This window comes from Emydura macquarii, unplaced genomic scaffold, assembly GCF_026122565.2.
Source record: "Emydura macquarii macquarii isolate MOO-44397 ecotype Brisbane River unplaced genomic scaffold, CSIRO-AGI_Emac_v2 contig_2676, whole genome shotgun sequence".
In the NCBI taxonomy this organism is placed as follows: Eukaryota; Metazoa; Chordata; order Testudines; family Chelidae; genus Emydura; species Emydura macquarii.
Genome location: NW_027132813.1, coordinates 36,481,410 through 37,056,158, shown reverse-complemented (window position 1 = coordinate 37,056,158; position 574,749 = coordinate 36,481,410). Strand labels below are relative to the sequence as shown.

At 41.4% G+C, this 574,749-nt stretch overlaps 5 protein-coding genes and 3 long non-coding RNA genes across 11 annotated transcripts; 4 read left to right on the top strand and 4 right to left on the bottom strand.

Moving 5' to 3' along the window:
• Positions 1 to 3,405: 3,405 nt before the first annotated feature.
• On the top strand, positions 3,406 to 24,454 carry FAM161A (FAM161 centrosomal protein A). Of its 2 annotated transcripts, XM_067565210.1 has the most exons (7): positions 3,406 to 3,625; positions 13,329 to 13,576; positions 15,958 to 17,148; positions 17,548 to 17,715; positions 19,485 to 19,584; positions 20,864 to 21,018; positions 22,204 to 24,454. In XM_067565210.1, the coding sequence occupies exons 1-7, from the start codon at positions 3,497 to 3,499 to the stop codon at positions 22,604 to 22,606; spliced, it is 2,394 nt and encodes a 797-aa protein (XP_067421311.1). In that variant the 5' UTR covers positions 3,406 to 3,496; the 3' UTR covers positions 22,607 to 24,454. The 2 variants fall into 2 exon arrangements, with proteins under 2 accessions (XP_067421311.1, XP_067421313.1); XM_067565212.1 differs by lacking the exon at positions 17,548 to 17,715.
• Positions 24,455 to 28,097: 3,643 nt separating this feature from the next.
• Positions 28,098 to 57,261, bottom strand: LOC137164569 (uncharacterized). The gene is made up of 9 exons (XM_067565437.1): positions 57,159 to 57,261; positions 56,284 to 56,352; positions 53,550 to 54,063; positions 51,757 to 51,897; positions 44,130 to 44,321; positions 40,924 to 40,971; positions 32,923 to 33,064; positions 29,974 to 30,094; positions 28,098 to 28,498 (listed from the first exon to the last, which is right to left on the bottom strand). The coding sequence occupies exons 1-9, from the start codon at positions 57,254 to 57,256 to the stop codon at positions 28,366 to 28,368; spliced, it is 1,458 nt and encodes a 485-aa protein (XP_067421538.1). The 5' UTR covers positions 57,257 to 57,261; the 3' UTR covers positions 28,098 to 28,365.
• A 12,105-nt stretch (positions 57,262 to 69,366) lies between these two features.
• Positions 69,367 to 70,509, top strand: LOC137164570 (uncharacterized). Its single transcript, XR_010923121.1, has 2 exons — positions 69,367 to 69,454; positions 70,253 to 70,509. It is a non-coding gene; the product is annotated as an uncharacterized lncRNA (long non-coding RNA).
• A 105,129-nt stretch (positions 70,510 to 175,638) lies between these two features.
• Positions 175,639 to 241,791, top strand: XPO1 (exportin 1). Of its 2 annotated transcripts, XM_067565208.1 has the most exons (25): positions 175,639 to 176,223; positions 180,467 to 180,598; positions 184,026 to 184,127; positions 188,072 to 188,144; positions 199,126 to 199,187; positions 199,265 to 199,309; positions 199,441 to 199,622; positions 199,981 to 200,029; positions 200,118 to 200,237; positions 200,358 to 200,486; positions 206,788 to 206,946; positions 210,352 to 210,549; positions 212,031 to 212,169; positions 218,579 to 218,760; positions 219,910 to 220,066; positions 220,247 to 220,410; positions 221,760 to 221,894; positions 222,780 to 222,963; positions 224,604 to 224,710; positions 225,229 to 225,423; positions 232,697 to 232,865; positions 240,015 to 240,149; positions 240,254 to 240,413; positions 240,492 to 240,588; positions 241,511 to 241,791. In XM_067565208.1, exons 2-25 carry the CDS (start codon positions 180,473 to 180,475, stop codon positions 241,655 to 241,657), a joined length of 3,216 nt encoding a protein of 1,071 aa, XP_067421309.1. In that variant the 5' UTR covers positions 175,639 to 176,223; positions 180,467 to 180,472; the 3' UTR covers positions 241,658 to 241,791. The 2 variants fall into 2 exon arrangements, with proteins under 2 accessions (XP_067421309.1, XP_067421310.1); XM_067565209.1 differs by lacking the exons at positions 175,639 to 176,223; positions 180,467 to 180,598 and adding an exon at positions 185,351 to 185,414 and having other exon boundaries at positions 184,030 to 184,127.
• Positions 241,792 to 249,605: 7,814 nt separating this feature from the next.
• LOC137164089 (uncharacterized) lies at positions 249,606 to 255,716 on the bottom strand. The gene is made up of 3 exons (XR_010922927.1): positions 255,669 to 255,716; positions 254,643 to 254,687; positions 249,606 to 249,692 (listed from the first exon to the last, which is right to left on the bottom strand). It is a non-coding gene; the product is annotated as an uncharacterized lncRNA (long non-coding RNA).
• Positions 255,717 to 255,883: 167 nt separating this feature from the next.
• On the top strand, positions 255,884 to 500,088 carry USP34 (ubiquitin specific peptidase 34). Its single transcript, XM_067565207.1, has 80 exons — positions 255,884 to 256,160; positions 274,582 to 274,669; positions 275,499 to 275,919; positions 281,872 to 281,922; positions 282,797 to 282,946; positions 290,011 to 290,078; positions 294,558 to 294,750; positions 301,547 to 301,608; positions 323,809 to 323,890; positions 323,984 to 324,076; positions 329,170 to 329,295; positions 329,720 to 329,849; positions 330,543 to 330,578; positions 331,002 to 331,132; positions 331,762 to 332,345; positions 332,948 to 333,162; positions 339,068 to 339,183; positions 339,266 to 339,393; positions 346,267 to 346,356; positions 347,421 to 347,516; positions 348,815 to 348,897; positions 351,666 to 351,820; positions 353,270 to 353,383; positions 354,246 to 354,345; positions 354,542 to 354,701; positions 355,131 to 355,257; positions 355,362 to 355,509; positions 358,279 to 358,379; positions 359,523 to 359,732; positions 360,462 to 360,587; positions 363,024 to 363,146; positions 363,276 to 363,359; positions 363,770 to 363,856; positions 365,825 to 366,025; positions 369,202 to 369,284; positions 370,451 to 370,491; positions 376,846 to 376,970; positions 380,624 to 380,776; positions 380,971 to 381,075; positions 389,238 to 389,293; positions 389,383 to 389,503; positions 406,644 to 406,827; positions 417,176 to 417,339; positions 418,514 to 418,579; positions 421,291 to 421,437; positions 421,527 to 421,583; positions 421,694 to 421,771; positions 429,484 to 429,578; positions 431,318 to 431,490; positions 432,293 to 432,446; positions 436,073 to 436,151; positions 437,622 to 437,675; positions 437,780 to 437,875; positions 440,418 to 440,482; positions 440,581 to 440,656; positions 440,761 to 440,808; positions 444,295 to 444,360; positions 446,135 to 446,215; positions 451,198 to 451,283; positions 455,314 to 455,482; positions 455,572 to 455,646; positions 456,479 to 456,630; positions 457,023 to 457,071; positions 457,167 to 457,271; positions 457,399 to 457,443; positions 464,614 to 464,718; positions 466,604 to 466,751; positions 467,833 to 468,467; positions 475,794 to 475,951; positions 477,627 to 477,705; positions 480,033 to 480,159; positions 480,543 to 480,650; positions 481,755 to 481,859; positions 481,985 to 482,109; positions 482,970 to 483,093; positions 485,914 to 485,993; positions 490,962 to 491,102; positions 491,231 to 491,377; positions 497,237 to 497,396; positions 498,848 to 500,088. Exons 1-80 carry the CDS (start codon positions 256,118 to 256,120, stop codon positions 499,456 to 499,458), a joined length of 10,623 nt encoding a protein of 3,540 aa, XP_067421308.1. The 5' UTR covers positions 255,884 to 256,117; the 3' UTR covers positions 499,459 to 500,088.
• Positions 500,089 to 516,841: 16,753 nt separating this feature from the next.
• On the bottom strand, positions 516,842 to 536,186 carry LOC137164568 (activator of 90 kDa heat shock protein ATPase homolog 2-like). 2 transcript variants are annotated; one of them, XM_067565436.1, is made up of 10 exons: positions 535,397 to 536,186; positions 534,904 to 535,094; positions 525,156 to 525,241; positions 524,331 to 524,445; positions 523,565 to 523,653; positions 522,716 to 522,838; positions 520,966 to 521,067; positions 518,665 to 518,716; positions 518,192 to 518,352; positions 516,842 to 517,593 (listed from the first exon to the last, which is right to left on the bottom strand). In XM_067565436.1, exons 1-10 carry the CDS (start codon positions 535,474 to 535,476, stop codon positions 517,585 to 517,587), a joined length of 1,008 nt encoding a protein of 335 aa, XP_067421537.1. In that variant the 5' UTR covers positions 535,477 to 536,186; the 3' UTR covers positions 516,842 to 517,584. The 2 variants fall into 2 exon arrangements, with proteins under 2 accessions (XP_067421537.1, XP_067421536.1); XM_067565435.1 differs by lacking the exon at positions 516,842 to 517,593 and having other exon boundaries at positions 517,618 to 518,352; positions 535,397 to 536,183.
• A 475-nt stretch (positions 536,187 to 536,661) lies between these two features.
• Positions 536,662 to 539,377, bottom strand: LOC137164567 (uncharacterized). The gene is made up of 3 exons (XR_010923120.1): positions 539,245 to 539,377; positions 538,249 to 538,343; positions 536,662 to 537,783 (listed from the first exon to the last, which is right to left on the bottom strand). It is a non-coding gene; the product is annotated as an uncharacterized lncRNA (long non-coding RNA).
• Between the last annotated feature and the right edge of the window lie 35,372 nt (positions 539,378 to 574,749).

Below are 574,749 nucleotides of genomic sequence, written 5' to 3'. Positions count from 1 at the left end.
CATACAGGTACATATTTAATAGTTCTTTGAGTGCTTGCTCATGTCCATTCCAATTAGGTGTGTGCACGTCTTGTGCACGGTTGCCGTAAGGCTTTTCTCTTAGTAGCACCCATAGGGTTGACTCTAGAGCCCCCAGGAGTTGTGCATCCATAGTGCTCCATATAAGGGCCTGCCAACCCTCCGCCTACTCAGTTCCTTCTTACTGCCTGTGACAGTCGGCTGGAATCCATGGTCTCTTGCTTGGCCAGGGCTCGTTTGCTTTGTACCTGTAAATAGTTCATTTAGAGTTAATAGTTAGCAGTTAAGAGTAATTAGTTAGATAGTTCAGCAGATCACCTTAAGGCAGCAGTATGTTAGTCCAAGGAGTGACCTGCACTCCACATGCCTCGAGTGTCTTAGAAAGACTGGTGCAAGATCTGCAAGAGCTTCCGTCCTCGCATCCAGAAGGAAAGGAACCAGAGGTTGAAGTTCCTCCTGATAGAGGCAGCTCTTCAACCATCTCCAAGTTCTTCGGAGCTGGGCCCAGTGCATCAGTGTCGGTCAGAAGTGCCCCCTCTGTCTGTGACCTGGTGCTGAGGGAAGGACTCAAGTATTTGAGACCCTTGGCACCGTAAGGAGTTGCTGGTACTAAGAGTGGAAAGTACTCGGCACTGTTCACATTCACCGGTCCCCAGGAAGAAGCATAAAAAATCTGATGGGTTGCTTGCCCACTCCAAAATCTGTGAGGCGTAAGGGAGATAGTGCGGTGAGACCCAGGTCAGGCCACTCAAGCACTACTTCTAGAACCATGGCACTGTTGACTCTGGCTCCGGGAAGGGGTACATTGAGTTCAATGCCGACCACTCCCCCTGCCAGTCATCCTCCACCCCAGAGACATTCAAACCGGCTAGGGAGCTCAAGAGCATGGAGCTGCAGCAACCACAATCCCGGGGAAGACCACAGGAGGCAGCAGATCCAGTGCCGTGCAAGTCAGCACCCTCCAAAGGGAAACCCAGCCTGTTGTCCCATCAACCTTTGCCTCGGCACTGGTTTCCAACACTGAGGGACACTGCGCCACCATGGTCTCTGGGGTCTGAAGCAGAATCCATTACCTCTCAGAGGAGTCGGCACCAGGGACAAGGGATGCCTCAGCCATTCGCTATACCATGGCCACCTCAGTGGCAAAATCCTTAATGGCTCTTCTGGACCCCGTGGACTTTTCATCAGGCACAGGGATCACAATCCGGTCAGTCCTTGTCCTTAGCATCGGGGAGCAGTCTCTACCAGGCTAGATCAGAGACCGTCTCCCATCCTGACACTGGTGCCGAGCAGGATCTCAATCCTGGACATGGCACCGACTATGGGGGCACTTATGCTGGCACCGAGTCCAACCCCCTATGACCTCACCTGGACCCTTCTATTGTCCCCAGCTTGCCAGAAACAGAACCTGCTGTAATCTATTCCCTTTATGATCCAGGGTTTTTCCATACACTTTATTTCTTTATGGTGTTGTACAAATTTAAATAATGTGTATGTGTCACCCAATACTATTTCCTTAGGATGATTATGTAACCCCCTTCTATTTCTGGGTTACTTGGGAGCCGGCAACACTCACCTGTGTGCAAGGGTGCTAAGGTTGTTAACAACAAAGGAGATCCTGAGTATCCCAGCGGTGATGTAGGATAGGTGGGAATCCTCTATCCACCCCCCTGCTGCAGTCCCTGTACTTTTAAAGAAATTTAAACTTGGCAGTGCCTCCACCTGGCTGGCCCCTGCACACGCTCAATAGCGGGCCTTGGGAGCTTCCACGACTAAACCTAGTCTGATAATAATAATAATAATAATCTGAGACAGGTCTAACTTAACAATTGCACTTATGCAAACTAAACATCCAATATACTTAAATTAGAGTTAACACAACTTTACTTAACAAATTCAAGAAATATGGCATAACAGACTGAAACTAAACATCACTATTATGTTAAATCCACAGGGCAGCTGAATACATCAATTAATAAAAATAGTATAAAAACAAATGAAACTTGTCTAAACTTGCATTTACACTGCCACTGTTTACCCCACCTGCAGAGTGTACACTCCCCAAGAGTTCAGAGCCCTAACACCTTGCTTGCGTGGGTGCGCTTGAAGATCTGCAGAAGACAGCACTCTGTGGGTTCGGTGCACCAGTTCAGCCCAGTTGTCACGCTGGAGGTTTGGAGCTGGCCCAACCAAATATCTGCAATCCTGGCCCTGCTTGAAAGGATTCTCCCTCTGCCTCTTCTCAGGCCCAGTGAAAGTGTCTCTGCAGTGCCTCTTCCCTTACACGCCCTGCCCCAAACAATGGGGGGGGGGGGGAAGGGAGCACTCACACCACCTTCACTGCAGGCCCACCTCAGGCAGATCCAGGCTCAGTCCCTGCCCTGGCTTGGGCAATGCCACCAGCCTCTGAAGCTCCCTGCTCAAGCAGGCTCCAGCAGGCTCTTAGCAGCAGCTTTGGGACTCCAGCAGCAGGCAGTAGCCAGCAGCTTCCAGCCTCAGCTGCACTCCACCCTAGCACCAAAATGGAGCCCCCCACATGCTATTCCCTGTCTCTCTGGAAGGGGAAGAGTCTCTCTCCTTTTCCCCAAGGCATCATGGGAGTTGTAGTCTCCCAGGATCTTCCCAACTGTAAACTCCCAATCAAGTTTCAAGGCCCCTGAAGTACAGGTTGCCTACATTTATTTGATAGTAACAGACGGACATCATTCCTTGTCTTTAATGGTCAGTTATTTGTGGTTCAAAAAATATTATAGGTGGATACACGTGGGCTTGGGAGTTGGGTTCTGAGAAGAAAGATGTGCTCCTTACAGGGAAAGGTTTGAGAGTTTATTCCCCTCTTTTCATAAGGCAAAGACAGGGGCCATGGCCCAGATGCACTCTGCCTGGTGGGGTTGCAGCCTGCATGAAATGGCAGCTTTTATTTAAAAAGTGGTTTCTAGCAAAGACAATGGGCCCCCCCTCGGCTGTGGGACCAGCGCATAGCCATGCCAGAGTGAACGCCCTGCTCTAGACCCATCCTGGAAGCGAAACTGTCCCAGGCCAGGCCTGGCCAGTACTTGTCTGGGAGAGCACCTGGGAATCCCAGGGGCTGCCTGCAGGCTTCCTGGGAACAGCCTGAGCATAGAGGAGCGAGCAGCGGTCACTGGGCATGCTCAGCTCTCTGAGAGGGGGCAGCAGAATTTGACAGCCAGCGGGGAGGAGGGAAGAACGGGTGTGGGCAGGGCAGGGCCGGGCAGATGAGACACCAGCGGAACACTCACAGCAGCCTTCGGGTCTGCCCCCTGCTCAGCCTGCTCTGGGGTCTGTGCAGCCTTCCACCGCCGCTGGCGCTGGCCCTTTAATTACAGCTCGGGGAGGGGTGGAGCCTCGGACGCCCGGCGAGGCAAGTTTGTCCCAGTGGCGGCGCCGTAGCCTCACTAGCCGTTACCGCCGGTGCGGTTCAGCTGCCTGGTAACCGACGCCCGCCCCGCTGGGGAGCATGGATGCTGCGCACCGCGCTGCGCTCCTCGCCGTCTCCTGCCTCCGGACGCCCGTCAACCCGCGCACCAGGGCGCCGGCTGCTCTGTACGAGCGGGAGCGGCGCCCGCCGGCCGCAGCGGGGGAGAAGGTACCGCGGGAGGTCCCGAGCTGCGCCGCGGGGTCCGTCTCCGGCCGGGGGCCGACTCGGCAGCGCTGGGACGGGCGGTCCTTCTTCCGGCCCCGGGGCGGGCTCCCCAGTAGGTCCCGGGCCAGGGCTGGGAGATCCCGCTGGCTCCTCCCTCGTGCGGGGAGCCCCTGCCGGAGCGGAGGGCTGGCGGGCTCCCGGCCGTCGGAGGCGCTCGCATTGCGAACACCCCGCCTGACTGCGCTCCTGGGCCACGCGCGTCAGTGTGGGCCGGGTTCTGTACAGCCCCGAGCACCTCAGTGGGGCTCCGCAGCTAGCCTGGCGGTGCGAAGCTGCACTGTCTGTCTGTGAGCGCTTGGCGGCTGTTAATACTTCCTGACTCCTCTTTGCTGTGTGAGTGAGGCGATGCATTAGAGATTAGACAGTGTGGAAGTGCTGGTGCTGGCATTCAGACCTGGCCATTACTAACCTCTTTGTGGCCTTGATGCTCTGCTTTATGGGGTTCCGTCAGCTCCCCTGAAGGCTTACAGACCTGCTAGGAGGACCACGGTTTTTAATATAGAGATGGCTGCTCTTTGTCATAGAACTTAAGGCCAGAAAGGATCATCTGATCTGACCTTGCATATCACCTACCCCCACCCCCACCCTGCATGACAAAATTAGTCCATGGTGTTTTAGAGCTCAGGAGACTGAACGTTATGTGCCACAGGCAGAAAATAGGAGGAACCAAGGTCCACCAGTGCCCGAGACTCTTGTAAAAGGCAGGACATTAAGTGAGAGCTGCACACAGATCATCCTGGCAAGAAACCTGCACCCCACTCTACAGAGAAAAGTGACAACTCCCCAAGGCCAATCTGTTCCCCTGACCCCCAATATGTTGCTATAACAATCTTTTATGGCAATTGTAGTAAGGGAACAACACTGGAGCTGAAAGAATTTACATTTTAAATAGGGCAAGGTGATCTCCTGAAGATTAGCCTCTGGATTAATGGTATATTTTTAATGCTGTTTTAAAGTGAGGTTTTAAAACTGAAAGTAATGTAAGTTTCATCTCTTAAGGAAATACTTTAAAATTATCTATAAGAAGTATTTTCTTCTATATAAGGACAACTACGTTCCCACTTTTTTAAACTACTACTAAACAGCTACTTTTTAAAAACAAAATGCAATGGAGATTACTAGTGAGACGATGAAAGGAAGGAGTCCCGTAAGAAATGGGTTTTAAAGAAGATGGGCAGGAAGTGGGGGATGGTTCCAAGTTTAGGGAAAGGATGTTGAAAGGTGTGAAGGCAAGAATGGAGAAAGGGGAAACTTTAAAGCAAGAGGAGTGGATTGTAGCATAGTGAGAGGAAGAAATAGGAGTAAATGGGAAAAGATCTACGAGGGTAAAATTATGCAGCATCATGAGAGTCGGAACAAAGGGCTTGAATTTGATGCACTAACAAACTATACACTAATGGAGTGGGTTAAAGGAAATAGAGTAAAAAGGAATCCTATAAAAAGTGGCACAAAATCAGAAAGGCTAAGGTACAAAATGCGGTACACCTAGAAAAGGAATAAAAGCTTCTATAAATATGTTAGGAGCAAAAGAAATACAATGGAAAGAGTGGGTTTGCTATTTAGTGGGAAAAGAGCTAGTAATGGATGACATCAAGAAAGCTGAAATATTTAATACCTATTTTGCTTCAGTCTTCATTAAAATCTTAATGTACTAGATATTTAACACACTTTATTAATATTAACAAGGGGAAAGAAACACAAGCAAAAATAGGAAGGGAACAGGTTAAAGAAAATGTAGATAAGTTAAATGTAGTCAAGTCAGCATGCCCTGATGAAATTCATCCTAGGGTACTTAGGAACTAGCTGAAGCAATCTTGAAAACATTAGTGATTTATCTTTGAGAACTCATGGAGGACAAGTGAGGTCCCAGATGACTAAAGGGCAAACATATCCCATATCTCTAAAAAGGGGAACAATGAGGACCCGGGGAATTATAGACTAGTCAGCCTACTTCGATACCTGGAAAGATACTGAAACAAATTATTATACAATCAATTTGTAAGCATCTAGAGGATACCAGGGTAATAAATAAGAGTGTGGATAAACATGGATTTGTTGAGCAGATTATGCTAAGCCAACCTAATTTCCTCTTTGACGTGGTTACTGGCCTACTGGAAGTGGGAAAGCTGTAGATGTGATATATCTTAATTTTAGTGAGGCTTTTTATACTGTTCTCATAGGCATGATGTTCTCATAGGCAGACTAAGGAAATATGATTACATTACTATAAGGGTGAATATATAACTAGTTGAAAGACCATACTCAAAGAGGAGTTATCAGGGGTTCGCTGTCAAACCGGGAGGGTGTATCTTAGAGTCTGTCCTGGGTCCTGTGTTGTTCAATATTTTCATTAATGACTTGCATAACAGAGTGGAGAGTATATTTATCATATCTGAGAATGACACCAAACTTGGTGGGAGGGCTTGCAAGCACTTTGGAGAACAGGATTAGAATCCAAAATGACCTTGACAATTAGAGATTTGGTGTGAAATCAACAAGATAAAGTTCAATAAAGACAAGTGCAAAGTACTACACTTAGGAAGGAAAAATGGAATGCACAGATACATAATGAGTAACTGACTAGGCAGTAATAGTGTTGAAAAGGATCTAGGGTTACAGTGGATCACAAATTGAATATGAGTCAACAATGTGATGCAGTTGTGAAAAAGACTAATATTATTCTGGGGTGTATTAACAGAAATGTCATATATAAGACCTGGGAGTTTACTGTCCTGCTCTACTTGGCACTGGTGAGGCTTCATTTGGAGTGTTGTCTCCAGTTTTGGGTGCCATGCTTTAGGAAAGTTGTGGACAGTTTGGAGAGAATCCAGGGTAGAGCCACACAAATGATAATGTTTAGAAAACTTGACCTGTGAGGAAAGGTTAAAACCACTGGGCAAGAAGACTGACGGGGGAACTGATAAATGTTCAGATATGTTAACGGCTGTTATAATGAAGACTGTATTCAATTGTTTTCTCTGCCCACTGTAAGTGGGACAAGAATTAATGGGTGTAAGCAGCAGCAATGGAGATTTACGTTAGATATTAGGAAAAGCTTTCTAACTGTAAGGATAGTTAGGCACTGAAATAGGCTTCCTAGGGAGGTTGTGGAATCCTTGTGACTTGGGGTTTTTAAGAACAGATTGGACAAACACCTGTGAGGGATGGTATAGGCTGGCATGGTCCTGCATCAGCGCAAGGGCCTGGACTAGATAGCCTCTTGAGGTCCCTTCTAGCCCTAAATTTCTATGGTTCTGTGACTGATGAACTGAGTGATTTCAGCTGTAATGTTTTGGATAGAATAAAAGAGGGAGATTGCAAGTTACTAGGTAGAGAAGAATGCAGAGGAGGAGGAAAACTGGGAAATAAATTTAAGTACAGAAAGGAATTGTCATGGATTGGCAGTACAAGAGTTAACCCCAGAGGAGAAGTAAAGCTTTTGAAAGAAGGAAGAGAATCAATTTAGGGAGGACGTTTGTGTCGTCTGATTCCTCAGATTTTTTTCCAGTGGCACTAGGCATCACAGGAGCAAGTGTGGAAATAGTAAATGCAGATAGACAACCAAGTTTGAGAATGAGAGAGATTAACAGTATGGTGAAAGAAGATCAAAGGAATCAAGTATAGAGGAGATGACAGAACTTAATGTTGTGACTCATGTCACTGAGAGAAGGGAGTGTTGAAGAGGAAGAAATGAGAGGGCCAAGAGTAGCAGAGAAGTCAGATAAGTTTCCTGAAGATCAGAAAAAGCATGAGGGATAAGACAAGGGGGAGTCTGAATGTGCGGTTTTGGAGTGGTCAGAAACAGGGAATTTGGAATTGCTGTCTTAAAGCTTCCTATTGATTCATGGGAAGCATTAAGAGAGCACAGCTAAGCTGTCTCCAGGCTGGTAGCTATTTCTCTGTTCATTCAATGAAAAATATTTGTCCTTTTTGTATTACAACTTGTATTTGGCTGTTTCTTCTTAAGAAATCCTTATAGCTCACTCTTCTGGTCAAGCAGGGTATTGTGCCTGTGAACTCTCCCTAACCACACAGGTTCACTGAATCACAAAACAAGGCAACCATGTGAACTGTGGAGAGGGGAGAAATGAAGTGTAAATAAAAAAATAAATAGACCTAGTTCAGCAGGAAACTTTGGACAAACATTCTGTGCCACTCTCAGTCCACAAAAAATGCCTCAGCTGTTAGCTTAGTAGGCAGCTTAGCAAACCTTTACTGTGCCCAGCTGCCTTGGACAAACAAAACACCTCAGTGGTAGGCCCATCAAAGGGCAGCCTTGTACCAGAAGCTCCAAAAGATGCTCTGTTGAGGTAGCTACACTGTACAATGGCTCATTCATCACTGATTAAAATCAGGCAAGCCAAACTCCAAAATGACCAGGCGTTCCCTTGCAAAAAGATAGGTTCATGCAGAGTTAATCTTAATAGCCAAGTTGTGTGCATTGCCATAGTGGCTGATTAACTTGTCCTTTAAATTTAGAATAAATACAGACTTTGAATCAAGTGTTTCTAAAAATCTGTAATATACAGCATAGTAAGCACACTGTGTGGTATATCCTAATTTAGAATAACAGTTGCCAGATGGGAGTGCTGCATCACTTGTGCCCACACAAATCTCTTAATGAGCTTTTTTTACATAGAAGTGCCTGAAGAGAGGATTTAGGAGTTGATGTGCAACTCAGTAGAAAAGGATAGTATCCTTCTATGGATCCAAAACTGAAATCACCATAGTTTGTATACATAAGGTCAAAAGAAACAAAGATACCAGCAAGTGTTACAGTATTAAGCAATGTTTGTGCTTGGTCTTTCATGGGCAATCTCTATCTGGACTTACAGTTTCACTTCCTTGTGATTGTATAATTAGGTTTGTGTTGGGTCTTCTGTACTGTATGAAACTTGAAATAGGATTTTTGGGGTGAAAACTTGACTAAAAATATAGTCAAACAAGAATTTTCAGTTAGAATTTAAGATTCTATAAAAACCATAAATAAAACCACCCAAAAATAGGCCTTAAAATGAGGCATCAAAATCTGTACATTTTTACCTTTTCCCTGATCAATGCTATTTAATAGTTAGTACTGAAAATACTATATTTATATTAGCTACCTGCCAACAAGAATTGTAAAGACTTTAATGGTGACTACAGTTCTGCTACGCTTCTTTTTATGTTAGGCCTGCTTTTGCCTATATTTGTCTGAGGCCCAGTCTACACTGGGGATGGAGGTCGACGTAACATCACTTACGTCAGTCTCCTAAAGCGTGCATCTACACTGGCACGGTAGTTCTGTCGACTTAAAGCACGGCAAAAGTCAACGTAATAAAACCACCTCCGCAAGTAGCGTAGCGCATAATTCGAATTTCATGGGTCAATTTTGCGTCAGTGTAGACGGAGTGTGATGTAATTCAACGTTAATGGCCTCCAGGTGGTATCCCATAATGCCCTGTTGTGACCGCTCTGGACATTCGCGCTCTGCTGTTAAGTGCCCATGCACACCGGAAATGGACCCTCCCCTCATGCCCCGGGAAAATTTCATTTCCTGTGCAGCCAGCGTGGAGAGAGCTTTGTAGCTGAACTTATGGCTACAGCAAGGCCCAAACGTGCTCCAGCATGGAGTCGACCAGACGTCTTAGATCTCATTGGTCTGTGGGGTGAGGAGTCCGTTATGGCTCAGCTCAGAGCCAGCAAAAGAAATTTGGACATTTACAGGAAGATATCCCAGGGCATGTTGGAGAGGGGCACAACAGGGATGCGCAGCAGTGCCGCGTGAAAATCAAGGCGCTACAGCAGTCATATCAAAAAGCCAGGGAAGCTAACAGACATTCTGGCGCCTTGCCCACAACATGCCGCTTCTACGGGGAGCTGCATGCAATTCTCGGCAGCGACCCCACCACGGTGCCACCATGCAGCATCGATACCTCCGCTGCATCCTAGTCCAGGGAGAATGATGAGGACTCGGTGGACGAGGAGGAGGATGAGGAGAGCAGAGTGCAGGAGAATGGGGTGTCCATTCTCCCAGACTGTCAGGACCTATTCCTGACCCCAGAGCAGTCCAGCAACACATAGGACAGCAATAATGATCCCAGGGAAGGCACATCTGGTGAGGTTTTTTTCTTCTTAGCAGTTATGTCCTTTTAAATGGGGGGGGGGGGGGGGGAATTTCAGGGGTTTAGCAGACTTCACTGAGGGGTTACTCCTGGAACAGATTATTTATGTGCAGAGGTATGCTCCGAGAATCATCCGTTGATATCTCAAGGAAACTTTCATGTAGGTAATCTGTTATCCTTTGCACAAGGTTTCGGGGGAGGGCAGCCTTGTTTTTTGCCTCCACAGTAGGATACTTTGCTGCACCACGCTGCAATCAAATGAGCCGGGATCATGGCAGCATCAACACAGCATAGCAGCATAAGGGCCAGGCCGGTACCCCGCTGCATGCAGCAAATCTTCCCTTTCCTCATGCGTTACCCTCAGGAGACTGATGTCGCCCATAGTCACCGAGGGAAGACGGTGCATGTTTAAAGTACCCGAGCTACACAGCTGATACCCTGTACCTCTCAAGTCCCCTTTTCACTGGGCTACTGGGTCACTTAAATAATTTTGCCATGGTATCTGACGAGACTATTAACCCGCCCTCGCTGTCCTCAGCTACACTGTGGCCACTTCGTCCCAAAACGGTCATCTTAATTCAACCGTGGCGCCTGGTCAGCCCTCTCATTCCAGACACTTGAAATGAGCATTTTAGAGATAATTAATTATCTCTATAGCAGAGTAAAGTGCCCCTGGCTTACCATCTCTGTAACGGTACAGTGAGCCTACCCTTCTGAGATGCTCGTAATAGAATGCGGGTCTGGCTTAGTCTTGTGCACACTAAGGGGAGTATTTTATACATTGTTGCATTTGCTTCAGTTTTCTGTGTCTGCTAACAATGGCAACGATGTGCATTTCTTTTCATTCTGTAGACACCTCGGCCTTGGCACCCGCCTCTAGAACTGCTACGGAAAGACTATCGCAGATCAGAAAGAGAGGGGGAAAAAATTGAGGGATGACATGTTTGTTGAGCTCATGAACACAGAGCTCCGAGCGTGGCAACTGACCTTGTCCCAGAATGTGGACAGGGAGAATCGTATAGCAATGCAGGAGCATGAGCGCAGTACCACGCAGGAGATGCTGCGAATCATGCGCGATCAGGCAGACATACTCAGATGGCTTGTGGAGCTTCAGGAGGAGCCGCGGCAGCCGGAGAGAGTCCTGCTGCAGTCCCTCCAGAACGCTCCTTTGCCTATGGCTTTGCTGCCCTCCTTCTCCCCCACCCCAAGCGGTCTTGGAGGAGAATGGCCAGGCTGCAGTACATCGTGCATTCCACCCTGGTGGAGGCAAACAGAAAGCAGCAGCGGCCATGCTGACAGCTGTTCTGCAAGCAACCATGCTACCCCTTGAGACTGTGAATGAACATTCGACCCCTGTCCCCACCGACTTGAATGTTCATAAATTAAAGTTTGCATCATTTCAATACGTCTCTTTATTAATTCATAGCTTGTTTGGGGAGGGCTTTGGAGGGTATGATATTGATGGTAGGGGGGATGGTAAGCAAAGGCACAAAACATACAAAAACAGAAATCATTACTGCGTCTCATTGCAAAACCTGGTTTTCAATGCTTCCCGAAGGCAAAGTGCTCCGCGGTTGGCTCTGAGCGTATTGCTGCCATCTGGCTGCTCAAAATTGGCGGCCAGTCTTTCTGCCTCCACAGCCCAACCCTGGGGGAACCTTTCCCCATTTGTGTCACACACATTATAAAGAACACAGCACACAGATATAACTGATGGGATATTCTTTTCACTCATGTCCAGCCTAGTAAGGAGACTTCTCCATCTGGCCTTTAAACCCCCAAATGCACATTCTACCACCATTCTGCAAGTGCTTAGCCTGTTGTTAAAACGCTCCTTGTTGCTGTAAAGGTGCCCGGTGTATGACTTCATTAGCTAAGGGAGCAATGGATAAGCAGGATCCCCCAGGATCACTATTGGCATTTCTACATCCCCGATGTGAATTTTTTGGTCTGGGAAGAAAGTGCCCACCTGTATGTTAGAGAACAGCCCCGAGTTCCTAAATATGCATGTGTCATGCACCTTTCCAGACCATCCCACATAGATGTTGGTGAAACGACCCCTGTGATCCACAAGGGCCTGCAGCACCATGAAAAAGTAGCCCTTGCGGTTTATGTACTGCGTTGCTAGGTGTGCAGGCGCTAAGATAGGGATGTGCGTGTCATCAATGGCCACCCTGCAGTTTGGGAACCCCATTGTGGCAAACCTGTCCACTATGTCCTGCACGTTTCCCAAAGTCACTACCCTTCGTAGCAGAAGTCCATTGATGGCCCTGCACACTGGAATCATGGCAACTCCCACTGTAGATTTACTGACTCCGAACTGATTCCCAACCGAGCGGTAGAAGTCAGGGGTTGCCAGCTTCCACAGAGCGATGGCCACTCACTTTTCCACCGTCAGAGCTTGTCTCAAGCGAGTATTCACGCGCTTCAGGAAGGGGTACAGCTCCACGCAAAGTTCAAAGAAAGTGGTCTTTCGCATATGAAAGTTCTGCAACCGCTGGTCATCATCCCACAGCTGCATAACGATGTGGTCTCACCAGTCTGTGCTTGTTTCGTGGGACCAGAACCGGCGCTCCATGGACTGCAGATGATGCATTATGGCCTGCAGCGATCGGGAATTGTTCCGCTCGATGTCTTGTAGCAGGGCAGCCTTGGTGACATCGCTGTTGTCTGTGCTTCGGGTTCTCGCTCTCCTTTGAAAATACTCAAGGATAAGCCATGATGTATTTGTGATGCTCACAATAATAGTGCAGAGTTGAGCTGGCTCCATGTCTCTGCAGCAATGGCGAGCGCATGGCATAAACAAACAGCACGAAAACCAGTTTCCTGTTTCTTTGGGGCAAGAAGGGAGGGGGAAAGAGTGTTGCATCATGGGACAATGAAGCTCATCCCAACAGCCCTGGTGGCTAGTTGCACTGTGGGATAGCAACCCACAGTGCACTGCTTTGGATGTCGATACAAGCATGGCGAGTGTGAACGCACGAGCCCAGCGCAAGGAGCTTGGCGTGGACACGCTCTAGCGACTTCTAAAAATTGGTGGGTGAAAGTCTATTTTAGGTAAGTCGACTTCACTCTGCAGTGTAGACAGCCTGAAACACCCAGGCCCTGTCTGTGGTAGGTAGGGAAGTGGTTTGGCATCTTTTTCTCAGAACTGTGGTCATTCACATTTTCTGACTAGAAAAGAGCCAGAATTGTTTCCTTGGCTAGTGCAGACAAGATTTAACCACATATCATCCTGTTTTAATAAAATGTACTATAGATTAGAGTTCAAAATGTTTTTGAGGAGGAGGAAAGTTGAGGAAGCTATACAAAAGCTACTGACTGCATAACTGTCTTGGGACAACATTTCACAGTGCTCAGCATACGATTCTGCAAATGTAGTGATGAGGCTATTTAGATACAAAAGTTTGGAGCTGTTGCTCACTTTGGTGAACGAAAGCATGTCTGAGTAATGCAGCACCTGTTATCGAAACAAACTGGTTGCTGGTCACTAACTCTCTTACTATAATTAGAAGGAAAATAATACAATTCTCTTTTTTTAGGATGATTTTGACTTGGACTGTAATACTGAGACAGAGCAAAGTCCCACTCTAAATAGGGATTACGAGGACTGGATAGACTTTTCCAAAATGTGCCACTCAAACCAGGAATATTACTTGAAGCTGGAAGAGCTGAAGAATGCCCACCTGGAGACTATGGCAAAACTGGAAAACATGTATCAGAATAAGATGCATTTGAAAGGAGTACAGCCCCATGGTAATAAGGATACTGCTTCTACTTTGGGTTATAGGTAAGTTAAATAATAATCTCTGCTTCTATAGTACCTTTCATCTGAGTCATAGAATTAACGGCTAGAAGGGACTAATGGTTCATTTAGTCTGATCTGTATATTCTAGGCCACTAACACCACCCAGAGACTTTCAGACCAAGCTCAACAACCAGAATTAGACCAAAGTATTACAGTCCTCAGGAGACTAAAGTACTGTGCACCACAGGCAAAGAACAGGAGCGACCAAGGTGCACCAATGCTTAAGGCCCCTATAATGGCAGGGGTCTGAAGAAGTGAGATCCACCCACATGATCTCAAAGCATTTTGCAAATATTAATGATCACAGCACTCTTTTGAAGAAGGGAAATACTTCTGTGCTCATTCAACACATGTGGACACTGAAGCACAGAAAATCTAATGACCTAATTTTCAAAGATGCTGAATACCCTTGGCTTCCATTTAACTTATGCCGTGATTTTCAGATGTAACTCCCCCAACGCCACACAGTAGGAATGTCAGAGCATCATTCATCCAAAGATCTTAAAACACTTTGCAAATATGAAGTAAGGCTTACAACTCCCTTTGGAGGGGTAGGCATTATCCCTATTTTATAGATGGGGAACTGAGGTTAAAGTGACTTGTCCAAGGACACACTAAGTACTGACTCCCATTCCTCTGTCTAGCCATCATGTCCCTTCTCCAATTCTGTGTTTTAGGAAACAAGAACCAAATCCTATCAAATATCATCCTGGCCTTTCAAATGATATCCCTTCTCTATTTGTCAGCACAGCCATATATTATATTAGTCTTGGATATTTAAACCACATACAGACTCTGAATGGGGGACTTGTTTGTTTTACAATAATGCTCTTTGCTATTAACAATGCTATTCACAGCATCTCTTGTATAATATATTTCAGAATGAAATACTGTCTGGGGGTCTATATACAATGTGAAAAGAAATTTGCTACTTTGCTAAAACAGTTCAGTATAGACTTCTAGTGCTTGGCTAACACACTCTTCCCATGAACCTTGTCTTCTGCCCCTGGCAAAAACTGAATAAAATGGATGCCCCTTATTTGGGCTTCTTGTAGGGTGGACAGACCCTAAATCTTGTAATAAAATCATCTTCTGGTTGTGGTATATTACTATTAAATATCTTAATGAACGTAGTTCTAAGCCAGTGGTTCCCAACCTTTTTGGCTCGATGGCCACAAATATCACTTTAACAACCCTAAAGGGTCTATCAACTCATAAGAAATGTATTGACGTATACACCATTAAGGACTACAAATCACTACATATTAAAAGTAAACATTTTGATGCTACTGTGCTTATTTTTATATTCACTATTTTACACCTACAAATTACTCCTGGTATGTCACACACTCACAGACAAAGCACTAATGTAGATGAGTGACTGTCACTACACACTGAAGCACATGGCCTGGCAGCTAAGTCACGATGGGTGGCCTGCCAAGTGCAGGCCAGACTGGAAGGCACTGATTTTTAGAGTCCTGCCCCTCCTCAAGCATGGTGGGTCCTGGCTGCTCTGCCAGGAGACCGCTGCTTCCCCCTTACTTCCTCTCACCCCCTCCTCCCGCCCACTGTAGCCAGACAGAAGGAGGCTGCCTCCTTGCTGATCTTCCATCCCCCCTGGCTGCAGCAGGGAAGCCGCACACATCCTGTAGCCCCGTGCGCTCCACCTGGGTACCTAAGCAGTGGCTGCCTTCTGCAGCAAGGGGGACGGGAGATCAGTGCTCCCCTCCCTCTAGCTCCAGCAGGGACCCCAGCACGTAGGGACCCAGGCAGAGCACTTTGCTGTACTCCCTGCTGGAGCCAGAGGAGAGGAGTGTTGATCTCCCCTCTCCTTGGGTGCAACAAGGAGCCTGCACCGGTCTTGTAGCCCCATGGCAATGTGGTCCGCCTGGGTCCTTAGGCAGCAGCTCCCTTCTGCAGCCAGCAAGAGGGGAGTGAGTGGCAGGCCACTTTGAAAGACCCCATGGACCACTTTTGGCCCCTGGGCCATGGGTTGGGAACCACTGTTCTAAGCTATTTTCAGTATAATTGGACTACCAGTCCCAGCCAAAGATGCAGCTGATTATTATTATTGATCTTAAAACTGACTCTTTTTTTAAAACACGTATTGCATTAGTGTCTTAATGCCTCAACTAGGTCAGGGCCCTGTTGTGCTAAGTGTTGTACACACACGGTAAATGAGAGTTCCTGTCCAGCCTATGCTGCCCAGCCTCCACATTCTTGCAAAAAGTAGGGTTAATGCTGCTTACCATTCTGGCAAAGTGCCTTGAGATTTACAAATGGGAAAAACAGTGAAATGATTTACTGTTGGCTTTTGTCTCCAGATTAAACCTGTTACTCACAAAACTTTTTTTCTTTTTTAGATCAACATGGGATAAGAGCTCATTTAGGCCACTGAATCTGCATAAATCTTTTTCTGAGCCTGACTTAAATAATCCTTCCTATTCAGGTTTATCTGATGGGTCTGATACAGAATTAGAGTTGGAAGAAGAAAATGGTAGTGAAACTGGGTCACTGACATTTGCTAAGGAACAGATTGAAAAAATGTGGGATGGGTTTTCTGTGGAGGACTACGTCTGTCGTACTAAACATAGTTTACCAAATTCACCAATGTTCAAAATGATGGAGAGGAAGCAGAAAGAGTGGTCACCAAAGATCACTGTGCCTAAGCCTTTCCAGATGACTATTCGAGAAGCTAAGAAAAAACAACAGAATGTCAAATCAAAGTCACAGATAGAAATGGAAAATAATTTATTGAAGAAACAACTAGAGGAAGAATCAGAGTGTCAAAAGAAATTCCGAGCCAACCCTGTGCCTGCTTCTGTCTTCCTTCCACTCTATCATGAAATAATGGAACGAAATGAAGAACGCAGGAAGTTTATGAAAGAGAGAAGCAAATATATTCTTTTGGCCTCACAGAGACCATTTCAGTTTATCAAGAGGGAGGAGCAAAGGAAAGAAATTAGGAAAATTCAATTAAAAGACCTTTCATTGCCTGAAAAGAAAACAAAATTATTCCAAGCAAAACCTGTTCCTAAATCTGTTTACAGTCCAGCCATTAATGACAAGTTAAAAGAAGAAGAACTCTATAGAGAAATTAGGATCCAAATGAGAGCTGAAGAGTTGCTACGTAATTCATCTCTTCCTAATAGCAGACTGGCTAGTAGAACTATCAATAAGCACAGGAAACAAAAGTGCAGTGAACAGAAAGAACAACTGGAGCATAAACCAAGGAGCAGATCTAGGGTTCCAAACTTTGAAACACTACACAAAAAATTCCAGGATCGGCTCCTGAAGCAGAAACATGTGAAACACATCACAGTCTGTGAACCCTTCAATCTTCGTACTCCATGTATCCCATCCAATAAAGGGAAGATTCTGCAGGATATTCAAGCTGATGAAGAAAAATTAAAAGAAACACGCTGGCCATATGCATCTCCAAGATGCAAACCTCGAAGGAGGTGTTCAAGTGCAAATTCATCTCCCTTAGGATATGAATTATCTAAATCTCCAAGAATCACAGAATCTACCAAAAGACGAATACAAGCTATAAGGTGAATAGTTCAGTGATATGTTACATATAGTATAAGTTACTTTATAAATCCTTGAGAAAATAGACTGTTAGTTTATGCCACTAAATATTTAATTCCATATTTTTTTCATTACTGCAAGAAAGTGCTACAGTGGTTACTCTCATCTTTTGATTGATGTATGTTTTCTAGCTGCTGTAATATACATTCTTTTACCCCACAGACATTTCAGGAAAAGGACTATAACAGTTCCCCAGTGTATGCCTGTAGCCTCTACTCCTCAAATGAAACATAAATATTCCATTGTCTTGTCCCACCCTTGTTTCCTCCCTGCTCTTCTCCTTTGAATTACCTTTCACAGATCCTTCCTTATGTTCTCTCTAGATTAAAATTAATTCAGCCTTAGTTTATTTTTCCACTCAGGAAATCACTTGAGGAAAAGAGAGAGTTGGAAGAAGAGCAAAAAAGGAGCAGAACAAAGCAGAAACAAAGAGCGAAAAAGCTGCAAAAACTTATAACAACACGGGCTGAGGCCAATGACCCACATCAGAGCCTAGCTCAGATGTCTAAATCCAAATTAAAAACAATCAGGTATTTTGCTGTATCCCCAAAATCCTGAACCTCTAGATGCAAATTGTATGTTAAACATACAATCCAGTCACAGTATGAACCATGTTAATGTAACTATTCATGTATATCATAAATTAGACACTGTCCAATATTCTAGATAGAAAAGGGTATGAACAAATAAGAATATTTTGATCAATCAGGAATTTAGAACTGGTGTCCATGATGATGAACAGGTCTATGTGCTGTTCCTTATATTATCATACCACAACTAACAAGGCAGACTTGTTTTTAAACCTGCCTATAAGCTGAAGCGGGAAATAAGGGTTCTCACTAATAAATACTATTAAGTTAACATGTAGCTAGTACAGTTCCAGCTTCAATTCCACTCTTCCAATTTGCAAAGATACTGCCATGTAAAAAACAAACATTTTTTCTCTTTATTTTTTAAAATGTCACTTTTTTTTTTTTTTTTTTTTTTGGTATTAGGTGTCTTCTGCTTCCTGGTTGCTGAGCAAATATCTTCTTTACTCTGATTTGGGAGTCAAATCTAATGAGAGAAGGAAGTGGGGCAGACATATTACATGACTCTGGTATATGTGTCCATAGCTTCACAGGAGGCAGACAGGGCTCAGGAACCAGGCATGGGGGAGGCAGCAGTTGTGTTTCTTCAGTAGAGAAGGCATGGGGAAGTTGGCAATGACAAGACCAGAGGTTCCTTTTTCTAATGGATTGTGAATAAGAGTACTGAGGGGGATGGAAGGATAGTTCTTACAAAAGGAGCTATAGATTAGTGGTTAGAGGATAGGACTGGGCTCAGGAGAGGTCGATTCTAGTCCAAAGCTGCTGTGTGACCTTGGGCATGTGATTTAATTTCCAGGTTTTGGTTTCCCCTTCTGTAAAATGGTGAACAGATTTTTTTGTTTGGTTGGGTTTTTTTGCATGGTGGATGAATGAATATTCATTAATATTTGTAATGTGCTTTGAGATTGCTGCACATCTGTAGACTTCTGTCCTAAGTATTACTATTATTACTATTGCATGGAGGAGATGATAGCTGCATTAACAGGTGGTTGTTTATACAGTTATATAGATATGCAGGATTCATTAAAAATTACACATGAACTCCAAAGATGTCTGCTTTGTAACTAAAACTGGAAGATACCTGGACTTTTTCTGTTTTTGAAAGATAAATTAAAGGGTTAAGACTAAAAAAAAAAAAGATTTGGGAGTCTCATTAGTTGAAACATTTGGTAAGAGATATTAACACTTCTTAAAATATCAGTCTTCCATGATATATTTATTCTAACTTCACCAGTCCTTCCAAAAGCCTTCAGTCTCTTAGCTTTTCTTAGGAAAACAATTATTTGAAATTGCTATCAAGATGAGAATGCAGCAATTGAAGGCCATTCAATATAAATTAAAAATCCTAAAATGTATAATGTGTGCACAAGTTAGAGCCCTGAAATGATGCATCTAAACTCATTTGTAAGGACATCTACCTGTTTTTCCAAACCGCTTACATCAAAAAAACAGTAAATGTTCTTTAATTTTCCCACTGCCAATGGTACGTTGTTGCTGTGGTAAAAGAACTTGAGGCAACTTACTCAGTACATAACCAATGTAAAATACATAAATTTTGACTTTACAAACAGCAGCATGATGTTCTGTCTGTCTTTAGTTATTACTTATAGAAGTGGTAGCAGAAAGACTAGCCTATGCTACAAGATTCAACTTCTTAGAGTAACTGTGTAACAATCAGTGTAATTTCTGTCATGCTATATTTATAATAGGAAACATGAGAAGCAGAGAATGCGAGAGTATCTGCAGGAGCTGGAGGAAATGGAAGAAAGAGTAAAGCAGAGGCCATTACTTTTGGAAAGAGCCACTCAGGTTGTCTTCCTAGCTTGCTCTCATTCCTTAATTAAACTCATCTCCAAATATTGCCTAAGGCAATGCCAGTGTTGAATATTTTTAAGAGGCTGTCTGAAAACTTTTGTAGGCAGGCATGTCAATTCCCCTCTGACCATAAAACTCTGCCTGGTACTGTCCCCATGAAAATAAAATTTTATTTCCATTGATTATGGCTCAGCACTTACTGCTGCCTGTCTGCTTAGAGGGATGCAGACCGTTGTCCAAACATACACTTTTTTTCTCTGTTTTAGCTTGCTGACTGCTGTGTTCACTATGTGAGGTGAAGAAGGGATACTGTGTAATTAAACTGTAATTATGACTTCATTATTTTCCCTACAAACACATGACATGAATTGTATGAAGCGTGTTTTCCTAGTTCCTATCTCACCATACAAATAAAATCCATCATAACAGATGGTGCTCCAGCCTAAATGGCACGGCAATTTGATTTACTAATATGTCCCACACTCAAACCTCCATTGTCCCAAATGGAATTGTTATTGGCTAGTGGTGGCGTTGCTCTGGCCTGTGTGGAGTATATGAATATTGCCAAAACCAAGAAGTTCAGAATATAATGGTGCTGATCATTTGATCCTGTTTGTAATGTTAGCCCATTACCCTGCAGTAATGTACATTACAGAACATTCTCTGTGCATCCTTGGCACTGAGGAGCAAATCTTGCATCTATCCCCCGTTTATGATGGTATGGAAAACTCCAAATTCAGCCGAAGCAGCATGTTTCTGCTGCAAAGAGGGTTAGGCAGCAGAGACTGCTGACTGGAGGACTCTGCCCTATTACTCCCTGCTCTGGAGCACAGCTCTATGCTGCAACACAGGAGAAAGATGTATGTGGGCATGTTGAGTGTGTGGTCACAGGGTCCATGCACAGCACACGTCAACTGGGTCACAAATCCACAGTGGGAGCAGCAGGTGATCTCTTTCAATCAGGGCTATCTGGGTCATTGACTTGGGCCATATATATATAAAAATATACAGATGCATGTGGGTTTGGGGAAAAAACTCTATCCTACCCAACCCCAGTGCCTTACCTGGGTTTTACTTGCAGGATTGCAGGCCTGTGCATTTTTCAATAGCAATCTAAAAGAAATTCTGCCATTTCTTATTCACACTGAGTAATCACACTGAATTTGATGGGATTGCTGATGGTGTAAAGTGCTATGCAACACAAATTGGGGTATTAGAATCTGGCCCTTAATTATGCATTAATTTTTAGAATGCTGTAACTATTTTTATACAGAAAAATGCCAGAATAGCAGCAGAAAAGCATTACTCTGATATACTGAGAGAACTGGGGATACGTGAGGACTTCATTTTAACAAAAAGTCACACTGCTACGTTGTTCGACCACTCCAGTGCGGAAGACTTTAGAAGCTGCACTGAAGACAGAGAGAGGTAATAATTACCAATGGTTTTTTGTGTCTGTTACACACTTAGTGGTAGCAAGTTTTGTTTTAGTTTTAGAAGACAACATTATTTGTATTTCAGCAGTAACTATTTGGCTGCATTAGGTTCTTATTTTAACAGTGTCAGTCAGTGTTTCTGTAAAATATTTAATTAAAAAAAGCCAATGAAAATGATGTGCTCACATAGTACATTTGTAATCCAGTATCCTCTTAAATATATTAACACCAGGTATATAACTTAATGCACATTTTTAAAAAAGTACTTTGTTTTTTCTCTCTGTTTCATTTCTGATCTTTTACCCGAAATCTTGGCAGATTGCTAAGGAGAGATTTGTTTTTGTAGAATGTTGTTGGGTTTTTTATAAAAAGAAAGATTTAAAAATTTTAGTTTTTCAAATGTTCATTAAATGCTTGGGGGAAAATATTTTTATGCCACACTCTGCACAGCTGTTGCTGGGATTTGTGAGGCCGTGCAGGGCAGACAGGTTTATAGAGTGTCCTACATTGCCACTATTGAGATCCATGGACCGTTGCTTCCTGCAGCCTGGGGACTACTGCAGCTGTTCTGCAGTGTAGAGAGAGGAGGCCTTCTTCCCCATAGTTAGAGCCCTGTGAAATTCTTCTTATTTTTCTGAATATTTGTTTTCAAGAATTACATGTTATTTCTTTTTATCCATGCCAGGGGGCAGGGAGGGACGGGATGGAAAGCTCTCAGGGGGAGGATGGGAGGTTTGGGTCTTGCCTCTAGGAAGAGTGCTGCAGAGTGAGCCCACTCCACACTCACCTGCAGTGGTTGTTGGGACCTGGTGCACAGAGTCGCAGCACTGCTCAGGTTTGGCACAGATGCCTCTCTGTTAGGAGGGGCAGCCAGGCCACATTTGTCTGAGTGATGCCGCAACTCCATGTGCCAGGCCACAACTTCCAGAGCAGGCAACTGGGCCCAACCTCTTGGGACAGGAGCTGTTGCTGCAGGGTGAGTTTGTTTGTTTTTATTCCATGTTGTCTTGCATTTGTGAAAAACAGGGGGCTCTGTAGAGATCGACTCTGGTTGGCTCTGGGACCAGGATTTGGGCCACAGTATTAGAGCAGAGTATTAGAGTTTTATTCCTTTAAAACAGATTTTAAAAAAATCCTCCCCAAAAGATCAATACATGCACATCTTCTTTTTCTTTAGGCTTAATGAAGATAAAGTTCAAGAAAGAGAATCCTGTGATGGAGAGAAGGCAAGCCCTCAGTCTGACCAATCCTGTGAGGAGGAGGAGGAGGAGGAGGAGGAAGAGGAGAAGGCGGCAAGCCGTCAGTCTGACCAATCCTGTGAGGAGGAGGAGGAGGAGGAGGAGGAAGAGGAGAAGGCAAGCCGTCAGTCTGACCAATCCTGTGAGGAGGAGGAAGAGGAGAAGGCAAGCCGTCAGTCTGACCAATCCTGGGAGGAGAAGGAGGAGGAGAAGGCAAGCCGTCAATCTGACCAATCCTGGGAGGATGGGGCGGGGGAAGAGGAAGAGAAGGCAAACCCTGACTCTGATCATGATGATGAGGATGTTGTGGAATATGAGGATGAAAAGCATGAAGATGGTTGAGAAGAAATGCCTAGTAATGCTGACTTTAACCGAAAGGCAGGAAGACAGACTTCCTTCTCTTATTGCCTTGGCCTTGGTGCTCAAAACATATTTCATTGCTGGCAATGGGTATATGCCAAAGAAAAAGCTGACTCCTGGTGCTAAGGGCATTTTGAACTGCATACATGTAGGTCTTGTGTGAATTTCCATTTGTTAACATAACATAATTTCTAATGCTGAATTTGCTTTTTTCCAAGTAAGAAAAAATTATCATTACTCATTTTCATTAGCAGTTACACTTCCCTGTGTATGCTTTATTCTAAACTTCCTTTGCATGAGTGCGGTTCTGTGTTTGTGAGCAAAATACTAGCCACAGTTTTAAAACTCACTTTTTGCATTTCTGTTGGCTAATACTTAAGCTTTTACATTTCCAGCTCTTTGCTTTCATGCTGACAAAATGTGGTGGGAAGCAGTCATCAGGGCTGAAAAACATGTTACTCCAGAAGCAAAGGTTTTAGAGCAACATTACCTCTTATTTCAGCACTTCTGGAGTCTGCTCAGTTTTAACCAGCCCTGAATATATTCTCCCATTATGTCAGTGGGAATTTGTGCAACTCCCATTAAGGATGATGATGATGGGAGTTTCTTGTGTAAAGCCTCTGGCCATCATTGGCAGAGTGGTAGCCAGGGACACTAAAATACCAACTTACTATGCAACTGAACTATGCACCATTAAATGAATGCTCCTTTTAATATAGTTTATTAATAGCACCCCCCATACTAGGGGTTTTGGGACATTGTACAGAATAACAAAACTATGATTAATATACAGTAAAAACATATGGAGCCCCTCCTTAAACTCCTATAGGGCTTTGTAATACTAAAAGAAGGGAAGGGGAATGAATTTGTAGCATGAATTTCTGAAGCAGAATTTCTATTTTTGTTATACTATGGATTATGTATTAGAACAAATGTCTTAATCAAAGCTCCAAAATTGTGTTCTCTGTATTATACCTTTAATCCATTTTGTTTTAAGAACCATTCCACAATCCTGTGAATTAATAATTCATTATAATGTAATTATGAATGTTAGTTTTAATCTGTATGTTAGTTTCTTTATTGAGATAGTTAACTGATACTGTAAATCAAGAAATTATTACATGTGTGAAAAATACAACTCTCGCAACTGTATTTAAAATTTTTTTGAGTGAGTAGAAGAAAAAGGGTTTAATAAATTTAAATAGTCTTTCTCCCTGTATTTGCTATTCAGCTCATCAGCTTTCCTCTTAGGCTATTCCTGAACATAAAAACACAAATGAAGACATGAATTCTTCATATGGAGATCACATTCTTGTTCCCTCTCCTATTTAATCCCTGGCCTTCCTACTGTTCTCAGTCACTGCCAGTGTAAGGATGGAAAAGGGAAATATATCTGCATAATAATAAGCAGCTGCTGAAGAACTTCAAATAATAGTTTTCAAACTAAATAAAGGATAAACAAAATATCTTCATGGCACATACACCCAAAACATCTTGAGTAACCAGCGAATATTAGTAAGTTGCATTTTTGTCAGAATGCTGAATTACTGAATTTACAGTGGTTTCAGATGCCTTTGTAATCAAGTATTAGCGTTTTATTTCCCTTCTTTCTGACATATTTTGCAATACTGTTAGTCAGATAATTTATTTGGGGGATAGACCTGCATCAGGAGACTTTCACTAAAAGTTGAATTCAGATCAAGTATTTCTAATGATTGTCATGTTTCTAGCTATTGTGCAATTGTAGCATAAATGTATTAAATTTTGAGAAGTTAACTTTAACACTTGATGAACTTTGAATTTTTTAATAAAATATTCTCTTGATGAAGAGTGTATGTGTATATGTATAAATATAGTAATATAAAATAAGTGTATGTTAATACCCGATAATGAAGATTGCAGACAGTTTAAATATGTAATTAGGCTGACAAACTCCATAATGCAAACTCAGAAACTTATTTGTTTGGGTTTTTTAATGAACTTGTTCATCCTTCCTATGATGGTGCATTTACCCCACACTGGCCAGTAAGGAGTTAATAGAACCCTAGGGAGGCTGCATGAAAAGCAGCCAATAAGGGGAGGGCTGTGAGGAATGGCCAATCAGGGCCCAGCAGGCCCATATAAGAAGAACTGCAGGGCACTGCTGAGTCAGTAGCTGCCTGGAACTCAAGCAGGGACTACCATTTCTGGAGTAGGTTGCAACCCTGTAGCACCTTGGAAAGTGCAATGCAGACAAGAATCTGGGGAGAAGAGAAGGAGCTATGGATATGCTGCTGAGACTGAGGAGGCTGCTGTGGCTGAAGGGAAGTGGCCCAGGAGAGTGCAGTGATGGCAGAGGGGTGCAACAGGAGGCTGCCATCCATAGGGTCGCTGGGCTAACTAGGTCCCCTCACCCAGAGGCCCAGGTCCCCCCCAATCACCACTGGGGAAGTAGCGGTTCCTGAAACGGCCACTGGAGAAGTGGTTGGACTAGGAGCTAAACTCCCCCAGAAGGGGGGGGGGGGGACACAGACAATGACAATGACACGGCCGGAGGGCTGAGCCACGAAGCGGATGCAGCAATTCCTGAAGCGGCAAGAGTGGCTGCAGGCAAACTGTGGAGATGGAGTGACGGTGTGCAGACCGTGGACAAGGGATGCGGCCTTGAGCTAATCCCCAGGATGACCAACAGGAGATGTCAGCTTGGCTGTGAGAGATGGACATGGTGACACTTCCACAGTCAGAACAAGGTTTTTCAGCTTCAATCCTCTCTTGGCTAATGTTGGAGGGTGGCAGTGAAGGTAGGTGTTGCTGATGCACATTGTTAATGCAGAGTTGTTTGCTGACCACAAGCTGGGATTTTTGTGTTGCAGCATACTTAGTCTGGAGTGCTGATAGATTTTTACAACGTGATACTACTCAGAAAGTGACTGTGTGTAAAATGGCACTTTCTTACTCAGCAACTGTGCTTTCTTTGTTTGGAGTTATAGCTGTTGGCTGCAGTGATTGTTGTCTCTGCCAAAACAGCTCTGGGACAGTGAGCTGCATACTGTTCTTTCTTGTGCATAAGTGGACTGTACACTAATTTGCAATCTGTACTAACTCCAGTGAAGGCAATGAGGTGGTTCTGGGTAATGGGGTTTACCCTCATAATGCCATTTTTAATGTCATTCAAACTATAGGATCCCATTTTAAGGAGTTATTCTGAGCGCGAATTTTAAGCATCACATTTTAGACCTCTCAGCCTTTATCACCCTTTTCAGTTCTTTTAACATCCGAAAAACATTTTGAAACTATTAGTACAAATATTTCTCTAAATAGTCATAGGACTGTGTCTGTTGAAATAGTGGATTTCTGGACTGGGTGAATCAAAAGTATGTTGCGTTAATACACTGACCTTTCCCTATTGGAGATTAGTTCAAATCCCCCCAGCTTTGCTCACAGAAATATGTCTTAATTTTGGTCAGTGATGGACTCTTGATTTTCACAAAAACATTATCCATCTGTGTCTACTTTTGTGAAAAGACTAGAACAGCCAAAATATTGTAGCTAAGAACATGCATCACTGTTTTTTTTTTTTGTTTCCTTCATGGACAGTCAACTCCTGTCTCACTTGCCAGTTTCCACTCACTTTAGAGTTTTTATTTAAAGGTAGTGTTTAGTCTTACTTTAGTTCTAATATGTTATGTTACAATAGTTAATTCTCAGTGATATCAACCACTGTTTTAGGAGATAACTGAAGGGCTGCAATTCAAATACCTTATTTATTAACCTCAGAGTATCACTTAACTGACGTAGCATATGTTAAATAGAGGTATTTAAAATATAATCTCCTGTTTGGAATTCCATCAACAATTATTTATACTAAACTTTTTTCAGCTCACGGTTATATCTGTTTCTAGGTTTTAGTGCTGAATGCTGGGCTTAGCTGAAAATTAAGGCGCCTATCATCCTATTCTAAATTTTTCACACAGAAATCAGGAAAATCATCAGGTTACATTTAAATTGAACAGAGTTTACTATTTAGAGAGATCTAAATCCACTTAGCATCTATAAAAACAATTTCACATTGTTCACTTCACTGCTGAACTGAAGTTGCTACAATTTTTATATTTTGAAAAAGCTTGAAGTACAAAAAAAGATTCCATTAATTACTAGACCTGCCCTCTTATTTTTGTAGTTCTGTATATTTATTTCTGTGGTTGTATTACTTTCGTTAGCAACTTAATATTTTAAATAGCCATGTAAAGGGAGACAGGTAGACTTACTTTTTACTGAAAAACGGGTAACTAGCTGGTGGATGGCAGCTGGGAACTTGTTCATTTCTAGTTATAGGAGGCTGTTAGGGGACACTGTACCAGGGATAAGGGAGGATTTCAGCTGCTGGAAACAAGCAGGGCTGGATTTGCTCCACCCTATCATGGGAAGAAAAGGGAATGGTACTGAAAAATGAGAAGCAATCATCTTCATTAGCCTGGTGCTGAATTCCTAAGAAACCCATCCTCACTGTTCTCAGACTTTAAAATGCTCATAGGAAGGGAACATCATATAAAGTTTGTTTTCTGCCTAGAAACCTCCATTTCCGCAACAGGTCTGGGGTATATTTGTAGATTCCAAGGCCAGAAGGGACCACTGGGATCATGTAGTCTGATTCCTGTGTAATATAGGCCAGAGGACCACCCCCAACATAATTCCAAAATCATATTGTACATGAAACAGGGTGTGATGTAAGTTTTCTTTACTACTGCTATGCAATATAAGCTCCACAAATTGTTTCAGCAATTTAGCATTTACATGAAAATGTGTAACACCAGGTGTGTTAACTCCATGTTAATATGTTCATTAATACAGAAGTTATTTAAATCACTGTCTAATGATCTATTTATCGCATTTACAGTCATTTCGACAGCTGCAGCAGTACAATCCAGAACTGGATAACAATAAGGAAGATCTATTTTAGATGTACTACTGCAGCATTCATTTCTGACTGAAGTAAAGTAATCTGTTTAACTATCAAGCTAACAAGATTACCCTGAACTCCAGTAAAAGATAAATTGACATATTTTTCATCAGCAGCAAACTCCACAGGAAAAAAGTTTTACAATATAAACTCCTGAAGTGCATGGTCCACATGAGTATAAATAAAAATAATTTCACTTGCTAAGAACCGTATGCTGGTTAGGCATCCGATGATCTCCATCCAAACTTTCAAATGTGGTCACTGATCTTTGGGTGCTTCAATTTGGGCACTAATTTGACACCTTGGGCATGATTTTTCAGAGATGTTAACATAAAGGAGAGCTGTGGATGTTATAGATGTAAGTATCCCCTTAAATATCCATTTCAGCCACCCAAAGTGCTTGAAGTCAAGCACAAAAGTTTAAAGATCAGGTTCTTACAGTATAGGATCTAATTATGCACCCACCGATCTCTATGGGTATGTCTGCAGTGCAGTTAGACACATGCAACTGGTCTGGACTAAGAGGCTGTTTAATTCTAGTATAGAAACTTGGGTTAGGGACCAGGCTCTGGGACCCTCCCACATTGCAGGGTTCTAGAGCTTGGGCTGTAGCCAGAGCCCAAACATCTACACTGCAATTAAACAGCCCCTTTTGCCTGAGCCCAATGAGCTTGAGACAGCTGGCATGGGCCAGCCATGCTTGTCTAGCTGCATGGTAGACATATCCTATGAAGCAAGAGCATACCCTGTTGTGAACTGTTACATTAAAACCTGTGTTTTGGCTGGATAATAGATCTGAGTTTCAGTTTCTGTCTTCTAAATTTACTCCGCATTTCCTGAGTGTTCTTCTTACATACGGTATTGCTTCTTCCAAAAACCATCGTCTTGTGTACATAATTAGCATGACATCAAGGAGAAGGTTACGTTCTCTTTTCCTTTAAGAACAAGATGCTGACGTTACCATCTTTTTGTATATCTGAATTAAACAAAAGGTTAACAATTGCCACTTACACAGAGAATTTTAAAAGAAAACTTAATTTTTAAAAGGATGTGTGTCTAAAGGGCTGCCTATGTTGGAGTAATTTAATTTGTATCTCACAGTCATGTTTAGACTACAGGATGGCAGGAAATGAAAATTCTTGCCCAAATGTCAGTGTAGCTGATTCAGATACTTTAAAGGTAAAAATATCAAAAATGGTCTCAATTGTAACTAGTTTTATTCACATGTACAAATTTGAGCCAACAAAAAGAGTATTTTTGTGTGCACAAAAATAATTTTCCAGGCATACTGACCTTTACATGACTTTAACCACACAAATGCTGTTTTTTGCAGGCTCAAATGCAACATGAAAAATCAGCCATGGAGTTGAGATTCCCTTGGAAATTTGGTTCTAAATATTTGTTGTGGGACTCTCTGCAATTACAGTTAGGATTTAGGTAGAGCTGTGCTTGCAGACAGCCCTATTCTGAAGTCCACGAGAACTCAAAATTGCCATTGTCTTCAGTGAAGTTTCAGGTGCTTGATGAGTATGGGATCAGACCCATGATTTGCCACAGCAGCAGACATGCCTTATACCCGTAATTCCACCAGTGTTCAGCAGGGACAAGGTGGGTAAGACAAGTTCTGTCACTATAATAGAAACACTGGGTCAGAGTTGCCTGACTTTGGTTTTAGGACCAAGAGGCCCCAAAGAGGATCAAAGCCTCATTGTGCAAAGTGCTGTGCAAACACACATGAAGACACGTTTAGTAATTTTAGACCCATTCCTGCAATCCTCAAAGCATTTGGGCCTTCTATTCATATGAATAGTTCCATTACTGTTGGTCACCTGAGAACAATTACACACATGCTTAAGTAGCTGCAGGAGCAGCGAATACAGATGTGTATTTAATATTATGTGCCCTCTTTGAAGAGAGAGAATCTTTCTCTGCCAGTTTTGTAATTTTTCCGCTGACCACAATGGCTTTCCCTCCATTGTAGGGCCCAGTGCTACAAACATGAACATGATATAACTTTACATGTGTGAAATACCTTAAAAGTCCATAGGACCACTCATGTCCGTAAAGCTAAGCATGTTCATAAGTATTTGCATGATCCACAACTTGCTGCTTGTACTCAGGATCTCCTAACAAAGCAGGTACATGAAGTACAACAGAGTTGGAAAATTCCTGTTGCCAGCATCGTGGGCTTGTTACAAAACTATCCTGACACTCCATTTAGATTACTTACTGTTTTATGTATTTCCCCATATTTGTATAGGTGCAGTCAAGCTGTCACTATTCTAATTACATGCTTTTATAATTCCTTACAATATGTTTCACACCCTCCATAAACTTTCCAGGAGGGAAAATGATATCCAACCTCCTTCATTTACATTTGTAATAAGAAATAATAAAAATCAATTCTTACAGCTGTTTATACATTTCTTTGATTCGGATTGTGTCGTCTTCCACTGAGCTTGTCCCAGCAACACATTTACCCCTTTGTGTACTAGAATTGCAAGTAGCTTCGCCACAGCTATTGAAGCTATCTGAAAGAGACAGATTCCCTAGTTGTTGTTCTGGGTCAGCATTAATTGAATGAATGTGTTCATTTCTCTTTATTCTTAAAGAAAATGTCATCTTTGCAATGATCAAGTAGCAGATAGCAAGGCTAAAAATGGTCTTGATATCTTGGTTTAACATGACTTTTTTTGGGCTAAAACAAATCTCATAAATATCTTTCCGTTCCACTAATTTATCTCCTCTTGCAGTTATGTGGTAAGCAACCACCTAGTACCACATGGTCTATCATTTCATTATTAGTGTGCTCCAATGGAAAAAAAATGAGTGTTTTCACTGAAGCAGGTAAATTGGCTGTAATTCTTCAAACTTTCACACACAATTTCAGAATTTCCAAGTTATGAAATTGGTTTTATTGCAATAGGGAAAAACATAACATTCAGTTCTAGCCTCACAGAATGAAGGAATAATTCTACTTAGTATCTGAAAAACAGATCTTTGTCTTCTAACTCTGGGACACCTAATCACGAATTCTTAATGTGAAGTTTGATATTGAAGTCATCCACACAGTACTATGCAGGCTACAGCTTAGCTACATTCTGCTAGAGTAATATTGCAAGGATTATTTATGAATAGATGCCATTTAAGAGACGTTTGGGTTTATCTGCAACAGTGTTGGTCTAGCTGCCAGTCACATTGCCTTTGTCTAGAGTAAAATGAAAGGGATGATGTTGGACCACATTAGCTAAAATACTCTAACTACCATGTTTGAAAAGTCTAACGTAAATAAGGTGGGTGAGGTAATATCTTTTATTGGACCAACTTCTATTGGAGAGAGAGAGCAGCTTTTGAGCCACACAGAGCTATCTTCTGTGCACTCAGACCTCCCTGTGCTGGTTGACTCTTTTTGTGTCTAGGGGAGTGCAATCACTGTGAAAGGAGAGGCAATTTCTTAGATAGCTAGATCCAGTTTGGGCTGAAAAATCATAACACTGAATATTTAGAACACATCACCTTGAAGAGCTCTGTGCCTCGAAAGCTTCTCTCTCTAACCAACAGAAGTTGGTCCAATAAAAGATATTACCTCACTCACCTTGTCACTCTAATATCCTAGGACCGACATAGCTACAGCTACGTAGCATAAAATGTTAAACAAGGCTCAGCTGCCTTTTAATACATGTTAAACTGGTTGAGTTAAGATGCAGACAAAAGTCTAAACACTATCTTGACTGGCTTTGACTGTATTAAAGTATATACACTGTCTTGTCTACACTAAACTTTTTAGACATGTTAGAACATGTCTTGCCATATGCTCCGGGTCGAACTGATCACCATATTTGGGGTCAAGAAGGAATTTTCCCCTGGGTCAGACTGAAAAACCTCAGGATCTCTGCCATCTTCCTCTGCAGCATGGGTCACTTGCAGATTTAAACTAGTATAAATGGTGGATTCCCTGTAACTTGAAGTCTTTAAACCATGATCTGAGGACTTTAGTAACTCAACCCGAGGTTAGGGGTCTATTACAGGAGTGGGGTGGTGAGGTTCTGACCTGCAAAATGCAGGTGGTCCAACTAGATGATCACGATGGTCCCTTCGGACCTTAGTCTATGAGTCTATAATATGTTAGCTCCCATGTTCTATCATAAGATCTCTAAATCTTAATCTTGACAAGTCATTATTATAGCTGTAATGGTTGTGATGTCACATTTAAAACTTAATCTAGACATTTACGTAAGTACTATTTTCTACCTCCTGTAGCCTGTGAGTGGAATAACTGATTTGTTTGCATGTTCGACAGGTCACATTATGGTATAAGATTATTTGTTTTTTGGGAATTTGGAAAGTGCATAACTAAAGATGTTTATATGCTAATTAGTACAAAGCGACATGTTCTAAATATTCAGTGTCATGATTTTTCAGCCCAAATTGGAGCTACCTACCAAAGAAATTGCCTCTCACTTGACAGTAATTACATTCCATTAGACACAATGAAAGCGTCAACCAGCAGAGGGAGGTCTGAGTGCATGGAAGATAGATAGCCCTGGACCATGGATATCATTATTAACCTTGCCATGCTAAGAACTAATACTTAGCATTGCTACATATGGAACTGAAAAAATTCTTCTCTGTGCCATCATGGTGCAATTTGTTCACAACATCCTAAATTTGCGTTTGTCCTGCATTTGCCTCCTTAGAACCCTCCCCTTTCGCCGGGCTTCAAGTGAGACAAGTAGCCCTTCCTACCTGTGAGATGCAGGCCATCCCAGCTGCACGGCCCCCTCTCCCACTGGAATGTAGCCCATTATTCCACAAAATGAAACCTTTCTGCTTCACCCCAGTCCTGTGGCCAACGGTTCAACTCTTTTCTGCCTTCTACCTTTTCTCGCTCATAGAACCAGAAGGATTTCTGAGATTACTGGGATTTATTAATTTAACCTTTACTTTGTGCACACACGCCTCACACTTTACCCAAGTAAACACCCATGGTCTGATCCAACTCCCACTCAGGTGAATGGAAAGACTCCCGTTAACTTCAATGAGAGTTGGGTCATACTCTTACTGACTCAAAGCGACTTCTAGTTTCCCTTTAAATTCAGCAATAGTGATAACCATAGGTAGCCTGTGCCCCTAATCTTTATATTATACTCCTCTTACTTTAACCAAATGTTAAAACAATGGTAAGCTTTTTAGCTCATATCTCAGTTTATGCCCCTTGTTTGAAAAGCTGGCAATTTCATGTGACATCACACATCATGTGTTATCAAAGAGATTTCTGCAAGTCAAGCAAATAGAGTGGATTTAGCTCAACACCTGTACTTCTTTCGAAAAACAGGATGTTTTTAAAGATTTGACGTACCTGCCTCAACCCCAAATGTGCAGTGGTGGGAAGGTGTTAGCATTTCTGCACTGTCATGAACCACTGAAAGCAAATAGCAGCAGGAAGACCTATTCTCCAAGGCTTTCATTTTCTCCGTAAGTGAAATGTTCTCTGTGCTCATCTACAGAAACAGAGGGGTTAATATATTAATGCAAGACAGAAAAAAACATCACAAGCAAAAGTGTAACGAGCTCAGTTATCTCTGAAGACAGCAGGGTTCTGTACATCAAGCTTCACAAATAATGTGGAGAATAATGTGAAAATGAAACATCAAAAACCCTATTAGATGTTGTATTATAATGTTACACTGCCTGCAAACACCATTATCCACCAACAGTGCTAGGGCTAGTTGTAAAATGTGTACAGTCAGCCACACATGCTAGCATTGGTGGGGTAATAAAGAGTGTGTATAATGCTATTCTGCATGAAAAGCGACTATGCCAAAATTGTGGCTTCTGCCTCCTCAGCTCTGCTCCCCATGTGTATTCTTCTGACTTTCATTGACACAAATGTCTACTGCTTTTTACTCCCGTTCCCACTGCAGAGTAAGCACAGCTCTAGCAATGTGAACTGGATTCCATTCTGGTCACCTCATTCTAATTCACCTTAAAAACTGACTTGAGACAACTAAAATTAAATTAAAGAAAAACCCATTCCCCAAGAAGTATAAATGCACAATCCCTCACTTGTATCACACCTAAATTCTAGGCTTGTGCTCTTTTTGGTAAAGGGACGTTTGTTTTGTGAGGCTCCTAGCACATCTTTGGGCATGGTACAAAATAAATAAATGTTAATTAAATTCTGACTGCAGATTCTTCATTGGTCAGGCTATGAGTCAGTCAAGGTCATAGATTCCATGATTTTATGTGACCTCTGCAACTTCAGCCCTGGGTGGTGGGGCTTGGGCTCTACTCCTCAGTTTCTGCTGGGCCCAGTCAGTCTAACACTGGCCCTACTTGTTGCTTAGCTAATAAGATTTGTTGTAATTGAGTAGGTAAGCGTGAGGAGCACATGCGTGAGATTTAGTTAAGTGAGAGGAAAAAAATGGCAACGCCAAGCACAATGAGGAGCAAAGTGGCAAACACGACTGCTAAACAGAGAAGTAGTAAATACCTAAAGGGAACATTTCATGAAAGTGGCGGATTGATGTTTTGTACAGAATGTAATGTTCCTGTAGATTACAAACAAAAAGCAAGCCGTGACAAACACAGAAAGAGCTTTGTATAGACGTAAGGCACAAGGCCTTGAATTGGGTCTGGGTGAGAAAGTGAAACTACAAAAAAACTATGAGTAAGCTATTTAATGTAAAGACCGAAGAACAGATGCTTCATAGGACAAAAGTTTACCAACTTACAGAGGCTTTCTGCACCACTAACATTCCCCTACGTGTCCTAGACAACCAAGCTATGAGAAGCTATCTGGAAAGCTCCCTGAAAAACATCAGTGTTATACCTACCTCGAATCATGTATGTTTTTCAGATTTCCCATAGCTTTTTGACGTGACCTGAAAAAACTTCTGAATCAATGTTTTTTAATTCATCTTGTAGCAGATGAAACTACTGACGCAGAAAGGCTCCACATAGTGAATATCCTGGCAGTGCCCTGTTTTGTCTTTTACACACATTTCAAACTGACAAGGGGAAGGTAGTTTGGAATTGAAGTCTTTGCTAATAGAGTGTTTACGTGTGGAGACTGTTAACTTTAAAACTGTGCGTCATGTAGTGGTGAAAACAGTTCAGAAATACAGAATTGCTTTGGATAAAGCCACTGCTTTTGTCACTGACAACGCTGCATATATGAACATCACCTGAGAACAAAGTCTCAAAGCATTTTTTGTGAATGCAGTGCACTACATATCTTCTGAACTTATTGGGTGATACCTGGAGAACATTTGGAAAAATAAATGAACTTGTTGTTGCCATACAATGTGCATTCACTGCCTGCCCTGACTGTAAAGCATGGTTCTGTCAATCATTGCAGGGAAAAGGGAAAGTGCCTGCAATTCCACCTACACCGGTAATCACCTGCTGGATAAGCTAGTTTGAAGCTGTCCATTTTCATCCCAACCACTTGAAGGATTATGTGGATTTTTTTTTAGGTGGTGTAGGAGCAAAGCTGTAGTTCATCTGTTGAAGATGCGGTCACTTTAAGTAAATCAACGGAAATAAGAGCAGATATTGCAGCAATAGAAGCATTTGCAACTCTCACTGCTTATGAAAAACCAGGAATCAGCTCGCATAAAGTGACAAATGATTTGGCAGATCTTGCCAGTTGGGATGGCATGACTGACAAACTGTGAGCTAAGACAGCCCTTCGCGAAAACAGCAGTAAAATCAAAGCATACATGACTGGTTCTGAACAGTTTTGTCAACCCACTGCCCGTTTTTTTTAAAGACTGCTGAGTGTTTGATCCCAGTCAGGCCAAACTTCTTGGCCTTGCATCACTAAATGTATTTGAGTCCATTCCCATGTTAGAAGACAATGAGTTGGCAAAGGCCAAGTTTTGTAGCTACAGCAGTGCAGTTTCTGAAATGAAGTGCCTTGACATTGTGAAATTTTGGTGCAATTTAAAAGATCACTTTCCAAGTCTGGCAGTAAGAGCTCTGAGGTGTTTATCAATGCCCAATAACCGTGTGGACTGTGAGAGATCATTTTCGTCTTACAAAGATATCTTGTGAGATGAGAGATGTTCAATCAAAGATGACAACCTGGCGATGTACAACATGCTGTTTCAGAATTGTGGAAAGTTCTAACTGTTAGTAAATGACCATTTTACACTCCAACAATTAATCTTGTCATTAGTTAAAATTATATAAGGTTTAATAGGCAATTTAAAAGCTTCTGTATTGATGTAGTGAAAACTGCAGCACTGGGTGTGCGTTTCTGTGATTTATTGTTTGTTGCCCATGTCCTGTCTGTGACTTTTAATAAAAATACCTGTGATAAAAATCTTAGCCTTATGTACTGGAGATGGATGGACCAGAAAGAACTCAGCTTGGCTTTCTGATCCCAGATTTTTGCAGGGCTGGCAATTAGAATAAACATCTTTTCACATGTAACCTGAGCAAACATAATACTGCACATCGAGCGACAATAAACTTGGAGCCCCACAAAGCCATTTTTATAGCCTGCCTTTTCAAAGTCAAACTACACTTTAAAGAGACAGATAATATCCAATAGTATTAACTCATCTTCTTTCCCATAGTGATAACCACCCCTCTTTCCCCCGTCACCAAAAATCCATTCTGTACTACTTGTGTTTATTTTAATGTACCTATTTGCCTCTAGGTGGCAAGCTCTTCAGGATGGAGATATTGTTTTATGGATACTTTTTTATTACTGTAAAGGAGAGTGTTCATCAACAGCACTATGCAAATGATGCAAATAACAGTATTTGGATGATGGTGCTTATTCCTTGAGGCCTATGCTGGCTGGTGAGTACCGGCTGGTTCTAATGTCTGGAGTGATTTTAGGGACATATTCGCTTCTGAGCACCTGTAGACAGCACGTAGCAACGATGAAAATCTGGAACTTTTTTCTCATTACCTTGCACATGAGTGAGCAATAAGCTATTTCTCTGTACATTTTATTTGCCATCCATTACACTGTCCATGGTGGTATTAATTTGTTTGCTTCTTGATATTTGAGAAACAGCCACCTTTTCCTTCTGGCATTTCATTCTGTGATGAGATCAGCCAGAACTGACTTCATTGTTTTTCCGTTAAATACCTAGTAGCATTTTAAAGAAAAATGAACAGTTGGGATGAGTCAATCCAGCTACATCATCAAATATGAGAAAGAGAAGAAATCGATCTTACATCCAGGCAAAGAAGAGAAGGTAAAGGGAGCACTGAGCGGAGATGCAAGCAAAACAAGATGCTGGATGTAGCATGCGTCATGCCCACACCAGAGCTGTTAGGAACAAGCTGAAAAGTTTGGGTGCACTGAATTCTCTTCTGTGAACTTTGTACACAAATGAAAACAAATAGCCAAATTCTGCTCTCGTGTTAACAATAGTCTCAGTCTGGAGTAACACCATTGAAATAAATGGAATTACTCTGGATTGATAATGGTTTAACACAGCAAAATTTAACCTACATCTGCACTGTTAGAAAGCAAGAAAATAGAACTAAAGAATTCTTAAAACAGATTTAATCTACAGTGATCTAATCTAACATTTAATCTACATTTAATCTACCCCCTTTCCATTTATGCAGGGTAAAAAAACTCCTCTTCTGCCAGTTCCCATCCAGAAAGACTCTTCCTTCTCATTGTTCCAAAAAAGAGATGGTGGGTGATCTGTATTAAACAATTTTAGAAGCCTTGTAGTCCTTATAATGCTTATCCAATGCTGACCTGAATGGTGGTTTATCCTCTTTTGTTGTACCCAAGAAAAAGGAGATGGACATCAAGCTACACTATATGGATGAGTTAGTAGAAGTGTCACTGGCATGAGTACAGGCCAAATAAGACTAAGCAGGACTCTAACGTACTATACAGAGATTTCAGTACCATCTATTCATACCAGGCATCTTAATATACTGAACAACACCATACAATGGCCCCCTGTGGAAAAAGTCTAACAGAAGGAGAGAACATTGTATCAGAAGCAAACAATAACCTTAAGGAAATCTTAAGGGTCAAAGAAGCAGAGAAATGTGAGGGGAAACTTACATGCTGATTAATATAAATTGCAATAAATCAGTAACTGGCTCTTAAAACACACCAATCCCAGAGAAATAAGGTAAAACTAGTACAGTTCCAGAGGGACAGGGCTGGAAACATTTTAGAAAAATCTATTAACTCATCTGTTAACTGTAATCACAAGAATGTCCACGGTCCATGATTAAAGCATCGTCAGAGAATCTGCTAAGACTGTGTATCATACACAGTCATTTCACTATACGAGAGTCTCATCTGGTTCTTACTTGCCCAAAAAGAAATGAGAACTGTATTATAATCCTGCAAAAATTGCTTTATTCACACATTTCAGTGGAGGATTTTTTAAACAAGTTGTTTATATCGAACAAGGGTTTAGTACACTGATGATACCGGCTCATTCTCAGCACAGATATGCATAACATACAAACAACGAGAGTTCTGTAGCACTTTAAAGACTAACAAATTTAATTTCTGCAGGCATAAGCTTTCGTGGGCTGTAACCCATGAAACGGCCCATGAAAGCTTATGCCTGCAGAAATTAAATTTGTTAGTCTTTAAAGTGCTACAGAACTCTTGTTGTTTTTGCTGTATACAGACTAACACGGCTACCCCTCTGGAACATAACATACAAAGCACTTCCCTCTTTGTTTACTAGAACAAAAGATACACTAATTTTTTTTGGAAGTTGGGACTAGATGGCTGAAAAAAATACTGTGGCCACTCTATACCTGGCACTCATTCTGTGATGCTGTGGAAACTGGCAATGATTTCACCAACCTTTCTAACTGAAAAAGAGTAAAAGAAGGTGAGGGGGAGCCCCTAGGCCTGAGTAGGTTCTGTCCATTCTGTCTAGGTATTTATACTGAATGCCTCAGTGTGGTATTTGTGTGCGGGACTCTTCATTGCTATGTCAAAGAGAAGGGGGTTGATTGCTGGTTCGAGTCTATCACCTCTGGGCTTTGGCGCTTACAGAGGTGTTGCGCTCAGGCCCTTGTGGCTGAGAAAGTGACCGGTGTATGTTGCATCCTTCAGAGACTCCTCTGCCCAATTAAGGAATAGAAGTGATATGCTCTAAAGAGAGTCTCATCCAACCCTTCTCACCTAGAGATGTTAAGTTGGTGCAGTAAGCTTGAGCAAATGTGCATGTGAATAAGGACCCAATGCAGCAAGAGACCACAAGCCCTCCATTCCCTTTCATGTTGGTGGAAGTGCAGGGTTCTCAGCCCTTCATGAGACACAAGGTGCTCTGTCTCACTCAGGGCTGCCCCCAAAAAGGAGGTACCCTTCAGGAGCTGATAGGGACACCACAAGAATCCCCTCTCCCCAAAAGAGGGCTGAGTTTTATCCAATACTTCCACCTTACAGAGAGACAGTGTGGATTAGTTTGGGCTCTGAGCTGAAAGCCAGGAACTCCAAAGTGCTAATGTCAGCCCTGACCCCCGTTATGCCTCCTTAGAAAGTCACTTAGCGCAATTGTACAAATGACAAAACTGAGGCAGAGAGGTTAATACTTATCCTCACAACACAGCTGAGGGGTAGGTTAATTAGTGAATGTTTTTGCTTGAAAAGAGTATAATGCACTAAATGAGTGCTAAATATAACTACCCCCCCAATACATTCCCTCTAACCATTCAATACTTGGATGGGAGAACACTAAAGAAAATCCTGATGCTGCAGCAAGTGGTGCTGGTGATTCAGTAGATGCCCAAAGGTGGTTTAGGAGCCTATTCTGCTGCTGGAGATACTAAATCATTGTGGTTATACAAGATCCCATGCCATTTTTCTAAGTGCAGGGGTGCAAAAGGTTAGTGTCCTGCTGTGATATTCTGTGTCTAAAAGCAACACCTCAAAAAAAAACCCATCTTAATATTCTGTCATAATTATATATTCTGTACAAAGCATGGCTTGTGTGGTATTATTTTAAAAGTCAGACTAATTAATGAACTTGCTCCGTATAGACTCTATTCAGTGCAAGACAGTATAATTTTGGGAATATATTCCTGTAAAGCAAAGCTCAGGAGCTGGGGAAGTTGGCTGGTGCCTCCACTGTTGTGCCACGAGTGGCTCAGGCAGAGCACTCAGGTAACTCAGGTAGCTGTCTGGTGCCACATGCTGTCATGGTGGGTGATAACAGGATCCAAAGGGGCTGGCTATGGGTCACCAGCAAAGCATTGTGAGAGGCAAACCTAGCTGAACAGAGAAGGGGCACAGCGATTCCAACAGCTTCCAGGCTGCCCCCCAGGGGTGCATCCTGTGACACTTGTCAAAACTCCCCCTTGCGGTTTCAACGAGGGCCAGAGGAATTCATGTTCTCTTCCAAACTGCTGGGCAGTGTTGCTGTGACTTATTGGATAGCTACCATGTTCCATCTCAGAAGTGGCTGCATTTCACTGATGGATGAAGTGATACTTTACCCATCTGTTGTCACACTAGATTAATTAGAGAGAGACTGTGGCCGGCCCTTGCAAGGGAGGACAAGGTGGGAGAGAGGGTGAAAGGGGCCTCCCACCTGGTGCCCCAGTCCTGAGGCTGGCCACTATGGCATTCTTGCTCTTAGAGAACACAAGGAGTGTGAGATGCTAGTGCTGTGGCTTGGACTAGCCTCAGCAAATAGAATTAAGGGGGTGAGCCTTACTCCCACTCCTCCCAAGTTACGCCAATCAGCAAAGCTGGATGTTGTACCCACTTCAACACAGTAGAACATGGGTAGGCACAATCCCAAGAGCTCCTGTGGGGGCAGAGCTCTCCACACCATCCCCACTCAGGTCCGTGCCACAAGCACGATAAAAGTTTCTGTGTTTGCAAAATGCTTTGAGTAATTCAGATGAAATGCAGAGTATCATCATAAATAAGCAAAGTGGCGCTAAACTGTAATTCATTTGAAATGGAGAATCCTTCCATTTCATTCAGTGAAGATACTGGACTTGTGGATGTTTTCCAAAACACACTAAGGGCCCAATCCCACTCCTCTTGAAGTTAACGGAAATATTTCCATTGCGTTTTGAAAGGGTGCTGGATGAGGCCCAAAAGTAGACTTAATCTGTAAGTATTTTAGCCTGAATTCTTAACTCCCCTTGGAAGAAGCAAGTGATTTTCAATTCTCCCGATTTGATTATTAATTTTCTTTTTTACAACATATTTCTACCCCTACCCCCCCCCCCCCCAAGTAAATATATAATCAAAGGAATACTGTAGAGATGTTAAGAGGTATACATGGGTTCAACAGAAAAAAGAAGTAACTTCCTTTACATTTTCGCTGGTAAGGTTGTATTTCTAATGTTCTCATTTAGAATCAAGAGATTCATTTTAATTCTTTACCTTCTCAATGTAAGTTTCCAATTCTGTTATTTTCCTCAGACAGGCATCCTGTAAAATAATTCAAAGTATAATCACAAATTTGTGGTAACTAGTTTGTTGTTCATATATACTTATGTGTTTGGGGGATATAGTTTGTGTGAAACAAAGCTGTCTGCTATTAACAACACATTGTTTTCGTATTAAATTTAGGGAGGGATTTTTCAAAAGGAACTAAGGGAGTTGAGTACCTAACTCCCATTGACTCTCAGTAGAAGTTTGGTGCCTAACTCTCTTAGATGAGTTTGAAAATCCCACCTTTAGGGTACAAGAAAGAGGTTGAACTGACAGCCTTTGGAGCCCTGGTGTCTCCATTCCCAGAACAGGTACAGCACAGGCAGCAGGAGTATAAGCTTCCCCACACTGGCCTGCCAAGGTGCCTCAATCCTGATGAGGAAGGATCAACTCCAGGAGTGAGGAAATAGTTCAGCTTCCCGGCTAGACAGGGGAACAGTAAAACTGACTGTACACAAAGTGATGTCAGATAAAGGTAATAAACAGACAAAATAGAGAAAAAATATACTTTCTGTCACTGCTATAATAATCAGAGGGGTTTCTGGTAACTATAACAGGTACAACATTTTTAGAGAGAGAGAGGTGATTCTCTACATTTACTCTTTTCAACATTATATTCTACATGTCAGAATTTGTATGCAAGGAAACCATCACTCTGCATGACTGGAACAATGGCATAGTCATTTTCTTTAGAACTTCCTTTCAAATTATTCATTTGGATTTTATTCTTGATGCTGTGCTGCAGAAAGTCCCCATTATTTTGTGATCTCACAGAGAACATTCCAAATGAAACTGGCAATATACACAAAACTCTAAATTCCCGCAGAATGGAATAGATAAGAGTAAAATAAGGAAAATGCAGTAGGAATTAATCTTCCTTTCTTTTCTTTCCAAAGGAAATAAGCAATTTTTATCCAAACATTTTTTTCATTACTGAAACAATAGTTCATTTTGGCCACACCTCAATGTGCGTTAGAGGTCAGGAAAGTCTTATGTAAATATACCAGGGCGAATTGTGCTTTATTTTCATTGTAAGTCTGGCGCAACTCCACTGATTTCACAAGAATAACTGTAGAGTTTGGCTCACTGAATACAGATTCTGAGCCACCAAACTACGGAAGAATTCTGATGAGATCCTTTGTACATTTAGTACAAATAAACTCTGAGTTCTTACAACTGAAGGTCACTTCATTCAATCTTCAAACAACATTTTATGATGTTTCTCATGTTACAAATTAAGTGTAGAAAAAATATTAAAATTCTTAACAAATGAGGTGAGCCCATCAAGTGACTGAAATTCAGGCCCAGTATATATCTTCCTTCCTTCCCAGGCTGACAAAAGCAGGGTGTGCTGCAGAAGGAAGATCAGCTCCTTGAGTGCAGCAACTCATTGAGAGCTTGATTGCACTCCTTGATTATATTCCCACTGAACTCGATTAAAGCCTTGCTGTTGATCTCAAGAGGAGTTGCAAGTGCTCAGCTATTCTCAGGATAGAAGCCTAATATAAGGAATGGCTTTGACAGGTCCAGTGGGATAGGTATTCAACTCACCTTAATCACAGGGAGTGTTGTCGTGATCTGGGGCCTCTGACAGCCAAGGGGAATGTGAAGGTCATACACAGAAATTTCTCTCCTGTTCTCCCCTGCTCTAACATCTCCACTTCCCCAGTGAACCCATCCCATCTCCTGACCTCCCTTGTGCCCACTCTCATTCTCTCCCATACCTTTCTCCTTAAACTCACACTCTCCTCTGGCTCCTTCCCCTCACAAAACCATGCTTTGATCTCTCCCATCCTAAAAAAACTCATCCTTGAGCCCATTTGCCTCTCCAACTACCGCCCCATCTCCCTTAGATCTCTAAGCTCCCTGAACACATGGTTTACAATCACTTTCTGGAGTTCCTCCCCTCCAACTCTTTTCTATCTGTCTGATGTCTCCTTATGGATATCTGAATATCAGGTCAAGCCGAACATGGCTAAAATAGAGCTCTTAATTTCCCCTTCCAAAGCCCTCCCTACTACCTCCTTTCTCAATTACTGTGGACATCCTGCCTGTCACTCAGGCATGTAATCTGGGTGTCATCCTTGTCTCAGACCTCTCTCTAGGTCCTCACATTTAGCTATGTCTTTGTCTTGCAGATTCTTTCTGCATAATATCTCTAAAATATGACTTTTCCTATCCATCCACATAGCTCAAACTCTCATCCAGACTCTCACCATCTTGTATCTTTATTACAGCAACATCTTTTTCTCTAGCTAGCTTGCCCCACTCATATCCATTCAGAATGCTGCTGCAAAGATCACTTTCCTAGCCCACTGCTTTGACCATGTCACCCCTTTGCACCCCTTCACTGGCTCCCTCTTCTCTATAGAATCAAACATAAGCTAGCCATCTTCACTTTCAAGGCCCTTCACAGCCAATCCCCTCCCTACCTATCATCTCCCATTCAGTACTGAGATGTTGATTCCTGCTTCCAGTTGTCCCATGATGCCTCCATCACCCTTTTGTTAAATTTTCAGACTCCTTAGTATTCTGGTCCATGACTAGGGCTTCTAGGCACTATGCTGTTTCTGATAATAATAATAATTAATAATTAATAAAGGTGTTAATATATTATCAATAACTGCCTCTTCAAATCTTTACACTGGGAGTTTATACTTCACTTTGGGTACAATCTGTAAGTCTTCTGGATGGTGCATAGTAGCAAGGTTCTAATTTGTGTATATCACGTCAGACTTTTAGAGCAAATGCAACCTCAGTTACTGAGAGCACCCCAGTGCTCCTGTTAGCTATGTAGTGAATAAGAAAGACTGCATCCTGACTGTATACTTCCTCCATGATAGGAACTCTGAAAGCTGGTCTTGGCTATTTACTATTTTTCAGCTATCTTCCTGAAAGCTACTGTGCCATATTGCAGGCTGGCTCCCTGCTTGGGCCTGATCCTGGGCCACAGAAGCCAGTGGCACAGCTAACAGATTTCAGTGATGCAGGATTGGCCCCTGGTTTATGTTTTCCTCTAAAAAAGAAGCAAGCAAAAGCCACATTTGATTTACAGATCCGATATTACCACACTTCGACTATTATCAAAGGCTCTGACAAGTAAATTACAGTGTGTTAACATGCAGTGCAGCCTTTACAAATTCTCTCATAAGCACCTTCTCATTTTCTAAAACTGATACTTTTTGCTTTTCCCGATCCTTTGTTTTTTCAAGTTGAGATTTTAACTCTTCCATTTCAAGAACCAACTTGCTTTGTTTCATTTTGGTCCTCTGGGCTTCTGTTTCCTCATTATTCAGAATTCTTTGCAGCTGGGCTTTTAACTCCTCCATTTCAACTAACAAATTATCCTAGGGAAAAAGAAAAGAAACATAGAGCACACTTACTATTATTCTGTATTCATTCTAAACAAATGTTTAACACACCTTGCTTCTGTGTAATAAGTGGGTTATTATTTTTAAAAGTAAGGATGAAATCTTGGTCTCACTGATGCCAGTGGGAATTTGCCACTGATTTCAATGAGGTCAGGATTGCACACTGAGTCTCTAGTCCTTATGGTTGCAGACTAAACCCAGAAACCTTGAAAATGTGACATTAGCATAACCAATGTGGTATCACCTGCCTACATCTGCACAAAGCGCAAAGTTCTGAGAGATGTGGACTGCCCTAGTCATTTAAATGGGGTTAACATAGATGCCCAATTATCATTATTTAAACATCTACTTGTTAACTATTTCACTGCTATCAAAGCATGAAAAAAAGGAGAGGAAAGATCATAGATCTGCTTTGACTGCTGAGACTGGTGTCTCGTTCTGGTGGCACAAGTAGATGGCGTTTGGGAGAGGGCCACCAGTATTTTTCTCAGTCTGGTCAATGGAGCAACAGGGCCAGGGAAGCAGAACCAATTCCATAGTGCACAGCTTTAAGGTGGTTCCAGATGCAGCTGTATGTAGCTAGGCTATTCTTGACGGGGCGGCTTGTCTGCAGCACCGTTGATAGGGAGCAGGAGGGCACTGCAGAGACACAAGATCCGTATGTGCATGTCAGCCTGGCCATTGGACTGATTTGTCCTGTCAGCTTTTGGGGAAAATAATAGGTTAAAATACTGTAAAAAAAGTAATAAATTGTAGTAAGTAAAAATGATGAAACAGGTATTTTGAGGAAATAAAAATATGTTGCTGTATTTTTATATATGAAATCGTATAAGTAAATTTAAAAAAGTTTTAAAACACACTTTAAAAATACTTTTGTGTTTTCACACTCATATGTCTAGTGAATAAAGCAACTGATATCCAGAGATACTGTCAGCAGACAGAATACATAAAGGCTTAAAAACCATCATTAGCCTGGACTTTTTTCTTACAAGTGATCTCAAAAGGAAAAAAAATCCTGGAATTGTTCCCCTTTTTTGCTTCACTCTGATGTACAAAGAAGGCCTGAAATTTTGTGTTAAAAAATTAAAGAAGTGTAATGGGCAAGGAGTTCTGCTTGGCTTTAACACTCAGAATTGTCTACCTTGTTATTCCTGGTAAACTCTGGACTGGAGAACTACAGTAATAGGATTATAACGTCACAAGTACCAGGAAAGTAGAGAGGGAGGGATTTTTACTTGCACTGTTTACAACTATTAAAAAAAATGAAAACCTACAAAACACCTATTTAACTCAAACTCCAGACAAACAAATGGGAGCAGAGATCTTTGTTAAAGATTCAATCCTTTTGCCTCTTAGATTTAGGACTGAGAAAGATCACATTTCACTTTTCTCATTCTCCAAGGAGACAGCTAGCAAAAACAAGGAACTCAAGACTTTATATTCCTGATTTTTCCAAGAAGAAAAAAAAACAAGAAAAAAAAGTGTGCAATCTTTCAGGCCCTTGGTGTACACCATAAATAAACAAACAAACAAACAAAAAAGTGTAAAAACACCATTCCCAGCCCCCTACTCCCTACTGCAGGTCATTTTTAAGAGCACTATTTTGTGTTAGCTGATTTTGAGACAATTATCTCATGACTCTGGTCATCCCTCAAGAAATCTTTATACCCTGAAGATTAATGTTATATAGAGGCACTTTTCACAGAGACACATCAGCCATCACTGCTAGCACTAAAAACAGACTACTCATTGCATTTAAAACTGAACAGTATCTTGTAGACAACAGGTAAGTCCTCTTGAGCATATCTATTGTCCTCAGACAGTTAATGGAATCCTATAATTGATTCCCTTTGTCAATATCTTTGACCTGCCGATATATAGCATATTCTGAAAAAGGAGGCTACTGACGGATATAACATATGGCAGAATATGTCTTTCTCTTGAAAAATTTTGTTCCTTTTCATTTGTATAGTACGCAAAGTTCACCTTCCTCACTGTGTAACCCATACCTGAGGGAAGGACTTCCCACCCAACCTCCATTACCCCAGGCTATCCAGATTCCTTGAGTGAAGGCCACTGGCTGCTCTTTCTTAGTTCCCTTGATATACTTCCCCTGTAGGAGGGAATTTCTCCTCAGATTTCACCAATACTGCACTACAGTATTCTGGAAGTGGGGAGGAGAGGGGTTAACAAGTGTATTTTTCTTCCCATCTTCTGGACCACCTGCTGAAGCCTCTATGTGCATCTACTGCAGCTCCATGCCCTGCAATGAGGTAAAAGGCTACCTGAGCAGGCGGTGGGGCTTTTACCTGCAAATCTGCTTCCACCTTCGTTTCTTTGCAAACATAAAAATGTACATATGCTTCAAAAGACCAAGACTGGCCACATACTGATCCAGACCATCCCTTTCATGAGATGTGGGAGTCGGTTAAAACCTGAGTACAGCTGCACTTTAATGCTTCCTTTCTATTGTAAGCATTTAACCATGTCCCCTCTGCTGTTCCAGAGCTCTAGATTGCAATGGCTGTACACTGATGGCACTGTGGATGTGCAGGGTTTCCTTCATCCTCAGATTTGCGTATTTAATGATGTATCAGGGTTTGGCTTAGTCACGTATAAAGTCAGATGTACTGGTCATATAAAACCACCTTATCAGTAACGAGGAGTTGTATTTTTCATTACTGGGGGAAAGACTCAATTCAGTCAGTAGACAGAGGGATTAATGGCCTTGATGCCTGTTTCCCATTGAAAAAGGCTATTTATAGAGTAAGAGGTTCTCCTAAAATGGTGAGAAAAAATGGGAGTCCTATATGAGGTTCTAAACACTCAGTAACATGCATTGTTTGTATTGCCTGGGGGTAGAGGATTGTTTCTGAATGTTTACTTGAATATTTTTAATGTCGTATCCTTTTCTTTTGTTAGGTACAGTTTTGAAGCGGGATCAATTAAGACAAAAATAGTACAGTTGCTCTTCCAAACTCAATCCACAAACCAAATTCTTTCCCCTCATGGTACAAAAATGAGATGCCATTCACAATAGACTGTGCAGCTATACATACTGTGACTGCCCATCTTTGTGTGCTTGATCAGCTGTGAAATAATTAATTGATATTTACAATTAGACTTCAGAGTCCACACATCACTGAGATGAATAGGAGTAATTCACATTTCTCAGAGCTATTATTTCAAACTGCCTGCTGACTCGGTGTCAATTTACATTTGATTAACAGTTTGGAGGTTCTCTGAAACCATGCGGGCTAGATCTTCTGATCTGCTAAGACCACTGTGTGCCACAAACAATACAATCTGCACTTAAAATATCAAGAGATTCTCAGTGGAGTATTTCCACTGCATATGAAGGAACTGCTGCTGGCCGAGGCAGCTCTACTGCCTCCTGTCCTCCAGTGTCTGGTATGAGAGCATAAGGTCCAGAACCCAGGCTGGCAGAGTTATGGGGCCACCCAGTGGCAGCTGTAATCACCTTGTGCTCCATTACCCCTGACCCGCTGTGGACACAGACCATGGGAAGTCCCACCTCAAGGGCTCTAACAGTCAGCACTCATGGATCCTGATTGGCTCCTCGCTTACATAAACCTCAGGGTCAGTCTAGGTAATAGTGTGGATCTCCTGTAACTGCTAAAACCATTCCTGCTCTTGAATGCCTGGCTTTGACGGTGGCTTGATTTGGACTTTGCCTCCTGACCCGGAACCTGAATCCTGACTTGGACCTTCAGCCTTGTTATCCTGGCCTGAAACCTGACTATGAAATCCTCCGCTACTCCCAGCCACAGGTATGCTCTGACCCTTGGTCCCAACTGCCCTTGTCATGATCCTGACAGAGAGAATGAGAAGGAGGCATGGCAACATGGAGTTTTGCTTTGCTTGATTTTCCACAGGCAGAGGTTAGAGCTGCTCCTCTGCTAGGATACTGTGGAGAATTAACCCCTTCATTTTCAAATGAAAGCTTAGTTTCTGGAGCATTAGATGTCACCCATCACAAAAAGGTACTTGGGCTTGCTGAGTTGCTGTGAGTTGGCCCATTTCACCCCTGGCTTTGTGTCGGTTCTAAAAACTGCAGAATAGGATGTAATGTTCTCCTTTAAGCAAAGATGATACCCCCTCACCCCCCGATACATCATTGTATGTGTATTCCTGATTGCAGTTTAGCACTGAATAGTCATTAGGGACTTGAAATGCAGCCTATGGAAGTCAATGTCAAGACCCAGGCCCAGTTCCACAAAGGGATTTAGATGCTTAAACCCCATATTTAGGTGCCTAAATCCTAAAACATTTAATTCTAGGACAGAGGTTCCTGACTGCAGCTCCCAAGCAGTGATAAGAATCTCCCTGGAGCCTGGACCTAACTGCCTAACTCTGAGAGGGGTGGGGCTTAGGACACACCTCTCTTGCCTGCCTCTGCTATTGGCTAGCTTCTCAGCATGCTAGCTTTTGTGGATTCCATTTGTAGGTATCCATCTCTCCCCATTCATTGTATAGGGATGCTAGGTGCCTAGCCTAGGCTTTGTGGATGGGATCCCCGTGATTTTCAAAGCACCTAAAAGTCAGGAACTGCAACACTGAGCATTGCAATATCCAAGTCCGTTTGTGGATTTAGGCCCCATGGACCTCCATGGGCTTTGAATCTGTCCTTAGCGCATTTGACTGGAGTAAGGAGTTCTGGCTTTTCTTCTTGACCCACTCTGTGACTTCAAGTAAGTGACAACTTCTCTGTCTCTGTTTCTCTCTCTATAAAATGGAAACAAAATTTACCCACCTCTCTAATATATCTTGAGCTCCTTGAATGGAAAGTGGTTTACACAGGCAAAAATACTGTTAGTGGAATTATTTTTCAAATAGTCAAAAACATTGTCATTTTCCATCATCGTCCCGGAAAATCAGGACTGTAGCTTCCCCACGGGACAGGAATGAAGTAACATTTACATTTCTCTCACTAGTGGTGGCTTATATGAAGTTAGCTAGTGGGTAGCTTCCACATCGCACCTTGTTGGCAGTATTAGCACAGTACACAAGATCTGACTAAACTACCCTCTCAGCCCCAGAGGTGGTCCCTCTTGAATGGGGCTGGAACAGACTGGCAGAGCAGCATAGCACAGACAGTGATAGGAGAGTCTGTTCTATATCTCTTTTGTGTGTAACCCACTGGTCGGTGGGTTACACGTGGACTTCACTCTCTAGAGACCTCACTCTGGTACCTTTCAGGAGCAGTAAATTCACCTTCACATTTTGAAAGTGTATAAAGGAATAGAAACCATCAAAGACAACAAACACAACAGAGCAAGTATACTGTTCACTGTATCCAGCAGATGGCAATCTGCTTATAACACCAGAGAGAAAACAGCAAACAGAATCTCTTAACTCTGAATATGGGCTCAAGGATGAGAAAGAAGCTGATGCTCATAACATATTTTAATTTTGTGTATTTAATTTTTTTTAATGAGTGCATTTGAAAAAGGCACTGGATGGTAAACCATATAACTATTTAAACGTTTATTTTAACTTAAAATACTTATTTTTAAAATACTTTCAATTTACAGACATTCTGTAAAACAGAACACCTATCATTTGCTCTAGGTGCTTCCTCAGACATTTCAAAAATACAAGTAAACAGAGTACTCCAGGAATTCTTTGACCAATAAGTAACATAAATCGTTAATATTGAACAATTCAAGGGGGCAGATGGCAAGAATTCCCTTTTTTAGGGTACCCTTCATGCTAGCTTCACTCCTCAGTATTTTCTAATTGTGTTAAGATTTAGAAGCATATTCTCATCTCAGTTTGGCTAGTGTAATCCAAAGTAACTCTGTTAAAGTCACTCCAAATTTACAGTGATGTCACAGAGCATAATCTGGATCTTGCTGTTCTGGTTTTCTAGCTGGGACAAAAGATAAGAAAATGAGAACAGGAGCAATTTCTGGAACCAGCCCCATTCAAGGAAAACTTCATCCCAGATGGGGAATTTTTATCTTTCCAAACCTTGAATGTTTGATACAGACATTCAGGGACACAAAACAAAGCTTCCTGAACGGGGGAGTAAAAACTCTGTTTCCTACATGATTAACAGTGGTTTCTAATGAAAGTGTTAGATCTTTTAAGAACTATTCCCCAACTGTTGGAAAGAAAACAATCTGAGAGCAAAAAGATGTGAGGGGACTCTGTTACTTAGTTACAGTAACTCTGTTTTACTCTGCAGTTATTTATTTTGCAAAAAGAACCAGTTAGGTAATGCTTACAGAAGACTGGTTCTAAAATTGATACATTTAGCTGATTTTTATTTTTTGTTTTGCCAATTTGGGCCCCAATCCTGCAAATACTTACACACATGGTTAACTTCATGTACTGTGAGTAGTTCCATTGCTTTAACAATACAATGTACAGTGTAAGGTTAAGCACATGTGCAAGTCTTTGCAGGATCAGGACCTTGGGGTTATTTGCATAGGGATGTGACTAGTAGGTCTCCAGTAGCAGGGATGTGCAAAGCTCCTTTGATTCCTGTCTCCCATGTCATACCAGTCACTGCTGGGCTTTGCTCAGTGCTTTATATTCCTACCAAAATCAATTAAAGTTGGATCCTGTATTTACACTTTGAGTATTTGTGAAAAAGCTGAGTAAGCATAATGTTGCTAGGAGTACTTAATTTATAAATGTTGCTTACAAATTTAAAAGTAAATTAAATTAGCAATGTCAGTACCCATCATTTTCTATCCAAAGGATAAGCAACATTATCTAACAGGACATTTTTTTATATTATATTTCTGATACTTCAGGTCAGCTCCTTCATTTGTACAAGTTTAGCTGTGTTTCCCTTCAGATTCAAATGAATCTCTTATCTCCCCTGCAATAAAACGTATAGTCAATCAATCAATCATATTGCAGTTGCAATCATGGGTGAAAAATTAAATGTCACACTGCATGTTGACAAATTGGAAAGACAAGTTAATTCATGAAATTTCAGATGTATGGCAGCAGGTAGATACAACTTTGAAACTTTTTTTTTTAAATTAGCAGATTCAACCATATCTCAGACTTTCTTCAATGAGAGTTAGGGCAGGAGGAGAAAGCATGTGGAGAGGTGAAAGAAAAATCTGATTTATAAGAATGTTTATCCTTCTTAGACTGCAGCAAGTCTTGTTTTTGGAGACAGCCCTGTGCAGGTAATATGCTTGATGAAACTGGATTCTGCAGGCTTCACTAAGTTTTTTCTCTATTGATTTGGTTTCTAATTGATATTTAAAACTTGACCCATAGGGATGCCAGTGTGTTTTTAATATCTCAAGCAGTTCTGTTATTCAGTGTGATCTTTTAAAATAGTCCTTTATAAACATACCCCCAATTCTTGAGGTCTCAGAAGTATTTGCTGGAAAAATAACAACAAAATGTGAAACCGACTCACTATTTGTTGCTGCTTCCCTTTGCTCTCCTCTTCCAGCTTGTTCAGATCTGATCTGCTTCTCATACCTGCTAGTTCATTTGTACACATTCCCACCAAACCATCAAGAAGGGAAACTTCCCCTCTCATGTGCTGCTGTTGTTCCTATTTTAATAAAAGGAAAGATTAAGTGAATGCAAGAGTCAATGAACATTTTATAGTGACCATCAGTTTGTTTCTTGTTTTCATATGACAAAAAAGAGGATCTCATTAATACTAATAATTCCAAGTTGCTATTGTTTTCATGGATTCTGGCTGTTGCACACCAGCACAACATGTGCAGTAGCTGCTCACACCCATGACAATCAAGTCAATTCAGAGATAAAATATAAACCTACATAAGGCAGAGAACTGCTAATCAGCAATTATTTACAAGGTGACACTTAGATCCTGATCTTACAGTTACATGCTTGACTTTACACATGGGAGTAGCTGCATGGTCTTCACCAGGACAATTCATGTAAAGTCAAGGATGTGAGTAGCTGTTAGCAAGATCAGAGCTTTAGGCATTTAAAAATATGCAAAAAAAAAAAAACTTCAGGGAAAAACCCACTATAAAAAAAATCCTTATGGAATCGTTCTCTATCCTATTGATTTTTAAACAGAAAATGATAACCTTCCTATGGAATCTTTGAAACATACTGTAGAGTTTCATAAAAAATTCTATCCCTGCTGTAAAAATCTATAGGGTGCTTCAAAAAAACTTAAGAAAGGATGGCATTGTCTATTCATTCCACAGATCTTAGAATCATAACCCTAGTGCACTTCTAAAGTAGCCTATCAGTTTAGGTCCCAGTTCCTCAAGGTACTTAAGCACATATCTAACATTTAAGCATGAGACTGCAATGGGACTACTCATCTGCTTAGGGTTAGGCATATGCTTTAGCACCTCACTGAACTGAGGCTCTGCTCTCTCACGTTCTCCAGGAACTTTCTGTAAGGGTAATTCTACAGGCGTTTAGAAAAGAAGACTTTTGTTTATTGCTGAAGTTCTAAAGGGACAAAGGGTGAGGAAATGAAAAAACTTCTTGATTACAGAAAGTGAAAATTGTGCTGTGGAACACCAAAATTTTCAATATACAATAGTGGAAGTTCTCTTCTACTTCAAACATTCCAACACCAAACTGAGCAATGCCTTATTTTAGAAGCAAATCTGCTTTATTTTAAAGTGGATTTTGCAGTACAACACAGACATGGTGGAATTACACCAGAAATCGGGTTGGTTTGAAGAGTTCTTTACTGTCTAAAAACCAAATACGAACATTTATTCTTCAGTCATTGTTTCATTAAAACAGGACTCTCACCAATGGGTATCCATCCAAAGGCTTCAGCAAAATATTCTATATTCATTATTATTTTGGGGCACTCAAAATGCTGTATAAAAGACATGCTATGCCATGTCATTATCTCTAACATGTCAATACCACTAATGACACCAAACGTGAAAATACTGGTAAATTGTGTTCTGTTCTTTCTCATTTTTTAAAAAAATCCACGCATTTTCATTACTTAGATTTCAGCCACCTCACTTCATGTCCGTTGACAGCAAAGAAAAAGGAGCCTATTCTAGTAGATGGTAACCAGGCATGATTAGAAAAGATGAATGATTCCATCTGGAACTGAATAGTATCAGCTTTGTTTAAAGTTCCCTCCTTCCCTACAATGCCCTCTACATATGCACACTGATATGCAGCATAGGTACTAACAGAAGCACACTGCTCTGATGTCATATTAAAAGACAGGTATCTTTGACTTACCATAGAGCAGGTTACTTCACTCTCTTCTCCTTGAGTTGGTTTACTATGTTTTTCATATCTTTTCAGCTCAGTTTCTAGCTCCACAATTCTCTTCTGCAAGGCCTCCTTGTCCTTCCTTGACTGCAAAATGAACTTGTTGTACTCATTCCGGATCCTTCTTTCCTTTTTGCAATTTGGACACTCTGGAACTTTGTGTGTCTCGGCAGACAGTCCTTCTGATACTACCTTTGAAGACGGCAAATCTAACCTGGATTTGTTTTCCAGCTTAGTCTCTCTAGTACTATCAAAAGGCAGAACTAAAGTATTTGAATGAGCCCTGAGGTAACAACTGTGATCTGTTGTTACTTTATTTTTATCCATAGCAGTAATAGACTGGATGGGTGCTGAAATTTTCTCCGATGGCTTCTCCACCTGAGGCAGGTTAATTTTCTGCCCCTGGATGTCTCTGGAAACATCTAGGTTTGATACATGATCCTTGCAGCTTTTGTCCATAGATCTGGAGGAGGTACTGAGACTGAAGTGAATAGGAGGAAAGGAAGTCTGCAGCTGTGGGACCCATTTTTAATTGTATTACTTTCAAGATATTGTCAAAGCACATTTAACTCATAGCTAATTTTTTGTTTTAGTCTCCTCCAACCTCCATTAGTAAGCACAGAGCAATAAATAAGATCTTTACATACTGAATTATGGAGATATTCATAGGGAGGTTACTACCATGGGGTGAAACCCTGAGCTCTATGGCAGCCCTTAGCAGTCATAAATTTCAAAGTATTTTATTAAGCAAAGTAAGCATTATTATTCTCATTTTACAGAAAAGGAAACCAATGCACAGAGAAGCTGAGTAACTTGCTCAAATTTACACACCAAATCAGTATCTGGGCCAAGAATAAAACCAAGATGTAGAATTTTCAAAATCTCCTAAGTGACTTGTAATCATAAAACATTTAAGCACTTTTGAAAATACCACTCCAGGTCTCCAGGTTCTCCAGCCAGGGTTCTGTCCACTGAATCATGCTGCCTATCAGGAAGCTAATGGGAATTTCACTATTGTAAGGACTAAGAACTGCAGGATTTGGCAGGTACAAAATCCTTCCCTGGATTTATTATTTATATAATACTGGTACTGAATTCCACAATACATTGATAGATTGATAGATAGAACTTACCAGGTTAAAATTCTCATTTGCAGACTTCCTCTATAGCCCTACCTATAGTTATATAACTGTACTAAAGCTGATCATATTCCAACTTTAAAAAAAATTAGACCAGATTCTCAATTACTTTGCACCTGGTATAGACATTTACATCCATTCATAGCCATAATAATAAATACCTAACTCTTCATACAGTGCTTTTCATCCATAGATCTCAAAATGTTAATTCCAATTCCTCTCTGTGCTTGTGCTCGGTCTGGGGGAAGACAATGCCCCTTCCTTTTTCCAGGCTGTTGGGGGTTAGGTCAAGTCAAACATGGCTTAGAGGAGCCTTATGGGTTGCCCTAACTTGCACCACAATTGCAATGGCCCCTACAGGAGTTGGGCCACTCAAGAACAGCTGGAGTCATGACCACCTCATCTCAATCTGCACCCACATGCTTCTGGCACCAAAAGCTCCTAGATATTCATTGTGAAAGTCCTTTACAGCTGTTTTATTGCCCCTTTGTGCCATCAGGGCAGGAACAAAGAGATGACAGGGCAGAGATGAATTCCCTCTGTGAGTGCAAAGCAGGCATAAAATGCTACCATTCTGATTTGTTATTGTTTTATAGCCACTGTACACAGGTATAAAGGACTACTCACAGTACAGAGCTCTAGAGAATCAGACCCTATTAGTAATTTTAAAGTAGAAATGTCCACCTGAAATCTAGTCCATTTAGAAAAATGGGTTCAATGTACAGTCATTTCAGGTACTGGACTACACCTGCCAATGAGTCCCCTTGACAATTCTGTGATTTTAAAAATCACATTTTCTTATCTTTTTTTCTTCCCTGATGCTATGTGAAAGACCCACACAAACAGCAGAAACTGACTAGCTATACAGGGACATAGTGAAAATGACTGAACACCAAATGCTGTCAAAGGCACAAAGTAATCAAGTTTGAAGAAAGACCTAATACTTCTTTGCTATAATATTCCTAGGTGTTAAGTGAAATAATAGCAGGAAAAGTTTTCAGGCAGACGTGAGATTTTTTTTCAAGCTGACTATGTCCCTTTAAGAGGTATAAATAGGACTGAGAAATGGGAGTGAAAATAATTGGCTGACAAAGATTCCAACCTCAAGCCAAAACAGCACAATATAAACATAAAGAGGGCAAAAACAGTGAGCTTTATAGCCTTTTCCAAATCAACAAAGAAAAGGAATAAAACAGTAGGGGGGAAAACTTAATTTTTTTTTAAAGTGCAGATAATTATGGAAACACTAGGATTCCTTGATGGAAGAAGAAGAGCCATATAAGCAAGACAAATAAAAGTGTCAAAAAAGACTATTTACACACTTAGTCTGTAGTTTTCCACCATCTTCAACTTGGTCTTAAATTTACAGGGCTAATTCTGCTATCATTTGCATTAGTATAATTCAGGAATAACTTCACTGAAGTCAACAGAATTACATTAATGTAAATCCACTGTAAGTAAAATGTAAAAATTGGGCCCAAAGTTTTAGGCACCAGGGAGTACAGAAGACATCAACTTGAAATCAGTTATAACTGATCTAATGGCAAATGTTTTGGCTTTACCTTTCTTGCATTTGTAGTCTCAAATTTCTTTTTCCTGGGATTCTTCTGAGCAGAAAGTGCACAGAGTGTCTTCAATTAAAATAGACATAACAAAAGATCAATAAAGCTTTTCACCAGACTACTACAAACAAAACCTGCTTTATAGAACCAGTTTAAATGATTTTTTTCTACAGATAAGCTCCTCTATTGGTGAAGTTGGTGAAAGACTTTTCATAAAGCAATTTTTGTTCTGAACTGAAACCCAAAAATCTGAACCACTTCATGAAAAGGCTTGTATGTAGGGGTTAGCCACATTTCAGAAACCGACTGACATTAGAAAAGGGTACACATTCATCAGGAAGCTAGGTTCAGAAAAATCTCACCCCTTTCATCACAGTTTCAAAAGTAAGATTCAGCTCAATAAATGATATGTACAGCTACTATTTTTGTATGTTCTCACTATCACTTTTATCAATGTAATTAAATCAATATAACAATAGCACTGCACTGCATCAATGTTTTTCAATTGATTATAAATCAGATTTTGAGAAATTGTATTGACACCCTAAGTCTAAGCCCTAAACTGGGTGAAAAATGATATGCCACCCTTCCCTAACCTCACCCTCAACCAGAACACATTTCCTGCAATTTAAAGGAACAAGAAATTTGTGCATTGTTTAGTGTGTATTATATTTAATTGTAATATATTGTCAAACAAGATAATTCATTGAAAAAAATTAAATGTGACTTACTGGTATGGCTGATTGAATACCAGAAAAAGCTATTTGTTGAATAAGTTAGTTGATGGAAACTGGTGAAAATGATCAGGTGAAATGTGTGTGAAGGCTGTTCAATCAGCATGGCTCACCAGCAGCTCTTGCTTTTGTTACACTTACCTGGCTTCCCTCCACTTTTTCATTTCCCACCCTATTAGGTCATGGTGTATCTTTTCCCCCAAGAAGTTGTTTTCAGTATCTTTTCCTTCTCTCCCCATATTCCTTTTTGTCTCTCCAATTTGTTCTCTGCCTCTCTTTCCCTTTTCCCTCCCATTTCTCCAAACATGCACTAAATACCTTACTTCTCTTGTTCTAGTCCATCTCATCTTCCTACTCTTTCTCCTGCCCACCCTCACACATCTTCATGCACCCACCCACATTCTCACCTAAAGGGGTTGGAAATACTACCAGACACCTAACAATCAGAAAATTATATTTGCTAGCTGCTGGCCAGTACAAACAATGAATGGGTGGGCATTGGCCAGGGGTAATGCCAGGATCAGAAAAACTAGGGGTCATGACCCCTAAGGGGGTCACAAGGTTATTATCTGGGAGTCATGAGCTGTCAGCCCCACCTGAGCCTCCCTTAAATTGAAGTAAGTTAAAACCCCCGGTTTTTAATTTATAAGGGGGATGAGGGGGGTTGCACTCAGAGGCTTGCTGCGTGAAAGGGGTCGCCAAAACAAGAAGTTTGAGAACCACTGCTCTATCTTTTGTATCCGTGTCTAGCTCCAGATGTCAGGTAAATGTGAATTTTTAGAAAATCCTTGGATGGGATAGGGTTTCCACTACTCTACCCTTATCTTTGTTTTTGAGTAATCCTTCCCAGTGAATGGCTCCAGTGCCTGCTTCTGCTCACAGCCTTCCCAAGCAGCGACAGTGTGAAGTTGACCTTAATTCTTGCCACTTTCACAGCTGCCCACTGTGCTCTGAATAGAAACAGACCCATCTGATAAGACTGGTTAGCTTTTACTGTGCTGTGTCTTGGGAAAGCTCTGAGCAACAGCAGAGACTCTACACTGGGATTGTCCATTTGAAGACTCTGAAAGACAGCACTGCATCCATTCACATGCTGTTCCTGGTTATAAAGGTTAGAAATTTGAGGCCTGATTCACCTCTCATTTATGCTATTTTAAATCAGAAATAAGGCTATTGGAGTCAGTGTAAGACTGATGAAGAGAGTGCGGAGAGAGAGAGAGACCCATTTAAAAAAAAAAAAATTATTTTAAAAAAAAAATTAAAATTTAGATCCCATAGAAGTTGATAAGATTTGCCCAAGAAAGCCTCCTACTCACCAAAAGCATGTGAATTAAGACTTGCTGCAAATCACTGCCAAGAAAAAAAAAATCATACCTGGTAAGTGCTGTCTTGCATGGAGGTGGTTTTCATACTTGACTTTTGATACACTTTGCTCTACTAACAAAGCTTCATGACCATAGGAAATGATGAAGAGCAGTATCCAGAGGAGCTAAAAACAAAGAATGGTGTGACCTTTGTTGTTGTTTGCAAACATATTTTATGGAATGTCAGTGGGATTTTCAATCACTTATGCAATTCTCAAATCCCACCCAATAATTTTGATGCACAAGCAATACCCCCAATAAAAATAACAGCAGTAATGTCCATGAGGTAAGTGCTACTACTAGCATCCGACTGACCCAGATCTAGAGCTGAACTGCTGAAAAATCACAGGTGCACTCAGTTTCCATTCGTGGATTGCTAGCAGAGACAGACATCTCCCTGCAGCCCAGACTTAGGTGCCTATATCTGAGAGAGGGGAGCGACTTAGCACACATCCCAGTTGTTGTGGGTCATATTCTTAGGTGCCTCTCTCTACACTTGCTTTTCTAGGGAGCCTAGGTGCAACACAGGCTCTGTTGAGCGCAGTGTTGCTTCTGTGATTTTTCTAGGCACCATGACACTCAACATTACAACGCTGATGTCCCTTTGTGGATCTGACCCTTTGGGACAGATTTTTAACGGTATTTTAGATACATAAAGAAGCAGAAAAGGAATTAAGCACCTAGGCACTTTTTAAAATCCCACTAAGTGCCTATGGGTATGTCTACGCAGCAATGTAAGTCAATGTTAGTGGGACTCAAGTCAGCTGATCTGTGTCAGGGAGCTCTGAGCATCTACACTGCATTTTTAGCCCTAGATTAAGGATCTTCTGACCCATGCTCAAACCTAGGGCTCTGGTGCCTACACTGCGGTGCACAGATGCAAGTCAAAGTAATCTTATCCCACAGTGTCTAGTGTTCCTCCGCCCCTTATGTTGATACTCTAGCCCTATGAATGTGTTGCACTGTGGGAAAATCGCTGCCCAACCTATTTCCCAATTGTGACAGTGCTATTGATCGGACTCTGATGCCCACAAGGAGCACATGGGTACATAAACTGCATAATCAGCTTCTTTGGTGGCTGTCTCAGTAGAATGAGTGCATTTGAGAGGGCTTCATACTGAATTACCACCTAATCGGAGAACGGGGCTCGCCCCCTCTAGGCTGAGTCACATTGGCAGGAAAATGCCCATGTACTGAGGATCATTGGGACATTGATACCCAGGGCTGTCAAGCTATTACAATGAAAACTTTGCAATTCTTAATTTTTAAAATGGGATGTTCAGTGAAGGTGTTTTTGTTTGGTTTTTTACTTATTTTGAAATGTGACATAAAATATAGGTTTCAGAGGAAACCTGACTGCTGGCTGCGGAGTATGACCTGCATCCCCAGGGCTTGGAGTGCAGTGTGCTCCAGGGAGGCAGAGATATGGGATCCCCAGGAGGCTGTGGGCAGAGCTGGTGCTAGCCCATTGGGGGCCCTAACCAGGAATATTTTTGGGTCCCCCCCAATACTAAAACAGGCAAGTTCTTATAAAAAAAAGTGAACGGGGGGGAGGGGAGGACTCTTGTGCAGCTCGAGGCCCTAAGCAATTGCTTAGTCTGCTTATGCCTAGCACCAACTCTGGCTGTGGGGAAGTTTTTGGGCTGACTCCCGCTCATCACCCTCACTGTGCATTCTGCCTGGGCACCTCTGCACACGCAGCCACAGGGAGGTCAGAGAGAAGAACGGGGACCAAGCAGCTGCCCTCCAGAGAAGGGGAGCGGCAGGGCTCCCGGCTCAGCACGGCTGGGGCAGGGATGAACCCCAACATCCCAGAGTCCAGCAACCGCCTCCAGCCTGTCACCTTTGCTCACTGCTCCGGGCAAGTTCCGCATAGCAGAGAGGAGGCGCCGGAGTGGGAGCTGCCCTGAGAGGATTAGGAACAGGAAGCGCACTCAACCAGGCAGTAATGGCATTTCCAGCCAATGTGCTGGCTGCCTATAGCGCTGCTCCTCTGCCGTCAGGAACTCTGAGAGACATCCAGAGGACTTTCAGGACTTGAGTCAAGCTGGGGCCACATGCACACAGGAAAGCAATAGGGCTCAGACCCTAGGTCCCTGCTTAAGACGGGCTCAGACCCTCCAGCCCTGCAAGGTCCTGAGACCTTAAGTCTAAGCCCTAAGTTAGCACAATTGGTGCGTGGAGGCAAGGGGTGTTAGGCTTGAGCCTGGGCTCAAACCCGGGCTTACACTGCTGCAGTCATACCCTCTCTCCATCTTCAGGCACTTAGGGTACATCAACACTGCAATAAAAGCCCCCTGGCACAGCCACAGCTGCCCCGAGTCACTGACTCAGGCTCGTGGGGCTTTGGCTGTGAGGCTAAAAATTGGAGGCCGGGCTCTGAAACCTGGGGAGGGAAATGGGTCTCAGAGCCTAGGCTCCAGTCTAAGCCTGAACGTCTACAAAGTAATCGTTAGCCCCGCAACCCAAAACCAGTGAGTCAACTGACCTGGGCTCTGAGACTCGATGCCATGGGTTTTTTTTATTGGAGGGTAGAGGTACCATAAAATACTTTTAAAAGTCTGGCCTTAGTGGTACAAGTCTAATTTTCCTGTTGGCTTCAGGCAAACAGATCCTTGGCAGAAACAAACTGAATTGGCATTGAAAAATTCTTGGCTAAACCTAGCAGGAATCTAATAAATAAAAGAAGTTATACTGCAGAAAGGCTTACAACTCAAACATTATCCTTGCCTATTCTGTAGTAATAACCATTTATCGTACTCTTATTTCCCTGGATTAATAATGTGAAAAAACCAGTTGTGTTGAGTTTCTAATGTTTTATTTAACATGAACTAAGAGATTTTGCTAATGACAATAAGGAATCCATTATTTCAATTTGTTTTCACTGTAGTATAAATGAAAATCATTTTAATTGATACTACCTATGTTTTTTAGTTCATTTAATATTTTCTGCATATTATTATTCATGAGCTAAAAGATGCGCTCATCTATACATGTGCAACGTCAATGGAAGTGCACTGGTGTAACGAAAGTAATAAATTAGCCCTGGCCAAGGTAAATAAAAACTGATTATTAAAAAATAAGATTTTTAAAATTTAAATCAATCTTTAAAATTTAAATTATTTTCTTTTTTAAAATAAACCTACTTAAATCTGAAATACTAAGCAGTACATGTTTGTTGCCAAAATTTTAAAGAAAGTCAAACCATTGAACTGGAGAAAACTACAGTCTGATGAAGTACTAAACCAGCTTTTTGCCACAGTAGCCTCTTCTGCAGGCACAGAGAGAATATTCTCTGTATTTCAGTTTATTCAACTAATTCAGTTAAATGATTGGAAGTTTAAAAAGCAAAAAGGCTTGTTTTCCTGTTTCAAACTATGAATAAAAACTAGGTGTGAGAGAATGAGATCTACTAGTTCTAAAAGCTTGCAGGACACAGTGACCAGAACAATCAGTTCAATTCACTTACTATAGATACTTCTTTTGCTTAATAACTCAGTATTAAACATAAAATATATTTTGACACTTTTTTTCCTTATGTAACCATCACATTTAGGGTAGTTTTATTTAACTACAAAACATAAAATGTTGTTTTTGTACATATTTTCCAATTTCCATCCAAACAGAGCTTGACAGACATCACAAATAAAATATTAATCATCATCTAGTAAATAAGAAATGCACCAGTCACCATTTTCTAACATAATAAAAATACAGAAATTAAGAATATGAATAAATGTAGTCTATGCTATATAATTATTTAAATAGATATGTATACATGCAGTGTAACCCGGTTAGCAAAAAGAAGTACAAATTTAGTGTACAAAAGCTGCAAATTAACATGTTTTAATTATTACCAACCAATAAGAATCAACTCTTCTTTAGGAAAATAACTAAAAAGTACATATACAGAACAAAATTAAAATCACTTTTTCAATTAAGGTTTCACTGATTTAAATCATGATTAAAATGGTGGTTCAAATTACACTGATTTAAATCAATTCACTCTGTCCTAAGTATTCATCAGAGGATGGTAATGAAGTTACTGTGAGACTGACTATAACTTTAGTCAGTTTTTTCTGAATAATTAAGAAAAGAATATTGCAATACTGTCCTTTGTGTAGCGGTCCCAAGAGAAGGGATAAAATAAATGGCCTTCGATAGATTTCTTCTTGATTTACTGCTATAGGAATCACTCCTGAAAACCTAATTCCCAATGAGAATTTAGTTTGAATAAGAACTAAGTAAATATTACAGGACTGGGCCATTAATAAAAGGGGTGAGAAAGAAATGGGTGTGGAACTGACAAGCTACAGAGCCAAAATAGATCTCAGTGTTTCCAATATCTTTCCTTTCAGCTATGGGATATGTATGGGATAACCTTAGTTGGTGTCACTTAGGATTTTTCCTTACCTCCACCTTTTCTCTTCTATTTTATTCTCACATTTTCTTCCCATCTAATTTCCCCCAATTTAAAGCATTCATTACATCTTTATCATTACACTAGTTTATAGTGATTTATGATCCCTCCTTTGAAATTGTTCATCCTTAGTTATTTGTACAAACGCCAAGTTTCTATCATTTTACAGCACTTCAACCACAGTACTTTTACTCTCTGTGTTTTAAAGAAAAATATACATGACAACCAAATTAAAAAAAAAAAATACTAAAATCTCTAATGAATCTCACTCGTGGATCATAAGGCATCTTATCTTATTATTTCTACAGCACTGTGTGAGTCCATGGTACTTTACAGACAGAAAATAAAATACAGTTCTTACTACAAAGAATTTATACTCTAAGGGCCTGATTCTTAAAACTTCAGACTGGCCAACACCAGGGCTCCACCAAGCCAAACTGCTGTAGAATCCATCCTGGCTCTGTCTCTTTTTGTCTGTCAGTCCCAGTGGTGAGAGCTGCTGTGTTTCTGTGAGCCCAGTTCTTATCACAGACACCTGACACCTTTCATCTCTAGACACAGTCATGCTGCATTCACATGTTCAGCTGCCTCTGCAGCTAGGTGTTAATCCTGGGTCACTGGGGTTTCCATTGCCTCTATAAGGTTTTCCATTTATATGGATTGGTTTCAGCCAGTCCTTAACGGCCCATTCATACTGCCCCACACAACCACGTGACACAAATGATTCCTGTTTCCTGCTCAGCCACAGGAGCAGCATTTTAAGCCTTCTGCACCCCTTGGGCAGCAATACAAAGGTGATAGGTACAAAGTCATACAGATCATACAGAAAATATTACAGAAAATTCCCACGTTCATCACGTGGGGAAGAGCGTCTTCTTGTGTGTGGTATAGCGTTCCATTTAAGCATTCATTCACCAACTGTATATGGCAGACCTCAGCCATTCCAGTGTGTTGTCGGTCAGGAGGTTGAGGGAGACCCATCCTCCTCTGAGGCGGTGGATAGGGCATTCCTCCACAAGATGGTCTGCTGTTTGTATTTCTCCGCACTCACAGGCTGCAGTAGCACAAAGGTTCTAGTTGTGCATGCAGGAGTTAAAGCACCTGACACCCATCCTTAGGTGGTTTAAGCAGGTTCTTTTGTGGCAGGCTGCAGCCTATGGGTGAAGTGGAGATGGGAGGCAGTTGTTGCCATCTGCCAGGGCATTGTTCCTTTTTCCACTGGCTCATGACCCACTCACTCCCGCTTTGGCCATTATCTGCCTATGTGAAGACCTGAGCCGTTCTTCTGAAAGGCCTGTGGCTCCTGCGGCGTTGAGCTGGCAGAGGCTGGAGGTTCCTTTCATGATAGGGGTGGAGTCGGCTGTTTGCAGCTTTGAGTGCTGCCTGTCTGGTTGCAGCCAGCCGTCTCAGGTGGTGGGGTGGGACACCAGACAGGGCAGTTCGTAAGATGGTGTGGGGCGTAGTCATCCGCTGATAATGCAAAGGGCAGCATTGAGATGTGGGTCTGGCTTAGGTGTATGTGTACTCCTGCCCCAAGCAGACATGCAGTATTCTGCTGGAGCATACACAAGTGCCAAAGAAGCAGAGCAAAGGGTTGTGAAATCCGCACCCCAGTCATAACTGCCCAGCCTCCGCTACCACTCCATTGATATGATGGCAGAAAAAAAGGGTTCTGTCCACCTTTATCCCTAAATAAGCTGGGGTGGAATTATAACTGACCTCCTCGTGGTCCACCCTGGAAATTGATGGCTAACGACTTGTAAATTCGGTTTCGAGATTCCTTTTGGGGAAGAGTTTCCACACTTCTGGCATAAAAAGCAGTACTGCTGCCTGAGTTCTGTAGTAATATTGTGTGGCCACGTAGGGCTCAGGAAGATAGGAATTGCTGTTCTGGATCAGAATCAAGGTCCATCTTGTCCCGTATCCTGTCTGCACAAATGGCCAGATGCTTCAGAGGAAGACGTAAGAACCCTGCAGTAGCAGATGTGGGGTAATATGCCCCCAACATCAGGTCTCATCCTGTGGCTAGTAGATATTGGCTTCAGCCCCGAAGTATGAGGTTTAACATCATTCCACAAATTTTTTGTTATTAATTATGTTGACTCTAGATAGTCTTGAAATCCATAAAAATGTCCAATCCTTTGTGAAATATTGCTAGGTTCTTGGCATCAGTGACTTCTTGGGACAGAGTTCCTCAGTTTAGTCACTCATTGTGCAAAATAGCATTTCCTTTTATTAGTTTGAACTTCTCACCTTCTAATTTCATTGAATGTCCCCTTGTCCTTGTCTTATGAGAGTGGGAGAACACAAGCTCCCAGTTTACCTGCACTAGACCAGTCATTTTTTATATACTTTTATCATGCCCCCTCTAATCATCTTCTTTCTAAGGTAAACAATCCCAATTTGAGAGTTTTTTCCAGCCATTGATCATTCTTGTTGCTCTTCTCTGAAACCCCTTGAGTTCTGCACTATTCTTTTGGGGATGGGTAATGCATAGAGTATTACAGATGAAGTGCACCACTGATTTATGCAAAGGCATTATAATATTCTTCAGATTATTCACTCATCCCATTCCTTATGCATCCTAACATCCTGTTAGCTTTTTTAACCACAGATATACATTGAGCAGAGTTCTTCTGAGCTATAAACAATGACTCCTAGGTCCCTTTCCTGAGCTGATGCAGTTAATTTAGAACCTTATAAAAGGCTATAAGTTGTTTAAATTTATCCCTCCAATGTTCATTATTTCATTTCCCATTATTTTTCATTTCCTTTTTGCCATGATGAAAATTGACCATTTAATCCTTCTCTTTGCTTTCTGTCTCCTACCTGATTTTGGATTCATGACAATACTTTGCTTTTCACCTTATGACTAAACAGTTTCTTTAATAGCCTCTTGTGAGGAACCTTGTCAAAGGCCTTTTAAAAATCTAAATAAAGTATGCCAATCAGTTCTTTTTTATCCATGATGTTATGAACACATTCAGAGAACTCCGGGAGCCAGGTAGTATAGGCACCTAAATTGTTTCTTATGGGAATAAGCTCGACATCTGCTTCATTCATCATAAAAAGGCTGGTGGAGTTGGTGCCCACCTTATGACTTTTAGCTCATCTGCAAATGTGGGAGGACTAGGTTCAATTCAGAGTCACTGGGCAAGAGAGGGAGAAAGAGAATGACGCTACTGCCTGGTGGTTAGGGTACTGACCTGCCTGGGAAGTGAGAGATGCAATGTCTGGTCCAGTCCCCCTGCTTCAATGGCTCTTTTGTACACAATGGAACAGCTTCAGCAGGAGAGGCTGAGGGAGCACCACATCAGAATATCTTATGGCTGAGTGGTCAGAGCACATTCCTCAGAGCTGGGAGACCCCTGTTCACATTCCTTCTCCCTATCAAGCAAAGGGGGTAACTGAATCTGGCTCTTCCAACACCCAGGTGAGTGCTCTAGTCACCGGGCTAAAAGTCATAAGGTGTGCATCATCTCCTCCCTCAGCCAGATTTTGAATGGGATCCAATCTGGCAGACAGCCTCCAAGGAGACCTACCTGATTGGAAGGCAGAGGAGTACCCATCCACCCTGGTTTGTGGATTGCTTGGAGGTTTAGGTGGGAGAGGCCTAGAGTGAGGCAGCAATGTGCATGCCTGGAAGCAGAAACTTAGATAGCTAGGAAATTGTTACAGTGGAAATTTAGGCTCCAAGTGAATTTAGGCACCTACAAGGCTAAGTAGCGGCCGAGCAGGGGTTTTGTGAATCACAGTGGGGCCTAAAACTGGGACATAGGTACCTGAGTACCTTTGTGTAGCTGGGTCTAAGTAACCTGCTGAAGATCACACAGCAAGTCAATGGCAGAGGAAGGCATAAGAACCCAGAACTCCTAAGGATCTGTTCTAATCACTAGATATTTTAGCTTCTTGGGGGCAGGAACTGTCATTTATTATAGGGATGTACAGGGCCTAACAAAACTAAACCAGTTGAGGACTCTAGACACTACCATAATATAAGTTAAATAATAGAGCCTGCTGCCTGTAGGAATGAAGTGAAAAGACTGGGTATGCCTTTGGACGCATTAGCGTCTTTTCCACAGACTTTGTTAATATAGATTATTCAAATGTTTTGTTAAAATGTCTGACCCTCCTGGCCTGTACAATATCACAAACTGAAATAGATGAGATTTCAATGCCAAAATCCATTAACGCTCTGCTGGGAGAACAAAATAAATAAAACACAGGATAATTTCAAATATTTTAAAATGTCATCAGGAGAGATTGCTTCAACATCTACTCCTGCTGAAGACAACCACAACAAACCATCTGCCAGGAAAAACACTGATCAAGAAATGATGAGCCAAATTTACCACTGGAGTAAGTGGGTGCAATATCATTTATTTCAATTAATTTAGCCTAATGTTTCTGTATGTTACAAACTGATGAGCTGACACATGGTACAGACTGTTGGGTGGTGAATGAGGTAACCATTACTAGAATGCTCTCACTGAGTGCAATATATCAATTTCAGCACATATATACTTAAAGACTCCAAACCCAAGAATGTGGCAGCTATTCACTCAGCTCAGTATAGGTTAAAGGAAAAGGTACAATGAATGATAAGAAAAACATATGGCCACTACTGCCAGTTTAAGGGTCTCTGTTAGAACTATTTCCCTCTAACTAATCTGCCTTATAATTACACTAAATCCTACAATGACTGCTCTCATCCAAGTATTTACTGAATATTTACTGAATTTACTGAATTCCCTTGATGATTTTTTGTTTGGTTAGTTTTTTGTGTCTAGTTACCTCCTCTACATTGATTTCTAGATAACCCCTTGCAGATTCTAGAGAAAGTGCTTGGCAAATTTCCATAACTGTGGGTAGATGTCATCTGTAACAGGACCCATTTCACTCCTGTATACTGGATGTATATTTATTCTGTACAGGGAATAGCAGTGAGAGCATTTAATATCCTCTCCCTCAGTAGGAGAAAGGACCTTAACTGCATGCACTAGGCACAAGGACTGTAGGAGAACCTGACCAGGAGGGAAGTCTAGCTGGAGTCAGCTGTGGCTAATTAGGTAATTCCCCAGCATATTATAAAATGTGCTTAGAGAAGCTTGGCCTATGCTGCTCTCTTGGTGCAGGAAGCAGGTTATGCTAGTTGATAGCTATATATACACTAGTAAAGTAAAGCTATAATGAGGGGCAAATATACTAGTAAAGGAAAGCTATAATTAGGGGTACATTTGTTAATGCCACTGATAATAGAGAAAAGACTAATGGATTTGGTTTTGGGTTTTTTTTTTTTTGGGGGGGGGGGGGTGTCAGAATGGGGAAAATGCTAAATATTTGGCTAACAAGATTGTTAGAGATGGTTCCTCTTGAATAGAGCTGCTAGAATGTAGGAAGCTACATTCTGGTGGGCTACTCAGTCATTTGTTTGGTTAATTTAACTTAGAAGCCACACTGATAAAAATCCTTTTGGGCTCTTAATTTAAAATGCTGCCAAAACCTGGGCTTGTTTCCTGCATGGTGTGGGGCCAGACCTGCTCTGTGGCTATAGTCTTGTGGTACCCAAAAGGGGCCTCACTCACCCTGGGGGCTGCAATGTGGCTGACTCAATCTGTTCCTTTTGGAAGGGGAAGGATGTTGAGTCTGTAACTCCACTGTTGTCAACTATTGTGACTTTATCACAAGTCTCATGATATTTGGTGGTTTTCTTGAAGCCCTAGCTTCTCAAATCATGTAATTAGGTGAGGATATCAGCTCTGGTTGGGGGGAGAGAAAGGAGAGAGAAGTTGTGGAACAAAGCTTGATCCAGGTGAACTCTAAGTCTCAAAACCAGAAGGTCAACATAAAAATTCTAAATTATATATTTTTTTTAAATCTTATGATTTTAGGCCAGTTTCATGACTCTTGAAGGGTGGGGGTTAACAATGCTACAACTCTGCCCCGCCCCTTTCCCCCTTTGGAATATTCTTGGTAAGAGGCTGTATGCACACAGTGTTCCTGATTTGGGGAGTGGTGGCTAATCCCCTTTAAAGGAGCCATGTGCTCCTTAATTCCCAGTTATTCTAGCTGTCAGGAGGGACAGAAATTATCAGGGTTTAAAAGGAATCCTGAGATGGGATGACACAAACCCAAACTATGGCCCATGCCCAACCCCTTAAAAGGAACCAAGAATATCTAGGGAAAAGGTCAGTGGTGTGGGGATCTGGCTGCTGCTTATCTTTCTCTGCCATGGCAGCTCAAAGGAGTTGTTGCAATAACACCAGTAGCATTGTATGAAGAAGAGGAAGAGACTGGCAGCTGCTCTAATATTGGGAGGAGCCAACACTCTTCTCTGAGGGATTCCAGCTGCTCCATGCTTGTCCCAAACTGTTCAGAATTAGTGAGGTTAATGCAGAGCTGGATTATATGGCAGTAAATCCCCACAAAATTCTACTTGCCTAGCCTGTCCAGACTGAATAATTTTTGTTTTAATGAGTAAAATATTGTTAGCTTTTCACTACCATCATGATAAGGATGGCTGGGTGACTTCTGCCTGCACTGATAAATCTCATCACAATTTTTCCAGGCTGATGTGCCTCCTTACTCTCATGGAACCACTGACTAGGATTTAGCCTCTGGCTGCAGGAAGCCTTTTGTTTGTCTTTGACTGGGTAATGAAATGCTTTATTTTACCTATTAGGTAGGGTTTAGGACGTTGGAGTGGTGGTACCACAACTAACTATGGCTTGCCTGACTACTGATAGGGTGGCTTATTATATGAAATGTGTTTCTAGTGAATAAATGTCTACATTACAACAAATATCACCACAATTGCAATGATACTAATTAGCCTGCAAAGAGGCCAAGTACTGAACTGCCCACTCACAAATTACTCTCTCTGGGTCAGGACTGAGGCACATTGGCAAGGCCATGTGGTGAAACTTACACAGCTGCTACTCTGCTCTATCTGTTGCCTGGGTTTAAATGCAAAAGAGGACTTCAGTCTCTAGAGACTGTCAAATTGGCACCTTTCACAACACTAAAAGTCACTCTAAAAACACCTAAAGTACATTTTGTACACGCTTATAAGTCAAAATGCTCCTGATTAAAATATGATCACTCCTGTATGGAGATGTTTTCAAATAAATCAGAGTAATTTTGTTTTCCATCCAAGTTATAACCCCTGTACTCTGGGGATTATAACAGAAAGGTTGACAGACTTAACTACTGCAGAATTAATGGCATCACTATAATATGATACTAATATGATAAGACTGAAACTTGATAACAGTGTGACTTTCATGCATTAGAATGTGAATGCTGTTACTGCCATATACATCTAACTTAAAACACCAACAGTTAAACTAACAATTTCTACTTCATTTTTGTAGAAAGGTCCACAAAAATACTTCACATGAAAAGCCACATTGGTATATTTATAGTCAAAACAGCTGTTTTTTACATTCCAGGTCCTGGCTTCAGGACTGCTCCAGCTCCTGTTTGTGCCTGAAAACCCTGTGTACAGAGTTACCTTGTGAAGGAGTGAAACGTGCAGCCTCTTTCCCAAATAGTGAAACTCTTGGGTTATTTTTTTTTCACTTTGTACAAACACCTTGTATGTGAACACAGCTTTAATGCTGAACTTTTACCATTGAGACACGGTCTGTTGCTTCTTTGCAGCATCAGAGTTTCAGACCCTGTCTTGGCTTGCTTTGAAAAACAAAAAGTACAGAAGAGGCTTTTCACCACCTAGTCCACAGCTGCTTTCCCCTCCATTTCTCTCCTGAAACTCACATTAAACTAAACAGATCACACAGCAAACAAAGGCCTCCAGCTAAAGCTAGTTCATCCAGATAATATGCCGGCTCATCATGTACCGGTATATACTGATACACATGCTATATGATTCTGCTCTAATCACCCATGCACCTAGCTACAGCAAACACATTTTCTATTACTTCTGCTTGCGTAGTTACCAGTGTATAATAATACTCCAATGAACACACCTTTCTACAGTTATTCTGCACCAAACACATGCTTTGGAATCCTTAGTTGGAGGACGCTGTAACGGCAAAGCATTGTGCACTGTTATTAATAAAGTACAATATATATATATATGTTAGTATAAATGTACATCCATATACTTTTAAAGAAAGCCTAAAACATTAATATAGTTTGCATATGAATGTTAAAAGTATTTCCACTGTAAAGAAGATTTATAAAAATTCTGACCATTAGATCTGCTTTTGCAATATTCACTTTTTTCACTCTCTCTTTATTGGTTCACAAACATGAAAAAAGTTCCAACTACTCTCATTAATTGGGTATATGCCATTTCAGGAAGAGATGCAAAGATAAAATTTCTAGACAACGTTAATGACTGCTTCTTGGAGCAACTTTTCTTGGAATCTACAAGAGGAGACGCAATTCTTGATTTAGTCCTAAAGGGAACATAAGATCTGCCCAAGAGGTGAATATAGCTGAACCACTTGGTAATAGCAACCATAATGTAATTAAATTTAACATCCTTGGGGGGGAGAATACCAAAGAAACCCACCATAGTAGCATTTAACTTCAAAAAGGGAAACTACACAAAAATGAGGAAGCTAGTTAAACAGAAATTAAAAGCAATAGTCACAAGGATGAAATGCCTGAAAGCTATTTAAAAAAGACCATAACAGAGGCTCAAACTAAATCTATACCCCAAATTAAAAGAACAATAGTAAGAAGACCAAAAAAGTGCCATCATGGCTAAACAGCAAAGTAAAAGAGAGGGTTAGAGACAAGAAGACAGCCTTTAAAAACTGGAAGTCAAATACGAGCGAGTAAAACAGAAAGGAACATAAATTCTGGCAAGTCAAGTATAAAAGTATATTTAGGCAGGCCAAAAAAGAATTTGAAGAGCATCTAGCAAAAGAGACAGAAAAGAATAGCAACATTTTAAAAGTACATCAGATACAGGAAGCCTGAAAAAGCAGTCAGTGGGGCCTCTGGACAATAAAGATGTTAAAGGATCACTCCAGGAAGACAAGGTCATTGCAGAGAAGCTTAAATAAATACTTTGCATCAGTTTTCATTTCAAATGTGAGAGAGATCCTCACACCCAAGCCATTCTTTTTCAGTGACAAATCTGAGGAACTGTCCTAGATTGAGGTGTCAGAGATGGTTTAGGAACAAACTGATAAATTAATCAGTAATAAGTCACCAGGAGCAGATGGTATTCACTCAAGAGTTCTGAAGGAATTCAGATATGAAATTGAAGAACTCCTAACTATGGTATGTAACCTATCACTTAAATCAGCCTCTGCAACAGATGACTGGAGGATAGCTAACATAAAACCAATTTTTAAAAGAGGTTCCAGAGGTGATCCTGACAATTACAGACCAGTAAGCCTAACTTCGGTACCAAGCAAATTGGCTAAAATAATAATAAAGAACAGAGCTATCAGATACTTAGATAAATGGGATATGTTGGGGAAGAGTCAACACTGCTTTTGTAAAGAGAAATCATGTCTCACCAATCTATTAGGTGACAACAAGGATGTGGACAAGGGTGATCCAGTTGATACAGTGTACTTGGACTTTCAGAAAGCCTTTGACAAGGTTGTTCACCAAAGGCTCTTAAGCAAACTAAGCAGTCATCGGATGAGAGGGAAGGTCCTCTCATGGATCAGTAACTGGTTGAAAAATAGGAAACAAAGAGTAAGACTAAATGGTCAGTTTTCACCATGGAGAGAGGTAAATACCTGGGTACCCTAAGGATCTGAACTGGGACATGTGCTATTCAAAATATTCATAAATAATCTGGAAAAAGGGGTGAAGAGCTGGCAAAATTTGCGCATGATGCAATTATGCAAGGTAGTTAAGTCAAAAGCTGACTGAGAAGAGTTACAAAAAGGATTTTACTAATTTGGGTGACTCAGCAACAAAATGGAAGATGAAATTCAATGTTGATAAGGGCAAATTGGAAAGCACATTGGAAATTCCAAAGGTCACATTGGAAAAAATAATCCCAACTACACATACAAAATAATGGGTTCTAAATTAGCTGTTACCACTCATAAAAAAGATCTTGGAGTCACTGTGGATAGTTCTCTGAAAACATCCATCCAATGGGCAGCCACAGTCAAAAATATTCTGTTAGGAACCATTAGGAAAGGGACAGATAATAGAACAGAAAATATCATACTGCCACTATATAAACCCATGGCATGTGCACACCTTGAACACTGCATACAGTTCTGATCACCCCATGTCCAAAAATATACATTAAAATTGGAAAAAGTACAGAGAAGAGCAGCAAAAATGATCAGGGGTATGAAACAGCTTCCATAAAAGGAGAGATTAAAAAGACTGGGACTATCCAATTTATAAAGAAGACCAATGAGGGGGGATATGATAGAGGTCTATAAATTCATGAACTGTACAGATTCAGCAAATTGAAAAATGTTATTTACCTCTTCATATAACGCAAGAACCAGGAGTCACTCAATGAAATTAATAGGCAGAAGGTTTTAAAAAAACTAAAGGAAGTAGTTCTTCATACAGTGCACGGTCAGCCTGTGGAACTCATTCCCACGGGATGTTGTGAAGGCCAAAAGTACAACTGGGTTCAAAAATTAATTAGATAAATTCATGGAAGAAAGTTTCATCAATGGCTGTTAGCCAAGATGGTCAGGGACACAACCCCATGCTCCAGTTATCACTAACATGCAATTGCCAGAAGCTGGGACTGGAAAATAGGAAATGGATCACTCGAAATTGCCCTGTTCTGTTCATTCCTTCTGAAACACCTGGCATTGGCCACTGGCAGAAGATAGGATACTGGGCTAGATGGACCATTTGTCTCACCCCATATGGCCATTCCTATGTTCTTATGAAATAATAAAACAAGAAATAAGAAAAATAAAATCTCCAAGAGAGAGCAAAGTGTGTTCCTCCTGCTACATACCCAACTTCACAAAAGGGCAGCTGCCTCGAAAGACAACAGACTCCTAGGAATTTAAAGGTGTTGGATGCAAAAAATAGTATTGTAATAGTTTCATAGTCACATACAGCATGTGACAGCTGGCTCTACCGAAAAGCATAAAAAGCTCTACAAAGAAGCATCTAAGCCTTACTTAAAAAAATCTATTCAAATATTTTGGATGGAAGTATTTACAACAGATAGTTTATATGTTACTTATCTTTTTGTTAACAGACAAAAGAATTACAAAGGAGGAAAAATATGTCCTTTTTACTATCACATACATTAAGTATTGTACAGCACTAGGTCATGTATTCCACATAAAACACAGTATCATAATACATAAATTTCTATAAATTCTGATATTTCGGTGTTTAAGGGCTTCTCCATAAATGAAAATTATTCCAGAATAAATTATGGTGTGAATTTAAAGAACAGCTAATCTGGAATAGGAGTGACCATGCTTGGAGTTATTCCAGAATATATTCTGAAATAACTCATGTAGGCAAGCCTGTAGAAGCTTCAGTACATGGAAGAGAGCAGTGTGTTCTTTTCTTTAGTACAAGAATGGCTAAATATTCCAAACCACAGTATGGAATTTAAACAATAAATAAATAAATTAAAAAACAATAATAACAATCTACTTTACCACTGATAGAATATGTACAACTGCTATTAATATTTGAATACACTGTGTATTGTTACTTATTAATAAAGGCACCTTGGTTCCTACTTTACTGGTCTAAACACAGTTGACTGGTGTGATTTTAAACAAAGTTAGTTAAATTGCTGCAGTTATGTTAAGCGATTTATTTCAGAAATACAATATACAGGGCAAGCTGAACCAATATAACTAGTTTTAAACAGATGTGTGTGTCTACACAGTTTTGCACCAGTATAACTAAACTGACTAAATTAAAGTACTGCAAGATTGTGCATAGACAAGCCCTGAGCATAATCATCCTAAAGAGGGATCTTTCAAAAAAAAAAAAAAACTTCAGGAGTTTCAGATCCTCAGCCCCCCTTCCAGATGCTTTTTGCTCTGCTGCTCAGACAATGCAAAGTAGCTACAAAGTTGCCCTAATGTGGCAACTAGAAATTCTTCTGAGGTAGAGGAATCTCCGGCAAGCATAAAGTTGGCATAACCTGTGCTACCTGGTCCTCTGGCATTAAGGACCTGTCAGGGATGTGGGACTGTTACTATTGGCTGCCTCCAGGCTGTGCTAAATTACACCATGGACTGAACCAGACTCCAGCCAGTCCCAGGATTTGAAGAACAGAAAGGTGGCTGATAGCCAACTTTTCACACCCTCCCCCCTCTAGTCTTGTGTTGGCTCAGAGAATAGCTCTGCCAGATCCCAGGATCTAGTCTAAAGGTTTGTAAGGTCAGTCTAATCATCATACATCTCAACAAAGACTTCATACATCTTTTTCTTCCCTTCTTTACTTTCTCACCCTTCCTTAAAGCCATAACAAAATGTTTGGCTCCTCTTTGACTGCAGACTGCCAAGTTCTATAAACTGACCCAAAGGCTGGCTATCAGAATGCAGCAGTCTAGTTATGATAGCCATACCTTAATGTCTATTTTTATATATAAAATTAGTATGAACATTTGAGAAGATGATTTTTACTATATTTTTTTAAAATAAAGGAAATTATCTAAATTCCCTTTACAAATTTAAGACTCTCTCTCAGGTAATTTATAGCACATGACACAGACTTTATAACATACTTTTCTCCTCACCATGACACTGTGGAATTTGCAAGTATGCTGCACATAAAAGAGTAGAATAAATTAGTCTGTTCTGATCCTAATGCATTTGCTATTTCTCTCAGCTGATAGAGAACTGCCAAGCTCACGGTGTTTCACTAGTGCTGTGGTGCTGTTCACTTACTGTTCTTAAAATCTATTTAGCACTATCTCTTTTAAAAATAGGGACACAAAATCTAGTGTTGAGTTCAGGATAATTATAGGCGATACAGATGGTGCAAGTGTTCTCTTACACCGTGTTTCTGATTGTATGACAAAGAAAAAACTTAAACTTAACTTACTCTGGGGCTTAGGGAAACTTCCCAAATGCATTATTCCTTTTGCATCCTGGAACTATAGTAAATAGCCAATATAGACAAATTTGGCTAAGCTGGCAAAGGGAGATGTAATTACACTTCCCTGTTCCAATTAAATCCATTATACCTGATGCTCAACCTTCATTAGAGGGAAATGAATGTTTATGCCTTTGCCAGCCATCAGGTTTGTGCCAGGGTAACAACTTTGTTTTGCACTGGTACCTCATAGACACCTGGCTGCTGACATCTTCTCTAGACAGTTGCTGCATTAGCTGACTCTCCTGGCAGGTTATATATCCCTTTTCTGGCAATGCCATCCTCTTTTTGTGCTGTATCAGTCCCTGCTGCTAGGTCATGCCACAAGAGCTGCATTACAGCAAAACCAATGATACTCAGTCCCAAGGGAACTCTGCCTCCATTTACACTGGCATAAGCAGCCTATGAATCTAGCCAGTGTTTTCAGGGTATCGCAACAGAAATTCCTTTATCCTTAAAGTTAGAAAATGTTTTGGGTTCTTCTCAGATATTCAAAAGACAGAAGATATTGGGCCAAATTATAGAGGGTGAAACTCTGCCCTCCGCAGAGGGCCAGTAAAAGGTGTATGGCGCACTTAAGTTCTACATGAGCCTTAGACCTGTCAATTTCACCTGCAATCCTTACTCAAGCAAAGTTGGGTCCTTTTTACATATAGACTGCAGGATTTGGCTGATTATAAACAAATTCCCAAGCCTGGAAAAATTTACCATAATTTAATTTGTAATGGAAACATAGTATTAGATTGAAAACATTACCTAAAAATACAAATTTAGTACCACAAATAGGACAAACATGCACCCCTAACATACATGCAACTCCTATGGAGAATTTTGACTGTGTGAAGACTGCAGGAGTCAGCTTGTGGTGTTTGTGCTAAAATCTAAATCTTACTAAACAAGTTTTCAGGTTGAGACATGAATTACTGAATGTTTAATTTGGTCCTTTGCCCTTGTCTGATGTTGAATAATGTTCCACAATGCAAGGGGATTTCTTATCCCAGAGAAGATTTTATTTGGAGATCAGCTTTCCATTTTTCCACACAGGAATTTTTCATGTTACCAAATTCATTTCTAGCTGCCAGAGCACAGACTCAGCACATTAATGTGGTAGCTGGTTGATCCTGTTGAACCTATTTCAAATCCCACCAAAGTCAGTCTGAGGATTTATGTGCTTTGTAGTGGGTTTTACATATGCACTGGATTTTTCTGTTCAGAAGGACAAAAAAAGTAGAGAAGAGTGCACATGTTTCTCCTACTTAAGAAAAATAAAATAAATGAGAATGAGGCTACTCACTCTATGAAGGCTCATTCTTTTTGTGGTGTATGTACCTTGTGCCAGTTATAACTTCTTTTCTGTGCACTGCAACTTTAAATGGAGAGATGGGCACCTCCCCCCAGCTGCAAAGGACGCCACCATTTTAGTTTAGGAGCCACCTGTTAATTGACACATAAGTTCCATCAATGGCTGCTGCATGGATGAGGAACTCCCAGCTGTTTAAATCCCAAAAGTTCTTTGGCACATTGGCCACCATGATCACACACTCCTGCAGCACAGTATCTATTGATCTGCAAACCACCACCACAGCAGCACCTCTAATAGACTTCCAAACCTCAAACTGGCCCCTCTGACTGGTCACTACACAAGGTAGCCAGCCACCTTCCCCAGAGAGACTGACACACTCTTTTCCATGTCAGAGAGGAGCCCTCCTCCTCATGGTGTGGCGCTCACTGCATTGCCAAGGCAAAGAACACAGAAGAGCCTCTTATCTTATCCTGGAGATGTGCAGCCAGTGCTGCTTGAGAATAGCTTGGTCCCACCAGTCCGTGACCACAGTCCAGGCACAAAAGTGACATTCATCCTGTGAAGATTATCTGCAAGCACAGCAGAGAGTCATTTGCTTGGACTGTGATGAAAGCACAATGATTGCATCCTGACCTCAGCAAACAAGTGGTCGTGGTCTCTGGCTCTCCGCAGAACACTTTCCACTGCCTCTGCTTAGCTGCCTCGAAGGTCCGCTCGCTGCTTTGCAGAAGCTCCAACAGAAACCTTTCTTGCTGAGCAAAGGGCAAGAGCTGACTAGTTATCCTGGCCACCATTTTAAAAAATGGACTAGGCAATGGCACCAGGAGACTTCCAGGAATATGACCTCATTTCCTACAGTTCCCCAGGGCTCCCGGAAACCTTCCAAGTTCTCCCAAAAGCCACAGCTTCAGGAAGCTATTTTGGAAACTCAGGGAGAGCCACCCAAATGTCAGTGCAACTGCAAAGGTATAATGAGGCACCAGTGTGGTCATGGGGCAGAACTGTACCTGACCTGAACTCAAAACAGCATGGCTTGAGAGGAAACACTGCACTGTAGAAACTTATATCAGTGTATCCCACTAGTTCCAAAAACAAGGCCTTCTGGAGGAGTACTCTATGCACTCTCTCATGGCAATCCTACTTTTGTGGTTGTACTGTTGTTCTTGTAATACAAAATAAAGGCCATTCATACTGAAAGTATATGGTTGTTCTTTGCGTATGGAAAAGCATAACAATTTTGGCAACAAAGAGCTCAGAGAAAACAAATAATCCAAGAATAGGTCTCCTGGTTAAAATGAAAAAAAAAAACATAAGAAAAATGTCTACCTACAGAAATATGGGAGGTTTCAGTTTAAAGAGGAACAATCTGGACGATGTCTTCAGATATCAGTACAGTATTTTCTACATATGCTATAGAAGACAGTTAGGAAGGAAAAACAAATCAGTTTTTCCAATGTTGGTGGAACATTGGAAATACACTAAAAACAAATCATTACAGATACAAGAATCAGACATAGAAGCTTTCATTACTTTTTCTCTTATGATGCTATTTTTTCTTTAATAACTTCCAAACCCCTTCTTGTTACCACCTTTCAAAAAAGGGCCACCTCGCATTTATAACACCGTACTGAAAGGTCAGACCCACATCCTTAGATCTGTTTATTTCACTATAAGATATGACTCTGTTGCTATCTCTGATAAATTAGACATAATTTTGTTGATTGATACTGTATATATTTGTAACAAATTCTAAATATAACCTAATTATGCAATTTGGTTTCCCCAGTTTTCCAGTTATTTAACCCTTTCTATATTTAGTCCAGGAATCAAGTTATTTTTTCCACGGACCATACTGAGCCCTATGAGGCCTTCTCTACAATGTATCAAGCCAGCTGAAATTAACTGAATATTATAGGTAATCTCAAACTACAGACATAGTCAATAAGTATTTTTAAACCTACCTTCACTATAATATATTTTTACTTTAAACTATTTCAGTGATTTTCCAATTCCTTCTCCATGGCACTTAAATATTCCATTGAACCATCCAGAATTTAAAAAAAAATGAAAACAGACCTATATGAGATGAGTATTGAATTAAACCCATATGGCCAAATTCTCCCCTGTGGGACTTTAGTAGGGTTTGACAGGTGTAACTGAGGGCAGAATTCAGCCCAGCAAGTTTTGAACAAAAGCTTAGAATACCTGGAGTGAAATCCTAGCCCCACTGAGGTCAATGGCAAAACTTCCACTGACTTCAATGTGGCCAGGATTTCACTCTGGGTCTTCTTCAAAAATGTCCTGCTGTAATTCATTCCTGTTCACAATGTGCTGAATACTCAGTTTCCAAACCAGCAAAGCACTTAAACACATGTCTAAATGTGTTGCTAGACTGGGGACAGAGTGCTTCTACACCCTTGCAGGATCAAGCCCTGTTTAAGCGTTAGCAGCAAGTGTGCACACAGTATCCAGCATTTCTCACGAACCACATTTCACTTAACTTAGATTCATGCATCTGTTTCCAAACTCCATACTCAATGTATACAGCCTGTTTCTATAGCAAAAACATCACATTCACAGACATTTTCTGTTTGAGGCATTTGCATGGACAAACACAGAGACCCTGATCTCAGGAACAGCAGTTTGATGCTTAGCACAGTGCTAGGGGGCACAAAGCAGTCTTAACAAGGCTCAAGATCTGATCCAGATCTGCAGGGCAGGCCACAATCACAGACAGGATAGTATGCTAGTTGGACAAGGCATATTATCCAGTATGGCTATTGCCATGTCCATTTTTTGCACTCTTACATTTAATTCACACTAATTCTTTCTAAAAAGAGAATTCATTATCATACATCTTAATTATCGAGACACGTATGCACTAGCATCCCAAGGGAGCATACAATCATATTGTCCTTGCCCCTTTGTCTTGCCCTTCCTAGTCATCCCTCTGTGTTGTCATCCCCTGCTGTTGATCTCCATCTAAATTATAAAGTAAACTCTTCTGGGCAGGGAAACAGCCATTATAAAATTATCATCACTTGTTAATTTTATAGCTCAAAAGCCTGCTAGGCACGTCATAGAAAGATACAGTCCTTGCCCCCCCACAGACCACACAATCTTATCCTTTTCTCAATATTAATACTGAAAAACATCACTGCAGGTAAAATAAATGTCTAGTTCAGTATCAATTATGAGAGGAAGGAAAGCCCTCTTTACTATATAAGGGGGAGCTCCAAGAACAAGCTTTAGGGCGCAAAGATTATTTTTTAATTTAAAAGAGCAAGGTGAACATGCCTATGTATGAAAATTTATGGGACAAATCTTCAGCTAGTGTAAGTTGTCACAGCTCCAATGACTTCAACTGTGCTACAATTTACACAAGTTGAGGATCTGGCCCTATATGTCTTTATTCCCTTCTAATATAAACAGAATTAGCTGTAATCAAAGGAAATCTCTTTTTATTTCAATTAAGAAGAAAGAACAATGAGATCAACATTTGAGGACTTTCATCTTTTTCAAGATGCTTCTCCAGAGGCTTGATTCATGTTCAGCACATAATTACATTGTTTTATAACGAGATCTAAAATTCTGGTGATCACTGATCAAAGATTGTTTACAGTACAGTACAACACTGATACCATGGAAACACATAGTTCAAATTCTTGTGCTCTAAAATCTACTGATAATTTTGATAGCCTTAATAAAAAGCTTGTGGAATTAATACTGTATCACAAGAGCTATCAAAAGAATTGAATTAACTATCCTGTGAAATTGTAAGAGTCCAAAATAAAAAATAAATGGCACATAAATATGATGTGCATATTATTAAAGCTGTTTAATTTGAGAATATGTGCAGTATACAGAGTTTAAATGACATTTTCTTTCATAACTGCATATAACAGAAATTTAAAATTACCTGTGTAAGTTAAACATACGGTAGTCTTTAATAATAAATAATTATTAATAATAGTACTAAAATGAAACTTTTTCACTTACATGGCATTTAACATTCAAGGTTTTGTAGGCATTTACAAACATTAATCAATGATGCCTCACAAGGAGATAGTAATAAGGCATCAAAATGTTAATGCCAACATTTTCAAAAGCAACTTGTAATTTTGCATGTCTCATATTTTGGGTGCCCAGCTTTAGACATCCAGAGTCTGATTTTATAGGTGCTAAAAATATACAGCCCCAGTTTAAGCCACTGGCGCTGCAGGTACTCGGCATTTCTACAAATCAGAATGTCTGTGTCTAAAGTTGGACAGTCAAAATTAGAGGACATTTATGGAAAATTTGGGTCACAGTGACTTGTACATGTTCACACTGCTAATCAGTGGCAGAGCAAGAAAGAGACTCTAGAATTCCTGACTCTCAGCTGGGTGCTCTAAACACTAGACTATTCTGCCTCCATTCCAAAAAGCTAAAATAAAAAGTAAATCTACTACATTAGAAGTACTCACAGGAGCAACATACCATTATTATTTCAGTTATTTTAATTCACCTGAAATGTACTTTTGTGTGACTCACTATAATGAAAAATGTTTTTCATAATGCACCATTTTACAATGGGAGAATAGTGTCCCTCTATAGTGATTGCAACCTTTCAGCAGATGGCATTTAGCTACAACCCAGCAGGATGTTCAATAACATATAAATTACCTTGTTTGCTTCAGTACCTTTTTTCTTATGAAATGTTGGTCCTATCCAGAAGGCAACAGTCAGACTTCCATAAAAGATTTAATACCCCACATTAAACTAGGACAAATTATATTGCCTGCCAAGCAGCCTGAGATCAAGAAAAAATCATATTTGCCCAATGAACATTTCCAAACAGAAAAGTGAGTGTTGTTAAACTATCACCATTGTTCTGAAAGAGAGTGAACAGTTTGGAAAGCAGACTCACAGCCCTAGACTCACTAGGAGCCTGATCTTAAAACCACTGAAGTCAACAGTCCTATTTACTTCAATAGACTTTGGATCAGGCCTTGTAAGAATTAAAATCACTACGGAGTACTGGGAACAGACCTTGAATCAGATGCCAGGTAAACGTTACCATGTTTCATTGTTATGGTGATGTACTACCAGCACTATGGTCTGCTGAGAAGAATATACGGAAGCCTGACCAATGTCCAGAGTCATATTGTCCTTTGCATTAGAGGGTGAATCTACTAACCGCATCACCAGAAATTCATTGTCTGTGGATGGCACCCATCTAACTACAAATACCCACTGAGGCATGCCACTTTGTTTTGTTTATAACAACAAAATTCAGTCAATCAAAGCAAGCGCTTCAATAGATTATGTAATTCATGTGCGATGAGCTAATATCCAGCATTTATATGGGCATTTTTTCATGCACAGATCTCAAAGCACTTTGCAAAGGAGGATAGGTATTATTTTATCTTGAGGATGAGGAAACTGAGGCACAGGGAGGTTAAATGACTTGCCCAAAAACACAGCAAGTTAATAGCATAGCCAGGAGTAAAACCCAGCTCTAATGGCCTTTGTTGTATCTGTTGCTCCACTTTGCTGTGATATCTACCTGTACCAAGAAAACGTATTTTACTGGCCACAAGGAGCATGAATTTTGTGTTACCTTCTCAATCTTTTGCTATTCTATTTTTTATAGTTTGGCTTCGTCCTTCTTTCATTTTTCCTTTTCATTAATTAAAAAGCTTATGTGTTTTTACTGAATTGTTAAAAACATCAAACCACTTAGCACCTCAGGCCTGAATTTAAAAGGTTTCAGGCACCTAAAAATGAAGATAGGTGCCTAGTGGGATTTTCAAAAGCATCTAAACAAGTTAAGTGCCTAAATTCCATTGATTTCCATGGAAATGAGGCACAGACCTGCTTAGGCACATTTGAAAAACCCACCAGATGGCTATCTGCATTAGTAAGTGCCTAAATCTTTGAAAATCCAACCCATCCACATTATAATATAAAAAGGCAATTTAATTTTGTAATAGCTTTAGATAAAGATAGCACAGTCCCCCAAGTTTCTTAAAAGGAGAAAAATAAATCCAAATAGATGGGTATTTCAAGACCCACAATTCAACATCACTATTACGTTTCTTGGAATAAGTAAGCATCACACATTAAAACATACCATAGCGTATCAGAGAAGTTTGCACTTTCTTGGAGCACTGGGATCAGCACTCCTCAGTGTATCTATGATTCAGCTGGCTTTTGCTGGGCAAATCCCAGAGACTTTGGCAGGTGGGAGGAGAAGGTGCAGGACTGTCACTGAGGGGAGAATCTAGAGGAGGCTGGACAGCTGGAAGGGGGTAAATGCAGAATTCTGAATGGCTGGTCAGTAGATAGGGAGGAGGTCACACAGTTGCTATGAGGCAGGTGGGAAGTTTATATAATGTACAACTTAAACATTTGTGTATGAGCTGAGACTAAACATAAGAAATTTTAGACTCCAACTTTACACATGCTTATTGGAGGCCTTAATACAAAAGGAAAATGTTAGAGAAAGTGATGAACATCTTAAAGAAACAGTTTGAAATTAAATGACCATTGTGTAAGTATAATGATGAGGCAAAATCTAAAGGGTTTGATTCTCTGCTATCTTGCCCCTTGAGTTGTCATATACACCTGTGCAAAGCTGGGGTAAAATCCTACCACTGGTGTAAGTTCCTGGAGAATTCTGATTTGGTCACATGTTCCACTTGCTTTGCACAGATGTACAAAGCCAAAATATTCTAGAATATTTTTAGAGGCAATAGTTGGGCAAACTCAAGAGGTAGGCAAATACCTATCTTGGCTAGAACAATACCAAATTCATTTTATTAGATGTTTAGCCCTCCATTCATTTTTTTACATAAATCTTGTAATTCTTTTCAAAGAAGTAAAAAAAGGATAGCATGAAATTCTAAATATACAGAAATAAGTCATTATTTTATTATTTTATTATTTATTTTGTTATTTTCTTATTCCACTGATAATGTGAGAGCCAAATAATGTCCATAAAAGAATAGATAATAACAAACTCTTCAACATATGTACTAATAATAAATAATATTTTGCATTCAAGTATATAGTGCCTTTCACCAGAGGAACTCAAAGCACAATGTATAGCGGTATAACTCCTGTTTTTAAAATGAATAAACTGATGCACAGAGATATAAAATGACTTGCCCAAGGTTACTAAGTGTGAAATGCACTCCACCCTAGTGTTGGCTCACTGGATCCTGCAACCCCTTCCCTAGCTCACCCTCTTTGTGGCTTTTCATGCTGTCTTATCAAGGGCTACTAGAGACCCCTTCCATTGGGTGTTGAAGCTAGAAAGGCAAACTTTGTGTGGCTGGACCACCCTCAGTCTCTTACATACTCTCTATGCATACATTGGCTTATGTGGTACAGAGAGCCACCACAAATAGATCTCACCAGCAGCAGGAATAGAACCCAGATCTCAGTCCACTCCTCTAACCTCTAAAACACAAAGCCTCACTAAACATTCTTCTGTTTAGATTTATTTTTGACAATCTTCTTGACAATCTCAGCACAGAAGGCACAGTCTTTCCAGAGCAATGCTGAGGCATTTTAGGGGAACGATATGGGGAAGCTTGCCCCACAACAGCCCATGCTGTTCTTTTCTGTGAGTAAACAGAAAACTTCAGTCTTCAAGATGGTCAGTCTAATGCTTGTGCGGGAACTAAATTCCGCAAGAATTTAAATATTAATACTAACAGTTATCCAGACACACAAACTGACCGTAACTTCATTTAACATTTCTGGTTTCACTCATCCACACTACTTTACTAAGACAAGATAACACCAATGAAGTCTCACTAATAATTATTACTTACTTAATTATTTTTACCTTTATGCTTTGTTAAAGTGAATCAGTTTCTTAAAGGACTTTAAAAACAAACTAAAAGCCCTACTTTAATCAGGCAAAACTCCCACTGATTTCAACAGGAGCAGGCCCTTTCATTGAGGATGAGCAATAATTTTCCTTCAAGTTCCAAGATTGGGTGGAAAAAAAAACCCTGTCAGACAAAGAAAACATCTTATTCTACATAAGAGGCCAAAACTGAAACAGGAAGCATTAGCATATATCTAATATGTTCAGCAATGATTGCTTATTCCACAAGACAAAAGAGAATCTATACTATAGACTGCTCCACCCCATTCACTCTCCATGCACCTCCAAGTCCAGCTGCTCCACCCATGCTTATTAGCCTTTCTAACTTAATCCAAATGAGTGACTGCCAACAAAAGGACTGTAAAAAATAAATGTTTCACTCTTGCATGAGATAGGCAGCTTCACAACATACTGCACTGAGGTAGATACAGTCTCAGATAAAAAGGCTTTCTTAACCATATTAATATCCTTCATTCTCTGGTGCTTTTTGAGTCCAATCCTGCTCCCAAATAGCCACTTATTTCAATGGGAGTAGGAGCAAGGCCCAACAGGGTTAGAATGAAGGAAAATATGGACTTTCTGCCTTTATTTTATTTGTTTACTTGAGACTGATAAACTGCATCCATCTCAATCTCGGCTTATAAATGCAAAACCCTAAAACGATATATATGTTAATCTACATAGCTTCCCACCCCAAACCATTGCTCCATACGTTCTCCACAATCACCTTCTTTAGGCAAGAGCTAGAGCAAATAAATGGACTTTGCACTTATATCTGAAGCTCAACTACTAGAACTTCCTTGCAGTCATGAGGATACAATCTCTAGTCACAGCACCCATTGTTTCTCGCCCACCCATTTACTATGGGCAGAATTTTTGAAAGGGCTCAGCACTCCTAATAAGGACCATATTTTCAAAAAAGGTCAGGTCCCATTCAGGTAACCAAACAAGTGGCCAGATTTTCAAAAGAACTCAGCATGTTGGGTGCTGAGCTGTTTTTAAAATCTGGCCCTTATTTAGGTGCCTAAAAGGGAGCCAAGCTAATTTGGAAATCTGGCCCATAACTGATATCTAACAACTAGGGAAGCAATTTCTCATCGTAGGTGGTCAAGTCAGAAAGCTTCATACTTTTTTACCAAGATCCTTTACTCCTGAGCTGGTCCCCCGAATTCTTCAGCTGTCATTCACTCAACAAATTAACCCATTGATACAATCTTTAAAAAGACAGCCAGATTCCAGCACATCACACGTTCTCCTGCCACTTAGGTGTCTTTTCCATGTGCTCCTCTCAATATATGGAAGACCCTAGGCAGACAAAGATGTCACTGACTTCATTGTAGAGTTAGATGACACTAAGGACTGCAAGATAAGGGATCCCTTTGTTGGTAACTTTAGCACTCAGTCTATTATTTATGAATAAGTTTATAAAACATAAACTGTCAGTGTTCACATAATGTAAAGCAATATTCTTCTCTCAAATGTGCTTAGATGGTTCCCAGTATTAGTTGCACACATCCTAAATTAGAAGTTAGCCATAAGGATCCACACATATCCTCCAATGATTCTCCTGTCCCTGACTCTGACGGCATGAGTGAGACAGGTACTGAGACATTTAAAAGTAATAAGGAAGTGGCAAAGTACAGGCTTCTGAAACATCCCTCTGTTTAGATTTATTTTTCCCATTAGCCATCACAAGGATAAGTAGGGTTAATTCTGCACAGCCTCATAACTGACAGGAATAGCACCAGTATCAAAAGAGGCTCAATGCAGAGGTCATCTTGACACAGAGAGTGCCCCAAAGACCCCGCTTTTCTGATGCCATTTGCACCCTGATCATCTCAGTTTTTATTTTAAAATAATTTGACTGCAACATTTCTGTAATGAAAGTGTGAATTCATTTCAGGGAGACTTTAAATTAAATTACAACTATCCTGATAGAAACAAATTAAAAATAAAGCTGTCAGGACAGCAGGTTTTGCATTGAAAACTCTACTCAGGTCAATTAAGCTATCTGAAGGTTCAAAAGATAAGGTGCAGAGGAAACTATATCAGACAACAAAGATATGTGAGTTTTGACTGAAACCCCAATTTCCTTTTGATCTGTTTGTGGAAAATGTCCCAGTTTGTTCCCAAGAATGTTTGCAATCATCCATAATTCATAATAATAATGGAATAAAACTGTAAAATAACAGTCCAGTGGCAGTATACTCTACACTGTGCAGGAGAAACAGGTTCAATCTCAGAATCCACTTCTTTGCTTTCTGTTCTATAAATGATGAGGGAGTCAGGGGGATAAGTCTTGTATTGCTCAATGGGAGAATAGGCTGCCTAAAAAGCAGCACCGACAGGATCCAGTGATGGTCCTGACTAATTCTGTGAAGCCAGAAGAATGATGGACTAATGTCAGATTGCACCAAGAAGCAAATATCGTTTCTGACTCTTTCAGGATTTCCAGGACAGCAAAGTGGTTATACTTACTGTAAGTAAGTAAGGGATGCCAACAATCAGAAGCAAATAGCAGTGCACAGTTCTTGTCCTGTTTTGGTTACCCATGATTGAATGAACTGGGTATGTAAACTCCCTGGACCTCAAATATTGCCTCTCTTCTCTTTAGTGTCTCTCTGCCCTGTATTACAGCAACTGGCTATCATCACCCTCTTTCATTGGAACCATATGAATGTAAGGTGATTATTCTCCACCAAAAACTAAGCATACTCACTCCAGCCAGGGTGGAGAAATGTTTTATTCTGTTTTAAAATTAAGCTGTTTCAATGACTTTTAACAACAATAAAAGATCATATAAGGACCTAAATAACTGAATTATTGAGGTTGTAGGAGAGGCTCCATGTTGGATTTATCACCTCTGACAACTATAATCTTTTAAGAAGACCAGTCAAATTCTTTAAAGAATCATTCTTTTATTTTAGTTTTTTACTCTCCTTTTCAGTGTCCAAAGCTGCACTTATTACTCAGACAAAACTGTCACTGAACTCAAGATCAGGCTCTCAAATAAGGATTTTTAAAATCTCTCTTCCCTTTGCTGTCTTAAAATGTTATTGTATCACTTTAATTTGGACAACAGAACCAGTATTTTTAACGATATTTCTTTCATACTTTTTTTTCCTATCCTTTTTCCCTTTTTCTGTAAGTATCCCTGGAATGGCTCATTGCTACTGGCTTTTCTTCCTAGTAACCCTATTCATTTAGTTTTAATGTCCTTTTAATTTATCTGCTTAGGAGTCTTACAGACTTTTTCAGGAAGGAGTTTCGTTTGCAAGATTGATCCCAAATTCTGGCCCTTGTTGATAGTCTCAACAAAGAGACCAGCAATTGACTGGACATGGGGACTGAACTACACTCTCATTTCTAGAGTTATTCCCTTCAGGTGTGGTACACTAGTGGGGCTATGTTTTAGAACACACAATGTTGCTCCTAGATTTGTGGTTAAACTAAAATAAAGAAGTGCTGGTAGTGTCTCCCTAATGTACCACATATACTTTGAAAGCAGCATTCATATTTGCTTTCAGCTTTGACAGCTAATACAACTGCAGTGAATTTACAGATTTTGATAGTACTGGACATAGGGGTTATTTAAGACTGTGGGCTTGGTATTGCTTATGGCACTACTGACCTTACATATGCCAATAATCAAGAGTGATTAGTAGTAGCAGCACTTGCAGGGAATTCAGAGGGCAGATCCATCCCTATTCCTTCTAGTGGGTGTGTTACCTTCATGATAAGGCACCTATAGAGATCAAGTCAGGATTAGCAAGAGGAAAGCAACCGTCAAGAAGATAAAAGTATTCTCATTCTTTTAACACATCGTTATATGTGAATCTGAAAAAAAACACTGCTGATTCTTCTCACTGCTACAAAAAGCAGCCATAGTGCATTCTCCCTCATAAAGACTAAGGCCTTGTCTACATTATAGAGTGTTGTCAACGCTCTAGTGTTGATCAAATCTACAGTGATGATCAAAAAGCACTATAATTACAACGCTTGTGCCTGTTCACACAGCACTCACGTCGACGAAGCGCGTCCACACTTGGTGCTCTAGCACTGACAGTGAGAGCAGTGCACTGTGGGCAGCTATCCCATTGTGCAACTCGCCACCTTGTGCCATTAGGAGTTGTGGGAAGGCGAAGATGATCGCAGTACATCATGGGTGCAGGCTCAACGTCCCATAATCCATTGATTTCCATCCCATCATTCTATGGTTTTCCAATTGCATTTCGTGGCAATTTTCAATTTCCCCAGTTTCTTGTACAGCTGCCCTCTCTATCTGAAAGGATGGATCCTGCACTGCTGTTGTTGTCAGTGTTCTGAATACATCACGGCTGCTCATGCAGTGTATCATGAGCTCCCAATCAGAACAGGAATCCAGTGCGCCTGACCTGCTGTGTGCCATGCAAACAAACAATGCTGGATTACTGTTTGCATTCACGGAGCATCTGCACATGGTGCATTGCTGCTTTTGGGCCTCTGAAACAAGCACTGAGGGTGGGATCACATCATCATGCAGGTCTGTGATGATGACCAGTGGCTGCAGAACTTTTGAATGCGCAAAACCACCTTTATGGAACTCTGTGCAGAGCTCGCCCCTGCCCGGCAGTGCAAGGACACCCGAATGACAGCTGCCCTCTCGATGGAAAAGCACGTAGCAATTGCTGTGTAGAAGTTGGCAACTCCAGACTGCTACTGGTCAGTCCCTAATCAGTTTGGAGTCGGGAAGTACACTGTTGGCGCTGTGTTATCGCAAGTGTGCAGGGTCATAAATCACATTCTGCTATGAAGGACTGTGAGTCTTGGAAATGTGCGTGAAATAGTGGATGGCTTTTCAGCAATGAGATTCCCTAACTGTGGCGAGGCGACAGATAGCACGCATTGTCCCAATTTTGGCCCCGGACCATCTTGCGATGGAATACATCAATAGAAAGGGGTACTTCTCTATGGTACTGCAGGCTCTTGTGGATCACCGTGGGCATTTCACTGACATCAACACAGGTTGGTCAGGGAAGGCGCCTGATGCTCGTATCTTCAGGAACACTGGCATGTACAGAAAGCTACAAGCAGGGACTGTCTTTCCGGACTAATAGATTCCAATGGGGGATGTTGAAATGCCCATAGTGATCCTGGGAAACCCAGCCTACTCCTTACTGCCATGGCTCATGAAGCCTTACACAGGCAACCTGGACAGCAGCAAGGAGCGCTTCAATAACAGGTTGAGCAGGTGCCGAATGACCATTAAATGTGCATTTGGCATATTAAAAGATTGCTGGCAATGCCTTAATGGCAGGTTAGATCTAAACGAGGAAAATATTCCCATGGTTATAGCCACCTGCTGTGTGCGCCATAATATTTGTGAAGCAAAGGGTGAAAAGTTTCCCCCTAGGTGCAGTGCACAGGCAGATCGCCTTGCGTCTGACTATGAATAACCGGATGTCAAGGCTATTCGAGGGAGCACAACGGGGGACCATTTGAATCAGGGAGGCCTTGAGGAACCATTTTGACAATGAGCACCAATGTGGTGTCTTTGTAAACAACACTGTGCCATTCTATGACTGCTAGCCAGCTTGCACTGTGTATAAGCTGCAATCACCGTATGCAGGAGACAAATAAAGATGGGTTATCCTTCTTAGAATATGTCTTTATTAAATAACAATTATTCACAATACACACAAAAAGCTGGGCTGGAGGGGAGAATGCAGTGAGGGGCAGTGCGGACTATGACAGCTGGGTGTAAGTCTGGCTATCATGCTGGAAGCTCTCTGAAGCGGTGGAGTGAACAGGGTACCGAGACAGGCCAGGAGTTTGTTATGAATGTGTAGGTGGAGTTTGGGGAGGGCACCCCGAGCAGTTCTGTATTGGCTGCAAGGGAGAACAAGAACCCAGGAATTCAGTCTGCAGCATTATGAGTGACTTTAGCAGCTCCATTTGCTCCTCCATGGCTTTTATCATGAGCTTGTGACCTGCTATCTCTTGCTCCTGGTTTTATCTCCTCTCCTGTATATCAATTTTTGATTTTCAATCACACTGTGTCTCTATGCCCTTTTTCCTTTTTTTTCTGCCTCAGAGGCCTGGAAGAGTTCTTGGAACATCTCCTTTTTGCTTCTCCGTGGTCATTTTCTTATCAGCCACAGGTGCTTGGCTGGTGTATAGGGGTTTCTCCTCAAGGCACATCTGAAGAAGCACAAGAAATAATGAACAGAAGCACGATTGTGTGTGCATTAACATCATTGGTTCACTACTGTAAAATACACCTTTCTCCTCTGGCAAGTGCACAGCTCGATGACCGCCAGGGTATGGTGAGTTGTGCCTGGGGTGGGGAGGGGACACTCAAGCTGGGGAAAATGTCCTGGGTGGTTATTTGGGATATTGATGCAGGTAGATAGGGACAAAATTACAAACTGTGCCACCATTTTCCACAGGTGTGGGCCATAGAAGCCAATATCTCACCCTTGAGACTAAGCAGGAATGTTAGGATGCATCTCCTCCATGCAAGCAGCTTCAGATCGGGTCCCTATGCTGCTTGCTTGTGTGCCGCTTTGGACCCTGCACAAGTGATTGCTGAGGGAAAGTTTCCTACAAAGGGTGAACAACAAAGCAGCTCTGCTGAGGAATCTCCGGCAGAGGATTGGCGAGTACCTCCAGAAAAAGTTTCTTAGAGATCTTTCTGGAGGATTTCCATGAAAACTCGGTGTGCATTAACACACTTTTCTGCCGCATTGCCTAGCTGCACAGGGGAATGGGAAGCACATGCAAACACAGCTACTTTGTGCATTTCTATCCCTTCAACCAGCTGTAAATGCAACAAAGCAAAGGACAGCTGTACCTCAGATAACCAAGCAGCATCAGCTCAAAAAAATCACTTACCAGAGCTCCCCTCTTCTGCATCCTGCACGCCAGAGCTATGGAGGGCTAGGACTGGCTCAAACCCTCCAGGGTCGAGAAGAGGTCCGGGCTCCCCATGTCACCAAACAACCCAGTCCCCTGCTCCGCATCATCCTCCCACTCCACTTCCTCATCCACAATTTCTTCGTTTGGGTTGAGTCTGGTGTCTGCTATCTCCTGGCCTGCAGAGGTCTCTTGGCAGTGAAGGTGCAGTCACCACTGAGGATGGCTTCCAGCTCCTTACAGAAGTGGCAGCCTGCCAGCAGGTCTTTAACTCTGTACCAGACCAACGGTTTGACTCCCTAGCTTTTTGGTATCCCCGGCACAACCCCTTGATTTTCCCAAGGCACTGCAGTGTGTCCTGTTCATAGCCCTTCTCTGCCATGCCATGAAAAATCTGACCATAGGCATCAAAGTTCCTTTGACTGGAGTGCAGCTGGGACTACACAGCCTCCTCTCCCCAAATGCTGATCGGATGCAGAAGCTCCAGTGTGCCCCAAGCAGGAGAGTGTTTGGTGCCTGGAGCTGCCATTGTCAGCTGGGAAGATGCAATGTGAGCTCTGCACACCAACCAAGCAGGAAGTGGAATTAAAAAGATTTCTGGGATCTTAAAGGGGGAGGGTTGGATGTCTGCAGGGCAGCGGAATTCCAACTGAGGGCCAGAGAGGTCAGGATGGGCATTGTGGGACACCTCCTGGAAGCCGTTTACCACAACACAACCAAGCACAGTGTCTACACTGACACTTTATTGCAAAAAGCTCTACACCTTTCATTGAGGTAGTTTTATTTTGTCACAAAATCAGAGGAGTTGGGTCCGTGACAAGGGGGAGTGGTAGTGTTTACACCATCACTGTTTTGATGCAAAAAGCTGACTTTGGTCTACAAAAGTCTGTAATGTAGACCAGCCCTAATTGTACAGGACAGCTGGAGTCTGTATTCACAGCATCCTCCCATCCAAAGGTCTCTATGCTTACCACTAAACTATTCAGCTGGATGACTGTCCCATCTCCCCTCAACAGTAGTGTAAGGATAACAGAGATCTGTGTAAACTGCTAGAATAAACAAAACTGTCTCAGTTGCAGGCTTGGTAAACAATTTGTTGGCAGATGGTGAATGGAGCCCCAAAAAGCATTACACACACAAAAGGCAAAAGGAGGGGAAAAAAATCTCAACTGCTATAGAAAGAAAGATTTATCTGAAAATGATCTGTGAACATTCAAAATATAAATAATAGGAAGAATACTTTGCATGTGTTTCTCAACCAAGAATTCTAGTTACCATGTCATTTAGATAAGTAAATAAGTTTTGAAAAGATACAGATAAGATGCTTTTTTTTTTTTTTTAAATCATGCAGGTATATTTATGTCATTTAATTTCTCTTTTGCTTAGAAATGATCAGAACACAGTTTGCTGGTAACATTAAATCAGGGATAGTGTGCAGGTAGATTGAATCAATAGAAATACTGTTTAAGAAAGTTTTGTTAGATTGTGCTGCACTGAGTGAAGAACATCGGCGTTCTGCTCACAGATACCCATATGTAATTTAAACACAAGTGATTACAGCTATGTTTCATAAAGTAATAACCACACACATGCATATCGTACTACACAGACACACACTGCGCGTGCATTCACACCCACATATCCACAGACACACATGAATGCACACGCTACCACCCATCCATTCACACCCACAGACAGGCACGTTCACACACAGCTACATACACTCACACACATCCATAAGAATGCACATGCAAGCGGACACGCCTACACCTAGGCACGTATACAGCCATGCAGACGCCAAGACATGACCGCACATATAGACACACGCATATGTACCTACACACACGTGCACCTCCACATACACTCGCAGACTTGAAGCACTGAACCCTCCCCCACGGTCGCTGCGCCGCCTCTGTGTGTCCCTCCCCTACCGTGTGTCCTGGTCGGAGAGTCCCAACTGGTGTGTGGGGGGCTGAACTTTCGCCGCCAGTTCCTGCGCTGCGGGTGCGGCCCCTGCTAATGCGCTAGAGCTGGGAAAGGGAAAGGGCCGGATTCGGGACGCCTCGCTCTTATCCGCGCGCCCGGGCGCCCGCCTCACTGAGCCGGGTCCGGCTCGCTCTGCCACGCCCCCTCCCCCCCTCCCACCCGGCGCCGGGCCGGAGTGGTGGGGCAGCCTGTGCGCTCCCGAGCGGAGCAGCCGGGTTCCTCCCGCGCGCCTCCCTCCAGCGCGAGAGCAGGGGGCAGGGGCTGCTGCCTCAGGCAGTGGGGAGCCCTGAGGGGAGCTCAGCTGTACCTGTCACAGAAGCACACTCCGCAAAACCCTCCACTCCCTCTTTCCTCCCCAGACACTGCCTGAAAATGATCGTCCCCCAGATGTGGGGAGTAACTTGTGGTAGGCCTGGGAGAAGGGAGAACCCGGAACCCCCACACCATGGGGTCTGAACCAGTGCTTAATTTATAATGAAAAAGGTGTCCGGGCTCAAGCAATTGTTTTATTTTCATAACTGACAAGCGCCAGAGGTGCTGGCCTATGAACTGCCAAGACTTGAGGTGCCCTGGTACAAATTAAGCCCTGGTCTGAACTCTCCAAATTGTTACAGCTTTGGCAATCTGGTGTTAGAGATGCTAGACCAGGCCCTAGCCTAGAGGAACCACCCTGGACCCATGGATGTTGCCCACCACAAGCTTGTCAACCCACCAACATACAGAGCGTAACATCCATAGAGACCACCAGGCAGGGCCGGATTTAATGGCAATGCTGGATTTGGGGGCTGTCCAGGCTTGAGGTGCTGTTTCTGTTAGCAACAAATGGGAAAATAGAATGTTTGAAGTAAAATGCTTAAAGATGGCATGAATAAATACAGATTTACAGATCCTCGCGTGGAAATTTATCATCTTATATGACAAGGATAAATCATGCATATAAATTGTGCATCAAAATCATGAAACGGGCTATAAATGCAATAAAAAATAAAAACGAGGCCTGTAGCACCTTAAAGACTAACAAATTTCTGCGGGCATAAGCTTTTGTGGGCAGCCCATGAAAGCTTATGCCCGCAGAAATTTGTTAGTCTTTAAGGTGCTACAGGACTCTCATTGTTTTTCTGTATACAGATTAACATGGCTACCCCTCTGAAATAAAAAATAAGGTATGCAAAAGTTTAACAAATGGGGGGACGTCAGAGACATTCCTTGCCTGGGGAGCCATTTGGTCTAGGGCCGGCCCTTCCACCAGCTCACGCTCAAAATGCTCAGAGCTTATAACAGAAGGGGACCTGGGCCTATACTTCGCCTCCCTTCTAAAGGTCAAGGAGAAGGGAGAATTGGAGGGGAGAGGGAACCAAAAAGGGCAGTCAGAAATAGGGAAGAAAACAGTCAAAAAGGGGGCAGGTGGAGGAGCGTAAAACAGAGGTAGAAATGGAACTTGGGAAGGGGGTCATTGTGGGAGAGATTGTCCAGCATGTGAAAGGGAGAAAAGAAAGAAAGGGGAGAAAGACCAATATCAGAACAGAAAACAAATGTCATGAAGAAAAACAGGTTTTAGAAAAACATATACAAAAAGGATGAAAAATGAAGTTGTGTGAAAACCTAGACACTGAAGAAGAATGAACAAAGATTGCTCAGGAAGAGCAAATGGTAGGAAGGCGGAATGAGAAGAAAAAACTAGGGAAGCAGTACTTTTTGGTAAAAGTGTATGGAAAGTTTGTTTTTTACAATGGTTTAGATTTGTGATTTGTGGGTGATGTGGTTATTTGTAGCCAAAAAAATAAATTCTGAATTTTTTTCTAGTTTTGGACAGGAAAGGGGGAAAAATCCCCTTTTCTTTTGAATCAATTTGATAGTTATGCAAGCAGGAGAATTTAACCTAAAATAATAGCATCACTCTAAAAGTGCCCTGTTATTGCCATGGTAACACTGTCATTCTAAATCCATGTTTTCAGGCATTTATTACTTTCTCCAAAATTTTACCTTTGAATTGAATTTTTTTCTGTTTGTCTTTATTACCAAAAGAAAATTCGGGTGGACATTTGATATAATCTTCTTTGGCCTTTTTTGACACATTTGAACACAATCCCCCCATGTTTTTCATTATTTAAAATATTTCTGAACTGCTATTCCAGAAGGGATTTAAAAAAATGTTTGGGGGGGATTTGGTAACCCCAAAACTTCAAACTCACTATGTACTTTGTCCACATTTAGGATATGGGAGCTTTTGCCAATCTTAATAAATTAGCCCTAAGCAACGCTGATTTCAAATTACACATTTCTGCTCAGGACACAGGACACGCTGGGTAAAACAGCATAAAAATAGATTCAAATGTGTATTTATTTGACTGTGCAATCATACAGCCCAAGTTACACACCAGCTTCTTTGTTTATTTTTCTTTAAAGTAAATCAAAGGCAAAAAAATTAATACAATGTTATAACTGAGATTTTGGAAACACAAAGTCAGGAAATTCAAAGTTATGATTCCTGGCCTCCTGCAGTGCCCCATAACTCACCCATATTGCACAGATATAATAAGGTATATAATTAGCATCATGTACAAATTAATAATACAAAATACCATGTATTTGCAAGTGAGCTCCAGTGCATGTGAGAAACATAATTTTGAATTTCCTTACTTGTATTTGATAAAATATGAACTACATTGTTACATTAACTTATTATTACTGTTATTGTTATTATTTTGCATTTAATTATTTTGGCAATTGTAGTTTAGTTTTAATTATGTGATAATACATCACAGTAAACAAGTAAATGTATTGAAATATACTGAGCTAAAAAGAATGAAAACTAGTATTGAGACCTCATTGCAGCATCTGTTATTAAACCTTTTTTTTGAGAACTGGAATATGTGTGGAGGAAACTTCACTTTATTATACAAACTACAGAAGATTTGATCATACATTTCTTATGCATTCGAAACATCCATTGACTTCAGATGGGTGCTTAAAGATGCAGAATTAGGCACCACATGTGTTGATTAGAAAAAAGCCAATTACTGCGTAAAATTCCACTCTAATTTACTGAAATGTAAATGACAGTATTACAGGTCATAACTGCATTATCCTTAGCGTTTTAAATTAAGAATTCCTTCAGTAGGCAAAAAAAATGATTGTGAGGAAATCAGTTCTAAAGTGGAATTGTATGGGTGGAGGCTCTGCACAAGTGCAGAGTCTGCACATATGAATCCCATTGCAGGATTGGGGCCTCAAATGGGAACATCTAGAAATGTTGCTCCCCTTTGTGTGAGTTTAATGAGAAACAATCAATGGAAATGCATCTGTGTGAAAATCACTCTCTCACACCATGTAAACTATTTGAGAATAGAACCATTTGTATTCCAACAAAACTGATGTGGGTTGAAGCATAAATAACAGCTGCTGTCAACAAACTATTTTAAATAAAGAAAAATCATTATTTTAAATCACAAGGCTGATAGTTTTAAGATGCAGCAAAATAAAAATAATTTTGATAGCTAAAAATAAAGTAAAATTAAATGGAAAAAAAAGTAAAAGAAAGTAAAAGAAATCTAAATCTTAATTGAACAAGCAACCATGTTTCTTGCTTTCACCTGCCAGTTCCAGCAGGGAATAGTAATTAAAGATATTATTACTCACAGGCTATCGCTACTGTCTTTTGGGTTTTTTTTTTTGTTTGTTTTGTTTAAGTCTGTGGTAAATGGTTACATTTTGCAATAAAAAAATACAGTACTTATTATACAGAACACATGCCAAGCAACTATAAAGCATCTTGATGGCACTTTCATTTCACATGGGATTCTAATCGGCAACAATTACCTATGTTCGTGTTAGAATAACACCGTTAGTTCTCTTTTTATGATTGACAGTGACTGCAAAAGGCAGTAAAGTTGATGTTGGCTATGAGCCACCTTAAGGTGATCCGCAAGTTTTACTTTTGATGTATATTCACAGATACTGGCAACACTTTGGGGTCTAATCCAGTACTGCTTACCCAGGCAAAACTCCCTTACATCTGTCCTTTTTTCACTAACGGATTGATGGAAGATATGTGCCTTTTCTTTACAGTCTTTTTTTCCTAGATCATGTAACCACATTTATGGTTGACTTTGTCGGCCTTCATCAGGTTAGCAAAAATCGTACAGAGTTCCATTTTTGTTTATATATATTTTCCATCTGCCAACCCACAAATAACATGTGCAATGTAATGTGTTCAGAATAGAATGAATATACTTCAGTTTAGGCAGGATATAACCAGCAAAGGTATGCTGTAATGATGAAGGGGTGAGGAATTTCTGTAGGTGGCTGAGTTCCTGCTGAAATGATTAGTTTAATGCTGCTAGGATTTCATTGTAATTATTGTATTATTAATTATGTGTTGGGGCATCTAAAATCTTGGATAGGGTTTTTAATTATCTAATATATAAATAAATAAATAAATCAGCCTATTAAGAAGAATGCTTACTGAGATGTTTCAGAGAATGCTAAATCAAGGTAAATATATTGGTTTACAAATATAAAACTAAGCCCATGTTTATCAAAAAGATTAATTAAGGAGAAAGAAATTTACTGGTTAACCTGGGCTCAGTTTTTGATGACTAGTGGTCCCAATTTTGAGTGAATATGGCCCAATTTATGATTTTGCATCTAATTTAGATAATAGTCATGGTTGCCAATGGCTGAATGTGAAACTGGGATATATTTAGAGAGACTCAAATGGAAAGTCAGGAGCGCAAACCCATAGGGTGGTTGACCAGAGAAAATGCCTGCACTGCTTCTTGCAAAGCCAAATTTCAGGTAGCTGTAGTTGCAAATTATGCAATGGCAAAACTGAGGCTGGTATGTTTGTAGATTACTAAAAAAATATCATCGTTGTCAAGGTCACAGGAGAAAGAGAACATCAAAATACCATTTGCGGATGCAAATAGTGGAGGATAATTGAGTTTATTTGTATAGATCAGTAGTCAACTTGCGGAATCAGACCTTTTCACTGGACTAGGACAGATAGTCCCAGTACAACAGCTTTTGCCAAGACACTCCCAAGTACATGATCTATTCCATTTTACAGAAGAAAGAGACTTTTCCAAATGGCCGTGCTGAATGTGATGTTTCATGCAGATTTAACAGACATAAATTACTGACACTTCTGTTTTGTGCCAAGAATGTGAAAGTTAAATTTTAGCTTGTAAAATGTGCTGAGCCATCATTAATATAACCAGTCTTTTTGCAAGGTAACAGATTCTCAGCCAGTAGTAAAAGAAACAGACTTTGGTTTTGTTGGCCCCTTCAACTCTATAATATCACATTTTGTTCAGTGAAAATCAGCCTATTTTTCTAAACTGTTTCTTCCTTTCTTCTAACTTAAATACAAATGAAACAAAACACAAAGCAGAATATTGCAAAGGTATTTTTAATACTGCAAAAATACAACATGTACCACAAATATTGTAGGGACTACTGCCCCAAAATAACAGTAGAAGAAAATGACCATATAGCAATATCCGTGGCTCAGATTAGGGGGAAAAATTATGCTATTTTAGTTCTCACAATTTTAGAACAACTGGATGTTTGTTAAAATGATGTACAGGTAAATGTTATTAATTATTTCAAATTTTAATTGTCCTTAGGATCCAGAGTTAACACTCAAATCAGATGAATATGGACTGTTCACAGCTGTGTGAGAGATGTTGCTTCAGTTTTTTCTTCCTGCAGATACTAAAAGGCAGTACTGTTTCAGTTCATGTTTGTAAGGTTTTCTTTGCAAGCAGACAGAGTAACAACTGTGTTTTTTTAAATGGAAGCTTAAATCAGGCACAAGTTGATGGGGGGATATTTCCAAAAGCACCGAAGTGATTTTCATTTCAATGGAATTTGTGCTTCTAAGTCACTTAGAAGCTTTTGAAGGTCACATGTAAGCCACAAGAGAATTTCTTGTGCTATGTATTCACTATTACTGGCTCAATCTGTTCCTGAAGTAAAACTATCCTAATTATAATACAGATTTACATTTGAAGAAATGTCCAGTATGGCACCTCCCAACTTTAGACTTGCTGTTATCTTAAACTTTTGCAATCATGCAAATTTATTTGTGGAATGGATCTTCTAGTGTTGCTCTGCAGGGTGCAGCTTTGCACTGCCCCAGACAAGGATTGTGCCTTAAAAGTACAATTGAGGCTTATAGCCCAGATGCCATAAATTGTTGCATGGGGCACTGCTGTGTAGACACCCATTACATGGGGATGCATGTGGTTGCATGAGTCCACCCTAGTGTTGCCAACCCTCTAGGATTGTCCAGGAGTCTCCAGGAATTAAAGAATAATCTTTAATTAAAGATTATGTCATGGGATGTAACCTCCAGGAATAAATCCACCCAAAATTGGCAACCCTCACTCCGCCCACAAGCAACAACATGCAGAAGAAAGACCTAATGCTAGTAGATATATTACAGGGATGTTTTAACTGTAAGAAAGCAGTCGCTGTAGACATAGTTCAAAGCAGAAACCAATTCTCTATTGAAACATTTATGCTCATGTAGAGTTCCTCAAATCTCATTCCTCCCAATTTTAAAACACACAGTAACATATCACTAAGGTTACACATCTTAATGTCTAAGCAAGTTGGGAAGTGCCATACAAGACATTTGTTCAAATCTAAACCTGCATTATAATTAGAATAGTTTTACTTCTGGATCAGATTGAGCCAGCAATATTTAATACATAGCACAAGAAATTTTCTTGTGGTTTACATGAGACCTTCAAAAGCTTCTAAGTGACTTAGAAGCACAAATTCCATTGAAATGAAAATCACTTTGGTGCTTTTGAAAATATCACGCCATCAACTGGTGCATGATTTAAGCTTTCATTTAAAAAACCAGAGTTTTTAGTCTGTCTGCTTGCAAAGAAAATTTTACAAATATGAACCAATATAGTACTGCCTTCTAGTGAACGCAAGAAGAAAAAACTGAAGCAACATCTCTCACACAGCTGTGAACAGTCCCCTTTCACCTCAGTTGAGTGTTAACTCTGGATCCTAAGGACAATTAAAATTTAAAATTTTGTTAATTATTTCACTGTCGATCATTTTAACAAACACCCAGTGGTGTGTAGTACTGCAGAATTAATGTCACTATGAAAACCTTGATTTTTTTTAATTATTATTTTTTATTTTCTCACTTATACAGCTAGGATTTTGAAAGGGGCCCAAAAGAGTTAAAGACCCAGCTCCCACTGAAAGTCACTAGAAGTCAGATGTTTAAATGTGTTTAGATGCCTAAAGATGTAGGTAGGTAGGATAGTGGGAATTTCAAAATTACCTAGTATTATTTAGAAAATTATATTTTTCCTGTTACCAGTCTGCATTGGTGCCCAATGAAACAAGGCCTTCTGTGAGAAAAAAACCAGATGGAGACTCAATTGCCTTACATCAGTGATTCTAACACTCTTTAACAGACACAACTGAAGTGCACATGCCTGATAGTTGCATTTGAGAGCAAGTCCTATCATTCATAATTTTCTTCCCTCAGCCTCTAGAATCAAGAGGCAGAAATGTATTGTGTTTGTAATTTGAGTACCACTTATATTCCTTTTAACAAGGCTGGGAAGAAAAACACTTTATTGATATAATAGAGCAACTCTCAAATTCATTCAAGCTACTATACCGCTACACAGCTCTTGTCCAGTTTTTTATCTCTGGCTGACAAAAATGCCACCCACCTGCTTCAACAAGTGGGGAACTTGATGGGTCCAGTGGTGAAAAGGGACAGTCCCAGCAGCAAGGGAGGGAGACACTTGCTGAGGGATATCAGATAGCCACCCTCTTGGAATCTTTGGCACTCATTGGCCAGCTGGGGGAAGGGGACTGATTGGTCAGAATTCCCCAGCTCCCAGGATTTAACTTGGAACGGGAGCTTAAGTGGAACTGCAAAAATGATCAGATTTGTGCAAAAAAATAAATAAATAAATAAATAATTGTGCGTTTTATGATAAAAGCATGAAATTTGCCACAGTTTTAGGGCATGACCTAATAAAGATTTTCAGATATGGGCCCATTGCCAAATAAGTCTGTGGCAGTCATTTTAACAACATTTTAATAATCAGCAAATAACATTGTTTTATAGTTGGACATACAAGGGATGTATTCTTGGTTTTGCATCAATGTGATCTTAAAATTGGTGTAAGAATACATTTTGTACTAAATTTGATTGTCAGTGTGGTCTTGGCAGAATTTAATCACGTTTCTTTTTTCTCTTTCAGATGCTGCTGTGATTGTGTGAAGCTTCCTAGTGATTGAGTAATATGAACTGTACACAATAGTGAAAGATATTAGATTACTATTGACTATTACTAATGTTTCAAATATGTCAAAAAGATACAAGCTTGTTTGGGTGCATTACCAGCACTGAACTAAAATCCCATCCTTTTATACAGTCCAGATCTCCAAGCACACAAAAAAGGATGTGATGTGCTCCTTGTCTTCAACCAGGATATTGGACATGCCTTCCAAAAAGCATGTGAAGAAGACTGTCTCAAACAGTCCCCCTTCACCTGTCCCAAACAGCAAAAATTATTCAAAGGGATATGTTTCAAATGAACACAGTTTACTGGATCATTTGACACAAAATGCCAAGCAAAATCTGTGCTTGAGTCACTATTGGCACTGATGTCCATGATATTGGAGGGTCCAAATATTAAAATTCAATCAGAACAGGTTTCAGTTCATCCAGCTACCCTTACTTTGGCACAATTGTTGCAGTACAACAGCATCTGTCGCTGTGAAAGAGCAGAAAGTTTGTACCACAACAAAGCTTAGAAATGCCTTTACCAAGCTATGTTGGTTTGACACTTCACGCAGAGACATGGAAAAGTGAGCTAGTAGATACCTTGTTTAAACTTGGATTGTCCATTTCCTCTGACAGAGTGCTGGCCATCACTACCAGCATGGCAAACAGCTCATGCCAACATTTCGAGGATAAAGTGTAGTCTGTCCTTGTAGGGCCCGGAAGAAATTATGACATGAATACAGCATAGTGGCCAGGCTAGGCCCGATGGCCCAGGCATGACCCCGAGATAAAGCAGAAGTGTGCTAACCGCAAAACTCGTTTAAAGCAGCTTGAAAGCAGTTAAAGTAGTAAACAACTAATCATAGTTTATAGATGATTGGGTACCCAAAAGGCACCAATAGTAAGAAGAAAAACAAGTGCCGGTAGCCAATCCTTTAGTGAATCAAAAGATAACCAATTAAGATGAAGGAGTGGGCTATATCAGGACAGGGATGACACGCTGAAGGTGAAGCTCTCCGTAGACCAGTCGGCCGAACGGTGCTGCGGATAGGTCCGCTCCTGGTGCAGCTCGCTTATAGGGATAAATGGGGTTTCCCTCCCTCATTATGGTAAGCGCCTGAATTGTATTGCTAGCAGCTTAAACAAACAGATCTTGTGGGCACTGGCTTGCCCGACTGCTCTTTTCTTGCTACCGAGATCTCAAACCACAAACCCTCCATCTTGGTGTAGTACAGTCCTCTAAAACTTGTGGTGGTCTGTTCACCACTGCGGCAATAGACAACATAGACCACAATCTCAGCTTCACCATAGCAACAGACTCCTTCCACGGAACTAGGATAGCACTTTTTCAGCATCCAGTACTCAAGTGGAGGGAACTGTCCATGGAATTCCCATCCAGTACTGTGAGACTGCAGCATCCGTGAGGAAGACAATCATCACTTCCTGAGTCTTACATAATTGTCCTTCCATTCATCTTGGAGAAAACTAATTACCATAAATGTTGAAATTAAAACTGACTGCCAACTGATTACCCAATCCCTGCAAGAAGAATGCAGGTGGCTTAAACAAGTAAGACAAGCAGCAAATCTGGATACCTTCAATGGAGATCAAGACATTTCTTGGGCCGCTTACCATGCCAGCAAACAGACAGTGCCAGATTTCGCCTTGGCCATCACTGTGTTTCTTCTTCCCTTTCCAGATGACTCCAAGTCTGTGGCAATGATTCATCATACCCTGGATGTGATAAGGAATGCTGTATACCACCTAACATCACGCCAAACACCAGTGGTCACTGTGGATCAGCCCCTTTTCACCATAACCAAACAGACACAATGGACCTGGCCTGCTGGAATGGAGAACACAAATTTGTCATTATGGTGGGTGGTCTTACAGCATATTGTAAAAGAAGAATTTGAAGCTACAGCAGAGAGAGGAATCAACAGAAAAGGGTCTAACACCAAAGCACCATGATCAGGTAAAAGGTGTCCAGCCATCTTTTGCATAACATATCACAGCTCTTGTTGAGGTCATAGAAGACATGGGCAACCCTTTCTCAGAAGAGAGTGTAGACTTAGTTAAACTGGACACCAGAGATATTGCAGACCATGCTGCAATTGTCTCTGTTAGGGAGTTTGAGAAGATCGGGAAGCAGCAGTATACCACTTTTGTAATAGAGAGATTGCAAGACAAAACCAAGCTATTAAGAGAGATTATAAAGAGAAATGAACTCCCCTTATTCAGCAGACCTCCTGTAAGGGAGATCTCCAAGACCAAAATTTCAGCTTTCCTTCTTGAAATATGTTGAGGAATGTGACATTTCAATATATTGAAAACTGTGAAATACTTTCTTGTTTCTTAATTTGTTTTAGGCTGGATGTTTATGTAAGCCGCCCTTTCAATCTTTTTGTGACACAGCAATATCCTGTTATGAATTGATTAATCTGAAATATCATTATTAGCAAAGGGGAATGTAACTTTCTGTTCATGAACATAAGCTTGTAAACGTATTGTGTTATATTTCTATGTAAATAATATTTTAGTAAGTACTCCCTCTACTAGAAAGTGAGAACCTGAGACATGAGGCCTAGTATAACAGACCAGGTATGAAGCTTGAGGCCTAGTATAACAGGCCAGGTATGAGGCCTGAGCTAAAGTAACAGTCAAGTCCTACCGTTATAAAGCAAAGTTAGCAAAAGTTAGGCTGTGAATGCTGGAAGACTCACAATAACTGGCAAGAACAGAGTTGGTATTGCAAACATATACACATTCCTAAAAAAGCACTAGTCATAGCACTCACACAAGCACATTCCAGAAAGGTGGTACCAGAATATCCCAACACCCCAAAGATAACGAGGACACATTGACCCCTCTTAAAAATAAAGTCAGAATGATAATGTGATGGATAGAGATGTTTTGGTCGAACCATCCAGTACAGGGTAAAGGGTGGTATCCTACCATGTCAGAGGGTGGCAACTACATACGTCAGAGGGGCAATACACAACTTGTTTGTATCAATATATAAAAGAGGATCTCAAAGGGAGTGTCTTTGTCTGGCCTATTGAGGAATGGAAAGTTCCACCGCTTACTAAGCCAGTGCCATTGTCATGGGCATACATGTATTGAGTGTACTTGTAGCACATATAAGACGCTTTTTACCATGCTTCGTTGTCAATAAACCTGACTTGGTGCCTTCGTTATTGAAATGAATCTCTGGTCTTATTAGATAATCCAATCATGGTTTGGTGTCTCGGTTATCTGCGCAAAGCTGGGACAGCATACACACTGGGAGAACATACATGCAGCCAACAACTGATAACATTTCCTGGTGATACACTATGAAGCATGTTAATTCTTAATATTTTTGTATGATCTCAAACCATCATAATTCATTGCTTTAATTTTTAGGACACCTAAGACAATAAGAATATAAATGTACAAAAATAAAAACACACTGGCATGGTTTCATACCATAAACAATCAGAATTCAGAAAAACATCAATAGAAAAAATGCATTCAGAATTTAAAATGGCTTCTACAGCCAACATGAGTTGGCAATGGCCCCATATCTGAAAATCTTTATTAGGTCATGCCTTAAGACTTTGGCAAATTTCATGGCTTTATCATAAAACCCACAATTCTTTCACAAATCTGATGGGCTTGAGACAGAGAAACTCAAGGGGCAGAGTTGAAAGGAACCAGAGAGAGAGGAAGAATGGGGGGAAATGGGGGGTAAGCCAGAGAAGTGGGAGGAGAATGTGAATCTTAAGGGATGGAAATGGGGAACTGATCGATTTGACAGCATGGGGGCGTGGAATTGGTGGATTTTGTGGGGCAGGGTTTTGCCAATGTGTGACATTACCCAGGGTACATTCTGGACTGCTGAATAGCTGTCTCCTCAGTCCTTCAATCCGGGACACCTTTTACATTGCTTTATTGGTGAACAGCGACTCCTGGCCAATTAACACACAGCCTCCAACATGTAATTGGTTTCCATCTACACCGTATGGCTACTAGCTAGCCAGTTATGAATTACACTGCAGAAAAACACCAGCAGATTCTTTAGACCCAGACCTTCCCCCAGAAATGTGCGTCTTGTATTGCCCAGCACACTACTGGAAAAAACAAGTTCATATGAAGTCTGTAATTTCATCAATGGAAAATGAACTGCGCCAACCTTGTTATCCCAGATGGTGTTTCCCACACACTTTAATCCAAACACACTGGTTAGGTAAAACAGTGAAACAAGTTTATTAACTACAGAAAGAAAAGAAAGAGTTTAAGACCATGTCTACACTAGGCAGTATACAGGGGCACAGCTGTACCAATGCAACTGCGCCACTGTAAGATCACTCATGCAGCCACTCTGTGCCGACAGGAGAGAGCTCACCCACTGGCATAACAAAACCACCTCCACGAACAGTAGTAGCTATCAGCAGGAGAGCACATAGCATTGTCCACACCAGGGCTTCTGTCAGTGTAAATTATGTTGCTCAGGGATGTGTTTTTTTTCACATCTCTGAGTGCCATAAGTTATACTGACAAAAGTGACAGTGTAGACATGGCCTAAGTCAGTGGTTCTCAAAGTGGAGGGCAGGTCCCCCTGAGTGAGTGCAAGATGGATCATGGGGGGGCATGGAGCAGGGAACAGAGTCAGTCCTGCTCCATGCTCCCCAGAGATGGAAACAGCTGCTGCCTACCTCTTGCAGCAGCAGCCCCCTGCTGCTGCTGGGCACGCTCCCTGTGCTGCTGCTGCCCTTGTACTGCTGCTGCAGCTGCTGCCCCCACTTCCTGCTCCCTGCGTTGCTGCCAGTGCTCAATGCTACCCGCTGCCGCTGCTCTCCGCGTTGCTGCTGCTGCTGCTCTCCCCACTTCCTGCGCTGTAGGCCCTGTTTTTTTTCTGAAAGGGAGGGTTTGGGGGAATGGGAGGTGCAACTGTCAGGGCCTACACTGCGGGAAGCACTCCCCTAACAATTGCGTCTCCTCTTCCCCCGAGACACCCCGTTCAGGAAAAAAAACAGGGCCTACAGTGTGGGAAGCACCCCTCTGTTTTTCTCTGAAAGGACCCCCCTTTCAGAAGGGGGAAAGGGGAGCACGATTCAGGGGAAGAGGGGTGTGTGATTGTTAGACAAAAGTCCATGGGGGAGGAGTAGGGGCTCCATTTAAAAAGTTTGAAAACTACTGGCCTAAGTGACTATGAGTAAGTAGGCATAAAAGTCAGAATTGGTTACCAAGAAAATAAGATAAAACGCAAGCTAAATGCCTAATTTAACAAGCTAAAATTGATTCAAAGCAAATGTCTTTCTCACCAGATGCTTTGCAGTCCATTGGCTGAGTTTTCTTTTAGCCAGGACTTCTCTCCCCCACACCCAAGTTCAGTTCTTTAACCGTTGTTGATGTCATGAGCAGAGATGTAGGAAGAGAGTGAGGTCAAGCATTTTTCTCCCTTCTTTATAATTCAATATCTTGTGCTAGAAACATCCTTGCTGATTCATGGTGACAAACAATCTCTTATGGACATGAGGTTTGAACTATCTCTATGATTAAATGCAAATTTCTTGTTCACACCTTCCCCCTGCCAGAGAATGATCGCTCAACTAAATTGGAGCCCTCTTGATGTTGTTGATTCCTGTCTAGGGCGCCAGTGTGTCTTTGTCTTTGAAAAACTGGTTTGGGATTGCCTTTCTAACTTTGGAACATGTTACAGCAATCTTATACAGTAGACTCTTATAAATGTACATACAATGTTGCTACACATATTTTATCAGGACAATAATATTCAGCAAATTATGAGTTTTCAAATGATACCTCACAAGGCATACTTTATACAAAATTTATCATAGTCCTGCAAAAGTGGTGAACATAATGATATAAATTGTCACACACTAGTACAATGCATATTTCTCAAATATGCATATTTGGGCACGAGCTCATTTGCATAAAATCTCCAGATTTCCAGACCTACAACATTAATACGTATGTAAAATGAAAATAATAAAATAACAGTCAAATAATGTTAGATACATTTTTAAACTCATTCCAACTTCTAGTAGTTGAATGGATTACATGGGAAATTGTTATTCTTGTAAATATATGTTCTTTATCTTAACCATGTCTTCTTAAACATTAAAAGGTTTATTATACAGACTGCAATCAAATCTGTCTTGTTCCTTCCAGGCAACTATTAGCAATATGATGATGAGGAAACAGGCAGTATTCCACCAAGAAACACATCCTGACCTCTTATTAACAAAATATATAAACAATAATTTAGTCAGAGAAAAATCTATCATATCAATGAGCAAAGATCATCTCAGACTGCATAATGAACAGCACTTCTATAACAGAAATCATATCTGACTCCCTTCTGAGTTACACTGGTGTCAGTCAGGAATATCTTAGTGGAAGTTAGTAGGGCAGATGAGTATATCTGGGGGGTGGGGAAAGGAGGTTTTTAACATCTTTCCATTCTTATCCTTTGAAATATCCGGACAGGTCAGTCCTGGCTCAACTTAAAGAAAACTCAGAAATTCTCTATGTTTCACGAGCTTGTAACGGCTCCCTAGCACTAGTCTGCTGGTCAGCAATCAGTAGAACACAATGCACTCAACCATGTCCTTCCCAGTTATGTCCCCTACATTTGAGGGAGTGGGGGATGTGGCTGCATCAGCCAAGGATTCCCCATACTGGAGCAATTCTTAGCAGTCCATATAGGGCAGCTTTAAGTCCCTATAGCAGGGCTGAGGATATAGCCCACTCTCCAGTATTAAGAAGAATCAGGTTCATAGTCTGCAGTTACTGATGTGCATGCATTAGAATTGATCTCTTTTAGAGCACAAGGCTGTTGATCTCATTAGGAAATAAAGTTGTTCAGCCTCTCTGGGAGAGGCTCAGCACCTTATACAGTCAGATGCTTACTTGAGGCCTTACTCAAGCAAACAGTCCTTACTCCCTAGTCTCAGTGACATCAGCGGAATTACTTGTGCAAGTAAAGGTTTGCAGGAGCAGGCCTCTGAGCATGGTTTTAAGGGAAGGAGGATTTAACTAAAAGGGGTTATTCCAGAAAGATAAACATTAAAAAGGAAGATATGTTGAAAGGTCAGTTTAGACAATTGTAAAAAATAAAAGTATTGAAAAACAGGACATTCTCTTTGTTTTAACTTGCCCAGGGCAGTAATTCTATGTAATTAATACACATGGGTGTAAAGTACTGGGTGTGACTTCTGATGTTCTTTTTATTTTTACTTGTCCTTGTCTGCCTGAAGGCAAAAAATCAAAAATCCCAAGAAAATTCCAGGTGCTTTGCCCCTTCAGCTCAGAAGTGATAAATTGAATATTGGTTGCCCATAATGAGATAATTGAAACCCTGCAAAAATAATACCAGTACATAGGTATGGGATGAACCTTCAGTTCAGGTTATTAAATGTTATTTATTAAGAATATAAATTTGTGCTTGGCACTCTAGAAAAGGCAAAAAGAGATGGCCCATGAAGTTTGCAATCTAAAATTAGAAATAACAATGCAGTCCAAGCATATATTTAAACGTACATCACAATCATATACACACATAATAAATATCTCATAGCTAAAAGGTCAAGCCTTCATGCTGTCAGTGGTTTTCTGGTTTTGTTTATTTATATTCATACAAATGCAAAAATAACCCGAGCAACAGGACAAATTTCATGGCCGCTGTCACAAGCAAAGGTCATTTTAGATACCTGTGTTCTCATTTGTAGCAACATCTCTCCCTTTCCATCTGGCCTTCCTCCTTTCCCTAGTGCTGACATCCTCCTCCTACAATTATCCTCTCCCTCACTCCCAGCACTTCATTTCTGAAGCCAAAAAGCCCCTTCTGATCCCTCCTTGTGACACAGAGCATAGCATAGAGGACAGAGTAACAGTGAGTAGAACTGTCCTCATTCCCTGTTGGTGGCAAATGTGAGGGGAGGATGAATTACGACTTGTATTCAGAGAACAGCAAGTCTCGCTATTTGGTGACTGCTGAAAATCCTCCATCTTATCCAGGCTGAGCCACAACCAGCTGTCGCACGACCATGCTACAATCTGAGTCAGGCAACAAGACAACAGTAGGTTGGAAAATCACTATGATCAGAAAGGATGATGATGTTTAATGCTAGGTAACATCAGCATCACAGATCATGATAATATCACAGATCATGGGAGTAGGGATAAATCACCTGCTTTATCAGCTCTTTGTGAGGTTCCATAGACATATGGAACAAGACCTAACAGGAGGACCCAGATGGCTGATGAGACTGGGATAACAATCCCATAACATATCCCATCCCATAACAAATGAACAGAACTACTCAAAAGTGATCATCACCAACCCAGCTAGTTTACACACTAGGTCAGCTCACCTTCGTATAAAAAGTAGGGAAATGGACTAGTTTTGCCTAGCTTCAAACCCACTCAAACATTGGGGTTTTGAAATGAAGTGGTGAACTTAAGTGCTACTGGTTCGTGTTCCATAGAGAGTAGACGTGAAGTGACTCCAGGGGTCCACTCCACCCAAGAGCAATGGAGGTGGGGGGGAAGGAAGTGTGCTGTAAGAGGTAAAAGTATGGCCACATATCTTGCATGCTGTAAGAGCTGCACTGCAGCTATAGTTCTTGCAGTGTACATACTTGTAGACCATATATGATTCACACACTGTGCAAGCCATACTGCAGTGAAAGTCTACTTCTCCCCTCTTGCTGCAGAAAGGGTCTTTAAATTTTTTGAACTCTGTGAGCCCATTGAGATAGATCAAGAGGTTCTCAAAACCCCAAACTCCACCCAATTACCCATCCATAACTGAAAGTAGCTGTTAGATTTAACATTATCAGTATGGAAAGCAGCTGCATCACATCCATCACTCAACAAAAAATAGTCCATTATACAACTCATTACATCACCACAGCAGTTGGGGGTGGGATATCTAATGGGAAGATGTTAAAAATCTTATTCTATTCAGCTTCTTTCAAAGTTACTCAGCCACCCATTTCCCAACTACCTTTCCCTAAAGGGACGGTTCAAAACCTGGTGATAATTGGTAAAATGCTTAATTCCAAGTGATGGTTCCTTGTTCATAGATCAAACATGAGCATACTTCAGTTTGACCAGCACATCTGACATTCCCAAACTGAATCTGACAAAAGATTCAATCCTGTTAAATAATATTTGTTAATTATGTTCAGTAGCTCCAAAAACATGCTAGGCACTTTCCAAGCATAAACGAAGACACGGTCCTTGCTCTGAAGAATTCACAATCTATAAGACAAACAGATACAGAGTAGGGATGCCTATGCTGCTGGCTTTCCAAGCAATCATAGATAAGCAACCCACCCACATTTTGTGAATGTAATCCCCCCAAGATCTTCTGGATGGCTGGTGCACTGTCAAACCCAACCATTTTAGCAGCTGGATTCTCACCCTCATTCTGAAACTGTCTTCCGAGTGCATGGCTAATTTTCTTAGCAAAGCAGATAATTGCTCACAGTTTTCAGTCATGATAAATCAGATTCTTCACCCTGAATAGTTCCACTATGGCTTCTTCACTATAGTCTACAGTAAAGGCAAAGTTATTAAACGATTATGCAAAATAGATTAAATAAACAACTCAGTACCAGTTAGGGAACCATTGGATAAAAAAGAACTGATTCAAACCTTCATCTAAAACATGAGTTACACACCACTGAATTTTTTCTACGGTTCAGAAAAGTTTGGATACTGTAATTTTTCCCCAAATATTTTTAATTTTGCATAACAGAGAAGACTGAACCAAGATTGGAATGTCTTATTTCTATAGTACAAAACAAAACTCTTGATCCAAATTACCCTAAATTTGGTTCTTTGAAATCTGGATCTGATTCCAAACTTTTTTAAACGTAGGGGTGTGATGGGTGTAATTTAGATTTGGAGTTTGAACTCAACCCATTATGGGGATAGGTTCAAGCTGTGAACTTCGATCCAGACTGGGGGTTCAGACTGGGAGATGTGAATCAAGATCATATATATTTGACATAGTTCTATACTAAGATCATATGTATTGCACATAGTTCTGTACTTCCTGATTCTTGCCTGTCCATAAGCAGGAAGGACCAGAAATTTTCCCAGAAAATATATTCCCATGAGTTTTCCAGCCCAGTTTTTGTGGTTCTGTTCATTTACATAAAGTTTGGAAACAGCATGGAAACTTTTGGGTGCTCATCCAAACCAAATGAAACCTTCTGAAGGAGGCTGTTTGCTAGTAGAATAGTAAGAATGCTGAAACAGAGAATCAAATGGCTCTCCAGTTGCTCACTTCAGGTTACATTCAGTATTACTTACTGACACTGCACAATAATCTGAATCAAAATGCCATTAACATGAACCTTGCACAAGTCTCTTCTGTGTTGGAAGTAAAATGAAAAAACAAAAATGGTATTTTACACTGTCTAATTTATCCCTTATTCCCCTTGTAGTATTATCTAGGACTTGGTTCCAGTTGCTGAGTTAAGATCCCTGCCAATCCTAGAGACACAAATTTTCTGGGGATTATACACAAATGGCTCCGTGTTAAAGAAAACATTGTATGGTTTTATCCTTCATTTTGATTAAACAGATGGATTAATATGGAAATCTCACATGAAGTTAGGCAGAAAATAAGCATTTGGTTAAGAACTATCTTTTCCTTGGGAAAAAAAAATATGAAAAAACAATCACAGGAAAGAATTTGCAACTCACCACCTGTCAGCTGGATATGTTAAACTGTAACAAGGGGAAAGTCACTTCGAAAGATGAATGTAATGGATTATGCTATTCCCAGACCAGCAGAGATTCAAGAGGAGTCAATTTTGACCTGAGAAATACATAAACATCCCAAACAAGAAAATGCAAAGTTAGAGACTTGAGAACGTTCATGAAGAAAATAAGACTAGGAAGGTGAGCAAATATAACTCAGGATCTCTTTGTCTAGCAGAAGAAACTTTCAGAAATGAAGCCTGAGGTGGGCCAGAGGTTCTGAAATGTTTTCACTGTGCTATGGAGTGATCCATATACTCACCTGAGCACCAAAAAGATATATTCTTGCACTTGGATTTTCATGACTTGAAATGCAAACTGCATCTGGCAGTAAAGCAGACTGAAAAGAAGGAACCCAAAGAAGAAACTGAAAATAGAAGCATAGGTTGTGAGCAGAAAGTCATAACAAATAGTAAATTATCTTCAATGACTAGACATTTTGCTGGATAATCCCAAAGGAGCCCTCTGATCCTGGATGCATTCTTGGATTCCTGAAAGCCTGAAGGCTACTCTAACTTGTAGCTGTTGCCAACAGCCATAAGGGACAATTACTGCAGCTGGAGATTGCTGGAAAGCCTCTGAAATGCCCCTTTTCAATCCAGAAAAGGTCTTTTATTGGACCAACTTCTGTCAGTGAGAGAGACAAGCTTTCAAGCTTACTTTTCAACCTAGATATTCCTGGCACTCAAGAGGAGGGAGGTATAGGAGCCCTACACTACTCAAGGACTCTGCAGCTTTAGGTCTTCAGTCTATTTCTACAAATGTGTGGATTTGCACTAATTACAGGTAAATGCAAGCTCAAAAGTCAGCAGAGGAGTAGATCAGCTGAAGGAAACTGGTATGAACTGAAAGCTGGCCTCCAGCGATGCAGTAGAAGGGGGTTCTTGAGCATTTTCATAGTGTGGACCACATCTGATAGAGATTTGTGATTTTATAACTACAGCAATTGCTCCAATGAAAAAGCAATATTAGGGAAGTATTAATGTATTTTGAGCTGACTTTAGTGCAAGTGAGATGCTGTCTCTCCTCTTTGTTACCATCACCATGTGGCCATCTGGATCCCCACAGACCATCAAGCACTCCTCGGATCACCAATGCTCCATGGATCACAGTTTAGAAACTGCTGCAGTAGATGAAGAGCAACTGCCAAGTGAAGAGATCTTTTACATCCTCTGTGCTAGAAATCTGTTGGCACAAGCTCCCACCGGCTAAATTTACTTTTGAGGTCTCCAAAGGGAACTATCAGATTGCATCAGTATCCCTGTATCCCTTTTCATAACATACCATTTTGCAGGCAAGTTCCATAACCCTCTCAGAATTTGCAATTTAAGAATTTTGAATTTATATAATTATATGAAGAATTATTTTCTCATATCCATTATGAAACAATCTGCAAAAAAACCTGTTTTAACTTGTTACTGAAGACAGAAATTCTTAAGATAATATTATGATGCGTCAGATCACTGGTTATCATATCACAAGTATATTCATATAAGAAGCTTCCTAATAATAAAACTCTTCTCTTTCTGGTTGTTTATTGAAAAATATTTGTCCCACTGAACCAATCTGAACATGCTCTACAGAACACCAAATGAAAGTGCCTGGGTAATAGATATCAAGAGTGACTGTGAAAGCTTGAAAGCTTTTTTTTCTTACCAACAGCAATTGGTCCAATAAAAATATTCTCACCTACCTTGTCTTGGTTTTTTCCAGTCAGTCTAGTGAGCACCAGGTGGCATAACCAAGTGATCATGTAGATTTCTTATTGGGAAAGCAATCTGTTTTCTTCAAGAAATGCTTTTGAGCATGGGTTGTTTTAGCAAAGCAACAGATATGCCAAGTGGCATTTAACAAAAAGAGTTTTCTGTTGATTCCCTTAATCCCCCTGATTTTAAAAATCTGCCCCAGAATATTCCTATGTTGCTCAATGCACTGAGGATGCATGGAAGAGCTGCAGAGTGTCAACTCCACAGGTGTGGAGGAGCATGGATCAGGCTACAAAATTGCACTCCACAATTCCTCTCCTGGATGCAGGATGCCCATAGGCTGAAGAAGAATTTGATCCCAGGCTTGGAATATGGAGTTACAAGTTCTCTCTCTTTTTTTTTTAAAAGAAAAATTTACAAAATATTCCTGTATTCCCCTACATCCAGATTAGATATTTAGAGTTACCACTCCACCTCTCATATTGTCAATCTCTCCTGTCTGTTTTATTCTATTTTGTTCTATGTTATTCTAGTCAATATAGGTTCTTATCCTGAATTAATCACTGTAGTACATGAGCACCTGAACTCCTTCTTCTTTCCCCTCTGCTGCCCTATGCACAGCTCATTGTTGAGGTTGCGGCATCACTGGAAAGTGATAGGCCAGGGGTCAAAGAAGGGATTATAGTAGTTATGATATGTATATTTAACCTTTTTAGAGGAATCACAAACCCTGTAACCAATTTTGTATTTCATAGCTGGAACCAATTATGCCTCACACTGACATGACAAAACATTAGAAGAATATGTGACTTAAAAATGGGCCTAAATCTGGGATCTGAACACCTGCAACTATGATGAACTTCAGATTTGGAGTCAGATCCAGATCCAGATCCAAACTCTTCAACTGGCCTCTATATTCGTGTGTAGAATCATAACCCACAAAATTTGGGAGTATTTGCATTGATTATATGGGCATCTTGGCTCCACCTGTCACTGGTAACTGTGCATCTTTTAAAACAACTGCCTACAGAATTAAAGAGTTTTCAGAATGAGCAGTCCAGTCACCCAGCTCTAAAGCTCATTCACAACAATTTATTTTAGTGTTTATGCCCTTTTTATCCCAACTGGTTTTTGTTGAATATTTTGACATTACAAACATGAAGTCAACAAACAAACATATTATCCATGATTTCAGTATAGACATAGAAATATTATTAGAATTAATCAAATCAGATACGCAAGAATATTTTAAAACAACATGCAAAAGAGACACAAGGGGAATGTTCAGATCCACATGGCAAAACTGAGAAACACTGACCAAATAGGACAAAGGCATGAAAAATTCCTAAAGACAATACAGCATCCATAGAGAGATTTGCCACTGACTTATTGGAATTTGTATATCGCTTGTGGCTGGAACCAGAATCGGGAGTAATAACATAAATCCACTACCGCACTCTCATCCTTTGCAATATGTCCCCATGTCACTGTGCTTTGTGAAAACTGACATATTTTAATTCTTCATGGAATCCCAATTGCGGCCTAGTACTAAGCACATATATACTGGCCAACTTTTTAAAGTGTAAAACAAGGAGATTCATCCTAGACTTAACATGAGAGTATCACATACAGTGTTACCAGCAGGTTCAAATACTAGAGACACTCCTGATCAGGAGGTATATGGAAAATCTTAAAGAAATTTGGAAATCTTCCACTTGGACACAGAAGGTTAGTGACTGTCGACCCAATCCTGTACCCCAGGCCATACTCAGCAGGGATTAGCATGAGAAGGATATCTCTTCCCCAGACCACGGAATAGAAGTGGAGGCTCTTTGGAGCCATTTTTAGTTTTCAGGAGGGAATTCATGGTGGATCCTTTCTGTTCCTTCCAATCAGGCCTCTGGGTCAAGGACTGCAAAATGTAATAGCAAAGCCTGATCCTCCTGACCATTGTTATGCTTTTTGTAAATTATCTGTGAGCCATTTATTGGATGAGAATGGATTTTGGTAAGGAACTGTGCCCAGAAATAATGTCGTGAAATTTACTACAATGAGCAACTTTATTTTGAAAGGTGATCTTCCGCAATTCCAAGAAAGCTAAACAAACATCCCCCCACATCATTACCCATTTCTGCCAGGCTCACACTAAACAAACTGGTGTATGGAGATGGTATCCAAGTACTTGAAGAGCAGCCTGAGCTAATATTGGCAACTGGAAGTCCATTGATAGACAGTAGTGATGAAGGTCATATAGATCATCTCTGGCAACATGCACAGAGTCTGTTTAAAGCTTGAAAGGTAACATTCCATCTGCCTACTGCTTAAAGTGCTTGTTCAGTCTTGGAAGGTGGAAGGCATTCAGCACCTTTTAGGCTTATAAAAAAGAATGTCAACAGAGAGTTTGCCTCCAAATATTTTAAGAGCTTGGTCAGGGTCAATCTAAAGAGCAGTGAAATATGAACCAACTTTTTATTTGTTTCTTAGCTGAGTGAAGCATTCATCTAAGTAGGATGTTTTATAGTGTCAGCTTCAGTTTCATCTTTAAATTTAAATGCACAGTGAATCCAACACACATTCATAATTGAACTGCAAAGGTTTGTGACCCTCAGTAGGTCCATGTCATTTCTTAGAAATAAGTAACAGTTTCACTTGGAATGCAATTTATTTCACTTGAGTATCTGCTGGAGTTACATTTATCTTGCCTGAAAATGTCTTAAACACAGTACGTGGTAGATTACTGGTGTGATATTTGACAGTTTCAAACCAGGTAGTGTCTATCATATCAGAACAGAGACAAGATGTATAATGAATCGCTTCTTTCTCCCGTTCAGAATTGTAGAATATTGGATCTTCCTTAGAGTAAACTAATGGCACACACCCTCCACTTGTGTCAAGAGTATTTTGTGGTTTAGATCCTAAGCTCTTTCTTCAAGCAAGACTCCCATTAAAGATCAGACCCTAAGGCTGCAATCCTTTGGTGTTGTGGGATGTTGTAGGCCGGTGACACAGTCCAGCCGGGGCGTTGCGACCCTTTCTTGGGCCCAGGCTCCGAGAAAGGCCACAGCGCCTTCCTTTAGGGGAATAAACAGTGCCCGTTTACAAGTCTTTAGCCCTAGCCCCCAGCGGGGTGCCCTCAAGCGGGGGGGGCAGGCAAGCAGTCTACAGTCCCTGGCCCACAAGCCGGGCAGGCCTCGTTGGGCAGTCAGCAGCCCCCGGCCTTCCCACAGATGGGTCTGGTAAAATAGTCTGGGACCCCTGGCCTTGCAGGCAGTAGAGCTCGGGATCTTCTGTCTCCCAAATGCAGAGGGTATCACTCTCTCCTGAGGTGGTTAGGGAAGGGGGAGGGGGACGCATGCCCACCCAACTCCACTGTGTCCCAGCCCAGGGTCCTATCAGTGGCAAAGCTGTTTGCCACTGAATCAGCGGGGCTCCTGCCGCAACATGCTGACAGGGTTTAGCCTCTGACTCAGCCACTTGGCTGTCCCTGGGCCACTTCCTCCCACCCTGTCCCCAGGTAGCTGCAGGAAGCAGTCTCTTTCTGGGTCGCTGGGGTAGAAGGCAAGCGGTAGTCCCACACATCCCTCATCATTGACCGGGGTCAGGTCCGGGAACTCCTCTGCATTGTCAGCGGAGGGCAGCCCCTCCAGGTCCCAGGGTCCCAGGGGTTCCTCCGGTCCACAGGGTTCAATCAACTCCCAGGGGTACCCAGTGTCAGAGAGCTCCTCCAGGTCAGGGCCGGCCTTGGGGTATTTCCCACCCAAGAGCCTCAGGTGGCTTGTTCCAGCGACTAGGGCCTGGCAGCCCCACCCAATCACTAGGGCTCAGCAGCCCACTTCTGTCACTCGGGCCCAGCAATCCAGGCAGGTTTTGTATGCTCCGCTCGGTGGGGCAATTGCTCCCAACAGTCGCTTGGGCCCAGGCTCCGAGGAAGGCCACGGCGCCTTGCTACACATGTCCTTGCACCACTCAGGCAGAGCAAAACTGTCTTAAATCTAATGTAATCAGCCACTGGAGGATTTCCTTTGCATAAGTGTAAAGTCTGCACAACCTTTCTCTCTTCATTGGCCACCAACATGGGGATAATAGGTAGGGGAAAAGGGGCATGGCCAGTGCATCCCTCAGCCCTCATGATCTCTAGCTGCCAGATTGGCCTCTAGGGCTATACGCTTCCATCATAAGACAGAGCAACTTTCAGGCTACTCTACTTCATACTCAGGACCAGCCAAGCACCAGGACGTCCCTAGCATGAGGGGGCAGCAAAGGTGATGGCCTCGCTTGAGCCAAACCAAGTGCTCCCTAGGTACAACTCAGGATATGGGCATGAGCATTTACAAAAAGAGGCCAAAAAAAATACCTCTGCTGTTATATAGATATACAGTTCCCAGTCACACCATGCAGTGTGTCATTAATTTATCTGAATTTATTATGCATGTATTCCAAGATACTGTAGCCACAGCTCCTTGATAGAGAACCATGCTCTGAAAGCTAAGTTTTAATTTTTTTTAATTATGTTTCTAGCACCTTTAGTCGCAAAGAAGCCATTACAAACATGACATGACTATAAACCAATACAGAATTGTTTTGATCTGCAGATGGGCTGAAGCAAGAGCTCTGAAAGCAGTGTAAATTGCCCCATTCATGACAATGAAATGTTAACTCTGAAACCTAATGACTATTTCAATGTCAATATTATTTACTATTTCACTGCTGCTTCATTTAGTAGAAACATCCCTTTACAGCAATTTGCTTATCCATCATTGCAAGATGCAGTAGTGCATATTGAGGTGGAGAGACAGTGGGACAGCTGATTTCTGTCATGGGTTGCTAGAGTGGGAGAGTAGGAGCTCATGCCTAGAAGTCATCTGAGCCACAAAGGGGAGGGAAAGATGTGATTCATCGTCTACCTGTGCCAAAAGCTTCAGCCGCCTCTTGGATACTGGTAAAACATGCCATGGAGCAGGTGGCTTTGCACCTCCCTCTATGCAAGCCAGTGATTAAATGCCATAATTTGTCCCTGAATTTTTTTTTGTGCTCTGAGTTTTTCGGAAAACAGTGTGAAGTTACAATACATGCCCTAGAGCTTCTCTTCCACTTATTCTATGAGTTTTCCCCATTTATGGTAGGCTCTCCATTATAAGTCACTGTTCTATACCTGCTTCTAAATTTTTGCTTGAGCTGCTGTTAGAGTGATGGCCAACATCAGGGACTGAACCAGGGACCTCAAGAGATAAAAAGGTATGAGCATGAGCTGAAGAGCCAAGGTTCTCTAAGATCTTGAGACTGACACATATCCTGAGCTGATCAGGCATAGAGGAGGACTTGCAACACACTTTCATTAGAGGATTACATTAGGCCTACTGAGGACCAAGTCCCACATCTTGTCCCAACTATGGTGAATCTTGGCTGTAGTCCTACTTAAAACCTCATCACAATCTTTGTCCTTACAACTACGGCTACTGTTGCAGCTTTAAACCTAGTTTTGGTCTGGTATCGCTTTTACCATTTATTCTTTTTTCTTCTATGCCTTGCACTGACCAGATATAGTAGTTAAGATTTGTAACTATTAGTCATGGTCAAGAATGTGATTACAGCTAGGAAATTCTCTCTCCTTTAACTTCATTTTTCATATGTGCCTTTTATCATGAAGAGGTGAGGACACTATTCAGTAGAGATGGGTTCCTGCTCTAAATATTCAGATTCAGAGCCAAATTTCAAATGCGCCAACATTTGGAGATGTTTGACTTTGGTTACAACAACCCTAGAGAGAGGTCAACTGTGATATTCACATGCAAGTTCAGATTCTGGAAACAGCCGAAGTGTGAAAATGATGGGTCTGGGATTTTGGTTCTGGCCCATCTCTGATCTCTAGCAAGGATGATCTGAGTTTGACTTTCCTGATTCATTAGCCATTTTTAAAATAAATATTTGTATTAATGCTTGATGCATATAACAAATGCTCACAAAACACACGTTTTTCATGATGCCTATCAGCAATGGTATTTAAACCAACCCCAACTAAGACTTTACTGCAACTTCTTATTTAGAATCGCCCCTTAAAATGGCACAGCAGAAGTGGGAAACAACACTGTGGAAAGCCTGGGTTCAATGCTGCTGAACAGACACAGGTTCTGTAGTTCATGATGGAAGGCAGAAAGAAACTTTCCAGTGTTTGTATGATTTGTTTTGCCATGACTACAATGATAGAAAAGTCTCATAGTCCCAAATCACAGGTCATATTTCCCCAAGATATGACACAAATAAATAGCAGAAGGAAACATATGAAATAAACATTTCAAAGAGAGAATGCTATATAAAGTACAAAAGCTCCCTCCTGTGCCTCTCTGTAAAGTTCCTTCTTTCTCCCTCTTTTATCCCTTTTGAGAGGAGACAAGACATCTTCCAGGTTTCCAAGGTCCTTGATTTGTTCTTGAAAAAATAAGCGTAATTGTGACTAGAGATCTCAGTTTGCATGCACAAAGATATTGGCATTTGAAGTGGGTAACAATGCACCTCCCAACCTGATTTGTGTACAGAAGTGCTTGTTTGCATGTCCAAATGTGTGCTGTGTGCACACAAATCAGAGGCTCTTTGAAAATATATGTAGATCAGCTGGCTCAGCTGCTTTGGCACAGCTCCAGTGGCAATAGACAGAGAGGGTGGAATTCACACCCACTCATTCTGCAGTCCTGCTCTAAGAGACCCACAGAGAACTCAGTTAGAAACACAGTTAGGAAAATTTACTGGGAGCCTTCACATTTCCTGGAAGCAGGAGGTGATTTTTTAGAATGCTATCTCTGGCTTAGTTACGTATCTCACCAACTCTTCTGCAAGGATGTTGGGACATTGTCCCAGTAGAGACAGACAAAACTGGAGCAGTGACAGTTCTTGTCCAAAAACTTCATCTGTTGATCCCCAAAGGGCTTATACTCTCTGTCATAGATGCGCACTATAGTAGAAGCACATGTTCAGGTATCTGGAAACAGAAATTGTACTTGTCCTGGTTTTATTTTATATATACCGTTTTGAGAACTTTTGTTCAGGACTTCACCTTTCAGGAACCCCTTTGTAAGAATCTACAATTCAATTAAAATCTGATTGTTGATGTTGATATTTGATTTATGTATGAATGCAGTGCTCATTCTGTGCTGGGTGCTTTCCAAACACTCAGTAAGCACAGTCCCTGCTCAGAGGAGCTCACAGTCCAAAGACAGAAATACAAACCATCAGAGATTGGGAAAGGGGAACAGCAGTAGGCAATTAATATACAGGTCAACTCAGTTCACTCTCGGCAGCACAGCAGAAGTGGATCTTAAAGAGGTATTTTAAAAGTACCCAGAGAGAGCTTGCAAATGAGCTGAGAGAGATTGTACCATGCATAGGGAACCATGTGGAAGCAGACCTGGAGCTGACTATGAGAAGCTGACAAATCAGTGCACAAAAAGTGTACCGGCAGAGTGGAGGGGATAGAGGACAAAGTGAACAGTTGTAGGATGAGTTCTTTCTATACTTACATATCTTCATTTTCACATTGTTTATATCTATTAGGAAAAAGTACTCTGATAAAACGTTTTAAAAAGATCCCAATTTTCCAACTCTCCCAGCAAACCAATTAATGAATTTTTTGTCTTGTTTTCTACTTTCTTATTTATGCCCCTTCCTGGTAGTTCATCATCATAAATCAACATAAATGCACAAACTTAACTTAGGTTTATAAATCATCATCACCAATACTTGGCTCTTATATGATGCTTCATAAATAGATCACAAGCCACAGTATCCATATGTATGATGGGGCATCTGTCCCGACTGGCCAGTAAAGGGTTACTGGGAAGCTGCGTGAAAAGCAGCCAATAGGCACATGGGCTGTGAGAAGTGGCCAATCAGAGCCCAGCTGGTCCATATAAAAAGAGTTGCAGGGCAGAGGGGTGTCAGTAGCTACCTAGAGCTTGAGGAGGGAGGACTGTGTCTGGAGAAGACTGCAATCTGGGGCTGGGGGTCAAGAGCAGGAGCTCCAGACAGGCTGCTGAGACTGAGGTGGTTGTTGTGGCTGTGGGGAAGTGGCCCAGAGAGGATGCTGCAATAGTAGAGGCAGAGCAGTGCAGCAGGAGGCTGCAATCCACAGGGTTGCTTGGGGCTGGGCCCAGGATTGGGATCTGGAATAGTGGGTGGGCCTGGGTCCCTGCCCCTGGTGAAGTGGCAGGACAATTCACTGCAGTTGCCACTGGGAAAGTGGCAGGACTAGGAGATAAACTCCCCTGGAGGGGGGGAGGGAAACACAGCCAGTGACACAGCCAGAAGTGTGAGCTACAAAGAGGGTGCTTTGGTTTTATGAAGTAGCGAGAAGGGCTGAAGGCAGACTGTGGAGATTGAGTGAGGGTGTGCAGACTGGAGAGAAGTGTAGGCCTTGAGCTAATCCCCAAGATAGCCATCAGGAGGGGCCAGCCTAGCAGTGAGTGATGGGCACCCCATGACAGTATCCGTATTTAACAGGTGGGAAACTAAAGCTCAGGGATGGAAGTGACTTGCCCAAGGTCCTCCAGCAGGCTAGTAGCACAGCTAGGAAGAGACTCCAGATCCCCCTGAGTGCTAGTCCAGTGATCCATTCACTAGTCAATATTGCCTCTCATAGTACTTATGATCATGGTATCTAATGTTATCTCATGAGGTAGGCATGATGCTTAGCGCATGGATTACATGTGCAACTGATAATGAAGAAGTTTGGAGTTGGCCTGTTGTCTGCACAGTCCCAATGCTATTCTGTTCTCCCCCCTGCTAAGGCAAACCAGGCAGACATCTAGCTTAGTGTATGACTAACTCTGCTTCTATGTGTCAATTGCAAATAAGCAACATGTATGTACATTATCTGAAGGTACTGAAATCACAACAACAAGAAATGCTGAAGATACTGCATGGGTTTTGCCACTAGTGAAACAGTCGACACTCTAGAGCTGACTCCAGAAAATATCTCTCAGAAAACACTGGTGTCTAGATCATTTGTAGACTTATGGAGTAATCACTTTCCAGTGGTTTGCAAAACTTTTGCTACAGTGTATTCCCAAACTTGAAAAATGATTGACATTGTCTAAATGGCTACATTCTGTGTTAATTTCTTAGTCTGTTATCAACCTGTTCTGATGGGTATTGTAAATCACTTTTATAGTAACAATCTAGCTTGACTGGTATTTTAAATCATCTCTGTTGCATCAAAGTCTCAGTATAGAGTAGACAAAGTGATGCAACACTTTGCATATAATTATTACTGTTTTATAACAGCCCAAAGTGCCTGGTATTTTAAATTCTCCTGGTACTAATAACATGGACTGGCTACTTGAAACCTTGAATTATGTTGGCTTTAATAGCCTGAAAAGTAGTAGTCATCTCATAAATGCCTAACACAGGTCCAGTTACTTAGGTGCATCATACATGTGCCTTGAAATGGGCTCTACCTAAGCAGCTGAACCAAACCACTTTTGAGCTGCATGGTGGGATTGACAATATGCTGAATAATTGATCCAGTATGTGCTGTTTCTGGTCTTCACAGTTCACAAGAGCAGTCAGAGAGATTCCTGACCACTATCCTCTTCTTTTACCACCTTGACATTGAAACTCCATAGCTGGGAGATTATACTGAGATATTTTGCAGCCTGTATATTTAGTAAACAATTGTATGACAATCCACACTCTGAGTAATAGGGATTTTGGTAGGGAGTGAAATATTCTGACTACAGTATATTCCTGAGGATCTTTATTGTTCAATAAGAGTCGTGGTAAATTATGCATTGTATAGACTCTCTGGCAGAGCTTCTATGCCTTTTGAAGAAGTCAAATTATGGAACCAAAAAAAAAAAAAGGATCTATGTGGGCTGACCCAAGAGCATGCTCTGTTAGTGTGGAGTCATTTAAGTGATTAGCTTATACCCAATTTCTTCTGATCTAGTCTTCTTTTATTTGAAAATAACCACTACATTAATTTTCTAGCCAATTTCAGCCAAAGCTGAGCCCTGCAGAAATGAGAGGCTGGCCCACTGATCTACAGTATTTTGCCCTCATTTGGGTATATAAATGATAACATGACATCTATCAACCACAGTTAGCAATAAGGGAAGAGGAGAGATGGTCTTGTGGCTAAATCACTAGACTGAGGTTCAAGTCCCTGCTCTGCCACAGCCAGCCTGTATGACCTTGGGAAAGTCACTTAATCTGTCTGGGCCTCTGTTTCCCAGCTACAAAAAATGGGAGTAATAGCACTTGCCTATCTTTTTCTTGTCTACTGAGATGATAAGATCTTTGGAGCAGGGAATGTCTTTTAGTACAGTTCAGTAGCACAGTAGTATGTGTCTGAACAGCATTTAGCACAAAGGGATCTCAATTTCGAGGTACCATTAGAAATAACACTAGTAAGCACATGGTATGTTGAATCTCATCCTTTTCACAAGACCAGACCAAAAACATGGAGTATGAGTATCAGCTCCAGATGTTAATAGTGACAAACAATTCACAGCATTGTTTTTTATTTCTTTTGATTTTAAACAATTATACCAGTTAATGAAGCATGTTTATATCTGTCTAGAGAACACTTATTGAAAACACATCAGAGGAGTTATTACCTCATGCTAGTCAAACACGTTGCTGATTTGTTTACAAAAGAACTGAGCTAAATAGCTGGATTGTTGTCTTGACCCTTTACCCAGATCTTTCATAGATGTTACTAGGATGCCATGTAAAATAAATACATACACTTAGAGCCAGGACTGCTATTAAAGGCAGTTACTATAACTAGAAAGCTGCAAAAAAATTCCCATGTTATGCATTAGCAGAACTGGCTTTATGGTAGTCTTTTTTTTTTTTATAATGGTGAAGGAAAAACATCCCAGGGTGACATGGTGGAAGAGTGTGACACGGAGCCAGCCCTGCTAGGCTATAAAGGGCAGCCTGCACTTAGAGAGAGAAGTGTAGAGAGATTGCTGTAGGATACACTGGGTCAGGGAAAGGCCCTGAAAGGGGGTTTGCCATAGCAGCTATGTGGAAGAACTGGCTGTGGATTCCTGCTGTGTAGTTAGTAGCAAAAGGCCACTGACACTTTGGAGGGCTAGGTAGCGGGACCTGGTTTACCTATTGTGACTAATGTTGAATTGTTGGACTAATAAACCCTTATCTAGGAAAAGTGAAGGAAACCCGGATAGTGGGGGAAGCTTCATGGATGCTGTTGGCTGGTGGAATGGCTTACATGAGTAGGGAAACTGAAGCAGAGGCAGGTATGATGCTAGGTGGGGGGAGACTCTTTCAGGATCCTAAGTAATCAAACTACAGGCTTCTGTGGCTGCTTTCTGTGCAAGTTATGCAAAAATCAGTGATAGCTGTTGTGAAGGATAATCCTAAATGAAGTCCCCAAGATAGCAGAGACCATGAACTCTGTGCTTCAGCAACCCTACCTTATCTGCCATTAAGTCTCAAGCTGTGTTTCCCTGTTTCTAAATAAGGAATCTAGCCAGCCATGCTGACATCATTAGCACTTCACTGACCATAATAACCAAGTACCCTCATGAGGAAAGGGGGAGACCTTTTCTAACCTGAGGGACTACGGCCCTTTGTTTGAACTAGGCTGAGCTCAATTAGGAATAAATTACACCGTTAACTGAAGACCAGGTATAATTGTGAGGTTTTGGGAATGACTTTGCTATTGAGGGGGAGAGTCCATGGTACTGAATCTAATCTTTAGTTGTAGTAATTGACTCCAAAAACCAGGAATGTTCCATGGGTGCAGAGGGCTTGTTTATTCCATCTTGTGCACTAGTAAGAAGAGGAGGAGATCTCCCCTGCTTTTGGATGATTCCTGCAGGGAGGATCAAAACTTGATGGCCTGTTGGATGCACACTATATCACCTTATGGAGAATTGGAGTGTGGGTCCTAAACTTAGTCCTAAGTTTTTCATAGAGGCTGGGAGCAATGCAAGATAGAAAGCACCTTGTGTTACTTGTAATTCCCTTTCAGCCATTCTAGATAACCCATCGGAAGACTCTGGAGAGCGAACTACACTTTAACTTCTACTGCAAGCCCCTGTATGTTGCATCCTTTAAAAGAGGAATGAGGTCAATCCTTGAGAGGGCTGTTTGTAGTCTGGGTGGGGAGGAGGGGGAGCTTTCCATGGCATGAAGGTCTGAAGGCAATTTTGGATGGGTAAAGTCCTATAACAGTATGGTTTCCAAGTCAGTCTGTAAGAAGCAGATCTCTAAAGACTCTTAGCCTCATCCTAAAGGACAGCCATCCAACCGCTCTGTCTGAAAAAACAAAAAGTGAGTTCTAAATGTGTACTCTGAAGCTGAATTCCATATCACCCTTCCTGGACAGTGACCCTGAGAGGTTTCATTACCTGTTTACTGTTGAAGAGATCTATGGCAATTAAGACTAGGATCTCTATTTCACATCGATCAGATTCTGATTTCTCAGTTAAAAACTCCAACCTGAAGAAAACTCTCAAGACAGGCAAAACTTTGTTGTTAAGCAAACTTTAGGCACATTAATCAGTTTACTTACTACCTAAGATGTCTGTCGCTTTAGTACCAAGGCACCATCAAGATTATATATCTTTTAAAACAATATTTGTAATGAACAAAAATAGAGTACACTGTCTGACAAATTCTACTAAGTATGAGGTGCTCTTGAATTGGCTTCTATTTCTCTTTGTCTCAGCGAGGAAAAAACAAAGCCACTGCAAACCTTGCATCCTGCCTTGGAGATCAAAAACTCTTATTGCAGTGGAAGATCTTGTGAGACTGCTGTTGAAACAAATGAGACAACTGTTTTCACAAAGGAAATGTGTGGGGGTGTTTAGAAATGGGGTCAGTGGTAATTTCCACTGATCGCTTTGCTAGAAGACAGAAAGGAAGACCTATTTCTTAGACAAAAATAGATGCTATTCAGGAATTACTGTAGCTAGCACTAAAAGCAGAAATAAAATCTGATACTGATAAAGGAAAAGGGGAGATGGGTTGGACATCTTTATTTACAACCACCTACAACCAAAATAGAATTGCTGGTTAGAAGTTACAGTTGGCTGTTTCTAGACAAGTGGCCAAACTAAGTAAGGATTGGCTAACAGGCAGTAGGAGACTTGTCCCAGTGGATGTGCAGAACCCAGCATGAGGAGGACTGAGCAAACCCTATCCGGGAACTGCTGTTTGGCAAGTCTAGGTGCAGGAACATGCTGGCTATGCCTACATCTCTTCCCACCTCAATCCACTCCCGGGGTGGCAGGGAAGGGGTGGGGAAGGAGAGGGGGAAGTGTGTCCAATCAGCTCAGTCAACTCTGAACCAGCCACCCAAGCTCCCTGAATCAGCAGCATTTTGGGTAAGGTGACCCCTTATACTTGCTTTTGCAGCCCCCTTGCACCAGCACAACCTGTTCAATGGAGCCATAGGGTACCAATGAACTTGGATCAAAACTCCCCCACCTCCTCAATTTATTTTTAATTAGAGGCACAAGAATATATATCTACATATACACAGTATACATGAGTTCAGTGGGAATATTGCCACTGGCATCAACAGCAGCAGGGTTGAACCAATACTGAGTAAGAGGAAATGTTTGTTTTTAGCAAGGAAAAAAGTTTTAGTGAGAAATCACTGCAGATCTATATTGGAATGTAATGGTCACTAGATGATTGATAAATAATGGATCTGAGTGAATAAAGGGGTCTCCTCTTGTGGCTGCACAGGTGTTAGTGCTTAAAAAAGTACTTGCACAAAATTAGGCTGGACTGAAAATCAGCCCCCAAAAGGTCCTTGTGTTAAGCTGAGGTGTTTAACATTACAAAGTCAGCATTTTCCAGTAGTTGCCACACAGTGGCGTCTGTACAAAAAAAATGCTCCTATAGTATTGCAAGTTTTAGATCATGTTAAGCACAATAAAGAGAGAGGGGCTAGCTTTAAAATTGAGAAGCAAATTCAGATTTTCTCACAGATAAAGGGTGTTCTCTAATTACAACAGAAAGCTTGATTAAGCTCTTGCCAAAAACATCTGGCTATAATATTTCCTACTACAGTGAGTCCAAGCCAAAGTCATGGACTTTTAAGTTTTACAGAAACTATACAAATGCTAAGAAAAATTATCAGAGAGGGGATAGGAAGGAAGGCAGGAATTAGGAGCTTCCTATGTTTGCAGAATAAAACTTAACTTGTCTCAGGGATAATCCATTCTGTATGCATATTCATACCTAGCTGAAAAAGGAACACTAATGGTTATTAATATGAAAGAAAGAAACAGTCTTTAAAGGAGCTTAATAACATTCTCTTTTTCAGATCCAGGAGTAGCAGCTGGAAATTCTTTCAGTGGTGTTATTTGTCAGTCTCCAAAAGGAATCAAAGTAAAATAAAATATAAAGAGAATTAATTGGAAAAAAATATACACAGGAAGAAACATTATTCAGATGGAGAATTGTAGCCTGATTTTTTTAAAACAAGTTAGATGTGCAATTATGCACTTAATTTGCATGAGCAATTGCTATGCTCATAATTACTATAATCTGACCAAAATTAGCTATTTGTTAATGCAATTGCATTATCTGTGCACTTACTGTAATTTATTTACACAATTATAGAAATCAATCATGGAACAGCAAATGAGGATATCTTGTATACCATCTGCTATTGCAGGAGAAAGAAAAGGGAAAAACTGAGTATTTTAATGGTGATTTCTGCCATCAGTATATTGAATTCCAAAAGGAATTCAGGATGAAATCCCACTGCCCTGGAGTCAAGGGGAGTTTTGCCATGGATTTCAATAGATCTAGGATTTCACCTTCAAAATACAATCCAATGCCCCATGTATTCACTCTACTAAATTTTGACCTGATGTCATAGTAAGTGGGGAGTTTGATGACTCTCAAAAAATACACAAATTATAATGTACCACCCTCTGCGAGCAATGGTACTAAAATCTCTAATACCAGAGATGTTACCAGAAAGCCTCAGTAGGCCAAATACAATCTAAGAGCCAAAACCTAAGGGATACGAGGACATTCACACCTTGCAGCAGGCACTCCAAATTACATGTGATTGGGGCCCCAAATGTAAATATGCACAATATCCATCTAATACATAACTCTCATGGGTGGGGGTAGAATAGGCCAGGGAGGCTAAGCCTCTCCTGGCACAGCTGCCGCCAACCTGCCATCGGACACCTGGACTGTGGTGACCCCACCTCTTCTCGTCCCTCATGGGTGGTAGGTATTGGGGGCTGGGCAGCAGCAGGGCTCAGAGCTCCTCTGGCTGCATCTCAGGGCTGCTCAGGGAACAGGCAGGCTGGTGAGAACAAGACAGAGGCAGAAGAAGTGGGGCAGGGGTCTAGCCTCCCCGAAGGGGGGGTGCACATGCCACCCATGCTATCTTATATAGCACTTTTCATCTATAGATCTCTAAGTGCTTTACAAAGGAGGTCAGTACTGTTATCACTTTTTTTTTTTTTTTTACAGATTGGGATACTGAAGCACAGATGGATGAGGTGACTTTCTGATGTCCAAATGGACATCATGTCCAAATGGACTGAAAGTGAAAAATCCCTTACAATTGACATATTATACAGACTATGGTAAGAGATTGTATCACACTCTCAAAAAAACTACAGAACCACCTGATCAGCATTCTGTACAGCAAACAGGAGAAGATCAAGAAAGAACTCTCAGTGCTGGATAATCTCATGAAAAGCCAAACTTCCACAGAAACTTCCACATGGTTAATCTTTACAAAAACAAGACAGGCCATTTACAACACTCACTTTGCTTCTCTACAAAGGAAAATGGACTCTAAATTATCAAAGCTCCTACACGCCACAAGGGACCACAACTGTGATACCCTTGACTCATCCAACAATATTGTAAATCTATCTAGCTATACACTTAACCCAGCAGAAGAGTCTGTCTTGTCTCGGGGACTCTCTTTCTGCCCCACCACCCCCACACACGATACAGTTCTGTGGTGACCTGGAATCCTACTTTCGCCGTCTCCGACTCAAGGAATATTTCCACCACACCACTGACCAACACACTAACCCACAGATACCTTCCTACCTATGCTACAAGAAGAAGAATTCTGCATGGACTCCTCCTGATGGTTGAAACAACAGACTAGATTTTTACATAGTGTTTCTGCCAATGTGCACAAGCTGAGACTGTAGACAAGCAACATCACTTGCCCCATAAGCTCAGCCATGCAGAACGCAATGCCATCCACAGCCTCAATAACAACTGACATTATAATCAAAGAGGCTGACAAAGGAGGTGCTATAGTCATCATGAATAGGTCGGATTATGAACAAGAGGCTGCTAGACAACTCTTCAACACCACATTCTACAAGCCACTACCGTCCAATCCCACTGAGGAATACCAAAAGAAATTACATCTACTTAAGAAAAACTCCCTAAAGAAACACAGGAACAAATCTACACAGACAACCCCCCCTGAGCCCCAACCAGGGTTATTCTATCTGCTACCCAAGATCCACAAACCTGGGAATCCTGGACGTCCCATCATCCCAGGCATTAGCCTGACAGTCCTGCTGTGGGAGGGCCATGTGGTCTCTCTCCTCAGGCCCTATGCCAACAGCACTCCTAGCTATCTTCGTGATACCACTGACTTCCTGAGAAAACTACAATCCATCGGTGATCTCCCAGAAAACACCATCCTAGCCACTATGGATGCAGAAGCTCTCTACACCAACATTCCACACAAAGATGGACTATAAGCCACCAGGAACATTTTCCCTGGTGATGATGATATGGCACACCTGCTAGCTGAACTTTGTGATTTTGTCCTGACCCACAACTACTTCAGATTTGGAGACAATCTATACCTTCAAGTCAGTGGCACAGCTATGGGCACCTGCATGGCCCCACAGTATACCACCATTTTTATGGCTGACCTAGAACACCGCTTCCTTGAAACTCGTCCCCAAGCATCTCTTCTTTACCTACACTACATGGATGACATTTTCATCATCTGGACCCACGGGAAAGAGTCCCTTGAAGAATTCCACTAGGATTTCAATAATTTCCACCCCACCATCAACCTCAGCCTGGATCAGTCCACACAAGAAATCCACTTCCTGGACACTACAATACAAATAAAGGATGGTCACATTAATACCACCATATACCGAAAACCAACTGACTGCAATACATAGCTTCATGCCTCCAGCTTCCACCCTGAACACATTACATGATCCATTGTCTACAGTCAAGCCTTAAGATACAACCGGATTTGCTCCGATTCCTCAGACAGAGACAAACACCTACAGGATCTCCATAAAACATTCTTAAAACTACAGTACCCACCTGGAGAGGTGAAGAAACAAATTGACAGAGCCAGACTGGTACCGAGAAGTCACCTACTACAGGACAGACCCAACAAAGAAAAGAGAACACCACTGGCCATCACTTACAGCCCCCAGCTAAAATCTCTCCAACACATCATTAAGGATCTACAATTTATCCTAGCAGATGATTCCTCACTTGCTCAAACCGTGGGAGACAGGCCTATCCTTGCTTACAGACAGCCCCCCAACCTGGAGAAAATACTCACCAGCAACCATACACCATACAACAAGAACACTAACCCAGGAACCTATCCCTGCAACAAACCCCATTGCCAACTCTGCCCGCACATCGACTCTAGTGACACCATCACAGGTCCTAACCCCATCAGCCACACCATCAGGAGCTCATTCACCTGCACATCTACTAATGTAATATATGCCATCATGTGCCAGCAACACCCCTCTGCCATGTACGTTGGCCAAACCGGACTGTCACTACACAAAAGAATAAATGGACACAAATCACACATAAAAAATGGTAACATCCTTAAGCTAGTCGGAGAGCACTTCAATCTCCCAGGACACACTGTAGCTGACTTGAAAGTTGCCATACTTCAGCTAAAAAACTTCAAAAACAGCCTTCAGCGAGAAACTGCGGAGTTGGAACTCATATGCAAACTAGACACAATCAAACTGGGTCTGAATAGGGACTTGGAATGGTTATCTCATTACAAGAAGTAATTGTCACTGTTCACACATTCTCACCTTCTAATCAAGGTTGTGAATAGGCCTCAACTACTCTAACTGAATTGACTTTATTAGCACTTGCACTTCCCATTGTTATGTTTCTTACCCTTGGATGTATATATATCTCCTATCTGTGATTTCCATTTCATGCATCTGACGAAGTGGGTTGCAGCCCACGAAAGCTTATGCCCACAGAAATTTGTTAGTCTTTAAGGTGCTACAGGACTCTCATTGTTTTTGCTGTATACAGACTAACACGGCTACCCCTCTGGAACTTTTAACCCTGCTATAGTAGTTAGTGAGCATCTGCTCCACTAACGCTACTTCAAGGGTTGCTGGTCCCCACATATGTAACAATTGCAGGCAGTGAAACTGCACAGTTTGTGGACCCACTGGTTATGTCTTTGCCACACATGGCAATAAAAAGCAACTATGAAAATGCAAAAGGCTGAAAGACCTTGTGGGAGTCTGCTAACAATAATATTAAGAACACACACTGAAATTGTATTGCATGCTGAAGTGGCAGTGCTGATATTCAGAGCAAATAACTGAATACTGAATCTTTAATGCCCAATTACTGCCTGCTGCAATTTCAAAATGCAAACAAATCTCAATTTCCAAAAAGTCTTTTTGGATATCCAAGACTTTTGATGAGTCAGGGTTTCATACAGTCAGGGAAAAATACAATAGCTTACTATTAGGCTGTGGGACACAGACATTTCAGATAAGAGTTACATAAAAGTGGAGTTTGTCAAGTTGGAGTTCACCCTCTACTAGCATCCCTTTTACTACACCTTTCACATTTATGTAAATGTCAAACCACTAGGTGGGGAGAGGAATGTGTTTTATCCTGTTATAACTAGAGGTGATGAGATCTTTTGTAACTCTGACATTATAACATAGTTTGACTCCACCTGCTGTGGCCAGCCAAACCATGTTAGAATCCAGTTTTGCCACAGCTGAAACCATGTTCAGCTGTGGTTGTTAAATTCCATTAAGAAACCTGTGTAAAGAGGATCAAACTGGCTGAGAAATGTTTCTAGCCCCTGTCTAGAGGGTTGCCACCTCCAAGGTACAAAAATCCAGGACATGTGAGCCCATAAAACTGGCCAGCTGATGTGTACTGAGTACCCTTGCAGATTTCCTGGTACAGGTATCTTAAAAAAGGGTTGATCCTGTATAAACCTGGACAGATGGCAAGCCTATTCTAGACTAGGAAAAAAGGTATTTTAATTAAAATGTTAGTTAACTTTTTATTTTTGTTTAACACATTTCAAACACCACAACACCTAGTGTAGAGAGGGTTAAACATCATTAAACATAGCTGGTCATGGTAAGCAGCATTGATTACTATTTTGCACTATAGAACACATTACAGTAAAATTCATTCTGGTTTTTTGGGGGCTGAAAATGCACATCCTAGCCAGACCAGTAGATGGCATAAACCATGTATTTCACCCATAATCAGTACAGTATTTACTGTACTATCTTCTTACTTGTTACACATCCCTGCTTTTTATCCTAGTGACAGTCACTCCTAAAACATTAAATTGATCCAAAAGCTGACTGCCTATTGGATATTCAAGCTAACTAATTTCTAGTTTTGCTATAAACGTGAAGTAGAAATTTCTTATACACAAACTCACAAGGCTAGATATTCAAAAATTTGCACCCAAATCTGCCCCAAAGAGATTGAATAAAGAATTTAGACTTATTTAGAGTTTTTAAATAACAAGAGGTGCCTCTCTGAACAAACTGGGTAAATGATTCAATACATATCAAAATAAACACAGCCCTGTAACATATGACAATACTAAACAGCCATGCTAGTGCTTAGTTTGTAATGAAAGAGGTGTCAGGGCTCAAGCAATTTTTTTTACTTTCAAAACTGATGTGCCAAGCCCAGATGTGCTGTGGCTCAGCCCTGGCACAAAATAAGCACTGAGCCAGGCAGGGAAAAAATAACTTCTAACCCTCAGCCCCCATGTAGTAGTGTGTTCTGCCCCTTTAAATGCCTGAGGAGTTGAGGAGCTGCAAGCCATAGCCTAAGGAGCAGCCCAATAGGTAGGTATTGGTAATCAGTAGATCCAGCTAAGCAGCAGTTAATGATTGGCTCTGCTGCCCAGCTGAAAGATGTGAGTGAGGACCCAGCTGTGTAAGAGAAGGAGAGCCAGGAGAAATAAACATTTTCCTGTGGGGTAGTAGGCTGGCTGGTTAGCTGGCACTGTGATCCCCCTGAGACAAAGGGAGGGCTGTGAACCTGGAGCTGTGCGGGAGGATGGCGGAATAGAGGACCCTGCAGTACCAGTTCAGATCAGGACAGTTACTTTACATATATCTCATGTTTGTGTGGCAGAAAAATAAAAGAACCTGAGCAGGAGGCTAAAACAGAATTGGGTGTGGCTGAGTGTCTTGTCCCCAACTTGGTGAACAGACCCATCATGCTACATCCCACTCGATGCATATTGATATATTTGTAAAGGGTGCTCATCTGCATGTACAGAACATTGCAACTAGTTCATCACTTTACAAAAAATGAAGGGGAAGTGGACAGAGCTATGAATGTGGATGTGCAAAGGAAATATTCAAAAAATATGTATGGGTATGCAACTTCTGGTCAGTCAACTTTTGATGACAAACCCATAGTTAAGACAAATTAGATTTCCTATAACTTGACAAATTACAGCAGGAATGTCTGGAATCAACTATAATAGTTGCTAAAATGCCTCCAGGGTTAGATAAGAGAGAGGAAATTTACAACGCTCAGGAGGCAAGATCACAGAACAAATTATATAGAAAAGTGGGGAGAATATTAGTTTATGTAAGACCTTGCTAAAGTTTTAAAATAAACACACAACAAGCATGTCTTATAAAAACAACCTATACTGATATTTGAGAAGTGAAATCCACCAGTGCCCTACATTAGATGTAAAAGCAAGAAGCTCATCACTTATAACTTCTTAAGCAATAAAATATTTGAAATTAGAATAATTTCATAGACCCAGGCTGGTCAAAGTAATGGTCCTTGACCAAACCTGGCCTCTTTAACTGCGGCTCTACAAGCAGCTCTTCTGAGACTTGCATTCATTGTGTGCTTTTGTTGCACTGCACTACGACTGTTAGGGTCTGACCCTGAAATGAGCTGTGCACTCACAAGTCTACGTAGTAATCTGTCAGGATGAGGCACAACATAACAAGAATAACATGGTAGTAAATTGTTCTGTGATAATTTGCTTATATAAGACCTGATTCTACCATCCTTACTGACATGGGTTAGTGCCTTACTACACAAGTAATCATACTGAAATACACAGGAAAAAAATATTTTGACATCCAAGATTAAAAATTTGGGTGAAGCATTTCACAAGCATTTCTAGTGCTTGAACAAATGCTGTAAGACTCTGATCTAAAGTCCATAAGAGTCAGTAGAAACCTTTCTATTGATTTTGGATCAGGCCTTAAATGCCAAAATTCTCTAGTTAAGATGGAGGTCTTGGCATTCATCATCTGTACTCTCATTTCTGATGATGCTTCTATATGAATCATTCACTGCATAAATACAGTCATGATTTGTTAGGCTTTGGCATACGATTTTTCTGATGGAAAATCCGAATAATTTCTGAAATAAACACAGGATGTGTTCTAAGGGACATAGATTCCTGAACAATTAACTGCTATTTACTTTGCTGTTATAAATATATGTTGGAGAGGTTTAGTTCTTAGGAAGGAAAGAGAAGAACAAATGGAGTGAAGAATGTTGGGATAACAGGAAAAAAGGATTTTATATATTGTAAAGCATGGAACTTGTTCAGGTAATATTTTGATGGAGAACTTTCAAAGCCTCTAAGAAATAAAAATAGTTCACTAAGAAATCATTTTCTTGTTGCTGCAGCGTTCAGCTATAGCTATATAATTATATGACTTTATGAAATAGAATGTCATGTTTCCAAAGAAATATTATGGCTTCACTCCATTTCACAGAGCTCACACAACTCTTCATTCTATAGTAAGTGCTCACCGTGGAAGCACGTGTTAATTACTCAATCATTTCATAGCCTTTATCTGCTTATTTTTGTGGGGAGGTTTTCATCAAAAATTGAATTTCCAACAAAAAAGGTTATTGGATATTTCAACCAGTTCTCTCAGGGGCCTCTCTTCTTGCCTCTGCACAGAAGAGGAAGGAGTGAGTGTTGCTGGAGTAAAGCCTAAGGATATGGGCCCAGATCCACAAAGATGTTCAGGTGCCTAATTCCCATTGAGTTTCGGCGCCTAACTCCCATTTGAAGATCTGGGCCATGCTGCCTGTCCACCCACACTTTACAGAATGCAAAAGGAAGCCTGAAGTTAAGGAAGAGTAGAAAGGGAAGGAGGCAAATATAAGAGAAGAGGGGCAGAGAACATGATGTGGTATAGAGAGGGTGTCTGATTCAGAGGCAGAGCAAACGGACAGAAGTCGAGAAGAGGGCTGGATGAACAGATTTGAGAGAGAGCAGTGGGAGGAGAAAGGAAAAAAGCAAAGATGAGCACAAAGAAGAGGGAAGAAGTGAGGAGTGGAAGTGGAAAAGATAACTGGAAGTGTTGCAGCGTTAGATTTTTGGTTAATTATTTCTAGAGGGGTTAGGAAAACATCAAAATAAATTGGTGAAAATCCTGACTAGTTGAAATCTTTGTTCTGTTAATTTCTAAATAGAACAATACTTCATTTTTAAAATTTTTCTGTGAAATTTTTATTTTTTATTTTTTTTTTAAAATATTTTAAAAATGTTTATTACATTTAAAAAAATCCCATCATTTGACTAAACTAATCAATCAAAATTAGCAGTGAAAGCCTTTCCCTTCCACCCAAAACACCCAAAGAAATGGTTGCAAAATCAAGGCAGTATGACATTCAAAATAGATATGAACAGGTCTAGGGAGAGACTCCCCTGCCCTAGTTAAGATACCAGTGGTGAAATCTTTGCCCCTCTGAAGTCAATGGAAATTTTGCCATTGATTTCAATGGGACCAGGATTTCACCCTAGATCTGGCACTCTATGGGAAGGAAGTCCAATTCCACTAATACCACATCATTTCTTAGACCATTTGCCTGGTGATTGGAATTAGCTGTGGGATGATGATGGGTCCTGAGTCTAAGGGGATTTTTTTCTCAACTTGTTCCAAAGACTAACACTGGGTGTGGGAACCCCTGCTTAATTGTCTGTCCTGACTAAATTTACCCAATGCAGATTACCCCTAGCTCACAAAAGGTGCTCAGTACTTTCCAAGGAGTCCTGAATTATAACAGTTATCTACCTCAGAGCCCTGAGTGCTAATATGCTGATGGGGAATCTTCTCCACAGAAACGACAATTTTCCATCCTCCAGTAGTAGGGTCCTAGTAGGGGCCTTTCAGTAGAAGAATCTCTACAAATCAACAGGAGAGGAAATGGGAATGGATTCGTTCAAAGCTGGTCTCTAGAGAGGATAAAAAATTGTTAAATTCTGGACCAGAAGCAAGCCAAGGAAATAGTGTCAGCACCACATAGTAGGAGACTCAGCAGGTAAAATCCCTCTCTGACAATGTAGTGGTGCTGAGATTGAAACCACAGAATAGTCTTTGATAAAAGGAGGCATAGTGAATATCAGACTCACATCTGTAATAGGTTTGAGAAGCTGACATGGACTCAGGCTTCTCTCCGTTGGCCTTGTTATTGGCAAGACCCTCATAAGCCTTGTGGAGCATTCCTTCCAGGGTACAAAAATGCAATACATTTACATTTTCTGCAAAATTGCCCTCTAGTGCAGGAATGTAACCACTGGCCCCTATCGATTAAAATGAAAATAGCTATATAGCTATATAAAGCAGAGAGTATAAACTGCCCCATGAATAGCAGAAGCAAGTAAATAATAAAGGATAGATATTATGTGGGTCTCCTGGAAGGTGCTAGCAGTTCCCTGCCCCAACACTGTGTAACTAAGGAGTGTGCCATATAAAGAAGCAGTACACTGAAATTACAGTTTGGGCAACAGCAAGTTCCCAGGATCTTCTAAGGACCCCATCTACTTTATTTTCTGAAGGCACCATAGGCATGGCATTTCCTTCTGTGGAAAGATAATTTTGTTAGGCCAGGAGACTACTAGGCAAAGGGGGTTGTAAACTGGTGGGTTGTTTCACTAGCCAAGGAAGGGAAGCAAATGCCAAGCCAAGTACCTGAATGGGCCTTGCCTCTGAGTGCGATGTATTGTTCGAAAACAAAGGACATAAACATCACAAAATAAAATAACTTAACTGACAAATGCTGGTTACAATCCCCAGAGGTTTTCCCCTACCTCTACTAGCCAGGGGTGAAGCAGGAGACACTCTTACCCCTATAGCCCCCCTGGACAGGCATGTAACCCCATGTGACAAGCAAGGATTCCTTAACCCTTTCCCTTCCGGGCTGTTGCTTTACATTAGCCTTGTGGTTGAGACAGTAGAATAGGAACTTAGCAGATCTGGCATCAATTCTCAACTCTGCTCCAAATTTCTTGTGTGGCTTGGGCAAATCACTTAGTTTATTTGTGCCTCAATTCTTAATCTTCTGCTTGTGTGTTGTATCTTTTTCTCCCACTCTTTATCTTGTCTATTTATACAGTCAGTTGTTCAGGCCAGGGGACTGTCTCTCACTGTGTGTGTGTGTGTGTGTGTGTGTGTGTGTGTGGGGGGGGGGGGGGGGGGGGGGGGGGGGGGGGGGGCTGGGAACCACAGTGTGATTTCTTCTGTGAGAAGCTTGTAGAATGAGGATAAATTGGTAGGAAGGATAAACTTCATATTAAGGGCTGCCCAGACATTGTTAATGAGTGCTGACTGATACTCTCTGGTCTTTCTTCTCTTATTATAAGGAGGAGCTCCCTTGAGGTGATAAGAAAGGTGGGCACCAAGCTGAATCTGAAGGAATGTAGTGATAGTGCTGCCCAGAAAAGGCAATTATTCCATAAGGAAGTATCGAGAAGAATCAGGGCCTTCCTCTGTGATGCCCCCCAAGTCAGACATGTCTGTGCCTTCCACATTGAGACAGTTAGGAGAAGCAGGTGTCATCTCAGAGGAGGAGAAAAACAAGAATCTGCCCGTTCCCTCAGCGGAGCGTTTGTCATAAGACTTCTCAAAGATTTAAACTGACCTTATCACAAAATGCCTGAGTTACAGCTGCAACCTGCCTGTGGGCAGTGGTATAACAATGGCCTTTTTCACTGCGGTAGCTGCTCTTATCTTAGCTGGAGGAGGAATGTTTGAAGGACTAGTTTGCATTCTAATTTGCACTCTAACTTCAACCAATGGGGGAGCCAGCAAGAAAACTGTCACAGAATTGCCACAGAGTCACAGAAGTTAGAGATGGGAAAGATTGATTAGATCATCCAGTCCATCACCCTGCCAGTATAGAATTGCTCCATACAGCCATTTCTAGTGTATTGGCCAATCTCATTTTAAACCTTTCAAGTGATAAGCTTTCCACCACTTCCCTTGAGACACTGTTTTACATCCTAATGTGTATCACTATTAGGAAGTGTTTCCTAATATTTCTTTCTTAGCTTCATCCCATTATCCTAATGATACCTCTGTAAACTATGCAGAATAATTCCTCTCTAAACTTATTTGCCCCATCAAATAATTGTAACTAACACTTAAGAACAGGTATAGCTTGTTTTGCTATTTTAATCTTTGCTCGTATCATCTCTCCAGGCTGCTGCTAATTTTTGTTGCCTTCTGAATTGCATTTTGTTTGCCAAAATATTTTTAGTAATGGATGCCTAGGACACAATACAATATTCCAGGGGTGAAACCCTGAGCCCACTGAAAGCAATGGAAATTAGACCTTTTACTTCAGTGGGGCGAGGATTTCACCTAAGGTATCAAACTATAGTAAGTGACTGTAAACCTCTGTGCTCCATAACATGATGTCTTTGTGTATGCACCTAAAATTGCATGGGTTTTTTGTTTTTTTTTGGGCAGCCATGTTGCATTGCAAACTGAGTCTAACTTGCTGTCCACTCTCAGGCACAAAGCCAGGGGGGGAAAAGCAATACCCCTAACTGATTAGTAAGATGTAGACATAGCTGTATTCTCACCTCCACTAGACACTTCTGTACAGCAGAATTTTGTCAGAACTGCTGAATAGAAGGCCTGGGTAAAGCAGCTGTCTCTGGGTATGTCTACATAGCAACTAGAACTAGACACCTGTGGCTGGCCCGTGCCAGCCAACTTAGGCTCACGGGATTCAGGCTGCAGGGCTGTTTCATTGCTGTATAGACTTCCGAGATCTAGGACCCTGCAGGGTGGGAGGGAAGGTCACAGAGCTTAGGTTCCAGCCTGAACCTGGAAGTCTATATAGCCATGAAACAGCCCTGCAGCCTGAGCCCCACGAGCCCAAGTTGGGTTTTTCTTTGTTGTGTAGATGTATCCTCTGAGATTGCCTGATGGAAGGGTTCAGACAGAATCCAGAGAATGTGAAAAGTGGCCATGGGGTGAAAAGTTTCTCTGCAAGTAGAACACATTTAACTATCTTCTGCCCCGACTCCCTCCCCTCCGTATTTTTTGCCTTCTTATTCATCAGTGGATTGTATCCAATCACCAGTAGCATGATGAAAGAAGAACATGCTTCTATGACTTACTCTGCAGCATGGAAGATTAAGACTGGGAAACTGGAGAGACTCATGTTTTGACCTAGGCCCAGATCCACAAAGGTACTTAGGTGCCTAGACCATATTCTGACATGCAGCACCCTGAGTCTTTCCCGTTGAAGCTGTTCCACTGTCTATAAATATTTAGAGTCTCTTGACCAGAGAGAGAGAGAGAGACTCTCTAGTCCTGTGGTTAGGTCGGAGGTGAGAGACCCATGGTCCACTCCCCTGCTCCCATGTCTCTTGGATTATTTATCCACAGTGGAACAGCTTCAACAGGAGAGACTCAGGGAGCCACAACATGAGAGACTGAAAGTTTCTCTCCACCCCCACATCAGAACATCCCATTGCTCAGTGGTTAGAGCACTCTCCTAAGAGGTAGAAGATGCCTGTTCAAATCCTTTCTTCCCATCAAGTGGAGAGGGGAATTGAGCTTGGGTGTCCTACATTTCAGGGAAGTACCCTAGGCACTGGGCTAAAGGTTATAAGGTTGGTAGCCATCTACCTCTCCCCCACATTTTGTGTGGAGTGAGGAAGGTATAACTCATTTTCACAAGAAACAGCATAGGTGCCTGGCTGCAGGAGAGGGGATCCCAGTTGTGGATCACAAGCAGAGAGGGGGGCCTCCCTGCAGCCTGGACTTGGGTTCCAAACTCTGAGCGGGACAGGACCTAAGACATATCCCTCACATTAGCATCTCCCATTGGTTAGCTTGGGCAGCTCCCCACCTGGTGTGCAGGCTTCTTAGGATCCCATTCTTAGGTGCCTATCTCTCCCCATGCATTGTATAGGAAGCCTAGGTGCCTAGCTTGGGCTTTATGGATCGCATTGTTCCTGTGATTTTCTAGGTCCCTGGAAGTTGGCTTTGTGATGCTGAGCATTACCACACCTAATTCCCTTCATGGATTCAGGCCCTAGAGTCATTGTTAGGGTTAGGGCTATTGTTTTTCAACTTTTGTGGTATCACAGATACATCCAGCATACCAGAGTGGGAAATAGGAGCTACAGTATCAGCATTTTCATCACCACTTTAGGCTGAGGAGTCCCTGAATAAAACAGAAATGTTCTTGTTGGGGGATGGGGGGTCCCCACCATCCTGTCATTTTACAAAACAGTGATTTTGTAAACACCTGCAAACCCCCTGAGGCTGCCTAACAAGCACCTTCCACACAATTCCTCTACCCAGATGTTCCCTGCACACACAGTCCATTCCACAGGGTGTCAGAGAAGCCAAAGCAGGAGTGCTACTGTGCTGGGGAGGGGAAGAAACAGAAGCAGGAAGCCTTTCTTTCTCTGCTCACTCCACTATCAAAACCCTCTGTGCCACACCTCCCTGATTCCCCCTCCTGTCCCTCCCCCACAAGCATACTGATAGAGTTTAAGGCCAAAAGGAACTATTAGATCATTTAGTCTGACTCCTCTATAGGACAGGCCTCCTACACCATCTAGCACCCGCATACTAAACCAACATACACTGTGTGCCCATCCTAACAAGCATCCTGGGTTTTCACTTTGAAAATTTGTTCCCTGTACACTTTGGTTGCCCAGTATTGAAAACTGATAGGAATTTGGGATACCAAGTACAGGGCTAATTCTAGCTAAAATACATTGGTTGGTGTTGCTTTTGATAGACTTTCCACATCAAATCATATACATGAAGACCATGCATTTTGAGGATGACAGCTCTGCTCCTAGATTATTACTACAAAGGATCACATAAAGCGTCTAAGCATTCTCACCACCACCCCAACAAGCAGGCGATATAATGAACAGAGACTGAACTTTCTCTTTTTGACTGGGTTTATGTTGCCTGCATTTTTTTCTTCTGAGGCACTAACTATTTAAACTATTCTGTTTGAATTTGAGCAGTGACCTTCCACTGCTTACAGTTAGAAAGATAAGTAATGACACTAATTTACAGTGAATGAAACAAATTCAGTACGCAAGTTCTGAAATTCCAAGATTTTATCGGTATTTTGCTGATTCCCCAGACTGTACTCATGGATTTCACTGTTCAGACTGTTTTTATTATTTTTAACATATATGTTCAGAAGACGTCTAGTATGAATACTGTAGGGGAGAATATGATGTTAAAAATCAGTGTTCCTTCTCTCTTGTTGGTTTATGTTTTCAAGGTTATTTTCTCAATTTAGAAGAGCTAGAAACTTTCTTTTAAACAAAGATTTAGAATGTGTCAAATACAGGAATAATCTATAGGAAACCCTACTCCTACGCTTCAGTCTGTGTGAATGCGCAAGGAGGCACTGGGACACCTCCTGTAAGGCAAGCTGAATTTGGCCTTTCTATAAGTCATTCCCCTAAATTATAAACAGTGACTACTTGACAAACTTAATGCTATCATAAAGAGAACATCTTTTTAGTCATTACTTCACCACCTTACTTGATACAGAGATAAATGTCAGTTTTATATTTTCTCAGGGTTTATAGATAAAACACTTTGAATCTTAAATATTTCTATTTAGCCTCTTCCCACTAGCTATTTACTACTACATGCAAAACACGACACAGCTGAAGCTCTCCTTTAAGTATATTGGAGAGCTGTAAAGGAATTTCACTGCATTCATGGCTGGGGTGCTAAAGAATGTCCTTATTTAATTTACTGAAAGAGGCTCCTCTGCCCCAAACGACAAAATAGACAGACAGAGTTGCAAGATCTCATATATTTCCAGATTATTAACAAGCTTGTTTTATGTTTGGCTGCTAGTGGATGCATTTATTTTTGAAACTGTATTTCTAATACAGTGCTGGCCTCTGCAATTCAACCATCTGTATCATTTCTTTGTACTACACTTTACAGTTAAAAAGCAGATAAAACTAGTTAGTGGTAACTGTTAAAGTGCACAGATTCCTTCTAATGGATTATTGATTATACTCTGATGCTCTACTGAACATGACATGTATTTTTGTTAGTTGCCCTGCGCTATAATTTCAGGAATGTAAGTGCTAAAAATAATATTAAAGTAATATTTTCAGTATGTTGTAGGTTAATGTTTTTCCATAAGAGAAACAAAATTAACCTGAGTATGAGTTTCTCGTGGAAGACATGTTTGATAACTTATATTTTAATTACACATTAGTTTTATTTTAGTATTTCTATCAAACTGTCAAATACTTTTTCCTTTATATTTATTGCTGGCCTAATGTTAGTGTCCAAATTCTTCACTCTTCTCTACCATAAAGATAATAAATTGATTTGAAATTTCCCACTTCCCTACTTCTTGTAACTCTGAAACCAGTAATTTTAAATACAAAGTAAATTTGTGAGTCTAAGGAAAGGAAAAGAGTAATTTTATTCCTAATACAAAGTATGAGGATCTCTTCCGTCTTGTGGCTCTTACACTGACATGTCAATTTAAAACTTGCTGTAACTTCTAAAAGAATGCTTAGAAATCCAAGGAGCTATCCCCACTAAAATCTGAAACATGCAAGGTTTTTAAAGGTAATTGTTACTAGGAGCCATCTAGCAGAGAACTGTGCTAGCCAAATCGTGCTATAGTTTTTTCTTGGAGATATGGTGGTAAATGCCAATACTGTAATTTATTTCATAACACAATTCTCAGACTAAATCCATAAACACATTGGTCAGGGAAATCATGCTGTCTTAGATCCCTGATAGCAACACCATGCAACCATATTAGTAACCAGGTCATACATAGAATGATTAAAGGCAAGCAGAGTTTGCATCCACACAGCACTGGCACAAACTGTGCTAAACTAGGCTTTAACTCTGATCTGGACCAATTTACTGTAACATTGTTGGAGCAGTCATTATTTAGATGAAAATACAACACTAATTCCCAATTTTGGTGGGCAGGCAATTCCTGAGACTAGTGTTTCCAGAATTTGAGTCCTGAGCTTCCTTCAGGAAAATTAATCCAATTGAGACCTCTCCGCACTCCACCTGCAGTTCTGCTATGTATTATTAAAGGCCTACACACCTTAACTTATACATCTTTTACTTCCCACCTGCTAATACTTCATGCACCCCACACTTTGGGAAATGCTGACACGATTCTTTCTTTTCTTTCTTACATGTTTTGATTAGCAGATAAATAGTTAGAAATTTTGACATTTAAGTTGTCATTGACATCACTTTTGTAGATACAGCTGACTCCCTCACAACAGGAATGTGTGGCTGCTTCTATTATAGCATTATTAATACACAACTCAATGACTAAATTCAGTGTCTGGACTAGCACATTGTCTGTTATGGAGCACCTTTGCTGATCATACCATATATATTTTGCCTTAAATAAACCCTCTGCAGTTAATAGGAATGATGAGCTACAGTGGCAAATAACCTTTTTAAACCACAATTTGGAGAGGAAAGGGGACAGCAAATGGGTGAAATTTACCAGTGACAAAATTCAGACAAGCAAAAAACCCATGATTATGAAAAATTTCAGGTGGGTCTAAACAAAATGGAAGTGCTCCACTACTCCTGTCATGAAGGTAGATTAATGTAATTTGAATAAATGTAAGAATTAATACTGTTACATCTCTAAATTTCTCATAGACTGACTGACTCTGTAATCATAGGACCTTTAAGGGAAAAGTCCCAGGAGTGTCAGATGGTAGTCCAGTGAGGATATCAGGTCTATATACAGCTGAAGTGAAAAAAATAATATAGGATAATTGGAAGTGTTTAAGAGAGAAGATTGAAAAATGATACTCTATAGCTATGTCTTTGCCTGGGGCCTAATTCTTATTCCTTGTGTGTCCAAAAATCCCATTGGCGTCCACAGGAGTTTAAGGCATGCAAAGAATGCAGCTCTTTGGTTTACAAAATTCACCTCTTCTGCACCTGGTCCTTGGAAAAGGTCACACAAAGGTGATGAAGATGGATTAGGACATTGTGATGTTTATTTATGAAGAGAAACTAGAGAGAACTGGGATTACTCTGAGGATGTGAAGAAGAGACTTGAAGGAAGCATATGAAGAGTACAGAAGAGTATTCCTTTCTAACTTGTGCTACAGGAAGTTGCCATGTCTAATAGCGTCTTGGATTTTGAGAAGACTAGATAATTTCATGATTAGCTATTTGTAGCTGGGAAAAGTGAAAAGGTTCTAACTACATAATAAAGGGAGTCAACTGTTCGCCTTCATGGGCTCAGAAAAGAGTCCCACAAAACATAAGATCCTACACAAATTAGGGCTTGTCTACACTTAAACTACAGCAGCACCATTGCAGCTGCACCACTGTACTACTTCAGTGTAGACACTACCGACACTGATGGGAAGGGTTCTCTCATCAGCAGAAGCAATCCGTCTCCCCGAGAGGCAGTAGTTAGGTCAATGGAAGAATTCTTCTGTTGACCTAGCACTGTCTACATCGGGACTTAGATCAGTTTAACAACGCCACTCAAGGGTGTGGATTTTTCACACCCCTGACTAATGTAGTTAAACCAAACTCATTTTCTAGTGTAGACCAGGCCTTAGTTACACTGTTTTGTAAGCCTTTCTTATGCCTTTCTTGGTCATGATGAAAGGCATGATGTCAGACTAGATGGACCTATAGCGTAATCCAAGACAGAACCTCTTCAGTTATTTAACTGTAGACAAAAATCAAGTCAGCACAATTTATCAACTTACCCCTGAAGAAATCTAAAATCTTTATGCAATAAGCTGTTGAAAATCTGTGTACCTCTCAAGCAATTTTATACTTATTTCATAAATGCAGCAGTGTACAACTAGTGTTTTTCCCTTATGAGAATTAAACAAATTGTTTAATATACATAAGCAGCAATTAATTTGACATGGAGAGAGACTTATGACAAAGGTTATAAAAAAAAAAATCACATCAATATTTTTAAATTGGACCTGTGTACACTAAATACCATAGTTATTACTTAAAAGAGACAGTGTTTGCTTTGACCAAAGGCCTGGATAACAGAGGGGACAGGTAGCAGGGGATGATGCATGCCATCATGGCAACTGACCTTGCCTGTGTTTGAAATGATTGAAAGTTATTACAATTGGATTATTACTTGGCAATTTATCTAAACAAGTTTGTTGGTCTCAGTAGATTGATATCACAAAAACATCAGCACAAACAGTACTCATTTGCACCTTAAGGGTATGTCTACACTACAGTTAAAATCCTCTGGCTGGCCAGTGTCAACTGACTTGGGCTCCTGAGGCTTGGGCTAAGGGACTGTTTAATTGCACTGTAAACATTTGGACTCATACTGAAGCACGGGCTCTAGGACCCCGGAGGCAGCTTCAGAGAGGCCAAGGACTGAATGGAGATGGAAATTAACTGCATAGGTGATCCCACTGAGTCAGATATGAGGCATGTTGGCAGGCACTATGGGGAAACTTGCATTGCCACTGCCAATACTGTACACATTCTATGAATAAATAGAGGACTTCAGTCTCCAGGGCTCTTCGTCTGACAGCTTTCGCAAGCACTAAGACATTTCAATGGAAGTTGAGTGCTTAAATATCTTTGAGGATCTGGGACTAAATTGACACTCAACTTGAAATTGCATATATTTTAAATTAACTTTATACAAAAAGATGAAACAATTTTACTTTACATAAAACATTTATTTTTATTATTGAAATTTGATGGAGTTATCTTGATACATATGTTAATTTATATAGGTACAACACCAATATCTTTGTCATAAGAATACAAAGATTTCAAATAAACCTTGTGCAGGCCACAATCAAAGCAGAGAAAAAAGTTGTGTATTTCTCAACAGAACCAGATCTTGCTATCCTACTGACATGAGTAAAATTAGCAAGATTTGGCTACAAATGTAATTTCACCATCACCACTAGAGATTTAAGGGCATCTGCTCCATTTCCTTCCAGTGCAGGATTGTTCTCTGCAATATATTGTCTAGTGTTTTGTCCAAGTCTTCCTTTAAAACTGTTCATGACTGAGGTTTCCAATATATTCCTTAAAAGACTATTTCATGGCTCTGTAAGTCAAGATTTTCCTGATAGGTTTTAACTATCCCTTTCTCAATTTGATCTTATTATTTTAGTTATGCCCTCTGCACTATGCTAAATAACTTCTCTTTATCATTCATGTTTACTGTTTATACCCTGAAGGTATTTATAGAGAGTTATGTCCCCACTTACTCATCACTTAGCCAAGATCTACATATTTAATTATTTTAGCTTTTCCTCATAATTGTTGTTGCTCTTTGAACTGATGCCATTCTGTCTTCATCATTCTGATAATGAGGTACTCGGAACTAAATGTAATATTCCATATGTGGTCTCACCAGAGTTGTAATGATAAGGCCTACCTTTCCTGCTCTGAAATGTGGTGTCTCTGTATATATAGCCCAAACTCATGTTGGCCTTCTTCCTGCCACATCACACAGCAAATTTGTGTTTAACTTGCTGTCCACTTTCTCTCCTAGGTCTCATTCAGCATAACTGCTTTCCAAGTTTCTCCTTTCTACATGCATTTGAGTGTAATTCAGAGTATTTTTTCCAAGGCTGTATTTAGTTTGTATTTTCCCACATTCAATTAGATTTTATTTCCAGATTATTTTGTATTATTGCTCCATCCTCACAGGTGTGCACAACACCTCCCCATTTTGTATCAACTGCAAATTTTATTAGGATTCTGTTTACACCCTTTTCTGGATCATTAATTTAGAACATTTAGCTGGACACACCAGCTGTTTTCTTCTGTTAAACACAGAATCAGCTAAACCAATTTGGACAATAAAGTGAAAAAGTAAATAAAAAATCTTTGAGGAGTAAATAGCTATAGTAAAATCTTGATCAAAAAAGGCAAGTGTAACTCATAAATTCATTTTAAAAGATCAGTTGTTAAATGCAAAAGGACAGACAGGGCTGGTCTTACAGCTTCTGGTATTTGCAATGAAGCTAGATTAAAGACTCCTATGGATCAAAGGATGGAACATCTTTCACTTATGGCTTTCATTAACCAAACACAAACATTCAGGTCCCATCCAATCAAAGCTGCAGTAAGCATTTTAAGCAGGGACTTCTACACAAGGTGGCAGGGGTAAAACAGGGGTAAAACAGGGTAAAACTCTATGCAGGATACTTCCTGTCAGGAACTATGGTCCACAGGACTCTTTGGAGTTAGTAAGCTCCAAGCTGCCACCCAGTGACCTGCTAACTTTTGTCAGGCTATGTCTACACTGCCACGGGAAGTCAACTTTCTTTAATTCGACTTTCAGCAGCCAATTTTTAGAAATCGCAGCAGCGTGTACACACTACGCTGTTTGCGCTGGTCTCTTGCGTTTACACTGACCAGCCTGAATTCGAATTGCAAAGCAGTGCAATGTGGGTAGCTATCTCACAGTGCAACTAGCCACAGTGGTTGTTGGGACGAGTGTCATCATCCCAGGATGCAATGCTGCCTCCCCTCCTTCTTCCCCCCACCCCAAACAAACAGGAAAAGTATTTTTGCGCCATTTTTTTTCTTCCCGCGATTGCCATTGCTGCAGAGACATGGAGCCAGCTCAACTCTGCACTATAATTGTGAGCATGACAAATACATCGCAGCTTATCATCGATTAGTTTAGAAATAGAGCAAGAAGCCGAAGCAGAGACAACACTGATGCCACCGAGGCTGCCCTGCTACAAGACATCAAGCAGAACAATTCCTGATTGCTGCAGGCTGTAACGAGTCATCTGCAGTCTGTGGAGCACCGGTTCTGGTGCAGGGAAACAAATACAGGCTGGTGGGACAGCATAATTATGCAGCTGTGGGATGATGATCAGTGGCTGCAAAATTTTCATATGCAAAAGGCAACTTTCCTCGAACTGTGCTTGGAGCTGGCCCCGTCCCTGAAGTGCATGAACACTCGTTTGAGACAAGCTATGAAGGTGGAGAAGAGAGTCGCCATCGCTCTCTGGAAGCTGGCAAGCCCCGATTATTACAGCTCGGTTGGGAATCAATTCAGAGTCAGTAAATGTACAGTTGGCATAGCCGTGAATCAAGTGTGCAGTGCCATAAATAGACTTCTGCTACGAAGGCTAGTGACTTTGGGAAATGTGCAGGACATAGTGGAGAGGTTTGCCATGATGGGGTTCCCAAACTGTGCAGGGGGCCATTGATGGGATGCACATCCCTATCTTAGCGCCTGCCTACCTAGCAACCGAGTACATAAACGGCAAGGGGTACTTTTCCATGGTCCTGCAGGGGCTTGTGGATCACAGGGGTTGTTTCACTGACATCTAAGTGGCGTGGTCTGGGAAGGTGCACGATGCTTGTGTATTTCATAACTCGGGGCTGTTCTCTAAGATGCAGGCGGGCACTTTCTTCCCGGACCAAAAAATTCACATCAGGGGTGTGAAATGTCCATAGTGATCCTGGGGGATCCTGCTTACCCCTTGCTCCCTTGGCTAATGAAGCCGTACACCGGGCACCTTGACAGTGACAAGAAGTGTTTTAACAAGAGGTTAAGCAGTTGCAAAATGGTTGTAGAATGTGCCTCTGGTCATTTAAAGGGTAGATGGAGGAGTCTTGACATGAGTGAGAAGTTCCTCCCTTCTGTGATATCTGCTTGCTGTGTTCTTCATAATGTGTGTGAAGCGAAGGGTGAGAGGTTCCCCCAGGGTTGGGCTGTGGAGGCAGAAAGACTGGCCGCCAATTATCAGCAGCCAGATGCCAGCACTATGTGGAGAGCTAACCGCGGATCACTTTGCATTAGGGAAGCTTTGAAAACCAGGTTCTGCAATGAGATGCAGGACTGATTTCTGTTCCTAGATGTTGTTTGCCTTTGCTGAAACCCTCTCCCCCCCATTGATATCAGTACCTGCCAAATCCCTCCAGAACAAGATACGATTTAATAAAAAACATGTTGAAATGATGCAAAACTTTATTTCTTAATATTTAAGTAATGGGGAAAGTGCGGGGGGTGGGGATGGGGAGTGTTCATTCACTGTCTCAAGGGGTAGAGTAGTTGATTGCTGGCCAGCTATCAGCGTGTCCGCCGCTGCTTTCTGCTCACCTCCACCAGGGTGGAGATGAGCACGTACTGCAGCCTGACCATTCTCCTCCAAGACCTCTTTGGGGCGGGGGAGGGGAGGGCGGCAAAGCCCTCGGTTGAGGAGCATTATGAAGGGGCTACAGCGGGACTCTGTCCTGCCTCCACTCCTCCTGAAGCTCCACAAGCCACTGGAGCATGTCTGTCTGGTCCCGCATGATTCACAGCATTTCCTGCGTGGTACTGCGACCACGCTCCATCATTTCTGGGTGACTCTCCCTGTCCATGTCCATATTCTGGGACAAGGTCAGCCTCCACGCTCTTTGCACTGTCTCTGCAGCAGCTGAGGTGCTCATGAGCTCGCCAAACATGTCATCTCTGCTTTTTTCCCCCTTTCTAATCTGAGACTGTCTTTCCACAGCATTTCTTAAGGGTCGGTCCAGTGCCGAGGTGTCTACAGAATGAAAGAAAAATAACAAGGTAGCCACAGTTAGCATAGTGAAGAAAATGATACAAATGTAACAATTTAGATAATGATCCCCTGAAAAAATGTAGCAAATTATTCCTGTGATACAATGTAGACAATGATCCCCTGCTACAATATAGACAATAATCCCCATGCAGTGCACAGGGCAAACACAGAGGCTCATTCCATTCCTGACATCCCAGAAGGGTCTGCTCGCTGTGCCATTTCAGAGAGGATCTGAGGACAACGTGGTGTGGTGGTGGGGGGGGAGGGCAAGCTCTGCTTGTATTTTAAACCCTTCCAGAGAGGAACTGCAGATACCACGGTGGGGGTGTTATGTTTAAAACACAGATTTGCTGGGCACAGCGGGGTACCAGCAGTGTTCCACCGTGATGCAGGCTACCTTGATTGCAGTGAAGTATCCTACTGTGGAGGGAGGAACAAGGCAGCCCTCCCCTGAAAGGTTTTGCGAAGGATAACAGATGACATACGTGGAAGTTTCTGTGAGAAAGCAACTGATGATAAACGTAGCATTTCTCATCACATAAAAAAACTGATCCTTGGGTAACCCCCCAGTACAGTCACCAAAATGCCTGAGATCCCCTTCATGCCCTGCCCCACCCAATGTAAAGGGACAGAAATGCTAAGAAGAAGAAAAAACCTCACCAGATGTGCCTTCCCCGGGATCATTTATGCTGTCCTGTGTGCTCCTGGACTGCTCGGGGGTCAGGAATAAGTCCTGACTTTCTGGGAGAATGGACACCCCGCTCTCCTGCACCCTGCTCTTCTCAGCTTCTTCCTCCTCCTCCTCCTCGTCCATGGAGTCCTCATCATTGATCATGGACTTGACCTAGCGGAGGTATTGATGCTGCGGGGAGGCACCATGTTGGGATCGCCATCGAGAATTGCGTGCACCTCATCATAGAACTGGCATTTTTTGGGCAAGGAGCCAGAACAGCTGTTAGCTTCCCTGGCTTTCTGATACAACTGGCATAGCTCCTTGATCTTCAGGCAGCACTACTGAGCATCCCTCTTGTCTCCCTTCTCCAGCATGCCCTGGGATATCTTCCCATAAATGTCCAGATTCCTTTTCCTGGCTCTGAGCTGAGGCACAATAGACTCCTCGTCCCACAGCCCAATGAGGTCTAAGACCTCTGGTCGACTCCATGATGGAGCACGTTTGGGCTTTGCAGTAGCCATGCGGGGAACAGTGACAAAGTTCTCTCCACGCTGGCAGCACAGGAAATGAAAATTAAAATCTTCCCGGGGCTTGAGGGAGGGGACTTTTCCTGCTAGCATGACCACTGAGCAGCACAGCGCGACTATCCAGAGCGGTCAAAATGGGGCATTGTGGGATACATTCCGGAGGTCAATTAATTTGATTTAAGTTCCGTTGTGTCTACACTGACACTAAATCAATTTAACAAATTCGAATTAGGCGCTACGCCACTTGCAGAGGTGGTCTTATTAAGTCGATTTTAGAGACACCTTAATTCGAATTAACAGTGGTGCCTGTGTAGACGCGGGTGTAAGTAAGTCGACTTAAGTGACTTTAAGTCGACCTAAGTCGCCAGTATAGACCAGGCCTCAGACTTGGAGCTGAATCCTGGCCGAGGACCCCAGTCCCGGAATCTGATGGGCAGAATGCAGGGGATCCTGATTGGGTCACAGCTTCTGTATAAACCCAGCACAGGAACAGGAAGTTGTCCATGCAGCTGGGTTCTCCCTGCTTTGGACTGCTTCCCCTGTGATACCTGCTCCTGGTCTCCTGACCCTGCCTGACACCTGACTCCTGGTTTGCCCGCTGGCCTATCTTGGCCTCTGACCTCTTGGTTTTGGTCCTGGCCTGAGTCCTGCTCTGCCCACTAGGGAAGACTGTCCATGTCCTGGTCATGACACTTCCCTTCAAAACCTGCAGACTCAGAACTGCGCAGGGGAGACCCCTTTGTGGCACTAGCACCATGTAATATCTCCCTCCCCCAATCCATGAGACTTTGGGGAAAGAAACTGCAGGGGAGATCCAGTCAAAGACTCAAGCCCCGCCAGCTGTCATAGATACACATGGTCTGGTCTAAGCCCCAGGCTGTGAGCAGTCCCTTGGGAGTGGCCACTTTAGTATGATGGGGTCCAAAAGACCCACATGGTTCCACAGGGGCAGGCCTATGGCCTTCAACACTAGGCCATCAGGCACCAGCAATTCTTGTCTCCATGGCTCCCTGCAGTGAATCTAGGCCAATTAGGCTCCTGTGGAAGGCTCGTACTGCACCTCTTCCAGGTGCAATGCTCTCGGTGAGTATTGACAATGACACTAGGCAGTCTTTCCAAAACAAGGCAACAATCTCCTTAGTCACCTGGCATACAGATTCTGAAAGTCCTTATGTTAGTAAAAACAGGCAAAGTTAAGATAGAGTTCAGCCTGACAAGTGCTAGGCCAAGGCCCCCTTGAGCCATGCTGTTGTCAAAGTCATCTTGGCTTCCTCTCTCTCCTTGTCTCTATCCCTTTATCCCCAGTGAGTTTCTCTCCAAAGGCCAGCTTTTAACCCAGCCATCTGACAACTTTTCCCTTTGCTGTCCAGCCAGGGCCTTTGTCTGCTTCTCTGCCAAGGGGGATGTGGGAGGTTCAATTCCCCCCCCTGCCTAAGGAGAAAGGAGACTCCTGTTCAAATCAACCTACCTCTCAGGAGGGTGCTCTAACCACTGAGCTATGGGATGTTGTGGCATGGGGCTCCCTCAGTCTTTCCTGTTGAGGCTGTTCCACTGTGGATAAAAAATGCAAGCGATTGGAGCAGGGGGATTGGAGTGAGCTCTGCCACCTTCCAGGCCGGTGCCCTAATTATTGGACCACAGCATCAGTCTCACCTCCTCTCTCTGTCTAGCCCAGCAAATGGATAAATACTTAAACAATCACTGGTTCAGAGACAGAGAATGGGAATGACTCTGTAATCCAGTAGTTAGGGCACATGCATGCGAGGTGGGAGACTTGGGTTCAGTCCCCCTGCTCTAATCACTCTTTCAATATTTATCCACAATAGAACAGGCTTTTGGTTCAGGCCCCACCAGGGACCTAGGCAGTTGAACATCTATTTTCCCAAGTTCATGAATTGTTCTGGGACTTAAGCATCCAGATGCTGAGAGTGAGGCAGCAGTGTGCATGCTCAAAAAAATATAGGCCACCAGGGAACTTTTATCCTGAAAACTTAGGCACTGAGGAAGTATACAAATGCACACAGCCCCCTTTACTGCATTTCAGCCTCTGGCTCCCAGTCAGTCACTAGGTCCAGTAAAGAGACCAGTTATTTAAACTTTATGCTCTTTACTAAAAAGGTTCCCTCTGACCCCGGGGGGTCAGCAACAGTGTCAGTTCAATATAAGTTTAGATCTTACCTAAAATACCACTCTGCCAGCCAATCCTTTAGTAATTAAAACTAAAGGTTTATTGTAAAAAGAAAGAAATAAACCATAAAAGAAATGTTAAAGGATTAGAGCAATCAGATACATACAAATGATTGAAAGTCCATATACATCAGGTTTCTAGAAGAATTGTGGAGTTGCAGGCTTGTACAGTTCCTCTGGTATACATCCAGTACCTAGATGGGTCTAAGTCCTTCAATTCAGTTGCAAAAAGAATTGATCCAGAGGCAGGTGTGTGTCTGCAGCTGAACAGGAACAAAGACAAAATGGTTTCTTTGGCTTGGCCTTATATACCCTCTGGCCTTGGCCATGTTGTCTTGTGGAATGTTACAAGAACCAAAATGGAGTCCAGAGTCACATGGGCCAATCCTGGTAACTCTTCAGATATGCCTTTAGTTTCTTCCTGGGCCCCTTGCATCCGTGAGTGTCTTAATGGGCCATTAAGCAGGCTATTGTCCTGCCACCATCCTATCTGGGGTGTTGCACAGGCAGCACAATTTGAAATACAGATATCTCAAATATATCTATAACTTCCATTTCACATATTACACATGAACATAAGTATTATCATCTTACTTAGCACATTATAACCTTTCTAACAGTACCTGACATGGCATATCTTACATGAATTATTATGATTTTGACATATTGATGTCAAACAATATAACAAATGCTCTCTCCCTCATCTACCCAGCATGACATCCTCAACACGAGACTAGTGTAGAAGGGAGCTATCGGAGCTCCTGAATACATCCCAAGGGCCCCCCTCAATCAGACAGCATGACACCCCCAACGCAAAATTGATGCAGAAAGAGGTGTCCCCAAACAGTGCTGAATGCATTACAGAAACTTTCCCTCTTCAGTTTTTAAGATGCTTCAAAGTGTTTTACAAAGTATCAGGCACATAGTACATTTCTACAATTCTTAGCATTAGCAACCAATTACAAGACTTAACATTGGCTATAATATTAACAATAAAATCACGTTTAGCTAAAACAGGCTTTTCTTTGTAAGATTCACGATGGAGGTAACAATGTTGTTCAATTTTTTACAAACAGTTGTAAGGGTTCAGTTAGCTCAATAGTGGGGTCTTGGTGCATAATTTATGCTCCTCTTGTGAGATCTTGTAAATCCTCTCTAAACTGTGATACATACTCCCCCACTGGTTATTCTGTCACCTCTACATTACCTCCCTGCTGGGGCTAGGCTTTGGGCCCCCACTCTGGCCCCCTCTAAAGAAACATTTTTTCGTTGAGCCCTAACAAACTCATTCTGCATGTGGCTCCAATTCAGAGCTGTCCCAAGCACATGCAACCCACTTTCAGCTGGCCATGCCCAAGATGAGTTCTCCTTGCTAACAACTATGGGTGGATCTTCCTCCCCCCAGTCAGGCAGGTAATTTGCATTACCCCCCCACACACTAGCTAGTTCACGAGTTTCCAAAGTCTTAACTGTTATCTGATTCAAGTCTGGGCTTGGTTTTAAAGAGACATCAACCATTTTCACTAGCCTTTCACAAACAGGGTTCTGATGTTTTTTCACTGCCAATCTCTGACTCCACATAGCACCAGATGTACCTGAGTCCACTAAGAGACTACACAATACACCCAAAGCATTCACAGGTGAGAGTTTGCCTGCCCCCTCTCTTCTTCCCAGAGATCAATTTCACATCTGTCCTGCTGTGTAACTATAGCGGCCTAATTCTGCCTTTGAAACTGAGACACCATTTGTTCACTTACAGAGCTAACAGCCTGGAGCCATTCAGGTTTTAACATCATTGTCCTTCCACTATAACAACCAAGCACAGCCACTGGGTTACACGGCTGTTTAAGCTTCCTGATAATTTTTACTTCATCTGGAACCTTTTTCAAGGTATTCAAACTGGACCTTTCTAAAACAAAGTCAGTGAATTCATCCACCTGTGAAAAGTTCTGGCCGTTAGAAATTGAACCAAGTTTCTCAACATGTGAACTGTTGCTTGCCACAGGCAGTGACTCATTCTGACCTAACTTAATCATTTTGCTTTCACACCCTTCCATCTCAGAAAACTGCATGCAAAAGCTGTTGGGAGGTTTTATTCCCTCAGGAGCAGTTTTAGGCAACAAGCCACTCTTCACAGAAATGTCTCTTCCCTCTTCAGCTAGAGGTTGCTTTAGAGAAACATTTCCCCAAGCCCTCACAGACTCTTTCTGGGTTTCAGTTAAGTCCAAGACCAAATCCGAGATCACTGGCACCCCCACAATTAGCATAAGCAGAGAAGCACGCCCTGTCTGTTCTTTAGACAGAAAACTGGATATAAACCCTTTCTCAGTAGAGAAACTGATACTCTCAAAATTCCAACCATCTGAAATTTTCTCCTTTTCTGTCCCAGTCCACGTGGCTATCTCCAGACACACTTTTGGGGACCGGGATAGCTTCCCCCATGGGCAAGTCATTACCCCCAACAGACACGTGCTTAGGAACCTTTCCTTCCTGGGTCTTCAACTCTCCCCCAGCAGATAAACTGCTATTTTAAACATCCAAATAATTTGAGATTTCCTCCCCTTTTGTCCCAGCTCACATGGCTGTTCCCAGACACACTTTTGGGGACCGGGATAGCTTCCCCCATGGGCAAGTCATTACCCCCAACAGACACAGGCTTAGGAACACTTCCTTCCTGGGTCTCAGTTGCATCCAGAACCACCTCTGGTATACCAACTGATAAATCCTCCACCAGCATAAGCTGAACAGTACTTTCTGCTTGCTTCACAGATGGTACATTGGGGATTGTTAACCAGTGGGTGCTATAAAAGCTCTTTTGCTACTGGTTTGGTGAATCTAATGATAGAATTAATCACCAGTTTTGGGGGATTTTCTGCCATGTTTCTTGCAGTCTGCCCTGAGTGTGGCATTCTCGGTGTGGTCCATCCCAGGCACCCAGTCACAATAGTAATAGGTGTATTTGCAATGTTATATTACTAGACACACAGCATTCATTACAAGGTTCATACTGGGGTGCAAAAAAGCAATAGCAGATAAAGCACACTACAGCAACACACATTACTGTGGCTCACTATTGAAATTGCCTTTCAAAGCCTCCCTGAGCCAAATAGCACTGCACTCAGCTCTTATAGTCCCAGTATCCAGCTGCTCAAAATCAGCAGACAGCCATTCCTTCTCCACCTTGGCAGAAACTTTTTCCCCTTTGCTTCACAGACATTACGCAGGACACAGCAGGCAGTTATAACCAATGGGATATTTTTCTCACTGAGATCTAATCTTGTGAGTAGACAGCACAAGCGATCTTTCAAACAACCAAAGGCACATTCGACAGTCATTCTGCATCTGCTGAGCCTGTAGTTGAAGGACTCGCTGATGCTGTCGAGGTGACTGGCGTATGGCTTCATGAGGGGCAGGGTAGGTCTCCCAAGAACAGTAATGGACTTCAGCATCCCAATGGTAATCCTCTAGTCTGGAAAGAAAGACCCTGCTTGCAGCTTTCTGTACAGTCCTGCGTTCTTAAGAAGTGTGCATCATGCACCTTCCATGCCCAGCCCACACTGATGTTGGTAAAGAGTCCCCGGTGATCCACAAGCACTTGCATTACAATAGAAAAATAGCCCTTTTTGTTGATGTACTCTATGGGCAAGGTGGTCTGGTGCCAAAATATGAATATGCGGGCCATCTATTGTCCCACCATTTTGGGAACCTCATTGCTGCAAAACCATCCACTATGCCCTGCACATTGCCCAGAGTCACAGTCCTTCATAGCATGATGCAATTAATGGCCCTATACACTTGCATCACAACAGCCCCCACAGTGGATTTCGCAACTCCAAATTAATTCCCGACTGATCAGTGGCAATCGGGTATTGCAAGTTTCTAGAGCAACTGACTCTTGGTTCCTCAATGTCAGTGCAGATCTCATTTTTGTGTCACTGTGCTTGAAGGCTGGGGTGAGCACTGCACACAGATCCAGGACTGTGGCCTTGCATATCCAAAAGTTCTGCTCATCATCCCAAATCTGCATGCAGGGCCAGATGAACCTTTTGTGGATCCATGGGGCCCAATTGTAAAAGACAGGAGATTGACACAGAAATTATCTTTGACGCAGCACACATCTGCACAGGTTTTATTAACAATATTTACAAGTTTAAATTGCAGATGGAGGGGGCTGCCACTTGGGTACTAGCAATGGTAGCCCTAGGGCAAAAAGAATACACACAAGTGCACATAAAATAAATTATAAAAGAAAAAATACAAAATAAAACATTGTGCGTGAAAACCCCTAACAGAAGCCAAAGGTGGCCAAAACACCAGCCATATGTTACTCCCACTAAAAGGGAATCTTCACACTATCTCACCCTTCACATTTTTCATATAAACTACCAGGGCTTGAATTAAACTTTTATATGAAATTGGGGCAGATTTAAAACTGTTGAAAACATTTTAAAAATAAAAAATATGAAGACCTGTAATACAATTACAGTAATATTATTCATACTAGTCTTGTTTCAGATAAGTAATTAGTATATTACATGGCAAGTATTAATGTGAGTAATTTACTCAACCAAACTACTCCATGCAGCTATTGTTCTATTTAAAGAGATGAAACATGTCTTCAGAGTTTTTGGTGTGCCTTTGCTGCGGCAAACATTCCAGTTAAACTGGAGAAGTCTACAGAGTTTACCATCTCAGACTGTCAGGTTTGACAGTCTTCAAGAAAGATGTTGAGTCTTTCTTGAACATTGTAGCATGTAAAGTACTTTATCCTTTTTAAATGTGAAAAAAGACCTCTCACCACTGCAGTTTGAGACTGATAGTGTCAGGTAAATGTGTAGTGCAATCAAGATATTTGGAAAGGCGGTTTGCAAATTATGCATGTTCATTATGGTCAGCATTTGCAGTGGCATAGGCAGAGCCTGTGAAAATGGCTTGGAGGCAAGCTGCTTTACAAGTGAGTACTACTATACCTATTTTTCAAAGATCTCTTCATGGAGGTCATCTGAATAGCATTCGATTAAACTTTAGAGAAACGATAACAGCAATACCGTCAAAGTCACCTGTTTAAAAAACAAATGGTAATTTATTTCTGAATATCCATGAATTCTTCTGTTGAGTTGGCTGACAAGTGAGTCAACTATGGCATAGAATGATTCAACTTGTGAAGAGAAGTTCACAGTCAGCATGACAGCAGGTTCTTCACCATCATTAGCCATATGCTTTTGCCATTTTAACTGAAAGTTAGCTGTAGAACTCAAAGATGTCGCAGATTTATGGTATTCCTCAAAACTTTCCTTTGTGCTGCCACAAACTCAGATAGGGACTTCAGCAGTGTCACAGCTGTGCCTAAGTCCATTGTTTCAGACTGCAGAAGTTGACTTGTTTTGTCTATTCTTGTAAGGATACTACTCCAAAATGTTGTCAAAATGCAGTCTCCAGCCAATCCATGGTTTCAACTAATGAGTTTGCCTTTGGTTGTGTGTTGCTCTTCTGCAGAGTGTCTGCACCAAGAGCTTGAAGCACAGATTTGTAGCTTTTATAGTTGCATGATAAAGTGCATCCGCTCGAGCTGACCACCTTGTGTCACTGAGGTGCTTCGGAAGAAGTTTTCTCTTTCTGGTCTCAGATGTCTCTTCATTCAGAGAATCTCGCAAGAGGCCCCAGCAATAAGTCAATCCTGAGAAAAACAGTTTTTGGACAAGTCCAAAAACTGTAATTGCATCATTGCATGACTCTGCAGCAGCAACACCACATAGGTTAAGTGAATGTGTCATGCATGGGATATCCACTGCTTTCTCATTGACTGCAATTACCTGAGCTTGCACACCAGAATAAGTGCCAAACATGTTTCTAGCATTGTCGTATGTTTCTCCTCTGCAGTCCGTTAGATTGCTATTTAGTTCATCACTTAGGGTTTCATTGACAACATTAAACAGATGAAGACCGGCATGCAATGTAACTGGAACAAAATTCGAGAAGCATTCAACAGGTGTACAGTTATTCAGCACATAGTGCACAGTAAATGTCAGTTGATCGGTATGGCTAATATCCAGCATGGAATCAACGCTGAAGGAAAAGTACTTAGCCAATTTTAGCTTATCCACAATGTCTTGCTTTACCTTGTCAGCCATGAGTTTGTTGAACTCTTCACAGATTGTTGATAGATATGATGTTGTACCATGGCCAACATTCCCATACTTGTTGATGTGGTGGGCCAGGAAAGGGTCATACTCTGCTAAGGACTCTAAGCATCCAAGGAAGCTGCCATTATTAAGACTGCCAAAAATTTCATTAATCCCTGTCAGGGCTAGACCTTGTGTTGTCAGAAATTTTATTGCTGATATGACTCACTTAAACAGTTCTGTCCAGTAATTTTTCTTTAATATATCCATCTGCTATAAGTTTATCAAGGGTTTGAGTCTTTGATAAATGCATTATATAAGTAGTGGGAGCTTGCCGGTGCTCAGAACTTTCATGATTACCAAGTCTGCCCATGTGGTCCCATGAAACAAATCCTTTCTTGGCTAGTGCAGAGGTACTGTTCGGAGAAAACAATTTGGACACAAAACAGAAGACATGGCCAGTCTATGGTGAGTATACGAGCCAGGGCCTTTCAATAGATTCACCATTCGGTGACACTTGATTCAAGGCTGTATCATGGTTTCCTAAAATAAAAAAAAAATAATATTAATGAATACTCTCCAACATTTGTGATGAATGGGGTATTAAGAAAGTAAGCAGCTCATAGCATAGCAGTGAGCAACCTAGAATGTACTTTTTACATTTAGATACAACAAAAATGTGTTTATTTAAATTGTCCAAAAATTAATAGATAAGTCAACCCTTGCTGGAAAAAGTTGATCTCATAAAACGACTCAAGTACTGTATTAAAAAAAAAAGCATAAAGTTATAATTACCTTGTTCTGTCCTTATGTTGTCTTGATGACATTGTATATTTTCCATTATGATTTTGGCAGAAATCAGGGAACGGGTCTATGCAGTACTGTTGGGTAAAAGCATCAACAGTCCCCAGGGCAGTATCAGAGGAAGGTAATCGTATAGATGTGTTTTGCAGCAGTAGGTTATTGCTGTGTTCTTTATTTGGCAAAAAGATTACATCAGATGAAACAGCATGTTCTTCAGAGCCATGAGCGATGTAGGCCAGTCCTGCCACTATACTAGTATCATCAGTTTCACACTCATCATCATTACTAGTACTACTAATAGTATTAGTACCATCACCAGGAGTCTCTGTACTATTAATAAAGTAACTGCATATGTGACACAGTTCTGCATTCTCATCTTCAACTTCTGCTTTATACCTCCATTTCTAAGTGTCACTTAAATGTTTTTTCATTATTATTTTCTTTATCACCTGGACACTTGTTCGTTGGTTTGTCCGTTCATTCTCCTATGTTTATGATCTCCCGCTCTGCACCTCAGCTGCACCTACAGTAAACTGCAATGCGTGTATACGCACATATGCCACTGACAGTGTGACACCCCGCACCCTACTGTAAATGACTACACTGTGGAAATAAAATGAAAGGGCTGGGCTGGCAGGGGGCTGCAGGTCAGGAATGAGGGGCACCAGCAGAGTGTCGGGGGGGAACCCAGGGCTGGGCTACCAGGGGGCTGCCCAGATCAGTCTCTGGCCAGAGTGAGGCAGGGACTGGGGGCAAGAGTTGGTCCCCGGTCAGAGGGGAGGCTGGAGTCGGGGACAAGAGTACAGTGGAGCAGGGAGGGGTCGATCCCCAAGCAAGGCAGGAACTGGAGGCAAACATAGTGTGTAGTGGAGGTGTGGTGCAGAGCCCGTACCTACCACTCTCTGCCAGAGCCGGGTCCTCGGGAGACAGTTCTGTCTCTCTCCAGCTGAGCTGCAGCTCCTCCAGGCAGCAGCAGCTGCTTTTCCTACCCACCTGGCAGGAAGGCTGAATGCAGTTACTCCTGTAACTGAACACTGCCAGGTTGCCTTTTCGAGTGGACTTTCCAGCCAAAAACTGGACACCTGGCAATAGGGGCACCAGCAAGGGGTGGCCAAGGCCCCATCACTTTTAAAAGTGGGAGGGCTATGCCTTAAGGATGAGCAACGTGGGAAGGCTACATTCTTGAAATCCATTGTCTTTATTTTGCCTCCTACTATTCCTTAGAATTATGAACTCTTTCACCCAGGCTGCCTTCCACTTTCAAATTCTCAACCAGTTCCTCATTATTTGTCAGAATCAAATCTAGAATAGCATCTCTCCCAGTTGCTTTCTCCACCTTCTATAATAAAAAGTTGTCTCCAATGCATTCCAAGAACTTGTTGAATAATCTGTGAACTGCTGTAGTATTTTCCCAACAGATGTTTGGGTAGTTGAAGACCCCCATCACCACCAAGTCCTGTGCTTTGGATGATTTTGTTTAAGAAAAGCCTCATCCCCCTCTTCTTCCTGGCTAGGTGGTCTACGGTAGACCCCTACCATGATGCCATCCTTGTCATATAACATTACTGAGCAATATTTGTTTATTAGTCTTTATTTGAACAATATGCCACAAGTGTACATAATCATTACAGTAGTGATTAAACTACATTCAGTGCTACCAGGAACTTCTTAGCAACATTATTTACATTTTGCATAAAATATTACAGAAAACACTCAGACTTCATAAACCAATTCTAGTCCTTAGAATAATTCAAAAAGATTCCATGTTCCACATAGCCTTTTTAGACAATTTTATTGTATAGCTTGTAAGCACTGAAAACAAACTCGATTTAGGATCAAAAGTAAAATTTGCCATGGCAACTGTATATAGTAACTAAAAATAATAGATAATGTTCTGCATCAATTTCACCCCCTCAGAACTTCAAAAGTTCCTTTAAATTCCAAGTTTTCCAATAAGCTTTACAAACTATGGGCTTGAACTTGCCAGCTCTTACTTAACTAAGTTGTCCTACTGAAGCCAGTGAGAGTAATGAAAGATCTAATCATTTGAATAGAGGTTTGCAAGACCAGGCACAAGCCTAGATTATGGAGGCATCAGTAGAGATTCCATCATGAAGGTTGCACTGAACTTTTCTCTTACCTCAGTATTATGACCCCTCTATTTCACAGTTCAGTGACTAAATTTAGTTTCTAAGTTTACCACAATTTCTGTTCAGAACTGAATTTAATTTGCGAACTTAAACGCAAAAAAGAAGCTTACAAGAAGTGGAAGCTTGGTCAGATGACTAGGGAGGATTATAAAAACACTGCTCGAACATGCAGGAATGAAATCAGGAAGGCCAAAGCACAATTGGAGTTGCAGCTAGCAAGGGACGTGAAGGGGAACAAGAAGGGTTTCTACAGGCATGTTGCCAACAAGAGGAAGATTCGGGAAAGTGTGGGCCCCTTAGAGAATGAGGGAGGCGACCTAGTGACGGAGGATGTGGAGAAAGCTGAGATACTCAATGCCTTTTTTGCCTCTGTCTTCACAGACAAGATCAGCTCCCAGACTGCTGTACTGGGTGGCACAGAATGGGAAGGAGGCGAACATCCCGCAGTGCTGAAGGAAGGGGTTCAAGACTATTTAGAAGGATTGGACATTCACAAGTCCATGGGGCCGGATGCAATGCACCCGAGGATGCTGAGGGAGTTGGCTGAGGTGATTTCAGAGCCATTGGCTATTATCTTTGAAAGCTCGTGGCAACAGGGGGAGGTCCCTGAGGACTGGAAAAAAGCAAATATAGTGCCCATCTTCAAAAAAGGGAGGAAAGAGGATCGAGGGAACTACAGACCGGTCAGCCTCACCTCAATTCCTGGAAAAATCATGGAGCAGGTCCTTAAGGAATCCATTTTAAGGCACTTGGAAGAGAGGAAGGTGATCAGGAACAGTCAACACGGATTCACCAAGGAAAAGTCATGCCTGACCAACCTGATTGTTTTCTATGATGAGGTGACTGGCTCTGTGGATGTAGGGAAGGCGGTGGATGTGATATATTTTGACTTTAGCAAAGCTTTTGATACTGTCTCACACAGTATTCTTATCAGCAAGTTAAAGACGTATGGGTAGGATGAATGGACTATAGAATGGATAGAGAACTGGCTAGAGCATAGGGCTCAACGAGTAGTGATCAATGGCTCCATGTCTAGCTGGCAACCGGTCACAAGCAGAGTTCCCCAGGGGTTGGTCCTGGGGCCGGTTTTGTTCAGCATCTTTATTAATGATCTGGAGGATGGGGTAGATTGCACCCTCAGCAAGTTTGCGGATGACACTAAGCTGAGGGGAGTGGTAGATACCCTGCAAGGTAGGGATAGGATACAGAGTGACCTAAACAAACTGGAGGATTGGGCCAAAAGAAATCTAATGAGGTTCAACAAAGATAAGTGCAGAGTCCTCCACTTAGGAAGGAAGAATCCCATGCACAGCTATAGACTGGGGACCGACGAGCTGGGCAGCAGCTCTGCAGAAAAGGACCTGGGGGTAACAGTGGATAAAAAGCTGGATATGAGTCAGCAGTGTGCCCTGGTTGTCAAGAAGGCTAATAGCATATTGGGCTGCATCAGGAGGGGCATTGCCAGCAGGTCACGGGAAATGATTATTCCCCTCAACTCAGCATTGGTGAGGCCGCATTTAGAATATTGTGTCCAGTTTTGGGCCCCCCACTACAAAAAGGATGTGGACAAGTTGGAGAAAGTCCAGCGGAGGGCAACAAAAATGATTAGGGGTCTGGAGCACAGGACTTATCAGGAGAGGCTGAGGGAACTGGGCTTGTTTAGTCTGCAAAAGAGGAGAGTGAGGGGGGATTTGATAGCGGCCTTTAACTACCTGAAAGGAGGTTCCAGGGAGGATGGGGCTAGGCTGTTCTCGGTGGTGGCAGATGACAGAACAAGGAGCAACGGTCTCAAGTTGCAGGGCGGGAGGTCTAGGTTGGACATTAGGAAAAAGTTTTTTACTAGGAGGGTGGTGAAGCACTGGAATGGGTTACCCAGGGAGGTGGTGGAATCTCCATCCTTAGAGGTTTTTAAGATGAGGCTTGACAAAGCCCTGGTTGGGATGATATAGCTGAGGTTGGTCCTGCTTTGAGCAGGGGGTTGGACTAGATGACCTCCTGAGGTCCCTTCCAACTCTAATATTCTATGATTCTATAATTTTCTATGACTTTTTGGATAAAAGTTATTTTTCCCCCAGAGAAAGTTAAAAGGGAATCCTTTTTAAAATTTGTCCAAACACAACACACACACATGGACACAGAACCAACAAAAATCTCTTCCACCATGCAGAGAAGCAGCCAATCAGTACACTAAACTTTGTTCTCTGCTGATGTAAGTGCCCATTATGACAACGCAATAATACCAGCTCCCGGAACGGCATCAAGCCATGGTCAACCTACGGTGGTCAATACAATGCAAGTGTAGACAATGCATGACCTATGTTGATCTTAATAATTCTCCTGTTGCATGATGCCTGACACTGATTGCTCTGTTCACAATTGTGAACTCCCCTGCTCAAGGGTCAGAGACTAGGAGGCAACCTCCCCTTTAAAAGCTGCATGTATTTTTTAAATGCCTTGTCCTGATTGCCCAGCTTGGTGAGCACACCCAGTATCTTTGCATTGTTGCGCACAACTGCCTAACTAACCATGCAGGCTCCACTTTCCAGATGCACTTCTGCCTGGAGTAGACAGGAGGTACTGGATTTCCTGAGCCTGGGTGGAGAAGCAGCTCTGCAGGCACAGCTATGGAGCAGTCATACAAATGTGAACATCTACAAGCAGACTGCATGGGGGATTCAGGCGAAGAGGTACAATAACAGGGATCAGCAGTAGTGCTGTGGGAAAGCAAAGGAACTCTGGCAGGCATGCCAGTAGGCCAGGAGGCTAATAGTAGATGAGGGGCCAAGCTGCAGGCCTACCGCTTTATGAGCTGCATGCTGTACTTTGCAGGGTACTGGTGGCGTCTTTGCTGCACATCATGGATACCTCCAAGGAGCCTGAGATGGACTCCTATTGTATAGTGAGGAGGATGGGGGACATGCAACGGGGGGTGGGGAGGTTCCAGCTATTCTGCAAACCAGGATCTGTTTGAGACTCCACTGTAGTTTAGTCTCTCCTGGCAACTAAGCACAGGCAAATCCAATGCAGGGGAAGGAACCTAAGCATGTGAATGCATTTCTCATTAAAACATCGCAATGCATTGATGGCCCCCAACCCCAATATAGCCAGACTTAGGAATTGGCTTTTCATTAATTTACTCTTATGAGAAACAGCAGTGGTACAACACACAGACTAAGCAGTTATCTACTTTTCATTTCCCTATAGAGTTAGCTGGGGGGCCATACAGAGCAGTTTACATACACAGGGATGTCCCTTGAATCCTCCTGAGAAATTTTTACGAAACTTCCATGGAGGTACTCTGCAATCCTCTCCCAAAGGTTTCTAGGGATGGCAGCCTCATTTCTTCCTCTTCAGTAGGACACGTCCCACGCTCGTCTGCAATGACTTCGGCAGGCATCATTGCAGTAGATGGGCTAGTAGCATATAGGCCCAGATGACTTTGGTAAGCCAGCAGCAGCTGTACTTTCTGTGACTTTGTTATTCAAAGAGCAAGATAGCCAAGATCACCACTGCCTATGGAAAATAATGCCAGTGCTAAGTACCATTGCCCAGCATCCATACCCATGGAAATAGGAGCTAAAAGTTTTTTCATGCAACTGAAAAATTCCCTCTTCATTCCCTCTCCCCCCCACCTGCCCAGGCCCCTGCTGGGCCATGCTCACCATAGCTGGGCCTAGAGAGCAGTGCTGTGCACAGGCACCCCAAGGGTGAAATGTCAATAGGCATGTCTTATTTAAAACTTTAGGGGAGCAAGGGAAGGGAGTTCTGAAACTTAGCTTTCACTTTCCCCTGTGACAATACATACAATGATATCTTGTTTTATCTGTAGCTGCTGCCCTTGCAGCCGGAGGTTTTCCCCCTCCATACCCATAAAATGCCTGACCATGATGTGGAGAAAGGATACTGGAGAATGTGTTCAGTGAGATCCCACAAGCCAATGCTGCATTGAACCGTGAACAGAGGGCCTTAAGGGTAAATGTTGCAGACAATATGAAGATGGAAAGTGCAGACAGAAGAAAGGCCCAGGAGTCGGAGAGGGAGCTGCACCAGAACTTAATGCTGCTTCTCCAGTAGCCAATAAAAATGCTGCAGATCCAACAATCATGGACTCCCTTCCCTTCGCAGCAAATGGAGAACTCCATTTCAGCACCTCCCTGCACCCCCAACATTCCACATGGCATCAGGGGCAACATCCTAAATCCTACCATGCCACACTGGGAGACAGTTAAGGACAACCCCAGCTTCACATACACTGAGCTGTGAGCCAGGGTTGCTCTATGGATAGCTAAATGGTCATGAATGTTCTCCCCCTTTAAGTTTTGTTCACTTCAAAAGCTTTTATTGTATTTGTTTTTTTAATTGCATCTTATTTCTTTGCACTGATTTTGGTAATAATCTATTTATTGGTAAATAATTCATTCTTTATTACTAGTTCCACTACTTGTCACACTGTACAATACAGAACTCATAGGATCAGTGACAAACAGTGTAATAATCACAAATGTACAGCAAGCACCACAAACTTAACAGGTGCATTAAGACAATTATATCCAGCAGTGTACATCAAGCTCCCCACAATTCCTAAAAGCTCCCTAAATTTCAAGGCCGGGTGGTGCACAGTCCTGTGGCTGGCTGTTAAAGTGCTCTTTCATGGCCTCTCTCAGCCTCATAGCTCTGCACTGAGCTCTTTTAATAGCCCTTGTGTCTGGCTGTTCAAATTCAGATAGGGAAATGCCCACCTCTGCCCACCACCGCAGTGACAACTTTTCCCGTTTTGTCTCTTAGATACTATGCGGGACACAACAGACAGCTATAACCATTGGGATATTTTTCTCATGGAGACCCAATATTGTTAGTAAACAGTGTCCTTCAATGTCCCTTCAATCTACCAAAAGCACATTCAACTGACATTCTGCACCTGCTGAGGAGCAGGTAAATGAATCTTTCCTTGGTGCTGTCGAGGTGGCCAGCAAATTGCTTCATGAGCCAAAGAAGCAAGGGATAGCCTGGGTCCGCCCAACGATCACTACTGGTATTTATACTGCCAATAGCAATGCAGTGGTTAGGAAAGAACATCCCTGTTTACAGATTTCTGAACTGTCTTGTGTTCTCAGAGATGTGAGCAACATACTCTTTCCCTAAGTAGCCAACATTGAGGTCACTGAAGTGTCTTCAGCGACCCATCAGGGCTTCCATAGCACTGGAAAAGTAGCCCTTTTTGTAGCAAGGTGGGCTGGTGCCAAAATAGGGATATGCAAACCAATTATATCATCCCACTGCAGCTTGGGAATCCCACTGCTACAAATCTATCCACTATGTCTTGCACATTACCAAAAGTCACAGTTCTGTGTAGGAGACAATTAATAGCCCTGTACACCTGAATGACAACAGCCCTCACTGTGGATTTTCCCAACTCCAAAATAATTTCCCACTAACCAGTAGCAATCTAGCAACACAAGCTTCCACAGAGCTATCACCACTCTGCTTCTCAAATATCAGTGCAGTTCTCAATCTGGTGTCCCTACACCAGAAGGCTGGGGGGCAGCGCTCGGCTCACACATCCAGGCCTGGCACATCTGGAAGTTTTGTAGTCACTGCATGTCATTCCAAATGTGCTTTATGATGCAATCAGCCAGTGCTCATTTCTTGAGCTTAGAAGCAGCACTCCACTTTCTGCCGCAGCTCCGAGAATGCCACCAACAACCTTGAACTGGTTTTTGCTATGTCCCAGAGCAATCTGTCCTCCATGAAATCACCAAGTCCCTTGTTGCTGCAGTTCTTCCTGAGGCTCTGCAAATACCAGAGGATTGTTCGTCCTGCGTTTGCAATATTCATGACGAAAGTGCAGAGCTGTGTGGGTTCCATCCTTCCATCAGAGATGGTAGACAGCAAAAAGTGCTGTGCGGTTTTCAAAAAGGCATGGAAATTATGAGATATGGGTGGCATTATAGGATGAAGGAAGTTGCACAATAGAAATTTGCCCCATGGCTCCCAGTCACCCCTGTACAACTCATTTCTGTCCCACCACGCACTGCCATAATTTCCTGACAATGAGCCAGATGATAGAAAACTGCACACTGATATAACTACCCATGATGCACTGCACATCAACACAAGCATTCCTGGTTAATAGGAGCAAAACCATGGGTGGCAGGCATAATAGGCCAGGGGAGTTGGTTGTCTGGGCTGTGGTAGCCCTGCCTCTTCCCATCCCTCATGGGTGGTGCGTAATGGAGGCTGGGGGGGCCAGGCTGTGGTGGGGCTCAGGGTTTGGCCCCAGTTGCCTTGAGATCGGAGTTCCCCTGGACGTCAGTAGACCGGGCATTGGCAGGGGTTTGGGGCTGGGTCGGGCCCCAGCCAGCGAGAGCAGGGGACAGAAGGGGCCGAGCCTCAGGCAGAAGGGGCCAGGCAGGGGACTAAACTCCCCAAAGGAGGAATGCATGTGCCACCCATACACAGCACCAATGCAAGGAGCCAAGTACGCACATGCATAAGCGATATACTAACTGCAGCAGCTTTATGTTGATATAACTTGCATCAATCAACATCTGTAATATAGACATGGCCTTAGTTCTGCAGAGTCATGAAAAGAAATGTGTAGATGGTTTTTCTTTCTTCAGGCTTTTTGCACCAAAGAATACGATCTATGTTCTCAGTCCATTGCACCATACACATGGTCTGAGCAAAGCCACTAGTTCCACAATGCAAGATGATATATTTAAATGTTTGTGAACATTAAAAAGATCTGCAGTGGAACTACTGGAGTTCCAAATAACTCAATTTAAGCATGATAGTTTTCTAAAAAGGTTCCCATGGACAGGTGAATTAAACAAATTTTGATTTTCTAGCTCAGACTGCTACCATTCCAAAAAATGAGACCTTAAAGTGAAAAAACGCATATCTTCTGTCATATGTTAAATTTGATTCAACAATTTTTCTCTGGCAGAGGACCAAACAAACAAAATTGGGGGCTTTATTGGCTTAGTTTTGACAAAGTTAAGGAGGTGGGGTGCCAAAATCCATTTTATAATGGAAAGCTATCTGCAATCTTCTAAGTTGAGAGACTGCCTTCCATAATTTAGACATAATATAAACAGAGGGTAGGGTCATGCCATCAGTTATTAAGCAGAAATCACCACTGATACAACAGACATTTCTGCTTACAAATTGTTGGTGCGATAAGGTCCATAACTTGGCAAAATGATGGACTACAGTATTTTATTCAGAACTAGAAACCTAACTTATAACTGTTTTCTCTTATGAAGCTATATTAGATACAATAGAGGCAAATGTGTTTTAAATTGCATAGAGAAGGCAGGAGAGATATGGAAGAAAGTAATTCAAAGGCAAAATATAGGGTATTTCACATTCCCAAATCCTGTCTGTGTCCAAAAGTTGTGTGAAGGGAATTCTGGAAAAAGAGTAAGTAAAACACAATCTCTCACTTCTATTGGAATTTTCTTTATGGTGCAACACACTGTGAAGATCACTCACGTTTTCTCACAATTATTTAAAATAAATAGTGTAACTTTTAAAATCATATACCTTAAAAATTATTTTTGACCCTAACAAGTGATTAAAACTTTAAGTATTTAAAAATATATATTTGTCACCACTAACGGATATTTGCTGTTGTATTCGTTTAAACGTGGCCAATGAAAACAGATAAGTTAATTTCACTTTTGTCTCTAGACTGCTTTACTATCACATTCAGGTTCTAGTGCACCATGCTGCAGTATTTGATTTTAGGGGAGGGGGGGCAGATTTCACCACATGTCCACCCAACTCACAGTTCATCTGCATATATTCTCCTATTTAAGTCATGGTGGTATTATTTTACAGGGTCTACAATTACAGACTTTTAAAAGTCTTCAGACAAACTGGGAAAAAAAATCCAGTAATTAAGGTGTCTATATTCCATAGCCTAGATTAAGTGACAGAGCTCAGGGTCAAATGACCAATGTACACAGGGTTTACAATGACAAGTAGTTATGACACTGATACTTGCAGAAACATCTGATGTGGACAGCACACATGGTGAAGGAGCATGGGGGCATCTTTACTGCATTCCCGTACTGCCAGTTTGTTTTAAAAGGTCTTGTCTTAAACAGTGAAAAGCAGGAATTTAAGAGGGTTCATTTAAAACAGTCTTTCAGTGTTTTTTCTCCTTAAGTTATATCAAACCAGAAAGAGAAATAAAGAAGCTGGACAGACCTATGTTGGCAGACAAAATTAAGGCTTTGTCTATACTACCACTTGTGTGGGTATAACCTATGTTGCCCAGGAGCATGGGAAAAAAAAAAAACCACTCCCAAGAAACATGTTATACCAACAAAAGTGCCAGTGAGGACAGCGTTATGTTAGCGAGAGAGCATCTCACACTGACATAGCTACCGCCACTCATTGAGGGTGGTTTGTTGACAGGAGAGCTCTTCTTGGTTGGCACAGAGCAGCTACATGTGAGAGCTGGGGGTATGCAAGACACAGGCAGGGGGTACGCAGCAAAAAACCCATTGAAGGGAGGCAGGCAGCAATCCCCGGCTTCTGGGGGAGGTAGGCACCAGCTTCCTGCTCGGTCCCACCTCCTAGCTGGGAGGTAGATGGCAGCCGCCCCAGTCCTGGGAAGCTGGGCAGCAGCCGCCGGCTTCTTGGGACACCAGGCAGCAGCTGTCTCTTTTTGGGAAGCCGGGTGGCAGCCGCCTGTGTCCCAGCCAGTCCCAGCTCCCAGGTGGGAGCCTGGCAGCAGCCTCCTGCGCCCTGCGAGCTGGGCTCACAGCTGGGTGGCTGCCACCCGTGCCCCGGCTCTGAGCCGAGAAAGAACCTCCCGCACCCTGACTTGAAGATGGGCAGCATCTGCCTGGCCACATTCCTGGGTCCCAGCCTGCATGGAAGCCTCCTCCGCCCCAGCTCAGATTGGGTGGCAGCTGCCCACCTACTGAGCTGGCAGCTAGGAGGCAGCCACCTGTAACTTGTCCAGGTGGCAGCTCCTCTGCCCGGCTCAAAGCCCGGTTCCCAGAAAGCCAGGCAGAGAGCCCAGCAGTTTGTCCAGTCCTGAAGCAAGCTCACTTGTCAATTTCACTACTCTAGCTGAGCAATGAAATTGACAACTATGACAGCCCCAGATTTTACTAGTATAAAAATCTTAAGAGGGGTCCACACAGTGTGATTTGCCTCAGGCCCACACCCCCCTAGGGATGGCCATGGGGAGTGCTGCTATCCAGTCTAGGCTCCTAGTGACTGCTTATACCTCATAAGTTCCCGCCTGTGTGAGGAGAACACCACATAACCCCACCATCAGGCCATAGTGATTGGCTGGCATTGACCTTTGCTCCTATATGGAGAAAGGGGAGGGAGAAGGAGAGGAGAAACAGCAGGGGGTTTTGTGATCTGCCACAGCCACACAGCATTGCAGAACTCAGAACTCTCCTGCTTTACGAGAAATAGTCGTTCAGTGGTAAAGGGAGAAAAGATGGTTATTTCTCAGAGTGGAAAATTGAGTGTTGGGGTACTTATTCAAATTTGCAGAAGTTAGGGGGTACTTGCTACTTAAAAGGTTGAGAAACACCATTTTACAGGGTCTCAAGTTAACCATTCCATCATCAATAGGTATTTCTGAAAATGTACACAGAAGTGTCTAAACACAAGTTCAATAGGGTTTTCCACCTGTTTGGCTGTCTGCTTTCTGAGGAACATCTTCAATCCCTATGAAACAAAGCAATAATCTGTCCTTAATTCTACCTTTTTTGTATGGTATTTAGCATAAATAATTGTGTTTTCCTTTGAAAAAGCACCAAAATGACAAAGCATGTTACAACCAAAAAGCATCACTTGTATGTTGCCAAGGAAACTCCTTGCACTAGGCATTTGGTGCGCAAATGATGGTATTGTTGATTCAAATTACATTTGAAAAATGAAACTCTTTCAGAATACATATTATAAAAATCTGTAAGTTTTTTTTATAGGAAGGAGAGTTAGATACTTTAAAAGTGCATTAGAAGATTCAAACTTTTCTCCCATTAAAAGTTAGTAATGTTTTATAACAATCTCCTACCTACAGTATTTCCCAAGCAGCATCTGAATAGACCCTCCTACTTGGCACCACAGTTGTTATTAAGGGCCTCCTCCCACCCTGTCAGATCACATCCCTTTGCCAGTGAATTGCTTCTTGAAGAGAGTCAGTCACAGCCACCGTTTGTCCAGTTTTAGCCACCGACAGCAGGACGACGCTCTCCCAACCCCCTTCAGTGTAACGTGCTCACAGGCCGGGCATTCTCGGTTCTGCCACGGGCTTCCTTCCCTGGGCGAGTGACTTAGCCTCCGTCCCTGCTGTGACACGGGACAGGCCCGCCCTGCCTCACAGGGGTGCTGTGAAGACAAAGACATTAAAGGCAGTGAGGAGCTCGGGTGCCGGGGCCATAGAAGTACCTGAGGAAGACTGACTGACTGACAGACAGACAGGGCAGCTCCCGGTGACGCACTCAGCAGGGGCCCCTGGCACCTCTTACCGCCCTTTCTCCTGCTCGGGCCCTGCCTGTCCCTACAAACCAGCGACAGCCGCACCCACTAGCCCTTGCTCCCTGCCGGCGAATACTCATACAGAGGCCCTGGCTCTGATTGGGAACAATCCCGCGGGAGGGCCCGACAAGCGCCACACTCGCCCCAGCATCCTCGTGCGGCCGGGTCACGGGCCGAGGAGGAGAGACCCCCTCGCCCCGCGCGCCTCACTAGCGTACCGCACCCGACCCGCCCTACACTACCGCGCGCGCCCTTCTGCGTGCCATAGCTATGCGCACACACACCGCCAGCCTCAAAGCGTCTAAAAGCGAACTCCGACGTCATTCCAAGCGCCTAACCAATCGGCTGTGGGCGAAAACTGCGCCCGCGGGTCGCGAGCTGCGGGCGGGAACCGCTCTTGAGCGACAGCTCTGCGCGGCCAGTCAGCGAGCAGCGCCGCTCCTCCACCTCCCCCCTCTGCGGGCAAATCGCTGCTGGAAAGGAGGCGGGGCCTCCCGCCCCTCCCCGCCTCGGCCGCGCAGATGACGGGCGGGCTGCCTGTCCAATGAGAGACGATGCCGCCTGCGCAGCGGCCGTGTGCAGGACCAATGGGAGCGGCCGCTGGGCGGAGGCCTGAGGTTTCCAAACGCTTCGCGGCGCCATGGGCTGAAAACTAAACCGAGATGGAATCTCCCAGTCTGAACCGGTTTGAGCCGGTTCCGAGTCTGTGGCACTAGGAGGGGGAGAAACGCTGCGCTCAGTCCCTGCCGCCGCCGCTGCCTCCGCCGCCGTGTGTGTGTGTGACCTGCTCACAGGGGAGCCCGCAGGGGGAGCCGCCGACACACCCGGGGGGGGCAAAGTTTAGTGCGGGCGGGGGGGGGAATGGGGGTGCATTGAGCACCGGCCAGGCCAGCGGGAGCAGCAGGGGCCCGGGCAGGCAGAGACCCAGCCAGAGGAGCCCGGGGCCTGGGAAACGAGAGACCCGGGGCCCAGCGACGCAGCGACTCAGCGGGACCGGGGGAGCCAGGCAGGCAGGGAGCCGTAGGGGAGCAGCGAGTCGGGGCCTGGGGAGCCGGAGCCAGGCAGCCGGGAAGGGAGGGGCTCCATCCCCTAGGCTGGGAGGCCTTGGAGCTGGGGCAGGGCGTTGGGGGTCGAGTCGTTGCAGGGGCAGCAGCGAGTGGGGGGGGGGGAGCCCGGCCAGGGGGCAGCAGCAGCAGCAGCCCGCGCTGAGCGTGTGTCATCCCGGAGCACGCTCGTCTTGGAGGCGGTGGAGGGAGAAGGGTGACACCAATAAACGCTCAGCAGGGAAGAAGAGGGTGCGTGTGTGTGATTTCTCCCGGGGTTTGTTTTTTTTTTTCTTTTCTTTTCTTTTTTATTTTTTTTTTTTTTTGGTGTGGTTGGAAACTTCACCCAACCGCCCGCCTTATTGTCATTATTTTTTAAAGGCTGAGGCTGTAATAACTACTTAGGTAAGTAACTCTTCATACTATGTAGGGGTGAAAAACATGGGGCGGGAGGGGTCAGAGGTATGGGGGGGGGAGGGAGAGGAGAGGAGGAGGGCTGAAAGGGGCCAGAGGCAGGAAGGTGTGTGTGTGTGTGTGTGTGTGTGTGTGGAGGATCGAAAGTCCTGTGTGGGTCGGAGAGGCCCCGTGGGGTGTACGACTGGAGGCGGGAGGCGCGTGCTCTTCGGGGTGCAAGCCCCTGACGTGTCCGCTGTGCAACTGACTTGCTGGAGAGCAGCGCTCGGATGCCATGGACGCGGGGCGAGGAGGAGCGCCAGAGAAGCTGTTGTTGGGAGGCTGCTGTGAGGGCTCGTGGGGGTGGGTTATGGACGTTGTGTGCCTTTTATTCCAGGCGAGGTATGGGGCAGGGGCTCGCCTTGGGAACTCGGGAAACTAGGGGCACAATCTGTAAATTATTAGGAGTGGAAGTTTCCAGAAATATTTTTGTGTGTCTGTGCAGCAGTATTGAAACGTCTGCCTGGATCACGTGGGGTGGCCCTGTATACAACGCAGGGACCGAGAGGAGGGAGGGGCTGCAGTGTCCCTGCTGCTCGCTTCAAAGAAACCCAACAAACCCCTTTCCCATTCCTAACCCCCCTCCCACCCTCTTCCCCGTCCTCGTCCGGTAGATGGGTTTAGTATAAACTGTCTCTTAGGAAAACCGATTGGCGTGTAGGTGTGTGTATGTGTGTGAATGGTATAAATAAATGTTCCATGCACTGCGGTGTTCCTGCTGCTTTGCAAGGGAAGTCAGCAAAGGCCTTACCCTGGGTGGGTGTGCGTCTGTGTGTTCACACGTGCGTGTGTGTTGTATTTGTGTACATCTGATATCTTGCTGATAACAATGCGAATGTACTTACATTGAATTGCATACCTGTCCGGTAATCTTCTGTCTCTACCGCTTTGCATGAAATGTAACCTGACTTTCTGCTACGCATTTATAGCTCTACATACACGTAGGGGGAGGGAGGGAAAGAAGCTCTTCCATTAGTGTCTGGAACTGCGGTATTAACTTGAATGTAAATAAATGCAGTACAGTTTTGTGTGTGTCTGTATTGATGTATAATGCACTTGTGGGGTGTGCCATTCACGTCTAATCGTTCATAGACTGTGCATTTAGAAGAAACTGAACTTTAAATTGCCTGGTACAAATAATCCGAGTTAGTGTGGAAGATCGTGGTGGGATGCTGATTCCACTTCCATTGTAGTTAGAAGTGGAGCTGTTCGCTAGCTGAGTGGGGTGGGGTAACTGTATGTTTCTCCTACCTCTGTACTTAAATGAAGCGTGCTGCTGCTCCCGCGCAGCTCTAAGTAACTGTCTCCTTGTAGAGTTGTATTTGACCTACAGTTTAACTTGAGTGTTTTTAAAGCAGTTTTTATTTTAAAGCAGTCTTGATTCTGCGTGTATGTTGTAATTCATCCAGCCCAAATCATTTATAAAAGTGATTCTGATGTGTTACGGAACGGTAATCGGGACACTTGGTAGAAGTATTCTTGCGCTTCATTGCACAGGGCCACTTAAACATCGGGTAGCTATATAAGCAGTAAGGCTCCGTTCTTCTGGGATTTGACAAGTGTCAGTTTTTTCCTATACATAAGACTGAAAAGTTCGCAAATTCTAATAGCATGTGGTTTGTTTTCACTCTCCACTTTTATTAGCACTGTTCTAAATGCCACAGTATATTAATTGAAGCATTTTTAGGTGCAGGCTCAGCTATGGTTGGGGGTGGGAGGGTAGTAAATCAGATACTATAGGCTTGATGTAGGCATATGATTAGGAGTAGGGAATCAGGTTGATCACAGTTGGCATTGACCACAAAGCCGCCATTTTTGTATTTCAGTTCACGAGTAGGTAGGTCATTTTGAAGATAATACTGGGAGTGGCAAAGTGCCCTATTAGAAACGTTTCCTTTCTGCTTCCATGCGGCTAATAAACTTCTAGTCACGTGGAAGATGAAATGCGCTCTTAAGGCTGTTTTAAAGCAATAGAAAGCTACTTACACCTACATTGAATGTGTCTGTCAATTTAAACCTTGATTAGATTTAAAAGCAGCTCTCCTAGTTCACTGTTTAGCCATGTGCAGCCGATGCAAACGGAAGGGGGCGTGTCTGAAGGTGAATGTGCTGAGGGTTGACTGTAACTTGACAATTATATTCATTGAATAGTTTTACTACTTTTTTTAGCAGTTGGCATTTTGGAAAGAAGAAAAATTTGACAGCCATGATGGATTATTTTAAAAATCTTAAACCAGTTATGATGTATTTGATTTCAGATTATAGTTATGATTTTGATATGGTCCTCTTATGCAGACATTGTTCTAAAAATGATAACCTGTGTAATATTTACTTTTGCCAGCACATCTGAGTGAATTGTATGATTTCAAAATAAAGATGTACCTGTCTGGTATTGGAAAACTTATTTAGCATTGTTTGTTTGGTTATATAAATCCCAATGAGTGAAATTTTCTGAATGAGTGCCCTGATGCATGAGTGCCTCTCATTTTGTGTAGCAATGACTTGGACAAACTTGGGATACAGCCCCCTGTCTTCCATTCTAAGCTTAAAATTAAACTTGGAGGACATAAATAAAACCTGGTTTCTTTTTAAGCAAGAAACAGTAACTTTTTAATATACATTAGAAATTATTTGGGGAAAAAAGGTACAGATTACTTCCAATAGCTTTTGCTAGTGAACGAGGGGGACCTAATTCAACAATAGCTGTAATATTAAGATTGTTTTAAAATAGAACTTCTAGTACTTGTGGCTATGTTCAGCTTCCCAGAATCTGCAGACAGCTCTAGTGTTTCTGTTCTTGTTCATGGGTCTTACTGATGCTATCCAACTTTCTGGGTATCAATGAAATGGTCAGTCATGTTTAATGTCACTCTGTAGTTGCATGGGAAAGTTATGAGCAAGAGGGTGAGGAATGGTAGAGCAGCCCTTAGTGACAATAGTTGGGGAAGAGGCCTGAGAGTGAAAACCCCTTCTCCTAGTAGCCGAAGTGGGGCTTTAAGATGATCAGAGACAACTATAAATCAAAGGCTGATATGAAAAGAACCCCCAGCCAAGGTCCAGGATAATAATCCCTCTTCAAATAATACATTACTCTTATCTGAGCTTCTTGCCTTTGCTGCTGTGGGTGCCTCTCCAATCTTCTATCACCTTTTGGCTTGTAAGTGTCCTGTGGAATTTACCGCACTGTACTTTGATACATATGTATGTTTGGATGGAAAATATGCTGTTGATAGGTTTATTCCTGAAGTATAGGAGACCCTCACTGTCCTCTCTTTAGGCATATTTCTTTAGTTAGAAGTAGGCAAGTAAATTATGCTGAAAACTTAAATACATTCTGTATTTTTCTGTTTGAAAATTGCACCTAAGTCTAACACTGACTTCTCCTTCAGTTTACTTATGTGTTGAATGATTCTTGGTGCATATACTTCATTTGTGAGCAGTTCATTGGGAAAATTGAGCTGGTTTTAATTGGATACATAAGTGGTGATTCAGTTCCACAACTGGATAAGCAAAAATCATAAAACTAGGCTTCAAGAATGCATGTTTGGCTTGGAAATTCAAAAGTCTGTCTGAATATTCTTCAATATTAGATTAAATTTAATGTTTTTTGCAAATATTTCTGTCAGTAAACTAATTTGTTAGAGTATTTGCGGAAAATTAACGCACACATAAAATTGCCTCCCAGTTAAGCAAAGTAGTTGAGAAATTTAAACAGATATTTGCAAATTTTGTTGCTCTTAACCTAACTTGGATTTTAGTGTGGCTTGCTAATGCTATAGCATGTTGAATTCTGATTCTCATGTCTACAATCTTAGGTTGCATTGTAATAGAGACTAAGGCCAGCTAAACTTAAATGTATTCACATGTATTAATTCTCCTGTATAAAATCCTACTGCCAACTTGTTTGGCATGATGGATTTGTACATTTTCAGATAGACATGGTCAGTATTGAACTTTTTCTAATATTGCAATACAGCACTTTCATAATTCAACATGTTGCGGTGACATCAACATCGAATTTTATCTGCAAAGTCTAAGAAAACTTAACTGTAGGCTGTTTTTCTTACCAGTTTTAACATGAGATGAGTATATTGAACAGGTCACTTTATAAGCAGCTGTAGAAATAGTTTCTGGCAAATTTGTAAGAAACAATGATTAACTTCTCTCATTTGATCTGATTCATTTTATTTTGCAGTAATCTATGCCAGCAATTATGACCATGTTAGCAGACCATGCAGCTCGTCAGCTGCTGGATTTCAACCAGAAATTGGATATCAATCTCTTGGATAATGTGGTGAATTGCCTGTACCATGGAGAAGGAGCCCAGGTAACATATATGTTAAAAAATACGGATATCTTAATTCAAGAGTATCGTAAAGTTGGCTATATTAAAACTTTACTATAGTCTATAAATCCTTGGAGGAACGATAAGTAAAATAGTTAAATTCATTTCAAATTCATCCAACACATTTAAACAAGGAGTTAAACCAGAGAGAATTTCACTCTGATATGGCTACAATTCTAATGGTAAGACCGTTTAGTCGTACTGGTGACAAGGTACCTTAGAAATTTGGCAAATTACTTAATGCTGACTTGTGTCCCAGTATTTAGGAGGCCGTAAGATAAGACAAACATGAAGAGAACATTTATACCTAAAAGGATCTACTTAACCAGTGTTTTCTAATGTTCATTCTTCTGTTGTTAAAGATATGGAAATGTTTGCTTTGATAAGATCTGTCCCATTCACAGCCCAGCTTCTGTACTTCATACCTGCTGGGAAGTCATAATCATGTCATGTTTGACATTCTGTTAGCGTGAAAATAGTTGTGATGTCACAAATTCACCATTGACTTCATAAATGTGGAGGGAAACCTTTTGTTTAAAATAACTCTGGTAATTACACTTAACCAAAAGAAATTATAAAAATTCTTGTCAAGTCTGGACTTTTTCTTCCTTTATATTCTTTCTTTTCCACTCTTTCCATATACACCTGTGTGGATTTAGCCTTATGGTACTTCGCACTCTCACTATATTTTAAAGTTGCTACATGCTACCTTTTCTGAGAATGAATCTTTTATTGCCTTTTAAAATCAGTTTATCTAAGCACTATATAAAAGCTAGGTCTTTAGTTTTTAAAGATAAGTATTGCCCCAAAAATACCAGTATGCCTGTTTTCCTTGCACAGTTTTCTTGTTTTTAATACATAGATGGTATCTCAGACTTCATGACAAGTAATGACTTGTAGCAAGCATCCTAACCTAAAGTATCAAACTAAACAAGACTTGAAGAATGTGACAGTATCATACGGAGGCTAAATATCTGGAACCTAACACTCCTTCTGTCCCTTCCTCAGATCCCCCTCACTAAAATAAATAAAACCAAACCCATATATATATATATATATATATATATATATATATACTTTGTATATTGGTACATCTATGAAGGGCAGTCTGCTATGCTAGGTTTGTTAGTGTTGATTCTTATATATGCTGAAATCCATTGTTTGAACTTGTATACACCCCACAAGATGTGCACAAGGTGTGAGTTCCTTTCCCAAATTTAAACTGTCACAAGTTGAAGTTCATGATGTGACAATTTCCTATATACTCTGAGGCTCTGAATATTTTTTTAAGCCAAGTAACATAGTATTGGCTCCTGAATGTTTGCTATTTAAATGGCACGTGTAGCAAGTCTAAAGGAACTATTAAGATATCTGCTCTCTGTTTAGTATTATTTTGTTGAATTTGTGTTGAATGTTAGGAGGACTTAAAATGAATATATCCTCTGAGTGCATGATATTAACACTAAACAGTTTTGTTGAAAGATTGCCATTTCTGTGCAAATGGAAGAACTTGAATGGTTCCCTTTATAAATCAAATGGATACAATTTCTTTGGATTGTGAGTCTTTTTAAGCTTTTGATACTTAGAAAAACTATGACAAAAGTTTAAAAAGAGAAACAATCATATGCTTAAATCATTATATCAGGGCATAAATATGTGGCTGCTTCTTGCAAAGAAGTTTCAGTATGTAGTGTATTAAAGTGTATATTCCTGTGGAAGCACACATTTTGCAGTGAATATCTTTGTACCACTGTCTCTGGCATGTATATTTCTGCAACAAGCACTGCCTGTAGAAAGGCAGACTTGGCACAGAGCACAATTTCAAAGCTGGCAGGAGCAATAGGAATACAAAGGTAGCTGAGGATAAGTTATTTAAAATTTCTTCTCTTAAAACACAAAGGAGTAAGACTTCCATGCTTTCTCCCCTGCAGCCACGTACTCATGGGGGAAAATGCCTCCATCCTTAAGATTCACTTTTGTCATAATGATTACAAAACTTCAGCCTGCTGATCACCTAGGCAAGTGAGACGTATGAGTGCTCATCTTCCCCCTCCTTTCTTTTCCTGTTTCCTTATTCTTCACCATTCCTGCCCGTCCCCAAATTGGACCCTTTAAAATTGTAATTACTGTCTTCTGTATTTTGATCTGAATTTAAAACAGAAAAATTCCATACAGGTGTCTTAACTCCCCTCTGCCCCCCCTTTTAAATTTTCCACCTTTTGCCATTTATTGGGCATGCAGATTTTGAGACCTCTAGGCAAGGGGACTGTCTTTGTTACTTGTGTTCATTATGTATGTAAGGTATATAATATACTTATTTTCAGTGTCTTTCTAAGAATACAAATGTCTTAATGCAGCTTTATTCTGAAAAGTGACTGTAAAAATGCACGTACTTATTCAATAGATCTGTTCCTTGTGTACATTCAGAGCTATTTACTGATTAAAATGACAAAAAGTAAGCTTTAACTGCTTATGCTTCCGTTAGTTGCGTTGAGCCTGGAGTACTATGGGAGAGTGAGGTAGATTCTATTACTCCTTTTTATGCTCCATTGTTTACTATGGCAAAGATTTCAAACCTACCTTCTCATAGAATCAGGTGCTGATTGATTGCAGCTCCCATTGATTGCAGTGGGATTTGTTGGTAATCGCCTTTTTTCCAAAAACACCAACTTATTTGGCTGTCTAAATGTGGATCTAGGAATTTGTTTAGGCACTCAGATATGTAAACTGATAAAAGTGTCTCCACAATTCCTTCACAAAACCACTGAAGACAGGATAGTTGGACAGGTCACTAAGGGCCTAGTTTGGCTTGTATAATAGTTATTAATGGTTGTGATGAGGGAAAAGGAAAACACAGGGCTGCCATTAGAAAGACCTCTCTTTTTACTTGTACGCTGAAAAGACTGGATACAGAAAATCAAGACCATAAATGTGGAGCTCCTTGGTGTTGCTTTAAAGTTACTCTTCAGAGTAGAATAATACTATTTAATATTTGCACACTTCTTTACATGAAAAACTTAAGCACATTCTGTTTTGGGATGCAAATAGGGAGGTCAGACTAGATGATCTGCTGGTCTCTTCAGGCCTCAAATACTATGAATATATGAAAGCTTGTAAATTTAAAGTATTAAGTAGAACTTATTCTGAACATTTTCTCATTATGGACTAATTTCGTTCCATTCTGGTTTGAGAGAATGCCTAAGTGTTAGTTAACAAAACTTGCTGACCCAAAGAGTCAGAAAATGTTTGATATGATCTGTTGCTCCTGTCTTAATTCAAACCATTTTTGGTTTTAATAGGGTAATTGCTTAAACTTTAGTTCAAGATAAATTTTTGTTTTAACCTTTTTTTCCCCCACAGTAAATAGCTTCTAAAATGCATTTAACTGTGTTTTGTTATCCTCCTTTAGCAAAGGATGGCACAGGAAGTCTTGACTCACTTAAAAGAGCATCCTGATGCATGGACCAGAGTTGATACTATTTTGGAATTCTCTCAGAATATGAACACCAAAGTAAGCACGTGGTCTTTAATTGATCTTTCTCCCTTTCTTCCATTCATAAACTTTGAGGAAGGTATCTCATTTTTAGCTTTAGCTTTTGTTGCTTCAAACCACATTTTTTATTGTTTTTATTCCTAAAGTTGCCTTAAATTTAACTCTACCGTAAACAGACCTAGCATTTAATTCTCCCTTTGGATTGACACAGTTTTCTTAAGGAAGAGAGAAATTAGGAATAAAGTATTTCAGGGCACATGCAGAATTCATATAAGTTGAAGTTTGGTATATGTACAGATCTGAGTAATATAAAATCTGCAAGGGCCAAATTTTGTCCTTCAATAAACGTTTGCTCTCGATGTTGTTGGGAGCCATGTGTACATAACTGAGGGCAGAATTTGTTCCCAAGTATTTTGAAAATAGAGTAGAACACAAAATGATCAGACTGAAATTATTTTGGGCAGTCTAATCAATACAAGCGAGGCACCTCAAATGCTTTCTAATGTTGGCTACAATCTGTACTGACTTACAGAGCACTCCTTAAGTTGTACAGCTTTTTAAACCCTGCCACCATGATAGTGACTGATTAAGGGGACAGAACTCCAGTTTTTATTTGCAATTCTAAATGTTTTACTCTACAACTTCTAAGAAGTTTGAACGGAAGAGTTGATCAAAATGTGTTTTGACTGTCTTAAGTTTGACTCACACTTTTCTTTAAATTAATTTTAAAGTAATTTTTATGCATGGTTTTCTGCTTGATACACACGTTTCTCTAATATACTTTGTGTTCGAACAGAAAATAGCCATGTTGAGATGTTTCTGAATTCTGATAGTATTCATGAAACAGTTCTAATTTTTAAAAAATTACTCTGTAAATTTTAGGGGAAACCAGTTAAAGAACTTCCTCAAAGTGCTAACCTTTAAGTAACAGTGTTTGCCTGTTTGCTTGCCTGGTAAACTTTGCTTTTTATACTGACAGACATTACTAATGTTTAAGTTGATTTATCAACAGTATTTTTAAAAACTCAAATTTGTCTTGTGAAAAATGAGATGATTAGAGGAACAGAAAGAAAGCAACAGGTAAAGAATTCTTCAATTTACATAAATTGCAAATGATTTGGTGCTAAATTTATGCACTATGACATTTGGCTTTTATGCAATCATATTTTATCTTTAATTAAAGCTGTTAACACTACCTGATATTAATCATAATGTTCCATTATGTTGATTGCTTGTAATAGGAAGAAAAGGGGTGTCTTCCTGTGCAACTGACACAGCTAGGCTTTGACGGCAGGCCTCCACAAGGTCTACCCTTTTGATTCCCTTTAACTGAATTCTGTTCATCAATTGTTTTTGTTTCTTGGGAGGTGGGAGGGAAAGGGGATTCAATGCATAGAATAAGTAATTAATAAGGGTACCATAGACATTTCTGCCATAGGGATCATTTCATGCATTTTTTCATTCAGTCTTTGCTGTTATCTGTCCCTCACCTTCATAACTCAGCAGTCGATTTCTGCAATGCTTTTGATATTTAGCATAAGATAAAACCAGAAACTAAATAACTACTAAGAAGACATTACTTTAATTTTGAGTGCTACATAAGTACGTTTGTATAGAATGTTCATAATCTATAAAAAGTACATTAATGGTAATAAATCCAAAATATTCAGGATTGGCCAACATTTACAATTCTGGACTGAATAAAATTCCGGCTATCGGAACAGGACACGTACTTGAAACACAGTGCCCAGAAATGACTGACCATAAAATAAAACAAGATTTAAAAAGACTATCCTCCAGAGTAGGGGTTGGCAGCCATCACCTGTTCCACAAGGTGGCTTACAAAGTCCTCTCACATGGTATGTAAGGAGAGTGAATTGGACACAATTATGGTGTTCAGGCATTTGCCTTCTCTGCTGCTTCAGTTCATGTGCAAGTGGTACAGCAAAGTGAACCCTGCTAACTTCAACTTCGCTTTGCTTCTTTCTGATACATAAACTAGAGGAAATAAATGGATAAAAAATTGGTGAACACAAAGGGTTGGGGAGACAGTGGAGAGAGATGGAAAAGGAAATAAATGAAAAACAGAGCAATGGTTAGACATTAGCCTGTATCATTAAAAAGTTGTGAACTAAGTTTGTCTGGAGGTCTCCGGGTATTTTTTTTTTTCAGCTTTAACAAAAAGTTTCTATTCCCCTTTCCAAAGCCAAGTTATTGGATTTATTTAAAATCCAGCTCTCAGAAGTTGTTAAGTGAAGTAAAGATACAGTTTTAGTTAGCCTTGATCTTTAAGTGTATTATTAATGTGACTGCAGCCATTCAATTTGGGCACTTTAAAGTGATTCAGACTGCTTTGGGAATGCTAATGCTATCTGATAGCAATGTTCAACCATTGGCTTTAGATTGAATTTTATACGGTTTTTTTTGTTTTGTTTTTTTTAGTTTCTCTTTACCTGTAACAGATACAGAGGCTATACCAAAAAACTATTTTAGTTGCTGAAGTTGCTTGATATAAAGTAGAGCATACTGTTTTAAAGAAATTGTATTCTTGTGAATCAAAATCTCCTATACAAATGTTTCCTTGGCTTCACTCCAGCTAGTGTTAGGTAGTTGTACAAGTTTAAAAACAAAACCCAGAAGATAAACATTTACTGCTGATTATGAAAAAAATTTGCAATTTAATGTTTCTGTAATTGCAGAATAAGTATGTACAATGTTTTTGAAGTCTAAGGAATATTCTGCAAATGTGGAACTTCTGAGTGAAACAGGCAAAAATTTGTGGCAAGCAGGAAGGCATATGGAAGTAAACATCATCAAGATCAGAACAGCAAAAATGTTAATGTGTTTGAGTACAATGTAGTTTGGGACAGTCTACATTGTGCTGTTGCTAAAGTGTGCAGTTTACATGATCCCTTTGGTTGAAATGCTAATGAATCCTACTTTGTATAACGACTAACCATTTTAAAGATGAACTCTTATTCTCAGCCAAACTCTAGTCATACTACTAGATAGACGTGAATAAGTTTACCTTTCAGGCATTGGTACTGTCTTCTTCCCCAACCAACCACTGACTAAGAAAATACAGAATTCCTTTTCCCTTTTTTCCTTTCTGTCTGTTCACCTTAATGGATCATGCACTTTAAAGTTGTTGGTCACACCTGGAGTCTCTTTACTACTTACGGTGAGTAGGCAGTAGGGACAGAACGGATTGAGAGAAGTGGCCTTTTTATCTTTTTTTCCCCTCCTTTTTTTTCTTTTTCTTTATTTTGGGTAAACTCTTATGATTTTTGGGTCAGAGCCTAGGAAGGAATACCTGAAAGGTAAAAATTTCAGAATGATGTTGAAATTTTAATTAATTTTGACTGAGCAAAAAAGTTCATCTTTAAATTGTAGAAATAGCTGCCGTAGGGGTGGGGATTGACATTAAGTAAACCTGTGGGTTGTCTTGCTGTTCCTTAAGTAACACACCAGTGAAGTTTGGGAAACACTTTCTTTAGAAACAGCATTTATATGTACTGTCACTGGCAAAGTCAAGATCTTTCAGCTCATAGAGGAATAGTAGGAAGCTTGAAACCATCCAAGCTGCTAAATTTTTTAGGAGCCTGGTTGTGTTAATACTTGAACATATGAGCAGTCATTTATGTTGTGAATTCATATCTGGCTGCTACTTTCTCTTCTACAGATAGCCCATTTGGCTGCCAAATGGCTTTTTTTATTCCTCCACCTGGTGTGAGCATGATCAAACAGCAGGACTTATTTAGAGTAGTAAATGATAAAAACAAGAAAAATGCATGAACAACTCAGTAAATGGGTGAATAGACTTTATTTTTAACTAAATTTGTTAGTTTAATATTTTTGAAATCTTAGATGTTAAGTGTGAATGTCTGCTTGAATGAGAATCCTAAAAGTTATTGTCAGTCCTACAATAACATACTCACATAATGCTCTTCTCCAATTTTCAGTATTACGGACTGCAAATTTTGGAAAATGTGATAAAAACAAGATGGAAAATTCTTCCAAGGAACCAGTGTGAAGGTAGGAAAATATGCTGCATTTTGTATGACAGTTTTGAAGTGGATAGTTAACTCTGAGGTTTAGCAATTTCGATCTTGTCACCAAACAATTTTCAATTTCAGATATAGTTGGGTTGATCTTTTGGATTTACTAACTGAATGATGCATATTGTAACATTTGTGAGTATATCAGGATAAGTTTTCTATACTTTACTGGGCTGATTATCAAAGATACTGAGCACCTGCAGTTTCCATTAATTGTAGTGATGTTGTGAAGGGGTTGCTCAGCACTCTGATAATCAGGCCATAGATATTTCTGTTGACCATTACAGAACTCCTTAGGTGATCTTTTTTTAAATTGAAAGTTGTTTTGGTCATTTTATTCAAAATAAGATTGCCAGATAAAGAAGCACTTCTATCTGCTGGTTTCACTCATTGCTGTAGACAATTAGGTATTTGATTCTGTTCAAACTTGTGTAAAAGTAAGATATATGAAATTTTAAATTTCTGTAACTTACAATAGTGTGGGGCAAACCTCCACTGTTACTTTTTCTTTACTTTTTTGCTCTTAAAGAAATTTTTAACTCAATTTTGAATCCATCTTGGTTTTTTTGATCTCTTCTCCTTTCTCTCCCTCGTCTACAGCACAAGTTTTTAAAATTGCAGTGGTTAGTATGATAACTGGCAAACTGAAGAGAAGTATCCTTAGCTAAACTCTACAGTACTCGGAAATGATCAGTTGTAGTCCTTCACTAGTGAGAAGAAATAGTTGAAATAACTTATTTGGCCCATCAAGGTGTTTCTAGCTCTGGCAAGTCAGGAAATGTGGACCTTAACCTAATGGTAGTATTAGCTATTTAAAAAACTCTTGAATCTGGTTGTCAGCATTCTAAACTTCTTATACTTTTTTTGTTACTGGTGGTTGTTTTTGTAAAACTTCTGAAGTTCCAGAAGACTTAAATCACAGCAGCAATTATATTTTTTTCTCAGTGAAGTCTGAAGATGCCTTTTGAACTTGTGCTGCTGCTTCTCTTGTGCTAAGCATTAGTTTCCAGGTTTTAAAGAGGACCGCCTCTTGAAGAGAACTGTCTGATGAAGACTAATGAAATATCATTCACCTCACCACCCCGTGTGACATTTTTGTCCAATTTTTAAGATTATTGCTCCAACAATATATGTGGAAATGGGGTTTGTTTGTGACATCAGTAGCAGGAAGCGTAGTCATTCAGACTTTTGGGGAATGGTGTCAAAGCCAAGATAAAAACATTAATTACATTCTGTAGAATTTGAGACATTTTCAGGGGTCTAAAGGGACATCTTCAATTTGAAATCAAGTAAGTTTGTTAAAAGTAGGTTTGGGTACTATATTTATTTAATTTTACATTTTCTTTTTTCTTAAAAAAAAACTCTTGATGTGTGTAAGACAAACAAAGGGTCACTGAGAATAGAGAATTGATACAGACTAACATTTAGTCAAATGAACACATTTAATGGATGTTCAGATGGTAAAGGATGGAACCATTGGCAGGCCATAATTTACTAAATAAAGTTTTACTTATTTTAAACTGGAGTGGAAAAATTGGCTGTAAACATGCTTATTTGACTCCTTCACATACAAGAAGGCAATTGAAATTTTTAATAGGATCATTGTGGGACATGAACTGAGATGTCCACAATATCAAATAGGGCCTCCAAGTAAAAGTAAGCTTCCTCAGTTCCACTCCTCTTGCACCACTTCTCTCTACAGTGCTGACCATAGCTGAACCACTCTGTTCACTTGCAAGCAGTTGGCAACTGATTGAGATGTTTGATGCTTATTCACAACTTACCCCACCTTCCAGCTTTACTTAAATGAGGTGTCAGTAGTTGATACTGAGGATACAGTAGTTACTAACTCAGTATTGCTTGTGGCCCCTAGTGGAGAGAGGCAGGAGTAAAGCAGCAGGTGGCAACAGTCCCACCATTACAAGGTATGATGAAAGCTCAGGATAACTGGTGTTGGGGTGAAGCGGCCGACCAGATATAGCATATATTCATAAGTAAATGACTTAAATGTGCATTGGATTGAGTGCACAGGCCAGATAAAATCAGTTGTGGGGGAAGAAGCAAGTTGCCATTTAGACCAAACTGTCTTAGATGTTACTTGTAACAATAGATAAAAATCACTCTTCTGTATAAAATCACGTCTATAGTGTTTAACTCTAATTTCATTTGTCTTTTGGCAGATTGGGGCTAATATTAGGGCTGGGTTTGTATTTTATTTGCTTTCAACTGCTGCTGTAATGATGATAGATGGACTAGTAGCTGAAAGAAACTAAAATACAGTCATAGCCCTAAAACTAAACAATCAACTTGTGTGTTTTCCTGTTTTCTGTCCTACATTCTGGGAACTGTACATGTAAATGAAGGGAAGGGGAGAGGAGCCAGATATACTGAGTGTAATATGGCTCTAGATCCCATCTTTTTGGCTTCAGCAGCGTCAGATGGAGGAGAGTGTAGAGCCTGCTGATTGGGCATCTCAACTCTGCCATGTTTTCATCTCTTCTGCCTTTTAAACAAATAGCTGTGGCCTGATAGGAGGAACTGCACTTCTCCAACCTCCATCTGGCTGTCTAATTGCCCAACAAGCTAAACATGGGTGTAGCTGAGACTTGCTCAGTTCTGACCCAATCATCCAACAGGAGGGGAAGCCTGGATAAAAGCAACATATATGGGGCACATTTAAGGCTGACTTTTTATGAGGTTAGCATTCAGTAATAAAATAAGTGATATGACACCCATACATCAGGTAATTCTCAGTACCATCTTATTTTTACAACACTTACCATCCTCTGACTGGATGTTAGCAGTAAATACGTAATGAAACATAGTTATAGATGTAATGACAATCTTGAAAGCTGAGGATGCCAGCTATTTTCAGATGGAAAAACCGTTGGTTTCTACTACAGCACTTCTCAGGATCATGGCAGTTAAAATTAGGTTTGGATTGAAATGTGAATGGAAGAAAACAAGATTGGAATGTCTTGACTTAAAGATTTGGGGACTATAGAATCTACAGGGAGATAAACCAATGCTGTATACCATTGGAAAGCTGAACCTCTAATTTTTCCTTTTGTGTACAGCATTTGTTTCTAGCCTATTTGTGAGAGAGTAACCAGTTAAACTGGTTTAAAATGGTTATTGGTCCCTCAGAATGACCATGCTTATTGTTACTGATGCTGGCATAAAGTAGTAGCAGGTCTTGGACCAGTGAAATTTCCAATCATTGAGATTATTTTTTGCCTTCAGTCCACAGTTCCAAATACAAGCAGCTGTTTTCTGAAGACATGTCGTTTGGACTTGGATCTCTACTCTCATTTTGCCTTGAATTTCTCAACAGCGTACAGCCCTATTAGTAATTGGCGTTTTGTGGTGTTCTCAGATTGGTGCGTTTAAAGTTGTGCACAGCTACATTTGACTTTTCTCAAGTATTGTAGTTAAGTTTTTAAAATTGATAAGTATCTTGGTCACTTTTGTGCAGATTAACTATATCCTTTATGATTGGATTCCAGATCAGGAACAAAGAAAAATGAAACATGGTCTGATATTTGATATAGTCAGCTCTCTAAACTACTTTACAGCTTTAAAGTTTTTAAAAGTCTGTCAGATTAGAGCCATCTGAGCAAACATGGATTCTTGGAATACAGAACTCTTGGGAAGATTCTCAGATTAAAAAAAAATATATATATATAAAGACCAACTGCCTGTTCCAGTGGTCTGTTGGCAACTTGGTCTCTGCCATGTTGAGGTATCAAGGCATGAGTCACAAAAGGGATGAGCTAGACTTGCTGTTAGAGTGCTCAGCCTCTGGGACAGTTCATTACTTCTGTCTACTCCCTCTAGCCAGTGTACAAGGTGACATTACAAGCTCTGGAAGAAAATATATTAAGGCCTCTGCTGGGGGGAGTGGAGAGAAATGTGTTACTTCAGTCCATACATTGAATTTGGAGCATCTCTGCAGTAAAATAGCACTGCTAAAATGGCACTGCTAAAATAGTTTTTGGGAGTGTCAACCTTTATCTCAAGGAATTATGAAATTGTCCAGTTTTGATATGCCTTGTCACTGTAACAAGAATATAATCAATCCCCTCTACTGCCTTGGGGTATAGGAGTATCTAAAATGGCACAGTCTTGAAAGTATGCACTCTAGTTATAACATCAAGGAAAGAATACTGCATGTTCACCGCTAATTGCTGATGCAAAGCCTTCTGATGCTTATTTAAATGTAAAAAATCCTATAATAAATGTTTTTTGTATAGGGCTGATTAGAATTAATCTAATAGTATTAATCTACTATTACATTACTCTTAACTAATGAGAGCAGACTTATAAAGAAAGTCCCATGATTACGGGAACTTGAGAACTAGGTTAATTTTCTGTTACAAAACATGGAAATCTTGTCCAGAAAGACATTTTGTTTTTGTGCTTTTAGTCCAGTAATAAAGAGATAATTGACTTTGTAATATGAAATGAAATTCTACTTTTGTGGTAGAGGTATCATCTCTTTCACTGAATCAGTGTGGATACATGCTTAATCAGTCTGTTATGAAACTTGAACATTTTTCTCTAGCATCATTTGACAATGAAAAGGCTATCTTACGTGTTCAGTGGCAGTATAAAACATTGGCTCAGAGCAAGGGGCTTAGTTTAGTACTAACCTCTTGGCCTAGCAAAGGCAGGGAACTATAGAAGCAGCTTGTTCCTGGGATGTGAAGGACTATTTTTTCCAGTTTTACAGCTCTGGTGGGTTTATAGAATTATGTTGGCATACTTCATTGACAGGGGGAGGGCACATACTGACATACTTCAGTTGCGGGGAACAAGAGTCTGTATGAGGTTTGTAGGGGGAGGACAGAAACAGGAAGGCATAAAAGATCTGTTTTTTTCCCTACTTTTTATGAAAGCAAGAAAAGAGGATGTTGTACTGAATGCCACTCTTAATTATTCACAGTTTCCAAGGCCAGAAAGGATCATTGTGATCATCTAGTCCAGTGGTTTTTAACCTTTTTTTTTTCATTTGCGGATCCCTAAATATTTCGAACAGAGGTGCAGATGCCTTTGGAAATCTTAAGACATAGTCTATGGACCCCCAGGGGTCTGCAGAGCACAGGTTGAAAACCACTGATCTAGTCTGACCTGTATAGCACAGGCTGTAGAACAGAGGTCCCCAAAAGTGGGGTGCACCCTCCTAGGAATGTTCGGGGGGGCATGACGGGGCCCAAGCCAGCCTCCATAGGGCTCTGCCCCGAGCTCTGTTCCAGCCCCGCCTCCCCAGCCATGGCCCCAGTCCAGCTCTCTGCTGCGGCTCTAGCTACCTGTTGTGGTTCCCACTCCTGGCCCTGCTCCTGATCTCAGCCTTGACTTGCGGCCGTGGCCCCCCAGCTGCTGTTCCCTGCTTGGTCTGCAGCTCCACTCCCAGCCATGGCACCCAGCACTGACCGTGGCACAGCTCCAGTTGGGAGTACTGAGGTATGTGGACAGGAGTAAGGGGGAGAAGCGCAACCTCAAAGGTTTGGGGACCACTGCCATAGAAACTTCCATCCCAAAATAATTCCTAGAGCATACCTTTCAGGAAAACATCCAATCTTGGTTTTAAAATAGTCAGTGATGGACTATCTACCATGGCCCTGAGTAAATTGTTCCAGTGGTTAATTACTCATACTGGTAAAAAATGTACACCTTATTTCCAGTCTGGGGAGTCCAGTCTTAACTCTAAAGGTGTTAAAAGTAATTTCAGATAGTAGAGAAAAGTATTGTAGCTTTCTAAATAGTACTGGTAGGAGAATACAGTATTTCAGAGCTTGTACAAACCTGAAATGTACCTTGGCCAATTATCAGAAGGGTCATGGATCTCTGGATCTGTAATCTGAAGTTATGGGTATGGGAGTCCAGAAGTCTTGAATTCTAGTCCTAATTATGTTACTGAATTGTCATGGGCATTTATTTCAGTTTTGCCTTTGTTTCCCTTTCTGTATAAAGTGTGGGGGTATTTGCCTATCTCACAGGTGGTTAGTCTGTTTTTATAGTGCTTTGACTATAAAAAATATTAAAGTTGCCTTTAGATAAGTGGGGTTTTGGGGCTGTATATCTGTTTAAAATGAGTGTTATGCATAAAGGTCTTAAGTGCATGAGGTAGTTTTGTGACCTACTTTTCACGTATGTAGTACGTTTTATCTGAGGATCTGTGTGCACTTGTGTAATTCGGATTAAGGGTGCATGTTGTCATGTAATGGAGGATAGGAACAGACGTGTTAGTTCACAGTCAGGGCCTGGCCGCATTGAATATGAGCTGTACAGACACAGACAAGGGATTACAACTTTAAATGTTTGTTTTAAAAAAAGCAGCAAACAAATGCCAAAGTGTGGGAGGTGTTTCCCATTTCTCAGTTTAGTTCAAGGTGATTACAGTGTTTATTAAAATTAGGTACTGTATCCTCCACTGTTGCCCAACTGTAAATTCAACCCATTGTTTAATCTTAATCTCCCAGGAAATGCTTTCCTTCCAGAGTGGCTTCCAACTTCCCAATATGGACTTGCTCCTCCACAGTGGAGTACCTTCTGCAAGACCTTTTAGTGGATGTCTACACTGGAATAAAGACCAGTGGCTGGCCTGGGTCAGTTGACTGGGTGCAGGCTAAAGATTACTGTGTAGATGTTGGGTCTCAGATTGGAGCCTGGGTTCTTGGACTCTTCCCTCTTGCAGGGTCCCAGATCTAGGGCTCCAGCTAGAGCTTGAACATATTGCAGAGCAATTTTACAACCCTGAAGCCTGAGTCGGCTGACCCAGGCTAGCCGCAGGCGTTTAATTGCTGTGTAGATGTACCATTATCTTAATGAGAATAATGCCCAGCACCCACTGGGTGGCTGGTGTGTTTTTTTTTAAACTCAAGGCTTTCATGAAAAACTGCTAATTTCATCCTTGTTACACTGTTTCCTTTCTCTGTCCTCTTTCCCCTCATGCTTCCTAGGAGATTCCCGCTGGATGGGATATCATTCTAACCTTTCAACAATAACCATCTCTCTCTGTTAGTCAGGGCATAGGTAAAATCAGTACTGTAGAAAGAGAAATGTCTTCCAGGAGTAGCAGTCTTTTCATGTTTAGCAGCTAAAGGAGCAAAGATCCATGCCAGTATCTGACCCTAGCAGCTTTTTAACTGTAATCTTCTAAGATGGCTCTAACTGGTGTCTTGATTGAAAAAGAGACATTCTGCTCTTGAGCATTCCTGGTTTGCAAATGCCCTATCCTTTCCTACAGTATGGGGGGAAGACTACAAAATAAACTTCATAAAAGCTTTCAGTGTGCCTCCAGAGCATTAAGAAGCTTTGTTAATAGATATTAGCAGGTGTGTGAGAGAAAGGAGAAAACTTTCATAGTGGTGTGTGAAAGTTTAAGATTTTAAAATCTTGATCAGTAGAAGTCATGGAGAATGCAGTTTATGAAACATTATTCATGTGCTTGACTCACTGTTTAAACTTCCCAATTTTGTTGAGTTGCTCTCATAAATTAAATATATTGTAAACTTTATCAAAGGGATAAAATTAAAATATTTTTGATGCTATTCAGAAATATGATCTATGACTTCTTCTGTTAAAAGAATCTGGAGTAAGAATTACATAATATTCCCTGTAAGTAATATATAGTTATTGTAGAAATGCATAATTTCATCCCCCCAAAATCATTGGGAACTTGGTAGTTTAGGCTTTTTAAAGGATTAAGTTATATGACTTTTGAGTCACTAGATGAAATCCATAAGCAGTCACTTATGTTGGACATGGGGCAGTTTGTGTGAAAAGAGCTGGCAATCTTTAAATTCCTGGTCCATTGTTGTCTACAACATAAAAACCACCTGCACAGCTAGCACCCTAGTTAGGAGTCTTGGAGAAGCCTTAGACTGAAAGCATGTTGAGCCTGAACCACTCTCCTACTACTACAAGTGGTGTCTTAAGGTCAGGGCTGAGAACCATCGGTGGGAGAAGGTGCAGAGAGCTTGTACAGCCTGTGCCTGAACTGCACGTCTTCACTGGATCTATAGAATTCTGACCAGCCTTGGAGACTGAAAATTGAGAACTATATTCATGTCTTTAAAAAAACAAACAAACAAAAAACCTCCCTTTGCAGTATAACCATTTTCAGTGGTAGATTTTCCTCAGTTTCTTGGCACCCAACTTTAATTGCTTAACACTTGACTATTCAAAATTTCGAAACTTGTTTTCATATTTCAGGATTTTCACATTGTGTTTGCAGATTTCTTAATTATTTTCTTTTAATTTTTAATTATTAATACAGGGACATTGTAAAAGGGACCAAAATTAATTGTATTAATACATACATTTTTCTAAAGACTGAGCATGTAGTATAAATGCTATCATAAAATTTATGTAGTAAATAAACATTCCCCGAGTGCCACATGATGCTCCTAGTTGCTTATGTTGAATAGTACCTTACACCATGAGTAGTCCTATTGTTCAAGTTGAGAGAGATGCAGAAACTAGTTTCTGTGACAAAAGTGAGTTACGGGGGAAAATCCAATCTTTGAAATTCTTTCTTTTAATATGTGTTAAAGGTAGGTAAGAAATCTTTTTATAATGCATTTTCTGACATATATCCCTTTTTTAAAAAATAAGAAATTTAAGGTTTTTTAAATAGAAATAAATGTGTGCCAACTTCTTAAGTCTTGAAGCATGTATGAGTTTGTGCATGGATTACTATAATCCAGTAGTTCCCAAACTTTTTAATGCCACATCCCCCTTTGTGCTTACTTCTATTAATTTGATCCCCCCAGGCTGGGTATGGGGGTTGAAAGCGAGCCTGCTCCTTCAGGGTGCCCCCAGAAGTTTCTCTTATGGTAAACTGGAAGTGTGTGGTGGTGGGGTACCTCCTCCTGCCTTGAGAGGGAGATGCTTGGGTGGGGCTAGTTAGATGTGTCTAGGAGAGCAGAGAAAGGGACTAGTTGGGGCAGGGAGTGTGGGGAATGGGGATGAAGGGGGCTGCTTGGTGAGATGGGAGTGGAGATGAGGAGATGGAAGAGAGTCTGATGGAGGAGAGGGGGTAATTTCCTGGTATCAGCCAAGTTTGGGGAGAGGCACCAATACCATGTAGCAGCAGCACTGAAGTGAGTGAAAGATATTTACTCATGCTTCAGGCAGCTGCTTGTTGTGTCCCAGCCCTGGAGGTGCCTGTACAGCCCCAGGTACCAGTAGCTGCTGGGGTGGAAGGCGCAGAGGGCCTGCCCATCATCCCCACTGCACCACACTGCTGACGCTCCTGGCCTAGCTTTCCACTTCTGGCAGTGGTGGTGCTGCAGCCATGTATTCAGGCCCTGTGCAGATACACTGGCCCTGGGGGAGTTTCCACTGCCAGGAGATCTCACCAACACAACTACAAGGAGCCACCTTGTGAGACTCCTTGGGAGTATTGGTGCCTCTCCAATCCTGGCCAACAAAATGGTGCATGCAGCTATCAGCACCAGGTTTGGCTCATCTGCCTTTCTGTAGATTTTCCACTTCTTGTGACCCCACTTTGGGATCACTGCTCTAATCACCTCACAGCAGGTAGTGGATCCAAATATTACATGGAGTTAAGTGGCAATAATAACTTGTTTCCTAAAATAATTAGTGTATTTTAAACTACTATTCAACAGAAAACTACTTCTAGAAAATGTTTGCCTTTTTAGTTGTCTATTATGTGACAGATTCTCTAATTGCTGCGCCAAACAAAGCCAAATAGTAGTGGGACTATTAATGAATAAGTAACTAATGAATAAAAACTGTTTTTAATTTCAAACCAAAAAAGAAAAACAACTTAGACAACTATTAACCCATCTTTAAGAAAGTTAAGAGTTCAATCTATGGCAGCCTTGTAAAAACTGTTTTGTGGAAACACATCAGTCCAGGCCCAATCTGTGGACCTGGACTGATGTGTTAGTGACTCAGGTCATGGTGGTGATAAAATTAATGTACGTAGTTTTGTTAGGCTCACACATGGCATCTGACTTAAAAAATGTTATGACTGAATCTTTTTAAAATGTAAATCTATTAAATTTTTCCAAATGATGTAAAATGGGCCAGGTAAAGAGGACAATGTCTCTCTGGCCATGCCTGCACAGAGGGAAATTTACGAAAATATTCCCACTGGGTCAGTTGAACAGATATTAAAAATGGTGGGAAACGTATTGTAGAGAATGCTAGGCCTGTTTTTTACCACCATTTTAGGTAAACCAACTGAATACATGTATTTAATCAAAGTGGTGGTTGAAACAGACCTGGCTGTAGGAGACTTGTACACTATATATTTCCCACCATTTTAACACCAGTCTAGCTAAACTGGTGGGATATTTCTTTTTTTGTACATTTCCGACGTGTAGACACAGACTAAAATTGATGTCTGGTACTGTACTCAGTGAACTCCCTTGTACCATTCATTAGTTGGTCATCGCTTTATATGTTTGCAGTGTGGTAGCCGTGTTCACCTCAGGATATTAGAGAGACACGATAGGTGAGGTAATGGCTTTCATTGGATCAACTTCTGCTGGTGAAAGAGGCAAGCCTCCATGCTTGTGCAGCCCAAGAATCTAGCAGAGCTTTGAGGGGCAATAAGGCACATAGATTCATTTGGATTAGAGTACACACACTATTGAAATAAAAATATGAAAATGTAACATTCCAGTCTTTAGTCATTCTGCAGTTTCCTTTGTTTTAACAGCAAGAATTCCATCTAATGCAGTTCATGCAACTAAAATATGCATATGATTGGAAGACACTAACTGCTACTCTTTGGAGAGTTTAAGATATTTTTGGGTTGTATCTTCCAGTTGATGTGCATGTATAATTAAGACTAGCTTGAAGTTGTACATGTGCACACTGCTGAGATTGTTTAATGCTTCTGGATTCAAGTTTTCCATGTATAGTTAGTTTATCCATAACAGCAGATCAGGTTGAAAATTAATTTTTAACTCTCTTTGTAGGAATAAAAAAGTATGTTGTCGGCTTAATTATCAAGACCTCATCTGATCCAACATGTGTAGAAGTAAGTGAATTTTCTCTAGGGGAATGAAAAGGGAGGGAAGCATTACTGATAACTTAACTCTTTTTTCTCTACTCTAGAAAGAGAAAGTGTATATTGGAAAACTGAATATGATTCTTGTTCAGGTAAGCTCTAGCTCCTAGTTTATTTTTAATCTTGCATTAACAAAAGTAGACACTTAACAAATCTGGTTTTGCATAAGTGAATGTATAGAAAGAAAGCTGTACCTACCACAGGGATGTTCTGTGACTTTCAGATACTGAAACAGGAATGGCCCAAACACTGGCCAACATTCATAAGTGATATCGTAGGGGCGAGCCGGACAAGTGAGAGTCTTTGCCAGAACAATATGGTGATTCTTAAACTGTTAAGTGAAGAAGTGTTTGATTTCTCCAGTGGACAGATAACTCAAGTAAAAGCCAAGCATTTGAAAGACAGGCAAGTAAAATATTCTGTAATTTTTCACTTACTCTAATTGAAGATTTTTGGCTAGCTACCCATAGTTTTTTACATTTGAAATAAGATGGAATATTTTGATGATTCCCATTTTCTTAAAGTGACACTGTTAAACCTTACTAGACTCATTTAGCATATGATTGTTGTTCTGCCCTCTTAACAATGAGCAGGCATGGTCTATTGTGTTATGTGCCTGTGATTGCAAACTAAAATTTGCACTTGGAGAATTTTGTATAATTTTCATAGAAATTTTGCAAAAGCAGAATTATTGAATTGAGCGGAGTAGTTCACTGAATGTGGTGATGCGGTATGTTTTAACATTTTATTTTAATTTTTTTAGCATGTGCAATGAGTTCTCTCAGATATTTCAACTGTGTCAGTTTGTGATGGTAAGTCTGATTTCAAGAACTTTTTAAAATAGAGTGGAATTTCATACTAATTTCTTAGTAAATTAGTTTACATATGGTCCTTTTGCAGGAAAATTCCCAAAACGCTCCCCTTGTTCATGCAACTTTGGAAACTTTGCTACGATTCCTTAACTGGATTCCACTGGGATACATTTTTGAGACCAAGTTAATCAGCACATTAATATACAAGGTAATCAGTTTTTTTAATCAGTGGCTACTAGATGTGATCTTTGGTTAACTGAAATAAAATGCTTAATATGTAACTTCCTTTTTTGTAATAGCCCTAATCTTTCTGAAATCTTTCTTACAGTTTTTAAACGTTCCCATGTTTCGAAATGTCTCTTTGAAGTGCCTCACAGAGATTGCAGGTGTCAGTGTAAGCCAGTATGAGGAACAATTTGTAACACTCTTCACACTGACCATGATGCAGTTGAAACAGGTAACTTTTTAAATTATGTACATAATAAACTTCCCTAACTTAAGTTTTGACTGCATTTTATTTAGCAAAATCAATTTAATAGAGGAAGTTTAGCTTAAATGTGCTAATACACATTCATTATAGAAGGCTAACTATCTTTCTGCAGCAGAATGTTATACTGTAAGTTTATTTCTAAAGATTTAAATTAGATTTGTTCAAAAGTTGTTCAAGGCTCACAAGCAAAATACTTCTTAAATTGAAGTTAAGACTGTGAGTACCTATTAGTTAGTTGAAGAGTATCTTTTCAGGCTACTATTATATTCAAGGGTTCAAGATCAGGTTAAGACAATATCAACTATTCATTTTCATGTTTTTGTTGTTTGTCATAACCACCATTATTTTTCTCCTGCCCTCATTGACTTCACCTTGCAAGTCTGCATCTAGCTTGCGTTTAAAAAATAAAAAGTTCAACCATTTGATGGAAGCTTTCATAAGGACTTCAGAAAACACTGCAAGCTGTGGTGTAGTAAATTCACTAAATCAATACATCTTCAGTGTGCAAAATTACATAGTTAGTATTTGATCTGGCCCTTAAGTTTGTAGCCTCACTTATAGTAGCTACATGTCTATCCTAAGTCATTCAGAAGGATGCATTTCTGCAGTTGAAACCAGGAGTCTCCTTGGATATCATCCTGATAATATCCTTTGAATGTGTTTGCTTTTGTTGAAATGACATAAAAGCAGTCTGACTTTTTCTAGTTTATTGACCTTAAAGGATGGCCTCTCTGTAAGAACATGCTGCATTCTGGTTCAGTTAGTCTATCGATAAGCGAATTTAAATAACTTTTTATATTTTTAGTTAATGATATATTGATGTGCATTGTTTAAGTACAGAATTGTCTTCTAGTTTTTAGGTTGGTGATTACATTAGCAAAAAAAAATTTAGTGCTTTGATAAGAGTATAGCAGTAAGAATATTCTACCGACGACTTGACCAGGATGATGATGGTGATTATGAAATGCTCAGAGAGATCAGAGGCTGTAAAAATAGAAAATCCAATAATAATAGGGGATTTCAGCTATCCCCATACTGACTGAGTGTATGTCACCCCAGGACAGGATGCAGAGATAAAATTTCTAGCCATGGTTAATGACTGTTTCTTGGAGCAGCGGGTTCTGGAGCCTACAAGAGGAGAGGCAATTCTTGATTTAGTCCTAAGTTGAGTATAGGATCTGTCCAAGAGGTGAATATAGGTGAACCGCTTGGTAATAGTGAGTGATATAATTAAATGTGATATCCTTGTAGGAGGGAAAATACCAAAGAAACCCACTGCAGTAGCATTCACTTCAAAAATGGGAACTACACAAAAACAACGAAGCTAGTTAAAAAGAAATTAAAAGGAACAGTCACAAGGGTGAAATGCCTGCTAACTGCATGGAGTCTATTTAAAAATACGATAATAGAGGCTCAAACTAAATGTATACCCCAAATTAAAAAAACAGTAAAGACCAAAAAAGTGCCATTGTGGCTAAACACCAAAATGTAAGAGGCAGTTAGAGACAAGAAGACATCCTTTAAAAATTGGAAGTCAAATATTAGTGAGTAAAACAGAAAGGAACATAAATTCTGGCAAGTCAAGTGTAATTAAGCAGCACAAAAAAGAATTTGAAGAGCATCTAGCAAAAGACACAGAAATGAGCAGCAACCTTTTTTTTAAGTACATCAGAAGCAGGAAGCCTGACAAGGAGTCAGTGGCGCCTCTGGACAGTAAAGATGCTAAAGGATCACTCAAGGAAGATAAGACCATTGCAGAGAAACTAAATGAATATTTTGCATCGGTTTTCACTGCAGAGCATGTGAGGGAGATGCCCACACCTGAGCCATTCTTTTTCAGTGACAAATCTGTGGAACTGTCCCAGATTGACATGTCAGAGATGGTTTAGGAACAAATAGATAAATTAAACAGTAATAAGTCACCAGAAGGAGATGGTTTTCACCCAAGAGTTCTGAAGGAACTCAAATATGAAATTGAAGAACTCCTAACTGATATGTAACCAATCACTTAAATCAGCCTCTGTGCCAGATGACTAGAGAATACCTAATGTATACTGATTTAAAAAAAAAAAAGGTTCCAGAGGTGATCCTGACAATTGCATTCTGATAAGCTAATTTCAGTATCAGTTAAATTGGTTGAAAATATAGTAAGGAACAAAATTATCAGACACATAAAGACAGTATGTTGGGGAAGAATCAACACTGCTTTTATAAAGGGAAAGCATGCCTCACCAGTCTATTAAAAAACTTGGAGGGTGTCAGCAAGCATGTGGACAAGGGTGATCCAGTTGATATATGTACTTGGACTTTCAGAAGGTATCTGACAATATCTCTTAAGCAAATTCAGCAGTCATGGGATAAGAGGGGAGGTCCTCTGATGGATCAGTAACTGATTATAAGATAAGAAACAAAGGGTAGGAATAAATTCAGTTTTCACTGTGGAGAGGTAAATAGTGAGGTCCCCTAATGATCTGTATTGAGACTTGTATGAATGCTGTTCAGTATATTCATAAATGATCTGGAAAAGGGGGTGAACAGTGAAGTGGCAAAGTTTGTAGTCAACTATTTTAAATAATTTAGTACTAAGTCCAAAGCTGACTCAAAGTTGCAAATGGATCTCTCAAAACTGGGGCAACAAAATAGCAGATTAAATTCAATGATAAGTGCAAAGTAATGTACATTGGAAAAAATAATCCCAACTATATAGACAAAATGACGAGGTCTAAAGTGACTGTTACTACTCAAGAAAAAGATCTTAGTTATCGTGCATAGTTCTCTGAAAACATCTGCTCAATGTGCAGTGACAGTCAAAAAAGCTAACTGTTAGGAACCATTAGGAAAGGGAAAGATAATAAGATAGACAATATGATAATGCCAAAATATAAAAACCTTGAATAGTGCATGCAGTTTGGGTTGCTTCATCTCAAAGAAGATATATTTGAATTGGAAAAGGTACAGAGATGGGCAGCAAAATAAGGGGTATGGAACCGCTTTCATTCAAGGAGTGTTTTTAACTCTGGGACTAGTCAGCTTATAAAAGAGATGACTAGTGGGGTATCTGATAGAGGTCTGTAAAATCACAAATGGTATGGAGAAAGTGAATGGGGAAATATTATTTATCCCATCACGTAACAAGAATCAGGGTTATCCAATGAGATTAACAGGCAGCAGGTTTAAGATGAACTTACAAAAGTAATGCTTCATACAACGCACAATCAACATGTGGAACTTTTTGCCAAGGGATGTTGTGAAGGCCAAAAGTACAACTGGGTTCAAAAAAGAGCTAGATAACTTAATGGAGGATAGGTCCCTCAATGGCTATTAGTCAAGATGGTCAGGGATGTAACCCCATGCTCTGGGAGTCCATAAACCTCATTGCCAGAAGCTGAGACTGAATGACAAGACTCTAAATTGCCCTGTGCTGTTCATTTCCTCTGAAGCTTCTGGCACTGGCCATTGTCAGACAGCATGCTGGGCTAGATGTCCTATTGGTCTGACCCAGCATGACTGTTCTTATGTGATCCATGGCAAACTTAAGGTGACCTTTAGCACTGACTGACTTTCTGTGAAAATGACAATGTTCCAGAGGCTTTTCCTCTAAATATTTATAGCTTTCACTGCAACTTAATGCTTTTTTTGACTGGGAATTTCCTTAAATTTCTTTATGTATAAAAATTGCTCTGGCTGAGCTCTGGCTGAGCTTGCTGTTCCCCAGCCCCAAACAGTCTGGTGGCTTTATGGGGGGGGGAGGGGAGGGGAGAACTGACATGGGGACAGTAATTGATCTAGGATATTGCAATGTGATGTGCAAATTGGTTTTGAGACAGTGAAGCATTTGAAGTCTGTGTGGAATATAGCATTCATATAGGCAATAATCTTTGAGGTCAAAGTTGATTTCCAAAGCAAATATTTACATTTTTAGCAATCTGTTCATGTTTTAGGTCAACTCTTGATGAATAAAGGTCTTATAGTTACCGTAAACCAACTTCGGTGATAATGGTTTAAGTTTCATCGTTGGCATAAATTTGTTTAAAAATGCATTTAAGTAGTAGTACTGTATAGTACAAATACAATACAAAGTAGTACTGTCTCTTCTACTTATGGGTGTTCAAATGAATAGCTGACTTGATAATTTGTTAGGATCAAATCAGGCATTGATGAAAAGGGATGCAAGATTGTGATTTACCCAATCGGGGGTGGGGGGGCGTGTGGGAAATGAAAAGTCCTATGTGATGCAGTTATTCAATTATTCCTCAAACACAGGCATAATCTTTGTCCAAAATGAAACACTTGATTGTGTTTTACAGAATAGTTTATCTGCTCTAGGATACCAAAACACTCTTACCAATGTACTTGCTTTTTCAGTATGTAACCTACTACAAAGCTTGGGCCAATCCTATCAAAATGAGTTTAGAGAGCTTCAGAGCATTCTTAATGCCAGCTTTGCTGGATTGAAGTACAGAAGTCATGAATACAACACTGTTTTCAGTGGTTCTGTCTTCCATGATTTTATTTCCACAATTAACAATCATTCTGATGCAGCAAATTATGCACAGCCTTTTTCACAAATACAGGCTCGGAGTACAAATTTTGGATCTTCAATTTTAGGTTCTGGAAGACAAGGAACTAAATTGTCATCAATATTCAATTTTTTTCCTCTTTTGTGTAGACTCAATCCCATGACTTTGTATTTGAGACAGTCATGTTGGCTAAGTAATAGAAAAGGTTCCTTTAGCTTTGATTCACTTCTTGATTTTTGTCTCTGAGGTAGTTCTTTGAGCAGGACAGGTTTCCATTGAGGATGTGGCAGTGTCCGCCTGTAATCTGACAAGTCTGTGAAACCTTCTCCAGTTGTTTTAAATTCAGTGCCTTTCTGAAGAGAAGCATTACTAGTGTAATATGAATGCTGCTACTTTAATAAAAAGTAGTCCTCAGTGTGAAGTCTAACATATGGTAGTTGGATGTGAATGTAGAGGCAGTCTTCCTGAGTTTCTTGGAGTGTCAGTGAAAATCTGGAACACCAGGTTTTTTTTTTTTGGTTTTTTTTTTTCAACCAATCATTCACCAAGCAGCTGCTGATGGTCTAAGAACTTATTTCCACAATATACATTAGGTTGATTAAGTGTTGTTGCTTTCTCAAGTCCAAATAGCATGCTATTCATCTAGGTGTTTGATTGTATGTAAAGTCCACCTCTCATTTCCTTCCTATAGTCCTTATTGGGTCATCTTTCATAAATGTCCATGACTATTTGAGTTTTTCTTTTAATTTTCCTCTGTTCACTTGCAGCATCTAATAGACCTGCAAGTTTTAAAGAATCTGGAAGCATATGGCTAATATTTTAAATAGGATTTTTTGCAATCCTAATGCAGCTCCCATTGAAGTAAATAGGAATTTTGCACTTAGGCTAAATTCAGATATGACCTAGGGTTCTGAGTATTACTCTTCATTTAGTTCAGGGAGCAGGTGTTCTGTTCTTCCATGTTCCTATTAGGTGCTTTTACTTCTGTATCCCACTAAACCTGCCTGGCCAAGTGAGGTTTTTATTCACTTTATGCACCAATTGAATGCCAAACTTGGGATATGTTAAAATACTAACATACATTTTAACACTTTATAACACATTATACTGCTACTGAATTTGGCCCAGACACTTCTGTTTGACTTCATTTGACTCCAGGATTTCATTTGACTGAATTTGTTTCCTTTATAAAGCTATACTATATTAGAATCAAACTAATTTAAAATTTAACACTAAAATATTAATGCTAGCAGCAGATTAGATATTTAGGTTCCTTTGCTCTTCTTCGAAATGCTTAATTTAATGGCAATGCTTTTGTCTTAAGGCATCTTCAAATTTAGCACATTGAGATTATTTTTGTTTGCATTGTGGGTAGCCCCTGAAGGCCAGGGCCCCATTATGTGGGCACTGTCTAGAATATTATTGATAGATGGGATTCATTCACATTTTTGGGACCTTTCCATACAGATATAACTCTGTTTTCGGCAGGGAGAAGCATTTGCAGGGTGGTTGTGATGAGGGGGATGCAGTGAATAGCAGAAATGTTTTTTCCCCCAAGAGGGACAAAACATGTGTTAGTTAAAAACACACACATTCTCTAACATGCTTTGCATGTAAACAAGTGCTGTTGCTTCTACAAGTATGTTGCAGAATTGCAAATAGGAGAGGTGGTATATAAGATACTTTAGATCTGTACTATGCAAAAGTTAGGAACTGCTGACCTAGAAACTTCATTTCTGTTTTATTAGATGCTTCCTTTAAATACCAATATCCGACTTGCATACTCCAATGGAAAAGATGATGAGCAGAACTTCATTCAGAATCTCAGCTTGTTTCTCTGCACATTTCTCAAGGAACATGGTCAGCTTATAGAAAAGAGATTAAATCTGAGAGAAACATTAATGGAGGTAAGTTCTGTAGTGGTAGTTAATGTACTTTGTCCTTGTGTTGGATGAGTATCTCAAATGATGTCCCTAGTGCAGTTATCTGAACTGAGTCTGTAGCACTCGCCACTGAAGAAATACAGTTAGAGAAGTAAGTCTTTGGGTTCCCTTCCCATATTTAACAAGTAATTAAACCCTGATTCAGACACACTAAAGATATTTCACTTGGTAAAACCAGCTAATTGCATTTTTGTATATGTTGATTTGTATCGCGGAGCCCAAAGACTGCAGTCACAATCAGGGCCCCTTTGTGCTATGTGTCCTACAAATATATAGGAAGGTACAGTTCCTACTACTAAAAATTACATGGTAAAACTTGAAAGCTGCATAAGAGAGGTGTATGTACGTGTAATACAACATTTAGCTTTGATTTAAATACAGAGAAGACACTAGGATAGTTTATCATAGCTAGCATGAACTGAGCTGTTTTAAACTTTAAAAACTAAGCCACCGAATCCCAGAGGGCAGTATTTTATCATTGTGTAATAACAGACAATGTATGGTGTGATGATACATGCCATTTGGGGTGATCTTTAAAGGTTAAAAGTGGTGGAACTCTATTTAAGCCCTATTTGCCATGCACTCTTCATGGTGATGATACTTGCATTGCAGCAGCACGTAGGATATGTCTATACTGCAGTTAGATACCTGCATCTGGCCTGTGCCAGCTGGTTTGGGCTAAGGGGCTGCTTAATTGTGGTGTAGGCATTTGGGCTGGGACTGCAGCTGGAGCTCTGGGACCCTCTCACCTCAGAGTCCTAGAGCCTGGCCTGAGCATCTATACTGCAATTAAACAGTCCCGCAAGCCCAACTCTTGAGTCAGGTGGCATGGGCCAACCACGGGTGTTTAATTGCCATGTTGACATATCCCTAGAAGCCTCAGAGGTCAAGATCTCATTGTGCTAAATGCTGTACATATATAGTAGTAATCAAAGTTTACAGTATTATTATTTCTGTGCTTGATCCCTTCTTTTCCTAGTTGCTACTGCATCCCTTTTCTCTGAGTCATGAAGAGTAACTAGGAGCAGTGCAATGAGGTAGAGTAAAAGAACATGTCAGTTGCAGTTGGGAAGGGTGTGAAACTGAAACCCTGGAAAATTTTATCAGACACTTAAAGGGCAGTCTATCTAAGCTACAAGTGTAGAACAGTTACAGTGGAATCCCCTGCATCTGTATTTGTAGTGTGGATAGGCCCTTACACTGGGGAATAATCTTCCAAGGGAGGTGTTAGAAGCCCCATTTTTTTCAGTCATTTAAAACTGAACTAGACAAAGTGCTTATGAATACTTTTCATAAAACTATTCTGCACCATCGATGTATTGGAACAGTAGCTCTCAACTTGTTTTGGCCCATGGCCCACAGGAAGCTAAAAAAGTCACATGTAAAGGATTGTGGGATTTGAATCATAGAACAGGTATCTTTAGTCATTATGTCTTGCGAATCAAAATTGTGCTGGCTTCAGCTGTTTTGTTTTGCTGCTGCTTCCACTTTTCTTCTGCTGCTTGTATTTTCATGTCTATGCGCAACTACTTCAAAAGTTTTATGTGGTACTAGATTGAATTTTTGCCTTGGTGGTTTTAGCGCCACTGTGTGCATATTAGCTGATGTGGATCCGCTACTTCTTTGACTGCTGTACCACATTGTAGTGGTTGCCTTGTGAAATCTCCCTCAATCCATTGCTTCTGGAAGCCGAACTAAGAACTCTGATGAGGGTCCAGAATATTGCAGCAGCTGATGTTTTTAAGACCGTGCTAGTGGGGACATAGGGCAGAAAGTGCAAAGTATCGTGAACTGCGTCAGCATAGATTCATGGATGTGCTGAATTGTTTGTTTTTTTTAAATTGCTTCAACAGTCAGTTTAATTGCAAATGCTTCAGTTCTTCAGTAGTGACAAGGCTTCATTTTGATGTGTTCTTTGCAGCATAATATCTTCAGTCAGACTTCCTAGCTCTGTCAGGTGCAACTGGTAAGATTATAGACATGACTGCTTTAAAAGAATTCAGTATTCTAAGAGTCTAGGGGCCAGATTTCTAAAGGTATTTAGCTGTTGCTTGGTCACCAAGTGTTTATGGGATTTAGTCTAAGTGCCTAAATCCCTGTTGAAAATGAAGTTTAGACTCTGAAATCAGGTGTTGCATCAGTGAGCACAGCAATGCCTGAATACCTTTTAAAAATCTGGACCTAAGTCTCTGGGATGCTGATGAAACACTTAAAATCCTATGCAACTGCTTCAACTGGTTTTACAGAAGTTCTAAAAACTGGTTGGAGAAGACTGTGCTTTTAAGAACTGGTTTATTGCCAGTGTGAAGACAAATGTATAAGAAGTTCAACTAGTCCTTCCATTGCTTTCCCATATTGCACCAAGAACCTTTTGAAATCTCTATCTACTGCTTATGGGAGCTATGCAAGGTTCTGTGCTACTCAGATGGCATTGCAAATGAAATTATTTAACAGTGTTAATGTCATTTTGAAACTAATTTGGTGTATCTGTTGCATAAATACTGCATTGTTTTAAGTCAGTTCAGTTATGAATCAATTTCTCTAGTGTACACAGCCAATGGGAACTACTTCTAATGATATTTCACTCCTTCCTACTGATCTTGTCCACAGGTGGCTGATGGGAAAGATTAGCTAAGAGCATTGAACATTTGGAGTGTGTAGTCCCATCTCATGATTTTGTATCAGAAATATACCAAATAGATTCATTTTAATGTTGTGGTCTGCATGTTGGTCAGCACCATTGTAGTAAACAGATAAAGGGAGTTATTTAAAGTAACGTGTCCCTTGTAGTGTCCTGATAGAAGTTTTCATTGAGTGCAGATGAGCAATGCATCTCTTTCCTCTAGACATCTACCTTCTGTGAGCAGCAAAAAATGATGCACTCAACAAAGACTTCTTCAAAATGCTGGGCCCCACACCACAATGGCCGCGATAATCTCGAGTAGACAGATATTGGTATTGTCCTGCTGATAAACACCTTGGTTATGAGACTGTAAAACTGTGGTGTCATGCAGAGATTCAAGAGATTAACATCATCTTGATTAATCAAGAATTACATATTCAGATTTAATTATTTTGAGAAATTTTCATCTTTTTGTCAGGTTATTGTAAGTTTTGAAAAGTTATAGGTGTAGGTGTTGCAGAAATTCCGTGTGTCATAGTGCTGGTTGTTGATCAGTTCTTGGGACACTGATATGTAATTGTCAGTATAACATGTTAATTCCTTTTGTTTCTAAATGTTATGGCAAAGATACATAAAAAGCCTTCAATAAAAATATTTTAATAAATAAACGTTCAGCGTCAAAGTATTATCCACAGAAAACACTAACTGACGAGTAACCAAGTTTTGTGTACATCACATTTCTGTAGGCTCTACACTACATGTTGCTGGTGTCAGAAGTTGAAGAAACTGAGATTTTTAAGATTTGTCTTGAATATTGGAATCATTTGGCTGCTGAACTGTATCGAGAGAGTCCATTTTCAACGTCCGCTTCTCCATTGCTTTCGGGAAGTCAACATTTTGATGTTCCTCCGAGAAGACAGCTTTATCTGCCTGTTCTGTCCAAGGTAATGTTGGGAGTATACATGTATAAGTGAGTGCACCATAAGCTTACATACATCCTTGTACAAATTAACTAAAGGAAATCTGTACTTGTATTTCCAGTGCCTCAGTAATGCCTTGAGCTATTAAATTGTGGCACACCTGTGTCTTGTTTGGTACTTTGTATGTTAATACTTCAAGTACTTGAAGGGACGCCTCTCATTACTGTTAATACAGGGCTTCTAAAATTTGTCATAGTGGTAAAAATCAAATATAACCTTGTCACCCATATTAATACAAATTAAATTTTTTTAAATAAAAGTCTTGATTAAATGTGTTAATCAAACTTTTAATAACTTATACAACATTAATGTTATCTTTCACTATCACAAAAATTTGGAAATTGAATTAACTTTCCAATACACTTTTTTGGTGTGTATTTGCATGATGCCCAGTAGGCATGTCAAGTCCTCTTTAAGGTTTATTTTTGTCTACTGGGTTTTTAAAACATGTATTTTGAAGTCCTATTTGTATTTTGGTTAGTGTGTGCTCTGCATTTCAAGGCTTGCTCTTGTCAGAATGTACCTCGATGGGAAGAGGAAGCCTCAGTGGAAGAGACTTGCAGAGTTTGTGTGGTCTTCATTATGTTCTTTTGGAGTGCCTGATGAGAGTGACATTCCTCAGCGGAAGCAACATTTGATATTAGTGTGCTGAGTAGTTATGAGTAATTGGGGAAAGATCCCAAGCATTCATGGCTAGTGTCAGACTTGCAAGGAATATAATCTTGTAGATATCTTCTGTATCATTGAGACAGGATTCTGAATGATCCTTGCCGATATTACCGATTTTATTGATCTATATCAATTACTGAGGTTAGGTGTATGGTTTTTAGCATCTTTCGGGTCGCTTTGCTTTAGAGATGTTACTAATATTTATGGCTCTCCTATTAACATTCCCTTCTGTTGGGAATCTTTAGAGAATAGGAGAGGACGAGGATAGTATTAAGTAGTCTTCTGTAACACACTACTTGAGGCAGTTCAGTGCTTGTTCCATGCTGGTGTCTGGGAGCTCCAGAAATGATTGTGTAGAAACTTTGTACATTCATAATTTAGTTTGACTAGGTTTGACAGGCTGGTCAGCTGACTGCCAATTTGACCACCGTCAAATATTGTCATATATCACAGCAAGAATGCTATGATGTAGTTGGTGGCCTACCTTTTGATTGCATCATACTGCCATTTCTTTAGAACATGTTTTTGGCATTTTTCTGAGTTAAAATAATTCAGTCAGTAATTTGTTTTTTGTAACGAGGCATAAGTGTCCTAAGGCTAAAATTATTGGAGACCATAAAATCTTTTTTTTTTTTTTTTTTTTTTTTTTTTTTTGGGTACTCTCCTAACAAATAAGTGCTTTGAGATATTTGACCATATATGGCAATATTTGACTGGCCAAATGCCCAATCCTAAATTTGTTTTAATCTAAAGCTGTTGATACTCTGGTTAAACAGGTCCGGTTGTTGATGGTTAGCCGCATGGCTAAACCAGAAGAAGTGCTGGTTGTGGAAAATGATCAGGGGGAAGTTGTCCGAGAATTCATGAAGGATACAGATTCCATAAACTTGTACAAGAATATGAGGGAGACGCTGGGTAAGTGAACTACTTATCTGATATTTTATTGCTGTATATACATAAGATGAAATCCTTGCACTAAATGCTAGCTTACAATTTAATTTACGTAGAAAATGCAAGGAAGAATTATTGGTCAAGAAAAGTGTGGGGAGAAGGTATGATGGAGGAAATTCAAGAATGGGGAATGGAATGCTACTCTTGGGAGAATTTCCTGAAAAGCAGTTGATTTCATTTTTGGGTTTTTTTCCTTGTTGCTTTTTTGTCTTGAAGTTTATCTATTAATATATTATGGTCAGGTGCAACAATTTAAACAGGTAGCACTGGGGGGGGGAAGTTGTTAATGAAAAACTAATTGGAAAAAAAATATATGAGAGAGAAGTAGCTTAGGGGCATTATTTTAAAGGTTTTTAACTATTAGGAACTAGAATACCTAACAGCTTCAAGCTCTGCAGTGATAAAGCTCATCGGTGAAGAAGACTAAACTATCTGGGGGGCCGGACCAAGATTGGAATTCCTGTAAGACCTAAGAACTACCTCCAGTCTTAACACTTTCCTTTGGAAGTACAAAGCACACTTTGCCCTTGATATCAGAAATAAAACCTGACAGCACATCATAATTGTAGAATTCCATATTGGCTTTCTTCACCTTCCAGTTTGGTCATTGAATGCACTGTGTTAATCTTGTATATTTCTAGCCAAAAAACAAACATGTAAGTGTGCATCAATAACTTCAGGATAAAAAAAATTACAATTACTGATGCTGTAATTGTCCCACAACAGTTTATAAACCCAGGAAATTCAGAGTTAAAGATAACTTAATAGAAATCTAAACATGTTAAGGCACCCAAACTCTGCTACATCATGGAATAAATACAGGATTATGATTAAGGCATTTTAATATTTGTTGTCCCAGATTATTTTAGTTTCTTATCTACATTTTTTTCCTTCTCCCTCGTGTCATTATAGTCAAAGTAAAGACTGCTTAGATGGCTTAGAACTTAGTTTTCAATCAATTATCATATCCCTGTAATTTTTTTTACACTTGTTACCGATATGTATGCTCAACCTCAACTCTTATCTTGACATAATTCATGTCTGGGAAATTCTTTAGCTTAAAAAAAAATTTAGAATTTCATACAAGAATACTAAACAAGAAACCTTGTTCTTCTTTGAGTGCTTGATCAAGTCGTTGATTCCAAGTAGGTGTGCGCATACTGTGTGTGCAGTCGTCGGAAGGTTTTTCCCCCCCAGCAGAACCCATTGGGTCAGTGCAAGCACCTCCTGGCGTGGTGCCCTCATGGCGTTGTATATAGGGCCCTTCTGACCCACCGTCTCCTCAGTTCATTTTTACCGCCCATGACCATCATTGGCGTTTCAGTTGTCTTGCATCTGCAAACATTCTCCCCGTGTTGCTGCGTTTCCTGTAAAGTAGTTAATAGTTAGAATTATTGTTTTTGTTAAAACAGTTTTATATAGTTAAGGATTTATAGATAAGTGTTAGTTAGGGGGGTACTCCCCTTCCTGGTGTACTGGGGCATGCCACAGGCCCAAGGCTTCAAGCCCTGCGGATCCTGCCCCAAGCCTATGCCCAAAGGTGCTCTGCATGACTCCTGCGTAAAGTGCTTAGGGGAGTCACACCAGACAGATCACTACAGGATCTGAAAGAATTTCTGCCCTAGGAGCAGGCAAGAGAGGCGTGCTTGCCTCAAGCAGATCCTTTATGGAGGCGGCTTTTCAGCCACAACCACTGGACCCAGCATCTAGCACATCTGTGAGTGGTGCTCCAGCATCTGTTAGAGATCCAGCAGCACTGAAGAAGAGCTCGGCGCCGAGGGAATCCCAGCACTGTCACTCACCAGCTCCAAGACCACTGCGGCACCGTTCCCACTCACCGGTGCCCTATAAGAAGCAGAGGGCCGATATAGGATGTTCACCCGTGGTGCGAGCTTTGGGAAAGGACACTACAGAGTCATGCCCCCAGGCGCACATGGTGCAGGAACCTCCAGAGCCATCTACTTTAGCTCTGCAGAGGGCAGCTGCGGGTCCAGTGCAAGAAAGTGAGGTGGAAGAACTGGACCTCCCTTCCATGCCGGATACGTTCTAGGCAGCAAGCAACCTGATTGCCCTGACGGCTCAGCAGTCCTCCATGTCAGGAGAAAGGGCACCAGACTTAAGACCTCTGGCACCGCAGGTTGCGGGGCTGTCTAGAGGTAAAGTGGCAATGATGCAGCATTGGTCACCCACACCTAGGCACCTAACTCCATTGCCCCGGCACTGATCTCCTGTGCATCAACACAGATCAGCCTCTCCTTGGCACTGCTCTACAGCTCCCCATGGTCAGAATTCTGTTCATTGGACTCTGAGGCAGAGTCCTATTTCTCCAAGCGGAGTAGGTGCAGGTCACCCCACAGAGAAGGGTCAGGCTCCCCTTTTGGGGCCATGGCCTATACAGTGGCAAGTTGCCCCAGCAATGGCCCTTTGGGACCCCATGGGCATACCACCAGGTCCAAGGGTTGCAGTCTAGAGGCCCCTACTCAATTGCTTCAGAGACCCAAACAGCCCAAACCCTGGAGCACAGAGTCCCAGTGCCAGTGGATGCATGGGGATGGAGCTGTCGGCAGCAGCCAGTGTGGGGCACAGTTCCGAAGAAGACCCTGGCACCAAGGAAGGTCCCGAAGCAGGCAAGGGAGTTCCGGCCAGGGAGGACCCTACTGGTCAGGACATCCAGGAGGCTGATGATATACCCAGGGCCTCGTTCTCTTCCTCCCCGGATGAAGAGGTGGTGGGAACGATAGCTACTCACATCCCTATAGATGAGTTCACCAAGAGCTCCTGAGACGAGTGGCCCAGAACTTAGGGCTGCAAGCAGAGGAAGTCCGAGAGTCAGTGGATCCAATGGTAGATATTCTGACACCTGAGGGCTCTTCAAGGGTAACTTTGCCTCTGATCAAGACAATCCAGGCCACAATGAAAACTTTGTGGCAAACTCCTGCCTCAGTTCTCCCCACAGCCAAGGAGATGGAAGGGAAATATTTTGCCCCGTCCAAAGGATACTAGTTCTTGTTTGTTCATCCGCAAATGGGTTTGCTGGTAGTGTCTGCAGCGAACAAAAAGGCGAGGCAAGGTCAACGGCCCACCGGCCAGATCGACTGGACTTGTTTGGAAGGAAAGTCTATTCCACTGGCGGGCTGCAGCTGTGTATCGCCAATTAACAGGCAATCCTCAGCAGGTACAACTTCAATTCATGGGAGGCGATGACAAAGTTTAAAGACCTGCTTCCAACTGACTCCAACATTGAGTTTGGGGCCATGATGGAGGAAGGCAAGGCGGTTGCCAGGACTTCGCTCCAGGCCGCATTAGATGCAGCTGATTCAGCTACAAGGATGATGGCTTTGGATCTGGCTATGAGAAGGAGTTCCTGGCTACAGGTGACTGCACTTCTGGCAAAAGGGCTGACTACCAAATAGGACTTGCCTTTTGAGGGAAGGAGCCTGTTTTCAGAGCACACGGACTCTAAGCTCCATAGTCTTAAGCACTCAAGGGCGATCTTAAAATCCTTGCGGTTCCACATGCCTTCCATGCAAAAGAAGCATTTTAAGCCCCACTCTGACCAGCAGTTCTACCCATCTCAACCCAGGCAGGACTTTTCCAGAAAAAGGGTAGAAATAAGTGGAGAACGCCACAGCCCTCCATCCTAGGCAGAGGCTCAGGCAAACAACCCCCCAGGTCGAAGCAAAATGTTTGAGGGTACGCCCGAGAGTGAGACAGTACCTGGATCCTTGTCTTTCTTTCCTAAATGATTTATCCCATTTCTACCGAGCTTGGGTCCATATAACATTGGGTTTTGTGCACAGTAAAAATGGGATACCCCCTCCAATTTTGTTCTACCCCACCCTCCTGTTCCCCTTCCCCATCCCTCTTCTAGGACATCTCTCATGAGCAACTTTTTATGCAAGAGGTGCAAAACTTCTACACACCGGAGTGGTAGAGGAGGTCCCTCAGGACCTGAGGGGAAAGGGGTTTTACTCCAGATACTTCCTGATCCCCAAAGCAAAAGTGGGGCTCAGACCTATTCTCGATTTACGGAATCTCAACAGGTTCATAAAGAACCAAAAATTCCGCATGGTCTCCCTTGTCTCAATCATTCCCTCTCTGGATCCGGGGGACCGGTATGCCGCCCTTGACTTAAAAAAGATGCCTATTTTCACATTTTGATACCTCCCAACAGAAGATTCTGTGTGTGGTCGACACAGAGGGGAACTCCCCCGATGCAGGCTTTGCTGTCCCTTATTTTGGATTACCTGCTGCACTTGAAGCAGCTAGGGCTGGCTGCGTTGTCTGTAAAGTGCACTTAGCAGTGATGTCCACTTTCCACCTGGGGGAAGGAGGCTGCTCAGTGTTTGCTAATCCTGTGGTGTCCCAATTCCTCAAAAGTCTTGAAAGACTTTTACCCCATGGTTCATTGCTCGATTCCCAGTTTAGGATTTCAGCCTGGTACTCAATAAACTGATGGGGTCTCAATTTGAACCCTTAGCAACTTGCTGTCTCTCCTGCAAGGAGAATGTCGGAACTTAAGGTGTTAATTTCCAACCCACCATGTACAGTGTTCCACAGGGATAAGGTACAGTTACATCCCCACCTGGCTTTCCTCCCCAAGGTAGTTTCCCACTTTCACGCAAGTCAGGAAATCTTTTTGCCAATGTTCTTTCTGAAGCCGCATGTTCACAGGGAGCGCTGTCTCCTCTCACTGGATGTCAGACAGGCGCTGACATTTTATATAGAACGAACTAAACCTTTTCGTAAATCAAATCAGCTTTTATCCTGTCCACCACAGCGATGAAAAGGTCTGCCAGTGTCATCCCAGAGGATTTCGTCATGGATTTACCTCTTGTATCAGAACCTGCTATGACCTGGCTAAAGTACCAGTCCTGGCTCTGACCACGCACTCTACAACGGCGTTGGTGTCCTCAGTTGCATTCTTGGCACAAATATGGTTTTCCATCCACACGTTTACATCACATTATGCCATTATTCAACAGGCTAGAGATGATGCAGCATTCGGCAGAGCAGTGCTCCAGGAAGCCATTTTGTGAGCTCCAACCCCCTCCTCCTAGGGTCAGCTTGAGAGTCACCTACTTGGAATTGACATGAACGAGCACTTAAAAAGAAATGGTTACCTACCTTTCGTAACTGTTGCTCTTTTGAGATGAGTTGCTCATGTCCATTCCAAGACCCATCCGTCTACCCCTCTTGGAGCCAGGTGGCAAAAAGGAACCGAGGAGATGGCAGCTCGGCAGGGCCCTATATACAATGCCATGAGGGCATCATTCGAGAGAGTGCCTGCACCGACCTGACAGATGCTGCTGGGAGAAGAGCTTTCTGACTGTGCACGCAGCACATGCACACCTACTTGGAATAGACGTGAACAACATATCTGAAAGAACAACAGTTATGAAAGGCAGGCAACTGTTTTTTACCCTGCAATATAATTTAAAGATACTTGTCAACCTTAACTCACTTTTTATTTTAACTGTAGATGCATTGATACACCAAAGCAGCCAGAGTGCACCAGCTAGTTAAGCTGGTACAGCTGCCAGAACGGTACAAAGCAGCCAAAGAGTATTGGTGAATCTGGTCTTTAATTTGCAGCTGACACTGATTTAGAGGAATATTAATTGAGACCATTGCGGTGTAAAATTGGGGGTTGGAGGAGCTCTGTCCCTTGAGTCCCAAAGCATCTCTGCAACTGCAGCTTAGGCAGCACTCTGCTGTGAAGAGCCTTTAACGCCCTAAGGCCCCAGGTAGCATGCATCCATAGAATCTTTAAAAAGCAGTGACAATTGTATCAAGTAATCTCAGTGGAACTTCATCTCCATTATAGCTCTGAGTCATTACACCAATAGAATTGTTGCATACAAATTAACTATAGGGGAAAAATGGTGATGGATTGTCTTACCACTTACGTCACATTAGCCTCACTTATGGGTTATCTGAGCCTATATAATCATTACAATTAGATACAGCCATTATTAGTAAGTTAGCTTAATAGTAGTCTAAGTTCTCCAAATACAGCTTATGAACAATATTTCAATTAACTTTAATTATATGGAAAGTTTGAACTGTCTGCATTATCATATAGAACAAAGAAAAGACTTGACAAGATGTTAAATTTTTATAGGACCCTGTTTTTAATTATTTTTAACTTATAAACTAACATTCACTTAAATCCTTCAAAAATTCACACTGGACTGTAACTTTAGACAGGATATGCTATAGTTTTCTGACAAAACAAATGTTGATTTTCTGTAGTAAGTGCAAAACAGAACTCAGCCTCTGCTGTGGAGTTGTGACTAGCACCCAAATAATGTGCTGTTGGTGCTTAAAAAGTGGATCTCGTAACATGTTAAAATGTAATTGTTTCTTTTAGTTTATCTTACGCATCTGGATTATGCAGATACTGAACGAATAATGACTGAAAAACTTCACAATCAAGTGAATGGGACAGAATGGTCATGGAAGAATTTGAATACTCTGTGTTGGGCTATAGGCTCAATCAGTGGAGCAATGCATGAAGAGGATGAAAAACGATTTCTTGTTACAGTAATCAAGGTATAAGGTTGTAAAACTAATGGGTTCCTCACATTCATGCCAGAACAGCTATTAGGTTAAAGTGAAATGGTAGTTTCTTTTTAGTTTCTTTGAAGATATTAATAACATCTGCAGCACATTTTTATTGAACTGTACTATAGAAAAAAGCAAACTGACTAGTCAGTTTTATGCAAGTATAATATATACTGTGTGAAAAGGAGCCTTGGCCATCACACCTGTAAAGGAAATTAGCCCAACTAAGTTTTCCATCAGGGTTAATTCAGAAGAAGTTTTAAGTTTATCAGGCATTTCTCTATTATGGTCAGTGGGGGGAAATAACATTCTTGCCATACACATTTTAGATTTATTAGAATGTTCATTTTATCAATACATGTGTGGCAGAGTGGAAAACCTGTCAAAACTCACGAGGCTCTGCTTGGTAAAAATTCAAGATTCCTTAGAAAAGAGGCATTTCTTACCATATCTTAAAGATCCACACATTAATTCATATTCAATTATTTCTTTCAATTATCATTTCTTTAGCACTTACTAATGTAGACTAGTAGATAGCCAGTCCCTCATGCTACAAGAATATAAGCTTATTTTTATTAAATAAGTTTCACAAATTGCTGACCATCATTTGGTACAACACACTGAGGATTGCTTACACTTTTTTAGATCCATGTCTGAAGTGAATTTAAGTTCATGTGATGCCATGTATGAGTTTAAATTCGTAGTGGAGAGTGATGTAGCATGTTGATTGACTAGAGGTTTTTTCTGTATTTTTGAAACATCCAATAATTCACATTAAGACTGACTGGCATTACTCAAAAGTATACTATAGGCTACTTTTAAAAATGTCAGTTTGAAATTTCTTAATCAGGTATATTTAAAAATAATTTCTGGCTAGAAAACTGCTTTTTTGTCCTTCCAAAATGTTTTAATAACTCTCTAATTCCAATATCCTAATTTTAATCTAAATTGTTCAAATGCATTGAAACAACTATAAAGACTGACTTGGTGATCTTTTTAGGTATTTGTCAGGTATTGCCAAACTACAGGTTTAGCATTGGTTATTGTAGTACTTTAAATTTTCCCCATCACAGTTCTAAGAAAATACACACATTAAACATGAAGAGAAAAACAAGTACAGATTATTTTTCCTTGCAGGATCTTCTGGGACTCTGTGAACAAAAGCGAGGGAAAGATAACAAAGCTATTATTGCATCAAATATCATGTACATAGTGGGTCAATATCCACGGTTCTTGAGAGCTCACTGGAAGTTTTTGAAGACAGTAGTCAACAAGCTATTTGAATTCATGCATGGTAAATATGTTTTAAGTTTCATCACTTTTCTGATCACTAACACTTAAATTTTTAGGGACCTAAATGTTCAAATATTACTTTCATATTGGAGTTGCTCATGTTCGCGTATGTGTATGCGTACACACTTGTAGAATCTTTATAAAGAGCATAAAAGTCATACATAATTGCATTTTAATTTAGAAACCCATGATGGTGTCCAGGACATGGCTTGTGATACCTTCATAAAAATAGCCCAGAAATGCCGCCGCCACTTTGTTCAGGTTCAAGTGGGAGAAGTCATGCCATTCATCGATGAGATCCTGAACAATATTAATACAATCATTTGTGATCTTCAACCACAGCAGGTATGTCAAATTCAACAATTTAGGTAATGATATGTAGTGGCTCTTTTTAATATTTAAGTTATGGTGAAGTGGTAGTGGTGCTTTTCAGGAGACCTAAATTCTGTTTTCTATTGTTGCTGGTGGGGCAGAATCCTATGGCACTAGTAGGATACTTAAGTCATTGTATGGGGTTTGTTTAATGTCCTTCAGCAGACTTTGGTTCCTCCTTCTCTCCAGGATGTTAAGAAACGGGTTTAATGGGTTCCTGTGCATTTGTTTAACAAAAATTAAGCTTGGTTGAATAACTTATGGGCTCAATATTAAGATTTCCTACCTAATTTTGTGATTTTTAACATAGCATAGAGTAGTATCCTGCTTAACAGTATGCAACTACTGAAATGTTCAAAAACACAGCTAAAACAGTGCATGTTATGCCAAATGGGGATCACAGTTGATAAAACTAGAGAGAAATGTACTGTATATGTTGTAGCCATGGATAATTGCAATTTTATCTCTGGATAAAGTGACTTGGTATCCAGAGAAGATCTACTTTAAGGAGTTGTGATAGCCACTCCATAGTTGAAAGATATACTTAGCTTTCCATTGTAAGTGACTTTTTAATCACCCTCCAAATGTCCCCTAAAAGAAACTAGAGGGAGACATGCAGTAAAAAGGAAGTAGGTGGATGAGTCTGAGTTGCCTGGCCTTGCCAATGTGTGGCTCTGAGGGAGGTAGAATAAGGATGGAAGACAGACTGGTAGAATGTGATGGGAAAATGAAGGTGGTGCAAAGGAGGGGGGATATGGAAGGAGGGAGGTAACGGGATGCATGGATAAAATTCATAGTGTTATATCTAGACAGTATTTAAATAGTTTTTAAAATTTCCATATTTATTCCCCATCTCCATTTTTCCCTAAAGTACACTACACCATTATCCCAGTAATGTATAGCTTACTAAATCAGTAGGACAGGTACCCTACTTTGATGGACTTCATAGGATTTGTCAGAACAGGCCTTCCCTCCTGCACAGCTAGTTTGATATCACTTTTACCCTTTCAAAAAACTAAAACTGGCAAACAAACCTTGTGAAAGAATCTGAAGTTTGCTGGACTCCATTAAGACATTTTCAAACACCCAAAAACAGTCTATTTTTGATGTTTGGTTAAAAATGTGGAATCTTTGTAAAGTGTGGATTGAGACGATCTTTAGACTCTAATACATACTTTCTGCCTCAATTCTTATAAAACAACTTTTAAAAATTGTGTATGCTCAACTAGAGATACAGGAATGGCTGCTTAAGCAAGTGCTGTTAATTGGGTCTTGATTCTTAAAACTTTCTTCCTGTCTCACTTGTTTCTTGTTCAAATCAGGTGCATACATTCTATGAAGCTGTTGGATACATGATTGGGGCACAGACTGACCAAACTGTACAGGAGCATCTGATAGAAAAATACATGTTGCTTCCTAATCAAGTGTGGGACAGCATAATTCAGCAGGCAACGAAAGTAAGAGCACTATGGAAACATTAACTTATAAGTACTTTATGTTGAACTAGAGAAGTCCTGCTAAATGTTTGGTTTTTAATAAGGTTTAATTTTGTGCTTGGTCTGGCCTTATATGGACTAATTCTGGAGGTACTTGGATAAATACTGTTTGTTAGGAAAGTTGGCATGATAGTAAAAGTATTGCAAAAATTGAAGAGGGGAACAAAAGGGAAAAAGGTTGTTTTTCATAGTCTTCTAAAGGACTCTAGCAGCATGTTCCTTGTAGTAATATAAAATGGTTTTTTACCTGTGCGTGGGCTTAATTTGTGTCTTCAGAAGAGATCTACTCTTCCCTCCCCCCCCCCGTGCTCCATGCACTTACCATAACACTACCCCAGGTAGGAGGGTTGTCTTCTCCTACACTCACTGTTAATAGCTACGCTCTGAAGAGAAATCTTACTTTCCTTCATAAAAGGAAAGAGACCTATTTTTCTTATGCAGACCCCTGCTGTGACAAAAACAAGCTTTGTTCTCTACTTTATACTGCCATTGGACCACTGTTTCTCCTCACTTTTTTTCCACCCTCTCATCTGCCTCTTCTCCCATCCCCTCTTATGTTTTCTTCTCTTATGATTACATTTGTAATGATGCTCTATACATGATATTTCTCCAGAAGAGCAAAATTCAAATAATCCCAACTTCATCCCATAGTTGCTCTTGCCATCAAAGTGCCATAAGTCAGAACAGCAGCAGAAGTGCTGTCTCCTGCAGTGGGATAATCTTAACACATTGGTGGGATAAATGTTTGAAATAACAATAACTGAATTTTGTTTTCATAAAAAATTACCAGAAGTAGCTCAGTATCATTCACCTAACAAAACTAATTTAATTGCTATTCTTCAACAGAATGTTGATATTCTAAAGGATCCTGAAACAGTTAAGCAGCTGGGTAGCATTCTGAAAACAAATGTAAGAGCATGTAAAGCAGTCGGACACCCCTTCGTGATTCAGCTTGGAAGAATTTATTTAGATATGCTGAATGTGTACAAGTGCCTAAGTGAAAATATTTCTGCCGCTATTCAGGCTAATGGTAAGAATTCCCATGTTGTTTTTAACAAAATGGGAGTAATACCATCTACTCTTATTACTACGTTTAATCAGTAGATAGAAAAATGCTTATTTTCCCCATCATACCTATTGAGAACTGAGACAGAGGTGAAGTGGAGAGAATAGGAAATAACTTTATATTGGCTTTTCAGGTTAATAAGAGATTTATTAGCCTTTACATTCAGATAAACTTCTGTTCTCTCTTGATTAAAAAAGAGATGATACTGTTAAACTGTGAACAAGAAAGACTGTGGGGTTGTAAAACATAGTAAATATTTATATGTGGAAGTTAAAACTTATCCCAAATTTTGTAATAAAAACCCAGCATGCACTCGAAAACATGACTTATTGTAGTTTCTTTAAATCAGAGCCAAGAATCCCATTTTTCATTCTTCAATTATCCTTTTTGAAAAGTGCTAATATATTTTGCAGTTAAATAAGAGCCTTTTGTCTTCTGAATAAATGATCTGTACTGAAATTCAAACCATAAACTTTATAAATCAAATTATTGCTGGAAAGAAATGAACGCTTGGATAGCAATTTTGTCCAACAAAATACGAATATTACATATAAGGGGCTTTTTCCTCAAAGGGGGCGGGAGGTTAGTTACAGTAGTTTGGGACCAGATCTTGCTTTCCCCTTGGAGAGCCATAAGATGTTGTTATGGAGTAGTTAAAGGCTTTTCCGTCTCTGCTGTACTGGTCAGTGCTACACACGTGCTGGTATTTGGGAACATATATATTCATCACATAACAGGTAGAATTCATCTGGATGAATAGATTGAGTAGAGTTGCAGTACTTGATGTTTATGGAGTTGCTGTACAATTGACCTGAGTGAAGCCTTCAATACCAGAAAATACACCTTTGATTCTATATAACTCCAAAGGCCAGCGATTATCCTTACCAAGAAATGGGTAGTTATGAAGCTCAGAAGTCATTGCCAGGTATCCCTGAAGCTGGGTCTATAGTTTAGGAGTGCCATGCTGGATTGACAACTACTGGGTAATCCCACAGTTTGGATTACACCTATTTCAATTTGGCCTTAACCTGGATCTCACAGTTGTCTCTAAGACTGTAAAGGAAGATCCACTAGAGTCAGTTGTAATATAGTGTGGAGATCCTGCAATCTCTGGGCAGATCGGGGGAGAGGGCAAAGAGCTTTTTAGGAATGGATGTACATGACTTGCCACAGTATAGGTTGAAATGTGTGATATAATAAAATCACAGCCGGAGGCTGTTTGGCGCATGTCCACCTCTCAGTGTTAGTATACCATAGCAGTAGCAGATTAGCAGTTACATTGTTTGTAATGCCTTTGGCTTGCTCTTGGGGCATCCTATACCTCAAGGACAGGCAAAAGCCAGGAGACCAGAATAAGTAGGCCATTGAATGAAAAGGAAGGCGGAGATTAGAGCTGATGCAGTATTTTCCCAATTGACTGACTAGTTGGTGCATATGATAGACATGTACGAAGAGCGTGAGCTGTTAAATGTAATGTAAGGGGTATAGGATTGACAACAGCTTGACATAAAACTTCTATATAAAAAGTCAGCTTTCTTATATTAAATTAAAATATCAACATATCTTTTTAACTGAGTTGTAACAAACTTTAAAACCTTTTTCAGGTGAAATGGTTACTAAACAACCTTTGATTAGAAGTATGAGGACAGTAAAAAGGGAAACTCTGAAACTAATTTCTGGTTGGGTGAGCAGGTCCAACGATCCTCAGATGGTAAGTGAATTTTTAGAGTAACTAGCAATATTCATAAATAAGACACTCTGGAAGAAATCTACAGTCTTTACAGCAGAACAAAAGTATAAGACTCTCTGCTTGTGTCATAGCAACTCCTTTTCAGGAGGTCCATCAAACGTGGAAAACACTCTAAGACTTGAGGCTGAGTGAGTTTTCTGTAATTTAAGTGATATTGCAACAGTTTTATGAGCTGCAGCCAAGAGAATTTAATAGATCTGAATCTAGATGATCAATAATCTAAGACAAGATGGGGGTTAGGAAAAAAATAACAGTAGAAATAATTCTAAAGGAGTCATTGCTGGTTATAGGAAAAATAATATACATGTATATATTCAATAAGCTCCTTTTACCAAAAAAAAAAAAAAAAAAAAAAAATAGAACCTAAATTAGGATTTGTAGGTATCTAAATAGCTCATACTCTGCTACAAAATATTAATTGTGCAGTTACTGTAAGCAGTCTTTTAGATACCTAACAATGCTTTTACTTTCTTTACCAGGTATCTGAAAACTTCGTTCCTCCTTTGTTGGATGCAGTTCTCATTGATTACCAGAGAAATGTTCCAGCTGCTAGAGAACCTGAAGTACTTAGTACAATGGCTATCATTGTAAATAAACTAGGGGGACACATTACTGCTGAAATACCTCAGATATTTGATGCTGTTTTTGAATGCACATTAAATATGATCAATAAGGTAAGTATATTAATCTTTTGTGTTCAGATAAGTACAGTCTCTATAATAAATCATAAAATCAACCAACCAAATAAGATATCCCAAGCAGAGTTCTCCTCTGAAATGGGAGGAGAGCCAGACATTCCACAAAGCCCACTGAGGAGTTGGTTGGTGCTACTGATTTTACAGGTATGACAGTGATACATGCTGTAGTATCATTTTAAAGTTTTATACAGTCATTTCCCCATATATAGCTAAGGGCTAGATTCACAAAGAAATGTAGGGTATGTCTACCCAGCAGTGTAAGCTTAGGGTTAGTGGGATTCAAGTCGGAACCCTGGACTTGAGTGTCTACATTGCATTTTAACCCTAGGTTAAGGATTTTCTGACTTGTGCTTGAACCTAGGACATCTGGCGTCTATGCTGCAGTGCACAGACCCGAGTCAAAGTAACCCTATCCCAGAGTGCCTAGAGCAGTGGTTCTTAACCTGAGTTCGATCGAACCCCAGGGGTTCGGCGGAGGTGTGTGTGTGTCCATTCTGTTCACCAGGGTTGCCAGATGCATTAATATACTTTTGGCATTCACAAAATACTTTTATGGCATTTTCAGTGTTTCACCATAAGAAACTGAAGGATATTGACGAATATTTATGGCAAATTCTAAAATTTGTTGCGTAATTTATGGCAAAAAATGCCATACATGGCACGACCTGGCAGCCCTGCCGTTCACCCCACTCGTATGATTCGTGACGTCACGCTCCGCACGGCCATCATTGGCTGCTCGCTTGGCCTTGATATCTGTGCTGCAGAGAACTTGGTCGCTCAGTAGTCGACTTGTGACTGTTGTGATTGTACGTCATTTGTGATTTCCTTTTTAATATTCCAATCCCTTCGTAATATGTCGAGCAAAAAAAGAAAGTGGTCGGACGAATACGTACAATATGGATTCATGTGTATAACGGAATGTGATGGGAGTCAGCGTCCTCAATGCATGATTTGCAATGCCAAGTTGAGCAATTCTAGTCTAGCACCGGCAAAACTAAGGGAACACTTCCTAAAGCTGCATGGAGATGGGAAATACAAGAACACAACGCTTGCTGAATTCAAGGTGAAGAGAGCCAGATTCGATGAAAGGGCTACTCTGCCTGTTCTCGGCTTTGTACCATCGACAAACCGATCTTAACAGCATCATACGAAGTTGCGTACCTGATCGCAAAGCAGGGAAAAACACACACCATTGGTGAAATACTCGTAAAACCAGCTGCGTTGAAGATGGCGAATATCATGCTGGGAAAAGCTGCTGAAAATAAGTTGTCCCAAATTCCTCTTTCAAATGACACCATCAGCAGCAGAATAGATGACATGAGCAATGACATCTTGGCTCAAGTAGTTGCAGATCTGATATCAAGCCCAGCAAAATTCAGCCTCCAACTCGACGAGACCACCGATGTTTCCAATCTAAGCTAGCTTGTTGTATTTGTGCGCTATGTGAAAGACGACATGATAAAGGAAGATTTTTTATTTTGTAAGCCTCTTACAACAACTAAGGCAGCCGACGTGAAGAAACTTGTGGATGACTTCTTCAGAGACAATGATCATTCGTGGGATATGGTTTCTGCAATTTGTTCGGATGGAGCTCCAGCCATGCTGGGACGAAACTCTGGTTTTGGTGCGCTGGTGAAAGTCGATGCTCCACACATCATTGTTACGCACTGTGTTCTGCACAGGCATGCGTTGGCAACAAAAACCTTGCCTCCAAAACTGGCAGAAGTATTAAAAATTGTAGTGGAATGTGTGAACTATGTGCAAAATAGTGCTCTGAAGCACCGCATCTTCAAAGAGCTGTGTAATGAAATGGGCTCTGAATTCGAGGTACTTCTGTACCATTCTAACATTCGGTGGTTATACCGGGGAAAGGTGCTGAATCGTGTTTTTGCCATGCGTGTGGAATTAGCCCTGTTTTTGCGAGAGCACCAACATTGTCATGCAGATTGCTTCGAAAATTCTGAGTTCATTCTCATTTTGTCGTACATGGCCGATATCTTCGATGCTCTCAATCATCTCAATCAACAGATGCAGGGGGGTGGAGTCAACATCATCGAAGCGGAAGAAAACCTGAAGGCTTTTCAAAAAAAGGTACCGTTATGGAAACGACGAACAGAGAATGATAACTTCGCAAACTTTCCCCTGCTTGGCGACTGTGTAAGTAAGATCGAAGACGTGTCTGGAATCGGAGACATTTCTGTACCCGGGGAACTGAAGCAAGCAATTGCCATGCACTTAGATGACCTCGCAAAGTCTCTCGACGGATACTTTCCCACCAGAGAGTCATATCCAGCATGGGTGAGACAGCCGTTCACGTTTAGTGTTGCGACAGCAGATGTCAATGATGAGTACCTCGACGAAATCATTGAACTTCAGCAGAGCCAGGTTCAACAGCAGCTCTTCAGAACAACAACGCTCTCAACGTTTTGGTGTCACCAAATCGTACCGTACCCTCTTATTGCTAAGAAAGCCCTTGAGATACTCATACCGTTTGTTACAACATATCTTTGCGAGCAATCCTTTTCGAGGATGGTAGACATAAAAACGAAGAAAAGGAACAGACTTTGTTGCGAAAATGATATGAGAGTGGCACTTGCCAAGGTGAAGCCGCGCATTTCTGAACTTGTCTATGAAAGCCAACAGCAAAAGTCACATTGATTTGCAGTAAATATTCATTGAGTTATGTTTTTGTTTCTGTGTGACATTCATGTTTTGTTGGTTTTGTTCTTTGAACACAGTGATTTTATGTGCAACTGATGCATGGTTCATTTTGTGCACTAATAATATACATATATCTGTGTTTTGAATTTGAAAAAAAACACATTTTATTTTTCCAGCTATGAAGGGTTCAGTGAATGCACGTATGAAACTTGCGGGGTTCAGTACCTCCAACAAGGTTAAGAACCACTGGCCTAGAGCCTCTCCGTCTCCCCTGTGTCAACACTCTAGCCCTAGGGACATGGTGTACTATGGGAAAACTCTACTGCCCATTCTGTTTCTCAGCTGTGACAATGCTTTTGATGGGACTCAGGTGCCCATAAGAAGCACATGAGTACATAAACTGCATAATTCGCTCCTTTGGTCATTATCTCAGTAGAATGACTACAGTTTGAGAAGGCTTCATACTGAACTACCATCTAATCTGAGAACTGGGCTCTCCACCTTTAGCTGAGTCTCACTGGCAGGAAAATGCCCATGTGCACCTGTCCTGAGAATAATTAGGACATCAGTCTCCAGGGCTGTCAAACTATTAAAATGAAACTTTGCCATTCTTAATTTATAAATCGAATGTTCAGATGGTGTTTTTGTTTGGTTGCTTTTTTATTTATTTTGAAGTTTGACATAAAATGTAAGTTTCAGAAGAAAAACATCCAGCCTGACTGCTGCTGCTGAGTGGTGAAGTGCATCCCCAGGGCTTGGGGTGCAGTGTGCTGCTGCGCCTCCTGGGGATCCATTATTTATGCCCCCTGGCTGCACCCTGGGAGGCAGGAATAGGGGATCCTTGAAAGAGTGGGGTGAAGTTTTTGGGCTGGCTCCCACTCACCATCCTCACAGTGCATGTTGCCCAGGCACCTCTGCACATGCGCAGCCCTGGGAGGGGCCCAGGAGCAAAGACAGAGAGCAAAGAAGGACCGAGCAACTGCCCTGCAGGGAGGGGGCATGGCAGAGGTTCCATCTCAGCACAACCAGGGGAGGGGTGAACCCCAACAACTAGGAGCCACCTCCTGCCTGTCACCTTCTCTCCCTGCTCTGGGAAAGCTCCGCGTAGCAGCAAGGAGGAGCAGGAGCTGCCTGTTCCTGCTTTTTTCACAGTTGTGGAAGTGTGCTCAGCCAGGCAGTAATGGCACTTCCAGCCACTGTGCTGGCTGCCTGTAGTGCTGCTCCTCTGTTGCCAGGAACTCTGGGATACATCTGGAGGATTTCCAGGACCCAAATCAAGGGGCTGTGTGCACACAGGAAAGCCATGGGGCTCAGACCCTAGGTCCCAGCTTAAGATGGGATCGGACCTTCCAGCTCTGCAAGGTCCTGGGATCCTAGGTCCAAGCCCTAGGTTAGCACAATTAGTGTGTGAATGCAAGGGGGGTTAGGCCTGAGCCTGGGCTCACATTGCTATGTACACTTAGGCATGAGGCTGTGTGTCGTGTCATATCTAGGTGTCTAGAAAATCACTAGTATTCACAAAGCTTGAGTTAGGTCCATTGGCTCCCTTTACAATGAATGGGGAGGGATAGGCCCCTCAGAACAGGATTCACAAAAGCCAGTATGCTAAAAGTAGCCAATGGGAGGTGGTAAGCTGAGGGATGTTGATGTAGTTTTACCCCCTCAGAGATAGTCGCCTGAATCCAGGTTGTGGTGAGGCACTTCCCTCTGCTTGGGATTCTCAGCTGCAAACCCTCTTGGATTAGGCACCTATGCTGGTTTTGCAAGGGGAGGGAGAAGACCTCCTTCAACTTTTCTCACTGTGGATCTAGAAGACCCCGAGTTCAAATTCTCCCATCAACATGTGAGAGGGAGAAGGGATTTGAACAGGGATCTACCACTTTTAAGATGAGTGCCCTAGCCACTGGGCTGCAGTATATTCTGATATGAGGGCTCCCTCGGTCTTTCCTGTGAAGCTGGAGGACTGGATGTTTAGTCTCCTACCTCCCATGAGTGCTGTAATCACCAATCTATAGAGTCTCATGTTTGTACTCTTTGGCTCAGTGGTGAAGCTGTTGCGCTATAGGTAAATATTGTAAAGAATCTTTGGGCTAGAGAGCACAAGCATGAGTGTGACTGTAGCCTGGTGATTAGAGCACTCCTCAGAGGAAGGAGACCCACGGTCCAGTCCCCCGTCTCCACAATGGAAGACCTTCAGTAGGAGAGACTGAAGAAGCCCCTATATCAGAATACCTCTATTGCCTGGCGAGGCCACCTGAGAAGCAGCAATCCTTGTTCAAATCCCTTCTCCCCCTCAGTGTGGGCACAGTGGCTTCAACCAGTGGTCTCTCACAGCTCAAGTGAGTACCCTAATCAGTGGGCTAAAAGTTCTGAGGGAGGGTCTCCCTTCCTAAATACCAGCTGTTTTTGTGTAAGGTCATCTATAGGGATCCAATCTGGTAAGTGAGGTCTGAGCACTTTTATTGGATCAGGACCCAGAGTCAAGCTAGGCAAAGCAACACTCTTTTTTTCCCAGTTTGTGCATCGCTCTGGGCTTTAGGCATCTGGATACCTGGGCTATACAGCAAATGAACATAGACACCTAGGGAATATTTACTGCAAAAATTCAGGTGCCAAGTGATTTCAGATGCCTTCAGAGTTATGGGGCCATTAACTAGGGGTTTTGTGAATCAGTGGGACTTGATTCTGGGGCTTAGAGGCTAAGAGCCTCAGTGCTTTTGTGAATCCAGCTCCAAATGTCAGCCCAGGGATTTCCCTTTTTTTTTTTTTTTTTTTTCCTGAGTGACCCATATCGTTAGGCATCTCACTTACCCAAGACTGACATTTTTTTATTAGTGATAACCTGGTTTTTTGAAAGGGAACTTGTAATTAAGAGCTTATAAATCTGTGCAGCAGGCACTAGTAGAAGTCAGCCTTCTTATATTTTAGTCCCTGTAGATCATAGTTGGTAACTGCTGCATTAAACTGCCAAAGACTTCTAAATAAGAACTACTTACTTAGTCCTCCCTTAGTGGAAGCTAAGAAAAACAACTTATCCTTAGAGCAGTTATATAGTAAAATAACTTGTGATGGAATTTTTGTGATATAACCTGTAGTGAAATGTACATAATTTCATAATATTTGAAGTGTCAGAGTGAGAAACGCTACTAGAAAGGTAATGTACAAAGTAAGAAATAGTCAGAAATAATTCCCAAAATATTAACACCAGATTTGGTGCTATTTCCAAGCTACATGTCAAGTTACCTCTACTTTGTGGAGTGTGGCAAGACGCATGTTCCTAGTGAAAACTTCTTGCCAAAAAACTACTAAAGTTTTGATACTCATGAAACTAGATTATTGTCCCAGCATTTTCTACAGCTGTCAGGTGCCCAAGACTCCAGTCAGATTTATTTTATAATTTTGTAGGGGATAGCCTTGAGTCTTTATGAAAATTGACACCCTGTTGTGAGAAAATACAGTAAGTAATTGTATGAGAGACACACTGTTAACCTCCTGCCAGTTGTCTTGTTTGTTTAGTAGCTTATAAATACAGTAGAGCTTTTTTAAAAATGGCACAAAATAATCTGGAGTCATACTGACCTCAGACCTGTATCCAGATCTGTTTCTAGAATATTGCCTTAACGTTTCTTCAAATATTTTTTTTAAATTCTAATTGTATTTACCTTATTAGAAACTTTTGTCCAATGTCCTTTTATACTTTATGGTTTTCATACTCTTCTAAGCATGCAGGAAAAGATTGTATGATTTGGAGTTAATAATTAGGCCTAAAAGACTCTTCCCTTTTTTCCCCACCCTCACTATCCTGATAGGCAATAAGAATCAAAATTCAGGGAAACTTGTTTCATTCTGTGGGAGCAAGGGAGGGTACAGTTCCCAAACTCTGCAGTGCCAGAGCATCACAGTGTAATCAAGTTCCAACTATACAGAATCAGGAGCACCTTGGAAGAGGATCTGCTCCTCTGCTGTACTCTGGTCTTCCCAGTGGCATTTACTTTCACATTTACTAGTAAATACTTTAGCTTCCACCAGATTTGAAGGGAGCATGCTATATAAAATAATTGCCTTTGGCTACACCTAACATATCCCCTCACAAAACAGTAGAGCCTTGCCATTCAGTGGTTATATGGTGAGACTCTCACGAGCTCCTGATGCTGTAAGGAGAGCATATTGTGAAACTGGCCCTCCCCTGTCTGCTGCAACAGGAGTCTTTCTGCCCCTTTTCTGTGCTGAAAAGTGTCTGACCCTTTGATTTTACTGTTGTATACAAACTTAAGTGGTATGTGAATGGCTTGCACAGTTCTTATATGCTAACTACAGTAGAACTCTGGCTTGACTGATAATCCAATTTGATTAACTCAGCAGAATATATCAGACTTTAATTTAAAAAAAAAAATTGCATTGAGTCCATTGCTGTCCTGGAATGGGTAATATTTCCTTTTATATTTTTTAAAAGGAAAAAGGCTGTCCTGGGTTGGAAAGTTGCTGCTCTTTCTGCCATGGATCAGATTTTTGTTGTGGTGATAGCTGGTGGCGTGAGTTATAGCTGCTTAAAGAACTTGGAATTTCATTTTTTTTTTTTCTCTTTTAGGACTTCGAAGAGTATCCTGAACATAGAACAAATTTTTTCTTGCTACTCCAGGCAGTAAATTCTCATTGCTTCCCAGCATTCCTGGCCATTCCACCTGCACAGTTCAAACTTGTTTTGGATTCTATTATTTGGGCTTTCAAACACACAATGAGAAATGTTGCAGATACAGGTGAATAGGTTATTCTTATTTTTAAACTCATAAATTTGAATATAGCCAGTTAATTGCTCTGAATTTTATATTTTGAGGGTGTATGTGATAAGTAGGTCAACTGTACTCCGTTAATAAAGGGAAAAAATATATTTTATGGAGGTTTACTATATTGTATCAATAATTGCCATTAGTCGTTACTACTACTTCGAGTAGTGTCACTGTGGGTGCTCCATGGCGGGTGTGCTTGCGTCCCTGTACTGCTGATTGGAGAACTTTTGGTAGTAGTGTCTGTTAGGCCCTCGCATTTGCTGTCCCCGCCCCCATGGTGCACCACAAGGCTAGCCAACACGCACAGGCTTAACCCTCTAGAGACGGAGCTACTCTGTCCATTAGGATTGTGCTCTATCCACTTTGATACAGTTAGCCTGTTAATAGTATAGTTATAGTTTTTCTTTACCATCTTTGTTGTTTTACCACAAAAATAAAAAAACCCACCTTTATTTTTCCACCTTTTCCTTGCCACGAATTGTTCCCCTCCCAGCAGGGTATGCCTGGGTCACCAGGCTTCAAGAAGTGCTTCACTTGCAAGGAGGCAATTCCAATTGCAGACAAGCATTCTAAGTACATTACCTCAGGGAGGGCCACATCCAGCAAAAGCGTAGTCTGTCAGCAACTCTGATTATGCTCCCCCAAGGACAGCGAGCTTAGGCAGAAGATTATATTCATGGAAGTGGCTCTTAGACCCCCACAGGACTCATGTTGTGAGTCCCAGGCAGGCATGAGTCTTCTCTGCAGCCCTCTACATCTAAGGACTCAGGATCAAAAAAGCAGGCTGCTGATCTCTCTCGTAAGTCATCAGAGGAAAGCAGGAAGTCCACAAAGTGAGCCCCAAGATAGCCAAAAGCAATCGCCAATTCACTTGGTATCATTGGCACTGAGACTCACACTCCAGTACCTACAGCTGACTGAGCCAGCCACCAGCACCACTGTCTTGCCCACAGACCTGAAGGGCACAGGCACAAAGTCATTGGCATCTGGAGGCAGGAGTAAGCAGTCCACTAAAAATGCACTCCCAGTATATGAATCATCATAGGTGTGTCAGGCACCAGAGCGATCAGCATGGACAAGGTCTCCATCACTACTGTTGACACCAGGGTGGTCGGTACTGATGGAATTCCATCACTACAGCGACCTCTGCGTTTCGGACGCACCAGGATCCCTGCTTCTTGGTACTGAGACACCTGCACTGAGTCTCCGATTGGCACAGGAATTATCACCGCTGTCATTCCATGCTCCCCCACTTCCTAGTGAGAGTTCAGACCGTGAGCAGGAGAAAGAGACTTGACAATACTCTCAGGCTCCCTATGGTGCTCAGTACCAGCAAGACCCATGTCCACTGATGGCCTGCCAGTGTCATCATGGTACAGCCACCCATGAGTCCCATCATCCGGCTGTATGCCACCTCTACCCCATAGCCTTATTGGGATCTGTGGGCAGCTCCGAGCCTTGCCCATGGGCCCTCGAGGCATACTGCTTCAGCCACAGCCTCTAGAGCTTCGAAACCTCCATAGGACGTTTTCGAGGAACAGAAGGGTAGTGCTGAGGAAGAGGTAACCCTGAGAGACCATCTCCTCCTCCCTCCTGAAGAAGCCATCATGCCTTCCCCACCATTTCTGGTGGACAACTTTTGCTTCTTCCAGAAGCTGGCAAAAAGGGTGGCTGAGACCCTCAAGATACCATTGGAGGAAGTCAAGAACCCCCACCATCAGCTCCTGGACATCCTCCTCCAACATTGTTCTCGATTAATGAGGGTATCTTGGACCTAGTGAGAATGGTCTGGCAAATCTCCGTGTCCATAGCACCAACCTGTAAGCGGGCAGACAAAAAATACTGTCCCCACGAAGGAATCTGAATTCCTTTTCTCCTATCTGCCACCCAATACCATCATGGTAGATGTTGTCAACTCCCATGGCCAGCAACATCCATCGAGGACTACTCCATGAAACCGAGATTGGAAATGCCTGGATTTTTTTGACAGGAAGGCGTGCTCCTCAGCCACCCTCCAGTTTCGTATCGCCAGCTACCAGGCCCTCCTGGTGAAATAAGATATCAACTAGTCAAAGCTGACTGACTTTATTGAGCAGATACCAGAGTCACGTTGGAACCAATTTAATACAATCATACAGGAGGGGGAGGTAGTAACAAGGACACTGCTTCAGTCTGCCCTCGACACCACTGATAGCAGTGAGGTCCATCTCTATGAGCGTCATTGCTTCACCTCAGGTTTCCTGCAGAAAAGACTGCCTCCCTTCACACCTTGAAGGATTCCAGGGCTACACTCCAGTCACTGGGTATCTGATTTAGTGCCCAGTCTCAACATAGACCATATACTTTTCAATATCAACCCCAACAATACTATGAGCCACAAAGGAAAAAATGGAAATTTCCCAAACACAAAACACCAGGCCTGCAATCTTCATCAACCCAACCTTTTGTCCAAACACCAGTTTTGATGGGCAGGTTGAGGTGCTGCTATACCACTTGCTCTAATACAACCAACCAATGCTTCATACCCATTTGATCACCGATTAGCAGCGTTCTGCAGTGCCTGGGAATGCGTAACATTAGACTGATGGGGCCTAGAGATCATTCGAACTAAGTACTCCATCTATTTCACCTCCCTACCCCGTCCACAACACCCTTCCACGTCCCTCTTTGGGGCCCTTCTCATAAGAATTTACTGTGACAAGAAGTCAATTGTCTCCTCAAGCCAGGAGCCATAGAATCAGCACCTCAACATCTAAGAGGAAGAGGGTTCTACTCTCATTTCCTAACACCAAAAAGGAGGTTGGAGACCCATACTAGACTGCAGAGCTCTCAAGTTTGTCAAGGCTGAAAAGTTCAAGATAGTTTCTTTATCAATGATCATTTCAGTGTTGGGACAGGGAGACTGGTTTTCAGCCCTTGAATTTCAGGACACATTTTCACATCTCAATTTTCCTGGCTCACAGTCAATTTCTCAGATTTACCTGGGACAAGACCTCTACCAATACACAGTACTTCCATTTAGGCTGTCGTCGACCCAGAAAGTATTCTCCATGGTTCTCTCAGTGATAGAGATGCGCTTAAGGGATAATGATCTACCCGTACCACGATGACTGCCTCCTCAGATCCCGCTCTCTCTGGGAAGCTCACCAGGTCACCAGAGCGACTGTGAACTTATTTACAGAGTTGGGTCTACAGATCAACACCCATAAGTCCAACCCTCATTCCGGCACAATGCTGGAATTTATAGGGGCCAACCTCAACTCCTTGCATGCCAGAGCACTCCTTCATCAATGCATATCTGTCATTAGCCTCACTTATAGACACTGTTCAAAGCAGCCTGGAAGTATCAGCGAGACACTGCCTCCAATTCCAAGGGCACATGACAGCAGGCACAGCAGTAATACCACATGCCAGGTTTCACATGCGATGCTTCCAAATGTGGTTCAGACCAAACAGGGACAGGATGGGCAAATCCCTGTCACCTCCCACCAGGGTCAAAAAACTCCCTACACTGCTGGAAGAACAAATTAAAATTTGCAAAGGGATCTCCTTTTCCCAAATACCAGTGTTGTTGCTTCTCACCACTGGACGCATCACTGATAAGGTGGGGTGTGCATCTAAACAGCCTCACGACACAAGGCCAAGTGGTCACCTTCAGAGATGTCCCCTCCACATCAATCTCCTCAAGCTAAGAGTGGTCAGGAATGCCTGCACTCGTTTCCAGTCACTGATCGTAGGATCAACCCGAAGATTCTATCAGACAACAAAGCTTGTATGTTTTACATCAGTTGGCAGGGAAGAGCCAGATCACCCTCCCTGTGCACCGAGATGATCGGGCTCTGGAATTGGTGAATCTCCCACGTTACACTGTCTACGACTTACCTCCTGGTCTTACAAAACTTGATAGTGAACAATCTCAGTCACAAATTCTCACATGATCATGAGTGGGAGATAGACATGATGTTACTTCAGAACACATTCAAACGATGGGAGACACCGACCATGGGATCTGGTTACCGCTCGCCTGAACAAAAAATGTCCACACTAGTGCTCCAGAGCAGGAATGAGACATCATTCACTGGGCAATGCTCTGCTCATTCCCTGGAGCCAGGGACCTTCTCTACTCCTTTTCACCATTTCCACTACTTGCGAAGGTCCTACTCAAAATAAAGAGAGACTGAGCCGACGTCATCCTTATTGCTGCTACCTGGCTGAGACAGACCTGGTTTCCTTACCTGTCACATCTTGCGATATGTCCACGGATATCTTTCTCTCAGCCATACCATACCTCCTCTCGTAGGACAAGGGGCGCACTAGACATCCCAACTTGAGGATTCTATGCCTCAAAACATGGCTCTTCTTGGTTCCAATGCTTAGAAAGCTCCTGTTCAAGAGAGGTACAAGAGGTGCTGTTACAGAGCAGAAAGTCCTCAACTTGACACACTTACCTACAAAAATGATCCAGTTTCAGTCGTCTTGTTCTGCCCAACAAATTTCCCCAACAGCATCATCTCTACCACGTATCCTGGACTATGCGTTTATGCTAAAGAAATTGGACTTATCTCTAAACTCTCTTGTTCCACCTAGCAGCTATAATAGCCTTCCATCAACCTATTGAGGGATACTCAGTGCTGTCACACCCAATCACTAAAAGGTTCCTGAAGGGTATAGTAAACCTTTTCCCACAACCTCGACTTCCTCCCCCAATGTGGGACCTACACTTGGTGCTGACAGGGCTGACAAAGCCACCCATCGGACCCATGGCCACCTGTTCATTGATGCACCTGTCCAGGAAGACCATCTTCCTAGTAGTGATTACTCAGCCAGGAGAAGGGGTGTGGGGGTTCTCTGATGGCGCATCCTCTCCTACACTGTGTTCTTCCCAAACAAAGCTATGCTTAGACATCCAGAATTTATCCCTAAGGTAACCTCTCAGTTTCACATGAATCATTTATTCACCTTCCAATCTTCTACCCCAAACCTCACTAAGACAAGAGAGGTTACATTAAATACCCTAGCTGTCTGGAGAGCCCTGGCCTTCTACTTAGGACAAGGTCTTTCAGGAAATCTCAGACTTTTCCTTTCCACTGCAGACAGATATAGGGGCTCAGCAATATCAAACCAAAGGCTCTCTAAATTGGTCTCGAATTGCATTAGATAGTGGTACCAAGTTCTCAACGTAATCCCTCCAGTCTCGATTCATACATGTTCCCCAAGGTTGATCTCCTTGTCCATCACCACCTTCAAGAATGTCCTCATCTCAGAGATCTGTAGAGCGGTGACATTGAGTGTCTGTCCATACCTTCGCAGAACATTTTGATTACCAGGGACTCCACCTTAGATGCCATCTTCAGATCTTCCGTATTATCATCTAACTTACCAGACTCCAACATCCGAACCCACCACTAAGATATTGCTCAGGAGTCGCCTACTATGGAACACCCATAGGGATACTACTCGAAGTAGTTACTCACCTTGTGCAGTTACGATGGTTCTTCGAGATGTGTCCCCCTATGTGTGTTCCACAATCCGCCCTCCTCCCCTCTACTTCAGATTTCTCGTTTGATTGCGATAGAGAAGGAACTGAGGAGGGTTTGCCCATGCACACTGGCTAGCCTTATGGTGCACCATGAGGAGGACAGCACATGCACTGGTGCAACAGACAGTACTACCAAAGTTCTTCAATCAGCAGCACAGGGATGTGAGCACACCTACCATGAAGCACCCAATGTCTTGAAGAATGATCGTTACTGCATAAGGTGAATAACACTTTCTTTCACAGGCTTCTGGTATCTTTTCAGGTATATAAAGCTAAAATATTTGAATGCAAGTTGTCTCCTCCAGCCAGCAGAAGACCTGTTGTTGCTCACTTTGCTGGCTTCCTCTCCTTTACTATGTCTCACCACTCCACCAGCCTTCAGCAAGGAGGAGACCCCAATAGGAGGCGCGCCCATAGAGGGACTAGAATGGAGTGCCTGAGGAGGGGAGGTGCCCAGAGATGCTGGGGCAAATCATCTGAGTACCTTCAAATACACTATGGAAGGACAACAGACCTTCGAGTTCTCTCCCACTTTAGGCAATGCAGCCTGTTGTGTAGTGATAGAGGCAAAGTCTGATGAGGTCATCCATTTTAAAATGTCTAACTTTAGGATTGTTCTCCAAATTGTTGCAAACACTGTTGGTGGAGGGGGCTTGGTGTTTGCCATTTTTGTAATGATGATGGTTGGCAGTAGAGCTGACTGGGAAACCAAATTTCAGTTCTGCAAAAATTTAGTTTTCAGAAATTTTTTTCATCCTCCCAAATCAGAACAAAAAGTGGAAAAATTTGGGGAAAAATTGCAGAACTGAAATCATGTAATGTTTTGTTTTGGAACAGCAAAATGTCATGTTTCCAAAATGAAATATTCCGTCTGGGGTCCCTTGCTGTTTGCCTGATCACTGCAGCAGAACCAAGAACCCTGGAAGCCATGGTGCTGTGGATTCAAATTGACAGGAATCTAGTCAATTTTCAGGGCAGCAGTGAACTTGACAAGAACTGTCACTTTCAGTCTGTCTGCCATGGCTTTCAAGATTCTTGGCCCCGCTGCAGCCTGCCACTCAGAGCCTGGAAGCTCTGGTCCTTGGTAGCCTGGCTGACGGAGCCAGGGAGTGCCAGGTCTGAGACTCCTAGGGCTTCCAGGTGATCTGGATTCCATTGGAAATTTGACTAAATTAACTATTTCTGCAGAACATTTAGATGTCAGTAAATTCCAACAAAACTGTTTTTAGGTGTTTTCCAGTCAGCTTTACTTGATCTGCTTTTATGTGATTATTGCAATTAAACATACACTATCCCAGTAAAGATAGAACTTAGCGGTTGGTTTTTATTTGGTAAGGATCTGAGGTCCTGGTAATTAGTAATCATAACCAAACAAACATAAAATCCACAGGAATATGGTAGCTTGAAAATGTGTAGAAATTACTGGAAAATCTTTAAATATTGGATCTCATAGTTCTGTCTAGGTGAAACTTCTTTATGCACAAATCTGAACTTCTTGAATATATGCAATAAAAGGAAAGCTGATGTAAAAAATTTTATTATCTTTGGTTTATCTTCACCATTTTTGCTCATTTTTCCAGGTCTTCAGATACTTTATACTCTATTACAAAATGTTGCGCAAGAAGAGGCTGCTGCTCAGAGTTTTTATCAGACTTATTTCTGTGACATTCTTCAGCATATTTTTTCTGTTGTAACGGACACTTCACATACTGCTGGTAAGAGTGTGCTTGAGGTTGAAGGAAACAGTACATCAATCATTAAACAATAAAGGAATTTATTTTGAGAAACAAGTAATTTCATTTCTGTTTTACATGTGCAGGTTTGACGATGCATGCATCAATTCTCGCATACATGTTCAATTTAGTAGAAGAAGGAAAAATAAGTACTCCTTTAAACCCTGGAAATCCAGTGAGCAACCAAATGTTTATTCAGGAGTATGTTGCTAATCTTCTTAAATCTGCCTTTCCTCATCTGCAAGAGTAAGTGTGCTGTGCCTGTTAATTTTTTAGCTTGGGTTCTTGTGTTTCCCATATATTAATTGGTATTTTTACTCTTAGTGCACAGGTTAAGCTATTTGTAACAGGACTCTTCAGTTTAAATCAGGATATCCCTGCCTTCAAGGAACACCTTAGGGATTTCCTGGTCCAAATTAAGGTATGTTTGAAATGTTAGTGTAAATTTTAAATGACTATTGAATGTGATGTTTGACGTGGAAGAGCCTGGCTCATCACTTGTGAAAAGTTGTGCAAGGAGTCAGCATGTTTTTATAATGCACCAGGGTTACTGTCTATTGGCCACTTCAGTAAGGGTGCAAGGAAATGCCTGTTGCCTTAGATTGCTTAGACTGAGAATGGATTGATGAACCTTATAGATTTATATGCATCTGTGAATCTTTCCAAACTGGGAGGTATGTAATAAGTCCATTTTTAAACAGAGGCCATACTGCAATCCTTGTTTTGGAATAGTTTCATAGTTTAAGGCCAGAAGGGACCATTAGATCTTCTAGTCTGACCCTTCCGTATATCACAGGCTATTAAATTTCAGCTAGCTACCCCTGTATTAAACCCAGTAACTTGGGTTAGACTAAAGCAGTTCAGTCCTCAGAAGCCTAAACTTGTGTGTGGTGATTTTTTTAAATCTCCTAGAGTCAGAATTTCATTTTCCTTTTTTTAAAAAAATAAAAGTTGGCATTAAAGAGAATTGAAAGAATGTCCCTTCATAAAGTATCCTAAATAGAATTACAAGGTGGATTAAAGTTCTAACATTTTGGTGTCTTAATGCCTACATTTCAAAGGACCCAAAAGGCTGACGACTCAAAACAAGAATCTGGTATCCTCTCCTCAGCAGCTAGTGAAAATACAAATATCATGCAGGGAGCTGCATTCTTTATCTGATTTAGGTTTTAGTGGCAATAATGGTTGCATAAGAAAATGTGTATTAAATTCTGGTTCTGAAAGTCAAGTGAGGGGAAAAATTGATTTATCATATTTATATATAAAATGTGGATTTTTGGAAGCATTTTTCTTTTGAGGATTTCAAAACACATTGAACTAACCAAACTATTTCATGTGTGTAGGAATTTGCAGGTGAAGACACATCCGATTTATTCCTGGAAGAAAGAGAAACAGCCCTTCGACAGGCTCAGGAGGAGAAACATAAGCTTCAGATGTCTGTCCCTGGCATCCTTAATCCACATGAAATCCCTGAGGAAATGTGTGATTAAAATGTATAAAACCAGTTATGCAGTTTTCTTTCTGTACAGCTGCTTTGTTGTGGTAGAAGAAAACAGCACTTGGATATTGACCAAAATGATGCCAATTTGTAAATTAAAATGTCACCTAGTGGCCCTTTTTCTTATGTGTTTTTTGTATAAGAAATTTTCTGTGAAATATCCTTCCATTGTTTAAGCTTTTGTTTTGGTCATCTTTATTTAGATTTGCATGAAGTTGAGAATTAAGGCATTTTAAAAAAAAATTACTTCATGCCCATTTTGTGGCTAAGGGGAAAAGAGAGGCAAAACATAACTTAAGTCTATTGCAGAATTATACATTTTTCCTGTAAGAGAACCAATTTTTAATGAGGGGATCATTTTCTTTCTAGCCTGCCCTGCAGTCTAGAAGAAAAGGTAATGAGTAAAACAAATCGAATTGATTGTTAAGCAGAGGAGTATAGTGCTGCATTACCTGGACAGTTAGCAGCTTTTGGACTGAACGGTAAGGCTAGGCTCCATGTATTTGCAAGTCATATGACAAGTTTGCAGCAAGATCATGTGCATATCATCCCATTGTAAAGCAACTTCAAAAGAGTATGGGAACACAGTACAGTTAGTTATTTTTACACAGTTCTTTTGTTTTTTGTGTGTGTGCTGTCGCTTTGTCGACAACAGCTTTTTGTTTTCCTCAATGAGGAGTGTTGCTCATTTGTGAGCCTTCATTAACTCGAAGTGAAATGGTTAAAATATTTATCCTGTTAGAATAGGCTGCATCTTTTTAACAACTCATAAAAAGAGAACTCTGGCTTTTGAGATGACTTATACTAATTTACATTGTTTACCATGCTGTAGTGCTTTAAGAACACTACTTAAAAGCAAAATAAAATTGGTTTACATTTATTTTCTTTCTTTTGGCTTATCTTTTATTGGATAAAAATGCTGTGATCACACTGAGGTTTATAGAAAAAAGAAACCCATAAAAGGTAGGTAGATGAATATCAGGCTAGATAGATGCTCCCGTAACTGCAGTGACAAAATTTAACATGCAAGGGCCCTTCAAGAAGAGCTCTTGCACTTGTGTTTTTTAGTTCAGAAATTCAAAATGAGATTCCTGACTTTTGTGACCAGGCTAACATCAGCAGGTCTGAACAGTATAAAACTTTTTCACTTCCATTTTTGTGGTTTAATGCCTTTAAAGGTATATGAAGTAGTGAGACCGAAGGCAAGAAAATGGAACACTTTGATAGTTGACATCCTAGCTTTTCCTCTCTCTAATGTTTCTCCTTTGTCTTCTAACAAAGGAATAACTTTGAGTTTTCCTTTCTGTATGTCAATCCAAACTGTTGATGTCTTGATTCTTGGGACAACTTGCATTCATCTGGTCCTAGGACTGTCAATGATACAAAAATACGACATTCATGTGCAGTTGTGAAGGAAATAAGGTTAGGTGATTAGTGTGATCCTTTTTATATAAAATTTGAATACTGTAGTTACTTTTATGTATTGTGCATTTATTTCAAATCAAATTAAAGTTCATTAGCCAGCAAGTGTCTATAGAGAACCTACTCAACCAAAATGTTTGTCAGTGTGGGCATTTTCCCACAGTTGTGCTCAAGAACGTCTCTGGTTGCTTGATTCCTTTGCCTAGTACTAATAAAGGCAGATCCGTACCTGACTGCAGAACACTCGGCAACACAAATGCTGTCAACTGAAGCCATTAATGTTGGAGGGGACAATACCAAGACTAATATACAGTAGTTTTCAAACCTCTTGTGTCCTGGGACATGATAAAACTGATAGGTTGAGACATAAGACTCAACTCCATGCTAGCTGGTAGCACAGCTATTGCTTTCCCCCTTTATGTAGGCATTTCTTAAGAGGAGGGGCTACATTAATATTAATTAGTGTAACTTTGTCATCCACTAATTGAGCATATTTTGCAACAAGCAGATAAAATATTTGTTTCTAAATAGAAGTAATGATATAGAGGAATGTAAGGTAATGTATATTTAAAATGGATAAGTTAAAAAACTACTTGTATCCACTAGGTTCTGAGTTTGCTGTAATTTGAGAGCTGGGCAGTGAGAGCTCATTGAAGACACTTATTTGCACAGCAAAAATCAAATAGACAATATGATCTATTAAAATGGAGACAATGTAGGAAGTGTCATTCTTTAAAGTGACTATCACACGAATGCCCCATTTTTCTCGTCAGCAAAAAGTAGAAATAAGAGTCATGAAACTAGATGGAGGCAAGAGGTGCCTTGCAAATGAAATTTGAACAAATCCAGACTGTTTAATGGAAAGAAAAATATAATACTTGGAGAGAAGTCATCTTTCCATAATCTATCTAGTTAAGGTTGAAACAAGTATCCAGCTGAGGCTGATTTCTCATCCACATAGCTTGATTTATTTTTTCAAGTTAAATTGATGTTTTTCAGACTGAATCCTACCATTATATATTTTTTTCTTTTAATTGGGGCTCAGAAAATAGTTATTTTGTTACTTGAATTAACGTTTTAGAGCAGCTGAAAATTAAATAAAATGTTTTTGGACTCTAACTTGGAGTTCTGCTTCGAATGATTGCTCATATCCATTCCAATATAGGTGAGTGCACACCACTGTGCACTGGTTCCCAGAACTTTTTTCCCCTTAGCAGACCCTGTAGGGTTGGCCTAGGCGCCCCCTGAAGTACCGCATTCATGCTGTGATATATGAGGCACCACTGACCCTGCGGGCCCTCAGTTTCTTCTTTCTGCTCGTGACGGTTACTGGAACGTCTCCTGCCTCTTGCGCACAGCAAGTAGCAATCCCCTTATTGACTGTGTTCATTGTTGTTAAGTAGTTTAATAGTTAGGTTAAGTAGTTAGTAATAGCATTAGAATAAGAAGCCCTTGGGGGCTTTGGGCTGGGCCATGCTGGGCTCACCTGGCTTTAAGTCCTGCGCTGCTTGTGGCAAGCCCATCCCTGTGAGTAACCCTCATTAGCGCTGCCTCAGATGTTTGGGAGAACAGCACAGGAAGGACAAATACAGGATTGTAAAGCCTTCAAACCAAGGACGCAGAAAGAGCAGGACACTCGGCTGAAGGCCATTCTGCTGGAGCTGGCGCTCCGGCGGGACTCTGAACCGGCGCGTTCCCCTACGGCACCGAGTGTCTCCTCAGTGTGGAGCGCTCCACCAGCACCGGAGTCGTCCTGCCGCCAGTTGCTGGTGCCTAAGAAGAAGCGTCAAGGCACCGAGCGCCAAAGCTCCCCCGCACCACCTGCGCGGCCGGGGTTGAGCCAGGAGATGCCCCAGCAGTGGCTTGTTGAGCTCGCTCCAGTGCCGGCATCTCCATGCAGAGAGCCTCCCCCAGCTCCTGGGGGGTGGGGGAGCGCCTCTGCAAGGACCGTCGAAGCTGGAGGCGTACTATGCGGCACGGTCGCTCCTGGCCATGCCAACGTCTCCGTTCCCCCCTCGGCCGAGGGTGCAAGGACCAGCGTCCCGGGGTAAACCCATGCTGGGTGCCTCCGGTGGGTGGTCGGGACCCCCGTCGGGTGAAATCCCCCCTCCCCCCCCCAGACGGCTAGAGAGGGTAGAGCGGGCCAGGTCCCCTACTAACTTTGACTGAGTCAGCGAGCTCCTCACCGTGGCATCGAGGACAGTCCACGGCACTGAAGGCTTTATGTTTGAGGCAGCATCTATCTCGGTCAGCCTCACATGGTACACGTGGCTCCCGCACCCCGGCACTGAGCCTTTCCCCACAGCACCGGTCCTGATCCCCAGCGCAGAGTCTGGCGCAGATCCTGGTGCTGAAGGACCTGGCACCACTGACGCAGCCCATCTCCACTCGTCGCCGATCGCGCTCGAAGTCGGGCTTGCCATCATGATGCCGTGGTGGCACCACTCCAGGTCCCCAAAGGGAAAGTGGCACCGGAGGTCCTCGGCACCGAGATGGAGGTCGTCTTCCAGCTTGTCAAGCCGCACGTCTGCCCATCAGCACCATTTGCGCCAGCACTGACGCTCATCGTCTTCGTCGAGGTCGGTGCATGGCAGGTTCCGGGCGAGGACGAGCAAGAGCCGCAGACACCGTTGGCACTGCTCCAGCGGATCAGGGTCCCGCAAGAGCAAGTCTCGCCCTGAAGTGCCGCAGCAGGTACTGATGCCGGCACTGGGGTAGCCGCAAGGGCCCTGGCAGTGGCCTTACTGGGGTCCATGGCGGCCACAGAGGGGGCAGGCCACTGTCTCTGTCCCACCATCAGTGGTACAGCCAGTACCCCCTCCCCCCCCCCCAACCACAGAGCCAACAGGCGAAGGACCATTCCTCTGAGGAGGAAACAGACCCTGAGGAAGGACCCTCCACGGGGCCCCTTCCACTATCCTCCTCCCCTGATGAGGCGACTGTCAGGGATCACAAGGCATCCCTCCCTGACTTCCGGGCCCACCAAGAGCTACTTAAGAGGGTGGCCAGCAATTTAAATATAGACTTTAAGGAGCTCTCTGAGGAGGACCACCCCCTCTTTGGAGTGGCTGGATCGACGAGACCATCAAGAGTGGCCCTCCCGGTCCATGAGAGAGTCCTCAAACTGGCCAAGGCTTTCTGGCAAACCCCTGCCTTGGTTGCCCCCACATCAAAGGAAGCTGAGAAAAAATACTATTTGCCAGCGAAGGGGTTCGAATTTTTATACACGCACTCAGCTCTGGGGACCCTGTTGGTTGACACGGCCAACCAAAGGGATAGGCGAGATGGCCAGGGCACCATGCCTAAAAACAAGAATAATAAAAAACTAGACCTGTTTGGCAGCAAGGTCTAGTCCATAGGGGCCCTGCAGTTGCGAATAGCAAACCACCAGGCACTCATGGGTCGCTACAACCTGAACCTGTGGAACTCAATGAGGAGGTTTGCAGGAGGGTTGTCCCAGGACCAAGCGGCAGACTTTGCCATGGTACTGGAGGAGGGCGCCACGGTGGCAGTGGCGGCTTTGCAGACTGCCAGCGATGCTGCGGACACGGCCAGCAGAGCCATGGCCTCCGCGATTGCCATGCGACGGTGCTTGTGGCTGCAGTCTTCAGGGCTATCCAAAGAGATGCAGCAATCCATCCAAGACCTGCCCTTTGATGGGGCAGGCCTTTCCTCTGACAGGATGGATGAGAAGCTGCATGTCCTGAAAGACTCGAGGGCAACCCTCTGATCTTTGGGCCTTTACACCCCTCCAGGCCTCGAGGCACCAGTTTTGGCCGCAGCCCTAACACCAGGCCCAACCGGCCCCTAGGCAGTCACCCAGACCATCTCAGCCCTGTAGGGGCCATGACAGGAACGGGGGGTTTGGGCACTGAGATCACTCGGGATCTTCCGCGGCCTCCCAGCAAGGGCCCCCAAGGGGCCCAACTCCAAAAAGCAGTTCTATCTTCGAGTGATTGCTCATATCCATTCCAGTATAGGTGTGTGCGCGCCCCGTGCACAGATTCCCGGAACTTTTTTCCCTTAGCTCCGGCACCCCTTGGAGTACCGCGCTCATGCCGTGGTACATAGGGCGCTGCTGACCTTGCGGCCCCTCATTCCCTTCTTTCTGCCGGCTCCGACACTGGGGACGGAGGGTGGGTCTGACTCCCATGCTGGCTCTGAATTACTTCTGACTGCAAGGAGGAGTGCATGGCTCCTCTGGGGGTGTGTGGGAGCTCCCCAGCGTCTCGTCCAGGGGAACTCATGGGGAGCTCAGACAGAGCAGGGGTGCTGAATGCTCCGAGGCCAGATTCAGGATGCGGCTGTGCTGCAGAGTAGAGATCCAGGGAGGGGCAGACTGAGCACTAGAGTCCTGACTGGCTTTGCCTGAGTGGTTCCAGAGCACTGTTCCTGTGGGACTTGGTCACATTAGGGGTCTGGCATCCACACTGCAGTATGCAGACCCGAATCAAAGTAATGATATCCCAGAGTTCCTACTGCTGCCACTCCCCCTGAAATGTGGCCACTCTAAACCTAGGAGTGGGGTGCACTGGGAGAAAACTTTACTGCCTGCCCTGCACATTACCAGGAAACAGGTTGCTTTGCCAAAGGCTTGACTGGTTTACTTTCTTTTGCAAATCCAGAAGGCTCTCTGATAGCGTGCTTGCAGATCAGTGATCAGAACAGAATGGGTTAATGCTGACCTGAGCTGCTGCTGTTTGCAAAGGGCCTCCATTTTCAATAAAGTAGATTGCAGATTGTTGGGATAGAGAGGACTAAGGAAGTTGTTCCATGAAATTGTGGTATACTTCCGGCTGGCTCCTGGGACCTCAATCAAGCCTACCTGAGATTTGAGTGCCGCACAATAATGTATTTCCATATAAAGGATCATTAGTTTTAATAAAGACCAGATTAAGACCAATACAAAAATGCAGGTTTTTGTAGGCGAAGCAAGTGCACGGGGATTTTTGAAGTTGCACTTATTGCACTTAGTTTTGAAAATTTGGCACCGTTTATCAATGCAGTTCATTACCAACTTGCTATATATCACGTGCCCTCTTGGTCATTCAGTACTGTCTGTGGAGAAAGAGATTAAAGGTTCAGGAGTAGGATCCACATTAGCATCTCTTCTGGGAGATATTATGTTTTTATTCTCTGAGTAGGACAGAAGAAGTTGCTGTAGGACTCTCTCTGAATTGTTTTTATGTGGTTCTGACTTCCCTCTTCAATTTTCACAGAGGCAGGAATAATGGATATTATCACATTGCTGCAGATGGAGACTGTGACCCTGTTCAGAAGGTGGCATGTAGCACTTACTTTGCAAAGAGACTTCATATGGTAGTGTTGCACCCCCTTAAGAAAGTCAGGAGGCAAATGCTTTACAGATGTCTTCACAGTTAGTTGCTCCTATAATGAGCCCAGGAGATGGGATTCCGTAAGAGAGAGAATGTAATAGCTCATCTACTCTATTATTAGCTAGTAGATGGACATGGTATCCATTCTTAGGACAAGCTGGGTGAACTCCATACCATTTCAGAAGACATTGACAGAGCACAGGGCAACTGAGAAGTGTATTTTATGTATATAACCTAAAACCCTATGATAGAGTCAGGGCTGCAACTTGGGAGGTAAGAACTTAAAAAGAGGCAGGGTTGTTACCTTCATTCAAGACCAGGAGAATTGTGCCCTTTTATAACAGTCTGGGCTGTTCATTGAAATTTCCACTTAAACTTTCAGAGAAGACTATTCAGAGGAATGGTGTCCTTTGATAAACTTATTTTTTCATGTGAAGGAAGTATTAAAAAAAATCCAAGCCTTCCCTTTGTCATTGAACTCAGTTCTCATGCCTCTGCTTACACACATCTGTTCATATTTCAAATGGCTGTAACCAGTGGACCAAGCTGTGCTATAGATGACTTGTTGGAAATAAATTAGTACTATTTGCCTATTAGTTAGGGTCTGGTCCCTTCTGACAGCTGAATTCTATAGGCTGAAGAAATTAATTAATCTTACATTCTTTCCTTCAAAACTCACCAGAGTAGGCTTCATGTGATCCAGAACATGTGTACATTTTAACAATAAACCAAACTTGTGCCTCTGGATTTCATTGCACTAAACAAAAACATTATTCAGAAGAGTCTATGGTAGTGATTGTGGGTCATTCATTCACCTTATTCCAAATCATTCACAATATAGAAGAGTGGTGGGGATATAACAAAGGTGGCTGCTCCTTTCTGTTCTTTATGCAACCATATTCTCACAGTGAAACGTACCATTTTTTCAATGTGTTGCACTTAGTAACTTGAGGCACATACAGGGGGAAAAGATAAAAGGGGAAGAGATGACACAGACCAATAAACTAACACCACTCTAACCTGAAAAGAGAGACAGGGAGGATCACTAATTTAATCAGAAATTAAGGAGACAAAAATGTAATGAAACAAAGTACTCTAAAGTAGCATTATGGGATTCTTTTTGTTTCTCAGTAATCGTTTACAAGCAAAAATTGGATACTTCATTTGCTTACCAGAGAGTAGGCAGTGTATGTGACCTGTTAGAACCATCTTTAATCAATAAGCAGTTGAGAGTTACTTGCAACATACCAGAGGGGTAGCCGGGTTAGTCTGTATACAGCAAAAACAATGAGATTTGTTAGTCTTTAAGGTGCTACAGGACTTTTGTTGTTTTTACTTGCAATGTAGAAAGCACTAAAAAGACTACAGATACCTCAAGGTACCTATGTGCAGGTTATGTCAAACAGCAACGTTACAGCCTGCTGTCTCACCAGACTAGAGAAGCCAGCTCAGCATGGTCCGAGCTAGGAACTGTCACTCATTGCTCAAGAGTGACAAGGTGGGTAAGGTAATATTGTTTATTGGACCAGCTTCTATTGGTGAAAGAGACAAGCTTTTGCGCTACACAGACATCTTTTTCAGGTCTGGGCAGCCTTAGTGCTCAATATATTGTGGTATTAGACAATGTGATGGCTGATACTATGGCAAGAGCTTAAGACCTAAAAAGGAAAGCATCCCCAAACAGATATTCCTCAAACTGGGTCACTGTTATAGGACGCTGGTGCTGCATCTGCCGTGCCACATAATCACAAACCTCTTGAAATATAGCTCCAAGTTGCAGCAAGGATGAATGGGATCTCAATTTGTGGGACAAATTCTCAGGTTATGTAATTCTTCTCCCCCTTTCCAGTACTCCAAATAAATGCTTGGAAAGGGAATGAAGGACAGGTTAAATTAGTACTTAGAATGAAAAATTTGCTTTTGAAAATTAAAGTCCTAATCATTATTTAGCAGGAACAGTGGCAGAAAATAAACCCACAGCTATTATTAAAAATGGAAGTAACTATAATAAAGGTAGTGTCATGATGCTAGCTTTCAGTGCAGGACACTACCACGCCATTGTGGAGGATGTTGTATAAATCCAGGTCAGCAGATGTCTCAGCCTATGCCAGTCTGTGATCCCATGTTATAACATGAGTTTAATAGTTTCAGACCTCCCTCCCATCTAGCTATGAAGAAAGGGAGGATAGTTGTGACCCTTCTGGACCTGTTTAAAATACTAGTGGTCATGATCGTGAGATTGAGAATTTATATCCTAGTTAGAAAGAAAGATTAATTATTACCACCTATTATCCCTCATTGCCCCCTCCATGTTAACTTCCTGGAAGGTGTAGAAGTAGCAACTGTACTTGGGGTGCCACAAGTTCGTGCTGCTACTTGTGACCTAGACTGTGTGCACAAACCCACATTAGAAGGGGGGGGAGGGGGGGGGCATCTTGCCTCTGTAGAACTCTTGGAAAGTTTGTGCTTCCTGCTTCCCAAGCAAGCTGCACTGTCCTACAAGTTCCTGAGCACAGGCATTACAATCATCCTGACCATTCCATAGGGTATACAAATGGGAGGTCAGAAGAATCCTTATGCCCACCTGCACAGAAATCAACCAAATGTTATAAACCCAGGAAATTCAAAATAAAAGTTAGCTGTAAAAGAAATCCAAACATATTAAAATATGGAAATGCATAGTAAAAGTGCCCCTACAGCCTTAATTCATCACTGTAATGATGCCATGCAATAACCATAGAGAATTATGATTAATAGTATTTTAGCATTTGTCTAATCCCCAGATTAGATTTTGAAAGACATTTTAACACATTTTTTTCCTTCCTCATGGTGTCACTCCAGGGCAGAAGTAAGATTGTTGGGATCCTTACTGTGTCTGTTCCTTAACATGTTCAGATTTTTTTTAAATGTAACATCAATTCTGTAACAAGGAAAACATGAATATTACATAGGTGCACTGTTAACTTTTTTTGAATTGTTTAACTTGCAATTGCTTGATTCTATACCTGTGATATTGCATTAATAGTTTTTAAAAATTGTTTCCCACTATTTTTAACAAAAAAAGAAAAAAATCTACAACTATTCAATTTAATGCAGTTTACAAGCTTTACTCTTGGCTCAACTTCCTCGTCTGCAAAAGTAGGGAAAATAATATTTCACACAGGTGTTTTTAGGATTCACTATTTTGAGCCAGATTATTCCACTCTTACTCACTTTGTAGTCCCATGTTGTACCTTAGTGCATGTCTACACTTGAAAATTATTTCAGATTAAGGTAAAGTGTGAATTTAAAGTGCAATAGCAATGCTGGATTAGCTCCCTGTGTAGACACACTTATTCTAGAACAAAGGTGCCTTTTTCTTGTTTAGTTTAATCCACTGAACTGGAAAAACAGTCTTTCCACACAGACAGCTATTCTGGAATAGCTTGTGAGGAATATAGCTATTTCAGGTAACTTTCCTGTGTAGATTTATGCAGCAAGTAATTTAATAACAACTAGCAATATAAAGTTGATTAGATACGATCCCAATTGACTGCAGGGGTAGTAGCTGTAACTGAGAATAGAATTTGACCCATTTTTTTATGATGAAGTAATTGTTTTTGAAAGGATGTTTGCTCATTTTCTTGGCTTAATAAAATTAGCATGTAAATGCACAATTTGATCATAACACCTTATTGTAAGGAATAGGGACTGGGAGGAGGAATGTACACTTTTGCTATTTAGGTGAAGACAAAATTTCCAAGTGACTAGTAATTCTGGACTTCAGGGTATGTCTATGTGGAACAGCAAATCAGCAATGTGCACTATGGGGGCATACATGCACTAAAGTATTCCACCCTAATTGGTCTGTGTAGACCCCTGCTAGTGCACATTAAAAGTATCCTAGTGTGCTTTAACACAGTACTGTTTCAAACAGCGTTGAAAACAGACCCTTCAAGTTTTCACCATTTGAGTACTCAATTACTAAGGCAGCCAAAATCATTATCGTCTTTTTAAAATCTTAGCCAAGTTGTTTGTTTAAATAAAATCTCAACTTTTGCATTGCATCTATTCTTATTCACGTGCTATGTGGAAATCAGTTATGTAAATCTATGTAGAACAATACATTACTTCACCACAGGATAGTACAACACGAATGGAAAAGCAATTTTTAAAATAATCTAAAGAAAATATTGGATTTGGGGAAAGAGCAATCAAAGCAGACCATGTGATACCTTACACTTGACCAATATATGTACATTTTGGTAAAGGTACATTCAAACTAAAGGTGCCCTCTTCAGGTGCTGCTGAAAACTGCAAGCTTTATCTGAAAATTCATATTAAAACAGTAAAAACAACGAGAGTACTCTCTTGTTGTTTTTGCTGTATACAGATTAACATGGCTACCCCTCTGAAAAATATTAAAACAGTGGCTCTCAACCTTTCCAGACTACTGTATTCCTTTCAGGAGTCTAATTTGCATTGCGTATCCCCAAGTTTCACCTCACTTAAAAACTACTTGCTTACAAAATCAGACATAAAAATACAAAAGTGTCACAGCACCCTATTACTGAACAATTGCGTACTTTCTCATTTTTAGCATATAATTATAAAATAAATCAACTGGACTATAAATATTGTGCTAACATTTCAGCATATGGTATATACAGCAGTATAAACAAGTCATAGTTTATATGAAATTTTAGTTTGTACTGACTTTACTAGTTCTTCCTATATAGCTTGTTGTAAAACTAGGCAAATATCTAGATGAGTTGATGTACCCCCTGGAAGACTTCTGTGTAATCCCAGGGGTATGCGTAACCCTGGTTGAGAACCACTGTCTTAAAATGTATGTGTGGGTTGAGAGATCTGTGCTGAATATGTGACTATGGCAAGTAACTTCATGTGGGTAACTGGGAAGGCACGATATGTCAGTACTAGATTCCAGTGTAAACTTTGTACTAGGGATGTAAAGTATCAAATGATTAAACAGTTAACTGGTAAGTATTAGTCTTACCGTTTACAAATTGCATTAACTGTTTAACCTTTTGCTGCATGGAGGGGCTGGCTGTGCACGTGGGACATGGTGTTGCAGGAGGGAGAGACAATGGGGAGGGAGGGCTGGGACAAGTGCTTGGGCATGTGCAGGGATAAGCCCTGGCAGTTTAGGGGTTAATTTGGCACCAGCAGAGCCGGGCAGCAGCTGAGGTGTGCCCAGGTGAAGAGTCTGGGGGGGTCGAGCGGGCGGGCATAGAGTGTCCCCAGTCCTCGGAGAGGGGCAGGCACATGGCGGGAGGCTGATGAGCAGGGTATGGCAGATGGGGGTGGGCAGGGAGTGAAGTGCTTTATTGCCCCCTCCTGTGGGCTGTGGGGAAGCGGGCTCTGGGGGCGATTGGAGGGGCCAGGGTCCCATGCAGTGGTGAGGCTGAGGCATGTTGGGCTGCCCCATCCAGCTCCCAGGTGCCCCCCACAACCTCCCTAGGGATGTAAAATATCATAGCAGTTAACCGTTTAAACGGTTGTTTTCCTAAACAATATTTTACATCCCAACTTTGTACTACTTAAAAAATATTTTAATTTCAAAGTGTTAAAGAAATAAAATATTTTCTTCCAAAGACTGGTATCTTTTCTTAAAAATATTACATTTCTCACTGATTACAGTAGTAGAAATCAGGAAAATTAAATATCTCCAGACAGAAGTGTGCTAGGCAGAGCAGCTCACTGTTCAATGAAGCCATCAAGGGGAAAAATACCATTTCAACATGGCCCAGAAATGAGACAGAAAAGGAGAGTTTTAGAAATAACAGTTAAAAGATTACAAATAGAATTGTTTGCATATAACATATACTTTATATTTATTGAACATCATGGAAAAATGTGGAGGGTATATATTAAAAAAAGAGGCAAGCTTACTGTGCATGTAATTACCTGTTTGCATGTGCACTTGGTCCATGGGCATTTTTGCAAGTACCTCCGTAGTTGAAAATTTGGTCCCAAATGTGTATATTTTACACACACACAGCCAAACTTTACCATTTGATACTCATGCTCAGCTCTCAATTTCAGTGGCAATTATGTATGCGTAACCTACAAAATTTTCTGTCATATGAATTATGAGATAAACTGAAATGGTTATCAAAAACCAGCAAAAATTGGATGTCTTGTAGAAGTGGTCTTTAAAAGTCAACTTTTTCTTACAGGCTGAAGATAAAGTGTACACTTAAGATGGGAGGTACTTACAAGCCTTATGTCCCTGAATTCATTGTTTGTGGGCCATTCTTGGACCTGAAAATAATATTTCACATCTATATGATGTCTTTCATCTGAAAGCACTTTACAAAGTACATACATATAGCACCACTGAATACAACCATACATGGCATGATGGGAGATCATTTTCATCTGTGAATAATGATCAGTGTTACTCTACAGGGTATGATTATTTATAAAATCACATTACACAATATCACAACATAACATTTTGACCAAGGGTGACAATTTCAGAGTGACCAAGTTGCATTCATTTGGAAGCAGACTGCATAATTTTTGGTTAAGATATAGGCCATTATTGTAATTTTTCCAGTCTGGGTGTAAAGATTTTGCTGAGTCTATTTCAAAGAATCAAACAAAAAAATCTCCCTTTTCAAATGGCCATAGGTATGTATTGATTAAAGGCAATAATACTGTGGAACGATATGAAATTCTGACACAATATACTGTTTTTGCCTTCATTGTGTTGCAATGCTATGGTGTCTTGGTACGCCAGCATACTGTATCACGAGGACCGCTGATGCTGCTATGTCACCAGGTCCATGTGTTATTCCAACACATTGTGTACAACACCTCACAGTAGTGGGGCCTTATTATTTGGGGGGTGCCACTGTCCTTCAGATTGGAGTCTTCATATTTTGACACATCTCTATTGAAGGAGGGGATCAGAGTAATGCCTATTTGAATTCTCTTCCTTCACACTTGGGTGGGGGAATCAGAGGAGCCCCCGTTTCACTCTCAGCTGTACTTGGATGGGGTATGCACCAGGAGAGCTTCCCTGTCCCTTGCTTCTTGGATGATGGGGGGGTTTGAAGAGAGCCAACATGTCCCTGGCAATTGGGTGGGTAGGTGAGGAGTCAACACGACCCTAGCACTCAGGTGAGGGGCGCCCCCCCCCCCCGTGCTCCAGCCCTCTTGGGGGGGAGGGGGAAGAGAATGTTGAGGCGAGCCCCTCCCCCCCCGGCTCTGGCACTGTAGTAGGGACAGCGCACCCACCGCCATTTTACGTTTCCGGGAATCCGCCACCGACTTCCGGTTCCGCCCCGCCCGCCGCTCGGCCTGGGGTGGGCGGGGGAGCGGGCCGGCTCCGGAGGGAGGGTGGGTGGGGCGAGAGCGAGGGACTCGGCTGTCTCCGTCCCCAGCCTGGTCGGAAACAGCCGAGCTGAGCCCGAGCGCCCTGCCCCCCCCCCCGCCTCCTCCTTCCCCCACAGCAAAATGGCGGCGCGTGGAGTCCCCGGGAGCCAGTGAGTGACTCGGCTTCTCCTCCCCGCCGCCGCCGCCGCCAGAGGCTCATTTGCATTGATCAGCCGCCCCCTCCCTTCCCGGATCTCAGGCCGGCCCCCTCTCCCCCCCGCCGGCCCCCCCATCAATCATCAATCAGCACCGAGTGGATCAATCAATGGTCGGGAGGAGGCGGCGGCGGCGGCTGCTGCTGTTAATGAACAATGTGTGAGAGCTGCGCCGAGCTGCTGGAGGTGTTAAATGAGAGTAAGTGCGGCCGCCCCCCCCTTCCCTCGCCTGGCCGGGATCCCCCCCCACCCCCCACACACACACACACACACACACAGACAGACACAGGCGGGAGGGACCGGGGGTATAACGGCCTTCCTGCCCGGCTGGATCTCGGCTGAGGCGGAGACCCGGCCTCCGTACGGGGTCGGGATAATCCGTCCTGCTGGGCCCGGGGCGGGGTCATCATTCTCCCCTTCGGGGCCCCTCACTGCGGGGGGAGCGCTGCACCCCGCCTGCGACGCTGCTGGGCCTCCCGCCGGGCCCCTCACGGCGGCTCCCTGCGCGCTCCTTCTCTCGCGGCCCGGCAAGCCGGGCTAGCCGCAGCCAGGCCTAGCGCTGCCGGGCCGAGAGCTGCGGCTGAGTAGCTGGAGGCCAGGCCTGGGCAGGTTCCCTGTGTGAGCCGCTCTGCCCCTTCCCCCTCCTTAAGGTGGGGGTCCTCGGGCGGGCAAGGCTCGTGTCGCTATTTTCAGCCGGGGCTGGCTGCGGGAGGGACCCGGCCCCCGGCCCTGATACGCGTCGGCCTCGACTTTGAAGCGGTTTCTTGGGCCGGGGGGCTCCAGTCCCTGGTGTTTCCCAGCCTGAGGCTCGGCTCTTGTCGCCTTCCAAAGTTCCCGCATCACAAGCGGGGCTGTGGGTGTCCCCGAAGGCGGGGGGGCCCTGCACGCTGCCGTGCCGGGGGTAGGCCCTCTTCACCCGACCCCAGCCCAATCCGGTACAAAGCATCTTTCACCTCCTGTGCAGCAGGCCTGGGGCATCTCTTGGAACCGGTTACAAGCGTTGGGGGCAAGCCCTGTGTGTATCTCTTCCGTGTTTTTTTGATGATGTGTACGTGGGCACTGCTTAATAAATAAAGCAACTTATTCAAATGGCATTGGTGTGGAGATGCTGGGGCGTTTAATAAACACATCTATATAAACCCATGTGGCTAGAAGCAAGTTTAAAAAGGTTTAAATGTAATAAACACCATTTAGATATTGATGTGTATACTGTTTGGATGCAAACCCTACCATAATGGAGTGAAATGTAGCACATTATACAAGTACTGCCTTCGGACTCATTCCCCTTTTAACTCCTGGTGGGCCTGATCACAGGGGTTGTTCAGTTTTAAAATATATTGATAGATATTTCTCTACATGTACCTGTGTTTCAGTGTCCCCTTTTTTCTTCCTGTAAACATTTGCTATCTGGCTGTGAACAACATCACTTATTTTTGAGAAATATTTTATTTATAAACCCAAGTGCCAGTAGGCCTAATGGTCTGGAGACCTGAGTAAATCAGATTAAAAAGCTAACCTCAGCCAACTGTTGATTAGTTAGTTACTTTCCAGCTGGTTTGGTCAAGTTTGTAATTGTAAAGCTTGTTCTGAGTAGTTCTTGTTTGCATTGTTTACTTATGTTAATCATATATTATCCTGAGACATAAGGAAGGTGAGGTAATATCTTTTATTAGAACTGAAGTTGGTCCAAAAAATGTTACCTCACCCACCTTGTGTCTCTAATATCCTGGGACCAACAGGGCTACAACACCACTGCATACATAGATCATTCTCCCTCTCCTACTATGATATTAGGGGCTGGAATAGGGAAAAAATTGATGATAAAAAGTAGATTGAGTGTTTTATCTGCCAGTTTATTTCAGACAGCTGATTGTCAACAGATTGACTGTAGAACAATTATCAGTGGTGTAGTCTGGTAACTTCAGTGGCAGAGAGAGTTCATTTGATAAAGGTGTCTTCAATGTATACATTTAATCAATATTGGTTTGTTTGAATGTTAATGTTTTAGCCTAGAAAAAACCCCACAAATTTTAGTATGGGAAGTCTAATGTTACTTGATTTCTAAAATTAGTCTAGTTTGGAATCCATTTTAAAATTGTGGTTTAGATAATTGGATAGTTAGTTAAAGATAAGTGTTTAATTGATGTATGCCTTTTCTTTTTAACAGTGACTTCTCTGTAAATAGGGTAGTAGGTTCTGTATGTTTTAATGATGTGATTTTGCTTTTCTTGAATTTCAGAAGGGAAGATGATGTTGGTAGTTAATTTCCTGGGGAAAATTGTGCTTCATTTTGGTCTTACATTTAACATCCATAAACTCTGTTCAAACAACATTAAAAGCTTGTCTTAAACCCACAGAAGGATGGTCACTTGTAGATAAGGCTGAATATAATTTTTTGTGTTTAAATGTTAAAATCCTGGCAGTGCAATATATATGCTACTTGGAAAACCTAAATGTAATAGAGTGAATTAAAGAGCGAGTCCTATCCTTAATTATTAGTATCTTTATTTGTATAGCTTTTAGTTAAGAGCCCTTCCATTATTTGTAAACATTTTGAATGCATCTACACCAAAAAAATCATGGCAATCCTCATTTTTAAAAATATATTTCAGAAAAAATGAAAAATGGTAGTAAAGAATGAGATCATGCCCAAAATGTGTGAGCCAGAGACTGCCAGCAGTTTTCTTTCCTGCCTGCTGAGCATTTGGGATTGCCTCTTAACTGTACTAAAACTACTGAAGTAGTGTCTTGACTGAGATCCAGGAAGCTAAACTGAAGTTCAACAGCATCATCTTGCTTCACAGTTAGAGGGTAGTTATTATACAGAACTTCCCCCCCAAAATACCTCTCCCTTTAAAATTTATGATGTAATTATCTGGCATTGTTTGTATTACAGGAGATTCAGCAAAGAAACAGACTGCAGAGCCTTGATGTTCTGTTGAGATGCATGGGATTCTCTATTTTCTTCATAGGACTTTGCCTGCTTTAGGGAGGACAGAACGATGAGTTTTATCAATTTAGGCTCTGATAGTGCAGATAATTATGCACAAGCTTAACTTGAAGCACATTAGTAGTCTTATTGACTTCACTGGGGCTAAGCACATGCATGCATAAGCGTTTGTAAGAATGGAGGCCCAGTCCAGGGCTGTATTGGTATAGAGATCTGCCTGCTTAGAGCTCACTGCAGGATCTCATGTCCTTAGGCTTGATTCTGTATCCTGTAGCACTTGTCAATGGGCCTGCTCGCATGAGTAAACACTATTCAATTTGTGTAAATGTTGCAAAATTGGGGGCCCAAAATAATAAAAAAAAAAATCGATTTTCATGAATGGTACTGATCAGTTTAACTATTTTTTAATATAAGAAGCTTTAGTACTATATTTAAGCATGCCAAATTTAGCTGTGTAGCTGGCAACTTTTCATGAACAGAATAGGCAATATATTTTCATGCAACAATATCTTGATTTTCAGCATTTTTTTTAGGCTTTTGTAAAACTAGTGTCTAAGCCAGTGGTCCCCAAACTGTGGGGTGCACTCCCATAGAGGGGCATGGAGGAACGGATGCAAGGGGGCCTGTAGCAGGGCCTAGGCTAGCCTGCATGAGGGGGTGGAGAGGGAGTGCTACCCAGCCCCCCCATCCACAGACTAGCCGCAGTTCCACTCCTCCCCAGACCAACTCTGCCCCCAGATGCAACTCCACTCTACCCCTAGCTCCGGCCCGGGTTGCAGCTCTGGTCCCATTCCCAGCTGCAGCTCCACTCTGCCTCTTGCTCCAATCCCATCTGCAGCTCCACTCTCAATCACAGCTCTGCTCCACTTGCTGCTTTGGCCCCAGCCTGGCTCTGCCATCATTCCCTCTCCACCCCCAGGCCAGCTTTGCCTCTAGCCCTGGCTCCTCCCCCATCCTCAGTTCTCCACTAGTTCCTCCTTCAGCCCAAGCTCTGCTGCTGAGGAAGCCTTGGCTGTACAGTAATGGAGGGGGAGACTGTGGACAGATTCCATTCCTGGTGGTGGTGGGGGATTGACTGGAAAAGTTTGGGCACCACTGATCTAAGCAACAGCTACTTGAAAATAAGGTATCTCCTGGAAATGATGCCTTGAAGTTGTGGCTTGTGCCGCTAACCTCTGTCAGTCACAAATTCCCCAAGTAAATGTCCAATATCCTAAAGCTGTTTTTGCCCTGGTAAGACAGACCAATTGGGTGAATGTAGGAAACAATCTAAAAGTTCTTTCAATTATCTGTTTAGTGCCCTATGCATATTAGCCTCAATTACATTTTATGTAGCCAATGATTTGGCCAATCAGATTGTGGAAAATTATTCTAGCCATATATATGCTTTTTGCAGCATTAAACAAGGAGGGAAATGAAGACATAAGCAACAGCATTTTAACATATTTGTAATTAAGTTTTTGTAACAAGACAGTATCATAAGAAACATTTTTTGTGGATGCTCATTTTTTAACGCGCTCAGGTCCTGCAGCAAAATATCAAGGAAAGTATTCTGGGGAGATTTAAGTCACAATGACTGCAGTTGCATTACTGTTCATTGCATAGTTCTGTAACCTGACATGAACCCTGCCACAGACATGCTTACACAGTGCTTGATTCTTTTGGATGCCATTTCTTGTCAGTTTAGTAGGCACTATATTGAGTTTTGTTTCTTTAGCAATATGTATATGTTACGGTACCTCCAGAGGCAGCAGTAAGGATGAGGCCTTGTTTTGTTAGGCATTGTACAAATATTTTGAAATAAATGGTTCTTCTTCAAGTGCTTGCTCATGTCCATTCCACTATAGGTGTGTGCATGCCTCCGTACATGGTTACTCAGGACTTTTTTCCCCTTAGCAGATCCCGTAGGGCCGGCTCCGGCGTCCCCTGGAGCCCCATGCACATGCCGTGGTATAGAGGCGCTGCCGGCCCTATGCCCCCTCAGTTCCTTCTTTCCACCTGTGACGGTTGCTGGAACTAGCCTTGCTCTCAGCAAGTACTATTCCCCTTGTTTGAACTTGTTTGATATTCTAAGTTAGTTTTAGTTAGTTAAGTAGTTGAGTATAGTTAGAGACCAGGCAAGTCCCTGCAGGGACTTACAGCGGCCGGGCCATGCCCCGGTCGCCGGGATTCAAGCTGTGTGCCTCCTGCGGGAAGGCCTTCCCGCTCAGTGACCCCCACAACTGCTGCCTTAAGTGCTTGGGGAAAGCCCACAAGAAAGAGAAGTGTAAGCAATGCAGGGCTTTTAAACTGAGGACTCAAAAGGACCGAGAGATCTAGTTGAAAGCCCTGTTGATGGAGGCAGTGCTCAGCCCGGCGTCCAAGCTGGCCTGCTCCACCTCGGCACCGAGCGTGACCTCGGTACAGAGCGCACCGCCAGCACCGGCCTTGACTCGGCACCATGCAACATCGCTGGCACTGAAGAGGAAGAAGCAGCATGCAGAGCACCGACACTCCCCTGCACTGTCGGTACGGGCAGGGTTGAGTATGGAGATGCACCGGACCCAGCCTGTCATGTCTTCTCCAGAGCCTGCATCTCCCGTCAGGGAGCCTCCCCCGACTCCTGGGAGTGCTGATGCCGTTGACACTGGAGGCTTTTCAGGCAGCAAGACCTGCTGACTCGGCGGGCAGGGCCATAGCCTCCGCCATCTGCATGAGAAGGTGCTTGTGGCTACAATCCTCGGGCCTGTCCCAGGAGGTGCAGCGATCTATTCAGGACCTCCCCTTTGATGGGTCCGCCCTATTCTCCGACCAGACTGATGTGAAGTTGCACAGTTTTAAGGACTCCAGGGCCACACTTCGATCCCTGGGCCTGTACATGCTCCAGCTTTCCAGGCATCAGTCACGGCCCCAGGTGCAGCAGCAGCCAAGGCCTTCACCCAGAGGAGACAATTTTGATGGTGTGCCCGAGAGTGGCGCCCCGACTGCTCTCCTGGATCCACCCCATCCCTTCATAAACAGGTTAAGGTCCTTCTATCTTGAATGGGCAAAGATCACTTCGGACTGTTGGGTCCCTGGGATAGTCTCAGGGGGCTATGCCCTACAGTTTACATCTACCCCCCCAACAACCCTCTCCCTCCGTCCCTCTTCAGGGACCCCCCTCACGAGCAAGTTCTCTTGCAGGAAGTGGACACCCTCCTCAACATAGAAGCGGTGGAAATGGTCCTTCAAGGCAGAAGGGAGAAGGTTCTATTCGAGATATTTCCTCATCCCCAATGCGAAGGGGGGTCTGAGACCCATATTAGACCTAAGTTGTCTAAACAAATATGTCAAATGACTCAGATTTCGCATGGTCTCCCTAGCCTCCATAATCCCTTCCCTGGATCTAGGAGACTGGTATGCCACCCTTGATCTCAAGGACACATACTTTCATGTGTCTATCCTCCCCAGCCACAGGCGTTTTCTCCATTTCACGGTGACCCTCACTTGCTCCACGTGCAGCAGGCTGTGACTGCACACTAACCCCAGTGCAACGCATAGAATTCTTTGGGGCCACCCTGGGCGCTTCCCAGGCCAGACCCTTCCTGCCTCAGCCACGTTTCAAGGCGATGGTGTCCATCATCTCCCAGCTGCACCGATGCCCCACGACAACAGCCAGGCACTGCCTGCAGCTGTTAGGCCACATAGTGGCCTGCACGTACGTAGTGAGACTAGCTTGTCTGAGGCTCATACCGCTTCAGGCATGATTGGCCTCGGTATATGTTCCAAGCAGACACCCATTGGACCGGGTGGTCACAGTTCCCCTGCCTGTCTTAGCCTCCCTAAACTGGTGGTGGACTCCCAGGGCAGTGATGAAGGGCGTTCCGTTCAGGGAACTGGTCCCGTTGGTCACCCTAATTTCCGACGCGTCGGACGTAGGATGGGGAGCCCACATCAATGCTAACCTAGGCACTCAGGGGCTCTGGTCGGGGGTGGAGAGGCTCCTGCACATCAACATGGAGGAGCTGAGGGCCATTCGCTTAGCGTGCAAAGTGTTCCTCCGATTCCTGGCAGGCAGAATGGTGCAGGTGCTGACGGACAACACCACAGCCATGTTTTACATAAACAGGCAGGGGGGAGTGCGCTCCTCAGCCCTTTGCAAGGAAGCTATCTGTCTGTGAGACCTTGCCATGAGGCACGATTTCCACTTGACTGCCTCTCACCTCCTGGGAGTGAGGAACGACGAGGTGGATCACCTCAGCAGGTCGTTTCTCCCCCGCCACGACTGGTCGTTGCACCCAGAGGTCGTGACTACAATCTTCCAGAAGTGGGGTGTTCCCCAACTGGACCTATTCATATCGGCCTGGAACACAAAGTGTCTGAGGTTCTGCTCACTCCGTGGTCGCGAGACCGGGTCGATTTCCAACGCGTTCCTCATCGACCTGACAGGGGCTCTCGTACGCGTTTCCGCCCATTCCGCTTCTGCCCAAGGTCCTGCTGAAAATAAAGAGGGACAGGGAGGATGTTATATTCATTGCTCTGGCCTGGCTGAGACAGCACTTTGTCAGCATGCTGCTGGACCTTTCGATCACCCTGCTCCTGGAGCTCCTGAGACGGCATGACCTTTCTCCCAGGACCACGGTCGCCTGTTGCACCCGGACCCGGATTCCCTGCACCTCACGGCTTGGAGGCTCTGTGACTGACGGAGGGAGAGAGAGCCTGCTTGGTGCAGGTCCAGCAAGTCCTGCATGGCAGCAGGAAACCTTCCACAGAGGTCATGTATCGGACTAAGTGGAGGCAGTTTACCTGTTGGGCAGAGTCCCGGGGTATTCCGCCCAACCTCTTGCCTATGCAGATGATCCTGGAGTACCTACTTCAGCTAAAGCTCCAGGGTCTGGCGCTGGCCTCACTGAAGGTTCACCTGGTAGCCATTTTGGCCTTCCATCACCCTCTGGAGTGGAGATCCCTTTTCTCCCATCCCATGTTGGTCAGGTTCCTCAAGGGGGTGGAGAGGCTTTATCCACAGGTCCGTGACCCGGTGCCTCCCTGGGATCTCAACCTGGTCCTCTCGAGACTCACGGGGCCCCCCTTTGAACCCATGGCTTCATGCCCCCTGCTCGTGCTTTCATGGAAGGTAGTCTTTCTGACGTCCAATACCTCAGTTAGGAGGGTCTCCGAGATTAGGGCCTTGACCTTGGAGCCCCCTTATACAGTATTTTATAAGGATAAGATGCAGTTAAGGCTGCATGCAGCCTTCCTGCCCAGGGTGGTTTCCCAATTTCATTGTAATCAAGATATTTTTCTTCCCATGTTTTTTCCTAAACGGCATGGTTCGGAGGAGGAGAGGAGATGGCATTTGCTGGACGTGAGACAAGCCCTGGCCTTCTACCTTGAGCGTACAAAGCCGTTCCGGAAATCGACGCAGCTCTTCATCGTAGTGGCTGACTGGATGAAAGGCTCACCTGTCTCCACGCAACGCATCTCCTCATGGTTTACATCATGCATCAGGTTCTGCTATGAGCGGGCAACCATCACAGTGCAGTCAACCAGAGCTCAAGCCACGTCTACAGCCTTACTGGAGAGAGTGCCTCTGCAGGACATCTGCAAAACCGCCACCTGGTCGTCGGTGCATACCTTCATGTCCCACTATGCCATCGTCCAGCAGGCGAGAGAGGACGCGGGATTTGGCAGAGCAGTGCTGACGGCAGCTCACCAGTAACTCTGACCCACCTCCAAGGTATTGCTTGTTAGTCATCTATAGTGGGATGGACATGAGGAAGCATTCGAAGAAGAAAACAAGGTTACTTACCAGTAACTGATGTTCTTCGAGATGTGTTGCTCATGTCCATTCCACAACCCACCCCCCCGTCCCCGCGGCTGGATTTGGCAGAAAGAAAGGACTGAGGGGGCATAGGACCGGAGGTGCCTCGTATACTGCGGCATGTGCGTGGGACTCCAGGGGGCGCCAAAGCCACCCTTACAGGATCTGCTTAGGGGAAAAAAGTTCCGGGAACCATGCACAGAGGCATGCATTCACTTATAGTGGAATGGACATGAGCAACACATCTCCAAGAACATAGGTTACTGGTAAGTAACCTTGTTTTTCCTGTCCACTGTTATCATGTCTCTATGTTCAGAACCTTCCAAAAGATAGTGGGGTGGATTTGTTGGGATAACTGACTCTTTTTTTTTTAAATAAAAAGTGTGTTAGTGCAACTGTGGGGAGAAGTGGGACCTGCTGCTGCTTGTCTCTTTAGAAGCTAGCAGTCAGTTTACATACCCTTGAAAACATAAGGTAATCTTTGTAAAAGGACAGGCTAGCAAATTTTTCAAATGAAAATAGATTCTTTACATTAATAGTTCCCTCCATGGGATGTCTATGTGTGCCTGTGGCAGTGGGCTTGTAGGGCCTAACTCTGAGTGGGTGAGAATAACCAGGAAGGAAGAAGAAAAATAAAAGTAAAATGGAAAGAGGACCCCCCTCCTTAATAAAACTGGTATAATAAATGTAAACCATAACTTTAAAAAGCAAAAATGAAAGTGAGATAATTTGCACATTGATGTTTGTAATTGTAAAGCTCTTTGAAGATGAAAAGCACTGTATAATTGGTAAGAATTCTAGTTTAAAGAGGTTTCCAAAATTAGAAAGACACCTCAGCTTTTTTTTGTATGCAACTTTTTGAGTTTGCCATTATTCGATCGTATCGAAAATAACAGTTTTTTCTTTTGTCCTGAAATTTGTCTGATTTATACTATTGAAGATTGATAGTTCTTTTCTATTATGCAAACTAGTCTATTAGTAATGCTGAAGATTAGTTATGTAAATCCAATTCTACTGAGTTTTATTGTGTTATGAACCAAATACAAGCAGTTATTCTCTTGTATAGAATAAATATTATGATTTAATCTCATGATACTGGATAAATATTTCTTACAGTAGAAAATGGTGGAAATCTCATGATAGCAGTCATTCTCAAACTTCATATTGAGGATCTTCTTAAGATAGAAGATCTGGTGGACTACTTCCTTTCCATATACCCAATCATGTTTCTGCACAGTCTCTACAGTAACAACCCTTCTTGGTTACATAAGTAAATTATTCAAACAGAATTAAGGAGAAAAGATAAACTTTCTTTAATAAGGTTATGGATGTCCTGTTTGTCGCCTCTGCTAGTTTAGAACTTAAGACTAAATGATTTCCTGTATAGGAAAGTTCCACTGAAGAAATTTTCTTCTAACTTTTTTGGGGTGTTTGGTTTTCTCTCTGTATAATGAGATATGAAAAGTGGGTTCGGTGGCTTTAAACTTGTGGATGTTCCAAGCAGATCTTGAAATATGTGCCAGGGGTGTTGTGCTTCCAAAATAGTTCCCGACCATGCAGCTCATTGCAACATTCATTCCTGTAAGAGCTCTGCTGCTCCAGCATCTCCCTGATGCTAGGAGTGCTTGTCTGGTTTAGAGTAGGATGAGCAGTTGATTGATTTACATCACCAATTTTAATCATGATTTAAATCAGCAAGCAGGCAACCTTTAACATCATTGATTTTAATTGTATTTTGCACTTACACCTTTTAGTTATTTTCCTATATAAAGGTTTATACACTTATTATTTACAACTAAATATAGCCTTTATTTGGTACTTCTTTTTGTTAACCAGGAGACAACAATATATCTATACATATGCACTTATTTTGGCCTCAATATAGCTTAGCTTACATTTATTCAGATTCTTAATGTTTACATCTTTTATTATGTTAGAAAATGGTGAATGATGCATCTCTTATTTATGAAACAGTGATAAATTTTTTAGTTGTGATTTGTGTCAACCTCTTTGGATGAAAATTCAAATTAATTAAAATGTATAAAACAGCATTTTAAATTTTTTTAAGAAATAAAAATTACCGCAAGTGCTGAATACATAACAAAAAGGTGTATCAAGCATTTGCATTTAAAACTAATTTGTTAAACAAAAGTAATATTGTCTGTAGTTAGTGAATTGAACTGATTGTTTCTGGTCACTATACCCTTCAAGATTATAGAAGTACTAGAACTCATCTTCTCAGACTCAGTTTTCATTCATAAATTGGAAGACGAAAACAAGCTTTCCTGCTTTTTCATTTCCTGTTTGGGTTCTTTACTTTGATTGAACTAGTCATTGCATTGAACTAGCTGAATAAACCGAAATGAAAATAGTCTCTCTGTACCTGCAAAAGAGGCTACTGCTGTAAACTGGTTTAGAATTTCTCCAAACTCTGATTCCAGGTGCTTAGCCAGTTATTTCTAGCAGTTCAGTTCTCACCACCAAGCGAGAGCTTCCTAGCTGTGGCTCTTCGCTGGCGGGGAGCTGAGCTGAGCCCAGCTGTGGCTCCCCCCCTGCTCTGCACTTGTGGGGGGAATGGTGCTGGGCTCTACGCCTCCGGTGAGCTAGAGCTGGCCAGCTGCTCTGGCTTGTGGGGAGCCGAGCCTAGCTGCAGCTACCCCCCGCTGGGCTCCCCTACCTCCCTACTTCCTCCATCCCGCTGGGCTCTGCGCCTCCCGTGAGCCAAAGCTGACCAGCTGCAGCTCTCCCTCCGCTGGGCTTTGCGCCTCCCGCATCTGACGAAGTGGATTGCAGCCCACGAAAGCTTATGCCTGCAGAAATTTGTTAGTCTTTAAGGTGCTACAGGACTTTTGTTTTTTTTTTTAAATTTTTTAAACTAGTTACTGATCTATGGGGAAGATCTTCCATCTTATCCCATGATTGGTTAGTTTGCTTAAGAGCCTTTGGTGAAGTACCTTGTCAAAGGTTTTCTGAAAGTCCAAATACCCTGTATTGACTGGATTACCCTTGTCCAGATGCTTGTTGACCCCCCCGCCTCAGAGAATTGTAATAGATTGGTGAGGCATGATTTCCCTTTACTGAAAGCCATGTTGACTTTTGCCCAACAGATTGTGTTCATCTGTGTGTCTGATAATTCTGTTCTTTGTTATAATTTCAGCCAGTTTGTCTGGTACTGAAGTTAGTCTTATCCTGTAATTGCCAGGATCGCTTCTAGAGACTTGTTTAAAAATTGGCGTTACTTTAGCTGTTCTCCAGTCATTTGGTACAGAGTCTGATTTAGGCAATATGTTGCATACCACAGTTAGGAGTTCTTCAGTTTAGTATTTGAGTTCCTTTAGAACTCTTGGGTGAATGCCATCTGGTCCTGGTGATATGTTTAATTTACATTAAAAATGTTTTTAGTTAATTATATTGAGTTTTATTCATCCTGGAGATGGGCAGCTTTTGTAAGATAATCATTGTCAGCATTTTTGCTTGTGAATGGGTAAAATTGTAGTGCCTTGGAGAGCAGCTACTCCTTGACCCTAATCCTGTCTCTATTTGACCCTGACTTGTTGCCTCCATATTTCTGAGGTGCCAGTTATATGGTTCTTGTATGAAGGAATTTCTGTAGTCTCAGGGAGACCAAGCCATATAGGAATTGACATTTTCCTATGCTTAGGCATTTTTTCCGCATATTTTGCTCCCCTGTGTTTCACACAGCAGAGCATGTGGCCCTTTATTATTAGGATTAGTTCTTGCCCTGTGGCCTTCATCCATCATTGCTTAATTTCTCCAGGTTACATTGCAGTTTGGATTATCTCTCTGTGTGTTTTCAGCTAACAATGACAGAAGAAGTTCTTCAGACTACCTGGAAGTGTTTTGTGTTGGATGGCGTGCAGACCACAAGTGTGCATTGTGGGGATGGGAGGGAGTCTGTCTCTTTGAATCCCCTTTCTTAAGTCCCTACCCCTTTCTACCCTATATATGTAGCCCCCATTTTCTCTTTTTTACTTTATCTGCTCTCTGGCCTACCTTGTTTATTGCTCTTCTCTTGTCTGTCCTCTCTTTCAGAGTTTTCTTTTATTTTTCTGTGGATATGTTTTTCCTTTCCCTCACTTTCTCTCCTAATTCCTGTGCTCTTTCCATCCTTCATTTTACCCCTTGGCTTCCTGTTTTTTCCTGGCTATGTTCTACTTAAAATTCTGCACAGAATTGCCCTCTTTCATGGTAGTTGCCATCTCTAGTTGTTCTCAATAAGACAAACAACACAGGATGCTGCTTGCTTAACTCTTACTGAAAACATTGTGAGGCTGTGGCCATTTTGAAAGAAGGCATTTTACCTGAGTACAGCCGTGACCTCAGTCCAACTGAGGATCATTGGAGGTGGCACCAGTTCTGAAACTTTCTCTGAAGGGGAAGATTTTTATATCCCAACCTCTGCTGATACATAAACTTTCAGTTTCAAAAACTAATGCCAGAAAAAATAAACAAAAATTAATCCAAAATATTTATTTTGAAAAGCTACCTGTTATACCAGATCTCCTCAGCAAGTGGTAGGAGGGGAAAACTAGGTGTGTATGTAGATGGGTGAACAGGAAAGGGGGAGGGTGGAATTGATGTGTTGTATGTGGGCAAGTGTGGGATGCAAGGAAGAGGGAGAATTTGGGTGGTGTGTGCTGTGAAATGTAGGAAGGTGCAAGTGTTTGGGGGATTTTGGAGGACAGGAGCTAGGGAGAAACTGGGATCTGCAATGCAGCTGGTTTGCACTGTGGCAATGCAAAATAACTGTAAATGCCAGCTAACTGGTAAGTATGTTCTATCTGCTTTGTGCTGCTCCAAAGTGGCATAAAATAGCTATAAAGCATACTGGTGAATATTGCCATAAAAGTTAAAATAAAAAAAGGTAATACTTCATAGAATCAGATCATTATATTGCACGGTAATATTCTCTTTGGGCTTCTTATTTGCGATTGATGTATGACATTTTTAATTTAAAAGAAAATTCACACTCAAACTGTGTTAAAATAGAGTTAAGGTTGAGAGTACATATCAATAATTTAGGGTAAAATACTTTACAGGGATGTTGCACTTATCCCAGTACCAAGTGTTATATATGCAGAGTTAAGATAAAATTTAAAGGAAATTCAAACGTTAAGTTACTGAAATGCATAGTTAAGCACCCAAACAACCTTAGTTTTACCATATAATGACATGATTGAGATTGGGAGCTGGTAATCTACTGTGTATTTAAAAATCAACTTAATCTCATTTGGGACCGCAAATACAGAAGTGCCTTACTCAAATGGCTATTGCATTGTGTCTTTATAGGGAAGAATTGTAGTTTGGGTGTCTTCACTGTACATTTCCACACTCTAGAATGTGTAGATAACGTTTGAGTTTGAAATAGAGAAAATATATTTTCACTATAGTTTTTCATATATATTTGACAATACTTTGTGTATAGTCTATTTCACTATTTCAAATATGTATTCAGTCAGTTTGCCATGTCATTTGCATGGATTGTTCACATAACAACATGGGAGAGAGAAACATTTTTTTAAATAAATAGGAAAATCTGAGCGTAAAAATCACAAAAATTGGCTGGTGGAGTTGGGGGCATACATAATACCTGAAACTACTTACATTGACTTAACATGAAGTTGATAGTGTCCTTTTAAGATTCAATACTTCTGCTCCTGGGAGGGCTGAGAAAGCTCCCAGTGCACAAGTCTTAGGTATTTAAGAATTTCTCTAACAAAAAAAGGGGAAGAGAAGCCTTAATACATCTTATATTTCTAATACGAGGGGAAAAAAGCAGAGTTTTCTTTAAACTTTTCAGGTCTGTCTTATACATCACAAAAAGGTCTTTAGACAACATAATGCCTAACTTTGGGTTTATTTACCATTAATAACAAAAGAGAGGAAAAATTAAAATAACAAACAGATCTAAATTTATACGTATACATACAAAACATATACTGTCTACAGGCCCGCTCAGTTCACTGCTTGGATGAGACTATAATTCTGTGTGTACAACATATTAATATATATGCTCTGAGACTGGCGTTGCTGCCTTTTTAATATAGCACATAACTTTCAGTTTTCTGTATTCAGCTGGTATATAAAATGGAAGACATAATTTCTTTTTACAGTGTTCTGTCCTGTAAGTAGGTTCTGTCCCTGCATAAATATCAATCTATCTGTATCATTAGTCACTAGCTTCCATATTTTCAAAATTGCTGTCATCTCACTTTAACATCTTTAAAATGTAAACGTCTCTTTAATATCTATTTTTGTGTACTTGACTATTTTGTGCTTGTCTACGTCCCTCTAGGTTTATCATAATTTGTTTAAATGAATGTTTTTATCTACAGTATGATTTTTGCACTTGTGTGGTGAATGACCTTTGGATATAAGATATTCTGCATAAGTCTAGCATGGTGATTGTCCTTGAGTTCTAATTACAGTCTCTTCTCTTAGTCCTGAAATTCTTGCTAAAATGTATTTATAATCTGAGCTTCATTTGTTTACACTTGGAATTATACGGTCTCCTTTTCCTGTTGAAAGACCTGTTGATTTGCGTTTCTCATCTTTTGCTCACTCTCCTAGTACCCTGCAGGTTTTTAATTGTCCTTTTCTTGACATGGAAACTCATTAGTTTTTTTTAGTATTATAGGGTACATAAGCCATTCACATTATTATGAAGAGGTCTGGTTGTGATGCCATAGTTAAGATTTTTCATTTAAAGCAGGGTAATTAAAAATAGGGTCTTAAAGAAATGTTAAAGGCATTTCCTTTGAGTCTTTATGTTTGTTCAGGCCCCTCTAGCTAATAATGGCATATTATTAACCCATTAAACTTTTTAGAAAGTTGAAACACATTTGAATGTTCTGGGAATAGGCACACCTGAAGAAAGTAAACTGAGATCAAGCAATTATTAACAGTAGTTGTAAAGTTTTTGTTATGTCTTAGTTTATTAATAATAATGAACCAGTCTTCTTTAAGAATCATGTTTTTACGAGTTTCTGGTTATGTTCAAGACGGTGATAAGTGGGCAGAATTAGGACCTTTCTATAGTTTCCTATTTTTTTTTTTAAACAATGAGCTTGAAATTGAGTCAATTTTTTTGGTATTACAATCACTTTTATTTTGTAAATAATTTATTTCTAAAGTTGCTATGTCTAAGACCCACACAAACCAGTGGGGAAACAGTGAAACTGACTTTGTGTTTTGTATAAAGTGTTATCAAATGTACCAATCAAACTGAAAAACTTCTTTTTCATTTATTGTAATCTTAGGTGTTACTCATAATAATTATAAAAAAAAAGTGAGACAGAAATGTGATTTTTACATTGATGGTGTCTCTTTGACACTTCATACACAAACATTACAGTCCCTAGAAATCTGAAGTGTGTATGTATATTTTAAAGAAAACTTAAATATTCTTTTAATGATTATTCCCTGAAGTGATACATTTCTTAACTTCACCTGCACATTTTTGCACTGGGATTTTTAATTTTTTGAATTGTGTAGTGATAGTAATCTATATGGCGGCTTGCAAAGCTGTGAATGGATTCAAGCTGAGATTGGCAGCTGTACAGATATTTTGGAGCCAGGGTTGTGGAATGCCCCTCCTCCCCTGCCCCACCCCCCAGGAGGGAAGAAATCTCAGATCAGTTGGCCGGAGAAAGGGATGTAACTAGTGGGTAGAAATATCTGTCACTTGGTGTTGAGGAGTGGGGAGTAGGTAGAATTGTGTACTGTTATTGGAGTTTGGCTTGTCAGAATGTATACACTTCTGGGATATGGGCAGGGTATCTGATGTGAATTGATAGAAAACTAGCTAGCTCATTTTATTTTTAATTTTTCCCTGTGTTGAATTCACTAGGTAATTTCAGATTCTAGATCTAGTAAATGTGACAGATACTGCAAATGGATGATTAATGACTGCTAATCTTCAGTGTATGAATTTGTGTTTCAACTGGTCTAAAGTTGAAGGAAATGGTCAGAAACAAGCAATTAAATGGATTGAAATAACAAAAATAGATAAAATCCAAAGTGAAATGTAAACATCAAGAATTGTTAACTATGAATCCTGTCTATCTTTCTACTTATCAAAAATTTCAGATAAGTATATCTGTATATCAAATTCTTTGATTTCAAGTGTGCTGCTCAATGAAAGTGTTAAAGAGCACTCATTTTTAAAGTGCTGAGCACCCGGTGGATAACTCCTGCTGAAGTTGATGAGAGAGAGTTGAAAATAAGGCCACTTATTTAGGTGCTTACTTATATGGATTTAAAAACTTACTCTAGCAGCCATTTTTGAAAATCTTGCATAGCATTTGCAGTTGCACTAAAAAGAATCCTCAGCCTTCTGTGTGTAAGATGTTTGCTAAATGGGAGCACAAAAACTTCCATCCACAGTATACTATTGCACAATGTAGTGCCTGGACACCAGACATTTTAATTACATGATTTATAGAGAATTTACATACTCTGCTTGAAATACCTGGTATTAGCCAAATTTTGACATAGGATACTAGAGTACAAGATGGGTGAGGTAATATCTTTTATGGGACCAACTTCTGTTTGTGAGAGAGACAAACTTTTGAGCTACACAAAGCTCTTCCTCAGGTTTGGGAAAGGTACTCAGAGTGTCACAGCCAAATACAAGATTGAACAGATAGTTTAGCATAAGTAGTTAGCACATATTCTAGAATCTAAGGGACCATTCGAGGTGAAGTGGCCTAACACCCCTGTAGTCATGTGACAAAAAAGAAGGGGGGGGGGTTATTGGGTTACAGATTGTTGTAATAAACCTTAAAGTATAAAGTGTCTTTATTAAGACCATGATTTTTAGTGTCTAGCAAAGTTCTGAATTTAAGCTCCCTGTCTCATCTTTTAAAAGTGTTTGTGCAGGTTTTCTTTGAGGATGAGGGCTGATAGATCAGATATGGGGTGATTGCTTTGCAAAAATTGTTCACGACAGGTGTAGGGTGTTTTTATCTTTTATCATTTTCCTCTGTGAGTTAATTTGAGAGTTTAATGATTGTGTGGTTTCACTCCACACAATTGGGGCATAGTTGTTGGGGCATTTAGTGCACTGGATAAGGTACACCACATGTTGTGATAGGCATGTGTAGGACCCATGGATTTTGATAGGTGTGTTGTGGGGGGTGTTGATCATTGTAGAGATATATCTGCAAGTTTTGCATGTGTTTTTCTGGTAGCGGTGCTGCTTTGAATTGGTGTGTCCTGGTTTGTGGGGAGCTTGCTTCTGATGATGAGCTTGGTGAGGTTGTGGGATGTTTGAAGGCCAGAAGCGGGAGTTCAGTAATGATTTCTTTCAGGATGGTGTCCCCATTGAGTATGGGTTGTAGTTGTTTGTATGGGTTTCAGTGTGGGGTAACAGGTGACAACTAGGGGTGTGTGGCTGGAGAGGGTTTTATTTCTGTATTGAAGCAGGTTCTCTTGGGTTATTTGTGTGGTCTGTTCCATGATGTGATCTACTTCTCTGGTGGAGTGCCCTTGTTTGGTAAAGGCCGATGGGGACGTGTTAAGGTGTATATCCTGGATTTTCTCCTCAGAATATATTCTGTTGTATCTGGGTGCCTGGCTTTCTTGGTGTGTTTGTGAAGGTTACTGCATCTATCTATGAAGGTGGGTGTGGAGATCCGAGTGTTTCGTGCTGGAAAAATCTCTGCAACATTAGATTATTGTGCTCTGCCTACCAATGTAGTTCCTGTTCTAAGTCTTATTTTTCTAGTATTTTCTGCAGTTTTTTCATTGTGTGCTCTTGCTTGGTGCTTTAAGAACAAAATTTATATTTGATATTTTATGTTTAATGTAGAAATGAAAAGATACATTAAATGTTACTTATGCAATTAATGACTTACTATTTTCCTTCAGTTTCTGACATCGAAGGTGGTGATGGATTGCAGCTCCGAAAGGAACATGCACTCAAGATATTTGCTTATATCAACTCCTGGACGCAAAGGTATTTTCATAAGTGTCTTTAAACTCATGATATTGGACCCCATTTGTTGTAAAAATTATGCAGAAAGTAGAGTGTATAGAATAAGTAGAGTGAGTACAATATTGTGGTGTGACTAAAATGATGTCAGAATAAAGGAAATTCTGGCATTCGTTTACATTTATCCACTCGTGTGCCAGGTCACTTGCCTGGTGTGTGGGTGCAACACACTGACTGGCGTTCCAGAAGCTATTGAGGAACATGACAGCAAATAGGCTAAATGATAGTGATGACAAATATTATAAACCCACATATATACTGTTGCTTAATGTGAACTATCCTGCCACATATGCTTTGTTTCTAAAGAGAATGGGGAAAAAATCGAGATTTGTTACTTTGAATTTGAGTGTCTTATGGAGCTTTTTTCACAATATCCAGGAGCTGTGTCTCAAGATGAACACTTTCAGGCCATAGCTACCACTGTAAAATACATAAATAATTTAAAACTGTCAAACAATAGTAGGGACCATGTAGTTTTCTACAAGTGTCTGGAAATAAATGGGATGCCCACAGGGATTAACGAGGTCTTCACTACTGGCACTTGAGATTGGTTAGCATCTCAGTGTCATTTTAAATTTCCTGTCTTTGTTGGTCAGTCACATGCTTTGTTACTTAAAGTAGATTTTAATGTGAAACTTGTTATAACTAGCCACTTCAGTCCTTTTTTTCTTATTATTTATTAGCTGCTTTAAGTTAATGAAGCCCCAACTTCAAGAGATTATCATTTTTAGATATTTTAATTCTGAGCCACTCCAGGAATTTTCACATTTTTTGTTTTTGTTTTTGTTTACAGACAATGTCTGTGCTGCTTCAAGGAATATAAGCATTTGGAGATCTTTAACCAAGTAGTATGTGCGCTTATTAACTTACTGATTGCCCACGTTCAAGTTCTACGGGACCAGCTCTGTAAACATTGCACTATTAACATAGATTCAACATGGCAAGATCAGAATAATCAAGCCAGTGAGCCACTGAATGTAGAAAGAGAGTCTCGTGAAGAAGAAAATGGAGAACGACAAAAATCCATAGAGAAAAAGTTAGACTCTGCAAGAACTTGTATCCTGACAGAGGAAGATTCTGCAAAGAGCACTGATGCTTTTAGCTTATGGAGCACTGATGAGAAGGAAAAACTGTTGCTGTGTGTGGCAAAAATCTTTCAGATTCAATTTCCTCTTTATACTGCTTACAAGCATAATACTCATCCCACAATAGAGGTATATCTTATCCTAAACTTGTGCATATTTTGTTTTTGTGAAGCATACAGTAGTTATCATTAAAAGGTAGACTCCGCTTTCCTTGATGGTAATTTTCAAACAGGGTGGACAGGATGATTCAGCTCTGCCATTGAATTTAGTGGGTCCTTCCATTGACATTTCTTGGGAGACGAACCAGCTCCTTAAATACTTGATTGGTCTAGGTAAAAGGAGTTTATAAAATGTTGGATATAACTGCATAATTTGAGTAATCTTAGTCTCGGCAACAGGGAGGCTCCCTTCCAAAAAGTAATATAAAGTAGTTTAACTCCTTTTTATTTAAATCTGTTATAAACTAAATTCAAACTAAAAACTTGCATGGGACCACACTTTTTTTGCTATTCTACAATAATCAGAATAACTGTTATAATTGCAGCTCTACAAACGACTACTGTTCTTTACGAGTTTTTTATTGTGATGTTACTTTTACTGCTAAATATTATTTTACATTTTTTATAAATTCATTAACTTTCAGAACTCTTCTTTACAAACTTTTTATTTGCAGATACAGAAGGAAATGCTTTTATAGCTATATCTGGGGCTCTAGTTGTCAAGTTAAAATAATTTTGTTCTTGAAAAGCTTTATTTTTAGTTCCACCTGTGAAAATCTGTTCATGACTAAATAGAGCACACGCTACACTTATATATGGAGATATGGGTATATTTGGCTAAACACATTAATACATTTATGTGGGTTTTACAAAATATTAGTGCATTGAACTACAATTATCCAAAACCACAAATTTCAAACGATGGAAAAGCTCTGTCGCTGCTTTGTGTAGTTAAGCTTTCAGTTTAAAATTATTACACTATTTGCTCTTAACTTGTAAAGATATACGTAAAAGATATGTGATTTGGCATACATGCTAGTTTGCTTACCTGAGTTATATTCAGTCCTTGAATGAGTGGTTCTCACCAAATTTGGCAATAAAGGTTGGTTTAGTTAAAATTATTAAACTGGGAAAATGAGTGATTTTTGTTTTATTTGGGGCATATTTGAGTATCTGGTATATTCTGTCATGTTGTTGGAGTATAAATCTGTAAATTAACGTCAAACTGTGTTTACAAATATATCTGCTCTTAAATATCTATATTAATGAACCAGAGGATGTTAGGATTCCAGTAAGTAAGACTTTCCTAGCACATTTCAGGTTTCCTTTAAAACTTTATCATCATAAATAAATAGGTCTGTGATACAGCTGCCACCAGTAGAGACAAGTGAGGGTAGGTCAATCTTTTTGTCTTTTTGTCATTAGTTAAAACTAATGTTAAAACAAAAGTGATTTTGCCTCTGTGCTTTCATGGGATCATTGAAAAAACTGATCTTCAGTTTTTCTTCCTGCCTTCACAAGAACATGGCAGAAATAGCTTTGGAGCAACTTTTTTTGTGTATAAACGCCTTGCTTCTTTTAGAGAGAAGACGCCCGGGTGCCTTCTTCTTTTCTTTTTGGAAATACTTGTCTGTCTTAATTTTTGTCATTGTGCCATGAAGAGTTAGAAATCTCAAGAGCGACAGTGGCATGATTTTTTGGCTGATGTGCTGACATAGTGTAAGAGGGCGAGGCACTAACATAAATTGGGTGGCTTCATTGTGGCTGACCAGTGCACACAGCAATATGACATTTTGAGTTACTGACCGCTCAAATTAGCAAACACCGTTACTCCTTGAATATATCAAAAGCATATGGTCTGGAAAGGGGAAGCTGAGAAAAAAGGAAACTTTTTTTTTGCTATCTAGGCAAGTCAGAAAAAATAGTTCCCCCTTTCAGCTAATTTTTCATACCAAATTTCTAGTTTCTTTAGCGCAAGTACTGATATATCTGTGTTTGGGAAGCCCCTAGCACATTTTGATTTATACCATAACATAATAATGCTCATTTCAGTGTCATAGGCAGTTCTGTTTTACTTGTATCTAAATTCTGGTTTGGATTTTAGGACACAGGATATCTGTTCCAAATGAGGCTAATTATTCCCAGTAAAGGGAAGTCTTCTGCAGAAATTTTGAATTCAGTCCTCAAGAAGATATCCAAAAAGAAAGCCATGCTTCAACTCCACTTTATCATAAACTAAATGCATGAACAGTATAAATTCTTCAGTGGGCTTATAGGGAAATGTAAAGTGTCCTGCAAAACATTTTGCATCAGATTCAAACTGAAATCCAAATATGTCTGGTTTTTTTTAATATTAGCGAGACAAGGTGGGTGAGGTAATATCTTTTATTGGACCAGCTTCTGTTGGTGAGAGAGACAAGATTTTGAGCTTACACAGAGCTCTTCAGGTCTTTACAAGTCCCATAGATATCCCCAAGAAAATCAGATGAAAAATAAGTAGAGAAAGCTTCCTACTGCTGTATGTGGAAGTGGGATTTCTATCCGCATGGATCATGGGCTCTGGTTAGAGTGCACAGTAACATTTTATTGAGTTTTGAGGAGATGCTTTTAATCTTCACATTAATGTTTTCCACTCTATCTGCTCTGGAAAAAAGGAAGATTTTCATGGCAAAATAGATCATCTTCCTAGCTGTCTAGGTGGTTTCATGAGTTCCTCAGTTTCATAGAGATGTATTCATACCACTTCATTGTGGCTAAGGAATCTGGTAAAATCCGACATGTAAAATTGTCATTCAGCTGTCCTGTAGAAAACAATTACAGCTGCAAACAATAATTTCTACTCATTTCACAGTTGTTGCCTGGTCATCTCGACTGAGTGCAACCGTTAGCAATTCAGATTTCTTCTCTTTGATTCTTAATTCTAAGGACACCCTCAAAAGGGTGATACAGAATGTTTTGCAGGACTGATCACAGTTCACATTTCCCTATAAGCCCACTGAAGAATTTAGACTGTTCATGCATTTAGTTTATGATAAATGTTGATTGTAGTGGCAGCAGTCTGAAGAGCAGTCTAGAAGTCTCTGATCCTCTTGCCAGGTTCTTGGTGGAACCTTTGCAGACGCACACATCGGGGAGAAAAGAGATTTATTGTGGAGAAAATTCCCATCTGTCAGAAAGGGTCACAAAACTGCAGTCTCTAACAAGAACAAGAAAAAAGATGATCTGTTTGTGTATAAGCCTACTGGGGACTCCACTGTCCTGCCCTAAATTCGATGGGTTATGGGACGATTCTACCTTTTGAATTTATTTTTACTAGCAGCAGGCATCTTTATTATAGCAAATATAGAGGTAAAACTGGAAGAGGCTAATGAGAGTTATCTGAGCTGAATAGGGAAAACTTCCTGAAGGAAAACTTCATTTAGAAACCAGAAAGGGTACAGCTGACAATGGATGCCAGCCCAGAATACTGGGAGCCCATATAGGCATATTGACAGCACAGTGGACATGGTCTTCCAAGACAAAGAACTGGCATATAAATTTGTTGGATTTGAGGGCAGTGAGACTAGCAGTCTTAAACCTGTGGACAAGACAAGCACACATTACTTCAGACAAGTTTGTGGTCAAGGCCTGTTTAAAATCAACAGGGGCACAAAAATAAAATGGTGATACAAGAGTCTACCCTGCTAATCAGATGAAAAATCTCTTTTTTAGCCAAGCTTTGTGTGTCTTGGGACACACAAATGCCACAATTGGACTTGGTCAGTTGGAAGAAAACCCACTTGAGGGCATATATCTTGAAGGAAGAAACATAGGTGGAAACAACCTGTTTACCCCAATGCAAAATTAATATCTGCTAATGTTCTTGATATTCTAAGAGAGGTCTTAGCTCATGACACATTTTTATTATATAGACATTCAGTCTGGCATATGCTGTTCATCAGACTGACAACTTTGACAGCAAAACACTTTAAAAAATCACAAGGGCCCAAAAAAGGGTAATTCAGAGATCCCTGTAATGGTTGAGAAGTCTGAGGTCTGTAGACCTGGTGTGAATGTCTGAGACATAATTGTCCTGCATCCATGACCTTCTGTCAGGTCTTGTCTATTCAGACTTAGCTTGTGCAGAGGATCTGTGAACTCAGATAGGTATTTTAGAAAGTGCAGAACATTCTTCTGTCTAGAAAGAGGTATTTTTTCATGTTATTGGGAGTGATGACTTTCTGTAAACCATGTAGAGGAAGAAGCAAGAACATGAAGTGAGCTCCCGTTTCCCTTACCTTTTAAAATCCCTCCAGGCAGGACTAGACAATGAACTTTAAAGGAGTTAGCAGACCAATCTTTAGTGGCTTACTGAAAGGTAAAATAATGAGGAAAGGTAGCTGTCTACTTTATTTCTGTGATCTCCCAACATTTTGGCTCAGAGTGAGGCAATTAGCAGTTGTAGTGGCAGTTTTCATATAAGTCTTTTTCCAGTAGGATGAATTTGTTATAGTTTTATTCCCAAGATTGTGTCCACATCACACATCAATTAAGATGTTTCACCTCTGAGGTTTTTTTATTGCCTTTGGTTCTCATAGGGAACTCTCTTCTGTTACTTGGCTCAAAAGGTGACCTTCTGGAAATCCTAATACCCTGAGCATTCTGTTTAGAACGTCAAAGCAGGACTGTCAGGTTTTCAGGTTCATTCTAGCCAAGTAAGTCAAATCCTTTATCTCTTGAAGGCTGCAGAAATCTCTTGACCCATGGTTGTTAGTGTTCACTCCAATATGGCTGCTTCCTAGGAGAAGTCTTGAGACAAGCAGTGTGCAAAGCAGCTACTTGATATTCCAGATACACTTTAACTTAACTCTACAGTTTAGTGCATAGATTTCCACTGTCTTTCAGCTGCCTGGTACTAAGAGCAGTACTTTAACTGGTTAACAATTTCTGCTTCTCTCAACAACTGATAATTTTCCCATGCATAATGGGTTTCTACTGGTGGCATGGGCAGAGCACAGAAACACCCATTTTTCTTATCTGTTAGCCAGAAAAATATATTGCCTACTCACTACAAAGCTTGGAGTTCAATGTGAGGGAGAAATAGTAATATATTTAGATTAATATATTCTAACCTTAGTGAATAATTTAAAGTTTGATTCCATCATAACTAAAATACCCCCAGTAATGTAGTTTTACTCTGGTATTTAGTCAATTTGAAATTAACTCTAAAAACTTCAGTTAAATAAAGTGATTTTAAAAGCTTTTTTTCCTGAATTTAAAGGGAAATTGTCAACATGAAAACTAGTGGTTTTACAATCACATTTTACAGTTTTAAAAAATGTTTTCTGTCTTGCTGTGTGAAAGATCCGTACAAATATGGAAAATTGATTTAATAGGGGGAAACAGTAAAATAGACTGTCTACAAAATGCTGTCCAATACACAATGTAAACATATTAAAAGAAGTTTATTTTCATTAAACTTTTTAGTTATAGTAATCTTAAGTGTTACTTGCAACAATTATAGATTTAAAAAGGGGCAGAGGTATGATTGGTGTCCCTTTAAGGATACCAGGTACTGGTTCCACAAGCTACCACTTAGTTATTTGGGTAAGAATGTTACCGTTGGACTTGAAGAAGTTTAATAAACTGAACTAGAATGACTAACCTTAAATTTATTAGCTCTTGAATATATTAATTACGTTTATGATTATACAGTATATTATCAATTCACTTACCTATGGCAGTCCAGATGTTTGGGTACATTACCTTCCTACTGGTAATGGAAACATTTGAATTGGTATAGAACTCCAAGAAGGAAAACTACTAGGTAAGAAATTTCCCCTTATGATTGGAGCATTGTCCTCAGTTTATAAGTTTATAATTTACATATTTGTAAATACAATTAAAAAAAAACCAGTTTAATTGGAACATGCAAAAGTCAGTTTAGCAGTTTAAAAATTAAACAAACCTTAAACTGCTGGAGTTTTATAAAATTAGGTTTCTGGAATGTGCATTGTGAGTCTTTGGGTTTTGTTTCCTTCATACAATTTGTTTCTATTCCTACTGTTAGCTAATTGTATTTCTCTTTTTTCTTTTAAACCAGGATATTTCTGCCCAAGAAAGCAATATATTAGGGGCGTTCTGTGATATGAATGTAAGTCATATACATTTAATTGTCTTATAGACTTTAAGGCCAGAAGGGACCATCATTACCATGATCATCTAGTCTGATCTCCTGCACATCACAGGCCACAGAACCTCACCCACCCACTCCTGTAATAGGTCCGTAACCCCTAGATGAGTTACTGAAGTCCTCCAATCTTGATTTAAAGATGTCAGGTTACATAGAATCCACTGTTTACTCTAGTTCAAACCAGTAAGTGGGGTACTGCGGAGAAAAGCAAAAACCTTCCAGAGTCTCTGCCTGTTTGATATGGTGATCAGTTAAACTCTGAGCATATGGGCAAGACCCATCAGCCAGACATCTGGGAAAGAATACTCTGTAGTAACTCAGAGCCCTCCCCATCTAGTGTCCCATCTCTGGTCATTGGAGATATTTGCTGATAGCAGTCATGCATGGGACATATGCTGTTGTAGGCAATCTCATAATACCATCCCCTCCATAAATTTACCAAACTCAGTTTTGAAACAAGTTAGGTTTTTTTCCCTGCACTAACCCCCTTGTCAGCTGTTCCAAAACTTCATTCATCTGATGGTTAGAAATCTTCATCTAATTTCAGGCCTAAACTCATTGATGGCTAGTTTAAATCCATTTGTTCTTGTGCTAACATTGTCCCTTAGTCCTCCTCTTCCCTGATGTTTATCCCTCTGATGTATTTATATAGAGCATTATGAGATACAATTAACATGTTTTCTGTTAGTGTAAAATAGTCATATTTAGTGTTTTATAACATAATATTGCTAGTCTGAACTTTTACCTTTTCTTAATGCATTTAGTTTTTTATTTGGAATAGTAATTGGTTTTTCTTTTTAAATAAAACTTTTATATTCTTCTTCCATTTTTATAGGATGTAGAAGTACCATTGCACTTGCTTCGTTATGTTTGTCTATTTTGTGGAAAAAATGGCCTTTCCCTCATGAAGGATTGTTTTGAATATGGAACCCCTGATACTTTGCCATTTCTTATAGCACATGCATTTATCACAGTGGTATCTAATGTAAGTATTGTCCTGAGTTGGTTATGTTTTTAAACCAAAATGCAACAAATATAAAGTTGGATAAACTGTAAGTCTGGGAAAATTTGAAGAAGATGACCCTGGAGGTAGGAAAAAGCCACAAATTTTACCTCAGAGATTGAAGGATGTCTGGGAGTTGTCCTGTCCAGCAAGGACAGTGTTTCACCCTTCAGACTCCACTCATTATCCCGAGATCTGCTGGAGGAATAGGGGCATCTGTGCAAGCTATAGGATATCTTGTTTTCCCCTCTCTTCCCAGATATTTCAGTTGCATTGAAACTAGGCTAGAAAGGTATTCCTTGGTCACTGCTGGCCAGAATTGGAAGACTCTGGTAGTAGGAGTTAAAGCATGTCTGTGGAGGTGGACATGTGGAGACTAGGAATGACATTAGCTCAGGAACATGGGTGTAAAGGAAGGCAGAATTTTGCACATTAAGTTTAACTGTGAATACTTAATGAGTGTAACTAAATGAAATGCTGTGTAATTACACTCTAATTGCAGTATTAAGTACTTTGGATTAGATCCTTGGTGTTCCTCTCTCCCATATGCCTGTGTTGCTCCCAGGTACCACAGGGCAGCTGGAAAGCTGTTCTAAGTAGGCAGCTGAGGTTTAATCTTACATAGCTTTGATTGGAGAAAAGCCAGCATTGGTGAATCTGCACAACCAGCTCCTGGTTTAGGGGGAGGGTTCTCAGGTGAGCCAAAAACTAGAGGGACTTGGCTAGAGTATGCTGTGCTCCCTCAATCTTGAGGTGTTGGAGTAGTCCTTAGAAAGTCATTACAGCTGACACGATTAGAGCAGCTCTGAGGTTATAAGTTATACTGGGGTCCAAATCAGCCCCTGGCTACTGCCAGGATGCGGAAATATAAAAATGCCTTTAAGCTGTTGTCCTTTAAGCCTTTAAGCTGCCAGCCCTGTTCATGACAGGGCTCCATCTGTCTGCCCTGGGGCAGCCAGCTTTTCCAAATTACCGCAATTAATAAAGGTCCATTATTACTTTTCCACAATTTTCCATGTCTTGTCCGCAACTCAGCCACAGTTATTTGACAATCATCCTGTGATTCAAGCAGGGCCTTACTGATGTCTCTGTTTACCATTGCTACTGACAGTAATGCTGTTCTCTTTAAAATATAAGAAGTCTGATTAATTCTAAATGTGACAGATAATATTCTTGGCAAGATAAATTTGCTAAATGGATTTTCTTTCACTTAACAATGGTACGTACGTTTGAAATGTTTACTTAAATCGTTCCCCCTTGCCTTTCAGTATGGTGTGCATATGTCTGATTGCTCATGAAATGAAATACCGAACTGCATTAAAACAGAAATGCACGTTTACCATAGAAATGTTGCCATAATTTTTGTGGAGAAAATCACATACCTCTCTAGTACAAACTCAACTACTGTGTGAGGTTTTTGTCCCATCCACTTCAATTTATGGACTACACAGATAAATTAATGCAAGATTTATGAGTGGCCATCTAAATGATAGCCCAGTGAGCAGATTTGCAAGGTAGCTCTGCAGTGTCAGCTGTTACCCAATAACTGGTATGTAAACTCAGAACACTAGTGTAATGTTAGTTAAATGCATTTTCACAGTAGTAGCAGCTCTTAAGAATGATAGTTAACCAGCTCTGATTGTAAAGATTCTTAGACACACTGACTCTTGGATTTATTTGGAGTCCTTGGGAAGGATGGATTGTTTTGTCTCCATAACCTCTTTAGCTATTATATCATCTGTTTCAAAATCGTTTTTCTGAAAAAGATTAGATTATGGAGAGACTTGTAGTCCCTCCATAGTCAAGTTTGCAATAAGTCACCACCATCCTTGTACATTTGAAATAAAGGATACTGCTTCCAAATTTTAAAGTTCATTCACAATGATTGATTTAATTTTATTCTGAAAATTTCAAGGAAATCCAGCAAGTTATTTTTTCAGGTGAAGGCAATTAAAAATGTCTTTCTTTGGAAATTTTTGAAAAGTGTCCTGTTCATGTTCCTGTGTATGGAAAACAACTGGCGAGTTATAACTAAGGATTAAAAAAAAAAAACCCATATAGTCCATCATAACCTTGTGAACAGGTTAATTTTCAAGGCAGTTAAATCCAGTCTATTCATAAGGGCATTATTAAAAAACTAATGATATAAGAACATAAGAATGGCTATACTAGGTCAGACCAATGATCCATCTTGCCCAGTGTACTGTCTTCTGACTGTAACCAGTGCCAGATGCTTCAGAGGGAATGAACAGAACAGGGTTACTTAGAGTGATCCATTCTTTGTCGTTCAATCCCAGCTTCTGACAGTTGAAGGTTTTGGGGCACCCCGAGTATGGAGGTGCATCCTTGAGCATCTTGGTTAATAGCCTTGATGGACCTATCCTCCATGAAGTTACGTAATTCTTTTTGAGCCCAGTTATACTTTTGGCCTTCACAATATCCCCTAGCAAAAAGTTCCATAGGTTGATTGTGCATTGTGTGAAGAAGTACTTCCTTTTTTTTTGTTTTAAAGCTGTGGCCTGTTGATTTCATTGCGTGACCCCTAGTTCTTGTGTTATGTGAAGGGGTAAATAACACTTCTCTATTCACTTTCTCCACACCATTCTTGATTTTAAATACATCTATCATATCCTCCCCTTAGTCATCTCTTTTAAGTTGAACAGTCCCAGTCTTTTTGATCTTTCCTCATATGGAAGGTGTTCCCTATCCCTAATCATTTTCTTTGGTCTTCTCTGCACCTTTTCCAAGTCCAATACATCTATTTTGAAATGGGGTGACCAGAACTACACACAGTATTCAAGATGTGAGCATACCATGGATTTATATAATGGTTTTATGATATTTTCTGTTTTATTATCTCTTACTTTCCTAATGATTCCTAACATTCTGTTAGCTTTTTTGACTGCTGTTGCACATGGAGTGATGTTTTCAGAGTATTATTCACGAATCCAAGATCTCTTAGCTACTCTCCAGTCTTGTATAGAGGCTGATTTAATTGATAGGTTATATATTAGAGTAAAAAATTTTGTATTTGAGTTCCTTCAGAACTTTTGGGTGAATACCATCTCATCTTGGTGACTTCTTATTGTTTAATTTATCAATTTGTTCCATAACCACCTCTGTTAATACCTTAATCTGCATCAGTTCCTCAGGGCATGCCTGCATTAGAACCTTAAGTCGACTTATGTTTGGATAACTTACAGCCACCGCAGTTATTACTGCAGTGGTTCATGTCCACACTACCCTTCTTCTGTCGGTGAAGTGCATCTTCACTAGGAGTGCTTCCACTGACTTCAGAGGGGCAGTGTGGTGATCTGAGAGCTCGGGATTTCCACTCTGCATGCAGCTCCTCTCCAGGAACTGAACTGCCCCCAGGGCTCCCTGCTGGGAGCTGGCTTCCTCCTGAGGCTCTCAGCACCTGGATGCTGCCCTAAGCTCCCAGGCTCCCTGTTGGGAACATGGCCCTCCACCCCCGCAGCTCTTGACTCCCGGCTGGGAGCACAGTAGCTGCCCAGTGGGGAGCTGGGCAGGGAGAGGGGAACAGCCAGGTTCCTGTCAAGGAGCTGAGAGCCTCGGGGCAGCACCCTGTTTTCCTGGTGGGGAGCCCAGGCAGCAATCTGCCTGGGAGCAGGATTTCCCCCCATTCCTTCCTGGCTTTCTTGTATTGACAAGAATGACAGCCAGCAGCCGATGTCTACAGGGACACCGCCTTGCCCTAACTACACTGACATAAGCCCTACACCCCTCGTGGAGGCAGAGTTAATATTTTGGTATACTAGGGCACTTATATCATTGAGAGCAAGTGTGTAGTGTGTACACTGACGTAATTAGGTTGATGTAAGCTACCTTATGTCGACCTAACACTGTAGTGTAGACCAGGCTTATGGTGTGTCACCTAACGAATGGCTCGGATGTGGAGATCTCCCACACAACTTCTGCAGTGACGAGTGATACAAATAATTCATTGCTTCTCTGCAATGGCCTGCTCTTCCTTGAGTGCTCCCTTAGCATCTTGATTGTCCAGTGGCCCCACTGACTGTTTGGCAGACTTCCTGCTTCTGATGTACTTAAAACAAATTCCTGTTAGTTTTTGTCTCTTTAGCTAGTTGCTCTTCAAATTTTTTTGGTCTGCCGCCTTATATTGCAGAGACATGAATCTGAAAGCAAAGATTTTCAGTGATGGGCTTCGTAGAATAGAGTAATGCAGGATGTTGGAGACAGAAGACACTAAAATAATAGAAAACATTTGATCACAACATTAGTGGACAAGTTTGTATAGTTATCTATCATTGTAGAAAACATTTACCCCAAGGTGTGCAAAGGAGGAGGAGGAGCAGCTCCTTGAGTGCCTCCTAAAGTGTATCTGAAGGGAAGCCATACTCCATAGGCTTTGAAGGTGAGCAAGAGAGCTATACTGCAGTAAGGCTGCTTCTTTTTTGGCCATCTCTTTCTTTCTCTGACTTTTACTTTTTCTTTGCTATCTGTCTGGTCTGGTTCCTTCTTCTCTTGACCTTTTCCTGAAAATCCAGGTTTCAGTTCTGGTTCCTGTGCTGTTTCACTCCCTGTTGTTCTCCTGTTCTCCATAATGGAGGACTAGGAGTGTGTCCTTTCTATCAACAGTTGCAAAGAAGTATGTTGACTTCTAGTTTCTTCTGTGGAGGTATGAAATTCTGACTGGAGAAGGCTGTAATTACTTAATTCTTTACTATTCTAATCCTGCAGTTGTCATGGAGAATTACTTAATCATCACACATTAGGGATGAAGAAATAGTTTAAAAAAAAAAAGGGGGGGGGGGGGTTGTTAACTATTTTTTGTCAAGGTCCAATTTCTTTGTCAAGGTATAGTCAACGTCTGCACTCCAGAGAAAATAATACAACTCCCCCCGTTCCTCCCCCCAAATAACAATAATTATAGTAAGTAAATAAAAAAAAATTCAGATTCCGTTCAAACGCATCTGGCAGTCTGGATTTGGCCCACGGTCCACCTGTTGTCTGCCCCTGGTAAACAATGGTCTGATGACTACTTCTAAGTTGCTATTTTTTTGATTGTCGGACTCCTAGGTTCTGTTCCTAGGATGGCCACTGACCTTGGACAGTCACTTAACCTCATTGTACCTCAGTTTACTCTTCAGTAAAAAGTTATAATACCTGTTTGTCCTACTGGAGTGTGGATTGATTTAAATTAGGTTTAATTTTAATATAAAGTTTGATTTTAATTATGGTTTAAATCAATAATAAAAATGATGTGCAAATCAATTATTTTAACCCTTCCCTAATGTTTTCATATGTAAAAATCACTCTCATCAGTCGGAAGTAGAACCAAAACATTGATATCCATTTGATGTATTATAGCGGAGTACCTGCTTTGCTATGGTTGAGGTTGAGAAGTCTTTATTGTTTAAAGGACAACTCTAAAATCTGTACATTTGCTTGGATTTCCTTGAAATTTGGTATGCTGTTTGGGGGTGCAGGATAGGGTTAGTGATCCAAATTTGAGGTTGGTGGATCAAGGAGTTCCTGAGGCATAGCTCCCTGAAAAAAGAGCATTTCTTAAGGTTGGCAAATTCTATAACATTTTTTTATGCAGACCTGGGTGTTAAACCATGGTTATACTCGTGCTCCAAATGGTCTCAGTTGCTTGACATTTACCTCAGCTAGTGCATGACACCCACAGTCTCTTTGGGGATGCACTATTGAAAACATTTTTCAGAAAAGAGTTAAGCTGCCTATAGACACACACAGATCCAAGTGATGTGGTATGGCATGATGGTAGAGAAAGAGATCAGTGAGTTGAAATACATCTGATGTTACTGGAGTGCAGTAGCTCAAGATGAAATGCTGTAAGGTTGGAGCTCCTTGTTGCTTGGATGTTCGATTCCTCTGCTTTTAGGAGGAATTGAAAAAGAAATGCATGATACAAAATTTTTTCTCTTACTGAAAAATTCACTGGGGATTGCAAGGTTAAGGGGTCTCCAGGAATTGATATTGTGGGGTAGAGAGCACAGACGTATAGATCAGCTATTGTCCTGAACATGTGTCAATATCGGGAATGACGTGTCTTTGCCTATCCCTTCCAATACAGACAGGTACAAGCTCATGGTTGTGGTTGGGGTGCCGGGGGCGGAGCAGTTGAGGGTAGAGTGAGGATTGTAAGCAGGGCAGACCTCTGAGGGGCACACAAACTCCACAACAGTGGGTTGGCCTCTTAAATGATGGATTAACTACTTTGGGGACAGGTGGATAGTAAGGGGCAGTGTGAATGCAATTCCTTTGCAGTGGGGTATCTCATAGTGCATTGCTTCTCACACATTCTATGTATCTGTCTTTTGGGCACCCCAGTCTTTGGCAGAGGCAGTATGAGATAGTTGCTTTGTTTTTTCTCAGAAGTCACTGATACAAACAAGGTTAGCAGCATTGTAAATATGGATGTGCAAACATAATGGCAGAAAAGCTGCTCTCAACCATGTTACATATAACAGGTTAAGATGGTCATGCTTCTAAATGGTTACAAAATCACAATTGTAGTTGAGTATGGATGAGCCTGAAGTATCAAATCTTCCACCAGACTCAAATAAATGGGTGTGATCACCAGAGCCTTGAAGGATGGAATCTTCTTGTAGACCCCTTAAAAGATAAAAATCAGTTACAAATGGAAGGCGGAATAGAAGATGTAGAATGGATTTGGCTGAAGAAACAGGAGAGGATATAAAATTCAGAAATGAAAGGCATTAATGCAGAGCAGTGTAATGTTACTAATTTACAATAATCTTTATCTTATTTTTCCTGTTGAGTAGCATAAAAAAAAAAAGACTCTGGATCTGGGTTAATTTATTAGCTGTAGAAACTTGCTCCAGACTATAATTTTGAAAATTGGAAAAAATCTGATTGGAAGTTACAGAAGTTCACAAAAAGCCAACAGCCTCAAAGCCTAATTTTTTTAGACAAAAGTTTTGCATTTCTAAACTTTATTACCGGCCTTTGCATTTTAATTGTTCTCCATTAATTTAAATAATTAAAGTTGATCTATTTTTGAATTTGTTTTATAGATCAGAATATGGCTACACATCCCTGCTGTCATGCAGCACATTATACCCTTTAGGACATACGTTATCAGGTAAGCTTTAAATATAACAAAAAGTTTCATTGTTTGATAAAACATATTTAGAACTTCAAATTGTACCAGAATTCAAAGTTTCTCAAAGTTCAAGCTGTTTCTTTGTCTTGTCCACATGCTCAGGGTCTAACTGATCTCCATATGTGGGGTTGGGAAGGAATTTTTCGTCGAGTCAGTTTGGCAAAGACCCTAGAGGATTTTCACCTTCCTCTGCAGGTTGGGGCAGGGAACACTTGCAGGTTTAAACTAATGTATGTGGTGGATTCTCTGTAACTTGAATATTTTAAATCATGTTTTGAGGACTTTAGTAACTCAGTCATAGATAAGGGGTCTGTTACAGGAGTGGGTGGGTGAGGTTCTGTGGTTTGCAATATGCAAGAGGTCCTACTAGATCAGGGGTCAGCAACCTTTGGGAAGGTGCATGCCAAGTCTTCCCCTCGCCCGTCTCCCATGTGCTGGTCCAGGGGCCACTATTTGTATTTGTGCCCTCAACCCAGTCATTGGCAGCGGCGGTGAGGGGGTCTGCAGGCTCATTTCCTGCTCTCCCCCTTTTGCCCCCCCCCTGCTGTGGGGTTGGGGGGTGGGGGTACTGTCTGGTCCTTCCTCTGAGTCATTTCCTGCTCTCCCTCTTTGCCGGTGGCGGGGTGTGTGTGTCTGCGGGCCTGTTTCCTGCTCTCCCCCTTTTGCTCCCCCCCTGCTGTGGGGTTGGGGGGTGGGGGTACTGTCTGGTCCTTCCTCTGAGGAGCCGCTCCCCACTGACATCCCCGGCGGCCTTCCGGTGGGGAGCAGGGCGGAAGGCTCCAGCGGCAGGGGGAAGGCTGCCTGGGGTTGCTTAGATGCACCCAGTGCAGGGGCGGAGGAGGCGGAGGGGCAGGGTCGGCGCATCACTGACCTTGGCCAGGAGCCTCTCCCAGCCCAAAGAAGTGCCGCAGGATGGCTGCTTTCCCCGCCCGGCCGCCCCCACCTGCTTTGCACTGGGAGCGGCATGGCTCTGGCCAGAGCACTGTTGGGCCCACATGGGAGAGGGTGGGGCTGGAAGGGGGAGCGGTCTTCACGCGGCGTTGTGCTGCCTGGGGCCGTGCCGCCCAAAATCATCACGTGCCACAATTTGTTGACTCTTGTACTAGATGACCAGATGGTCCCTTCTGACCTTAAAGTCTATGAGTCTTAACATTTCAGCAGTCAAAGTATCATTTATGGATTAGTTTGGGGCAAATCTCCATCGCGGTAACTTTAGTAATGGCAATAACAGTCCCAATAAGATCATTTATAATATTAGATTCAGCCTTATTCTAAAATCTCATTGCAGGATCAATTGTAATACATTTTTACTGTATGCAGCATCATTATTAAAAAAAAATTAAAAATATTTACAGTGAGATACATCAAGTTTAAAAATGATCTTATGTATCATGATTTCCTATATTGAGTTTTATAAATTCTCAAGGCAGAATTGTAAATTCATAGAAATCTCAGATCTTAATCTAGAATTGCTGATGTCTTTTCCCTTTTCATCACGTCTCACCTTCCACATTTCCAGCTAGTAAGAAATCAAATATCATCAGGACTGTATTCATTCTTTTGTATCACTAATTATGTCTAGTCCAGATAATTTTGGATATCAGGCTGTCTATAACAGAAAACTAAGATTAAACTATTTATCAAGATATTTTATTTTTGAGTGCATTAGTTATATTATTTTCCAAGGATCTAAGGGCTTGTCTACACACAGTTATTGTACTGCTTTAACTATGTTGGTTTAGAAACGAGTCTGAGTGAAATTGGCACAACCCCCTAGTTATACTGAGATAAAAGTATTTATATCAGTACAGCTTATTTCTTGGCTATAAGCACCTTTATACCCAGAGTAACTGTGCCCATGATAGGAATTGTACCACTTTAAGTATATTGGTATATATCACACCCCTAACCAAAAGAGTTAAATTGGTACAAAATATGTATATTGCTCAGGGCTAGGTTTTTATATTTCAAAAAGAAAAAAAGTTTTTCTAATGCATGCGTGCACACGCGCATCACACACATTCACAAGTTGCTCTACCACTTACTGTAAATAAGACATTATGCAAATAATCTTAATTCAGTATCCCTTTTTGTTGTTGATGTTTTGAACACAAAAAGGCTTGAAACAAATAAAGCCTAATCTGTAGTATGAAATTTACTATGAACATGGATGTTAACAATCTTATTAGCTGAGCCGGAGCTGAACACAGGTTAACTGTAAGTATAATCAAGGACAAACTGTGTTCAGCTAACATTATTACTGAAAATTTTGTTCCCACAGTTAAATTGTAAAGAGTATACAAATATGAGTTACTTCAGATCTAGGATGCAGTAACTCCTCCTACATGTATATGAATGAAGAAGCTGATGGGATCTCTGGCCTGTTTGCTGCTGGACTAATACTGAAAATAGGCAAAGATCCCTTTTTTATTGTATGGGTATGGTAGTGGATGAACTTTAATTTCTCATCCCTTCTCTGATTTCCAAAGTGCTATCAGGTGCTATCAGGTGTTTAAGATTGAGAGAATTCCATACATGGCCCTTCTCATGCTCTTCCCTGGCTTATCTCTTATCTGTTAGCAAGGAAAGAACTCTATGGTCCTGATTATCATTCACACAAATGTCTCATTATGCTAGTTTGGCAATGTTAAGGAGCCTTAAAGTGTGTTGACTTTAAAGCCTCTTTACATTACTAGAGCAGTGTAAAAGGGCCTTTGCATAAATGAGAATCAGGCCCAATAACTTTACATTTCTTCTCTGACCGGTTAATGTTTAGACACGTGATACAAGGCAAAAGATTGGAGTATAAATGTGGTTAAACCAGTTTAACTTTACTTCTGGGCATAATAGCTTTTAGCACAGGCTTGTCCAGTCTCCGTGGGCAGATCCAAATTTAGAATGTTGGCAAATGAATGGATTTTTAACACTTTTCTGTGTGGGCTGACCAAACCGGTTAGAATTTAGTTCAGCCACAGTAAAATTGAAATCATGTTGAAGGACAGTAGTTAAAATCTGTTTTTTTGGTCAGTACTGTAAAATAGACAGTATCTACAATTTTTAACTGTTTGAAACCAGGTTGAGTGATGGTTGCCTCCAAATGTTGCTCTTGTGCACGTTCAACGTGGTTAGTTATCTTAAACATGCTAGTGTACTATGTCTGAACCTTACTAGTGGTAGAGGTTATAGCATGATTGTCTTGGGTGTAACCACGTCTAGCAGTCGTTTATTGTGTAGGCAGAACCATCAAACTGTGTTGCTCTAACCACTGCTTCTTCACAGTGGTTGACTGCTCCTGTCTCTCAGGTCATTATGAAGGCAAGGATATTCCCATCTGCAGAGATGACTCTGTGTGTATGTTCGTTTCTACACCAGCTATCCCTTGGGCCTTTGCTTCGTACATTATCAAGAACTGGTAGACTAGTTTAAATTGTTTAGCATTTCTGGTTTCTGTGTAAAATATTACAATATCTTTGGCAGTGGCAGTGATTCGTCTTGAAATACACTGATTGTTGCTGCTGTTGCTGCTGAAGAAGACTATCTGATGATATATTCCTAGACTGAACTGATACAAAAATGGTTGTGAAGCATGGAAGGTGTCATGCAAACACAGTTGACATATGGTTGTGTTGGGAGAAATGCTGGCTATGATACGTTTGCTCTAACTAGGTCAGAACCTGATTATACAAAGACGGTTCTATGTGTCCTGGTGCTGGGACCACAGACATATAGGGTATGTCTACACTGCAGCTGGGAACAAGTCTCCCAATCTGGGTAGACAGATTCACATTGGCGGGGCTTGAGCTGCGCCCTAAAAGTAACAGTGTGGATGTTGCGGCTCAGGTTCTCAGGCTTAGGGGATTGGGTGATCAGAATCATATTTACTAAAAGAACCTAAATCAGGGGTGGCCAACCCGAGGCTCGCGAGCAGCATGCGGCTCTTTGCTTATATTAATGCGGCTCTTTGCATGCGGCTCTTGGCTCTTTGGGGCTCTTTGAGACTGTAAGTGAAATTGATCAGCTGCAGCTGAAATTGAGCATCAGCATGAATTTTCCACCAGGATAAGAGAAGTGAAATTGACCAGCTGCTGCCGAAATTGACGCATCAGTGTGAATTTTTGGCAGAGGGTAAGAGACCTGTGGCTCTTTGGGATATCTACATCTATTTTTTGACTCTTCCTCTCTGACTGGTTGGCCACCCCTGAAATCATTCTATACAACTCTCTTTCTTCCTCCTTTTTATCTGTTGTTGGATTTACCAAGTTATAGATTGTCCATAGCAACTATGTTATATTAATAATAATGTATTTTTAGGCTTAATGCTGTTACCATAAGGACTGCTAGAAATATATATTTGAAATAATCTTGCTTGTGGTCCAGCAGAGAGAAAATTATTTCACATATGTTTATTTGAAATCATGTCATATTTCTTCTTTCTTCTATTTGTATAATTTATTTTAGGTATTTATGTAAACTGTCAGACCAGGAGTTGCGACAGAGTGCAGCCCGGAACATGGCAGATTTAATGTGGAGTACAGTTAAAGAGCCATTGGATACAGCCTTGTGTTTTGATAAAGAAAGTCTTGATCTTGCGTTTAAGTACTTTATGTCTCCAACTTTAACAATGAGGTTGGCTGGACTGAGTCAAATAACAGTAAGATATTTTTTTAATCTAAAATTATATTTAGGAAAAAATGTTTTATTTCCCTCTCTGTGTTTACAAATTATTTTTTTCTTGAAACAGTAACAAAGGACAGCAGAACCATCTTATAAGCAGTCACAGAAAATGCATCATAAACAGAGAGTCACTAAAATGGGGATTATAATTTGTCCTTTGTTGTACTCATTAGGTTTTTGTTTGTGTTAAAATAAACCGTGTTCAGAGAGATGATTAAGGCATGGCTCCGTTTTCTGCAATATACTATTGGACCGTAACCCTCTCCCTGTACCGTTTATTATACAAATGGAACTGTGCTTTAACCATGTTGTGGGACAGCCATGATGTGTTAGGTCCCTATATTTGGTTGTATTTGTAGTTTAATAAAGGAATTAAAAACTGTTTTAAAAAAGTTTTTCTGTATCTGAGTTCACTATAAGTGGATTCTTTGTATACTTTAGAATCTTTCTCATCCCATTTGTTCATTATAGCCCTTTTCCTCAGAGTGAGAGCATTCATGCATCATTAGCCTCATTTAGAATCTGACTGAAACAGATGAAATATGTTTAGCAGCAGAAAACATTAAAAAAACAACACAGGAAGAGGTTAAGAAAGAAGTTTTGGATTCTGGAAACTTAGAAAGTAAAATAATAATAATAAAATACAAACCAAAATAATGACATCGTTTTAATGGTTGTATCTTTGAATAAGCATTTTAATATTTTCTCCAAATTCAGATAAATTAATATATGAGAGTGGTAACTTTGTAAATACTTGCTAAATTGATCTCAAACATGCAAAGAATGTCTTCGGATAAATTACTTGGAAACATTTGAGACCTGTGATCATAACAGTTAAAGCATATGATATCAATAACCCATAGTAATTTTCAACTGTAAAAATAACACTTTTTGTTAAAACTGATTTGGAGTACAGTACATTCTTTGTAAAATAATGATGTCCTTGTTCTGGGAGGTTTTGATGTGTCTCTTACTTGCAGTATATTTTTTACTAGGAGAAAATCAAACTCCTGGCAAGAAAAAATTGCTAACCCTAGTTGTCATGTCTTCGGAACTCAGTTTGTTGTTATGCTGTTTTCTTTCTTTTTGATCAGATCTTGCCACAGATGCATCTGGCCTTCTAGTATAATATATATATTATGGGTAGACTTGGCAGAATTCAGTTTTTATTTTTTTATCATTTCATGGATAGTATTGATGTTTATTTTTAAGCATTTTTTCTATTTTTATCTATTTAAATTTCGACAGCCCTGAAAAATGATGGGGTGTAAGCATTTTTTCCAGTTGTTGTTGATTTGAATGTTCACAGTTTTGGAAAATTATGGGGGGTCAGACAATAGGAGGGTCACAATAATTATTTAATGACAATAGATGTTGAGATTCAAAAAGTTAAAGCTTTATAATGGTTAAAACACAAATTGTCAACATCACATGTCAAAATATACAAAGTAAATATCCTTAAATTCTAATAAGTTCTCAAGCAGCATTTTTCTTTCTTTGCATAGCTGTTAATTTTGATTATCATCAGTGGAAATATGTTTTTGTTGGTTTGTGCGTATGGTAAACTTGATGTTTACCAACATTTTACTGATAAAAATCTAATCCTTCCAACCGTAATTATGGGAGATGAGTTATAAATATCTTAAATGACAACAGACTTGGCAATATGACCAGAAATAATTAACTAAAAAGCAAAACTAGTTTCTAAATCTAGACTTAACTGAAGTAATTGGTATTCAAAGATATCTGCATGTGCTGCTAGGTCTAGTTAAATTCAGCAATCTGTGTCCTGCACACAAAACAAAACAACCCCCCGCCTATTTTCAGTAAAAGCATTCTTTAAATATTACATTAGTGGGGATACATTCTACATCCTATTTGCCTTTCTTCATGTTTCCTAGGTATGTACTATAATAGGATGGTGGAGGTTGGGGGAGAGTTCAACAGGGACTTTTTAAAATAATTTTATAGGCTTTACTTTTTGAATCATTTTGTATACTGTGAAAGAATTGCATATGTCCCTTTCCATCTTAAGCTAATCTGGCACTTCTGGTTAAACTTTGGCCCATGTCTTCAGATCTTGCCACTACATTTGGCCCAATGTTTAACCTTGCACAGTTTGGCCAGATGATGTGGATGGGGCCAAACCAAGCTAGAATCATGTTAAATAAACATGTTCTTCTACAAGAGATGGTCCCTACTGTATTCCACTGTGGGTTTTGTATGCACCTGGAGCTGGAGAAATTTGAATATAGTGTCCATTGGTCCACACATGCACCCTCATTCTCCTTGTATCTCCATCCAAGGGGATGAAGAGCGAGGCGGATCAACTGCCTCTCGTGTTCCTTTTCACGGCTGCATGGTCTGGGTTAGAACCTTCAGTGTCCGTAACTTTGGTTTTGTCCTACAAAACAAGACTTAGATCTAGTTTTGTAAATAATTTAAACAGTTTTTACAGTCTACAGTTAGTGTTGTATAGATCTATTAATGTTTAGTCTCCCCTCCGCTGGACCCTGTGCGGGTATTGGACTGTGTCCAGGACTCCGGGCTTCAAACTCTGCCCTTCCTTCTTGCCCACAATCCTTCTTGATCAGTGACGACCACTAACGCTGTCTGTCCTGCCTTGGGGAATCCTACATCTTGGCAAGGTGCAGTATCTGCCAATTGTTCCCCAGATGTATTCAAGAAGGGCAGGAACTTTGTCTCCACAAATACCTCCTGGGGCAGGTCATGATGCCCCAATCAGACCCAGGCCAGGGAATCCCCCCTGGACTTTAGCCAGATTCAGCAAGGAGTGTGCCTCCTGCTGTGAAGTCTGACTCTGGTGCAGGATAATCTATGCCCTCGTCCTCCCCGCAGCAGGATCTTGTCAGGAATCCAGGAATCTCACTCGTAAGCACAAGACTAAGTCTTCCTCTAAATCCACTTCAGAAAAGTTGAATAGGCTCTTATTAAGCTCATCAGCTCAGCCCATGGGGACTCAGTAAATCCTAAGTCCCAGACGTAAGACAAGAAAGCCCATAAACATTGGGCTATATTGATCCCAGATTGTGATATGTTGGTATGTCATCCTCGGCCCCTTCAAAATCCCAGGGTCTGTCAGCACCGATGAAGTCCAATCATCAACTTTGGTTATTGTCGTCATTGATGAATTCAAAGGCTTGAACAAGTAGAACACCTCTCATGCTGGGAGATCTAAATCAGTTGTCGCTCCACAGGGCATTTTTGCTCCCCTGGATCCAGAATCCCCTCCTCCATTGGACCCTTCCATCTCCAGAGAGATACCACCACCACTAAAACTGCTGCCCACTGGACAGAGCTTGTTGCATGTCCTATACGTGGAATACAACTTATCTCCAGCAGCACTGAGGGTACCGCCACTTGACCTGGAATCACTTTTCTCTTCATTGGGAGCTTCTGAACCACCCAAAGAACCTTTTCCCCCTATCCTAGGTATCGTCTGTCGCCCAAAAGACCTGCACCAGTTTGGGGCCAACCTTTGTCTCATCTAACTCTGAGATGTTGGTACCATGTGACCACCTGTTAAACCCTTCTACTGTCCATATTGGGGGCCTTGGAACCAGTGCCCACCCCTGCCTGCTATCTGTCCTATTTTCTAGGGAGTCATCCTTTGCCTCCCCTCTAAGGGGACGCTGAGATCTGCCTCTCGGATCCTACAGAAGAGGAGGAAGAATGCCATGCACTGGATCTGGCAGTTCTTCTGGAACCAGTAAGATGGCTGTCTTCATCTCTGGACAAAGTGACGACACTTTAATCGTCTTCTCCTTCAGATGAATTCAGTCAATTCCAAGACCTTCTTTGCAGAGTTGCTGGAGAGCTTCAGATTCCTTTCAAAGTGCTTCAGGACTCCCAGCACAAATTCTTAGACATTCTCCACTCATCCGGATCCAACAGAATAGCTCTTCCCATTAATGAAGCCATATTGGAGCCAGGTAGGTTAGTTTGGCACACTCCTACTACCTGACCCCAAAAAGTTCCATTTCCCCACACCCTCTGCAACAAGCTCTGCATCTCGATCTCATCCCCTGACTTGACAATATTTTGGACGGATGCTTGAGAACTGCGAAACACTAAACCCAACACCTCCCGACCCCCCCCCCCACGCCATTTGAGGATTGTTTAGCACTCTTTCAACATGTGGAGTGCAATAATAATGGACAAGTGGGTGCTGTATGTCATCCACTCTGGCTGTAGGTAGAGTTTTCACCCCTACCTCCTCCAAAATCTCCCTCCCCATCTGCCTTCGGCGACTGCTCTCACGAGAGTATTCTCAAACCAGAGGCGAATTCCTTATTGCAGAGAGGAGTGATAGAACGCATCCCTCCTCAATTCTAAGGGAGAGGGCTTTACTTGACTTTCTTCCTGGTACCCAAAAAGAAGGGCAGTTGGAGACCAATCCTTGACTGCCACCACCTCAACCGCTTCATTTACAAACTCAGATTTCACATGGTCATGTTGGCATCTGTAATCCCATCTTTGGAAAAGGGCATGTGGCTCTAGGCACCTGGTGCACATTTGTAACCCACAGTAGAAAAGAGATAGGGACCACACATCTTGAAGAACCTCCAGTTACAGGTTGGTAATCTCCCCTTATACTTAGGGCTTGCGTATGTTTTTTGACCATGATTTGGTCCTGTCCACACTGTTTTTGGTTAAATCACATTAAAACTCTGTTCACAACTGAGTTTAAAGTTAGTATTCGACAACTGAGTCTAAATCTAATTCTAGGTCTAATTTAATTATATATCTAGATTTTTGTGTAACATAATTAATATATAGAAATATTTGAAAATAATATTAAAAGGAGTGAATTTGAGCTAACCAGTGAATATTTCACATCAAATTATTGAAGTTTTCCTTATGCAAAGACATAAAGCTTGCTCATATTTTTTAAATTACCTTGTCTACTGTATTAAGAAATCATTGCTAATAGATCCCTATAAACTATAGACTGTCTTTTGATATACAATTTGCAACAATTTCCCTAATTTTTTGCCCTTTTCTTTGATTTTTCATTGATATCTAGGATTTTTAGTAAGATTTGTGTTGAAATTATGGTAAAAGCGACAGAACTGAGAATTCTGACCTTTCCATATCTGAATCAGTTTGGTCAAGATGGTACCATTTTAGTCTTTCATCCACTTTAGAATATACTTTGAGATAGTCAAGGGTAAGAGCTTTCTGTTAGAGTCTTCAGAAACTTCAATCACTTTTCAGGCCATTTCTTTATCAGATTCAAGTTTTTAGGGCACTAGGATCCAATTGTCTAATGAGGAAAACTGATCTCTTTTCATGGTGAGAGAGGCTTTCATTTTCCTATTTTTTCTTGCTGTTTTTCCATTCCTGAATGTGTCTAATTATGGAAGTACCTCAGTACTTAGTAATTAGGATTGCTAAATCAGCTCCATTTTAAGCAATATTTTGGATTTACCTCTTTCAAAACAATAATTTTACCTTGAAAATTCTCAAGCTTAGAAATGAATGAATCTTTTGGTAAAGATTGAAGCAGAGTGGTTATGTCATTTACACGTGACAGTAACACTGAACATTTAAGAAGTATTTGACATGTTTAAAAAAAGTACCTATTTTGGGGAAGTCATACTGTAATTCAAATAAGTCTGACTTTTATAAGTTCAAAATTCTTGCGTCATTAATTCTCCTTACAAAATTAGAGTATAAATTCGTTTTTGACCACTTTTTGTTTAAAAAAAGTTATTACAAGTTTCATTGCAAATTGATTATATTAGAGGACTGGGTTGAGAACTGAATGTGTGTCAAGAAGTCTGGAAAACTGGTGATGCAGATATCTGGATATGCATCAATGTGTGCCGTCTATTTTATAGTTGGAGATGTCACATATAAAAGTTGGGCTGGTGGACATAAGATAGAGAAGATGTTTCTTAACTGAAGTTTAGATTTTTTTTTCTGTGAAGCCATAGATCCATCAATTCAAAGCCCTCAAGCCTTCGTTATATCTTTTTCAGTTTCATTTTCTCCATTCAGTTCTTTCTTTACTGTTACAAAGCTACTGAATAAATCACTTCTATGAAGCTATAATACAAGGGTGGCCAAACTTGCTGGCCGTCTGAGCTGCATACAACTATCTTCAGAAGTTTGAAAGCCCCAGCAGGTGCACCCCATGGGGTTGAAGCCCCAAGCCCCGGCAGGCGCGCCCCAGTCTGGTTGGCGGAGAATGTTGAGCGGGGGGCCTAGGGGACTCCATGAGCTGTACTTTAACTGTAAAAGAGCTCAGCTACCCCTGCTATAGTAGGCAGGACTATGATAACTTGGTGACTTAATAAAAACTGATCTGCAAAATTACTAGTAGAAGCCTTTGGGTTCTGGAATGGGTGAAGTTTACATATATCAAAAGATTGGTTTAGTGAAAGTAAGTCTTCCAAAAAACCATTTTCTAGTTAAAGAATTAAATTTACCCTATCCCTATTACTTACTGAGAATACTAATTATATTATTCTGTTGATTTAATCAGAAACATTTCTATCAACTAGCAAGTTTTGAAAAAGAGCATTTGGTATTAGAATATTTTATGAAAATTATGGTAAGGAGACAAATAGTGCTGTGCATACCTGTGTTTAATATCTGTTTTTGTAATTAAAAAATGTAATTATCCAAAACGTTAGCTTCATGATTTATTTCTTGTCACTGCTAACATTTTTATACATGAGAAAAATTACCACATAAAGTATTATTCAAGCTAAATTTTAATTTCTTCTTCCTTTTTCTAACTGTAGAATCAACTTCACACCTTCAATGATGTGTGTAATAATGAATCGTTAGTTTCAGACACAGAAACGTAAGTAGGAACATTATTTTGAGTACTTATGTTTAAGCACACTAGACAACTGTAAGGCTTCTCCTATAAAATGGTTTTAGATTTTAGAGTGTGGGCAGTAAGGACTTTCTGAGATACTTACTAGAAATATCCTCGTCAGAGGCTCCATTCAAACTGCCTTTTAAACGGAAATATTCAAAACATATTTTGTATGTTTCATATGTTTTCTCGTGACTCTTTTGAAAGATAGATTTCAAGGTAACTTGGGAGGCTGCACAGAAAAAATACAAATATTGAAGTAATAAAATTATTAATACTAAGCAGAATAGCAGCCCTTTATCTCTTCAGAATGCTGTGCAAACAAACTAATTAATCATCACACCACTCCTTTAAGATCAGGTAAGTATTATTATCCACATTTTACAGATGTGATAATTGAGATACAAAAATAAAGACTTGCCCAATAGCTAGGATTACAGTTCAGGAGCTTCTGGCTACTACTGCTACACTTAGTCCATTAGACTATGCTGCCATAGCTGTTTATATTTTTCTTGAAATTTCTTGTTTATATATTCCAGATCTATTAAAACACAAAATTGTGTATAATGAGACTTTTTTTTTCAACCAGGAAGCAAAGCAAAGTTCACAATGTTTCATATATGGAATTACTTTCTAATGATTAAATATATATTAGCTTATACACAAATATAATGTGATCTTTGTTTCTCTTTGAAATGTTGATCTATATAGTGCTTGGGCAAAATCGCATCTTTGGATACGTGGAGTTAAAGTTAGAAACTAGATTCTTCTCTAAATGCTTTACCTATTTAAAATCAATAGATTAACATTAGATGTTAGCAATGAAAAGAGATATTGAAGCTTTAAATGTGACTTTATAGGTGTATGGATTGTGAGAATAAACTCATATCTAACTGAATTTTACAATTAAATTCCATAAAACACTTGAGCTATGCTCTTTAAAATATATATCTTCTTCCTTTTTGATGTTTGTATATTTTAAGAATGAAATAAGTTCAGGATCTCTTCCCCACTAACAATAAAATCCATTATAATAATAGCATTAACGTGATTTCAGTATGGATGTATAGATAGTTTGTTAATTGATATTATGTGTTATTATTTCTATTGAAGTAGTACCTACTTCCTCTGCTAGTGTTGCTGAGGCGGAACATAAGTTGTAGGTCCCACATAAATAGCAACTTTAATGCTTCAAAATAATTCCAAACAGTAGTTTGGTAACTAACCCCTCCCCACCCCCCATCCTCAAATGGAGCATTTTCCTAACCACATTATAATCATATTAAATGTTGGATTTTAAGCTATTTTACTGTGTCCTCAGTTGAAACTTGGTATAAACCACTGTAGTTAATTTTTAAAAAAATTAAAGAATAATAAAATGCTTGTTTTGCTATGCTTTTTATCCCTTACCTCTGCACAAAATCAAATACCTGACTACTTTTAAAAAAATACAGTTTTGAGATTTAACAATGATCTGTTTGGTTCTTGTGCTTACACCATGCTTGGTGTAAACAAACACTCTTGTTGAAATCCTGATTCCGTTGAACTCAGTGGAAGTTTTGACATTGATTTCAGAAGAGCCAAGATGGTGCTCCATGTGAATTTCCCCAAATGTTTTGCCAACATGCTCTATTTTTGATCTGAAGAAACCTTGTTATTCCAATCCTGTGCCTTTGTTGAGTAGAGGACTGCCAATCTTATATCAAAATGCGTGTTGGTTTTATGAAGCAGACAAATGTCCACTGGAAACTAAGTGGTCACATTTTAGCTAATTTTTGTTTTCATGTCTTTGGACATGGAGTTAATAGGTGAAAATGGGCATGAGTCCATTCTGCTACCTAGCCTTATTCCCTCTGTTCATTTCAAAACAATTTTTATTTTTGTATGTTTGAGAAAATGAAGTGTTCAAGAGTCATGCTTTTAAAGTATGGCCATTGCATATCTGCATAATGTATTAAATGTAACTTGGTACAAATCCATTGAGTTGATTGCATTCTTCAAAGAGTTGCATTGAACCAAATTTCTGTAGTTGTGGGTGCACACTGGATCCAGTGGGTGTTCAATTTTTTGTTCCTCAGGATTGATGTTTGTATTTCAAAAAGCCCTATCATGTATAGGCAGAGTAAGTGTTATAAGAACATGGCTGTGTTTTGGGTTTGTGCACAATACAAAGATTTTGAGACAGAACTTCACTACTTTAGGTTATTTTACCGGTATGGTATGTCTCCAGCTCTACAATCCCTGCTCTTGTTCTTGGCAGGCTGAGAGCAGATGAGACCTCACTTGACTGGTATCAGTTCTGCCCATTTCTTCTTCCTCTTTGCTTAGTTCTGTGAGGCCCAAGATGAATCTAGTGTCACACAGCTGGTTTCATCTGCTGGAGCACACCATGAATGACACAAAATGTATTAAAATAAATAAAACTTTACTTTTAAAAACATTAGCAAGAAACCATTTAGTAATATACAAAACAAAACAAAAAAACCTGGCTTTTGGTTTTCTATCAAATGAAGAGAATAGAAGAAAAGATCATTAGCCTTGTACATCAGTTAACTCTTCTGCTTTGTTTAACTTATTTTTGTCTTAGGGGAATCAGGGAAAAGTATTGTACTTGTCCTTCAAAGGGGCTGATGTATTCAGCAAGACGATCTATATTATCTTAATAAGAGCTTTTGCTCTGCCCCTTCCCCCTTTTGAAAAAAAAAAATTCCTTCATTCAAGTATCAGACTATTCTCAGCAGCTGTTAGGGGCCCAGTTTTGGGTATTACTCTGTTGGCAAGAGTGTCTTTAAGCAGATTGTCATTTTAAAGTACTGCAGCTCAGACAAAAGACCTCTTCTTCTGTTCCTCTGATAAGAACATAAGAACGCCCATATTGAGTCACACTAGTGGTCCATCTAGCCCATTAGTATCCTGTCTTCTGACAGAGGGAATAAACAGAACAGGGCAATTTCGAGTGATCATGTCCCATCTTCTGATAGTTGGAGCTTTAGGGACACTGGAAGCATAGAGTTGTATCTCTGACCATCTTGGCTAATAGCCTATCCTCCATGAATTTACCTGACCCCAGTGACTACTTCATTCTGTTACAAGCAGCAGTTTTGATGTGTCACCTGCAATTGTAGGTCCAAGCCATTTTTAAATACTGTTAGTATTTCATATCCGTCTTGGGACCACTTATTCCATTTTATTTCTTCCAGCCAGTCAATCACAATGGACTACTCCTGGAACTGTAGAAAATGGCTGATCCCTACAGTTCATTGCGATAATTTACTCTCATCTCATTGTCCTGTCTCTCTTCAGGGGTTTGTCTAATAAGAACTTGTTGAATGAAGAGGTACTACACTTGTACAGCTAGGAATGATGGAATTAATGGCACTGTCTTGCAGATGGAAAAGCTTTTATTCTCATTGTTTACTCACTTTAGAGTAAAAAAGGAGGTCTAAGAGCTATTCTGAACCTTTGTAATCTCAACATGTTTACCAGAAGAGGTAATGTTTTGCCTTGAATCCCTGGTCACCCTTATTCTTTTCCTGTACGCTTCAGGATGTATTTGGAACCGTCAACCTTGGAGATTTCTGCTTCTCTATCTTGATATGGTGGATTCACAAAAAACATCTTTGGTTCCTTTTAGAAGCCAACCATTAGTAGTTCAAGCTTTTTCTATTTGGGATGGCAATAACATCATGGGTTTTTACCAAGTGTTTGGCTGTGATAGTTGTCCACTTTCATCAGGATGGATTGCACATTTTTCCCTACCCAGACAATCCAAAGGATTTTCTGTTCAGGGTGTGATTTGGCCTTTAGAAATCACTTTCTATCTGTTTTTGTATAAAGGACAAAGATCTACTTTCTTACCACCAGAAGTCTTATTTATAGATACCCTGGATTCTTTTAGACCATTATCTGGAGATACAGAAGGCACTCCTGCTGGCAAGTCTTCAGTCATTATGAACATTCAGATCTTTTCTCAGACTCCTCTATCTCTTTAATTCTCTTTTCAGGGTTAACGGATTGGTGCTGACTTAGTATGTTGTGTTGATCAGCTGAGTACAATGTAAAGTTGCAATTTTCCTCGTCTTAGTCACAATTTCATTGATTTAGTGATCCTGATCTCACAATGTGCTCATAGGAATGCCATTAATTTAGCCATTCCTGGCCTTTATGATACAGATAGATTTAATAGAGCTAAGGATGGAAAGGCCATTTGGGTCACTGTAGAGTACATAGGCTGTTGAAGCTGAAAGAGGCCAGATTGCATATGAGTATCTTGCAGTGCTGGTCCTCAGAACTTTGCCATCAATCAGTGGAAAAATTATCAAAGTTTTCATGGATAACAATAATGCTGCAAATGCTATTTAAATCAGCAAAAGGAAGCTTGCTCTTTTGTCCTCTGTTGGAGCACTGTCGTGTGGAAATGGTGTATCCAGAAAGGTATTTCCTTTTGTTTGTCACTTGGCAGACAGCCAAGTAGAATGCATTTGAGTGGGTTCCCCAGGTGTGGTACACTGACTTGATGGCAATGTTACAAGAGCCTCTCTTTTGTTCTCTGATCTTGTCAGACTCCCCTTTCAAAGGGGAAATAGAGTTCTTCATTCAAATTACTAATTTCTTCACCTGGTGGCACAGACTGTGGGGTCCTTTACACCAGAAGGTTTTGAAAGTTCAGGGGGCGTGGGATGGGTCTTGTTCCAGCCCATGAACCATTGTCCAGGAAAGTAAAAAGGAATATCTCCTTGAGTGTATGTTGAGAAGGTGTTTACCATATCTGCTGATCCTAGATTTATTTACCTAGAGATAATAGACTCATGATTCTCTCTTCCTATAGTTAAGTTGCCTTTAGTGGTTATTTCAGCTTTTCATTATCTTATTCAAGGAACTGTAATTTTCACTTATCATATGTTAATTATTACACCGTTTCATTGTTACCCTCAGTTCAGCATGTTAGTTTCTAGGACTTGAACCTGATTCATCTTTTGGAGTTACACTGTACTCCTTTTGAACCAATGGGGGGGACTGCTAATTACATTATCTTTACTTTAAAGTTTTCTTCATGCTAGTCTCCTCAATGACAGCAAGTGAAATCCAAGCCCTCCTGTTGTACTTTTCACAAACATCGTGTAGTGAATGATATGTTTCTGAGTTTCATCTGAACATCTTTTTCCCCAAAGTCTCATAGAATGTCTGGGGAAGCTAGACTGTATAAATTAGATGTCAGAAGAGCTTTGATTTATTACTTGGACAAAATAAAGTTCTTGAAATTCATCTGATTTGTTTGTGTTCTTCTGGAAAAAGTCAAAGGGGAGAGCAGTTTCTGTTCAGAGACTATCAAAATGGAAAAAACTCTCTGATCCAAACATGTTGTGAGCAGAGTTCCAGCACAAGGAGTTGGAGTCCATCACATTTAAGGAGTTAGCTACCTTCACAGTAGCCACGATATTTAATCAACATTTTAAAAAATGTCTCAAGTTAGTGAAAGTCAAATCCCTTTAGGTTAATTCTTTGCTAATCATCTGCCATCCCATACGCTAAATCCTAAAAACACCACTCAAATGCCTTATTCTTACCAAGTTCTGCTGTTGTAAACAAGTCATTTGTAGAAATCTATAGTTTATACAGTTATTTGTGTATTATAGGGAGTATAATTCTCCAGAATGTTTATTGACTGTAACGTGTAATCTAAGTGTCTTTAACTCATACTGATGACTTATCATGAAATGGTGAAATCTGTTCTATAACCTGTGAATAAATATTTTTTAAGATGTTACATGTGAAATTTAAATGGAAGTGGAATGCTTACTAACATTATTAGCCTTGCCTGAACTGTAATGATACAACATAATCATATAATGCCTCTAGATTTGTACAGTATTCTAGAGGAAATAAAATACCAATTACTGGTACACACCTCTCTGCACTTCAGATAAAAATATTAGATTAAAAGAAAACTTTGTTTTACCTAGTTTATAGGTTGAGAGTTAGAGTAAAGAAATATAGTCTGGAAGAGAGTTCTAGGGTTAAGAGGTATCACAGTGATAACCATAATACTTTAACATTTTGATAGTGCTTTAAAATTTCAAGATATTTTACAAATATTAGCAACATCCTAAGGAGACAAGTGATAATGTCCTCCAGTTATCTGAAGTTTCTGGGTGTCTCCCAAGAACTTTAATGACTTTAATGACAGTGGAGGGAAGGTCCTCTAGTGGATCAATAACTGGTTAAAAGATAGGAAACAAAGAGTAGGAATAACTGGTCAGTTTTCAGAATGGAGAGAGTTAAATAGTGGTGTCCCCTAGGGGTCTGTACTGGGATCAGTGCTGTTCAACATACTTATAAATGATCTGGAAAAAGGGGTAAACAGTGAGTGACAAAATTTGCAGATGATACAAAACTACTCAAGATAGTTAAGTCCAAAGCAGACTGTGAAGAGTTACAAAGGGATCTCACAAAAGTGGATGACTAGGCAACTAAATGGCAGATGAAATTCAATGTTGATAAATGCAAAGTAATGCACATTGGAAAACATAATCCCAACTATACATATACAATGAAGGGGTCTAAATTAACTGTTATCACTCAAGAAAGAGATCTTGGAGTCATTGTGGATAGTTCTCTGCAAACATCCACTCAGTGTGCACCAGCAGTCAAAAAAACTAACAGAACGTTGGGAGTCATTAGGAAAAAGATAGATAATAAAAAAGAAAATATTATATAGCTTCTTTATAAATCCATGGTAATCCCACATCTTGAATATTGCATGCAGATCTGGTTGCCCCATCTCACAAAATGTATATTGGAATTGGAAAAGATACAGAAAAGGGAAACAAAAATGATTAGTGGTATGGAATAGCTTCCATATGAGGAAAGATTAATAAGACTGGGTCTTTTCAGCTTGGAAAAGAGGCGACTAAGAAGGGATATGATAGAGGTCTATAAAATCATGACTGGCATGGAGAAAGTAAAAAAGGAAGTGTTATTTACTCCTTCATATAACACAAGAACTAGGGGTCACCAAATGAAATTAATAGGCAGCAGTTTTAAAACAAACAAAAGGAAGTATTTCTTCACATGTTGCACAGTCAACCTGTGTAACTCCTTGTCAGAGGATGTTGTGAAGGCCAAGACTATAATGGGGTTCATAAAAGAGCTAGATAAATTCATGTAGTATAGCTCCATCAATGGCTATTAGCCAGGATAGGCAGGGATTGCTGTTTGCCAAAGGCTGGGACTGGCCAATGGGATGGATCACTTGATGATTACCTGTTCTATTCATTCCCTCTGAAGCACCTGGCATTGGCCACTGTTGGAAGACAGGATATTGGGCTAGATGGAACATTGGTCTGATCCAGTATGGCTGTTCTTATGCCCATCTGTGGAGCATTTGAGCAGCTCACATTTAATGAACTCATCTTCCACAAAACACTATGAAGTGGGAAGTATTATCTTCATTTGACAAATGGGGAAACTGAGGCACAGAAATCTTAAGTAATTTACTCAAGATCACCCAGGCAGAGCCAGGAACCAAACATGAATTCCTTGAGTCTCAGTCCAGTATCTTAGACCACAAGACCATCCTTCCTATCTGTAGGGCTGACGTTTTCAGCAATGTATAGTTTTGTAAAGTTTTTTCAGCAATGCCAAATTAAAAGTGAAGGACTTATTATGTATCCCATTGTAAACAGTGCATACTTGTTATATTTAAGGAGAGTTTGTTTACATTCGAACTACAGCAAATGGAAAGAAGGTCAGTTTATGTGCTACAGACAATGATTTTGCTGTTGAATTTAGTGTAATGCCACTCAGGTTGATTTTGTTAAATCATTATGGAGTTAAATCTAAATCAGAGTTTACATTTACATTTTAATGAATTGTATTAATTTAGTGTGGAAACAAAGATTAAATTTATGAATTTACATTTATGTGAGTGTGTCCTTTAACCTTGCTTAATAGAGTGGACCACAGTTTGGCTAACTTGATACTTACTAATCAGCACCAGAAAGATCATGTGGCAGCATGGATAGCAACTACTAAAAATGAGTAAAGAAAAAAATAAAATACATGGGAAAAGATATCTTCTTAAATTGTGGTTGAAGTAGACTATTAACATCATCTAAATAAGGCCCTACTTAACTTGCGACATTGTGGAAATTGTGGATTCCACAATATTAGGCTTCCACTGCAGTTATGAAAGCGGGAACTCCACCGTGTGTGGGACTGACAGTGGGAGCCCCAGCCGCTCTGTGATTGAGAGCGGGAGCCCCCGCGCTCAGCCCTGGGCTGACCGACAGTGGAAAATCACAGAAAAGTAAGAGTGGACTTTATTACTGCAAATAATAAAGTCCATTATAACCTTTTCGCATTTTCCATGGGTTGTCCTCAACTCATCTGCAATTTTTTGACAATAATCCTGCAATTCAAGTAGGACCTTACATATAAAAAAGACTGTAGTTGTCGTTCTAGCTGGTGAAAGTACAGGACCAGTGTACAAACTATGGCTAATCCCTGTAATTGTGAGGGTTCCCGAAAATAACCTTATATGTAAAGGAGTTTCCTCATGTACAAAGTGTTCCATGATAATTTCCCAAAAATAAATCCTTGCCTGTGGAAGTTTTTTAATAATTTGAAATAAATGTACCCCATTACATGAATATTCAATGTATATAAAACATTGCAAAAGGATTTATACTTAAGTGAAAAATGTTTATAACTTGCAAAATTATTGTGTAACAAGCAGTTGTCAAACTGAATCAAGGAAGAGATGGGCATAGATAGTCTTTTTGGCCTCTTTCCATCCCAATTTTTTAAATGTTACTAAAAATAAGCTTAAGTTCAACTTTGAAATATTAGAGGTCACTGGTAAAGAAAGTATGTAGCTAATTCAGAAAACAGCTGAAGTACCAAATATAGTTATCAGTCTTAATTTTTTAAATAGTAATATAGTCAAATCTTTTGATAAATTTATCTATTGACCTCACTGCACATTAAGTGGTGGGGGCCATTGTCTGGTTTGTTGAAAATGGTGTGTGCTTGTTTAAGGGCTAGGGCAGTGGTTCCCAACCTTTTAGGTTCAAGGGCCACAAATATAATTTTTACAACTCTGAAGGGCCACCAGTCTCCACCAGCAGCCTCCTCATCCCCCATTGCAGCCGGAGGGAAGGAGTTCAGCAAGGAGGATCTCCCATCCCTCTGATTGCAGCAGGGAAACCATGCCCTCCATCTGGGTCCCTAGGCAGCGGCTCCCTTCTGCAACCACAGGTATGGGAAGTCAGTGCACCCCTCTCTCTGGCTCCAGCAGGGACCCAGTGCCTAGGGTCCCAGGCAGAGTGCTTTGCTGTGCTCTCTGATACAGTCAAGGTGAGGGGAGTGCTGATCTCCCATCCCCTTGGCTGCAGCAAGGAGCCTGCACCAGCAACGTGCTCCGCCTGGGTACTCAGGCAATGGCTCCCTTCTGCAACCAGTGGGAGGGGAGCCATGGGCCATTCTGAAAGACCCCACGGGACACAGGTTGGGAACCACTGGGGTAGAGAGCCAGAGACTGACTTTCTGCTGCAGCTGCAGACCATGTCAGCTTGGGGATGCTGACCCATCTCCCCAGGTGAACAGAAGAGGGAGGGACTATCCAGGTCCATGCTGGTGTAGGAAAAGCCCTCTTTTACTTGGACCAGGTGGGCAGCACCACCCTGGAAGTAGTTAAATTTGCTCCTTTCTTAGGGGGCTGGGAAGGAATTTTTCCCTCACCACCAGATTGACCAAGGTGAAATGGGGTTTTTCGCCTTCTCCACAGTGGGTTTGGCAGGAGCTTAATTGAAGCAAACAGGATATGTGAGTTAAATTGTGATATGGCAACTCATTATGTAAATGTGGTGCAGATGTCTAGTGCAGGTATTCCCTAGGGAAGGAATCCGGTGATCAGATAAAATGGATTCGCAAAGGATTTAAAGGAGGTATTCTTTCAAGGATTGGAAGCAGAGGGGGTTTGGGGCTCCTAAGAGTGGTACGGCAGGGAGCCGATCTCCACTTCTTTTACAGTCCCTCATTTAGCCTCATTCAAGTGGGGGGACAGTGATTGTGAGGTCCCATCAGTGGCTTGGCTGGGAACCAGGATGGGTAAGAGGGAAGGCTGATGGAAATTTCCCAGGTATATATTGAAATTATTATGGAAATACCTGAACTGTATACTTTTATCTGCTGGGTACTCCCAGACCTTTAAGAATAAAGTTGTGGTCTAATTAAACCACATCCAGTGTCTCTTGTCCCTGTAGCATAGCCTGTTAGTCTTTCTTTTCTTAAAATTTGCAGAAATCCTCTGTTACCTTGGATTATAGAAGAGGGAGAACTGAATAGATGACATTTATTATACATTATTAATATATTATATATTATTAATTAATATATTATTTGTCTCTTTACCACCAGATGCTCTTGATTCTGTTATTGGGATCTTTACCTCTCAGTCTTCTTAAAAACACATAGCTAGAACCACATGTATATTTTTCATATTTCCTGGTGTTAATGGCATGATCCGGAAACATGCTGAGCACCCTTAACTCCCATTGAAGTCAGTTAGTGTTGAAGGTGCTCAACACTTTGCAGGAGCTACCCTAAGAGACCATGTGGACGCGCCCCTGTGAGGGGGCAGCGTCTGGGCTCTCCCTCTGTGTCCTTCTTAGAGGGGGACCACCCCTCCCCGCTATCCCCTGCTGGGATGCAGTCTCAAGCCTTTTAACCGGGCTTGCAAGCAGTCTTTCGCCTCGGCCCTTAGGCAGGGCGGGCAAGTAAGCCATCTAGCGCCCAGCCCTTAGGCAGGACGGGCAAGTAACAGGTTCGCTCTCTGGAGCGGTATGGAGGAGGAGGCTCTCCCGGGGCGACTAGGGAAGGCAGGAGGGGGATGCAGGCCCACCCGTCTCCACTGCGTCCTAGCCCAGGGCCCTGTGAGTAACGGGGGGGGGGGGTGGGTCCCGTCACTGGGTTGGCGGGGCTCCTGCTGAAACGCGCCGACTCACTGGGAGCCACCACTCAGCTGCACCACCGTCAGCTTCCCTGGGCTTCTTTCTCCTGCCCCCTGTTTAAAGTACCTTTGCTCCATCGCCTGCCTCGGGGGTCCTGGGTTTGAGGGGGTGCGGGAGTCCCACGAATCCCTCTTCGTCAACCGGCAGCAGCTCCGGCAATTCCATGGGCTCTTTTACGGAGGGCAGTTCCTCCAGGTCCTCCGGGCCCATGCTGCGGGTAGGGCTGGCAGGTTTTCCGGGTCCCAGGCCTTGAACTGCTCGGATTGGCCTTCCTCCGGCTCCCAGGCAGCAGGCAGCTCGGGTAGGCCCTCCTCCGGCTCCCAGGCAGCGGGCAGCTCGGGTAGGCCCTCCTCCGGTCCCCAAGCCGTGGGTAAGAACGGCTGCTCCCCCTCGGTGTGGGCCTCTGGTCTGGTTCCAGCTGGGAGCCTCAGTGGAGAGGTGTCCCTTTCCCTTGGCCGTCTCCCCCTGACTGAGCTCGCAGGCCTGGGTTTTGAAGGCCTGGCTCCGCCCCCTGCTTCCAGTCACGTGGTATCCATGGGGCTTCTAAAGGCCTGGGTCCACCCTCCTGCTTCTGGGCAGGAACTGTCCTTCTGGGCTCTACCAACCAGGGTGGGTTTGTCTCTCCCTCTGGGTCCTTCCTCCCGGCTACAGACCACTAAAATTACTTTCTTCAGTAATTCCTTCCATTTCTCTCTCCCTTATAACAAATTTAATAGTAGTACAACCAGAGTAAATCTACAGATTCTTAGCAAACTGACACTACAGAATTATGAAATATGGATATTCTGGGAACACTGGGTAAAGTGTACAATGTATTGCCATACCCCACAGATATTTACTTCAAGTGATGTCCCCATGGGTGCTCCACTATCGGAGTGCGGCAGCATCTTTGCATCTGGAGATGGAGATCTTCAACAGCAGTGCCCAAGAGACAGCAATGTGCACCTCCTCTGTCTCGTGCATGGTGCCGGTAATATAAGTAGCGCTGTACTCAGTTCTCTACTACCTACGGTCTGGAACGGAACTTTAGCAGAGCCCGCTTTTTCTCTTCAGAAAATTCATTACTTACTTTTAAATTAGATAGCTAGATCTTGTTTCTTCTCTTCTCCTCCTCCTCTTTCTTTCTCCATCCTTTTCCTCCTAAAAAAACCCAAAAAACAAAAATAAAAAACCCCCCCAAAATCCCTTTTTTTCCTCTCAACTACTATACTTTTACTATATAGTTGTTAGTTTAGAGTAGCATTTCATTTAGCTTTATATAGGGATATCCCTATAGGGAGGCTAATCCTTCACCCCTATGCCCAGCTCCCCCGGGTTTAAGAGGTTCCTATCGTGCAGGGCCGCCTTTTCATTAATGGATGGCCACGCACATTGTATTCACTGCCTTGGAGAGGGACATATTCCCCACAAATACTCCTACTGTCTTAGCCTCAAGCCAAGGGTGAGAAAGGACAGGGACATTAAACTAAAACTCATCCTAATGGAAAAGTCCCTTTGCCCAGCATCAGATCCGGGCTATCAGTCCTCCTCCAAGAGATCCGCACAAGTCGGCAAGATCTTCCACCAACCCTTTTGCCTCACGCCCGACCAAGAGAAAGACATCATCTCACCAGGCTGAGAGTACGAAGAGAGCCACCCCCTATTCAGCATCTGAGGCTCGAACTTCCAGTATGCCATCCCTGACTAGGTCTATGGTGTCAACGGCTTCTGATAGGGGTCACAACTGCGAGAAAACACCTGTTCCCTTAGTCTCTAATGGAAGATCTGATGGACGTGCTAGTGCCAGTCTACAAACACCGGCATCACAGTCTACTTATACTGTTCAAGTGCAGCCTCCTATTCCAGGGTCCGACGACATTTCTGACCCCAAAGAAAGCATTGGCACTGACATCGGCATCATCAAAAACCACGGCACTGTCAATGTTGTCGGCCACAAAGACTTTGGCACCGATGAGACCTTCGGAACTGAAAGCCTTGGCGCCATCAAAAACGTTGGCACCGAAAGCATCTGTTCCGACGAAGACCCTGGTGCCAATTAAGACCCCGGCACCGGCGAAAGCCTTGGCTCCGATAAAAACAATGACACTGACATCAGCCGCACTACCACCTCCAAGCAGACCTTTAGCGCCGTCTGCTGACCACACCATGACATATCCTCTCACACCATGAATGCCCTAATCACCTCAAGAATTCAGATACTCTTTGGATCTAAGAGCATCGGATACCCCGGAATCTCCACTTCTGAAATGTACCATACCATAAGTCTCACCATCTCCTAACTCCAGCCACGTGTCATTCTCGCCTGCAGACACTGCTCCTGTATTTCCTAGCGATGTAAAAGAAGAAGAGGTGGAAGATGCAGAATCCATTGCACCATCAACTTCAGGCCAACTACCATCAGTCCCACCTGCCTACCCCTCAATATCTCAAGGAACACAGTCTTGGCAGGGTCCCCCTTGGATGCAGCTCCATATTCCCCTCCAACCAACTTGGCCCTGTTGGCCATGTATAAAGCTCAATTTGGCAACCCTCCACCATGTTGATACTGGACACTTTGTGATCAGTGTGGATACCAGTGAGACACGGTACACCCAATTTGCAGATCAATAAGGTTTAATGTGCAAGGTTTTTTATAAATATACTAGTTAAATACAAAGCCTAAAATTAAGTACAATATATTATATTTATTAAGCTTAGAGAGCTAAGAAGCTACTTAGAAGGCTGTATAGCAAAACAGCTTTTTCAGGAGCCCCGCCAGGGAGTCAGTGGATCCTCTGCTCCGACTGGCAGCACCTCCCATGGAGTCAGGTGTTGATGGAGCCGCTCTCCTTTGTTTAAGTGGTGACTTTTTATATTTTTTTATAAACAGCCTTTACTTAATTATGTTTTTTATTATTATATATGCTAATTACTTACATTAAATTTTTACTTTTAACTATATTTTGTTTTTATTATAATTAAAGTCGTTAAACATCTGATAATAAAAGAGGCAAAGTAAAAGTATGCCGCTTAGCAATAAAACAGTGTACCCCTAGACATTCAAGAATAACTTATTTTCATCTCCGTTACTTATGTGCAGCTGCAAGCATACAGTATTTGTATTTTGTCTTATTATATGCCGTGGTATCCAAAAACTAAAACATCTATAAAATTACTCAGTAGTCCTATTTATTTCTGCCAACTAAAAAATTCACGCTACAAGAGTCAAAATAGCCAAGCAAGCAACTAAAGCTATGCTAGGCCTATAAGACAGTAGTCCAGCAACTCAAATTATACTAGGCCTCCAACACACCACAACAGGTACAACGCCCACCGTCCATCCCATCCTTGACTCTCTTCAGACCTCCACAGACACAAACATAAGAGGAATAAGAACACCTGGAAGATCAAGCGGAGGAACAGGAGGATGAACAAGACCAAGAGGCCTCACCTACGCTACATTTCTCATCATCCTTGCCAGATGAGGCCATTATGCCACCTCCCCCTACGGCGGCCGATGACTTTAAACACTTCCAACAACTATTCCGCAGGGTTGCTGATGACTTAAATATACAACTGGAGGTCAAGGAACAAAAACATGAGCTTATCGACATCCTCCATACCTCTTCTACTTCAAAAATCACTCTACCTATTAATGGGGCACTCCTGGAACCAGCCAATCTTTAATGGCAGACCCCAGCTTCTATTTCTCCCACATGCAAATGGGCAGATAGAAAATATTATGTGCCAGCTAAAAAATGCAGAATTTTTGTTTTCTCACCCTACCCCAAACTCTCTTGTGGTGAATGCTGTGCACGAGAAGAATCGTCCATACCAACCCCGATCTTCTCATTCTGATAGAGACTAGAAGCGACTCGACCTATTTGTCAGAAAATCCTAATCTTCTGCAACACTCCAGTTTCGGATTTCCAATTATGAGGCCCTCATGGCCAAATACAAATATAAGAATTATTTTAAACTGGAGGAATTATGTCAGGACCAAAAAAGATCAATTTTTGCCTCTGATTTCAGAAGGCCATCTCATAGCTTGCATAGCTCTACAGGTCTCCCTGGACTTGGCTGATACAGCAGTCAGATTGATTGCCATTGCTGTAATAATGAGATGTGCATCCTGGCTACATCAATCGGGATTTCCAAAGGAGTTACAAATGACAGTTAGGGACCTACCATTCAAAGGCCAAAAACTTTTTTCAGAGCGCACGGACAACTCTACATTCTCTGAAGGATTCCAGAGCTACATTAGGATCTTTGGTCATAAACACCCCGCAACAAAAGAGAAGGTCAGGAAAATATCAGCTCCCTTCCAGATCCAGACCTCAACCATACTACATACACAGGCAATATGATAAACAGTGCCGCCACCAACTCCCTTCTAATAACCACAGCAACTGTAGACAATCTGCTGCACAAGGGGCTACATCCTGTACACCTTCTAGCAAACAACAGTTTTGAAGGTCAAGGGTCTGAGAACACCCCTCTGTTCCAGTTTATACCGCAAAGAGACCATCAGTTTGGCAATAGGCTAGCTTCATTCCTAACATCCTGGAAGCTTATCACTTCAGACCACTGGGTCTTGGAAATAGTCAAGGTAGGTTATTCCATCCCCTTCCTAATGTTACCATCCCACCATTCCCACTCCCCTCTCATGAGATATTTCTCAGGGAGGAACTGAACCACCTTCTACAATTGGGAGCACAGAACCAGTCCCCACACAATACAGGGGCTGCAGTTTTTACTCCCAATACGTTTTGTTTCAGAAGAAATCCAGAGGATGGCGCCCTATTCTAGACTTTCGCAATCTGAACAAGTTTGTCAGACTTCAGTTCTTCAAGATGGTCACCTAACCACCATCATACCAGCACTGGAACAGAGAGACTGGTTCTCGGCTCTCAACCTACAGGATGCCTACTTCCACATTGCCATACATCCTGCCCACAGACACTTCCTATGGTTCAACATCAGCAATGACCATTTTCAGTACAAGGTTCTAACCTTTGGCCTGTTGACAGCACCTCAGGTTTTCTCCAAGGTGCTAGCAATGGTAGCAGCCTACCTAAAGAAGATAGGAATTGCCATTTTTCTGTATTTAGACAACTGCCTCCTCAAAGCTCAATCCGAGTCTGAAGCCCTTCAAGAAGTTCCCACAACCATGAATACCTTCAACAATTTGGGCCTTCTCATCAACCTAGAAAAATCCACTCTAAGACTCGTTCAAATACTGGAATTTATTGGAGCTCAACTCGATTCCATTCGAGCCAGAGTCTTTGTACCACCTCACAGATTCTCAGCTATAAAGGACCTAATTTCCAACATCCTCGTATGTCTTCAGGTATCAGCACACACGTCTTCAGCTTCTTGGACATACGGCAGCAGCCACATTTGTAGTAAGACATGCCAGGCTGCATAAGCGCTGTCTCCAAGGTTGGCTCTGTACAGTATACATTCCCCACAAACACAACATCCAGAAACAGTTATCAGTACCAAGATGGGTCGAAGATTCCTTACGCTGGTGGATGAATCCTAGCAATGTTTGCACAGGGATCCCCTTCCTTCAACCATCTCTTACTGTGATTCTAACCACCGATGCCTCACTCATCGGTTGGGGAGCCTACCTGCTAGAACACAAGACTCAAGGCAGATGGACACCTACCGAGTCCGATCTTCATATCAACTTTTTAGAGCTAAGAGCAGTTCGCAATGCTTGCCAACATTTTCTATCACTGCTTGAACACCAAACAGTAAGAGTGATGACGGACAACCTCGCCTGCATGTTTTATATCAACGAGGTCCCATTCTCTGTGCTCGAAAGCAGTCAAATTCTGGAATTTTTGTATCCACCACAACATCTCCTTCTCGGCTGCATACCTACCTGGACAGAACAACACCATTGCGGATATGCTAAGCCGAACCTTTCTTCAACAACACAAATGGGAACTGGAAAGGAGAGCGTTAAGTTCCATATTTCACCAATGGGGCCATCCCACAGTAGACTTTGCCACCCCACTGAACTCTTGTTGTCCACATTTCTGCTCCAGAGCAGGACTAGGACGAGGATCGATGGGGGATTTTGGAATTTATTATTAAAAGAAAGGAATTTTGAGGCTTTATATCATAAAAGTTAATATAAATTCTTGAGTGTAACCAGCCTTCTAAATTGTTCTGAAAGTTGGGGTTATAACTGTCTAGAGTTTTAGATTGTGTGAAGTATTCAGAGTGATTACTTAGTGCGTAAGTGTTCATCAAGTGCACAATCTAGACTTTGACAGTCCTTGGGATCCTCTGTAAAGGGCAAATCTCATTCTTTTCCTGTTATGGAAATTTTTTTATTCTGGAGCACACAGTTCAGTACTGAAGATTTATACAGTAGCTGACAGTTCCAAAAGGGCAGTCTTTGCCTGATACCTAGCTGAATTCCTTTAGACTGGATAATATTGTAAAACAGAAAATTTTGTGAAGCCTTTTGATTTAAAAATAACCTTACCAGTATTGTAAACTTGATTAATTCTTTATCTGACATTCATCAGCCAAGAATTTACATGAAACGCACAGCAAAGAACATTGTAGAAATTCTTAGTGAGGCCCTGAGATGGTGCATTTCCAGAACAAGAAGGTCTCCGTCTAACCCAATTTCAACTCCCACACACTGTTCCCACAACACCAGGACTGAGATTAAAGGGGTGGTCTCTTTCTCACCTCCTAAGGGATTGAATACTCTGAGGTCTCTGGCTCCCTGGAAATCTGGAGCTTTTCAGTTTCAGTTTCAGTTTCAGTTTCAGAGGATCTGAAGTTACTCATCAGTGAGGTGTCTGTGGTTTTGGATCTGATTCAGATGTCAGGCAACAGCTAAAAAAACCCTGTAGACAAAATTGTGCCTCCAAGTTGATGCTTTGAAAAAAAAATCAAGTACGTTGCATTTATGGTACCCAGAAAAAAGTCAGACTTGTTTCTCAGTGCACTTTTATTTGGAGAAAATTATACATGAGTCCTGGATGCATTTTGTTAGCAAGCTAATTCTTAAACTTATCTACAAATTATAAAGGCTGCAAAGGAATCTGAGACTTAGGGAGCAACACCAGAGTATGCTCAGCAGTAACCTTCAGTGTCAAAAATACCTCCATTCTCCTTGACAACACAATAGCCTTATACAATATTTGTGACAGGAACCTTATTTTGGTGGGGAGGGGAAGCTGTGAACTAGTCACTTAAATCCAGTTCAACCATGTACCAGACTTTCTGGTATTTCTGGGGAAAATACATCATAAAGCTCTCTTCCACAACATTGGAGAGAAAGCAGGAACGGCTAATGTTAGTTTAACTTTTTCTCTCTGATTCATTCTTGGTATGTTCCCACAAATATGTTTCTTCTTATTCAGCGTCACAGTGAGCAGAATGATGTTGCTGGTCACAGAATCTGATAGCCATTTCATTTAAAAGTTAATGTGTTTCGGGGCAGATACTCTTGGAAGACTTTCTAGGATAGAGCTGACCAGGAAGACTCTTTACTGGAAAACAAAAACCAGTATTCTACCTTTCACAGGGATCAGATTTATTTTTGTCAGTCACAAGTAAATCTAGAGTCAGATTGGATGTCAGTGAGTGTTTTCCTTCACTGGGATAATGCAGCATCTATCAGAACAAAAAAAATTGCTTATTATAGATGGAGACCTTTGGAGTGGGGACTTCATAGAATTTGAAGGAACTCTTCTATAAGTTTTTGTTGTCTCTCCTTCAGATCAACCAAAATGCAAAACATTATGGTTGACAGTCTAGCACCTCATAGACACTCAGCCTAGAGGGCCAATGTCTAAATCAGAAAAAATTCAAGCAGTGTGTTTTTTTGTCTTAATTGCATCTAGCAAATCCAGCAATGTTTGTCTAGTATTGATTCTAAAGCAGGGTAGATTGATTTAAATCAAGGCAATTTAAATTACTGATTTTAATCATTATTTAAATGACCAAGCAGGAAATCTTGATTTAAATAATCAGTTTTAACCTTGTTTTGCATTTGTACTTTTTCCTAAAGCGAGGTTGATTCTCATTGGTTGTAACCATTAAAACATGTTGATTTGCAATGAAATATAGCCTCTAAACTAAATATGATGCTTCTTTTTGCTAACCAGGATACACTGTATGGATACATATTTATTTAAGCAGTTATATACTTAGCATACATTTATTCAGATTCTTAATATTTACATTTTTTAATGTTAGAAAGTGGTGAATGATGTATTTCTTACAAGATGATTAATTTTTTACTTGTGATGTATTTCAAGATTTATTTGGATGGAAATTTAAATTAAATTAAAAATGCACCAAAAAAGCATTTTACTTTTTTTTGTTAATTAGTTAAATAAAACTACCTTAAATCTTCTGGATACATAAGAAACATTTTATCAAAACATATTTTGCATTTTAAAATAGCTGATGATTTATTAAACAAAAATTATCTGTACTTAAACAGATTGTTTCTGTTCACTGTCATCCTTCAAATTTTTAAACTAATAGCTCTCATCCTTTCACATTCAGTTTTTATTCATAGTTTGGAAGAGGAAAACAAGCTTTCTTGCTTTTCCAACTCCCAGTTAGTTTCTTAACTTTGAATTAGGCATTGAACTGAACTAATTGAATAAACTGAAATGAAGAAAATATTGTTTCTGCACTGGCAGATGGGGCTACTGCTGTAAAAAACTGATTTAGCACTACAGCAAACTCTGGTTCCAGGTGCTGGACTAGAACCGGTGGTTAAGGGGCCAGTGGTTCATGTTTGACTTTCTTTAAAATTTGGGCAGCAAACACATACTGCTTATAATATTATTTTTCTTTAACGTAAATAATTTTAATATATTATAGGAACTTTAGGCCTTAATGTAGGTTGTCCTAATTTCAAATTTAATTTTAAATAGGTTTATTTTTAAAAATAAACCTGAATTTAATTTTTAAAAGTCCCCTTTTTTTTTTTGGTTCGAAAAAAAATCAATTTTTATCCACCCTGTTCTAAGGAGGATAAATGTTTAAAAATTGAGATTTGGAGAAGCAATTTAGCATTAGTGTGCTCTGATGACTTTTTTTGTGACTATTTATTTAAGACATATCTCCATTTACCCTAATGTTAAATTCCATCAAAGATTTCTTAGTACAGCTGTTCATTAGTACTCACATACTATTTGCGCTTTTATCAGTTCCTAGAAATAACTCAAACACGCCTCATTCAAGGTACCAGTGACAAATCTATATTTGCCCCTTCTTTGAAGAATGACTAGTAGGTGTTCCTTTAGCTCTGGAATCTGGCTTAGCAGCAGAGGAGATGACATCTTGCTACAGAGGCTGGGCCCAGAGGAAAATGAATTACTTGATAGCTTCACAACAATTCATACATGTGAGCACTCTTCGTGACCTAGAGCGGAGATCTCTTGCGGCTCAAATCAAGTCCACCACCTGCTTCTTAAGGAGTAAAATTGTACAGCTAATGGAAGTTATTTAATTGATAATTGAGTTGATGCCTTTGGCCAAATTCTGAGCTGTGTGAAGAATGAACTGGGGTCACTTACATGAGCACATGGGGACGTGGATAGAAATGTAGTCAGGAGGCTTTGAAAGTATTGCTGTTGTTTGAAATTCATCAGACTACGGTGTTACTTGGATATGTTTTTTTGCAACATAGTATAACATAATGACTAGATGATCGTAATGACCTGGCCTTCTGGCCTTAAAATCCGTGAATGTTTAAAGCTCACTGAAGAGGTTTTGCCTCAGATTTAGTGAGAATGGAGCTTGAGCAGTGGATGTTTTTTCCTTCAGTGGATGAAGACTGTCATTTGTGCCTTTCCATCCTCTCTGGATTCCAAATTTTTTTTTTAAAAAAGCAAAGATGGAGGAAGCAGAACTGATCTTGGTTGCATGAAACTGTCCCAGCCAATCTTGATATTTGAAACTGTTTAGTTTTTCATCCCACTCCTAATAGTTTCAGATACCCTGTCAGATTGATCCTCCACAGTGTCTAAGGGCCTTGTTTTATGGAAAGAGTACTAGCTGATAGTGGGTAACTGATGGGGGTAGTCAGTAGTCTATGGCATCTTATAAACCATATTACTTTAGGTGATGGGGCATTGTGTTCTCAAAACGTTATAAAGCTAGTGTGTGATTTATTCCTTAAATCCTGGAATTACTACAGGAAAGGAAAGAGAAGGCCTGGCGTTGAGCACATATAACAAATAGGTTTTGGTAGTGAAGATCTGTTGTGACCTATCATTAGCGACTAGGTTTTTCAGAACAATTAGGGAATTGACACAGCCAGCGATAGGAAATTAAGCTTTACTTTTTCTCATGCTGTGGGGACTCTTCCTTCCTTCTTTTTGAGCCTGTGGACTCTTGTTTCCTTATTTTGGGTGATCATCAGGACTTGTGATACTGAGTCTGTAGTAATGGCCATGAGCGCCACATTCACATGCGATGGCAAGGTTCCTTCCTCCCAGATTCCTGTAGCCCACCCCTTGCACAACCTTTTTACCTGGCTTGTGTGCAGGGAATGGGATTTTCCCCAAGAATACATCAACATATACATCTCTGCTCTGAATACCAAAATTGTCACACATCGATCCTGATGCCAAAATCTTGGCAAACAAATTATTCCATCTGCTTGAGTGGGAGGAACAAGGATATATATGTTAGTTTCCAGACCAGAGGTGGGGGAACTCTGTGGAAATCCAATTTTTAGTAAATTTTCCAAATTTTGGAAAATTCAGTTCCCTTATCTTGTTTTGTTTGACAGGTTTTTTTTTATTGGTTGTGGGCAGAGATCCATTCTGTTATGTATGAAACTAAAATGTGATTTTGAAAGTGTCTAAATACTGTACATGGGTAATTAATTAGGTGCATCAACATGTAAATAATACAGACTTTAAAAACAGTGAATTGCTATATCCGCAAGATTTAATGAAAAGAGAAAGTTTAAAAATTGCTCTCCTAGAACAGTAATTTATATAACTTCTACTTTTGGAAATACTTATGAATACCAGCTGAATGCACTTCAGATTCAGAGAATAGTTTTCTTATAGTTGTGAATATGCAAATAAAATTGAGTAAAATAACACTGTATTATGGAAATGATTTAATATACAATATAGTAAAATAAAGAATTTATATATGTATCAATACTCTTTTTCATATGCAGGTCTATTGCAAAAGAGCTTGCTGACTGGCTTATCAGCAACAATGTGGTTGAGCATATTTTTGGACCGAATTTACATATTGAGGTGTGTGTTAAATAATCTGATTTTTTACTGTATTTATGGAGGAGTAATTTTTTCTTCTGTTAAATCTATCCTAAAATTGTTTTCTCTTTGCAGATCATCAAACAGTGCCAAGTGATTCTGAATTTTCTTGCAGCTGAAGGGCGACTTAGTACTCAACACATAGACTGCATTTGGGCAGCAGCTCAGGTATATAAAACATTTATATTTGTGAGAAGAAACTAAAATGGCTATTTGAATTCCATTTGGTTTTAGATTCACAAAGGAATGTTTCTTAATTTTTCCTGTTTGTCATTTACCATACTTGCTTAGGTGTACAGGATTTGCTATGCAGTCACCTCTGCAACTTGAATAAAATATGCAGATTTTCCTATACTGCATCTACACTAGAAAATTTTGCACCTCTAGTTCACCACAGGTTCAGCTCCACCTGTGATAGCAATGATGGAAGCTGTAGGGTGTGTCTCATGCATTTTTACTACTGTGTTGTCTAGTAAAACTGTCTGGTTCCTTTGTGCACAATAAAAACGAGAGTCCTGTAGCACCTTAAAGACTAACAAATTTCTGCGGGTATAAGCTTTCGTGGGCTGCAACCCACTTCGTCAGGTGCATGAAATGGAAATCACAGATAGGAGGTGTATATATATACATCCAAGGGTAAGAAACATAACAATGGGGAGGGCAAGTGCTAACAAAGTCAGTTCAGTTAGGGTAGATGAGGCCCATTCACAACCTTGGATGTATATATATACCTCCTATCTGTGAAAGCTTATGCCCGCAGAAATTTGTTAGTCTTTAAGGTGCTACAGGACTCTTGTTGTTTTTGCTGTATACAGTCTAACACGGCTACCCCTCTGGAACTTTGTGCACAATAATTTACCCCTGATAGTGCTACTCTGGAAAACTCTGGCTGTAAAATTTACTACTTCAAAAGCAATCCTAAGTTATAGAAGGCAGTGAGATATGGTATTAAATTTTCCCTTGGCTCAGTTGAGAACAAACTAGGGTTTCCCTTCAAAAAGATAAAACCATATTTGCTTGCTTGTTTGAATGGTTATGTTTACTATGATGTTTTCAATAATCCAATAATTGTTTTCAATAATTCTTTTATTTATGAAATTTGAGTAATGCAGACATTTTGGTATTCTGATATGAACACACACATGCATGTACACACACTCAAAAGGTGCAAGAAAAAAACCCTCAATTTGATCAGACACCAAAAAAAAAAAAAAGCGAGTGCTTTTAAATTTATTATAATTTTGGGCTTATAATTAAATGTTTTCTATTTTCAAGAATATTTCTCATTTGTTTTATTCTAAGACAGCAGAACAGACATACTAAAACCTGTGTCTGTATAATTTTATGCTTTATTAGTTTCTGTAGAAATGGGCGCTGATGGCTTCTTGTGTTATTTGTTTACTGTAAGTTGGTTTTGAATTAAAGCTGCAATTAGATTTTCTGAAGAAGGCTCCTAGTGCTTTTTTATCAAACATTTCCCAAATTCATGCCACAAAATGTTATTGTAAAATGCCATTTATTAAAATAGTGTTAATAAAAATTATGGCCTACATTTGTTTAATTAATAAATTTCTACAGTTTAAAATACCCAATTCTTTTTCTTCACAGCTGATAATGGGTGCAGATCTTTGGCAGACTGGGTTAATTAAGTGTAGAGAGCCCAGACCATCTCTCTGTGGTTATCTCCTGATTTATTTCTTTCATCTTCCTTCCTTACATACCTGTTTTCTTCTTCTTGCTACACAGACTTTTGGGCAGTAGTCCAGTTCCATAGTACTGTTGGAAAGCTGGTTTTAGATATGAGTGCTGTTGCATCCCCAGTGCTTCTGCTGTTGCTGTAGTGCCTGTCAAGGCTCGTTTATATTCATGCAGCTTTGTGGAGGTAGCAAGGAAGATAAACAGCCATATTTAACTTTAAAAAAATCTCTTAGCAGAGCAATACTATTTCAAAGAGCTTAAATGAGACAAGAAATGTTTTATCTTTATTGCTGCTTCCTCACATAGTAGTTAAATCATTATCAAAGGGCCTTACCCATCATTAGTAGCGGAAACATGTTGATGTTAGAGTTTAAGGAAACTGAATTCTGGGAAGTGGATTACTTGTTCAAAAAGTAGAGATGGAAGGAAGACTGAGAACTAATACACACTACCAATTATGTTAATGTAACTTAGTTCACTCAGGTGTGTGAATAAGCCACCACCCCCATAAGCAATATCAATTACACGACCCACGCGCCCGTGTGGACAGCGCTATGTTGGTGGGAGAGCATCTTTTGCCAACATAGCTACTGCCTCTTGCTGAGATGGTTTTTTTATGCCAACAGGAGAGCTCTCTCCTGTCAGCATAGAGCATCTTCACCAGACACACTGCAGTGACACGGCTGGAACACTTCTAGTGTAGACTAGCTCACCCTAAGACAGAGAAAGGGGATGGCCGAATCTTGGGACTGCAGAAGAAGACATAGGCTGAAAGTATCATTCTCATTTAATTAATGTACTAAGCCAAAGACTTACTCCACTGCCCTGAGTGACATCATCAACGCTGTAACTTCAGTACCTAGATTAGAAGAGAGCTGAAAAATCTATTTAAAACTTAGCACTTTATTTTTATCATTTTTAAAGTTATAGCCTACTTTCATTGCTGCTTTCGCATACAGTAAGTAGATCAGTATCAGTGGTCTCATCCATTGGCAGAACCTTAAGATGCAGCTGTTAATTAGCTCTTTCAACCTTAAGTCTGCATTCCCTGCCTTTTGTATGTTCAATTTTCCTAACATAAAGTTGCATTGTACTTTTTCGTAGAATTGCATTATGCTTCTCCTGTTAAGTAGGGAAATAAAGAGGAAAAAAGCCATCTGAACTGCTGAAATAGGGATTGGAAATAGAAACTTTTTTCAGGTTTAAATTTGGTGTTTGTTACCAGTGCTCACTAAATATAAAAGAAACTTCCTTAACAATAGTATACTGCAGACATGAGACTTAATTCCTTCTTTGGCCTTGCTCATTTTAGTGTGTCAGTAATTGAAAAAGATTCCATTTTTGCTATAAGAATCTGGCGCAGGTCTAAATTGCCACCCTGAAAAGAGTTTGGAACAGGGTTTCTCAGCCTGTGGTTTGGGACCCAAAATTGGGTTGCCAGAATGTTTCAAAGACTCATGTGGCAACTCCTGTGGGCTCCTGTCCCCAGGGCTGGCTGGGCTCACCTCCTTACTCCAGGCACTGCATTCTCTGGGGTTCCAGCACCAATCAGATTTGTCCCAGCCATCATGATGATGTGAGTCTGGGTAGGCCAAATTTGGGTGAGTGGCACTACAACCTCATGAGCCAGGTCACAACTCCACTCACACAAATTTGGTAAAGTTAGGGTGGCGGGTCCAAACCTGAGTGGTTCTGCAATCTAGAGGTTGCAATGCCTGGAGCGAAGAGCCGAGCACAGCCAGCCCCACAGCATAGGAGCTGCAGGAGCTGCCACTGTTAGGTGAGTGCCAGGCAGGACCCAACCCCCTTCGGGGGGCAGGAGCTGACTGAAACCACACCAGGGCCTCCACCCCCAGACTGTTTACTGGGTTGTGACAAATGAAAAATGAGAAATGGAAAGAGGAAGAAGACACACAATATTATTTCGACTGTGCTGTGCTTTAGACTGCTGAAACAAAAATGTATTCCAAATTTGGAAGATTGCAACTTCTGATTTTTGGAGCAAGAATTTTTATATCTGGAATAGGCAGTAAATACATTTTTGAATAGTCAGGCAACCTTTGGATCTAACCAAACCTTTTGGAATGGAGATTTCAACAACAATTGGATGATGGTGGTAAGAAAATAAAGACAAAAAGGGTCAGAAAGCACCTGTTAAAGATCTGTTTCATTATTAACTAAGGTCGTGAATACAATTACATATAACATTCATAACTTTATACATATGAGTAGTTCCATTGGCTTCAATGGCACTATTCATGTGAATAAAGTTGTGCACATGCTTAAGTGATTGCATGATTGGGTCACAAAGTTGAAAAGGAGTGCAAATTGATTTGATACTAAGTTTTGTCTAGGACAGATCGCTTTTTAACTATTCTTTCAAATCTAGCCTATACGTGTTAGAAATCTCCTACAATAAAATAAGCAAACTTATTTTAGTTTACATATATATAAGATAAATGCCAATCTTATTCAGTGTGTCTAAAATAGTAAAATTATATCTTTACGGGAAAACTGGATCCTACTTTTTATTTTGATAACTTTATTTATTTGAAAGCTGTACTTTTTTTAAGAAAAGCAGTAATTTTATAAAAATGGCATTGAAGAAGTTGAGAGCTAAGACATCTCTTGTCCCTCTTTTCTCAACTTCTAACTTGTGACATTAAATTTCCTTAAATTGAGCATTGACTCTTACTCTCCATGGATGAAATTCACCCTTGTGTAGATAACTTGCACCATTTAATTCCCACTTGACTCCTAGATAGACAAGTGACTGTCCCTTGCTCATTTCCTTTTAGGCTGATGATAAAAGGAAAGTCAATTTAAAAAAATATATATTTTTGAAGTACATATTTGCTAATCTAAATCCAGAGTCCATTATACTATTATGTATTTTATTTATTGAGTGTTTGGTCCGTACAAAAATACATTAAACCTTCAAAGCAGAAGTGAAAATTGGGAGCATATTTATGCAACAATTTAAACTCAACTTTCCATTGTTTTGCCTTGTGCACTGTCATTTTCTGGTGTAATAGGAGTTCTTGTCCACTGGAAAAGGTCAGCATTATTATCTTGGTGGTCTGTGTTCTTATCGAGTTTTGCCTAAGACAACATAATAATAATTAAAAACAATTTTGATAAGTTCTATTTTATACTTTACATCTTAATCTTTAGTGCCTTCATTTGCATTCACCATTGTTAACATCAAGCGATAGTGTAAATACTCTTTTGTCCCTCAGGAATTTAGACACAAAAAATACAGAATAAATTCTAAACAGTTTTCTTTAATCTCCCCAAAACTCTTATAACCTTAAAACTAAGCAGGAGCTCAGTGAGTTTACATATCATCTTACCAAAATTCATGTGCTTGGAAATGAAAAGTTAAGTTAAATCAAAGCTGAAGGTTTGATACTGCTCAGAATTGTTTCTGAATGATAAAGCTACCTGAGAATTTTTGTGTGAAAAAGCTTTTTAAGGAAGACAGTTTGATGAATGTTTGAATAACTCTTTTAAACACATTTTATTTTTTTCTCTCTTATATCTTTTTTTTTCATATTATGTAGCTGAAACATTGTAGTCGCTATATACACGATCTGTTTCCTTCATTAATCAAGAACTTGGATCCTGTCCCGCTTAGACATCTTCTTAATCTAGTCTCAACTCTTCATCCAAGTACTCATACTGAACAGGTAAAAACAGAAAAACTTGAAGTACAATAGTACACATTATAACTTCTTCAGTGTCATTTGTGATATTGACACATTGTAAAGTCTGTTTCTCTTCATAATACTTGTAATATAGGAATACACAATAATGTTCTGCATAGGAAAACATACAATTTAAATTGTGTTGCATCTTAAATTAGCCTTTCTGGCTTTTAAATTTTGATGATAATTACACGTTTTGGAAAAGTATATAAATAGATGTTGATAAAGTTCCTTATATTTAATTTAGGACATTTCTCCATTTTCTATAACAAAGCATTCACTTGTTTTCATGAGTTATTTACTTTGATGTCCCATAGTGTTAGAATGCAGAAGAAGCAACATGTGTATCTTTTACATTGAAAACCGATTGCTTTTTCATTGCACTATAATCTGGTTTTGTTTATAGACCTTATATTTGGCATCAATGCTTATAAAAGCGCTATGGAATAATGCACTAGCAGCTAAGGCTCAGCTATCAAAACAGAGTTCATTTGCGTCTTTACTCAGTACTAATCTACCCATGGGAAATAAGAAAGGTGAGTATATATTTTGCTGTGTAATGTTTATGTTTATCTATCCAAAGTAGATATTACAGATAGAAAATAGATAGTCTTTTATTTTTATCAGTCTCTAGTGCTGACTGGTACCTTTGAACTATGAACTCATATAGGATATTTTAGGAGACTCCATATGAAAGCAAAATTTTAAAATGTGGCTTGCTGTATCATTGAGGCATACGTTTCAAGTAAGGGATAAAAATGAAGATTATAAAGAAATAACTCTTGTCCCCACCCATATCCTGTAAAGAGACATTGAAGTTTCATGAACATTTCTGAAAAACTTTCCATTCAGAAACAATTCTGCTTATACATCCTACATTGTATACATTTGTTTTCTTTTCTTTATTTCAAAGTTTTCTATGGGGCACCAGCTGACTGCTCCTATTTCGTTGAATGTTTATAGCTGTAGTGCATTCTTTTGTTTTCTAAATATTTACCTGATTTTTCACCCAATTTTCGTGCCTTGACATTACATACTGCTCCTCTTTTCTTAGGCTTCTTTGTGTGGGCACTCACAGACAGCCACTTTGGAAGGTGGTAGGGATCTGTTTTATTGTAGGTTTCCCTCCTTTGTCACTGTTGATTATATAATATGAGCAACTGATATGCTGACCCAAAGAAGCTCAGTCACTTAGAATGTTTCCTTCCTGTTTTTTCCTTTCCCTTCAGAGGAAGAAGAGCTCAGAAGAGCAGCCCCATCGCCTTGTAAGTTGAGTACTAGAAATACTCTGCAACCTCAGTTATAATATTTTGATAGCATGATGGCCCTATAGAGCAATAGCTTTATATAGCAGAGATCAGTTTGTGCAATTTTTTAAGTATATTTTAATGAGAAGTCAGCAGAAAATTCCTTTTTGAATAGAAGCTGACAATTTGGTATCTCTGGCACATTATAAAAGTAACATTGGAACTCATGATTTGCAGCCAAGTGCTGACTACCTTTCAAAAATCATTTTTGTAAGTATTTAAATGAATCCAGCTTACATTTTGAGTTATATCCCCTGCTGAGTTGTTGGTTGTTGAGGAATATGGTGTTGAGTTCAAGGAAACTAGGTAGATATGTATGATACTGTTAACGTTCAGATTAGTGAAAATAACATAGTAACTGGAAACATGCTTTTAAAATAGGGTCACCTGCAGCTAGCCCTCAAAGTAGTGATAACAGTGACACCCATCAGAGTGGAGGTAGTGACATTGAAATGGAGGAGCAGCTAATCAACAGAAACAAACATGTGCAACAACGACTTTCAGATACAGAGGTACAACTACAGATCTTCTGTATTTAATTATTGATTTGCTATTAATCAATTATGAGAGTGATAATTTATCCGAGACTTTCAAGATAATTTTAAGAGAAACCACAACTCGTTATATGCATGCATATATTCCTTACTTACTCGTGTCTGTGGAGGGAATGCAGGAAATCTTACTTCCAGTTACTACCCTGCATGGCCACCTAAGGCCAAGGCCCAGTCTTGGCCGTAAGTAAACAGACAAAATAAGAAGTAAAAGAGTATTGCATCATAAAATATTTTTAATTGAAACTTTTGTGTATTTTCATCATATCTTACTTAGTAAATGACTGCATGAACTTGGGAATTGACTTTGGCGCCACACTATATATATGTGTAAATATATGACCTATTATGAATAGGATAATTTGATTGGTTTAATGCGTTGTGTACCTAAATTTTGATCAAAACAAACCTTGTAACGCTGTGTCACAGTGAAAGAACTCCTGAAGAAGAACAGATGAAAAACTGAAGATTTGATGCATATCCTTACAGTTAAAGAATTTTGGAATTTGGCTAATAAATATTTTATTGAAGTTGATTATATTACTTATTTTACAATTTATTTTTGACATAAAAACTTTTTAACATTATAGGAGTCTATGCAAGGAAGTTCTGATGAGACAGCAAACAGTGGTGAGGATGGCAGCAGTGGTCCTGGTAGCAGCAGTGGCCATAGTGATGGATCCAGTAATGAGGCCAATTCCAGTCATGCAAGCCAGTCGGCAGGAAGTCCAGGGAGTGAGGTGCAATCAGAAGATATTGCAGATATTGAAGCTCTTAAAGAAGAAGATGAGGAAGATGAGGAAGATAGGGGTCATAATCCCCAGAAAAACAGTAGGAGCATAGCAGATTCACAAGGCGCAGCAGAGAGGAGTGGTGCAAGCAATGGGTCAGGAAAGGACCATGTTTTTAACACTGAATCTGTGCCTCCAGTGGATAGTCGAATTAGAATGCTAGATACCTGTTCACACACTGAAGATACAGAACATGATATGACAGGAGAAATGAACGCTGCTCACATATCACAAGGATCTCAGGATTCTTGTATAACACATACAGGGGACTTCCTGGGGGAAACAATTGGAAATGAATTATTTAACTGTCGGCAGTTTATTGGGCCACAGCATCATCATCACCATCACCACCACCATCACCACCACCACCACCATCATGATGGGTAGGTTGCTTATGCTTCTTTTAATTTCCTTTATAAGAGCAATAAAAATGACAGCTAAATGTGCGGTTCAGACATGTTTTTATGGATGTTATATTCTGTTCCTGACTGATTCAGATAATTACTTTTTAAAAACCCTACAAATAGTTGCACAACAACCCATTTTATTAGCATTGTCTGATTAAAGTTGCTTGCAAAGTTTTTGTGCTGGATGAAAAGATGTACTAGAAGAAAATGTGAAGAGTCTTCTTTTTGCAAATTTACATTATTCAGCTAGTAACAACAACATGATGACTTCTTATTTCATTAACAAAGCCAAAGATTTGCTTTTTAGTTGTCTTTCTAATTTCCATGGTCATAAGAGAAGATGCCAGGTGGTTCATATTTGTGTTTATCTATACACACATTAATGTCTCTTCATGCAAATAAGTTTAACCAACTCGTGTGCTATGTGTTGAATTGCTTCATTGTGTACCAATAATTCAGTTATTTAATCTGCTGTGACAGTTTATTTCTGAAATTATACTGTTGGGATTTTTAAAATTAGCTTTATTGTACAAAATGTGTATGAAATTACTCATTGTAATGCTTATCTGTATTTACAGACACATGGTTGATGATATGCTAAGTGCAGATGATGTCAGTTGTAGTAGTTCCCAGGTCAGTGCAAAATCTGAGAAAAATATGGCTGATTTTGATGGTGAAGAGTCTGGTTGTGAAGAAGAACTCGTGCAGATTAATTCACATGCTGAGCTAACATCTCATCTTCAGCAGCATCTTCCTAACCTTGCCTCTATCTACCATGAACATCTTAGTCAAGGTAAGAGTTAGTAATGGCAAGGAAAAAAATCCCCCCGTTTTCTGTATTTCTAACTTTAATTTTATGTCTTTTTAAAAATAAACTTTCTAATAATTTCAACAGATAGTTTTAAGAAGCAAAACAAATGAACAACCAAACAAAAAACAACCAAACAGCTCCCCACAATAATGTGTGTGCATGCACAAAGAAGTGTGTAAAACTATTAATGATGAAGATTCTGTATTATTCCAAAGGATTTCATTTTACATGTCATATGCTATATAAATATATTTCTATATATGTTTTCTTTCATTTATATTATTAGATGATTTTTATGTAAGATGAAATAGAAACCAGTGGACTGTTGAGCAACCATTGCTCTCTGTAATCAAATTTATTAAGGCAGAAGGAAAGGTGATACTACGCTGGATAATTCTTTTCTCTGAAAAGTTATTCTTAAGATCTTGGCAATGGCAAATTTATGTAGAGAATAGCAATTAGCATACAAATCACCTTTGGCAGTTTGTCACAGGTGACATTCTCTAATCTGAACATTGCAGACATTGATAGGACAGTCTGGGGGAGAAAATAGTTGAATTAATACAATCTTCTTTTTGCCAAGTCTCAGGATAAACAGAAGTTTTAATACAAAGTGTTTAAAATCATTTTATCTTCTTGAGCACGATGTATTAATTCTTAGAAATTCAGCCAATTTAAAACTGAGGAAAGATTATATGTAAATAGGTTAAAATGATAACAAATATATGATGTATTTATTACAGCTAAAGTAAGCTCTCATTTTGTAGAGTTAACTGTCCATACTGATTTTTTGATCTGTCAGCATCTTTTGTTACTTTTGCGCTCAAGGCTAACTGTGGACACTAGCGACGGTAGATGCAGTTGTTTTTGCATGGTTGTTTTATTTTATTTCAAAGCAGTTCTAAGGAATGGGATTAGGAAATTGCTCATCTGACCCCGGAATGTGCTGTTGTAGCGTGCTGATGAGCTCCATTCTGTCATCCCTCTGACTGTATCTGTATGGCTGCTGGGGGAGATAGTGATGTGGTTTGGGCTGCAGTGCTGTTTGTCAGTTCATGACATGCAGCTCTGTATCTCCTTTTCTTAGGACACCCAGAGTGTCCTGTCTCTGCTTTCATACTGGATAGGTAGTGTAGGGAAATGAATGAGAGCAAGCTGGTTAAGGCTTAATCATGAAGCTAAAACATGATGGAGGTATGCTGGTTTGTGAAGGGAAATAATTTGAGAGTACCATAGAGGATGGTGTCTGCTTCCATAGTTAGAGAAAGTTGTTTACCTTATTTAAGGAGGTTAACAAGTTAGAAGGGTACTTTTAAATCCCCATTTGTTCCTAGAACTCCTGATATCATCAGCATCTAAAAGGCTCTTTGGAGATATATTTGGTCGGAAAAATGTTATTTTTATTTACTTGACAATTTTTCTTGTATGTAGACAGTTTCATACCCGTGTGGCTTCCAAAATAGATTACTGTAAAATATTGTACATGGCTAAATATGGAAATGTTAAGCTCATGCAGAATATGATTTGATTTTTTAGTGCAGCTGGCCAGGAAAGGCACTTTACACCAGTGCTCCTTAGTCTGCCGTTTCTTCCAATTCACTTCAGGGTGCAGTTCAAACTGTGCTATTAATTTATATAAAAAACCTGATATGATCTGGTTACTAATTCCTGAGTGATCCTCTCTCTCCGTATGCTACTGTGGCAGTAGAGGTTTTCTGAAGTGCCTTTATCCTAGATTTGAACATCGTAAGGCTGCTGGCAGGGTGTTATTAGGGAAGGGTTTGGATGACTGATGTTCTTTCACTGGTCTGGCAGAGCTGGGAGCTGTGGAAGAGGTTCCTCCATGGGAAAGGAGAAAGGGCTTTTACTTCCTCATTCCCAAGGCAAAGGGGGGCCTGATGTCCCTTGCCCGGCTGGCTCGGAGGAGGCGGTGCTGGCTAGGCCACCAATGACTGGACTGAAACCGTACCCTGGCCCATCTGGGCTCCCCATGGCCTCCAGTATGGCCACTGCCATGGTCCTTGAGGCCACGCCGGTGCCGGTGCCAACTGGGAAGCATCCTGGTGGGCGTGGACCCTGAGCCGCTGGAGCGGTGCCAACGAGACTTGTGGCCCCGGCCCGCCCTTGTCAACGACCTGCTCCGAGACGATAAGGAGAAGCATCGGTGCCGATGCCTGCGATGCCAGCAGGGGGGGCGAGAGGCTGGAGGAACTGGAGCATGATCTCTGCCTGGGCACCGAGGTCTTGTACTTGCGCTTGCCCCTAGGGGATCAGGAGCGGTGCTGGCCCTGACGTCTCCGCCCTGGATCTGACTCCGAAGATCTCGAGTGATGGCGAGGTGCCAGAGGCGCTGTCAGTGCTGAGTCTTTCAGTACCAAGATCTGCTCCGGGCTACGGCCCGGGGATCAGGACTGGTACCGATGCGTTTCCGCCGGTGCCAGCAGGCGCACCAGCCAGGCACTCATTGAACAGAGTGGTTACGGTTCCCACTCAGGTACTAACCTCCCTGGATTGGTGGAGGGACCAAGGGGAGGTTCTGAGGGGTGTTCCCTTCAGAGACTTGGCACCATCGATAGCTCTTATCACGGATGCCTCGGATGTGGGCTGGAGGGCCCACACCAGTGGTGATCTCAGCACCCAGGGGCTCTGGTTGGCTCAGGAGAGGTGTCTCCACATCAACGTCCGGGAGCTCAGGGCAGTCCGCCTGGCCTGCAAGGTGTTCTTTAGATTCCGGAGGGGCAGGATGGTGCAGGTCCTGACGGACAACACAGCAGCCATGTTCTACATGAACAGGCAAGGGGGGGGGCGCGCTTCTCGGCCCTTTGCCAGGAGGCCATACGTCTTTGGGATCTTGCGGTGAGGCACGACTTCCACATATCTGCCTCTCACCTCCCGGGGGTCAGGAACAATGAGGCGGACCGCCTCAGCAGGTCGTTTCTCCCCCGCCACGACTGATCACTACACCCGGAGATGGTGACTTCCATTTTCCGCAAGTGGGGTGTTCCCCAGCTGGACCTGTTCGTGTTGTCCTGGAACAGGAAGTGTCCGAGGTTCTGCTCGCTTTGGGGTCGCGAGCTGGACTCCAACTCTGACGCGTTCCTCATAGACTGGATGGCAACCCTCATGTACGCGTTTTCCCCCATTCCGCTGCTGCCCAAAGTCCTCTTGAAGATCAAGAGGGTCAAAGTGGATATCGTACTGATCGCCCCGGCCTGGCCAAGACAGCATTGGTTCAGCATGTTGCTGGACCTATCTATCGCCACGCCAATGCTGCTCCCGAGGCGTTACGACCTGCTCTCCCAGGACCAGGGTCGCCTGCTGCACCCGGATCTGGACTCCTTCCACCTGACAGCATGGAGATTCTGTGGCTGACGGAGGGAGAGCGAGCCTGCTCGGCGCAGGTCCAACAGATTCTGTTGGGCAGCAGAAAACCTTCCACTCAGGTTGTGTACGGGGCCAAGTGGAAATGGTTTACCTGTTGGGTGGAGTGCTGGGGTATCCCACCGAGCTGTTCGCCCATACAGGCGATCTTGGAGTACCTGCTCCATCTGAAGCTCCAGGGTCTAGCACTGGCCTCCCTGAAGGTGCACCTGGCGGCCATCTCGGCCTTCCACCAGCTGATGGAAGGGAAGTCACTATTTTTGCACACCATGTCAGTCAGGTTCCTCAAGGGGTGGAGAGGCTGTATCCGCAGGTCCGTGACCCGGTGCCTCCCGGGGACTTGAACTTGGTCCTTGCCGTTCTGACGGGACCCCCCTTCGAGCCCATGGCTACGTGCCCGCTACTCGTCCTCTCGTGGAAGGTAGCCTTCCTGGTGGCCATTACATTGGCTAGGCAGGTCTCTGAGATACGAGCTTTGACCTCGGAGCCCCCCCTACACCGTCTTTTATAAAGACAAGGTGCGGCTGAGACCCCACCCAGCGTTCCTGCCCAAGGTGGTGTCCCAGTTTCATTATAACCAGGATATCTTCTTCCCCGTGTTTTTTCCTAAACCGCATGGTTCAGAGGAGGAGGCACTTGCTGGACGTGAGACGAGCCCTGGCCTACTACATCGAGTGGACGTGGCCGTTCCGGAAGTCAACGCAGCTGTTCGTGGCCATGGTGGACCGGCTGAAGGGCTCACCTGTCTCCATCCAGTGCATCTCCGCCTGGATCACCGCCTGCAATCAGGACCTGCTACGAGCAGGCGAAGGTGCCGCTCCCAGGTGCTGTGTCAGCTCACTCAATCAGAGCACAGGCCTCGTCGGCGGCCTTCCTGGAACGAGTGCCCCTACAGACATCTGCAAGGCAGCGACCTGGTTGTTGGTCCACACCTTCATGTCCCACTATGCCATTGTGCAGCAGGCGAGAGGGGACGCGGCCTTCGGCAGGGCCGTATTGATGAGAGTAGCTCGACGCTGACTCCTACCCACCTCCAAGGTATGGCTATTTAATCACCTATATTGGAATGGATATGAACAATCACTCGAAGTAGAAAACAGGGTTACTTACCAGTAACTGTTGTTCTTCGAGATGTGTTGCTCATATCCATTCCACACCCCCTCTCCGTCCCCGCTGTCGGAGTCGGCAGAAAAAAGGGACTGAGGGCCCTCAGGGCCGGCGGCGCCTGATATACCGCGGCATGAGCGCGGCACTCCAGGGGGCCCCGGAGCCGGCCCTACGGGGCTTGCTAAGGGCAAAAATGTTCCGGGAACCAGTGAATGGGGCACGCAGTCACCTATATTGGAATGGATATGAGCAACACATCGAAGAACAATAGTTACTGGTAAGTAACCCTGTTTTTTCAGCATCCCTTTTGAGGTTGGTAACTAGGGATTATTATTTCCATTTTACAGATGAGAAAACCAAGGCACAGAGTTTAAGTGACTGTCCCGTGCTCAGTCCACTAGATCATTACTGACTCTCAAAACCTTGCTAAAATAATATGAGGAAGAAGTATAACAACAAGTGTTACTTAGAGTGAACTCTGTTAAACTGCAGCGAACTTGAAAATAAAATATTTACTACAGTTGAAATATACTCTAGATCACTTTTTCACCATTCTGCTTGAGATATTATCCAGTTGTTTTTCTTTTTAAAGACCCAAATTATGAATTTGAACATGATCTCTACCTAATCTCCTTTTGGCATTTTTAATTTTGCAAGTGCAAATAATTGCAACATAGTTCATACAGTTGTATGCAGACACAACTGATGTGTTTTAAACATCTACTTGATTTTGCCTACATATTAATTTCTTAGGCATCTAAATGGTATCTGTTGGGCCCACACAATTTCAGAAGCAAAACTGCACATACCAGTATTTGTGCCTTACAGATTCCAGATGCAAAAAAGAATGATTTTTTAAAATCTATTGGTGTGTGTGTGTGTGTGTGTGTGTGTGTGTGTGTGTGTGTGTGTGAGAGAGAGAGAGAGAGAGAGAGAGAGAGAAACTAAATGCCTGTTTTTATAGTTGCTCTATTGGATGGAAGAGGCTGTTTTAAAAATTACAGTACAATATAAATGAGGAAAATTTTGAAATTCTTTGTGTCATCCCCAAGATGGTTGTTTATGAAAACTCCAGTGTTCAGGTCTAGAGAGCGACTTTCTTTTTTCAAAAAAAAGAAGTGTATGTAAACATGTCTCCCATTAGCAGGGATAAACTATGAGCCTTAGGTTAATTGTTCTTGCATGGTTGTATTGCCTTGGTTTTCTTTTTGAATGTCTCTATCTGTGCAAAAAGTTTGCAATTATACTTTTGTTTTGGATTTGAAAATGTGACAAAATAATAAATACAGAGTTTAAAAATAGATTTGTTAAAACTATTAATAGCCATACATTGAAGCACAATATTCAAATCAGATGTTTCTTTGCACATATTCAATAACAGAATCTGTGTTTTGCATAGGGCCAGCAGTTCATAAACACCAATATAACAGCAACGCAGTGACGGATATTAACTTGGACAATGTTTGTAAGAAGGGAAATACTCTTTTGTGGGATCTGGTCCAAGATGAAGATGCAGTAAGTTAAATATCAGAAAAGAATATCTGCCAAAAGTAAATAAATACATGATTGTCAGTAACTTTTCTCTTTCTTTCTGTAGATTCATCTCTCTGAGGGGTTAATAAATGAAGCAGAGAAGCTGCTCTGTTCCTTAGTATGCTGGTTTACTGATAGGCAGATTCGAATGAGATTCATTGAAGGCTGCCTGGAAAACTTAGCAAATAACAGGTAACTGAGTATTTGATTTTAATTATGCTATCACAAATTGTTATATTTATCTATTTTTATGTTCATGGATCATAATAGCCATTTCTTTCTTTAAGCATATGCCTTCTAATGGTCATGCTGAATATATTAGTTTCTTAATCTTACTCAAAGTCATGTTAAAGCTGATATGAATGGGTAAAGCATAAAAGTAAAGGGGAAAAAAATCAAGCTGAAGAATGATGTGAACCTTTCTGATGTTCCATTGTTTTGCCATCTATATATGTCCAGACTAATTGTTCATGAATAATTAGACTAATTTTCTTTCTGTAGTGTTTTTACAAACAATTGTCAGTGGTGTTGAGTAGTTGCAGCACCCGTTGATGTCAGTAGGAGCTGCAACTTCTTACCTTTAAAAATCAGGGCAATTTCATTAATGCCTTAAAATATGGATTTAAGACCTAATTTAAGACACCTAGGTTTGAACAGTATGGCCTAACTTCTGGGTTTTTTTAAAATCAGAATTATAACTCTTTACTCAACCCATTAATTTGCTGTTTAGCATTTCTCCTTCTGACTCCAGCACTTTTGTTCCTTGTATAAATGCTTTATCTACTTTCAGATTTTTCAGATTAGTCACTATTTTCTACTTGACAAAACTATTCATATATTTTATTTTCATTAATACAGTTTGTACCTTAAAGTAAACCATGAGTATATTTCTTTTTGATAATTGTATTAATAAAGTGTCATAACTGCAAATGTGTAATGTGTGGCAAAAAGCACCCCAAACTTTATTATCACTAAATGTTTCACCTTTATTCATGATATTGTTTCTGAGAATCATGGGCCATTACCTTTGGCAACCTGTCATTTATTTGGCATATCCAAAAAAGCATCTGATAATTATTGTCCAGGTTGCCTTCAGCTAGGTTGCAGTTACTCATAAAGATAGGGGCAAAAAAATGCATGTTGGCTCCACCTACACAAGGTTTTGGATTATTGGGTCTGCCCAGTAAAGGAATCACTGGCAGTGCCCCATACTCACCCACAATTCCCAACTCTGTGTGGGAGTTGTAGACACCTACCAGAAATTTTCTCCACAATGTGCAGAAAGTGTGAAATTCCTTTGCGCAAGGACATTGCAGCTGCAACAAAGTTGTGTAGCTGATTCAGAATTTTCACGTTGCTTTTTGGGCCTTTCTTGGAAGTTTAAATTGCCAAGGTTTAGTCCTAGATAAAAATGTCAATTTATTGAGGTTATCTTTTCTGATGCTTGAGTCTACCAGTTCTTCGAGTGCTTGCTCATGTCCATTCCAATGTAGATGTGTGCACACTGAATGCACCGTTGCCGGAACCTTTTTTTCTAGTGATATCTGCTGGGTTGCTCTGGTGTCCCATGAAGTGGTGTCTGCATGGTGTACTATATAGGCAGATGCTGACCTACTGCCCCCTCAGTTCCTTCTTTCCATCTGTGATGGACACTGGAATGATGATCGTTTCTTGCTTCATAAGTGATGCTCCTTAGTGATGTTGTTCCTGTAAATAGATGGTAAATAGAGTGTAAATAGTGTATTAGATTAAGTTACTTAGTTAGGATACTTGGAATTCCTGCCCTGTGGAGCTTGCTTGCCTCTGGCTCCGGTGCATGCCTTAGTCCCAGGGCTTCAAATAGTGTGCTACTTGCCCAAAGAATATACTGGTAAGCAACGTGCACGACAGCTGACTGAAGTGCCTGGGATTGGGGCACATTCAGACAAAGTGCTCAATTTGCAAAAACTTCAGATCCCGAGCCAAGAAGCACAAAGATAGTAGACTCAAATTCCTGCTGATGAAGGCTGCACTTCACCCCTTTTTAGAGAGACAGCCTGATTTGGCACCGAGTACCTCCTCTGTTCGGAGCGCCTCAGTTAGAGAACCTCAGTGTGGGTTGGTTCCCTGGCACTGACTACCACCCAGCACCGACACATTTCTCTGGTGCCCAGCAAATCAGTGCTGGTGGTGTGGCGCCACTCCCCATGGCCAGTGCCAAAGTAGAAGACTAAGAAGTTGGACCGACGGTGTTCCCCAACAAGGAAGAGAGTGAGATCTGTGTTTGGACCACTCTTAGATGGTCATTAACCAGCCGACACCATTGACTCCAGCCCCGAAGGGGGAATGTTGATTCTGGTGCGCATGGACTCCCCACTGAGGCTGAATCAAGGAGGAGACTCTACCCTGGCAGCACCATTAATGCCAGAGCTGTATGAGGTGGCGAGGAGTCTCTTGACCATCCCAGCTCCTCCTCCTTCCCCAAGCCATAGCCCCCAAGCGACAGCTCCAGCGCTGCAGGACTTCACCCAACGGAGGCAAGTTCCAGTCCTGGGCAAGCCAACGATGATGAGGCACTGACCCCTATCTCACTCAGTTTTGTGAGGCTTGATACCACTACAATGGTCACTAGCCCAGCATAGCTTGCAATCATGGCACCGGTTGAAGCACTGATTGCAGTCCCAGCATTACTTGCGGTCCTGATTTGGAGGTTCTGATTGTCATTCCTGCCGCTTCATACTCGGCAGTGAAGTGTTCGAGTGCGCATCGGAGATCACAGTCTGAAGAAGCAAGAAGGACATCATCATTTGCAAACAGCAGAGATGACACCTTCAGGTCCACTCAGCTGCACCATGAATATCACAAACAAGAGGCGACAAGACGCACCCTTGGCAGAGTCCAATGCCAATCTTGAGTGAACTCAACTTGATGCCAAGAATATGGAGACAACTCTCACTCTGAGAATAGAGGGACCGGATAGCATGCAGCAGCGGCACTGGCACCTCATACTCCCACAGCACTTCCCATGGAACATCTCAGGGAACACAATCATAAGCCTTCTCCAGGTCTACAAAGCAAAGACCTATACTAGACTTGTGAAACCTCAACAAATTCATGAAGGAATTTAAGTTCTGCATGGTTTCTCTGTCCTCAATTATCCCTTCCTCAGATCCAGGAGACTGGTATGCCGCCCTCGACTTGAAGGATGCATATTTTCACATAGCCATATTCTCAGGCCACAGAAAATACCTACGATTCGTAGTAGGCCATGATCACTGTCAGTTTATGGTGAAGCCTTTTGGCTTATCTGCAGCTCCACGGGCACTCACAAAGTGCATGGCAGTGGTGACAGCTTTCCTCGGGAAGCAAGCTGCAGGAGTGCACGTTTAGCCATATCTAGACCATTGGCTGATCAAGAGCTGTTCCCGGGAACTGGTAGAAGCGCATGTAAAGCTCATTCAGTCCACTTTCTGGAACCTGGGACTCCTGATAAGCAAACAAAAGTCGACTTTTTTGTCAGTCCAGAGGATTGCGTTTATAGGGGCAGTCCTCGACTTGACCCAGGCCAGAGCTCCCTTCCCAGAGCATCGTTTCAGAGCCATTGAAGCCCTTATAAATGGTATGAGAACTTTTCCCATCACCACAGCAAGGAACTGCCTGAAGCTTCTGGGTCACATTGTCTTTTGTAGCTATGTGGTTCAGCATGCTTGACTTAGACTGAAACTCCTCCAATCATGGCTGGTATTGGTATTTATACCAGGCTGTCACCCAATAGACAAAGTGCTCACAATTCTACCTGCAGTGATTCTTGTGCTGCAGTGGTGGCTGGATCAGGACATGATGTGTGGGGACATCCTCTTTGTGGGGCCCGCCCCTTCGATGTTGCTGGTCACTGACGCCTGAGACGTGGGATGGGGAGCCCAATTGGGGCCCCTCAAAATTCAGGGCCCCCAGTTCTGTTTATATCTGGGGCTATCTCCCTCTCGGATGCCTTCCTCTTTCCCTGGGGAGGGAGTCTTTTTTATGCCTTTCCTCTCACAACCCTTATCCACAAGGATTGCTCAAGGCCAGGAGGGACAAAGCGTCAGATCCAACACTGCTGCACCAACACTGGTTTACAACCCTGCTGCACTTTTCAGTAGATAAACTTAACAGTGTCCCGATGCTTCCAGACCGGATCTCGCAGGAGCACGGTCGCCTGCTTCAACCAAACCATGTGTCACTGCATTTGACGTCTCAGAAACTTCCTGTGTGAGTGAGATGGAGCACAACCGCTTGGCGCTTGTGGAGAGATCCTTATGAATAGCAGGAAGTCATCAACCAGAATTGCATATCTGGCGAAATGGAAGAGGTTTATGCTATGGGCAACAAAGAATGGGGTCCTGCCAAATGAGGCCCCCCTGTCCCTTATCCCAGACTACCTGCACCACCTGAAGAAGGAAGGCCTCATGGTATCATCCATAGAGGTTCACTTGGCTGCAGTTTTGGCCTTCCATCCACCAGTGAATGGCTGGTTGGTGTTTTCAAACCCAATTTGCTCCCGATTCTTGAAAGGGTTGGAGCATCTATACTCCCCAGTGCATCAATCCCTACCTCCCTGGGACCTCAATCTGGTGTTGTCAAATCTCATGGGGCCTCCATTTGAGCCAATGGCAACATGTTCCTTGTTCTGCCTATCCTGGAAGGTAGTGTTCATGGTGGCCATTACTTTGGCCAGAAGAGTCTCAGAGATTAGGGCCCTCACCTCCGAACTGCCGTATACAGTATTTTTTAAGGACAAGGTACAACTTTGACCACATCTGTCCTTCGTTCTTGTGGTGTCTTGCACTTTCACAATACCCAGGACATTTTTCTCCTGGTATTCTATCCTAAGCCACATGCTACTAGGGATGAGCAGAGAGATGTCAGGCGTGTACTGGCCTTCTACATAGAAAAGACCAAACTATTTTGAAAGACCACTCAACTCTTTGTATCAATTGCAGACAGAATGAAAGGTGACCCAGTGTTTGCTAAGAGAATCTCTTCATGGGTTACATCCTGCATACGCACATGCTACGATTTGGCAAATGTACCATCTTCTTACATAACAGCACACTTCATGAGGTCACAAGCTTTGTCAGTGTCTTTTGTGGCACAGGTCCCACATCTGCAGCAATCTGGTCATTTATCCATAGGTTTACTACACACTATACCATCACACAACAAGCTAGGAGTGATGCAGCCTTTGAGCAAGTAGTCCTTTAGTCCGTCTCATAATGAAACTACAATCCCACCATTTCACTGATGGCTTGGGAATCACCTACATTGGAATGGACATGAGCAGACCCTTAAAGAAGAAAAAATGATTACTAACGTGCAACATATCTCAAAGAACAACAATTATAGAAGCGGTATGTAACTGTGTCTTATACATCATTCCTTAAATTAATGTGTGTGTGTGTGTATGTTTAGTTACGTTCTTACATGCTTATTTTTACCTCAGTAGATATTTGTAAATGTGGTTAACTTTCATGGGAGTTACACATGCACATTGAGAAGACCTCGACCCACTTAAGCAAACCAGAAGAAGATGAGAAGCACATAGCTTGTTTTTACTGAGGCAAGACAAGTTTGCAGGCTGCAAAGTGATCTTAATAAACCTTTGGTGCATTTAACTGTGATTTATGCCTAACATAGAAGAGATTTAGACGATCACAGTGCCAACAAATCTTTTTAGACTTCATTTCTCTTCATAGTTTTATGAGAGAACTTACATGACTGTAACTAAGAAGAAACATTAAGCACTTTTTGGAGCACATATCATTCCAATTTGGTCAAAACCCCAATCTAACTGTGATTCTGAAACTGTATTTTTCATGAGGGTGATTAAGGACAGGTCTACACCAGAAGTACTACAGCACTGCTACACGGAGCGCTCTCTCGTCCGCATAATTATGCCACCTCTGCGACAGGCGGAAGCTACATTGGCAGGAGAGCGTATGCTTTCTCCCATATGCTAATCCAGAACCAAATTCATAAAACTTTGTTGCAGAAGCTTGTTTAATAGTGAACTAACTGATTTCCATGACTTATGAAAAAACCCCTAAAAGTCAGAGTCTTTGTCATGACAGACACGGCTATGACAAAAACACAGTCATAGGTCTGACTGTCTAGGGCCCTCAGAGCTAAATTCTCCAAACAGGTCCTCTGCAAAGATATAAAATAAGATGCTTAAATGAAGGATTACCTTAGCTTCAATATGTAAATGCTGTGGACCATTCCTTGCTCCAGGTAGGGATCTGCACTGTACATCCTAGGCATTTAAGTCTAGCACACTATTGATTTATAGAAGATCAGAATAAATAAAAACTAGTTCAGGTGAAATAGGTGACCAAGTCTTAGGGAAACAAAGGCTGCAATCTTTTCCTTATTATGTCCTGTTACCCTTTTTATTATGAACTATTTTTTAGTATAAGACACATTACATAGACCTCTAATAATTGTTTAAACTTTTAAAAATGAAATATAAACATAATTTAGCACACCAAACAGCAGTGTACAACATTAGGCCATTGGGGCATTTCTTGAGTTATTGAAGGCTTTCAGCAGTCAACCTTGTTTTTTGCCTCTGCCTAAGATGTGCACCCATAGCCTACTTATACATATCTAGTTGTTACTATATTGGCTGTTTGGGACAAATATAATCCTGTTTATATATGTTTCATGTGCTTAAAGTGGGACCTGTTTTGCTGAAATTTCAAAATAAGAGATATTACCTCTCAGCTTGAAACTCAGAAATTTTTATGAGTATGTGTTTGGCATCATCCAGACTTCTGGAATGAGCAAAGGGAATACTATTTTATTTTATACTTATGAAAAAACTTATGTAGAAAGTATTATTTATATATAAATATTTATAATGTTTACACTCCAAATCCTGTTCATGAGAGGGTTGCATACAAAGGTGGACTTCACCCAAATGTGCCTAATACTTTAAATTGAATGTTTGTCAGTGAAGAGCATGAACTGACAATAACTTTAAGTACTGTTAGGAATTTTAATGTACAAAAATCATATTCCAGTTATTTCTTCCCCCCCACCCTTTAGGTCAGTAGTAGTCTCACTTCGTCTTCTTCCAAAGTTATTTGGTACCTTTCAGCAATTTGGGAGCAGTTATGATACTCATTGGATAACAATGTAAGTAAAAATACTTCTTCCCCCTATCTCCCTTACCTTACTTCTCCCCCCAAAAGAAAAGAAAAGAAAAGTGATGAGTGCCAAAGGACTGTTGATGGGATAAAGAGCCTCTCACATCTAGATCACATATTCAAATCTGGTCCAGGTGTCAGGTTGATTATTACCCAAAGTCATTACCATCTGACTGCTGTCTGGTGGCCTATAAGAAATGAGTTTGAGGTTTTTAAGTTCCTGATGAACAGATTTGTTCATAAGACAAGCCACCATCATAATTGAGGCTAAGACTAATGTTTGGGTGGATATGCACCTTTAGGTCCCCATAAGTGGACTCACTAAAGAATGCTAGAAGTGCATTGATGGGGACAATGTGGGTAAGCTTGTATTGCCAGAGACTGTGCTGTCCCTGTTCTGATTGTAAATTCAATGTCTTTAAGCAATTCAACATTCACTAAAAATGTTAAGTTTTTAATAAGTAGAGGCTGTGTAGTGCACTACTGCCTTAGGGAAAAACCAGGTTCAGGTTTTGGTCCCAGAGCTGTCAGAAGTTTTAAGTGCTGCAGAGGAAGCACATCTGGACTTCTTGGAAGGGCAGTGAATTACGTCACACATCAGCAGCTCCTGTAGCCATTTAGTCCTTTGTTCAGTAAGGTACTTTTAAGCATGTGAGTAGTCCTGCTGAAGTCAATCAGCGGTGTTAAAAACTGGTCTACATATATTTGTCTAAAATATAGTTGAAGTCAGTGGAACTACTACTGACATTCTTAAAGTAGACACGTACTTAAGTACTTTGCCGAATCAGAACCTTAAAGAGCAATGTTAATTGTCTCTGAAGGAAGTTCCATCTGTTAATTCTAGTCCAGAAAATGAGGGCCATGCTTTGAAGCCTTAAGGGTGAGAAGATAGAGCAGAGAAACATAGTGGAGACTTCTCAAGGTTCTATATGTGATGCGGCACATCTCCAGGCAGATGGAAAATGGATTGTTAGCTTTGTTAATTTGTACATGAATTTTCTCATGTCTCATAGGTCTTACTTAGGCAAAATATTTTCCCTTTACATTGTACAGGTGGGCAGAAAAAGAACTTAACATGATGAAACTCTTCTTTGATAATTTGATACACTACATTCAAGCAGTCAGGGAAGGACGACATAAACATGCATTGTAAGTATAGTGCATGCATTTGGTTTTGTGAGTGTTGAATATGTTATAATTTTAAAGAATGTTTTGTGTTTTTCCTCTTCTCCCTGTAGCAATTCCTTCTGAGACAATTCCCTTTTTATTATAATAATTAATAACCTCTGTTTGGGGAAATAAAAGTGCAAGGAAGGTGAGCAGTAGGAAGACTTGGTGCAACCATATTACGTTTTTAGCCAAATAGTTGTAGATTGATTTTAATAAGATCATCCTTTGTGTCTCATATTTGCATGTTAAATATATGCCTTTAAATTTAAAAACATGTTAATCCTTTTTATTCTTTCTAAGAGTGATCCTTATTAATCATTACTGCTTTGAATGTTTACATTTACTGACACTAGGTAAAGGTTTCTTTACAGAAATTGATCTAAGGCATCTAAATTTGGTTATTTTAAAACCCTTAAGGTGTTTCCACTGATTTTCCTTCTGCTATAAAAATCTCATTAACATAGTATAGTTAGCTTCAAGTGCTAACATTTGGGTGCATATTTTTTAACCGGGTGCCTAACATTAGGTACCTGAGTCTATTTTTAAACCTAGTTAAAAATGGCTTGATTTATAGCAGTGCTGACTCTTGCAACTTCCAGGATCTGTATCTATGAAAATCAGGTCATTTGTATTTATGTACCTAAATATTGATAATAGGTGCCTAACTTTAGGCATCCGCATTTGAAAATTTTAGCTTTAAATTAGGGTCTAATTTTTAACTTGACGAAAACTTTCGTCTGCACATGCTAATCTGGTAGTTAGCGATCTTTGTGATGAGTTACAATCTTAAAAGCTAGTTTGAAGCAGACTGAAAATTTAGCCCTTTATGTGAAATAGTTCATGATTGAAAACTAGGTGATATATTGTTCCCCTCCTTTCTTAATTAAATTTGCATCTCATAATCAGTGGAGAATACAGTTAACATTTGTAGACAGCACATGCAAAGGTTGCTGTAAGAAGAGCATTTTGCAAGTATATAAGAAACTTAATGAACATTTTGCATGTTGCTGAGCAGATGCTCCTATTAATAAGTGCTGAACTCCTATTAAGGTGGACAAAATACTCACAAAACTCACTTACTGTCCCCTCTGTTCTTTTTCCAATTACTTTGTATTTTGCTTCAATCTATATTTCTTGAACTGAGTTTGACGTTTTGAAAGTAATTTGAAAAATTTATGGGAAGTGTGTGTGTGTGGAGAAGGATCAATATAAGTAGTTAAACATTTGAGAATGAATTAAATATATCTGTTTTATATAAAAAAAATATTGTAATGCAGGTACAGCCACAGTGCAGAAGTTCAAGTGCGTCTTCAGTTCTTGACATGTGTTTTTTCAACTCTTGGATCACCGGATCATTTCAGTAAGTTTTTTATATTACCTGATAATTAATATCCATCCCTTGAATATTACAGTTAAGCATATCTACCTTTTAATTATCTGATTATTTTAAAAATTAATATGACCATATTGTTTTAAAAAGTAGATCATCAAGGTTAATCTAAAATGCTGTACTTTAAGAGGAGGATAGTCTTGTAGCTAAAGCACAGAACTGGAAATCAGCTGTTTGGATTTTATTCCCAACTTTGCTTGGTTATGTCAAGCTGAGCGTCAATTTTCTAAAAAATGGGGATGATTATTAAAATGAGGATAACAGTAATTCCCTACATCATGTGGTTTGTGGTCTTTGGATGGAAAGGGCAATAGGAGTGCAAAAATGTTACTTATTTTTGTTATGTTTTAATAATTTGAGAAGTCTACTGTATGAAATCATTTTAAGCTTCCAAGTGGTTTTCTGGAATAATGTCTTGTATGCTAACTAATGGTAATATTTAGGGACAATTAAATAACATTTTAGAATGAAAAAGATCAGAATATAAATTTAATTCTTATAATGACATTAGTTTATTGAGTTAGAACAACATCAGTTAGCGCTGATTCTAATGAAGTCACACTTAAACTAAACTAAACTGTGACTGGATTATTAGTTTAAGACATTTAAACTAAACTGTGTGTGACTGGATTATGTATGAAGAAGATATATGCTGCTCATGTATACATTCAGAGGAAAAGCAGGGCTGGTGGGAATTTATTTAGCAGCAAAACTGGATTTTCAACAGAAGAGTGCGCTCAAGAAGCACTTCACAGAGTACTTGCAAGCTATTACAGTAATATAGACTTTGCAAGACCAAGAAGTTAGGGAAGTTAACGTGGCAGACAAAGAGAATCTGGAATGTGAGATTGAATTGTTGGCAGTATTTCCCTAAAGAAAATTATTATAATCATCATAATTAATTAAATAAACTTCCACTTCCATGTCATAACACAAGGAAAGGCTGAAGAATAATCTTTTTGGCTAATTAATTGCACCACATAATTTTTTTGAAACTTGCTGATGAGCACATTAGAAGTACCTGATCAGACACATGAACAAGGTGTTTCAACACCTTGAGAAAGAGAGGAACAGGTTGTACTAATTATTGGCATACCCTTTCTAACACCAAAGAAAATGCAATTCCATACCCAACAGCAAATGAAAATGAACAGTAAGATCAGGCTACTGCTTCCAAATAGTAAATAAACCTGGGAATTCCAGTAGTAATTTCTTTTCTTGTATGAACAGTAAAAGTTAAGTATTAAAAATGTTCCAGATGATATCCCACCTGGCTGTCCAGTACTCTGTTAATCTTATTTGGATGATGCATCTGATAGATGATAAAATCTGCTGCAGATCATAATCCTTCAGGCTTCTGCAGTTTTAATAATACACTCTCCTAAAGTTAACTTGTTTCAAACTAATTTGATATTTTTAAATGTAACATCTATTGCTACCAACATAGAGGTAGGTACTATCCCCAGGCCTAATATCAGATTACAGGGATGAAGAAAATACGAGGACTCTAGATGGTTCTGCAGTTGCTTTGCCACAATCTTCAAAATAACCTTCCCCCAAAATATTAGTGTTAGAAATAAGATAGTAGTTAGTGAGACTGTCAATAATAAGAGATATTTAGTCAATCACTCATTTTGGTCAAACCGCACTTTTAGTAGCCATGTGATTCCAGCTAACAGTTTTTAGGCTGCAGCTTTCAAAGTACCTTCAGAATCTCCATAATTGAAACTAGCTAAAAAGTGAAAAGATATTACTACTATTGCCACCTGCTGGTATGGCTGTGCTGCCACAGGACCAGATAAATCTGTCTCAATCTGCTTGATTTTGTCCATGCAGCACAAAAGATAGAAAATTCCTCAGATTGAGAAAATGTTAATTCTGAATGAGGTCTTGGGGGTAAACAAACCATTCACTTTTAGAATTATCACAGGACACCATGATGTAAAAAAAGAAAAGTTACTTAAGTGTCAATATGGCACAGAACCTTACAAATTCTCTGTGCCTCAGTTGATCATACTCCCAACTCATTTTCCACCAATGGCACTCTACACTCTTTCCTCTTGCAGTTCATCTGTTATAGACTGTTTGTGTATCAAGGTGATCCCTGAGGATGGCACAAAAAGAAGGGGTATTTAGGAGCTATTATATCAACAGTCAAGGGCAAAAAATTAGTATAATGTCCTACAGTGCTATTGATAGAGTAGTCCACAGTATTTTCCCTTGAAGAAGTGTGGATCCTAATTAGGAACACCAGTTTCTGAGTGCAGGCCAATGAAGTCCACTGCTTTGATGAGAGTTAAATTGAGTATTGATCTCATCTTGAAGGAAGTAACAATCAAATCATGACAAGGATAAAATTCTGAACCATAATTTCCATCCCCAATTCAAGAATGAAATCCAGAATGTGTCTAAATACATGTATAAAGTGAGAAACCATGTGCAGTTTGATAGGAATGAAATCCTGAATCTTTGTTTGTTTGGATATTGACATCACCAAGGATAAAAAGCCTTGGCAACTCCTGAGTTCCAGGCTGCACAAAAATGCTGGAGAAAGAGATCCTGGTCAGTTGATTGCCACATATGGGAGATGAAGGGTTCTTCTGCTGCTTGACATATTTTTAAAACTTGTCATCTTGACAAAGGGTTTTCTGCCTTTTCTGTGTGTATTACTGTTTTAGATAGAATATGCAAATGTATCTGATGTCATGAAGGATCATTTTTAAACATTTTGTGTCTAGGGCTGAGTTTAGAACAAGTGGACATTTTATGGCACTGTTTAGTAGAAGATTCTGAGTGCTATGATGATGCACTACACTGGTTCTTAAATCAAGTACGAAGTAAAGATCAGCATGCTATGGGAATGGAAACCTACAAGCATCTTTTCTTAGAAAAGGTATGTGAAAATCGTTTTTATTTTAACTTCATTAATTTGAATTTAAACATGTTTTTGTCTGTATCAGAGTGTTTAACGTATTTAAAGTTACTTCTGTGGGGAAATCCTGCCCCTTCTGCAGCCATGGAAGGCACTAGCTACAATGGAACTATTCCTCTGCATTGTGGGGTGGAAGGGAATCCTATTCAGATGTCCCATCCCCTCTGCTGTCATAGAGTTCTGGTCTGCAATGGCTGTCTGTGCATTGCTATGCAATCAAGTTTCAGGACAGTAGGGAAGGGGAGGTTTGCCAGTATATGTATCTATATTCTTGCCTTCTGTGGAGAAGAGGCACAGGAGTAGCAGAAGGTTTAGGACTTTAGTAGTGGCTGTAAATTGGCCACTACTGCTCTCCTGACTTGAGGGAAGATACCTAGTGTCTCCTATCCTTCTTTCTAATGCAGCCACCCTCAGGAGGACTAATTGCATAGTAATCAGTTATTGTAAAACCTATTTTGCTAGTGATTTTCTGTTCCTTCTCTCCGTTGGTATACAGCATGAATTGTGTATCCCTCTTCATTTGAAAGGGGGTGGGAGAAGGGGGAGAGGATCATTTACCTTTTCTTAACTCCCTCATTTTACCTACTTTTACATTAGACTTCTCACTCCCTCTCCCTTCAGTTTTTAAAGTAGGAAGTACGTTTTCTCAGATAATCAAATTGATAACTAAAGATTTTGTTTCCAGAATGAAGTGTTTAAATTGAACCATGTTACCTCAGTCTGGTAAAATAAAATTATATTCCCCTGTTGATATACTTGGAAATTACAAATACAAGGCAGAAAAGTAGAATTTTCCCTTCTATTGGATGTATAGAATTCTTTAGCCGCACTTCTACTGGAAATGCAAATGTACTCCAACAAGTCCTGCACTTTAGCAAATTGTTTCATTCAGCGTCAACAAAACTTTTAGTATATATATCAAATAGTTTTATATGGCAATTAAACTTATACTAAGCCATGTATTATCTTTTTTTTCCCTGTGTTCTCTGCTTATTGTACCAAGTAACACAGTTACATCTTGATGTGCAATTCCATTGTTGACCCTAGACACCCTGGTTATTTTTAAAACCTGAAGAGTCATGTACATTAGCAAATAGTCCTGTTGCTGACAACAGTTTTAACTGCTAATGTTACAGTGTTGAAAATGTTATCCATTCTAAACAGTTTCCAGCACTAATTCAGGGGGATCAGTTGGGGAGGATTGTCATTAATAGTTGTTTTCTCTGTAGAGTACAAAGAGAGTCACATCTTTTGCTAAAACAAATCTTGACTTACCTTCCAATTTTTAAGTCTGTTTTGGGGTGGCAGTGAAATTCTTGTGTGTTTTGACAGAATAAATGCCCTGAAATCATTGCCATCTCTGTCATTGTAAATTTTCTTTTCATACTAAGGCAGATTTATTTTATTTAGATGCCACAGCTAAAACCTGAAACTATTAGTATGACTGGTCTAAACCTGTTTCAACATTTATGCAACTTGGCCCGATTGGCTACCAGTGCATATGATGGTGGCTCAAACTCAGAGGTAAGTATGGACATCATGCTACAATTTCCCTTTTCTCTAAAACTAAGTTAATTCTCTGTAAAAAATTTTTTTTAGCTATATCTTAATATCCTTAAGGTAATGAGAGGTATTGATCATGAAGTGGCATTAAGTCGCAACCCTATATTGGGGGCAATGTAGAAGTCTACTCGGGGGGAGCTCTAGGAACTATGGCTCTCAAAGCTTTCAGGTGTATAGGGGGCTGTGGCTGATGCCCCATTTCTTAATGGGAGTGCAGCATGCATTCTCCTTCATCTGATGTGGGTATAAATGGGCTATGATTGTTCAGAGTAACTGGGCCTAACAATTTGATGATTGAACAGCAAGTCCTATGAATAACATCGGATATTCATCTCTGAGCTTCTTGCAGGCCTTCCATTCTTTTGGCTTTCTCAGGAGTTTAGACAAAGTTCTTCAGTTGGTGCCAAGATACAAAGATTAACCTCAGGGAATCAGACATTCCAGCTTCTCTGGATTTCTTACAGGATGAATTAGGCTTGGGTTTAAGATCTTTTACCATCATTTCTAATGGTCTCACTACTGAATAGTACTATAAACTCAAGCTCATTCAAGTTTTTAGTAGATAGTACATAGTTGTCAAGGTTCTTGAGAGCAGTATTTCTGTCCAAACCAATAGTCATGCCTATCTTTCCTACCTAGAATCTGCCCATAGTGCTTCAGACTGTCATGTCCCACCCGTTCAGGGCTTGACAAGTCCCAGTATTCTGTGGGACTGTCTACAGTACTAACAGGAAGAGATGTAGTGCAAATGTCTCAGACTGGGGGAGAGATGGTTTCCAGTAGGAAAATAATGATTTGACACATTTTTCATTTGTCTTAGCAGTTGTGTGGTATGGACCAATTCTGGGGCATTGCTTTAAGAGCACAGTCTGGTGATGTCAGTCGAGCAGCTATCCAGTATATTAACTCGTATTATATTAATGGTAAGAGTTCTCAGTTTTATTTACACTAATGTACTAAAATCTTGGGAAAATCATAAAAAGTTATCTTTTAGTCACTTCTTTTGTTAAAAATAAAAATTTTTAAAGCACATTAGCTTATCTCCTTTTAATCTGAAATACTAAAACTTGCAGTTTTCAGTACGTTTATCACATAATTACTTAAATATCTGTCTTGCAGGTAAAACAGGTCTGGAGAAAGAACAAGAATTTATTAGCAAGTGTATGGAAAGCCTTATGATAGCTTCCAGTAATCTTGAGCAAGACTCCCACTCAAGTCTCACCATTATTGAAAGAGGACTTTTAATGCTAAAGACACATCTTGAAGCTTTTAGGAGAAGGTAAACAATTTCTTCAATATCTTTTGAGTTGGGATTTATTATCATTTGTTTTCTTATCATTTGTACTGAATAGAAATTTATGAGTTTAGTGAGATTATGAAAAACAGAGATGTAAATTATTCATTTGGTTTCCTCTGTGTGTGAGGCTTAGTCCATTAAAGGATTTTGGCAAGGAAAAAAAGGCAGTTGCCCTCTTTTGCTGTTTCATGACGTAGAACGAAAGGTGAAAAAAAAATTTTTAACTTAAGAAATATCAGGAATACAAAGTCTTGTCTTTCCTTTTTATGGTGGAAAACTATGGAGGAGCAGAGAAGTTGAATTGGGAGCTTTCCCAGCCTTCTTGTCTTCCTGCTGTTTGTCAGGCTTATGAGTTAAATAAATGATAAAAACATTTATTGTTTTATGTGTGATTTTTATGTGCTTCTTAAGGTTTGCGTATCATCTGAGACAGTGGCAGATTGAAGGCACTGGTATCAGCAGTCACTTAAAGGCTCTTAGTGATAAACAGTCTTTACCACTAAGAATTGTATGTCAGCCAGCTGGACTTCCTGACAAGGTAACTAAAAGAACTTTGGTTTTCCAAGTGGGTTTTATTCCTGGATTATTACGTTTTATAATATTCATTTTGCATCCTGAAAAAATGTGCGCATTATGTTTCAGATGACTATTGAAATGTATCCTAGTGATCAGGTGGCAGATCTAAGGGCTGAGGTTACCCATTGGTATGAAAATTTGCAGAAAGAACAGATAAACCAACAAGCTCAGCTTCAGGAGTTTGGCCAAAGCAACCGGAAAGGAGATTTCTCCGGTAAGTTATACAGTACTTGTAGCCTTAGCTTGTGCTTGACTCATTGGTCATCCATAGACGTTGAAGGATTGTTTGTTTGACTGTGGGTTAGGATATCAGGGAAAAAATAGCAAGTATCACTCTTTGTTTTATTCCATTTCATCCATTTATTTCACAACTAGCCTGTATTCATTATTAAACAGTGCTTTGCAAGTATTACTATTTCTTTTAAAGTGGAGAGAGAAAATTCAGATATAATAAGGTCTATACACTACTTACATGTGATTTTTCAAATTGCATGATTTTTATTACTTGTAAATGTCATTTTCTTCCCCTTTCACCATTATCTTCCCTTTTCATCATTACCATTATAATTTTTATTCATTGTATTATGTCTTATTTAGCTAGCAAACTCCTCTAGGTGGAGTCCCAGCTTATATTTTGTGAAGTACCATGCATATTATAGCTTTGTATAGGTAAATAATTAGTACTTAGATTGTATGTTGAGCTCACAGATCCATATTTAGCTGCCATTCAGGTATGAGTTCCTTTACTGAATCTTTCAGTCTTTTTGCATTTACAACTATGTTAAGATAGTTAATTTATTATGTCTCAGACAAGGTCAGTTCCAAGACTACTGCACTGGACAGCACAGTATGGAGAAGAGGTGAGCAGCCCTCAGTGGTGAAAGAACAAGTTTAGGCCTATTTAGAAAAGCTGGACATGCACAAGTCTATGGGGCTGGATGCAATGCATCCGAGGGTGCTGAGGGAGTTGGCTGATATGATTACAGAGCCATTGATCATTATCTTTGAAAACTCGTGGCAATGATGGGAGGCCCCGGACGATTGGAAAAAGTCAAACATGGTGCCCATCTTTGAAAAAGGGAAGAAGGAGGTTCTGGGTAACTATAGACCAGTCATCCTCACCTCAGTCCCTGAAAAACCACGGAGCAGGTCCTCAAGGAGTCTATTTTGAAGCACTTGGAGGAGAAGAAGGTAATCAGGAACAGTCAGCATGGATTCAGCAAGGGCAAGTCATGCCTGACCAACCTGATTGCCTTCTATGATGAGATGACTGGCTCTGTGGATGTGGGGAAAGCAGTGGACGTGATATACCTTGACTTTAGCAAAGCTTTTGATACGGTCTCCGGCAGTATTCTTGCCAGCAAGTTAAAAAAGTATGGGTTGGATGAATGGACTATAAGGTGGATAGAAAGTTGCCTAGATCATCGGGCTCAATGGGCCGTGATCAACAGCTCAATATCTATTTGGCAGCCAGTATCAAGTGGAGTGCCCCAGGGGTCAGTCCTGGGGCCAGTTGTGCTCAACATCTTCATTAATGATCTGGAGGATGAAGTGGTTTATACCTTCAGCAAGTTTGCGGATGACATTAAGCTGGCGACAGTGTTAGATATGTTGGAGGGTAGGGGTAGGATACAGAGTGATCTAGACAAATTGGAGAATAGGGCCAAAAGAAATCTGATGAGGTTCATCAAGGACAGATGCAGAGTCTTGTTCTTATAATGGAAGAATCCCATGCACTGCTACAGACTGGGGGCCAACTGGCTAAGCAGCAATTCTACAGAAAAGGACCTGAGGGAATTGTATATGTTACACAAATGCTAACTTGAAGACAGGATTTGGACTTGGGTGATGCAAGTTAATGATGCCATTTTCTTGAGAGCTTTTTCCGTTAAATAGGAATGTTTTAATCTTTTTTTCCCCAAGCTACTATGCCTGATAGTAAAGAAACTGATAACTTTAGCCGTGTCTGTCTAAATGTACCAGTATTATTTAAGCTGCTCTGAAAACCAGCTCCTGTTTATTAGGAAGGAAGTTTATTGAAATGGTTGATCTGTTATTCTAATTAAGGTGGAAATTCAAGTTGTGTTTTATTCAAGTTTCACCTCATTCATGGTGACAGAATATGTAAATATTTTCACTATCCTCCTCCTTATGGGGCCAAATCCTGTCACGCTTAAATAGCTTTTTTTCACTCAGTTCTTTCACTGGGGGTTTGCCTGATTTTAGGGATTGAGTAAAAACTGAGTAAGTATATCAAGAGTTGACCCTTGGACTTTAACTTCCAGATGTGTGCATTTATTTTTATTCTGTTTTGCTTTCTCACTAATTTGCTCTATTTATGACTGTGACTGGCACCTTGCCACATCATTTGGTACTTTTAGTACTCTGTGACCTGTACCAGCCCCTTTTCATCACTGTCTAGATGGTGATTCCACTGGCAGTGTCTTTGCCTTTGACAGGGCCTAAGCCATTACTTTATTCCAGCTTCTGCCTGCTATAAGATCAGAAGTCAGATTCTTTCTGATGTTCACAATAAGTATCTGTCTTAACAGATATCACCTCCAATTCATATTGTCTTAAGTAAAATTATCAGTATTTAAAATAATGCTTATAGAATAATTTTCCAATTATGGAAGAACTTAATGATCGTTCTTTCAAGGTGTGTTTATCTATATCTCTCTTCCCTCCCTATAAGACTGTTTGTTTTTTCCTCCCATGTCTTTTTTATTACAACATATAATTGGCTCATACTGCTAAGGAGGTAATTAAGAATCTGATCCAGAGGTCATTGAAGTCAGTGAAAAGATTCTCATTGACTTCAAGGGGCGTTGATTCCGGCCCTGAGAGGTTACCAAGAAACTGTTTTGTAAAAATTTTCAGCAGATGCAGTGTCAATGTTAATATTCATTTCACTTTTTAAAATTATGCTTTTAAAAACAGCTGGTGAAATTCCAGAAATTCACTATGTTGTGTTTTATTGTAGGTGGTCTCATGGGACCTGTGAGAATGATTTCATCTGGGCATGAACTAACAACTGATTATGATGAAAAAACACTTCATGAATTGGGCTTTAAGGATATGCAGGTATTATCAGTGTAAAAATGAGAGAGATATAAAAAGATCATTTGACATGTTGCTTTTGTCATGTGATGACCAATAAGTGTAGTAAGTAGTAAAATGTAAAATTCTCTTTGGCAACATCAGATTGTTTTCTAAAACCATTGTATTGTTTTCTGCTGTATAGCATTCATTTCTTTTACACCCAAAATAAAATTACCATTAGTCCCATGCATTTACATTCTGTTGTTCTGCTGCCTTACTGTTGGAAATAGTGGTCCTGGTTTAAAAAAAGCCAAATTCTGGGTTTATTAGTATATGTGAAGCAGTAGGTGCCCAAGGATTAAAGTAAAATTTAGAATAATTTATCTTTTGTATAGATAAGCAGGAAACAAAATCAAACATCAAGATTTTGGCTTAAATGGTCACAACTCTTGATTTCACGAATAGGATAGCTTCTCAAGGCATTTTGGCATGAAAGCAGGGAAAAGAGAGAAGGCAACAGCCACCCAAACTTTCAACAGCCTTCACTCTCCCTTTTGGTGCTCACATCCAAAGCATCCTGTAAACTAACTCACATAAGTTCAGAATCCCTATCAGATCTTCATTTACTGCAAGGCCTATCGAGGCATGCAACCCAGATCAGCCTATTGCCCAGGACATGAGCAAGCCTCCTTACATGCGAATCCAGCCTCTATGCCTAAGAAAGGAGGTTGATGTCTACTTTGCAGGAAGGAGGGTTAACCTTACAAACTCTGCAGATTGGAGGAACCAACCTTGCGCAAACCCTCCCTTTGTCGCTCCTCCCTGCCAAAGAAAAAGGAGTCTTTAACAGGCAACTTTATAGGATCTGACCACATAAATTTAACACACATTTAAATTAATTACTTTTTAATTAATCACTCTGCTACTGTCGCCTCTCATACTTACCATATCAGGTGAAACCAAAGCAAATCTCCAGTGCTTCCCAATCTATATTATTTTGATTTGTGACATTGCATTGAAACATTGTTAGATAAAGGATCAACAGCAAAGATACTAATGTATCCTCCAAAACCATGTTCTTAATTCTATTCCTATTTATAAACTGTCTCTGGTTTAAAAAATGGTAGTTGTAGTTATGTTGTTAAAATAGTCTCTGACTTTCTGTCCCCTCCCCTTTATTTTTAGATGGTGTTTGTATCTTTAGGAGCACCAAGGAGGGAGCGTAAAGGTGAAGGTGTTCAGCTTCCAGCATCTTGTCTTCCTCCTCCTCAGAAGGACAACATTCCAATGCTTTTACTTTTGCAAGAACCTCATCTTACCACCCTCTTTGATTTATTAGAAATGCTTGCATCTTTTAAACCTCCTTCTGGTGAAGTGGCTATGGAAGATAGTGAGGTAATTTAGTGATCTTTGATTAGAATGACTGAATAGGTCTAATTTAATTTAATCTCTTTTGTTTCTGTCCAATCTGTCTACTTCTGATGCCCCCATTACCATGGTATCCAAACATCAGATACATCTAATATTTATATCTGTATATTTAATTGTATCTTCTCTGTGTAGGTTCATGTGTGTATGTGTGTGTGTATATATATATATATATATAAGCTTTTTGTGATTGAAATGGTATGATATTGTTTACAAAGTCTCCTAAATGTAATAGTTACTCTAAAAAATTGTGATGCTCTGGAAAGCATATGTACTACTGAAAACAGGTATGGTGGTCAGTAAGGGGATTTCGTTTGAAGACATATTTTTAAGAGTATATTGTAAAACTCAGGGACTCAGATTCATTTCTGATGTAACTCCATAAAAACCAGTGGGATTTACAATGGGAAATTATTTGGAATCAATAGTTGTGTATTTAAATTCAGGATTTATTTACACTGAATCTTTGTGCATATCTTCATAGTGTAGTGCATAAAGTAACTTAATTTCCTTCTGTTTCAATGAGATCTAAACTATTATGCTGTACTTATAGATTTATTTAATAAACTTTAATTTGAGAGTGAATTGCTTTTGTTTAAAATATAAATAAGTAAATAAACTTTGGACCATAAAATGTCAGTGAGGTTGCTTTTCTTAAGAAACTGTTTATAGTAATAGTTTTTTTGTGTGTGTTAGAGTGCAAGATGTGAAGAACTCCATCTTCATGCTGAAAACCTGTCCAGGCGTGTCTGGGAACTGTTAATGCTTCTACCTACATGTCCTAACATGTTACAGGCATTCCAAAATATTTCAGACGAACAGGTCAGCCAACAGTGCTTATTTTAAATATATATAATCTGCAATTCAGTTAGACTTTTTACAGTTGAACTTTTGCTGCTTATCCAAAAGTGAATGATGAGTGATCTGACAGAGTAAAGTAAAAAATAACAGATTTCTGCAAGGGGGAAATTGTCATGAATGAAAGACAGAACAATTTCAATAACAATACATCAGAACAGGTTTTGAGACATATATATTTTATTCTCTGGCTTTGTATTGGTTACTGTGAGAAAGCAAAAGAAGAGGGCACCATTTCACCTTTGTCTTAGTCTTTCTTTGTTCAAATAAAAATCAAAATAAGCCTGCAGCTTTTTTAATTTAGTTTCCTGATTTGTCTCTTTAAAGTTAATGGGTTTTTAAAACAAGAATTAAATATGTAAAATGATTAGTGAATGTACCTATAGTGACTTTATTAGTTCATGTTGATATTAATCTGGTACATCTGCTGTTGTACACAGCAAACTGAAGCAAATAATTTCTTATTTTCAAGTCTTCTGCAGGTTTCATTTTAGAAGTAAATAACCTTATCTGTACTTAATGCTAGAGCAATAGTCTTGAACTCTAACCTCCAAATTTAGTGTGGCTTTAAAACTGAATCCTATGTTATTATTTACTTTCCAGTATGCCTTGTTTTAAATGTCTCACTCCAGCTTGTGTAATTATAAAATACAACAGCAACAAGCCACTGTTCTTGGTGTCTTAGATTTGGTTACATTTAAAACTTGCATTGATTGCAGTGTGTATTTTTTGTAATGATTTTGAATGTGAGAGCATTTAGAACTTTATATATTGCTATAACCAGGAGGATGTTGGGTAACATTATGATTCGATTTCAGTTATACTTTTTTTTTTTTGGTAAATGTTAATGGGGTAATTGTATCTTGAATTCTGAAGTACTTCTGAGCACTTTTAATGTCAAAAGAATAAATGTGTTAATTTTAAGAAACCAACTTTTCAATATGAGCCAACCACATGTAAGGACACTGTGTTAGCTATATGTATAGTAACATGTTTTCTGAGGTTTTCAGAGATGATTGCTAATGGAAATAAAATGTTGGGTCAACATTTCAATATCCATTAATGGGCAGTAAAAAGTTCAGATATGTGAAGATCCCCTCTAACTGGCTGACGGAGGAGGTTGTTAAGAGTAGTAGAAGATCATGGTTTAGTTGTGACTGAATGTACTTGAGGAAAATAAACACTAAGAACCAAATGAATCTGAATAAAAGAACTGTAAGAGACAAAACTACTGGGATTTTTGCCAGCAAAAATGTATTTGCCTAAATGGAAGAATTTTCTTGCTCAATGTCCTGCCAAATGCTAATATTTTTTTCACTTGGACTCTGTTTTCTTTTATGAAATGCAAGTGCCAGCAATGCTCTTGCAACCCTTTATGTCAACAAGTAAGTAGATGTTAAGGGCAGAGAGAGAAGCTGGCTGCAGAGGGTCAAAAATGTTTGATTTTCCCTGTGTAAAGTTGGTTTGACAGATTATTTTATTTTTTGCTTAGGTTGGATTAAGTAGTGGGTCAGATTCTGCTTTCCTGTGTACTTTTTTGATGATCTTTTAGTGTAACAATCAGGTACTGAAGCACAGGAATCTAGCATATTGAATATGTTTTAAAGAGACTGGGGGGGGGGGGGAAGAGTAGGCAGGAAAGAATAAATTATCCATTCTCTGCTTGCTAACCAGCAATCATCACACCCTTTTTAATTTTTAAACAGCACTGCAGAAATTCTCCCAAGATTTAGTGAAGGAAAAAAGGTAGTGGCGGGGAGGGAAAGCTATCATATAATCCAAATGTACACATATTTAAAATATGTAACCTAAGTTGTTTAAATATTATGATAGATTTTGTAACAATGAAAACTAAAAATACAATCTATTTTGCATGTGCTCACAGTTTTCTGGATAATGCTTCATTCAGGCTAAAATTTTGTACGCATGGTTTCAGTCCAGAGGTGACTAGCTTTGGAAAACAAGCAAAATCAACTTATATTATAGTTACTGAAATATGAAAAAAATACATTTTTTAACCTTTTAAAGTCCATTTTAAGGCTTTTTTTGCTCTACGTAACTAAGTAAAGGTTAAACTTTAGCATTTGGAATTGCAAGTTGGCTATTCTCACTGAAGTTAAAACATTTAAAAATTTGTTGTGCATTTGCTGTAGTAACTTGGAATAATATTGAGAGTTAATTGGGATTCCTACTGTGCTTATATTATTCAGTTCGAGAGTCTGTAAATTGCAACAGATATATTTTAAATTGTCTTCATAAATGTAAAAATAAATATTCATTTAAAGATATGTAAAATGTGAAAACCAAATTAATTGCCATAGTCTCTTTAAAAATTCAGTTATTTTTGCTTCTATGGTTATGTCAACATCGGATTTAATTTTCTTAACTTTTTTTTGTAAGGGTAATGATGGATTTAGTTGGAAGGATCTCCTGCGAATAAAAAGTGCCCATAAACTTTTGTATGCACTTGAAATCATTGAAGCTTTGGGCAAACCCAACAGAAGAATAAGGCGAGAGTCTACGGTAATATAACTTCTTATGTAGTAGAAAAATAAATGTTTTTGTTTCTAAATCCAAATTCTTATGGGTGAAATATTTATTACTTTAAATTCTAGAATTGATATAGCAATTTATTTTTCTTTTTATCCTCAGGGAAGTTATAGTGACCTTTATCCAGATTCAGATGATTCAAGTGAAGATCAAATAGAAAATAGTAAAAACACCTGGAGCTGCAAGGTTTGATTTATTTAAATATTTTGTAATATGTAGTGTAGATTTTTCAAAATTACGTAAAATGAAACTTCTTTTAAGATAGTATAAACTTTTAATATTTTGTCTCACTCCTTGGAGTCTCTTGGTCTCAAGTTCATATTATCAGCATATAATGCTTTTTGTGTTAGGACACGGTCAGGAAATCCCAATTCCAGAGATTAAATGATTAATGAAAAATAAAATTAGTATCTAATTTTACTGTATTGTTTTTTCCAATTATATTTTTATACAAATTTTGTCCTTCAAAAATACGTAACTGCATAATTTATCAATGCTTTATTTCTGATTTTAATTTTGTATCTTGTAACTGAAACAAGGAGTTTTAAATACATTATGTACCTGGTTTTTCTTACATTGTCATAATTTAATTACAGTTTGTTGCCGCTGGAGGGCTTCAACAGTTATTAGAAATTTTTAATTCTGGAATTCTAGAGCCTAAAGAGCAGGAACCATGGACTGTGGTAGGTGACAAGTCAGTGTTTTAACCAGCTATAAGGCTTTCTCATAAAAAGCTATCCCATTTGAGTGCTTCCATTGCTAGCAGCCTTTGTTATATTTACTTGTACATTTTCTGTAGAAAAAGAGAAGTGAAAAATATAAAATGAACATTGAAAGGTGCCACCGATAAGCCAGTAATTGTGCATTGAAACTTGTTTATTGATTGCTTTCATCCAAAACAGATACAGACCAACTGCTAAATTGATGCCAATAAACACTAACTCTACAGTATAGTGTTTTTTAATTAAAAATGTAAATTGTTGGAATAATTGCAGGTTTAATCTGTCTTTTATGCTTCTGCCTTCTTTCTGTTCTGTGACCACATTTTTATATCTTTTCTGTATGTTATTTTATTTTATTTTTTTTCGCTGTAATCCTAAGGAAAAATGTGCTGATTTGTAGAATTAAAAAATAATATACTCCCCTCCCCCGGCCTCCCAATTTGGAAACTGTTTTTTGGAGTAAGGTTCTGGATTCATGCACGCAGAGCATTGCATCCGCACAGATCTGATAGAGGGATCAGAGCTTAAATTTGCAATAACATGGTCAGAATATTGGAAAACAAAAATAAATTTTTTAAAAGGGGGGTTGATGGGTGATTTGAAGAGGAAACCTGTACTTATCAACTGACTTTAGAGCTGTAGTGTGTTTTTTTTTCTTGATACTTAACCTATTGCTGGCATTCAGAGAAATCATTACCGCTACAGCCAAGGAAGTTCCCTAATAGTGCACATTGGTATTAGTCCATTTCATATATTCTGTGTCTTTCATCACTGTTCATCTGTCAGTTAATGCGAGATAACTCTTCCTATGCTGGATATTACTTTGCAGTTTGTGTTTGTTAGGGTGAGTTTGTTTTATCTGTTTATTTTCAGTGCGACATTTTGTCATGTAGTAAATATAAACTGTCATGGCTTGTACGTTTTTCAGTGTTTAGGATATTTCAGAGGATCTCATACTGAAAAACAATATTAATATATTTTTTATGGAAGGAGAATAATATTTTTGAGCTTTCTTTTTTCTCTTTCGAAACTGTGTAAATACTTGTGATGTACACTTCTGTAACTCTCTCATGATGCTTGGCATTGCTGGAGCTTTCCTCAGAGCAGTGTCAAGAGAAGGAAGACACTCTGTCTCTCTCTCCATTCACAGCATAAGCCAAAGATTGCATTAGTGCCTTAGTTGATCTTGCATTCAGATTTTCTGAGCCAGGAGTAGCAAAGTGAAACTAAGACACTGATCCTGCAAATAAATATGTTAGCATAGACTCCTGCACCTGTGCAAAGTCTTATAGATTTCAGTGGGATTCTGAATGGGTATAGGAAGCTATGCTAGTGTATCTATTTGTGCTATCTAGGCCTATGATTGTATTAGTTTCGCTTGTATGGTACAACTGCTGGTTGTGCCGGGCAAGTGTATATGCAAGTGTAATAGTACATATGAGACCCTTGGAGATCGGAGTCTCAGAAGAAAATAGGAGGAAAGTAAATCAGAGGTTTTCATCTCTGTGTGACATTATAATGCAAAATGGTATTTTTAATATAGTTCGTTCCTACATGAGTAATTGTATTTAATTTAAATGAGTAACAAATCTATATACCATGTTAAATATTGCTTTCCGAGTTAAATACAAGTGACAGAAAACACTGTTGACTGTAAAACTGAATCTTCTACCTTAAATATCAGATCATCTCCTAACTGCGCCCGGAATTTGGACTAGTTCTTGAAAATACCCTCTTTGTAAGAAATAGAAGATTTTAATACCAGCCCCAATTTTATTTGTCTAGTGCAAGTTTTGTTAGCAGTTGCCAATTAGTGCATTGATCGGTACCTTTGTATCTTATTTAAGTTTTGTGTTTCAAGTTCCAAAGTAGACAAAGAAGTATTAAAATTTGTGAAAAAGGAAAATTGCATTTTCTTCTTATCCACAGTGGCAGCTAGACTGTCTTGCTTGCTTGCTGAAGTTGATATGCCAGTTTGCAGTAGATCCTTCAGATTTGGATTTAGCTTATCATGATGTCTTTGCCTGGTCTGGTGTAGCAGAGAGCCACAGGAAAAGAACTTGGCCAGGCAAATCGAGGAAGACTGCAGGAGATCATGTAAAGGGCCTTCATATACCTCGTCTCACAGAGGTAAGAAACAAACTATATATGTTGTTCGTCCTTCCAGTTCAAAGATGACCATGACATCACTGATTGGTTTGGTTTCTGTGAACACATGAGTGGCTGATCAGACCAGTTTGAGCTTTGAAATGTCTGTGGCACACTGAATAAAAGATGGCACTATGGGTTTACTTGATTAACAGTAGACATGCTGTTGTTGTGAGATTTACGCTGCTGGCGCTTCTGCCCTGCCTCAGCAGTTCTCCTCTGCTCGTTGTTTGTAGTTCCAGTATGGATTAAGCTTCACCAGGTAGAACGATCATGTGTGAGATCTTTCCAAAACTCTGGGTTAGTGTTGAAACATCTCAAGGATAACTTGAGGGAGTCCTTGAAACATTTCTTCTGGCCTCTCTGAGAGAGCTTTCCCTCCTTTAGCTCGTTGTGAAATATCTTCTTTGGCAGTCGCTCGTCTGACATTCTGGTGACATGCTCTGCCCATCTTATATGTGATTTCATCAACACGTCAACAGAATAAATATGGATTGGAAAGCCTATCCAAATGAGAACCTCAATATCTGGAGTGTGTATACATACACACACTATAGGGGAGATGTTTCCTTTTACCAATCAAAGGGGATATGAATTATTATCTAATAATCTAATTATTTTAAATAAATATCAATATTAATTTTTAAATATTAATATTTAAATAAATATTTAATAATCCACTTATTTTTTAATAAAATGAGGAAATAGCTTGGTGAAAAACAATTATTAAAAAGTAATCTGATGCTACAGGTGACATATCAGGAAATAAAATAATTAAATAAAATTAGATTAAAGATACGCACTTTTAAAAAAGCTAGAAGTCCAAGTTTATGTATGGAATGTCTCAAGAAAACAGAATAAATTAATATTTCTGAACATTTTTTATGTTAATTTTTATGTTTTGTTTTCTCCATTCATCAGTTCCTGCTTTGGAATATGGCCCATCATGCACTGTCCTGGCACTATCACATCCAATGTTGAACAATGCTAGAACCTACCTGTTAAGTCTCTATTATCCTTCTACCGCCAAGAGTAAAGATTTTTTAAAGCTTGTTTTTCATATTATATCCTACATGCTAAACGGGACAACATATTAATATTAATAATGTTAAGAAGGTTGAAGTGTTGGGAGGGCAAGAACTTGCGGTGACCCCATAAGCAGGTTCTAGCATTGTTTGGTAGTGCACATGATTGTAACCAGTGGATTGTTACTAGGTTGTGAAATTACTACTGGGGTGATTGTCATCAGGGGGTATTACACCAGATAAAAACAGCAGTTGCAGAGGAACTGCCCTTCACAGAACCAAAAATGCAACAAAACAAAAAATAAGTAAACATCAGAAATATACCTAAATTTCCATTCTCCCTGTTGGTTTGGGGGATTCAGCACATAATCTTTAAGTAGTTATTGCATTTTTCAAAATAGTTTCAAGTCACCTTTCGGATAGGATCTCAGTATTCCAAAATCCCAGGTCTTGTGGGATCTTTTTGTTTCGTTTTTTAACATGACTAGAAACAACTCCTATATTTTTAATCAAATTTCTTCAAGTATGTCAAAGGCACTTGTATAACATGAAGACAATGTCCAAACTAAGCTTTATTTTACAAAAGATTTAATTATGTAAGAGTAAAAATGAGCCAGAAAAAATTCTCATCTGTTGAAATCAGCATTTCCTTTTTTAACATCAGGTAATTCAAAAGCGTTAAATAGATGTCTGTAATCAATTAAATAAAAAGACTAATGGACTGAGAAAAAAACAAGAATTTTTTATTCCAAGTTACCTCTTTTCAGAAAGCTAAAAGCAACTGAAAATAGATTTTAGAATGGAAGTAGCACTTCAGTTGTAACCATAGCTTAATACTAGACTGACTTTATAATAATAAACAGATTTATTCTGTAGTTGTAAAACTCTGGTGAGAAAGGTAAATCTCTTCCATATGTTTTACATCACTCTTGGCTGTTCGTAACAAATTGCCCCCGTCTCTCTCCCTTGGCGCACATACGTGCACCTGAAACTTGGCCAATATCGTTCTGGCCACAAATGGCTAGAGAGATACTCATTGATGTTAGATTGATGTTCAGCATGTGAGCCACTCTTAACATCTAGGTGCTGAGTTTACTGTCTCCACATCTTGGGGAGCGATAGACTAGAACTATGAATTGAAGCCAAATATCCTGTTTGTCATTGTTAAACATTGTTTGCAATGCCAGCACATCGTGCGTCTAGGGGTGTTAAGTCTTAGAGAAAATAGAATTTGGGACTGTAGCAACCCGTATAGCATAGGCGACTTTTACATTTTATTAGTTTTAATATTTGATTTATTAATGCTGTTAGTCATAGTGGTTTTATCTTTGTCATAATTATCGTTGACGGGTGTTTTTGTCATCTAATATATCTGATATTTGGATGTTCCAGAAGAGTCTCTCCAGATTTTCATTGGATGGGGTTGAGGAGAAAAGGTGCTAGCCTTCATAGCTGAGAAGGAACCTCAGCTACACTCTGTTCATGTTTTCAAGGTTTTATTCACAACTATGATGGCTAAAAGCACAGATTTATTATTTTATATAAGATCAGATAATGGATTATCTAGTCTCTGTCATAGTGTGGAATTTTTTAACTTCTCAGGTCTATCAGCTTCCATTGGTGAACCTACGATTAGTTTGGCAAATTTTAAAAATAACTTTAAAATGTGATTATTTCAATCTCCAATATATATGACTAAGATACTGTAATGATGAGTTAATGAATGAAATTTGCATTCAATGGAACATACATTTATTGAGTTAGAGGAATCCATGGAAATATCAGAAAACCAAGACTCAATTTAAAAAAAGAATCATTTAAAAAAGTTTCTGTTGCAATAGATATAGAACTTTTTATTGCAAGAATTACACAGAAAACTAAAATATTCCTTGAAAAGTTTTATTGCCGAATTTGGAGTCTGAATTCACTCAAAAAGTGTAAAATATAGCAATTTTAGTTCTGCTGTAAGTGGGAATCATAATGCAACTTTAACTGTGGTTACTGCCAATGTCTCTTGTATACAGTCTCTCTCACCCACACAGAATGTTTGGTTTGTTTGAAAATTGACACAACGTGTATAATCTAGTCCTTTGTTATGTTAACTGTTTTTTCTTTTTACTTCAATTTTTAAAGGTGTTCCTTGTACTTGTCCAGGGAACATGTTTGATTCAACGACTTATGTCAGTTGCTTATACATATGACAACTTGGCACCCAGGTACAATAACTTTTTATTTATGTAGTAAGTTTATAAAGTATATGCATTTTCATGGTCACTTTAAACTAAACCTATGGGTTTTCAAAGGTCAAAAATAAATAAAAGTTATGAAACATAAACTAAACTATGGCTGTATACTTCCTCATAAATTTAGTCAAGTGGGTCTCAAACTTATTTCATATGGTGGACCACAGTTTATGAATCATCTTGACTCCGAAAGCCATTTCTATTCCCTCTCTGCAGCAATTATAGGTCATGATTACAGGACAGTATGAAGGAGAAAAAATTAAAATAAATTTGCTTGAATGTTATTGGTGTGGCTGTTTGCTTGTGTGCTTTTCCTATCCCTGTTTGTGATTTGGTGTTGATAATGTATGTGAATACTTACGTACCAGAGTTCCCCTTACTAATTGCATCCCCCATTTCTGTACTCTCTCAAGTCACTTTGTAGATTAGTTGTGTCCTCCTGTATGTTTGTTACCTTCTCCTATCCGCAAATTTGGTCACGGTTGAATTTATACCAAAAAAATACTGAGGTAAGAAAGACACAGAGGAGCTGGGTACAGAGAGGTGCTCCAAATTTTTAATGTAATGATAAAAAATAATTTGGAAACTTTGCAAGTATCCTTGATTGGACTGCAATAACAAAAAAAATCACTGCTTAAAGAATGTTAGATTTGCTTTGCCATTGTGACAATGGTAAGCTTATGGAGCACCTCAGAGTGCCCCATAAGCCACCTGAGGACTACAATTGGACAATTAGTGTTCTGGCTTATTTAGATGCACTTTCTATATTTGTCGTATAAGGTTGCATCAACAAACTTGCTATTGTTGGTGTTATGTGGTAGAGCCAGAAAGGAAACACCTTTGCTTTTTGTTTCCAGCTTGAGTTTTCAGGCCCAGTGGTTAGAATATTGTCTTATTTATAAACTGAAATGAGTTTATGTGAAAGTTATTGAGTGACAATAAACATGGAATCCTATATGCCTTTATAGTCACATTTCAGAGTAAAACTGTTCTTTTAAAATTATACTTTACTTTGAGAGGAAGAATATATTTTAAATGAATATGAGAAAAGTACTTTTTCAGTTCTTGCATTTCCAGGTGTAATACATTTATTTTGTTCTGCAGTAACATTTAATTGGTTTGATTTTCTTCCTGCACAGGGTGTTGAAAGCTCAGTCTGATCACAGATCAAGACATGAAGGTTAGTGCTATAGAAAATAGTTATTTTTTATTAATTGATGATGATGAAAATATCTTGCAACTAATACAGACCATGGGTTTGATTCATATCAGCTAATGCGGAGGTGTGTTCTTCGAGTGATTGCACATGTGCATTCCACTGTAGGTGTGTGCGGGCCCTGGAATATTTCTGGAAATTTTTCCCTCACTGGTACCGGTTGGGGTGGCTCACGTACCCTCTGGTGCCACACGCTCATAGTGCTGGTATATTTGGCCCAACTGACCACTTCCCCTCCGCTTCTCCTCCCCCTCCTTGTTCCTCCTTATCACCCGTGACGGTTGCTGGAACTGTTCTCTTTGCTATGGGAAGATTTCTCAGTAGGCTATGTTTCTCTGATAATTCTATATAGTTTAGTAGTTGTAAATAGTTTTAGTCAGCACAGTTTGTATATCTCTGTTAGTTAGCTGATTTTTGGTCATACCCAGTGCTGAGCCATGCCTCTGTCACTGGGCTTCAAGCTTGTGCCTCCTGCAACAAGGCAATGCCCCTGATCAACCCGTATGCTAGCTGCCTGAAGTGCTTGGAAGAGGCTTACATCGGGAACTGCTGCTAGATTTTCAGAGGTTTTAAGCCCTGTACGAGGAAGGACCAGGAGACCAGGCTTAAGTTTTTACTTATGGAAGCAGAGCCGAGTTGAGCCAGTCAGACTTTGCATCGAGCACCTCGACATCGGTGAGTGCCCCTGCTACTATGCAAGATTCCCAGCACTGTTTGCCATCCCCGGTGCTGAGGAAAAGCAACTGGCCAAGAGGGGATGTTTCCCAACACTAAAGAAGGCCAGGCATGGGGAGCACAGTGGAGTGCAGCTTAAGTCCATTCCTCTGCCTCAGCACCACAGCAGTCGACACCATTGATTCCGGCTCTTATGCAGGCACCGTTGACTCTGGTACCCGGTGAACTGTTTATGTCTGAGGGACACCGCGTTACCAGCATTATCCTGATGCCATCCATACTAGAGGCGTTTGCTGCCCGCTGAGATCTGCTATCGCTGTCAGTACCAGTATCTCTGGCAGTACAGGAGTTAGTGGTATTAGTGACGGCAAGCAGGCGGAGCCCATGGCCCTTAGTTACCAGGCCTCACAGTACAGTGTAAGGGGAAACCGACCGTGCTGCCCTGATGCAGGTTTCCCTGCTTCGGCACCAGTCTCCGGTACTGGTGAGAACAGCACCTCTGTGGTCACCAGACAGAGATTCAAGGTCTTTGGAGTTGGAGGTTGGGTCCTACTACTTTTGTCTGAGGAGTTGCCCCACTACTGCCTCCTTAAATTGGGGCATATAAGTGGAGGTAGTAAAGGAGTCCTCCCATATACTGGTTGACATTCTGGCAGCAGTAGCTTCAAAAGTAGCCCTGCCGCCCAATAAAGCCATCATGGACCCTGTGAAAGCCCTGTGGCAAACCCTGCTTCCCTTCCCCCCACATCAAAAAGAGCCGAGAGAAAATACTTTGTACCTGCCCAGGGTTATGAATTCCTGTATACTTATCCCCCCTCCCCGGGATTCCTGGTGGTATCCGCTGTCAATGAAAGGGAAAGGCAGAGTCTTCAGGATGCGACACTTAAAGCAAAGTGATTAAAGGATTAAAAAAAATGGACTTATTCATTAGAAAGGTTTATTCTGCTGGCGGGTTGCAGCTCAGGGTCGCTGACCAGCTTGGCAGATATCATTTCAACATGTGGGACTCCAGGCTGAAATTCCAGGACTCGCTTTTCCAGGAGGCCAGACGAGTTCTCCTCACTGGTGGATGAGGGGAAATTGATAGTGAAGGCTTCCTTGCAAGCTGCCCTGGATGTGGCAAATTCGGTGGCCAGGTTCACAGCTTCTGCAGTGGCCATGCACAGGAGTTCATGGCTACAATCCTCTGGCCTCTTCCAGGTGGTCCAACAAACCCTTCAGGACCTTCCCTTCAAGGGAACTTCACTCTTTTCAGAGCAGACCGATACTGTGAAGCTTCGTGGGCTGAAGGATTCTAGAGCAACCCGTAAGTCCCTGGGCTTATATACTCCAGCAACTTCAAGGAAGCACTACAGACCTCAGTGGTCCTCCTGGTACTACATCCTGCCAGCCCATCAAGATCTGCAGAGGAAAAGGAGCAGGGATTTTAGACACATGCCACCACCTACTTCTACCTCAGTGTCAATGTCTGCCTCACCCAGACACCCAGGGATTCTAAGCAGACCTTTTGATGGGATGCTTGAGGACATCGTACCAGTTCCCGTGATGCCGGATCCTGTTCCCCCCCTTTTTTGCAGCCTGCCTGTCTCACTTCGTCAGTGCATGGTCCCATATCATCAAGGACTGTTGGGTGCGGAGCACAGTAGAAGTGGGATATAAACTCCAGTTTATTTCTGTCCCTCCTTTCTACTCTCCCTCCATGTCCCTCTTCAGTGACCTCTCTCACAAGCAGCTTCTGGCACAGGAAGTTCTGTCTCTTCTTAGGGGAGAAGCCGTGGAAGAGGTTCCACAGAATTTAAGAGGGAAGGGATTCTACTCCTGTTATTTCCTAATCCCGAAAGCCAACGGTGGTCTCAAGACATATTCTAGACCTGCGCCAGCTCAACAGCTACCTCAAGAAATTAAAGTTCCGCATGGTCTCCCTGGCTTCCATTATTCCCTCTCTGGATCCCGGGGATTGGTATGCTGCCCACAATTTAAGAGACGCCTACTTTCTTATATTGATCTTCCAAGGCCACAGAGGATTCCTGAGGTTCATTGTGAACTGCACACACTACCAATTTGCAGCACTCCTGTTCGGCCTGTTGGCAGCTGCGCGGGTATTTATAAAATGCATGGCGGTGGTGGTGGCATTCCTGAGGAGACTGGCTAGTCAGGGGTCGGTTAAAGGCTTCGATAGAGTCCAGTGTCCACCTCATCCAGTTGACGTTCAAGGCCCTAGGTCTTCTGTAAATATACATAAGTCTACCCTCATTCCCGTACAGATAGAGTTTATTGGAGTGGTGCTCGACTCTAACCAGGCCAGAGCCTTCCTCCCAAAAGGTTGGTTTCAAATGATCACGTCCTTGATAGTACACTTCAAAGGCCACCCAATTACAACAGCATGGAATTGTTTGAGACTTTTGGGTTACATGACCTCTTGTACATATGTGGTGCAGCATGCAAGACTACACCTCAGATCCCTCCAGGTGTGGCTGGCCTCGGTGTACTCACCAAACTGCCACCATCTGGACTGTGTTCTCACATTACCTCCCCCAGTCCTCGCCTCCCAAAACTGCTGGCTGGATCCCCTTGCTGTTTGCACGGGCATTCTTTTTTCATGGCCCCAGCCATCGATGTCCTTGGTCTCAGATGCATCAGCACTAGCCTGGGGATCTCACCTGGAGCCACTCAGACTCAGGGCCTTTAGTTTGTGGCAATGCTCTCACTACACATCAATGTCAAAGAACTCAGAGTAGTTCACCTGATCTGTCAGGCATTCCTGTCTCATGTTACAGGCAAGAGCGTGTTGGTTCTTATGGACAACACTGCAGCCATGTTCAATCTCAACAGAGGGGCTCACTCTTCCCCCATGTGTCAAGAAGCCCTTCAGCTGTGGGAGTTCTGCATAATCCACTTAGTCCACCTCAAGGCTTCTGACCTTCTAGGAGTGCAGAAGAGGCAGGCAGATCACCTCAGCAGGTCATTCTCCAGTCACCATGAGTGGTCCCTTCCCCTGGATGTTAGGAGGGATGTTTTCGAGCAGTCGGGGACTCCCTAGAGAGACCTGTTTACAATCAGCACAAGAAGAAGTGTCACCAGTTGTGCTCCCTGTGAGGTCGTAGCCCAGAATTGCTCACAGACACCTTCCTACTACCATGGATAGTACTACACTTTCCCTCCTGTCCTGCTCATGCACAAGGTTATTGATCAAGCAGGACCAGGTGCGGACCATTCTAATAGCTGCAGCTTGGCCCCATCAGCATTGGTTTTCTGTGGTTGCTCCGATCCCACTTCCTCCACACCTGGGCCAGATCTCTCAGGACCATGGTTGGCTACTCCACTCAAACCTCGGCTCCCTCCACCTGACGGCCTGGAAGCTCCATGGCTAAATCCTGGAGAGCTGGCCTGCTCAGAGTAGGTTCGTCATGTCCTGTTAGGTAACAGGAAACCCTTCGCCAGGGTTACTTACCTCTCATAGTGGAAGTGGTTCTTTATCTGGGCTTCCCCATGCAGAATTTCACCCACGCAGTCGTTGCTATAGGACATTCCTGAGTTCTTCTTACACCTGAAACAGCAAGGTTTAGTAATCTCCTCAATTAAAGTTCAACTTGCATCAATATCGGCTTTCCACCCTCAGATGGATAACTGATCTGTTTTTTCGCATGAGATGCTCACTCGTTTCCTCAAGAGATTAGAAAGATTATATCCCCAAGTGTGAGAACCCATCCTCCCTGTCTTATAAAAATTTATGGGTCCCTTCTTTGAGCCATTGACACTGTGCCCCTTATTATACCTTTCATGAAAGGTGGCTTTCTTAGTGGCCATTACTTCGGCTAGAAGGGTTTGGAGATCTGCGCCCTCACATCGGAACCTCCGTACAGTCTTCTTTAAGGATAAATTGCAGTTACGTCCGCACCCTAGTTTCATCCCAAAGATGGTTTCCCAGTTTCATAGCAATCAGGCAATCTTCCTACCCCTTTTTTACCCGAAACAACATGCAAATAGGGAAGAACAGTGGCTTCACTCATTGGACGTTAGACATCCCTAGTGTTCTATATGGAAAGGACCAAACTATTCCATAAATCCACTTGACTGTTTGTAGTGGTAGCTGACGGGATGAAGGGTTTCCCCATCTCTGCTCAGAGAATTTCATCTTGGATCACATGTATTCACACGTTACGAGCAGGCATGTGTTCTGCCACCAGCTATTTTGACTGCTCAGTCCACAAGGGCACAAGCATCATCAGCGGCATATGTAGCACAGATCCCTATTCAGGTAATTTGCAGAGCAGCAACTTGGTCATCAGTGCATATATTCTCTTCTCATTACGCCATCACTCAACACTCTAGGGATGATGCCAGATTCGGTCGAGCTGTTCTGCAGTCAGTATGTTCATGAACTCTGATCTTATATCCTGTGCAACTGCTTGGAAGTCACCTACTGTGGAATGCACATGTGTAATCACTTGCTGAAGAAAAAACAGTTACTAATCTTCCATAACTACTGTTCTTCAAGATGTGTTGCATATGTCCATTCCATGACCCACCTTCCTACCCTTCTACATTGCAATTGGCTGGAAAGAGGGAACTGAGAGGTGTAGGGTTGGCTGAGCTTTTTATTGGTGCTATGAGCACGTGGCACTAGAGGGCGCTTGAGCCAGCCTGACGGATATCACTGAGGAAAAAGTTTCCGGTGACTGTGCTCGGGGTGCACACACACCTACAGTGGAATGGACATGTGCAACACATCTTGAAGAACAACAGTTACAGAAGGTTAATACCATTTTTTCCCTTGTGTAAGCAGAGCTGCTGTGCCCTCAGTGGGGATTCACATCCCCCGAGGAAGGCAGATGGTATCTGCACCACTTATCTTCCCTGGAAATTCTTTTAGATAAGTACAAAGCTTCAACCTGAGGCTGTGTGTCCAGAAGAGCCCTGCCTGAGAAAGCTGCTTTGGGGAAGCAAATGAATTGTTACCTTTCAAATAGGTTCACATAAAGATTGCAAAAGTGACATGAATATTCACCTGTATTTTGGCAGTAGTCTTCAACTCCCCTAGTAATCCTACCTGAGATTATTCCTGTGAGAATAATATTTACATCAAGATCCATTGTTAATATACAGCACGTATGTTCACAAATATACTGGCATCTCCTCTTAGTCTTAAGCTCTGTTCTGGACTTCTCTTCTGTATCCTGTCAGAGAGGGCCTGTGAGTTGTGTGTCTGTGGATTTAGGAGGAGCCACAATTCTCTCATGTATGTATGTATCACCTGCCAGAATTTAGCCCTTAGATGGTGGGATCAGAGGAGCAGGGATAGCTGAGCTGGTTCAGAGAGCACCCATAATTTAATGCAGATAAAGTCTATCAGCAAATTACCATCCCCCCTCTTGCAAAGTGGGAAAACAGGGAAAGAATTGTGCCTCAGAGTGGTGCGTTGTTAGTATAACGTAATTAAGAAACGGATAATTGACATATATTAACCAAATGGATACATTACTTCAGCTTTGGTGGCATCCTAAATACCAAAATGAGAGTCCTTCTCACTGATTATCACAAGTGAAAGAGATATATGCTCTTGTCCTTTGTGACTTTTCAGCCCAAAAAGCTTTTTAATGTAGAAATTACATGGTGATTTTATTCCTCCTCTTATCCCTTTAGTTACTCATTATTCCATGTGGCTCTTGGTGAGTTGGGCCCACTGCTGTTCTTTGGTGAAATCCAGCCTGGCAGATAGTGATCATTTACAAGATTGGCTAAAGAAACTTACCCTTCTTATTCCAGAGGTAAGATAACAGTTAATAACTAATAATATTACCAACTAATAAGATAACTAATTAATATTGTGGCAAGTGGCTGGCTTCACCCTATCGGGTCTCGCGCTTCTGCCACTTGTAGTTGGCCAGGGCGTCACCAGTTACCCCGTCTCTCCAGGGAGGGGGGTAGGGACCCGGGCCTGCCCGCTCCTCCGGGTCCCAGCCCAGAGGCCCTATGAGTAGCAGCAATGAGCTGCTGGCACTGTACTTGCAGCTGCTGTCTTTTCCCCTGGGCTACTTTGCCCCCTCAGTCCTTCTGGCCTCTCAGGCCCTGCTTCCTTGCTCCCTGGACTGGGCTTCCCTATCTCAGTCCTCCCAGGGGTGGGTTTCCCTCTCCTGGACCCAGTACCTTTCTCTGGATTCCTCTGCTCTTCCACGCAACACTGTATTTCTGTCTGCTCCTTAGCTTAGCACAGGACAGCAGCTCCTCCAACTCGTGCCCTGTCTCTCTGGAGCAGAGGATTTTTATCAGGCACCTGGCTGGGCCTTAATTGGCCTCAGCTGCTCCTAATTGCCCTCTAGTGACTCAAGCTAGGCTACCGGGAACAGAGCCCTGAGCATTCTGGGGCTTACATATCTCCCTTCCACCCTCTCCTACTGCCCTCTGCCCTCGCTATATCACAATATATAATATGGATCAAATTCAGCCCTGGTATTAGCTGATGCTATTTCATTGAATTCAGAGAAGTGTATTGCCTACTGATGCCATTACTTAAAAAAGACGGTTTAACCTTTTCTTTCTTTGGTCAAAATATAGCAAGTGCCAGTTGCAACATATACAGTTAAAGTTGTATAGTTAATGAGTTTCCATCATAAACTCCTATTTTCACATGAGAGAGACAGGGTGGGTGAGGTAATGTCTTTTATTGGACCAAATTCTGTTTGTGGAAGGTATAAGCTTTCAAGCTACTCAAAGCTCTTCTTCAAGTCTGGGAAAGGAAATATGTTTTCTCATGCTGATTCTTGGATAAGAACATAAGAACGGACATACTGGGTCAGACCAATGGTCCATCTAGCTCAGTATCCTGTCTTCCAACAGTGGCCAGGTACTTCAGAGGGAATGAACAGAATAGGTAATCATCAAGTTATCCATCCCCTGTTGTCCATTCCCATCTTCTGGCAAATAGAAGCTAGGGACACTTCAGATCATGGTTTTGCATTCCTGCCCATCCTGCCTAATAGCCATTGATGAGTCTATCCTCCATGAATGTATCTAGTTCTTTTTTGAACCCTGTTATAGTCTTGGCCTTCACAACATCTTCTGGGAAAGAGTTCCACAGGTTAATTGTGCGTTATGTGAAGAAATACTTCCTTTTGTTTGTTTTAAACCTGCTGCCTATTCATTTCATTTGGCTACCCCCAGTTCTTACGTTATGTGAAGGAGTAAATAAAATTTCCTTATTTAATTTCTCCACACCAGTCATGATTTTATAGACCTTTATCATATCCCCTGCCTTTGTTCTCTCTTTTCAAAGCTGGAAAGTCCCAGTCTTATTAATCTCTCCTCATATGGAAGCTGTTCCATACCCCTAGTCATTTTTGTTGCCCTTTTCTGTACTTTTTCCAATTTCAATATATCTTTTTTGAGAAGAGATGACCAGATCTGCACTCAGTATTCAAGATGTGGGCTTATCATGGATTTATATAGAGGCAATATGATATTTTATTATCTTATTTTCTATCCCTTTCCTAATGATTCCCAACATTCTGTTAGCTTTTTTGACTGCTACTGCACAGTGAGTGTATGTTTTCAGAGAACTGTCCACAGTGACTCCAAGATCTCTTTCTAGAGTGGTAACAGCTAATTTAGACCCCATGATTTTTATGTGCAGTTGGGATTATGTTTGCCAATGTGCATTACTTTGCATTTATCAACATTGAATTTCATCTGCTATTTGGTTGCCTAGTCATCCACTTTTGTGAGATCCCTTTGTAACTCTTCACAGTCTGCTTTGGACTTAACTATATTGAGTAGTTTTGTATTATCTGCAAATGTTGCCATCCCACTATTTACCTCTTTTTCCAGATCACTTATGAATATGCTGATCAGTACTGGTCCCAATACAGAGCCTTGGGGGACACTGCTATTTACCTTTCTCCATTCTGAAAACTGACCATTTATTCCTACCCTTTGGTTCCTGTCTTTTAATCATCTACTGATCCATGAGAGGACCTTCCCTCTTATCCCATGACAGCTTACTTTGCTTAAGAGCCTTTGGTAAGGGACTTTGTAAAAGGCTTTCTGAAAATCTAAGTATACTATATCTAGTGGATCACCCTTGTCCACATGTTTGTTGACTCCCTCAAAGAATTCTAGTAGAATGGTGAGACATGATTTCCCTTTACAAAAACCATGTTGACTCTTCCCCTATGAATTGTGTTCATCTATGTGTTTGATAATTCTGTTCTTTACTATAGTTTCAACCAATACTTGGTACTGAAGTTAGGCTTACCACTCTGTAATTGCCGGGATCACCTCTGGAGCCTTTTTTTAAAATTGGCGTCACATTAGCTATCTTCCAGTCATCTGGTACAGAAGTTGATATAAATGATAGGTTACATACCATTAGTTCTGCAATTTCACATTTGAGTTCCTTCAGAACTCTTGGGTGAATACCATCTGGTCCTGATGACTTACTACTGTTTAATTTATCAATTTGTTCCAAAACTTCCTCTAATGAATGACACCTCAGTCTGGGACATTTCCTTAGATTTCTGCTTGAAATCTTTTTAGTTTGAGCAAAATCCCTCCAGGCATTTAAATTTTGAGGAATTTGATTAATAAAAATATACCTTTCCCTTTGTAAAATAATTCTAACTACACTTTTTTTTTTACAAAGCAACAAAAACAGTGGAGGATTAAAACTTTAGACTTGGCATTACAATTACAATATTTATCACTGAAGATTAGTGCCTGTGCTTAATTTGAAAATAGTTTGTTTTGGTTTCATAAAGAGATGATTAATATTGAGCATGCATAGTAGAAAATGTACTTATTTTTACTAGAAGCCACTTAAATATAGAGGCTCTGTGTATATGAGCTAACTAAGTGCTTATTATTCAGAAAAACTCCCACAGAAGTTTATAAGCTGCCTCAGCCAAATAACACTGGAGTGAGGAATATGCACTTTTTATAAGCTGAATGTCTCAGAAACTTATTTTCTTTAAAAAAGAACAAAAGAAACAAAGGAAGAAACTGAAACTAAAAACCGTTAAAAATGACAAAAACATCAGAAAATGCACAAGTATAGGTTTCAACAGCAACATTAATTTCCCCACTTTGCACACATGTATTATTTTCCAACATATGTACTAAATATGAATATGTAGTTTTATTATAATGTTGGTCATAAAAAGCTTAAAGTGAAAGATACAAGAGGTGCCAGTGCAAACAGGTTAACCTTGCTGTTGAAGTCTTAGGTCTTACATTTCATGTAACTGATTTATTAAATGAATATTAATTTATGAAAGATACTGCCAGAGAAACAAACTCTGCCTAAATAGTCTAGTAGTATTTGGAAAACAGTTATGTATATACATATATTAAACTAAAGTGGAAAAGAAAAGAGCATATGCAGTGTTATTATAATTATTTGATTTTATTTGAAATTTTTTTTTTGAAGACTGCTGTTCGCCATGAGTCCTGTAATGGTCTGTACAAATTATCTCTCTGTGGTTTGGATGGAGGAGACTCAATTAATCGATCGTTTCTATTGTTGGCTGCATCAACATTATTAAAATTTCTTCCTGATGCTCAGGCATTGAAACCTATCCGGGTAAGAATTTAATTATTCACTCCAACTTTATGTTAAAGATTAATTGCAACTGCTTTCCATCTTTCTTATTTAAGTCAGAGATAATAATAATCTTGTAGCAGTTAATAGATTTACCATCTTGTATTATCACAGTTTAAGTTGAGCAAGTTTTTTGGCAGGCATATTTGTGAATAAAAAGGCATTTCTTTTCACAGATAGAGGATTATGAAGAGGAACCAGTGTTACGACCTGGTTGCAAAGAATATTTTTGGTTGCTATGCAAACTGATTGATAACATACATGTAAAAGATGCCAGTCAGGTAGGTACAATTAATTTACAATAATTTAAATAGGTCTTTGTTTTCTTTTTCTTTTGTGAAATGGATTGTTATGAGTATTTTAAGTTCAGCCCAAGGCATTGTTCTTCCAAATACAGTAATAGAATATTATGTGGTAACTTGTTTTTGATGACATTTTTGCTCCTGAATTAAACTCAGAATAGCGCTATTTTAAATAAGTTGGTTGTAATGCTATACATTTATTTAAAAGTAATGGTGAGCAGCTACAATATATATCCATCAAATAATCAATCTGACGGCACCGCCAGTGCTGCCGTCATTGTAGACATACCCATAGTCTGACTGTCCAAAGGTCTCTGCTTCAGCTGCCTCTGCAGCTGCTACTACTGGCTGGAGTCTGGCTGGTTCCTCTCTGCAGGTTTTTCCTCAAGGCCTCATGGTGGGAAGGAGAGGACGGAGAGCACCAGCTGCATCCTCATTTCTTCAGGGTGGAGAAACTATACTCCCACTCTCCTCCCTCCATATAGTTGGCAGCTCTGCTGACCATCTGCATGGGGAAGACAAAAGCCAAGCTTTGTCTGCGTCTTGCCCCTTAATGCCCCTTTGAGGACACTATTCTACGCACAGAAAACATCTTAGTTAGCTGGGCTGCCATTCTGCCTAGGCTTTTTTGCAGGTTGCACAAGCAGGGAACTCCTTACTATCTTTCAGTACTTGCCAAAATGCATGGTCCTGTGAGAGCAAGTAATCTGAAAACTTCCCTTAAAATTGTTCTTTTCTCATCTATGATCCTTTGCTCATAATTTTTACATCATATAGCTGATACTTTTTAATTTCTGAGAGTGAAAGTATAAATATCACTTGTGAGACTGTGAAATTTAATCAACAAAATATCAAACAATATAACAATGTTGGTACATGCATATTTATTGAAAAATGACATTTAGATGGCTTTACATTTTTCTCTGTAGAGTAGGTTACTGAAATTGCAAATTCTTCTTTCAGTAGTGTCCCTGTGGGTGCTCCACTTCAGGAGTGTGTGTGCGCCCTGCGCTCCTGGTTGTAGATTTTTGACCTGCACGTGCACTGTGCACATCGTCATGCCCCATACTGATGCTATATGCGAGTGAACTGCCCTTGGTTCCTTCTCAACTACCTTCAGACAGAGACAGAGTCTAGTGTGTGCCTGTTTTCTCTTTATAATAGTAGATAGTGTTAGTTATTTAGTAGTTGTAGAATATTAGTACTTTATAGTGTTGGGACTGTTGTTCCTGTTTTGTTTTTTTTAATTAAAAATAAACAAACACACACTCTTCTCCCCATCCGCCTCCCTTTTTGTTTTTCCCCTATTGAGGAGTCCAGAAGGTTTTTTTCTTCTAAATGCTGGGCTCCTCAGGTTTTAAAAAGTGTTTCTCTTGTTGAGAGGCTATTTCTTCCAGTGACAGTCATTCAGTGTATATCAGTGTTTCTTAACCTGGGGGTTTAGAGGGGTCGCAAGTGCAGAGCTGATATTGGGGGTGGCAAGAAAGGCAATTGCCTGGAGCCACAGGGGCGCCATGAAACTAAGTTACATGCCTCAGCCCCGTGGGGGTGGGACTCAGGCTTCAGGGGTACAGTAGTTTGGAAAGGTTAAGAACCACTGGTGTATATGTTGCTTGGGAGACTCATATCCTCAGCAAGTGCAAGATTTGCACTTCTTTTAAGGGAAGATCCTGTAAAAGCAGGGTAATTAAGTATAGACTTTTAATAATAGAGCAAGCCTGAAGACTGGCTTTGGACCTGGGTACAGAGAATCCCCGTTTAAGGACTCTCTGCTTCTGTTAGTGCCCCATCTATGTCAAGAGCATTGTCCCCAAGAGCTTCCAAGTGGAAGGCAGTGACAAGACCCGGTCTCTGGCACTCTCCATGAGTGAGGTATCAATAACCTCTCCAGCAATACCGAGAGCTTCCCACTCAAAGGCTAAGGAGTGGGATAAGGGAAGCAGAACGGAGAGTTTCTCCTCAAAGAGGTTTAAGTCATCACAGATCTCAGGCCCCAAGAGGAGTGCTAGTGAGGTTCCAAATACTCGGGTACCATGAAGCACTCTTAAGTTTTCAACTAAGTCTGATACTTCAGCAGTAAAGGACACAGAGCTAAAGCCCACTACTGCTACCAAGAGAGCGGCCTTATTGGAATCCACAGTTCTTTCACCAGCACCTCTGACAATGGCATTGGGAGCAACCTCAGTGCCTGTTCCAAGCTCTGTTGTGTGCCTGGTACTTCAGAAGTATTGGTATCCTAAAGACCTCATGGTACCAAATGAGTGTCAGTCTTCCTTCCTTGCAACTTCCAGACACATTTTGGTACCCAAATCTGCTAGGTAACCGACTGTTTATGCTATAGTGAGACTCGCCACTTCCCTGACTTCTGTTATTCACGCAGAGGAGTCATCACCTCCTGTACAATATGTGGAGGAGCATTCTGACTCAGACTTAGCGCTTCTGATTCAAGTCTGTTCATTTTACTCCAGGAGACATTATTCCCCTCTGAAGATGCGAGAAAGGCAGGATACCAGAGCTCTGCCTGTTAACACTTGGGACAACCAATGATCTGTACCTTGCCCCATGCCTTATGATCCTTTTCATTGACCTTATTGGGACCCCTGGGCAATGTACTGCCAAAATTTAGAGGGGCCCCAATTCAGTCCCATAAGGAACATAGAAGACCTCATTCTCTGGTACCGTCCATCCCTCCCCTCCACTCTGAATCAGCAGAAGACTCCTTTGAGGAGCAAGAGGTGAGGACAGAAAAGGAAGTCACCCCACTGACAAATATTTCTTCCTCATCACCTGACAATGGGGTAATGCCACCACTGCCATCCTTATCTGATGATGAAATATGTCACAGACACCCTTCAAATTTCCCTGGAAGAAGTCCAGGATTCCCATCACAAGCTCCTGGACATATTACATACCTTTACTTCAACACAGGTGGCACTGCCAATTCATGACACTCTTCTTGAGCCAGCTAAGACCATCTGGGAAATGCCAGCAATGGCACCTCCTGAGTGGAAGCGGACAAATACAAAATACTACATCCTGCCCAGGCATTATGAATTTTTCGTTTTGTCACTCAGCACCAAATTCTCTGGTCATGGATACAGTCAGTGAAGGGGGTAGACAACATATTAAAAAAGCTACCCCATATAATAAGGATCAGAAGGTCTGGACCTTGGTTGTAAAAGCTGCTCTTTGGTGACATTACAGTTCAGGATAGTTTATCACCAGGTGCTGATGTTGGAATATGACTATCTGAAGTTTAATGCTTTTATTGACCATTTACCACAGTATCATCAAGATCAGTTTAGTGCCATAATAAAGGAGAGTCAGCTCTTGGCGAAGACATCTTTGCAGGCTTCACTTGTTGCCATGAATATTCCAGCCAGGTCTGTTTCCACAGCAGTAGTGATAAGACGAGCTTTCTGGCTTCAGTTGTTTGGGTTCCTGTGGGAAATATTATCAACCGTGAAAGACCTACCATTTAATGGCCACAAACTCTTTACGGACTCCACAGATCAGTCACTTTGTACCCTAAAAGATTCTAGTGCAACACTTAGGACTTTCGGGATATATACACCTGTCAAATAAAAAAGAAATTCAGCAGGTCTCATTCGGCGCAAACATCCCTACCTGCTCAATTTTCCACCTTCTGTAAGCCATCGGAACTGATGGCGAAGAGGTCAAGATTTTCTAAAAAGAAACCAAAAACTACCTCAAGTGCTTCATCCCAGCTAGCAACATCTTTCAAATACCATTTTTGATGGTTTGGTCAAGAATCTAAACCACCCAATAGTCAGGGTTTCTTGGCTGAAGTATACAACCCCTATTCCTCAATTTTGACACTGCCTCTTTCTATTCCAGCAAGCATAGGAGACTATGACATTGGACAGATGGTATTGGAGTCCATTACATTGGGTTATACTATCCAGTTTAGCTCCATCCTGACCTCCCACCTCCCTTCTCTGTTCCTCTTCAAGGACACCTTTCACGATCAATTGCTGAGACAGGAGATCACAGTGCTCCTAAGTCTAGGGGCCATAGAAGCAGTTTCAGCTCAACACAGAGACAAACGGTTCTATTCAAGATATTTTCTGATACCGAAGAAAAATGGGGGTTGGAGGCCAATACTAGATCTCAGACAATTGAACAAGTATGTCAGACATCTGAAAATCAGTACATTGTCTCACTATACTGAAAGAAGGACAGGAGGCATTTGATATGGTTTTAATCAGACTGCAACTTTATTATTAGATATCTGGGACTACCCGGCAGATAAAGGAGTACAGTGCAGGTAACTCCATATTCATTCAATATCTATCCAAGGGGCTTCCGCTGCACTCTCTTTTTCCATCCAGGCCCCACCAGCCAACCCAATTCTGGGACCTTACCATCTGCCCTTCCCACTTGAACAATGGTTAAGGTGCACTATAAGAAAGGGAGGGTTGGCTCCCTGCTATACCAGTCATAGGAGCCTCCAACTCCCCCTCCACCCTATTCCGTTTCTTTAACCAACATCTCCTTTTTAAGTCCTTTACCAAGTCATTTATCTCGTCCCTGTATACCACAGTATATGGAATACCTGCAGTGGACATCTGCCCCACACTTACATAATGAATTGCAGTATCATAGTCTAACACCCCTTCCCTACTCACCATAAAAGCCCCCCTTAACCTGCTGTGGGGAAGGTGAAAAAAAACCCTCTCTACCTAAACCAATTTGATTGTGAGGGAAAAATTCCTTTGCACCCCCCCCCCTAGAAAGGAGCGGCTACGCAAAGTCCATGGCAGTTGCTAACCAAACCTGATATATTTGCCAGAGAGAGGGTGGGTGCTGTTCCACCTGTTCTGGGGAAAAGGGGCTTCTCCCACCCGGCTTTCCTCTTTTGAACTCCCTGACCCTTTTGGTCTTTGGGGTGAGTCAGCATCTCCACACTGACTCACTTCTTCTTTTGCAGCAGCTTCTGAGCCTTGCTCCCCTTACCCCCACCACAAAGCACTATTCCCGCTCCCCTGGCAAGTCGGACAAAGTCCCCTCTCCCCCCACTTAAAGGTGCAGTGCAGTCAATGTCCCTAGCAGTGTCCCTAATTGTATCCCCAAGTCCAGGGACTGGTTTGCAACTTCGACTTCAAAGCTGTCTCCTGTCATGTAGCAATTCATCCATCTGACAGAAGATTTCTTCATTTCACATTTGATCACAATCACTACCAGTACTATGTCCTCCCTTTGGCTTTCCTTCTGCCCTGAGGGTTTTCTCAAAAATCATGGCAGTCATCGCTGCCCATCACTGACATCTAGGAATAACACTCATTCCCTACCTTGACGACTGGCTCCTCAAATGTTAGTCTTATCGGCAGATGCAATAGGCAGTTCAAACAACTTCATTAGTCCACAGTTTTAGGCCTATAAATAAATCTTGAGAAATCACCGTTGAACCCTACTTTTTATAGGAGCGTTTCTGGATTTGGTGACGGGCAGAGCTTATCTCCCTCCTGACAGGTTCCTTTCTTCAAAGAACCTTATCCAAAGAATGCAGCTCAGTCCACTGGTTCCAGCAAGGACCTGTCTGAAACTGCTGGGGCTTATGGCAGTTTGAATTTTTGTAACACAAAATGCCTGGTTACATCTTTGATGTCTCCAGGGGTGGCTCAGGACAGTATGTACCCAACAAACACAGTCTGAACAAAGACGTGTCGTATCCAGCTGGGTCCTACAGTCACTCACCTGGTGGAAGAATCCTTCCAAGATTGGTGCAGGAATCCTATTCATGCAGAATCCCTCTGGGGTCAGGATAACATTGTACACTTCCCTCTTGGGATGGGGAGCACATGTGGGTCCTTACACAGCCCAAGGCAAGTGGTCACACATGAACAACTCTTGCACATCATTCTGCTAGAGTTGAGCAGTCAGAAAAGCTTGCCACCACTGTCTTTCCCTAATCAAAAACAAGTCAGTTAAGATCATGACAGACAATATAGCTTGTATGTATTCTATCTATCGTCAGGGAGGAGCGCATTCCCCCTTGCTCTGTACCAAAGTGATAAAACTTTGAAATTGGTGCGTAGCCAGTCAGATAGTCATTTTAGCTCTTACCTTCTGGGTATACAAAATATCTTGGCAGATGACCTCAACAGACATTTTTCCCTAAATTATGAGTGGGAGTTGGACTTTCAAGTCCTCAATAGAATATTCCTATCATGGGGATTTCCAGAAGTCGATCTTTTTGCCACTGCAGCCAACGCGAAATGCAGGAAATTCTGCTCCAGTGGAGGACTCAGTGCCCAATTTCTAGAAGATGCCTTTCTCATTACACGGACAAGGAATTTTTTTATGCATATCCACCACTCCATTGTTTTTTAAGGCTCTCAACAAGATCAAACAGGACCACGCCAAGGCAAGAGAAGTTTGGTTTCCTTACCTCATCAGACTCACTTCTTGCCCTTTGTGGAGGTTCCCAGTCAGTTCTTGACTATTGTTTTAGGATGCAGATCAGACACTTCACCCTAATCTGAATGTTCTGCTATTCCAAGCATGGTCCCTCAGTGGTTCTCGGGACGGGAGGATTCCTGTTCACTAGCAGTACAAAATGTGCTTTTAAATAGCAGGAAGGAATCTACAAGACACGCTTAACCTCCAGAAATGAAGAAGATATTGTCTGTGGTGTAACCACCATCATCTTTCCAGTCATCTCTTTCCTCAATCTTGGATTACCTGTTGGAATTGAAAACATCAGGTCTTTTTCTGAGTTCTATCTGTGTTCACTTGTGGCAATAACAGCTTTCCGCATGCCAGTAGAAAGTTTCTCAATTTTTTGCCCATCTGACCACAATGAGATCCCTGAAAGGTCTTGTGAATCTTTTCCCACAAATTAGAGATCCTACTCTGCTTTGGGATCTCAACCTAGTTCTTAATCATCTTGTGAAATAGCTAGTGGCTCAAAAGGCTATGTGCTTTCTGTTACATTTATCTATGAAGATGGCCTTTTTTGGTGGCCATCACTTGTGCTTGAAGGGTTGGGGAGATTGGGGCCTTAATGGCAGGTCCTCCATTTATTATGTTCTCCAAAGAGAAGGTATCATTAAAACCCCATCCAAAATTTTTATCTAAGGTTTCTTCTGAATTTCACATTAACTGGACTAATCACCTCCCAAGTTTTTTTTTTCCCCCCTAAACCCCATCAGACTACACAGGAAGCTACCTTTCATACACTACATATTAAGAGAGCATTAGCTTTTTACTTGGATAGAATTAGGCTATTCAGGAAGTCCCCTAGACTCTTTGTTTCTATTTCAGATAAGTGGGGGGGAGCCAATATCTTCACACATAGACTTTCTAAATGGATCTCTGGATGTGTTATTTCCTGCTGTGGTTTCACTGATACTCAGCCTCCCCTACTAATGACTGCAAATTCTACTAGATTACAGTTTGTGTCTGTAGCCCTACTCAAGGATGTTCCAGTTGCTGAAATCTGCAAAGTTGCAACATGGATCTCGGTGTATATTTTTTCCAGCCATTATTCTTTGGTTCATGCTGCCAGATCAGATGCTGCAGTGTGCATCTCAGTTCTTACTTCAGTGTTGGATTCTGTTCCGAAGCTCCCACCTCCTTAGGGGTGGTTACTACTACAGAGTCACCTGAAGTGGAGCATCCACAGGGAGACTACTCGAAGAAGAAGAAGAAGAGATTACTCATCTTGTGCAGTAACTGGAGTTCTTTGAAATATGTGTCCCTTTGGGTGCTCCACTTCTCACCCTCCTTCTCCTCTACTTTGGAGTTTCCTCTGTGGGACTTTGCGGTAGAGAAGGAACTCAGAGCAGTTCATCCATGGAACCCTGTATAGCCTTGGTACGGGGCACGAGGATGTGTATGGCATGCGCAGATTGACTAGGCAGTGATACCAAAAATCTCCAATCAAAAGCTCAGGCCCATGCTCACCTAAAGTGGAGCACCTACAGGGACACATATCTCAAAGAACTCAAGTTACTGAACAAGGTGAATAACCTCTCCTTCTCATGTGCAACTCCAATCCAAGTGTATACATAGCTGCAAACTAGGGTTATTTAGTTTGGTTTGTGAATCAACCAAAAGCGTATAAAATGTATGATGATTTTTTATTTGTATTCCATTTTCCTTTATTTTTAATTCAGACAACACTGCTTGATTTAGATGCTCTAGCAAGACACCTGGCTGACTGCATTCGGAGGTAATATTTGGTGAAATTAATTTTATTTTAAAGTTTGTATTTTATTTATTGTTAATGTAACATACAGAGCTTAATTTTTTTTTCTATAGCAGAGAAATCCTTGATCATCAAGATGGTAACATAGAAGATGATGGGCTTACAGGGCTTCTGCGGCTTGCAACAAGTGTTATTAAACACAAACCACCCTTTAAATTTTCTCGGGAAGGACAGGTAAGAATTAAGTACTTGGAAAATGCTAAATAGCTAATGTTACCTTTTGTTACTGTAAAGTGCTTCATTTTAAGAGTCTTTTTTTACTCTCTTGAGTGTAGGGGATGTATAAATGCTGGTCCTTTGTCTTATGATGATTGGCAGAAACACATTTTGTAATTGGATTATTTTATTTTAAAAGACCCAAACCACAGCAATGCAATGTCACATCTTTCTAACCATTTTTTACCTTAGGACAAAATTCTTGTCTCTTGGAGATCCTGTGCTTATTTATTTATTTATCTTTGTTTATCTCTAAGCATTTTCGGGACTGCCCAGCTTTTTCCAAGTTCTTACAAATCACTAAAACCTGTTTCCCCTTGGCCAAATCCAGGGACATCCTGTGCACCTATGGAAGATCCTAAAGTAGCTTTAAAGCTGAGAGTCAGTTGCACACACAGACAGGAACATGCCTGTCACAAGAATGCTGTACCATTCTTTTTCACCCCTACATGTTAATAATCCTTAATGGGATTATGGACAGGCCGGAAATGAACAGGGAATCTATTCACTGCATGGATGCAGTGGGCCAAACCCTCGGATAGGCTGAGCACGCTATGGGCTTGTATTTGTGAACCTTCCGTGTGGCCATGACCAGCATAGCAGCTTGGTTTGTTGAGACTGAGAATTCCATTCCTAAAATAAAAAAGCAAAGCTCTTGTAGACAACTTTTGCTCTGCTCTCCAGTGCTTTGTTCAAATTTTTGGTCTGTCTATGAGAGTGATTTACAGAGGAACATATGTAACATGAGACCTGTAAATCTAAAGCTCATTGAAATCAGTAAGAGTCTTTCCATTTACTTCACTAGACGTTGTATCAAGTCCATGATGATGTTTCAGCCAACAACTAGATCCATATGTTTGACTGCATTTAATCCTGGCTGGCTCAAAGTCCCTTATTCTAATTATAAATATAAGATGCCTCCCTGGTAATTTTATTATCTGAAAGTATAATAATCTCTTCCTATTTTGGACATTGCGTATGTAATATTAGTATTCAGTAGTAACAGTCTTTTTACTTATTATTCATGTAATCTCATATGTGTGGTACTTTTGTTATAGATGAATATGAAGATAGGTCTGTCCCATCAGGATTGTACAGTCTAAATAGACAGCATATAGTTGAAGGATGAGGGGTTAGGATATGTAAAACAACCAAGTGATTAAGCAGTGGAATTTAGCACGTCTCATTAGAATAAATTTTGTGATAATGAATTTATGTGGCTTTTGATTTTTTTGTTGTTCATTTTGCTAACAGCACAGTTGCTAGTTGACAAAATTAGCATTTATAGGCTTGTTGGGAAGTGTTTTAAGGAGAGATCTGAAAGAAGAGAGGTTGGAGACCAGGTCAGGGTGGGAATTAAAGACATAGAGTGCAATGTGGAAGACAGTACAGAGAGAAGAGGGAGGACACAGAAGGCACAATCATGCAATTTAGGTAAACCAAAGGAGTGAGGAGAGGACTAAAAGGAGTAAAGGAGAGAGAGAGAGGAGGAGAGAGAGGAGTAAAATTGTGCAGAACTTTGAAGATAAAGACAAGGACCTTAGATATGTCTATTGACAGGAAGCCAGTGAAGGGATTTGAGCAGCAGCCACAACAGATGATTTTTCAAGCAGAGTTTTGTTTTTGCTAAAAGACCAGGGTCCCAACAGATTATCTGAGAATAAGGCTTGACCCAATATAATTTTTAAAAAACTACTTAAAATGTTGTTATAATTTACTATTTTGATTTGCATATTATAAAATAGGCTGTGTCTATTTATTTATCTGTGCTGGTGTGCGGCAAATGGGCAGTTTCCCCTTTAAGTAGCGTGAAAAATAGGAGCAGGATTGCTGGACCATAAGCTTTTCTCCAGGGTGATACATTTGGACTGTCTCACTTCGAAAAATATTGAAGGCAGCTCAGGCTTGTCCAGGGCATTCTGAGATGTGTCTACTCCTTTCCACCTTTATATTTCAGATTCTGTCTCTCTGTTCAGGCAAACAAATGATGGTTTGGTGCTGTCACCTTGTCTGTTATTACCAATCTTTTAAAAACCAAGTTTTCGGGCAGCAGCGAATGGTATTTTTGCTCCTTTGCCTTTCTTCTTCTAGGAGACTACATTGGTCATGTCTACACTAAGAAGTAAGGTGTATTTTGAACACATTAGCTAACATTGAAAAAGCACCCTTTTTTGAGTGAAGGCTGTGACAAGTCCTCCGGGGTACCGCCTGGGACTGGAGTACTGCAGCGCTCCCCTAACTCTCCAAATGGAGTTGTCTCCTACACTACTTTTCTATTGACAAGCAACAAACCACTCCAGGTGCTGTTATCATTCAGCCTAACAATAGGTGGAACCCTACACCAGCTAAATTGCATAAATGCTCTCAGAACCACTCATAAATCTCACAGAGAACGGCAGCAACCAGTCCACTCCAGTTCACTGCACTGCACCATGAAGTTGCCCTGTCCTGCCCTGGTCAGAAGTCTGACCAGTAAGTTTTATTATCTGGTTCGCCCCTCTCTCAGTCTGGAGAACACATACCAGTTTTTGTTAACTGGATGAGGTTTTTTTCAAACACTTCACTGAAACACGCTATTTTAGTTAAGAATATAAAACAGGTTTATTAACTACAGAAAGATGGATTTTAAGTGACTATAAGTAACAGGCATAAGAGCTTAGAGGTAGGTACCAAAGAAAATAAGGATAAACACATAATCTAAATATTAAGCCTCTAACATTAGACAGCATGTAGATCAGGCAGTTTTCTCACCCCACTTAAATATTCCAGGTCTCAGTATACAGGCATCTCACAAGTGTGGGTCTAGTCTCTTATTCTTCCAGTGTTCTTGTTGCTTTCAGCATAGATGAGGGAGGAGAAAGGATAAAGCATGCAGCCTCTGTTCCTTCTTTTATATTCTCTGACCATGTGGCCAGTAGACCCTAGTCCAGGTAGGTCCCATTGAGACACCTGAGATGAGCAACTCCTAGCATGGTGCTTGTGCAACAATCATTGAATTATAGATCCTTGGATCACAATTACAACTCCCTTGCAAGATAGTACTTTAATACCCTCCTGGGTGGAGTCACCACCCTTGTAGAAGAAAGATCTTAAACTCAGAGCCTATTTCTTTTAACAGCTATACAGTAAAATCTTTATAACCTGATACACACTAATGATACACATACTTTGACAGCATAATGGGTTTTAGCAGATTATGATCTTTCAATAGATATCTTATATGGCATGATTAGTATGAACTATTCTTCTTTGAGTGCTTGCTCATGTCCATTCCACTATAGGTGTGTGCACACCTCTGTGCACGGTTACCCGGAACTTTTTTCCCCTTAGCAGATCCCGTAGGGCCGGCTCTGGCGCTCCCTGGAGCCCCACGCACATGCCACGGTATATGAGGCACTGCCGGCCCTACGCCCCCTCAGTTCCTTCTTTCTGCCCATGACGGTTGCTGGAACTAGCCTTGCTCTCAGCAAGTACTATTCCCCTTGTTTAAGAGACTTGTTTGGTATTCTAAGTTTAGTTTTATTTAGTTAAGTAGTTGTTAAGTGTTGTTAAGCATAGTTAGAGATAAGGCAGTCCCTGCAGGGACTTTGCGCAGCCGGGCCATGCCCCGCTCGCCAGGCTTCAAGCCGTGTGCCTCCTGCGGGAAGGCCTTCCCGCTCAGCAACCCCTACGACAGCTGCCTTAAGTGCCTGGGGGAAGCCCACAGAAAGGACAAGTGCAAGATCTGCAGGGCTTTCAAACTGAGGACTCAAAAGGACCAAGAAATCCGGTTGAAAGCCCTGTTGATGGAGGCAGCGCTCCGCCTGGAGTCCGAGCCAACCCGCTCTGCCTCGGTACCAAGTGTGACTTCAGTACAGAGTGCACCGTCGGTGCCGCCCTCCACTCGGCACCGCACAACATCACCAGCACAAAGGAGAAAGAAGCAGCACGCGGCGTGCAGACACTCCCGTGCACTGTTGGTACGGGCAGGGTCGAGTACGGAGATGCACCGGCTCCGGCCCGTCGAGACTTCTCCAGTGCCTGCCTCCAGTCAGGAAGCCTTGTTGGCCTTGCCTATGCCACATCCACCCCCCCCTCCGCCGAGAGAGAAAGGGCCGGTGTCACGGGGGAAACCCACATTGGGTCCCCCTGAATGGCAGTGGAGATCCCCGTTATGGGGAGGAAGATCTCCCGTCAGACGGTCTCTGAGGGTAGAGCAGAGCCGCTCCCCTAGTAGTCGCTTCAGGTCGGCATCGTCTAGCCAAACTGCCCTGGCACGGGACGTGGAGTCTCCTTCTCGGTGCCAACGTCGCTCCCCAGCACCGGAGGCAGTGCACGCCTGGAGGCGGCACCCGTCAAGGTCTGCCAGGCAGCACTCGGACAGCTCCCGTTCCAGATCCCTGGCACTGAGGAGTTCACTCGTACCCAGACGGTGCAGAACCTGGTTGCCGCCGAAGGACCCGGCACCAATGAGTTCGCCCGCACCGAGACAGCACAGAACCCAGCCATCGGAGGAAAACCCGTCAGTGCAGAGTTCACGGCACGGAACCCGGTCACCAGAGTCTGGCTCGGTACCGAGGAGTTGGGGACAGCGCCGACCTCAGTCACTGAAGATGTCTGCAGAGCCGCAGGGCAAGAGACAGCAGAAGTCATTAGTACTGAGATGACGCTCCAGTACCTCTATCTTTTTGGAGTGCGCTTCTGCTTGTCGGCACCGCTTGCGGCGACGGAGGCAGTCCTCGTCGTCCTCCAGGACGGAGGCGTCGAGAGAGCGGTCCCCAGCATGGAAGGGTGCCCGGGACCGAGGACGAACACGGAACCGCCGGTCTAGGTCTGACTCTGACAATGCTTCGCAGTCTCCCAGGGGGACAGTCATCGGGCACGTCGATGCCCCCACAAAGCATCAGAGTCCATAGAGCAGTTAGCCCCAGGTTGGGCCCAGGGACAGTGGCCGCAACAATGGCCTTATTGGACCCCATGGGTATCCAGGTGGGGCCGGGGCCCCAGTCCATTAAATCGTTGGGGGTGCAGTCCATGCCCCCAGCACGGGACAAGGCCCATTGGCACCACTCCTCGGACGAGGAGTCAGACCCCCTGTTGGGAACTTCAGCAGGTATAACCCTTCGCCAGGAGGGGGCACACCCGCAGGCTGCACCTAAGTAGTCGTCTTCCTCCTCACCTGACAAGGCAGTCTCCTGGGATCACTCTGCACCACTGGAGGATTTCAGGGCGCACCAGGAGCTGCTCAAGAGGGTGGCCTCCAACTTGAGACTGGAGGTGGAGGAGCTAAAAGAGGCCGCAGATAGCTTCTTTAATGTGCTGGCGGCGGCTGCCCCAGCACAAGTGGCCTTCCCAGTCCACGAATGGGTCCTTAAGATTGTGAAGGCCCTGTGGCAAACCCCTTCCTCGGTCACCCCTACGTCAAAGGTGGCCAAGAAGAAATATTACGTCCCGGCCGAGGGGTTTGAGTATTTGTTCACACACCCCGCCCCAGTAACCCTGGTAGTAGACACTGCTAACCAGTGAGACAGGCAAGTTCAGCCAGGGTCGACTCCCAAAAGCAAGGACAATAAGAAGCTGGACTTGTTTAGGAGAAAGATTTATTCCATGGCAAGCCTTCAGTTTAGGTTTGCCAACCATCAGGCCCTCCTGAGGAGATATAATTTCAACCTGTGGGAGTCCCTCAGGCAGTTCGCCGAGGCCCTGCCCCAGGATCAGGCTGCAGACTTTAATACTATCATGGAGGAGGGAACCGCGGTAGCTAGAGCAGCGTTCCAGATGTCCTGTGATGCTGCTGACTCAGCGGGCAGGGCCATAGCCTCCGCCATCTGTATGCGTGGCTGCAATCCTCGGGTCTGCCCCAGGAGGTGCAACAGTCTATCCAGGACCTCCCCTTTGATGGGTCGGCCCTATTCTCCGACCAGACCAATGCGAAGTTTCACGGTCTGAAGGACTTCAGGGCAACGCTTCGATCCCTGGGCCTGTACACCCCCCAGTTTTCCAGGCATCAGTCATGGTCCCAGGTTCAGCAGCAACAAAAGCCTCAGCCCAGGCTTTTCCAACCCTATAGGCATAAGGATAGAAATAGGGATTTAGAAGAAGAAAACAGCCCCTTAGCTTATCCTCAGCTCCCCAGCAAGGGCCCCCAGGAGGTCAGGCAATCAAAGGAGACAGTTTTGATGGTGCACCTGAGGCTGGCGTCCCGACTGCTCTCCTGGATCCACCCCACCCCTTCCTAAACAGGTTAAAGCCCTTCTACCCCGAATGGGCAAAAATCACTTCAGACTGTTGGGTCCTTGGGATAGTCTCGTGGGTCTGTGCCCTACAGTTTACATTTACCTCCGCCAACAGCCCACTGCCTCCATCCCTCTTCAGGGACCCCTCTCTCAAGCAACTCCTCTTACAGGAGGTGGACACCCTCCTCAATCTGGGAGTGGTGGAAATTGTCCCTCAAGGCAAAAGGGGGAAAGGGTTCTATTCGAGGTACTTCCTCATCCCCAAGGCAAAGCAGGGTCTGAGACCCATATTAGACCTGCGTCGTCTAAATAAATATGTCAAATGGCTCAGATTTCACATGGTCTTCCTAGCTTCCATAATCCCTTCCTTGGATCCAGGAGACTTGTATGCTGCCCTCGATCTCAAGGACGCATATTTTCATGTGTCTGTCCTCCCCAACCACAGGCGCTTTCTTTGCTTCACGGTGGCTGGCTCCCACTACCAGTTTACAACCCTGCCCTTTGGCCTATCTTCGGCTCCCAGGGTGTTTACGAAGTGCATGGCGGTAGTGGCTGCCTACTTGAGATGAAAAGATGTGCAAATTTTTCCTTACCTGGACGACTGGCTGATCAGAGGCAGGTCCAGCCCCCACGTGCAAGATAGCGTGACCCTCACTTGCTCTCTGTGCCGCAGGTTGGGGCTACTCGTAAACGAGCAGAAGTCCACATTGACCCCAGTGCAATGCATAGAATTCATTGGGGCTACCCTGGACGTTTCCCAGGCCAGAGCCTTCCTACCTCAGCCACATTTTGAGGCGATGGTCTCTATCATCTCCCAGCTGCACCGATGCCCCATGACAAAAGCCAGGCACTGCCTGCAGCTGTTAGGCCACATGATGGCTAGCACGTATGTAGTGAGACTAGCTCGCCTGAGGCTCATACCGCTTCAGGCATGGTTGGCCTCAGTATATGTGCCGAGCAGACACCCATTCGACTGGGTGTTCACAGTTCCCCCATCCATCTTAGCCTCCCTAAACTGGTGGCGGACTCCCATGACAGTGTTGAAGGGCATTCCGTTCAGGGAACTGGTCCCATCGGTCACCCTAATTTCCGACGCATCGGATGTAGGATGGGGAGCTCACATCAGCGCCAACCTAGGCACTCAGGGGCTCTGGTTGGGGGAGGAGAGATGCCTGCACATCAACATGAAGGAGCTGAGGGCCATTCGCCTAGAGTGCAAGGTGTTTCTCCGATTCCTGACAGACATAGTGGTGCAGGTGCTGACGGACAACACCACAGCCATGTTTTACATAAACAGGCAGGGGGCGCACACTCCTCAGCCCTCTGCGAGGAAGCTATCCATCTGTGGTCCTTGCCGTGAAGCACGATTTCCACTTGACTGCCTCTCACTTCTTGAGAGTGAGGAACGACGAGGCAGATTGCCTCAGCAGGTTGTTTCTACCCCTCCACGACTGGTTGCTAAACCCAGAGGTGGCAGACATGATCTTCCAGAAGTGGGGAGTTCCCCAACTGGACCTGTTCACGTCAGCCCGGAACATGAAGTGTCCGAGGTTCTGCTCGCTCCAGGGTCGCGAGACTGGGTCGATTTCCGATGTGTTCCTCATGGATTGGACAGGGACCCTCATGTACGCATTCCCACCCATTCCGCTACTGCTCAAGGTCCTGCTGAAAATAGAGGGACAGAACAGACATTATACTCATCACTCCAGCCTGGCCGAGACAGCACTGGTTCAGCATGCTGCTGGACCTTTCGATCGCCCCACTCCTGGAGCTCGCAAGATGGCACGACCTTCTATTCCAGGACCATGGTCACTTATTGCACCCGGACCTGGACTCCCTGCACCTCACGGCCTGGAGGCTCTGTGGCTGACGAAGGGAGAGAGAGCCTGCTCAGTGCAGGTCTAACAAGTCCTACTTGGCAGCAGGAAGCCTTTCACACAGGTCGTGTATTGGACTAAGTGGAAATGGTTTACCTGTTGGGTGGAGTCCCAGGGCATTCTGCCCAGCTTCTCGCCTACACAGGTTATCCTGGAATATCTGCTCCAGCTAAAGCACCAGGGTCTGGCGCTGGCCTCGCTGAAGGTTCACCTGGTGGCCATTTCAGCCTTCCATCAGCCACTAGAGGGGAGATCGCTGTTCTCCCATCCCATGTTGGTCAGATTCCTCAAGGAGGTGGAGAGGCTTTATCCACAGGTCCGTGACCCGGTGCCTCCCTGGGATCTCAACCTGGTCCTCTCGAGACTCACGGGGTCCCACCTTTGAATGCATGGCTTTATGCCCTCTACTCATGCTTTCATGGAAGGTAGCCTTCCTGGTGGCCATTACCTCAGCTAGAAGGGTCTCCGAGATTAGGGTCTTGACCTCGAAGCCTCCTTATACAGTATTCTTTAAGGATAAGGTGCAGTTGAGGCTGCATCCAGCCTTTCTGCCCAAGGTGGTTTCCCAATTTCATTGTAATCAAGATATTTTTCTCCCCCCTGTTTTTTCCCAAACCGCACGGTTCAGAGGAGAGGAGATGGCATTTGCTGGACGTGAGACAAGCCCTGGCCTTCTACATCGAGCATACAAAGCCATTCCGGAAATCGACGCAGCTCTTCATCATAGTGGCTGACCGGATGAAAGACTCACCTGTCTCCACCGAGCGCATCTCCTCGTGGATTACATCATGCATCAAGCTCTGCTATGAGCTGCCGAAGATGCCGCTTCCGGGAATCATCACAGCGCACTCAACCAGAGCTCAAGCCACGTCTACAGCCTTCCTGGAGAGAATGCCCCTGCAGGACATCTGCAAAGCTTCCACCTGGTTGTCGGTGCATACCTTCACGTCCCACTACGCCATCGTCCAGCATGCGAAGGAGGACGTGGGATTCAGCAGAGCGGTGATGAGAGCAGCTCACCGGTAATTCCGACCCACCTTCAGAGGTATTGCTTGTTAGTCACCTATAGTGCAATGGACATGAGCAAGCACTCGAAGAAGAAAACAAGGTTACTTACCAGTAACTGATGTTCTTCGAGATGTGTTGCTCATGTCACTTCCACAACCCACCTCCATCCCCGCTGCCGGATTTGGCATAAAGAAGGGACTGAGGGGGGGTAGGGCCAGCGGCGCCTCATATACTGCGGCATGTGCACGGGGCTCCAGAGGGCGCCAGAACCAGCCCTACGGGATCTGCTAAAAGGAAAAAAGTTCTGGGTAACCATGCACGGAGGCGTGCACACACCTATAGTGGAATGGACATGAGCAACACATCTCAAAGAACATCAATTACTGGTAAGTAGCCTTGTTTTACAACCATACAGAAATTATGAATATGGAGTTTACAGTATGCTGCATTGAGGTATAGTGTATCACAAAGGCATGTCCAATTTTTGTGATCATTCCTTGAATAGAAGCACCTTCTCTCCTTCCTCTTCCAGCATGGCAGAATCAATAAAATAGTGTGGGTGAAAGCCAATAGGTGCAAGTCATGAAAGGGTAGATGTCCCACTATTACCCTGGCTTATAGACCCTTGTTATTCCCTGGAAAGTGGCTCGATGCTGATAGCTGGTTAGAACCTCTGCATCTATACACAGCAGCCAGACTCCTACAGACACACTTCTTCAAGGGTAGAACTGTGGTCTTCAGCATGTAGGACTCAGCAGGCAGGATCATCCTTACCTATTGAGAATTCTTGAAAACTCTGCAAAATTCTAACTCCTGGCTCCGTTCCTCTCAAAAGAAAAAAATCCTAATGTTCCCTTTTATGTTCCCAAGTGTATGTGAGAGATAGGTAAGGTGGTATATTCCTCTCCTAGCCTCCTGCAGATTTTCCACCCATTTTGCTTGTGCAAGTGTTTGGACACACTTTAGTAGTGGTGCCAAAATAAAAGGTTTTAACTCCAAGAAACCCGATATTCCAGTTCTTCTGGAATTCTTACAGGATGAGACTAGAATGCATTTTTGAAGCATGAAAAAGTCCTGAACATTATTGGTTAAGTACATTGACCTATAGAAGACCTCACTCAATGTACTTTTCAGAGATTAGTAAGTACTCTGACTATAAAATTTCTTCCTTGGGGAGAAATCTTTCTAATGATGTTCATGCTGCAGCAGGCCTCATATTCAGTGAAACAAAGTCCCAGAAAGCCCTTACATAGGGACTCTGCAAATCTATGTGCTCTGTGAAAGCTTTCTTCACAAATGTAAAGGACAGTTTGGAACAGGAGCTTGGCTCCATGACTGTGCAGGCCTGACCAAAGCTTCCTATATCTGGGGATTAGTAGTTGTTATTACAATTTATAGAATGTAGTAGTGGACGTGTAATGTCTGTGTGGATGTCCTGTGCTTTACCACCAAGTTGGAAGAGGATTCAGACCTTCACAAACCCCAAGAAGGTATCTTTTGCAAGATTTATTTATTTAAACCTGGTCTACACCTAAAACTAAGGTTAACCTATCTACATCACTCAAGGCTGCAAAATATTTCATGCCCTGAACACCATAGTTATCTCGACCTAATCCCAGGTGTAGACATGGCTCGGTCGACAGAAGGATTCTTCCATAGACCTAGCTCTACTGCATTTCGGAGACGTGGATTTCCTGTATTGGCAGAAAAACACCTTCTATTGATGTATGAAGTGTCTACGTATGGCGCTGCAGTGGCACTACAGTGTGCTGTAGTGTAGACATACCCATAGGCTTTTGCAGGGGTTGAGGATTGGCCATCTAATAATTTAAAGAAATAAAATTGGTAGGCCATTAAACAACAGTTTATTAGAGCTTCACTGAAAATTTATAAATTGTTAATCCTAGCGTCCTTAGAGATGTTGACAACTTCTACGTGTAAGAAAATGAAAAATAAAATATAAAAGTGGTGTTCTGCTTTTTGTTTAACAGCTAGCAGAATCGAAGGAATTCAAAATGTGTCACTATCATAACATGTATTAACTTTTGTTAATATTATAGCAACAGCAAGATGCATCTCTGATCCCTGGTTGGCCTAACAGTAAAAAATAGACAAACAGGAAGGTATGTAACCGAGAACAGCAAAAATTAATCAAAGAAGAAGAATTGGTTGGGTAGCTTGTTAAATTAAAATTGTAATTATTATCCAACAAACAAAAAGCAAACACAGCAAATATTTTGCATTCATCATTGTACCACTTTATGCCATTGTGAAGTGATTTTATGCAGCGTACCCAAACTCTTCTCATTTCTTGCTGTTGAGTTCTGAAGAACAGAAAATGCAGCCATCATTTAGACAGCTTTGCTTGTAGTCTAGTTCATAAATTCTATGAGGAAATTATGGATAAATAAAATAGCATCTTCTGGTAAAATACAACCCTCATTGGATTATGAGACTATTATTGTAGTGTTGCTATTATTATAAAAATAATTAGTTTATTCTCTGAACATTTTGCATAATTACTAAAGGTTTATGGCCTTTAATTCCCACAATTAAATTAAAAATATGACTGCCATCTTCAAAATAGAAATTATTTTAAAATGTCTTTGTAGAGGCATCTAGAAGTACACTTTGGTTCATATTATGTATCCTGGCTGAGATGTATGCAAATGAACAGTCGTTTCCCCAATGATATTTGCTGAGACACAACTTTCTAAATTCCATATACCTTTTTCTCCTCATCTAATCTCTCCCCACTCTGCTCAGTTTACCTGCTAATTGTTACATTTAGTCTTCAGCTGGAAGGAGAAGGAGCCTTTCATTTCATGACCAGCTGTGAAGGAGGTGTCAGGCTGTGTCTGCATGACAAATGTTGACACAATTTATTTCAGAATAAAGCCACTGCAGATAGCATATCGCTTATGCACGTGTATACTTGGTTGCTTGTATCAGCGATGCTTGTACTCATAAGGAGAGCTTGTGTCAATGCAGAGTGTGGTGCGCCATGGATAGGTATCCCAATGTGCCACATACAAATCTCTGGCTCACTGCCTTTTGGGAAATTTTCGCAATATGTTGTGAGGCACACATGAGTTGTGCGAAGGGAGCTGGGAGCAAGGGGTGAAGTTCCCATCGTGCAACTTTCTCCATCCCATCATGCCACTTAAAGTCCATAATTTTCATGCCTTTTTTAAAATCCCACAAACCAACGCAGTATTTGTTGTCCATCATCTCTGACAGAAGTATGTCACTTAGTTCTGTACTATTACCATGAACATTACACACACTGGATGAACAATCCTCTGGTATTTCCAGAGCCACTGGAAGAACTGCAACAATAGGGGACATGATGATTTTCGTGGAGGGCAGATTGCTGTGGGACATATTGGAAACCAGTTCAAGGTTGTTAGTGGCATTCATGGAGCAGCTGCAAATGATGGAGCACTGCTTCTGGGCCCAAGAAGTGAGCATTCACTGATGGGATCGCATTGTAAAGCAGTGGCTGCCAAACTTTCAGATGCAAAAGGCCTCATTCTTGGATCTGAATGCCAAGCTTACACCAGACCACTAGCTCATGAACACCAGAAGGAGAGTTGCACTGACACTTGAGAAGTGAGTGGCTATCTCACTGTGGAAGCTTGCAATGCCATATTGCTATTGGTGAATTGGAAATAAGTTTGGAGTTGGAATATCCACAATTGGGCCACTGTTATGCAAGTGTCTAGGGCCATTAATCATGTTATGCTACTCAGGACTGTGACTCTATGTAATGTGGTGGTCATTGTGAATGGATTTGCAGCTATGGGGTTCCTGCAGTGGGATGATACAAGGTGCACACATCCCTATTTTGGACCTAACGCACCTTGCCACAGAGTACATCAATAGAAAGGACTACTTTTCTGTGGTTATGCAAGCATTGATGGCTCACCAGAGATGATTCACTGATATCAGCATGGGCTAGTCAGGAAAGGAGCATGATGCTCACATCTTTAGGAACTCAGGACTGTTAAAGAAGCTGCAAGCAGGAAATTTTTTTCACTGCCAGTGGATTACCATTGGCTATGCTGAAATGCCAGCAGTGATTCTGGAGGACCCCGCCTCCCCTTGGTCCTGGAGCTCATGAAGCCTTATACTGGTAATCTTGACAGAGCCAAGGAAAGATTAAACTTTTGGCTCAGCAGGTACAGAATGACAGCTGAATGTGCTTTTGGTAAATTGAAGGGATGCTGTCAGTGTTTACTCACTAGGTCAGATCTCGGTGAGAAGAATATCTCCATAGTTATTGCTGCCTGTTGTGCTCTTCTTAATATCTGTGAGGGAAAGGGGGAAAAGGTAACTTTGAACAGCCAGACAAAAGGGCCATAAGAAGAGCTCATGCAGAGCTGTGCAGTTGAGAGAGGTCTTAAAAGAACATGTTTACGGTCAGCCACAGTAGTGTGCTGTTCTGGACATTGCTGTACTTGGCCTGGACATTTTGCGGGTTGTTAGTGATTGGTGTACATTTATCAATATCATACTGTCTTTTAACGAACCTCTGAATCACGTGCTGTCTACTGCAGTTTTATAATGATCACACTGTGTTTTCACTGAATCTGTGAGTTTTGTTGTCCTGCTATAGTCCTATTTTGAGTAGTGCTAGGAATTCTGCAGTAGATATTATGAAGTAATAAAGATGAATTTATTTCCAAAAAATAGAAATTGATTGCATACCAAAAACAGTGCAAAAATAATGTGCAATTAAAACCAATACAGTGCAAATTCCAAATGAAACAAAGCTTAAAATTAGAATGGTGGAAAACATTTTTCTCCATTTCAGTCAGACATTATACCAACGGTTAAAAAGACAAGGTGAATGAGGTAATATCTTTTTTGGACCAACTTCTGTTGGTGAGAGAGGCAAGCTTTCGAATTTACACAGATGGCTGCAGCTACAGATAAAACAGACCGATGTATGCTAGCCCCTTTACTACAATGGTGCCTTCTGATATCATCCTGGAGTGGTATGGGAAAGTGTCGTACCTTGTAGGAAGAAATAAGGCAGCCATCCCTAGAAACCTTCAGGAGAAGATTGCAAAGTACCTCTACGAAAGTTTCATTGAGATCTCTCAGGAAAATACAAGGAACATCTTATGTACATAAACAAACCACTGCACTTGGACCCCCACCCCCCCCATCAGGAAATGAAAAGCCAATATCTCTACCTCTCTTTATTGTACCTCTTCTCGTACGAGTAAAACAATTTAAAGTTAAATACCTGTGTCCTGCAAACCTAGTGTTGGGCTGGTTGCTAGCTTCACATTTAAAAATTTTAAGGGAGAATGCACACAGTCACCTGATAATCCTCCATGCTTGGCTGGTGGGAGTGGCTAGACTGTGGTGGAGTCTCAAAAAGATTTGGACTTATGGCATACCTAGACCCCTCAACCCCATCCCTCCACATATCACTCTTCCTCCTCCTTCTCATTGTTCTCAGCAGGGGTCTCCATCTTGAGTTCCACTGAAGTATCCATTGTCATCTGCGGGGTGCTGATAGAGTCTGTGACAAGTACAGCTCACTGTACAAGCAGCAGGTCTGTGGCTCGTCATCAGATCAACTGTTGGCCTCTCTGGCCATGTAGTACACCTGCTGCAGTGCCTTCACTTTCACTTGGCACTGCTGCTGATCCCTAGCATACCTGTTCACCTGCATCCCATGTGCAGTCTTTTCATAGGTGTCCACATTTCTAGGACTGGTCCATAGCTGTGCCTGCACAGCCTCTTCTCTCTACAGGTCCAGGAGATCCAATACTGCCTGTCTACTCCAGGCAGGAGCGTTTCTAGAGTGCGTAGCCAGCATGGTCAGGTGGGCAGTTACACAGAACAATGGAGAGCTGCTAGGTGTGTTTGCCAAACTGAGCAATCAGGAAAAGGCATTTTAAAAATACATGGGAGTTTTAAAGTGATGGGGAGTCTTCAGGTCTCTGTGACACTTTGGCGGTGGAGTTCACTATTGTGACCAGAGCCATCAGTATCTGGCATTGTGGAACAGCTGCTGGGGACCTATTAGAGTTGATGTAGGTTATACAGTGTCTACACTTAGTTTGCATTGATCACAGTACGTCCACCATGGCTCAAAGCCATTTGGGGAGAGTGTATTATTGGATTGCTGTAACTGAGCGCTTACATCAGTGGGAGACACTTTTGAGTGTAGTCACATGCACGAATAGGTTGACACAAGGTGATTTACGTTGATATAACTTTGTAGTGTAGACTAAGGCTTAGTGTGTTCAGTGCAGTATAGTATTTACTTCTCTCTCCTTTCTAAGGATATATATCTACACTAGATTTCTTTTTACCTGAAATTAATTAATTGCCAGGTAGGCAATACATTTGTAAAGACTAGGGCAAACACTCCCTAAATATTTATTCCAGGCTGCAAGCATTTGTACTTTAGCAAGGGATCACTAGGAAAACGAAGTGTATTTTTAACATGTTAGCTAACAGCTGCCAACTGTCCAAACTATCCTGTGGCAAGCACATTCAGCCCATCTCATACCGGTTGTCAGCCCTTTTACCTCTACTCTTCTCCCCACCCCCACCTGTTAATAAGCTCTCTCAATCTGTCTCTGGCTAGTTGCAGAAAAGCCACCTCTCTTCCTTGCTACTTAAAACTTCTGCACACAACTTTCACTCCCTACTACATATTTAGAAAAGTGGTGCAATTTTTGAAAAATGTGATCATCTTATCATAGAGGGATGTCAAATCTAAGGCTTGTAATATGTGACTTTATTTTTTAATGTTAATGCTGTTGAATTAATATGATTCAAAGAGAGAAAGAATGGGGAAAAGTTTAGACTTACTCCCCCCATAGTTTCTTGGCATATTGATCTGATGTGGCAAATGTGGGTGATAAATCACAACTTGTGTATCTGTTGCCCAATATCAACATGACTTGGAACATCCATTGTTTGCTCTCTTTTTAGTCCATTTAACATGGATTCACTTTGTTCATGTACCATTATTTAAAGTATAGCATTTGTCATTAAAATAATTTTTTTTTAAAGCCTGAATCTATAGTAGTTGAATGCTTAAAATCAATTGTATTATGTGAACAAATAAAGACAGACGGATAATACGCACAATGCCTGACTTACATGACTGTTTTATGGATAAATAGTAATGGGTCATACTGGTCTTTTCAAAGACACTTTAAAAAAAAAAAAAAAAAGTGTGCCTGGATAGTTTTGTCAGTGTGAATTAAAATACCCTGGATGAAATCCTTCACCATTAAAGTCAGTAGAAGTTTAGCTGCTGACTTGGATTTTACTCTGTCTTTTTATATAAAAAATTCTGTTGGTCATTGATTGTGTAGTATATAGTATTTCATGTGTAACATCAGTACATATTTCTTTCTTTATAGTTTAATTTACTTACAAAGAAAAAGAAAATAATTGTACAGAACTGCAAAGTGCAAGAATTTTATAGTGTTATGATAACAGTTGTTTATGGTATAATATACATGACCCAGTATGTTGATATGATTTGTAGGAATAATGATCTGTGATGTTTTAGATTACTCATGTTATGTAACACTGCCAATCTAAAAAGTCTTCAAGTCTAACTTAAACCTGAATGTTACTCACCATGGATGTTTGGCAGCCTTAATTAATTTTTTTCTGGTTTCTTATGCCAAATAATGGTGCTGTGCTAGAGCTACAGATAATTTGTCTTACCTTTTTTTGGTGGAAGTATTTATCTTTGCATCATGATAATTTAACACATAATGCTCCTTTTCAAATTATTTGAAGGCTGCTTTTTGGTATGTTGAATAATATACAGCAGATGGTGCCAAGGGGACACTGTCAAAGTTTGTAGTCCAGAATTTATTGACAGGACGTTACAATTGTTTTTATCTGATGGAGAAACCCCCTATAAAGTTTGAAACTATATAAAATTATATGACCGTGCTTTTAATATTTGTACAAACTGATATACCTACTGATTGAATTGTTTTACAGGAGTTTCTAAGAGACATCTTCAATCTTCTGTTTTTGCTGCCAAGTCTAAAAGATAGACAACAGCCAAAATGCAAGTCACATTCTTCAAGGGCTGCTGCTTACGACTTGTTGGTAGAAATGGTAAAGGGGTCTGTAGAAAACTACAGGCTGCTCCACAACTGGGTTATGGCACAACATATGCAGTGTAAGAATATTTATTCATGTTTAGTTTTTGTAAGTATTTTGTGCAAGATAGATATTTTTCAGTATTAACAGTTTGGGGTTGGACTTTTAAAAAAGTTTTTGGATGTATAAAGACCACTTAAGAATATGAGAAGAATGTGCCTTAAGTGCACACTCCCACTCTGTTAGCCCTTCTGCCCACCCTCATACTGGGACAGCCTGTCACAGTGGGGAATTACTTGCATCCCTGATAGATCCTTTTGGGAGCAGAGAACCTTCGCTTCACTCTGCATTGCCCAATAAGAAGGGGATTATGACCTTCAGTTCCCTATATACTGTAGATACTGATGCACCTTAAGGAGTTCCCTCAGACAAGTGCTCCAGGATAGGTACTGTTTCCTTCTCAATTGTCTCTCACAAGAGATCATAAGGCTTTTTTCCTTCCTATGCCATATTGCCGTGCCTTTACCTCTAACAGTCTAAGACACAAATAGTCTAGTTAAAAACAAGATTTATTAAGAATATATAGAAAGAATCAAATTAAAACTAAAGATTATGCATAACATATCTAGTCTTATAGTTGGCAAGAGTTAAGCACTAGTTAGGCACATCTTAGAATAGTTATTGTAAAGTAAGGCCTTATCAGTACGACCATTTTTCTTAAAATTTTCCCCTATTGCACTACTACTTGTGCAACTCCAGTTGTGATGATAATGAACGGAATGCTAGAGTAGACATGTTTTGCCTACCTAGTAGTTGGTTGGTTTACACCAGTTGGGGCTTTAACAGCATGTATATAATTTTCAAATAACGCTATCTTTGAAACATTTTCCCCGTTAATCTAATCTATTATTCCCCCTCCCCCCCCCTTTGCATTGGTTATTTAAAGCATCTGGCCCTGTGAGGGGACAAGCAATAAATATACAGATTGTGGAGTGAATTTAATAGCATATATATCATTCTTTTCTGCTGGAAATGGCCTCTGATCTCCCTCATCAGGCAGATGTCTGATGCACATTATTTCATTGTTTGGAAGTGCAGGCTGCCCTGATTGACGTGCAAATGACCGCTGGTGGTTAATGGGGCAGTCATCCTTTTGGCAGATGTAGCATCTCTTCCCAATATGCTCCTTGCAGTTGATCAAAATGGCTGCTCTGGATGGATGCCTTTGCCTGGTTCAGGCCTTGTGCCCCTGTTGCCTATCTGTTCCCTCTTAGATTTTCTTCTCTGTTCTCACATCACTGTTTTCATGGAGTTTAGCTCTACCACCTTGTGCAACAGTTTGAATTGTCAATATCCAGTCATGTTCACAAATTTAAATTACAGTGTTGATAAAATTATTTCATGCCTGTTAGCTCAAACTTTCTCTGTAATGGAAACCCTGCTCCTATTTATTCATTTCTTTAGTTATTTTGCTGTTTGATTTGCAAATTCATCATAATTTTTTCAGTCTTTTTTGCTCTCCAAAATTTCTTTCTATGAGCCTTGAAATGTCAGTTCAGATTTCTCTAGCAGTCTTAAATTTTCCATAAGTCATGCTATCCTAATTTGCATTATCAGCACCTTGCCATTCAGAAAGGAAGTTAGAAATCTCATTTTATCCATTTTTTACTTCCTATTATATGCCCCTTTTCTTAAAGCCTTCTGAAAAAATCCAAAAATGTCCCCATCCCTATATTTTAGGAACAATTTATAATCTACATTGGATATGGAACTGAATATGTGTTTTCTTTCTCCATTTAACTGAACTCTTCAGATACTGGCTATCTAGAGTCTTAGGCCAAGATTCTCAAAAATAGAAGCCTAATGTTAATCTCTCTCTCTTTTTTTTTTTTCCCCCTCATCTTGGCCTTGATGTCCATTTTGCACTAGCATTCCCTCTCACACTTTGGATGCTTCTTTTCCTTGTGCTGGTGGACCTTCTCACTCTGGGTGCTTCTCTCTGGCTGCAGTCTTTTTTCTTTCTGCATCTGGTATTTCTCCCACTGCAGGTTCCAATTATCCTGACCACTCATATTGTCCCTGGCTTTTCCTCCAGTAATTGTGGACATTCCATTCATTGTTGCTTTCCTCTAACATATTCTTCTCTAGATTGTCTTAACTCCTGCCCAGATTCCCCACATCGATCTGGTCCATTTGCGAGGTCTACATTCAATTGCTGTCAATCTTATGAATGTGGACTGTCTAATGGTACCAACTGTGCTTGGTTAACTCCTTCTGAGGTGCCACCATTCTCTGCTGTTGTTGATCCCCTGCCCAGCTTTCAGTGCCCATTTTCCTTACAATTCCATTGATCTGTTGATATATCGTTGAGCTTGTTAAGAGTCTTAAAATTGGAATTTAACTGTTTGCGTGGCTTTGAGCTGCTATTTCTTAAAAAAAAAAAAAAAAAAAAAAAACCCTCGTAACTCCCCTGTCTCACTTCTTTACTCTTTCTCCACACCCCAAAAAACAAAACAAAACTTTCCCCATCTTTTTGTTTTTAATAGTTTTATTTTTTGAGGTTCACTCAGGAATTCCCATATCTTAACACGAAATGTTGCCTTTGGTCATCTAATCCTGCCACTTCATGGTTCCTTATTCTTGCCTCTCTACCACATTTTCTTGTGCCCCTACTGACTGAAGCTAGTGGCAGTTCCTAGATGGTTGTCTTAACTAACTGCTGTAGGATAGGTACTCCTTTCTCCCCGACTGCACAGCTCATGTGAAGATTTAATGTGGTCTTCCCTTCAGGGATGCATTGCAATTACTTTACCTCAAAAAATGACTTAAATGGTCTAATTAAAAACTAGATTTATTAAGAGTTTATACAGACAATCAGATTAAAACAAAAAAAGCTGTGTGTAATAAAACGGTTGGTCTTAAACTCGACAAGAGTCAAGCTAGGTAGGTGCAACTTGGTATAACTATAGTAATGTAAGGCCTTGTCAGTGCTAGCATTTTTCTTAAAATTTTCTACAACTGGCATTATCAGTGGCGTAGCTCTTCTGATGGTAGTAATGGAGGAGGTGCTACTGTGCTACTTTACCCACTCAATCTCTGGTTGGACTGAACCATGTGGAGTTTTAGCAGTGTGTATGTCATTACCAGATCACACCATCTTTGAAATATTTTCCTGTTAATCTGTACCTCCTGTTTCTATTGGGTATTTAAAGCATCTGGTACTGTGAGGGGACAAAAAGACGTTATACACTACTGTGTATGGAATGAGTTTAGTAGCGTATACATTAAACCCTATTTCTCTTACCTCACTAATTGTTGATATGGCAACATTATAATTGTGAGTGAATGGTTTTGTCTTCCTCAATTCTCAGCTGATCAGATGGGAGCAGGGTTTTTGCAACCTGTTTTTTGTTGTCCTGGTGTGCAGATGTTTAGCCTATGTATACTACAATAATTATCTAGTCACTTAGTCTGAATCCAGTTGCCTGCTGAGGCACCTTAGGTAGATGTCCATACTGGTATTGCCACATCATAAAACACAATCAGTAAGGTAGGACAAAATTGTTTTTCAGTGACGTTGCTGTCACTAATTCAGATGAATGGATCACTAGCAGTGATCATACCCAGGAAGGGAAAGCATAACTATGGAGAAGCTAAAATGGGCCAGATTAAGGTGATGGAAGGGGAGAATATGGGAAAACAAGTTAGAAAGGATATGAGTCAGTAAGAGCTAATTCAAGTGAGTGGGTCAAGTGAGTGAGGCAGCAAGCCCTAGGGCTCCTGTGGAAAAAGCCTTTCAATACTTGCTGACTGAAAAATTGCAACTTCTGTATGAAAATCTAATCTGTGTTGCCTTGAGAAGTTAATTACAGTCTGGCAGAGGAGGTCTACTGATGGCCTCTTTATATTCTACTTCGCACATAACCTTAGTTTGGGGCTTGGGCAAAATGAACTTAAAACATCTCTGAAGCGGGGAGTCCTGCAAGGGAGTAGTGGTGCTGGATATAGGCTCTGATCCACTAGGAAAAGGTGTTTGGATACCTTTTCCCATTTATGAGGTCCTTCATACTCCATGAACAGGGACCTAGATTTGCAGAAATGTTCAGAAAAAGCAGAGCTTGAGTGTTTGCTACCAAACCCAGGAATGCCAATGGATGACTTCAGCACCAACCTCAATGCCCAAAGTTGGGGAGCAAAATCTCCTAGTTAAGAAGGAAGACCTGATGCCTGCTTGGGAAGAAACTACTTTTTCTTTGTGTAAAATGAGATATGGAGGATCATGAGCAACATCTGTAATTTCCTCAACTCTCCAACCTGAGGTGATGTCCACTAGAAAGGCCACTTTCTGTAACTGACAGAGAGAATGGTGAGGATGAGCTTATGGCATCTAGCACCAAGTTTATGTTCCAAGAGGGAGCAAGAGTCTTACCAGAGGGCCTCAGGTAAGAGACTTCTTTAAAAAACCTGGATGTGAAGTTGGACCCCACTGAGAAATCTCCTATGGAATCCCTAAAAACTGGACACTAAGGTGCCTGCAGAGAACCCTTTGTCAGACCCATTCTGAAAGAAATATAGAATGGAAGGAGTGATCTCATAGCAAAGATTTGATGATATCTTCACCAAAAGGAAGAATGGAGGAAATGATGACAAGGACTGGTTAGACATTCCCGGCTTTGAGGTGAGATGAGGCAATTCTTGAAATTGAGGGAGATGGGATCAGTGTGGAGGACTGGCCTTGTTATAGAAGATCTTATTTTTTTGGTTGGCAGAGGCTGAAGCCTTGAGACAGCTTAAGGAACTCCATGAACAAGAATCATTGTAGCTAATTTGGGTCTAGGGGAATTGGATGGCACTGAGTCCTGCCTATTTTCTCCAGAACCACATCATGGAAAGAAGAGAGAGAGTAAACTAGCTCTCCTGTCCAAGGCTCAAAAACCCTTCCATCATCTAGCAAGATGTTAATCAGGGGAGTCTGTAACCAGACAACAATTTTCCTAATAGAGGGACTGTTTTCTTGGATGGATTTCCTTGCAGCTCAACAAATAACCTTGATGATTCAGATGGCCTAGTACTTGTAGGACTTTGAGGGACCCCAGTCTTTCTTTTCCCTGAGTTATAGGACATTGGATTCTCTTTAGAGGGGAATACTCTGAAGCTTTCCTTGTTGATTCAGGTACGTCATTTCAGCTATTCTGTGTTAGCTGATTGAGACATGGCTGAGTGGAGGAGCTCCAGGAACTTGAGAGCCAACCTGATGACCCTGAGTTCCAGGATGCTGAAGTGGAGTTTTCATTCCTGGGAAGACCACAATCCTTGGTCCTACTGTGAAGAATTGTGAACCCTTATTTGTGGAAACTGCACATCTGTAGTTAACTGGGGTCCCCAGCTGTCTTGCAGTGGGGATCTCTTTTCATGTCTAGAAAACTGTGCTTTCCTGTCACCAAGTGAAAGAAGCTTTCACTGCTTGATGGGAATGAATTAGTGGTTCCAAGTTTTCCTCTCTTGAGGAGTGATGGGATGCTAACAGATACTCAAGGAGACATTCAGAAAGAAACTTGGCCCATTCCATCAGGTTTTCACAGTATGATAGGCCCCCAGGAAGGCCATGTATAACTGGATAGCTGCTGTCTCCCTGGACTCAAAAAGAAGAATTGGGGCCTTGAGATGGAGTATTTCAGTTACAGGGAGGGAATTACTTGTGCATGTGCCGTGTTAATTACTGCTCCTAAAAGGCAGTAGTTTCTGGGAAGAAGAGCTGTATTTTCATTTGCCACAAGGCCAAGGTAACTAAATGTCATCAGGTCATGCATACTGCTGCTGAGGTTTTCTGAAAGATTGAGCCCAGACCCTAGTTCTGAGTGTAGCTGCAATGACAATCATGATACTTTCTGAAGATGAAAGTTTTTAATTGGAAGGCCACGTGTCCTGCAGTGGAACCTCTAATTGGTCAGGAATATGAGGGATCTGAATTCTCAATTTCAGTGGGTGCTGGATAGTTATCTGAAATCTACAGGTGATAGCTTTGAGTGGAGAGAATCCATATAGTATTTGTGGTATTTGACAAAATAATTCAGATTTTTTAAATTCATTTTAGATCTTGGATCTTCTCCGCTTCTATGGACTATGAAGTACCTAGAATAAGACCCCTTTTTCTTATCTTTGGGATCTGGCCATGTGGCCTGGTAGGGATGATTAATCATTTGCAGGATATTCTGTCTTGTTTTAGGGCCTTATGGGAGGAGGTCAAAGGTTAGATACCCCTAAATCAGCCCTTAAATTGATAAAATATTGAACCATGTCTTTGATCTCATTAACAGAGAGAAGCCCCCTTGCAAGGTTCCTGCATACCAAGGGGGGGCAGCTTGGAGCAAACCTTTGTCTCCTTCTCAGTCATCCACTTGATTGGTTTTCTAGAAGTACATGAGGATTGTGATACTGATCTGAATGCTGCCCAGTTCAAATGATTATTTAATAGCCCTTTCTGTTTCCTGGCCAGGGGGTTATGAAGGGACACGTTAATGTATAAAAGTAGATCTGAGCGCATACAATGATCTGTTGTTGGGTGAGACAGCCAGACAGTGCAGAATTCAGGGTTCATCTTCTAGAACTTGGGGAAGTACTTGGGCAGCTTGGGAATAGACTCAAGAGAAGCACACTTCGTTTCTTCCAGCTTCACAATAGCTTGTGGATAAACAGAATCAACGCTGCGAGGTTGTTTTGGAGGCAAATGCAGAACCTTGCCATGTGTATTGAAGATTTGAATTCCACCAGAGAGATTTTTAAGATGTTTGTTATGTGGGACATCAAGTAAATCCATTACCCTGAAGTGACTCTCTTGTAGTTATCTGAAATGGAAGGGATCCTGTCACAGTGGATTGATCCAGGTCTGATCCCAGCTCATGCTCTTTGGGGCACTGTCCTGTCTGAGAGGGAATGGAAATGAAGAATGAGGCTTTTCCTCCCCTTAGGAGCAGGAAGATTCTCTTATGATAGAGAAAGAGACAGGAAATTAGTTTGCTGGGAGGGGAAGCTCTTTTGAGAAGCTTTTTTTTGGAAGGGAGGAAAAATTGTTTGTAGTGGCGAGTATGGAGACAGCAAAGGCTTTATTTATTCAAGTTATGGCTCATGGATGAAGAGAGTTCCATTATGATAGAGGGTGACACAAGAGATTTGAGTGTCTTTTCCCTTCAGCATGTTATCTTCTGACCCCGCAATCTGATGTCAGGAACTCCTAGAGGCTCCCGTTCTTGGGTATCCAGTTGTACTTGAAAGCTGTTCTGCATATCCTGGTTGTTCGTGGGGGCTGCTGAAGCAAAACCCTGTTCCCTGGTCTAGAATTCTGCCAGCCACTGCTTGGGTTTGGCTATGGCAATTCCAAGCCAGACTGGAGGGGCATGGTTTTGGGCAAATAGGCGGAATGCATCTGCTTCTAAAATTTGCCAAGAGAAGACTCTAGGTACATTTTAGTCTTTTTTTAAAGCTTTTCTGAGATGAAATCACCTTTATCCTTCTTTGCTGCATGTGATTCCAGAGCTCTGCAGTTGCCTGGAAGAAAGATGGCATGTCAGCTAGAAAGGAAAGGTAGGAGACCAACTGCAGAAAGCCTGCCTGCAAGCTGGGAAGCAAAGAATGCACTAGATGTAAAAATATTGTGTGTTTGGACCGGCTACCACCTGCTGGACTGGCAGATAGAACTCGCCCATTTGTCTGGACTGTTGGCAGCCATATCACAGAACAAGATTTATTAAGAAGAGAGAGAGCCTATCAGATTAAAACAATATAAACAGTATGCGTAATTTCTCTAGTCTTACACTCAGCAAGAGTTAAACTGTGCAGGTACAACTTGGATTAGATATAGAAAATCAACTTTACAGAAAGTGCTTTCTCTGTCTCTTCCCTCTGACCCTTTAGGTCACTTACCACATCCCCTTTGGTTCTCCTCTCTCTACTTCTGTTGTAGCATTGAAATTTCTTTGGTGTGCCTGGCTTCTTACTATAGCCGAAACTCCCCCACTGTACACAAAAAGGAAAAAAGAAAGTGGTATTCCCATGGATCTGTCACCAAATTCATTCAAGATTGTATTCAGTGCTGTGGCTAAATAGTTTTAGTTTCTGATTTTTTTGTTCCATCTTTGCATCTTATCTCCAATAAGGTTCCCACCCTTAAAGACTGGCTACCTTTTGCACAGGCTTTAGTGATCATGCTTGGCATGTTAATTGTCTTGGCATTTGGTGTCATTCTGTAATTAGCTCAGCGTTCTTTTAAAGATGTGGGGCTTATGTAATTCAGTAATATTCTTAACATTACATTTCTCTATAACAAATATAAATCATGGACATTGCTTTCAAGAAGAATCTGTAGTAAGAGCTTGGGGTGCAGACTCACTTTGGCTTCCTTTCAAATGTGACATGAAGCTGCGTGAATGGCTGTTCTGTACATTGGAAAGTACAAGTGGGTGGTGTTTGAATTGGGAGTGGCTTGTGTGTGTGAGTGACTGTGTCTTTGAGTGAGAAGAGGACTAGTTGGTAAACAACTGGCATCTTTTCTACCATCAACTTGTTAAGAATTTGCACCTGTTTCCACCAGTACTGCTTTTTACTCTCATTCAATGGCTAATGTGGGTGTGTTGAGAGAGAGAGAGAGAGAGAGAGAGAAGAGGAAAGAAGGAGAATTTCAAATGGAGACAGGGAAGGAGGAAGGCAGTAAGAATGGAGAAGAAAAAGAATAAAACAGAAAAGAAAAGACAAAGGAAGTATACGCTACAGTGTATCAGAGACTGCATCTCCTATCAGATTAGATGTGCTGCTTCCAGAAAAGATGATTAAGGCATCGATAATTGACCAGAGCTAGGGGCAATCAGGGCCAAAACACCTGACTTAAGAAATTTAATTAGACTGTGATCATTATTTTTATAATATACCCCCTATTTTTCGTATTTTATCACACATTTTTGTCACAAATAGGAAAAGCAATATTTTAGAATTATGCTACATTTGGCAGTGTCTTTTTTTTATTTGTAAGGATGCTTGTAGGGCCACCTTTCAGCAAGTCTCCAAAATGCACCCACAGTATTTGCAAGCACATCAGTTTGTGCATGCCTGAGCTGGCATTTTGAAGCACTTCTGTTTGCATGCACTAATGGGTACACTTGCAGATTTCCTAAGTACATTTCAGAGGCCTGCTGAAAATTTTCTCAGACTGTATCTATGAACTCAGCATACAAAACTGACTTTCTTAATATCCGTAACTTTTCAGAAATACATTTCTGTAAGAAAAGTGAATAATATTTTGAAAACACTTTGGTATGTATAAAAGACACAACATCAGTAATTACAATGTATGAATTCCCTTGTTACTGATGAAAACATTGCTATATGTACTACATGGGGCCAGATTGTGACTTTAAAACACAGGCTGGGGAGCTGTCAGAGCCACATTACCCCAGGCAGAGCTCTAAGGGTACTTCTACATGGGGATAAAACCTCCGTGGCACAGCTGCGGCTGGCCCAGGTCAGCTGACGTGGGCTCACAGGGCTTGGGCTGTGGGGCTAAAATGTGCTGTGTAGACATTTGGGCTTGGGCTGGATCCTGAGTCCAAATATCTACACAGCATTTTTTTAGCCCCTCAGCCCAAGCCCTGCAAGCCTGAGTCAGCTGATCCAGGCCAGCGGGGGGATTTTATCCCCATGTAGACATATCCTCAGACACTGCTTTTCCCAAAGCACAGGAAGAGCACATCTCTTTCACCAGTCTTATGGAAGATGCAACATGCATTCTCCTGCACCTCCATATACCTCAGCTAGTCAGTGAAGGAGGTGGGGCAGGATGTGTGGAACCATGACTACTACCTTTCTCCATTGGATTGGCTAGCCATCCTGGGGTCATTATAGGGGTCTGTCGGCACTGCAGTCAGGAAATATGATTGCAGCACATGTGTAAGCATTTCCAAGCTAGCTTTGCAACCTAGCTCATTAAAAATAGCAGGGAAGCTGTGGCAGCTCAGGCTGTGGCACAGGCTAGCCACCTATACACATCCCTGCATGGGACCTGGGTATGTACTTGGTGGCTATCCCATTCTGCTATGGTTCACTGTTATTTTTAGCAAGCTAGAAGCCTACATGTCTGTGCAATCACATCTCCTGACTGTAGTGCAGATACTCTAGGAGAGAGCATGTCCTGCATTCAGGAGAGCGTGGGGACTGCAGCTGTGCTTCAGACTTCTGCGGAGGGCCTTTTTGTGCTTATTTTCTCCCCCACAAAGTATGTGCTCAAGGTGCAGGCACAATCTGGTTCATTGTCTGTAAATCTAGAATATAGAAACATTATATCTTAATGAAAAGCATAATATTTTGTACTTATGTATTTTGTTGTCTTCCTAAAAATATATTTTGTGTTGATTTATTTTTGTAATACATACTTTTTCCAGCTTCCCATGCACCTTACAAATGGGATTATTGGCCACATGATGATGTTCGAGCTGAATGCAGATTTGTTGGTCTAACTAATCTTGGAGCAACTTGTTACTTGGCATCCACTATTCAGCAGCTGTATATGATACCAGAGGCCAGACAAGCCATTTTTACTGCTAAGGTATGACCTCATGTTTTGATTTTTAACTAGTGTTCTTTTTATAAACATATGCATTTTATGCTATTAATTATTTCATTATGATAAAATAATGTTAATTTTTGTTAGTGGCTAAGGTGGAAGAGATATGGGTTTTTTTCTTAATATTTACAATATGAGAGTTTTTAAAAATACAATTGTGATAAAGCCCCACTCTTAAATCCATGCTGCAAGCATGCAACATCCATAGATTACAATGAATTAAGTTGACTTATATGTAAACTGTATATAAACTGCCTGTAATTCCTGTTTCCCTGACTCCTTTCTATTTATTTGTCCTTAAATTGTGAGCTTCTTGAAGCAGATATTATCCTTCTTGAATGTTTGGAAAGTGCCCTACCCAAACTGGGTGCTATCATAAAAAAATATTAAAAAATACTATTAACAGATTAAAGTTGTGAGTGCATTGGTTGCAACAGGAAACATTGCATTCTACTCCCTGAAGTTAATAGGATGTGGATGGCATCTCTGGCCCTAACTTGTAGTTTCTTTCTGATCAGTGTTTATGAAGGAGCTCTTTTGAGCCACTGTTGTCAGCTGTTGTTCCACTTAACCACAGTTCAGTCAGGAAGCTGCTTGGTCTGGGCCACTCACCAGAACACTAGTATTTAGGGGATAAGGCCTTTAAGAACTCCAACCCATTGTAGCACCATCCTGGACTAGCCCGTTGGGAGCCATCAATCTTTGTGTCATTATTGAATGGAAGAGAGAGGTTCCTAATTTAGGAATACTAGTTTTTTTGGGTTTTGTTTTTATTTGAATAAGGACTGGGTTCATACATTAGGATCCAGGGGTTCCCAGTTAGTGTGAATTTTTAGAACACACGAACCATTCTGTAAACTACATTTATAAGAAGGTAATCTAGGTTTTTGGTAAATAATGTGCTAAAATGGAAAAAATGAGCGTATAGTACTTCAGGTAAAAAAGATTGAATATGTGTGTGCATGCACATGTGAATGTATTTATACATGATCATTATGACTGTCATTCATAAAATATCATTACAATATTTTGTATAAAAAGAAAAGCAATAATTGGGTTTATTCTTTTATAACTTTTAAATGCTGGTTTTTGGTAAGAGTTCTAATCAGAAAAAAATTAGGAAAAATTGTAATCCTATTTTATGTATTTGTTTCAGTATTCAGAGGACATGAAGCACAAGACCACTCTATTAGAACTTCAGAAAATGTTTACATATTTAATGGTAGGTTCTAAGAAGCACTTATGGGGGGAGAAAAAAGGAAAAAGAAGAAGAAAGAAAGAAAGAAAGGAATTAATTATCGCTGTATAAGTATGTCTACACTTAGTGCTAGAAGTATGGTTTGTAGCTCAAGGAGACAGACTTGCGCTATCTCTCATCAAGCTAGTATGCTAAAAATAGAATGTAGCTATGACAGCATGAGCTGCGAGATGAGTACCTGCCTAGGATCTCGGATGGACGTGTGTGACAGGTGTTCCCGGGATGCATTCTGGACTGTGGGACTGCTGAGATCTCTGTCTCACCAACCTGGGCTCACTCACACTATGATGCTGTGTAAAGCCACAAACCTGCACTGTACTGCACTTAACACAGACATCCACAGGCAGGGACACACCCAGCTGAGTTACATGAATGCTTTCCCCAGCCATTTATGAGCCAACAATAGCTAGGCTGTTTAGTCATGACGTAGATGTTTGAGCTCCAGCCTGAGCCCAAACATCTACACCACAGTTAAACAGCTCTATAGCCTGAGGCCCTTGAGCTGGAGTCAACTGACATAGGCCAGCTGCAGGTGTTTAATTGCAGTGTAGACATACCCTTAGTGTTGGTGGCAGTGCTCTGTATAAACAGTCTTTATGCTCACTATCTGCTATTATGACTCACCCCTTCTTCACTCACACATGAGGCAGTTACATTCTGGCCCTTTTTCTGATTTTTAGAGTACATAGCAATAATGTCAGTTAGCACATATGTTCTGAAATATGTACATTTCAGTATACTTAAGGAGTTTGTCTGGTGGTTGGAATAGAGGATGATTGAGAGGCAGCGTTCTGCGCTTGAGTCTAAGTTTAGTGATTGAGTGACCTTGCACAAGTCACTTCATCTTTCTTTGGTTATGTTTTTGCATTTGTAAAATAGAATTTAATAATTTTGTTTATAAAATTTTTCCCCTGCCACGGTGCTTGAAAAGTTAGTAGGTTATAATACAACAATTTAAAACCACTATTAAAATAGTATAGAAAACAAATGATGAATATCCAGCAGCATCAGTAATAAAGGTGGGGTGATACACAAGAGCTGACTAGTTAAAATGGAATTAGTGTCTGAAAAGGAAGCATCTTCAGTAGGATTTATAAAGTACAGATGGAATAGCTGAGGAGGATGGCCGAGAAGAATGAAATCCTGCATTGCTTCAAGCCTTATTCTATACTGAAGCTGGTAGGGATAATTCCCAGCTCGGATAGATGTATGTGAGTTAACTCTGCTCACGCTAGTGTGCAAAACATAACCGTGTAGGCCACAGCAACTCGGGCTGGCTGCAGTGGCTCAGAGTAGGTACCTGAGTATGTACCCAAACTGCAACAGTCACTTCTTTTTTAGCATGGTAGCTCAAGCAAAGCTAATGGCATATAAATCTACCCAAGAAGAGAATTACTCTCCCAGGTGCAATGTAGACATTGCCTTAGTGTCTGAAATGTAACTAAGTCTTGTAAGAGAAATAGAGCACCTTGAATTCTGGTTTTGACATGTTAAAAAAAGTTATAGGGTTATAACTAGTATTCAACTTTGATTTTATATGAATGTAGCTTTTCAGAAGCTATTTGGACTCTCATTTCTCATGCCTCCCTAAAATGCATGGATCTCAAATACTTAATTAAATGTAGCTATTTTTATGTGCTTAACGTCATATTAAAATGTATTTTGCAGTCTTGTTGTAGCCATGTTGGTCCCAGGATATTAGAAAGACAAGGTGGGTAAGATAATATCTTTCATTGGGCCAACTTAGAAGAGCTCTGTGTAGCTCGAAAGCTTGTCTCTTTCATCAGCCAAAGCTGATCCAATAAAACTTTTACTTCACTCACCTTGTCTCTGTATTAAAATGTAAACTATATTTAAACCTTAAAGGAAAAAACCTAGTTAAAAACCATATTAGATTGCTTGTGGGGAAAACCCACCTACTCCAACCCTTAAAAGTAAGAAATGTCCAGTTAAGGCATCCTCTTTTAACATATCTTTAACCCCCACACATCATCTTTATCACTTTCACTGACAAACTCCTCTTTGCTATAAATAAATCCCCCACACCTCCAACATACATAGTAACACCATACATGCAACACATTCTTCACAATCACATTATATATAATGAAAATCCTTAACTCTGATCAAAACGACATTAACATCAGTGTTTGTCAGACATCTGTGTACCATTGAACTATATGATACATTGTTTACCCATGGAGAAGTATGACTGAGAATTAAGCATTTCTCAAGATCAAGCTCTTAATATCTGCTATATGACATGCATATCTAATACTGTATCTGAACAGATCCACAAAATGTGAATTGTCATATCTCTATTGAAATGCTTCTATCTTACTTTTAATAAGTATTTATTTGTAATATTAATGCTATACCTATATTCTGTTAGTGATTTTACAATAGATACTCATTAGTAGCAACATATTGGTGTCCTTTTGCTACTTTGCTCCTAAAAAGCTGTTGTCCTGGGGAGTGTTGACAATTCACAGTAGGGAAAGTGTTCCCAGGAGAAATGTTGCACATAAGCAGCGGTTGCTTTTATAAGGTGTTGCTGCAAACAAGAGTCTACTGTACATATATTTGTATACTTACGTTAAGTGTATTTATATTTTTATATATATTTTATTTTAAAGTTGATTTCTTTCATATTTTTGCCTTTTTTTCCCCAAAAGGAAAGTGAGTGTAAGGCATACAATCCAAGGCCTTTCTGTAAAACCTACACCATGGATAAGCAGCCACTTAACACTGGAGAGCAAAAAGACATGACAGAATTCTTCACAGATCTGATAACAAAAATTGAAGAAATGTCTCCAGAATTGGTGAGTTCTTAAAACATGCTACAAAAGGGGCTCTTAAAGTTATAGATTTGCTCAAGTTTTGTTGACAGGATTCATTAATTTATTCACAGAAAAATACAGTGAAAAGTTTATTTGGAGGTGTCATTACAAACAATGTTGTTTCTTTGGTAAGTATCACTTTCTTTCCTGCCCGTTTCATTCTAAGGTTAAAATATCCATTTTAATGTATTGAAATAATTCATTGACTTTCTTTTGCCACTTTTCTGTTTTCATTGAGGACTGTGAGCATGTCAGTCAAACTGCTGAAGAATTCTATACAGTGAGATGCCAGGTGGCAGATATGAAGAATATTTATGTAAGTATTGCCATGGTGGGAGTTGTAATAGAGACCATAACAAATTAGTTCAGCCAGGTATAAAAGACTTCTTATGTTACTGTATTGCATATGCTGTTGCTATCCACATCTGCACTCTAATTTGAGCTCAACTCTGGGTTTTGTTGTTATTCCATAATTTTGTAATATTGAGTTACAGCAGCTGTTCCATTGCAGCAGTCCATCTGTGGATGGTACCAGGAATTGATTTAGAATTCTTCAGGAATCCTGAACTAGAAATTGTATAACTATAAAAAGATCACTTCTTGTTCCCTGCTGTGTTTTTTATTTTTTATGTTCACATTTTAAGAGAAATGTGTCATAATTCCAGGGTTAACTGCACCTCTATCCTTCTTAAAGGTGCCTCTTTTGGTCTTGGGCCTTCAGCTATCACCCCCCTATTGGCACAGAACTATGTCCCTCTCCTTCCTAGCCAGGGATTTAAGATTGCCGTCCCCTTGCAATTCACTATGTTTATCCAAGTAGGTCAGACCTTAGTGCAGCATCTGCCATTTGCTGTGTCTAAAGAGACAAAGATAGTGTCTGTCAGTGACCAGCCAGCTTTCACAAAGCACAGTACATTTATTTTGGGGAAATGGCATTACAGAGAAAGTATAGAATAAAACAGTAAGCAGTCTACACGAATGCTAAGCTTACCAGGTGTCACCCATCTTCCAGGTGGAGACCCTGGCAGTTTCCAGTCCTTCAAATCCTTCCAGCATGGTTTTGCTTTCTTAATTACTATGTTATGTCTTTTTTTTAAATCCAAGTGAGCATCTGACTCAGTTCAGCCTTTTCTTAGTTTCCTGGGCATCTTGAATGTGGTCTCAAACAGTGTATGCAATTTCCCCCTTGCCCCACAGGGGGTGGCACGTCTGCAGAATTACTCACCTATCCTGGTATTTACAGTAATTATCTCCCACTGCTTTTAGTTCCTGGGGGAAGCTTGCTAATCCTTCCTCATGCAGTGAGAATACAATTCCTAACTCACAAAAATTCAGATAACATTTGCAGATACAAAAGTTTAGTGTTCTGCAGTTTCCACACTTCCAAGATCTTGCATCTGTCACAAAAGGTTTTTGTAATTTTAAATGTCAGAACTGTTGAATGTATTAAGTGTTAGCTTAATTTCATTTCTTATACCAAGATCATTTTTTAAATTGAACAAATTTTTAAACCAAAATCGCATGTTTGAGTACTGTCCATACAGGTCCCCCCCCACTCCTGTAGAGTGGGCTTGTGCAGAGCACCAGAACCCAGTTGAAAGCTTGAACCTTGGGGGGCACATATTGCTAGAAAGAACCAGTGATGTAATGGGTCCCTCCATTTCTAGATTGTTGGCTGTCTTGTCTTTTTTTTCCTGTAGCAGAATAGTTTGTGTTGTTAATAGTTACTATGATAGGTTTAATACAGTTTGTTTAAAAAAGAAAATAGTTGATTTTCTTAGTAGGGAACTACTTTGGTTCCAGGAACCCTTCTTCCTATAAGGACGATGAACCAAAACAAAAGATTAAAGAATGCCTATTTAACAGTTAATTTCCTGGTCTCTTGATGTTCATGCCTAATGACATAGATGTTTTGGTAAAGGACATTTACCTAGCCTGTGCCACATCTGCATAAAGTTATAAACTTGGGCTGTAAGATTATGGAGTTTCATCTGTAATCTATGCTTATGGAGAACAATCTACAGCTTCCAGGGCAGACTCAGAACCAGCTTAAAAGTCACAATCTTTTCTTCAAAGTCACGATCTTGGAGTTTTCAGAAAGTCAGTGCTGAGAGAGTATCAAAAATGTCTGGTAAGTCAAATAGGGCTTTGGCCTCAGTTCCATAGCATTATTTTTTGATGTCAAGAGATTGAGAGAAGACGATATGGCATCATCAGTCTGCAGAGTCCTTTTCTAAGAACTAAAGATTCTCTTATATCCCCCAGTTTCCACCTCAGTTCCACATTCAATAGAAGAGGAGTAATCTGTGCACTTTTCTCCATCTCGGAACTAGTTCTTGTTAGCGCGGAACAGAAGTTTTTGTCAAATATGTATCAGTGTGTTTCCCATTCTCAGTGCTAATGCACCCCATGTGCTCAACACCACATTTTATTTAGCTAGCAGTGTTTGCCAGAGTGATGCCTGTACAGTGTGCCTGCTTGTGCTCCCTCATGAGGGTATAAAGGGCAGAGTGGCCCCACCACTCCCTCTCTTTCTTCTTACTGCATCGAGTCAGAACCTACCCATCTCCTATTGACTGATAGAACTTGTGGCAGACAGCCAGCTTCACTCTAATGGGTCTCACTCTTCTGCCCCTTGTAATGGGCCAGGGAGTCACCAGTTACCCCATCTCCCCAGGGAGGAACCTTGATGTGGCTCCCTCCTGCTAGCTGGGGCCAAGGGTTTTCTCCTTCCCTGCTCCTCTGGCTGCAGAGAAGCCCCGTCACCTAGCCTGGAGGAAGCTTCTCCTCCAGCTGCCACAAACCTTCTGGCAGCTTCCTCCTGCTTTGCCCTCCCCCCATCCCTTTAGGGAAGGCAAGGTTTAAGTACACCTGGAGTAGCCCTTCATTGGGTCCAGGTGTCTCTAATTGCCCTGCAGCAATCTCTCCTCTGCTTGCAGGAAAAAGGGCTTTTGGCATTCTTGGGTTCACACCCCGGCCCTGGTATACCCTTTTGTGGCCATCTGGCCTGATTTTTTCCACAAACTGTAGCAAGCTGCTTCTCAGAAAACCTCTGAAAATCTTTAGAATGCTTTCAACAATTTACCTACAATCCAAAACCCTTTAAATTGAAATGAAATAGTAGAACAGACCCTCTTGTACCAGTGTTCCCTCCTATACAGATCCCTCTCTGCAAAAAGGTGAAATCTATAGTGGGTTTCAAACCTTTCCTGTTGTGTGACAGACTCTTCCTGCTGAGGGATGGCCACAGTAGAAGCCTTTTCTACTTGGGTGAATCTCACATCACCAGCAGGTGCACTGTCTGCTTGTTGTTGATTTGGATCAGAAATTGCACCATACACAGTTCAAGCACCATCTCTCAGAACAATTGATGAGAGGGGTATCTGACCTGGGAGTTCCAGGAGCAAGCACTTTGGTACTAATGATACCAACACCGGTCAGAGAACCATAGAGCAGTAGGGCTACATTCAAAGCCATGTCAGGGAAGTCAGCACAGAGCACACCACTGGTGCACTGCCTTTGACCTCCACACCAACTCCAGCACTGTCCATGGCAATAGTGTCATCTCAGCCATCCATGTCGAGAGTAGCTGCTCAGACATTATAACAGGCTGAGAGGGAATAATCAGAGCACGGAGATCAGGATGATATAGGTCATGTTGAGGCTCCAGTACCAAAGGTCTTAGATTACATGTATTCCTTGAAATACAAAGGCTCCTTGAAAGACCACCTGGCTGCAATCTCTGCATTTCATGTTCTGGTTTCAGTCATAATCAATCTTTTCATAACTCATGGTGATGAGATTTCCCAAAAAACTGTTGCACTTGTGCCTCTCACTTAGAGACCCAGTTCCTATTTGGGATCTCAGTGTTGTCCTTTTACAGGTCATGGAACATCCATCTGAGCCTTTTTCAAAATGTTCATTGTACCATCTTTCTATCAAGGCAGCATTTGTAGTAGCCATCACATTGGCCCAGAGGGTCAACGAGATCAGAGTCCTTATGGCTGGACCGCCATGTTCAGTTTTTCATAAAGGCATACAGTGGTGATAAGGCCACATGTTAAATTCATTCCAAAGATAGTGTCGGGCTTCCATTTGAACTAATCAGTCACCTTACCGGTTTTCTTCCTGAAACCATATTGCTCTTTGGGAGAAAAGAAATTGCATTCTTTAGATGTCTCCAAGGCTCTGCTCTACTCTACCTGAACAGGACAAATAATTTCATACTCTCTCCTTGTCTCTCTGTTACTCTGTCAGGTAGATCTAAAGTTCAAGTGATTTCTTGTCAGTGATTGTTGAAGTGGATTACTCATTGTATCTACATCCATTACACTTACCTGGTGAGACCCTTCTCACAAATGTCAAGGCACACTCCACCAGAGCTCAGGTAACATCTTAGGCCTGCTTCAAGAATGTATCAGTTGCTGAGAACTCTAAAGCAACTACTTGGGGTAACCCAATGACCTTTTTAAATCACTAAGCTCTCGCTGTAGCTGCCAGAAAGGACACTAAATTCAGAAGGGATGTTTGATGGTCACTATTAGATTGATGTGGCTGTGTCTCCTCTCCTGCTTCTGAGTAGACTGTTGTTTGTCTGTTGCCTGGAGTGCCATCCACACTCACACATAACTTGAAGAAGAAACCATAGTTATTTACCCTATAGTAACTGGCTCTTCAAGATGTTATAGTCAGTGTGGATCCCACAATCTGCCTTCCATCCTTGATTTTGGAGTCCAGCTACAACAAGATTTGAAGTGCGAGGGAATTGAGGGATGATAGGGCTGCCCTGCCTTTTATACCCTCAAACTGGAGCACAAGGAGGCACAGGGCATGCTCACAGCCCTAGAACATCACAGGTCACGCATGTGGGGCACATAGGCACAGTGGGATCCACACTGACTACAATATCCTGAAAAATCACAGTTATTGTAGGGTAATAACCATATTTTCCTCTTTAATTATGCCTCAATTCATGTAAGGGACATGGGGCTTCCTTGGAACCCAAGATTTGAATCAGGAACCCACATAGTCAGTTGTCTCACTGCCCTCTGGGATGGAGCTGGTTGAGTCAGAGTCCAAAGCTGAGTAAGATAGTGGCCTCATGGAAGAGGCTACAGATCAAAATGAGAACAAATTATCATTTCCAGAGAACTTCATGACATAAGAATCATCAGTATCATCTTCAGAATCCTGAATCTTTTCAATGTCTTCTCACCAGGACTGAGAGTGTTATGGATTTTGAACTATCTGCTGTCCAAGAGAAAGATCACAAATTATCTGTCATCTGTGAAACAGGCAGGGTGGTTGTGCCTACTAATGAGAGCCATAAGTAATGTGCAAAGATTTATGGATAACACCAGCCCTCCAGTAACTTCTGAGAAGGAAAATTAGTTCTACTTGATCTCTTTTCAAGGGTTTGATAATTTTCATCAACATCCAAACCTATTGTAATGGAATGCACTCCTGTATTCATACTCTACACACTATTGTAATAATCTTTGTATGCCTTTTGAGGTATCATTTGAAAACTCATAACTTGCTGATGAGTAATATCATGGTAAAATTTTCGTAGAAGCATTATATGTAAAGTTAGACATTTCCCCCTGTGATGTTCAGACTCACGTAGCACCAAATTGGTGAAACAGACCTGTCTTTAGCAAAGGAGTGTATGCTTGTCTTAATTTGCATTTAAGCAAAGTCATCAAGCAGAAAGGGGGAAGGCAGAAAACAGGAACTCTCACAGGTGGAAAAAACGCAGTGGGGAACATTCTTCCACACAGACTCTTTGTCATCTGAGTCTCAGTTGGAAATGCTTTTCAAAGGGGACTGAAACTTAAAAATGAGGGGCAAACACCCAAGGGACCTCTTCTCTCTCTCTCCCTTTCCATCTCTTTTGAGAAGCCAAAAGAAGCAGCCATTGGACTTTGTGGGAGGGATCCTGACCTAGAGGTTGGTCAGGAAGGCTGCTGGAAGCATGTGGTGAGAAACTTTACTTGAATCTAATGTAATTTGTTATGTTAGGCACTAGAAAGTGTTTATATTTATTTTTCTTGTAACCGTTTCTGACTTTTATGCCTCATTGCTTGTACTCACTTAAAAGCTATCTCTGTGTAGTTAATAAACTTGTTTCATTATTTTATCTAATCCAGTGTGTTTAAGTTGAAGTGTCTGGGTAACTCCATTTAAGGTGGAAAGTTGTTGTTTATTATTCTGTTAAAGGAATAACGGACTTAATATATTTGGATTGCCCAGGAGAGGGATGGGCAGTACAAGACATACGTTTCTGGGGGAAATTCCAGGACTAGAAGTGTGTTGTCACCCTGCAATATAACCAAGGCTGATGAGAGTCAGAGTGTAACTGGTAGGCTGCAGTTACACAACACATCTGGGAGTAACCTTCATACTGGCAAGCTGTTTGTGAGCAGTCCAGGTGGTGAGCTACAACAGTAAGACATGGCAAGGCCCCCCAGGTTGCAGGGCGAGGGTAACACAGCTCCCATTGGTCTGGATTGCACCTGGGTATGTCACACCTATTTTTAATAGTTGTCTCAGCAAATGAGAAAATTAGCCATATAGATCTCATAGAACCATCCTGACTCATAAAGATGCCAAGAAGATGGATCTTGTAGAGTGGAAGTCACACTTGTGCCATTTTATAGGTGACAGTGACAGACTTCTAAGCTCTACTGATTCGGTATGATTTCTAATTTAGTATAAGATTACTACCTCATTAGCCAGTTTTCCTGCAGAATTGAAGGAGGAAGGGGAGATAGTGTCTGAAAATCAAAATGTTGCAAAATTCTCGAAAGCTGCCTGATCTGTAGCCATAAACTATTAATATGAGCAAAGTTCCTTTACTGAAACGCATGGTCTGTCAGTGCATTCAGAATAAAGGGGGAAGACCTCCCAGTTGAGGGGCTGGATGTCTTAATAACTTTTACATGCTAGTGTTAATTGATTTATTGTATGATCTCTAGTTAAAGGTTTTAGGCCAAAAAAGAAATGGTAGGTACGCTAGTGATGATGAAATCAACTGTTTAGTTTTGTTTTTTCCTTTCTTTGACCCTTGTGCATTTGCTGATAGTTAATAAAGTGAAAAGCTAATGCATTTTGTGAAGAAGGTTGATCCAGTGGTCAGGGTGCAAGACTGGAACTCGGGACACCCTGCTGCACCACAAACTTTTTATGTGAACTTGGGCAAGTCATTGAGGGTATGTCTACACTGCGATAAAAGTCCCGTGGTGTTCAGTCTCAGAGCCCAGGTCAGTTGACTTGGGCTAGTGGGGCTTGAGCTATGGGACTAAAAATAGGAGTACAGAAGTTTGGACTTGGGCTGGAGCTCGGACTCTGAAACCTTGTAAGAGAGGAGGGACTCAGGCCTGGTCTACTCTTACCATGAAATTCAGCGGCAGTTGACGGGAGATATGCAAGCTACATAAAGTAGCTTCTCTATCTCCTGTCGGCTTCCTAAATTCTAAATAGCGCAGTGTCCCCACTATGCTGTGCCAACGGGAAATGCCCTCCCGTTGATGCAGCGTTACTCTTTTTCCGGGGGTGGATTTATTCGGTCGACTTCCAAATCGATTGAGCGGGTCTCCAATTCTGCTCAATCAATCCCAGAGAATCGATCCAGTGGTGCCGAATTTGCCGCTGTAAGTGAAGACATACTCTCAGAGCCCAGACTCCAGGTCAGCCCAAATGTCTAAATTCTCATTTTTAGCCTCTTTGCCTTGCCCCTGCAAGTACGAGTCAACTGACCCAGGCTCTGAGATACAGCACTGAGGGTTTTTTATTGTAGTGTAGACGTATCTTTAGTCTCTTTGCCTCAATTCACCATTTGCTAAATGGAGGTAGTGGTATTTCCCTATCTCACAAGGTTGTTTAGGGGGAAATATATTGAAAGATGCTGAGGTGCTCAGATACCACAGTAATGCGTGCTATATAAGTACCTGATATAATTAGATAAGTACCTAAGATAGATAAGAGCTGTGAAAGCACTTTTTTATTTTTCTTGTTTATTGTTCACAGGAATCTCTTGACGAAGTAACTATTAAAGATACCTTGGAGGGTGACAACATGTATACATGTTCTCACTGTGGGAAGAAAGTGCGGGCTGAAAAAAGGTATAATTGTGAATAAACAAACATTCTTAGCATTTCTTTCTAATTATGAATGCCACTAATTTCTGTTAATAGTTTCCATCAAGTGAGAGTAGTAGTCCAACAATATCAATCTAAAATAATTATAATTATTTAATATTTGAATAACGGTAATACTGGAGACTCAAACAGGATCACATTGACTAAAGCACTGTACAAACATATGAAGATCTGATTGCTATCCCAGAGAGCTTACAAAATAAAAATACAGTGACCTACATAAGAAAGAATATAAGACATTTTAGGAAATGGTCACCTGCTCCAAATGCATGCTCCGCTAAAATTATAGCCTCATCTTTCTCATTTTTCAACATAATCCTCAGACTTTTCCTTCTGTAGAACAAATCTAAATTTTAGTCTTTTGAACTCATTTACTATATATGTTTTTGATCAATCAACTTTGTTGGAAGTTTATTCCATATGTTTATTACTGTTTACACAAAGTGATTGTCTGGGTTCTTTATTTAATCTTGATTTCTGATTTTAAAATTGTTCAGTAGCCTTTGGAACCCTTTAAAATATATACAGTATGTATGTATGTTATCTGTGTCCCCTTCTTTTATTTTTAAAAACTTCATCTGAGATTGGAAGCCACACAGTTTCTTGATTAAGGAGAAAAGTTCCCTACTGTAAATCTTATAAATATGCTCAGGAGCCTAAGGATTTTAGTACTGACTATGTTGTGCATTGAAATATGTCTACAAGAGAGAGTTTTGCACATACATATATGAGTTGTGATGGCAGTTTAGTAGTGTAGTTTGTACCATAGTGCCCAACATTAGCAGATGCTGCTGCCAGGATATGCAAAAAAATAGAGGCTTAGAAGCTAATAAGTCAACTGTTTTTTATTTTTGCAAGTAATGAAAGGGACTAATCTTTATTAATGAGCATCCACATTGAAAAATTCAGATTATAGATTTCAGCCATGTGTGACTGGAATGAACAAAAATAGACTTACTCTTGAAAAAGTGTACTCCCACCCATCATCTTTTTATAATTCAAAAATACTGATATGATTTTATTTAAAAAAAAATTTTTAAACTTTGGACTGAGACCAATCATGGAAAATTTTAATCAGGAAAGATAATTTTAGTGTAAATGGGGTATGAAACAGTGCACAAAACAGGGTCATTATTCTTTATAATAAGCCCTTAATGTAATCCTAACTGCAGGGAGTGCAGCTATGTGCTTACTGTAATAATGACTGTTTTAAGTCAGTCTTCTACCCAATCCCTGTTATGTGTCATCTGATGACAAGATTTTTATAACATTTGACTAACTGACACTGTCTAAGGTATTGAAGTTGCTGATTTTTAAATTTTATGGTGACTATTTCTAACATGAACTGGAAATGAATGGCAGGAGTGAAAGTTTTAAGAGACTTTGAGTATGTCTATGCTCATGGTGGCAAAGTCGCTGCCGCCAGATCGATCTTTCTGGATCGATTGAGCGATCAGTGTAGACCCGCTCAATCGATCAGGAAGTCGACTGAGTAAAACCACCCCCTCAAGTAGCGCAGTGTAGTGAAGGCAGCGTGCAGAAGGGAAGACAGCAGTCGACGGGAGTTAAGCTAGCTACTCTGCCTAGCTTGCGTAACTCCCGTTGACTGCTGACGAATCTCCAGGTAAGTGTAGACCAGGGCTCAGTGGCAGTATTATCTAAGCAATTCAGTTTTATTAAATGTTAATTCTTTTTGTCTTTAGGGCATGTTTTAAGAAATTGCCTCGAATCTTAAGTTTCAACACCATGAGATACACATTTAATATGGTCACCATGATGAAGGAGAAAGTCAACACGCACTTCTCATTTCCTTTACGTTTGGATATGACACCTTACACAGAGGATTTTCTTATGGGAAAGAATGACAGAAAAGAAGGTAATTGATTCTGCTTTGTCCCTATGGTTTTCCATCAACCAACCAGTGTTGAAAATTCAACTTTTTGAAAATTTTTGTCTAGTAATGTAATATATTGTCAGTTAAACTGCATAGCCTGGTGGCCCAGGGCATATGGTGAAATTCATGGAAATTAAGCTATAAAGAGTCCTGGAATAGTAATATTTCTTAGCAATACACACACATCCAAATAGTGAATAATTCTAAACACGTCTTTAAAGAATGAATTCCAGATCTTTCTGGAATTCTCCTTCATGTGAGGTTAAAAAGCAATTAAAGGCTAACGTAGCCTGTATTTTTATATTTACAAAGAAATTGTAATTCATTGTATTTAATATTCAATGACTGCTAAATCATTTTATTTTTGCAAATACAGCACAATAACCAATATAATTACTGATAAAACCATTTTTATAATGAATTATAAATTCCTGGCTTGTTGTGTATAGTTTGTTGTTGATTTGTTTTATATTTGCAGGATAATATGGTGTTCAAATTCTTGAGCTTTACTAAATGGTCTACCAGTTGGGAGCATACATAAACTGCTAAAGCATTAGTACGTATGCCTGTATTCTGGGTCAACAGCAACCCCACAGAAATAGTGACCTATGATTCACCTGTTGGTGTGGGCGTTCTGGCTGCTACCTTTGGGTAGTGCCTACAAAAAATATGCCATGTGTTAGTGTATTTGGCAAGAAATATTTTCTGTAGGTTACCTATATTAATTCTAGTGTTGTGAAGGTTAAAGGGATAACTTGCTAAATATTGTATTAAATTATTTAAGGTTTTAAGGAGGACGGTGAATATTTAAAAGAAACGGAAAGTTACGAGTATGATTTGATAGGCGTGACAGTTCATACAGGAACAGCAGATGGTGGCCATTACTACAGTTTTATCAGAGATATAGTCAATCCCCATGCTTACAAAAACAACAAATGGTGAGTTGTTAAGTGTTTAATAGTTCTTGTTTGTGATGTATTTTCCAACTGGTAAATTCTTAAGATGACAATGTCATCTATTTCAAATAGGGTATTTTAACTCACTGACTAGGACTGTCCTGTTAAATACTTACAAATATATTTATTTATCAATTTATCTTTTTCCAATCAACAAACATATTTTTTCCTGATTTTGGTGGGGCCTTTAAAAGATTGGGTGGATTGATTAGAAAGTAGCTATTTAGAATCCATTATATGTTCTTTATTAGACTTTAGATGTTTTAAAATAGGTCAGATTTGGTGCCTACATTTCTTGCTTTTGTTACGTCAATTTTTTAAAGTTTATTGGCTTTGTCATACCAGTAGTGCAGATGACTGTAGGCTATTGATCCTTGTTGAGTGTGTTCAGCACAAAATGTTCCAGATGAAGGTCATAAGATTGTAGATAATCAGTGTACATGCTTGTGCACTGCAACTGTAATAACTTTGATGTGTGCAAGACATACATGCAGAAGAACAAAATTATTCATTTTAAGTCTGAGTTTTTATGTAAATTAATATTGCAGTAAAAATGTATTATTAGCAGTTCAGTGCATATTAACAACTTTGGTACGATGACTAGGTTTCTGTATATCAGAGAGATGATATAGTTATTTTTGAAGAGCATGCTGCTGTTGACATTTTCTCTGTAAAGCAGATTAAACAAACAAAACAAAATACCCAATTTGTTTTCATTATGATTATGATTATCCTTTGTGCTTTAACTTTGTCCTTTTTGTTTTGTCAGTTTTTAACTATTACTTTTCATAGAAGTGCTTAATATTTTCATTCTTATTTTCATTTTGCTTTTCTTTAAATCTATTCAGCTCTGCATCTGGAAAATTATCCATTGTTGCACTTCAGTTATCAAGTGTTGACACTCCCTCACTGAGCTTTAACACATGCAAAATATTGTTTTGTCTCATCTGGCATTTACAAATTTGCTAGTGTTTTTCAAACTGGTGAATCTTCTCACTGTTCAACATTTACCAGCTGTAATTAATAGTGATATGTCTGAATATTTGTAGCCTTTATTTTTTCTATCCTCAGTAGAGAAAGGAAAGGGAGGCATCTCCTTCAGCAGAGATTATCACCAGAGACCTCCTCTTGTAACAGTCATTATGTTCATTGTAGCTGACCATCAGATTCATATTGTAATGTTCTTTAATGAAGCTACTTTTGGAAAAATCTTGTGTCAATCTTCTTGCATAATGATGTTGGATTTTAAGAGTCTGGCATTGCCCTTTCCGTCTCAAGTTTTGTGACTGCTATTGTTGACTGTGGTTCAGAGGAAGGCAAGATGTCCTCTGACTTAGAAAAATGAATTTTGCTCCCTTCCTAAAACATTAAATATAAAGATCTAGATCCATCTAGCCATCCAGGGTTTCTTTGGTTTTCAATAGTCTAAATGATATTGCACTAAACTCCCTCAAGTTGTCCACTAAATCCTCCACTCTTCTGTATTGGTTTGCAGAGTATTAGGAGATTTGTCCATGAAGGTAGGGTATCTCATTCCACCTCTGTAAAATAGTATTTCCTTTAAAAAGGAATAGCATTTTTGTGAAAAACCATTGATTCCACCCTCCCTGACTTGTCAGGCAACAAATTTAGTTTTTCAGAAAAGAGATCAAGGTCCTCTTCATCAGGGAAAAGTCAGTCCTTTGCAGTCAGATGTTCCTTCAGCTGTCTAAGTCTAGTATTTTGGGAGTAAGGACAAGCCTTCCTTCTGTGCCCCTAAGAATGTTTACAAAGGTTTTGTGTGATCAGCCTTTTCCCTCCACAGAATTGTTTTTTTGAGGGGTGGAATTTATCATTTTCTTTCACACTAGTGGAAAGTCATCTTATCTGAATATCTTAAGGGAATTCTCTCTGTTTCCTCAGGTTTCCTCCCCTTTTTTCATTTCAGGAGATGCCCCAAGTGAATAGGTTTTAGAAGTTACTCCAGATTCTTTCTGGCCCTTAGAAAGGAGGCATCCTACTCTTTAATATCTGAAGTGGGTAAACCAGTTTATAAAACCTGAGAGATTAAAAATGAAATCCTTCTGAGCCACCCTAGTACTGATGGAACAGGATGATTTCCTGGTATCGGTGGACCTGAGCATGTCTGACTACACATCCCTGACACTGCCTTCCACCAAAAGCATCAAGGTGTATGTTGGCTAGTTGGCATTTTCAGTACAACTCATTTTTCCATTTGACCTGGCATCTTCCTTGAGAAGGTTCATGTAGATCATATTGGTCATAGCAGAAGCCCTCTGTAGAGGGAATTTTTCATAGTTCCTTATTTGTATGATTGGCTTATTCAGCCATGTACCCAGAATTGGGCAACATAAGTGTTATGGAAGACACTAGCTTTATTTGATGCACTAGGTCTTGTGAACAAAAAGGATAAAAAATAGAAGCTGCACTGTAAATCCATCCCTCTAGGTCCCAGGCAGAATACACATTTCTTCCCAAAACTGGAAAGCTCACATGTTGCCTGCATACCTCAGGGAATGTGAACTTCAGGAGAAAGTTGCATGTGAACATCCTTATCTGCAGCTGATCATGTAAGGCCTGCCTGGTCTACGCAGTCTTTTTACTGGTATACATTTTGGTTAGGGATGCATTTTTTTACTAAAATAGTTATACTGGTACAATCCCTAATATGGACACAATTATAACGGTATAAAAGTGCCTTATGTGAGAATAAGCTATTTGGCTTAGAAGCACTTTTATACTAGGATAACTGCAAATACACTAGGGGGCTTGTACTGATTTAACTATATTAGTATAGTTATACTGGAATAGTGAAAGTGGTACAAATTTTGTGTATAGACAAGGCCTTAGTCTGTTTAGCATTAACATGGCTAATCTAGGGAAACCATGACATCAAAGCCTGACAATGTAACAGAGACGTATAAGAAACCTGACCCTGCTAAGGGTTTCTGTCATTTTGTTATCCTGGATCTAAGCGATCCTCTTTTCAGTAAGGCTCTACTCATTCCATGTCACCTTAACTTTGCAGTGGACTGGTTAAACTAATCCAAGATTGTTTTAGGAGAGTGGTCATTCAGCAGATCTCAAGGGTTGGGGAATTCCCAAGATAAATCTGCTCTCACGAGATTCTTCTGGTTTTTTGGCAGCAGGTATTAGGATCCAGGAATGCTGGTCAGTAATGTACTTGTACTGTCATAGGTCTAGCCACAGAAAGGCTAATTATATCCCACTAGCTACCTAATTTGCTTTCTGTAGCTCAGATATTATAGCACAGCCTCCCACTGTATAGCACTTTCCAAGCCCAGGCTTTAACAAGAGAATAAATTCTTAGCTAGGGAGGTAGAGCAAGTGAACACATTTCGTTCAGAGAAGGAGGAGTCAACTTAGAGAAACAAGGTGGTAAAATCCCGGAAGATGCTCATGTCATTTTTCTGGCTACTTATTCACAAACAAATTAGCTGGTCAATGGGAACGTAATTTTGCCTTTACTTCCTCATAGTTTTATCGTCCATGTATAAATGTCATTCTTTTGATGTAGGTGTTTGGTATTGTTCATCTACTGTAAGAGAGGCAACAGACAACTGATTCAAAAGTTTAATCTTTTATAGGTACCTTTTCAATGATGCCGAAGTAAAACCATTTGATTCTGCTCAGCTTGCTTCTGAATGTTTTGGTGGAGAAATGACTGTAAGTTGTAGCCTTTACCTCTAGTCCTTTCTTTTGTACAGTCTCAGAGGTAGTTCAGGACACTAGCTCTGCCCTGAGAACTCTCTCATACAGGTTTCATAGTGTTCTGCTCTGCCCCAGTACCCTCTCCAGTTCAACATGTGTATGAAGCTGCTAGGGAGTTTAACGAGACACTGGTTGTGGTAGGAAAAAGAGAACTGCATAGCCTAAGTCTGTTTATTTTCAGGCCATGCTGCAAAGTGGCCATTCACTTTGCATCAAAGAATAAGCCATCCGCTTATACTGGAGGGGGAAGATCTGAGTTTTGGTGAACTGGGAATTTTTTTTTTAGAATGCAAATCCAAATTAGTTTTTTGTTTGTGTTTAAAAAAAAAAAAGAAAGTCAATTAGTGAAATAGCTATACATTAATTGTATAGATACATGTATGTGCATTTTGCCCAAATAAACAGTTGCATAGCGATTGATTTCCTTTATAACTTGTGTATATTGTGATTCACATTATATTAGTTTCCTGTTCTATAAAACAGCAATAACTTTTTTTAAAGTATTTTGAACTCCTTGATTGAGAAGCACTAGTAAGTGCAAAATATATTAATTTTAGTGCTTCAGGAACCACCAGTAGCTGCCAGAGAATGTAGTTCCTCAGACTATTGGCCAGAAAGAATTGGCAAATCAGGCAAATACCCATCTCTAAAAAAAATGTTTAATATTTTTGTATTCAGGCTTATTATACCTTATATATTTTTCTTTTGGTCAGAGAAGGGAGTTTCATGGATTTAAAAAATATTAAAAGCAAAATATTTTACAAGACTATACCAGCTTCTTGCCTTGGCTTTTGAATCTGCCTTGCCAGCAGTGTGAATATTTTTACACATATTTAGTATGAAGCTCTGTTAAACCAATAGCAAACATTCATAATGTATAAAAAGATCTAGGGCCATGTGCTTTCCTGGTTTGCATGCTTAATAGCACAACAGCTTATTACAACAATTCTATGAACAAGCTAAAGACTCCCACTTGGTAAAGCTACCACGCCAAAGTACAATACAAAAATTGATTCCATGCAGCTGCAGACTCCAAAAAAGAAGGTATGGTCTGCAGCAGTGGTTCTCAACCTATTTGCCATTGTGGGCCATATCCAATATTACCTGTATGGCCCTGAGGATGTCACTTGGGTCACAGCTGTGCCCCGATTGGGCCACAGATTGAGAACCTGTGGTCTGGAAAAATGAGAGAGGAGTCAGAGTCAAAGTACTGCATATGCAACTCTGGAAAATTAAAGTAAGTTATTACAAAAAACTGAAAATTGTTTAATGATGAGCAAGGAATATAATTGTTGGCATACCCTGCATGGTGATCATAAAATAGAGATGCCACCTTGCATATTCACACCAGAACCATCCACAATCAGGCCAGAATAACAAGCTTATAATGAATATTTTAAGTAACCAATGTTCTCTTTTTGACAGACCAAGACGTATGATTCAGTCACTGATAAATTTATGGACTTCTCCTTTGAAAAGGTACCCTTTTCTCCTTTCATTTGCTAAGTAAATATGTTTTTACATTTATGACCTAAATAATCTCTCTCTAGAGCAAAAATTATACAGATTTTTTTTTCTTAAAGACACATAGTGCGTACATGCTGTTTTATAAACGGATGGAACCAGAGGAGGAAAATGGCAAAGACTACAAATTTGATGTTTCATCAGAGTTGCTGGAGGTACAAGTTGGTTTGTTTTAACACCAGTGTAAAAATATAATCCTATCCAAATCGGTCATATATGAGTAAATTTAGGAAATGAAATTTGATTTTAAATATTAAGATAATTAATTAAAAGGCTTACCATCTTTCATAGAATATTTTGTAATATAACATCACCCTTTACATTCTAAAATTAACATTGTGTCAGTGTTTCCATTATAATCTACTACTTTCCAGAGTTTGTAACCTAGCAGTAAAAATTAACTAAAACTTGGTATCATAACCTTCAAAAGAAGGAAGATTGTATTTTTTGTAAGTTCAGTTTTATTTAAATAAAAAATAGCAAAGCTGACAACAGGAAAGAAAATGTAAAATGGACATTAAATTATATAAAAATACTGGAATTCATTGGTATTTTTAAAGTAAAAAGAAAATGTAACTGAGAGCTGGCAGCATAATCATCAGAGAAAGACCAGTAAAGAAGGTGCTGCATTATATGTATAAGGCATAACACATAGTAGGTTGTTCAGTTGTTGTGGCATAGCATAGCTGAATGTCTTGGTCTGTAGTAAGGCCTGAGGCAAAAAAAATCAGCTGTCTCCAGCACACGAGAAGTGCAGTTATCTCACAATACATTGTTTGAAATAATTATGACTTGGGCTGTTCCAAACAGGAAAGAGTTTGGTTTATTTAAAAAAAAAAACCCAGACTCCATTTCTCTTCTAATGTACTTACAAGTGGGCTGCTAGAAAAATAGTTAAATATTTCTAAGTGATTTCTCTGAGGTGAGAAAATCTTTCACTTGAGCTAGTATGTTTCAGAGAGCTTAAACAGAAAGAATGGTGTCAGTGGAAAACAGGTTATAATATCTGGGAGCCTATTCTTTTTACATTAATGTAAGCAACTATAAAATGGAAAATTATAGCAGGAATTTTGACCTGAACAGTTTTTTGTCTCAGTCATATAGACTAGACCAGAGTTGTCCAACCTGTGCTTGGGAACCACCTGTGACCTTCAAGGCTCTAACTTCTGACCTTTAATTGCAAAATGTTTTAAGAAGATTTGTATTGACTGCAAATTGAAAATTTGTACCTGGGGCTATGGCCTGTGATTGTTAAACTGAAGTATTTGAACCAGCCCTATTGCTGTGTGGAGGAGATGAGGCAATGCCGCCTCTGTAGCTCTGATGTGACAGAGAATGTTCTGAGTAACTGCAGCTGCTCCACAGCTCATTTGCCTGTTGCACTGCAGAGGGGGAATGAGAGAGTAGTTCTTTCCTGCAGACTTGTGGGAGCCCCAAGGAGAACAGGAAAGGAACGCAACTGGCTCTGCTTGACTTACGGCGCTAAGGAAGTGCCTAGTGAAGGATGGCTCCACTCCTCCATACAACCCTTCAGGGTAGCCCAAGTGAGGGGGAAGAGAAGAGATGCTGAGAACCAGCAATCAGTTGCATCTCCCTTATTTTATGGCACATAAAAGCACTGAGGGCTCTATAACTTGTCAGCTGGCTACCAATGGGGCTTGGCTATCAAGGGATTATGTGCCATCTGAAGATGACTAGAATGCATCATGCACCTGCCACACATCCTCCACATCTCTGACATGCAGGGAAAGAGGGATAGGAGCTGAACATGTCAACCGTGTGTCTGTTAGAGATGCAACTCTGCTTTTGCCAGTGGTATCCCCAATAGGTTTTGTTTTTTACTCCCCTTGTGCCACCTGAGTGGCCATAGGGATCAGAAAAGGGTGGATAATCTGTCATAAGTATTGATTTATGGATCCTTATATGTTTGGCTCTCAGGCTGAAAAAGTTGGACATCACTGGACTAGCCCTTAGCCAGTTGATCAGATTATGCTTTCAATCCTGCCTAATTTAAAAATAATCCATAGTAGACTTCACCAAAGAGTTAAAATCATTCCTATTGGGGAAAAAAATAGTACAAACAGATTTGGTCAAAAACAAAATTTTAAAATGTGAAACAATGAGATCTGGCACAAAATGTAGTTTTGAATGAGAACAGTGACCCAAATTCTGCCCTTGGGGTTTTATTAAAAGCTCACTGAAGTCAGCGTGAGTCTTTCCATTAATTTCAATGGGCTTTGGATCAAGCCCTTACTCTTTAGTTGCACCTATGCAACCCCATTGACATAAATTCTAATGTTTATTTGTTGGCTTCAAGGGGGTTGCATGGGTTTAATTGACTTCTGTGGGAGATGCTGGGTGCTTAGCATTTTTGAAAATCATGCCACTAATTTAGACACCTAAATATGGATTTAGAAGCCTAGTATCAGGTACTCATTTTTTTAAATCTTGGACAAGCAAGCATGTGGAAAGGTATGTTTGGAAGGGAAGGGATATTGAGAATTGTTTTTAACTATAGTAGGCAAAACTATCACTTGCTATACTAGACATAAAAGTTTGAATCTATATTTTAAACTAAAATTGAGAGAAAAGATTGGGTTTTTTAGTCGACAAGTGTTATTTTTATTTTTTAAATCACACACAAATTTAATGAAGTAAACTGCTTTCTTGTATCTGATGTTAGCATTTTTTCTTCAGTGGATATGGCATGATAACATGCAGTTTCTTCAAGACAAGAACATTTTTGAACATACATATTTTGGGTAAGTTTTGCTTTAAATAAATATTATATTGAGATGTTTTTACTTAATCCAGATTTTTAAACTTCATTATAATTAACAAAATAAATTACTGACTCTAGGTTTATGTGGCAGTTGTGTAGTAGCATTCCAAGCACATTACCAGATCCAAAAGCAGTCTCCCTTATGACAGCAAAGGTAAAGTTAAAGTACCTTAACATCAGAAAACATTTCTTTTAAACTGAATATGTTTCAATGATAATTCTGGACACTGATTAATAGTATATAACATTTTCTTGCAGTTAAGCACTTCCTTTGTTCTGGAGACATTTATCCATTCAAAAGAAAAGGTATGTTAGTTTGCTTGTAAATTCATATTAAGTAGTTGTCTGAATGCAGTGAAATTTGCCTGTTCCTTTGTGCTTTCATGTAAAAAAATATAGTTTTGAGTCATAACATATACAGTAGTCAATATCAATCTGAGAATGTTTACAATGTCAGATTTAATAGTGACCTGAAAATGAAAAGCATAAAAATGGGATTGTGTTCATTTGCTTCTTTTTTCTGTAAATTTAAGGCTTGAAAAATTGTGTGTGGTGGGGAAGGAGGTGTTGGGTTGGGTTGGTTTTTTTCCTTACCCACTATTGGGACTGACAAATCTTGTATTCCCTTTTTGGTAGAAGAATTATTGTATAATTCAGAGATGTGAATTGGAATCTTTTTTAGTCTCTAATTCAGTGGTTCCCAACCTTTTTGGCTTGATGCCCACAGATATCATTTTTACAACCCTGAAAGGCCACCAGTCTCTGCCAGCAGGTGTGCCCCCCACTGCAGCCAGACAGAAGGAGTTCAGTGAAGAGGCTGCCTCCCTCTTTGCTGATCTCCCATCTCCCTGGCTGCAGCAGGGAAATCGAATGCGTCCTGTAGCCCTGTGCGTTCCACCTGGGTCCCTAGGCAGTGGTTCCCTTCTGCAGCCAGGGGGGATGGAAGATTAGTGCTCCCCTCCCTCTGGCTCCAGCAGGGACCCCAGCGCCTATGGACCTAGCTGGAGCGCTTTGCTGTCCTCCCTGCTACAGCCAGGGGGAGGGGAGTGCTGATCTCCCATCCCCTTGGCTGCAGCTAGGAACCTGCACCGGCCTTTTAGCTCCACAGAAACGCACTCCGCGCAGGTCCTTAAGCAGTGACTCCCTTCTGTATCCAGCGGGAGGGGAGCCACGAACCACTTTGAAAGCCCCCACAGGCCACTATTGGCCCCAGGCCACAGGTTGGGAACCACTGCTGTAATTAAAGGGGCGGTGTATCGAATCCTTAACAAAGACAGCTGTGCTCTTAAGTGTTTTAGTTACACAGATATTAACATAAACATAAAACAAAAAGTTTCAATCAGTCTGAATAAAAATCATTTGAATTCTCAGTTGATGAAATTTTACTTTCTTGGTATCTATGATGTCATAATACTACTGATTCTTCAGTCATCCAGGATAGTCATGACCTGAATTTCTAATGAAAAAGCAAGCAAGGAAAAAACAACTTTAAAAGAAAATTTTAGACCTTTTTATACATTATATAACACCTATATTCAAGAAGATTGTGTGCCAGATACTCTGGTCCACCTGTACTGTGTTTGATGCAGGATTGTGCAGTGGACTGAGGATCTGGCCACAGCCTGGCATAAATTAGTGCAGTTTTAGGGCTTCCATAATATATGCCCAAGGTACCCATAGCTCCCAGGAGTTGTTCCATCAGCTGGCTGTCGATCAGGTGCAGAGGCATCCTTGCCACAGTCCTTTTCACCTGGCTATCCTAGTTATGCCAGCACAAGCTAAGAGTAGTGCAGGAACTGGTATAGCAAGCATACGTCACTGGAAAAGTCTCCCATGCCAGGGGAATTCTCGAGAGCCTGGTTCCTCCATATTTAAAGCTGCTTTGTCTCAGCAGACCAAGGCAAAGCAGTAACAGCAGGGCCTGGGTCTGTGGATTTAAGCTGCTCCACAACAATACTTGAACTCACTTTTCAAATGCTAATGCTGTAATGAAGTATGAGAGGTTACTGATGCCACCTTTCATTAGATATGAAGTTAAATAAAGGTCCTTTCTGCCTACCTCTGGTGGTACTGGCCTTTTTTGAAAAGAGCAAAGGAAAAACTCAATGTCTTGTTTTGCTCTTCATCTCTCATTAAAAGTTTCTTATAACTGAAGCTGTTGTGAGCTAATGCTGAAATGTGTTAAGGGCTTGATCCTGCAAGATGCCTAACACTCTAGCTATGATCCAGGAAATCACTTAAACATATGCATAACATTAGGAGTTAAGTGAGACTACTTTGGTCAGTAAAGCAAACAGGATTTGCCTGCCAGTCTATTTTCTTTGCCTTTCCTAGTATTTATTGGTAATAATTTATAGGTGTTCCTTTCTTTTCGATATAAACATATGTAAATATGTATTCCCACATAAATCTAGTACCAAAAGAGGACTGTTAATATAGTTACCTCAAGCAGAGCTGTGACAAAGTCTTCTGCTAGTCCTCAGGTATTATTAAATAGAAGTAACAGAATTTTCAGATCTTCCCTTTTTCACTGAATGATGATCTAATCTTAAAGGGCAAGACTGAGTCTTTAGGCTCACCCTTTAGTATAAGACTGTGCTTAGCTGCCCTGCCTCAGACTCTGCTTGCCCTGCTTCCACCTTGTCCTGAAGAAGGAGTAAACTACTTCAGTCATGTGATATGTGAAGGAGGAAAACAGAGCTCTGGCTCCCCCCACTCCTGATCTCTCCCCCAGCTTACTTATGGGGGATGATGGACGGGCACCTTCGGGTATACAACCCCTTCTCTTTTCCTTGCACCCAGAGCCACAATTGAGGCATCTCTGATGCAGCCAAGCAGGGTATCCATATTTCCCCTGTACATTACTGCATGGCTTTATTAGATCTAGGGGCAATCTAGTCCAGTGGTTCTCATTCTGTGGCATGCTTGCGGTCAAATCCGCACACAGCTGTGGCCCATGTGACATCCTCAGGGCCATACAGGTAGCATATTTCTTGTGTGGCTGTGGCCCACATAACACATAGAGAGCTGCATATGCAGACCGCAGTGGTAAATAGATTGAGAACCACTGGTCTAGTCCAAAATTATGAAGTCGAAAAAATCTATTCAGTAAATTTAAGCTCTTTCCTTACCAACAGTTTCACCTTCCTTAAACTCTCCCTACACTTCAGTACAAGACAGTAGCGTATACATCATGGAGAACTAATGTGGACTTGTTTGTTTCTTTAAAATGAGCTAATTTTTTACCATCAAATGCCTAATCTCACTTTTAAATTAAAATCATATTCTAATTCTTAAAATGATACAAAATATTATTTCCACTTATTAACTGAAAGCCCTTAATATGCCTTTAGTTTGAGGATCATTTTGGGAATTAATATATTTTGGTGATTAAAAATAGTGATGTTTGCAGTGTGGTCTCCCTAATATAGCTGAGTTACAGCTCTTGGTATTTGAAGTAACTGGATTTTAACATGGATTATGATTTCTTCTGAGTGGGGGAGGAGGAAAAGCAGTACTTGGGAAAGAATTTTTAGGATGTAATAAATATCTAATCAGTTTAAATGTGAAAAATGCACTTGCCTGGAGAGTGATACACAATGCGTGTTACTTGCTTCAGTTTCCAAAATATGTATTACTCTTTTGTTAAGAGATTTATTTCAGTTTCATTAAACATTTTAATGGATTGTAATTGCATTTGTTCTTGAGACTAACTATATTAACTGGTTGTGTAGAAACTTTAAGATTAAGTTGGAATTTGATCTTTAAATCTTTTTTCCTATTTCTGTTTAGCCCACAATGCTTCAGTGGATTGAACTGTTAACAAAGCAGTTTAATAACAGTCAGGCAGCTTGTGAGGTGAGATAAATAATGAGGTGTTTAACAAGATAAAAAAGAAAAAAAACTCTATATAAAGAATTTTGCATTTGGGGGCGTTAGCATCACTATTTTGGAATATGATCTACTGTGTTTAAATATACATGTGTACTAAGAGGTGAAATTCCTCTCTCATATAAAGCCTAAACTTTGTATGGAGAAAGTTGCAGTGATTAAGGGGATGACACTGCCTCCCCTTCTCATGAACATATAGGCAGGCCACAGGATGAAACCCTATTGTGACTGTAGTAATAGATACAGCTGTCTATACCTCCTTGGGCTAATTGTTTTTAATGTTGATAGGTTTTGCAGAAAGGTTTAAGTGGGATGAGGTTGGTCACTTGGAACAATAGACATGGGAAGGGAATTTCACGAGGCACAGCATGGAAGAAGACATGAAAACAAGGGAAAGGAAACAAAAGGACCAATGACATGGGAGACTGGGGTGGAGTGAAGAGGATAAGAAAGGGAGTAAGAAGAAGTAAGAGCAGAGAGATAAGTAAGAGGAAACTCATACAGAGCCTTGCTGGTGTAGATGACGGGCTTGAACTTGATGTAAAAGCAAGGGAAAGCCTATGAAAGAATTAGAAGAATGGAGTGACACGGTAGGAGTGTCATTGGAGGAAGATTATTTTAGTGTTAGTGTTTTTGTATAGACAAAAGGGAGCATGGGGAGAAAGAGGTTGCAGTCTGAAAATGAAGGCATGTCCAAAGAATGTTCCCGTAAGTATAGAAAGGACAGAGTTTTGTGATGTTGAAGAGGAAAAATGGAAAGAATTTGATGATAGCCTGAATATGCAAGGTGGGGAGGAGGGTCCAATATGACATTGAGATTGCAAATCTTAATGACAGAGACTTATTTATTGCTGCATAATGTTATAATTTCAGCCATAATCCTGCAATAGATTTTATCCAATATATATGCATTAATTACAGTGTTTGTTTACAAATCCAATCTTCAGATTGTTAAATCTATATCTAACATTCAATAATCTGGGTGACACAAACTCATCACTGTGGTTTGAGAATAAGACACCAAAAACAAATTAAGTGAAGATCCTAGAATAGAAGAGCATACTAAAATACTATTAAATCAAGGAAAAAAATAAGAACCTGGTTTGTTCATTCTAAAGTAGCAACATTGTCTATTGAATAGAGCATAGTTCTATGAGTCAGAAGGCCTCAGTTCTACTCCCAGATGAATCTCGTCATCTGATTTGGGGAAGTCATTTAATCTCACGGTAACTAATTTTCTCCAACTGTAAAATGGAGATAATAATGCTTATTTGCCTTTGAAAAATATTTAGGACTTCATTCAGGAATCACTTAAGCTTGAGTCCATCCCTGTTCTGCAAAGCACTTTAGTATGTGTTTAATCTTAAATATGTACTTAAATCTCATTGACTTGATGGGATTTAATTGCATATTTAAGGTTAACCACATGCTTAAGCACCCTTCTGAAACAGGAATGACTTCTCTGAATCCAGGCCTTAGAGATCCTGAGATAAAGGGTATTAAAACTATTACATGCAAACTCATATTTATAGTTAGTATTTTCTCTCTTTCTTCCTTCCCCAAGGACAAAGGATTTTCAGATTTCTCTTGGACTTACATTTTCTGTTTTAAAAATAATAATTAATAATAATAATATCCCTCTACATTTTAATAGCATATTAAAGGATGGCTGTAGAAAAATAATGTATGACTGTTAATTAGGAATATACAATAAAGAGCAAATAATATGTATTTTATGCAGTGGTTTTTGGATCGGATGGCTGATGACGATTGGTGGCCAATGCAAATTCTAATCAAGTGTCCCAATCAAATTGTGAGGCAGGTAAGAAAAATTTGCTTTTATACAAAAATTACCTACTTGATACATAAGCAGAAATGGTTTATTATTACTAATTGCATAATAATATTGGCAGTTCACATTACTGCACATAACAGTCATTTGTTGCTTCCCTCTTACTTATGATTTATGGATGTTTATCTGTCTATGCAAATATTATATTATTCATAGCAAAATCCTACATAGAGTCTTGGAATTTAGGCCAGAAGGGACCACTAGATTATCTAGTCTGACCTCCTATATATCACAGGCCACCAAGGTCACCCAGCCAGTACCCACGCTATACCCCACCAACCAAAATTAGACCAAAGTATAACAGCCGACAGAAGACTACACTGTTATGTGCCACAGATGGATAATAAGAGGGATGGAGGTGCACTGGTGCTCAAGGCCCCGCAATGGTAGGGAAACAATTAAGTGAGATATACCCAGATAATCCTGGCATATGACCCGCACTCAGTCACTGCAGAGGAAGGTGAAAATCTGCCAATCCGACCTGGGGAAAAATTCCTTCCCAACCCCATATAGGGAAATCAGTTAGACCCTGAGGATATGAGCAAGAACCAGCCAGTGATTAATACAGTGTTATGGTTCCACAGTCAAAATCACAAAAAGTCAGGAAGGACATAATTTAAGGTTCTTGCAACACCAACATAACATCAGCCAAACTGCATACTTGTTTATATTAATTTATATTTTGTAACATAAACGATGATATTGTGATCTACACACACAACCAGAGAAATAGGAGAAAGAAAATAATACATACTATATGTACAATGGCTAAGTCAGTACTGTTCAAACCTTAACTTCTGCATTTTCTGGTTTTTGTATGATATTTTAACTGTGAAACATTTTCATTAACATAACTTTAGCATTTAATTTTCTTTCTATAAAAGTCATAAAAGTGAAAAAACTGTCTGTACTTAATGTTAGTATTTGAATATTCACAATTACTTTAAGTTTATATATCACTGAGATGGAAATGAGGTAGAACCAAGCTGTTGGACTTTTGCTGCTGCGCTGAGGACAGTTTTTTATTAGTGTATGTTATGAGTATGTCTTGCATCAGAAAGAGTTATTAGTAATCCCACTGACAGCTTGCTTAGCTAGAATCTGCAAGATTTGGGGCTTGAACTTTATAATTTGCAAAGTATAGCAGAATGTATCAATAACACCCTAAAATCGTAAGTTCAATGATTTTTTTCTCAATCCCACAGTTTTATCTTTTTCCTGGTATTAAGGTTAGTTTTAGGAGGATTTTGCTGTGTATGCCTGTTTTGTAAAGGACTTTGAGATCTACTGATGAAAAGTGTTCTATAAGAACTAGTCATTATTATTATTTCACTGAAATAAATATCATCTCTCTAATGCAAACTGTCTCAGCAGAAGCTTAATAGCAACAGCTTCTTTCCTGAACCCTCTGGTCAGGTCAAGTGGGGAAGATGCTATGGTAATAGCTGCTGTGTAAAAGCGTAACTCATTAAATATGCAGCACAGGATCACAATGGGAGTTGTGCTTCATTAGGTTCTGCTTAAATTTTAGGCAAAGGTGCTAGTTCTTAATGAGTACAATGTATATTTCAAATTTCAGCCATTTTTGCTATAGACGTGCTTAAAAAATTTAATTAGTCATTGTACAATGAGATAAATGTATCCCCATCCAGAGACCGAGTATGCAAAATGTCAGCCAAAAAGGTATGACTATTGCAGTAAGTAATGAATATATGGAAACTGTTGTGTAACCTTTATGACAAGCACTGCCAGGTGCCTACTTCATTATAATACAAAGTACACTAATAGTTAGACCATATCTAGGTTCCAGCCATGAGGTGTCTACATTAAAATCAGGTCTGACTTGCACATTAGAGTTTGATACTACAACATGAAAGCAAATAGAGATGGTCATCTTAATCTGAACTGTAAATTTGAAACCTGTAATAGTGGGTGTGACGGGTCCCCCCAGGGTGCTACCTGGAACTTCTGTGCCCCCATAATTCCCCAAACTGGGTTGTCCCCACGCTACTTTGGTAGTGACAAGCAGCAAACCTCTCCAGGTGCTGTTATCCCTCAGCCCAACAGTAGGTGGTGACCTACGCCCAGTTAGATTGCATAAAGGTTCTCAGAGCCCCAGCCAGTCCGCCCTAGTTCCCTGCACTGCATCTCAAAGTTGCCCTGTCCTGCCCTAGTCAGAAGTCTGACCAGTAAGTTTGCCCCTCCCTCAGTCTGGAGAAGACACACCAGCTTTTGTTAACTGAGTGAGGGGGGGGGTTTCAAACACTTCACTGAAACAAACTTTTAGTTAAGACTATAAAACACGTTTATTAACTACAGAAAGGTGAACTTTAAGTGAGCATAAGCGGTGGGCATAAGAAATCAGAGAGAGGTACCAAAGAAAATAAAGATAAACACATGAACTAAATCTTAAACCTTTAAGACTATCTAGATTATGCAGTTTTTTCAGCGCTTTTGGATGTTCCAGTTCTCAGTATACAGGCTTCTCTCAAGCCTGGGTCCAGTCTCTTAGGCCTGGACTACACTAGAGAGCTTTGTCAACAAAAGTCAGTTTTTGTCGATAAAACAGTGCTAGCATACACACTACAGTCACTCTCCCCCGCTGACAAAACTGCCATTTTTTTGACAAAATAAAACCACCTCGACGAGAGGTGTAGGGCTTTTGTCGGCAGAGCTAGAGTGACACAGTGTCAGTGCAGACACTGCGTCCCCTTACAGCAGTGGAGGGGCTGTCATACTTGTCAATTTCACCGTTCCACTAGAGCATTGCAATTGACAAGAAAGGCGGAGCGCGCTCCCAGGTGTGAGCCGGGTGAGATGCCCCAGCTGCTGCAAGCCCTTGGTGGCTGGTTCCTGGCTCCCAGCTGCAAGCCTGGACCAAGTGGGATGTGACAGCAGGTGGCTGCTGCCAGCTGCAAGCTGGGACATGGGCGACTAGAGCCCAGGTCCCGCCTGCAAGCCAGGACCGGGTCAGCTGCCACTTGGCTCCCAGCTAAGAGCCAGGCCTGGGCAAGCCACGGGGGGTCGTGCCCGGGTCCAGCTGCGAGCCAGGACTGAGCGGGACGTGGCAGCAGGCAGCTGCCACCAGGTGTGAGCCAGGATGCTGGCGGCTGGAGCCTGGGTCCTGGCTGTGAGCCAGGACTGGAGTGACTGCCACCTGGCTCCCAGCTGCGAGCCGGGACCTAGTGGGACACGGCGGTGGGTGGCTGCCATCCACTGCGAGCCAGGATTGGGCGAGATGTGGGCGGCTCCCACCCAGTTGACAGCTGCGAGCTGGGACCGAGCAGGATGCAGTAATAGACTGCAGCCGCCCGCTGCGAGCCGGGAACTGAGCAGGACGCAGTGGTGGACAGCTGCCCACCTGGCTCCCAGCTGCGAACTGGGAGCAAGGCAGGACGTGATAGCGGGTGGCTGCTGCCAGCTGTGAGCTGGGACGTGGGCAGCTAGAGCCCAGGTCCTGCCTGTGAGCCAGGACCGAGGCGGCTGCCACCAGGCTCCCAGCTGCAAGCTGGGACTGAGCAGGATATGGTGGTGGGTGGCTGCTGCCCACTGTGAGCTGGGATTGGGTGGGATGCGATTGGCTCCCACCTGGTTGTCGGCTGTGATCTGGGACCAAGGAGGACACGGTGACAGATAGCTGCACTCACTGCGAGCCGGGATGCAGGCAGCAGGAGCCCAGGTCTGGCCTTGGAGTCAGGAGCTGGGTGGGACGCAGCAGTGGATGTCTGCCCACCAAGCTCCTAGCTGCGAGCCGGGATCCAGGCAGGATGTGGTGACAGACAGCTGGCGCCTGCTGCAAACCAGGACCGGGTGGGATGTGGGCGGCTGCAGCCGTGCTCCCAGCTGAGACCAGGGAGTGGGGGGAGGGGACAGCCCATAGGGAACACGGGATCCTGTGGGCTCCCAACAGGGAGCCAAGAGATGGGTCTCTCGGCTCCCCCCACACTGCCCGTTAGGTCGGTGGAAGTGCTTCTGGTGAGGACACAAGCCACCAATCTCAGGAGAGCAGTGTGGACATCAGCCACCACTATAATTATAGCAGTGGCTGGAAGTTGGCATAATATATGTCGATAAAATTTTGTAGTGTAGACAAGGCCTTAGTGTTGCAGCATTCCTGTTGCTTTCAGCATGAATGGGGGAGGAAAAAGGACAAAGCCTGCAGCCTGTGTTCTTTCCTTTATATTTTCTGACCTTGTGGCCACCAGACACTAGTCCATGTGTGTCCATGCGGGCCCTGCTGAGCCACGGGGTTGCTCAATCCCTCCTATGTGAGTGAGACATAGAGTTAAGCAATTTCTGTTGTATAGTCTTGAGCAACTGTTGTTGTATTGTAAATCCTTTGTTTACAATTCCTTTGTTGGCCAGTGACTCCTCTTGAGTGGGGTTGTCTCCTCTGCTGTTAACAGCAAGCTTATAACATATTGTAATAACAGCAAAATCATATAATTTGACACATATTAGCGATATGCATATTTTGACAGCACAATGGGTTTTAGCAGATTATGACCTTTCATTAGATATCTTACATGGCATGCTTAATATGAATTATTACAACTGTACAGAAATGATGAATAAGGGGTTTACAGTATGCTACTTTCAGGTATAGTGTGTCACACTGAGGGACACAGTGTTGGGAACCTGGACAGGGCCGTCCCTACGGGTGCGGAGTCTGGGGCAAATTGTCCTGGCATGCAGCTAGGATGCAGGCTGCAGCCACCCGCCTCCCACCTAGTTCCAGCACACAGCTGAGGTGGGCTGCAGCCACCCACCTCCCGGCCAGTTCTGGTGTGAAGTGTGGGGTCCCCCAAAGCACAGGGCCTGGGGCACTCGCCCCGATTCGCCATACCCTAGGGACGGCTCTGAACATGGTTGTGCTTTCCTATAAAAACACATCCACACACACTTAAACAAATCAACAAAATGAGTCTATTTTATAACTCATCTTTTTGCAGATGTTCCAGCGCTTATGTATTCATGTGATACAGAGATTGAGGCCAGTGCATGCACATCTGTATCTGCAACCAGGAATGGAAGACTGGTAAAATATTTGCAATTGAAAATTTTTTCTTATTTTTAATTAAATATGCTACAACTATGTCAAAGATTTGCTTATTAAATTATCCTGTAAGCATGAAACAAACATATTCTTTTGAGTTTATTTAGTTTAATTGTATTTCAGAATTGTTCTCTTTTTTGTTTAAAAGTATGGTTATGGTTATAAAAGGCACTGTGTAAAAATAGAAATTGTTATTCCTAATAGTTGCTTACTGTGGGCCAAATTTTCAGCCTGGCGTTTATTGGACTTTCTTTTTAGTATCTGCAACTCTTTTTAAGTGCAAAACAGTCTCTATAGATTCCTGATGATGTCTGAAAATCAGATCCATAGATATCTCAGAGATTCAAACAGTTATAACTTCTAAAAACACAAAAATTGAGACCATGCTTCAATATCTGGTCCTATGTGTCTTTAAATCATATCTGCTTCCTTCACTTACAAAAACAAACTTTTAATACTGTTTAGCACTGCAAAGCTCATACAGCAGTGGAGGAGCCTGCTGGATTCTATTGTGCTACACTTATCATCAGCAAAATTGTCACTTTGTTTCTAATTGTAGAATGTTTTTTGGTGCTGATAATATGGGAGTTTGAAAAAGCAAATAGCTTGATTTTCATACATTGGGTTCAGTTTGCAGTGCTGATGTAACTCTCTCCAGCAATGCATCTCACTGTGTTGCTGAGAGTGTTTGCAATGAGATATAACTTTTAATATCCAATTTTCAAAGCAGAACATAGAATTTAATTTTCTTCTGGGGCTTTATGTTGAGAGAATATCCTAGTTTTTGTACTCACTAGTGAGACAAAGTGTTGTGTTGTGGTTATTAAGATGGTTTTTTCACTGGGCATCACTGTGAACAAGAGTTAAGGTTGTCTTATCTGTGCTTTTCCATATCTTCCAATATTTCAAATTATTTTTAGTTTAACTCTGAATTCTCTAAGTATCTTTTTTTTATTATAATTGTAATGGCTGCATGGTTTATTAAATTAAATAAATTATTGATGTATTCTCAAGCACCACTCCAGTGTAACAAAAATATTTTGTCTCGGAATGACCTGATACTAAAAAAAAAAAATCAGAAAAATGTTTTGATCTTTATTGGAAGACATGGAAGAGTTGCAGAGCTCCTTAACTCCACATGTCTGGGAACCAAGAGAGCAAAGATGGAAGGAGTTCTATTGGGTACTGGAAGCCACAGGACAGAAGGACAAGGAACACTGTGGAGCTTAGGAGCCCATGTGATCTCTGGCTCAGCTCTGCAGTCAGCCTCTGTGAATCAGCTCCTTTCTACTCCTTAACCTCCCTTTTGTCTCACAAGTTCTAAACCCTGATTCCTGCTGTCTCTACCAACTTTACCTCCCTGTAGATCTTCTAAAATCCACAGGATCTGTTGCAGATTTTATTAAGTCAGCAGGAACTAGAGGTCAGATACAGATTCTCTTAAGTTCCATAGCAAATTATTTCTGCAGGAAGACATGTCTAGAACAGGGAATGGGGTATTGATCTGTGGGGTAGCTCCTTGGTGAAGCAATCTGGAGAACTAAGAGGTCTTCAGGATCCACATAGACGAAAAGCTACCTGGCTGGCAGCACAATATAAATACATAAACAGTCTAGTCTTGTGTGAACAATGAGAAAGTGATGAGGGAAAGCAGTGGTGCTCTCCCAAGCTCCAGCCACCTGCCAAACTCTGACCACATGTGCTACTAAAATGAGATGCCATACACAGCAAATTATGTAGATGTTCAAACATGAAAATGTGGGTTCTTCTGAATTTAGGCTTGATTCTTTCTCAGTGGGATTCAGCTAGACCCTTGAGCTGACTGGATCATGCATAAACGCAAAAGGACCTAGGACTCCAGCTCACATAGTCATGTGATGATAATATCTCAGATTTAATTTTTTTTAAAAGTCCCTCGTGTTTCTAACCCTCTTAGTTAAGAAGAAAAGCTTAAGAACATTAACCAAATATAATTGTTGAATGAAATATCTGCCTGAGTCTGCAGACTGCCTTCAGCAGAGATGCAGGAGCAGTAGCCATTATAAACAGAGTGAAAGCCACTTGTCAACAAACACACCACCAGTACCTACTTGGCCCTGAGTGCCGGTATGGCTAGCTGATGATGTTGGATGCCCCACTGGGCTCTTTGGGATGTCTCCCACTTTGTGGAGCTCAGATGCATATAGAGCTCCCCTCTGGCCTTTCATCTCCACAGAAAAATTGGCAGTCCTCTCCCAAATGGCTTCCACCTGTGGCACCAAAAAGAGACCGTAGTTACAACAGATCTGTGATCCTTCTTCTTTCACTGCTATCCAAACATGTAAGAAATAGTTAACAATATTGACATTTTAAATTACTATCTTTGGGGATCTCAATTAACACTCTCATTTCTGATTAATGGGACAGGTCATGCCTCTGTGGGCTGTTGTTTTTTGACTCTCTGCAGATTCAGGCAGTCATCACTGTATCTGTTCACACTCATTTCACATTTTCAGGATTTTCTCAGCAGGGCTACAGACATTCCTTTAAATTAAATTTGAATGTTTAAAGAAAAAAGGTGGCAGCCTCAAAAAATAGTGTCAGTTCACTCACACAGCATGACTCAGCACAGTGTGAACTTTGTCTTTTTCCCTTAATGGGGTCAGAGAAATTCCACCACCATTGGGGGTAAATACCATCGCATGTTCCTTTTGTGTTGTGTGAAAGTTCTTGACCTTTCCTCTTGCTGGTGGAGTGGAAATGTAATGCACTTTTATCGTGCATGAGAGGGTGTAGGGATTATGTTGACACCAACTTCTCCAGACCCCATGTGGTGCTGATAAAGATTCTGCTATAATCTCTCTCTCTCTCTGTGCAAGGTTCTGAATCTTTTTACAACCACATTTCACCTTACAGAGGTGGTGGTGCTTAAAATTTCACCATTAGAGTTGGATAGCAGCATCCATACTCTGCTGCTTCTAAGAAGACCTCATTAAGACAAGGCTGCTACCAGAAGGATAAGGAGACCTGGTGCCTCAAGCAGGGTCATATAGGTGCAGAAAGCCACTTCCTCTTTCCCAAAATATAACATAGGTTGGGGCTCATTTCCTGGGCTCTTCCTAGCACCCAGAAATAACTTTAGGAGACATGCCCCTCTGTGGAACTTCATTTTCCAATGGTAGAATAGAGGGTAGTAAAATTGGCTCAGGTACTATGGCAGGGATATTGACAGTGTCTCTTGGTAGTGGTGTTGGCCCAGCTACTGAAGCTAAAAATACATCTGAAGAAAATGCACTGTCAATGTATATGTTTGCCTGTCACCTTGGGTGGGCCATGAGAAGAAGGAGAAGGTGTGAGAAGCAGATAATTGAGTTAGTAATTCAGGCTGCTTGTGTCCAGGCAATATTCAGGAAGAGCACAACTGATGGGGATGGAAGGGAGGGGATTTGGCTCATTTTAAATTTCTAAGACAAAACATTTTTGACATTAGAATGTATTAAAAAAGCACGTTTTCTAAACATGATTAACGCCTACTTTTTCTGATCCTTGTTTCTCAGAAACCGCTTGTCTAAAATACCTCCAGTAGAGTAAAAAACATGCCTGTTGGACACAGGTCACATTTGTAAATAACACATTAACATATCCATACAATAATCATACTTTGACTTGATAACTGAGAAAATTTGACATGGATATCAAAGACTAAATATGAAATCCCATTATGTTTTTTTACAAAGTTCCTCTTCTTACTAAAACCATGCTTTAATAAATTTATTTTCACCCTCATAACACTGACGAGCATTTGAGTGTTGGGTGCCATTTATGATATAAGTGATTATATTGTGATGCATAGTTGTCATCGATAGTATATTTATCATAGCTGATATAGTGTTAGAGCCTTGATTATTTACAGTAAGAACAGAATGTATAAACATAGATTTGTTGAACTTCTATTTGGACTGGTTCAAGATCATTTTGTCTATTGCATGTTTAATATACTGTTTAAAATATCTAAATTGAACTATGTTTTCAGTTCGGATGACATGGATGGCCCTGTGGAAGATATTGGTAGCCGGTCATGTGTAACTCGCTTTGTGAAAACTCTTTTGTCAATTATGGAGCATGGTGTTAAACCTCACAGTAAACATCTCACGGAGTACTTTGCCTTTCTTTATGAATTTGCCAAAATGGGAGAAGAAGAGGTGAATATAGCTTTAGTAGATTTAGATATTGTGTATGTGTGTATAATTGTATGTATATTGTTCAGATAACTCAATATTTACATTTTCAGAGTCAGTTCTTGCTTTCATTACAAGCCATATCAACAATGGTCCATTTCTACATGGGAACTAAAGGACCTGAAAATGTAAGTTTAAAATAATTTTTTTGTAGAAAAATAGATTTTGGTATTTTAGACAAAGTAATCCTTGTTGCTTTGTTTCTTAATTTACCAGCTGATAAATAATATCAAAACTGTTCAATAAATTGTTTCTCTTTAAAATAAAAATAAATTAATATGTTCATCTCAAGTGAATGTAGTATTTCTGAAAAATGCTGGATTGATTATGCTGTATACTGAAGTTTTCTGTTTAGTATAGAATTAGCAGCAGATATTCAGATTTCTCATATTGTTCTACCAGTGTGTCTCAGCTCTGGTTTAGAGTGACCTCTTCTAGGCTTGAGAGGGTAAGTCAGTCCCCATACCCATTCAGTCCTTGGCTTTTCTGCTGAGACTGGCAGTAATATTGCCATTTGTGACAATAGTTTGTATTTTGTGGACTGCTGTAAGCTAAAATGTGAACTGAGACTACCAACTCATCTTATGTATACTTCAGAACATAAGAACGGCCATCCTGGATCATACTAATGGTCCATCTTGGCCAGTATCCTGTCTTCCAACAGTGGCCAATGCCACTATTAAACTTGCTTGCAATTTTGTAACAAATAATTAAATTATCATAAAGGGCTAAATAGGGTGACCTCAGCTTTTGAATTTGTGCTCTGTATTTTGCACATGCAAATATTTGAACAAAGCAGATAATTAGATGTCTGTCTGATTTGATTTGTGCAAGCAAATTAGGGTGTTAGAAATGCTCAAAACTGCAGAAAAAAATGTAAAACATTTAGAAGTGTCGTTGAAACTTTGGTATATAATGTCAGTATTGAATTTATGGATTTTTCCCCCCCTGTTTATCCAGCCACAAGTTGAAGTGCTGTCTGAAGAAGAAGGAGAAGAGGAGGAGGAGGAGGAAGACATTCTTTCATTAGCAGAAGAAAAATACAGGCCTGCTGCACTTGAAAAAATGATTGCCCTGATTGCTCTTCTGGTTGAACAGTCTCGCTCAGAAAGGCAAGAACTTCCAAGGGACAGATTCTGATTTTGGTTATACTGTGTAAATCTGGAGTTAATCTGGTTTTACACTAGCGTAACTGAGATCAGACTCTGGTGCAGTATCTTTAGGCATTTTAAAGTATAATATTGATTTAATTGCTGACCAAATGACTGAAGTTCCTAGTAAGACTACTGAGCAATCATTTTATAGTCCTAGTTTTTTAAATATTTAGCATATTCAAATTATAATAGCAGTTTTAATTTAATTCATCCAGTTTCTCATAGGTGTAACATTAAAATTTATAGTAGAGAGGATCATAGGCAGGCATACTCAGTTCCCTGGTTTCTAGTTCATAAATCCAATGTAATGGTTTCTGTGTTAATGTGATAAATATTTTGTTGTGTTTTAGGCACTTGACTTTGTCCCAAAACGACATGGCGGCATTAACAGGAGGGAAGGTAATACTTCTAAACATGAAAGTATAACCAACTATATTGAAAAAACAATTCATTAAAAGTTGTCAGATGTAATAATACCTTGTTACTTGTTACAGGGTTTTCCTTTCTTATTTCAACATATCCGTGATGGTATCAATATCAGGCAAACATGCAATCTCATTTTCAGCCTGTGTCGGTACAATAATCGACTTGCAGAACACGTAAGTACCAGCCATTGCTGACGATACTTGTTGAGAGGATTTAACTGAAAATTTTACTGGGGTGATTTAGTGTTACAACTGACCAAACATAAATCTAAAAGTGAGTTTTGTTTGTTTTGTTTTTAAGATTGTGTCCATGCTTTTCACATCTATAGCAAAGTTGACTCCTGAGGTATGTAAAGAAACTGCCTATCTACTAAATGATTTGTCTTAATCTTTTTCTGTTTGAAATTATTAAAATAATCTTTTGCCAACCAAAGAATCCTGCATGGAAAATGATCCATTAAATCTTATGTGACAGGAAATAAAATCTTTCTGAACTGCATACCAGCTTTTCTAAAATAGATTACCCAATTCCAGATAATCATTTTGCTCAAAACCAAATAGTACTTTTCTAGGTTCTTAACATAGAGAGTTAAGAGAAATGATCTGATAAATAGAAATGTCTATGGACTAAAATAAATGGAGAGAACAGATCATCCTGTGATTGTGCACATCTTTGGGCAAAGTTCTGCAGTTAGATGCACACAAATGATAGCTGGAATAAATCTCTGCCCTAAAAAACAAGCATATGAGCTCTGTGTGCATTCCATGTGGTAAAGATGTGCAAAATGGGAAGTGTCTGCCTAGGTAAGGCCATCTTCATTTGCTACTGTCACAAAAAAAAGTATAGAGAAAAATAGGGGCACAGCAAAGGGAGGAGACCTGATTATGCTTGGAAAAGAAGCACATACTTGAACCAATCTTATGACAATTTTGCTTCTTCGAGTAGTGTCCCTCTGGGTGCTCCACTGTAGGTGTCCCCCAGGCTGCTGATTAGAGAATTTTGGTAGCAGTCTATCCCACCCGCGCATGCTCTGCTCCCCGCCTGCCACCAGCCAACCAGCCTCAGTTCCTTCTCAACTGCACCTGTCTAGAGATGGAGCACAGAGCTGTCCCTTCACTGTCGTTAACTCCCTTTAGTTTTGTTAATTTTAGCTTCCCTTGAAGCTTTTTTCCTTTATTACCTCATTTGTTGTTTGTTTTTTGTTGGCTGTGTCAAAAAAAGAAAAGAAAGAAGAAAGGGTTTGCATCTAGACAACCCAGGACCCTCCATGACATGGGTATGCTTGGCTCTCCAGGGTTCAAAAAGTGCCTCAGTTGCAAGGAATCTATCCCAGTGAGAGATGGGCACTTGCAGTGCATTTGCTGCCTGGGAAAAAAGCACAGTACACAAAGGTGTGGCTGGTGCCAGCAGCTAAAACCCAGATCCAAGAAAGACAGAGAGTTAAGGCTCAAACTTCTGCTCATAGAGTCGGCTCTTCAGTCCCTGGAGTCACGGCGAGAACTCTCGCCGCAACCTTCTACTTCAAAGGCAAGTGATCCCAAATAGATGAGCCACTCACTTAAGGCCACTAAGAAAAGGTCTATGAGTCCCCACAGCAAGCCCTGATTGAGCTGGAAACGATCTCCACCTCCATCGTATCATCGGTGCTACAGTGCCGAAGCTGCATAATGCTGGTACCCCAGGGCACGTGCAGTACCGAACCAACAGAACAAGTCCGTCTCCCCAAAGACCCGATGGGCATGGGCAAAGAAGTACCTATATCGTAGAGGCATGAAAGGCACAGAAGATCCGCTCCGGGGAAGGATATGTCAGCACGGACATCGGCACCGACCCTGGTACGCGTGGCACTGATGGACTGTACGGCCAGGTATGCATCTCCAACTCCATCAGTGCAAGTCTTTTGGTACCAATATTTCTCACTTGTACTGACATTATCCACACCGCTGGATTTCCAGTGCACGACAGATTTCTCAGTGTTCAGTGCACTGGCTTTTCTCCTACTCAGTCTCAGGGCCCCAGCACCAAGTTCTCCCAGTGTACTGGACTCGCTGACATCTCTCTACTGTGCACCGCTTTTCTCATTGTCAGAGTCGGAAAGTGAGTGAGAGGACTTGGGTTCCCAACTCTCTTCTTATCCGCCATATGGGACCCAATCTCCCTATGGTCACCAACCCTTAGCTTCCATGATTTGGCCAACTGTGGTACCAGCCACCAGCCCCCTACCCTCAATGGCTGTCCTGGGATCCTTGTCAGGCTCAGAGGCAGGCCTCATACCAACAGGCAAGAAGGCACCCTCCTTCAACTGCGGCTTTGGCTTTGGAACCCCCTGAACAGCCAGATAAGGAAGTTGAGGCAAAGGAGAAAGACACTCCTCAAGCTCATTTCTCATTCCCAAACAAGATGGTGATGCCCCCTCTGCCATCCATGGCTGATGGTTTTATATCATTCCAGGTCCTAGCTCAGTGGGTGGCAGAAGCAAATACAGCTGCAGGAAGTGACTGAGCCTCACCACATATTGGTGGACATTTTACACTCTTCCACTTCTGCCAGAGTGGCCGCCGCCGCCCCCCCTCCCCCCTCTCCCCGCCCCCCTCCCCCCCCCGGTTAATGAGGCACTCCTGGAGTCTGCCAAAGTCATAAGGCAGACCCCTGCGTCCATCCCACTAACATGCAAGTAGGCGGACAAAAAGTATTACGTGCCAGTAAAGGACATGGAATTTCTATTTTCCCACCATGGAAGTGGTTAATTCCAGGGCTGCCAGCATCAATGTAAATCCACCCCATATGACCAAGACAGGAAATGTCTGGACCTTTTTGACAGGAAGGCATATTCATTAGCCACCCTCCAGTTCTGCATAGGAAATTATCAGGCTTTACTGGCAAAATACAACTGCCAGAATTATATGAAACTCAGTCCTCAGTTATTATGAACATTATGAGCATTATGAACATTATGAGCATTATGAACAGTTCTCAGACTCTCATAAAGACCAGTTCAAGGCCATAATCAACGAAGACCAGCTGGTGGCTAAAACGTTTCATCAGTCCACATTCAACACAGCAGCACATTCAGTTTCCACAGCCATTGTTATGAGTTGGGTTTCATGGCTGCATTCATCTGGCTTCCCTAAAGAGGTCCAAACCACAGTGGAGGACCTTCTTTTTGAAGATATGAAGTTATTCACCAAGAAGACGGACACATCTCTTCACACTTTGGAGAATTCATGGGATGTCTCTTCGATCCCTAGGGATATACATGCCAGCCTACAAGAGAAAATACAGCCCGCAGTCCCCAGTCATCATAATATATGTCTCAGTACTCATCACTAAGAGCTTACGAGCCACAGAGGAGGAAACTCAGGTTCTCTGGGCAAAAACAATCAGGACTCCAATCAACAGCATCTCAGCCTTTCACCTTGAAGCATCAGTTTTGACAGGGTGATCGAGATGCCAGTAGAACATTCTCCTTTCAACCTCATGCTGGAAGACCTCGCCCATCCTTTTGGAGACCCGAATACCCTGTTCTGTAGCACCTGGGAATGGATAACCTCCAACAAGTGGGTACTGGAGATTATCCAGAATGGATATACCATCCATTTCTCCTCCCTCCCTCCTTCCCCATCCCTCTTCAAGGACCCTTTTCATGAGAGTCTACTATGTCAAGAGATAAACCATGTCCACAGTGTAGGAGTTATAGAACCTGTGCCTGTGCATCTCAGAGACAAAGGCTTCTACTCTCGCTATTTCCTGATGCCAAAGAAAAAGGGAGGTTGGAGACCCATACTGGACCTTAGAGAGCTCAACAGATACGTCAAAGCGCAAAATTTCAAGACAGTCACCTTATCAACAATCATTCCAGCATTAGAGAAAGGAGACTGTTTCTTAGCTGTTGACCTTCAAGATGCATACTTCCACATTTCCATCATCCTGAGTCACAGGAGTTATCTCAGATTCACTCTGGGCCAGGACCACTACCAATACAGGGGAATCCCTTTCAGCTTGTCATTGGCCCCCAGGGTATTCTCCAAGGTCCTTTCGATAGTGGCAGCCCACTTACACTCTCAAAGTATCATGACTTATCCTTACCTGGATGATTGCCTTCTCAGGGCATGGTGTTTTACAGAAGCCCAAAGGGTCACTCAGACCACACAGGACCTGTTTCTGAATCTGGACCTACAGCTCAATAAACAAAAATCGACCTTAACCAGTACAAAGGCTAGTATTCATAGCAGCCGACCTCACTTCCACTCAGGCAAAAGCGCTCCTACCACATCACAGATTTCTCGGTCTCTGCGTGTTGATAGAGACAATACAATCCAGCCCACAAATTTCAGCCAGATATTGCATCCAACTTTTGGGACTCACCACCACGGGCACTTGGGTTATTGCTCATGCCAGATTACGCATGAGATGCCTCCAAGCGTGGTTCAGTTCAGTTTACAGGCCAAACAGAGACAATATAAACAAACTTCTATCAATGCCCAGGGTCCATGCCTTGGACTAGTGGAAGAACCCGGCAAACATCCATATGGAAATCCTGTTTGCTCAATCTTCCCCATTTCTACTCCTGACCACCAATCATCCCACAAAGGATGGAGTGCGCATCTCAATGGTCACACAACCCAGGACAAATGGTCCCCAACAGAGACATGCCTTCACATCAACCTGCTCAATCTCAAAGTGGTCAGAAACACATCTGCTCACTTCCTCCCGCTGCTTAAAGATATGCAAGCAAGAGTCATGGCAAACAACATGACCTCCACGTATTAAATACACAGATAGGGAGGTACCAGGTCTCACTCCCTCTGCATAGAGGCATTAAAACTATGGAACTGGTGTATCTCCCACAATGTCCTAATATCAGTGGCCTACCTACTGGGAATACACAGCACAACAAGCCAACAGTCTCAGCCGCAAATTGCCACATGACCATGAATGGGGGATAGAGTCAGTAATACTAGACAACATATTCCGACAATGGGGGAACCAGTAATTGACCTGTTTATTATTTACCAGAACAAGAAATGTCTGCAGTACTGCTGCAAAGTGGGGATCGGACGATACTCCATGGGAGATACTCTCCTCCTTCCTTGGGATAAGGGCCTTCTTTACACCTTTCCCCCATTCCCTGTATTACTGAAAGTCCTTTTGAAAATAAGAAGAGAGAAGCAAACATCGTACTGATTGCTCCCACCTGGCCCAGACAGACGTGGTACCCTTACTTGTCACAGCTGGCATTATGTCCACCAGTGAGTACACCGATCACTCCTTACCTCCTGTTGCAGAACAAGAGATGCACTCTCTATCCCAATTTGTGGATTCTGTGACTCAAAGCATGGCTTCTTCATAGTTCCAGCACATAGAGACATCTTGCTGTGAGGAGGTACAGGAGGTGCATTTACACAATAGAAAGGGAACTACTCATCATACCTACTTTCAGAAATGGAAGAGGTTCCAGTTCTTGTGCCAGCCCAAGTTCGTCACTCCTATTGCAGCTACCCTACCGGTTGTCTTAGACTATGTGTTGACTTTAAAGAAGTCATGACTCTTTATTAGTTTGCTGAACCTTCATCTGGCAGCAGCTTCAACCTTCCACCAGCAGGTAGAAGGATACACAATCTTCTCCCAACTATGAAGAGGTTTTTTAAGAGCATAGCAAAGCTCTTCCCACAACCCAGGCTCCCCACTCTCCAGTGGGATCTCAGCCTAGTGTTAAAAGGACTGACTAGATCACCATTTGAACCCATGGCCACTTGTTCACTAACTCATCTTTTCATGAAGACGGCATTCCTCATCGCCATCACTTCTGCCAAAAGATTAGGGGAGATAGTGGCTTTGATGACGCATCCCCTTTTACTATGTTCTTCCTGGACAAAGTTATACTTAGAGCATATCCAAAGTTCATTCCCTAAGTAACTTCTGCATTTCACATGGATCAGCTTATTCAGTTTCAGTCTTCTATCCCAAACCTCATCAGGATAATAGGAAAGCCATCCTCCAAATGCTCACCATGTGAGGAGCCTTGGCCTTCTATTTGGACAGGACAAAGGCTTTCAGGAAATCCCCAAGATTTTTCCTTCCATTGCAGATAGGTCAAAAGGCACAGCAATCTCAGCTCAGAGACACTCTAAGTGGGTCTAAGTATTAACCTGTGTTACCACTTGCATAAGATAGCTCCCCCATCTTCAATACACACGCATTCTACAAGGTCGTTATCCTTATCCATTGCCTTCTCCAAGAGTATCCCTATATCAGAAATCTGCAGAGCAGCTACCTGGGCATCTGCGCATACCTTTGCAGAACACTACACCATCCTGGGGGATTCAGCTTTAGATGCCAAATTCGGTGCCAGAGGACTATCATCTATATCAGATTCTAATCCAAAATCCCAACCTCCAGTGGTGAGTACTGCCCAGTAGTTACCTACAGTGGAGCACCCATAGGGACACTACTTGAAGAAGAAGAGGAAGTTACTCACCTTGTGCAGTTCTTCAAAATGGTTCTTCAAGATGTGTCCCCCTATGGGTGCTCCACGACCCACCCTCCTCCCCTCTACTTCAGAGTTATACTAGTTGACTGCAGTAGAGCAGGAACTGAGGAGAGAATACCTGCACACGCTGGCTGGCCTCATGGCAGATGGGGAGCAACACATGCACAGGTGGGATGGACTGCTACCAAAGTTCTCTAATCAGGGGCGCAGAGACACATATAGTGAAGCATCCATAGGGACACGCATCTCAGATAACCTTATTACTGCAAAGGTGAGTAACTTCTGTTTTGTGTTGAATTTTTAATGCTTTTTTTCCTCACACACGATAGCATTTTGTCCTTAATGAAAAGTAAAGTGTAAAAAAAAATGTACAACGTTTAGTTTAATCTTAGCAAATTTCAAAAAAAAAAAAAATTAAAATTAGAACCAACATGATAGGTTGCAAATGTTTGGGTAGTTTTGGAGGTAACCCTAAGCCAGTAATCAGTTTGAACTCTGAATGACCAAATGATTGATTGGTTTTGGGTAAAATTTTCAAGGTTTCAGGTTCCTGAGACAGACACATTTGAAAATGATACCCTTCATGCAAATAAATTAAGATGATAATTTTACAGTGAGGGTGATATTATCTATATAACAGTGTGCTATATTTGTCTCTTATCCAACAATGTGTATCACTGCCCTCTGTTGAGAGGAAAGTCCAAGTTGTCAAGGGTGTGTGATCATGTTACCCTCTCTTGGTGAATACTGCTACAATATTGAGATCCCTCTGTGTGATCATTAGTTGTTGCATTTTACTTCCTGTAGCCTACAAAGGATATAAGCCCTTAGTCCTACTTATACATGCATGAATATTTCACAGGTTACAGCTAGTCATAGGTCAAAGATTAATAAAAATGCTTTGATACCTCGTCTGGTTTTTAAAGATTTTTTATGCAAGTATTTGGTTTAACATAAGAAATATTTACAGAAATGTATTGACTAAAATAGATCAAAATGTATATTTGTATCTTTGTGCATTGCAGGCAGCCAATCCTTTTTTCAAATTGCTGACCATGCTAATGGAATTTGCTGGTGGTCCTCCAGGAATGCCACCCTTTGCTTCTTACATCCTGCAGAGGATATGGGAGGTACAGTATGTAGAACAAAACAGATATTGGATTGTTTTTGCCCTTGCTCACTTTTTTTCTGCTAAAATATTGAGAATATTTTAAACTTCATTGTCATTCTTCCTACCCCACAGTGTCAGTTTGAGGTTCTAATTTAGTCATCTTGTCTGATTCAAAGAAACAGTGATAAGCTGATAGCCCATAAAATTGAAATAATTTGTCTGTTTGTTTTTATAATACCCAAAGTCTGCTAGGCATTTTACAAACAAATAAGGAGACGCTCTGTCACCCTATCACTTCAAGGTAATAGGCCTTGTGGGAGAAGTGAATTTTAAGGAGTTGAAGGGCCAGAGGGTTTGGGCATTGAGAGCCTTGCTCGTCAATATAAGCTGTAAAGACTCATGCCTTCAGCTCTAAAGGTAATCAGTTCTATACCTGGTGTTGGCCAGCATGGCAGCCGTCCCATATTGACATCTTTGAAGAATGAGAGGTATGTGTCGTTTTGGCCGGGATGAAGTTTAAAGGACAGGGGTGCAGACCTGCTGGTTTAATGCAGGCAAGCACACCCTGCTGCTGCAGCCACATCAGATTGTATCCAATTTCAGGAAATCTGTGATAGACGATGGAGTGTTTCAGGAAGCGAGTGATGATACAGAGTTGTTCATGGAGGTTCCCTCCAGCTGACAAATTATGATATTACGTCTAAACATAACATGGAGAGGGTTGCTCTGTATTTCATTAACTTTTAAATGGAGATAAAATGTTATAGACAAAGAATTTCCTGAAGTATATTACATACACTCACACTCCTTAGGAGGGTTGATGTAGTTAGGAACAGCTTCCACTGTGCAGTTTCTCCCTTTGATTCTTAAGTATTTTTCCTCTCTCCCTGGCTCCTGGGAGCTAGCCACTGAGGAACAACATAGCTGTATAAAAAAAACCTAGGAATTAGCAAACAAAAATTACGTTTTGTGACAGTTAAGGTTGAGGCAGCATACTCCCATCCACTGAAAACCAGAGATGTATGGAAAAAAAGTGAGGGGAAAGATTTGACCATTCCTTTCCAATCTTCATGTTGTTGATAATGTACTTCAGCACTCCATAATGTTTTCACGTCCATCTCCAAAAAGCAATGCATACCCGAGTGTCATCACACTTTCAGTCTAAACACAAAACCTTAACAGTGACCTCATCAGTGTTAAGGCAGAATAACTGCCTAAATGCATGGACAGTCAGATGTCTTATTTGTTGATATAAATGGTATGAAAGCATATGAGGTCACTAAGGCCTGGTCTACACTGGCCGTGGATCTCGGCGGCAGTCGACGGGAGATATGCAAGCTACATACAGTAACTTGCATATCTCCCATTCACTTCCTAACGTTTACTTACCGCAGTATCTCCACTGCGCTGTGCCGACGAGAAATGCCCTCCCGTTGACGCAGCGCTACGCTTCTTGCCAGGGTGGATTTACAGAGTCGACTTCTGGGTTTGATTGAATGAGTCTTTACTGCTGCTCAACTGAACCCGCAAAATCGATCCTGCACTGCCAGAGATGCTGCCAGCAGCGTAGACATAGCCTAAGAGTACAAAAAGAAAATATTTTTACAAATGGGATTACTCTTAAAGTTGGTTAGTTTTTCAAGCCTTTCAGCCTTGAAAATATCCTCTTAATTTTTTAAACATTTGTTTTAACAATACTGTAAGATGTAAATAGAGTTTATTTGCTGGATCCAATAATACTGGATGAGATTTTCAAAAGTGCGTTAGTAACTTAGGAACAAAGGTCCCATTGACTTTGATGTCATTGACCCATTATCTTAATAATTCTTGGTTGCTCTTTGATACAATAAATACTATCAAATATACTGTATTTTATTTGATGTTGTTTTCATCCTTTCTTCTAGGTGATTGAATACAACCCATCTCAGTGCCTGGATTGGCTGGCAGTCCAGACACCTCGAAATAAACTAGCCCATAGTTGGGTGCTGCAAAATATGGAGAATTGGGTTGAACGTTTTCTTTTGGCACACAATTATCCTAGAGTGAGAACTTGTAAGTTTTTTATATGAGTTAAAAAAATTGCCTCTTCAGGTTATAAGTTATTATATATAATGTTTTCTTACTACAAGTGAAAATGGAATTTTCTTGCCATTGTGCATATTAACATTAGTCATCTTGACATAATTACCTTCCGTAAAGCGAACTTTAACTTGGTTGATACCTACTGTGTCTCATCAATAAATGTTATCTTTACTTGATGAAAAACATAATTTGATTTATTAACTGATGCATTTACATTTTCTGTTTCTTACATAGTTAAGTTAATATGGTCCAGAAATCTCATGGGAGTGGCTTCAGGGGAAGGGGTAGTTCAGGAGGTTACACTTAGAGTTTTCACCAGATAGTTGCATCCTACGTAGGAGTAGGATTTGCTATCCCTTTTCCCCCCCACAAAATTAGTAGTTGGTTGAGCCCCTTAAACTTGCAGATCCCAGAGAAGCCTGCACCTCTGCACTAGCACTAAGTTCTTCTGTCTCCCTGGGATTGTGGTAGGAGCTATGCTGCCATGGTTGCCTCTGCCGTTTCTATTCCTAGAAACCCCACCTCTGAACAGGTGGTGGTAGTAATAGTACAGTAGTAGACTTCATTCAGTTTTAACAGATTTCTTGTGGCTTTGGTCGGGAGATAATGTGTACAAACTGGAGGCATAGCATTGCAAATCCCATTTATAGGTAACACTGAAGATCTGGTGAGATCTGATTAACTGATAATAATAATTTTTTAATAATAAAAAATAAAATAATTATTTGCATCTCAGCAACAGGCTGCAGTGGGATGCATTGTGTTCTAGTAGTTAGGGCAGGGCAATGAACAGGGAATTGGAATCAGAAGATCTGAGTTCTATTCTCAGCTCTGCTCTTGATTCACTATATGGCCTTGGACACATCTCAAATTTTCTGTGTCTCAGTTTTTCCATCTCCAGTTTGATGGTGATAGTACTTACCCACCTTTGTAAAGTGCTTTGTGATCCACTAATGAAAAGCACTATATAAATGGAAAGTACTCGTAAAGATATTAATCTGTATGTCCCGTACAAAGATTTGACAGGTTTGTTTTTTGTTTTATTTTGAAGCTGCAGCCTACCTTTTGGTGTCACTTATTCCAAGCAATTCATTCCGTCAGATGTTCCGATCAACTCGATCTTTGCATATCCCTACACGTGACCTGCCTCTCAGTCCAGATACTACAGTAGTTCTTCATCAAGTCTACAATGTTCTTCTTGGCCTGCTTTCAAGAGCTAAGCTATATGTTGATGCTGCTGTTCATGGCACTACTAAACTGGTGCCCTACTTTAGTTTCATGACTTACTGCTTAATCTCAAAAACTGAGAAACTTATGTTTTCCACTTATTTCATGGACTTGTGGAACCTTTTCCAGCCTAAACTTTCTGAGCCAGCTATAGCCACCAACCACAATAAACAGGCTTTACTTTCTTTTTGGTATAACGTATGTGTTGACTGCCCAGAGAATGTACGCCTGATTGTACAGAATCCTGTGGTGACAAAGAACATTGCCTTCAATTACATCCTAGCAGACCATGATGATCAGGATGTGGTGCTCTTTAACCGTGGGATGCTGCCTGCCTATTATGGCATTCTGCGGCTATGCTGCGAACAGTCACCTGCATTCACAAGACAGCTGGCTTCTCATCAGAATATCCAGTGGGCCTTTAAGAATCTCACACCACATGCCAGTCAATACCCAGGAGTAAGTACATTCATACTGAATAGATATTCTGACACTTGTTCTAAATGCCTCTTCAGTTATTGCTTGACCATAATTTTTTATAAAAAATACTTTAAACTATACAAAAGATCAACTTTACATACCTAAAAGCCAAAATATTATTGAGTCTTGAGTTCCTGATATGAATAACCATAATGTTTATAGGGCCGGCTCCTGAGCACCAATTCTTCTGCAGAAAAGCAGCTTAAGAGTGAAAATATGTCTCCAAGCATCCTTTGTGGTTCCCACTGATTTTTGGGCTTCTGTATACCAAATTGGTCAAGAGGAACAGTTTAAAAGTAACTTTTTTGATGAGGCTAGGAATGGGTATGGTGTAAAGCTAGCTATACCAGAGGAATCTCTTAAACTAGTTTTCCACCTGCTTTGAGCTGCTGAAGCAGAGCCAGAATTTGGCCCATTGTGTCCTCTGCAAACAATGGGCAGTTGTTTGTTCCACTATTGTAAGGTCTGTGTACCTCATTGAAATTGGTACATTGACAATTGCAATATCTCTCCTTAAGAAAGAATGTTGTCCACATCTTTTTCCCCTGTAAAAGAATTAGCATGTCTTCTTGAAGGTTAACATACATAATGATTTAAAAGTTGTTTATGATCAACTTAGTTTGTTTGGCACTGGTTTCCTGACACATAGTCACTTTTCAGAATAGAACTGTACTATAAATGAGGATGTGACTGTGTGACCATCTGGGTGGCGTCAGTCATATGGAAGGTGTCTGATTGAAATGAATAGTTTATCCTGGTTCATCTAATTCAGGAGTTCCCAAATTCTGCCTGTCTGAGGGCTGCGTTAACAACCAGGTGCCCAAAGACTACATTTGATTACCTAAAATGGAATAAAATGCAGCTGCCCTTATCTCTGGTAGAGTGGTGCTGCCTAAGGAACTTACATTCTCGCTATGAGATGCTGAACTGTGGTATCAGTAGGTTTCCTAACTGCATGCTAAAGTTGAGGGTAATCACAGGTGGTTCTTCAAGTAGTGGCCTTGTGGACGCTCCACTTCAGATGCGCATGCACCCCATGTGCCTTTGATTGGAGATTTTCGGTAGTAGTGCCCATTTGACATGCATATGCACTCCAGACATCCTCGTACCCCATACTGAGGCTGTATAAAACTGCGCAGGAGAACTTCCCTCAACTTCCCAAGTTCCTTCTCAACTGCCCTACAACCTGAGATGGAGCATCTAGCATGCCCGCTTAAAGCTTAGTTTATAGGTTAACCTTACATTTTTAGTATTAATTTAGATTAGTTTAGTTAACTTAATTATATACCTCTTTGGGTTTAAGGGGTCCCTTTTTTGTTAATACCCCTTCTCCTCCCACCTGGGGGGCAGTCTTGAGGATTGTTGTTGGCAAGGCCTCCAAGATCCCTGGGATTCAAGTGCTGCCGGCTCCTGCCAGGAATCCATCCTTGTTAATGACAGACACTCTTGATGTTTCTGCTGTTTCGGACACACCCACCTACCTTGGAAGTGTAGGATCTGCATTTCTTTTAAAAGCAGATCATGAAAAATGGGAAGATTATGACTGAGCAAACCCTGCAACCAGCTACGGATCCAGGCTCAGAAAACCCCCCTGTACATCAGCCTCCAAGTACACTTAGTGCCATGTCAACCTCCATAACCCAGTCACTGATCACTTGGGCGACCTCAGATCCCAGGGGGGAATATCATTGAGGCTCCAGGGCTCTCTAGTACTGGGAACTCTTTGAAGACTTTCGTTGCTTTGAAATACCACAGTGCCAGACATACATTGTTACCCAAAACTGACTCAGATACTGTCTAAGCATGATAGCTTTAGCAGAAACCCCAAGCACTCTGCCTCTTGGAGATGAGCACTACCTACACACTCTTTAGTGTTGGTAATAGAATCAGTACTCCAGAAGTTATCAATATCCTCAAGTTTAATAGATCCTGTCGTCATCTATTAAGCATGTACTGCTGAAACAGTCAACACTGGCATCATCTTCTAAACTGGGACCACTGAAACAGTCGGCTCTCGGAACCAACACTGACCACAATGGAGCCTCATATTACCTCTGCTCCCATACATCCAGTACTACAGGAATTTAGGTATTCCAGGGAGTTGTTTGTTTCAGACAAGTCCAAGTTTTCACCGTTAATGGGTACCAACAACTATCAATACCAAAATCAACTGGTCACTTATCTTTAGCCGGTACCTCCTAGTTCTCCAGTAATTACTGCACAGGACAGACAGCCATCTTCACCTTCACTATTTGCCACACCAATGGACTATTTCAAGGATGATTCCTCAGACTCCCAGATTTTGGTACAGGAGTCTCCTATCTATCATCAAAGGGACATTTTCCCGACTAGCTTCCCTGAGAGGGAAATTCAAAGGGAAAAACAGTGGCAAAATGCAACCACACCAATTATGAAAAATTCAATAATTCTGTTGTATACCTCCCTGCTGAACATCATGGCCAATTCAAGGTAACATAGCCAAGGTCCTAGCAAGAACCTCATTGCAGGTCACCATAGACGCAGCTGATGCTGCAGCCCATTCCATCTCCTCTGCGGTCATCATTTCTAAAGCATCTTGGCTACAGCTGTCTGGGTTTCCTAAAGAGGTCCAAAACACTGTTGAAGACCTTCTTTTTGTTAGACTTAAACTCTTCTTTGAATATCTGCATATTTTGAAAGATTCCAGGACCACTCTTTGGTCCCTCAGCATATATGTACTGCAAACAAAAGAAAATTTAGCAGGACACAGATAGCGCCAACAGCTCATCTGGCTCAGTTCTCTATGTACCATTGGCATTCTAAGCCACCTAAGAAAAAGGCAAGACACCAAAAAAAAGACCACCTACTGACTGCTTCCACCACAATTGCTCTACCTGGGGACTCTCCAACATCCCTCGCTTTGGAGACCATCTCTCATATTTCTGACCTGCATGGAAGCAGATTATATGCAGTAGATGTGTTTTGGAAGCCATAACATCAGGTTACTCCATTCATTTAATCTCCATCCCAGTACCTACCTTCCTTCCCTGCCGCTTTTCAGGGATGCATATTGCAGTCATGAGCAGAGACAGGAATTCATTTCTCTTCTATGCATGGGGGCCATAGAAGTGGTTCCAATCCAGCACAGGAGGAAGGGATTCTGTTCCAAGTATTTTCTGGTCACCAAAAAGAATCAGGGATGGAGACCAATATTAGATCTCAGACTCCTAAGTACCTTTGTAAGATCACAGAAATTCAGGATGGTGACTCTTGCAGCTATAATTCCAGTGTTAGATTCTAGGGGTTAGTTTGCAGCTCTCAACCTTCAGGATGCATAGCTTCGCATCACATTTCACTGGTCTTGCAAGAAATTCCTTCATTTTACTGTCAACCAGGACCATTTCCAGTATCAGGTGCTCCCCTCCAGCCTCTCCTTTGCCCCAAGAGTATTCTTTAAGATCATGACAGTGATAGCCACTCACCTTCAATGACTTGGAATAATTGTCTTCCCCTGCCTCAACAATTGGCTGCTCAAGGGCTGGTCACACAACAAAGTTCTCTACAGTACAACAGCAATGTTCCTGTTCCGCAATGGTTGAACTTCAACTCAACATTGAAAAGGCCACTTTGATTCTAGTACAGCAGATAGATTTCATAGGGATGTCTCTGGATGCAGTGACAACCAGATCTTACCTTTCCATGGACAGGTTTATGACTCTAACAAACCACTTTTCCAAGGTCCAAATAAGCCCCCAGAGATCAGCAAGAAGTTGTCTTCAACTGCTAGGACACATGGCAGCTTGACAACACACCAGATTACAGCTTTGCTGCTTCCAGGGATGGCTCAAAATGATCGGTATTCCAAACAAACACAGTCTAGACAAGCTAGTGATTGTCCATTGCCATGTACTATACTCACTTACTTGGTTGAAGGACCCCTCCAAAGTCTGTGCAGGAGTCCGTTTCACCCAACCAGCACTATAACATCAGATGCATCCCATGTGGGAGGAGGAGCGCACCTAGGGACACATACTGTTCACAGCAAATGGTCTGCCATGGGAGTGTCTTCTACATGTTAGCCTCCTGGATCTGAGAGCAGTCAGAAATGCCTACATCCAGTGCCTTCCATTATCCAAGAGCAAATCTGACAAGGTCACAAAAGACAACATAACCTGTTTGTTCTACATCAATTGTCAGGGCAGAACGCAATCTCCCTGTCTTTATGCCAAAGCAGTAAAACTGGTGGAATTGGTGTATAGCCAACCATGTTCTCATCTCAGCCTCTTATCTTCCAGGCATTAAAAATACCCCAACAAACAATATCAGCAAACAATTCTCCCAGGATTACGAATAGGAGTTAGACTTGTAGATTCTCAAAAGTATCTTTCTGATCTGGAGTTTTCCAGAAGTGGATCTCTCTGCCACCATCACAAGAGGAAATGCAAAAAATGTTGTTCGAAAGAAAGACTAGGCCCTTGTTCTCTACAGGATGCCTTCCTCGCTCCATGGATGAAGGGTCTTCTCTGGGCATATCCTCTGATATCATTTAACCTCAGAGTATTGAATAAGATTAAACAAGACAATGCCCGAATCATTTTAGTGGTACTGACCTCGCCAAGACAAATCTAGTACCCTTAACTGGTCCATTTCATTACTGTCCCACATTGACACTTTCGTCCACTCTCCATCTGCTATCTCAGGATTCCAGCTGGACTCTTCATCCCCAACTGAGCATTCTTTGACACAAAGCTTGGCTCCTCAATGGTTCTCAGGAATAAGAAACTTCCTGTTCAGCAGAAGTAAAACAGATATTGTTAAACAGCAGGAATATATTTATGCAAAACACTTAGCTTCAAAAATGGAAGAAATTCCACCTCTGGTGTGTCTGCTGGCAGTCTTCACCTGTTCACTGTTTCTTCTCCTCAGTTCTTAAGTAACTGTTGGAATTTAAAAAGTCTGTAGAGGAATTCCCAATGTTTGCCCACCACAGATTACACAGCCCATGTCTGGTGGTTTTCGGTCTGGTCCTTAATTGCTTTATGAAGCCTCCCTTTGAACCACTGGTTACCTCTTCTCTACTTCACCTGTCCATGAAGACAGCCTTCTTGGTGGCCATTACTTTTGCCTGCAGCCTGAGAAATGGGAGCTTTTATGGCAGATCCTCCTTTTACAGTATTTTTCAAGGGAAAAGTTTCATTACAACCAAACCTGACGTTTTTGTATTGTCTCAAAGTATTGTCTGAATTCCATGTTAACAAAGTTATTCATCTTCCAGTTATTTTGCTGAAGCCATGCTAGACTCCGGGAGAAAGCTACCCTACATACTTTGCATGTCAGAAGGCATTAGCCTTCTATGTGGATAGAACCAAACTATTTAGAAAATCTTCCAGACTCTTTGTTTCATTTACGGACAGATCCAAAGGATCCAGAATCTCCACTCAGAGAGACTTAAGGTAGATGAGGCTTGGTTATGGTTATAAGGCTACAAAATCCAACCTTCTTGTGGTTATAGGCCATTCTACACGGTCCCTACCTCAATGGCATTATTGAAAAATGTTCCAGTTGCTGAAATTTGCAAAGCTGCAACCTGGACCTCCGTACATACTTTGTCCAAACTTTGGTTCATGTTTCCAGATTGATGCTATGGTTGACAATGCTGTTCTGTCTTCAGTTTTATAACTAATTCGAAGCCCCCTCACCCTTCTGAGAATACTGCTTGAAAGTCACCTGAAGTGGAGTACCCATAGGAGGGACACTACTCAAAGAGGAGGAGAGGTTACTGACTTTGTGCAGTAACTAGAGCTCTTTATGGTGTGTCCCCATATGGGTTCTCCAATACCTTCCCTCCTTCCCCTCTGCTTTGGAGTTTTCTCTCACAGGACTTCACAGTAGAGAAGGAACTGAGGGTGGTTCACTTGAGCAGCTATCTATATCTTCGATACTGGGCACGAGGATGTCTGGAGCACGTACACAGGCTGAACAGGCAGTGCTACCAGAAATCTCTAATCAAAGGCAAATCAGGCTCATGTGTACCTGAAGGGACATACATCTAGAAGAACTCTAGTTACTGCACAAGGTAAGTAACCTCTCCTTACATCTTGGAATTCTGTGTACCACACATGTCTCATAAATACATTTACCACTTCAGATATTATTGAAAAGGTAACTCTTTTGCTGGTGCAAATATACTTATTAAATTCCCTCAAATTCAGTACAAATGCTCCCCACAGCATGCAATCTGTCCTTTCCTGTAAGTATTTGCAATGGGAAATCATGACATATATCATAAATCATACATTCTCATGTGTATGAGTATAAACACATCCATTGAAAATATTAAGACAAATCAGGGACTCCTAAGTAAACACCAAATACATGTATCTTGCACCGAGGACCTCTGTAGCGGTAGAGAGGAGCCATCCCCAACAAGTACAGAGAAAAGTAGTTCTTCCCCTGTACTGTACTGCTGGAGGTTTTGTCCAGTGTATCTACATAATTTGAGACTCACTGATCATGTCCTTTCTGTTGATGGTTTGGAGAGGATCCTGCTGCATTCAGGGATTTAAGCTATCCGGTGAAGTCTCTCTGCAACCTGCCTTCATGGAGCCATGGTGGTTCTGCTGTGTTTGGGGCCTTCCAGGTATATCGGACTTGGGCAGGATTTATCTCAAATAGTTTTCTGCATCTTGAAAATGGATTCTGGCAGTGCAGAATTATAAATAGCTATATATCATAACTGCCAGATAATGTACTTACTTTGTTGCAGAAACTGACTTTCTATTACTCTAGGAAAGCCCAAGGATCTTGTGGTCACATGGATCAGGATTTCTCAATATTATCTCTTTGGGCAGTTGTAGCAGTAATCTGCATTGATAGTGAGCATCAAGATATCTCAAGAAAGATATCTGGACATCTCAGTGTACTTGCAATAGAGAATATTCTTTTTTTAAACACCTTATGCCAATTCAGTTTCTTCTGAAAATATGTAATCTGGTGAATATCATTAACTCACACAGCAAATAGTAAGGGATGAACAGAGACAGCACTCTAGATAGAAAATTGTAGAAATATACACAACTTTTGAAGCTGCATTTTTCTTTTTAAGTACTCTTATTTTTTTAATAAGATAATGTTTAAAGAATATCAATGCTGTGTATTTCTGATTTTATCCCTTCTCTAAAATACATAAAAATGTCTTCTAAATTCACGTCACTTCAATGTATTGCTTAATAGAAGTAATGCACAGTCATGAAGAGGAGACTATAAACTGTTATTTATTGATTAGGAAAGATTACCTTAACCTAATGTTTATTTTGTTTGTTTTAGGCAGTAGAAGAGCTGTTCAACCTCATGCAGCTATTTGTAGCTCAGAGGCCAGATATGAGAGAAGAGGAGATAGAAGACATAAAGCAATTTAAGAAAACAACTATAAGCTGTTATCTGCGCTGCTTGGATGGACGGTCTTGTTGGACTACTTTAATAAGGTATTTCAGAACTGAAATATTAGTGAGGCAGCTTAATCCTGTTGGTTAAAAAAAAATGCACTTTTTAGAATTTGACATACCATAAATTATTTTTCAGTGTATCTTACTTTTTTATGTACACTTCTTTTTGAAAAAAGCTATGATACTGTCTTTAAGTCACATACAAAACAGTAAAGTTATATATAATTTGTCTTTGAAATACTGAAATTATCTCTTTATATGTATATATAAACCTGTCATTCATGAAAATAATAATTTAATTTATAAGTTCCCACATCCATGGAACTAAATAAATATAATAAATATCAGCAATTTAAAAAAAATAAATTTATTGTTATTCAAAACAAAATGTTACAAAGCCATAACAAAGCGGTATCATTAAAGTATTTTCTCTGCCATAAAGCCTAGAAATTCAGTAGTAAGGCTGAAATTTCATTCTTTTCTGTATCTTAACCTACCATATTTTGCCTAAGCTGGTGAATGTGTGTGACAGCTCACTCACCCTTGCAAAATTGTAAGGCACAAGCAACGTAGAAATAGTGGCTTTGGGGTAGAGTTTCTGCTTTATCTGAGGTTTTTTTATACATCACATCTACAAAGAGCTTAAAGTTCTTAGGAGCACCTTTTTGAAATTTTAGCCCCATGTTGAATATCTGAAAGTAGTGATTTTTTTTTCCATTTTATTTATGGATGTGACCATAAAATGGCTGAGTCACATAGGTCACCTCACTGAGAGTGTAAACCCAGGTATGGATGAGTTGGAATGCTCTTGTGAGAAGAGAAAATATCCTTTACCCCCAGGAAGGCACATACATAGTCATCTGTCTTAGCATGCAAGCAGATACTCTGCATAATTGGATGCTCAAACTTAGTTGTATTTGTGTGTAATTATTATTTTTCATAAATTTCTGGTGTAATGCTTTATTTTCCATGGAAAATGCCCTGGAAACCATTGTTTGAGTGAAAGAAACAGTAGCACATAGAAGCTGTATGTATAAGCTGATGTAGGAGGGAACATGTGTTAATGAGTAAAAGAGGGGAGTTTAATATATAGTGAGAACAAGAACTAGTCCCTGAATTCTTTTAAAACTCAGTACCATTTTTAGTGTACAGTTGCACCCTTAATTTGAGTGCTCAGTTCAACTGGCCAGGCAAAATCCTTTATTTTTAGTTATACTGTATGCTTAAATTGCTCTTACAGAAATATTTCTACTCATTTGCATACTCAAATGTGTGCTTAATTGCATCCTACTGTGCACTTAAAATGCATTCTTTGAAAAGTTTAAACCTTCATCTTTGAATGGATAGTATTCCTTAGGTTTTTAATACTTTGAAGTCATTATTTGTTAAAACATCTTCATAGAAAATGTTCATAAAACATTTTTTGAAGAGATGTTAATTTTTGTTTTAAAAAGATGGAAGTTGGTACTACTTCCATCAGAGCAGATAGATTTAAAAGTATGTCTGGCATGACTAGAAACACTTCTAAACTAATAAAATGAAAGGACTGATGGTAATAATTATTTATTTCATTTTCTCCTGATCTGTATTCATGCCTCAAAATACAATTTCACTAATGCTGAATTTAATTATTTTAAGGCATTGTGAGAATTATGAAAAGCTGGTATCTTAAGCATGGGTTTTTTCAGTGTTTAAACATTTATTTCTTTTCTAGTGCCTTCAGAATATTATTAGAATCTGATGAAGACAGACTTCTTGTTGTGTTTAATAGAGGCTTAATCCTGATGACTGAGGTAAATATTTCATTGTCATTTAATTCAAATGAGCATTTTCCTTTCCCATTGACTCATCACCTCAGAGAATGGTATCTCATCACTTCTTTATTGATAAATATGCTTACTTTAAGTATTTTTTAAATACAGTATCATCCATTTTAAAACTACCTAAAAAGTGGGGGAGGGACTGATTAAATCCTAGGATACTTATAAAACTAGACATCTTAAAGTGCTCATCGTTAGCTAGTTGATCTCAGAAGTTTGAATTTCCCAGCGATGACTATTAATAGCAAAAGCTATATAAAAAAAGATGGATTTATAAAAACCTGTACAAACCTTTTTTTCTTAAGAAATCACAAAATCAAAACTCTGCAATTCTACAGTAAAACCAGCTTAAATTTTTAAAACTGATATAAAACTATTAAACCTGTTAAACTATATTTGCTCTGAAATTTTTGCTGGTTGCCTTTTGTCTCTTAGAAATGTTTAGATGTCAGAAATTTAGGCTAATAAATTTATGAATCATACTTGGCTTTATGGGTTTTTTTGGCACAACACATTACAAAGCTGTGTCTAGATATAAAGCATAACTAGTTTTGTTGCTTAACAGCAAGGTTCACCTTCTGATTGAAGGGTGCTAGTCATGGATAATTAGTTTCATGCAGAAGGGCTAGCACTGGACCCAATCCAACTCCATTAAAGGCAGTGGAAGTTGGATACGGCTACAGTGTGATATAAGCAATGTCTTTTCAAAGCTGCTCTTTAGCTTGTAACTACTGTATTATATTCTAGACCACATGCTGTCACTTGTCTGCTAAAGGCGTTTTTATATGTTAAATGAACAGCAGTAAGAACCTACCACATTAACAGAATAGATTTCCTCACTGCAAAGGGTTGACAGTGTGTCCTTAATCTTCCTCCTGGTATAAATATAGATTATAATTAAGGATTTTCATTATTTTGTGAGGGAGATCAATATATATAGTGTTTTCTTATCTGTTGGAGGTTTGAAATATAACTAGCATTCTGTCAGAATAAATATCTTCTCTAATACCTTCTCAGTGAAAATCCTTGCAGTATTGGGCATTGCCAGAAATATGAGTTGCCTTTACCTCTACAATTTCTTTATAAGTCTAAAGTCCCTAGAAGATGCTTCTTTTAGAGCCATAGTAATAATTTAGCTGACACAGAATTCTATATCATATGTCTCTAAGCAATGCACAGAAACTTAACTAAAATATATGATTTATTCTGTAACCATTGTTCTCTGAAATACATACATCCAAGTCTTTTTTCCATGCCTCCTTAATAGCAAGCCTCCTTCTTTCCCATGACTCCTTAACAATATCTAGACAAATTGATTGAGATTAAAGATTTCTAAATTCTTAGTGTTTTTGTCTATACTTGATTCTTTGGGTTTTAGGGCATGTCTACACTGCCGCAGCAGCAGACATCAATGCAGCGGCATCAGTTGAACGGGTCTATATAGACCTGCTTAGTTGATGGGAGCGCACTCTCCCATTGACTCAATTAGTCCACCACCCCGAAAGGCGGAAGGTAACGTCAGCAGGAGACACTCTCCTGTTGACGTAGTGTCATGAAAATGCCACGCTGCATAGATGTAAGTATGTTGACGTTATGTAACTAGCATATCTCTCATCAGCTCAGCGCGGCAGTGTAAACCAGGCCTTCAACTGCTACGTATGCAGGCTTAGTAATTGCCTTGAGCCAAAGGTGTTTAGCTTATGCATTTTACAAACTGCACAGGCTATGCATACAGATTGCATTCACCTTGACACAAAGCTCTTCATTTTACAGATTTTATAAATCATGCTGGATGTGTTTGCAAAGCTTTTCTGTTTCCTGAATCAGACTAGTTTGCCTGTGCGTGCAGAGTTTTTCTGTTTTTCAATAGCGTTTACAAACTCATTTTCCACTGGCACAAAATGAGAAATTTCAGATTGCTATTGTGTTGGCCACGTTAGAGGAGTGGGATAAAAATCAACCTTATAACCAAAAGTCTAAATCACGGACAGACTACCATCTCTCCATAATACCAAAACACTGTACTAGGGTAGGAAATGATATTAAGGCATTACTTAAAATTACTTCCTTTTGAGAATCATTTGTTCTTAGTTAACTAACTGTTCATTATTTGGACAATCTACTGTATGTACTGAATTCTTCTTTGAGTAATTTTATAACTGGTAGCATCTATCACAAAACATTTTGATACATCTTTTAGTGGCAGTAAAATAAATATAAAAGTAGTATCTGTAGGATTAAATTAGAAATCATAATAAATTGTAATTTGTTAGTATAAAGTTTTACTTTCATTTTTGTAGTCCTTTAACACATTGCACATGATGTACCATGAGGCCACAGCTTGTCATGTGACTGGTGACCTGGTGGAACTTTTGTCAATATTCCTTTCGGTCCTTAAGTCAACACGTCCGTATCTTCAGAGAAAAGGTTTGGTAATGATTTTCTTTTATGGAAATTAAAGGCTTTTGTTTGTTTGAACTAAATAATTTTCATGGACAAAAGTTCTTTCATAGTTTGTCTTGTTGCTATGTAACCTTTGGGAATCATCATATCTTTTTCTAGACAGTACCAGTGAATAAATTAATAAAATTTTAAAGTGTTAAACTGTATCTAAAAATAAATAATATAGTTTTGGCAGCAGTAGACTGGTGACAAGTCTTAGGTTTTTAACTTGATTAAGATCATGTTTATAAAATTGGTACAGTGATTGTTTTAATTGCTCCAGGTTGACATTCTCTACCTTACTTCAGGAATTAAAAGTTGTCAAGAAGTTGGATGACAAATAATTTAACATGTTTTTGTATTTGCAGATGTGAAGCAAGCTCTAATCCAGTGGCAGGAGCGAATTGAATTTGCCCATAAGCTCTTAACTTTGCTAAATTCTTACAGTCCTTCAGAACTTAGAAATGCTTGCATTGGTAAGTTATATTAATATTACTGCAGTCAGGTTAAATGTGCTGTACATTGGATTTGTTAATTTTTTGACAATTTTGATAATTATTGTTTGTTTTTATTTTCTCAAGAATTTTACTAATCCTGTATATCAAAGATAAAATTAATATTTAGGATTTGTTAGGCATCATTTTAAATGCCCAGTTATTCATCTAACTTGTTTAAAAGCCAGGAGCCTGATTCTGTTCTCGCTTACACTAGTATAAATCAGGAATAACTATTGAAATCAGTGGATTTACTGTAGCGTTAGTAAGATCACAATCAAGTCTCAGATCTTTAATTTAGCATCCACAGGGTAACTACATTAATACTAATAGTGGAAAAACTCATTCATTGTGAAGCACAGAAACCTCATTACTCTCAGTAAGACATTCTTGTGTCCATTTTTATACCCTGTTTACTGAAAAATTACAACTATAAAAATAAAAAGGCATGTTAAATAGCTTTTAAAAGTACAAGGCTATGATGTTTTTTGCTTCTTCACTCCTGATGGGGTGTTTAACTTATAGGAATGGACATCATACCAAGAAAGTCTTGTCTCCTTGTATTTGCAGTCTTCTTCTGAAGGGCTTTTATCTTATTTTTTTAAGGAGTAGAATCTGCATTTTTTTTCTTGTTTCTGAAGGCCTAACACACTGTCCAAATTAAACCTATTTTTTAATGTAATTTATATGCCTTTTCCCGTTATTTTGAGTGCCCTTGTCATTGTCCTCCTGCCTGCTGCTGGTTGTCATTTTCCAGGCGTCAGACCTGATATGGTAAAGAAGAAGCAAAGAGGGTAATTTTCTTGAGCTTCTACTTCCTACAATTTGACACCCCTCTTATTGGCTGATAAGGGCAAGTTGATATAACACTGATCAGTTTTTTTTTCTAGTGGAAAAGGTGAAGGGAACCTTCATTAATTCAGGTGTTTTCACTTTAAATTTTGTTCACAGTAAAGCCTGCCTCCACAATGTGCACTAGTAGAAGTAATACCAAACAGATCAGATTTGCAAATGCATGAGGCATAAGTCATGTTTATACCTAAGAAATAACTTTGTGTAACAGTAAAACCAACTTCTCATTTGTAGATGTCCTCAAGGAGCTTGTGCTTTTAAGTCCTCACGATTTCCTGCACACTCTGGTTCCATTTCTGCAGCACAACCATTGTACATACCACCACAGTAATATCCCAAGTATGTATTTCTAATTGTTGTATTTTACAGTTGAATTTCACTACGACTGATCTTAGTGTGCATTGAGGGGCTGCTAGTGTTGACCTTTTAAATTTATCATTATTTTATCCTAATTTACACTATAGTGTCTCTTGGACCTTATTTTCCATGTCGTGAAAATCTGAAATTAATAGGAGGGAAAAGTAATATCCGTCCTCCTCGTCCTGAACTCAATATGTGCCTCTTGCCTACAATGGTGGAAGCCAGCAAGGTATGTACATATATGGACATAGAGGGGAAACCTATTTTCCTGTCAGTGGCATTACATAATTAGCAATTTAAAAAAAAAAAAAAAAAGCATAATTGTGAGTGCTTTCAAAATGATGCCTTGTACAATGTGTTTACCAACTAACTTACTGTGTAAGCAAATTTTTAAAAACTGTATTTATGTAATTTAAGATTATCCTCAGTAGGTTTTGAATTATGTGGTGGTGCCTGTACCCAAAATGATGTAATATTATGGATTTCCATTACAAATATTTATATAGAATGTGATCCCATATTTTATAAAGAATAATTCTTTAGCCAGTTTTAAAAGAAGTCTATAAAATTGCACCGACCATCTTTCTTGCTCATATTTTTGCATATGCATTTTTCATCTGTGTGTTTTTGCATGAAATTGTGTTTGTATGCATGGTGCTTAGATTTCTAACTGTCTGGTCTGTACATGCCAGTGTTTGAGCATATAAATCCAAAAATTTGGATGCAGAAAATATATTGAAGACTTTGGCATGTTTATCTGTAAACTGACTCTAAAGTAAATGTTGACTTTTGCAGACAGATATTAATCTGGTTATTGATATGCCATTTAAAAACTGAAAAGTAGTATTTTATGCATTTAAATGTATGTACACTGATCTAGAAATTAGCATCTAATTTTATTCACATTACATCTATTTTGAGTTAGTCTTGGAAATTCTCATCAATTTTTACAGCAGTATATTATTAAATTTGTAGAAAACTTATGTCTCTTAATAAGCTTATTAACTGATTTTTTAGGTATGTCACGTAGTTGCTAAGTTGCTTAATAAGCTTAATCTTTTTATAAATGAAATCTTTTTAAATCTTCAGGGTAAAGATGATGTTTATGATCGTATGCTTCTGGACTACTTCTTTTCATACCATCAGTTCATCCATCTATTATGTCGAGTTGCAATCAACTGTGAAAAGTTTACTGAAACTTTAGTTAAGATGAGTAAGTATGGGAGTTAAACAGTAAATCCTACCTAAACGGACTTCCTGAGCCATTGAGATGTTTTGTAGTGGTAATTATGAGATACCTATGCTCTTATTTTTTTACAATATAATTCAATATATTGATATTCAATAGAATTTAGGCTTCAAAATGCCTAAATCCTTTTGAAAATGGGATTTAGGCTCCTGAATCAGGAATGCATTGCAAACCTTACTCTTGGGGGAATTCTGCACCACTATGCATGCACAGAATTTATGTCCCCCTCTGATTTCTTTGCTTCCCTGTAGAAAAATGACTTTCTGATGGGGAAGCAAAAGGAAGCTGCAAGAGCAGTCACGCGCCCCTCCACAGCAGCACGGACACATCATTTTGGGAGTCCAGAGCAGCCAGTGGAGAGAGAAATCCTGGCTGGTAGCTCATACCTTGCGCCAGGCTCAGCTGGTAGTCCCAGCTGGGCTGGGGGCAGGGGAGGATGGGACTTTCTTTTCCCCTGCAAGAAGCAACTAGGGCTGGGGCTAGATCAGACCTACCTCCAGAAACCTGCCCCGGCTGCAGGAAGCTCCACACTCCCTCCCTTCCAACCCCCTGCTTCCTGCCCCTATCGCTCCTCAGCTAGAGAGGCAAGGATCATTGTACGGGGAGCTGCTCCCCGTCTGCCCAACTCCTGTGCATCCTGACCCCCCCCACATCTAAATCCGCATCCCCCCTGCAGACAGAGCCCCCACGCATCCAGACCCCCCCCCCACCAACCCACCTCCCTCCACCAGGACTTCTCCCCCACCCCCCACTTAGCTCCGCCCTCCTGCATCTGGATCCCCACCCCTGCACCAGACCACCCCCCACTGAACCCCCTGCACTTGATCCTCCATCCTGACGAGCCACCCCCACTGAACCTGGACCACCCAGATGAGTCCCCCGGACTCTCACCCCACTGAGCCCCAACTAGCTGCACCCAGACCCCCACCCCACCAAGCCCCACCCCCCCAGCACCCCACCCCCACTGAACTCCACACACGCAGACTCCTCCCCCGCACCCGGCCCCGTCGCCCCCCACCTATACCTTCCCTGTTGAGCCCCAGCCATCTTTACCTGGATCCTCCCTGCAGTGCACCCAGAACCCCCAGCTAGCTCTTGTGCATCCAGATCCCAGCCAGTTCGCTCCCCCCCAACTTGCCCACACCCAGATTACCCCACACAGAACCCTCCCATTCCACATCTGGATCCTCCCACACTAAGCTTCTTCGCACTTGGATCTTCCCAAGCTGAACCTGCCTGTCCACATCTGGTGTGCCTGATGCAGAGGGGCAGCGCCCCCAAATGTTTCTGAGGCAGGCCTGGCCCTTGTGCTGTGTCAGGATGTGGTGCAGCCTCACCACGGTCCCAGGGGGGCACCTGCAGAGTGATCTCCCACCTCGATAGAGCCAGTGGCCTGTGCTCCAAACTGCCATGTTGAAACCTCCACATTTATTTGTTGACAAATAAAATTTGAAGAATTTTGCAGAATTTTAAAATATTGTGGGCTAAATATTTTTTTTTTTTTTTTGGTGCCAAATTTTTATTTGTTTGGTACAGAATTCCCTAAGGAGCAAAAGCTGAGGACAGCAATATATAAATACCTTCAAAAATCTGGGCCTTAATCCTCAGTTTTGCTGAGACTGCTAACAAGTGTGCCAATTAGTGCCACCTCTGACAGTTTCTGAGATGTGGACGCCTCATCTGTGCAGTAATAGCTAAATTGAGACGACCAGTTCATTTTACATAAGCAACCAAACAGGCAACAGAGAGCACCAACTCTGTCACTCTAGACCTGGGCTTGATTCCAGTTCGTGAGTTAGGACCTGACCACACTATAACTTTTAGCTGAGTTTGTACTCAGTTAGTGAAAATGGTTTGTACCTGCACATGTGGCAGCTGTTTCACCCTTGCCAGAAGCCTAGACTAGTCTTTCAATAACCATTTCACTACGTTATTTTTTTTAATTGTGCCTGTCTAACCAGTTCAGCAATCATCCTTCATCCCAGCACTCTCTGTATAGGACATCCTAACTTGAATTGCCCCACTTAGAGATAGTGCTCTGTGTGCACATCTTCTGGAATTGCTACTCAGATTTTCCCAGAATACAATATGGTTAGGTACCATGATAGGTGGAGATGCACAAACCTGGTTTTGATGTCAGAAAAGTTTCTGTGTAACTGGGTAAGATCCGTATCTCTGTTTGATTACAAAATTATGGAGGTAGTGTGGATTGGCTTTTACAAGTAAGAGTTCCTTAAACCATTGATTCAACCATCCATTCATTCTTTGTTCAAGCCATGAACCACATAGCAAAATTACTGTTTAGTGTGGGATTTTTCTGCTGTATCAAGAATGTATATCCTTTGCTTTTGATAAATCTGTCATCTAACCACCATTTCATTAGGTTTATCTAGATGAAGTTGTGGCTTCAAGTGAAGATGAAGCTTAGAAAATTTCAAATCTGTTTGTTGTGCTCATGCTGCTTTGTTTTTCAAAATAAAATATGAAAACTGATAAATTGTTCCAGATAAAGAATTAAAAGAAAACATACTGAGATCAAATGCTACATTTTAGATTTAGCAGGGTAAAAATATAGAACTAAGTCCTGTTCTGTAGACTAACTGTACTATAAAAACCATTGTTGATGCTAGGCTATTTTGGTCATATGTAATTGGTTTAGGATATAGTCCTCTGAATTTTTATGGTGCTTCAAAACTGTTCGGGTTAAAAAATAAATGTACTCTACAAAGATCAGTTTTAGGTAGTTCTTTATGTCAGCAGTTTTGTTTTCTCTTAAAATTTCAGGTGTCCTAGTTGCTTATGAAGGTTTACCACTTCATCTTGCATTGTTTCCCAAACTTTGGACTGAACTATGCCAGACTCAGGTAAAACTTAAATGGGTTTGAGAGCTAATTGAACAAGAATATTTACAAGGGGTGACAACTGTAAATGCTTTAAAGCTAGTTACTTTTTAATCAGTAATTCATAAGACTCATTACTAATTAAATTCAGTACACTGTTTAAATATACTGGATGTTGTTAATTTGTTCACAACTTTGACATTTTTAAGATGAAATTTTAACAAAATTAGTAATACCTTGTGTTTGCATTGTGACTTTCATCCTGAAGGATCTAAAAAAAAAAAAAAAGCTAACTGATATGTAGTCCCTGTATAGCTCTGATCCTGCAAACAGTTATGTATGTTAATAACTCTACACACGTGCATAAATATTAGTAGGCTTTATCCACTATTGAAATCCAACCATTTCAGAGGGTATCACAATGAAAAGTACAATATAGATATAATAAATCTCATCTGTAGAGCTAGAATCGAATTTTTTCATAGCATACAACTATTTCACCCAGCAGTTTAGGATAGGGAGTGAGGAATACCTTATCTAGTTGCAAGTGCAGGAGGAATTTAGATAATTAGAATATACTTGCCTAAGTTAAAATTTGGCCAGGACACCCATTAGCACTCCTGCGCTTATGTGAAAACAACTACAAACTTTTTTCAAAAAAAGTTTTAAAAAATTAAATCACCCTTGGTTACTTGTCAAGTTGCAGGCTTAAAGAGATGTATATGACCAAGTTCTAAAACCATAAAAATATATGGTTTATAATGGAAATCATGACACAGCGTTAACACTAATAGCACAATGGCTGCGTATTCCCACTTGGGGGATATGGTACGTCTGGCGTTTAAGCTGTAGAATTTTTCTAGGGAGCATTGTCTTTTGGGACCACTCACTCCCCTCCCTCCCTTGCAAAGCATGCCAGGGTGTAAAAGATGGAGTGGACCCAGCTCTTCCTTTTTTAACCACTGAAGGTGCAGCAAGCTTAAATCACACCTAATGTCTTCAGTACTTTTCTTGGCAGGTTGTTTTTTTGTTTGGTTGGTTTTTTGTCTTTTGGGCCTATTTTCTTTCTAGTTAGATTAACAGTTAGTTAGCAGTCTTTTTCAATCAGAAAAATAAAGAAACAACAATATGGCAAGGCTGTAGGCAAACTGCTATCTTCTAAGGTGACATTGGCATTATATCCGTCCTTTTCATGCGACAAAACCCAGCTCTGTTATATCACTCCAACTAGCCACAAGTATCCACAAGATGCTTTGCTTTTAAAGCAGCATTAAAAAAAGTGAGAACACTGCTATCCTGTCCTTTTCCATCTCAGATGCCAAATCATTCATGCAATAACATTTATATCTAGACTTTGGTCTACAGACAGCTCCTTATCAGTGTAACTGGTGATACCTTTTTTCCAGGCCTTTGTTTGGCCTCCAAAAGATTGATCACAAAAGGAAACATGCATTATTGATGCTACTTACAGGGCCACTTACATCTCAGGTTGTTTTGAGATCCAGAAGGTAAAGATAACACATGTTCATCAGGAAATTCCTTTCTTGCTTCCCTTACTATAGACAGTGATATTTCCAGATGGAATAAGATGATTGTCTTGTTCTCAACCCTTTTATAGCTTGTGGTCACTGTTGGAAATGAAAGCTTCCACTTTAGGGTCTGGAGTTGAAAGCGATTTGTCTAGCCTGTAAGACTTTCTCCCATTGATCAAGACCAGAGACTCATCTGCCAAAAGTACAAATGTCTTACTTAGGTGTCCGCTTGGTATTATATAAAGGGAAAGTTCAGACTAGGCCTGTTCATTATCAAGCACAACACTCATTGTCTCCAGCTCTACTTTGAGGCCAGACAAAGCCCAGTATCACTGACAAAATCCATATCTCAGCTGGAGTCAGGAATTCGACTGCATGTTTCCTCTAGTTCCATTGCTTCAGGAGATCTGTCTGCAGATCAGATGAGACTCAGCCAAGATGTTGCAATAGCCATAATAGAATCTTGGAAGTTTAGTTCAACCTTCTTATGTCTGATGTTAGCATCACTTTCCAGATTACTAGATCTTTGTGTTTCGGTTAGATTAAGAATCTCCACCTGATCCTGAATTGTCAAGGGCTAGCACCCTGACTTCTATGTTTTTTAACATTCCTGGACCATGTTACGTATTCTTCTAAGTGGAAGGGGCTGTGATTTCAGCTTCTGCCCTCAGATGCTCAGGACAATGGGTCTTACTCACTTTGCAATACCCTAATTTATTGAAGGATTGCTCCATGTACCCATAGGGTTACTTATTGCTTTACCTTCATGACTGCATTAAGGCATAGTTTCTCAACCTGTGGTATGCGTACCCTTGGGGGTATGCGAGATACAGGCAGGGGGTACGCAGCAAAAAACCCATTGAAGGGAAGCAGGCAGCAGCCGGCTTCTGGGGGAGGCAGGACACCAGGCAGCAGCTGCCGTCTTTTTGGGAAGCCGGGTGGCAGCCGCCCACGTCCCAGCCAGTCCCAGCTCCCAGGTGGGAGCCTGACAGCAGCTTCCTGCGCCCTGCGAGCTGGGCTCGCAGCTGGATGGCTACCACCTGTGCCCTGGCTTTGAACCGAGAGACAGCCTCCCGCGCCCTGGCTTGAAGATGGGCAGCAGCTGCCTGCCGCCTGTCCACATCCCTAGGTACCAGCCTGCATGGAAGCCTCCTCTGCCCCAGCTTGGATTGGGTAGCAGTCGCCCACCTCCTGGGCTGGCAGCTAGGTGGCAGCCGCTTGTAACTTGCCCAGGTGGCAGCTCCCCTGCCCAGCTCAAAGCCCGGTTCCCTGAAAGCCAGGCAGAGAGCCCAGCAGCTTACCCAGTCCTGGAGCAGATTCTACTTGCAGACTTACTTGTCAATTTCACTACTCTAGCTGGGCAGTGAAATTGACAACTATGACAGCCCCAGATTTTACTAGTATAAAAATGTTAAGAGGGGCCCACACAATGTGATTTTCCCCAGGCCCACACCTCCCTAGGGACGGCCATGGGGAGCATTGCTATCCACTCTGGTGGGCCGCTAATGCCTGCTCATATCTCATAAGTTCCCGCCTGTGTGAGGAGAACAGCACCTGACCCCGCCATCAGGCTATAGTGATTGGCTGGCTCCTATATGGAGGAAGGAGAGGGGGAAGGAGGGGAGAAACAGCAGGGGGATTTTGTGATCTGCCACAGCCACACAGCATAGCAGAACTCAGAACTCTCCTGCTTTACGAGAAATACAGTTGTCCAGTGGTAAAGGGGGAAAAGATTGCATTTCTCAGAGTGGAAAATTGAGTGTTGGGGTACTTATTAAAATTTGCAGAAGTTAGGAGGCACTTGCTACTTAAAAGGTTGAGAAACACTGCATTAAGGAATCTGGATTTCTTTATTGTGGTATGTTCAGTTGTGCTGTGAGGACCACAGTGGGTGGTGGTCATTCCAGGGTTATTCCCTGTGCTGTATGTATTTCTTTTGAATTGGAATTGGAGTCTTCTTTCTCAAAGCTTTCTGGATCTCTGGTTTGCTATTTGTCAAAATATCATCTGTACCTAACAGTTTAGAAGAGGAACTTCTCATATCTATAGCTATTTCCTGGACTTCATGAGATAAATGGCCAGTTCTCTATAAACAGGAGTCCATGTGAGGAATGTGACACGATGAGTGCTTTCAATTCCCATTTGGAGTCTTATATCTGTTTCCATCTCAAACAGACCACTAACTTGTCTATTTCCCAGGTCTCTTTTACACCCTTGTTAAGACTTGTCAGCTGTTCAGTTACCTGCATATATCAAAAGGTATCCAATTAACCCAAAGGCAACACCTATTGCAGGCATTCTGTCTTCTTCACAGCACTTCCAAGCTGTTGCTTGTAGCTCGGTATATGTTTTAAAATAATACTTCACAGAGGTCTCATGGGAGAGTGGAATGGTGGTCACCATATTTTCTTGACCTGCCATCTAGAACTGATGCTCATTTTGACAGTTGTTACCATCCTTGTTCACCTAGAATGTCCTAGGGATTATACTCTTTGTACTTCCATGAGTGGGACTATGCAGAGGCCAGTCAAAGAAGAAAGAGGGATTACTTGCAAGTAACTTTTCTTCAGGAATATAGCCTCTGCATATTCACAACTTCCACCCCCCTCCCCCGCTTATTCAGAGTCAAATGGTAGGTGAAGACACCGCGCTATGTGAACATAAGTGCGCTGCTTGTGTATCTCCCCTTGATTGCCGCCACCGGTGTAGACCAGCCCTCAGGTAATGAATTCCTAAATTAGGTAACATGCTGAAGGGTGGTTGGGGTTACCAAGATAAAGGGGCTAGTGGCTCCAATAGAAAGTGCCTGCTAGTAATATTCCACAGCTTGATGCCAGAGGCACCATAATGCACAAGTGTGAATATGCAGAGACCATGCTCTTAAAGAACAATTACTGGTGAGTAACCCTTTTTTACTGTAGTTTGTGAACATAAAAACTGTTAAGTTAAATTTTTAACATGATTCATGGCTGAGACCTCTCAAGATCTGGCTCCTGTCCCCTTTTGCAGCAGACCACCACTAGTGCCACAGCTGGAGGGCCCTTTTCACCCCCAGAAGAGGGAGCAGTAGTTGCTTCACAGACCAGGGAAGATGGATCTCACTAAATTTGTGAGATTAAAATTGTGAAATTAAAACTACTTCTGACAAACTTCCATCCCCACATAAAATGAGATGAATCAAGAGATAATAACATGAATTAATTTCTTTTTGTCCTTTACTAGTCCTTATTTTAATTAATGCCTGGCAAACATTTTCAGTATGAATTAAATAATTAGCAGGATTAGGGGACCCCATTAGTTATTCATAATGATAGTTAATGTTGCAGGAATTATTCCAGAGGCTACCTATTCTTTCAGTTGCCCTTAATAGATAATTATGTACAATGCTCTCATTAGTGTCATAATTTCAATGTTAATTTTGCAGCATTATATTGCAAAGTATTTTTTCTATCCTCTTTAGACTGCTATGTCAAAGAACTGTGTTAAGCTCTTGTGTGAAGATCCAGTTTTTGCAGAATATATTAAATGTATTCTAATGGATGAAAGGACCTTTCTTAATAACAACATTGTGTACACATTCTTGACCCACTTTCTTCTAAAGGTATGTGGTATTTTAAGTGTTCATATTTAATGGAAATATGCAGTATTATACATCACATTAGTTTATGATATTTATTTTGCACAATTCCGATCTTTTCATAGTTTTGAAATAAATGTGTTCTCTTACAGGTCCAGGGGCAGGTGTTTTCTGAAGCAAACTGTGCCAATTTAATCAATACTCTAGTTACAAATCTAATAAATCAATATCAAAGCCTAGAATCCGATTTCAGCAGCCAGCGAGTTGAAATTTCCAAAGCAAGTTCTACCTTAAATGGGGTAAGATTTTTTCAAAGCCATTAAAATAACAAAACTTTTAAAAACAAATTTACTTTCTATGGCAGCGCTTCAGTAGATTGTATCCAGTGTGAGGATTCACTTTAGAGAATGTGCATGTTGACTGAAATTATATACATAGGCAAGGTCCCCTTTGCCAACTGGTGAGAGACAACTGGATGTGTCCATCATGCGAACCCTGGATGAAGGGGACTGCTCACCAACTTCCAGCTAGAAATCTCTGCTCTACCAAGGAAATACGCAGATCGCTCTGGAATGCCATTCTGGTCTCTCCAAAATTTTTCTTCTATCAGTCTTTTTTTGTTCTCTGCTACCTACTTTTTCACTCTCTGTTTCCCCATGTTCTTTTTCTGTATCATATGGGTGAGCTGTTGTCATTCCAGCCCAAGGGACCCTTTCTGTGAGTGGAGTCAAGATCTGATAAAAGTCATTCCTGAGGTGCTCACCTACAGTTATATGGAAAAAGTGCTTACCCTCTTGGCCTTCATCCAACACCTCTGATTATTTCTCTGACACAGATGTTAGATCCTCCCAAAGATTGAAAAATGTAGGAAAACATTAAAGAAGCTTAGGAAGCACCTGTTCTATTCTTGTTTCCCTTTGCATGTTTTGTAAGCCAAAAAAAGTAAACTCTCTCAATCCAGTTCCAAGAATTCCAAGGCTGTTTTCCCTGGGCTGCTTTCTCACAATAAAACAAATTCTTCAAGTGATTGCATATATGTATTCCACTGTAGGTGTATGCATGTCTCATCCACAGTTGTCAGAGATTTTTCCCTTAGCCATACCCAGTGTGAGCGCCCTCTGGTACCTCATACCACTGCACACAGGTATAAAGGGCCACACTGCCCCCGACCCCTCTCAGGTCCTTGCTACTGCCAGTGATGGTTGTTGGAGCTGCGATCTTTGTTTCTTCATATCTTTCGTCCCTCAGTGTGTGTAGTATCTGCAGTGTTAATTTTAGTCTTATATAGTAGTTCTGTAAATACTATTGTAAACTTATACCTATAACTGTCCTTTTAGTGTGGGGTTACCAATGGCAGGTTGGGTACTGGGATTGGTACCAGACTGATGCCCCATTCTCCTGGCTTCAAGGCCTGTCATTCATGTGACAGTGACCCTCATCACAGCTGCTGTAAGTGTCTGAGAGAGGTGAATGTGAGTGACAGATATCACATTTGTAGGGTGTTCAAACAGTGTCCGACAAAAGGCAGGGCTGCCAGACTCAAGTTCCTGCTCATGGATTCTGCACTTCGTCCATCGTCAGAACCCGTCCACTCTGAGCGGGTACCAGGCACGTCCAAGTCTGTTCTTACGGCGTCATCAGCCAGATCAGCATTGCCAGTGCCTAAGAAGAGATTGTGTAAGTCTTCTAAGGATTCAGTACCAGGACCCTCCAATAGGAAGGCGCCAAGCCTCACAAGGACTCCTGGGGTGTCCTGAAATGTTGCACCATCTGGAGCAGTTCATGAGCCAGGAGGATTGCTGACTCCGGAATCCAGGAAGGGTCCATTGAGACCAGTTTGCGAAACATCAACGCACCTCTTGGTAATGCAGACTCAAGAACCTTTTCCGGTGCTGTTAACACCTGAGGCATTCGAGGCAGCCAGGTTGTTACTCAGCTTATTGGTACAGGCGATTCAAGAGCCTCACACGGAACCAACATTGGAACCACATGCTCCTGTGGTCTCAACTCCAGCCTCAGAGCACCACTTGGTACTGGCCACTTCTGTGGTCACAGTTCTTCTGCGTAGGATTGTTTCTAGAGGCTAGCCAGTGATAATTTTACTGGTTCCTGCTTTTCCAGACTCACAGCCCCGCTGTTGGGTACTGATGAATTCAGCTACCCCATGTTTGGAGAAAATGGACTCCTCATTGGACTTGGAAGTCAGATCTGTTGTGTCCTGATGTAAGCTTGACCAACAGCCCCAGTGAGGTACCTGTCCACCTCAGCATTTTAGGAGTCAGAATTGGGTTCCACCTCCATACCAATGGCCGTTCTGGATCTCTTGGGGCTTCCCTCCACAGTCCAGAAAGTCTCCACTCCCTCCCCACACCTCTGCATCAACCAGGTGCCAGGAGCATCTACAGCAGGGGTTGGCAACCTTTCGTTAGTGGTGTACCAAGTTTTCATCCCCACCTCCCGGCCCTGCCCCTTCCCCTCCCACCCCTCTCCCACATGACATGGACCCAGCGCCCTGGCCAGGAGCTGATCCCAGCCCCAAGCAGCACCGCGCACCAGCCACTCCCCCCTCCTGGCCACACTCCTTCCCCCTCCACTCTCCCACGTGGCGTGGGCCCAGCATGAGTGTGAATGCCACTCAAAATCATTTCGCATGGCATGTTTGGCACACGTGCCATAAGTTGCCGACCCCTGATCTATGGGAAGGTCACCATCCTCCTTTCCTCCAGTTCCGGGATCAGTACCGCACAGAGAATTGGAGGAAGGACCTCTTCATCAACCTTTAGCCTCCTCTTATTTGTCACCTGATGAGGTGGTAATGACAGAATCTCTCCCTCCTAATGATTTTAGAGCTCATCAAGACTTGTTGAGGAGGGTGGCTGCAGCTATTGATGCCCAGCCAGAAGAAGTATTAGAAAGGTCACAGAGGCCTGTGGACGTTTTAGCCTCAGCAGGACCCTCTATGGTAGCTCTCTCTATTAATGACGCTATCCTGGAACCTGTCAGGATTTAATGGCAGACCCTTTCTTCCCTGCCTCCCATGGCCAAAAGGGTGGAGAAAAAATATTATATCCCTTCACAGGGATTTGAGAACTTTTACAATCACCCTCCTCCTGACTCTCTGGTGGTTGCAGCTGCCAATGAAAAGGCGAGGCAAGGACATGAAGCCTTTAGTCCAAAGGGAAAGGAAGCAAAGAAGCTAGATTTGTTCAGCAAGATTTGTTAATTCATAGGAGGTTTACAGCTCAGGATTGCGAATGAGCAAGCTTTGCTAGGTTGATACAATTTCAGCCTGTATGATCATACCCTGACATTCAAAGACAAGCTTCCTGATGACACAAAGCAGGAACTCTCTGCTTTAGTGGAGGAAGGCAAATTAGTTGCCAGAATGACATTGCAGGCAAGCTTGTATGTAGCAGACTCAGTGGCTCGAGCTATGGCCTCTACCATCTTGATACCATATTAATCTTGGCTGCTGGTGTCCAGCTTCCCCCAGGAGTTGCAACAAACAATTCAGGATCTTTCGTTTGAAGGCCCTTCACCGATTTCCAGTAAAGTGGATAAGAGTCTGCACAGTCTCGAACGACCCGTAAGTCTCTGGGGAATCTATAAACCAGCAGCAAACAGGAGTTTCAAGAGACGTCCTCCTCCTGCACCCTCCTCTGCAGCTGCTGTCTCTTCTAGGCCACCTGGATTTTCAAAACATTTTGACCTGTTGGTCGAGAGTCATATATCACTTCCCACAGTGACATCTTTTCTGACCCCTATTTTAGCCAATCACATATCCTACTTCCTAAGTGCTTAGACCCGCACCACCACGGATCAATGGCTCTTAAGCACAGTGGAACTGAGCTACACCCTTCAGTTTATTTCTACCCTCACCCCCATGCCTGTCTCTCTTGAGGGACCACTCTCACGAGAGCATGCAACTTCAGGAAGTCCAGTCTCTCCTCCTTGTGGGAGGTCATAGGGGAAGTTCCCATGTTGTTCAGAGGGAAGGGATTTTATTCCCGTTTCTTCCTTATCCTGAAGGCAGAGGGGATCTCAGGCCTATTTTAGATCTAAGGCAGTTAAATAAATACCTAAAGAAAATGAAATTCTGGATGGTCACTCTAGCTTCTATTATCCCTTCCTTAAATGCCAGGGACTAGTATGCAGCTCTCAACTTAAAGAATACTTACTTTCATGTGGCAATTCACTAGCGCCTCCTCAAATTTCTCAGCATCATAATCAACATATTCCACTACCAATTCACTATACTGCCTTTCGGACTAACAGCAGCCCCTCACAAAATGCATGGCTGTAGCAGCAGCATTACTGTGAAAGTCAGGAGTCTGTGTATTTCCTTACCTGGATGACTGACTGGTAAGAAGAGGTTGGTCCAGGGCTCAGATTCTCTCCAGTGTAGCCACCATTCAGTCCACTTTCAATGTGCTAGGGTTACTGATCAGTACAGAGAAATTCCTCCTGTCTACTGTTCAAAAATAGAATTTATTGGGGAAGTCCTGGGACTCTACAAGTTGTCTGGCTTCATGCAAGGAATTTAAGGGTTTATTCTCCTAGAAACAAACATGTACAGAAGCTACTTTCTACTCTCACTGTAAAATTGACATGATTGTATTTCGTATTTATTGTGTCTCAATGATTTCTGTATCAGATGTATCCAGTTTTCAAGTAAAATGATGGGTTTTTTCAACTGCAACCTTTTTTAACTCAACCTAGCTCTGAGAATCAGGCTAGATTATTTTCCTTTCCATATATCATCACCAGTAATAAAGACCAAATTAGGCCTTGTGACACCTGTGCAACACTATTGCCTTCAGTGGGTTTGTACAGGGATAACTAATTGGAAATTAGTAAGCAATTTTGTTGCTGCACAGAAGACATAGAATCCAGCTTCCTGTCCTGTAGCTCTATTGGCTCTGCAGGACCAAGAGGAGTAAAAAACAATGAAAACTTATATTTGTCAATGACATGAGTAAATATGTTACTGAATATACACAGAGGAACATAGCTGCTGAGTAAGAGAGAGCCATTTTAGCACAGTTTTCAGATTAGACTCTCACTATTAAATAAAGTTGCACAAGGTCTCAAAGGTAGTGTTGGGAAATAAAATCCAGGACTTCAAAGTTCGTCCTCACCTCTAACCACTCATCTATACAGACTCTTAAAAAATTCTTAATATTCCTTTCTTGTTAGGTAACTTCCATTTAGAAAAAGCTCACCCATTTATTCAATATTTAGTAATCATAAAAAGTTCTGTTTCCATTGTTCTAAGTGTAATTGGTCCAACAAGAAGGAAAGAATTACTCCTTTTTCTTTTCATTTTTCTTCATTTTACTTGTTCTTCATTGACACAAAAGGTCAGCACCATCGAAAAGAGGTCAGTGACATATTTTAATTAACACTGGTCTAGACCCCATATCAGTGACTTAACCAATAAAGTTTACATAACAGAATAATGTAGATTGGCCAATGTATATTGTGATATCTTACAATGCATCTCTCAATGACAAGATCTTTTGGGTTTAGGAGCCCACACTTAAGGCATGGTCTGGAGACTAAAAATGGGACAATCTTTTCAGCATTCTCACTTGCAGAGCACACTGTTCACACAGGAAATCAGTGCAGTTATTCCCAGATTAGATATCAGCAGTAGTATGAAATAGCTGGGGATTGACAGAAACATCCCAAGTAATTCTACATTTTCTTAATTCTCCCAATTCATTGCCATCTCTACAGAACACAAAACTTCCAAAACTGTTGCTGGGTTTTCCATGGTCAGGTTGGCAACCATAGTTTTATTCATTGTTCAGAACTAATGTAAAATGCATTGGAATTAAGCATTAAGAAATCTAACCAAGGAGGTTAATTCTACACTGTACAAGTTAATATTATCAACTCTTTTACAGTAGGTCTTTGTCTACACTAACAACATCGCTAATACTAGAGGGAAAAGTTTGGGAAATTTCAATAGTGTAAACAAAGTTTAGTAATCTATTCTTTTGGAAGTAGAAAAGGGTTCAGAACATCTGGTAAGGTCTCTACTTATTACACAAATCAACCTGTCAGTTGTAAATAGTGTATGTATGTAGAATTAATGTAAATTTAGAGTTGGAAGTATTTTAGTAATCATGTTTGTTTGATTTTTGTTTTTCTAGGACCTTCGAGCACTTGCTTTGTTGCTTTCAGTGCACACACCTAAACAGCTGAATTCAGCCCTAATTCCAACTTTGCAAGAACTGCTAAACAAATCCAGGGCTTGTCAACAACAGAGGAACTCATTACAAGAGCAAGAAGCCAAAGAAAGAAAAACTAAAGGTTGGCCTTTTGTAACCTTGGTGTAATCTTCAACTCCTTGCCCTTTACCTCGCACATCCACGCTATTGCTATATCCTGCCAATCCTTCCTCTATACATTTCCAGCTCAATATCTACCACAAAGATTCAGGTCCATATCTTGGAAATGGCCCAGTAAGACTACAGCAACCATCTTTTCTCTGATTTAACTAACTTCTGCCTTGCATTTCTCTAGATAAACCAAAATTCTTCTGCAAAAATCATTTTCCTTGCTTACTGCTTTTACTGTAGCATCCCCTTCACTGGTTTCACATTTGTAACATGAATTAAAACCTTGTCTTCACTTTCAAAGCTCCACATATTACTTCTCTGTGTATAACTTGTTTAATCTCCTCCCACTCCCTCTCTCATACTCTGCTATGCCAGCTCTGCTAGCCTTGACTGTTTTTGTGTCTTTTTCCCATGTCATCCCCATGTCTGAAATAATCTGCCAAATATAGAGCCTCCCTCCCCTTTTTAAAATATTCTGTCAGCACCTACTTCCTTGGGCTAGCCTTCTTGTGCTGATTCCACTCCTTGGCCATAAAAAGAAGAGACACAAGCACAATCCTAATTTTGACTAATTTGCATACTGAAATGGAATAAACAACAGGACCTGACACAGTCTGTATGTGATGTAATAAGGCTATAGTACGTAAATCTTACCTATTGGTTTCCTTTGCGTGATACTTCTCACTCTCATCTCTCCCTGTTGTCACTTGTAAACTAGATTGCAAGCTTCTCGGATAAGGGACCCTGGTTTTATTTATCCATACAGTATTGTCCAAACTAATAATGCTGTACACATAATAATCGTATGCATTGTCAATCCAAAACACATGGGGTGAAATCTTGGTTGTAGAGAAGTCAAAAGGAGTTTTACCATTGATCTCAGTGGAACCAGAATTTCTTCCTTGGACCAGAACAATTACACTTACTGTGGACAAGGAAATCTTTTACAAATCTGAGCATATTAAAGAGCGGTTATTACATGAAATCCATTTAAACAAACAAAAAAGATTATTATTATTCTCATTATTTATTATTTGTATTGTAGTAGCACCTAGGAGCCCTAGTCATGGACCAGGCTCCCCTTATGATAGGTGCTGCACAAACACAGAACAAAAAGACAGTCATTGCTGCAAAGAGCTAATGTTATCCTCTTAACACTGGAGCTTCAGATTTGCTGATTCCAACCACTACTGCAATATACAAGAATCTAAAGGAAGTGAAATTTTAAGCAGGCAGTTACAGTTAACGAATCTCTCCAATCTGATGAGCCCCTGAGGAGATCTCTAGTGAGTGCTGTTTGCCTTCATACAGAAGAGTTTATGAAAGTGAAAAATATGAAATAAAAGATCTCAAGGATTTGAATGTAAATATAAAAAAATCTGATAAATGTACTTCAGTGCAAACTATATGTTGGTTTTACAGATGATGAAGGAGCTACTCCGGTAAAAAGAAGACGGGTTAGCAGCGATGAGGAGCACACTGTAGACAGCTGCATCAGTGATATGAAAACTGAACCAAGGGAGGCATTGACCCCAACAAGCACTTCAGATAATGAGACAAGAGACTCTTCAATCATTGATCCTGGCACTGAGCAAGATCCTCCTTCCCCTGAAAATAGTTCTGTTAAAGAGTACAGAATGGAAGTTCCATCTTCCTTTTCTGAAGACATAATGTTAACTACTAGGTCACAACATACAGAAGAGCACTCAGGCAATGGTAAATTTGAAGAGTGCAAAGAATTTAAAGATCTGCAGAGTTCCAAGGATCCCAATGCAGTTGAGGATGACTCAGAGTTCCCTTCCACATCAATTTCAGCAGTTTTATCTGACCTAGCAGATTTAAGAAGCTGTGATGGTCAAGCCTTACCATCCCAGGACCCTGAAACTAGTTTATCAATCAGTTGTGGCCATTCCAGAGGACTTTTTAGTCACATGCAGCAGCATGACATTTTAGACATCCTGTGTAGGACCATTGAGTCTACGATTCATGTGGTCACAAGGATATCTGGCAAAGGAAACCAAGCTGCTTCTTGACATTAGATGGAGCATGTCTGCTTTTAAGTCTTTTTTTCAAAAAATGCTGTTTGTATAAGTTTTGCTTATTTCTGTTTTGTGCTTCAGTTTGTCCAGTGCTCTCTGCTTGAATGGCAAGATAGATTTATATGCTTAATTCTTGGTCAGGCAGAACTCCAGATTAAAACATTTTTTGCATCTACCGTACTTTTCTTAAAGGGCAATCAGATAATGGATATGTTTTATGTAATTAAAAGTTCACTGTAGTGGCTTTCATTTAATATGGCTGTATGGGAGAACAGGGCCTCCTTGCCCTGTATGATGTAATTTAAACTTATGGCATTTTTACTGTGTATAATATGGTGTCCTCTGTGCCAGTTTTGTACCTTATAATAGAGGCAGATTGCCTCAGATCGCTGTGGTTCTTATTATCAAAATTAAGTTTACTTGTATACTAAACAACCACAAGAAATTTGATTCTGTAAAGAATCCTCTTTAGCTGTGGCCTGGCAGTATATATATGGTGCTTTATTTAACAGAATACCTGTGGAGGAAATAAAGCACACTTGATGTAAAATTAATTGTTTTATTTTTATTGACATGATCAATCGCTATTCTGTGCACTTCATTAAACTAATTGTGATGACTTTTCATTTGTTTACATATGTTACTTCAGTCTTCAAATTTCTCACCAAAGACAGCTTGAGAACTGTGAAACAAATGCAGAATAAGAAATACATTCTAAGCTGTGTAAATCTCAGTTCTTTCCCATTTGTTTTGTCTACTTTGCATTAACTTTACCCTTGGACAGTTAAGTAAAATATACTTCATTCCAAAAATTTTAAAAATACAAAGAATCCAACTGAATTTTTTACCACTTTCCTCAGTATTGATCATGTGGGACATGAGCCTTTGCTCCATTCTGGCCTCTTTTCCCCCTTTTGTCATTTTCAGTCATTCTTTTTGCAGCCCAGTGTCTCCCACAATTCTGATACGAATGGACAGTTGCTCTCCTATCTGAAGTTTCCATAAGTTGCCATGCTGCCTTTTCCTGCTTGGTGCTAGATCTGCTGTCTCCGCGACAGCAGTCAAGTGATGGTTTGCATTGCTCTTTTCTTTTAGATTTGTTATTTTGAGCAGTTAAAGTGTTGTTTGTTTTCAGGCCTCCTCATCGCCTCCTGCTCTGGGATCTGAGCAGCGGAATAGTCACAGCCATCTGAAGCCTCCACTGCAGCACCTCCCTGCCAAGCTGCTCTGTCCCCTTTCAGGCATGGCACAGCAACTATGCAGGTACCATCATCCGGGCAGCCTGGTGGTCACAGCCACCTGTAGTCTCTGCTACAGTACATCCCACTGAGCTCCTCTGTCCCCTTTCAGGCATGGCAGAGCAGCCATGCAAGCACCTGGCAAAATCCAAAAGGTGCTTTGTATATGAGGCAGCTTTCTCAGCCTTGGCAGAAGATAAAAAATGCCTTTCCTGTACCCAGCCAGCTGACCCTATCTCTGCAAGGGCACAGGGCTCTAAGTCAGACTGGCATGTTGGGTCCTCTAACCACGCTTTCTTCCTCCCCACTCCCTCCCCAAGTAGTCACGGTTCCACCGCAGAAAAACCCAGCCAGGAGACACCGAGCAGAACAGGCTCTGAGGACAAGGAGGACTTTATCCAGATGGCCAGGGGTAAATCCTGCAGCAGCAAAAAACCATGAAGAAGAGACCCTTTCTGGGCTACTGGTCCCCCTACAAGTCCAAAATGGGGTCCTAGAATCCCTGGGGAGAGAAGCAAGCCTCCTACACAGCTCCCCTTCCTCGCACTGTGAATTCCTCATTATATTCTAAGGTAAATACCGCAAAACCCATAGACTCTAGGCCCAAAAAAGCAAAAGGCTGGCTCCACATTAAAGCTCTGTGCACTTCAGGCAGCCTGTGACCAGAACAGAGGCATTTGAGGATTCCACTCCCCATGAAACTGCACCTTCATGGTAGTACAGTGAGGTAAGTAAGAAATCCTTCCCATGTTCAGAATTATCCTGATTTCCTGAGTAAAGCTCCAAGCGATACTAGACTACTCCTGCATCACTTGCTTGGGTGCTAGCCAGCCTGGGATAGCAGGCAGGCAACCTTTCAGCTCCCAGGGACAGCTAACAAGCTATTTTCACATTGTGTGTGTGTCCCTCTTCTGGTGAGTGGTCCCCTGACCAGGATGAATAATGTGCTACCAACCCTCTGTAAATGATCAGGGGAAGAAGTACCACACATGCAAATCAAACAAACAAAAATACACCAGCAACAACCTACAAAACTTTCCAAGGAAATGGTGTCAGTGAGTTGCTGCAAAGAACTTGTTTACCATCAGTACAATATCTTTCCTTGTGAGGCGTGTTTTTTCTATTGTTGCTTCTTTTGAGGTCATCAGAAGATCCAAATGAGGACACCTGATTAAACCAAAGTGTTTATATATCTACAACAAAGAAATTCCATATGATTTGGGAGTCTAAGATTGGTGCATCAGTATCTTCACCAGTGAAAGATATGGTCACACCTTCAGAAGGGAACTTCTTCCAAAAGACAGACCATAAGAGTGATGACACACTGCACAGCAATTTCAAAGGCTCAGCTATTGCTGTTCAGACCAAAGTTTTTTCATAATAAGGAAAGCCTACTTCATGGTAGACAAGTAGCTCATTTTCTAGACGTATGATCCTGGCTTTGAGTGAGACATCTCATATCCTGCCTTGGTCAAACTCTTGAAGTGATTTGTGACGAGCAATGGATTCTAACTTGGTGTGGATAAGGGCCTTCAGCCCAGCACTGACGCACTCCAGGTATCAGCCCTAAGTAGTGTACTGTTCATTGTATCTTTGGCTCCTTGGCAGAACCCTCAGGTATCCGGATTTCTCAGAGCAATCAGACTGGCAAGACTAACAGACCAATCTTCCCTAAGTGGGACTTACCACTGGTGCTGAAATCTCTAACCGCAAATCCCATTGAGCTTCTGATTTCTTCATTCTGCCCATGGCCACAGCACCCAACTGAACAGTAGCGACACACCCTGAATATCAGAAGAGCACTTTCCACTTGCACGAGGAGTTCAGCTCTCGATTTCCTTTCATCCTGCAGTGCCACGGTTTTAGGAATATCCAAGCTAGTTCTTACAAGACGGATCAGACTACACATTATTGAGGCATACAAGCCATCCAGTGCATCTGTTCCAGAAAGAATCAAGTCTCATTTTACAAGATCCACAGCAGTCTCCTGAGCTGAAAGAGCATGCGGTTTCACAGCAGAGATCTGCAAAGCAGCCACGTGGTCACCGGCCTACACCTCTATCAGTCGCTATCAGGTAGACTTTCTGATTTCGCAGAGGCCTCCTTTAGCAGAAGGTGCTGCAGGTGGTGGTTCAGAAGAACCTTGCCATTTGAGCAATTCAGAAAGGGAGGTTTTTCATGTTTTTTATGTTCGCTTTTCTATTTCTCCCTGCTCTTGTTTACTGCTCACTACTTCCCATATGTATCAAAACTGTGGGAAACCCTAGGCTACAGAATCAAAAAGTTATTCTCTGGTAATTTCCTTTCTGCTAGCAGCATCTCCCACAATTCTACCCACCCTGGATTGCTTCACAGTCTGGGTCAACAATTTATTTGGATAGTTGCTTCATAGGTAGTGTGGTCTATTGTATGTAGTTCATTAATTGGCACTGAAGTTAGCGTTACTAATCATCGTCTAAGAGTTTTTCACAATTTTGGAATGAATCATCTGGCAGCAAACAGGAGAAGGGGGTGTGACTAGAACTGGCTGTGCTGCAGTTTTGAACCCTTTCCAGAAACTGGAGACAGGAGGGGAATAGTCCATACAAATCAGAATTGTAGGAGACATTGCTAGCAGAAAGGAAATTCTTCTTCGAGTGCTTGCTCATGTCCATTCCATTGTAGGTGTGTGCACGCCCTGTCCACAGTTACCGGAAAAGTTTTCCCCTTAGCAGATTCCATAGGGCTGGCTTCAGCATCCCCTGGAGTCCCGTGCACATGGTGTAGTATATCAGGTGCCGCCCCCCCGACTCCGGAGAGCGGAAGAGGACTGCTACATCTCGTGGTGCCGTTGACGCTGGAGGCTTTTCACCCCATTGGCCCGGATGGAAAGGGCGAGGGGTAGGGCACCGGCAGCGAGGGGAAACCCTCCAACGGGTCCCCCCCCAGTGGCTGCACACCTCAATGGACCCCCGACATACCTCTCCGTGAAACGTGTCACTGCTGCAGAGATTCCACAGAGAGGCTGATCCCCTGGGGCACGTTCCCCAGCACCGAGTCGGTCTGCGGGGATGAAGTACCAATACCGGAAGAGACCAGACAGTCCAAGGTGTCACTCCTGATCACTGGCATCAAGGGCGGTGACATTGATGAGTTGCTGCAGGTCCCGCTCGGCATCGAGCAGACGCTTCCCTTCTGGAGCCCAGCACTGCTCTCGGTCACCGGCACCGATGAGTTCGCCCGTGCATATGTGACACAGAACCTGGTCTCCAGCATCACGGCACTTGCCCAGGAAGGAGTCCTGCCAACCATGGTTTTTGGTACCGAGAGGCTCCCAGATGCTGTTCCCACTCCTCCTCTTATCGCAGGCAATCCTCTTCACCGAATCGGTCCAGGCAGCGACAACGCCGGTCACCAGACTCATACTCCCTGTCCCCAAGACTTCAGTCAAGAGTGCATTTGGATAGGAGTCACAGATACCCCTCCCTCTCTCCTCGGTACCATGAGACGGTTGAGCTCAGGACGATGCTGGTCACCAGCAGGAGGGTCCGGCAATTCCAGGGGGGGAAATGACATACCGGCTCCCCACACCCAGCCTCAACCTGAGGGGCAGAGGCAAGGTCCCTACCCGGGCCCTCCAGGGTGGCCTTAGGGTCAATGGCCACCCCAATGACAGTACTGGAACCCCTGAAGTTACAGGTGACCTCAGGACCCTACTCCCTTGTCTCTTTGGGGAAACAATCGGGGGGCCCAGCACCACCAGCAGAGGACCACGACTCCAAGTCAGGAGAGGAGTCGGACCCCATGGAAGGTACATCTACGGGGGCTCCCTCGCACTCAGCAGAAGCTCCAGCCCCTCCGGCACTGGATCAGTCATCCTTTTCCTCCCCAGACGAGGCACTGGTGGCAGGTCCATTGGCCCCCCTGGATGACTTCCAGGCATATCAGGAGCTTCTAAAAAGGGTGGCCTCCAACCTTGGTCTAGAAGCTGAGGAGCTGCAGGAGCAGACGGATGACCTGTTTAATGTAGTGGCTCTGCCAGTGCATGAAGGTGTCCTAAAGTTAGCCAAGGGTGTCTGACAAAACTCCATCCTCTTTGTCCCCAACCTTGAAGAGGGCGAAGAAAAAGTATTACGTTCCCACGGAAGGGTTCGAATACTTGTTCACCCACCCTGCACCAAGTTTCCTTGTAGTGGCAGCAGCAAATGACAGGCAGGGACAACCTTGCTCAACTCCCAAAAACAAGGACAGCAAAAAACTGGACTTGTTTGGGAGAAAAATGTATTCTACTGCCAGCCTCCAGTTCCGCATCGCCAATCAACAGACGTTGTTAGGGAGGTATAACTATAACTTGTGGGACTCCCTCAAGCATTTCAGGGAGGCCATACCTCCAGATCAGGCCCAAGACTTCTCCACGGTTTTGGAGGAGGGCAGGACAGTGGCCAGAGCGGCCTTACAGGCTGCCTCAGACATGGCCAATTCGGCAGCAAAGGCAATGGCCTTAGGGAACTCCATGTGCAGTTGCTTGTGGCTCCACTTATCCAGCCTGCACTCTTCTCGGAGCAAACGGATGCGAAGCTCCATGGGCTTAAGGACTCATGGGCAACTCCCCGCTCGTTGGGTCTGTATATGCCACAAGCTTCCAGGAGGCAGTTTCGGCCCCAGCATAGCCAGCAGCAGCAGCCCAGGTTCCCAGTGCAGTATTTCAGGACCTATGAGAGAGAGGAGTGTTAAGCGGCGCAGGCAGGGCCCACCTTCTTCCTCAACCGCGCAGCCACCTGCCTCCCGACACTCATTCTCAGCGTCACTCATTTTGATGATGCACATGAGGACAGCATTCCAGCCTCGCACCTGGATCCTGCGTCCCCACCTTTCCTGAACTGTCTCGCTCCTTTCCTCCCGGCCTGGGCCCATATAACATTGGACCGCTGGGTCCTGGGCACCACTGGAATGGGCTATTCCCTCCAATTTTCCTATCCTCCTCCCCTCACCTTCCCATCCCCGTCCCTCTTTAGGGACCATTCTCATGAGAAACTCCTTACAAGAGGTGCGCAATCTTCTCATACTGGGAGCCGTAGAGGAGGTCCCACTGGACATGAGAAGACAATGTTTCTACTCCCAAAGGCCAAAGGTGGCCTCAGACCCATCCTGGACCTGCGGGGCCTAAACAGGTACATCAGAAGGCAAAAATTCTGCATGGTTTCCCTGGCCTCTGTTATCCCCTCCCTGGATCCAGGAGACTAGTACGCTGCCCTCAATTTGAAGAACGCATATTTTCACATATCGATCTTTCCCAATCACAGAAGATTCCTCAGGTTTGTGGTGGGGGGTTCCCACTAACAGTTTACAGCTCTCCCATTTGGCCTGTTGTCAGCCCCAAGTGTGTTTGTTTACAAAGTGCATGGCAGTGGTGGCTGCGTATCTCAGGCATCAAGGGATACAGATCTACATATCTGGATGACTGGTTAATCAGAGGCAAGTCAAGGGTTCAGGCCCAAGCCAGTCTGGACCTCGTGCAAGCCACCTGTCACAGGATGGGCCTGTTAGTAAATGAGCAGAAGTCTACTCTGGTGCCTGTACAAAGGATAGAATTTATTGGGGCAATCCTCAACACAGGCCAGAGCGTTCCTGCCACAGGCTTGGTTCGAGGCCACGTCTGGCCTGATCAGGAACCTCCGGGCCTTCCCCCTTACAATGGCACAAATCTGCCTGCAGCTACTGGACTATATGGCAGCGTGCACCTATGTGCTCCGCCTGAAGCTCAGACCGCTTCAGCTATGGCTGGCCTCAGCTTATGCCCCGAGCAGGCACCCCCTGGACAGGGTTGTCAGAGTGCCCCCACAGGTCCTGGCCTGCCTAGAGTGGTGGTTAGACCCTTGGACGGTGATGGAGGGAATGCCCTTTGCAGACAGGGGCCCCTCAGTAACTCTGGTGTCAGATGCTTCGGACCTGGGATGGGGGGATGCATGTCAGCTCCAGTCACAGTAGCTAGGGGACCTGGTCGGAAGAGGACCAGGGGCTCCACATAAATGTCAGGGAGCTTCAAGCAATCTGGCTAGCATGCACCATGTTCCTTCCCTTCTTGAAGGGCAAGGTGATTCAGGTCCTCGTGGACAACACCGTCGCAAAGTACCATATCAACAGACAGGATGGGGCTCGTTCTTCAGCCCTCTGTCTGGGGGGTGTGTCTGTGGGATCTGGTGATAGGCCACAATTTTCACCTGGTGGCCTCTCACCTCCCTGGTATCAGGAATGCTGCAGCAGACTGGCTCAGCAGGTTCTTTGTACCTTCTCACGAGTGGAGTCTCCACCCATCAGTTGCTGACATGATCTTTTGGAGGTGGGGGGATTTCCCCAAGTGGATCTCTTTGCCTCCAAGGCCAATAAGAAGTGCAGCCAGTTCTTCTCCTTTCAGGGGTGGGACAAAGGAGCCATGTTGGATGCCTTCCTCATTCCCTGGTTAGGGGGTCTGCTGTATGCCTTCCCTCCCATTCCGTTAATACACAAGGTCCTATTAAAGATCAAAAAAGACAAGGCGAGGGTCATTCTTATTGCACCCATGTGGCCCAGGCAGCACTGGTTCACGACACTCCTGGAGCTGTCGATCACCCCTCCCCTGGAACTGCCAAGGTGGCACGACCTACTTTCCAAGGACAAGGGTGCCTCCTGCACCCAGACCTGGAGTCCCTCCACCTGACAGGGTGGAGGCTGAATGGCTGAGCTTAGAGGAATGAGCTTGCTCGTCACAGGTGCAAACCGTACTAATGAGTAGCAGGAAGCCCTCCATGAGGTCGTCATATTTGGCCAAGTGGAAGAGGTTCACTTGCTGGGCCTCAGCATGGCAGATTATGCCTCACCAGGCGTCAATCCAGGTGGTCCTGGACTACCTGTTGCACCTCAAGCTTTTCAGGGTCTAGCTTCTGCTTCACTAAAAGTGTATCTGGCAGCTATCTCAGCCTTCCATCTCCCGATTCATGGGAGATCAGTTTTTCTCACGCCATGGCGGCAAGGTTTCTGAAGGGCATAGAAAAGCTCTACCCCCAGGTCAGGGATCCCGTACTCCCCTGGGACCTGAATTTGGTCCTTTCTAGACTCACGGGGGTGCCATTCAAGCCTATGGCCACTTGCCCACTTCTGCTACTGTCATAGAAGGTGGCCTTCCTAGTAGTCATCACCTTGGCTAAGAGGCTGTCTGAAATCAGGGCACTTAACCTTGGAGCCGCCTTATATGATTTTCTGTAAGAATAAGGTCCAACTGAGGCCTCACCCAGCCGCCTTGCCCAAGATGGTTTCACAATTCCACACCAACCAGAACATTTTCCTGACAGGATTTTTCCCAAAGCTGCAAGCGTCAGAAGAGGCAAGGAGGTGGCATACGCTGGATGTACGCAGAGCCCTGGATTTCTAGTCAGAGAGGATGAAGCCATTTCATAAGTCCACACAGCTGTTCATTGCAGTGGCCGAGAGGATGAAGGGCTTACCTGTCTCGTCACAATGAATCTCCTCCTGGATAACCGCCTGCATACACTTCTGCTATAAGCAGGTGAAGGTTCCCTTCCCGGGCAATGTTACAGCTCACTCCACCAGAGTGCAGGCGTTTTCTGCAGTATTCTTGGCGCGGGTGCCTATGCAAGACATATGCAAAGCTGCCACGTGGTCATTGGTTCATACCTTTATGTCTCACTATGCTATTGTGCAACAGGCTTGGGATGATGCCAGATTCGACGGGGGTGCTGCAGTCAACCAACCTATGAACTCTGAACCCACCTCCAAGGTACTGCTTGCAAGTCACCTACAATGAAATAGACATGAACAAGCACTCAAAGAAGAAAAGACGGTTACTTACCTTGTAACTGTTGTTCTTCGAGATGTGTTGCTCATGTCCATTCCATGACCCGCCCCCAGTCCCCGTTGTCAGAGTTGTCGGCAAGAAGGAACTGAGGGTGAGTAGGGCCGGCAGCATCTGATATACTGCACCATGTGCATGGGACTCCAGGGGGCCCCAAAGCTGGCCCTACGGGATCTGCTAAGGGGAAAAATTTTCCGGTAACTGTGCATGGGGCGCGCACACACCTACAATGGAATGGACATGAGCAAGACATCTCGAAGAACAACAGTTACAAAGTAAGTAACCCTCTTTTATCAGGTAAGAAATTTTCCATTCTTCCATCTGTGCTTCCTTTGAGGTCCATTTCCATCTCACTCTATTATCTCATTCCACTTGCAACTCATCCTCCTTTTAACCTGATATGATCTCTTTCTCACACTCCCTTATCCTCATCCTTGGTGATTTCAATTTCCACTTTGACGCACCTGATTCTTGGTTCTTCTCATTTAACTGGCCCATTCAGTCTCCATTTTTGGACTGATTCCCCCTACTCATCTCATTCACTTTCCTAGCTTGGGGCTTTCTGATCCAAAAGACACTGTTGTCTTTCTGATCCATCTACCTTTGCATTTCCTCTTTCTGACCACCAATTACTGTCCATCATCATCATTCACTCTCCTTTCCCCCACTCTATCACACAGGCTCAGAACCACAGAGGGACTTAGGCTTTGAGACACTCAGCATTGTAATGCCTAACTTCTAGGTCCCTAGAAAAGTCACAAGGACAACATTGTGATCCACAAAGCCTGAATTAGGTGCCTAGGCTCCCCATACAATGCATGGGGAGAGATAGGCACTTTAGGATGGGATCCACAAAAGCCAGCATGCTAGGTGGAGAGCTGCCTAAGTTAGTCAACAAAAGATGCGAACAAGAGGGTTGTGTCCTTACTATCCCCCTCCTTCCCTCACAGAGGTAGGTGCCTAAATCCAGGCTGCAGAGAGGTGCCTACCTCTGCTAGTGATCAAAAAATGGAAATCTCTATCCTGCACATAAATTGTTTCTTGTCATAATGAGTTAGGTGCCTTCCTCTTTCCACACAAAACAGGGGGAGGAGGAGGTGGTGGCGGTTTTCTTGTGAGAATGAGTCAGGTGCTTGCCTCACTCCACACAAAACCGGAGGAGATGGTGTCCACCTCTTAACTTTTAGCCCAGTGGTTACAGCACTCACCTGGCAAACCCAAGTTCAATTCCTCCTTCTGCTTGATGAGAAGAATGGCTTTGAAAGGGGTCTTCCACCTCTCAGGAGAGTGCTCTAACCACTGAGCTATGGGATAGTCTGATGTGGAGTCCCCTCAGTCTCTCCTGCTGAAGCTGTTCCACTGTGGATACTTAGTCATTAGGCCAGGGAGACAGAGAATGAGAATGATGCTGTAGTCTGGTGGTTAGAGCACCCACATGGGATGTAGGAGACCCGGAGTGTAACCGAGAGCAGAAGTTGTTTCTATATCCTTAGATAACTCTCTATGCTTACAGTGTTCACATCCTCTGAACCGCTGCTGTCCATAGCACTATACCCTCGTTGGTTTCTGCCTGTTGCACCGCATTATCATATACAGAAGTGTTTCTCAACCTTTTTGTTCTGGTGACTTAAAAAAAATGGTGATCCCTTTATATTAAGACTTGAAAAAATTGTGATCCCCCATCTTAAATATTAAATTATAAATAATACTGGCCCACCAGTATTAATAAACTAACATTTAAAACCTACGCAAATATATTGAGTAATTTCAGTTCCTGTACTTTTCTATGTTAGCAAAGAGATTTTTTTACTCAAAAAAAAAAATGCTGTATCATTAATAGTAGGGGGCTTCCATACAATGACTTGACTTAATGCAACCATGTGAGCTCACTGCTGCTTCCTGCCCAGACAGTGTTGTTCTTCGCGGCTAGCAAATATGTATGCGCACTTTTCAGCATGGTTGTCTTGTGCAATACATTTTTTTAAAGAGAACTCAACCAAGTACTTCACAGAATGAAGGCGAAGTGCAGAAAATATGATTGCAGCCATTTAATGTATGGTTTTACAGCAATCAAAAATAAACCTCATAGTGTTGTGTGTGGCGAAGTGCTAAGTGTTGAAAGCATGAAACCTTCTAAATGAATTTGGCATTTGGAAAGTAAACATCCACATTTAAAGGACAAGCCTCTTGAGTTCTTTAAGAGAAAGTGAACAGCTTGAATAGCCAGCAAAACTGATATCGAATACAAGTAATGTCAGTAAGAATGCTCTTGAAGTTTCATATCTTATGTCACTTTGTATTGCCGAAGCATGTAAGGCATGTACAATAGTTGAGAATCTCATACTTCCTGTGGCATTAGATATGGTTACAAGCATGCTCAGCCATGAAGAGGCAAATAAACTTACAGCTATTCCCTTTATCAAACGATATAGTTTCGAGGCATATTAATGAAATGGCTGATGACATTTGTGAGCAGTTGTAAGAAAAGTTAAAACGGTGTGAATTCTTAGCTATTCAGTTTGATGCATCAACAGATGTTTCAGGCTCAGCACAGTTCTTAGCTTTCATTCAATATAATTCAGATGCTACTGTTGAGGATAACAAGCTCTTCTTCTTTGAGTGATGTCCCCGTGGGTGTTCTACTTCAGGTGTTGTTGTATCCCTGCACTTTTGATTGGAGAATTTCAGCAGCGGTGCCCGTCAGGTCATGTATTCACCATCCCTGTTTCACGGTGCCATTGGCACCTCATCTTGTGCCCACAATCCAACCCTCTTAGTTTCTTCTCAACCACCCTTGGCCTAAGACAGAGCTCCCAGCAGTCCCAAATCATTAGCTCATATTAGTGTTAAGATAATGTTTAAGAGTTTAATTAATATAAGTTTCAGTATTTAGATACTTACCTTCCCCATTTTTTTCCCAGTTTAAAAAAAAAACCTTTTTCCTCATTGAATAGTTAGGATTCCTCCCCGGAATGAACCGCCGTTTATCCCATTATGGCAGTTTCACCAGGATTCAAACACTGCACGTCCTGCAGGGATGCCACACCAACATCGGATGGACACCGCAATGTGTCCGACACCAGGGTGAGTCACACAAACCCCAAAAGTGCGCTCACTGCAGCAGTCTGAAAGCTCAACCAGGAGGGACAGGAACCTCCAACTCAAATTCATATTAATGGAAGAATCACTGCACCTGACTTCAGACGCTGGCCAGCAGACTCATTCTGCACAAAGATCTCCGGAAACCTCTTCCTCCAAGTCCACGAAAATCAAGAAAACCATCAAGGAAACAAGCTACACCCTTGCCTCAGAGAGAACCAGCCAAAAAGAAAAGGTAAGTTTACCAGTAAGATCACTCTCTTCAGTACCGACCGCACTGCAGCTAAGTACCTATGAAGCACCAGGGTCCTCTGGCACTACCAGCTCAGTGGCACCTTCCAAAACCCAGCGCTCCAGTGCAGAGTTGAGGGGCAAAAATAAGCCTGCCTTCTCCACTACGGCATCGTCAACACCTCTGAAGCAAATGGCACCAAGACTCCCAATACAGGCTATGCCACCCCTGCATGCTCCGACAGCATCCTCAGTGCTATCAACAACACTGACATTGGCACCACCAGTACCAACAAAACCATCAGCACCGCCTGCAGCACCCATCAAAAAGCTCGACACCAAAATCTACGGCAACACACAACTTTCTCCAGCAGAAGGATATACAAATATCCTCAACACCGCTGTCACCGCTGTTTGGCACCAATGGTTCCTCAGTGCACACAGCACTGGAACAATCTATCTCGCCGATAGCCCCTCCATTCTCCAGTGAGGATGAAGGGGAAGAAGGCATCTTCTCTTCCCACAACTCATCACCTGTTAGATTGATGTCAACCTCTGGACCCATAAGATCGAGGTCCCAATTCAGACAGGACATACAAGCATGGTACGGACACCCATAGATGGGTCAACACATACCATTTCCAATGCAATGGACCCAGTGGGACAGTTGGTCTGCCTATACAAGGCATTATAGCAGACACACACACAGAGCCTTTACAGGGACAGGATAAGATCACCGCCATGGTCAATACCACCTGCTTCGGAACCATCACCTGAAACAGCCGAAGAAAGGAAGGAGAATATAGAGCACGAAACCATACCACCTACTCACAACTTGTCATCTTCCCAGATGAGGCCATAATGCCCCCACCTCCCTCGACTGCACATGGCTTCAAGAAGTTTCAGGAGTCATTTCAAAAGGGTGGCTGAGAGTCTAGAGATCCTACTCAAGGAAGTCTCTGAAACATAACAAAAACTTCTGGAGATTCTCCAAACATCTGCCACCTCAAAAATTGTGCTACCCATCAATGACATATTGGTGGAACCTGCCAAGAACATCTGGCAAACCTCAGCAACTATTCCACCCACATACAAGAGGCTGACAAAAAATATTACGTCCCCTGTAAGGGCATGGATTTCCTCTTTATCCAACCTCCACCAAACTCTCTTGTAGTGGAAGCGGTAAACCAATGCAGGAAACAGCCCCAAAACAGGTCCAATCCCCAGGAGAAAAAGTGAGGAAGAGACCCAGTGTCTTCTGTTGCAAGATATATTCATCTGTAACCTTGCAGTTCCAAGTAGCTAACTACGCAGCATTAGTGGTGAAATATGACCATAACAATTACACCAAGATGACGGAATTTATTAACAACATCCAGAGAACAAGAAAGAGCAATTCAGATCCCTCGTTAATGAAGGACATCTCGTGGCCAGAACCAAGCTCCAGGCATCTCTAGATGTGGCAAACACAGCTGCAAGATCAACAGCCACCACAGTTGTTATGCACAGGGTATCCTGGCTACACTCCTCAGGTCTACCAAAGGAGTTGCTGTCCACAGTGGAGGATCTCCCCTTTGACAGGGAAAAATTATTCGCAGCAAAGATGGATCAGGTCCTCCACACCATGAAAGATTCATGGGCGACACTTTGAACACTTGATATCTACACGCCTGCAACAAAGAGAAGGCAACACGGGTATCAGCTATACCAATGCAGATAGAATCAATACAGCCAACAATAACGGCAGTATGAACCACATAGACAGAGGCAGAGACCTCAGAGACAACAAGCATTTCAAGAGACTGAAGTTCCACTTGGTTTCTTTAGCCTCCATTATCCCCTCACTGGATCCAGGAGACTGGTATGCTGCCCTACACATCCTTTAGGTCGATTTCCACATTTCAATCTTTTCTGGGCACAGAAGGTTCCTCAGGTTGGTGATGGGGCATACCCACTACCAGTTTACAGTGCTGCCCTTCAGTCTTTCATCTTTCCCAAGTGTATTTACAAAATGCATGGCGGTGGTAGCCACGCACTTAAGACATCAGGGGGTATAGATTTACCCCTATCTGGACAATTGGCTAGTCAAGGGCAAGTCCCATTCGCAGGTGTGACACAATCTGGATCTAGTCATCTCCATGTATCACCGCTTGGGTCTTGTGATAAGTGAACAAAAGTCAATGTTATCGCCAGTCCAGTGGATAGAGTTTTTGAAGCAGTGTCCCCCCAGATTTGATGATATTTTTTAACCCCCACCCGGAGCACCCTTCCCCTGCCAGGTGTCCTGGCCTCAGTGGTGTTCCGAGGGAGGGGGCCATGTCCCTGGGTGCCACCCTGGGGGGGGGGGGACTCCAACCAGGCCCGCCTCCTCGGAGCCTTCCCCCTCTGACAGCCCTGCGTGCTGACCCACCCAGGCCCCCCCCCCTCAGTACACCACTGCTCCCCGGCTGGCAGAGCCCCCTGCCTGGCTGAATACCAGCTCCCCAGCCCAAGGTGCAGTGACATACTAAATGGGGAGAGCGATGCCCCCTGTGCTGGTCTGGGGGGGGGACCATCCTCAGAGGAACCATCCCCCTGCTGACATCCCCGCAGCGCTGACCTAGCTCCTCTGCCTTCAGCCCTGTGCTGGGATCGACTAGGGATGGGAGCCATGGGCTGGGCTGGCACAGCCACCAGGAATGTAAGGGGTAGTTGCTCTGTGGAGAGCCGGCTGGTGCCCCTCCCTCCTGAGGGCATGGCCCGCTCAGTATGCCACTGCCGCCGCACCTACCCACCCACCCCACGGCGGAGTGGGGAAGAGCGGGAAACAGGCCTGCCAACCCTCCCGTGGGGTGCTGCCGCCAACGGGGAGCAGTCATGCTCCCCCCCATTGGATGCCCTAACCTCCCTACCACTTGCCTCCCCCAAATTAAATATTCAAACTCCGCCTATGCTTGAAACCCATTCCACAGTTGGACTTCATTGGTGCCCACTTAGACTCGCTGAAAGCCAGAGCATCGCTACCAACGAACAGATTTCTCACCATGACAAATCTAATCTCAGTGACGACCAGTCTGAATATATCAGGAGGCACATGCCTTCAACTTCTAGGCTACATGGCCACAACCATGTTCCTAGTACAACACATGCACTGCCTTCAGGGTTGGTTCACAATCATTTAAAGATCACACAAACATGGTTTAAACAGACTAGTCAACCAAAGTCAGACTTTCTACACTGGTGGACACAACGGGTGTTCAGGGATCCCTTTTACACAGGATCCACTTTTGGTGATGCTCACAACAGATGCCTCATTGATAGGCTCTGGAACCCACCTTGAAACATCATATGGTTCAGGGTCAGAGGTCCCCCTCCAAAACAAGCCTACACATAAATATACTAGAACTCCATGCAGTTCGCAATGTATGCGTTCAAAACGAGAGTCCTGTAAAGACTAACAAATTTCTGCGGGCATAAGCTTTCGTGGGCTGCAACCCACTTCGTCAGATGCATGAAATGGAAATTACAGATAGGAGGTGTATATATATATACATATACATCCAAGGGTACAAAACATAACAATAGGGAGGGCAAGTGCTAACAAAGTCAGTTCAGTTAGGGTAGATGAGGCCTATTCACAACCGTTGATTAGAAGGGAGAATGTGTGAACAGTGACACTTCTTGTAATGTGATACCCATTCCAAGTCCCTATTCAGACCCAATCTGAGTGTGTCAAGTTTGCAGATGAGTTCCAGCTCTGCAGTTTCTTGCTGAAGTCTGTGTTTGAAGTTTTTTTGGTAGACGTATGGCAACTTTCAAGTCAGCTACAGCGTGTCCAGGGCGATTGAAGTGCTCTCCTACTGGCTTATGGATGTTACCATTTTTTATGTCTGATTTGGGTCCATTTATTCTTGTGTAGTGACAGTCCAGTCTGGCCAGTGTACATGGCAGAGGGGCATTGCTGGCATATATTACATTTGTCGATGTGCAGGTAAATGAGCTTCTGATGGTGTGGCTGATGCAGTTAGGACCTGTGATGGTGTCACTAGAGTTGATGTGCAGGCAGAGTTGGCAACGGGGTTTGCTATATATGGGGCTCTGGGGGGGGGGGGGTGTGTGTGTGTGCCGGAGCCAGCCCTACGGGATCTGGTAAGGGGAAAAAGTTCCAGGTAACCGTGCACGGAGGTGTGGACACACCTATAGTGGAATGCACATGAGCAACACATCTCGAAGAACATCAGTTACTGATAGGTAACCTTGTTTTTCTTTTCAGAAAAAGCAAATTTGTCAAAATGTAACATTCCATTGGGAATGTGTCCATTTTTTAAAAAAAGTTACCTTATGGAAATATGTTTAGATTTTGTTTCAAAAAAACTTTGTTAAAATTTGAAAATAAATTTTTAAAAAATCAAAACAAAATGTTCTTGGTTGACCCAAAAACTTTTTTTTCAAATTTTGTTTAAAGAGAAATTTTGAAATTCAACAGTTCATTCTGATTCAAACCAGAAATGCCCATTCCCAGCCAGACCTTAAAGTACAGATCGGCACCAGTGGCTTAGTTAGGAAGAGGCTGCCCAATGCAGATACACACCAGAAAAAAAGGTACAAGCTTTCCATTTAGAACAGCAGGTATTCTGCTACTTAACTTTCCATATTCACGAGCACTAGAAGCCCTAGTAGTGGATAGACAGAACTCTATGAGGGGAAAAAACAGCATGCTTTCCTAAAAGCAATCAACCTGGATATGTGTTTGTAGTGAGAAGTTCACTATAATGGCTGTCTGGGAGAACAAGGCTTCCTTGTCCTGTATGTCATTTAAACTTACATACCATGAAAATGCCTCGTGGTTTCCTGTGCATGTTTGTACTTTTGAGTGTTCTAATCAGAATAAAGCTGTATGCCAGGAAACTTGATTCTCTAAAGAATCCTTTAAGCTGGGAGGCCTGGTCATATGCATATGATGTTTTATTGAACAACATACATTAGAGGAAACAAAGCACACTCCATGTAAAAAAAAATTTTATTGACATGACTGATTGGTATTCTATGCATTTGATTAAACTGATAATCTTCAGCTTTCTCAAAGACAGGTGCAGAGTAAGAAACACTCCCCAAAAATGAAGTCTGAGTCACTTTCACTATTTTTCTTTGTCCGTTTTGCCTTAAATTCAGTATTGAACAATTAAGTCAGATTTCTTATTTCACTTGTTTACTCATTTAAGAATTCTGCCCCAGTTTTGCTAACTTTCAGGGAAAGAATTGCTATACTCTTTTAATATTAACCCATCATGGTTAAAACCTTATGGTACAGCTGTGACTGAGGTTTTATTTGCTTTGTTTTCATTATATTCCAATGGCTGGAATGGTTCGTTAAGGTAAACTGAAAGGGCCTAACTCAGTTAAAAACATATTTAGAGGAGTCCAAGGAAAGAAAGCAGTACTATGATGTATGGCTCTTTAAATAAATACGGAAATTGTTGAAATAAAAAATTAAGTTACTTCCCTTACAGCCTTCCTGGCATCTCTGCCAGAGCAGCAACTTCCATCACAGGCACCATTAAGAGAAAAAATATGAATGAAGACGAAGGTTTAGAAACACAAGCCAAAATAATAGCATCTCTCTATTGGATGGAGCAGTCAAGAAGGGTTCTTGCTCTAATTTTGTTGACCCTGAGGACCTATGGCAAAGGCTTATTAAACACGTAGCAGGTACTGAGTCTTTCAAAATGTGTAGCTGTGCTGTCATCACCGTCTCTGAAAAACCAAAGAAAGCAGCAATGTCTTTGTTAAGTGCTTTATTTCAAGTGGCTGTATAGATCACTCATCATTTGATCTTACAGGATCAGACTAGGTTGGGGGTACTTTTTTTAGGCTTTTTCAATTCACCTTTTAATCAGCAATGTATTTAACAGACATTCTAACCAGCAAGAATGAATTCTTACTAAACAATACACAATGCAGCTCTAATCTGGGCCTGGAAACTAGGTCTATGTCATAGCTAGTCTCTAGTGGATGGGCTTGCCAGTATGATGATATATCATAAAGTCTATGGCAGCTGAGTCAGACTCCAGTTTGGAAAATGTATGCTGGAGATAAATAAAAGCGATCAGGGTCCAAATTAAAGGTGTCTAAATACATAATCTCACCGGTAAAGGCCATCTCATTCACTGCAGATCCATAAATAGCACTTACGTGTAGTATCACAGAAGTGGATCTTTATTCATCCCACATAAATAAATTAATTTTTTTAAAAAGAAGGGGGGGGGAACAAAAAGAGGGAGAAACTTTTTTTTAATATAAAAGTAATGCTCTAATAAAACTAACTACACTGCTGTTATCGTTCAGCATTTACTTTGGTCTGCCGCAGTAAAACATGTATTTCTTCAAAATGCTGCTTCTGCCAACACTGTCTTGTACTGTCTTCACAATAGACAGGGACTCCTTTGCACTCTAACTGTAATTCAGTTTGAGCTCCCCGATCCTTGAAATTCAAAGCAACCGTTGCATAATATTCTGGAAGAAGAGACGGTCCAATATTCAGTAATATGTTTATTAATAACCTTTGTTTTAAAACCTGATGTATAGTAAAGCAAACTTTTATTAAACTAAATAAAATTCAATCTTTCATCAGCTCAGTTGCTGCATCTTGTACATAAATGTACTTATTGCTCTTACAAGAACAAAGACAGAACAATCTCCTTACTTCAGTGGGCCTAACACCGGGCATTATATCGTGCTCGCTCAAAATTTAGCCCCAATTTAAAATGGAATTAGGCCCCTTTGAAAATCCTACCCGTAAATACTATGGTTAGAACAAAGACATACCATCGGGCCAGTTCCTGCATCTCCATTTCATGACAATCCTTTGGCTGCGTAACTGTAAGAAAGATATCGATGTACAAACATCATGGCAAAACTAACAGTCGCCCCCTGCCGTTTTTCAAGAATTTCACATAAGGGCCTGATGTCCCTTTCCATGAGGAGCCTGGCTGGTACTGGTCAAGAATTTTCCAATGAGAAAGTTTTTCCATCATAAAAAAGGGTTTTGTCAAATTAATTTTTTCTATGAAAAAGCTGGTTTAGTAAAAGGTTGTTTTCCACAATTCTGAAACAAAATTTTGGGGATTTATCCTATCAATTTCTGACTTTTCCAACTAGCAAAAAATTGAGAAAACAGTAAGTGTGAGGGAAAACACTTAAAAATCCCAGTTTTTAATCCACCTCTAATCATGGCACTCCTAACTGGGCACACTCGTCCCTACTTTCTCTTAGCAATGGAGAAAGGTCACTTGTTCATGCATATAGCCACAGATCTAATCAGCAGCCTTTGATAATAGACCTTAGCAGGGTTGAGTGGGATTACTGCATTGGTTCTGTATTTTCCTCCAAGGAATTGCAGAAAAAAGGGGAGGGTAACTGATCACCCACCTCTAGAGCCCTCTATTCTGCCACTCACCCTGCTCAATGTGCCTTTGAGGCCACTGGATGAGACAGTGATGAGACAGTTTTTATAAGCTGATGCATAGTTCTAGATCTCCTTTCCATCAGTTCTAGATTGTGTCAGGTCTCAGCAACTGGCTGAAATAGGGAACTGAAAGCCAACTGGCAGAGGCTTGCTCCAGAAGACAGATGTGACAGTGGTTGATTTAGAGCAGTGGTGCAGTCTCCCATTCAGGGAGTTTGCTCATCCTTCAAGGAAGTTTACAAATAAGGGTATTTTTGTATTCACAACTGTGCTTAGAGTCAAGGTAGCTTCAGTGATTAGAAGTGTCTCTTCCATTTGTGCTTAACATAACCACTGTAACTATTTCTCTACAATTCGGAACTTGCCAGTTACTTGGTTGTTGACTGGGGATGTTTCTTTAACTGTCACAGCTGTAAATCTGTGGAGCCTCTTTTTAAAGCCGGCTGTTGGCAATATCAAATGAATTATGTAATCAGTGTGTTCCCAAGTTTCAACATCTTTATTATAACTTGAACCACTGCGTGCTCAACCCCATTTGAGGAAAAGGGGGATCTCAAGATTTAGGAAATCTGAGGCATGCCTAAAAGATGACCTAGAACTAAATTCTCCAAAGTCAGCACTAATTTTAATTCCAAAAAAAAAAAGTTCTCTTAATTATGTTAGCTTAATTATTTGAATCAAATCCTGAGTAATTTAAGGGATTAGAAACAAGAATTGAAACACAGCTGAATGGTAAGTTAAAGGGCTTCAAAACAACTTTTTAAAGGTATCAGGACACAGCATTTTTCCTAGGTCTTGTTTTTTTTGTTTAAGTAACAACTTTCGACATTCAGAGTGGTGATGCCACTGATCTCTGACAAGAGAAGAAATGTTATTGGGACATGCTCCCTAATCAAGGTCTAGATTTCCCAGGTGATTTACAGAGAAGGCTCCAGCTGTGTGCAAATCTACTTATTTCGTGTAAACGAAGGGTGCCACTTTCTTTCCCCAACACTGTATAGATGCTCATTCTTTGGTATTTATGTAGGATTATAGAAGGACCCTCCACAGGCTTCAGGGGCTGAGGTGAGAGGAAGGTAGAGCATTGCTCTCCATGGCACTATTCTTTGCTGTGTGATTAGTTTTTGTGTAGCAATCCAGGGTGAGTTAATACAGGTCTACACTATATTACCTTCCTCAGAGCCCCCTCTGGAGCTGCCACTATGTAGCTGTAGGGGAACGTAGCAAGGGACAGGGTAGCTTCTGCACAGAAAGGGGTCTGCTTCTCCAGAGAGCCACATGTTTGGTAAGTGGCACCATCTCTAATCTGTAAATTCAATCTCCAACCCTCCTATTAAAGGAGACAGTGATAGAAAAACTCAAAGGCAACTGCAGTTTTCTTCCCACGGTCCCAAGTGAGAATTTTCCCACATGATGGATAATCTGGGCCAGATAAGGAAAGAGTCAGGAATCTTCTACATGGTTATATTTTGGTTTTTATGACACAATGAGCCCTGAAATAAGTCTGCATTAGAGAAACTAAAGCAAGATTAGATCTTACTCAGTATTCTCCTCTGTGGAATAGTAATTTAAGCAGCTTCTGGATCCAAAACCCACCAGTGAGAGACTCCAAAAGGGCAGAACAAGGCCTTGAATTTTTAAACTGCCAGGTTTCAACTTACCAATTCTATATATTCACCAGTAACACAACCATCAAACATTTGAAGTTTCCCTCCCTTTTCGGCTTCGATCACAGCATGACATTTAGAAAATTTCTGCACCAACTACGAAAACAAAAAGCAAACATACATCATGTAAGAATTTAATCAGCTATTAACAACATGTAACCTCAGATTTCTGGCTAGCTTAGTGATACATAATGCATCCTGCCAGATATGGGGATGAACTAAAAGGGCTACTGGAGACTCCTAACACCAATGGTTCTGTGACTAATGCATGGCTCTCTAAAGGCCATTTTATGTCCTTGAATTTGAAAAAGCTACAGTCAAATAAATCAATTTATCATTGATTTCACTAAGGTGCTCTGCTTTTTAAAAAAAATCATAACATGACTAAGTTACCAAGTGTTGAAAAATAAGCATGGTAGGTAGAAGGAGTAAACAATGAGGGTATGTGGAAGGGGCCAGTAGGTAAAACAGGTAGAGAGTTCAAAGCAAGTGAAGTGTCTTTAGCTATAGTTGGTTAAGAAACAGGCAGACTGATCTTCTTTCTGCCCTGATGAGATGGCAGCAACAATCTAGAGGCTGACACAGGGAGCAGGATTAATCGGAAAGTCACTGAGATGTTATATTCTCTATCCCATATCAGAAGGCTGACATTAATCCCCGAGCCTCCTGAGAAGTACAGTTTTTGAAGTATTAGCATTCCAATTTGCATTCTGAGGCTCTTTAGGAGGACACTGATGCAATCCTAATCTTGCTAAATTAGTACTTCTCCACAGTAAACCCTGCAAGAGTGGGTCTTTATATTCACAGGTAGATCTAATCATATCCATACACATACTAGCTAATGGAATCCATCTGTAAAATGGGGATAAGAATGTTCACTACATTTGTAAAGCACTTTGAGATTTGTGGATTACGGGTGCTTAGATAAAGGGTTAAGTACTTATTATTAACAAAAGGAGGACTTTAGAATCTGAGCTGAGTGAAAAGGAGACAGAGCTGTGTTTCACTGGCATACTAAGGACATGCAGCATAAAACTTCCCAATCTCTATTAGTCTGGCTTTAAATCCAGAGTGAACCAGAGGGGTGACAAAAACCAAAGGAGCTATTGTGGATGGATAAACAATGGCCCAGCACACCCTTCCAACAATGCTCAGAAAGAAAAGAACAAGACCACCAAAGGGCCATTCTGTCTACTTTGGAAAGAGCTGAAAGTGACTTAATACATCACGGTCAACGGTATTGAAAGCTGCTGGCATGACCAACAAAATTAGCAGACTCTTCCTATGACCATTGCTAGCTGGCCCGATTCACATCAGTACACAGACAGGGCTCAAAGAAACACACACACACACAGATAAACTAAACATCTCCATTTTGCTCTCCACTTCACACCATTATAGTTCTTTACCATCAAAGATAAAAGGTGTTCACAACAGCACTAATGGTGCAAACAGTAGTAGTTAGAATTAAAATGTAACCTACACTCTAGTATTATAGCTCGTAAATGGAAATAAGAAGTAGCTGATGATATTTCAGTCCCTGTTAGACCAGATTTCCCTCTCTTACGTACAAGTGAGAGTGTGCTAGTTGCACTGGGCACTATGAAAGTTACATATAATATTCCTCATTACTGATTATAATTAAACTCTTCAAATAAAATAACTGTTCTCCTTTCTGGTACACTGATCACTGCAGTTACATCACTAAGAACATATGGCCTGATGCTATAAAAAGGCTTCTTACCTCCTTGGTTATAAAGATGCTATAAAGCTCCTCTGCCAGAGTCTCAAACATCTCTTTCAGAAGTATCTTTACTGTTGGAATTTTTACACCAACTACGTCCAAAGAAATTGGTGAAACTGAATCCTGTAAAGCAATTCAGGATAAAGTGCCATTGTATGTGAATAGCAAACACAGATATATTCTAAAACTCTATACTATAAAACTTTGTACTAGAAAAACATTGTTAAAGTTGCAAAGTCAACCACTCAAAAGTTAGGGAAGGTCAGGATTAAAGCTTTCCATGCAACCTTAAGACTGCTCCCTTGTGCATTAATTACATGATAACATACTACTCTACATTAGGATTAGATTGAGTGAGCACCATAGTCGGGCACTAAGAAAATCTGTGGGAATCCTAACATGGTTTTGGTGACAGAATGTGGAATGAATTAATTAGAGGGAATGAGGGGAGCAGACAAATTTCAGCATCCCCCCCTTGAAGCTGTCGTTGTTACTGCCAGAACACTAGAAGGGAAGAACAAGGCACCTTTGATCTCCCTTTCATTGTCTGGAGGTTCTGTGGCCCAGCAATGATTCTATTTCCCCAACACGTGAGCACTACAGACACTGGCCATAACAAAGAGCACGCACAACATGTTAGTGAATTTAACTAACTCAATCCCAAAGGTTTTTTTAAAAGTGCACCAAATGCTTACTGTTATAGATGAACACTCCACATTATCGCACTAAGTATGTCTGCTGCTAGTCACAGAATAAATCTTAAATTCTCTGTTCCTCTTATGATGGCAGAGTTTGGGGCCAATCGCATCCATCTTTCCCAGTGGAATTTACATAGTAAAGCCAGCATACCTGCACATTATTCTCACTCAATTTTCTTTTAACTGCCAGTTCCTGACCAGCTGTAGTTTTGGTTGGTAGGATCATTCCCAGAGTAAACTCTGTAAATAGAGGAAGTAAAAAATACCATCTAATAGGAGGCCAAGATGTACACGCAGCCACATCCCTTGTCCCCACTACAGCCAACCTCTTCCCCCTCTGGTCAGAGCCCTTTTTATTTTGGTGAAAATCTAAAAGCCAAAATAGCCTGATTTCCACTAAAATCCGGCTTTTCCAGTTTTCTGATTTTTCACCAAAATCAATAAGAGTTCTGTTCATTTATGCCAAGAACATTCCCTGAAATTTTGAAATTGATTGGATACTTGTTTTCAGAAGTTATCATATTATAGAGAAAGAAATGCCATTGAGTTGAGCGTATGGCCTTGTTTTCCTCAGCCAATTAATTTGTAAGATCTTTAGGGCAAGGGCTGTATCTTCACATGTGTTGGTATAGCACCTACCACAATTTGGTTCTGGTCCTGTTTAGTGCCCCCGGACATTACTGCAAAATAAACATTTTACAAGAAATAATAAACTTTGAACATCCTGACTTTGGTGAGATTAAAACTTTAATTATAATTTTGCATTAAAATGAAGGCACTTGGGTTTGTTTTTGTTTTTAAAGTAATATGAAAACAGTTTCTACCACTCAGATGAAAATGGATCAATCTATTCAAGCAGGGAGATTGCACAAAATGGGCCCATATAGTGACAGTGTGAATAAATTATCTTAATGTACCTGTTTTAAGAGCTTTCAGATAATCTCTGAGAGCCTCCCTGACTTTTGAAGCTCCTTCTGTTCTCATAAGATCCTTTAGCTCATCTCCATCTCCTTTCTTCTTGCTTACACTTATCTACAAATAATAAACATACAAATCTAAGAGATGCTTTGTACATTTTGTTTTTCTGGAAAACAACAATGTTGGAAAATGCTATCTTTGATTTATTCAGAAGACCGGGTGCAGAATAGATATTTCAAGTGCAAACTTTCCTTTAGAAAAATAAATTAAAATAAAAAGTATCCAGTTTTAGCTTAAAGGCATGATAAAAGTGGGAAACACAAGCAATTTTGTCTCCATAATAACTCAAGGACTAGCCAGGAGTTTAGATAGATTTCTCCCCCTATATAGCATGAGAGACCATAGTATCAGCTACATCATTAGGCTAGCACCAAAGAAGAGTCCTTAAGTTTAAAAAATGACCAAGGGTGAGGCAAACATAGGGCTCAATTCTTAACTCAAACATATGCCTCTGTATTGCCATGAACTGCATCTTGTAAAGTCAGATACTATGCATGCTTAGTAGCTAACTTTGGAAGATTATGTATTTACGTATAGGAGGAGAGAAATAAGTCCTTAATGTTTTTGTTTCGTGACATCTTTTATACTAAAGATAGACTAGCCAAGTCATGTTATTCCCCCAGGTATTTCCAGATTAAGCTATTTTTTAAAAAAAACCTCTGGTAACTATTATTTAGTTAACTGAAAATTTAACGGCAACCAAATGTATTGATTTTATTTAAAAATTCCTGCCCTATATAACTATGTTAATATTTTATGCCTACCTCTGTATCGTCAACCTCGTTTTCTTCTGACAGGTTAGGAATTTCAACAGATCCCTTATGTTTCTCACCAGATTCTTTCATTGTACCTGTATTAACAGAATGAATTCTTACATGTAATAAGTGAAGAACTATATTTTCCATAGTAGCAGTTTTACCCTTATAATTGCTTTCTGCAGAACTCCTATAAAAAGGATGGATTACTCACCTTGCATTAACTTGAGTTCTTTGAGAGGTGTTGTCCCTGCGTGTAGTGTATTCAGCTTTGCATACCCTCCATGTGCCCAGGACCAGAGATTCTTGCATAGCAGTGTCCGTCTGTTCCACATATGCACCCCCATACTCTTCATGCTCCGCACTGAGGGAATAAAGGGGGCTGCCAGACCACTGCCATCATAGTTCCTTCTCTAACCCAACAGTGGGAAAGGAGGGTGGGTAGCGCACTACACACAGGAACAACAACACATCTCGAAGAACTCAAGCTAACATGAGTAATGCATCCTCCTTCTTTGAATGATTGTCCCTACATGAAGTGCACTTCAGGTGATTCACAAGCAGTGTCTCCTGGAGGTTGGTGCCTGCAGTTCTGCATCACAACAGATTGCAGAACTGCTCTGCCTAGAGAAATATCAGAAGCAACTCCGCTTGTACCAGCGCATAGTGTCTGCAGAGAGCTCCAAGTCGCTGCTCTGCAGATGTCAGTAATAGGACATTGCTATGGGAAGATACCAGTGCTACCTAAACTCAAGCTGAGTGTGTTCATAGGCTGACCTCAAGGGAGAAATTGTTCATCTCATAGTAAGATGTATCCTAAGATCCATTTTGATAGCCTGTGGGAGGAAATGGCCTCTCCTTTCACACATTCTGCAAATGTGACCAAGCCTGGGAGACTTTTGAAAGGACTTTGTTCTTTGCAGGAAAAAGGTAAGAACCCTATGCATGCCCAGCGAGTGCCATGCCACCTCTTCCTAGCTAGAAAGAGGTTTAGGATAAAAAACCGAGAGATGGATACGCTGGTTGATGTGACACCACCCTATGGACAAGCTTAGGATGCAGTCTCACAGATGCCTTGTTCTTGTGGAAAACTGTATGGAATAGGTGGGTCAGCCATGAGCATCCCTACCTCCTCAAGTCTCCTGGCTGACCTGACAGTGATCAAAAATGTTCTCCTCACAGACAGATGTAGTAGAGAATAGGATACTAAGGTCCTCAAATGGTGACTTAGTAATGGTTGATAACACAAAGTTCAAGTCCCAGGCTGGCACTGATTTTGCCATTGGAAGGAAAACTTAAATCATACCCAACAGGAAGCAGACAGTGACTAGCTGGGAAAACACAGAGTAAGCGTCTACCAGCAGATGAAATGCACTGATGGCTGCAAGGTGTACTCTGAGTGAGCTAAAAGACAGCCCTCCAAATTTAAGGACAAAAGGTAGTCCAGTACATTCAGAATCTTTGCCTGTGAAGGGGGAATGTTTTGCCCTGTTGGTTACGCCAAAACAAAAATCTTTTCCACTTTGCTATGTAACATTTCCTGGTAGAATCCTTTCATCTGCTGCTCAGGATAGTCTGGACATCAGCTGAACAGGCCTCCTCTAACTCCAACAACCATACAAATACCATGCCTACCATGTCCTTTGTCCTGGGTTAATAGATGAGGTATCAGGAGAATGCAGAGGGGAGCTCAGAGAGATAGTTGCAGAAGTATAGAGTACTAAAACTGTCGGTCCAACCTGGTGCTATGATGATAAGTTGTGCTTTGTGTTGTTTTATTTTCCTCAGTGCCTGAGGTAAAAGGGGAATCGAGGGGAAAGGGGTATTGCAAGGCTCCTGACCATTGTATGAGAAACGCATCACCCAGCGAGCCTGGTCTACAACCCACTCTGAAACAGAACTACTTATACTTGTTGTTCACAAGGGATGTAAAAGAGATGCATGGATGAGAGACTCCACACCCAAAACACCTTCTGGAGAGTCAGGTCATGCAGCTCCCACTTGCACTCTGTGGAGAACTGTTTCCTCAGAGAATCTGCCAGAGTGTTATAGATCCCTGGCAGACGGACAGCGGTTGGGTAATCTGAATGGGAATACATCAGTTCCATGGATGACTTTCACTCGTCTCTGCTTGTTGATACGATAAGCCACCTGGATTGACTGGCCACAGATGCACGGGAGGAATCATTCACAGGCTAATTTGACAGCTACTCTAACATTGATTTGAAGCACAGACTCCTGTGGGGACCATGTTCCTTGGGCAACCTGTCCCTCCTTGTGAGCCCCTCAGCCTAAGAAGGACGTGTCTGTGGTCAGTCTTTATTGAAAGTAGGGAGCTGAACAGTACTCCCACACATTCCTTTGCTCTGTCCTCCCACCAGGTAAGAGAGACTAAAATCCTTTGGGGAACCATGACTAGCTAGGTGAGATGTGTTTGCCCAAAGCCTTCACAAAGCAAACTGCATTTATTCTTAAGGGCAAAAGCATTACAGAAAAAAAAAAAAAACATATAAACCCAAAAGTTCCTATACACATGCTAAAACTGACCCATCAGTCTCATGGGGCTAGTAGGCCAAAGTCTTTCCAACCCTTCCTCAAGGGTTGGTGCCCTTTGAGACAGAAAGTCATGCCCATTTGCTGGATCAGAAAGAAGGCTGGTTGGTAACTGGTGTACACTCTTATAGCCCTTGAGAAAGAATTAACCACAGGTGCCGGACCCCAGTCATACCTGCTAGGAAATCACAGTAAGGTACAGAGAGAGACTACAAGCCCAAACCTCCAATATGAAGGGAGAGAGACGCTGGTCTCCACCCCAAAAAAGGTGATGGCTGGGAAGCCTAATACATTAAGTGGGTGCCTCAAGGAATAAGGGAGGGAAGGGTCAAAGGTGCAATTATCCCTGAAACTGTGACACATATGGTGGCAGAGAGTGAGCATCTGTAACAGTGTCAGCTGCATAAATGCCAATAGCAGTGAAAGCAAGTACCCTAGAAGGGAAAGGCACAGAGAAAAGTCTCAATAGCCTTTTTGGGAAAGGAATAGCAAAAAGAGAGCCAGGGCAAAATGAATTGTGAACATCTGAAGACAAATTAGCTGGCTGAGCTATGCAGAGAAAGGCAGCTCAACACTGAGGATCAGACAAAGATACAGCTAGTGGATTTGCTGTAGTTTATGACCGGAAGCAGAAAAATGGTTCAGGTCCACAAGGAACTCCCAGCCCATTAGTAAAGGGTCCTGCAGGCACGGAAAAATATTGGAACCAACCCCCTGGAGAGAAACAGGGAAGAGGCTGACAGAGGCAGCAGCGATGTTGCACTCAGATGGAGTACAGCACTGAACCAGGAGCTGTGGACAGTTCAACAGTTAGAACAGGAGAAGCTGCAGCATGAGAGGGATTGAGTATGTCTGAAAATCCAGCAGCTTGCAGACTGGGAGCACCTGTGTGAGAGACAAGGCAAGGAGAACCAGCGCCAGCGAAGGAGAAGGAGAAAGAAAAGAAGCACTGTCATCTTGAGATAGAGAGACTGCACCAGCAGGACCTTAATCCAGTGGGTGGTACAGATTCCAGATTACTTGTTTATGTCTCCCTTCTCCCATGTACCCAGGCTCGGCTATCTCAAGTGTCTTGGAGCCAAATGTCTTGGAGCTGCCTGGGACCAAAGAAGAAGGGTCATTCCTACCTTTTCAGACTGACATACAGGGGAGTCTTCCCAGTCAGAGCTTGTTCCCACCTTCCTGGCTTCCTCCATGAGGAACTTCTGGAGCTGAAACTCCCTAGGCTGCTCAGTTCCGCTTCGGAATAACCTGTGGATACTGCAGCTGGATGGGACATAGCACAAGGGTTGGTGGCACTTTACGCAGTTTTTGAAACACACACACAAACCAAAAAATAAGAAACTGGACCCCCTAACACTATCTTCTGACTAACTATACTAAAAACTAAGAAAATTTTAAAAACTTTTAAAAATGTAATCCTGAGCACATGTACAACCTGAAGTGCACTACACATAGGAACAATCACTCGAAGAGGAATTAAATCGGCTGAAAAAACTAATGCGGAATAATAAAACACTGAAACTCATTAAGCTGCTTTTATATTAAAGAGATCATCTGTGACTTACTGATATTTCCCGTGTAGGTGCGTGAGTTTACAAACGCTTCCTCCCTAATCAAGCTTTGTGCTGCCATTCTGTCAATGTTCTCATCCTCATCTATCCACTTGTCAGCTTCTTGCTGAATCACCTCTGTGCCTTATTCCACACAACCCTTATGCATGTCGTGACCTCCCCTACACCATTATGTCCTTCTTAAACGCCTACCTCTGCTCCAATACTTAGAGTGAATCCAACTCAATTCTGTATGAAAAAACAATCCTATTTGTGGTTCCCTTCTCTTAATGTCAGTCTGTCTATCCTTAGAGTTTCTTGGAGCAAGGATCAGCCCTTTGTGAATGTCTGGAAAGCGCTTGGCATGTAATAGGTGTTAACATAAATCACCAAAAATATGTACACACACACAGAGCTATACACATCTATATTGCAGTTTAAAAATAGAAGGCCTGATCCTGAAGACACTTCTGAGAGCAGTGCTTGCTACTGCAGGTAGTGTCATTGACCTCAGTGGGACAACTCATGGTAGTAAGTGTTACACTAGAAAGTGTTTGCAGGATAAGACCCTTACGCCTTGTCTACACTTAGGGGTTCTCAACTTTCTCTGTCGGAGGCCCCTGAACATGCTATAAAAATTTCATGGTCTACCCATGCCACAACAACTGTTTTTCTGCATATAAAAGCCAGGGCCAGCGTTAGGGGGTAGCTAGCAAGGCAATTCCCTGGGGCCCCACTCCACAGGGCGCCCCACGAAGCTACGTTGCTCAGGTTTCAGCTTCAATCCCGGGTGGTGGGGCTTAGGGCCCGGGTCTTCTGCCCTGCACAGCGGGGTTTCAGTTCTCTGCCCTGGTCCTCAGCAAATCTAATGCCAGCCCTGCTTGGCAAACCCCCTGAAACCTGCTCGCGGCCCCCCCAGGAGCCCCAGATCCCTGGCTGAGAACTGACCATGTATGGTATGTGTAGCTACACACCACAATGAAAATAAGGAAGTGGGAAAGGTTCTGGCGGGGGGAGGCAGTGGGAAAAGGCACAAAAGCTGCCTGTGATGGGGAAAGCTCCAGCAGCAGGGAGCTTTCGGAGCCTTTTGCCACTGCCTCTCCCCTGCCAGAGTCTTTCCCCACAGCCAGAACCTTTCAGTGCAGCAAGGAAAGGCTGCAGCAGCAGGGAGGCAGCGAGTAATTACATTGATAAAAATGACAGTGCAAGGCACTCTGGGGTGTATAGAGAGCTGTGTAAGGGAGATACCCTAAGGTTCTGACATGTCTTTACTCTACTTGCCTCATCATCTACACTGCTATTTATACCCATTCTCGGGGTGCATGCACAGTACCTGTACTTTACGTGCTGCCATAAGTGAAGCCCTAGATCATGATCCTGGTACTTGTCACAAACAGGGAGACTGCTTATTGAAGACAAAGCAGCTCCGCACAGGCACAGCAGTTCACATGAATGCAAGAGTTGCAGGATCAGGCTTTAGTCCACACTGCTCTGCTCTAATTTTTTACAGTTCTGTGAACAGTTTATTAATGTGGCTTGGCCCTTACCACTTAAGTTTTTGCTTTAGTAAAGACTCCTCCCTATTAGTCTTAAAAAGTTTCTAGTTGTTCATTAAATTTATTCACCGATCAGATCTGGTTAAATGCTCTTCAAACTGTACTAGTGGCGTTTCCATTCTGCCATAGCACCAATTACCTTTATGTTGTCCTATGTCAGACCATTCAACTGCCCAGCAGCAAAGACGTTCATCAATGCTCACAGCAAAACCCTCTAAGATAAGCACCCTGCAGAATCATTTACTGCATTTTTGCAATCACACACTGCAGGGCCAGGCACTTCTGCAAAGACGTGAGTCAGCTTAAACGCACAGTCACTCACAAGTCCCATTTTCCAAATATCCAGATCCAACTTCCACTTAACTCAATGGCAAAACTTCCTTTAACAACTTTATGCACAGGACTGTGTCCTGAATGAGCACCAGACTATCCATCTAAAGAAGTGCCCAGGCATGAATATATACAGACATATGGCAGGTCGGGCTCACACTGTAGTAACCAAAAATACATTTATGTGCAGTTTCTGCTAACAAATATCTGAAGGAAAAATGAGATTTTTTTTCACCTCCTAGTCAATCATTGTGCCCCGCATAAAATCCATGTTTAGACTTCTTTTTTGAACAACAGGGGACATAACTACAGTTTGGCATTTCTAGCCACGCTTGCTGAGTGGCTAAGAGTTTAGGGAAGTGTTGGCAAACTTATGTAATCCTTGCAAAAAGCATCAACAAAGATGCAAATAATACTATCTGGAAGATCTAATTTATGACTAACAGTAAAAAAAGGTTTTTTAAACATTCAATTTTTATTTTATAAAAACTGCTAATAATGCTGTGCAAATCAGTCAGTTGGACAGACATACCTGTGCTGGTCAGTAAATTCTAATCTAAATATTTACTGGATAGAGCTGGTTGCTCAAAATGCTGCTCACTGGAGGTAGTGCTTTGAATTTGTAAATAGCACTTTGAGGCAGGCACACATTATTATTGTCATTTTACAGATGTGGCAACTAAGATACATTGGGGTAAAATTACTTGTCCAAAATCCAAAAGGTTCTAGCGTCAGAATTCTAACTAGTATCGATGAGTTTTTGGTTCCCAGTTCCACGTTGGATCCACTGGACCACATTACATCTCGGACAAGATTATTTCCAATATTAACCAAATTAACACTGAAAGTACCCTACTCAAAAGGACCTCAGATTTACTGGACTCCAGGTCAGCTTTTCTACAGGTAGTTTTTACAGGACATGTACAAAACACCTATTAAACCCACCACCATAATGGAAAGTTCTCCATTAAAATGAAGAATCCTAGTGATACCATGGGGATACAAATAATAGTTTTTAAATTTAAAAACGAAACTGATGTTTTTAGTTTAAATCAACTTTTATTTATTTAAGTGATGCTAGTTCTTCACTTTCTTTCAATTTTACAATCTATGTTGCTAAAGTGGATTTTTGTACCTTCTTAAATCAGGCTTTCCTAATATTTAGTGAATTTCAGATTTCACATAGATTTTGTTTCTGCTAAGAAATGTTCATTTTTAAAATAGTAGATTGAATGCAGACTATTATAGAAAAGGACTAGATGGAGGAAAAGAACTACTGCTTTAAGTTGGAGAATGTTCCATGACATCAAATGACCCAGAAGTTCCGATCTTACTTCTATTTCTGATCGGTCAGAGAACATGAGGGGGGTGACACAGACCGGCACTCATGATGAATCACAGCTCTTAGAACTCTCAATGAAATACTAGAATCTTCAAGCAAATATTCTTAAATACAGGTTCACAAAGGACTGTTGCATTAATACAAGGTAGAACACCAAATGCCTGTTAGATTAAGTGCATTTATCACAATGTAAGAATAGTTCATAATTGTTAACCGCTTCTGGTTTTCAGATCAGAAATGTATGGCAGGTAGGAAAAAACTATTTGGGAAATGTTTGTAGCAAGACAATTATAATGTTTTGTTCATCGTCTACAGCAATGTATAAAACTAAGCTATACAAAATATAGCATTTATAACTTAGTTCATTATAAATTTTAGATTTACAATTTCTTTTTCAAATTAAGCTGAGGCTTTGTAAAACTGAAATGTTTTATGCTTATTTGTTTAAATCACCTGATTTTTAAAATTGATTAACATTATTTAAACTGCCATGATTTAAATAGCTCCGCCCTGCATGATGCTACTCACGCCTCTCTCTAGATTAGTTCTTCTCAACACCCATATTGCTTGGATCCCAAGAATTAAGAATGTTTTCATTGCCCATCTTTACAACACAATTCTAAGGAGGGTATTCCCTTGTCAATATGCACACATATATGTACAGAAACCCAATTAACATGAGTGGGAGTTTCCTAAGTGTCACTAGTGTGTTATTGGGAGAGCAGGTCCCAATCCTGGTCCATTTTAAGTGGGATTTAAGCAGTGTAAACACTACATTTATAGTATCAGGTGGCCAAGTTACAGGAAGGCTGGGCAGCAAGACTCTGCATGCCATGTACACATCACTGGAAGGAAATCCATGAAATAGCTCATCAGCTAAATGAAGAGGGAAGGAAAGAAAATTGTAGATAGCCCACAGGAGTGAAAAAGCAGAAGTATTCACAGCACTGAACCACAATCCCACTTTGGGGCATTGGGAGTGAGAGGGAAATGGGAGTAGTAGTGAATGCAGCCTATCTCCTGCAGTAGTGGTTGAAGCCTGGCTGAGAGCTATTACAGCACTGCAATATCTGTGTACAATTTCCAAGGACAGTTTATATCAGCCATGCACTCTTCTTTAGGATTTGACCCTTAAAAGAAAAATTGTGGAGCACATCTATCACTGAAAAGTGATGATTACACAGTACTCATTGAAAAAAATGGTAGCACTTGCTAATGGATTCCTTGATCCATCAAGCAGATTTATTAATTCTCACAGGCTAGCTTCTCTCATAATTCACTAACCTTAATTTAAAAAAAAGTCTTGAAATTACACATATTCCTTTTTGCACTTTTCTTTACATACTGTATTACAAAGATGTCTATATCTTCTTTACACTGTTCCTGAATCAGTTCCTCTTGTTTCCTTGCTGTCACCATGAACACATTGAGTTCCTACAATAATTTTAAACAATGCAAACAAGTCGTAATAAAGCAGATCAAGATTGTCACAATGAAAACGCTTGCTTCTTGCAGAGTAAAATGAGTCATGTCTCATTAATTTATTTAAAAATAATGAATGGGAAGGTATCTGTTTTACAGTAATAAAAGTAAAGTATGGGGAAAAAATTCAAGAAAAAAAGACCAGTTTCAAGATTATTTCAAAATAACCTATTTTCGTAGCTCAGACGCAGTTCCTCTAATTTTCCTGCCACTTCAATTCCGTTTATGAAAATATTACTGCTTCTCCAACTCAACAGAGTTTACTTTCTAGAATAATCATTCCAGGAAACTTGTGCACACCACCAAACGAGGCCCTGATCCTGCAAGCAGGTTTGCATGGCCAAACCCATGCACCCCACACAGACCACCCCCACAGACTACCACTGACTTTAGGGGGCTTCTGGTGGATGGCGGGTCTGCCTAAAAGGACCTGTTGGGGCCTTCACGTGCAGATACGCTGTAATATTAGTCACACTTTACAGTGCTTTTTCAAGAGGAAATGTGCTAAACAAACCTGAAGCAACTTTTCCAGTCAGGTAAAGGATGCCAATTCATTGCTATTTTACGAACAGGTGAGACAAACATCTTCAGGGATGGTCTGTGTACACGTGGTCCCGCCTCAGCACGGGAGCCAGACTAGATGACATCTCAAGGTCCCTATGTTTCTAGGATTATGATGCTTTGAGCAGCAAAAGCGACTCTTCCGAGAGAAAGACATTCCCCAGTGGTAGCCTTCAGTCACAGCCCTACGAGTTAACAGCACTTCGGCTGGGCTAGCATCGGCGAGGGATGAAAAGAACGAACGTAAGAAACACACCCAGACATTCAGGAGGTTATTGCCCGATCCCAACAGGCGTCTGCTGCCTAACGGAGTCTGCAGCTTACACGGGATTCACACGAGGCTCCGCCTTCCGCTGCATCTTCCACGAGCAGTGCCTTACCTTTCCAGCTCAGCTGGATGTTCCACTCATAGAAGAAAATCAGCTTCCCTTTCCGGCTGTTGCAGGAGGCCTCCCCTTCCATTTGCCGCAGGCCGCTGATTTCACAGCTGCCGGCCTCCCCGTCCACCGCGATGCCCACCAGCAGCTGCTCCAGTTTGCTTTTCGACCAGCTGGTCGCGTCCCGCTCGGTCCTAGGGCAGAGGAGAGGCTGGGGGGTGGCGGCGAGCATCCCGGCCGGCGCCGCGTTACCGCGCCCGGCGCTCCCCGCCCTCGGCCCCGCTGCTCCCCCCTGAGCGGGCGGCCTCGCGCCGGGCCCTGGGCCCTGGAAGGGGCACGCGCCGGCAGCCGGCAAAGCCCGCGCTGCGCTTCCCCGCCACGCGCCCGCCCCGCTGCCCGGCCACCCCCGGCCCGGCCGCACTGCACCAGCCGCGGCCAGGAGCGGGGAGAGGCTGCCGCCGCCGCCGCCGCCGCCCGGGGATGAGGAGCCGCTCACCAGTGCCAGTTGTTCACGTTGGTAGCGTCCGCTCGCTCCTCCACGATCCAGCGCGGGTCCCCCTGGCCCCACTTGGCCATGGCGCTGCCGCCCTGCGCCCGCCCGCTGCACCGCTGCTGCTGCACCGCCGCTGCTCGGCCCCGCCTCCCGGCCGGTGGCTTCCGGCGTCGAGGCCCGAGACGAGCTAGCCAGAAGGTGCCAGAAGTGTCCCTCGCCCGGGGGCTTTGGAGCCGCTGCCGCCAGGCGCCAGCTTGCCGCGGGCAACCCAAGCCGCCTTACCTGACGTCCTGCGCCGAGCCCCTGCTCAGATTCTGGCAGCCGGCAGGAAATGGGGGCAGGGGCTGTGGCCAGAGCCCGCACTGCCCTTCCCACGCCCCCGCCACAGAGAGACACCTTCCGAGTCCAGGGCATGGCTGCATGGAGGGGGGGGAAACTGCTCTGCTGTAAGCAGAGAGGTCGGCTAGTAGCGGGCACAGATGCAGGAGGGGATACTCTAGGCCATCGTTTCTCAATCTGTGGTACACGTACCCTTGGGGTACATGAGACACAGACGGGGTACACAGCAAAAAAAACAGTTAGGGAAGGTGGGCGGCAGCCACCGGCTTCCCGCTCGGTCCCACCTCCTAGCTGGGAGGTAGACGGTAGCCGCCCCAGTCCTGGGAAGCTGGGTGGCAGCCGTCCATGCCGCACCTGGTCCCAGCTTCGAGGTGGGAGCCCGGTGGCAGCCTCCTGCACCTTGTGAGCTGGGCTCACAGCTGGCTGGCTGCCAGCTGTGCCTCGGCTCTGAGCAGAGAGACAGCCTCCAGTGCCCTGGCTTGAAGATAGGCAGCAGCTGCCTGCCGCCTGCCCGCATCCCCGGGTCCCAGCCTGCGCAGAAGCCTCCTCTGCCCCAGCTTGCAGCAGGTGGCAGTCGCCCACCTCCCAGGTTGGCAGCCAGGCAGCAGCTGTCTACAACTTGCCCAGGTGGCAGTTCCACTCCCCGGCTCAAAGCCCCGTGCCCAAAAAGCCAGGCGGAGAGCCTAGCGGCTTGCCCAGTCTGGAACTGGGGTCTACCCACAGGTTTACTTTTCAATTTCACTGCTCTAGCTGAGCAGTGACATTAACAGCTATGACAGCCCCAGATTTTACCAGTATAAAAATCTTAAGAGGGGCCCACACAGTGTGATTTGCCCCAGGTCCGCACCCATGGGGAGCACTGCTATCCACTCTGGGCCGTTAGTGCCTGCTCAGACCGCACAAGTTCTCACCTGTGTGAGGAGAACAGCACATGACCCCGCCATCAGGCCATAGTGATTGGCTGGCATTGACCTTTGCTCCTATATGGAGGAAGGAGGGGAGAAACAGCAGGGGGTTTTGTGGTCTGCCCCAGCCACACAGCATAGCAGAACTCTCCTGCTTTACGAGAAATACAGTAGTCCAGTGATAAAGGGGAAAAAGATTGTATTTCTCAGAGTGGAAAATTGAGTGTTGGGGTATTTATTAAAATTTTCAGAAGTTAGGGGGCACTTGCTACTTAAAAGGTTGAGAAACACTGCTCTAGGCCAATGGCCTTATCTGTTCTGTGGACATAAAAATTCCCTTAACACTTTTCATAAGAGAGTTTGGTGCATTGCCCTTGGCTAAAATTTCACTTCTCTCTGCTATTATTGCAGAGTACTGGGAGTTTGCTAGCTGCTTCCTTTCCTAATTTAGATGGGGCTGGATTTTAGTGCTTTCTGTATACTGTATTGTAATCCTTTGTCATCCCGCAGTGCTATATAAATATAATCCTATAATTTTGAGTATTTTAATGATGACAATGTTTATTTGTTGTGCATCGGTAAAAGCAAAAGGATATACAATAATTTGATAGTAGGGGAAAATGTTTTTCTTAATGGATGAAAAGTCATCACAGTTGGAGAATATTTTCTTAGCATGTCTGAAATAGCACAAAAAACTAATCACGTTTTAAAATATGATTGCTCTTAGGAAAACGAGTTTGAAGTATAATCATACGTGCTTTTGCTAAGCACATTCTTGATTTTCAGAAGCTGCAATCTTCTGTATTACTTATTTACTTCTCAGTCCATTTCTTACAGCATAAACATAGGAATCAAAATCTGGACAATGTTCCCATTTTTGTTAGAATAAAAAATATTTAAAATGACTTGAAGAGAAAATGATGTGATTCTCATAAGGAGGAGATACGAGTTCCCTCATTCTCCCTCTCTGTCAATGCTGCTATTAAAATGTCAAGATCGGGGTTATTTTGTTCAGTCTCTGGCTCCAAAATAAGTGCCACTTCTGCAAACCTTACTCCTTTCAGTTCTTTCCCATTATTATGCATTGTTGGATCAGGTATTAAGGAAAAAAGCTGTCCGATCATTTGTTTCTGTCAGAAAGCAAGTCTGCAAGAAATAATAACGAATAATACAAATGAGACAAAAAGTCATGAAGGTACAGAATTAGACAAGTTCTAAACAGGCAAACTACTTAGTCACCATCTTAACTACCTGCTTTTTTCTTTATAAAAAGTGGAGATGGGTGACTTGATCATTTTTGCTTAACCCTCTCACCAACCTGAGAGACTTCCTTCTAGTTCATTCAAACCCAGTAGAATCTGTGGTCTTCCTATCCAGTGCCCTAGACTCTTGGGGCCAAATCCTCAATATGCATAAATTGGCATAGCTAAATTTAAATAATTGGAGCTACTCTGATTTACACCAGCAGAGGACCTGGTTTCTCAGTGACTCATAGCTATATTGCCCCCCCCCCCCCCCCCCTAAGACTGCAAGATCCAGATCCTAATGGGACCCTGCCTTATTCTGCCCTTGGGCATTATATCAGAATGAATTATAGAGTTCCATAAATACCTTTTTAATTCAGGAATGTTTCTTTCAACAATATTGATCTTCTGACTAAGGATAAGTACCACAATATTGTCACTGGAACTGGGATCAATGGTTACCTATAAAATAATAAATTAATCACATGACATCTATATTTCATGTTTCCTACCCACATTTGTAACTTTTTTCATTCCCAAGACTGGCTTGCAAAATACTCTTTCTGAGGGTTGGGATAAAAATTAGAAGACATCAAGTATACACAGAACTTTTCCTCTCCATTACTTCAGTGGAAGTAAGAAGTTAAGATAGTTTTACAGGCAACTCCAAAAAGGTTTAAGAACCTACTAAATTATATCTGAAGAAACACGGAACTATGCTGTGTCTACAGATAATGTCTAGAGAAAAAAATGGGCAGAGACAAGATAAAACTAAAGTTCCTTCCATCTGGTATTCCCTATCCATGCATGCACATTTGTAGACAGACTTCCAAAATTAGGTCCGAACAAACATTTGTCTGCACTTAACTTATCTGTGCAAATACCAGGTATGCATGTGCAAAATCATATATCTGCATGTGCATATAGCCAGTTCAATGTGAACACAGCAGCTAGATAGTCCTGCATAACATGACTGTAACTTTAAATTTAAATTTTCGTTGCGATGCTTGAGATCTGCGTTGTAGGCTAAATTAATCACTGCAACTCTACTGAGTTACAGCAGTGATTAATTTGGTTCCATATGTCTAAACAGCCCTATGGACATTCATAGGTCAATTTTCATCCCAACAAATGGAGACATAAATCATATCACGTGGGTTGTTTGTTTTTAAATAGAATTTACAACATAGTAACCCACATGCAGGTCTTAACATTATACCTACTCTGTATAGGTACATCCTACAGTTTCATTGCTTAATATATTAATAATGAGATAGTCTTTCAAAAGTCTAACCTTGGTTGTACACAGTTTTGAAATGGAAGAAAAAGAAGAATAAATCATATATATTTTCTTATCCCTTACATTAACTGTTGCTTGTGTGACGAGTCCTTTCTCTGCTTGGTCTGCAGCTTCGCCTTTCAAAGGAAATGATCCAACCTTTCCTGTCACTGACATAAATCTGCCCATAAATCTGTATATTCATCAATGTCAAATTCATTGGTTTCACGATCCACCAAACTATAGAGCAGAAATCCGTTCTCTCCTGAAGCTGGGTCTGTGGGCTGGATTCAGAAAAGAAAAAGCAACAATAATGTAGCTGAAGCCTCAATCTGTGGCTTTTGGTCTGTAAACTGCTCTTCAGAGCCTGTGGCTTTCTCCCCCATTGGTATTTATAAAATCCTGTCATCCTGGGACCAGTCTGTATAATTTTTAAATGCACAGATCTGTGTGCTCCCTTCCATTAACACGAGTGGAGAGGGGCAGAAACCATCAAAATTGGGTTGAGGGTATAGAAGGGGGAAACAATGGCTCTATGAAATGCTTCCCACTGAAGACCCTACAACTACATGTCCATAGAGTAGGCACTATAAGAGTCAAGGGGACAGCACTAGGGTTGAGCGGAGCAGTGATGGTGGAGCAGGTGCATTTTGCAACATGTTCCCCATTGGGCCTGGTGGATAACTGCACAGATATCAGTGGTACTGCAACTGGCCAGCAGAAAATTTCCCTGATGAAGGGGAACTCTCATGAGATAAAAAGTTGCAGAACCAGCTCTTGCGTCCATGCCCACCCTCTGGATGGAATTATGTTGATTCTAAGTTGGTGTGGTGTCCTTTAGGAACCACACACCAGTGACATAAGTTAGAGCAGGCTCCTTAGGCTGCTCTAACTCACACCAAGGATGGGGCAGGTTTAGACCAGCTCACAGCACCAGGGAACTAAAGCCAGCTCCTTCATGGCCCCCCATCTTTCACATGCATTGAGTAAGATCTCAGATGCAATACAGATCTGGCCCAAAATTTTTAAAAAATGTTTAAAAATGGCTCCACTAATTCAGTTTAATGGCCAGCGTGGATGGAGCCCAAGTCTTTCAAAAGCCTTCAAATACTCAGAAAGGGCAGAAATATACTCTATCTGAACTTTAACAACTGGGAATTTGTATGGCACCGAGTTCAAGATCCGAACAGAGTAGGAATTGTTAAAAAATGCTGGCTTTTCATTTACATTTGTTAGTCTTGCCACATTTTGAGAAAACAGACCTTTTAAAAACAAATACATTAATTTAATTAAATCCTGTATAGTGCAGAACACATTGCGAGGCTACAAACAGGTCTCTCCATGAACCCCAAGATCTTTCACTGGCACTTCTGGAAGTTGCATCTTCTGAAAGAGGTATGCATGTTCAGGAGTGATGTTGCTATGCTGAGCTGGCTGACTGGTCAATATCACTCATGGGGCCCAGTGATAGGTGCTTTAGAAATGCATAGATCAAATGAAGCTATTCTTAGACATATTATTTTCAGGACTAGTGTTCCTGGGAGTAGCAACACAGAAAACAGTAGTTGGGTATGCAAAGTAAAATATTTTGAGGATACTTTTGGAGAGTCTGATGAGTAGATACCCCATATTCAATCCAGCTATAAGAATATTTTTCACTTTTCTATTACCTACCATGTGAGGAGTCCAAATAACTTTAAAAACACTAATTAATTAAGCCTCACAACACTTCTGTGAGATAGGTAAAACACATATATTGCAAAGGGGGAAACTAAAGTACAGATCAATTAAATGACTTGCCCAAAATTACAGACTGAGTCAGTGTCAGTCCTGATTCCCTGTCCCCAGCACCGTCAGCTACTAATTTTCTATTACAGTTGATATTTGACATCTGCAGAAAGGAAATATTACCTTTAGGGTGGAGAAAATCTTAGAAGAGTTAAAATTGAAAACCCACAATCACCTAATCTTTGTCTGTGGCTTTCACTGTAATGACATGAGCTGCTACAGGATAAATCATGTTTATCGCAGCAAAATAGGAGTTCTGAGTGAATTCTGGAGCATTATCATTCACATCAGCCACTACAACAGTGACTGTAGCAGTGGCCTGGAAAACAAAATGATTTCAGATACGTTTAGAATATTTAAGATGACTCATTTATCTTTGCTTGCAACAGTAAACACAAATTAAACTCCAAAGAACGCTGTAGTGTAATATTAGCACAGCTTTAATTCATTTATTCACTTCACTGAATCCTATCTCTGAGATCAACACAGGACATGAATATGAGAAGAGACAGCACATTTACAAGAGCTGTCGGATTCTACATTGTGAAAGGTCTACAACATTCTGAGTGAATAAGACATGACAGGACATGTTTATGGGACCCACATAACACCTTAGATGCTAGATGGGGATGAGTGAAAGGGAAAATGTTGCTGTTTTTAAAAAAATATTTATATTATAGCTTTTCAAAATTAAAAATAGATACTATAGAAATGGAAAGATTTGCTGCAAATTAATTTTCACTGATTTGGAAAGCAGTATTTGCTGGTATGAAAATATCGTGTAATTACTATGCTGATTAATAGCAACAGACAAGAAATCCTCTCCCTCAGCAGAGATTGACTGGGAAATAATGTAGGGCCAGATTCTGCCATCCATCCCCATGGGACTTGTTGTGGAGTAAGGCACCACTCAGCATGAATACAGGTGGCAGAATCTGACCCATAACATGAATATGTGGCCAGCTTCTTTCAGTGCTACTATAAACAGCTGTACCTTACATTAACTCTTAAAACACTTGAGTCAATGATAAGGTCTGATTCATCTCCCACTTAACACTGTGTAAATCAGGAGTAACTCCATTCAAGTCACTGCAGTTACACTGGTGTCAAGTACAGTAAGTATGAGAGGAGAATCTATCCCTTTGGCCACATCCACCCTCCAGACTTTCTGATTAATAGATTCCAAGGCCACCAGGGACCATTGTAATCATCTAGTCTGCCCTCCTGTATAACGCATGCCATAGAACTGCCCCAAAATAATTCATAGAGCAGATCTTTTAGAAATATAGCCAATCTTGATTTAAAGAGCACCAGTGATGGCTGGCAATCCTTTATTCAAAGTCAAAGAATTTCATGACCCCTTCATATTTACTATACAAGTAAAAAATGTATCAATGATAATTAGAAGTTTATCCAGTTTGTGTGTGTTCTGACAGGTTGACATAGAATGCTTAACCTTGAAGGGCAAGGGCGTGTGGTGAGTGGTGGAGCAGGAGATATTTTGCTTTAAGATCATAACATTTTCAATGCCTCACAACCCCACCAACTGCTTTAGTGCTGGAGCAGCTCCACTAGATTTTGCAGTGGGGAGAGCACTACCCCGTGTTGCCTAAACTTGCTTTGAGAGATAATGTTACCATTTATTATAAAAATGTTCTCTTACCTGATAGAAGGGGGCAGATTTATTGTTGCATGTGTTCACTCTAAGGATGTGTCTATTCAGGGTTTCATAGTCTGGAGAATTCTTTATCTTAATGTTCCCATGTACTTCATCTATTTCAAATATATTTCCCCCACCACCTGTAGAACATTCAAGGAAATGTTATATATTAACACCGTCTGAGAGGTAGGTAGCTAGCAACACTCTGCAGTCAGCTGTTAACATATTTCTTGCCCTGAAAGCAACCCTCTGTTAGCACAATAAAGGTAGGGCAGTAAAAATGGTAAAGATATGAAACAAATAACATGAATGAAATTAATATCTGTGATGGGAACCAAGAGAACAGGTCAATAGACATTGCATATATACACCTAGCTCAATGAAGGGTTAAATAGCTCCATGCTTAAAGACACTTAAAGTGAGGACAATAAATGGTCTCTGCTGTTGGACCGTTAATACCGATATACTGGAGCCCTTGGGCCAAATCCTGAGAACTAGCGCTTCTGGGCCAGTGCAGCTCAGTGGATCTAGAGGGTACAAAGAGGGCTAAAAGCCACCTTTACAGTTCCACGACCTTCAGCTTGCTGTTCACTGCTTAGTCTCAAGAAATAACTTACAGCCTCAGTGTCATTCTAAGTTTGCTGACTGTAACAGCTTCCAAAGGCCATTGCAGCAGCCAGGGATTACTAGGGCACAGCCGTTCTCCAGCCATACCTCTTTCCCTAATCACACTCCTAAGCAGCTGGTTAAGCCAGCTTTTCACCTTCTTTGTACTGCTGGAGTGCTAGTGGCCAGAGTCTACACTCATCCCATGTAGTTAAGAGGGAGCATCTTTGAATTCATATTGACTCTAAATCCAGGCAGCTGAGCCCCCTGTCTGGTATGATTTAATTGAGGTTGGTCCTGCTTTGAGCAGGAGGTTGGACTAGATGACCTCCTGAGGTCCCTGCCAACCCTAATCTTCCCAACACACCCTGTGTTCCTAATCTTCTATAATTCTACAACACACACATCAGGAGAAGAGGAATTTATTTTTTTTTTTTTGATGGCCAGAAAAAGCTACAAAAAAATCTCGATGAGTTCCAGAATGATTTATGCAAAACAGAGAAACTGAAGTCTGGTTAGGAACTTGAAAACAGAGCTCTTTTGCAGTTGATCTGGCCATGGTGCTGCTCTATAAGAGGAATCTTTGCTGTGGCTTTTACTGTTTTTTGCCCATACTTGTTCAATGCCATAGCAGGAATTTTGTGCATATTGAAAATAAAGAGACAATATGAAAAAAGAAGCTGAATACACGTTCACTCGTTGTTCACCCAACAAGGAAAAAGAACTCAGGACTGGTTCACTTGTGGTATCATTTACACCTTTTCAAAGTGAGTGTAAAACATTCGCAATCCACAAGTTTGAGTAGAGAATTCAGATTTGGTAACATTTGACACCCATTCTGCACAAGTGTGAATACCAGAGTTCCCGCCAGGGGCGAATCAAGCACTATCCCTCTCTCCAACAGGCAGAAGTTGACACAGCATGTATTAAAGTCTTCTTTCTACCAAAATGAATCATGTTGATTGACGTTTATGTGGCAGATCAGTTATGAGTTTTCAGCACAGAAGAGAGGTTTTTTTCAAAGTGGATGAAAATTTTTAATTGATTTAAAAGTGAGCAAAATGTTGGTCCAACAACAGTCACGGAAGTTGCTACTCAATCAGTTTGAATATCATAAAAAGACTGTACTGCTGTAGATTAGTAAAATAAATATAAATATATATATATTTGGATTAAATAATAAGGAACTACAATATATTGCTATTCATGCTCCCAGGAGACTAAACATCATGAATCAAAATTAGATAGTTGTTTCCATAAGAGAATCGCTCGTTACCTATCAGAATATACAGAACAAAGGCATTATCTCACTCATCTCTGTCCCCAGCAGTGTCTTTTCCAACAATGAATCCGACAGGTGCATTTTCTGTAACACAGCATATTCACTGGGTCAAACGCTGGTGGGCAGTTGTTAATGTCAATGATATTTATGATGCCAGTGCAATAACCCCTTTTCTTCCTGTTGTCTTCATATATTACAACCTATAAATAACACAAATATAGCTACTGGGTCAATTGCACAATGGCAAGAACTTTTAGATTTTTTTTTTAATTTAAAACCAGCACTTCAGGTCACTTTAAAGACAATGCATGAAATATGCCTGACAGATTGAAACCTTTTCTTATCCAAATATTCCTATACATAAAGTATTACTCTCAAATGAACCCATTATTAATCAATTAGCTTTTGGTAGAATAAAAAACAGAAGCCACACATGACAACCCACTGGCAACAAAAAATTACATGGATTGATTTTGAGCTCTTTTATCTGTAAGGCCCTGGTAATACTTTCTCACTCAGAGCATCAGGCTGGTAGACAGCTGCTGAGAGAACTAGGAATGAAGTGTTGAAGGAGGCAATCATCACTGACACCTGGGAGGAAAAACCCAACAGTAATGTTACTAGGCTTTCAATGAAAAAACAGGGTTACTTACCAGTAACTGTTGTTCTTCGAGATGTGTTGCTCATATCCATTCTCATTTAGGTGTGTGTGCGCTCCGTGCACAGTTTCTCGGAACTTTTTTGCCCTTAGCAGTCCCGGTAGGGTCGGCTCAGGTGCCCCCTGGAGTCCCGCGCCTATGCCGCGGTACATAGGGCACTGCCGACCCCACCGGCCCCCAGTCCCTTCTTTCTGCCGACTCCGACAGTGGGGACGGAGGGTGGGTGCGGAATGGATATGAGCAACACATCTCAAAGAACAACAGTTACTGGTAAGTAACCCTGTTTTCTATCTTCGAGTGATTGCTCATATCCATTCTCATTTAGGTGACTATATAGCCATACCTGGAGGTGGGTAGGAGTTAGCGTTGCGCTGCCCTGGCCAGGATGGCTCTGCCAAACCCTGCGTCCTCTCTCGCCTGTTGTACGATGGCGTAGTGGGACGTGAAGGTATGCACCGTCGACCAGGTCGCTGCTCTGCAGATATCCTGCAGGGGCACTCTTCCCAGGAAGGCCGCAGACGAGGCCTGAGCCCTGGTCGAGTGTGCCGTTACAGCCCCTGGAAGCGGTACCTTTGCCTGCTCATAACAGGTCCTGATGCAGGCGGTGATCCAGGTGGAGATGCACTGGGTGGAGACAGGTGAGCCTTTCATCCGGTCCGCCACAGCCACGAACAGCTGCGTTGACTTCCGGAAGGACTTGGTCCTCTCGAGGTAGAAGGCCAAGGCTCATCTGACATCCAAGGAGTGCCATCTCCGCTCCTCCTCTGAAGCATGTGGTTTAAGAAAAAACACAGGGAGGAAGATATCCTGGTTATAATGAAACTGGGACACCACCTTCGGCAGGAAGGCCGGGTGGGGCCTCAGTCGGATCTTATCTTTATAAAAAACCGTATAGGGAGGTTCTGAGGTTAAGGCCCTTATCTCAGAAACCCTTCTGGCTGATGTGACAGCCACCAGGAAGGACACCTTCCATGAGAGGACAAGCAGCGGGAATGTAGACAAGGGCTCGAAGGGGGGTCCTGTCAACATAGCGAGGACCAAGTTCAGATCCCAGGGAGGCACCGGGTCGCGGACCTGGGGATATAGCCTCTCCACACCCTTGAGGAACCTAGATGACATGGGGTGTGAAAACATGGATCTGCCCTCCATCAGCTAATGAAAGGCCGAGATGGCAGCCAAGTGTACCCTGAGAGAGGCCAGGGCTAAGCCCTGTAATTTCAGGTGAAGGAGGTATTCCAAAACTGCCTGAATTGGTGAGGAGCTCGGTAAGATGCCCCGGGACTGAGCCCAGCTTGTAAAACGCTTCCACTTGGCCCTGTATACCAATTGTGTGGAAGGCTTCCTACTGTTAAGTAAGACCTGCTGTACTTGTATGGAGCAGGATCTCTCTCCCTCCGTCAACCACAGAGTCTCCACGCTGTCAGGTGGAGGGAGTCCAGGTCCGGGTGGAGCAGGCGACCCTGGTCCTGGGAGAGTAGGTCATGCCGCCTCGGAAGCGGTAAGGGCGTGGCTATGGACAGGTCCAGCAGTATGCTGAACCAATGCTGTCTCGGCCAGGCTGGGGCGATCAGAATGATGTCTGCCCTGTCTCTCTTGATTTTCAAGAGGACTCTGGATAGCAAGGGGACGGGGGGAAAGACATACATGAGGGTCCCCGTCCATTCTATCAGGAACGCATCGGAAATGGAGCCTGGTTCACGCCCTCTGAGCGAGCAGAACCTTGGGCATTTCCTGTTCCAGGCCGATGCAAAGAGGTCCAGATGGGGAACCCCCCACCTGTGGAAGATAGAATCTACCACCTCCTGGTGTAGAGACCAGTCGTGCTGGGGAAGAAACGACCTGCTGAGGCGGTCCGCCTCGTCGTTCCTGACCCCCGGGAGGTGAGAGTCAGCTATGTGGAAGTCGTGTCTCACCGCCAGTTCCCAGAGCAACACGGCTTCCTGGCACAGGGCCGAGGAGTGTGCTCCCCCCCTGCCTGTTCATGTAGAACATGGCTGCTGTGTTGTCCATTAGGACCTGCACTACCCTGCCCCGGAGGAGCCGTTGGAAAACCTTGCAAGCAAGGCGGACTGCCCTGATTTCCCTGACGTTGTTGTGCAGGGATATCTCGCTTGGTGACCAGCGCCCTTGGGTACTGAAGTTGCCCGTGATGTGCGCTCCCCACCCCACATCGGAGGCATCAGTGATTAGGGTTATAGATGGGACCATCTCCCTGAAGGGAACTCCCTTCAACACTTCCCTCGGGTCCTTCCACCAGAGTAAGGAAGTCAGTAGTGGGGTGGGTAAGGTGACTATCCTGTTGAGAAGATGTCTGATTGGGGCGTACACGGAGGCTAGCCACCTTTGAAGGGGTCTGAGTCTGAGGCGAGTGAAGCACACCACATACGTGCACGCTGCCATGTGTCCCAACAGCTGCAGGCATCACCTGGCTGTCGTCGTAGGGGACCTGTGAAGGTCGTCTATCAAGGCTGCCATTGCCTCGAAGCGGGGTCTCGGGAGGAAGGCTCTGGCCTGGGTGGCGTCTAGCGTGGCCCCAATGAACTCTATGCGCTGCACCGGGGTAAGAGTGGACTTCTGCTCGTTGATGAGCAGTCCCAGGTCGGTGCAAGCTGTGCACGTGCGATCCAGGCTGTTCCTGACATGGGCTCTGGACTTGCCCCGGATCAGCCAGTCGTCCAGGTAGGGGAAAATCTGGACACCTCTGCGGCGCAGTTGCGCTGCTACCACTGCCATACACTTCGTGAAAACTCTGGGGGCAGACGAAAGGCCAAATGGCAGGGCTGTAAATTGGAAGTGGGCCCCTGCTACCACAAACCTTAGGAACCTTCTGTGTTCTGGGAGGATAGATATGTGAAAGTATGCGTCCTTGAGATCGAGGGCTGCATACCAATACCCTGGATCTAGGGTAGGAATAATAGATGCCAGGGAGACCATCCGGAATTTTTGGTGTCTGATAAACTTGTTCAGATGGCGGAGGTCCAGAATAGGCCTCAGGCCCCCTTTGGCCTTGGAGATCAGGAAGTATCGGGAGTAAAACCCTTGTCCCCTTTCCCCTGGTGGAACCTCCTCCACTGCCCCCAGCTGGAGGAGGGAGCAAATCTCCTGAGTGAGGAGTTGCTCTTGTAGTGGATCCACGACGTAGGGATGGACCGGAGGAGAGTCCGGGGGGAAGGCCGTGAGTTGTAGTGCATATCCCCTGCGGACTATACCAAGGACCCATCGGTCCGATGTGATACTTTGCCAACGTGCGTAGTACGGTCATAGCCTGTGGGCAAAGGGTCGGTCGCGAGGCAGGGGGTAAGTAAGAGTACCACCCCCTTGCGTACCATCAAAAAGGCTTTTTATTACTTTGGCCTTTGTTTGAGCCACGGGTTCCCGCCGAAGACCCCGAATGGTTACGGCGGTTAGGGCCTCTAAACCTCTCCCGACCCCTTCTGGGTTGGGCTGGTCTGGGGGGCTGCCTCGGTGGCTGTTGAGGCTGCCGCTGGCCCTGAGGGCGGTCTTGCCGCCTTGCCGCCTGAGGGGTGTAGATCCCCAAGGAGAGTAGCGTGGCCCTCGAATCCTTGAGGGTGTGCAGCTTGTCATCAGTACTGTCCGCAAAAAGCCCAGCTCCATCGAAGGGGAGGTCCTGGATGGTACGCTTGGCTTCTTGGGACAGTCCCGAGGACTGAAGCCACGAGGCCCTCCTCATGGCGATGGCTGATGCTATGGCCCGACTGGCGGCATCCGCCGCATCGCTGGAGGAGCTCAGGGCTGCTCCTGCCACTGCATTCCCCTCCTCTATGACCGCCATAAAGTCCACAGTCTTATCCTGGGACAGTGACTGTGGAAGGACCTCAGCAAGCCTCTGCAGTGAGGACCATAGGTTGAGGTTGTACCTCCCTAGGAGCACCTGGTGGTTGGCGATCCTCAGCTGCAGAGATGCTGTTGTGTAGGCCTTGCGGCCGAAGAGGTCCAGCTTTTTGGCGTCCTTGTTCTTTGGGGTGTTGGCCTGACCCCCTTGTCTCTCTCTCTGGTTGACAGCCTTGACAACCAGAGAGCACGGTGCCGGATGGGTGTATAAGTACTCCACCCCCTCCAGTGGGACGGAGTACTTCTTCTCAGCACCTTTGGCAGTTGGTGGGACCGAGGCTGGAGTCTGCCAGAGGGACTTGGCCACCTTGAGCACCCTCTCATGTATTGGGAGGGCTACCCTGGATGGCCCTACCATCCCCGAGGCTCCAAATAAGGGGTCCTCCTCCTCAGAGAGCTCCCTGAGATCTAGTCCCAGGTTACCAGCGACTCTCTTTAACATGTCCTGGTGTGCTCGAAAGTCCTGCCATGGACCCTTGCGACCCCGGAAGGTGACGTCATCGGGGGATGAGGAGGAGGACTGGGGAAGGGGCCCTGTGGAGGGGCCTTCCTCCGGATCAAATCCCTCGTCCGAGGGATGATCCCTTTCTCTGTGAGACGCTGGAGGTGGAGGCGGTGGTGCCCCAGATGATTTAAGGGAGACCGTCGCCTGTCCCACCTGTGTACCCCAAGGGCCCCAATAGGGCCACTGCCAAGGTCCCTGGGGCCATTGTGGAGCCGGCATCAGTGCCGAGTGGGACACCCGGTGCCGGGATCTGGACCCAGAGCCGCTTGACCGACGCTTGCCCCTGGTCTTAGGTGAGCGGCTCCTGGAACTGGAGGATGACGGCGAATGGTGGTGCCGTCGTGAGTGGTGCTGGTGGGAGGAGGAGCTGCTCGAGCCCGAGCGTCTCCGTCCTCGTGACGACTTTCGACGGCGCTTGCCTCCCTTAGGTGACCGGGATCGGTGCCGTCGGTGCCGGCGAGAAGATCGGGACCGGGATCTTGATCGGTGCCGACCTGCAGATCGAGACCGAGCGCGGGATGGACTGCGCGCCGGTGCCCGGTGAGACGGTGCCGAAGGCGTCGGTGCCGCGGGTAGCGGTGCCGATGACGCCGGTGCTGCAGGTAACGGTGCCGTAGGCGGTGACGGTGCGGCTGGCTTTGCCACAGATGGTGGTTCAGGCTGTGCCACTGTGGAAGGCTCCAGGATCCGCACCGGACTGGGTGCCGGGGATCTGGACCGGTGCCGAGTGCTGCGGTGCCGAGCTGGGCTGTTGAGAGATGAAGGTGTTGTCGTCCCCCGAGAGCAAATCGATCGACCACGGTCCCGTGGCGATGAGGAGCTGGACTCGGTGCCGAAGCTGGGAGGGGAGCCCGTACTCTCCACCCTCCGCGGCTGTCTGGGGGGAGACTTCGACTCCTGTCTCCACCCACCGGGTCCACCCATCACGGGCTTACCCCGAGACGCAAGCCCCAACCTCGGCCGAGGGAGGGGGGGAGGCATGGGCAGGCCCATGAGGGCGTGTGCCGTGGCGAACGCCTCCGGCGTCGAAGGCCCCTGCAAGGGCTCTACCCCACTCCGGGGAGTTGGGGAGGGCTCCTTGCGTGGAGATGCTGGTGCCGGAGATGCCGGTGCCAGAGAATCCTCCCCCGGTGCCGGGTTGGCGGTGCGGAGGAGTCCCGGCGCGCTGTCTCCTTTCGGCGCTTCGGTGCCGGCCCCTTGGATGATGACGGTGCTGGCGGAGCGCTCCGCACCGAGGAGATGCTCGGTGCCGCAGATGACCGCGTTGGCTCGGGGTCCGGACGCAGAGCGGACTCCATCAAGATCGCCTTCAGCCGCGCCTCTCTCTCCTTCTGGGTCCACGGCTTGAAGGCCTTACAAATTTTACATTTGTCCCTGCGGTGCTGCTCCCCGAGGCATCGGAGGCGGCGTGAGTGAGGGTCACTCACAGGGACTGGCTTGGCACATTCAGTGCATGGCTTGAAGCCTGCTGAGCCCGGCATGGCCCAACAGAGAGAGAGAACCCCTAAGAGTTTTCTCTAAACTATGTATAACTGTACTATAACAACTAAGCGAATAAAGAGCTAAGGGTTTGCGACTTGCAAGCAAGAAGCAAAGTTCCAACAACCGTCAACGGGCGGAAAGAAGGAACTGGGGGGCCGGTGGGGTCGGCAGTGCTCTATGTACCGCAGCATAGGCGCGGGACTCCAGGGGGCGCCTGAGACGATCCTACCAGGACTGCTAAGGGCAAAAAAGTTCCGAGAAACTGTGCACGGAGCGCACACACACCTAAATGAGAATGGATATGAGCAATCACTCGAAGATAGAACAGATTTTTTTTTTTTTTTTTTTTTTTACAATTTTTGCAGTGGTAAAGTAGTCTAGCAAACTGTCAATGAGAAAAAACCCACAGCAACAGCTGACATTGATATACATTGAGTTTGACATGTTAATATCTTGAAGACAGTTTGAGTAACTGAGGTACCAGCCAGCTGATTAGTTTAGTTCACCAATATGATTTTTCTAAATATATAGAGGGATTTCAATTCATCACATAATAAAGCACACATCGGATGGCTCAATTGGCTAAACGGCTCAAAGAAAGGCCGTCTGATTTGTGTGATGGGACTTCCAACAAACTCTTCCACTAGAATTTGTAGGGCATGAGGAGGGACTTAACTAATATATGTTCTAAAATATTTATATTTTTATTTTAAGATAATTATCATTTGTTTTATGAAAAATGGCTACAAATTATGTACAGACTGTGCCTGTTGCCTGGTCATCTTTAACTGAGGTTTAGGTTTAAACTCCATACGTTAGATGCTGTCCTATTCCCTGAAGAATTAGGGTTTAATGGGTCTACATTTTTAAATTCTGGTTAATGTTACCATGCATGCTCTTTTATCCATACAAATGTCTAATCCTTTTTTGAATCCTGCTAAACTCTTGACCTCAATATTTTGTAGCAATGAATTCCTCTGGCTTATTATGAACATTATATAAAAAAGTATTTCCTTTTGTCAGGTTTAAATTTGTTGCCTTTCAATCTCACTGAATGCCCCTTTTCTTGTATAACAAGAGGGTAAATATGAACACCTGATTTACCTACTCCTGTTCATTATTTTACATACCTCCACATGTTCCCTCTTACTTGGTCCTCTCAGTTAAACAATTCCAATCTTTTGATTCCACAAAGAAGTCTCCATTTCTCTAATTTTCCTCCCCTGCATCCTGCACTCCTTCAATTTCTGTTAGGGTGACCATAATATGCTAGGTGGGGGCATGCCATGTATGTATGTAATGGCATTATAATATTTGCAGTATTATTTTCTAATCCACTTCTCATACATGTAAACATTTGGTTGGCTTTTCTGATGTTGCTGTACATTAAGCACAGGTTATCACTGAGCTGTCCCTATAGATCAGTGTTTCTTAATCTGGGATTTTAGAAGGGTCGCAAGTGCAGAGCTGGTATTGGGGGTGGCAAGAAAGGCAATTGCCTGGAGCCACAGGGGCGCCATGAAACTAAGTTACATGCCTCAGCCCTGTGGGGGTGGGACTCAGGCTTCAGGGGTACAGTAGTTTGGAAAGGTTAATAACCACTGCTATAGATGCTTAGGTCTTTTTCTTGTGTGGTGACATTTAATTTAGAACAAAGCAACTTGGTGAATAAACTGTGTGAGCACTGGCTAAGGCAAATCGTTCAATACCTTGGCAGAGATTGAAAGAGGTGGAAGACCTGAGTCTGTTGCAATGACCATCAGAGAATACTGCACAGTGATATTCTGTATCAATATGTCTCTTGTCAAAGTGATCTGTCCCATGGTGCCTGAAATCTTAAAAAGGCCTTCAGAATTCCCACCTATGGAGAGAGAAATGTGGCTATAGGAAACTTGCAAAGGACCCAACCTGTTCTATCCCAGATCTGCAAGTGAAAGCAGAAAGTGATGAAAGTGGATTGGAGGGGAGGCAAGGGAAAGGTGGAGTAACCCAATAAGGGGTTTGTGAATGGGTAGGCCTCCATGGCACCAACGTAGCCCCAGATCACAATGACTTCGGATCATTTGTTTCATAATGGACCAACGGGCTTTCTGCCACTTGTAGCTACATAGACCGAGTCCTGCCTCCTGGAGAGCAGCAAAGAGAATGGGAAAACCCTTTGGGCCTCACGCTCACCTACAAAGGGCAGGCAACTGAGGTGAGGGGCACTTCATAGAAGAGCTAAGTGTTACGATTATTTTCGTAATAATGAAAGTAAGTTTTGTGCACAGAGGGCTCATAGGATTGGTCCCCTTAAGGTTATCGTGTTACGCTTGCCTCCAAATGGGATTGTTGTAGATGCACAATTTAATTGTGCTTTACCTACCACAAGTCTCCTCCACTCTGTTTGCAAAATTTTAAAAAAGTATATCAATGCCACCAAGCCCACAGCAATTCATGCCAGAGGTGGTTATTTCCACTGTACCTGTTAGATTGTAGTAAATGCCTTCATCATAACCTTTGCTTTCATCTGTTGCATTGACATCTATTACCAGCATGCCAGCAGCTGAATTGTCTTGTAGGATCTTGTAGTATGAAGGCCTGTCAAATATGGGTCCTTCTTCATTTACATCTTCCACGTTAACTAAATGAAAGAATGTATAGACACAGGGGCGTGTGCAAGGGGCTGGAGGCAAGCAGAGCGAGCTCCTTCTGTCCCAGGCCAGGGTGGGAGATGACAGCTCCTCTGACCCCGGGCCGTGGGAGGAGAGCCAGCTCCTCTAGCCATGGAAGGCACAGAACATGCCCCTCCAAAAGCAGCCAAATTTTTATTCCTGTGCACGCCCCTGTATAGACATGAGTGAAAACACGAGTTTAGTCTAAATGACTATGGGCCAGATTCTCACCTAGTGTAAATCAGAGTAGCTCCATTGAAGTCACTTGGAGCTATGTTGATTTATAGAAGCTAACGATCTAGTGCTCTATTTCAGCATGTCAAATCTCCTGCTCTTAGGGATCTATTCTGTCCTGTTTACTCCTAAAATAAAAGTTTAAGAAAGGAGTACATTGGAGCACTAAAAAGTTGTAAGGCAGGATTTTGTAGGAGTCATTGGATGTCCATCAACTTCTGTTTCATCCAGTAATCAGTTGTACACTTACCAGCATCACGTGACCTGACTTCAGAAGTGCTGAGCACTTAGTAGTGCCCACTGATATCAACCAGAGCAATAATGATGACAATATTTTGTGAAAAGTGTTATTTCTGAGAAAAAAAAATATTTTTGGACAAAAACTTGTTTTGAAAAATATTTCAGCCAACTCTAGTCAAAATCCCATTGCCAGCAAAATATTAACTTTAGCTGGTTTATATTACTAATGAAGGCTATATATGTGGCTTACAATTATGTGTATATGTAGCAGCCTTGGAAAAGTTTACCAAAAAAAACTGGGGTACATTTTCTGAGGTAAGTTTTAGCTACCTGTAACATTTGCAGTATCCTGGAAATATGGATCTCCAGGATTGAAAGCTTTCAGTACAATTGTGTGCCGGGCACAATTTTCATAATCTAGAGGCTGCAAGGTTAAAATATGTCCAGAAAGTGCTCCAACATAAAATGAAGTTGCTTCAATTATAGCGCAATGAATAACAGCATTGTAACCTGTGTCCTTATCTGTTGCTGTCACACTCAAAATCTAGATGAGAAGAACATAGGTTTAGAAAAAACAGAGCATAACTAACACAGTGACTGACTGACCAAATGGTTTGCAGGATCTTATATTTTAAATGTATTATTTATATGGAATTCTCCAGTACTGCTAGAGTGGCACCATGATATATTGCAATGCAGATGACAGAATTGTTTCAGAATTCTTGCTGATTTCTTATGCAATACCTTTTCCCCTGAATCTTATGAATCTATCATTCATATCAGTAAGGCAGGTATCCAGGTCCACACAGCATAAGGCAGCACTTGTAAGCCTTACATGAAGAAAATAATACCACAATGAAAAGCTATTTCTTCTTCAATTTACATACCACACTGGGAGGCTCATTCTCTTTCAAAGTCACATGGTATGTCTTCAGTGACAGCTGCAAATTCGCCACTGTCAGCGCGATTTATCCGGATCGACTGGGAGGAAGTGAAGAGCCACTCAAGCAATCCAGAGGTCAATTCAATAAAACCACCTCCCCAAAAAGCATAGTGCAGTGTCGACAGGTACGCAGTTCCTGTTGGTGCAGTGTAGTGGAGATGGCGCGCAGAAGAGGATTTAGGAAGTTGACGTAAATTACGCAAGCTACTCTGCGTAGCTTGCATAACTCCTGTCAACTGCTGCTGAATTTCCCCATAAGTATAGACCAGGCCACACTAAATGATTTCTGTAGGAACAGGGGAGGGTTATCGTTCCCATCTTCCACAGTGATGCTGAGAACTAAACTTGCAGATTGTTTGGGTATTCTAGAATCAGTGGCCTGTAAAGAAATAACTCATAACTGAATATAGGGCTAAATCAAGCAGTTTTTACTCAGGTAAAATTCCCATTACCTTTTGCAACTTATGCCTATTAACATAAACTGGAGTTTTACCTAAATAAGAACTGCAGAATTTGGCCTATAAGCAATAATTTTATCCAAGACTCTGTTATAATCAAATCAGTATATCAGAAATTTGAACAAATGAATTCAACAAGATGACTGAGCTCTGCATTAACTTTTTGGTGCAGGGACTTCATTCTTTTTATATTCTGTAGAGTGCTTTAACACACTTCAAGTTATATTGATATATGTATACATCTACATTACATATGCAAACATACAATACTTAATTATTGACAGACATGGCAGATTTTGATTTTGATTATAATTTTGACAGATAATGTTTATTTTTAAGGATTTTTCTAATGCTATTGATAAAAATTTTCACAGTTTAATAACATGGATTTTAAGCCTTTTTTCTGTTTTTATCTATTTAATTTTCACCTTGAAGAAAATTATGGGGAGTCAGACAATAGTTATTTAATGACAGTAGACTTTGAAATTCAAAAAATTAGAGCTTTATAACCACTAAAACACAAATTGTCTACATCACATGTCAAAATTTACCAAGTAAATATCCTTAAATCAAACTAAAAGTTCTCATGCAGCGTTTTTCTTATGTTGCCTATTTGTAAATTTCAGTTATCATTGATGGAAATTTTTTTTCATCAGTTTGTGTATGTACAGTGAAATCAATATTTACTGATAATGTAATACTTCCAAGTCCAGTTATTGATATAAAGTATTTCTTTTTTTAATAATCCTGAATTAGTTGTCTTTTAAGAAGGGACTGCTCAGTTTTGACTATGCCCCCTTGAAATTTTTCTTTGCCAGGCTAAATAAATAAATCTCTGTTAAACCAAAGAGCCCCTGAAAATATACATGTACATGTGTGGTCCAGTGGGGAAACCTTTACTATGTCAATGAGCACTTATTCACAGGAGTAGTCCCTTTGAAGTCAATGGGCTGATGCATGAAAATATGCTCCTGAGTCAGGAACTGTGTTTTCCTTTGGAAGCTTCATGAGGAAACACAAATAATTTATCAAGTAAAATAAAAAGAATATTCAAATACATATATATTGAAAAATTGTATTCATCAGCTGACAGTGACACCTGATATGGATTGGCCAACCAGTAAAAAAAATAAAAATAAAAAGTTATAGTGCTGCAATAGCACTTCAACAACTGCAGTTTGAAATTAATTGAGGAACATGATGTTTTATTATAACATTTAATCTTTAAAATATGAACTTCATGGGCCAAATTCTTTGCTGGCTCCAATTTACACCAACAGAGAATCAGATCCCATGTATTAGGATGCAGTAGTCCAAATTCACTCTTTCACGCATTCACTCAGGGATGAATTTGGCCCACTATTACAATACTTCACTGTTGGAAAGTATTTTTATTATGATGGTTCAGTATTCTCTGTCTCTTTCCCTCTCTGCTTTGTGTTGAGTATCTGACAAACTACTAGATCCATTTGTCCACTTACTTTTATTTTCAATTCATAACTGTCCACCATTTCCCTGTCCAAGGCTCTTTTAGTAGTCAGCATGCCAGCAGAACTGTTAAGATGGAAAGTTCCCACAAAGCGATTCTCCAAGGAATGACTTATAAAAGCGTTCACTCCTACATCTTGGTCTGTAGCAGAAAATATGCCAAAGTCTATAGGGTCTTCATTTTCAGGAACTGATAGTTTGGTTGGAATCAATGTTGAAAAAACAGAAGAATTGTCATTGATGTCATTCACACTGATTGCAAGCTATATAAAAGAAAGACATTTTTCTGAGCCATAAAATTAGCACACAAGAGTACATTTTGACTAAGTCAATTAGATGATAAGCTGTCTGAGGCAAAGACTGACTTTTTGTTCAGTGTTTAAATGGCACCTAGCACAATGGAATCCATGATTTGGGCTACTAGGCATGAATACAAATAACAACAATAAAAAGAACAGTAGTATCCAAATGTTTCGAATACTGGCTTTGCAGAATAGGATCCTGACTATCTCCACAGTAACCTAGTGCCTCTGATTCAGATGCTACTGAACTAATGGGCTGTAGCAAGTGTTAGACTCACAAATGAGACTGGGGTTTGCAGCTGTCCATTGCAGGTCAGAGTGCACACAGCTGCATGGGAGACAGGCTGTAGTAGGGCACTGGGACACAGCACAGAAGGCCATTATTTAGGGCCAAGTTCTCCAACATTCACTTGGATTAGGACTTCCTCACACAAATTACTTGTGTGTGAACAAGGGCTGCTCAAGGGTTACAAACTTGGCCCTATAATGGGAAGTGGGGAGCCTAGATCACCAGTCATCAAATGCTGATGTATTGCTGTTGGTACCAATAATATTAACGTTCTGATTTGCTTTGGATGTCTCAAGCTGATCAAAAACAATTCAGTCAGCAAAACTGAGCTGCTATGCTCACATGAAGAGGTTTTCTTGACAGAGTTCCATCATTTCTGTTGGCCCTGGATTTAAGGGTGTGTATCCCCCAAATTGAATTAAGATAATAGCAGTTATATTATGTGTATTTAGCCACCATAAATTAATTAAAAAATAATAAATAAAATTCTTGCTCGGTCTCAGTTAAAAGCCTTAAGCCTAATGCTGGGCCTTCACAAGTAACCCACTGAACTCATTACACATATGTAAAAGCCTTAATATTAAAAATATATGGCCTTTGAATAGGGGAGTGTTGGCCCTGGATTGAAGGGGTGTGTACCTCAAAATTTAATTAAGCTAATAGCAGTCATATTATGTGCATTCAGACACCATAAATTAATAAAATTAAAAACCACATAGTTAAAAAATAATTTAAATAAGCAAGGCTTCTAAAAGTAAAATCAATGCAGGTTTGCAAGTTCTGCTAATCAAAATTTAAAGGATCAACAATTTAAAACTAAAAAATGGCCAATAAAACCTTATATTTAAGAGCTTTTAACATAAAAGTTTATTATAACTAAAATAATTTAAATGATTTTATTAATAAATAATTTATTAAAATAAAAAATTAAAAAATAAAGATAACTATAATTTATATATTTTAAAAATTAATATAAAAAACTAAATAATAAAATATACTTTAAAACAATTCTCTAAAGCCATCCTAAAAAACTTTTTCCTTACACCTTACCCTGGCAGGCAAGTGTCCAGCCAGCATTGACCTGCTGCAAATTACTCAGTACCATCCCAAATATTAAATAATTATATAAAATATTCTAAGCCTATTGTTTATGTCTATAATCTTCTTAAATCTAATAAATAATAGTTTTAAATAAAAGTACGCTTTCTTGTATTAATCTTCATCAGCCGAAAGTGCTGTGTTCCCATTAATTTATTCCTAAAACCGCCCAAAGTAAAACAGTTCTAAGTTACTACTGCTTTAGGTTCTAAAAACCCTGGGTAACATTTCCACTTCTGCTTCTGGTTGGAAATGATCCAAGAACTTTGCACTCTTTCATCATTCAGAGCTCTATTAATTACAAAAAGAATTGGCTTCTACATTTTAGAACTTCCACATTTCTTGATTTCTTTTCTATTTGTAAAATGATAGAATGTGTTTTTTGTGGAGAAGAGCAGGGAAGATGGGCTGGGAGTTATTTTTGCAAACCATTTCACTCTTCCCTAATTGGAAATTAATATTTTAAACACTTATTCAATAATTATTATCCCAAACTACATAGTTAATTAAAGAAATCACAACAGCTTACCTCCTGATCCTGGAAACACCCATGCAACAGACTTCAAGGGACAATGCATGTGCATAAAGTTACCCATAAGCATAACTGTTTGCAGGATAATTGTCTTAGTTTGTTATTACTATTTAGCTCCCTCTTCACCTAATTAATACTGTGCTGTGTGGGAGACAGGTATTTCAGTGGTAACCTTCAGTTCAGCTTCCAACATTCTAGAATTGTAGCAGCTGCAACATTTTTGCTGCCAAGCTCTTGCAATTTGCTATGATAAATAGTTGCATGTGTGTCATTCTAGTCAAGGGGGAGTGACCACTACCTCTGTAAACTTTAGTTTTTAGATGTTTATAGCCAAACCATACCAATGTTGCTCTCATTTGGAACCCACATCCAAGGTCTTAGCCTAGGAATTTAAAAAAGGGGTAAAAAAAAAAATGCAGTCAGCCTCATATAACTACAATGTGGGCTCTTCCCCCTGGAATAAAATCCCAAGGGCTCAACCAAGTTGCTGCACCTTGATCAATTTTGAAATATAATATGTGGACAGAGTAGTATACAGTCTAGGCAAAACGAGTGTATTCTATGTGGCCTTTGAACATATCTGCACAGAGCAGCAGTGAGCAGTATGGGAGTGTAGTTTCTAAAGTGCACTAGTGTGTTGCACCCTAATTGGTCTGTCTAGATCCTGTTGGTATGCAGTAAAAGTTACCTAAGTGCATTTTAATGTTTCAAACAGTACTGTGTTAAAGCACACTAGGGAAATTTTAGTGCACACCAACAGGGTCTACAAGGACCAATTAGTGTGCTGCACTTTAGAAATCACACATCTCTAGTGTGCATTCCTGATCAATGTAGAAATGCCCTCAAGCAACTTTATTCCTCCAGGGGCAATCTTGCACTAATGTTCTAGACAACAATTTTTCCCTCCATCACCACTAAGCCACAGAAAAGAAAAAAGCAGAGTAATATACGGTGAGGGATATATTTAAATGTAATTGTAACCCTTCTGCCAGACAGAATTGGCAGCAGCAAGGGCCGGGTTCTATATCTAGGGGTTCCTGTCAATGATACAACACTAAACTGGCTCGAGCCCCCACCCAGTCACCTGGGAAATCACACACTATCCCTGGGCACCCCAAAGGGCAATGTTTCCCCTCTCACAAGCACAGAGTCTGAGTGTAGAAAGTAAACCTTTTAATAACAGAAGGGAAGCAACACAGCACTGGTTTGGGAAACAGTGCAAACAGAATTCATGAACTCAATGAGCCAAACCCATCACAGAGTACTGGGACGTGTCCTTTCCCTCTCCCTTCTTGCTTTCCCCTGTACTGACCATTGTAGTTGCAATGTCCACCTCTCGGTTGGGGCTCAGCCAGTCCCCCTCTGCAGGCTTCTGCCGGATGCAGGCTTGAGCAGGCCTCTTCCGCTGCTGTCTCCTGCCACCTCCGGGCCTCACCGAGTCCCCGCTGCTGGCTTTCACCATCTGTGTGCGTGAACCACTCATGGCTCCCACTGTCTGCTGGCTACCCTCTATCTACAGATGCTAACCGATCCTGGCATCTGCAGGTGCTGACCACTCCTGGCTCCCGCTGTCACCGTCCAATCCCACCATCTGCTGGCATTGACCACTGTTGCTCCTGCCATCTACTGGCACTGACCAACCCCACCATCTGCAGGTGCTCCCCACTGCTGGCATCTCTCTGGTGGTTGTCAGTCAAGGTTTCCCAGTCTCTCTAGTGATTCAGCTCTTAGTGAATTTCAGCTCATGGGAAAACCTTCTGCTGACCCAGAAGCAATGTCCCTGCTTTTATCAAACAAAAGACTTCGAGAGGAACCATTAATTGTATCATTTAACAGTGGGAGGAGAGCATCAATCCTTTGCCAGGGCTACTGCAAACTCAACAGGAGACTTCTCACCCCTCCCTCTCCCCTTGCAATGCTGAAACATCCATTCGCCACCCTTTTGAGGTTCTGTTTGGGTGAGAATGAATTTTTTATCAGAACAGGCTAAACACAGATCTGATGCCATTTGTTCATACAATCAAAGGACAACATTTCATTACCGCTGCAGTTAACACAAAAGTGACTTGTAACATAATACCAGACTCATTGACCATTTCCCATCATGCTCAACGCCTAGTCTGCTTATGCAATATGCTGAGTACTTAATTGTACTCATGCAAATACAAAGCCCATGCAGATAATGTGCGACCCTTTCAGCTGCTGAGCAGGGAGAGTGCCACTCAGACTTTGCTTACATAATAAATCACATTCTAATTGCTGCTCTAAAACACAGATTGGAATGAACAAGAATAATATGTAATTACAATGCTAATATAATTTATTAACAAAGAAGCTCTCTGGGTGTAAGTTAACTGCTTCTTATTCTTCCGTTTCTTCTTCCAAATCCCACTTTCTCTTTTTAATCTCCATTCCATTTTCCCCCACTCTGCTGTCCATTTCACCCTTCACTCATTATTTTATTCCTCTTCCTGTGTCTCTCCATTTCTTCCCATCAATTTCCCTCTTTCCCCATTTCTTGTCTCACTCCATCTCTCTTATAGCCTTTGCCCTCTTTTTCTTTCTCCCCTCTTTCCTGCATCTTTTTCCATCTGGCCCCTACACTTCCAATATTTCTGTCTTTCCCACATATGGTATTTCATTCCTTGGGTTTCCCCTCCCCATCTCAATCTTATCTCTACAAAATACCAGTGCAGTGAAAGAATAAAAAATCCTGGCGAATACTTTATTCTTCTTGCACCAGTTTTGCATTGTATTTGAAAATTAAACCAAAGTTAGCTAAATTAAAGAAATTGCACTCATTATGATAGTTTCAGCCTGATGTAAAATTAAGGTACTTAGCAAAAGATTTAAAAACAAAATTTGTAATGGAAAAAGCATTTAATCTTTACCTTCTGTCTAACATCAAAATCCCAGTGCCATAAATAAAGGGACAAAAACAACTTGAATCACACTGCTAACTTAAATCACACTGCTAGCTCCTTTCTGCCTAACACTGATAGTAGTAACACCTAAAATTATTCTAACTGAAAGAGATGAGAAAGAAAAAAATATTTTCTTTGTTTTTTCAACTTGCTTTTTTTCTACCTTAAACAGTACTTTGTGTATAGTCAGTTTCAATGTTTCCCCTGAATAGGGAGTTACTGAGCTTCCTTTGTAGTTTGTATGGGTCATTCACAAAGCAATCTTTTCAAAAAGAGGAAACTGTGGTTGTAAAACCACAGAAATTTACAGGAGACTCTCCATGAAAACTACTCACTTTTTGAAGTTGACAATATTTCAAATTGACATTGTCCATTTAAGAGAATCAAAAACTAGTTACAAATTGATTCTTAAAATATTTTTGCTAACCACCATTTCTCTACAATATGTGACATTAAAAATATTATGTCCCCTGGGTGTCATTGCTTATTTTTAAACTACACATTCAGCCATTTTCAAAACACTTTAAAATGCAATATATCAAATATATATACCAATATACCAAAATATTACCAAAGTAATAGCTGTATTGGATGGCTGAGGAACCCCATGGTCAGTAACAATGACTGTCAATGTAATGGCTGTGTCAGTTATGATATGAGCTAGATTGTTGATGAGAATGATCTTGCCAGTAAGGTTATTGACATAGAAATCATCAGAATGGTTCAGGAAGCTGTGTTGAGAGAAGTGAATGTATCATTCATATAATTCATATCAGAAATATTCTACATTTATTGTTAAAGTTTTATAATAAACACCCAACAGATAATATTTGCCAAGTTATAACGATTATCTGAGTGGTAGGACAACATGTTTTAGCTGCTGTCTCATTAACCTAAACACATCAGATTATATTTCTTAGCATGTCTTCCACCTTAGCCAAGATGGCACTCAGACTTTGTTTTCATTATACCCACAAGTTTTTTATTCTTCTATGAACAGAGAGCAGAGCAGAAACAGCAAACTTAGAGACTTATAGCTCAATTTGCAGCCATGGTAAATGTTCCTCTCCACGGAAATCTTTAGAAAGGCAGGTAACTTTCACTAAAAGGGTCTGATTCTGCAAACAATTGCTAATGTGCATAGTCCTGAATCTCACACAATAGTAAGTGCTACATTTGGTGCATAACCCCGTAAGTTTCTGACACATCCATATCAACCTATGTATATTTTTTAATGCCCAGTCATCATTGTATCCAAATACCTTTTTCAATTAAAATTTTCCATGCACGATCTGTGTCCAAAGATTAATGTTTATGGATCTCCTCCAATCTCCACTGGGTAGGAGTGGGGGAACAAGGAGAAGAATGTCAATCACTTTGTATTTCATTGTTTCCATTTTCTAGCCAGAAGTGCCAAACTTTATCCAGCTATTTCAAGCCTTCAAACAAGCTTGGCTTTAGTTTAAGGTTGGAGGGCTCTTTTATTTTAGTTGAACTCCAGTAATTTGATCATCTCCAACAAGCATGGTGAAAAATGTTTCTCTACTGTTTTTCCTAAATTTTAAAATTAGGCATATTGTTGTTGATTACACTAATGGCAAAACAGAATATTGGGCATACAATGAGTAGGTATGGGCAACTTGTAATCAACTGCGAAATGCACATAACACTGTTTCTTTACTAAAAGATATGTATTTACCTCAGGCAAAATTACCTGTATGAAATAAAAGAATTATTTCCAAGGTCAAGATCGGTAGCAGATACTGACAGAACAGAAGCTCCCTCTTTTGCAGTTTCTACACGTACATTGGCAGAATGCTGTGTCTTTGTAAATTGTGGGGGATCATCATTTACATCTAATACACTTATGGTGCCATAGGTGAAATTCTGGTGGACAACAGAAAACAAATGAATCATACACAAGAGATGCATAGACACTCCATTTAAACTTCATGAATGTAATAACCTAACCTTCTCCCTTACCTGTTTCTGAGGTACTCCATCATCAGATGCCATTAACAAGAGCACATATTTCTCTTTGATTTCTCTGTCCATAAAGCTGTTAGCCAAAATGGATCCATTCTACAGAAGAGAATAACATTTAAACACACTTATCATATGTTTGATAATGTTCATCCACATTCTCTGTGGATGGAAGTCTCCACACCATTCAAACCTTAGTATCTATGATGAGACTGTCAAGTAGGTGGTCAATTATGAGGGTGGCTTTTGTGATGCAGACTCCTGTCCAGTAGATACTGGACTGAGACCACCTAACTCATTTTGATAAGACATAGAAGGAACACTAGATGGTAATAACTTTCAGTCACTACTTGGCTGGACTTGAGATCTTGGCTGGATTTGAATTGGCAACCTAGAGAAGAAATATTTTACATTTTCATTTCCATTACCCATCTCCTGAGCTACCCAGTCTCTCAACAAATACTGTAGTTTTAAACACCTGATACCAGACAAACATTAATTGGAACTGCAGGTAATCATCACCCCTCAGACTGGCCAACACTACAAAACCATACTCATATGATTGATTTCAGTGGGATGACTCACATGTGAAAGTTTGCAGTATTGGGTCCAGTTCTTAGTCAAGGTTGGTTCAAGAAAAACTGAAACGCTATTTGAATGAGCTTCCCAGCTGCAAGACTCAACATTCACTCAGCAATCTCCTTCCCAATCCCACTCACAACTTCCTCCAACCTCCCATACCAGCCAGTTTGCATGGGGGCCTAGTAAGGTGTCCAGAACAGGTTGGCTGTGGAGGCAGTTTGGAGCACAGTGGTTGGAGAGTTCCTGTTAAGTGGAGGGGTTATGATGAATTCTAGCTAGAACTGTGTTAAAAGAAGGGACAGCCTGATTCCCCAGCAGCATGAAATTATCATCAGAGCTCACAATTATCACAACGCAGTTCATACTCCACCCCATGCTGCACTGCAGCATGTGCAGTAAATATCAAACTTGCATTGCTGGAGTCCCCATGTCCTCCAGAGCTTCCTAGGGCTGGACTGGCAATATTGGCTGAACTGGCCCTGCCCATAGCTTTATTCAAAACCCATTGAAACCAATGGGAGTCTTTTCATTGACTTCAGTAGGCTTTGGATTTAAATTCTTAGTTTCCAAATAGATGTGAGTGTCATTACTGATATCAGAGATGAGACAATGGCTCATCACGGTACATCATTTCTATCTGGCCAAGCTAACTCTGGCTTGGAGAGTGAAGCAGGTAGGTATCATTTTTTGTGCCCCTCCCAAACTCTTACTTGTTGGATGCTAAATGGAGTCTCCCCATCTTCTGCAAATAGGTGAAATGTGATGTGCGCATTTTCTCCCTCATCCAAATCTGTGGCGGCTACATGTCCAACCACGGTAGGAGCATTCAATGTATAGTCTCCTTCAGGGTTTGTAAAATTGAAGGGCTGCATCTGAAACTCAGGGTTATTGTCATTGACATCCAGACCTGTGATATCTAACAGGGTACTTGAATTGATCCACTTTGTTTCAACATCAACTGCCCAACCTGCCAAAATAATCAGTGAAAAAATACTTGACTTTGACTGTGTTTTTAACTGATTGATGAAGACACAAAAGGTGAAATAAACTATCTGAAAGGTTCAGGCTGAGCTTACTTGTAAAGTTAGTCTAGGTGTAGACTCTCTGTCGAGTTCTGTGTTGTTCCTTATTAAAAGTATCCCACGTTTATCGACAGCAAACATAGTATTGGTAAGAATAAAATACCCCTGAGAGAAGCTGACTTAAAAGAGATGTAATAAGTATTTGCATTATGGAGAGAAGATGGAAATATCTCTCAGTTATTAACATCAGTACTTTGCGTTTCTCTGGCATTTTTCATCAAAGACTCACAAAGAGCTTTATAATATTTAACAAAGGGAGCCTCACAACACCTGTTGGAGGTAGATAAGTCATAGTATTATCCCCATGTTACAGATGGGCAAACTCACATGCAGAAAGGTTGTGTGACTTGTCCAAGAACAGTCAGCAAGTGGCAGAAAAGAGAATAGATCCAGCTCAAGAGTCCTGACTTCCAGTCCCCTCGTCTAATATACTTTTATTTAAAAGTCATTTGAGAGCCATGCCTGTGAGGCAGTGAGCAGTAGCACTTAGCTCAGTCCATTCCTGTGCCCTTCTTAATTTTTTAAAAATTCAGAGACATGCTAGGAAACAATTTCAAAAAGGGACCCACTTCCTCTTGTGACCCTAAGAGCATGCCAGTGCCAGAAGGCAAGGGGCTCCCTAATATCTAGTCTCACCCGGCCTGACCAGCTCAATGTGCCCCAACTCACTGTTGTCATAATCTGTATCTAAAAGGAGATGTAAAAGATATCACGTGCACTGGTAACATCCTGGTCAGTAATATTATTGTGTGGCGTATGTACAAGTGATAGATGAAAAATGATAAGTGTGTGCTGGAAATAGGTTATTAAAATGTGTTTGTCAGGTAGGGCATCAGGGACACTGCTCTAGACAAGGAATGTGGTTCTGCCTGCTTGAATGTGTCTCCAATGTAAATTGAATGAGAAACAATGAAGTAAATTTATATGAAGGGTAAACAAAGCCATCAAATATCCGAGTGGGGGACATAGCCACTTACTTAACTATCACAGCGGGAGGGAAGAGACTGCAAAAAATGAACCGGTGTCAGCTCCCTGATGGACACAGCAAGCTGAGCCCCCCAAGAGGGCTTCCTGACTTTGAAAACAAAGATAAAGTTTGAAGATATAGGCAGAGAGAGAAAATCATTTGGGCATCCTTCACCTGAGAAGACAAAGAAACCAAGTGCTTTGGGCTTGGTGTTGGATCCTGGCTAATGACCGACCAGCTGTGCTGGAAGAAGGACTGTAGTGAGAAAACTACTTTGAACAAGAGACCCCAATGGTCCCCAAACTTTTGGGATTGCGCCCCCCACCCCTTACCTGTCCATGTCCCCCCAGGAGCCACAATTGGGAACTGGGCCAAAGCCATGGTCAGAGGCCAGGAGCCAGGGCCTGAGCTGCGGCTGGGGCTAGGGTGTGGGCTGGAGCTGCAGTCGTGAACGGGGCCACAGGGCCCAGGGCTTGGAGTCTGGGGTCTGGAACAGAGCCAGGGCCTGGGCAGCAGCCGGGGCTGGCCTGGAGTGGGGCCTGGGTGTGGGACGTGGCTAGGAATGGGGTGCAGGACCTGGGCATGGGACACATCCAGGAGCAGGACATGGACACGGGGACTGGGGCCTCAGCTGGGAGCCGAGGCTGGGACTGCAGCTGGGGGGCAGAGAAAGAGCAGAGATAGGGGCAGAGCGGGGCTGTGTGATGCTTCCTCTCCACTCAGGCCCTGCCAACCCCCCCCAAAGGTTCTTCCATGGCCCCCAAGGGGAGCATGCCCCACCGTTTGGGAACCTCTGCTCTATTTTAAGTTAGGTTTTAGTCTCAGAAGCATATTTTGACTTATTTGTTTGTAACCATTTCCATCCCAATTCTTTCTACCTGGTATCACTTAAATATCTGATCTCTGTTAATAAACTTAATCTTGTTTTATTACACAATCAACCATATCTGTGCAGTGCTTCAAAATGAAGAGTAAAATCTTCCGAAAAACTAACTAGCTGGTGGTGTGCAATAAAGGATCAGTGAACAGGACCAGGTTTTGTGAGTGCTACAGATAGAAGGGCTGAGCAGGGCAGAGGAGATGGTTTTGGGGAGACTTGGGACTGGAAGAGCTATTGGTGTCACCTGCAAGGAGTAACCAAGCTGGTAGCAGCCACACTGAGGCCATTGTGCCGTTAGCAGGCTGCTGGTTTCAGGGCTTTGATCCAAAGCAGAACAGCACAGAAGCACTCAGGATTACATAGCAGGAGGTGACACAACCTCTTACTGGTCTGGGTGAACCCCAAAGTGTCACACCCCTAAAGCCAACTTCTCACATGAGCAGGATTTTTCTTTAGGTAAAGGGGGGGGAGGGGGGAGAAAAGATTTGATGGACAACAGAGAGCAATTACGTGATTTCCTATAAAGGAACGAAAGAAATTAAATTAACTCCTCTGTGATTCCCTTTTTCCCTGATTGGTGCAGTACTACAGCTAGGTTCACTGCAGCACTGAAACACACTGCCAGGCACACTCGTTAAGCAGCGAGTTACAGCATGTGTTAAAGAGAAGTTTCCAATTATTTTAGACATAAGTAATAATCGAAACAGTTAATTAAATGGCTGTTTTCTGTTATCTAGTCTGACGGGCAAGCATCCATTCTACTAGCTCTCCCTTGCCTGGCCTACGTAAGTATTTATATAGATACTGACTTCTCTAAGGTCATATACAGATTGCTATATCTTGTACTTGCAGGGAAATAGATTTGAGGCTCAGTCCTTTCTCTTACTGTGTCAATGAGACATTTGCCATTGGCTTCAGTGCCGAGCACCATGGCCCCCATGATCCTCTAATAGATTTTCTCTATCTTTCTAGTCCCTGTGATCCATTTTAAAATTATACCTAATATACTTACTGCTGAGCATTTAATAATCTCTCTGCACTCTTCTAATATCATATCATCTTGATTTCTAAGAACTGAGTAGTGTAGTACTTACCTGATTCTTGTCAGTGACATTGAGTGTGTCAGTGAGGCTGTCCTGCATGTTTTCAAGAACAAATACATTGTACACTGCCTGACTAAATTCAGGGCTGTGTGTGTGTGTGTGTGTGTGTGTGTGTGTGTGTGTGTGTGTGTGTGGGGGGGGGGGGGGGGGGGGAGGAGAGGAATCAATGACATCCAGTAAATGGATAGCAACAAGCACACTCATATTGAGGGCCGGGGTTGCTTTATTTGATGCCTCCACTCCTACTTCAAACAGTCTGATGGTTTCATAATCCAGTTGCTGGTTCAGGTTGAGCTGTAGTTAAATTGACAAGGACCATGGGCAAGAAAGTCTGAGGAAGCTGACTAATGATTCTGTAGTTCACCTGAGCATTGGCCCCAGAATCCAAATCAGTAGCAGCCACTGTCAATAACATCTTCCCAATCATTTCATTTTCAGAGACGCTCACTTTGTATCCACTCAAGGGAAAGATGGGAGGATTGTCATTCACATCGTCAACAATTCACAACTGCAGCGAGAGCTGGTTGGCTTTGGTCACTGGCAATAACTGTTAAGTTATAAAAGTTATAAAAAGTTTCTCTGTCCAGTTCCTTTCTCAGCACAATTAATCCTGTCACAGAGTCAATATCCATCTTTCTCTCTCCACCTTTTAGAGTACAATTCACTAATCCATTAAAGCCATCATCTGCATCAACAGCTGACACCCTGAGAATAGTGGCCCCAACTTGCATGCTCTCTAGCATGTTAATGGTAGCGTTGTTGCATTCAACACAGGACTGTTATCATTGATGTCTGTAATTTTGATAAACACAGCAGCATAGTCAGTCATTTTTCCGTCAGTCAAAGAAACATTTATCTCATGAGATTTCTGGGATTCATAGTCCAGTTTGGTTTTTGTCCAGATGGTTCCATTGATGTCAACATCAAAAGTAGCTGATTCTGTCAACACATGCAATGTAACTGGGATGTGGGCACAGACACAAATTCTACCTGTGTAAGACACAGCATATTATTAATTATATATTATATTAATTATTTGATATGACATTCAAAATAGGAATCTTAGGCTTAGAACAAAACACCTAAATTAGCATCTTTAAATTAGCAAAACACCTAAATTAACTATCTCTCAACTGAAATAAGATAGATAATTTTATGTGCAATAAAACTTATTTTATTAGTTGAAAATAAAAGTGATTACAATGCAATTTCTGTGTATTGTGACAGGGCCAGCCCTGACGGCTACAGGAGGGTGCTGGAAGGCATATATATCAGCCCCAGGCTTAGCAAATCTTTGTTCCCTGGGTGATCCAGCTGCGGCCACTCCAGGGCAATTAGGCCAATCAGGCCAGCTGGGGCCAATCAAGGACAATTAGGCCAGCTGGGGCCAATCAAGGAACTTGCCCCAGCAGTTAAAAGCCTCCCAGTCAGGCAAATGGGGGCAGCTGAGAGGGAGTTAAGTAGAGCTGCTACGAGGTGTGGAGTCAGTAGCGGAGTGGAGCTGCTGCAAGGTGTGGAGACCGGAGGAGAGCCACAAGCCGAGGGGGCTACAGAAGAGTGACCCAGGGAAGGTAGTAGCCCCTTGGACTAAGCTGTTTGAGGCTACTCCTCGCAGGGTCCCTGGGTCGGGGCCTGGGGTAGAGGGTGGGACTGGGCCCCCCACCCAGCCGCACCACTGGCATAGCCGTAAGGAGCGCAGACCCACGGGGCAAAACAAGCCCACTTTGCCACAGTATCAACACTTAAAATACACAGTAACTACAAGATAGAGTTCTGTCCTGTTACCAGAACATACACACAACATATAAATAAATATGCATGGATGATAACCACAATATACACTGAATATACATACATCAGTGTGTCTGTATTTAGTTTTTCTGTCTCTCATTTTCTGAGCAGCAAAAAATAATCATATTAAATAATGAATTAATTCAGCCAGCCAATAAATCAAAGCAGCAAAACAGCCCCTGTAATCTACCCGTTCAAGATCCCACCCTCAGTCTGCCCCAAGAGCTCTATCTAAGAAATAGCTTTTGTGGCTTGCCCAAAATATCAGCAAGTTCAAGCAATTTTGGCCCAAGGTAAGAAAGAAAGTAACGGAGATCCATGGCCCTCTCAGAGGATACTCTGCTGGCAACCCCCTCATGGTAAATCTCCTGTTTTAGCCCCACTGCATGACAAAACAGCAGACTTGTCACTAATGGAAGATTGAATAGTGTCTCTCTTGGGCTTTTGACCACTGTAATCTTTGGCGGACAGTCCAAATTTAATGAGAGGAAAGGCAGAAAATGTTTCTCTGGCACATGGTTTTGTTTTTTACTTTTTAAACAGTGACTGAAGCTGCTCAGAGCTTTGGAATAGTAGGAGCAGTCCCAGGGGGCAATGGCATCATTCGGCTGAGTTACTCAGGGTGCATGACAAATAAATGACAAGACTATATGCTACATGGTATCACGTGGCTAGAGACATCAAATCTAACAACATATATTCTGCCTAGGGAGGTGTTTACATTTATGCTGGTCATGCATATCTTAATCCTGTGTCACTACAAACTGTTTGGAATGTGTGTGTTTGGTGCAGATGATAGTACAGCGCCTTTTGGTTCTTACTCTTGTTATTGGGACAGGGCTGTTTAACTCTTCCTCCAAAGTCCCATCATACGTTTTGTGAATAAACCGAGGTCTGGAGTCTCCAACTGCGGAGACCTGTACAGGAACTGATGAACTTCTTGGCACCATTCCACCTGGAAGCAAAATAAACTTTTATCTCACACCAGACCCATAAAATACTTTCCTCTTGTAAAGAAAATACATCAGCTGACACCTGGAACTTTGTTATTAATAAATAATAATAAAATAACAACAACAATTACTTTTAGAGAAGTGCCTAGAAGCACCAACCAAGACCGCAGCCCCTTGTATCAGGCACAATACTAACCCAGTCAGAGGCTAAGGAGCTTACAGTCTAATAGACAAGACAGCCCAAGGGAGGGATGCTGCATTCTCTTAGGGATGTAGCAACAGATGTGCTACCATCCCCATTCCATGTACCTGGGACCAACTGGTTCCCCACCATCCACAATGCAGGGCAGTGATTATAAGGCAAAGGACCCAGAATAAGCAAATTGGGGTAAGGGAAGTCAATAGGCTGAGAAAGAGTTAAGGGTGCTCAAGTTAGCAGGACAGAGATCCTATTTCCTAAATAAGATTGTCCTTTGGCCTTGTTCCAATTATGCATGCTCATTTAGTTGAATAGTTCTGCTTGTTAGAAGAGTAAAAAAACATTCAATAGTTCTTAGTTAAAGCAACAACATCAAGGCTGACAGACCTAAAATCAGCCTTGACAGCTCACTTTTAGTTTGTATGGATTTGTACCTACATGCAAATGATCTGAGTGCTTATCACACTGTCTCTTATCTCTGACTGCTGGCTCCACTCTTAACAGCAAGCCAATGGCTGAAATAGAATGGAATGCCTCTTTAAGTGCCTGTGAGAACAGAATTATCATAAATCTCAGTATTCTAGCCTGTGCATCAGACTATTGCAAACCAGGAGAGATGAAGAAAGGAGTAAAATGTATGCTAATATCACGTGCACACTCACTGTCATGAATTTGTTATTAGGGTATCATCCTTCAGGGAAAAATGAGTTTTATCAAAGTTGCAACTACTGCTGGGCACAAGTGACTTGTTTTCAGGAACTGAAAGGGACATTAAAATATTTATGGTATATTTAAAGGAACGTTAAATAGATTCGAGCTGGAGGACGGGAAGCTGTCTATTTTGACAGTGAGCCTTTAAGGAAAGGATCCTCCCACAAAGCCTTGTGTCTTACTATCTGTGGCTGTTATCCACAAGGTGAAGTTCTTCAATTGGTTGACAAGTAATGGGATCAGTGTTTTTAAACTTATTTTCCCAGGGGTTTCATTCAGTTCAAAGTGTGCTTCTTCATTGTCACCCGCTAAGATAAACTTTGTCTCTCCACTTATGCCATCATCTGGATCATGAGCCACAACCTAAGGAGAAAATATCATTTTGCTTCATTTTCTTGTGCTGTTAGCAAACGACACAGATCTAGTAATTCTGGTGTGGTTTGCAGAGAAACCATTCAGTTAGCTTGATAATTACATAACTGGAAATCTTGCTTTATTGTCTGTTCAGTGCAAATAATAATCTGGAATTTTTGGTAAAGGCCAGCTAAATAAATCCATTCAGCTGTTTCTTTATTTGGTTGATCCTATGTTACATATGTTCAATATCATTTTTATAAGACATAGTTTGTGGGGCAATTATAAGCAACCTATAAATCTAATTAACAGATCCAATTCTGTCCATTCCTTGGGCACCCAAAATTTCCACTGTATATATAAGAAAGAAAGAAAGAAAGAAAAAGGATTGGGCCTAATATTGGCAAGAAATATCCCAACATCTGACCTTTAAGATCTTGGCTTTCATTGGAGCCCGAGCACTAATTATATCCAACAATATTTCTTTTAACTGTTTCCTCTGTAGATTTCTCAATTAACCTTTGGTATCAATGAACAAAGTCACTGAAATACTAGGATCATTGAAATTCTGAACCAAATCTAAGACAGAATGTTTGTCCTCAAAGGCTGATGTATCATTAGGAGGATACAATTTTAGAATCTAGAGGAAAAATCTTGGCCCCACTGAAGTCAGCGGCAAAACTCCCACCAACATCAATGAGACCAAGATTTCACACTAGCAATGTTTTGCTTTGTTGTAATCCTAAAAGGTATTGGGGGCATAGTGTTTTAGGGCTTATAGCAGGAGATTGGAAGTCAGTAGACCTAAGTTCAGGTTCTGCCAATCACCCACTATGCGGTCTTAGGAAAGTCACTTGCCCTCTTTGTGCCTCGGTTTCCCATCTGCTGATTAGGGATAATACCCCTTTAGAGAAGTGCTTTGAGATCCTCAGATATTATGTAAAACTATCCATATTGACTTCTTTTAGCAGTTTGTAAAGATCTTAACAATTATATCATTCTGGGCTCTAAAAGACACTCTATTTTCATTAAAAGCCTAAAAAATAATATATTTTAAAAGTCTTGTTCAGGCAGGCACATGGTCTCGTGTGTGTGCAATGTACTGCCGTGTGAGAGATCTGAGATCAGGGCAAAGCCTCTATCCTTCACTGCCTGAACTGGCAAGTGCTGGGAGCATCTATGACCCAAGAGTTACCACACAGGAGGAGTATGCAGCTAACTGAAAGGCAGAACAAAGTAAAGGGAACTATGAACCTCTCCCCTCCCAAGGAGCACTGCTCAAGGGGACAGGGCAATTTTCAAATCAGCACTTTCAATACCTGAAGAAGGCATTCCTGCAGTCATGTTGAAGAAAATCTGTTGTTTGGATGGTGTACCTTCAAAGGCTGGCATGTTGTCATTTTCATCCAGCAGTGATATAGGGATTGTAGAGTGGGCCTCAAAGTAAGGTGACAAATGATCTCTAGCTTTGACCTTGAACAAGGAGGAAGTAAAAATTATGCACTTATTTAAACAACACACATCTGGTAACAGTAAGGAAGATCCCAAATAGTTACAGGCCAAGTAAACTGCACCTTTGTAGTGATATTTTCCCCAAGTTTTCTCAAGCGTGAAATTCTGGGTCTGATTCTTTGGTGAAATTACTCCCAATTTACAACAATGTGAGATCAGAATCTGGTCCTGTCTCAATCCAGGCCAGCCCCTGTTATTCTGTTGATTTGAGGATTTGATTTTAATGTTTTTATTTGATTTTATGATTTTTTTACTACCTGCAGGAGGATAGTTGCTGTTCTCTCCCTGTCTATGGCACTGGAGTTCCTCACAGTCAGGATCCCAGTGTCTCTTCTTTGGAAAGTGAGTGAGACTTACCCGGAGTGAGACTGAGTGTTCCATGGAAGCCACCCAGGGGGGGAAAGAAGCTTGTTATTAAATAAAACAATCACTGAACTAGTTCTTTAGTTCATTTTCTTCTTAATTTCCAGGCGGAG

Coding starts and splice junctions, on each gene's coding strand:
- FAM161A (XM_067565210.1), top strand. CDS start 3,497: ATGGATGCTGCGCACCGCGCTGCGCTCCTCGCCGTCTCCTGCCTCCGG. Junction 17,149..17,547: donor AGACGAATACAAGCTATAAG/GTGAATAGTTCA, acceptor TTTTCCACTCAG/GAAATCACTTGAGGAAAAGA. Junction 21,019..22,203: donor TGCACTGAAGACAGAGAGAG/GTAATAATTACC, acceptor CTTTTTCTTTAG/GCTTAATGAAGATAAAGTTC.
- LOC137164569 (XM_067565437.1), bottom strand. CDS start 57,256: ATGGGGAGAGAAGGAAAAGATACTGAAAACAACTTCTTGGGGGAAAAG. Junction 54,064..56,283: donor AGACTACAAATGCAAGAAAG/GTAAAGCCAAAA, acceptor TATTCACTTCAG/TCTCAGTACCTCCTCCAGAT. Junction 33,065..40,923: donor TGGAAACTTACATTGAGAAG/GTAAAGAATTAA, acceptor CTGTTTCTGTAG/ATGAGCACAGAGAACATTTC.
- XPO1 (XM_067565208.1), top strand. CDS start 180,473: ATGCCAGCAATTATGACCATGTTAGCAGACCATGCAGCTCGTCAGCTG. Junction 199,188..199,264: donor CTGATCCAACATGTGTAGAA/GTAAGTGAATTT, acceptor TCTCTACTCTAG/AAAGAGAAAGTGTATATTGG. Junction 240,589..241,510: donor ATTTCCTGGTCCAAATTAAG/GTATGTTTGAAA, acceptor TCATGTGTGTAG/GAATTTGCAGGTGAAGACAC.
- USP34 (XM_067565207.1), top strand. CDS start 256,118: ATGTGTGAGAGCTGCGCCGAGCTGCTGGAGGTGTTAAATGAGA. Junction 281,923..282,796: donor GGGCGTTCTGTGATATGAAT/GTAAGTCATATA, acceptor CCATTTTTATAG/GATGTAGAAGTACCATTGCA. Junction 421,584..421,693: donor CAAACAATGTTGTTTCTTTG/GTAAGTATCACT, acceptor GTTTTCATTGAG/GACTGTGAGCATGTCAGTCA.
- LOC137164568 (XM_067565435.1), bottom strand. CDS start 535,476: ATGGCCAAGTGGGGCCAGGGGGACCCGCGCTGGATCGTGGAGGAGCGA. Junction 518,717..520,965: donor CTGGTGAATATATAGAATTG/GTAAGTTGAAAC, acceptor TCTTTCTTACAG/TTACGCAGCCAAAGGATTGT. Junction 518,353..518,664: donor ATGCAGGAACTGGCCCGATG/GTATGTCTTTGT, acceptor CTCTTCTTCCAG/AATATTATGCAACGGTTGCT.